At 37.9% G+C, this 576,716-nt stretch overlaps 3 protein-coding genes across 3 annotated transcripts; 1 reads left to right on the forward strand and 2 right to left on the reverse strand.

The window, feature by feature from the left end:
• Nucleotides 1-82,108: 82,108 nt before the first annotated feature.
• Nucleotides 82,109-339,492, reverse strand: TMTC2 (transmembrane O-mannosyltransferase targeting cadherins 2). Its single transcript, XM_050904170.1, has 12 exons — nucleotides 339,410-339,492; nucleotides 237,292-237,862; nucleotides 191,455-192,283; nucleotides 170,736-170,850; nucleotides 158,248-158,333; nucleotides 157,077-157,261; nucleotides 155,285-155,363; nucleotides 142,300-142,421; nucleotides 126,917-126,998; nucleotides 112,148-112,262; nucleotides 104,378-104,441; nucleotides 82,109-82,970 (listed from the first exon to the last, which is right to left on the reverse strand). Exons 1-12 carry the CDS (start codon nucleotides 339,490-339,492, stop codon nucleotides 82,791-82,793), a joined length of 2,511 nt encoding a protein of 836 aa, XP_050760127.1. The 3' UTR covers nucleotides 82,109-82,790.
• Nucleotides 339,493-404,627: 65,135 nt separating this feature from the next.
• On the reverse strand, nucleotides 404,628-471,595 carry METTL25 (methyltransferase like 25). The gene is made up of 12 exons (XM_050915113.1): nucleotides 471,337-471,595; nucleotides 463,321-463,485; nucleotides 458,407-458,507; nucleotides 451,633-452,265; nucleotides 448,584-448,728; nucleotides 429,116-429,210; nucleotides 426,557-426,586; nucleotides 425,360-425,433; nucleotides 422,169-422,262; nucleotides 407,166-407,240; nucleotides 406,475-406,546; nucleotides 404,628-404,900 (listed from the first exon to the last, which is right to left on the reverse strand). Exons 1-12 carry the CDS (start codon nucleotides 471,593-471,595, stop codon nucleotides 404,802-404,804), a joined length of 1,842 nt encoding a protein of 613 aa, XP_050771070.1. The 3' UTR covers nucleotides 404,628-404,801.
• A 148-nt stretch (nucleotides 471,596-471,743) lies between these two features.
• On the forward strand, nucleotides 471,744-478,969 carry CCDC59 (coiled-coil domain containing 59). Its single transcript, XM_050915668.1, has 4 exons — nucleotides 471,744-471,873; nucleotides 473,297-473,519; nucleotides 475,983-476,082; nucleotides 478,717-478,969. The coding sequence occupies exons 1-4, from the start codon at nucleotides 471,744-471,746 to the stop codon at nucleotides 478,876-478,878; spliced, it is 615 nt and encodes a 204-aa protein (XP_050771625.1). The 3' UTR covers nucleotides 478,879-478,969.
• The last annotated feature ends 97,747 nt before the right edge of the window (nucleotides 478,970-576,716 follow it).

A 576,716-nucleotide genomic window follows, 5' to 3' on the forward strand; every position in this document is an offset into this window, starting at 1 on the left:
ATTTTAAGGTTGCCTCTTGAAGAACATGTGGCATCTGCATTCACTACACTCATCCTGCAAGTATTAATAGGAGCAGTTGCTACTGAGTGTTCCCAACTAAGTCCTTCAGCTCACTGTGAGAATAAAATCCTTCAGCTCTGGAGAAAATAAATTTAAATAATGTGATTTCGCTAAAATGTGGCCTAATTACTCATAATGTTAAATGGCAATTACAGAAGATGCAAAACAAACCTCAAATGATATTTATCATTTGAAAAAGTCCTTCCTTTTTTCCCTAAACTCTCTTCAGCAAATCATGTAAATTAATGATTTCTTTTCTGAATTTTGGAAATGCATTCAAGGAAAAAAACCTAAACAGATAAAAAACAGATACCATCTACCAACAGTGTAACCATGACAACTCCAGATCCAGATGTAAAATGGAGCATTCCCAGCAAACTCTCATTAAAAAGAAAGCTATTAGCTGTTTTTAACTCATAGGTCCAGGCGAAGTGAGATAAAACAGAAAATTAGTACAGATTTATGTTGTTTCAGTAAATGTTCTTCCTGTGTTAGCCAGAGTCTCAGCTGGTACAAAGGGGAATGGCACTAAAACACATGTAATAGGCAACAGGTAATGCAGACTTCTTTCAGAGCCCATGATCCAGACCAACAGCATTTGCATAGATCAGAGGGAAGTGGAGTTGTGGAAAAATTTATGTTACTACATAGAGTAGATACTATGTTGAGGAAGAGCTTTTCTGGAAATCTTTGTTGGGAAGAGACTACAGCTACACCTACGCGCTGGGTCCTGCACTTGCGTCACAACAACCCCATGTAACATTACAGGCTTGGGGAAGAGTGGCTGGAAAGCTGCCCAGTAGAAAAGGACCTGGGGGTGTTGGTCAACAGCTGGCTGACTATGAGCCAGCAGTGTGCCCAGGTGGCCAAGAAGGCCAATAGCATCCTGGCTTGTATCAGAAATAGTGTGGCCAGCAGGGCTAGGGAAGTGATTGTCCCCCTGTACTTGGCACTCGTGAGACCGCACCTCGAATACTGTGTTCAGTTTTGGGCCCCTCACTACAAGAAAGACATTGAGGTGCTTGAGCATGTCCAGAGAAGAGCGACAAAGCTGGTGAAGGGTCTAGAGAAGAAGTCTTGTGAGGAGCAGCTGAGGGAACTGGGATTGTTTAGCCTGGAGAAAAGGAGGCTCAGGGGAGACCTTATCACTCTCTTATAACTACCTGAAAGGAGGTTGTAGCGAGGTGGGTGTTGGTCTCTTCTCCAAAGTAGCAAGTGGTAGGACAAGAGAAAACAGCCTCAAGTTGCATCAGGGGAGGTTTAGATTGGATATTAGGAAAAATTTCTTCACTGAAAGGGTTGTCAGGCATTGGAACAGTCTGCCCAGGGAAGTGGTTGAGTCACTATCCCTGGAGGTATTTAAAAGATGTGTAGATGTGACACTTAGGGATATGGTTTAGTGGTGGACCTGGTAGTGTTAGGTTAATGGTTGGACTTGATGATATTAAGGGTCTTTTCCAACCTAAATTATTCTATGATTCTATGATTCTACATTGTCCTCAGTCTATGCCAAGTGTAGTATTATGTGTACTACTTCTCCTGATATAATTATCTTCTCCATTTTGCCCTCTGAACTCTTGAAACAAGAAGAAATAAAGCAGGATAAGAAAACTGAATGTGGATGCCAAAACTAGACATTGTGTAACATCATTGTAAAGGCAGATGGCCTCTTAGAAATGAATTGGTATCCTACTGAGATCAAGAAGCTACTGAGCATGAATTTAGCATAGATAGTTTGGACCTGTGTGGATCTCTGTGTGCATTGAAGGCCCCAGCCTCCATTCAGCCCTGGCAAGTCAGCTAAATGGATTCTCTTTGGACTGAATACAGGCTAAGTAAAAAGATCAAATATCTTTTCTTTATGCAAAGCTTCTTTGGCCCTGAGTGGGAGATACATTCACTGTGGGAATAAAATTGAAAGCTAAGAAAATAAGAACACATCTTTTAACAGTTCTGAAAGAAACTTTCTAATTTTTATTGAACTGTTCCCTTTGTACAAAGTGTTATCCAAAACTGCAGTGGAAGTTTCTTTGCTTTGAGAATGTCAGCGGCTAGTAGATCTTTGTGAGATTGTATATTGCTTTAGTATAAAGTTACAAAAAGAGTTTAAATTCTGAATTGCCTAAGTGAAATTTACCCATAGCTATTGCTAGCAGATACTTATCCATGAAGGACAATCAAGGTCTTTCAAAATGTTACTCCAAAATACAATTCCCCTGACTCATCTACTCCATGGGCATTTATACACCTATAGATGCTGCTGAAAAAAATATTGTAGCTTTGAAGAGGGGCATATGAGAAAGGCCTTCAGTTCACTGTGGGAATAACATTCTTCAGTTCTGGAGAAACTAAATTTAAAAAATGTCATTTTGCCTCTTTAAGTTCGGGGTAATCAAGTGTCTTATCCTTCTTGACATATCGATGTTAAGGTAGGCACCATTGCCAATCTAGAGTAACTTTTCCGTGGAGTGGCATTTCTTAGAAGACTCACTTATTCTGAGCCTCATTTCATACTTTGAAGATTCTTGACAAGATTCTGTTGTCAGGTTTCATTTGAAATATGGAAAAGCATTTTTATATATATACACACACACACTCCCCATATCACGAAGTGAATTCTGATTTGTTCTTTCTTTCTATTTAACAAACGTGTTCCTGATCAGCATTTGACTACTTTGGCAAACATTCTGCCCAGTGAGAAAAGAGTATTGACAGAGCACAGCAAGGATGCTGATTGACTGCTTCAGTGCAGATCTAGGCTGATTTAATTACTGGCAAGGATTTGTGGCCAGGAACTTTTTTATAGCATCAAATTCTAATTCTTATTTCCATTATGTTTAGGAAAATCCAAAGAAAAAACTAATGCAACTAGCAATGAATATATATAAGGATAAATTTGATTACAGTTTGACTATTTATAACAACAGATCTGCAGCAGGTATAAATAAGCATGTTTTCATGGATTTCAAGAGAGTTATGCCTATTTACACAAAGCCAAGATGCCAGACTTCTATGTTCTCATATATGTTTGTGATATATTTGGGATTAAATCATAACAACTTACTATTTCTTTGCAGAGACATATTCTGGATAGTTGTAGTGCTTCGACTCAGTGGCATTAATCTGTAATGGGTGAGAAAGAAATAAACAGGGGGCAGGGAAAGACAGTTTAATATAAATACCCATCTGCTGACAAGAGCCATTAACAAATCATGCCAAATGATGATCATGTTACTCTAATGAGGAATAGTTAAGGCACAGAAGCAAACAAAAAACATCTGGCAGGATTTGCATACTTTGCCAGACAATACCAGAGTTACTTGGATGAAATAGCCAAGGCATGACCTGATTCAACTGACCAAAGACAGTGGACATGAAATTCTGGATTGAGGCCAATGCTCAGTGCACATAACTACTCCTTCAAAAATTCTTCCCCTGAAAATATTGTCCCTACTGCTGTACAGAAGTTACTTTTATTTTAAGACAGTTTCTTTTACAAATAGCTGCGTATCACGGTTATGAAAGGGAAGAGGTCTATATAACTAAATCCAGATGAATCTCACAAGTATCAGCCATTGATTTACACTGTTCTACAGTCCCAGTGCTTCCATATGAAGCAAGACATTTATGGAATTCCACCTGGGGGGTAGGTGAAGAAGTCAGTCATGATAATGAGAGAGAGAATTCAGAGAATGTAAAGTTAACCCCATTTCTTTTGTGTATTTTTCTTAGCTTTAGAAATATATCTGTAAATAATCCTAGCCTAATTACTATTTCTTTTACATCATAATACTTAAGAAGGCAGCAATCTCAAATTTCATTAAACTAACTCCTGTCTGGGATTTTTTTTTTTTTTTAATCTCAACGTTTATTTAACAGTAATTTCTAGAACAGAAACTGTGTCACAGAACTGTGTTTCTGTTTTGATTCTGTCATACTCCAAAATCTGCTTTAAGGCCATACCTGCATATTGTCACCATAGGGAACAGGATATCCCTGAATGGCACATCCATTAAAAGAGACAAATCAAAACACAATGGAGTGAAATATTTGTTACACACACTCTGGAATTAACAGTGATTGTGAGTTACCTGAGAACCATCTTTAAGATAGATATGCATGCCTTCGGTGTTTTTTCCTTGTAGTTCACAGACTCAAGTGAAAACACTAAGATTAAAATTAGCAACATTGAGTGAATGATGATAAAGACTGAGAAAACGAGTACACTATATTATTTACCTATAATAGATGGCATATGGAGAACATCATATAATTTAACTTACCTAAAGTAGATTAATTTGGTTGACTACAGTACCTGTGGGGTTTCTTCTGTCCTAGCCCTGTAAATGTGAGGCTGTTGCAGTTCTTTGTCCCCAAGGCCAGGCAGTAGGGAGGCTGAGTACAGTTCCTGACACACACACACAAACACACACACAGAGAAGACAGTTAAAAATAAGATTTAATAAGAATATAGAATATATTGTGGTGATGAAGCCCAGGGCTCAGACACACACATGTACTGAACAGCCAGCACCTGCTTACATGTGGCCATGCACTTGTATTATCTTTCCTTCTATTTTCCCACACTTGTCCCACCCCAGTCTTGCTTGATCCCTCCTTTTCTCTGCCTTCAAACTGTCTCCTAAAAATCCCATAGTAATCTCCTGTTTGTCATTGTCCCTCTGATCCCTGTTGAGTCTTTGTGTAATTTGCTTAGCCTTTATTCAGATAATGTAACAATATCTGAATTTACTTTACAAAACTAGCATTTGCAGCACTTATTCTCGGCAACTGTTTCAAGCTAACATGCTTGAGATGATACAACAGTACAAAAACAGCTAATGAAAATTTGACTGCAAGTCTGGTGTGCTCCATTTGGCACTTCAGAGCTCCCTACAAAGAAAGCAAGTCATGGGATTTTTACTTCACTAAAAGATATACTACCTTTTAGGAAATAGTACAAGCGCCCATGAAAAACCTGTATTAGGTAAAGAACTATGTTTTGGACTTATATTTTGAAACATGAGAAATTAGGATGTATCTCAGTGTTTGTTTATTTATGAAAAGAAAGACTGGCATTGTATTTCCATTTGAATGCTAGTCACTGACCTATTTGAAGCAACAGTAACTTTAGGCATTTGCAGGACTATTTAAATTACTCTTCTTTAGAAAGAAATTATAGAATATATATGAGAAATCATTAATGTAATTCAAAACATAACTGAAGGTCAAGCCTTATGCAAGACCTCGCAGCCATTTCCTAAACGAAGTTTTGCTGACAGCAGAATTCTCTTTCCATCTATTCTTTCTTTTGACAGTGCCTTTCCAGCCCCACTCCATCCACAGCTCTGGCCTTCTTTTTTCATTCAGTCTAACTCTAGCCTTAAATGAAGCCTGAGCCTTACACAAGGACCCCTACCCCCCTTACTTAGTTTAAAACTTCTCACAGCAAAGTTGCCCTGAATCCCACATTTTGTTTTGGAAGCCTCTTTTCAGTCCTACTCCAACTGCATCCTTAGCCTCCTTCTTTCTTTCTGTCATCAGCCCTAACCTCAGCCTAACAGAGGAGAACAAGCTTTACCATGTAGCTGTAACGAAAATTTAATAATGTGATATCATTTCAGAACCAGAGAGTCCTTATTGTTAAAGGGTAGCCCTCAAAATTTCTCCAGAACAGAATCACAGAATCACAGATGTAGCCCAAGCCCTCAGCCAGAGCAGGTTGCTTAGGGCCGTGGCCAGTTGAGTTTTGAGTAACTCCACAGATGGAGACTTCACAAGCTCTCTGGGCAACCTGTTTGACTGCCCTCACAGGAAAGAAGTTATTTCCTATGATCGAATGGAACCTCCTGTGTGGCAATTTGTGCCCATTGCCTCTTGTCCTGTGTCCTGGTTTCAGCTGGGACAGAGTTAACTCTCTTCTTAGTAGCTGGTACAGTGCTGTGTTTTGGATTTAGTGTGAGAATGATGCTGATAACACCCTGAGGTTTTAGTTGTTGCTAAGTAGCGCTTATCTTAAGCCAAGGACTTTTCAGTTTCCCATGCTCTGCCAGCAAGCAGGTGTGCAAGAAGCTGGGAGGGAGCAGAGCCAGGGCAGCTGACCTGAACTAGCCAAAGGGGTATTCCATACCATAGAACATCATGCCCAGTATATAAACAGGGGGGAGTTGGCTGGGAGGGGCGGATCACTGCTCTGGCATCGGTCAGCGGGTGGTGAGCAATTGCATTGTGCATCACTTGTCTTTTCTGATTTCTTTTTTTTTGTTGCATTCTTTTTCATTACAATTATTATTATTCTTAGTTAGTAGTGTATTTTTATTTTTACTTTAGTTATTAAACTGTTCTTCTCTCAACCCACAAGTTCTACTTTTTTTTCCTTTCCTCCTCCCCACCGCACTGGGAGGGGGAAGCAGCTGCGTGGTGCTTAGTTGCTGGCTGGGATTAAACCATGACATCCTGTCAGTGAGCACTATTGAGAAGAGTCTGGCTCCCTCTTCTTCAGTCACTCCATCAGGTATTTATAGATATTCATGAGATCCCCCTGAGCCTTCGCTTCTCCATGCAGAACAGTCCCATCTCTCTCAGCATCACCTCATATGAAAGATGTTCCACTCACAGGACCACTCACGTGTTTTAACACATAAAACTATACCAATGCATAGCTAAGGGAAATTGAGGCAGTAGCAGAAAAATACCAAACATCCTTCAGACAGTGAAGGATTTTCCCAACAGCATAAACTAGGCACAGGTCTCACTTGGAGAAGTCCAAGATAACAAATGGGAGTGCCTGGGAAATGCTAACACCCAAAGGTTCCCTAGTGGCGAACGGTTCTTTCCCTGAAAGCAGTAAAGAACCAGAGAATGGCATGTGACAAAAACAAGGTCCACTTCAACTCTGTGTTAAACTGTGTCCATGCAAAGACAAAACCAGTTTGTTCTGACTTCAAATTCAAAGATATTAGAAACACTTTACTGATCTCCTATGAATTCTGAAGGAAAAGGCTTTTCATGATTTTATACATAAATCACACAAATACTCTGTGAGTCTAATGTTCTAGGGGGTAAAAATTACTTGAAAACCAGTTTTCCATAGGTGTTTAACACTTGGCATACCTTGTATAGATATGGCTGCACAAAGTGAAAGGCAGCATGAGGATCAAGCCTCAGTCTATAACCAAAAGATGCTATTTTACCATGCCCTTATTGTTTACCTTAGCCTAGCTGCGAGCATTATTTCAGAAAAAAAATGGAGCTGGTTATATTTATCTTCCATCAGGCTGATAATGTCTCAGAACTTTTTCAGTTTGTGTTTCAGACTGAATTACAGCCTGAAGCTTTATGAGATTTTAATTACAGGTTATTCATAAAGATTGTGTTTAAGGAAGTAAAAATTTTTTAAAAAGCCTCTCTCAGATTATTTAGCCCTTATTTACTATTTTTTCAATGCCTAGTTTTGTTAAGAACTGCAGATGGTTTTGGTTTCAATCCCTAACACCAAGAGTTCTGTAGGAGGGAGAAACCTAGTATTTGAGCTTTGATCTTTCAGTCACATCATCCAACTTTAAAATAAGATTAGTTATAAAACTGTGTTGTTTATTCTAATTTTTCAGTTTATCAAAATATCCAGATGTTTATTATACTCATCATTTTCCTTCTTTTTTTTTTGGTTATTTGTCAAAAATGTCCCAGTTAATGTATGCTTTCAGAAAAAGGACATTGAAAGTGATTATCTCCACACTGTCTTAAAGCTAAGAAAGTCTATCACAATTTTCAGAGGATTAAGAAAGTACTAATTTAATCCTTGGAGATGTTCAGCAGTGTGCTCTGTCAGCTAAGAGGGCAAACTGCATCCTGGGATGCATCAAACACAAAATAACCAACCAGTCAAAAGAGGTGATTATCCTGCTGTATTCAGCATTGGTGCGGCTTCACCTTGAATACTGTGTGCAGTTCTGGGTCCCACAATTTAAGAAGGACGTTGAGGTACTCAAATGCGTCCAGAGGAGAGCAACAAAGCTGGTGAAAGGGCATGTCCTATGAGGAGTGGCTAAGGACTTTGGGCTTGTCTAGTTCTAAGGGTTATGGCCCAAACAATGAGAAGGAAAAAAATTATAATTATTGAGAGTACAGTCAGACAACTTGTTTTTTATTTCTGTAAAGCATTTCTGGCCAAACTTTTTAGGGAAAAAGAAAAAAAAAGGAAAAAGAAATAAAAGTTACTTATTAGCTAATCAGTTTCTTAAAGTAAAACACAGAAGAATCACACCAGAAAGACTGCAGAGCTGGTAAATTTCAGTTCTTCTTTTCAGTTGTTGCCTGTTTCATTAAATAACTAATTTACTCTTGAAAATGTACTTTTCAAATGTCAAACATTACACTGCATTTCATGTAAATCAGTATAGTTTCCAAAACATTTCACACCTTCTACATATGCATCTGGAATTCCATATGCATTCCCGGAAAGTGTGCAATAAAATGTAAGCCAGTGGTAAATCCTCATTTCCAATAAGCTATCAAATTTTTATGGAACTTACTTGTGGTGTCACAACCCTGAAGAAACATCCTTATTTAGTCAGTTTTATAAATACTTCCATTGCAGACAGCATGTTCATAACACATTTGCCTTTACATATCACAGGCAACACTTCAGAAATCAGATTCAATAATTACCTACATTAATTTTTAGTTTTCCAAACCATAATACAGCTACTCAAAATTGCTTGAAGTGTTTGTTCTATAATTGTGCATGAAAATGAACATAGGAATGACTAACAGCTTAGTTTACACTTTATATCATAAATTCTCCCGTAGTCCAAAATTAAGAGTAAACCTTCAGCAAACCAGGAAAACTTGTGCTTAAGAAATTCTTGAATATAGTCCCACAGATCACATATTTTTGTCTTGTATTTGTCTAGAGAAACAGATTCCTTAGTCTTTTACAACAGACAGCTCTCATGAATACATAGTATAATCAGCCTGTCCACTTACTCTGTTTCTTCACAAGAGTGGAACTCTTTTCCTCTCATCACTTAATTTTTTTTTTTCTAGTGAACAGTAAGTCCCACCAGACCTTCAAAATAAGGATCAGGACTGTAATGAACTTCAGCACTTCCCTTAGCAGTCTGGAGTCCACAGCTCACAACCTTCTCATACTTCCTTGGATTTTTTAAAAATTTCTGGTAGTTACAATTCTAAATCTTCACATGTTTAGAGTAGGAAACCCAATTCCTTATTAACTTATTGTCCGTTATTAACTGGGACATGAAACAGCAATGGCAGAGACATAAGGTATTTCTAGCAGTTAGCAGCTATGTGGAAGATATGAGTTTCTCACTCTGCCATATCTGCCAGGAAATGCCTGACTCTGTTGTCATTACTGCTGTTAAGAACTATGAAAATATGAAAAAATAAATAACACAACTGAATGTCTTAAAGCATTCAAAGTTGCATTTCATGATGCCATAGATACAGTACTCTGCTTACAACATTTTACAATAAAACTTTGCCTTAGCCCTTTAATGGTGGACCAGAAATTCTTAACCCGGGTCTCTTACAGCCTTTATAAATAGCGATGGTAAGAGTTAAGATTTGTTCTGAGGGAGATTACCAAACTGGTCTTTAACCTTTCAGCAAAAGGTAGTCCCTCATAATGTGCAATTCAAACTTTTCAACACATAATAAAATATTTTAATTTCCTTCACAAGGCTCTTACTTGGATCTTTAATTCTCTTTATCATTCACGAGATGCCAGGAATTGTCCTTTCCAGAAGCACTTATAATTTAAAGAGTTCAGCCTTGCAGAGCTATTATTTATTTAATCTTACCAGAGCCAGCAGCTGATATACCTTCTATGCAGTGACAGTCTTCAGTGTATAACGTGAAGCTGGTGGACTCAACTTTTGAAAAACATCTTAATTTGTTTGGCTTAGAAGACTGATAACAGGATAATCCTTCACCTCTGTTAGTTCTAGTGTTTGGCTGAGAACAAATTCACAGGGACAAGAATCTGTGAGTACATATCACTTTTCTTGGAACATCCAGTTCTGAGACTCTTAAATGAGTTGGTTTTCAGTAGCTTGGTTTCCAGCATGTCTTGAAACTCCAACTACTCAAAGAACTCTCATGAAGGAGAACCAAAGTAAACAGTAACCTTTCAAAATCCTGAATATGATCTTTTCAGGTCAGAAAAAGATTAAATATTTTCCATGTGGGACACATTAGCAGCACTTTGCTTTGTGTATAGAAGACACTTAGTTTCTGTCAGTCTTGAATCTTTTACAAGCATTTGGATGGATAGATGGCAGTATCATAGTGGTTCGAGAAATTACGATAATTTTTAGCTCTCAACACTAATATGAGAATTTACATCATGTTTTTACCAATATTTAGGAAAAGGTAGCATCAATAATAACTCTTTCTATTTGAATTTTTACAGTTTAAATAATCTAACAGCATTTGGGGATTCATTTCGTGTCTTTAATATTTTGTAATTTATATCATTTAAACTAAGTAACCAAAGAATGTTTTATTTGTAATATGAGGAAGAAACACACTATCAGTTTTAAAAGGTCTTGGAAGAAAATTCTTATGAAGGTATTTAAAAATCTGTGTTAAACACTCTTACCACAAAATTCTGTTTGGCTTCTAGGAAGAAAAGAATAATATTTACTGTAATTCAGAGGATCAAATTCTCCCTTGATTTGGACATATTACTTGAAGAAAGCACAGGGCCAAGAAAAGAGAAGTGTTAGAACTAGCAGACATTATGCATCAAATTTTCAGACCTTGATGCATTCAAATATGTACTTTTTATAGATATCCACAGTTTTTTAATCTCTCTTCCAGCTTTTTCAGTTTATCAAGATTCAAATGCAATATGCAGTTCTCTTTCTGCACATTTGAATTAATGAAGAATAGGTGTGCTACTGGAAATCATAACTAAGCCTTTTTTTGCCAACCTATATTGATGGTTTTCTATATCTGATGAACCTACCTATATTTTCTGCTGTAATTCTGTAATATTACTAGTAGTACAAATAACCTTAAACACTATAATTTCATATCATAATTCAAAAAGCTGTCCATGTAGACAGATCAATTATACAGAAGAATCTGGAATATATCTTATGTAATTATATGTCCTTATTAGCAAACAGACATATAGCTTTTATCAAAAGTCTTTGCTTTTAAGAAAGAGAATACTGATGTTTCTCGTTAGGCAATATTTTACTGCTGCATCAACACATAGCTAGCTACCCTCAAGTCCACTGAGCCAGTCGTAGACTGGCTGTACACTGACTGCAGTCAGTCCATGACTCCAACACAGCGTGACTGCACATGATTCCAGCTCATACCTTGTTGCTCAGTGTCATGGAGAGAGGATGTGTATCCCACCAACTCTGGGATCAGCCTGGCTGTAACTTCTGCAAAGAAGCTGGATCACTACAGAGTGATGCCAGGATGAAAAACTGTACGAATGGCTCACAGCCACCTTTGAATGCTACAAATGCAAATAAGCAAAAACCAGCGCCTAGAACTGAAGCCTATATTTCAAAGCACATTAAAAACTTGTTTGATTAATTCCCAGAGATTTATGAGATTGGAAAAGACGAGCCCCAACTTAGAGATGGAAAAATGGCAAATTTTGTTCTTGTGTAAGAAAAATGGACTCCCACTGATTTTATATGAATATCAGTTTCCAAAGCTATCATAATTAGCAAGGAGATAATAGTGTAGAAGGGCTAGTAAACCTTTTTCTTCAAGACTCAAGTTGATCTTTTATTGCTAAAAGCAGAGTTCGCATCTGTCCATCCATCCATCCTATCATCCCCTGAAGGATCAGGGGATTAGATTACACTAAAATTAACAAGAAGCAGCTCGATAGGAAGAGACCTGTACATAGAAATATTTAATAATGAGGTTTGTAAATATTTCAGGGATTTTACTTTGTGGGATTGGGGCTGGTCCCATAACTGTAGAAAATTAGCTGCTGAAATAGTGCACGCCTGGAACACATCTTCCAGTGTAACGTCATCAAAAGGAAACCCAGTTCATGTCCTCTAGTTTCCTCGGCAGGCCTGTGAGAACAATAGACAGATTTCACACCTAAAACACAGTCCTCATCTAGTGTATATCATAAAAGTAGACAAATCCTTAGGTAGCACTATAGGGTTTAACAAAGATAGAGTGGCAAAAATGAGTCCACGATAAGTCAATGATAATTATGAGATTTTACATTCTTAAAAGAAAGCATCATTCTAAGATTTAGGAAGAGAATGACTACTTTTGGTTTAAATTTGCTTATCGCTACAGGCTAACAGTCTAATCCATATGAAAAAAGCGCTTCATTCTAAAACACTGCTTTCATAACCTGGAATTTTGGGAAGGTCAGAAAAAAAATTAGATTTAAATCTTATATTTCTAAATATGAACAGCAATGGCATTTCCTCTGTAGAGAGAGTAACGTGTCCAGAAAGCTACCAGATAGAAATGACTGGCAGCAGCAGGAAGACCTGAGTATCTTATTAGCTGAATTCAGCAGAAGTGGAATGGATAAATCAATTGCTGCAGCCCTTTCTGGCCAGTGTCACTGTTAAGCAAGCAATTAATATGTGTCAGCTATCCATTAATGAAAAACATGCAGTAATAGAGGGAACTCTGCTAGCTACATAACTGAGGCCACATCTAGTACTGATATGAAAAACAACCACCATGCTGAATTTGTTATACAGTATGAAATTGTTGCATATGGTTATTTTGCAAATGATGAAGTAGCCTGAAGTGACTCCATGTAAATCAACACCTGCAGTATGACTTCACCCTGAAACTCGATGAAGTATTCCATGATGAGAATATACCTGGGAATTACATTCCAAGGTGTGCAGGGGGAATAAAATAAAGGTATGAAGGGTCATTTGGACATGGGTTAGCTGAGAGACTTGTAAATCTTTGGAGCTCAATCTCATGATTCAATAATAAAATCAAGATTATTTTTTTAAGCAATGTTAGTTTTCATATTGAAATTAAATCACTACAGAAAACCTATGAAAACAGAACTGGCTCTCTCCTTGGTAAATTATGTGAATCTGTATTAATTCCATTCATGGTACTAAATGTATGATATTATTGGGATGTTCCTTCAGCACTTTGCACACAGTGTAAGCGATTTCATGGGAAAAGAAGGAGGGATGACTGGTAAAATCCTGAAATATCTGTATAAATCAAAGTTTTGTGTATGCTGCAATAAGTGCTGCAAGTATCCTACAATCTGTCAAGGGGAAATCAAATGATGTGGCAGGGTCTGTAAAGCTGCTCGATAGATAGTAGCTCATTGTGATATAATTGACACCAGAATTTGGCCCCAGATTCACAAAATATGCACACTCAGATGGGAAAGCTATCTACCTCCTAACACCTCTTTTTCCTTCTTTTTCCAAGAAAGATTTCCTTCTGAATCAGAAAGTGCACTTTCTTATGATTTTTAAAAATGGCATTTTCTGTCGTGTTCATGTTCTTTTACATTCCATTCAGCACAACCTTTTAAAAGCATTGAGGTTAGCCAAAGGAAACTCGCTGAATAAGTCGCTATAGATGAGTTGTAGAAACTGTCTATTAATTACTGATCTACACAATAGTGTCATGTCAGCTACCCAAAACTACACAGCCCACTTAAAACCTAGGGAGATATGGTATTTTCCACCAGGTGACAAACAAGATTGCATATCCTTCCCTACTGATATCTGGCCACAAGCAGATTTTCTTACTAATCTTTGAGTTTTCAGAGTTAGGTGACAAGCAGCAGAGCTTTGATTTAACCACACAACATTACAATGTGATCTGTCCCTTGCTGCTCTTTTTAAGACAATGTTTGTTAATTTAAAAAAAAAAAAAAGGTAACAAATGGGAATTCAGCCTTCTCAAAATCCACTAGTCAAGTTAAAAATAAATCTATTTTGCAGCAGATTATGTGGCAGCATTGTTTGATAAATTACAAATACTTTAATTTTCTTGCTATTTATTCAAAGAATCTTTTGGTATAAAAGTCGATATAATACTTAATTTCAAAGAAATGGAGATGCAAATATACATTAAATATACTTCAGTTATAGAAAAGCTTAATAATTTTCTACTACTCCTATTTTTGTACAAACTTGTAAGGCTAATCTTCTACTCTCAAGGGAATTTTTGCAGATAGTGCTAGAATTTCCATATTACAAAAGGCAAATGCTTGCTTCAAACTTAGCTCGCATTCTTAGCGCAGAATTTCATACAACACAATATTAACATTTATTCCTAGATTTATTCATAAGGAAGAGCGAGAAAGCTTTTAAAAACAGGTAATATTTTACTTGTGTGTTTAAAATGTTAATTCCAAAATTGGTAATGTAGCTCCTTGTAGATTTGACTTCACAAAAACAGGAAAAGCTTTTCTTTAGGTGTATGCCATATTTAACCATCACAGGGACACTGAACATTGTCTTCTAAATCAAGACTTTTATGCTTGCCTTTGCTGAGTATTCATTCCAGTTCCTAAAAAATAGTGCTATGGCTTCCAGATTTACAAGCCTGAGAAATAATGAAAGCTGGAAACCTTTAGGGCAGGAATAAGACTTAGATCAACTTCAAACACACTAGTCAATTCAACGTAAAGCAGCCCTATCAGCTTAACATAAAGTTGATATGGCCCTATCAGCCATATGAACTTTCAGCATAAATTCTATCACAGCTTACAATGATTCAGATGTTTAAATCAGATTATTTTCCTCTGGTTTATAATACCTCAGCTGTGCTATGGATGTCTTCTCCATTTCCAAAATCATGATCTGCTCCTTCAGCATGGTGAGACTGCTGTCACTGCACATTATTTTGACTGTGATATATCTTACTGACAACATCACCTCCTTTTGATTTACATTGACAGGACTTAACATACGTAAGTGGAATATTCTCCAAGGCATATAATCAATAGCATCTGCTGCATTCTGGTATTTCCTTTGCCCTGTTTATACCATTACTGTCTCTGCTGAAGCTATATTACTATAAATATTTCCAGGAACATATGTTGGCATCAGCTCACAGCACTGTTTCTATAGCACTAACAATTTAAAACCTCAGAGGAATCTCAAAAATACTACTCTTTATTGTTCTAATACTCAAGTTATTGTGGTAAATAAGATGATGAAACATACACACTAAAATCCTCTGTAGCATATTCTTGTTTTGTGCAATACAAGATAATAATGGCAAAGTATTTTCAAGAATAATAAAAAAATCTTATTATCTTGGAAAAACAGTAATTAGACACTTTTTTACAAGAAAAAACAAATAGTGTTCAAATATTAAAATAATCTAACTTTTGGAAAAATGTTGGCATAAAAATCAATATTCTCAAGAACTATTTAGGACAATATGACTAACAACAAGTGAAAAAAAGATGTTATTTCTAAGGAAATGTGTGTATATGCATTAATTCAGTCATGTATTTTCTGATACAAGTATTCACATGCTATTAAAAAGCACAGTTGAAAATGAAAGGATTATGTTAAAGATTGGTGGGTAGAAAGCAAGCTGGAAAAAAATTCTGATGAACTGCAGGTGTGTATCTGAACAGTGGAGAGGAAAATCTATGCATAATTTAAATTAAACAGCATGGTCTGATTTAATTTTAATAAATGTATCAGACTGAGTACTCTAAAATACATTAACTTTGATAATGTGCTAAGCTTAGGCATATCATGATTTATGAAAATATTTCTGATATAAATATCATCTAACTGTTTAACTATGGGATAGACTTATAATTGTTCTAAATGGTTATAAATTTTTAAAAAAATCAACATTTAATGTGTTCAGGTAAAGCAAGAGAATAGTCAGTGCAACTACTTTCCTTTAGGCAGGTAAGAAATGCTTTGCTGAATCAAGCTAAAAGGTTCTTTCAAGGTCAAATTCTAAGCGAAAATGATTACATTTAAAAAAGAGATCAAATGAGGAGCTTGTTGAAGTTTGTCATTGGAATTGGTATCAGGAGCAGTGAGACATAATGAAGAACTGAAAAGAGTTATTGCAGATCATTTATCAGCTGCATACAACTCATTCATGATAGTATTGAACATGCCATAATCTCAGCCGTATACTGAAGTGTGTATGTATGGGGCCTGTGAAAGTTCAACACATTAAAACTGTTTGCCTGATTAATGTATATAATTTGTATTTCTTACAAATCACCTGTTCTACCAAAAGACTGAGGATTTCTTTAGACTAAAAATAAGTCTATGTTAAACTTAATTCAAATTCAATTTCAGAAATTATTTAAGTCACTTAAATGACAATTTAAAATGATCTTTATAAAAGGAAAGAGAAAAAAATCATGTACTATCACTGTATTAAAAAAGCAAGGATATCAGTATTTTCAAGGTGACAGAACATATTTCTTGAGTAAGAAAGGAAAATGAGTATCTTTTAGATTCCGTGTCTAAATCTGGTCCCTTTTCTTGAACTCTTTATTGAGATTATGCTGTCATTTATGTCAAAATTTTATTTCTTGGCTGTTTTTAAGCTCATTTCCATGTATGATGAAAGAATAGGGGGAACTGTCATGCAGCAGTAATTCTGAAATCTGAAATTACATATTTTCTAGGCCTGGTCAACCATCTAAATGTGATGGACACTTTTTTTTTTACTGCTGGAAAGAAGTAAGCACTCCATGGACAGAGAAACGTGTCTCAGAATTGAAGATGCATGGTGAATCACCAGCAGGTTAACTTAAGGACATACCTAATTCCCCACAGATGCCCCAGCAGTGTCAGGGAAGGCCTTGCTGAAGCTGTACCACACTGCAGAAAAAAACAGAGATGGTAGATGAAGGATTCATCAGTGGAATGATGATTAAGTTTGACTTTGTGGCATAGAGCATTGAAGTACTTGTCTAGGAACTCAGAAACCTGTTCTCATGCTCTAATTTCTGACTTTTGTATTTTGTACCAAAGAGAAAATGAGCAAAAATCTAAAGATAATGCTCCTCTCCTCAGCTGATACCCCTTGCTGTGACTGCAGAGACAGGCATGGCTCGTCTTCCACTGCATCTCCTTCCCAACAAGATATACACTTTACTGGCCCATTTTCAGTGGAAAAGATGAAGAATATTATCATCAGAGAATACACTGAAGCCTAGCGGTTAGGATGATCTCCTTGATGATAGATCATGGTGGGAGAAATGGGTGGAAATATCCAGACGTCATGATTTACGTTCTGATAGAGGTCCCTAAACATCAGGCTCTTACACAGTAACAGCACCACCAACTGCTATCACTCCAAGAGAAAGCAGTGAAGAGCTTGTGTTCAGCAAGCTCCCTGAATGTCTCCCGGACTGCACCTCCTCAGAAATGTGAACAAAAGAATACACTGGGTCTTTTAGTCTTTTTCAGATCTCAGAACACCATTTGTGCCATGAAAACTAAAATATTTCTAGGTATATGAGTGATACCTGCAACACAGTCAAAAAGAAAGTGTCTAGAAACTTTGATGTTGAGATGTGCCAAATTATTTGCTTAGGGAGTTACGTTTTGTCCTTAGGCAATTAGATGTCACAAAAGTCCTTATTGCCTTAAGATACCATTGTAGTGGAGGTATCTACCAATGCTTCGCTGATAGATGGTAAAGAATTGTTTTACACATTCATTTTTGGCAAAGTGATAAGTTAAATAATCTCATTTATTAAATCAGTTAAATTATATTCTACCTTTGAGTTACTTATATAGAAAGTCTGTTTTATTTATATACAAGTGGGTTTTTTTCCTTTGTATGTTTTAACGATGCAAAATTCCAGCTGTTAACAGTTCATGTTAGCATATTCTAGGCACATATATCAGGTAAATATTCTGTCACAAAACTGGTCTGGGCCCTTTCAAGATTAATTTTGGAATAATGTTTTCTTTAAGTCAAAAATACAGTAATTGTTTGGCCTTATCATGAGCAAGATTAGTTGTTTGCTTCAAATACATCACTGCTTTTTAGATACAGTAATGGCTAAATGGTAAATTTTAAAATTCAGAGGACTTTTTATTCCTATCTCAGTTACACCAGCGAATGATGCCACATTCAATGCATCAGTTGTTACTACAGTCAAATGCAGGCTCCTGCCTAAAGAGAAGCAGTAATCAAAGTAGCTCACTCTGGGAACACTTATGTTCAGAGTAGATCTATTCCTGTATCACCTTTTTCCATAAGCATGAAAGTATTAGTTAAGAGGTTTTAGTCCTACTCTTCCTTAGAATTAACACTAAGATGGTTCAGAGTTCTGTTCAAACTGTAAATAAGTTCTTAAATCTTAGACAAATAACAAATTGTCAAAAGGTGTGCCTGCCCTCAAAAGTTAGAGTGATACAGGAACAAATCTGAAAATGAGTGTATAAACTCTATAAATAACAGATACTAGCAACTTCTATGTGGCATTTATCAGTATGTCAGACAGCAATAAAGGTGAACCGATCTCTTATTCATAATACAATTCAGTTTCAGCTTTCCATATTTTCAATTCCTAATTTTGCAAGTGTTTATTTCTAAGGTTTTGGGTATGATTTACTTCTAAAATATGGAATTCCTCTCTAAAATTTATTGAAAAATCTCATTCTTGCATCCCTTAATACTTTCATGTCAAATGTAAACTGAAATTTAGTTCAAACGTGGGTGGGTGCTGGAAAAGAATAACAAGAACATTTGGCCTGTATGTTCCCTAGAATTCTGGTAACTTTTTAAGGAAAGGTAAAAATACAGTAACATAGTGCAAGAAGGGTAGATAAAGAAGATAACATTTCCACATTACAAGAATCGTGATTTTCCTTTGGAGGGCTCACGTTTTTCCTTAACTCCTAGAAGAATATAGGTATTTTTAGGAGGTATCCACACAGATGCTCATGAACTCAGTTTCTGCCACCTACTTCCATTGGCTGTCTGGAAACCAAGCTTTCCAGATTTCAGGCAAATGTTAAGTACCTTCAAAAGCCTCCTCTAAGAAAAGAAATGCAGTCAAGGATGAATGAATTATAAATTCGTCACAGAATCCACTAAATAACTGCCTTACAGTAAAAAAAACATCTTCAGTAGAACTTCCCAGCACTAGGCCTACGACTCTCCCACATTAACAGCCACAAAGAGAAGCGCAGTAGGTGGAGTATCTACTTACAAACATTTCCTGTATTTTCCCTGTCATTTCCCTTCCTCATTGTTGTGAGGTTATGAAAATAGATATTAGCTTTAAAATCGTATTTCAAATAGGGAAACTTAAATTATTTGTCTATGATTTTCCCTACCCTTCACAGTATCAGCTCAGATTTCATTTCATATTGTGCAAACATCAAGTTAAAAATCCTACAGTGGTTTTGCTAGCAGCTATGCATATTTTTGTATCTTGATTGGCAGGCCTATACTTACAACAATTAAGTAAAGATTACATTTTAAAGTGGTTATTAAACTTGCCACATAACTTGTCTAGTGTTCTGCAGGGTTTTTTACATTATTAATATTCAGAAAAAGATTTCTTGATGGGGAAGTGTCTTTTTAGAACTACCTGAGCACAATTTCTGCAAAAAGTAGAAATAGAATACGAATTACATACTTCAGTTAATAATGAAAAGAATATTAAGATTGGCAGTTAGTTATACATTATGTATTATAGTTATAGTATTCATAATACTTAGTTGGTTCACCATTGCTCTAGGAGAGTTAACTTTCAGTCAAGAACAAAGAGAAATGGCCAGCAACATCTTGTTTTGACAATAAAAATGCAAAGCTTCTTTGAAAGAACCAGGAGGAGACAGGTTTCACACTGCTTTATTAGCCACTTAAAGATAGTTATAGCAAGCCTTTTAAATGAGGAATTCTAGCATTTCTCCTACATATCAAGTTTTTTAGTGGAATCAGCTGTAAGCTTAAAAGGCATCTCCAGTGGTCTGGATTCTTCTGTATATATATGAGCAGATAAACCTATAGGCAGGTACTCAGTGTCTTATTATAGGTGCTTTTAGGACCAGACAGCCATCACAGCATAATGTCCTGGACTGTTTTCTTTGATTTAGGTGTCCCTGTTCTACCTAAGTCTAATTTTAAGCACTGAAGTAGAAGGTTTATGGTCTGACTTTATCTTCATGTATGACAAATGTTAGTGCATCTTGATATATAAAAAAGAGTTGAAATACAGGTCAAAATGAAAACAAAGTATTCAGTAGACCTGTATTACATATTTTATATCATTTTGCATTGATTTTCAGGATGTCAACTTTAAATCTTAATTCTAGAAAGGAACAATTTTCAACCTTTCCATCTCTCTTTCCCAATTCCCAGAAGGACAAGAAATCCAGTTTTCATTCCCTCCACCCCAAGAACTAATTCAGTCTGAGATACCATTTGCAACCTATATGTTATTTCCTTTGCTATACGGTATTATCTAACTTTATTTTTCCTTCTTCTTTAGGCATTTACAATTATACCAATGTTGGAATACTTTCTTCTATCTACCCTTCTTTAGGTATTACTCTTAAGATGTTCTCCTGTCTCTTGGGAAAGTTCCTTGTATATCAGATATGCACATAAGAAAAAAGAAAATATAATTACAGATGAGAGCAGTATAAGTTTGAGTCCTCAGAAAAAGTATTTAGACCACTCAAGGTCTGATTAACATACAAACTGCTACAATTTGTTGTATAAAAAAGATCTCTGGATCAGTGTTGACTCAGACATAGGTGCATTTTAATGACAAGTCTGATTGTAGAACAGAATTTCTTTTTCCAAATACAGTTTAACTTCACAGGTGTTCTGCCAGTTTATTTTTTCTTGAATATTTAAATGTCCAAAACCAACTTTTCCAGAAACATAGGGCCTCCAGATGAAGCATTAAAGTACAAGTAAACCTATTTTAAATTGAAAACAAGGAAGTTTAGCTGAGCTCACTTTAGGCTGCTGAGCCTGGAGAGAGATGTAAAAAATAAACCAGAAAGTCAACTCACCAGGTAGGTTCTCCTAATCTCACAGAGTATTAATCATGTCCTTTGTAATGAGAAAATTCTATTAGCTATTATATTTAAAATTATGTGCAAAAACATTGAAAAGAGCTTATTTTAACAACTATTTTATCTCCAAAGTTTTTAATGGAACAATTGGATTCAATACAACATGACATATAACACATTTGTTATATAAACATTCGTGTATAGAATTCAAGCTCAGTATTTGGGTGACTGGATATACATTTGGACATGTATTTGGGCAGTCAAGTTGTGTGTTTCTTTTCATTCATAAAGTGACTCTTTCCCTCCACTACAGCTCTATTAATCAAACAATACTCTCACAGTGAAAAGATTTCTATACACTGGAAACATCATGCTCTGTGAAAGAACCAAGATAAATAGCCAGTCAAGATCATTTATGTCTCAGCTCTCCAAACTTTCTGCAACTGAAATCAGTTCCTGAATGGTATCTAAACTGCTTCATTTACATTGCAGCCAAAAATACAATCTAAATTAGAGTCCAGTCCTGCCATGTTTTAAGTACTTCATTAAATTCTTGGATTCTAAGTCCTTAACAAAGCCAAACATATTTAATATTTTAATATTAGCCACTTAAGGCAATTGGACTATATTATAATCTGTATTCACTATCTAAATGATGTGAAGCTTTCAATTTCATTCAAGAGACCGCAGGAGCCCTCTGCTCCTCACTTCCACACAGGATGCAGAAGGACCCTGATCTCTGGCATCACACAGCAAACCAGTTCTACTAGCAGTTACTAACTAGTAATTTTTCCCATTGAGAAGTCCTGAAAGCAAAGGTGCAGGTATTGCAAGAAAACACTCTCTCTGCACCCCCTTCAACAATTGCATGCATATACAGCTGAGCTGCATGTAGTTGACTTAGCCCATTTAGAAAAAACTTTATATGGAAACTTTATGTCTCCTTCCTCTCTCCAATACCGTACACCATTCAAATATCATAAAGCTTTTGGCAATGGACACTGGTAGGAAGGGATACTGTAGTCATGATATTTTGTTTGAGTACGTTACCCAGTCATTCTTTGCAATGCCGTTACTCTCTTTTCCATACATGCAAAAACAAATTCAATGAACAGACAGCCTGTGAGTTGTGGCTCCTGCTTAAATGGAAAGAAATGTTTTGTGGTTGTCTCACCAAGAATAATCACTAGAATTAAACTGAAAAATCTCATTCAATAAATGTGCTTCAGTGGCTTTGATTTTTTCTTACAATATACATCTTGTATTTATTGCACTTTTTTTTTTTTTTTTTTTTCGCTAACAGTTTTTTTTTTTTTTTTTTTTTTGTAAATATTTGATACACACTGTGTTTTTATTGCTAATTTTTATTAATCAAGATTTTCAGTTTCGTGAGCAGAAGGTGGGGCAGGTGGGAGGGACCATCAGCTGACTAGGCTATTTACATTGATGAGTATAAACTATTAACTGAATGCTCGGAAAACTGCATCGTCAACGATTGAGTATGCAGTGCACCTCAGATTAAGGTTTCCAGTTATGAATTTAACAAGGCACTTATTGGGCACTACAATCAGTAAATACTAACTGATTGTTAAAAACAAATTCAGCCATGATTATCTGTGTAATAGATACATATATATTGTATTACTATAAAACCTCAGTTCTTATATAGGGTTTTACTAACTGACTGCTCTTTCAAGTGCTTATAAAAACTAACTACTCTATTAAATCTGGTCCTTTAGCCTGAATGTGATGGATTATGTACTATTCAGTTACTATTTGTGACTGCTGTATGTTGACCTGGATATTGAGATTGTTAGCATATGCCTGTGTTTTGCTACTGGCAGAGTTAGATGGGCAGTGTCTTCCCTGCTGTGCATCAGTGAACACACACTGTGCTAAATAAAACCAGTAAGAGAAAACACAGTGCACAACAGTCCCTTTAGTCCTCATCATCCAGTAAAGGCAAACCTTAGTCTTCTGAAAAGGAGAAATCAATGCCTGAAGATGACCCATACTCCCACCTTCAAGGTGACAGAAATATAAGTTTTGACTCATGGATACAGGGAAGTGTTGAGGTTGGAAGGGACCTCTGGAGATTGTGCAGTCCAACCACTCTGCTCAAAGCAGAGTCAGCAGATGATGTCTTCTCCTAATACCAGCTACATTAAGGAACTTACTCTACCATGTACGGCTGGTTCTTTGAACAAGACAACCAAAACGACCCCCTGCCATTAAAAAGTCTTGCTAAAAGAGGCCATTGTGACGATGCTTTTCAGATGGATATAGGCTCATGTTTTCAACCCCACCTAAGCTATTGAATTCTGATAAAAAACAAAGCACTGTTGTCCCTTCATATCCTTCTTGAACTTCATAATCCATAAATTTCATTAGGAAGAGTACCAAATTTCTATTTTAAACAAAGAGATCTTGCACATGATTGCATTATTAAAGCTTTGGGATTTATTCTGCCTCAGCTGAACAACAGTGGCTAACTGTATAGTCCCAACACAATGTCAAACATGTCAAAAGGTTTAAGCTAACATGTTACAGCTCAAGCTGGAATACATGCACAGTTAGTAACAAATGCTCAATTGATCCTCAGTAGTATGTTCATATGTAGTTTTGTTTTATGTCTGAGCCATAACAGAGAGACAAAGGAAATCCAGCACCCATTGCCACTGGAAGAAGTGTCTAATGGAATCTATGCTAAGAAAGTTCCTGACCCTTCAAAATATACCACATCACCAAAACGTGTCCAGAGTTTCCAGATGCTTTTTTCTTTCAGTACAAAGTTTTCATTCTTAGCTTATAGATTTAAAATGGTGATGACTTGGGACCATCCATATAAATGCTTATACACAGTTAAAAGTGTGTCTAGGGTAAATGCCTGCATAACTACTTGCTAGACTTGAGCTGTGAGTGTGAGGAAAATGCATGAACAATAACTGAATCTCACACATTTCCATTTTTAGTCTGGAACTCACCATCTCAGTCTATTCAGAGAAGTTTCAAATTTTATTGCCATGGTAGTAAAAACAATGACCCAATAGCAAGTCCCCATCCAGCCAGTGAAAATTCCAAAACTTAAAAGTCTGATCCAGTAAGATATTTAAACCCATGTGATTCCCTAGCACAGGAGTAGTCCCATTGAAGTCAATTAGAACTACTTCTTTGCTTAAAATAACGCATGGGATAAGTATTCTGCCAAACTGGGACCTAAGAGAAAGTGTCTCATAGAAAAGAAAACAGCTATAATTCCTATTTTCTGTTGGGGACTATCAATTTTTTTTCCCTAAGTTTTCACATCTGTGCTCTGACTTCCTTACTTAAATAATTCAACTGACATTAAGAACACGTAGACTTTCCTTTTTTAAGGAAGGCTAAATTGGGGCAGAAACAAAAAACTCACAACGATAAAAAAACAGCACAGCTGAAGAAGACCAATGAGGAAGTTTCCCTAAAAATTCTGAGGCAACTCTCCAAATTATTTATGTTCCAGTATCACCCATATGCAACAGATCATTTCACCACAGTTACGGACTAAGAAGTTCAAAGAGCCAGTGAGCTGAGATTGTTCATAATAAATTAAGACCAAATTATTCAGCACAAGGTTCTGGGGAGGCTTTCCCTGATGGTCTAGCACGTTCCCTGACTACACCTTCAGTATACACTGGCGTTCAGAGATTAGCTATTTCATGTGATCAGATGGCATCCTTGTTCAAACCTTGGTCCATAATGCTAAATACTTTAGCAGAAATTAAACCCTTACAACTGAATATCTTTCTAGTATTTTCTGTGCTCTTTCATCAATCAAAAGTCAATTCATAACAAGTCAGCATATAGAGATGCATACTCCTTGTAACTTAGTATATACTGGAAATTTAGTTTCACATTTCTGTTAAAGTATTATGCAGCTAGGTGACATTGGGCTTTACTTTGGTTTTTGCCTCTTTATAGTCTTCTGATAAACACAATAATGAATTATTGCTGGATGTCTAATTAATATTACACATTTTTAGAGGGAGTTTTATGACTCATCGAAACCATGAAATCATTTCTATTAGAAGACTCACCCTATATTATTTTGTCAGAAAATACTGATTTATATGTCATCTACTGAAATTCAGTGAATTCAAGCTGCGTTTAGTTTTAGCACAAACAGGGAAATGCATCTTGTTTTCACATTCCACCCCACTAGTCATACTGTTCTAAGACAATAAATAACCGTAACAGTCTGGTACACAGCCTAGCATAAATACAATATTCAGGAACAAGTAAGTGTGCTTATGACACCGCAATGTGTTTGTAACAAATGGATTTTGAAGACCCTTAACCCTGGGAAGGTAATTATGCGATTTGATGGGGTCCACAGTAGCTGCAATTCAATTTGAGAACTGATAACATTAGTGTTGACCACAAATCTGTCAATACCTTCCTTTTTACTCAGAGTGTTTGTTTTAGTACAGCTAGATTATACTTTTAAAAAGATCTATTACAGTAATTTCATCCTGATTGCAATGTACAAACTAAATATTAGTGTCACTAATGTCTTGCTAATGTTTTTTTCTGTTTTTGTTTTATTTGCTTGATTGTTTCACTTTGAGCCTGGAGTGAAGAAGGAGAGATGCTATAAATGTCTTACACTCAAACAGTTGAAATGAAAAGTGAATTAAGGTGGAGTGTTGAAGTGTCATGGCACACTTCTTCATGAGAGAAAAATATAGACTGCTTTTGAGAACTATGAAAGTCACTCTATGGAATCAGCTAGAATAGCTGATTTAAGAGACCTTGAAATATTTATTTAATAACATCACTAAAGAACTGTTCACTTGGTGCTGTATTCAAAAAGGTGAAGATGAAGGAATTTAAAAATCTTTTGACCTTCTGTTTGTTACAAATGCACCCAAAGAGGTCAACTAAATTCTATAGCTGATAGTTAATGAAGCACGTCATCTAAAGTAAATATTCTACTCTCTAAAAGATCAAGAGAATTTCACCTTGCTGGGTAAAACTTCATTTGCCCCAAAAGGCATTACTGTATGCATACATCTCCTTTTGGGTAATGTGTATAATTAAAATCCTCTAATCCTCTCAAGTATTATAATGTAGGTCAGTTTAGTAAAGAAATCTATACAGAAGTTACATCTTTAACTGGGTGTGAGGATAAGAAAAAAAAGTCACAAATTTGTATTTGATAACCTCCCTAGTATTGCATATGCAGAAACTTATGTTTGCACATGAAAACTATGCTGCTTGAGCAAAGCACAAAATTGAAATGTGTAATCCGTATGCACAAATAGAGTTTGTGTGCTACTTTCATATTCTTTCCCAAGCCAAGCCTTGACTTTGAAGAAGTATTCATTAAATGATGAATGTAAAATTATCAAGGTGCAATTTTACAGACACTACAGAAGCAAATATGGCTCTAACCTAAAAGTTGATGACTTGCAAAGAAGGCACCACGTAAGGTAAGTGGTTTTCTTGCTGAGTTTCTACTGTGAACCTAGATACACTGTAAAACATGCTGACTTCCTGTCAACTTCAGGAAAACATGCTGTCATTTATTGCCTGGAAAGCCAGTGTTTGGTTACTGAAGTCATAAGCAATTTGATGGAGTGTAGTTATTTTGGATGCACAACTCTAGAAATACTAAGTTCCTAATAGATGTTGATAACAAGAACCTGAAGGAGCCACCCAGTATTTCAAATACACTTTCTTCCTTTTCAAGTAATTCACATGATGCAGTCCTTTTTATGTATCTTCAAATTTAGGCATTTTTGGCTCCCATTGCTACATGGTAGTAGTTTGGTCCAAACCTCACTCATCTGATGGTTAAAAACCTTTCGACTAATTTCCACCCTAGACTTATTCATGACCACTTTGCTTACCTTTGTTCACATGCCAAACACTGCCTTTCAGCTAAGCCATCTTTTTACTCCCTAGTGTTTAACTTCATGAGCTTTTTACAGAGAGAAAAAATATTTTCTAAGCTTTCATTTTACTAGCATAATTAAGAAAAGCTATTCTAGCTTCCTCTCATAAAATTAGCTCTCCAAATTAGTAATCAGCCAATACCCTTTTTCTATACTTGCAAAAGTCTGAATTTATTCCAGAACATGGGGGAGCAGAACTGCACACATTACTCCTCTGAGCTGAACCCAGTATCTTGCACTACCTTCTCTAGTGAAAAAGCCTCTCTTTGCAATATCTGTTATGTCTATTTTCACAGCTGCATCATGTTGATAGCTCACAGAAAACCTTCCATAAATTAAAACACACATATTCTTTACATGCATGACCGTGCACTTTATTTTATGAAATATCATATTGTTTAAATTATTCCAGTCCACTAGGTCATCCAGTTCTTCCTTATGGAATTGCATAAAGAACTGATTATGCCTTTTATCTTTGTTTTATTGTCACTTTTCTACTTTTTGTGGCAAAGTCTTTTGTGACAGTTTGAATCCAGTCAGTCCCAAGAACAAACTTTGCAAAGCTTTCCAAAGTAGTGTATGCATGCAGGCTGCTTCTTTTCCAATGCCTTCTCCCCATTACTTTGTTCATCCTCTTATATACCATTCTTCTAAAGTCCAGTTTAACTAAAAAATCTTCACATTAAATCATTACTGGTAAATATAAGACATTTCCTTTGCTTAGAAAATGAATTATCAAAAAATTTACTAGTTTTGTCAAATACGATCAACCTTTGGTAAATCATCGATCCATCTCCTTGCATGTCTTGATTTGTTGTCTTTAGGTTATCTGAGAATAATTTATTTAAAATAAGCTATATTTGCCTAGCCTTCTGAAGGACTCCTTCCTTTTCACCAAAAAATGACCAATGCTAACAAAGATAAAAGTACTGCTGTTGAGATGAAATACAAAGACAGCCTGTTAATCTAATGTAACCTTTTACATACATGCTCTATTCCACTTCCCACATATGTCAAACTGCAGACCCTGAGCTCTAAATTTGGATTAATTCACAGAAATGAGTGCAGAATAAATAGAAACAGTAAAAGTTTAATTCACTGCTACCATGCCTATGTCTTCAACTTTATCCTGAAGGAAAAAAGTAACAAAATGAAAATAATATAATTTAATTTTTGTTTTTTTCCTGCCCATAATCTTCCTCACGAGTTGGCTAACAAAAATGCCTCTTGGTGCCAGTTATGATGGTAAGACGATTTGTATGCTGATACAGAGCAATTGTATTTCAAACTGTCCCCTTGGTCAGTATACGTAAACAGGCATCAGCTGGTAATAATTTCTCATTGTACTAGAGAGGTACAAGTGGAAAAGCTGCCTATGCAAATACAAATATATCATATAATTGTCAGATTCATTTATTTGAATTTGAGATATCCTTGACGGACCTAATTAAAAACAATGCAAGGTGGTTTTGGAGCCAATCAAACTCAGTCTTTGGAAAGCACCAGTTTGTACCAACTGAGAGCCTAGCCCATTCAAGCCAGATGTTCAACCTTGTAATGAATTCCTTCATTGGGAAAACTGCACATTGATTTCAATTGAAAATTTGTCTGAAAAAAAAAAAGAGCATTAGCCAGAAGCTTTGTGTATTCTTTGCATAATACAAGAGAAGAGGAAGAAATAAAAGATGAGGTAAGAAGTGTTCCCTGAAAATTTTTAACTCATACAATGTTAGTCATTTTGGAAAATATGACCGAATGATTAATACGTATAATTTAAATCATTGAAAAGATATTTCCAAAGAAGAAAATTTGGCAACTGTTATTTAAATGCTACTTAAACTTCTTTCTTTCCTTAATGATTGAGTTAACCTGTAAGCTTTTTTACAATACTGTTCATGAACAACATGGAAAACAGATTGGTTTGTAGTGTAAAAAGTATGGATGAAGCAGTAGCTAATGAGCCATAGGAAATTGAATTTTTTTTCAGTTCAGGTGGTGAACATATTAAAATCAGGAAATAGAAAGTATTTATCGTTTATTTTATCATTGATCTTAGAACTATATTGTGATTTTTATTTATTTAAAGCAAATACAATATGAATGCTTAAAATTACTTTTTTAATAACATATACTAACAATTAACTTTTTTTAAAGTATTTGGTAAAAAAGTATAAGAGATACCTTATGTCAACATCTCTGGCTTGCTTAGGATAAAAAAAGACCTCTAAAACCTTCCCTCTGGTAGTATCACCTGCTAATTAACCACAAAAATTCCAGTGGTATGTCTGACGATGAAACATGGTTTAACTCCGTGTGACTTTCAGAGGCCTGTTAAAAACCGAACATTTAAAAATAAACATGTTAAAGCCACATCCTTAGTTTAGGGGGTTGAATTTGCCTTTCAGGGAGTTTGTTTCCTTTTATTTTATCCCCCTCAGGGGAGAAGGTCCTTCCCTGGTCCCAAAAAGTTGCTCTTTCTCCTGACTTGGAAGCCTGCTGGTTCTAGTCCCCTAAAGTGATCTTTGTCTCTCTCTGTCTCACTCGCTCTCCCCCCCCCATCCCTCTTTCTCTATAGCTATTCCCTCTCTTTATATGTATTAATTCACTCTTTCTGTGCACCATATTTACATGCAAGCTGGATACATATTTATGACTAGTTCTGATTCTAACACCCTACAAAACCATAGCAAGAAATCTAATAAAATAATAATTAAATGCTACAAAAAAGAGTGGTAGTTTATAGCAAGGCACCAAGTAGACAATAAGACATTCACTATCTTCTTGAGACTGCAAAGTCATACTGCTAAGCCAGGCTTAAAGTTAAAAGTTGCTTCTTAGTTCAAGGGTACCACATTGTCGTGGTTTAAGCCCAGCCGGCAACTAAGCACCACGCAGCTGCTCACTCACTCCCCCCACCCAGTGGGATGGGGGAGAGAATTGAAAAAAAAAATAAACTCATGGGTTGAGATAAAGATAGTTTAATAGGACAGAAAGGAAGAAAAATAATAATAATGATAATAATAATAATAATAATATGACAATAATAATAATAATAAAAGAATTAGAATATACAAAACAAGTGGTGCACAATGCAATTGCTCACCACTCGCCGACCGATGCCCAGTTAGTTCCTGAGCAGCGATTTGCCCCTCCCGGCCAAGTCCCCCCAGTTTAGATACTGGGCATGACATCATATGGTATGGAATATTCCTTTGTCCAGTTTGGGTCAGCTGTCCTGGCTGTGTCCCCTCCCAACTTCTTGTGCCCCTCCAGCCTTCTTGCTGGCTGGGCATGAGAAGCTGAAAAATCCTTGACTTAGTATAAACACTACTTAGCAACAACTAAAAACATCAGTGTGTTATCAACATTATTCTCCTGCTAAATCCAAACCACAGCACTATACCAGCTCCTAGGAAGAAAATTAACTCTATCTCAGCTGAAACCAGGACACCTATATAGCATCCTATCTAAATTCAAAATATAACAGAACAACTCATCAAAACTGAAGTGAAAAGCTATGCAGTATATGTCTTACTGCTCTTGAAAATGGACACTTTGATTTTTTTTCGGATTTTTTCCAATACTGTTTCCCAAGACTCTTTTCCAGTGCAACATTTCCTTTGAAGTCTTACATAGCTTTCAAGTGCCAAACTACATGTTCTTGAGAGATGTCAGTGGCCTGCTTGTAAAAGATAAGGCGGGAAAGGCTGACACAGTCAATGTATTTTGTTTACAGAAATTTTGCCTCAGTGATCAATAACCATATGTAACAGAAAGATGGTTTCATTCTCCCTTTGACATAGTGCTAGCTACATCGCCTAAGGACTTTTTTCACTGTCAAACATGTTTTATTCTAATATCTATAGCCAGTTTAGTAACAACATAATGTTTTATACTCAGAGGTGCCAGCTATGCTTTCACATTTGATTTGTATTTATTCCATCAAAATGTTTATATTTTAATATGCTGTAGTGCCTGGCTTTAAATCACTGTCTGCAAAGTAAACCTGCTGAGTAACAAGCTCAGACCCACAGAGGAGATTTCAGGCAGTGGAGGGTTTTACTGCAGGGTTTCATTTTCTAGAACTTGATCTTCACAACAGAACCTCAAGCGTGGTAAAAATTATTATTCTCAAAGTATTTAGCAAATATAGCTGCTTGTGGAAGCTAGAGGTGAGACAAGCAATACTGCTGAAAGGTGCACATTCCTTCTCTTCTCCATTTAGATGAAAAAAAAGTTGTGAACATGGATGGGAGCATGGTGCAAAAAAGCTCACACTTATCTGATTGGCAGGCAAATGAGCAATCCATTCACTAATCTGTACGTCAGGAAAATCTATTTTGGATTTAAGACGTTCAAAATATTAGTCTGTGTTTATTTTCCTTTTGTAAAAGCAGTTTATCTTCCAGATTTTTTCATAACTAAGTTTGCAGACTCATGACTAAATGTTACCCTCTTACCCTGACTTAACTATTTGCATGCTAACAGCTGAGCTGACATAACTGACCAGTTATGCATGCTTTTGTCCTGCCCTGGTTGTGAGAGAAAATGTGTTAGCTCAGCATTGAGGCATGCTAAAAGTGTGATAGTGGACAGGTAGGCCGTTTCATTTGTTCAGTAGCTCTGATTCAGTTATATTCAGTCATGTGTCCATACCTTTAAAATACGTCTGTGCTGCAGACTACCAGACATGGAGGTGTATTTTTGGTAGTGGTAAGTGAGTTCATGCAGAAAAAGCTAAGTAGGTGAGAGTTTTTATGAAAAAGAATAATTCTAGAGAAACAATAGGTTGTTATAGTGAAATGGGAATAATAGATGAAAGCTGAATTTCACGATTTAGATTTAACGTGAAGTCCTGGGTTGTTTTTCAATTTTAGTTCATTAGGACAAAAGTCTTAGAACCTGATCTACTGATGTTTTAGCTAAGAAAACAGAGCTAAAAAAAACCTGCCAGAAAGGGTAATTATGTCTATACAGACATGCTTTTAACCAAATGAGTTCAAATTTTTCTTTCATGTGGGATCAAGTAACAAACAGCCCATTTATCACTGTCTAGATCCTAATGTTAAGTCCTTATTTTCTTTTCTGTTTCTTTCCCCATTGCAAATTAATGACACTTTTTTCTTAAATACAGACTACATAAAATATATATACAAATTTAAAATAAGAAGCCGTTAAAAAGGCATGAATTTGCAACATAGTTGTTTCTACTTTGATTCCAGTGGTGCAAAACTGTGCTATTTCCAAGCACTGTAACTTACTGCCTGGACAAAATGGACTTCGGGATGTAAGGACCAGAATTTATAAGTATTTTTACCCACCGCGTGGGCCACCACTGGGGCAAGAGGGCAGAGAGGAGTGTTATTTATACACACTTTAAGTCCCCTGTGTTAAACCAATGCTTGAGGGATGAACTATTATCAAACAGTGGCTCACCAGTTAGAAGAAATAGATTAATCCCCAGTCCAGAACCAGTGGAATACTGAACTGCAGCGAAAATGGCCTTATCCTGTGACTTTTTTTGCTCCTTCTTTCAATTTGTTTATCCAGGCCCTTCCACTGCTCTGGTCAAGAAGCCCACCAGAAACACACCCCAAGTTTCAGCTTTAGTTACTTAAAAACTGCAAACTTCTGGAAAAGAGCCAGGAATTTCAGATCACTTAAAATTTTGATAAGATTTTAAGGTATTAAGGTATGTGGGGATTTGGAGATGGGCAAAGAACATGGGTGTCGCAGTCTCTCAGGTTTTGAGAGATTTTCTTCTTTTGGAGGAGTAAAAATCTCTTACTGATATTTTTGCAGCATCTGCAGTAGAGAAAGGGTTTCAGTTTTGGATATGACTCAGAAGGAACGTCAGAAACCTTGAGCCGGAATTTCTTTTGTTTGCCAGGGCTTCACAAAGGTAAGGCAGTGAGATGCATGGGAAGAAGCTGCTTTGTGGTTTTGTTTTTTCCTCATGGAACATAACAGAAGGAAATGCCAGGGCTTGCAAAAGGAAGAAGTTGATAGCCAGGTGCTGAAAAAAATCAGTGAAATAATTAGAATTTTACTTGGGCAATAATAGTGTTGATAGTGCGCATACGTGCATGCATGTATGGTTCTTTCATAAATTGTTTGGCACGTTTAGTGATTATTAAAAGGCACCTAAAGGCAATATAAGATTTAATACAAAAGAACACAAAAACTGATAAAATTATTTAGCAACTACACAGTGTGTTTTTCTTTAAAAACAAAGTTAACTCACCTCTTGAAAAAATGATATTGCAAGGTATTACACCTGATCTGTTTTCATTTTTATCCTGTTGACCAGCTAATGTTAATGTTATCCTTGATAATAACAAGGGCATGTTTTCCAGGAAACACAGATTTTTTTTTTAATTAATCATGTCAGAAAATAATACCTGGAAGCCACATCAGCCTCATTTCTGCTTATAATTATGCAGGGCTTAAAAATTTTCTAGAGATCTTTAGGGATTTGAAAAAGTCTACTCACATTTTCTCAATACCAGTGTAATTCTTGGGTTTGGTTTATGTTTAATTATTGGAAAATCATCTTCATGCACTAAGAATGAACAGAAGAAAGTGGGGTTTTTTTGCAAAGATGCACACAGCTAGGTATTTCCCCTGGGTGATGTAGTGCATTTGAAGTGTATTCCCTAGAAGATTCTGCAGTTTTGCTTTGGTGTTTTCTCTAGGGTACAGAGAGAAATGTGGAAAGGTCTGTGCAAAATATCCTGAATACTGAAACTTTTTGCAAAGGTGTCCCGATTATGGCAGCAGCTTTACACCGTTTTGCTATTATTTTTGAAGGAGACAATGTCATAGAAGCAGTCTAACTAGTTTAAGCTATCTGTTCAAAGTTTCTCATTATGAAACACAGAGGTGATAATGCAGACAACTGTGAATCCATCAATATCTAATATTTTTCTCCTACTGATATAGTAGATGTAGTCAGCATGATTACTTTTTTACTTAGCTAGGAAAATTGTTTAACTTTTTATTACAAGTATAGATATAAAGTAATATTAAAGTTATATATTGAAGTAGGAAAAATCTGCTTTAAAAATTTAGAAAGTGAGAGTCAAGGGTCCCAACCTATACCTATGAAGGGAAATTACTAGAAAATCCTGTCCAACACACCTAGATGAAAAGACATGACTGCTTGGCTGAAAACAGCTCGTGTGATGAGAAAATACGCAGCACTTTTACTGGTGTGTGTGTATTTCTGAACACTCTGGAAAATGCAAACAACCTTTCCGATATCCAATAGCCTTAACCTTGACAGAAACCTTCTTACCTTCCTGACTTTTGCTGCTTTACTTACTTCTCACTCTTCACGCCAAATGTATCAAAGAACTAAAAGCAGTTGTTTAGAGGAAGGAATTAAAGTTATAGGTATAATTTTACTTTTGATACTTCTTAGCCTTTATATTTTACAGTTTTCATATCTGTTAATCAAAGATTTTTTTTCCTTAGACTAATTTCCTAGGTCGAGAGTGTATTTTGGTTTTTTTTCTTCTGTTGCTACAAGTTACCTTGTGTAACTAACTGCTATGACTTAATGTGTGCAATGGAGGAATAACTCTTACCTTGCTCTGTCTCTTTTTAGCCATAGAAATACTCTCTACAGGGGTGAAGCCAGGTGCCACTTCCTGAATGACAGAATGAGGTGGACTGGGCCCAAGAACATACTTCAGCATTTAGACATCAATTTGGCAATACCTGAAAATATGGAAGATGGAACATATCAGTTGCTAACAGTCAATCTACTTGTTCGTGTGAATATACAGCTGGCATAATTTAGATAAGCCGAATGCAATTAGCAGAGCTGGAATTTGGATAGAACAATGGAGCTATCCCTCTTCCTCTTGAAAATATCATCAAGAGACTATTTTTAATCACCACAAGTAATGAATATCTTGATTATACTCTTCCGCTAAAAAATTCAACTCTAACATCATGGGTCATTATGCAGGAACATTAATTTAATTAATATTGACTCACAGTGAAGAATATCATCTATTAAAATGCCACCATCAATTGTTTTAGAATCTGGAAATATCCTATTTGATCTAAGTATGTTTTGTACAACTGATGCACAAGGACTCTATTCTGTGATGTTCTTTTTTATACGCCTATAGAAAATAGAAGTCTTTTGTTGAAGGAGAATTTTTGGTTTCTGCCCTAACACTCATATTTAAAAAAAAAAAAAAAGGCATTTTACAAACCCACATAAAATAAAAATTATCTAATATACACCCCTAAATTCAGAGCAGGAACACTATCTTGCTGCTCCCCTAACCAATAAATTACCTTTTTCATTTACTGTTGATTCGCTTCATTCAAAGCAGAATAGTTTCCAAAACAAGTTATTCCTTTCAAAGGAAAAAAAAAAAAAAAAATCACTTTAGACCTGCCTGATCACAGGAACACATCCTGTCAACAGCTCTGCAATAAGATCCAGTGGGATGGATGGTGTCCAAAGAATACTAATCAGGTTTCTGTATAAACAAAGTGCATTCTACACTTCAGTTTCTGGGAGCTCATTGTCCAAACATTTTACTAAAGTACTAAAAGTCCCTTAAAAAAAGTTGTTCTGCACAACAGCAAGAACTATCAAAATGCCTGTGGTAAAAGATAAGATTGCACTTCAACTTTCATGATGTGTTTTTGCAAGTACCAACTCTGTCGATGCTACCAAGCAATTGCTCAATTTGTGCAACTTCAGTATTTCCACAGTCAAGGCCTCTGACTGGGATTCTGCCCTTCTAATATTTTAGTAGTGGAGGTAATACATGCATGTGGGTGGTTGTGGGGCAGAGTGAGAATCACTTCTGTGGTCTGTGTGTTGGTATTTAAAATGTCAAGGTGGAGTCCAATAAAAATATTAGCAACGAAGGGCTGCACACTTAACTCTTGCTCATCTCATTTCTCTAAAGTGTAGAACAAAGGATGCTGAACACATTTACAGCACAGCCCACTCACTGAATTGCTGAATACCTAATCTCAAACCAGCACTAGCACATGCAGTAAATTCCTCTGAGGCAGCACTTCAGTGTACGATTCAGCAGCAGGAGGTCCAGTGAGTCCAGTCTGACCTCTGAGCCCTCGGAGTCCAAGAGACATGAAGTCTAAGGCATACAAATTACAGATCAAAGTAGAACTGTGAAGTTTCAAGGCTTTCCTTGTTTAAATATTGACCTAGAGAAACAGACGGATGTTGGAGGATGTTTGGTTTATATTTCATCTGATTACTTTTCAAGCTATAAATTAGAGCCTGCAAGGGGAACAAGTTTTCTGCAAAACAGTTTGAGGCTGCTGTGTTTCAGAAAGCAGAGAGGGGAACAGGAAAGGGCAACAGTCTCACTTTCTCTGTCCACACACAAACTAAATGCTGTATGGATTCCTGGTCAGGGAAGGGCAAAGCAGAAGACCTCCAAATCCCGGAACCCTCCTGCAGAAGCTCTTAACCCTGAACTTTCTCTATCTCCCCACGCTTAAAATTTCATTCCAGGTTTTGATCTTCTTGCTAATTCTTTCTAGCCATAGTCTAAAGAAAAGGCTGGTAGGGAAGGAGAGAGGGAACCTGAAGGTCTTCGGGACCATCTCCTGTTGTGAAAACATAGGGATTGTTCTCTACCTCCTATCCCCCAGTTTTTTCCCATGAGCCCCCTCTCCCATCCACTGTTCCTGGTTTCTCATTTCGTACAAATGATCCAAGACCCTGTCTGTTTTCTCCCCATGGATGACTCCTTAACCCTGAGTGGTTTAGAATGACTCTAGAAAATCTCCTCTGACATGACTGTGTCTTCAAAGCACCACATCACTGGATCCCTGCCATAACAAAGATCACCATGCCCTCACCCTTCCAAACACCCATCCTACCACTAATTCCAGGGCTGAAAATGCTTCACCCTGCCACGACTCCCCACTTTTGTCTATCAGCAGTCCACCAAATAATCCTTGTCTCCTTTCCCATTTCTTCTTGAGGTTTCTTATTCCACACCTAGCGTTATTCACAGCCTTACATAAGCCACCTAAAATTAAGTACAATCCTGAGCCTTCTGTTTCAAAGAACATGCTCAAGCAGCCAGGTGTAATTTCTTATCTGTTTCCTACAAATTTGGTCTGTCACGCCACTGAATCCCCTAATCAAAGTTGCTGTGAATGTCTAACTCATCTGTCACCCATCGAAATCTCCCATTTGGTTCAAAATCCTCTAAAGCCTCCTGAACCATCCCTACAGAGGTTATTGTTCACTAAATCCCTATTCTCACCCAACTGTTCACCTAGAACTAAAGTTGCCAACCCTGTTTCCCCCAGGGAATTAAAAAACTCAGATATAAAAATCCAATAAGGTAGGACCCCATAAAAGGGAAGGGACTGTAAAGAACACACCTGAAAAAAACCCATAATGGTCCTATTTTGTCTGTTTAGTCACTAGGGAAGAAATTAGATACTAGGATGCAAGGTGCACAGGGTCAAGGTGTAGGGGTTTCCCTTCTCTTCCAGTAACATGGGAAACAGGCTCCAGGCAATTGCAGCTGTGAGAAGTCTCTCACTTTGTGTTTGACCTATTAATTTTGTCTCCATCTCAGGTTGCCTGCTGCAATACCTGCAACTCACAAACTGGGCAGCTTTTTCTTTTGCCCTGTTCAAACTGCCAGTTACTTGCACATGACCTGTGGACTCCAGCAGCGAGAGAGGCCAGGACACTGCACAGGCATGAAAAGCTGTGCTCCTCACTGTGCCAGGCACTCCTGGCATGCAATCCAACGCACAAACCCCTGCAGCCTTCCTACCTCTGACCTGGTGGGCAGGGACAGGCGATGGTGAGGTCTGACCCAGGGTAGACTGTCTCACATACTGGAACAGAGGGAAGCTGGTAGGTTTTCACAAAACCCTGAGTGATTTCAGGCCACAAATACTAAAACTTTCAAATAGCCCTGCACCTTTACAAGATCTGAGAACACTTTCCAGCTGCTTGCCTCGGGGAAACGTAAGTACCCATCATTTTTCCACACGTGCTCTAATTGCCATGGCAGGAGACCCCACTGTGAGGCTGGAAGTCTGCCCCAGCCCACTCCAGCCACATTTGCCAGCAGACCAGCCCAGGGACCACAGTCCCAGGTGCATGGCACAGAGCGCTGCCTCAGTACCAGGAGCTACCACAACCATTTCTAGCTCAATTTGTCACTGTGTGCCAAGTAGCGTTGGATAGGTATTTACTGTGGAACTGTGTGGAACAAAATTTCGTGCCAGTGAGGAGAAACAGGGAAGTCAGGAGTCTTGAACTGATAGCGATTTCCTTGCAGGAAAGCCACCATTAACTATCAGAAGATTGTTGATCTTTCACCCGCCACTTCTCACTCAGGTACAATTTAGATAGGTCCCTGCATGCAACTATTCTGGATTAAAACTCCATTTTCTTACACATCTTAATAAGATTAACTGGACAAAAGCTTTAATTTCAGAGTATAGCCATTGTGTTTTAAATCCATACCAGTCAAATCCACAGTAACTTCCATACAGAGAAGCGCCTTATGGCCAAGGACCCTCTAAATCTACGTTGTCTTGCAGCAACAATAGAAATCCGGAAAGAAAAGTCTGCTGAAGAGTCCAGATATGTTGTAGATGTGGTGATTTGCTACTGCATATCAATGGGTCAATCTTATTTTTAAATGGAAAGTAGATGGTATGGAAAATATTCTTATTCAGCTGCAAGCTTAGCTCCCATTGATTTAATAAACACTTTTCTAGCAATGTTATGTAATATTATTGGCTGGTTATGTAACCTTCTCACGCAGGCCCATGCCGTACCGTGTGTGTGGTAATGCCAAGGTGGTAGCACCTTGAATTAACAGAGACTTGAACAGCCTCTTTGGGAAAGAGCTTTGCTTTTTTAAGCTTTATCAGAATTGCAATGCAAATAAACCACTTATAATGTCATTGACTTTATTGCAGTATAACTGCCAGCAACATTTGCATTTTTCTCAAGACTATCTCCACAGAATTGACAAGAAGTTGTTTTCCCATCAAAAGCTCCAATCAAAACCACATCATAATGCTACTAGAAAATTGTTTTAAAATTACTAAGATAATGTCACAGGAATATTCATTAATGTGACAAAATTTCTTTTAAAGTTGTCATAAAGCTTCTTTGTTAGAAATTGAATAATAATACCTGCCAAATGCATGTCTTGCTTCAGCAGAACACTGCTACTTAAGACAATATTCCTGTACACACTTTTAGAAGATCCTGTAGGCATCAGCTGGGCATTCTTAAATGATTTCATATGTGGTATTCTGAACATATGAGAATAAGATGTACTTCTATGATCTCCTGAATTTGATTTTCAACACTTTAAAATAACCTTAATGAATGAATGTGTCGGCCCAGTTAAAAATTTATTTGGATTAAGGAAAAGTGTTTTTTAAATGCAATAGCTATTCCACTTTGAAATGCATTTCACTTTCAACATAATTACCTTTGCAAATGTGTTCTCACTTGGAATTATTCAGGAGAAGTTAATTTCTTGCGTTATCAAGCTCTGATGAAGTTTCGCAGCTCCTATTATTACCTTTGCACAGATGCTGAATTTGAAGCAAAATGCCAAGGGGAAATAAAGTCATTGATATGACTTGAATTAGACACTCTTGCACACACAGTTGTGATCAGCTATCCCACTTCTCTCCCTTATAGGTATATAGTCTTCCACAAGTGCTGAAACAAACAATGAAATCGTGTGGTTGACATTAAAAGATTTGCTATCTGTAGAAAATTGTCATATGGTTATATCAAAATAAATCCTACCAAATTTATCTATTGGTGATTTGTAACTAAGAAGGGTTTTCTATTTTAAATAATTGTTGCTTATAAGCAGAAAATTCAACAAAGCATAAAGATTCTAATTTGGATAGGCAATCCCAGCCATACACATTTCTGAGACAACAAACCAATAACAGCTATTAACATATGTAGCTACCTATTCTTACTACTTAAAAAATTAATAATCATGCCATAATCATGCTGTAGGATGAATAGCTTCTCACCTGTGCTTGTTCCCTTAAAACAATATTTCATGTCTCCCTTTTGTTAACCTTATCTACATACAAAGAGTATTCATAAATGATTAAAAAGCGTATTGCAAATACTTTCCACCTAGCAGGCTGCAGTGGTATATTAAATAAATAAAAACATACTTATACAACTAGAGGTTAACTTAGGTCAATGAATATTAGAATAAACTAAGAGATTTACTATAAACAAATAACATTATTAGAACAGAACATTATTACATACTAATCTCTCACTTGGATTAACAATTTAATATCCTTTTTTTTTTCATAACTGAACAAATCCTTAATCCAAAATTCAGAAAATTACCTCAAGTTTCTTAAATCCCATTGGTATTAAAATTGTTCTTCTGCTTTTAGTTACAGTTAAATATAGATGTGGGTGTCCTCTTTCTTCAGATGACAATTATTCAGTGTGCTTGAGCAAGATCAACAACTCCATCACAGCGGACACTACAGCAGTTTCACTGGCACCACGCAGAACTCCAGCTGCTAAACCTCAAATTCTTTAAAACAGTGAATAACAAATGCAATTTGCATAATAAAATCCTTTTGTGTTCATTGAGATTGCTCACATCATTAAGTGATTTGATGGGTGAATAAGGAGTCAAAAATCTGGCCTTGAGAAAAGAAGCCTCATTAAGGCTTATTTCTCCTTTCTGAAAAGAGGATGGATGTGAAAATATAATGAAATATTTCTGTCAGTTGTGGAGCAGCAGTACATACACACAAACAAACATTAACTTCCCTATCTGCACAAACTGCAAGACATTCACACATACTGTGGGAATGAATCTTTTGCAGCTCTTTCCACAGAGAAGATGGAGATGGTCCTCATTCTTGGCTTGAAATTGTATTATTACATGAATGGTAAATAATATTAAGACGTGAATGGAGTCACTGATTATATAATTGTGTCTTGTTTCCTTGGGGAACTGAGGGGTTGAAGGTACTCTTTGGCACCAGCTACTAGTGGTCTAACCTTTCACCTCTGAAGACATGAATTCAAGTCATGCTAAGAGCAGTTTTTGTCCCTGTGCCCAAGGACACAGTTTGGCATGCATATTTATAAAACTTGTGTAAAGCAGGACAAGGTATGGCCCTGAGGAAATCAATGGCAGCTCTCCTTTTGGCTTCCACTGGCCAGGCTTTCCCCTGAGGCCGAGAATATAAAATTGTCACAAGAGATCTGCCTAAACTTTAGCTTCCTCTTTGGCTCCGTCGCATCTTGGCAACATTTCCATTTTTCTTGGCCGGCTCTCCAAAATTCCGGTAAAGAGAGGACAAAAAAACAAAAACAAAATTTTGTCTTGCCTCTAGACTATTTCAGGATGCTGTTTTCCCCTTAAGTTGCATCTGATTTGGTCTATTCTTTCTTGCACCAGCCAGAACAGTCCTTTTGGGACATTCTCCTGGCTCAAGAGCCCAGAACATTTTGGGCTCCTTTCCCTTCTGACCTGGCAAATCCTCTACACCAAAGGGCCAGCAGTAAGTGGCCTACATCCAATAATACCTTTGTTATGCCACCCAGAGGCTTACCTAATTAGAGAGAATATCGGTACAGGAACATAGAAATTGCTATACAAGATATACGGTCCTGCTAACCAGGACCATATTATACCTCTCACAATTGCTTTTACAGAGGACTGCAAAAGAATACATCAGAAACATTGTCAAATAATCTCAGGATTCTTTCTCATTAGATCCCAACCTAGTTGTTGGTACTTAGCTGTTGTCTTCAAATAGAAGTAAAATCGAACATCTGTGCACTTTGTCACATCCCATCTCATTTACCTGTTCTTGAAGGTAAATAATCCTTACCTTTTAATTTCCCCCCCCACACACACAGGACTATGCGTATATTTTCACGGCCTGTCTAAACTATGCTAAAATTGTGTGTTATGCAAAAGCCCTTGAGCTCAGCCTGCGCAGACTGGTACGCTAACGCAGCAGAGCCCAGCATCATGCTGAGATATTGGGACACTTCTAGAAACAGTGGAATTGCACTAGTAACATACTACATCTAAGCCAGTAAGCCCCACTCCTCAGCTTGAACAAAGCACAACTTTGACATGACTGCTGCCACAAGCAGTGATTCATGCTATTTACATGTCTCCATAAATGGTTCTTATTTTTCTTTACAAAATTGTAGCAACTTCTAAAGACTTTACTTGAATTACTTATACACATGGGGTTTGTTTGTTTTTACTAAACTCCTCCTTTAATTGAAATCTCCTTTTATAACATATTTTCTGTTTGTGTCACTTGCTGTCCTTTAGATGTTGAACTTTATTACGGCGTTCAGTTACTGCTGTGACTTGAATGAGCTTTCTGGTAAGTTACTTCAGACTAAGCAAGAACAGCCTCTGTTGCCATTCTCTGCAGCTATCTATTCTAAGCAGCAACCACTTAAAGTGTCAAGAAATAGTTTTCACAAACACTGTACATTTGTGCATGGTACAAGTGGGTAGCTGAAGTTCCCTGTTATTAGTCTTGTTAGGTTTTTGTGGCGTCTCTGATCACACTTACCGCTGAGCACTCAAATTCTTATCCCCACCCCCCACTTTTTGTTTCTTTCCTTGATCCAGAGGCTGGTAATAAAGCCTTACCAACAGAGACTATTACAGCTTGGGGTTTCTAGTCATATAGATAAAACTTTGATAAGATAAGGGAAATAAAATGGAGAAAAAAATTATTGAGGAAAGAGATTTACATGACTCAAGTAAATTTAGCAGTGTAACTAGATCCGTGCTATTAGGAACAATAGTGGAGCATCAGGTACCAAAGAGGCAGCAGTTACAGCTGAGCAGACATTCATTTGTGCTCACTCAGGGCTTATATGCTCTTTGGAGTGGGACACAGCTGGAGAGGACTAGACCAGAGTAGAGAGATTTGGCAACATAAGCTTGGCCAGGAACATTTATTCTTACTCCTATTCTTATGATGCTCCCATCCTCGAATAGATCCCACAGAAGGAGAGCAAGAACTTAAGCAATTTTTTTTAAAGAAGATGGTACATTTTTCTAAATAAAGAGGGAGGAAACATTTCTAAAGAGACTGTAGAAAAGAAGTGACAGCCAGCCATCAACCTGTGCAGATTTAAGGGCTAATTTCAAATTAGCGAAGTTTAAAAGCTAATTTTATGTCAGACCATACATGAAAAATCAAACCAATCATGGATGTCAAAATTTTACTTAGATTTGATCTAAAAAAAAGATCTAAAAATAATGCAAATCTGATCAGCCTAGAGCACAGGGTGTGGGAAAATGTATAAAGAAGCTGTACTTTTGTGGGAGAAATTCTGTTCTTATTTATACATGGATGATGCCATTTATCCAGGAAGAATTGTATTTAAGGCTTTTAGAAATAAATAGAATTGTAAGTGGATATGTATGAAACTGTGGGAGTGACTGATCTACAGATGGCAGTGAATTTTCTCTGCTTGAAGAATTTAGCATGCCAAACTGAGTAACCATTCTGGAAAATTGAGAGTCTGTTTGTTATTTACTTACTTCCACAAGCGTTACTTCTATTCAACTTGTTCTTAAAGAGCTGTCAGTGTTGTTATTTTTTTTCTTTTTTCATGGAAAACTACAAGGATTCCTCTTCTGAACTTCTCTTCCTCTTAAAATCAGATTTGTATTGTCAGGCACACGTCATGCTCTGAACTCAGTTCCATTCCCTGAAGGATTTGGTTCTATGGTCTACAAGAAGTACTAATGACTGACTGAAGGGGAATTCTCCGCTGCTGGTAGATTCTCCTATCTCTGCACAAAGCTGATACTGTTTCCAGAGTCAATGAAAGGTGAAGTGCTGTGTGATCTCAACTCATCTTCATCACAGTACGCAGCCAGTGACAAGATAAAGATATACTCTTGAAAACGGAGCAGAATTTCAGAGGGAAAACTCTACCCTTGTTGAGCATGCAGTCGGTGTAATTTGTAATAAAGAACACAACAGTACTCTTTCTTTGTATAAATAATTTAAATGCAGCAACTACTGTAGCAGCCACACAGAATATAAATTACTAATTCCAGAAACTAAATCCCCTAATTTCAATATCAAACCATTAAGAGGTTATATTTGTCAGACCACAGCCAGTGCTTACATGGCAGAACTCAGAGAAACTAATAGCCCTTCTGTATTCTAATGGTAATTACAAGAAGCAGAAACCCAACCCCACCTTAAATCTTTAGCTATAAATGTTCACTTTTCTCATAAACAAATACAACAGCACCATTTTCAAAAGAGCACTTTTGAAGTGCCTGTACAATTAGATCTAACCATTTTGCATGCACATTGTGAAACGTCCCTCCGCACTCTGCCAAATCCATTCTTTGGACCAGACAGGTCACTGTGGTTTACAAGAGTCCACTTCCCCTGGAGAGATACTCCTGCCTGCTCACAAGGACTGCAGATTGTTCACCCTCACGTGCATCTGACGTAGCAAGGAAAGCCAGGACATGAAAAAAAGCCCACAGCAAAACTATTGGGTACTAGAGGTGTAATGAAAATAAAATATATACATCTCGAAGTCCAATGTTGTGGATAATTTGGAAAATGCTAAGTATTCCTGAAAATTGCAGATGCCAATAGAAGTACCAGCCCTGTTTCTTTTATTATGTATAGTAGCTTTTGATTATTTAAGATCAGTTCCTATTAAAGCAAGACTTCTGAAAGCACACTGTGTCTGTCTACTCAGCTGTTTATCTGTCCATCCACAAGTGAGAACTGCCATGTAATTTTCACCCAAATTCAGCAGAACAGGCTTGATTAGCTCCACTCCTCACTATTCTAGCCATTCTTTTTTTTTTTTTTTTATGCCAGTTAGGAAAACTCGTAATGTCCCACCAAGACATCCTTCCAATATCAACCCCTTACATACCCAAAGAGTTCTCTTTGAAAAAGACTTTTCATCTAATGATTGGTCTTACCTATACTGGACACAGCCTATAAGGAACAACAACAACAAAAAAATCCAGCTTTAAGTAATATTATTTACACTTGAAAACTACTCCTTTCTACGACTCTGGAAGGAATGTTTTTGTCATTCAGACACATGAGAACGCAGAGAAAGACTTTTCTTGGATCTAATTAAATCTGTTTTTCACAGGAAATCCAAATATCTTCATATATTTGCATTTAGCATCAAGAATGAGATGTAGAAATATTTTACAACCTCAGTAGGCACAGATTTTACTTTAAATCTTATAGTAACATTGTAAATAAGAAGCACCTGAAAATCTTATTCCTGAATACTCCTGAAGACAGCTTAGCAACGACCAAAGTTGTTGATGTTCACAGACATCATGGCCTTGATTGCTTTCCTTTTGAAAACAGGCAATAGTTCTATCCACTTAAAATTCACCTAAAAATTGTTTGGGTTTGTGGTTTTGTTTTGTTTTGTTTTTTCCCCTAAAGGATCTGATTTTTATGATTAGGAAAACCCAAACACTTTTGCATGTCTGTCTTTACTTGACACTTGGCACTGAGAGATGCGTGGCAGCATTGACATAGATTTGAGGAATCATGAACACTAACTAGTGACAAAGTTCTCAGTTAAGAAACAGCTTCTCCACGATGGTCTATGGAAAATACAAATAGCTATAGCAAAACAACATATTACATGCGAAGACATAGTCTTTACCAGTCTAAGCAGTTTAATAGGCTTAGATAGCGTCTCCGTTGTACTACTTATTATATAAACTCTACTGTCCCTGATCAGGGAAACATTTTTTGGACCATACAAACTGATAAAATTATTTTCCAGTTGGCAAATTAGGTCATAAAAAATAGAAGTGTCCCTAATACATCTACATGACATTCCAGGGAAAACTTGAAAGAAGCAGCTTTTCTTAATCGTAAGTGGGTATAGACTGTTTACACTGGAATAAGTCATCTTCTTTTATAGAACGATAAACATTCCTTGACCACTTTGGCTCTTGCATCTGAAAGCTAATAATGTGTGCAGCTTCCCTCTACCCCAAATGTATCTGATCACTTTACAGCTGTACAACATTTTTATACTCTTGTATATCCTTCTGTCTCAAAACCAACTAAAGAGAAGACAGAACAAGGAAAAAGATCCTCTGCTGAGAAAAACCCCAAACCAAAACAGAAAAAGCCACTGTATTAAAAAGCAGCTTCTGTTATATCCATTTGCACTGACTGTTTCTTTTATGCATGTCTAGAGCCTACACTGCATGTCTTTTTAACTGTTATAGTTACTAATCCATGTTTTTTAACTACGTTAAAAACTATTACTCTTGCAAGCTAAAACAAGTGAAGCTGATATTTATCCCTGTGATGGGAATTCCATAGTTAGTCCAAAGCTATATTCCCCTTATTTCTATGTTTTTCCTTGTCTCATCTTTCTTTTTACTTCTGTGATGAGACATATAGGGTAAACAGAATAAAGATTTCTGTGCTGTCATATTCAGGACGATTGCAAATGCTCATTCATGTGTACTAAATGCTTGGGAAATAAGATCTACAGTCATATACAGTCATGTATTGGTTTACAGCTAAAATTCAGTCTGTCAGTTTTATTGCCTGTTAATAGGAAAAGATAATAGAAACAAAATGGGAAAAATTGTATCATCTGCTCTTGACAGATGTTTTAGCATATTTTAACAATCATCTGAGTTGACATTTCTTTTTCGTTTTCTTTAAGTAATGAAAACAGCTGAAATATTAACACTGAAAATTCTTATACAGTAGGTTTTTCACTGTCTCCAAACCCCTCAAAAAAAGCCAAATTCTTAGGTGGAGGAGAGTCTAGAAACTGTCCAATTTCAATTGTTCAATTGAAACTGTTCAATTTCTAGAAACTGCTCATTTCAACTCTGTTTTTGCGAACTAGGTAATATATTGCTTGGAAGTAGCTTGCGTGCATCTATCATTTTTGGGAATCCACATTTATTAATCTCGAAACATGGAAACAGACTGAACAAAAAGTTTGAGATTCTAAAACTACTATGGATATTTGAGGGGATTTTTTCAGTGGAATAGTTAAGGAATTTCAGAAGTGCCCCCACCAATCTCCTTTGCAGTGCTCCAGCAATATAAAATGAATCTCCAGCACCAGGCTAAGTAACCCAGCACCTACAGTCATGGCTCAGCAGCATGAGCACATATTCTGTTATAGTCTGACATTTCTTGTTTTCACCTGACAGTTGACTAAACTGATTTCAGTGGAGGTTCTCCTGATCTGATATGAATTGGAGGAAGGAAGGAACAACTCCTTCGACTCTCATCCTTTCTTCTTTATAAAAATTTTAACTTAAAAGCACTATTGTGACATCATAGTGAAAACACTGTGAGGGCATTTTGAACATATCAGCCTGTTGCCAACCCGAAGAATTAGGAAAGAAACTTTGCTACTAGTGGCCAACTATAGGGACACCTAAAATAACCTAATACCTAATTATTACTATTAGCATAGTATGATTTTCTTGGTCTTTTTTAAAGATTTACTTAAGCTTAGAGCAGAGAAATAATTAAATGTTACTATCATAGTGTGTGAAGAGCATTATACCCTAGATGGGTCCTGGCTGGATCCATATTTTCAAAACTGCTTATACTAGATTTGTGCACCCAAAAGTACAAATTAAACCTTGATACTAGACCATATTTTCATAGAACTAACCAGAGGATATTCTGGCCAGTACCTCATCCAGAATAGAGTGGAATAGACAGACAATACCACTCTGACATAAAAGCTGATTTGTCAAAAAAAAAGAAAAAAATTAGGTCCAGCAGAAGGAGTTTATCCTACATTAGCATTTTGAGTTGTGCATGTTTGATCCTGTGTTAGTTGTCCCAAAGCTAGATTTACCATATTGCCAAACCAAGGATTTAGAGTTTGCATCAAACTTAACCTCACTTCCACACATGAGATGGCCGTCAAGGAAGGATGTGCAGCAGGAGCACCCAGTTCTCTCTCAGCTTCTGGAATGCTTGTACTAAATGGAAACCAGGACATAATTCTTTTTCAAAAGTGAAACTTCTCAAGCCTGGACACCTCAAGGTACATTTTTTGAAAAAGACTATTGTGACTTCCTAGAATTGCCCTTAAACATTGCAGTATTAACCAATAGTGTAAATAATGGTAACTCTTCCATAATCCAGCTTCCAGTTTTGTTGAATGACAAAGTGGCTCAAGAGCAACGTCACAGTGCCTACTGCCAAATTCCTCTGGAGGAAACTCTTTCCAGGTAGGGCATGCTGTTTTTAAAAAGGGATACAGTAGGCATCTTTGTGGGGTAGATGAGTCTGTTTGCCTTCAGAAATTCATATCTTGGCTAACTTCAGCCACATTTCAAGTGTTGAAGCTGCTCCAGCAATGGCTTCCTAGAATCTTTCAAATAATTTGACTTTAATTTGAGGCAGAACATTAGCATCTTCAATGAACTCAAAAATAGTCATATAGCTCTCAGCACTCAGGGAGCTAGTGTGCTTCAAAGCATGTTTGTAACTTCTTTGGGACCTTGATAATATCAGTAGCGACAGCACTCTGTGGTTCAGAAATCTCTCAGGAAAACTGGAGTCTACTTCATTTGCTCCCTAATACTGCTAGTTCCAGCTGGAGTCTCCAAAAATGAAGTTCATTATTAAGAAGATCTTTAAAGAGCATAACAATCAGGGTAAATGTCACACTCATTAATCACCTTCCTAAATAGATAAAGCAAATAACATGACTGTATTAACTCTGATTTCCTGAGAAAACACCATAGATTATTAAGATCAACACCACATCTGATAGTTTGCTAAACAAAAAAAGAAATACACATTCACAAGAAATGCAGTGAGGCACAAGCAAGTTACTTGTTCACACCTCTGATAACCCTGGTGAATCAAGTAATAAACAAAAAGGTAGAAAGGCAAATGACATCTTCTATTTCACATAAAACGATGAAAACATCTCTGCTTGGAAAATGATGAAACTGGAGTTGTGTGTGACGTGTAAAATAAGAGATCATCAGGGTTTCAAGTTTAACCAAGTAAACACAGACAAAAAGAATCAAGGAAACATAGGTTGCTCCATGCACTTCAGGGAAGTATAAACAGACAATGCTCTCAGCATACTCTGGTCTCCAAAATGGTTGAAATTGCCTGAGAAGGATGACTTGGCAGCAACCAGGCCCAGCAGCTGGCATAGCAAAGATATGGTTCTGACGTTCATTTAATGCATCCCTTTATAACGAGTCCTTTCCAGCATAGCAACAGAAGCAAAGGAGTGCTAAGAAATGAGCATTAACTTGTACTCTGTAGAAGAGCCACAACAGTGAATTTCTGATAACTGATAGGAGAACTGAAAACCAGAGTGCTTCACTGAAGCAGCACACTAGTTGATCAACAGTCTTTGATTTGCTCACAAAGGAATTTCCTTCACTTGTCTGTTTTCCTAAACAAAAGTACCTCACTTGAAGCACCTATCACATACCAAAGATAGGAAACTGAGATTCCTATATGTTAAATAGAAAGAAGGGAATCATCCCACTACTTTGAGTAATGGAGAAACCTATAGCAGACTTTTACCCTTCCACAGAGTCCATGGAGTATGATTTCTTTGTCTAACCACCAACATTAAACGGCACAAAAATTCCCCATTTCATTCATGGGAAAAGGGTTTGGATGTTGATGTCTTCAGATCAATTTTTCGGCCTGATTAGAAGAAAGCCCTAAAGCTCCTGATATTGCTTACCTTCTAACACCTAAAGGCACTTGGGAAAAGCAGTTTCTAGATGACAAATTGTGGCAGATCAATATAATCTGTTACATTTCACATCAGTAATGAGAAAAATCTGAATGCTGATGAAAAAACGTTCTAAATGTCAGGTTCAGTAGACCAAACTAACAGTAGATGCTTATCACATCATTGCTTTGACTGACAGAAATATAGATCTTTGTGCATATGAGCATATACTGCACCTCCTGCACCTGTTCTGGTTTCCAAACAATAGGAAATAGGTGATGAATGCATAGCAGAGTTTGAATTTTCACCAGTTTCTAGAAAGATTCACACTCATTATCAAGCTTCAAATACTTTTAATGGCACACAAACCCACAAACAAATCTTGGTCACTAGACTCTTTCTGTAATGTGAACTCTGAATGTGAACAACAGAAATAACCTCTCCGCCCTGCAAATAAAACCCAAACGTTATTATGTGGAGTATATTATTTTAATTCAGTTAAGGGACAAGAAAAATGTTAGCAGAAAGACAGGGGGCGAGGGGGTGGAGGGTGTACAAGGTATGAGTGACCGGAACATACTGGTCTCCATGGGCTTTTCAAGAGTTTGCATGGAATAATAATTTTTTGCACCCAGCATAGAAGCAATAATGTTAAGGTGAATAAATTAAAAGTATGTCAGATGTGATGTGATGAAGCAGCATTTATTTGGCCCAGGTAAATGTAACCCTAGAAGCCTTACAGTAAAGGAAATTGAAGAGCACTGGTGTCACTTCTGGTGTCACGATATTGACTATCTTAACACTATTCTTGCAATACAAATAAAGCAGTGCATATTACACAAATTAAAGCAGTCAGGGTCCTGAATAGTATTCCTCAGGCCAATGCAATGTGATAAAGTAACCAGCAGACAAGGAATTATCAACACACAGTGCTGTAGAAGAGCCTATATTAGTAAAGAAAAAATGTTGTCTCTTGGCGCCTCAAATTTTCTCCTTAGCCAAGACTATCAAGTCAAAGCAGAGGGGTTTATGGCTGTGTTGTCTATGCAGGCTGCTTCATGCCAGGTTGCTTTCCATTGAATGAAAATTTTCCTCTTAACTGGTAAATTCTCACAAATGATGTGTTTCAGTGCTTTGACTTTACTCGTAGCTCATTTATCATAGCAGAGAGGACTGACTGAAGAATTCCAATCAAACGCCTACCTGCCTTCTATGCTGAGTGAAAATCTAAAGTTGCAGTTATTTACTCAGCACTTTTGTGGCAAGCTTGTAAGATCAGCCAGGAAAGATGATCAGTGTGCAGCTGAACATGACCACTGTCAACTTAGTGGCATGGAAGAATGTACCCCTTTCCTTTCTCCTGGTGTGTGATATGCACACGTGGGATTGTTTTTACTACTCCTGCTCTCTTTTGGCTTGCCTAACAGGGTTTGTAGTGCCGTCTTCTCTAAATACATTCAATCCTCATTTTGCAAGTTATTTCTTCTAAAAATAAACCAAAAATGATTTTCCTATTATTATTGCAAACTTCACCACTACAACCCCAGGGCTGTAAAAGAAGGACTGACTTACAGGGCTTATAAAGCTGCAGCTGCTGAATCCAGCGTTTTCTCTCCCATGATTTTCCTGGGTCATTTATCTTCTCATCCTCCTGCTATTGCTAAATCTTCTAAGGCTAACCCGAAATTGTGCTGATTGTTGATATTTTTAATGTCTTTTTCAGTATTTTTTCCATACATTTCAATATATTAAGCTCTATTTCTCCTTTTTTCTCTCTCTTTCTCTCTCCCTGCCTCCCTCTCCCCCCCCCCCCCCATTTATTTTTTTTTCAGGTAGAAGAAAGTCTAATAAATACAATATATGAATTATATCTTTAGAATCCCCACGGGGGCCTTCAAAGTACAAACAAATATTATTTTCTACTCCATGCAAATAAACTTCCCATAGTGGAAATAGATAATTTATTTTCCCAGAGAAGTATTGATTTAAGCTGAAATAAGTTACAACTGTATTGGAAAAAAGAAATACCATCTGGCTGCACTAACAGATGTATTCCTTGCCCAACTGAAAGTTTACAAAAGTATTTTTAACTCTTTCTCATCCACAGTATTTTGTGACCTGTGAAGCAAAGTAATTTTGAAATAAATGGCTGATGACACTCTCTTTCCTGATGAAGTTCTCCTTTCCACCCTGCTACATCCCATTTTTTGGACACAGTAAAAATGTTTCATTCTAGTAATACCACACTGAAAGCTCTGAGTTAGATGTTCAGTTCAGCATAGTTCCACTTAGACCTGGACCTCAGCCAGATAAAAAACAGAATTGGATTTGCTTCGTATAAGGGCAAGGAAAGAGTTCAGAAATTCCTGATCTGCACTAAAACCCTTTTTTTCCCCACCTATAAATAGTCAGTAGACTGCCTCATATGAAATCCAGGCTCTGGTCCTCAGTCTTAATTCAGCAACCCTAATTCATTTGTTTGAACTGTCCCGCTTCCCATAAATAATTAAATCTTCTTTGGACTACAAAGAATAAGACTAAAGCAAGGATTTTAATCTACGTGTCCCACATCCTGCCTAACCACTGGACTATTCAGGAATTTTCCTTGACAAGAAACTCCAAACAGATTTTTTTTCTTCAAACATACATTTCCAGTAAAAATATTAGTCTTGACAAATTATCATTTTTTGAGAGAAAGCATTTGCTCAAAGGTTCCTGACCAGCTTCTCTCAGAAAGGTGACTTCCTTCAACATCCATTATTTGCTGGTTTTCAGCCCTAAGTGCTGTCCCAAACAGTATCGTGGGACCAGTGACCACCAGCGGGGTCAGAACCCTCCACTGGTGGCATCCCCAGTCTGAGAACATCTGCCTTAGTGCCCCATGGGGAAACCTCAGGGCTGTAAACAAACAACATATTGGTTTGGATTTAGCAAGATTTTATTTTACCTAAGAAGTAACTCATTTGGGACTGGAAGTTTGCTAGCTTTTCCTTTTCACTATTAGTTTTAAAATAAATATAGGGTCATTTACTCTTGAAATACCATTCTGAAGCAAAAATTGATTCTGAAGCAAATCCCAAACCAATTCATTTTTAAATTGACAAAATGAAACATTGTTATTTGGGTTTTTTTCAGGGTTTTTTTGTTTGTTTTTTACTAATACTACTCATCAGATTAAGCATAAATTCTCAAAGTTTTTTCCTTTGACCAACATCTACTTACTTATTTGCAAATTTAGCAGAGTATCTGCTCATGGGTAAACAAAATAGCTGTTGGATTTATACTTTTTGTCAGAAAATATTATGCAAAACTGTTGACGTTACTAAAAAAGCCTAGCCATTTGAAGGAAAAATGTGGATAATTCTTCTTCCTATTGAAAGAAACAAGCATTCATCTTAAATGTGACAAGGCTGTAGTTTTTAAATTTCCTTAAACTTGGACCATCTTCCACTGCACCATTTAGGGCCTAGCAACGATAGTCAAGCATTATTCCACTAAAATACCTGCTAGGAACCCTTAAATGGTGCTTTCCATGATAAGATCTGAGATGTTCTAGGAGTTTTTTGTTTTATTTCATATAACTAATTTCTTGCTGAACTAGGTGTTTTGGAAGAACTCTAGTTTTATGGGCACAATTCTGCACTTGCAATAAGTGTAAGTACCAATTACATTTACACATTTTCAATGCTCAGTTAGACATACAAATGCTGACATTTGCCCTAACAATTAGCTTGTGGAGATAAAACTGTAATCACAGAGCAGCACACTGGCTTACGCTCACTTTAGCAATCAACAGCGCAACATCTTAAAAACTCCTTATTCCTGGCTAGAACCTCTCTTTCCTCACAGCTTTCTGACAAGCACAGGAAGGTAATTGGTCCTCCTTCTTTTAGACTGCAAGAATTAATACTTCCTAAGTGTCTGAATTGTTTCATCACTCAAACAATAATTGGATTTATGCAATGCTTTTTTTGGCCTGCAGTTGAGTTACAGATGGGGAAGTAAGTATAAAGGGCCCATTTGGGGCTAATCTGTACTAGCCTTGCTCCTTAAAATGCCTGTTCACTGAATGATTACTCGTTCAGTGAACATCCCTTCAGAAGCTGTAGGAGTCAACAGGATCAGCTCGTTAACTACTGGTTCTGCTTACCTCCATTCTGGGAAAAACCTCAGCCATCCCATCCGACAGTGCCATTTTCAGCATTCATTAATGAGTAATACGCAACATTTCTGGTGAAAGCAGAACTGAAACTACAAGTTTATATGTGTATATATATATAAGGCCAATATTGTCTTTATTTACTTTATGCTGACTGGGGTTAAACCATGACAGATACACACAGTATTATTTCCTAAGTGTGAACCATAATCATATTAGGCACCCAGTAGAATTTAATTTAATTTAAAGTTTTAGACCAAAGATTCTCTGGAAAGGTTTGTCTCATTCAGCGATTAGCTTAACTGTTTCACTCATTTTACTTTCATTAAAATGCATATTTACTATCTAAGAAAGCAGAGTACAATACTAAAAATACATTTGACTTTTATCTGAGCTTTTATTCATTTGTGGTTTAGTTGCATTTATGACAGATATTTGCACTTTTTCTAAATCTTTTGTACTTATTCTTCAGAATGAAAAGTTATTGTGAGAAGTACATAGAAACAATTTAAAGGAAAAAATTAAAATTATACTAATATAGTTACAGCAGTGGGGAACAACCACACAGTATTGTTTACTACACATTCAAACAGCAGTAGATTAAAAGCACATACAGAAAACAAACCATCATATTTCCTGTGTAAATTGTGTATCTAGTTCAGGGGGACAACAGGAGGCTGTTGTGGCACTTTGTCACAGTCCTGCAGAGGGATGACAATGAACAACAGGAGGAAACTCAGATATAGTTCAAGAATAAAAGAGGAAAGAAGGAGAAGCTGCTACACAGAAATATCATGAAATCTCTCTTCTCTGTTTAATTCTAGAAATGTTGCCATTCCATGGGCCAGACTTTTTTTTTTGTACCAGACAGGTGCTTTTTTCTACTTCAGCACCACCATTATTCAAATTCCAGGTTGCTCCCGACACTGAAGTTATTTCTCTTTTAATCTCATTACTGTGAACTGTAAAATGTATAAGCCATCTGAAATCACATGCTCCAGTCAGACTGGCCTCCTGAATCTGGGAGTTTATAAGAAGGCAGAGTAGTTGTTACATTTTCTTTGTTGCACTGTTTTCATCATTCCAAACTGTAAATTCCCAACAACATATCAAATATTCAGGAATTATTAAGGGAAGAGTCGATTTTTTTTTTAATTCATGGTGAACCAATGTTTAGGAGTTTTCCTGTATTCTACAGCTCTGTCATCTCTCTTGTTTTATCCTTTAAATAAAAAAGCAAGAGAAAGTAAGAAAGTAAGAATAGTGTACCAGGTTAAATTGAAGTGCCATCTAGGCCGGTGCCCTGCTCTCAACAGTAGCCATATATGATTATCTAGAGATTATTGTAAGAGCAAATGAAAATAAAACTTCCCCATAACACTCATAAACTCCAATCATTTTCAAGTCGAGGACATACTGATCTAGATGAGGTTCCTGTGTACATAGTAACTCTCAATATTTTTTTCCTTCGAACTTAGCCAGTCCTTCCTTGAGCATCAAGTAAACTTCAAGCATCCACATTATATTTGGTAAGAGTCCTCTTGTTTTGAACCCATTATCATCAGTTTTATTTGATTTGCCCTTCCATCTTGTGGTAAAGAGAATGAAATATCAGTTGAGCCCCTGCATGCCACTAAGGAGTGTATAAATCTGTATTATTTCCCCTCCCCTCCATCAAGTATGCCTTTTCCAGATTGATGACTGCTAACTTTGTTGTTCCTCATGCAGAAGCCATTTCATACTCTTGTGGTCTTTGTTGTCCATTTGTTGTTTTCCAGATCTTGATCCAGATCAAAATGATCGAGTAGTTCATTTAGAAGCTTTCTGCAAACCTTCAGTGCCATTACTTGCATTTGCTTTCATCAATCGCTTATACATACTGTGAAACAATAATTTAGAAAACCCAGAAGCTGTGTTGATTTGATGACAGTCTAGAAAATAATTCATTTAAATGACATCACAAGTGTGAGGGATTCAAGACTTAACAAGACAGGCAACTGGATTGCAAGATTTTTGGTCTGCAAGAACAGTTGATTACCAGTCTATTGTAAGGGTTGTGAGAGCATCCCCTGCTCCTGGAGGTCTCACTGCTGGGGCTCAGGGACACCACGGCAACAGCAGAGCCAAGGGCTGCCCCTTCCTGGCTGAACCCTCCCATTCCATGGTTGGAGGTTGTCCCGTCCCACTCGGTGGATGAGGGTGAGGTTAACCTTTTGATTCTCTGTGCGGTAATCCGGAGCAACGACAATTACTCTAGAGGTTCAGTCAGATCACAACTTTTTACTCAAAACTTGCTTAAAACTTGGCAGAAAACAACGGATAGTGGCTTGGCAAAACAGCATAACCACGACAAACTCCTTGCCACGATATTACCACGACAAGCTCACAATATTACCCTGACAAACTCGCAATGATATTACTCTTATGTGCCCAGAATAAGGTCAGAAAACAGAGAGAGAAAAAGAGAGATACAAGAAAATGGGACAGAAAGAAAGATATCACCACCCTTGGATCCAGCGATGGTCTCTGCTCTGCATGGTGGTCCTCTGGTGGCGGGCGGGCGCAACGTGGCTCTTTGCAATTGTGTCTTTTATAGTCTAAATCTCCGTCCCCAGTCACACCTCCTGAAGACTTATATGGGTTCATTCTAGACAGTTCTTGACATATACGGTGGTATTCCAGATGGTTCTTCACCTACTGAGCATGCGCGGCTTATTGGGGTGGTGGTCTTAGGGACGTTCCAAGGCGCTACAAGCCCCCTCCTCAAACAAACTTTGTGTGACCTCTGGCCATATGTGGTGGGTTACCAGGCTGGTTCTGCCAGAAGAGGGGACTGCATACCCTTCGGCACCCCCCCTGTGTCCATGCCAGCCAACTTCTTGCCAGGTCCCTCTTTGTTATGCAGACTGCACCTTGGTTGCTACAACGTTTGAGACATTGACAGACGTTAACTCTTTCAGTCCCTTAGAGAGGTGAGCAGGGGAGGGTCTTGCCAGCCAGGGTTTGTCCTACCACCCTGCGGGAACCTCCACCGATCCCGCCGCTCCAAACTACAAATAAAATAAATAAACAAGGGGTTAAGTAGGTGGCTGTCCTGACAGCAAGATGGAGAGAGAAAGGAAGAGAAAAGGAGCCAGCTGGAGGTGATGGGAGGGATTTGCCTCAAAGGAAAATTGTTTTCATCCCATGGAAAAAAAAGGTTTAAATTAAGTACTAATGGACCATAGGGTGGATGGAAAACATAATTATGTATACAAGAATAAGCTGGGCTAAAAATTTAAGTTAGATGGTAATATTTGTTTGTCTCTGTTCACTTTTTCCCTCAGCTTTTGCAGAGTCAACAACAGCCAATGACTTCACATAGAGTGTGTTACACTTACAAAAGAGATTGTATGCAGAAATCGTATGTAACACACAGATTTACTAATCGATCGTGGACTGTGGTGACTGGCCAGAAGAGCAGACTGAGGAAACAGTTTAGCAGACAGAAATCCAAGCACTGTTGTTTAAATTTTCAGCTTATACATGTGCTTCTGTTGTTTGCTTATTTAAAACCTCTATCAGTACTCCTCTGGAAAACATTACATTTCTCTGGGCCTACAGCACTGTTTTGGAAGAAATGCATACTTGTCCTTAAATAAGTTTTAGGGATAGTTCTCAGCAGGGATAGGAGACAACGGGGTCCATTCTCACCTGAACTTTAAAGCCCCCTGAATCTCCAAGTATCAATTCCCTGCTATGCTGAGCATGGTGGCAGACTGCCGGCATTGAGCCTGGCACCGCCGGGGATGTGCAGGAGAGCAGTCTGGGTGCTGCAACAACCCATACTGGGGGTGGGGAGGGAGCCTCATCGGGCAAAAAAGAGTTAGAGCTGTTGACAGGCTGTATGTCTTGAATATACAATAGGAAAAGTTACTTTGTTGGCTTTGCCAGGGTCTTTTATCATCCATGTTGCTGACTTAAAACATTGAAATTACTGTTTAGGAATAAAACAGATGAAATTGTAAGTGAGGGTCCAGACTCCTGCTCAAAAAAAATAAAACAAAACTTCCTCAACAACTTCATTTTGGATCTGAGGTTGCTTAAGAGCCTGCAGTCGAGTGGTGCCCTGTATTGCCCCGGCCCACACAATTCTCTCCCAAGAAAGGAATCAATTTTAAAGGCTTGGCACCGGCATCGTATTCTCATCTTCCTTTACCCAAAAAGCATGAGCACCACATAGCTCCTTACAAGAAAGGACACAAGACCAAACTTCAGGCTGCAGCTCAACAATGAGAAAAGGAAAGAACTTCCCCATAGTTCTTCCTCATTCACAAAGCTCCAGGTGTAGGTTGTTCTCTGCATTCCCCCGCATCACACTTCAGGTATTTGGCAGCTTCCCAGCGGTCGCGCTGAGTGTTTTGGATGACATGCTGAAGAACCTGACTCTTCCTGCGTGTTCTTTATGGAGACTGGGCACATGAAGTGGAGTTCTGCAATCTGTTGCGTTGATCACTCAGTTTTTCTTCTACACAGTTTGGCCTGTGCTAGATCTAGGTATAGCTGCAAATATGCAAGATCATACGCAGGCACAAAGAGCAGAGGGAAAAAAAATGAAGTTTATCCAGAGCACAAAATTCACAAGGAAAAACCCACAGCAATGAAAAACTGGCCTGGCTTTATAAAGTGATGGAACGCTGCTGAGATGCAAGCCTGTCAGTTACTGCATTACATGATTCAGACCTCCAAATTGGTGATATTCAGGTTAATATCAATTTTGCTGGAAATTTAATAAAAAAAAAGAAGTCTAAAGAAGAAATGGTAACTCATTAAAATTAAGAGCAAAGACAACACTCTGTAAAACCAAACTGTCCTAAAAATATGCAGAAAAAACATGCAAATATGAAACAATGCTGGATTGTTGGATAATCAGAATACCTTTGCATTTCCTAATATGAAAGAGAATCTTTAAAACAGACTAGAATGCAATTAAGGAGCATTAATGTGAATGATGTGCCTCCCTTTTTGTTTCACTGTCCATTAAATCAAGCTTAGTACTGTAAGCTGAAACAAGAGAGAATAGCAGCATAAAAAGGACAAACTGGGAATGCACGACTCATCAATGAGAGGTAGATTCCACCATACTGTTGCCAAATATAGCATGCTTTTGTTAAATGAAGATGAATTCCTGGTTTCCTTTTTGTGCTTTTTCTTCACCCTTCTATTCTGTCTGTAGGGCATGGTTTGTTTTTCCTGACAGTTTGAGATTTCTGAGCTACTGCAGTGTAGTGCCAACACACACTGTGCACAGTGAGTGAAGAAGAAACAATCTGGCTGTTGTTTCTTGCTTCGCAAATAGCAATTTGCTTCTCATGATTGTATTTTAGATCCTGGTACCACAGGCCTGATTTTAGAAAGCTAAATGTTTCTGTCCCACTTTTATGTGTCTATTTAAGGTAGTTACTCTGATGCAAAATGAAAATTGGCGTCCAGTTAAAATAACAAACTATGCAAATGTCTGGAATATGTTGCAATACAACTTCAGTAATTACACAAGCAAATTGGAGTTAAAGCAATTGTTGTTTCTACTTACTACTGGCCTCCATTTTCTGAAGAATCAGGCTTCCAATGTTGAATGGGTTCATCAAGGTGAACAGAGCACTAGCAGTTCATTCAACTAAATTTAAATCAAGAAGAAATTTAAAAGCATTTTTTTAATAAATTGTACTTCCTTATTAACTAGCATTAAAATAATAATACAACAAATACCTTATATTTAACACAGATTAAGCAACAAAACTAACAGATTTGCTACTACCACTTACTCTGTTTAGACATCCACTGGCTATGGTTAAAATGAAGCCAAATTTCCAACAACAAATTTCAGATCTTTTGCCAAATAGTAATGATATAATGTCAAGAAATTCCTAGAACAAATAGTGCTATAAATCATATGCCATGTGCAATTAACTATACATTTCATTTAGATTTAACAGGCTATTTACCGCATGATCTTCTTATGTCATAAATTATCATAGCTCTGTTGAAGTCAATGGAGCCTGTTTATACCAGCTGAATCTCTTCTCCTTAGTGTTGGATGATTAATGTTGCTTTTTAATATTCAGTAGAAAAATATGTTGTGATATTGAGAGACATCAAGAAGAGAACAGGCAAATAAACATTAGAACTGCTTTGGGACTTTCCAAGAGATGTTGAAAGCCAACATTTTGGGAAGAAAAATAAAAGCACAAATCTCATCATAATTGGTTTACAATATATTCTGATTACTTTATTTGAAAACCTTTAAATTAACTCCCAGGGGAAAAAGGGGAGAGGGGAAAGAAGTAGTACTGAAAACGAGTCCTGCTTAAAAGTAGACATCAATCACACGTGAGGTAAGATGACTAATTGTAGTCTAGAGATTATTGAAGATCAGACTGATTCTGCAGTAACGACCATTCTTAAACACTGGATTACGTAAAATAATCCAGAATCATCCAGTTTAATTACTTGTACTTTTGTCTCTTCAAGAATGTGACAACTTAGTTTGTAAATAGACTATCTAATGAAGAACGTCAGCTGTTCACATATGTCGGTATTCGTTGCTCAGTGTCGTTTTACCAATCGAAGTAACATGTTCTTTTTCTTCTATTCTAATAGCCCGCTTCACTGTGGTTATATTTCTGAAAAAGACTGAAGACATAATGACCTTTACAAAATAATTAAATGTGATAATTCTGGATTATCTCTTAATTAAACCACAGCTTTGAAACACCCTTTGTGATTCTATCAACAACTGACTGCAGATAATCTTGAGATAAAACAATTAATCTTCTTTCCTTTTGATTGCTTTCCTTGATCCCTTATCTGAAAGCAGTTATTAACATTACTTGCCTTCATTATCATCTGTCTGTTTGAGTATTTGGACTTAGTTTTCTTTTTAGGTGTATTCTCATGTTTTCAGTGGATTTTGCCACCAAAATTCAGGGCAAGGGGTTGGGCACCTTTTCACTCTGTTTCTGCCATTCACCAAGGGTTTTCACACAAGTAGTGGCTTCGCATCAGCCACGTGGGGTTTTTCTTGTGTTAAACTCTTAGGTTCCTGAGAACAGTCATATTTTGATCTCTCCATTTCAAAGGTCTGCTATATAGATCCAGTAGTCTCAGTATTCAGTGTGACAATATCCAAATAGATACTGTCAAGTAGACAAAAGAGTAGTGGTGGGTTTTGGAAAGGACAGAACATGTTAAGGAAGTTGGAGCTGAAGTGAAATTTAATTTCACAGGATTATTTTAATTGCCCTACTTAATTAATGGAAAACCACACAGAATGACTCAAAAAACCCCAGAGATCAATATCATCCCTATTACATTCTATATGATCTCATTTTCGGACACTGAGCATCTGCCATTGAACTGGCCTTGCTGGACGTAAAGCTTTTCGTAATAGTTCAGAAAAACAAAACCTACTTAAGACCTTTTCTGAAGAGGCTTACACATTTATTAGTGCTCTATTTCTCTTTCATCCCTATTAATCTCTGTGAGGGTTGTTCATAAAGGCCAACATTATCCTAATAAGGCTAACCTCTCCCTCTACATTCAATTCAAAAAGGCAGAGGGTCATTTTAAAGAGCTACATCAGGTCTATCTTTCCCAATTAAATTGTAGCAAGGGTCTAGGGAGTTTTATATCATCTTCTGTGAATATCCTTCTCCAAAATTTTCCCATGTAAAAATAACTGTAACAATTTCAGGCTGTTTCCTGTAAACTATAAAATAATTCCAACTGCCATTTGTCTTTCTTTTCATACATTTCACGTTATTCAGAAATATATTAACAGCAAAACAGCAGCTGATTATTAACAGACATGTTGCAGAGCCAAATAAACAGTTTTATAATGAGTTGGAATGTACCGAGTTATAACAAACCAAGGTGAAGACTAGTAGAGAGGAATAGATAGAAATTACGTCTCTATCAGCAGCCATAGGTAGAAAGTAGTTGTGTTACAACTTTTCATTAAAACATAGTTGTCAAATAGGTGTGTGAATTTTCTTGGTGGTAAAAGGAAATGGAAATTTTGTTTACATTGATACAGAATTTATAACACCTACACATTGAAAGCTCCCATCTTTGAGACATCTCTGGACTTTAACATAAGTAACTATATTAAGTAATTTGTTAGGATGAGAGCAACAGTTGCCCCAGTATCTTAAAAATCTCTGAAATATATCTGCATTCAGTTACATTTCTGATGATTATCACCATGGAATAAAATAGAGAAATCACCACGTTTCAAATTGAATTTCTGCACATGAAATACTTGAGGAGTTTGTGGACTGCTGAGAATAACTGAAATGCATAACAGTGTTGTTACGTAGATTTATTATGCATTAAAAGCGTTATGTCACCACTGAAAATCAACCTATGATTTTAATGGTATACTAAATTCCTGCAAATATTAAATGCATTATTTCATACCTATGCTTTATGAGCCATGAATAATACCGAAGAAGGTTCCCAAGTTGTAAGAAAAAATTTTGAAAGGCGTTTCCAAAACCAAGCCCATTTCTACCATAAAAGGATTTTCACAATTGTGTTTTCTTCTCACACATATACACACACACACGCACATACACACTCTTATAATCACAGTAAAATAACAAAGGGATCAGAATTTTCCAACTCCATAAACTGTCAGTTGATGCTAAGAAAATAGCCTCAGATTTTTATACAAACTTAGTACATATTTTAGGTAAAAACCACAAACTTACACCTGAAATACACTGGACCTCCCAGTTGGAGTATGCAACAGATCAGACTGGCAAACAGAAGCCATCTGCCAAACAAATAGGCAAAGTTATAAAAATGACATAAATTCAAATAACAATTCTCATTGCTTTCACATAATTTATTTTTTTTTCAGGAGACACTGTTGGTAATAAGCTAGAAATGCAAGCTAAATCATAAAATATTCACTATATCACAGGAAAAGGGACCTCCTGTATCTTGGACATAAAAGAAGGGAAGCCATTATGCTTATCTCTCAACAGCTACATTTCCATGTGTGACAAGAAATAATTTTGTTTTGTGGTCAATTATGTAAAGTTTCAATGAAAAAGTCAATATTACATGGCCCTTCAAGAAATCACTAAACTGAGGCTTATTAGAGAACTGAGTTTTATGCCTGTGCTTGTTTAATCATGATTTTGATACATATATTACTAAGTCTTCTAAAAAATATCAAATATAGAACATTATCAGTGAACTTCTGGATAGGCGTAACTTAAGCTACTGCACACTAATGAAATACTCTCAGATTTAAAATTTTTCTTTTGGTCTTGTAACGCATAGAGTTGGATCCTGCTGAAGGGTAAGCCCATAAATTCATAAGCTCCACCCAGGAAAATGATGTATGGCAGGATACTTTTTGGTTACCCAGTGTGACTTTGAATACTCTACCTGTGAAGATGAGGTTTTCCTTTTGTCTTCTCCTTGTACAGAACATAAAATACTTTACAGGACTAGAATTTGCTACTTGTTCCACTTTTCCTTACTAAGTCTTCTCAAACCATTGACTGGGATTTCAGACTGATTCAGATTTCTTCTGAATGACCGAGAGGTATTTAAACACTGCTGTCTCTTCCAGTTAGCCTGTAAACTCCTTAGAGAAGAGACTGTATCTTGTCTGTGTGTGAACACAGCAAACGTACTACCCTTACTAAGTAACAAATTATGGCGTTTTCCTTTGCCTGTCACTTTGCATAGCAATAGCCTGTCTTTCACTGTCCCTTTCTTGAGCTAGAGGAAGAAACCAATGTAACGGGGAAACTGAACCAGGAGTATCTAGAAGGTGATCAATATGAAGACCTGTTTAGATTCAAATTGTTACTCCATTCAGACTGTCCCAAACTGATGCCTGATGACTCTTTTTTTTTCCTAAGAGGTCAGTTGATTGGTTTCTAAGAGCACAGTCCAACACCACCAAAGTCAATGAGAATACCATAATTTACTTCAGAAGGCTAGGAATTGAACTCTATGAGAAAGAAAACAATTATCATGCTGCTTAGCTGTTCTTTTCCCAGCTCCCAAAGAAAATTTTTCTCCTTCAAGGATTAAGAATGTGGGTGGATGGTGTAAGTCTAGTGTGTCTACAAATTGTGAGGCTTTAAAAAGAAAGAAGACACAATGAGCCACAGGTGGTTCACAGCTCAAAACAGATATCTGGAGATATAATACTCCCAAAGTATTCACTCACTATGGCTCAGAAACTTATATCCAACCCTGCTGCAACTTCAACTCAACATGTATGTATGTGTATACACACATGATTAGTGTTCTACTTAAAATATCTCATATTATAATCATACTGTGAAGTTCCTCTTTTCTCAACAGCCACAACAAAGGAAGTTGCTGAGCAGTACCCAGACTAGTATTTGGAAAGAATGAGAGAGTGAATGCAAAAAATGGCATTCGCTCTATTTTCTAACTTCAGATGGTAAGTAAAGTAGGCTGTGCCATCTGCTGAACAATTTGCCTCCACGCTGTCTCGTCTGCCACTTGTTTAACATGTAATGTTATATGTCACTCTGACAGGAGTGCAACATTAACAGGCCCTAACAGGGTATGTCTCTCAATGGGATGACAGCCAGCGTTGACTCTGCCTCTGAAATACTGCCAGTTTCATTTCTATCCTCCAGACTCATTTCTCAAGATTATTAATGATAGTTTGAGACTGAGTTTGCAGCACACTGAGTTTAGCTCCTGACAATTACTCCCTGTCCTTTCCAGAAGGGAGGCCTGTGGGTGTTATGACAATATCGTTTTATTCTTTTAGTTCACATCTTTTTTTCTCTCTGTTTTTATCACACTCACTCTGTCATCCTCCCTGCCTTTTTATGTGATTTTTTTTTTTTTAACTTAACATTGCCTCCTCATAAAGAAACCTCAAGCTTCTATGCTCAGTCTCTTCCTCCCTGCCACCCTACCCTTGGCACAGGGGTACGCAGAGGAATCGCTGTGGCAGGGTACAGAATTTTTGGATACCGGGTGGCTGCTCCGAGTTATGCCTGCTATTAACCCAGAGCACTAAATTAGAGTTTGCAGCCACGTCATACAGTGCTACGACCCCTCCAGATACTTTAAACAGAAAACTATTACACTAGCTGTTTACTAGAACAACTGTCATGGTTGCTAGGTTTATCTCACTTTTGTATGCTCCTACCAGACCAGGGTCTTGCATTAAATTTTACTTTTTTTTCACCTGTAGAACCAGAAGCTGATAAAACTTTCCAAATAATAATAACTATTGATCACTTTGCAGGTCCAGCAGCATATAAAACATTTCATGCTTTCTCTCTTTGAGAATCAGTGATTTGTGGTCCTGTTAAAATAGAGTATTTTATATAGTAGTTGGAACAAACCATGGGAGCAACTTCATTAAAAAAACAGTTATAGAGAGGTTATTGAAACAAAAGTAGCCGTAGCACTGGTAAGGCTTATGAGCTCCAGCACGGCAATGTATTAACATGTCTTTATGGCTTCCAGGCCAGAGCTGGCTTCCATTCAGACAGCTCAGTGTGCAAGCAGATCAAACGCATGACTGTCTGCACCCGTCTGTGCAGACAAAGCCTCGGCTGCTTTCTGACTCATCCTGCTTAGGCTGGTTTTGATGCTCCCCAATGAAAACACACTAAAGCCATTAAAAGTATTTATGCATGCTCTCCTAAGGCCCCAAAAGCTAAGTGCTGGTGGTCAGCAGGGCTTCCTTCTCTTTTGTTGTTGGAAAGGCTCTGCTAAGTAATTAGACCATAAGCTGAATGCTCATTTGAGTACATAGCACACACAAGTAAAAAAATACCAGTGACTGATAAAGACTCAATATTAGCTTTACTAAAGACAGGCTCATCTTACTGAATCTCACTTACAAATGGAATTAACTACACTTTTTAACTCACTATATACACAGACCATCATAGCTCAGGTTTGATCCGGAAGCAGTAGTCAGAACTGAGCGTATCACAAATCAGACCCATGATTGAGACACGCTACCTAATAAAAACAATGTATTTTTTCCAGTTTCCAAACTGCAGGAAAAGTCAATGATCTTTATTTTATCAAAAAGGCTCATTGCCACATGCCGCTATCGCGCCACATCTGAACAGCAACATAACGTTCCTTTGTTCTTCTGTTGTGGAATCACCATCCCTTATGGAAATGTTTACTAATACCAAACATGCATCATCTTCTAAGAACTATAGACTAGCAAAAGCATATCAAAGTTGTTCTTGGCTTTCTACATTCTTTTCAGTGGACAGAGCAAAGCAGCCAATATTCACAAGTTTTCAGATATCTATGGCTAGCATATAAAATGTTTACATGAACCCCTTGATAAAAATCATGGTATACAGCTTTGCTCTTCTGGCACAACAGAGCACTTGAAAGTAAGGATAAATCTCGCCCAACCAATAGATACCATTCTTCCACAGGCTGGTTTGAAACTTTAACAGACTTCCTTATGAACTAAGGTCCAGAGCCCTCACTGGCTTCCACCCTGAGTATAAGATGCTTTTTTACATCTTTTTGTGCCAAAGATGTTCAGCATAAGCACACAACAGGATATCTTTGTTAATAATAATATTTAAAAAACTATTAGAACAATAACTATAAAGCAGACTTTAACTATAAATTTAAGTCATTCACGTAGATTTGTACTCTCTTCTCCCCTGGGAGGAAAATAAAAATGAACTACAGGTCAGCTTTTCAGCCTGCAGTTTATGAACTACTGGAACATACTCAGATATTATTGTGAACAAAGTCATATAAAAAATCACAGATAACAGAGTAGTATTGCCAACGCTTAAAGCTAGACATAATAAACATAATATTAAATAGCAAGGGTGCATGCTCCCACTGCGTCTATACTTTTGCACCTCCCAAGCAGCTGCATAAAATAGGGAGATCCCCATTTGTTATGATTTTAAATAGTTTGGGATACATTAAGATGAAAGATACAATGTCAAGATACTGTATTACTGGGTGGCCAGTTCCTAGTTCCTGCTTTTGACATTTTGTTCCTTGATGTCAGCTTCAAAATACAGTTTCATTTATTGGAAGATTTTTGTTATAGTACTTTACACTGATCTCATGACCTCCCTTGATCTCCAGGAATCCCGTACTACAATAGGAAGTGGGTAACACCGAGCAAGCAAATACCACACAGCACCTCGAACATAATGCTATCCATCAGTAAACTTCACAGGGACTCTCTCTTTCCAAGAAGAAATAAGACAGGGGGTCTTCTCAGCTGTGGCTTCTAAAAACTTTGTGGATCTTTGGTACAGGAATGGGGTGCTAACCTCACTATCTTTTAAAATTTCTAGCCAGATAATTGCATCTTCCTGGCCTACATTCCTCTGGCAGATGCAATTGAGTTTAGTACTGTTTCTCACTGACTATCGTAAACTGCCTTTGAGAGTTGCTCTGAAGTGTTAAATACAGCTTTGTTTTGCTTCAAAGGCATTTCTGTCATGGGAAAATTATCGCTCTATGACCCTTCTGTATGTTGCAGGAGTGATGAGACATTAAAATATTCTGATAGCCTCAGGAAAAGGTATTAAGGAATACACCAGTATTAATAAAATAGTGAGTGGTGCTTTAAATCTCTCTTTACATCAGAGCTTCTAATGTGACATTGAAATCTATGGAACACACACTGCATGAGCAGACTGCCAGTATTTCCCAGCTTGTCGTACAAGGAATGGGAGTTTTAGAAATATCAAATACACAACAATTTAACTCAGTGGAATTTTCCTTCACTGCCGGAAATCAGGTCCAAAATACCTTATGTCATATACCCCAAAACTATGCACCCAGAGTGAAAGTCTCAGAAAAAAAAATTGCTTGCACAGCTGAGCCTCCTTACATTAGAAAAACAGTCCTGTGGGCTGCAGAACTAATGAGGCCTGGTTTCCTATGGGTTGTGTCTAATGGTCAGATCCCCTAATGTCTAAAAAGGTGCAAGCTCCTGTTTTCCCACATTGAGGTTCTTACTCTCCAATATGGATTTGCTTTCAACATTTCTCTCCCAAAAGGACTCGGGGAGGGGGAGGATGGGGGAAAGCACAGTAACAGTCTTTTTCCTGTATCCAGCTGCCTATTTTCAGGCTACTAACAAGCCAGCATATGTATGTCGCTCTCGGTAGAATTTGGCCAAAAAATACGACAAGTTGGTAGGAGTGAGATAGACAGACAGAGAGACATCCTGTATGCCTCATCTCACTAAAAGAGAAGGCAAAATTCATCCATATCCTTGTACTTTCAGCAAACTCTTTCCAAAACCAGCCAGTTTATGCTGTTCTTCCTTAACTGCTGTTTCTGTTTAGACCACTGCTCTTCATCTTACTGATCACAACAGTATGTGATTCAGGTATGTCCAAGAAAACATCCACTTGAATACGTAAATATGTTTGTTTATGCAAAACTATCAATGAGACAAGAAAGCAGTTGCTAAACTGCATGCATGACAGTTGATAAAGCTATTTTTCTACCCAACTTTAGGTAACTCATCTGTTTTCTGCAATTTGTGGAGGATTTGTCTTGTTTGTTTTATATGCTTGTACATCAGGTATTTTTTTCCACTCTCTCTTTCCCTCGCATTATATTTCTGTCAGCATTTGATAGTCTTTGTTTAGGTAAGTTCACTTGTTCTGGGGAAACGCACTTCTTTCAACTTTGTCTATCACTTTAAAAACAAGGTAGCAACAATGAAAGATGTAACCAAACTGTTCAACAAGGAAGCTCAAAGACAGGTTAACCACAAAGATAAAATAAAATCTACTCTGTCAATATCATGATTTAGACTCTGCTGTTAGAGGCTTCTGAAGTAGTAGTAGGAGTAAATCGTTTTCTCAAATGTTTTAAATCAATTAGCTTTAATGAAATGGAACAGCATAATGATTAGTAATCTTGGTACTTTAAAGTAATAGAGAGAACATAAACTTCCTAAAGAAACATATTTATTGAGCAATTTTAAATTGAGAATATTTTCAAAACGTAATATCTTAGAAATGGATTGCCTCTCAACCAATTGAATAATTCAGTCAAAGTCAAGAGCACTTGGGAAAAAAATCTATCAAGTGAGCAAGAACAGTTTAATAATACACTAAACAGAAAGCATGACAAACTTTCTCTGTAATGTTAAAGACTAAATTAAACAGTAAAAAATGAAGCGTCAGTATCTCACGTGCCAAAAACCACCTAGACAATCTTGGACAACTGGGATCAGGAAAAATCTAGAATATTTAACTCTTTTGAAAACAAGTCCTATCTGTATTAAAAAACACTGAGATGTTGCATGCTTTGTCATAGGGACAGCAGTGCTTCATCTCAGCTCTCTTACTATTGAAAATGGCCTGCCTGATGTCCTCCAAGCTGGAGACAGAAGCGAGGCTGTTAAGTATCAGTGCTAGAGCTATCACTGAGACACAACCCTGTAAGTAGAAAAAAAGGCCCATTCTCAGTTCAGAAATAACGTTCATGCATTACCCTTAATTTGAATTGATTATGTGGAAAGTCCTAAGTACAAACAACTTTAAAAAAGAATTAAATCCAATGTTACTCCTCTGAACTGTGTGTTGCTATGTTTGTTTATAGAGAGTTGAAGTCAGGTACCATTAAACCACACAAGAGGAGTAGACCTGTGGGTGAAATCAGATCTGCTTTCATTGTGAAATAAGCACTTTCCCTTAAGGTTAATTTTGACAGACTCGCCTTTGTCATAAAGCTCCAGCTCCAGAATGCATTTAGCTAGCACCAAAGATAGTGAGCACTCCAGCTCTGTAGTCTGAATGTCCAGCTCCAGCCAAAACTCTCTTGAGTCCAAACATAAGGAAAACAGAAACCCTCTCCTGCAACCTAAGAGTGTTGCAAGATGCAGTGACTAGTAAAATTAGTGTCTCTAACCCACTGTAAGAAGGTAATTAAAGCTAGTAATTTGCTTTTTCATCTCTATGCAGGAATTATGAAACAAGGATTAGCAAATACAGAATCAAACACAGAGCTGGTAGCTATTCAAATAACTTGGCATATGTTTGTCATCACTGATTCATCTGTAGTGAACAACAGATGCTGTTAACTTTGTATGTTTTTTGTGAAGGTCTTATTTGGAAATAAAACCATAGCCTATTTACTAATATTCATTCTTTAGCATGCTTTCCTTTTCAAGCTTGCTGTAACAAAAAATTAATTATTGCTCCTCATAATTTATTTTTTTTTTAGTAAAGAATAAATGACATGATAAATAACAAGAAAAACTCTGGGGACTTAGGACTCGATTCTTTTTTTACTTATGCCTAAGCAACTCCATTTTGCTTTGGTGGAATTTCTTTGGAATTACAGCAATGTGCCTGAGCTTGTAGTGGAGCCCTATGATTTTTCCAGTTATGAAAGTGTAATATATGGGTATTTTAATAGGATGCAATGGGTGTGGGGGTTATTCTTTCCTGTAATATACAGCTAGCTTACAAAAAGCTTACGCATCTAATCCTTATTACAGCACTGGGTTGAAAAACAGATATGGTAGAGGGGTAATTTTTTTTATGCTTCTTTAATATACTCTCATGTGACATTCTCTGTCCTTGATGTTTCCTATTCCTCCTACTAATGATGGATTGCATTACGCACCAGTAGCTCTTCTTTGACCAGTTTCAAATGATCTGTGTATTTCAGTTAGTGTCCTGCTCTCTTGCCATTCCCAACCAAATACGTCCTATTTGGTCTCTCTGGATTTCATTAAGTTCACCTAAAATGGCAAAGTTTATATTAAAATTTGGTTTTCCCAGTCCTCTGCTTTATGCAAAAATATTTTTAGTGTTTCTCTCCTAAATATTATGTTTTTAAAGGATTAGAGATTATGTTTTCTGGAGTGAGTACTGCGATCAATTACATTAAGGACCATGAAGGGCCTATCAATAGATCCAATCATTCTGGCCTCTCAGATGGAATAATTGTCATCATTTGTGCGCTGTAAGCATGAAACACATCATCTTGTACAATTATAGAAGCGGGTTAGACAAAATGAACTTATCAATTTGTTTTGTTAACCCTCTCAAATATAATTCTAGGTCAGCCTAGGGTCAGGCTGTATCACTTTTACTCGTGTTAACTTGTACTTCATCAAAAAGTAGGTTCTTGCTTTCAGTGTGGATAATATTACACAAGTAGGCCAGCTGACATACAGTAAACATCCATGAAAAAATGTTTAGCCACATCAAATATGAGGTGACTAGCCTTAAGCTTCTTGCATTTTTGCTTTATTAAATTAAATTAGCCCATGTTTGCAGTGACTACTGACAGTGACTGAGCCTCAGCTGACAAATATCCTGTAATAGCCACAACAGTTTGAAGGCACATTTGGACCCTGCAATTAACTGCAAAGTTTGTGGGGTTTTGTTGGTTTTCTGTTTTTTTGGTATTTTTTTTAAGAAGCTAAAAAAAATCCAGACATTGTTTTACCTGTGAGGTGGTCCTGAAAGATAAGACCTTCTGTGAGCTTCAAGCACCAAAATGTCCATTCTAAGTCTAGCAAGTAAGTTTGTAATCAAAAGTGCTGTCATCTTTAATGGATTTGAGATTTGGAGTGGGGAGCTTTTATATTATGCATGCTTAATCTTTTATACTGCCACAAGCATGTTAAACCCTGATGCTTTAAGCTCCATAAAAGCCCACTCCTGCCATTGCACAGACCTGCAATGAAGGAAGGAAAAGCTACAGGACTGAGAGAGTCAGGTGCAAGTTAAGCCCCTGAGAAGCTGAGAGGTAATCTACACGAAAAACAAATATTAACCCTTCCAACACTTCTTTGAAAAAGGTAGGCTTCATCAATGTATAAGCAATATTAAAACTGAAGATTCGGTAAGATGAAAAGATTGCATCTGATATTTAAAAAAAACCAAAACAACCCTGCCTAGTAAGCAACATGACTCACGAACTTAAAAAAAGCAAGTTTCATGCTTCAGTCATTCCTCAACTGAATCTTTCAACTGAGCTGACAAATTGTTTGCTTTGCCTTAGCCTGTGAAAGTGGAATCTGCCAGCTGAATGGTTAGCACTGTGGCAAAAAGTGCTTAGCAAACAACCCTGAACCTATTCAAGAGGAGGAAGGTGAGGCTGTTTGTTAGAAAAATCAGGGAGGGAGGTGATGCTCTTAGAAAAATCAAGTGAGCATGCAATAAATTGCAGCTGTGACATTGAAGGTAGAGCTGAAAATAAGCGTGAGATTCCAACCACTGAAAAAAAATGAAATTAGGACAGAAAAAGACATCCATTACTGAAGTTATTTTTCGATTTTCTTTGGTAAATAAATCGAGGTACAATGTTTTCATTAAAAGTTAACATCATACAAGCCATAAAAGTATTAGCATTTCAGAAGAAAAAGTTGTTCATCAAGTCTGTGACAGACAAAACTAATTATTAACATACAATAGTTATTATAACTGGACTTTACAAAAGAAAACCAATAACAATGATTAAGTATTCATTTTACCCTCATCCTCATGAGACAGCTTATGTAGAACTAGATTCTTTGGTTTATACCAACTAGAATCTGCCCTTTTTAATATGGACTCAAGGTAACAGAAACCCACATAATTTCAAGAGGCTTGGGATTTATTAGGGGTGCTGGTTGCATTTTTATTTTTCTCCCTTTTTTGTGTTTAAAACACCAGTAAAAAAACTCACCTAACTTTCAGAAATTACAGCTTTTTATTTCAATTATATTTTGCTAGAGCAAAAATAAATTTTAGGCTGAGATTCCTCCCCCCACCCCTTGATTACTTGGCTTTGTCCTATCAATCATGATTATGTTCCTGCTACAATAATTACAGTTTTTAATCAATTTTCAAACAACATTGCTCAGTGGACTGTGAAGTGCAGTTGAAGTCCATCATAAGAGAGGTCATACTGAAAACGACCAGAAATAATGCTTTTTGCAGATTGGGAGGAGGGGTTATACATAGAAATGACAGAGAGATCACCTTCTTATCAGGCTTTAACATTCATTCAGTACAGCACTGAAATAATTACAATTGTGCACTCGACAAACTGAAACATGAATTAGTTCTCAGTTGGATACTCTAGTTGCCATAATAACAGAAGCCCTCCAGGCATTTGGAGGGAATATATCTTCCAATAAATTGTATTTTCCTAAACATACAAGAAAAAAATTCCTTCTGCAAAGCATCCCTGTTATAAATTGATAATGTGACCTTGCATAGTAAAACAACTCACTGTTAGCAACCAGCACTTGCTCAGCTCCAGCACTGGTGCTTTAAAGCAGCTTCTGTCTTGATGCTCTTAACACAGCTTCACATTGGCTGAGTAAGGCAGTAGGCTCTAACAGAAAAATATAGTGTACTTGAGGGGTTTATCGTGTAAAATTTCCTGAACAGAGTACGTGTTAGAATAATTTTTATTGTGCTAGGAGATCAGAAAAATCATCAGAGGAACCAACACATAAATGTAAACAAGTCCTTGTCCCAAACAGTTTTCTACAGTGAAATTTTTGCCACTCAAGTCAATGACAAAAATGTTATCTTTTCAACCGGGACAGGATTTCTTCCTTTCAAGCCAAGTAGGTGAAAAATAGGGGCACATTGTCTGAAAAGCAGCAGAAACTGTAAGGCAACAAGATCTGTTGGTTGGGAACAGGCCCTCAAGCAGAAGGACCCTTGAGAAGTTTCCTGTTTGAAATAGCATGTTTATTTTTTTTCCAGGTTTGTCACACATAGTGGTATGTCTTGTTCTGTTTGGGGTTTGTTAGTAAGCAAAACTTCTCTCTTCAAGAGAGTCTGATTTATTGCCCCCACCGCTGGTTTTCAAAGTACCACCAAGACAGAAATGACTGGCAGGGGAAATTACTGCCAGAAAAGTACCAACGTATTACAGTATTTCTTTAAAAGACATAACTATCTGGATCTTTTCCAGCATTCCAGTATTTCAGACACAGGACAGACGCTGTATCTAATATAGACGGATCAGAGCAAATCATTGCCATTGAACTTTGCAGTGAGTGAGACTGCACTAAAAAATAAACCCTTCAGTTCTTCTAATTGGGTATCCAACTTTGTGAATCAAGTAGCCTCCTAGGGCTTAGCTATATGCACAGAGTTATCATCCCCCTTGTAGCAGGTCGGCTCTACATGTTCATAGTAATCATCAATGTTTAATTTAACAGATGGTTGGAACCTGTACAATTCCTCTTAAGAGGTACGGAGTATGGTTATATCATTCCCAATGTTGAATTAAAAGTAGAAATCCAATACCAAGTGATGCTGCTTATTCAGTATAAGTCAATCTATCATTTCTACAGCTTTCTGAGTCTCTCTGATCTGAAATGTTTGAGGCAATTTTACATTTTAAGTATTACTGCCTTTTCTTGTCATTTAAGAGGCAAAAAGAGAGGTGCATATTAAAAATCTATTAACCCTGCAAATAAGTAATTTATATAAAAGTTAGATTTGCGTACCCTGTTATTCTTACTTATAGTCCCCTGAATGAGGCAGAAAAACTAATTACTTTTATTTATATAGTCCCATTAGAGTAAAGTACTTTACAGCTAACTAGAAGAAACAAATCACTGCTCTCAGGACAGTGCTGTCTGTAATGAATATAGCAGGGCAAGCAGGGACAAGAGCCAAAGGTAGGAGTGACGTTATGGGAAGACTAGGGTTAGGGAAGTTCGAGAGATGATCTCTTCATCTTGCCACTTCCAGAGATTCTAAGCAGGAAACAGTCAAGATGGGTGTGACAATTCAGGATTTGCCAAAAAATGTCATGTAGTCCCATTCAATCCAAATTTCTGAGAGCCCAAATATCAGTTGGTATTTTTACAATAAGAAATAAAAATGGGCAAAGCAATCAGTTGCAGTGCAGCTTCCCACATTGTCTGTCTGCCTTTTTTTCCCCTGAAGTATTAAGACTTGTCCCCAGGAATCACATTAAAAAAAAAAAAAAAGAAAAAATCCTGCATACTTTATTAAAAGGCTGCTCTTCCCCTTGTTTTGCCATTGAATGCCTTCTTTTCTGCAGTTTATGTTGAATTTAGTTTTAAAAGCTCACATTTCTCCATCATGACACTTTTGCTAATTAAATCAATTTCTCATCAGAACTTGAGTTAAAATGGTTTCTGTTCTCACACCAAATTTCACAGACTTGCTTTCAGAAATATATTTTCTTTTTGCCCTTAGGGCTAGGACTGAAATGGAGATTTCCCCCCCTGCTTTTTGCTTAGCTGTTAGTGAGTTGTTATGGCTACTTTTTAATTTTGAAGGTGAAAAAAAAAACCCCAGGAAACATGTCTTTGAACCCTCTAGCAAATGAGGACAGTAGGTTCGGGTAAGTGTCTGATCTACTGCATAGCTTTGCAAGGTAATAAGACTTGATACAAAACAAGAGGCCTTTTAAATTTGCACACTTTATTTATAAATGCTTTCAGGATGCCTTGGTCTAGTTTTGCTATCATTTTGCATTTTGTGTCCCTCAGGCCTAATGAGGTCATTGGGGATTCCATCTCGGCAAAGCAAAAAATTCACATAATCAAGACAGGTGGTCTTTTTAATATTGTATTTTTTAAATAAGCTGGATGAAATCCATGCGTCATTGCCAACTCGCATTTGCTTCTCCCTCACGTCTCACTGACCATTCAACTGGGAACCTATCAAGGTCCAGGCCTGCTTCTCCCAGCTCAGCTTCTCCCTATGGTCATTTAACACTTGTCCAGTTTCTGAAGGTATTTACAGTAGAAATCATGCTTTTGCAGTCCCTGTGTACCCTTTCCAAGCATACCTTGCATATGAAAGATCAAATCTTCACATACCTGCAACAAGCTATCAGCCAAGGCAATCATAGAACCCACGCATACCAGCCATTAGAAGGTTATCTTCACACTTTGATTTTTGAAAAATCAGCAATAAAGTTTGAAACTTTCAAAAGTTGAAAATTATTTTTGAAAATCAGCAAGAAAATGTTTGGTGGTTTTTTTAGTCATAACATTGCAGGCAGAAAAGTTTGACCCATCTGAAGAATTTGCTGCGATACACCTTCGTTTGACCCATCTGTACTTCTTAGATTGAACAATGACAGGCAGCAAAGGCAGAAGAGATCCAGATGGAAACGTGCTCTCTTATTAGACAAGCTGATACAGTTAGAAAAGGTGGACAAGATTTTCAATTCCTGAATCTTTCCATCAAGCCTGAAAACTTATATTAATGAGAGACATAGTGTAGACCTAAATGGTCCATAGTTTATGGTCTTTGTGAAAAAGCAAAACAAGTTTTATTTCTTTTTAACATCCTTGGCTATAAGGCACAAAACTGATGTAGAAGCTCAATTCACACCCAAAACTCTTCTCTGCCTTTAGCTTCAGGGAAAGCAGTTCCTCTTCTAGTCTCTAAATCATTCATAAAACTAACAAAGGAGAAGAGAAAGGGGAAAAAAATATTCTATGCAAGAAAATCCTAAAGACTCTTTCAACTAATGAGAACAATCAGGAAACTTACTCCATAAAAACTAAAACCCTCAAAAATATCCAGAAACACAGATTTACAGTTATATAGCTAAAAGATTAATTGCCACTGAAACTTCATAGAGAAACTGCATTTCAGAGGGAGGAACAGTAATTAAAATAATACATTTTATGACAGAGCCACTATGCTCTATCCATGAATTTTAAGGCATGCCATTCATAGAGCTCTGTTGTTATTAATATTATGTTTATTTTTTTAAAAAAATTCAATTGTTAAAGACTTTCTTTCATTAAGGAGTAGTAGAGGACAAAAAATGCTATGAAATCATGGTGGTTGAGAAGAAAGAAAAGATCCTATCTACAGCAGGAATAAGACATATTTTCTAGTATCCTACATCTTCATGTTGTCATATGAAAATATTCACTGCCACAATAGGAAGAACAATGCTGGATTCCAGAAACTGTGGGTGTGCAAAAGTGACTCTTCATTGCAATGATTGGCTTTGCATATTGGATAGAAACCAGAAGAGGGAATTGATTTAATATAAGGAACAATACACTGTATTATACACTCATGTACTATAGAGAAACTTATGGTTGTGGTTGTAACACACATGACAAAATAATAAATCAATCAATTCTATGTAAATTTAACTTCTCATTGTAATAAAGAAAAATACTGGGTATGCAGGAACATCTGTTTTCAAGAAAATTAGAGACAAAATAAAATATATTTCTCCAGAAAAGGACAAAAAATGCTTTGCTGACAGGAAAAAAAAAATCTAGAGAAGAAACAAACAAAGCCTCTCAAGTAATCTCTACTTTCTGGGATTACTTGCTACAGCAAACCACAGTACTATTGGGCTGAAAAATCTGTTCACCTGGGTTAAATCATTCCTGAAATCAAAACTGAACTCAAGTTTAGCCATCAAAGCCAAGCTCCATTTCTGCTTAGCTCAAAACAGAACCTGTGGCTTAAACTATTCAAACTCTGCAGGAACACTGCTTCATACAATCAGGTTCAGAGTTTCAGAAAAACAAAAATATCCATGTAAAAATAGAACGTCAGCAGCTAAGGGACCGGTGATAGGCTTATGCACAAGTTCTGTCAAATAAAAAAAACCCACAACTGTTCTCACTGCATATGGCTTCCACACCTGTTTCTTCAAAAGAAAACCTTAAGGTTTTTTAAAACATAAATTTGTGCTCAAATGCACACAAACTGACACAAATTTGTAAATATAAACAACAATTTAATCTTCCAAACTTACACAGAAAAATTCTGTAAGCTCAATAATTTCAGTAAGTAAATGTAATTATGCTTTGTCACTGAAACTATATTCAAAATAAATGAGTATACAGCAAGTATCCATGATTTAATCTATTTTACCTTACACCTTTCTAGAAGGTCCACTCTGATGTTTCTGCCCTTCTGAAATGCTTCCCCATATGTAACCTTCAAAGCTGTCTGACTCCAGAACTGTGGCACCACCAAAGAACCAGTGCACGAGACAAGGTAAATACGATAAAATAAAGAATATACAGGGAAAGGAGAAACATCAAGTTGAAATTCAAACACAAATGCAACCATAAAGGTTTTCTAATCAAGTGGCTTAACTTGAGGCACGCATTCAATCTTTCATGGGGAATATATTGTTATGTTCTGAACTCTATTATACTGTCTTCTGAGGCCAACATTTCTAGTTGGTAATGTTTGAGTTCGATTTATTATTATACCAAAAGAACTTAGAACTTTTTTCAAGTCTGTATTGCTTTGGGGGTTTTTTGTTGCTTGTTTTTTTGTTGTTTTTGTTTTTTTTTTTTAATTTACTGATGCATATCCTTTCCCGTAGTTTATCCTAGCATAACTTGATCTTGGGGTTCCTTCTTTGTTGTTGGAATAAAGTCTGTCCCTCTAAAATTCTTACTCATTTCCACAAAAATGTCTGCATCTTCTTCCTGACACCTCCCTCCCCACCCCCTGCATAACACTGGATACATTCTGCTCCTTTAAACACATTCTTCCAATGTCACACTACTGAATCTCAGAGAGATTAAATGTTCAGTATCCGTGTGAAGCAAGGCAGGGACTTTTCAAACTGCAGGGTCAGTCCCACTGAGGGAGTGTATGTAACATCTGAGTGGAGTCTCTATTTTATTTCAAAGGACCAGAAATAGCCGTTTCAAAAAGGTAAGTGGTTATATGGGATTCTCTTTAGATTTCACACAATTTGTTTCTAAATTTCCAGATTCTCTCACTAAAATCTCTCCTTTGCAACCCTTAGGGATGCAGCAAAACAAACATAGTAATTCAATGGTCAGTGACTGTTCTCACAGTTGAACTGGAGGCAAAGTGTCTCTCATGCTACCTGCATTCACCCCTCTCAGGCAAAGCTGCTATGCGAATGCCTACAACGGAGTCCCAAGCCAGACCCAAATGAGCTGGTATATTTATGCAGAATGATTTAGTGCCTTACCTTTATACTAGTTCAAATCCCAGAAGTAATACAGCCATCTGTGCCAGCTACAGAAAGCAAGTTCAGATGGGCCTGTATAAGACAGCAGGACCAAAAAGCCACCGCAGAGCTGCTGTGTGCCTCCATCAGAAATGGAGATGTATCAGGTATCTGCTGCTCGAAAAGTGTGACGCTTGGAAGAACAGAAACATCGGAAGCACAACACAAGGCAGACAGATCTCACAGAGAAGGGTTTAGGGATAAAATGCCAGAGCAGGACTTCAAGCGCATGTTTAGACTCTATTTCCATGAGAAAGGAGTGACACAGATAAGATTATTCTTTGCACACTCCGTATTCATCATCTGCCGTTTCATCAAAACCTACTTAGGCAAGGGATGACCATGTCTGAAGGTGAGGCATGACCTTTGATAAAAATAAGGCATGACAGTTGAATTTGGAAGTCAGTGACCCAAAGCCTCTCTAGTGCTCTGCTCACGCCCATCAATGTTTTTCAACTGTAGAGCAAATCTATCAATGCATAGGACCTGAATGCAACAGAACAAGGAAGGTATGAGAATATCAGTGTTAGGTCCATTGAGCTAAGAAGGCTCTGTTCATAGAAGATTAAGAGAAAACCAAAAGGTCAAAGAATCATGTCACTTCATAACATCTCCCATGCAGGAAGGCAGCAGATTTGAAACTGATCATGTGACATTGCAGCACGAGAGAAAGGTGATCTCAGACACTAAAAAGACCATGCATGTAAGCAAAGTCTTCTTTCCAGCTTTTGTAGCCAATTACACATTTTAGAAGCATTTTTACTGACATCATGTTTATATGTCAATACAAAAATAATTTATAAATATATCTTATTCATCAGCTTTTATTCCCATAGAGTTTAGAAACAACAATCAAATATAATAGTTATCATACCCCTTTGGCTAGATTTAGTGAGTAGAAATATTAAAAAATGCTTCCAGAGAACCTTTTTGAAAATATCAGCTGAAGTATAATTGCAGTAGAGTATAGAAGAAAGCCAGCTGTGATAGGTTGTACTCTATTTATGCTATATAGTTCTCCCACACATAAAACAGTCAGTATAATGCATTAAATTAGAATAATTTAAAAAAAAAAAGTGTTGTTACAGTAACAGATAAAGGAATCCACGGTGTATTAGTTATCAATGCTTTATTATTGAAAACAAAATTGTAGTTCTCTTATCTGGCACATAAACAATTATTTCTACAAAAAGGAAAGCCTACAAATCTGATAATTTATACAAATAACAGTTTTTCAAAAAATAAAATTTTAATTTAGTAAACTTGTCTTGTGCTCTTATTTTTTTTTAGCACTGTCTGCAATAATCCACCATAAATCCCTGAGCAGAGAGACATATTTTAAACATGTTTTAAATTTATCCCAAAAGAAGAAAGTTATCAAGCCCAGACCTATATTAAAAAAATGTATTCAGGGACATTCTTGTTAAATTTACGCTAGTCCTTTTTTCTTTCTTTTCTTTTTTTTTTAAAGAAACAAACAAAAACAGTTATCAATGCAAGCATGACACTGCATCACAGGAGTGCTCCCCCCTTCCCCCTTTTGTGCAATGAATAAAAATTACTAAACAAGAATGAGTACAAGTTGGAGACAAATAACATAGTGAATGGTTAAGACCAAGAAGCCATCGAAGTTTGATGGCTGTTGAGCAAATAAAGCTGCAGGATACCACAGTTTTATACTGAGTTCAGTTATAGTTACTATCTAATTTATTTCTATACTTTTTCCAGAAAGTCAGTAAAGCAGAAGAATAAGTTCAGGCTACCATTGTATTCTAACACTGGTTTCAATGATAAAGTAGAAATTCAACTTTTGACCCTTCAATTTTTCTTTTCCAGCCATAACCTTATTTGAGAACAACTCGACACACTCCACAAAACCAAACAATCTTGCCCCTCTGGCCCTTCTGGTAGGCCAGTTGTAAACTTAGCAACTTATGGCATTTTAGCGAGCAAGAGGAAAGAAAAGGAAACACACACTACTACAATTTTTTACTATACTGACTTTGAAACAGCTACTCCCCAATCTATTTCTATACAGATTTAAAATCCTAGTGTAAGGGGAGAATGACCAAGAAGGTAGAGTATAACTCAAGTGTCCCCTTTCCCGTTAGGTACACACACTAACCACAAAAAATGCAAGGAAAACCAAATAAAAGAAATAGCAACACTTACAGACTGTTGTGTTAATGGCAGGTAATGTTGCTGCAGTCAAGTAATAAATAAATAAATACAGCAAAGTATTCTTCTCTACAGTTTTGTTGGAATGGTGCTCAACAGTTAAAAAGCAAAAAAAACCCCAAACCCTTTCTCAGTAATAAAGAGTTTTTAACAGAAGATCCTGAAGAAGCTTCAGTTCAAGGTGCTCTACCACTTTAACGTTATATCTACCATTATGAAAAGAACACTGAAGCAGATACCAACAGGTCATTAAATGAAATAATAGATTTTCTTACAAGCAATAATACTTACTCCAAAGAAAGAAAGAAAGCAGTTAACAAATGGCCTGGAAAAAACTGACTAAAGCTTCAATACACTGCAATTTAAAATAAATTATTTTTACATTTAAAAACTGAAGACTAAACCAGTAACTAGGCCAAATCATTCTGAAACAGAAATAAATTGAAGCTCACCAAAAGCATATTTAGATATTTGACAGCTCTGCTGCTAGCATACATGTCAGAATACAAACAGAATGCTAATATTTGGTTAGAATCTGAATAGGTAATATTTTTTAAAACACCACCACTGTGAAAAGTAACTGGCAACCACCTTTACAGATTTCTCTTGATCTACACTGTTTTAAGCATGATCTAATCCAGTCCCTTCAGTTATTTGCTAGCCTCACCAACGTTGCTCCGAGTTGCTCATGAAGTCTCATTTGTAGCATATCCAAGCACTAACATTTTCAAATCTCACTTGGCTGAGTTATTGCAAAAATATTGTATGCAGAGTCCAGTTTAAAGTTGGTCTTATCTGACAGCATTGTAAAGAGAGTCAAACACATTTTTCTATAATACTAATTTTTTTTTCTTAAGATGACAGTCTGACCACACTCATTTGATATCAGGGCAAACATCAGTCTTGCTCGTATTGCTAACTCACACCTCTGGACTTTTTTTTTTTTTTTTAACCACTCTATATACACATCTGATGTAGAATATGGGCAGTTCCATGCTCATTCTGTCTAGCCCACAGCCATTTGACTGTGTATCTCAAGAAAACTGCATTAAAACTTAACAAGCTGAAATAATATGCATATTCTCAGTAAACAATTTAGAATGCTGTCATCTAATCGCAAGTGACAGGTTTGAAAAAATTGGCCATATAAGCTGTGAAATTGGTAAGCAAGTGGTCCTAAAGTGAGATACAGCAGCATTAAGACAAACTGCAAACACACTGGATTTAGTATACATTTTAATGAGTTACACTATCAGCAAAATACTTTAACCTACTATTACCACTTTTACTCCCATATGGCTTAGTGTATACTGTACAATTTTCCCTTAGTATTTCTATGACAGTATACATTTCAAGTACCCACCCAAAAGTGAGTAATATGGGATTTGCAATGATTTATCAAATATGCCAAAACATCTTCTCCCAAGTGCTATGGTTCTAAATATTTTCGTGGGGTAACAAGTCCTTCATGAATATCTCAAAGTCTCCCTTTTTCTATTTATCTAGCAAAAAAACTTATGCCAAAAAAGCAGAATAGCTTCTCCTAGCAGCAATTAAGACCTCTGATCCTTGCAGTCAAGTCCAATGAGTTCTCTGATCGGACAACTGTGTGGAAGTTCTAGTTCATGGTTTCAATCAATTTAAGAAAAAAAAGTTCAGAGTTTTCATCATCATGTTTTGGATGTCTTCAAACCTTGTTTCTCCATGATATTCCACAATTTGCGAAGATTGGACTGAGTGATGACATCATCAGGTTTAAGTTGAAGAGCAAGGAGGTAGTTTTCTTCAGCCTCTTTCAGTTTACCATTCAGATGGAGAATGGCTCCAAGATTCATTAGGGCAGCTGGATACTGGTACAAAAAGAAGGGAAGGAGAAATATTAGGAATATTTTCAATTTTTCTTTTCAGGCAATCTTCTTCCACTTAAACAAATTATTCCCTTATGTTTGCAGACTTTTCATGGAAGCAATTTAGCAATTTAAGCAAACAGAGATAACAAGAAAAAGTTTCTGAACAGCTGCTGTATACTTTGTGCTTTAAACAGGGCAAGATCTGGTGTCTACAGACATAGACTTCTCTCTTTAATGAGAAAACACAGAACTCATAAAGCTTTACATGTGGTAATGTCGGCATAGCACAGTTTCCAAGAGAAAATTAAAGTAATCCAAGAGTGGATTAAAGACAGGAATTTAATTTTAATTCAATGCGTTGCCAATAAAGAGTTTATAATCGTTGGGAATAGTTAACACATTGGAACTCATCTCTTTTTTCTCTTTGTCTTAATTATAACTAGTAGAAAATACAATCTGTTCTCAGATTCTAAGGATCTTCAGGGGTCCTAGGATATCCATTTAGATTCAGGCTGTGGCAATTATTTCTTAATGAATGATTGAATAAAATTAACAATGGTGGAAACACATGCTATTTTAATAACAAAGATGTGAAAATTTCATAACAAATCCATTAAAAAGCTTCTTACGTTACTAACAATTTTTCCATCTTTAGCTAAGACAAAATGGTTTTTGTTTTTATTTTTTCATATTTAGATTATTCCATTATGAAATAGTAGGTTGTTCACGATAATTAAACATGCCTGGTTACTGGAGTTAACAAATATTACAAAAGCTTTATGAAGCTGAAGAGAACAGTCTAACCTACCTTTTTGCAAGTACCTAAGGTATTCACATGCTAGTGAAAGCACAGTAAAGGCATTTGCCAAACCAGTACCTTGCATTTCAAAGAAAAAAGGGGAAAAATTACTACACAAAGTTACCCTCAGGTAACTATCATTTCCAATGAGTTTCAGGAACACTCACTTTCGAAGTCACATAGTTTTGCCTCGGAGGATAAGTGTTTCAAGACACCACTCACCAGCGTTCTGATCAAAATGCAATACTCAAAATGTGAAGCCACATAGAAACTCAGCTTCAGACTACTGCGTGGGGGTGTTGGTATGCTTTAGAAGCTCTTCAGTGACAATAACTTCAGGAAAATATGATAGGCAGAAAGACAATAAAATATGCACTAGAGTTGGTCTCCCAGACTGATGTGGTAATAGGAAGTCACTAGGATGAGGAAGACTTACCTATGTTCCAAACCTCTCCACTAGCAAGTTAAACTCATTACTCTTATCCTTCTGAATCAAGCTTCAAAAAAATCCCCCATAATTCTTGTGTCCAAAACCTAAATTTTGTGGTGGAAATGTTGTTCAGAACACTCTCTGGTTTTATACCCTACAAATAGTTCATATTTTTTCAGCTTTTTTCCTGCTTCTTTTCACCTATCAACATGTGTATCACAAAAACTCAAAAACATCAAATTTTGAGAACAACTGGCTTCCAGAGTTTTAAAATTAAGCAAAATAAAATGAGTTCAGCCCTCCTTATTGTAAACATTATAATGCTAATGCAGTGGAATCTGAAGATGTTATTTTTAGATTTAATTTTTGTTGCTTTACCTTGACAGATTATTTCCACCACCCCAAGTCAGTTACTTCATTCTACTAAAAATCAAAACAAAAAAACCACCCAGCTGGATTTTATAAAGTTTTCCCAACTAAATACTCTCCAAAATTTCCTCTTCAGTCATATTCTGTACAGAGAAAGAAAACTAAGCCCCTGAAATGTAATCTTTGCTATGGACAACACATATCGGCAGCCACATCATCATAGCTCCATCTTTGCCGTGCCAGTCTTGCATACTATTTTATAATGGAATAATACACTCCTTAATTACAGATGTTCTGGGTGCTAATTGAAGCGATGTAAGTGAAGAATGATTGGAAAACAGCTCCACTGTATATGGATGGCTGTCTAAGTATCCACATATTGTATTTATTCATTTGTTTTTAGACTTAAGATCGTTTGAAAGAATTTTCTCAAATCACGAGTAGGATGATTCATTCCCACTAATTGTGCTCCTTATTTGTCTAATGAGAGTTTATGAATCAAACAGCTTTTTTCAAGAGCAGTTATCAACACAGAACTTTCTTCTCACTTGAAATATAACTATGTGCATATGTTTGCATCTAGATAAAGCTTACAATGGATAAGGATTAAAAAACCTTAAACCTAGAAAAACTCATATTAAACAAGACACACGTTAAAATGTGCTCAGGGCTAATTCTATAGCATCCACAAATTTATTGTGCGGGAAGTAACACAGTTGTCTCATATGGCTTCCAGAATTCCTCTCCATGTCCTTCACACTCCCCTGAAAATATGGTAGGTGTATGGTACTAATCAAGTACTCTAAAGATCATCATATATATAAGCTATACACCTAGCTAAGAAAACTCTTTTGCCATCATGTCTTTAATTTGATCTATCATTTCACTAAAGCAAGCCACAAAAACATCTAGAAAAAGAACAAACTGCATGCCTTTTAACTGAACTTGAAATTTTCCAACTTCTACATATAATTCCTGATTTCCTGGAGACCAACAAATTTTAGGTCATTAGTGCTCTAAACAAATGTATCTATGGAAAATGTGAACTGATAACTCATTTCAGGTAGTGCTGAAAGTTCATTCCAACTCCTTCATGTTTCAAAGGAGGAAGTGCACACGATTTCAGAAAGACTGCTCCTTAACTTTCTAGGGTATCAGCCACCCCAATATCTATGGTTTATTGTAACAGTCGCAAGAATTTTGGGTGACTGCAAGATTATACATCAATGCCATCGCTCTCTGACAGCTATAAATGATCGTCTGAGGACAAGAGAGCAAGAGACATTTGCTATAGTTTTTCTTCACATATATTGTCTTTTATTAAAGACAGCTGATAAAACTTTTCAGTACGTTAACAAAGGCAGTCGGCAGCTACCAGTGCAATAACATGGGACTTGTAGCAGTGTATAACAAATGACACCACCTACTACTTCAGAGACTTGAAAGGAGAAACAGGCCTGCCTTCATTTCCTTTTGGAGACAGATGCTTTACATCAAAAAAAGCTGACTGGCATTTCTATCGGGGTTATAAATGCTGTCTTTTATGGTCTATTGGGAATTATTCCCTTTATTAGCATTTTTATCGTGGTGTGCTTGTTTCCTTAGTGGGTTTTGTGGGGGGGTGTGGGGAGGTGCTCGTGAGGAGGAGGGGAGAGGAATAACAGAGTAGTTAATGAATAACAAAACAGCAAAAGGCATGCATTTAGTTGCCTGAGGTGTTTTTGGTTTACATTGATAACAATTCTTTCAAGCTTTCTCTATACTACCAAAATAAAAGGAGAGCCTTCGGGCATGCAAAAATTTTAATTTAAATTAAATTCCTCTCTAAAATTAGAGAACTATATCTCCAAATAAATCAAAATAATTCTGAGTAGTATTTCGGGATTACACTAACGTAACCAAGTGCAGTACTGGACCCACAAACAGAATGAATCTTAATGACACAGAAGATGAACTGATTCCTTGTTCATCATCTCTGGCTCCATATATAGCAAATGCCATATCAGAAGAACAGTCCCAAACAGAAGAAAAGTTTACTTCTACATATGCCTAAGAAGTTATGGAGAGAGAAACAAATACACAAACACTTAACCTAGCTCAAAAACACCTCTTGAATGGCAGACAGGTATGAACAAACAACAGCCCAAACACAAACAATGAAATCTGAAATTGTTTTCCTCAAAGCTCGGCTTACAGATGACCTTCTCTGCTCGACATCACAGAGGCCAGGGCAGCAGATTCTGAGATGAAAGTGCATTTTGTTGCTGCTGGGGTACTTATAAGGAAAATCATGCCAATTTTTACTCCAGTAGAACCACAAGTGCAAGCTACTTCTCACTTCGCCATTTTAAAACGCCACTGAAAAGACGTTGCCAATATTCATCTTGCTTTTAATGAATTACTGCAGTGCGTGATCTTGTAGATGTTTCAAAACAACCCCAGGACTGTTTAATGAATACTGTAATCAGCATGGCCAACCATCAGAAACACAGAGGCTAAGTGTTTTGTTTTAAAACAGTGCAATTAAGGACACTTGTTCTTTTAAGGGTTCCTGTTGAGTAAAGTCCATCCTTAAAGAAGGAAACAAAATGTCATTCACATCTGAGTATTTCATCCCAGCACTTCTAGTTAAATATGGATGAAGAATTCAGATATTTCTCTTTGATAAGTGAAGATACATAGGAGGTACAATGACCGAGCAGTGAAGCAGCAGAGTATTAGTTGTAGAATGGCTCACTAAGCACGAAAGCAAAGCACGGTGGACTGCTTCATCTTATCAGTGACCATGGGATAATGTGCTGTCACGCCTTTTTTATCCTCCTACAGTGATGGCAAGAATTTTCACTTGAACTTTTATTACTGGTGTTATTGCTGTAGCACAGCATAGTATTTTCTGAAGCTATCACAATGTCAACAGCTCCTTTTTTATCGCTAAAGATAACCCTGGACAACAGAATCATTTCAGTGGTGGCACTTGCTTTTGACAGACCTCACAACTTTTGAGTAAAACCATGACCTAGGAGTTGCCCCAAGATGTAAGCACGCTACTTTAAAGCATGGGGGTGGGTGGAGAAGGTAGAAGGAGAGGCGGGGGAGGGACGTGCAGCAAGATGGTTGCTGCTAACTGGATCTTACTCTCCAATGCAATACATTGACAACTGCTGTAAATTCAGCAGTGACACATGGAAGTAGACCTTTTTATAGGCATGACATAGTGTTGCCAGATAAGCCAAGTGCCAGTTATCCCTTCCAGAGATGCATGTTTCTTCCTGGTTCTCTATGCTATAAGGCTTCTCAAGAACTGCAGTTTGCATATGCTGTGTCTGGTATTTCGTTCCAAACAGCACATGAATCACAACTAAGACACTGATATCCAGTAAGTTGGCTAAGATGACAAGAGTAAATTGTCTAGGAACAGATAACTTGGTGCAAAAAGCGTTCTGGAACAAGATGACAGTATGTATGGTAAAATATTATGGATCAGAGAGAATAAAAAAGCATAAAATTCAGAGTTGAGAGGGATTTCCTGTGTCATCAGCTCAGACAGCAAAGCATCCAGTTCTGCTGGAAAACAAAAAAATCAGCATCTTTGCAAACTCTTAAAATGGAAGAATGCTCTGCAACTTTTCCTCTACGACAGTTAAGTACATTACTTAAATTGCAAGTCTGCTCATGAACAATTTCGGTAAGTATGCTTTTGTGTCGACAACAGCTTTCAGCTTAAATAGTGAAGAGGGGAAATGGAGAGAAAAACATTCTCCCTGCAAGTACTAATTTGAATAAACATTGCAAAGAGCACAGTTTCCATGGTTGTATTAGTCAGACCTAAACGTCTCTGCTGCAAAGGGAGCCTGTGTCCCGATCTCATTACCTTAAGACTGACTAACACACATAGCTATATAAATCTAACTAACAACAAGCCTAGGCTCTAGAGGGGAGTGGATCCTTGGATTAAGAGTACTACGTTGTTAACATTGATAGAGAACAACCTTAGTTATTATTTACTAATATATCATTAAACAGAAAAAGACTTCATTTAGTGCTCTATTCATATTTTGTTCACCAAACTAACAAATTATTAATCTCCAGGGAAGATGAACACCCTCCAGAAAAAAAAAGGACATCAAAAAAGAAAACACATAGAAAATAAAGCAGATAGGAAAAAAGTAGTTTCTGTTGAATACTATTGATGTAATATTCTCAGGCTAGGATAATGTATCAAGTTAATAAGGCAGAAGAACAGCACGAGTTAATACCTGGTCACCTTAACAACTGATGATACTACAGAAATGTTAGGTCATATACTTTTTTTTTTTTTTTAATTTTTTATTATTTTGCATTTGGACACTCTCATCTGGACATTCAAAGCAGATGATAACACTTTAACCTGCCTAGTGAAAGAAGAATATACATGGAAATCATTTGTATGCATCTAACCTTGTGTGCTTTCAAACACTGGAGACTATCCTGTCTAATATTGCAAACTACAGGATATGTACATTTAAACCCAGAAATTAAAAAGTGAAGGAAGGGTTTTTTACCATTTTTTTATATTTATGGGTGGCAGATGTGGGAGTTTTCATTCACAAGCATACCGTGAAATGATTCAGTTTGCTTGTAGATTTAGACATCGGCATCATTAAGGCAACCCACAGCTGTGCGTCAGGGAAGAGTTCTAGATTTGGCATGGGAAGGAAGCACCAAGCAGTCTACTTTGTTTCTCAAATTATCACATCAATAGGGGACATTTTAGCATCAATGTTCTCCAGCCAGTGGAGATTTTTTTCCTCAACATCTTTTTTATCTTAACCTTCAGAGACTGCTCAGAGTTTTAAAAACATAGTTATCCAAAACCAAACAAGCATATATAGATATATGTTACATCTTGCTGCTGAAAAGCTATCTACCATTGGCCTTTATATAAATTCAGAGTATACTGTTTTATATATCAGCAAGTTAACAAAAGCATGTGTTACAACTGGTAGAGGCTGCAGATCATAACAACAGCTGAAAAAGTCCCACAAAAATGTACTTACATTTGTAATTTCTGTGTATCTAGATTTTTTCCCCCAATGGCCATGCATCAATTGCTTTGATTTATTGCTTTAAAAAACCTCCTAGTAACCACTCTCAGTTTATATAGAAACCGTGATGGACATTTTTAGATAACATACTTGTATTACCATAATAAAAGCTAAACAGGAACATACGTTATAAGTATTTAATATTATGGCTATATTTTTAAAAAATAATAAACATTTTCCAGGCCTCAAAGTGTTTTTAATTAAACTTCTTAGCTTTCCAGCTCAAATGTTGTCATCAGTATAGGATATGATAATCTTATCCAATTTTCCTAGCACTTTAGGATTTCATTAAAAAAATCTTCAAATTACTTATTTTTTGTTTATAGAAATTCAACTGTGCTCTGATGTCTACAATTTGATAATTTTAATACATAGCTATGATTATGGAATAAAACATTTAACAACTTCTTTACCTTATCTAACACAAGTATGCTGCGTGCTAATTAGGAAGTCTGTACTCCCAGCAAGTGAGAAACCTGCTGAATAGGAATGTCATCTGTACTACCATACTGACAAATAGAAATTGCTCAAAATCTTTCAGTAACAGAACTTTGACCTATTAAGAAGAAGTAAGAGTTTTTTAAAATGAAATTCAATCTGTGAGTAAATGTATTTTTGCATGCATTTTCTTTCTAAACCTTGGAAACCAGAAAAATAAATGGCTTTGTGTTACTGCCTAAAGATAAACCCCACTTAATTTAAAAGAAATGTAAAGTGTTAAAAGAAAAATGAATATACTCCACCCAGCAGCACACATGCAGGGCTGATGAGAATAGCTGCCCATATTAACACAATCAAAACTGGCTAATCTTCAGAGAAAACTCTAATTTACAGATCATCTGAGATTATGATCATGGACTCATAGATCATAGAATGGTTTGGGTTGGAAGGGACCTTAAAGATCATCTAGTTCCAAGCCCCCTGCCATGAGCAGGGACACCTTCCACTAGGCCAGGTTGCTCAAAGCCCCATCCAACCTGGCCTTGAACACTGCCAGGGAGGAGGCATCCACAACCTCTCTGGGCAACCTGTTCCAGTGCCTCACCACCCTCACAGTGAAGAACTTCTTCCTTACATCTAATCCAAATCTACCCTCTTTCAGTTTAAAGCCATTACCCCTTGTCCTATCACTACATGCCCTTGTAAAAAGTCCCTCTCCAGCTTTCTTGTAGGCCCCCTTTAGGTACTGGAAGGCTGCTATAAGGTCTCCCCGGAGCCTTCTCTTCTCCAGGCTGAACAACCCCAACTCTCTCAGCCTGTCTTCATAGGAGAGGTTCTCCAGCCCTCAATGATCACAATTATACTCACAGTATATACTACTAGCATTAAAAAAAGTTAATTTTTTTTCAATCAAATAAAATGTCATTGGAAAATAAAAATGCCTGCTGAGAATAAATGCATCAGCCACCTATTTTTGCCCAGATACTGATCAAGTACATCAGTACTCAGAGAGGGTTGTAAAGTTTTTCAAGATGCTAGTCACAGGCATATGAAGTACTGCATTAGAGCCTCCGTTTTTGAGTAGAATAGCCAACTACTGAAATTTCAGAAAGAAGAAGTGTTCATTTCTGGCCTTGAAAATTTAGTGAAGTTCTAATTAAGGCAATCTTAAAATCACAAGATTGCCAGTATTTTGACTCAAGATGTTCAGTGTCAAACAAGGTTTTGCACCTTTGGCTGACAAGTGTAGTCAGCTGAATTAAATGCTTGAAACTAGATTAATATTGATATTGCTGTATGTTTTCCAAAACTATTTAGGTATTTGCAGTTGTAAGGTATAGCTTTCAGGCACATTGTATAAACCATTATGCAACGTGACATACTTGCTCTGAGCACAAAGAATGAGAATCTTGCTAATTTGTTCAAGGCTTATATCATGCACAATCACTATTAAGACAGCCCACAGAAAAAGTGTGATATTAGAGCATTACAGAAACAGGAAAAAAGAAAACACTAGGAGATTATGAGGCATTGTAGGATGTTTCAGGATGAATTTTAGCCTTTATTCCACACTTCCACTGACATGCATTCTTTTGGCTAACTTTCCCTAGACAACTGAATCAATCATTATTCCTCTATTGGTAATAATTTCACTGGCAGGAAAGTACAATTGATGTCTATCACATGAAGTGATACAATTTCCATAATAACATGGTTTATCAAAGGTATTTTCAAATTGGTCAAAAAATGCAACTTCAGCATGTGGAAATGTTACCAAGGCAATGTTGCAAATAAAAACTAACTCCATAACTTTGTAAATAAATGACAAAACTATTGAGATGATGTATCGTTCAAGGAACTACATTTGCATTACAGAGTAGACACAACTGAAAATGCTTGAAAAAATCTTGTTCATAAATATTTTCTTTTCTGAAATTTCTGCATGGAAAACCTTAAAGTATTTGCATATGATTCTTTTTTTCTTCCCCTTTGTCCTTTTTTATCTGGCTCCTATCACTTCTATGCTTGTTGCATAGTGCAAAAAGGTTATGCCCACACTCTGTCTTGACTTCGGTTTTACCCACAGGATTATGAGAGCAGCTGAGGAAAGAGGCACATACTATTGGTCCTTTACAAAATGCTGAATTACGGTGCTCCGTGTAATTCATAAGAATTCATGCCTTACTTTTTGGCAGCCAGTAACCTGCAGGTGTTCCCTATATAGTATTTAGCAATTAAATCTACAGTACATATTAAAATTATTAACTTCCAGAGTAAGCGCAAGGATTTAATTTTGATTGCTGTAGCTTAAAGATTTTAAGGCTGTAGTTTCTAAAATTTGGTCTTTTGATCACTAATAGTAAGACCACCGGGCACTAATTGCTCACTAGGCTTTTACAAGGTTGTGACTTGTAAAAAAATAAAATTACTTTCTGGTAGGGCAGCGTTATTTACCACATCTGATAAGTGACACATATGTTTACAGTGCTTTGTAAGTAATTAATATCAATAACAGCAAGACATGTTCAGTGGTAGATCTACACATCCTACTCTGAAAGGTTGCACTTGATACTGCATATGCCGATAACTGCTGTTTATCGAACAGAAGCTTTCTGTATTCTTCAAACTACTTTTTTAAGAAATGGACACGCAAAGCAACACTGTGAATAATATTTTCCTTTCTAAAAAGGTTTCATTAATCATTTCTGAAGGCACAAGAGGACAACTAATATTTGCAGGACTAGCACCAAGAAATCAAAGTTCAATTCCTGCCTCTGAAATTCAGTGTCAAAAATTACTCAGTGAAACCAGATGCTTGCTCCAAACTGCCCCAGAAAAAGCCCTCCATGACTGGAGCAAACTATAATCTAGGGCCACTAGAATCACTATGCAGTTCCGTAGTCAATGGCTCAGGTTAATTTGCCTTCTCATTATATATTTTGACTACGCATACCACCCATTCTACATGAACACCACAGGATCCTACAGAAATTAACTTTGGGTCCCACCTACCAGCAATCTTTTTGTTAAAGCTCATTTTTTCCCCCAAATCAAAAGGTTTGCCTCCTGTGCAATTTCCGTAATCTCTGTTCAGAAAGCATTTTCTTCCTCTACTATGGGTAAAACATCCAATTTGTGAACTAATCAGCAAAAAACTGCATCAATGCAGCTATCAGAACAGAATTTTTCAAACAGAATTAATGAAGGACCACGTATTGATCTTTCAAAAGTGATAAAAAATAAGTCTGATAATTTCAAGTGTATTTAAATGCAGTCAGAATGTGAAGAAATGAAGTAGAGCTACTGCGTTACAATAAAACTCCACCAAATAACTCCACCATAAATATATCAATCATTTACCCCATGGAATCTAAGAGACATACAGCAAACCTTCATATGGAATTTAATTTAGGGTTTTATTGTGGATTTTAGTTTTTACTGTTGTTTTTATATTGGAAAAGATTTCTATTTTCTTTCACACTGTAACTGTTTTCAGCAAGTTTGAGGCAGCCAGATGCTCAGGCAACTGGCACTGTTACAAACCATAATGTCAGATTAAAGTTACTTACTGTTACAGGAAGACAATCTTTACTGGAGCACCTGAAGAATTAGTAAAACTGCCTCAGCTTAGTAATAGAGCTGTTCATTATATGGAAGACATGTTTCAAAAGGGTAGGTACACTTGAATGTATATATGCTCTCCAGTAAAACTAACTGTGGTAAATAGAATCATGTAAATGCAACATGCAGAGCTGACCAATATACAGTGGTTCAGAATGCCTCAACAAAAAGGGACTGTTCTTTGGCAGACATGAAAAGCTATCCATCCCCTCCTCACTGCATCTTCTCATTAGCAGACATCTGATGTCTAGACTGTAACTTTCCCAGGGAAAAATACATTCAAACTGGTACTGCAGTTACTCTTAAAGACAAATTCCAAGAAAATTACTTCAGCCAGACACCTGCCACCCACCCCCTTCCTAGCAGTAGGCAAACATTCAGTTCTTCTCAGGCAGACCTCAGACCAAAAACCGCCTTACTGTAAGACATTTTTCCTCTGTACAATCACCTAGATACACCCGGAGGAGTGGGAGGATCGGGGAGAATACCACTTGCATCAAACCATCTTGTGAAACGCAAACATAAGTTCTCCAGAACTTGTGGGGAAAAAAAATCTAATAGAACATGCCAACCCACAACTAAAAATCATTCCTAGAATGAGAAATACATCAGAACTATAGATTAGGAAGAAAATTAAAAAGTTACTTATTGCAAAACATCCTACTGAGAATGTACTGTTGCTGGGTTTATTTAACGAGCATTAAAAACACTTCCTTACCAGTTCTAATTGCATAATAAATTCATTGCATTGTTTCCAGAATCAGCACTAGAATACCCTATTAGGAAAAACCTTGCTGGATTCTCTTCTAATTGAGTTCAAACAGATGGTTTAATTTCTGAAATGCTAATCTACTGCTGTGAGTTCTATATTTCATGGCACTTTATTTTTGATTGACACTGAGGGCTACATTTACAAGGCAAAGCCAATCTTGCTCTCTCCAGGAACTGATGCAGGCAGCGTAGTACCCCCTGCCATATTACTATCAGACTGTGAATCACAATCAAGTGCATAGGTCTAGCTATGATACATCACCTTTACTTCCACAATTTCAGCAAAGAGACTGCATCTTTAAAAACGACTGCCTCCTATCATCTCAAAGCATAATGATTCTTTTTATTTAACTCAGTGGTACAAATCTAGGGTGTGACTTCCTATTAATTAGTTTCGCAAACCTATTTTTTAATTATTCAGTAAATGAACATCATATTTGAGTACAAGCACAACTGTTGCACAGTTATTTTCAGACTGAAAAGTAATCATAGAAAAAAAAGTTATCTGTCTACTAAGATGTGGACGAAAAACACTAAAACTCTAGATGAAACAAATCTGCACTGCAAGAGACAGGCCTAGCTGACCTCACATCCTTTTTTCTTCAAATAATTTTGAAGGTGAACTGAACATATCTGTGTACCAGATAAAGACTTCAGATTTGCATAATGAAAATACATATAAAAAACAGAAAAAGAAATGTGAGGACACTAAGATTGCCATTCAAGTTAACTGCGGTGCAGTCCTACAAAATTTCTGAATCAAGGTCTTGACAATAAAATAGCTCAAGTATTATTTGGTATGAAAATTTATTCTCTTTGGAGAATTTATGACCTATCCATTGAGAATTACAGTCATCTGATGGGATTGGAAGAACAGTGTTCCGTATCTAGGTAGGTGCCTGGAGAGAAAACAGAACCTATACCTTAATACTTGGGTGATTAATTTCTTAGGAAACATCACTGAACTAATAATAAACATGCATGATTTTTGTGAAAATGTGGTCTTTTACTTCTTGGAGATTTAATCACATAAACATTTTGAACACTGTGGGCAACAGAGCCTACAATGCAAAATGGGTGCATAAAACAAAATACGCTGGGGTATTTTTTTAGCAAAGAAGACTTCATTAGCAGCTCCAAGGAGCACAAGGGATTGCCACCAGACATACTGAAAACCTGCTATGGCCTATGTCCTAAGCGAAGAGCACGTGAATTATCAAAGAGTTTCTTTCTCTCAAATTACATGTTAAGCACAAAATCACTGTTTCAACAGTTCTTGGTAAGAGTAATTGATGATTTAATGAAAATCTAAAGGTTAATTAAATTAGAAAAGAGGAGTTAGAATATAGCTGCGTATTTCCAACATTTGTTCCCCCTGTTAAAGAAAAGCACGTCTATACATTTTACAGTTCACAAAGGTGAATGACTCAGAAAATACATTATGCCAATAATTAGACTGTAGAAGGACTAATATTTATGGGAAATTTGTAAACATTTTCATAGCTAAAAATGAAACAAAAAGCACTCCAAATTACCATGACAATGAGTTTCTGGCTTACTTTGCTGACTGTTTCTGGGTATGCAGCTTACTGTTTGAAAAACTTTAGGTTAAGAAGAGTTCATAGCTGCTTGCATAATTTTACTTGAAGAAATCAGGAACTACAGAGCCCAATTTACCTCTCACATGCAGGAGAAACAGAAGCAACTCCAAACAAGTCAATGGTGCTACTGCAATGCAATATCTATGTAAGCAGAAGAAACTCAAATGTATTTTCATTTCAGTCATTTAGAATTTGCATAGACAAAATACTTAGGTATTGATTAGGATATCAATGTACAACAAATCATTCTAGATGGGAAATAAACAGCAACTTAAAGGCATTTTAATCAAATTCCAAAGCTCATAAATTACACTGAGTGAGCCAATAGATCTCAGATATTTGCACATTTAACTGCTTGTATAATCAGAAGAAGAGAGTACAAATGAACTCCCTAACTCTCACAAAACTGAAGCTGAGAACCGTAATGACATGATTTCCAGCTTTCTCCTATGCATCTTACACAAAGATGGATCACAATATCGAGAACCAGATTTAAGTATTCCATAATCACCCAAAAGCATGTTCAATCTTTGCTTTCACAGAGCTGCTACAATGCATGAGAAAACACATATAGAGTTTTCTGGAGTAAGGCTATAAATATTCTCACGTATTTCCCAAAGGAAATTCAGTGTTTTCCACAGCTGAGTAAACTGGTTTTCAAATTATACAACTCATCCTGATATTGTGCTTCAGTATTACAGGTAAATATCCCCATTCCAATAGCCTGTGTTCTTTCTTTGTCCCCTGATGGAGATCATAGGGATGGGAAACGCTACATGGGGTTTTTTCTTTGTTTTGTCTGTTTTTTTTTTTTTTTAAGGTGTGAGGCACTAATCTCTGCTGAAGTAGAAATACTTTAAGATTCAGAACAATAGCCTGTACACAAGCCTGTCTGGAAGCTGACAATTGTGCATGACAAAAAACCTAAATGTGTCTTTAAAATATTTAGGAGGACCATGAACAAATATAATTGCAAGAAAGATAACTTCTTGTTCAAAAAAATAAACAGTTTTCCCCAAATAGCTGGACAGAGATAACAGATCTGCCTTGCACTTAGCCCCACACAAGAAGGATGAACTGAGTATAAGGACCTGGAAGGGGTGAAGCAACAACAACAACAACAACAACAGAAAATTGAGCTGGGGTCCAAAATTGGACTTAAAAGGCTTTCCAGCTCAGAAGAGGCAGAGAGAGTTCATGCATCGATAAACTCTTTATGTGGAGAAGTGTTGCTATTTCTGTGCAAACACTGAAGAGCCTTTCTACCTGAAATGAAGGGCAGCTTGCATTCAGTTAATTTTCTTGAATTTCTCCATTCTGCACAACCTTTAGGCTAGGTCAGCCTTCTGCTAGGCAGGCTGAAAAATGTCACAGCTATTCTGATACCAAATCTCAGAGTCAGTCTTTTATTGCCTGTCAACAGGGAAAATCTACCCAATTTACAGTACCCAGGAAAGTGCCCTCATCCTTGTGAGATCAGAGAGTGGTGTCCTCTTTTCTCTAAGGGTGTTCCACTATCTCCTCTCCCAGTGGAGCCAATCCATGCCTAAGCCTCCCACCCCTGTATCTGTCTGAAGTCAAACTATTAAAAGGATGCCATCTGGAAATACAGTTCACATCAGTCATGCCTATCTTCTCATTAGAAAACCACAGTACCTTTTCAGTCCCTGAAAGTCCTGCATGCCCTATAACAATTGGTTCAGTCTTTAGGAAGCAACAGAGCAGGAAGAGAGGAAGAACTGGATCCTGGGAAGTTTTCTTATTCCTCACACCTTAACCAGGAGAAAAGAAAGGAGGCATTTTCAGGAGGCCAAGAGTGTTGCTGGGCTGGAAGAAATCCACAGCCATTCATACCATTGAGGTGGAAAGTCTGGCACACTTGAGAGGAAGCCTTAAACAATGCAAAGCTTAGCAGCCTTGCTGGTAGTGGGAAACTGTGCAGCCCTGACACAGGGCAGGAGAAGCTGGGAGCAGCTCGGAGGGCAGGCAGGCAATCAGCAGAAGCTCCACCTGCCCCACAAAGCCCTCTTTTGTATTTTCTGTAAAGGCAGACACAAGTAATGGAAGACAACTGAACAGGTGAATCTGCTAACTACTTAAAAATACAGCTCTGTGGTCATTCCACGGCACCAATACTTAAAAGACTGCCATGTGTTCATTACTTTGAATAAACAAGTAAACAGACAGAAGAACATTTTCAAACAAGGATTCTCAACTGGAAAGTGTCATGCTTTACTGGCAATAATACGTGGTGTAAAAATCATATATGTACTGTTTCTCTAGAGGACTATGTCAGCTTTATCCGTACTATGCTCTGGAAACCAGGAGTACAATGGCAAGACACTCCAGTTGGGTTTGGATAACAGGGACTAGGTAGACTTGCTCAAAAGAGCTGCAGGAGCAATAGATTCATTACTGGTGAGGGATCTGCAGTATCCCTGGAGCAGTGTGAGGACAACACTGGATGCAGTGAAGCATGGAACAGTGCCAGTTTTTTGTCAACTGAGGATCAGCTGCAGACACTTTAACAATCACTGTTAACCCATCCATTACTGCCATCAACAGCAGAACTAACACAGCAGGATCTCTTAAAGGTTTTATGAAAATTCCTCATGGTAATAATAGGACATGCCCTTAACAAAGCTGGCAAAATCCATTAAAGCCATCTCCCTCACAATTACTCCTAGCCTGGTAAAGCTACATCAGAGAATTACTGAACGTTCAGGAGAAAGTCAAATAGGGAAATTTGGCATGGAAACGCCTAAGGAAAAAATATATAATAAAGCAGATCTTGGTTACATATGTTTCAAGAGAAAATCCAACATCTACTTTATTTTTTAAAGATGTATGTACTATCAGAAGTATATTCATTTTTAGAGGTCTTGCCATGAATAAACCCCATATATTATGAACACTTTCCAAAAGGAGGCACTGAAAGCCTGTTATCTATAAGGTGGCTATAAAACTACAGTCAATTATCTGGAAATCACCAGCATTCTTCTTTCAACTGTTAGACAGCTTAAGGTAGAGCTTATTGCAAGCCTGGAGCCTTTGACATGAAATCTGTATTCCAGCATTAGGGAAAAAAATAAAAGAAGCACTTGTAGAAACTGCTTTTTAATATGATATTGTGTTAACTGATTACATAAACCCTTCAAGTCAAGAAATGGTTTAGTCCCCCACACCATGATTAAACCATCTAGTGGAAATTGTATTTATTTTGCTTATAGGTACATTTCTCCTTTCCCCCTCATTCTATGTGTGTGTCTTTATGTATGTTGTTACAGTAAGACATTTAATCAAGCCCTTTTGAAGTGGTAGAGTGGAAACAGCTGTTTCTGACAACGTGCCGATGACATGGGGCTTAAAGCTGTCATGAGCTCCAGATTGCAAGCAGCACTAATATGTGGTTGGGATGGTAGTGACTTGCAGGTCACGGCACCTCCTTGAGGAATGCTTCTAAGCCAATCAGCTCAAGGTGGTGGCTCAAAGTCTTAAGGCTCTGGTGAGCTCTCTTTCATTTAATACTCTTGAGGTCACACTTCAAAGTGCCCTTCCTCCTCAAGAGCCATTGGCCATATGTGGGGGTTCTAGAGCAACTTTTTAAAGATTGGCTGCTTCAAGTTCAGACTTAAAAATTAGAAATGCAGTTCTATTACACAAATGATGTCTTAAAAGTTGAATAAAAGCTGAAGCTTAAGTCAATATCTCACGTTCTTGTAAAGAATGCCAATTTAAAGAGAGTTTCTGGATGACTGATTTTTCCACAACAAAGTGAGCTTAAAGCTCACATTTTAGAGTGCCTGACAACTTGTTAAAACAATTTCCTGGTTTGTGAACATTACAAGATGTAGGGCACCTCTAGAAACCATCTCTGAATACAGATTTTCCTCAGCAATACTCCCACTCAGAATAATTACTGCATAAATGTCTTGCTTTCCAAGAAACTTACACTTTCATTTCTTCATGTAACTGAATTTGTTAAAATTAGACTAATGTCATTAACATACATCCAAGCCAACATTGCTAGAACAAACACATATGTGCTTCTCACTGAGAACGCTCTACAATGATTTTGTTTTGATCATGGTAAACACACAATGTGGGAATGCATTTCTGGAAAGTATTCAAAAAGATCCAGGGGCTAGGGAAGCTAATCTCTGTAGGTTACCTATAGAGTTGAAGGAGGAAAAGAGAGTCCTGCAAGAAATGATTCATAGCAAATAAAAGTAGATTCCTTCTCCGAACTGCTTCCTGGATTCCTCTCTCCCCCTTGGCTCTCCAGGGGAAAGTCAGCTCTGTGAAGCCTATTCGGAAATAAATAGACATAATCTTGAGAATGCTTGCTTCTTCAGTGAAGTTTAAGACAAATGATTCCCATCTCCACAGCAGTACTATATTCTACAGAAAATACTGTTCTTCTGAAATTTGACTGGAAATTACTTTCATAGAGGATAAATACACACCTACTGCAAATAAGGCCAATCATGAACATTATTAAGAGAACAGTTAGGTCTAAATTTGGAATAATAATACTAGCCAGATTTGTTTTTTCTTTGCACCCAAGCTGCAATTCAGCTGGTGCTGCTATTGTACCAGTGTTTTAATACTTTTACACTCTGCAGAATGAAGGTGTATCCAAAAGCAAAGATGATGTTCAAGAAGTGGATACACATTTTAACACACCTGTGCTGTATTCAGTTGCTTCTCTACTGAGCATAATTTTTTTGCAAATACTTTATTCATTGTAATAAAGCTTTTCACGGAGAAAATAAACGGTATTTTCAGTATTTCTCAGTCCTCTCAGAATTAGTTCAATGATGAATGAATCACCTCCACTACTACAAAAACAAAATCTTTCTATGTTTGCTTTCTTAAAAACAATGGCTTGCATGTTTCAGAGAAGTTACATTTCTCCTGTAACTGAATACTGTTTTTCTGGGGATGTTTTTAGCCTCCTTAGTCACAACTTTCATAAAAATGGATTAGTTGAATGTGGAAGTGACTCAGACATGAAGGCATATTGGTTGCTCACTGTTGTGCCCCAAACTTGAGACACTGAAATAAAAGAAGGCTTGCTTAGGAGACAAATGCAAGAGTGGAGACTGTTGTCTGGAAAAAACACTGAAATAGCCAGCTAAGTAGCTCTGAAAGTCATAACTCAGATGGCTATTTAAACTGGACTTGGGTGTAGAAAAGCTCCGCAGAGCAGCTTCTGGATCCAAAGGGCTTATACGTTAGGGAGCAGGTGAGGAAGTACTGTGTATGAAGTATTGCTTCATTCCAAAAGCAACAGGAATGGTTGAGAGACTGAAGAAAGGGATGCAAAAGGAAAACAAAGTGAGAATGCTGAGAACAAAATTGTGTCACGAGAGCTCCATGAGCATACAAATTTGCTAACAATCAGTAAAAGATTGAGTTTGTAGTATTACTAACATCTCTTATTGCTGCTAAGGATGGTATTTTATAGTAGTGATACTAGAGATATTACACAATATATAATATTTGTAAAGAAATGGATGCAAGAGAGTGGAAACCTGAGTTTTGTTTCAGGCTGCGCTAGCTGAAAATCTCTCAGGAGCCAAGCACGGGTCTAATTCTAAAGAATAACTGATACCAATTGTCTTGGTACAGTGAATAAGAAAGGAGTTGGTAACAGAGACATGGATGTTCAACTTGGGATCTGGAGGAGTGATTGGGGAACCACAGGAGAAAAAAAAAATCATGCTGAAAAAAAATCAGAGAGCCAGTTTACTTGGGATCCTGATCCATAATTCACTCATGTCAACAGGTACTCGTCTCAAGCACCAGAAGGGGGAAGGTTCTTGTCAAACAGACACTTTTAGCACTTAATTGTTCTAGGAACAAGGCTGATCCACTGCACAGAATGAGACTTCAGCGCTGCCACAGTATTCTCACTGAGAGGGAATTTGGGAACAGACCTCTTAGCAACTAACATTAAACAGGTGCACACAAATATACATATAGATATGTGTATATATATATACGGAACTGTATGTATGCATGCATCTGTACATTATGTCACATTCTTACATCTAGTATTTTGAATTTTCTACAAAGAAGTGTTTCTAGATCATTAGTGATGGATACAAAAAAATAAAATTAAAATCCTTCAGCACTATATTTTGCTTAGGGATATTTCTTTAGCATCTTGACTCATATAATTTTGCTGATCCTTCATATTCATAAGACAGTGAGAGGATACACGGGCTATATCCAAAATAACAAATTAAACTGTGGGCACTTTCAAGCTGTGAGGATGGTTCCTACACAGCTCTGGACCGGGCCACTGCAGTCTCTCAGACAGTACCTGGGCACACTCTGAGATGCCGGATGGATCAACGCTAGAGAATAGTCCTGGACCCATTTAATTTACCAGTACAGATGTAGCTATGAAGCGCACAGGATTTCACTAATTTGCATTCCATACTCCTTTGGAAAGATCGGGAGCTTCTGTCTTACCATGTCTGCATTATATTGCTTACAACCTAGAAAACCTCCTCAAGTGGCTTCTTTTCCTTCCACTCTGAAACGATTATGGTAAATTTGAGAGTTAATAATAAGAAAAAAGATATGTATGACTACTTCTGTTTTTATTTTCATTCTTGAGAGATTGCCCTTGTACAGTCGTCAGACAGTTGATGCTGGCAGTGAAAACGGAAACAACTTTCCCACTCCGCATCATTAAAATATTTTTAAAAAGTCATGAACCATATGTATACTATGCTTAGCTAGAAAGTTAAACTTTATCATCTTGAACATAAAAGTGAAATTATCTCTTAAAGAAAGCTGAACAGCAGTACCTATTAGATTTTAACTGAAACTAACCAAAGTTAGAAGGAAGTTGCTACAATAAACTGTTCTGATGATCGTACCCTGCAAAAAGGATATTTTGGTCTTAACATGTAAAGCTTGTCAGCAATACCTAGAAATACCTAACTTTTACAGTACCACTGCCATGAGCTAGAAGCCCTCAGTTACTTCCAAAGCTCTCTGAGAAACCTCACGCATATAATCATATTCATATATAGTTATATATGAATAAATATATTTCTGAGTTTCTGAGAAACATTTTGAGAGTACAATGAACCACAGAAAAGAAAAGGGGAACTGTACCAACTTTGAGGCAACTTCAACATTAAGGTATCCAATCAGAAAAAAACCCAAAAAGTCTTGCATCTGAAAGCATAAGAAATCACAAAGTCTAAATTGTTATCTCACAAAGTATGAATTAAAGAAATACATAGATTTTGGAGAGGTTTTTTTAAGAGATGGTGTGAAAGTGCATAATTTCGTATGAATAAGTTATTTTGGGTTTTTTTGGATTATATTTTGTTAGCTTGTTTTGAGTCTTAGCTGGTGTTGCTTTTGATTCTTATGTCTGAAAACTCTTTTGTTTTAAGCTTGTATTTTTTAAATTTTTTTTTGCTTGTTTTTTTCTTTTTTTTTTTGACTGAAATTGCTAACCCGTATCCTCAAATTTGGCACTATAGACTTCTGTGACAGGAATGTGTTCTAGATTTGATTTATTGCATAGACAAAGTATTATGTATTTAAAATAAATTCTGCCCTACTTATATTCATGAATGTTTGTTTCCCAAAATGTAAAGGTAATTGAAAAGAAATATAACATTGAGTAAAAAATGGTAAAAAGAAAATATTTTATTTCTTTAGTTCCTCATGCAATAAAATTGGAAATGAGCTTTTCTTTTTAGAAAGGGTCTGTCACATACTCTTACATATTTCTGCTTTAAGGAATAAGCATTTCTTTGCCAATATACAACAACCTCAGAGGTAAATACCTCTGAGGTAAAATCACCTTTAAGTTTGTTGAACAACAATGTTTGCCAGAAGTTCATGACAGAGGAAAAGGCATAAATATATTACTTAGAATGCCTTAAACAGTGGATCACAGAATAGCCTTTCATTCTCTTTTACTAGTGAAAATAGATGGAATTAGGAGAGCTTTCCAAACTTAACACATTTAAAGGTAGATAAATAAATCTAAATCTAGAAACCTTTTCCAAGTATGTTAGCCAAGTAACACTTGTTGCTAGAACACTTCATTGAGGTAACTTGAAACTACAGTGATTGGTTTGACAAATGAACAGCTTTATCTGACTACCCAATAATTAACTATTAAAAGAACATATGTAATATAGGCTGACAGATCAAATGCTCCAGCAAGAAGTTTCTCCTCGACACAAAGGGTTCAGCACTGTAGTACGTTCACCAACTTAAGCAATGGATATCATTAAGAAGGTACTTACATTGGGTCTTAATCCTGCTGCCATTTCATAATACTTCTCGGCTTCTTCATTGAGACTGGCTTGTCTATCAGGACAGAAAAAACCAATATAGTTACATCTCATTTTCCTTGGGCTGAAAAAGAAACTATACCTAAAGAAGCACAGCTAAAAACATACTGCAACTACTCCCCACTGTTTACAGATATTACCCTAGAAAATGCACAAAATATGTCAATCTAAAAGGTTTTTCTATAGTTCAGAATGTCCATTATCACAAATCCTCTTTGCCTACCTTAATTTCTTTTTAGTTCTGAGATGATATTAGTACACACTGGAGAGAAATGCAGAAGGCCAAATACTCATCTGAGTCAAAACCAGAGATGTACCAGACTTCACCAGAGGAAAATCTGGCTTGTTTTTTGTAATTAGCCATGCTTTAACAGTAAATTATGAAGCTGCAGATTATACAATAATGCAGACCCTTTCTTTGTGTCTCCAAGAACACTATCATTCCAGGAAAACAAAAAAAAATCAAAGAATACAATGATTTCTCAAAACTAGGTTTCCACGATTCAGGGAATTCATTCAGAAAAGAGATTTCTGATTTCAACATTTACTCACATCAGTCTCAGAGGGGATTTAAACTTAGATCTCATATTCCAGGGGAGTAAGATGAGTTTCTGGGTACCTGAAGCACTATCAGCTCACCTCTTTTTCTTTTCCTTACTAATACAGATGGCATCTACATTCTGCTAATAGTTTAATTTTTATTTCTTCTCCTGAGTTTTCAGTTTAATGCCTTCAAATGAAAATGCAATATGTTGCCAAAGAAATCCAAACACATTTTTGTCTTAACAGGCCCTTTTTACCTCTTCTCTCAAACTCCTCTCTTCTCCTTCTGTCTCCACCTTCTTAATTTGCCTCCAACTATTCATTTTGGCTACTGGCTCAATGAATATCAGTTGATCACATACATGTCATGAGAAACATGGTAAATATGTAAGAACAACCAAGGAGGACTATCAGGCAGGCTACATATCTTCTGCTAAAGTTATTTGCTTATTTTCTATGAAGAGTTAGGTCCCTTCATAGAAGAGTCAGGACAAGAGATCATCAGCATATTTGTGTTTGTTATGTGATTACAGATACATTTCTGTGATACAAAATGGAAAAATTAGAAAACAAGGATAACGCTGAGTAGGGTTGGTTGTTTTTTTTTTTTCCTTTTTCTTCTGCTTCCGAGAACAGTTACTAGTTCAAAGAGTATCAATCAACTGAGCACTGGTATCTGGAGATTTTACATTGTTCATTACATGAGCTTTTACATGCTTGTTATTCAGTGATCAAATTGTGTCCTAATTTTATGTTCCCATCCACCCAAATTTTAAACATTAGCCACATAATACATGATAGGCAATTAATCCCAATCAACACATTTTGACAGTTATTGGTCTTGGGAGGAGAAAGGGAGGAAGGAAAATCCCTTTGAAGTCTCTCACATAATTCACGTGCAAGCTGAAACCACTTCCTGACTATCAATTTGCCAAGTGGAACCTGGTTTATACTTGTTAACTGTTTTAAATTACTTTGCACATGTATCATCAACTCAGTGGTTGCAGTGGTTAGAAACGATTGAATGTCTAAAAATATTCATTTAACCTGCTTCTGAATCACTCCTGCTGGGCATTAGTAGCACTTGAAACGACTGAAAAAAAAATAATCTCATACTTCCGAATTTCAGGATTTACTACAAGGCACATAAAATGAAACATGTCACAGAGCTTTTTTTTTTTCCTGTTTGCACAAAACTGTCAGGAAACAAAGCATTTCTGAACGTGGTGAAATTCTGTACGGGAAACAAGGTGCCTTACCCAGGAGGCAGATACAGATGGTACACTTCACCTCCAGAAAGTGTTGTTGGCACGTGAACGTGGAACAAATTAAAATCCTGTCCCCTTTTAGCTCAGTGGAAATACATGGCTTGCTTTCCTCCCACATGTACATCTTGAAACATGGTTCATTAATTCCTAAGTTGAAATCAGTTTGAATTTATAGTTCTCCATTAAAAATGGTTTATAGAAATGAATGCACACCACACTAATCTGGTCAGGAAAATGCCAATTCCATTTCTGGGGCATTCAGCAATAGTTCCTTTAGTTAAGATACAGCAGAATTCTGGTTCCCATTTTCACTGGAAATCTAAACTAGAAATTCATTATGTTAAGTCCTGGAATGGCTTTCCCTTGAGAAAAATTAAAGGCATAGAGGTAGGAAATTGCAGTAACCCTATGCCACTAAGCAGTAAAGGGCTCTGGATCAATGTCAAACAATGGAAGGACACTACTAAAGGAAACATAATTCACAGTAGAGTAAAACAGTAGATAAAATGTTCATAATAAAACAGAAAGGAAAGAAAGGAAGCAAAGATAAGTTTGGAAGACAAAGTCCTTTTCATACTTACGAGCTATATTTCAACCTCTATCCTAAATCTTTTCATGAGGACTGACCTTGAAAACACATCTGATTTCCCCCATTAACACCTAGCAGTCAATCTTATTTTAAGGGAAGAAAAAATGTCTCCTCTTTTTATTCTCTCATATCTCTTAACCTGAGGCTCCAGACCTACCAGTTCCCTGTATTTTGTTCCAGCTGACTGCCAGTGACACCTCAAAAATGTGCTGGACAACACATCGCTCTTAGGTTCTCTTGACAGCCAGTTATATTCAGCTTGCATTCATTTTGAATCTTTATGTTGATGACTGGAAAAAATATTGCTTTAAGAGACAAACAACACCAATGCTGACTGGTTTAGATACATCAACATGTGAATGGGAAAGGGTTATTTTTAACCTGCCAATTGCTTGGTATAAGGCTTCAGACTGTTGATTACTTTTTTTTAAGTGAAATCATGGATGTCAGTCCAGCTATAAAGAAGTTTTCTTCAAAGACATTCCTATTTTAAAATTCTGAATGTTGATACTTGGCATTCTTAATGGACCTTTTTGTGTCACAACAAACTCATAATCTGATTCCATACACGTAACTCTTCATCCACATTTTTTGTTTACAAAATTTACATAGACTTAGTTACGAAATTTACATAGACTATATGCTTAGCAGTACATACATATATATACATATTTAAGCACATGGACAGTAATTAAAGAATGAATAAAATCTGTTTAGACATGTCCTGATTTCGGCTGGGATAGAGTTAACTTTCTTCCTAGGAGCTGGTATAGTGTTATGTTTTGGATTTAGTATGAGAATAATGTTGATAACACACTGATGTTTTTAGCTGTTGCTAAGTAGCGCTTATCCTAAGTCAAGGATTTTTCAGCTTCTCATGCCCAGCCAGCAAGAAGGCTGGACGGGCACAAGAAGTTGGGAGGAGACACAGCCAGGACAGCTGACCCAAACTGGACAAAGGAATATTCCATACCATATGATGTCATGCCCAGTATATAAACTGGGGGGAGCTGGCTGGGAGAGGTGGATCGCTGCTCGGGAACTAACTGGGCATCAGTCGGCAAGTGGTGAGCAACTGCATTGTGCATCACTTGTTTTGTATATTCTAATTCTTTCAGTATTATTACTGTCATTTTAATATTATTATTATTATTATCATTATTATTATTTTTCTTCCTTTCTGTCCTATTAAACTGTCTTTATCTCAACCCACAATTTATTTTTTTTTTCCTTTGATTCTCTCCGCCATCCCACTGGGTGGGGGGAGTGAGTGAGCGGCTGCATGGTGCTTAGTTGCCAGCTGGGGTTAAACCATGACAAGACAATAACATAGGGTGAACTTGTGCCTGTGAGACTGTGACAGCAACTACACTCCGTGTTCAAACAGTCAGAGTGCTTTGGAGAGCCAAAATAGTCTCACAGAAATTCACTGAAAAACGAAGACCATGTCATGTAGTATTGCTCTAATTTAGACTTCTGTTTTCAAATAGCCCATAAACATGCTGTAACTTCATGTAATATGAGTGTTTCCCAGAACAACTCACTCACAGAAGCATGAAAAAAACAATTATTCCTACAAAATGTGCTTTTAGCAAAGCTCTTCTTCCTATGCTTGTTTTCATTTGGAGACAATGTAAAGCTCTTTTCCTGTTTCTAGTAAGTATGGCGGTGTCACCACACTGCCATTCCTCATTCTAAAAGTAATCATCCCCTAGATCACAGGAAACCTGCCTCATGACAGCTCACCTCAGTATACAACTTCAAAGTGAAACAGCACTGTTAATACCTGACTCAGTCACTGAAGCTACAGCCACCATATGGCATTACAAATATATGCTTCACTACATTCAGTTAAAACCTATCTGTCTTTGCTGAAAGGCTTCAAACTGCTATAAGCAAGAGCATAGCAAATACTACAAAAGTAAAACACATGACCAGTTACTGTTTTAAGAATCGCCACCCAAACAGCTACATGACCCTTGAATGAAGCTGTCTGGAAAACAAATTTGTTGAGAAAACAAATTTTACAGGCAAGTATTATGCAAGTTAAAAGTTACCAGACTGTTGCAAAGAAATTAATTACATTCATCCCACATCTCGCCCCTATTACAGATGACTTGATTCATCTGGCATTGCATTATCAGGATCCTACAAAAGTCATCTAGGCAAAAAATTAATAACTATGTTTGTGTAATTAGGAACAGGGAGGTCTCTCAATAATGCAAACAGAACTAACTCAGTTTTTTTTCCTTGACTTCAGATTTAGTCACGAGAGGAAGTAAACAGTGTTGGAATACCTGATGGAGCAGAAGTCTTTCTTGTGAATGCTAAACTGAGAACAGGCTATCTATAAATACAGCTACTGCATTTGGATACAGTTAACAATACTGTTGAAAATTTAAGAAAAAAAAATTAACCTGCAGCATTCCAGTTCAAAATTTTCAAAACTTGTTAATTTTTATTTAGGTTGCATTTTAATTTAAACATTTTTCTCAGGGAGTAAAGAGATTAAAAAAAAGGAAAATGTTTTAGTACTAGAGTAGAAAAATAAATTGGACTTGGAGGGACTGTTGTGATTGTTTTCTATCCAAAGCATCTGTAACTCAAATTTGAAAGAATCTGCCTGCAATTCTGATGAAATGTCTACATGTTTCTGAATCTCATGACACTCCTTGGGCTAATGGTGGAAACAGGAGTATGACAGGAGGGAAAGATGATTCCTTTCTAATTCAACAGTACATCACTGGGTAGAATATTTGGTCTGAAAAAAAAATACTAGAATTTACACAAAAATCTAAGTTGCTGTTATTACCTCCCAGTCATTTTGGACACCTTGCATCATCCACATCAATATCAATTTCTGTCTCTTAGTCCACAACACATCTTTAAAATTTACCTTTTCTCTCTCACAACAGTCAATTCACTTCCATGCCCTGTGAACTTCTATAATGTATTTTCTACCTCACAGCTGTGCAGTCCATTCAAAATTCTTACTCTCTTACCAGTCAGCTTTTATAGCTCTCTATGGTACCTAAAGAGCAGTTGGTCACCTACATGAAACTATTATATTTAAAATATTTATATTAATATATTTATATTATATTTAATATAGTTAACAGTTTCTGGCTGTGTCACTCTATGCCAGTCTGAGTACTCCCTTCTTTCCTTCCTCCTCTGTATCTTACTACTGCTTTCCTCTTGGAATCACCTCAGGTCTCCATCATTCTAAATATCCTGAAAATCAGCTTCTTCTGAAGTCCCACAGACTCGTGATGGATTTGCAGCTTGTCTGCCCTAATGTATGAATATACATTCCCCTTGTCCAACAGCTATTACGTAAGCAATATATTGAATAAATTGCTAAGTAAAGCAGTGAATAAAGGCAGACAACAGAATCATAACCTTTTAGCAAAAATCAGTCAGATCATAACACATGCGGTTTTAAGCAAATACTTGGCAGCACTGAATTTAACTTTGCCACCCTGACTCTTGCTAAATCCTCCAGACCACTTTAGACTCCCAGAGCATATTAGGAAGACATTATGATCTTCCACAAAGAAAGCTGAGTATTTAAGTGAAAAATTAGACCAACTGGGTATCTCAAAGGAGCACAGTTGGATTCTAGCTAAAGTAAACCACCAGGCCTTTTTTTTGTTTCTAAGGGTTTTGATTTGGTGGGTTTTCTTTTTTTTTAAAGGTCTTGGGTTTTTTCTTACAGCTGAAATAGAGAATACAGTTTAGAATCACTCAGCTCAATGCTGGTCAAAACCTCCCAAAAAGTGTCCACTCCCAACCAGATCAAGTAGGGTAACCATGGCTGATGTACAGTACAGCAGCGTAGCTTTGACTCTGAGAGTGAAAAAATACTCATATCCCGATGTAAAGACATGTGCCTTCAAGACCTGGGATGCTTCACTCAGTGCTCACAGAGAAAGTAAGAGATTTATTAAACCTATTCCCAAAATAGTATTCATCTACACAACTACATTTTAAAATACCCACAATCACACTATTAAACCGTCTTCCACAACACACTCACTGAAATCAGGAGTCTGACACACTCTATACCCTTCTGGATTCAGCTTTCATGCCTAACTTGCTATGCTTCTGTCTGTGAATTTGTTTCATTAATCTAAATGTTTCAAATTACTGAATTCTATCTTGAGAGATATTGTTCAGAAAATAATCAGGGGGAAGGATCCTTAAAGTAGCTCATACACCTGTGGCAGGTCAAACTATTGTTTATCACTGAAACATTTGTCTTGGTTTCCTTTCTAATCTACAAGCAGTGAGAGTTATTTCTTAAAGGGTGTTTTGGGGCCTATTTCAAAATCCTGGTATAGAAACCAGGAAATGGTTTCATTCTGAAACACAGGTCACTTGGCTGAAGCCGATTCTACCTTCTCTTTAATATCATTTTCTTTTCCTTTCATTTTGTATTCTAAATGTTAAGAGTATAAATAGCCAAGTGAGATATCTTCATCAGAGAAATTATCTCAGTAACCGTTTTGTGCTAATGAAGTATAATTTTTATTTCCTTTTTCATGCATTTTCTAAGCATAGATACAATCTAAATGAAATCAAGTATCCTCATAGCTGTTAAGCGGACAATAGACAATAATTAGATAGTTATCCTAGAAATAAGCATGGAGGATATCTATTACAGTAATGTGAGTTTGATGATAATGTTCAGGCAGAAGCTTAATGTTACTGAATATCCAGGTCTGACAGCTCTAAAAGGAAAAAAAGAAGTCTAAAATTTTATTCTATTCAGATAGGAGAATTAAATATAAGATTACATTTTAAATCATAGATTCTGATAATATCACTAAGTGCTCCTATGAGTCTCAAAGTCATCATTAGCCTGGGAATATTTAGATTTCTAATTATCATAGTGTTCCCTACTGATATTAACATAAAATGTGATATTTTTAATATTCTCTAGTTACATTCAGATCAGAAGTATGGTCTATTATTTTCAGGTGATATGCGTCCTAAATTTTTAAAAATCTGGTGAAAGGAAATCCTGCAGAAGGTTCTTGACAAAAGAAACACTTGTCCTTTTATGCAAGCGAAAAGGATTACCTGCTTGTGAACAACAGAAGTTATAAAGGTAAGAAATTATGAGATAACGCATAGAAAATTAGGAAGTGCTAAATCCTGCAACAGTTTCACTCCAATTCTTTTTATCTTATTAGCAATATTGAATTATTCAAAAGAGTTGCTGGGTTTTAAAAAGAACCCTGTGTAAGCACAGGCTGTAAAGACTTTCTTCCTCCAAAAGGGAGGAAAATCAAGTAAGGTAGATGTAAAAGCACTAACCTGAGCATATGGGCTGCATTGAAAACAACATCAAATTCTGTGTTATCAAGTTCAGCTGCTTTTTTTGCCATCTCAGCTGCTTCTATCAGGCGGGATTCTTCTAGGAGGAACTGACCTGCAATGAAGTGCATGAACATGAGCCCACAGAAAACAACTGATGGATACTACTTCAGACAATATAGTTAGGAAAAGGAATTACAAAAAAAAATCAGATGTCTCAGATTCAATGTTTAGTTATTTGTTGATCTGCTCTGTATTTCAGTATCTTTAAAATGTAGTAAATATAGGAAAAAATGCAATAATTATGACAGGTAATAACTAACTGCAATATTTGCAGAACGTATTTATGAATAGTGAGAAAGACACAGTAAAACTCAGCCATCAAGAAACAATACTCCCAATCCCCGAGAAGCCTGCCATTTAAGAACTTGCCCTTCTGCCTATACACCGATCTTCACTTCCTCAAAACAAAATGAAATAAAATAAAATAGCATCTAGAAATGAAATATATTCCCATTTTAAAAGCATATCTCAAAATCACGTAAAAAAATACATTTTTTAATATACATACATGCAAACATATTTCTTCAACTTTAGAATTATAAATGATACTTTGCTTTAAAATGATTATATATATGTATACCTTGATGAACTGGTATTTTATCACATATTTCAGTAACACTAAGAGAATCACAACAGGTAGCTTTTTACAAGTTTCCTACATGATACTCACCTTTCATGTAAAAAAATAGAAGATGGCTAAAATCAAGTGACTGAATTTTTGTAAATGACATTATCATAATCATTAAACCAAGTTAAAAATGGAAAGAATGAATAATTTAGCATTAACCAAACTTTAACTGAAGTACAGTAGTTTCAAAACAAAACACATAACAACTAGTAGAACTCTACAAAAATTAGTTTTCCTTTGAAGAGGGGAAAAAAAACATTTTGGAAGGTACTCAAACCACCTTATTTCTGCTCCTTTTAATGATTTTTTCACACCTAATTTGTAAAATGTGTTATTTTTGGATCAAGGACTTTTCAAAGGTTTTCAGCCATCTAGACTCTGTGTCTACGTAACTTTATATTTGGAAAAGCTGTCTTAAAGTATGGTGATTATACATTCCAGCATCCCATCCTTCCTTTTTTATCTTACTCTGTAAAGTAAGATCACTCAACCAAAAGTCCACCAAGCCATCACTGGCCACAAGCCTCTTCAGGAACAATATGCCATGACCAAATAGTTTCCTCTCATGGCGAGGGATTTTCTTTTTTTCTCACCTCCTTTCCTCATACATTCCCTGTTACTTACATGCTCGCTATATGCTTATGCAGAAAATCCACTTAACCAGAGCTAGCAAGGTCTGTAGGGGCATAGTGAATCCAGTGATGCTTTGGTGCAATGAACACGTTGGCAGAAGGAATTATCTCAATACAAAAATTGAAGACAGCTTTCCTAGCTTTTTGCTTTCTCTGTGGATACATTTCAACTTAGCAAGAGATGGAAGATTATTTACTCAGTCAGTCACCTATATCTTAGTTATTCAGATCCGCAAAAATCTTGTAAAAACATTCAGGTGCCTTTCTGCATTCATAGCATAAGGTTTGCTTGCTTTAGTTACACCCATACTCTAATATGTGCCATCCCTTCACGCACTATGATGCTTTGTGTTCATTGTGTCCAGAAACAGATGATTTCCAAAAAAGCTTTCTCACACAGAACAATAAGTAAATAAATAAATAAATAGAGAGAAAAACATAAAAAGAAAACATAGTTTGAGAACAGTTTGGATCACAAGAAATTAGTTTGTCTTCAGAATTAGAAACCGTCACTTGAGACATTAATAGAAGTCTTTTATGAAGGGAAAAAAAAAAAATGTTGACAAAAACTACAAGTTTGCTTTTTTTTTTCTTTTGGGTACCACACCAGGGTATGCCTTGTATAAAGCAGGACAAACCCAGATATGAATCTAAAAATTCTCAGACAAGTAAATCTACCTGCTAAAATAGGCAGTTCATATGTCTTGATTTGGGCTGAATTTCTATTTTCTTTAAAGAGAAATCTTTGAAACAAGCTTGACCAACTAGTATTCCAATTCTCTTCCAACAAATGAACTAAAACAGTATCCCTAATCTTTAGGTTCATGCTAAAGCAAACGAGCCTTAAGCTGTTAATATTAAGGTTCTTTTGTTAATGAAAGCACTGGATTAGCAGAATGAGACACTAGTAACTGGATGTACTAGAGATACATCCAGCCAGGGGGAAGAAAGAGGACATAACCTTTTAGATTTCAAGACACAGTGAACAATCGAGATCATTCTCAAAAAAATTATATACTTAATTTAGGAAAAATATTTTGCAGCTTAGAAATGAAAAATAATGTCAACTGGTCATTAAGCTAATTAGTTACATAAGGAGAAAAAACCTCTCATTGTCTTCAATAAAAATTACTCAAGGGTTTTGAGAGACAGATCTTTAGAAACATACTTCTAGTTTTCTGTATGAAATAGTTAACACTGAAGCTCAACAGAGATGTTATCTTATGTATATTTATAACTACCCCTAATGTAGTAAAATGTAACTGATACATTCTACTTCATGTGACATAATCAACAAATTTCTTGACTTTAGATTCATTTTATTAAACAGTAAAATACTAGCACTTCATCCATGTAATTTCTAAAAATATAACATTATTGGAAACCATTTCAAACCAATACTAATGGTTTACTGGTGCTCTTAAGCAACACACTAGGTTAATTCTTAGCTCTTTAAGAGGTCCATAAGATCAACATATACTGAAGATATTATTAAATTTGTACATGCTTTAGATTTCTACAAGAAGTCTAATTTAGAACAGGACAACTTTATATATATTTACTGAAAAGCAAGTGCACTGCTAGATGCTTTAGTTAAAAGCTTGGTTTTATTAATTGTTTTTCTAGGACTTTGGCTGCATACATTCCATTAGTCTACATGGACACATCAAAAATGTCAGCAATAACTCCAAACTAATGTTTTAAATTGTTAAAACCAGAATTCACTCTCCATTTACTACTAGGTCTCTAAAAAGCATCTCTATAATAGGATTATTATTTTATATAACATATTAAAGGATTATCTTTATTACAGGATTACCAAAGTTCACTAAAAACAATTGCAAGTATTGCATGACACCAGCCAAGTACAAGTAAAACTTTCAGTTCTTCAGAAAAGAAAATTCTAGGACTGCACATTACCATAAACAAGTCTCTCCCTTGTACTGGAGGTGGTAATAACAGTAGCAATAACTCATGCTGAGTGGGTAGGTAGCAGATGATACCTAGCACCCTCCTGAAACCAACCATCCTTCACACTCAAACCCTTACAGAATACTGACTGCAAACAGGAAACGGGTACACCCCATAACTGCCTTACTCATTGCCTAAGTAGAGGTGATTTAATCAGAGGCTGCTGATTAAGCATTTCCTTCATTGGATGGGCTATAAATATAATTGACGGCTACTTTCTCAATCTAGTGGAAAAGTCAATACCTGAGTGTACAAGTGTGTGGTGGGTTGTCCCCTGCCAGCATCTAAGCACTCACGCAGCTGCTCACTCCCCCCCACCCCAGCAGGGTGAGGGGAGAAAATAGGAAGAACAAAAGGAAGAAAACTTGTAGGTCAAGATAAAGACAGTTTAATAGATGAAGGAAAGAAGAAAAAAACCCCCCAAAACAGCGAAGTGAAGGAAATCACTCACCACTTTTCACATGTAGACTGACGCCCAGCCAGTCTCCAAACAACGGCCACCTCAGAAGCCAAACCCCCTCTTCTTCCTCTACCCCAGTTTTTATTACTGAACATGATGTTATATGGTCTGGCACATCCCTTTGGCCAGCTCGGGTCAGCTGTCCAAGCTGTGTCTCCTCAGCTGACTCGCTGAGGGGGCACAGTGGGAAAAAGAGAAAGCCTTAGCACTGTTCAAGCACTGTTCAGCAACAGCCAAACCACTGGTGTGTTATCAAGGCTGTTCTAGCCACAAATCCAAAACACAGCATCGTCCAGGCTGCTATGAAGAAAGCTAACTCTATCCCAGCCGGACCCAGTACAAGGTGGAAACTTTCAGTTGAGAATTAATTTGCCAAAATTAAAAGAGAGACTAATTTTATTCACACATCTAAATTTAATTTAAAGCACCTAAGTAGAGATATCCCATTTTGAAAACATTAGCTGCCGTTCCTTTTAATATGATATACTAAATTCATACAAGAATGAACTAGATTGGCAGTTTACTGCTGCACTTTCTTCATTAAAAAGCAGACTTCTGAACTTTTCCTGTCAAAGCCATAAAGATGTGTTTTCCCAAGAGAAGAGCACTAGCAGGGGAGAATATTGGCAAGCTGTTGAAGGTGGATCGGAAGGTCTGATCCACAAGCCTCTGGATCCAGGAACCACGTGTGTGGGTCTAAATTTACATGCAGGATTTTCTCCTCTGACAGGTAGCTGGCAAACCGCATGATTTATGGGACACTGCCCAATATCACATACAGAGCTTTCTTATTGCAGGTGTCACAACTCCAACTCTTGCCAACAACATAAATTATGGTAGCCTGATTGTTTTTTGGAATGAGAACCAGCTTTTGAGAAAACAGCTTTCTAGAAGCTCTGAATCCCAGATTTTCATTCTTCAAGGAATGCTTATTTCTCATTACCGTTCTTCTAAAACAGGAGTGGGAAATCCACAGTCCAGGTTCAGGTGTGACCTTCAACAACACTGTTCTTTGCCTGGAACAACGTTACTTTTTTTGATAGAATTTTCCACCTTTCTTGCTAGACAGCACAGAGCTGAGTGTAAATGTGTAGCCAAGAGTTTTTAAAGACCTTTGACAGCAGAGAACTGATTCAATACTTCACTATCCTCTTAGCTATTTTTCCCTAAACTAAGATATCTAAGCATCAGAAATAGCATAAAAGCTGACGAATTCTGTACCTACAGCCTTGTTTCAACTTACTTTTTCTTGCAGATCATCAACAGTGTTTTTGAGTCTATATTTGACCAAAAAATTTTGAAGCAATATATGCAATCTACTGAAAAGTAAGATAAAAGTATATATGTAATTTAAACAACAACAAAAATTTTCCAGTTCCTAGGATTTGAAAAAAACCAACTTATTTTCATCTTCTGTCAAAATTTTTAACAAATATTCATCCACAGAGATGAAAGCATACAGCTCCCTATCTTGTATAATTGTCTCTCTAAAATGATCATGAACATTTGTAAAGCATTTTGTTAAGACGTGTGCCAACACCAGTTTAAAAGCCATACATCTGAATTGGTAGTTCTGCTGCTTTACTGTAATATGAAAGGTATTAATTGGTTGGGCTATGCCTGTGTGTAACAATCTTTTATGCTGAGAGCACAAAGGCATTAGTGCTTTCCTCTAGAATGGGCTCAACTATTCCGTACAGACACTACGAGCTTTTATTTTACTAGATAGAAGTGCAAGTTGCACTAATCTTTATTTAATTGAAATGTTCTCTCTCTTTTGCTCACTGTCAAACATTCAAAGGTACTTTGTACCAGAACAGAGTAGGTTTCTGAAATAGCTTATCTTGATACTGCTGCCTTTGAAAAGAACCATTTTGAATGTTCTCAGAATGCTGTTCGTTCTGCACTTACTCAGACTTCAATGACTTACACTTGTGTCCTGATATCTTTAGTAATCCAAGCAAAACTGAGTAAACTACCTTCTGAATAAGAAGGCAAAAACTTCTAATCCCACCATAATAAGGAATAGTTAGCATTTGTTTCTTTTAATATACATTTGTCACCAAGTCTTCTGCATCTTATCCTCTTCAAAAGAGTTTTCTCCTTCCATGCCAGCAACTTAAACAACTATATTAACATGAAAAGTGGCTATATCAAGACCATAGACTCAGCTGTCAAATCTGTTTATAATAAACTTCACTAGAAGTTCTTCTGGCACATTCAACATCAAGGATTTGAAGCCGAATATTTGTTGGTGCTTTCAAAGCATTTCAAGTTTCAACAGAAACCAGAATAGGGATTGGGTTCTGGCTGACCCAATGCATTGTGTCTTGTCTTTGAAGCATACAGTAAGGCTACAGGATCATGTCTTGAGAACTGAACTACATTCTCACTGGCATGAGCAGAACCACCACTGAAGTCACCATCAACTTCAACTCTGCTGTGGCAATGCAGAGCAAAAGAGCAGATGCAACCAGAGATTTCTGAAAGGAAAATTTCAATAGCGTTCTGTGGAAGAAATGAGAGGAGAGACCTTGTCTCGGAGTTGATTTCCAAAGCTTTTCAGGTGATGAATCAATGTTGCAAGATGCCAAGTCAACAGACATGACCTAATGTAACTGTTTCCTTTAAGAGTTTCAAAACAGATTCATTGGCTGTGAATGAGCAGTTCCCAGAGCAAGGGAATGTTTGCTTAAAGATCCTGCTTTCCAGGCCTGTTTAGACAATTTCTTGCTGAATGTGTACGATGTGACAGGAGAAGCAAAGAGAACTTATATCAGGATCACCTAGATGGTAGCAGCATTCCAGTTTGTTTTGCTGCTCCTTATATCCCATTCCATCTTTATCTAAAGCTGTTCTCTGGTTTTCTTGCTGGAAGGGCTTTTGGGGAGTTTATCCCCTCAATTGGTTCCCATGGAGAAGACTATTCCATGCAAATAAAATATATATAAAGACTGTGCAAGCCAGTGGGTGCTGCAACATCAATATATGCACTGGCTTGGAAAAATCTTTTTTATTAGCCTTTTTTTTTGTCTGAAAAACTTATCTGTTGCAGTTGTGCTAAATATACCATTGGATGTCATCCAGAACACAACCAGAGGTAAGAGAGAAAAAATTAAATTGCAAGCCTTTGGGACTTGATGACTGAACTTGTGACCACATCTGGATCACTGGAAGCTCTTACTAAAACAAAAGATTAATGATGAAAACATATAATACAGAGGACCTCATGTTTTACAAATGCTAAGGAAGATTCTGGACCCTATATCATTCCCCAGACATCTGGTGGTGTAAGGTTTGGGAAAGTGAAATTTGGATGGGAAAGAATTATCCAGTTGCACTTTTGTAGCAGCTTCCTGCTATCTCTTAAAAAATCCTCATAACGAGATGGTACTTATAGGTCAAAACATATGATCGTTAACAAAGAAGTCTCCGGGGTTGTTTGTGCCACAGGCTTTTTCAGTTCCTGCAGAAACCCCAAATTATGGCAACATGAAAGAAGCATAAAGCCACATTTCTAGCTCTGTCTCTGATCTGCAATTTCTATACCACATCTCTTGAGCAGTCTAGTATATTTTGCTGAGGAAGCAGAGTCAACCACGTATTTGGGATGTCAGAATGATTAGATTTAAGGATAAACTCAAGGGAAGAGCCAGAAATATGGAAATTCCACAGCGTTTAGGGTCAGTGACCTAGCTTGTTTGGAAATACTCCACTGCATTCCACTTAAGTGATTGGTTCTAAAGGGAGTTTGGAATAAATAGTTATTATAGTGGTTTGTAATAATCTTCTTCTAATGTTGTGTGATAGCAACAGCCTAGAGAGCAACAAAAAAGACTTGACAATTTATGTACATATGCCTTTGTACACTCATCATTCACAGCTGCCAAGAAAACCGCAAACAAGACTTCAAATTGGTATATTCTTCTCAATAGCTCAGTTTCTGGTATATTCTTGTTTGGTTTCAGTTTGGAAGTAAGAAATACTGTCTGTGTTAACAGTAGCTGAAGATTTTCTTAAATCAAATTTATTGGAGAGAGTTCTGGGAGCAGAAAGGTCGAAGCTTAATGAAGTCTTTCCATGAGTCAGTTGTATCTCTCTTCCTGTTTTGGGTCTAGGAATCCTGTCTTCCTGGAATTACATTCATTGATATTGTAGGAGGAGGTATAAGCCATAGTCCAAAGTCAGGATCTTAATTTGCTGGCACTGTATGCTCAAGACAGAGAGACTCTTCCTCCAAAGAGTGCATATGTTCTATGAACGTGTTATTTGAGTATCATAAACTTGTTTTATAGTTTCCCTACAAAATCATTATATATTTAATGTTAGGATTTCCAAAAGATTTAAAATGGCAAAAAAACTTTCATTTGCTGAAAGGTTCATGAGTACATATTGGGAAGGCTTGCAAAGTGACTTAGTGATGGACATACTACACATGGTTGGCTTTGACCCCATCTCATCAAGGAATTTAATTTCTCAATACATAATCACCATGTAGCATCTGATGTTCCCAATGGAGCAGATCCATGCACTCTGTTTTATTTATCATTTGGCATATACTGCATTTAGCTAACCTGTCAGTCAGAAATGGACAATTCATTCACTGGATCGTGAAGTAAGTTTTATTCATTTCATTGACAAAGATAAAAACTGATCTTCCTATGGACTACGGTGACATTTCTTCCATCAGCATAAAACTCTCCTGAAGAAATGAGTAAGACTTTGTTACCAGGTCATGGTTGATATTTCTCTTTCTTATCAATACAACTTTGACATTTTATTTTTCATTATTACACTGTTTTCTTCATAAGATCTTTTCTTTAAATATATGGGAGAAAAATAAAGCTTTCCTAGGCTGCTCTTCAGGCAATGGAGAACAAAGACACAAAGCTCCAGCACTACGAACAATGTGACTACATGGAAATATTATAAATTTATCACATCTAAGAAGAAAACTGCATGCACATCTGTAAACCTATGTAAATTCTCACACTCACTAACACATGTAAGTGTATGACTTAAATACTGAAAAAAATGGTGCTTGAAAATCCATTGCTATCCTACTTCAATGAAATTTATTTTGAAGCTTAAACCACAGCAGTTCCAATCCACTTCCAGGCTGGGACTTAGGAGTGGTAAAGCAGTCATCTTTGGAGGCAAGACAGATACAAAGCGCTCACAGACTCAGGTGAAAATTTAGGCATCAAAAAGGCCTAAAAGTCCTGTGCTGAAACAATGATTAGTAAAGACTCAGGATGAAAGTGAAAAAAATAAAAACAGCAGTTAACAAGTTAAACTTGTGTAAAAAACCCCAGATAATATGAGAAAATCTATAAAAACAACTCCTAAATTATCACAAATTCAAAAGTGAAAGATAATGTAAAAAAAAAAAAGTTAGAATGATTGGGAACATGTTAATCTGTTCTTCCTTCAATGAAAGTATAGCTAATAAGCTTCAGTTTTACCTAATCTGACAGCGTGTTTTTCACTTTGTTTTACATCTGTAACTGGGAATGCACTGAAAAAGGCAGATGATCAATGTGAATTGCCTAATTAAGTGAATGCATAATTAATCTAATGAGAAGAATCCATTTTTATAATGAAAAAGGAATCATTAAACAATTTAGAGTTATTAGAAACAATGTATTATTCAAAGGAAACTATTTTAAAAGTAGGTCTCAATGGTGATTAATAAAACAGAGTTAATTTGAACATCCTGTTGGGTTCTAGACTTCCCCATTCCAATTAAGCTATTACAAATGTAAGGGAGGAGGGACCTCTGTACACACATTTATCTTGAAACCTCACTCCTCCTTTCTCTCTCTCTCTCCCCCCCCCCCTCCATTTTCATTATGTTGGAGAGAGGCCACTATATGCACTTTAAGAGGCATGGAAGCAAAACCTATTTTTAGCAAACAAGTAAAATGAAACCTGCTTTAGTGGTGTTTTTTTGTTTTTGCTTCTAAACAGCAAATTATAAAGGAAATAAGACAGTTTTTGAGGTAAAATGTTTGCGCGACTTACTTAAACTTCACTGTAGATTTATGGGTTTTTTTGTTTGTTTGCTTGCTTGTTTAAGTGAAAGCTAGTACAGAAAGCCTTCAACAACTTCAAACTCCTCAACTACACTGCATCCTACTAGCCATCTCAATGAAAAGATAGTGAAGAATTTATTTTTGTTTCTTTTCAAACAGACGAGCACTTAAGTATTTCACTGCTTGAAATTCATCTCATCTCTGTGCACTGACAAATTTTATACGGAATCTTTCTACAGCTTCTCCTGAGATAGTCTCAGTGCAGACAGAAATAGGAGATCTTTACTTCCTTTGTGGGTGGTCAATACTCTATCCAAAACTAAATAATCTCTGGGCAATAATGGCACTGGTCTGACCTGGCTGAACATTCCTGTTTGGCACATTTGTTAACAAATTTGACTTACTGACTCTTTAGATGCCAACATGTTCTTAAAATATTTATACGAAAATTCCTTTGGACTTGATGAGTTCATAGGTATCTCTCTGTGGTTTCTCAGGTTGACACTTGGATTCAGCACACTTGACCATAGGCACTCAATTGAGACAACTAGATTAGAAAGAGTCCCCTCTATGGTCAATGGAGACCATTTCAATTATGTCATCAATCTGTTGATGACAGAAGCCACCAAGGTCTTGCAGGATCCAAAATGGCATGCTTGAGTTAAATGTTTGAAGTAAAGTAGGATGCATGAGAGCCAATATCCTGAGTAGATGTGGGCAAGATATTTTGAAGAAAACTTTCCCAGAGAAAACAAAGATGGAAATTCAAACATAAATAAGCATTTATTAAGTTCAACTTGGTTTAGTCAAAACTGTTCACTTCAAGTCTTCTTTAAAAAATATGTATTAAAAACATCCAATTAAAAGCCTCAAACTTTATAGGAGCATTCAAATCTAATATCTGAAATAATCTCCTCCAGTGTTTCAGTTTAAAAACTTGTAGGTTGTGCCAAAAATAGTATTTTCATTGCCAGAGAATTAAAAAAAAAAAAAAAAAAAAAATCGTACTGGTGCTTCTGTACTCTTTCCTCTGCCATTTTTTCTTCTTCCTGATTTATATGCATTTTCTCTCTTTCATCTGTTAGGTGTTTCTGGTAGCATACCGTGTACCTGAGTAGCTTGTATCAGATCACCCATCAAGACTCATATATTCATAAGACAATGGTTTTGCACAAAGTTCAGATGTTCAGATAACTGGCATATGAGAAGGGGAAAGAAGGGGGAAAGAAGGGGAAAAGAAGGGGAAAAGAAGGGGAAAATGTGGACAGGTGAGCAGCTGCCTGCATTTCAGCCTGAAAGGGGACTGCCACCCTCTCTGATCACTCGAGTAAAAGCCACTTCCCTTTATGTCCAATGAAGTGGCATCATGTCAGCAGTGCGCAGGGCTTTATATCTCTTCAGCTTTTCCACTAGTTCTCTCTTCAGACATCTCCAAGCATAAGGAGTTGTCGTGGTTTAACCCCAGTCAGCAACTCAGCACCACGCAGCCGTTTCCCCCTCCCCCTCCCAGTGGGGTGAGGAGGAGGAAAGCAAAGGAAAAAAAGTAAAACTCGTGGGTTGAGATAAGAACAGTTTAATAACTAAAGTAAAATATAATACTAACAATAGTAATAATGAAATATAATAATAATAGTAATGAAAAGGAATGCAACAAAAAAAAGGAAGGGGGGGGGGGCAGAACCAGGGATGCACAATGCAATTGCTCACCACCCGCTGACCGATGCCCAGTTAGTTCCCGAACCGCGACCTGCGCCTCCCGGCCAACTCCCCCCAGTTTATATACTGGGAATTTGGGGATCGAACCCATGACCTTTTTGCGTTATTAGCACCATGCTCTAACCAACTGAGCTACCCACTGGGCATGACGTTCCATGGTATGGAATACCCCTTTGGCTAGTTCAGGTCAGCTGCCCCGGCTCTGCTCCCTCCCAGCTCCTTGCACACCTGCTTGCTGGCAGAGCATGGGAAACTGAAAAATCCTTAACTTAGGGTAAGCACTACTTAGCAACAACTAAAACATCAGAGTGTTATCAACATCATTCTCACACCAAATCCAAAACACAGCACTGTACCAGCTACTAAAAAGAAAGTTAACTCTGTCCCAGCCGAAACCAGGACAGGAGTTTGAGAAACACTGCTTTAAACCTAAATCCACTGAAATCCAGTAAATTACCTATACAAAACTAATTATAACACTAGCTTGATCAGAGAAAAGTGCTGTGGTGGTATTATCCAAGAAGCAACCATGAAACTGTTCACCTCTCTCCAAATTTTCATGTGATCAAATAAGCTGACTCCTGCACCAAATCATATCTAAGAATAAGCTTTGGTTTAAGGCTTGAATTAAAGCACATTATAATACAAATGTAAGCCTCTTAAAAGATACAGTATATTGACAGTTTTTCCTGATAGCTCCAAAAATGTCCAAAAGGTTAGAAGTCAAGAAGAACATCTGCACATCCTGGAAGCACAAATTATAAGTGTGTGCATCCATGTGCACTTGGAAGAAAATCTTCAGTCCATTTATTCCTGCTACTCCATCAACACACTGTTGTGTCCCAACTGACCACTCTTTTCATTTGGCTGTTCCATGAGGTATGTGTTTTTTTAGGGCTGATGCCAACTATTTTATTCTCTGTTCCAACGTCTTCATGCTGAGGAAAAAAGTAATCTCTAAGATTTATATGCAAAATATGGATATATTTCCCCATAGTTTAACACTTGGCATATAGGATATAGACTGTACCTGTGACAAGGTGCTAAAACAAATTAATGAGATGTAGAGATAAAGCTTGAAGTGTTCACTAGGGATTCCTGTGTAATATTTGGAATGTCCCTGGTAACATACACTACAGAATCCTGATCAATACAAGAAATAGGTGGAATGGAAAAGGGAAAGAAAGTGAAAAAGAAAAGAAAGGGAAAAGGGAAAGAAAGAAAAGCAAGGATAATTGATTTCCAATTTTACAAAGTCCTGTGCCCGAAGTGACAAGGTTTTGAGATCACCTGTACTACATAGACACATAAGCCAAGCAGAAGTAAATCATATCTTTCTCATAGCTACTTTGATATAAACATGGAGTAACATCACTGAATTTGGTGAGGTGATCAGAAGTTATACAATCAAAAGAAAAGGTTTCACCTGCATTCAGTAGAGCTCTCTGTGTATAATACTCTGTGACAGAGACCTAGTGACTGGTATAGAGAACCTTCTTGTGTCTACAGTCGTTCAGCTTCACATTTTACTACGCTGGTATTCCGAACACTGACTAAATTTTGCCCTTCTCTCCTAATCTGCTGAGCACAATCTCACTTATGTTGCAATAACAACCTCTGCACAAGGACACAGAAACCACTTTTTGAACCTGTGGCACAATAAAGGAAAAATTTGCTGAAGTTTTTAGGGAATAATCTTAATTAGGAAACAACATACCATTTTAATATTGTAGTCTGGTATTGAAGAAGTCAATACATCAGAGATGAATCATGATTTGAATAACCTTGCTTTTAGTTTATAGGGCACTTGAAAATGACACGGAAGGAATATTGCAGGAAAAGACAGGCAAGTTGATGAAGTAATGAGAGAGAAAAAGAAAAAAGTCTAGACCTGTAATAAAATATACACAATCATAACTTCTATTGCTGGGACGGATTGTTGAGACCTACCTTTGAATTTGTATGCAAAGAAGATTTCCTAATAACTAAGGATAGATTTCTTAATAACAAAGGCTGGAAGGGGTTTGAGTAGGATTTCAAGAAACAATCTGCTGCAACTTCTCCTCATTATCTTGAGATATCAACTATACTTATATCCAATTGAAATAATGGAGCTTATGTGCACAAGTACCCCTATCAGATTTACCTGTACAGGCATAAATAGAAGACAAGGTCACTAGCTGCAATGATCCATAACGCAAATAATGCAACATTGGGCTACATCCATTTAAATACCATGACATGTTCTACGTAACAATGTATTCATTGATTCTGGGAATCTAACATACAGAATTTTACACTGCATAGGACCAAACAGAAATACAATGTGTGAGCAATTCAGACAAAGATATCACACAAAGTAAAAACATGGTTATTATGTGAGATTAATTTTCCCTTTTGGCCACTCATTTTTATTTATTTTACATTTACCAGTTAGAATCAGAAGAGGAACTTAAAACAATATACAAAGACATATATATAGCATGCTTGTGGTTCCCCACCTTCTTCCTTAACTAAGATGAAATTTATTATTTCTTTCTATATTTTCCAATTGGGACTACATAGCTTGCATTTTTAGATTTGTCTATTATCAGCTTTAAAATACAGTAAGAATTAGTCCATAAAGTTAAATATTTTTGGTTCCCTGGGACTAATCACATCTGGAAATATTTTTTGCACATCTAGCAAAAACAATCCAAAGTTATAAAGATACCTTCAAATTAACTGTGTGCTTTATGCACATGCATGGCTTAGTATGACAAAGATATAGCCAACTTGTCAAAACCTTTTGTAATACTTATCCATTTCAAGTCATGAAGATGCTGGGAAGGAGGTAGATGTAAGGCCCATAAGTCTTCAACAAAAAGCAGACACTTCGATAAATAAAACTCACTCACACTAAACTATAACTTCTAGTTGCCCACCCACCGGCAGCCAGCGAAGTTAGGCCAAAACTGTTAATAATAATATTCCAGGCCATGAAACTTTGACATATGGCAATAGTCACCTTTTTTCTTTCCCAGAGAGGCAGCACTACTGAAATTCCTCTCACAGGAGGAAAGCTATGCAAAATATGAAAATCTTCACCTCTCCTTCTGCAGTGATTAACAAATTGAAATGGAGATGAAATTATACATGGTAGATTAGTTTCTTTCCCTTTAAAGAAGATATTTAGCCAGTAGCACTTTTCAAATTCTTAATCACTCAGAGAGATTAACAGCAAGCCTGGAATACGTGTGGAAACCCTATCTATCTGAAACGTACCATAATGCATGTAGCAGTTTCCTTTGGTAGGATCCAGCTGAATAGCCTTCACGAAGTATTTTTCTGCCTCGCTCTTGCGTCCCTTAAAAAAAAAAAAAGGGGGGGGGGGGAATTATTTTAACAGTGTGTCACCATGGAGCCATCATGTACAGTTACAATTTCCAAATTCCAGGCACTAGAGAAAAACAACTACTATTATCACTAGACTTAACCTAAGTAAATATGAATGTTTAAGTGTTACAGTAAGTTTTGTGGTCAGCTACTTTATGCTGCAGATTTCCAGACTGAGGAAGAAATGTGTCCAACATTGTCAATGTCCAAGAAGTAAGGAAGTGGTAGAAATGTATTACAAAAAATATTGTAAAGGGCTTTGGGTGAACATCAAGCTCCACGCTACTTTTCTGGACAGGCATCAGGATAAGCATTACACAGACTCAAGCTAAAATCAGAAAAGAAGGTAGGAGGGAGCTTTAGTCATGCTCTTAAAAAAAAAAAAAGAGGGGGAGAAGGGAAAGGGAAAAACATGTTTCGGTTCTATGAAATCATAGAATCATAGAATCATAGAATATCTCAAGTTGGAAGGGACCCATAAGGATCATCGAGTCCAACTCCCTGCTCCTCGCAGGACTACCTAAATCTAAACCATATGACTAAGAGCGTCGTCCAGACGTTCCTTGAACTCCAACAGGCTTGGTGCCGTGACCACTTCCCTGGGGAGCCTGTTCCAGCAACTGACCACCCTCTCAGTGAAGAATCTTTTCCTAATGTCCGATCTGAACTTCTAACGCTGCTTCATTCCATTTCCTTGTGTCCTAAATAACACTATATACACAGCCAACAGTAAAGTCACTACAAACAAAGGTATATAAACAGAAAATATTTCTGATTTTAATGTGTGGAGTAAGATTTCATCAGAAATCAATTCTGTCAACCATAAAACACAACTGAAATATAAAAGGTAATTTTTAAAGACAATGGTCAATGGCATGACAAAATGGTCAGACAAAAAACCCAACAGAAATTATGGTAAAAAGTACAGACATGTTCTAAAGCACAGATTTTCTTATCACTGAAATCATCAAGCCGCTAAAATTGCATTATGGTATACAAGTACCAGAGCAGATACATTAGTGGTCATTACTCTTTTCATGAAGAAAATAGCAATATTGGATTAGTCTAGTCTGATACTCAAACACAAATCACCACCAGCTATTCAGTAAGATACCTGTGACCTGTTTATCCCTATCCCCATGAAATTAGTTGCTGTGGTTTGTGTAATAAAATAGAAGGCCTCCAGAATAAAGAACAGTTAAGCTTAACCACTGTGGAAGAAAGGCATTGTGGTCTGCACCTCTCAAGGTTGCCTTGAGTGTTATTTCACAGATATAAGCATAGGCTTTCTCAGGTTTTGTGGTCTGGAAACAGGCATTGCATACATCCTGCACTATCCCACAAGTTAACATAGGAATAATAACGAGGTCTGTTCACGATTACAGCTGCTCCAGATTCTCAGTATTTCCCTCAAGGGCCTTAGAGACAATAAAATAAAGAGAGAGAAAGAGGTTGAGCAGCACACCAAGAACTATATCAAGACCACGTTCTATCAAAACCAACATGGAGGCCATATTTCCAAAAGATCATCCTGGCAGAGATACAAGCAGGCTCATAATTTACAATATTCCAGTTTCACAAAATGAATGTTCATTGGAGGTAAGAGTTTAGCCTTATTATTTAGTAAACTTTCTTTGGTAAACCCATATACCTTCAAACCATATCTACATGGCACAAGGCTCCTGTCAACCAAATGGTGCAACTACATGATGGAGTACACTACCTTATACTGCAGTGCCTCTCATCCCTGTTTTTTTTTTTAAAAAAAAACCAAACAAAAACCCCCAAACAAAAAAACATATGACATGTAGCCCACACTGATTTTTCCTCATCTACTAGTGCAGTAAAAAGACATCTATAGATTAAATGCAATTTTTTTTTTTAATAGCACACAACCATAGTTGAGAACAAAAAGTGAAGAAGAAAATAATCTCCAATTGAAAACACAACGTAAATTTGGGTCAGTATAAAATAATTATTCAAATTGAAATAATTGAGGGGGGGAGGGAGGTTGATAATTAGACACTAAATTTTGCACATTTAACTCCAAGGTTGGCATTCTTAGTCTGGCAAAAGTTACCATGACATATGTAAGTCCAGCCTTGAGGCTTCAAAATGACAGGCACCAAGCATATGTATCACTAATACTGACAGAATTAACATCTACAGATTTTGCATCATTGCTTTTTTTAACAGACTAACATCATTAGTTTTAGCTGGTTGCACTCTGTGTCTATTTCTAGACATAAAAGGACAGTTCATTGAATACAGTCACAAAATACGTAGTTTCTGCCTATAGAACTAGAAAGCCATGAACATTTGTCAAACATGATTAATTTTCATTTACTGGAATCACCAAAAATACATGACTGCTGTACTCTTTTTGGCACTTTCCAAATGGCATATTGCACTCAAGTTCAGGCCAGTCAGGAGACCTGGAGTACATAATGATGACAGGTGCCAGCATACATAGCATCAAAGGAACAACTGTGCTATTAACAGGCTCAAATACTCATTAACAGATAAAGGGGAGAAAAATCTTACTTTATATCACCCAAGACATAAAATGATCTGACTACAGAAGATCAGCACAGTTCCATTTGTTCACGTTGGCCATCATTTTCATATATCTACATTTGTCAAAAATTAAGAAAAAAGAATAAAAGCATTTTCTTGCAGAATGGCATTCTGAGGAACCTTGCATCACACCATCTAAAATGTCCTCTTCGGTGCCAACTGTCTGCTGCTAAAATGTCAATACCTCAGCATAGATTTAATACACATTATTTTTGCGTCAAATGATATAAAATCCAATCACTTGACAGAATCAGGCTACTTCACAATTAAAATTTAGCATTTAACAACTTTTTCAACTATCCAATGTACACCTTAACTACTATAACAGAACGTACACACCATGTAGTTAAAGACGGCAATCCCTGTCATTGTCCCTTCCCACTCTATGTTTTCAGTGTTAAATAAAAGACATGGCATAAGGGAGTAAAATTCGAACTTTTAAAGAAAATCCAAATAATTGTTTAAACAGCTGAAAAATACCGATTTGGGGCAGGAAGGCATTTTGTGTGCACGTTCACTGTTAGGTGTATTGACCCACACAAATGCAGGCATTGAAAGCCACTGGAAACCTCCCGATTTCTAGCAGCAGGGTGTGTAGTTGTATATGCACAACCACATGCTTTGGCAATTTTACAAAGCAAAAAATATAAGTTCACAACTGCATGACAGCAGACTTACTTGAAGGATAAAAAAGTTATTCATAAGATTTTAATGGAAGGACTTGACGGCTCTGAGGATTAATAATGGGATACAAAATACCTTTCACCTGTTGGTCACCAGTTCACATCCAGTCCAGGTCAGTAGCTAATGAAAAGGTGCTATCTGACAGCTACTGGTTTGCCCAGGAGAAATGAGTGGGTGGTCCTAGCCCAAGCCTTAACAGAGATCCTCTGCACAGACACACTGGCATATTTATGGCTTTTCAGTGCAGAGACCAATGAGACAGAATAATAAAACAATGAATGGCAATCTCTTTGCTGGGGAAAAAAAAAAACATAATGAAGACACTTTAATAATTGATTTGGAAGACTGTGCTGATATTCACCTGACTGGACCTGGACCTTACTCTAAAGCCTATAACAAGGACAAACTTTCAGCAGTTTTCCATTAATAAAGAAAATTTCATTTCCCCCTTTCCCCGTGCCTAAATAAAGATTAATTGCCCATTATTACCACCTTCCAGCAACACTAGCAAATTTAAAAGGAAAAAAGTGAAGGTAACTGACTCATGGCTCTTATAACCTAGCACACCAGTTGTCCTGGCTGTCAGAAATACCCCACTCTCCACAAATCATGCAGACTTCAAATCAGAATGGCTGGTTGCTTGCAGTTTTGGAAGCCAAACAGTTAATTGTTTAAATACGAATTCAGGAGCTAGATTTTTAAGACCAGTTCTTTGTAGAAGTTGACTGCAAGGGGTTTTTTGTTTAGTTCGTTGCTTCTTCCCTAGAGACCAGGACAATGGATCCAACCTTGCTAATATGGTCAGACATATTGCTTAACTGGGCTTGCCTACAAAAGACTGTTATGATCACCACGACAAACAGAAGAGAGCTAGCTAAGGGCAGTTGATACATCCGTAGAAGACCTTGTATTTACCCTTAAAATATTAAAAAACTGAGGACAAAACTACCATTTTTATATCCACTTTAATTTTTTTCCTCACTCTGCTGGCAAACTGTGCCAAATTCATGTTGAGGCAGCTGTTGTACTTCAGGCTGCTGGAGGCCCAAGGACCCTGAGATGCTAGTAAAATTGGAAAAGATTAATACAGCTGAGCAGCTCTGAATAACCCTCTTGTGGAAACTATGATGACACAGTGGCAACCAGTAAGGTGGTTCAACAAATTAGGTGGTCTCTGCAATTTAAACCAACTTTATATTTTGTAAATATTCATCATTCTTCAAAGTGTGCAAGGGTTTAACCAGTAAAGCAGAGACTTCACTGTTCAGTATAGTTTTACCAGCTTTAACTGGTAACAATGTGATGCATAAGGAACTCAATTTGTGTCACAAATGCAGTTGACTGTCTTTCCCCGCATCTGCACAATTTTTTTTGGCAAGCATTCACATTTTTAATAAAATGAATTGAATTATGAAAAGATTTCTTAATGGAAGATTGATTAAACTGCGGACACTGAATACAGAAAAAATGATTATTTTACATATTTCTTTCTTCCTCTCTAGGACATTTTAAAGTCACAAAGAGACTACACAAGGATAGTAAAAAGGTCTGAACTGAACCTGTGCCTTCATTTCAAGTTTCTTTAAGTTATTGCAGACCTGCATATCTGTTTCATAACCAGTTCCTTTTGCCTTACAAAAGTTGTGACAGGACAGGAAAAACACAATTTAAATGGTGTGATACTGAGTAAATTAGTGATAAAGTCTTCAAACTTTTTTACTCAGCTGGACTACAGAAACAGGAACTAGAGAGTTGCATCTTACAATAAGGTCACTGACACATGCAAGCTCCCCATCTCTCCTCTAAATATTAATACTTAAGAAACCACTTTAATATCTAGTATTTAGTAGCTAAATGGATTCTTCTTTTCCCCTCATTTTCCCCTCTGAATTACAATGTGAATATCTTGCACCATAATTTGTACGTGAAACGCTAGTCCCACTGAAATACATGGGACTTGCATTATTCACATCAAAGGTCGAAAATTTATCTCAGTCTCTATACTTCCTGTGCAGCAAAGAGATAAATCTTGCCTCTTCATCTCCTCTTTATTATAATAAAATAAAAACAAATGAACACGGCAGAGAAGGAATGACTTCTAAAGGTTAACATCTGGCCCAGAAAAACACACACACAACACAAGATTTGTATCAAGAAGTGATTTGTAATGAGAAGCGTTATATATTTCATTAGAAAAACAAATAGTTGTGGGCGAAGGAGTTTACAGTTGCAAAGCCCTTCTTTGCCCAGCTAATGCCAGTGGGCCTGTAAAAGATGCGATCTTTTCAGAGTTTTCCTCTCATATACTTAGATGATCACAGTGAGAAACCATACTGTTGCTAGTACTGATCCTCTCAAGCTTTGGCTCTCTAATAACTTCAAGAACATGAGAATATTATTTCTCTTTGGTGTAATTATTAATCTCAGCGTATGGGAGCAAGAATTGGATTACTCTGGAGGAAATTAGGGTATAAATCTGTATCTACTAATCCACGATAATTCACCATATACTAATCTTTACCTTATAGTAAGTGTGAGGCACCTTTCTCATTATTGTCCAGTGTGACACATTCACATACCCTTGGCCCTGAGGTCATGACTGATGCTCTCCTTCCCACTCATTTCACTGGACCAGAGCCCTCACATGCACATGAGTCTATGCATACTGCTTGTGTAATCCAGTAAATTACTTTTAGAAATAAGCCTTGGTAGGATCAATAAAATGCAACATCTTGTTTTAGTTTAATCCTCTATTTGCACCTTAAGTGGTTCGCTTCCATCTAAATATATCACGTTAGTCCTCCTTCAACCACAGGTGGATTTTTGTTGACTAAAAATCCATCTACTAGCCTGACTGAGATTCTACTGAAGTCAGTGTATTTTAGAGAGTAACAACATAAACTGGGTTCTTGAGTCTACATCTACGGGGATAATTAATGGTATGATAACCAGAGCGCTGAGATTTAAGCACTGCCCATTGACTTTGGTGGGAATCCATTGGAGCTTAGGCATTTTGAATGTGACACCACTGCTTATACATAGATTTAGGAATTTAAAGCACAGCTCATAACTTTACTCGCTTAGGGCATGTTTCACAGCCTATTAATGTGGTATTTTCTTCAAGTAAAGCAGTATGTATCTGATTAATCAATAATATATTAGAGCTACTTGACATCCATTTTCTTGTTTTATGGGTCTCATCACAAAAAGCATTCTTGTTTTATTAAAGCATTCAAAATGATACAGGAAAGAAATATAGGCATAGGATTTTTTTTTCCCTTGAAGTTTTTTTTGGTTGTTTTGTTTTTTTTTTAAAAAGATATATCTATTTTTTAGTCTTTCTTTTGGGGCAACTTGAAGTCTAAAAGGAATTTACCTCATGTTATGTCACTGTTAACATCAAGAAAGATTGTGTACAGTCTTAAGTAAACTTTTAAAGAACAGATTTCATTCCACTCCTTGTGATTTATTTACTGCCTAGACCCATATTGAAATGTTCACCTCAGTCATTAAGCTTTAGATTATTTTATATCAAGAATACATAATGAAATGTTAAGTAAATTTCCATGTTAGGCACTTTCTTTTCCATTCAGTCTTAAGCCACATTTTATATTTTCTGATAAAGTAGTGTATTAATATCTACTTATATTTCACTGGCCAGTCAATAGAATATAAATTCACTATCTCCACATACTGTTTTCACTGAGTCCTATGAATGTCTTCTAAGCTAAATTCGGCCTATATCATGCATTTTTCTATGATTACTGACAAAATTACTACACACAGAGTAATTACAGGTGACTGGTGGCTATATTCAACCATGTAGCAAAACAAAAAGATCTCTTTCTTTCATGAAAGCAGTTCATCCTGTGTCAGTGATGTTTTCTATAACAAGCTTTAAATTTATGTTGAGTAAAGCGAAAAGCTTAGGGCTCCCCTTTTCCTGTCTACAGGAAGTTAGAAACAAGATACAGAAGATGAGATCCCTAAAGGAGGTTAGTGAGGGGTTATGTGCCTAAATACCTGTTCCAGAGTAATCTACCAACTAGTTAGACGGATATGTTATATTTAAATGAAAATACTCCATTTTACAATTAATTCTGTTACATTTGGCATGCAGCCAAACGTATGTCCTAAGGGGACTGAAAAGTATATCTATGGATGCAATACTTACGGCATGCGGCCAACCTCAGAAGAAATACAAGCTCAACAGATGTCAGCTATTGAAATTTCTGTAGTTCGGAAATCCTGACATTCAGCCTGGAGGTGTTAATGCTCCAGATACACCAGATAACCAAAACTTAAAAAAATAAGGCTTATGGTTCTGAAGTCAATAAACATGACTTTCTACATTGAAGAGGGAAACCCAGCCCTCCCATCCCCTACAAGCGAATTGCTTGTAAACTGGAAACAAAAATGAAAACAACTTCTGACATTTTGCAAATTTCAGAACTAAATCCAAACTTTGTGCTTGGATCAGTTTTAACCCTCAAGGGATTTCAAGTGCCAAGAAAAATTGTAGTGTCTGTGTCAGACTCCAAAGACAAACTGAACACATAACAGAAAAGTAGCAGTGGCTATTGCTTGGCTTAACTTGATTTCTTAGGGAGGGCCTTCTCAAGGATTCAATATCATTTATACATTGTTATGATGGGAGTTTAACTGAAATATCCAATTTTCATTAAAAAATTCTTCCTAGAAGCAGTACTAACAGCCAAGGGATTTAGCCTCCCAAAATGAAATATCTAAGAGCTTTGCTCATCTAATTAAATTGACCCATTCAGAAAATGTCTTTTCATAAATTAAAGATTTCTGTATGTGTAGGCATTTATTTATCACTCCCCAAAGAAGTATTACTAAAAATATTTTTTGTTTGTTTTAAAGGAATTGATTACTAAAGGAACAGATAAACTGTTCTAGAAAATCATACCTAATTTTAACATATAGCATTTCAATTCCTATGTCTTAAAAACAGTCACGACTCTTTTGACGTCATGACTGTTCTACCTCATCCCTGCTTTCTTCCAATTTGTGTAAATCTACAGAGACAGAAAAAGAGTAGCAATTAACCAGTGACATAAAAAATGACAATACGACAGAGTTGTCCAACAGAAATGCAAATTTCCTTTCTGTGCTGGAACACCAGCAGCAAGTAATTACAGATACAGTAAATGTTGAATTAGTCTATTCATTATTGCACTATGTTCCCCTTTTCCCCTGCTGTCCCATTTCTTTCTGTTCTTCCTACCTTCCATTTGTTTCTATGTTCTCATTTATTTATATTTATTTTGAGATGACTTTCAAGGACTACACCAATTACTGAATACAGTAGGGTATTTGATAGTGGCACTCTGAGTAATTTCACAGCTAACCAAAAATGGCAAGATACCTCTCTGGCCTTCTGTTTGTCAGGAACATAAGCAACAAACAACTGCAGGCAAGAAATATGGCCACCCACTGAGGAGGGAGTATTTTGAAACTTAAAAAAAGTATTTAACTTCAGTGTTGATACTTGAATGTCACAATCCTGTTTCTTTTATTTTAATCCAAAACACTGCTAGTCTCTATCATGTCTATGCCTGCTTTCTCCCTATCCCCCTTTGGAGAAAACATTTAAAAATAAAATATTTTAGATTTTAGTGAATCTTCTAGGGTGATTATAACTGAATTTAATATGGTTTGGAGCTGTAACACAGAAATTTTACAAGGCAAAGTAAATTTTTCTTACAGCACTTCGGGTGATTTTCCAAGCCAGTAAAAAATAGGAGATTAACAGCACTGTGTGGTGCCGTGTAAAATGCAAGAAAACACTGTGCAATTTTTTCCAAAGAAATATAGCAAAGCCTGTAATTCCTCGACGCAACATGCTAAATGTTACAATATGGGGCTGTCCCTAAGTACTTTAGCAATTATAGGCATTACTGCAAGCTATGAGGGGTGGTTTGTGGGCTCAAGTTCACTCAAAACAGATAAAACAAAACTTCAAAACAGATTTATTTATAATTGAAATAAAGCTTCTCAGACTAGCATGCTACTATAACAACCATCCACTGCCTGATGGCAGAGAGGCCAGCAATTAGGAGGGAGGGTTTCTCAGTCTTCTCTTTAAGAAGACCGAAGTGAGAGGAGAAAAAAAATTTAAAAGCCTTACTTACAAATGATTTTTTGTTAGCATGATAGCCAAGCCTTTCTCTTCTAGAAGGTCTGCTCATAAAATGGAAAATGAATTACAGCACATGCTCAAGGCCTCACCTGGCACTGTCATTTTTGACAGACTCATTTTTATCTTAAAACTGGGAGCCTTGCAATTTTAAAGCCTTTTACAAAAATTATGCTCTTCTTTGTGATATAGAAATAAATTACCTAAGCAAGGGATGAGGCTCAGATGCTGTGATACCAAACTCCTGTGCTACCAGGAGATTGGCTAGGTCAACTAACATGTCACATTGACAAATAAATTTCTCAAGTAATTTATGCAGCTTAACAAGTCAAAGATATGAAAAGCACATAATGCTAAAGCACTGCAGTCCTAAATAGCTACATTCTGTTTCTGAAAAATAGATAATAATAAAAAAAAAACCCCAAACTTAAGCCCCAGACAACTGGCCATTTTCCAATTATTCTACTAGCTGAGCTACTAACGATGCTTTTCAATCACTAGATTATGCTGTTCTAATATATTTTCAGGAAAATTGTAGCTTAGTGAGCTGTAATTTTTAGATATGAACATATAACATTATCCAATAAAGGGGTTGTGAAATACTTGTGACTTATGATATTAGGTAAGAAGACTGTAAACTCATTAGTTATTCCTTTGGAGCTCCTAAGTTGGTCTAGTTTTTTCTGCATATACAACAGCATGCCCAAATGCACCTGGCATTTCCTGTATCTCAAAAGAGCTAACAAGCCTCGAGACAAATATTTGCATTAAAATAAAAACAGACAGAATTGTTATAGTACTAATAAGTAATTTTTTACTCCAAAGGTTTTATTGCATGCGAATTAGAACTATACCACTTATGTATTTCAAGAATCAATGACAAATTAACAGCTATTTTTGGTGTGGTTTTTGGTTGGTTGGGTTTTTTTGTGTCATTGTAAATTACAGTTATTACAAGCTGAACAGCATATTCTGAGTTTTACGAATGTATCTTTAAAGTTATTCAGGAAGTAAACTTTACTGAGAATAATTTTGTGCAGAAATGCCATGTTTAGCTCTTATCCATTATTGATGGGTAAGAGCTTGTCACCAGCAGGTTTTCAGGGGTAGGGAAGGGAAGATCGTTTTATTTGGATTTTTATTTCACTTTTTACTTTATTGGGTTACTTTGGTTTTGCATCTTTCCATAGTCCCAGATACACACATGCAAAAATTTGTGTAGGCTTTGGAGAAGAAAATATTATTTCTTCAGGTTTGTCTAATCACCTGTCAGAGACTGGGGTTGTAACACTCTATATTCTCAATTTTCACATACTTCTAAACTCAGGAAAAAAAAAAATCCTTTCTCAGGAATTCTCCTGTTCTTGAATAAATACATTTTAACTGTTCATTAAAACATTTATAGAAGTAAACAAACAAACTACTTATTAACACCCTCAAAGGTTGTCAGTGATGTTCATCTTGGAAGAGAATGTTGCACAGAAATAACAAAAAATTGTGTTGTGTTTTGAAGACTTTTTCTGGAATATATGGAAACGTATGAATGAAATAATTTACAAATTGTATGTGCTTTTATTGAGCATATTTTATTGAGCATATTTTATTCACCATTGGTGCGGTCTCCCCTTGAATACTGTGTGCAGTTCTGGGCCCCACAATTTAAGAAGGATGTTGAGGTCCTCGAATGCATCCAGAGGAGGGCAACAAAGCTGGTGAAAGGGCTGGAAGGAACGTCCTATGAGGAGGAGCTAAGGACTTTGGGCTTGTCTAGTTTGGAGAAAAGGAGGCTGAGGGGCGACCTCATTGCTCTCTACAGCTTCCTGAGGCGGGGAAGCGGAGAGGGAGGTGCTGATCCCTTCCTCCCTGGTATCCAGTGATAGGACTCATGGGAATGGTTCAAAGCTGCGCCAGGGGACGTTTAGACTGGACATCAGGAAGCATTTCTTTACTGAGGGAGTGGTCAAACACTGGAAAAGGCTTCCTAGAGAGGCGGTCAATGTCTCAAGCCTGCCAGTGTTTAAGAGGCATTTGGACAATGCTCTTAATAACATGCTTTAACTTTCGGTGAGCCCTGAATTGGACAGGCAGTTGGACTAGATAATCATTGTAGGTCCCTTTGAACTGAAATATTCTATTCTATATACAAAATCAAAAGAATTAGCACAAGTAAAATTAAATAATATAGATTATGCTTTTGCTTACTGTTGTTCATTTCATCTCTCGCAAAATGCAAGTTTAAAATCTAAATTGCCCTTTAGAACAGTAGTGACGTTAGGTATGTGCAAACAGGAAACTGGTAAAATCAACCTGAGATGATGACATGAATTAGTATCTGTCACTTACAGCATGATTATAATAATTTTAAATTTATCACAGTAGATGAATTGTGATTTACCTTCTTTACAGTTTTACATGCCACTCATGACCTTGCAAAAGGTAACCCATTCTGGTAGAAGCTAATCCTCCTCTAAAATCTCTTTTCAGTAAGAGAGGATAATAGGTGTTAATATTAAATACATGTCTGTACCTCGACTTTGATTCAAAACACTGCATTTTAGTAAACTGGAACTAGCTTCAGCATGAAAATAAAGAAAGGTATATAGAAACATAGAATGATTCATGTTGGAAAAGACCTTGAGATATCATCCTGTCCAATTCCCTGCTCAAAGTAGAGTTAACATTTTATTTAGATCAGATCGCTCATGCAGGTTATTGTTCAAGTTGGAGATAATAAAAAAACCCAAACATATTTTTCATTGCTAAGCTAATAAACTCATCTAGTATATGGTGCTGTTATTTTAAGTGTGCTGTAGAACTCAGTATTAATATAAAAAAGAAAAAGAAAAGACAGGCACAGGTCATTGTGGATTTAGAAAACATGCAGCGTTCCTAGTTTGTGTTCGACAGAACCAAGGCCAGACAACATGAACAAAATAAACAGTTTACACTCTAGAACGCTCATTTGTCTCTATGTCCCTGTTTATGAAACTCTGAAAAGCTTTTGCTGAAAGTCGGGAAAGGATAGCCTGCTGTAACAAGAAAGCAATTTTGCAAATCTCTAGTCTACACACTGGGCACAGGTCGCCCTCACTGTTCCTTGTGGGAAGGCAAAGAAAACAGAACGTACAAGAAGGCAGTCCAGGTATCCAGATTGGCACTAAAGGATTAAAGGAATCATGTGGTGAATGGAGTTAAATGGAGTTTGTGGTGAATGGAGTTAAATCCAGTTGGCGGCCGGTCACAGCTGGTGTTCCCCAAGGATCAGTACTGGGGCCAGTTCTGTTTAGTACCTTTATCAACGATCTGGATGAGGGGATGGAGTGCACCCTCAGGAAGTTTGCAGATGACACCAAGCTGGGTGGGAGTGTTGATCTGCTTGAGGGTAGGAAGGCTCTACAGAGGGATCTGGACAGGCTGGGTAGATGGGCTGAGGCCAATTGTATGAAATTCAACAAGGCTAAGTGCCGGGTCCTGCACTTGCGTCATAACAACCCCATGCAATGCTACAGGCTTGGGGAAGAGTGGCTGGAAAGCTGCCCAGCAGAAAAGGACCTGGGGGTGGTGGTCGACAGCCGGCTGAATATGAGCCCGCAGTATGCCCAGGAGGCCAAGAAAGCCAACAGCATCCTGGCTTGTATCAGAAACAGTGTGGCCAGCAGGGCTAGGGGAGTGATTGCCCCTTTGTACTCAGCGCTGGTGACACCGCACCTTGAATACTGTGTTTAGTTTTGGGGCCCTCACTACAAGAAAGACATTGAGGTGCTGGAGCGTGTCCAAAGAAGGGCAACGAAGCTGGTGAAGGATCTAGAGAGCAAGTCTTATGAGGAGGGGCTGAAGGAACTGGGATTGTTTAGTCTGGAGAAAAGGAGGCCCAGGGGAGACCTTATCGCTCTCTACAACTACCTGAAAGGAGGTTGCAGCGAGGTGGGTGTCAGTCTTTTTTCCCAAGTAACAAGCGATAGGACAAGAGGAAATGGCCTCAAGTTGTGCCAGGGAAGGTTTAGATTGGATATTAGGAAAAATTTCTTCACTGAAAGGGTTATCAAGCATTGGAACAGGCTGCCCAGGGAAGTGGTTGAGTCACCATCCCTGGAGGTATTTAAAAGACGTGTAGATGTGGTTCCTAGGAACTTGGCTTAGTGGTGGACCTGGCAGTGCTAGGTTTATGGTTGGAGTCAATGATCTTAAAGGTCTTTTCCAATCTAAATTATTCTATGATTCTATGTCATGCTGCTTTTAGTAAGCATTAATACTGGCAACAGACTTAAGAAGGCAGAAAAGCTGGGTTTAAAATTAAGCCACTTCACTGGAATTTAAGTCCGGAAGTAAAACATAGCTGAATCTGTGAACTTTACAGGTTTAACTTTACTAGGGGGTTTTATACTAGAATTGTCTTTGGCTGGAACTTAGGAACTTGTCTGAAACCTTCCTCCTCTCCTCCCTTACTCCCCATTTTCACTGACAGAGAAAAATTTTCTATCTATATTAGCACCCACTTCCACCCTTCACTTCATTAACCATCTCACATTTGTCTCCTGGAAAAGAGACACAGAGAAACATTATCAATAATATAAGTTTTGTCTCAGCACATATATTCAGAAACAATTTGTAGCAGAAACCTGCCTTTCCAGGGCCTGGAACTGACAGGCAGTGGGGATATAACACTACCATCTTGACTTCCATTACAAGCTAAAAATTCCCATCCAAGTAGTTTTTAATCAAACTCTGTATTTGACGTTACATGATAACACTGAACAATTTTTAAATCTTTCTATGTTGTCACTTGTTAGTCATATAGAAAACTTCTGTCCTAATTTCTCCCCCTTTTCCAAATTCAGATACTTTTGGCAGCAATGCATCTGCTGAAATTAATTATGAGCTATTTTTCTTCACGGGATCTCTACCCTGTGTCCAAGGACATTTTTTACTTGAAGACTGGACAGGGCATAAGCAAGGTCAGAGTAAAAGCTTATAGCTAGGTGAAAAGTTGAGGAAGATATTCAGACTGAGGCACAAGGATTGAAGACCCATACAAAGGCATAACAATAGAGCATAGAAGGGAAGTATGAAACTGCTGGGTTGAACAATGAAAGCAAATGTAGAAGAGAGAAACAGGAAAGAGGATCTGGTCAGAAAAATGGGAATGAGAAATGGAAAACAAGTGAAAAGCAGTTTTAAAACAGATATATTTTAGTGAATAAAATAGAAATCCATTTTCATCTTCAAAATGTGTGAAAATCAAGGAGGGACTGGTGCTTTACTGTAACTATCATATAGGGCTAGTTTAGCTGAAGCTACAAGCCCATCTATGTTCAAAAGGCAAAGTAAATTTTGAAGAAATTAAAAAGTCCAACTCCTCTGATTTTTTTAGAACTAGCTTTTAGTAGTTGAGTAGTTCTTTTCACATGCTCAAAGAGATACTCCTAGAGAAGTGTAAATTCAAAGTATGAGACGTATAATCCACAAAGTATAGGTGACACCCCTAGCTCTGCCATAGGCTGCTACAGCAACCCTGGGTTAAACACTAAATATCTTTTTGTATTAATATCATTACTTGTGATCTAAACTACTTATAATAAAGGCTTTTTCAACCAGAGAACTCCTTACTACCTGTTATAAAGTTCCTACGCTATTATATGTTTTCTTCCGGCACAGAGGTGGTGATATTTCAGGAATGGATGCAATGTTTCACAAAAAAATGACGCTGTCAAAATCCTTAATTAGAAGGCATGACTGAAATAGTGTGACAAATAGGGCAATAAGCCATTTTCAGGCCAAAGTCTTCCCGTCCCTTTACCTCACCTACTCAAAGGGCCTGGGACGAGCTCCCAGGAGCTGCTGATTAACTCACCGTCAGAGCCAGCAGTTTTCCGTAGGTGAGATGGGCTGGGATGTGGTCGCTCTTGGATCGCAGTGACTCCATGTACCAGCGCTCTGCTTCTGGCAGCCGGCTCATTCTCATATAGGCTTCTCCTACGGGGTGAAACAAATGCTAATGAGAATGCCCAAAATTTCTCAAGGCTTCCATAATTTATTATCTCATTTATAATTTGCTATGTATTAAATGAGCAGAGATCTTGAGAAGGGTGAAATGCTTTGAACACTTACAATGACACACACACACACAAAAAGCCTTACAGACACTTGAGTGAGGAGATTGAGTTATGGCCTTATTAGGGCTGAAAGAGCATGGTTGAGATGACAGTCTTGTCGGAACAGAATTGCAAGAGAGAGCTCCAGCTGCTAAGTTTCAGTGAAAAGTCTCAAAGTAACAGAAATTTTATCACACCTACTGTAGAAAAGTTACTTCTTTTCCATCAGTCTACATTGCTCAGCATGGAATGGTAGGGAGAATACCGGAAGTGTTTGCATTTAATCACAATACATCAAGAACCTAGATTTTTTTAAAACTAGGAAAGGTTAAGAAAACAGTCCTGAAACTATATTGGAGGGAGGGGCAAGACGTTAAAAAACCTAACCTCTGAATGTAGTTAGATTAGGTCATCTGCCACAATTAGTTTAAATTAGAATATAGCATCCATAATTTCAAAATTGCTAGTCTTAAGAAGTCATGTACGAAATGACCAAAATTGGACATTTTTCAAAGTGAAATCCTTTACTGTGAGAGGCTGAGGCAGGCAATGTTGAAGAACAACAGATGAATGGCATGTCAGAAAGCCAGATACTGTGGTACAGATAATTGTAGTCTTGAAGTTTCTGAGAAAGAATTTAGCATACAGAGAAAGACAGGCTCTTTCTCCAAGAAGCAAACAACCAAATTTCTCAAAGGTTGGAAATAAGCAATATCAAACAAGTATGTAATGGTGAAGAACAGCCGTTTTCAGATTAATACCCTGCATTTGCACAGCTTTCACAAGGGCTCTAGATATAAATATGTGCTTGCCCAAGCCAATGACAGACTGAAAATGCCTACAGGAGAGTCAGGATTTCCTCACCTCACCAGCTGATTCATTCCAAATAAATGGCTAAGTATCTTCCCAAAAATATGAAGTCACAGTTTATACAGTGCCACCACTGGAGGATCAAGAGAGGACTACAGATGACCCAAGCAGAGGTCAGCTAAGGCTGTCTCCAGGTGAGTCACTGCCCCCAGTTCTGCATTACACAGAAATTAATAGCTGTGAGGGCATCAGGGAGAGAGAGAAGGATAAATTCTTTATTCAAGCTTGAAGCCAATTACCACACCCCCAAAACTCAAGAGAAAAAGGTGCCACCTGCATGCTCAAAGAAGTAAAATAGAAGGAACTCTTACCATGGGAGCTACTTTATCTTGAGTATTTACAGGGGCTATGGAGGATTTTCTTGATGAAAGAAAATTGGACTAGGTCCAGTTAGATTTTTTTTTTTTTTTTGCTATCTTTGTCACCAGAGGATAGGGATCGCAGGCAAAATGTGACACATAAGTTTGAGTTTCAGGAGTTAGGGTGCAGTGCATGCAAAATAACCAAACCACAGCCTGTAGATAAAATAAGTGTGATGTAGAGTCAGAAGTCACACTGAGCCAAGGCTAAGGGAAGCCAACATGATTTTTATGAGGAAATAGAGTTTTTCCAAAAAGGGGTGCAAGTCTGTAAATCCAGCAGACCAGGATTTCTAATTCAAGAATCTACAGAGCATTCTGTACTCATGCACTGGTCTTGGATATCTGATTACATATACAGAAGTAGCTGATGTTTCAGTCCCAGAAGTACTCAAGTCATTCTATTGCTGGTTAGGGCCAAACTAAAAGAACAATTTCAAAAAACCCCAAGCCAAATTAAAAAAAAAAATCCAAACAGGAAAGAAACCCCAAAAGGACATGAACACCCCCCAAAACCCATGATCTAATTCAGGGATATCGATGTCACATCCATTTTTTTGTCTTTGTCAGCATGCACAAATAAGTGACATAACATTATACCTTGTTATGCACAAAACAAAGTCATGAAGTCAAGTGTTGAAAGGATGGAAGAAATCAGAAGTCAAGCTATATGCTCCGCTCAACTCATCTCTCTAGGTGTACACTTTATGGCAGAATGTTTAATTATTTGATTGCATACTAGTTTTCCCACAGGCCACTGCTTCATTTAGCATACAGGAAATGAGGAATCCATATTGCCTTTTTCTTTTCTTTAAGTGGAAAATTCCAGCCCAACCTGTTACAGCTTGGCAAAATTTCAAGCAATTAACAACAAGATCCTTTAAAAAGTAATGTAAGCAGCCATAAGAGATGAAGTTATTATCTGCTGGTAGTATATGCTGAATGCACTGCCAAATTTCAAAAAGATCCAAGGTTCTCATCTATTTTCCATGATGGATGCTGATATAAGAAGAGATTAACATCTTTGGAGTACTGGCAAATTCAATTTTTAATCGGTTTTAAGAGCTCAACTACTTTACAAGCTAACCTCCTAAAACTTTGAGGGTATTTCTGAGAGGCACATCTAGAAATGAAGCTACAATATGTCAATCTAAATGTCAAACTGTAGAGAAAGGAATTTTATTCCCCTGAAGACTTTACAGGGAATTCTCTATAGCTGAACATTTTTTTTTCTGAAGAGTCTGTTTTCTGCCCATAAGCCCCATACCGTCAAGAATTGCTATATTATAAGCAATTAGAACATGTTATTACTACAGAAGGAAGTACTGTTAGGGAGTCTGCTATTAATTTCATCTTCTAAATGATTTACAATGACGCTCCTATCTAAAAAGAAATCAAAGTAAGTTGAAAACTGACAAAGGCTCTGCCACCAGCATACTCAAAGACTGGAATAAAATCAAGCAACTGTTAATTGAAGCATTAATTCCATCAAGTGATCTTACGCTGTCCTGGTTTTGGCTAGGACAGAGTTAATTTTCTTCCTAGTAGCTGGTATAGTGCTGTGTTTTGGATTTAGTAGGAAAAGAATGTTGATAACACACTGATGTTTTTAGTTGTTGCTAAGTAGTGTTTATACTAAGTCAAGGATTTTTCAGCTTCTCGTGCCCAGCCAGCAAGAAGGCTGGAGGGGCACAAGAAGCTGGGAGGGGACACAGCCAGGACAGCTGACCCAAACTGGCCAAAGAGCTATTCCATACCATATGACATCATGCCCAGTATATAAACTGGGGGGAGTTAACTGGGAGGGGGGATCGCGGCTCGGGAACTAACTGGGCATCGGTCAACGAGTGGTGAGCAATTGCATTGTGCACCACTTGCTTTGTATAGTTTAATTCTTTTAGCATTGCTATTGTCATATTATTATTATCATTATCATTGTTTTTCATTCCTTTCTGTCCTATTAAACTGTCTTTATCTCAACTCACGAGTTTTTTTTTCCTGATTCTCTCCACCATCCCAGGGGTGGGGGGCAGTGGGCGAGCGGCTGCGTGGTGCTTAGCTGCCGGCTGGGGTTAAACCACGACATACGCGTTAGACTGATGCAATTTTAAGAAAAGGTATTCCAGCTTAAGATAGTTTTCCAACAAAATGACAGAGAAAACATCTATGGATTGACTTCTGTCATTCAGGATGCATTTGTGTGTCTGAGATTAAAATAAGAAAAACAATATTTGTCATTTACGATCGTGTATTTTTATAAACTTGCAACATGGATGATTTAGTCATTAGAAAAATAACAGTGTCCATTGGCAGAAAATATGCAAAACAATGGTACATGTGAGCAGGTTTCTATATTTACTTTAACAATTACTTAATTTGTAAAATCTTTCAAAATTCATGTTAAAAATCTGAAAGGTCACACACACACACACAATTTATTAATGAAACTTGTCCGAGCTATGAAGTTCAAGAGAGTTGCATTCTACTTTTCTATTAAAGGTAACACCAACAGAGAAAGAAATTCATGGCAGTGGAAACCTTAAGACACAAATTGACAGTTATTTCAGTTCCCTAATCCATATCAACGTGCAGCCACATGCAGCATTGCCTGCACAATTAGTGGTGGCAAGAAATTCAACAGTTAACTGGAGTAAAAGGAGACAAACCAGTCATTCAAAAATTTTTTGATTTTTACAGTTCAGCTAATATTTTCTGTTATTTATGCACTCATTTCTTAGCCTACTCCAAAAGGAGGAACATAGATTATTTAATTGTAACCCTCATTTACTAATGTAGTACAAGAAAACACATTAATATGCAACTGAAACACTATTTAAAGGAGTATATACATAGTTCATTAACACCTCTATTAATACTTTATGAGAAAGGAATGAGAAATGGGCTACCTTTTAACTACACTTACACCACTCTAACTAAAATCCTGGTACTGAAGTGGATTTTCTTTGCCATAGAGATAGATCAGTTGCAAGACTACCATTCTCCAAGGCAGTATTTGTTCATATTTCCCCAGAATCCTTGGGATTGAAAAATAATCTTCAAAATAAACAAAAAAAGCCCAAACGCCAACAAAGTAAAGCAACAACAAAAACACCCCTACTAAAATGATCCCAGGACAAATTAATTAAGTATAATTAAAGAACAATAACAATCATATTAAACATTAAATATTTATATTAAATAGTAATACTAATAAAGGATCAGTTTGCTAGCAGCTATTTCCTCTGAAAGGCTAACTTTACACTTGATAACGAAGTGGAATATGAGCTTAATACAAATCCTCAAAATAAATAGAAGTTAAGATTTTCTAATACATATCACACATTGTTAAAAAGCAAAATTAGGTACCATTTACATGAATGTATGTTATATGGTTCTAGATTAATCTCTCATCTGTTGATTTTGGATTTGTTCTGTTTCAGATGCATGTTGTCATACCAAGCAAAGGCCGTCTCCTTACAGAAGCACGTTAGATGTGCCTACGAGCAAGTACAATGGAACTATGGATGTAATAGCACTGTGCCTCTATAGGTGCCATGTACCCATACTTTCAGATTAAGAACACATGTCCCTCCTGTGGTCCTCCTCTTAAGAACCCAAAAGATATTGCTGAAAAGACAACTGAAAAATTATCTCTATAAAGGAGATAATGCAGGGTAAATCTGCCTTGCATCATCCTTGTATATGTTAATTGTCTGCCACTCAAATTGCTGGATGGTAAAAATGTAATACAGAAAATATAGAATTTGGCATTGACAGAAAATATAGAATTTGGCATTCTGTTAAAACAGAAAGGAAGATGGAGATGCACTTTGAAAAAGAAAATCTCTAATATATACATTCAGTCATTAAATTTCATTTTTCCATCATTTCTTTGAATTGGGAACATAAGCAGGTTGCCTTAGAAAATGATGGAGAGGTCTGCATCCCTGCCACAAGAGGTTTGTGTCTTTCACAATGCAACTGTGCAGCCTCCTTGTGCAAATCAAGGCTGCAGATGCACTTACCATACATAAATGCACCTCCCTAGACACATAACTTCCTTCTTTCTTCCCTTAGGTACCAGTGCATACAATAACATACTAAATCTAGAAGCATAGTTTGATGTTATACTCTACTGATGTTTAAGATATACTGCAAAAGATTAACAGTCTTGGTGATAAATATGCAGTGCATGCACATTTCTCTGAAACAGCTGAAGCATGTGAACTTAATGAGCATCAAGTTCTGCACAGACTAAGCATATTCTGTTTGGTTTTTTTCCTTTTACAGAACAATCTCCTTGAAGATTTCAAGGAATGTATTTTATTTTAAGAGAGCTTTTGATGGATGGAGTCAATCGATATTTACTTTGGTTGAGCAGATTCTTATAGGTCTCAATTAGCCAAAGCAAAGCCTTTGATCTGATTGAATTAGACCACTAAACTACTTTTGAAGGAAAATCCCTAAAGTGGAAAACAGATATAAATGAAGGGCAAAATAAAATCAGTTGCAGTGTGGAACAGCATGGACTTTGCACAACTGTTTCGTGTTGTACAAAGACTTCCAGTGAAAGAAGTATATTGACACAAATAGAGGCACTGAGCTCACCTGAGACAGGTAATTTCATTTTCATTTTCCAACAGATGTGCAACCAGCAGTAAATCATAAGGGTACAAACTAAGAATTATAACTGAACAAGTGATTGTACTCTTTTCTTGCCTTTTACTTTATTTACACACATTTTAAAGATTTTTTTTTTCAGTAAAACATAGACGTTATGCCATTATAGGTTTCTTTAAAACACCCTTAATAGAAGCATTTTCCATTAGAATCATGACTAACTGGGATCCCTGTAGTCCAATTTCAGTATTGGACCACATTTTTGGTCTACAAATGTTACGATTATACTTATTTTCATACAAAACCCTGTATGTTTAAAATACAAATGCATTTCAGGCTTAGACTCTTAGCTTTTTCAGAATATTGCCTAAGAAAACTCAAGCATTTCACATGAAATTATAGATCAATAGTCCAAAGAGATAAAACTAAGAAAACCTGAGAATCTGGAAAAAAACCCCTGGTCTCAAACATTGCATCCACTAACCTCTCAGCAATCCACTGCTATAACCTTCACACCCAGCTTGAATCCCTCAAACAAAACAAAGTGAAAAAACAGGAGACATTGCAATCAGCCCAGAGATTTATACTCAGCTTTGGACAGCAGATATAAACTACCATAAAAGTCTCAGAGGGGGGAAAGAGTTAAAGTAGCAGGATGGGAGCAGGGACGGGGAGAGAAGGAAGCACAGCCTTTTACTCCCATCAGTATTGGGGTGGACGCCATTCTTATTTCCCTAGAACATATAATAAAATACACATATGAAAGAAAAAAATCCTTTTTTTCAACCAAGCTAGTTTTAAAAGAAAAGGAGTTTGTAATGTACTTTTAGTAAGAAATTACCAGTAAAGCTTCATGAGATGCATAGGAAGCACACTGATGACTGGAGCTCAGACAAGTGCAGGTACTATGCTCTGCATAAGTTATGATGTGGGATATGTATTTCACAGCTTAATCATCTCTGGCTCTTAAAAAGTAAGTCTTGCACAGCATGAACTGTAAAACTATACCAGCAAAAGTGTTTCTTGGAGTTCTAAACAATATTTAAAAGTAATTCAATAAAAAAGCATTTAATGGGAGCAAGGGGCAAATGGGATAGGAGCCTTAACAATATTAACAGGTTTGTACAAACAGCCACATCCACCCAAAAGCATAATCAAATAAAGCAATAGTTATGTTATAATAATCAACAGAGAAAGTCTCTCTGCATGTTAAGCCTTTGTACTTATGATGCAAACTTCTGCACCAGATGTAAAATCTGGCTCCCCTTTCCTGTTCTGTACCTGGCTGCCACTTGCGTATGATTTGTTTTCTGTCCATGTGCAATGTAGCAGATTAGCAAGGAGAAATCTAAACTCTAATTTGTGCATCATTAACTGTATTCACTCCTGCAATGTTAGCTTCTTTTATAACTTGCATTTCTCATCAAAAATGTTTGTAAGGCTTTGCATTAAATGCATTTGAAAATAGACATTCAGACATTAGCTGGCAAGGGCAGATGAAGTACGATCAATGCATTTGTCTTTATGACAGTATCTTGCCAATCTAAACCTGAACAATGCCACCCCAACATCTTTCTTGTTACTGTTCAGTATTAAAATAAAGTCTCCATGGTCCACCTCACACCACTTAACTGGCAGGAGTATGAATTACTGTAGCAGGTGGGCCAGTGTGGTTTTAAAAGCAATGTAACACAATCAACTGTACAATATCAGATTTCAAGGAACGCAAAAGACATCGAGAGCAGAGGCTGATCCTTAAGCAATCCTAATATTGGCATTAAAGTGTTCAAGATCCCATAGGGACCATTTTATCTTTTGACCCCAGGCTTTAATTGAAACTTTAAACAAAATATATTACCTATTTAATGCAGCTGAGCTGGACTCTGGTCTTTGTAGTGCATGTTGCCATGCCAAGCAAATTAATCTGTGTAACCTTAGCATGTACTTTTTAATTTACATCAAAGAAATATGACAGAGAGAAAATAAATACCAAGCCAGCCCTATACAGCTTGTTGAATAATTATTTTGATTCTAGTTTTAGAGTTTTAATTTTTAGCTGTTTTGGGTTCTTTTTAAAAAAAAAAAAAAAAGAAAAGGTTTTACTTCTTGGTACAAAGCCAGAGAAACATATGGTTTCCTTAGCTGAGTTGTTGCACACCTGGCAAAATAAATCACAGCAACAGGAGACCAAAATCTACCCTGCAAATTTTCATATGCACAAACTTAGAACATCTGATGCTGGTGTTCTGGCCCTGCCTTTTGTACCATGAATAAATGCAAAGTCAAATGGATGGCTTGCTTCTTGAGCCCCAATACTTCTTTTTCCTTTAAGAGGTACGTTACTTAGAGTTTTAAAGGATAAGAGTCAGCCAGGCAGACTGGCACACCAGAGGAATGAGTCACTGGGCCTGTCAGAGCAAAAGGCCAATAGAAGCAAGCACAGGAAAAGAAGTGTAACACAAACAGGGAAAGCAGGTGGTGTAAAGGCTTAACACTGCTGGAGTGTTAATGCTACCGCACTCAGAGTGCTGGAGTTCAAACCCTAATTCAGTTTAAACAGTTCGTCTCCTGTTTATTCTCTTTTGAGTATGTCATGTACACCATACAGGGAAAAAAAGCCTCCAGAAAATCTTCAATGACATGATTGAATAATTATTAGAAATTAGAGGAAGCACTGTTTTCTTACATCACATGCCAATATGTGGCAACATGTGTGCCACTGAACCAAGCAGAGCAATTGCCAGACTTAGAATACGTTCATCACAATAACAACTGCAGCAGATAATCCTCAAACTGTAACTATTTTTGCATTTCATGATAAGCCGTGAAGACTTTTTCCACGTGCAGAGAGACAGGGAAGGACCTTTCCTTCCCGAGCAGATGGGAAGCACTCCCCAGTTTCTCCCCCTTCCTCCCCAGCAATGAGCACACGGTGAGTGGGAACAGCTCAGAGTCAGGTTCAGGCAGTTCCAAGTGCACGAGACAGGACTGGCCTATTTCAGTTCCTCTAGTCTCCCTTTTAAAGGCAAGAAGTAGGCAGACAAGTTTATGTAATGCTGTTCATCTGTGACGGATGCACTCAACCCCCTTAACCAAACTCGCAGTAGTTTGGTACAGGCTCCAAAGGAGGTAAAGGCCTGAGCCGTAGCCAGGCCAAGAACTCCTCTAGAAAACCCACAAAGGAGCAGAGTGTCCCAGTGAGCATCGATGCTTATGAGCCTGGAACCTCAATCATGCGATTAACACATGAATAGCAGGGTGGTTTTTCCAAGGCTCATTTATCAAGGAACAAAGAAAGCTGTGGGTTCAAGGAGTCTTGTGCATACCTCTCCCATTGTATGCAATTTGACTACAAGACAACCACTTTATAAATATGACAGCCTAAGTGAGCCTTCTTTGAGCTCTCCCTGCTAGGCAGCGTGGCTGCATGGCAGTGATCTCCCCTTGAGCTGGGATGCCTCTCAAGGTTGCTCCTCAAGCCAGAGACCTTTTACCAATGACGGATCGTTGGATGAGCCCAATTTGAGTTCTCCCTGAACTGCAACTGGACTGCACACCAGGCAACTCTCCCCTTGAGCAGGGACGCCTCTCAAGGTTTGAGATTCCTTACCAGAGACTAAGAGATCCTTCCTTACGCAAGGCGGAGAGATCCCTTATTCGCAACAGATCCTCAGTAAGTGACTGATAGCATGCTGAATGTCTAATGAAATCTATGTAGCTAATTCCATTAGACATAAACTGTTGACCAAGTCTGGGACTAAGCCTGGATCCAGCCGCACCTAGACTCCTCTCTGAGAAGGAGTTTAGAAAGCAAGGGGGTCCACTCTGAACCTCGTGACTCAACGGAAGGGTCTCCCTTACCCTTTTGCGTCTCCGGTCTCTTTGTAAATCATTCTAACTCGATTCTAACTCGATTTTCCCTTGTATGTTTCTTCCATGAAGTAAGTAATAGAGTGAACCTTGCCATCAAATTTTAAGTTGCACTTTTACAAATCCACATTAATATCACTTTTGCTAATGTCTTTGACAGTGATTCTTTAAGTGATCTAAATCACTCATCCATGACATTATCAAAGAAAGTGTTATAGCGAACGTGTTTATAATTTTATCTTGAACATGAAAACAGAAATAAACAATCCAGTCGGCCTTCTGATGCCCAATGACACGGTATGAGCTGCAGAGCGGATGCACTCCTGATAATGGGTGCGGTTGCCTTGTTCTCCTGTCACACCTGATGCAAAGAGATGACTGAATATGTGTTTAGGATTTATCTCACCCAACTTGAGCTGGCAAGTCTAAGCTAGTCATCTCAGCTCCTTTTACAGAAGAAGTATGCTTGCAGAGGATTATCTGTATAATCTAAAAGTCAGATGGGCTTAATTACTCCCCAGAGGTATCTTTTTTCTTTCCACACTATAAAGTGAGCATAGCTACCTAGCTCTGTCTTGTCATCTAACCTTTACACTATTACAGGTAGGAGAGACTAACCTAACTAAATGCAGTCATGTATGCTCACGTAGATGCATCTAGGACAGCTTTAAACAAATCAGTCTGAGTCCTGCTGTTAATATAGCTGTACTGAATTCAATTCAAGTCACTACCTGACTCTTAATGCAGCCTCTTGGATTGCCTTTGCAGCATAGCCAACAAGCCACACCTCAGCAACTAGTGTGAAGCAAGTTCAGGTTTTGCTGCAACAGCTGCCATCACAACAGCAACCAAAATACAAATATATGCTACGTTAATGATAAGTTGTACTTTACAGAGCTCCAAAATAGCCTGTTGCTCCTTGCAATAGGCTGAAAGGGGCTAAGGTAATCTTAGTTGACCCTAACTTGTTATGCCACTAGGACATCCGTGAAGTGACGGCAGCTGCCTAAAGGAAACAGAAGCCAGAGTATGGGCTAAGCAGCGGAGGGAGGAAGTGTAGCAGCAGCCAAGCCCAGGCAAAGGACTGAGCTGGTCTTTGTGTTCACTATCGCTTTGTGAGTTAATAAATGCAAATCCCAGGAACAGAGTGAACTTGGACGTCATGGACTGTGCTTATAAAGGAAGCCAAGAAAGGCCTCTTGAACCTAAAAAAGTAACCAATGGGCAAAAAAGTAAAAAACTAAAGAATCTTACAGGTCATAGTGGTTCTAAAGGGAGCATCTATTCACGGGAAACGAAAAAGGGTGGCACAGGCCTGCTTTGTGATGGAACAACCATCATGCTAGAAACAGCATCGGTTTACTTTTTCCAATTTCTGTACTTCTGAGGAGCACTTTTAGCAGAATTATGAAATATGTATCTGCACAAAAGAGGGCAGTTAAACTTTGGAGGGTTTGCTGGAGCGCTGTAGTACTTCAACAATCACTATAGGACACTGATAGTAAGCAGAGGCTTAATTCACGGAGTGGTGACTGTTGATAACCCCACCAAATTTATCAGCAAATGCTGATAAATAAAACTGATAAAACAATATTTCAGCTAAGACTCCCTATTAACAAAAGTACATTCAATAATCAACTTGTGTGTTTTAGGGATTTTAGCCATTTGCATTAATCCGATAAAGATCAGCATTCAGGGAGAAGTAACTCTCCACTGAACTGTATGAACTGTTAAGGAAGTGTTTGTACTATTATTGACATTAGATACTTTGTCACTGTGACAAGAGAAGTACTCATTTTAGCATTTACAGAGATTTGCAAACACGTAGCATCAGTTACAACTACAATTTTAGAATATTTTTTTCCTATGCCCAAGTACTTGTAAGGAACTAATAAAAGATGCCTTTCCTAAATAAGTAGAGTGAGTGGTGCCTCCTTTCAACAACTGTGTCAAACCAATTGGTATGAAACAATACATTCCCTTGTGTTTTAGGCATTGGGAGGGGGAAAAAAAGCCACAAAACCCCACATGCTTCCTGTTGATCCTAATTGTTTCTACATATATTTTTAATTGCTATACTTTGAACTACTTTAAAGGCATCTTACAACCTTTTCTGTCCCAGATAGGAGCTTATACAGTCTGCTGGGCCAGACACTGAGGTTGCTTAGCAGAAACACATGGCCTTTCAGAGAGAATTCCACTTAAAAGCATCTCTGGAACAATGAAGAACCTGCCCTCTTGTTTACAGATCTGAATACTATAAATAATAATTTGTATCATCTTCTTTCATCTGTTTAATGTATCCTGTATAAAGATGTGATGAAGAACATGAGAAGCTGAAGTTAAAGTTTAAAAACAAAAAAACAACTTAGCTAAATTAACGTTTCTTGCAGTACTCAAGGGACTCTGCTAAAATTTTGAAGGACAGATAGGCTGGTCCTGGAAGAAGAATTCTCTTACTGTAGATGTCTAACTAACACTACATCAGCTGGGAAATAAGTTTTCAGCACAACATGCAAAAAAAAAATCCAACTATCTCTGTGGGCCTATTTGGACTTCTTGTTGGTTTACAAGGAAATTTAACATCCAACACCCACACTAAATTTTATGTTATAATCAATCTCGCTCCACTTTATATGAATTAATCACAATTTCTTCTTAGCTTCAAAGACGACTAAATGTGAGATTAAAAAAACCTGTATGAATTGCACATGAGGTCTCCAAGATAGTGGATTAGAGGTTCTGGAGGCAGAGAAAAACACCATGCATTCTAAATGTACAAGTGCTGCATGGACACTGTTAAAGATATCCAGTATCTAACAGTCTCATCATTTATTGTGCCTTATCCAGCATTGCAGTTGCTGGCATTTAAGCTCTGAACCTGGTTTGGCTCATATCTACTGAAGTCAATTATTTTTGTTTTTATTAGCTAATTCATTTGAGCACCAGTTGCCTGGCTAAGCTCTTTTGTTTCACCCTGCCTGACTTCTCAAGTTTCTTTCTGAAGCACTAACAATGCACTTACCCATCATGTTGTATAAGCTCTGTGGTGCAAACTGCCTTGGCATTTTCTGTATTGCTTCTTTGTAAACTATAAGGGCATCCTGAAAAGAAACACACAAGTGGGACAAATCATTAGTAAAGCACCAATTTCAAAAGCAGTCTTTCACATATAAAGTAAAACTAAATTATCTTCCTTCCCCAAATGAAAGGTGCAGAGAAAAAGAAAACACATTGGCATCATAAATATCACAGAAAGTTCACATTTCTCATTTACAAAAGTTTTACCAAATTCAGTGAAGCTTATTGACAAGAGACCAAATAAGTTCCAATATTGCAACTCTTCTTCCAGGTGGCAATAAAAGGAACAGTTTTTTAAACCCCTCAATGACTCATGAGTTTATAAACATATATAAAATTCTGTAGGCTGTCAAAGAATATGGAATAATATCAAACTGCAGACAAAGGACTTTCTGATGACTAAGCTACAGTAAGTGACCTAAAAATACAGAAATCATTGTCTACTGCCAACTAATAACAAAACATAATCCTCACAACTGAATTCTGCTCCACAGAAAGAATGAGATGGACTATAGTGTCAAGAATGCCAAAATTGGATTCCCTTCACAAATGTGCTGTGCTTTGAATTACTTGATCACACATTTATGATTCATTCAGCACTTCAGATGCTTACTGGTCAGTCTGTTAGCTCTGCATCATTTTCTACATGATCCCATCGAATAGTTGCAGCTTGTGAAGGCTGAAATATGCTTGAAAAAAATCTAAGTGTATGATCAACTCAAGGCTGGGTCAGACTCCAATGACCACCAGGCAGAAATCTGATGATTTCTATTCTTAAAATCCCCTGCACCTCCCAGGCACTGCACTCCAACTCTACACTATCGGCCATGCAGACAACATGCTGCTATTCTCTTATGTTTATGGATGTATTAGCTGTCTGTGTCTGTGTTTTAACCAATTAGTAACTGCCATCTGACAGAGCTGGATTCAGCACACAGATGACAGAGAATCCACAGAGCTTGTGCATGCCTAATCTTAAACAGCTGAGGTAACTGTCACGGTCAGAAAGAGTTATATGGATCAAAACCATGTGTAACTCCTGTTCTGAAGTATGCGTGGCAATGCAAAGAGAGAATGACTTACTTTCAAATACTGCTAAAGGTCAAAACTCAAGCAAATGTCCAGGTTTAGTAATTTCATCACAGAGAATGGAGAGGAATCACAACAGTCACATTTGCACACGTAAATGAGATGGGATGGGTTGGGTGCAGCGTATAGCTATATTAAAAATATCCAGCCCACTTTAGCACTTAGGTCAAGTTATCTGAAAATAGCACATAGTGGGATGTTTTTAATCACTGAAGTTTTGAATTGTTCCAACTAGATCTTATTTTTGGAGACTCAAAAGTAAACATAATTGCATTTTTTCAACTAAAGACGGACTTATTCTATTTTGAATTAAAATGCCAGTACACTTTAGGTCAGCTGGTCTGTAATCAGGCTATATCCTTTGCATACCAGCCACGGGGATAAAGCCAGAAAGAATGAATTAACACATATCAGATGTGACCATTGCTAATGTTGACTCTGACATCAGAACATCACACTGCTAATTAACATCGTCACACCTGTGGCTGTAGAAAATAAATATTCTCTGTAGAGAACGCTAATCTTGATTTGGTGAAATTCAATCAATTTGTGCCTGTGATGTATTTTGAAAGTCTGGATGGAAGCAATAGGTATTATTTATGTATGAAGGTTTTATCATGATATTGTAGACAAATCTGGAGTCTTACCTCATAGTGTCCTTGTTCATGAAAAAGTTTTCCTAAGTTATAAAGACAGCTAGTAACAGAGCTTTTATGAGCATGAGGATCTTTCAAATTTTCATCAGGGATCTCTGAACACTTCAGGAAAGTCCTCCTGGCTTCCTCTGTCTTCCCTTGGTTCATCAGGATGATACCAGTATTTAAATAGGCAGCTGTGAAGAGGGAAAAAATGTTATCTTGTAATGTGGTTCCATTATGTTTTATCTAACCTTTGTTTTACTTCAAAGTAATATCTGAAAGAGATCCCATGGTTATCTAATTCGGCTTTTGTATAATATAGATCAATCACTGGTGTAAAGAGGAACATATAAAAGGCAAAAGTTCAGAAACAAGGAAAGGAGAAAGTGGTATAAAGACTGAGGAAGGAGGGAAGGGAACATGGGTTAGGCAGGGTGCTCCATTTCATTCCTCTTATTAGGACTGTATCAAGCATATAGTGTCATTGTTTGAAATGTTGCAAAAATATACACATATATTTATACATATACACGTGTATGTGTATATATACATACACAGAAGATTTAATACTGAAGCTACAAAAAAGTCAGCAATCTTAAAAAGCACCCACTTGATTTTGGAACCGATCACTGGCAACATAGAATCATAGAATGGTTTGGGTTGGAAGGGACCTTAAAGATCATCTAGTTCCAACCCCCCTGCCATGGGCAGGGACACCTTCCACTAGATCAGGTTGCTCAAAGCCCCATCCAACCTGGTCTTGATGGATTATTTCCCATTTCCCCCAGGCAAGAAAGGAAAAATAAAAGGACTTCAAAAATACTTGTATTATTCACTCACATCACATACCATAAAAATCAAGGACTGGCTGTAAGAAACAGAAAACAGGAGCCTGAAAATTCGGGCAGTAGCATCTATGGCTCATCACCCCAGATCAGAAGCATTTTAGGTTCTAGCAGTGCTGCCCAGTGTTAACTCATTATCTGCTTCTTCTCTGCACCACATTAAAAGTAGTTGTTGACTAATAAACACTTGCTTTCAACTGAAAAGTGCACAGTTTCACCTTTTGCTTTCCGAATGAAAAACTCATGAAAAAAAAGAAAGCATTATTAAAGAGTAGGAAGATTTCCTTAAAAAACTATAGTTAATATTATGCAACTTGTATATTTGAAATACTTACAAGCTAGGGTGGGTCTGCTACCAATTGCCAGTTTATAGTAATGCAAAGCCTCCGAAAACCTGCTGTTTTCCTGAAGTAGTAATCCTCTGTATAAGGACAAAAAAAAAAAAAAAGTAAAAGAAAAAGAAAAGCGAGAGGGAGGTTGCTGCAAAGAGTAACTTCAAAATAAATATTGAAAACAAAACTAAGGTAACAAAGAAAAATATGCTGACTGGTATTTCAGAGGTATAACAACTCTGCATGTTACTAACAATTCAGTGGGAAAATTATTTTGTTTGAAAACAGGATTAATTCATAGACATCAGGTGCATCCATATGGCTTTAACAAAGCAGATGTTAAATGCAATAGTTTTGGCTTTCTTGGAAACCAGGAGATTCATTTACTTAGTTGAGAAAATGGTAGACTGTGAGACTTTTTGAAGTGGATGGAGTATGGTGGAGGTATTTGTAACTAAGTCATTCATGTTTATCCTGTCATCTTTTCTTGAGTTAAAATAAACAGATCTTTTTCAAATGCACAATAAAGTTAACCACCTAACACTTCACATGTATTACCTTAACCAGTCCCCTTGTTGAGCAATTTCACTAGATTATTCACTGTACAGCTAAGGACCTACATCAATTCAATTTTTTCCTGTCTTCTTTCTGCTCTGAACAAATTTAATAACTGAAGAGGCATCAAAAACGATACTGAATACTTCCAGTTCTCAGTTAGTTTCATAACCCATGGGCTTTAATTAAAGCTCTTAAGATAAGCATCCTTGTGAATTACAATTTACACCAGCCACCCACAAATTTCTGAGAAATAAGTGGTCTGGACATCATTGACATGAATTCACAATTGCATGCTTAAATGAAAGCTCAAAGCATTACAGTGTTCCCAAAGTTTTAGAGACTGAGAAAAACATATGCAAATATATTAAAATCACAAGGATTTAAAAATCCTTAAAAATTAGTCATTTCAGAGTGCAGACTCAGACCTTATTATCCAGGGGTAGATGTCCCTCTTCATATACCTCAAAATATCCAGGAAAAAATAAATGTAGCTATTGCTTTTAGGTGGGAGGGTTATCATATCTATTTGTAGCTTCCCTAGCCTACAGAAAATTTGTCTTCTTCCTCTATGCTTTTATCTGCTGATAGATTTTCGAACTGCAAAGAGCTTGGACTTTTTCCATCGCCAGTCTCTAACCAGAGCAGATTTTTTTTCCCTCCAAAATCTCAGGAAAACTTTTTGAATTAAACCAGTAGACTTCAGGGGAAGAAAAGAGTAGGGTAGTTAGCTAAACAAGTGACCACCATCTATGTTGTTTGGTTCCTGTCATTGGGTTAGGATTTAACAGAATGGAAGAATATATCCTCTTTTTTTCTATACTATCTATCAGCACCATGTGGCCTCACTTTTGAAACTGTCTCTCAACTAACTTCAGATCAGGTAGTAAATCACTTTTAGTATTAACAGAACTTACATTTAGTTGGTACTTGCAGTAACATGAGCAATGAGGGAATAACATTCAGAATACTTTTTGGCATGGCACCAAGGTTTTTAACTACTGTCAAGTGTCTTGCAGGTGGCAAAAGGTATGATTGTCACGATAGTAATAACATTTTCTAAATTTTCTAGAGCGTGAATTTTGTTTACTCTAAAAATTTTTACAGACTGTAATTATTCCAAGGAAAATTATTGTTATTATGGTATTTTGATCCAGTTTTCTACTGATAGCAGTAGAATTAACACAAAAATAAATAAGTTGCATGGTCTGCCATTTAAGCTGCTTCTTACTTTTTAAAAAAAATAAAAACATTCTTACACACAATTTTGGGACAAATTTATCAGAGAAATTCCATTCTTATTTTAGTTCTGGAATAAATAATTTCACATATTAAGAAAAGTAATACAGTAATTGGTTAATTCGAACAAAATAAATTACTTTGGTAAGCATACGACAGTTGTGCTTTTTGGATTAAAAGAATTTTTATTTGTAATTATTGCCAAATTAACCTTCTGTGTTCACTACAGGCTCTAGTGCTGGCACTCTTGATTAATTACTTGATACTTTAAGGTGTTGGGGTTTTTTTCTACTCTTTCAGAAGACTTTTTTTTCTTTTAAAAGTTGTTCCATTAACAGACATTCTCTCTCTCTCTCGCACGCACACATTTTTTAATATATATAAAAACCCAAGCTGCTCAGATGCAAGATTGAGTGCTGAATTCCAGCAAATAATTAGTGCTTTATTTCTATTTGTTATGAGGTTTGGTAGAAGAAAAAGAAGGAAAAAAAAGGATATAAACTAAAAAACCTTGACAAGGCATGAAACTGCCTCTTCTCTTGTGAAATTGGTGCTGATTGATCACTGGTTTTCCCTGTGGCTTCTGACAGTACAAAAATGACTAGATTTATGAGTCTCTAGTTCTAGTTTCAGATTAAACAAAGTCAGGAAAAGGCTTAAAGGAAAATGAAAAAATAATATTTTTAGTTGAATAAAATTAACACTTAGGGGAGCATGCTTCTGAGAGATAACTGGCTTGGACGTTCACCTATGAAGGGAAAAATAGTTATTTAAATACATTGATGATGATCGTTGCATTAAACTTGCAAAGCATTCCTGAATTTACAGTGAATATTAGAAGAGTTTAAAGAGCAGTTATATTTCACTTCCAAGATGAAAAAATCAGCTCCTCTCTAGCTTGAAGCTCAGCTAAAATGTAGGCATATAAATATGCTCACCAACCTCTATCTAATTACTCACAAAATGCAACTAAAACTAAAACCAAACATTTCAAATTTAGTTACCGCCAAAATTAATACTGCCTGTGAAATGTCCTACTTCTCTTTTTAGAGCATGTATTATAATCCCGGTCTCTAACTATATTATTGCTCACCATTACTCCCACAGGTCCTACTGTCTCATTCACCACACAGAAGGAATATAAATGAGCAATAGTTCAATACTTGCTTCTGTCTCCAGTTTCTACAAGTAAAACACCACCACCTTCTTATAAATATTTACCTTTTGAGCAAAATACAAAACAAGCCCCAGGATCAAATGACAAACTACCGTTTATTTCAAAGTTAGTTCAAGAAAATCTGCAAGTCCTCAGGTCCTATCTTCTCCTTTCCATTGCCACATTTCACAGTATCTAAGCCACTTCCAAGACAGAAATCATGCCGATTTTCAGCTAGGCATTACATCTGAGAGGCAGACCTGAGGTTCTGAGGAACAGCGCAGTTCAGTCTTGATACCACATTGCTAAATCAGTGGACCTGATCAGCAGAGACAGCAGGGCCGGTGAAGGAACAGCAGTCCAAGGGAAGGGCCCTGGGAGTGGAGCAGGGATCTCGTTCTCAAGGCTCTCTGCCGACCACTCCAGCAACGCTGAGTTCAGGCAGCAAGTCCTGGGGTTGCCTCTGAAAGCGGCTGGCCCTGAAAATTGTTCACCGTTGTCAAGATGAACACGAAGCAAAGCGATGGGCTCAAGTGAGGAATATCTGAAGGGAGCATGTCCTTCACTACATGATTGCAAAGAGGTCATTAGAGCAAATACTACCAAAAGGGTCCGTTCAGCACTTGAAGTTCTTTCCAAAGAAGCTGAGAGGTTGAACACAATTACCTTTGCAGTCTGTTAAGTTATATTAACAACTCTTCAATAAGCTTCAACTGGAAGCTGGATTATATATTCTTTCCTTCTCCTTCAGAAATTGGTGAAGTATGGGCTATTTTGCCACAGAAACACTTCCTTTTTCATTGGAGTTGACTTTGGAATCTCTGTCACTTCAGAAGAGAGGCCAAAGCCATGAGAGCAAAGTTCAATATGCCTCCTATGTCTTATTTTCACGTGTTTTAGCATTTACTATCTTCCAGCTAGAGAATTTTGATCAAAGATACTCAAAATCACTTTAAAATCACTAAAAATAAAACTGAAGTGTCTTTATAAATATACATAAAGGGCAAAACTTGAAATAAAACTTTTCTATGCCAATTCCACTAGAGAATTGCAAAACGTCCTTCAAGCAAACTGACCATGATTGAACAAAAAGAAATTGTGGTGTCCTAAGCTGGGAACTAATAGGTGCATAATTACCATAGTAAGCTAAGCCTGCAAGAAATGAGCTGACTCACTATAGACTAGAGGAGCATCGACAGAGGCAGATGAAGTGAGACCCACAGGCTGTAACAATGAAAGTCTGTGACCTCCTTGACCTGTGACCTGTTCTTAGCATCTGTTTGTTCAGCTCCATTTTGATAATTCGAATTCCTTCCTTCCTTCCTTCGACAACCCATTATCCTCCAGCTGATTGCTAGGGTTGAAGTCAGAAACTGGCAATGGCAGATGGAGTCTGTGCTTCCTCGTCTACTGGCTCTCAAAACTTTTAGACAAAAATTAGTACCTTTCCACTCACCTGGAAAGGAGTGATAACGGATTAATGGTCTGTAAAAAATGGCAAACTCTTTCTAAAAAAAGTTTGGTGCACGCATATTTCCATCTTTTCTCTGGGGAAAAAAAAAAAAGACTAAATGTTTAGCCAAAACTTCCCAATTTGGCTAGTAAATTTATCTAATTGCACAATCAAACAATGTAAAGTTTGTCTGTCATGCTTATTACTATGCTTTATTACACTGAAGACATCTTTTAAAAGTTCAGGGTGCATTTGTAAAGCTCAACAAATATACAGTTGTACTGCGTTTCCTTTTAAAGGAGACAGTTGATTTTCATCTTATATTGCCACTTCCTTTGTCTATAGTAAATACAGGGGAAAAAAAAAGTTTGCTCTGAGTGACCAATTTCTAGATGCAGAGGAAAAACGTTCCTCAGCTGGAGTTCACACCTTGTGGGCACTGCTGAGTCTCAAGTGGCTTACCCCTCCCAGTGGCTGGGGCAGATGGCTACATAAGGAAGTTCCTCCTATGGCCAGGAGTTGATCTATTCTTGACATGCCTTTCCCCTTCCTTCTTTACACTTCGCAATGATAACTGCTCTTTGGAGATTGCTGGCAGAAAGGAGAAGGAGCAGACAGAAAGAATAAAAAAGCAACGATACAGTCCAAAGCATTGAACGTAAGCCAGTGGTGGAGCAGAGCAATTGGCACGCGTTGAGTACGTACCTATCTGTTGTGGTTATAGAGACATGAAGCCTTCCTTCCTCCTTACACAAGGATGAACAAAGGAAAGCACGTCCTTGAAACAAGGATGCTTGATACAGAAAAGCAAGCTCAAGTGATGAACTTGGATGAAGAGCCTAAAGTCTTCTGGCACTTTTTAATAAACTTTCTACAGTTGCTACTAATACCAAGCTAAATAAATAAAAAAGCTTAACCCCAAAATGTCCCCAAAAAACCAAAACATAGGAGCAGTTGCTTCAAGTTTACAGTTCCAAAACTTCTTTTTCTCTCCAGTCCACCTCCCAGTTGTAAGGTAGATAAATTAAAATGTTAATTGAAACATGCAACTTCTGTTCAAAGAAAGTTTATTGACATAACTGGGAAAATGTGAAGTCTATCAGATGCAAGGAGGGTGCAGAGGAAGTCAGTGGCTCCTTTAGCCTAGTAAGACAAGTACTGTGGTAGAATAAAGTTTCTCTCTAGAAACACATGAAATTACTTGGAAAAGAAAAAGCTACTGCAACCATAGGACACAAAGTAAACGGTTATAAATTGTCCATGAATTACTTTAGGATTAATTAGGAGACAAGTTCTAACTATCACAGTAGCAAGATTCTGGAACAACCTTAGAACAGGAATTTTTTTTTGCCTGCATTGCTTCTAGCTAATTTTACAGTGGAGTGTGAATCATTTATGAAATGGAGGATATGTGCTGCCTGCTTGCAAGAGTAGCAGACTTTACCCAGTGACTTAGGAAGTGTCTCAGAATCCTGTTTGTCTAATAGGAAGAAAAATAAAAAGAAGAAAAAAATGAGAAGCAAGTTCTGGCTATCTAGAAATGATGCACATCACTTCTATAGATAGAACTGCTCATTTAAATACATGCAGGAAAACATTTCCTCCAAACAAGTTCTTTGCAATCATCCTGAATTCTTTAAGCTGCCAACTTTTACCTGTCTTGCTTGACCAACAACTTGAAAAATCTTCCTGTCTTCCTTCTCTGCCTTGGTTTTGACCTAAAGTCACTGAATACTAATGCACAAAACTGTTTTCGGGGACTGGAAAGCAGTCACAAAATATAAACAGGCAGTAGACAGTCTACCATTTTTCTCAAGTTACGTATTAATTTCTTCCTGTTGTTGTCCTGTTAAAGCCAGATGGTCTACTTACAAAGCAAACTCCTCAGTGACTAAAGCTGGCATAAACTGACCAAGTACAATACACAGGAACTGTAACTGTCATGAAGGTAAACATGTATGTTAGTGAAATATTTATAAAATTTTCAAGCCAGGTACAATATTGAAATAGTTTAATCAATTTTGTTTACCGGTTGATAACAGCTAATACAGGGCCTGTTAGCTATTATTTTGCCATGACTGCAGTTCATCCATGCCTCAAGCTACATTCATCCCATTGATTTCAGGTGGGATTATCTACAAAGAACTGTATTTACCTAAATGCTACATTGGCAAAAAAGAAATGGAAGAAAATCCTCTTTTATTCCCCACATAGACGTGTCTCCAGCCACGCAGTAATAGAGGATGTGCTTTGCCTAAGGCAATTCTTTCACTGTCATTTGCAGAACTAGTGGGTAGAAAGACAGGTATGGATGCTACAGCAGCCCAGTAAATGAAACCATTAAGTTTGGTCTTTAATTAAGGCTTTTCTGTTGTGTTTTTTTACGTAAGCCATTTAGATACTCAACCAAATGAGTGCTAACCTTTTGTAAGAGCCTACAACTAGGTTTCATTAACAAGAAAGCCAGTCATTAAGAACAGTACAAACAGGGAACATGTTTAATGTTTTCCAATAACATCCTGTTAGCAGATATGTAAATGGAACATAAATCCTACTTTTTTAATCAATAAGAACCCGAACATACCCAGTAGGCACTAACACAGAATGACCATTCCCTTTGCAGAACTCACTAAGCACAGTCATCCATAACCCCATTAGTAAAAAAAATCAAAACAAAACAATCACCCCCAAATCAACGTCTAGTCTTTCAGATAGTGCAGTCAAAACTCTGTCATGTTCTCCCAGTTCTAGGGAAGAGCTTTCCAAATGCAACCAGATTGGTCGGCAAATATAGTCCTGTTCTTTTCTCTGTTACTGGGGCAGCTCGGTTGGGGTTACTACCATTTCAGCACTGCATCAACTCTCACAACCTGTTTCCTTGACAGAGGGAGGGCTGACATAGGGACAAGGAGTAGCATTGCTTTCTCCCTCCTCTGGACACTGGACAGTGGTGTGCTGTGCCAGCAGTCCTCAAACAGGGTGTCTATTCCCCCTCACATGCCCCAGCAGTCAACATAGGCTGAGAGCTGGACAGAACTTCTTACAGGAGGGACCTTTTATGACACTGAACAGCAGAATCCAACAATTATTTTCCTAATTTTATAAAATAGAGAAAGTTTATGTAAGGACTATGAACCACCACAATTTCAAATATCGAGACATGTAATTGAATAGCTAGGTCACTGAATGCATTTCAGCTCTCAATCTTACTTACAAAAGTATCTGTACTTCATACAGGCCCTACAAAGAGTCCCAGAGCAGAGTTCTGCACTGCAGGACACCACCGGGCACCTAAGTGACCTTCGGGTGCTACCTCAAGAGCCGGTCTCACAATACAACAAGATTTTATCAAGACAGCTTTGGTTACATTAAGACACAAATTTCAGCCACTGTCTTTGACAGAGGAAGAACTAGCTAGCAAAGCAGAGATTAATTCCAAACAGGTTTGTAACAAGCTTGCATTCACAGCTGAGAAAAAAATAATCAAGTACTCAGACAGCAGATGACACATCCTCTTTGCTTTTTAACTCGACATCCTGCGTTACAAAAACTTCTCGGCTATCAAGGAAGAGGAACCATAACCTTGACTTGTTTCCTACTATGTGAAGTGGTGCAGCAACTTTGTCTAGGGCAGGTTCAAACACAGTTCAACATAGGTTTGTAGGTTAGCCTGCTTTTAGTGCTTTTTGTCTCTGATAGCTCAGCAAAGGAGATTTTTATGCCAGCACCCCTAAAAGGCAGAAGCAGAGGGAACACAATTTCAGATGTTATGTAGGCTAACAACAACAGACAAGGAAGAACTTTGCTCATATTGATTTTTACTCAAGGATGCGGAGTTAAACTTTGCATATAAAACACTTCCGCAATCCCAGACTTTACAAAATTAAAATTTCAGCTACTACTGAAGACTTTACCTAACAGAAATCTAAAAAAATCCACATTTATTGACATAATACCCTAAGTTTGCCAAAGTAAAGTATATGGAAATTCATACTTTGAGCTTATTCAAAGAAATTAAATTATTTGAATAATAAACTTGTACACACAGCTCTGTATCACTGAAGGCAAAATGAACTATTTTGGGAGAGAAGCAAAGGGATGGCTGTTTGGTAGAAATTTATCCTTTATAGGGCATTGTATACTCCAAAAATACATTAAAAATAATTAGTATCATTTTAAAGGAATATTCAATATTTATGTGAGATTGCGAACATCCTTAAAATCAGCTGAGAAGCTCAAGGTAATGTAGATTACTAATACGGATGACAAAAGAATACTCTAAGCACAGCTAGGCCTAAATACAAGTGAAATAATGCATGCAAAACTGTCTTTTGACTGATAAGCAATTTTACTTTAGGCATTAATTAGAAGCAATTTGAAACAATACAAAAAACCCCATGAGCTTTAGGTAACAACCATAAGGCAACAAAGTCTGAACATTGCCTTGTTTGGAAGAACAAACTGCTGTTTTTCTACAGCTCTGTCCTTGGTACTTCACAGTATTAAAATACATGGATTTCTCAGTTCAAAAAAAAAAAAAAAAAAAAAGCATAGAAAGAAATCTCAGTTTATGCTGATTTACTACCCTGTGAAATCTAGCTGAAATCAGCAGTGCTACATAGCTTTGAGAAGTTGGCTTTGAGATTTATTTGTAAAAATTACCTGCAGTGCAGTCTCAAGATGTCAGAGAAGTTATTTATAGGAGGCCACTTTATATGTATTTTTGAAGTACAAACTACCTTATTAAAGACATATTGTAATACATTCTCTAGTTACAGTATAAAACAACAACTGAAACCCTTTCTGCACTGAAATTGCTATGAAAATCTTAAATGCTTTCAGAGTTGCCAGGAATTTACCCTCTGAGTTTTTCATAAGAGTTTCAGAAAATAAGCTTCCAAACAAGAATTCAAGTCCTTAGCCTAAGCTCAGGTTTCATAAAATCCAGGCCACAGATCCTATCTTCAAGACAGGCTGGGTCACAAGCTATCCTGAGGTATAAGCTATGCATAAGTTTCACTGATACTTATTTGGACCTGAGAAAATGTTAACAGAACAAACCCATTTTAACCCGTAACTAAAGCAGTGATGAACCACCAATCCAATATTAATGTTAGCAAGAGCTTTTTTTTTTCTTTTTTCCTCTCTTTTGTTTTTTATAAATAAAAATAATAATTAAAATTTTTCGGCTGGTCTCTCAAAGTTTAGGAGTTTATTTAAGGTTACAGAATTGACACATTTGAACACTATGGGAAATGACATGTTCAGAATCAGAAAAACCTTCAAATAGAGATTATGTAATTATGTAATCTAAATTAATGCAGTTTAAATTATCCTAAATGGCAAAAGCAGCTACAAGTCAGAGCCATAACGTGTAAGAGTCAGAAAATAAAAATATACCAGTGAAATCAGCCATTCATCTAATTGTTAAATTCTCTAGATTTTAATGCATTAATAGCCAACTGCAAAGCCAAGCTCACATTTTAGTTCCTTAAAAAAGGAAAGAGAGATCATCAAACACTTCTGTTTATGTAGTTTCTCTCTTTAATTGCTACCCATTAAAAATTCTGAGTTAATCCTTAATAATTTGTTCCTTGATCAGATAGCACTTTGATTTGTTATTGCTGCGTGTGAACACTGGGCTGCATGTGCCAATAAATTAGTATCAAATACCGAGGCATACGTGCTAAAAAACCACAAAGAGCATGTGAGACTACAATATACTTAGGATATATTATGGCCAAAATACAGTAGTTAGAAATGACTGGAAGGGTGCTTTTTTCCTAAAGTTCTACTAAATGACTGTTTCAGTTTCAAAGGCACATACTAAAAACCAGAAACAGCAAATCTAACTGGCCTCTTGTAAGCACGTATAAGATGCATTTTTCCATTACAGTATTTTTTTGTAAAAGGCTCCCATAGAACTGCATGCGAAGGATGGGCTGAACTTGCAAGAGAGCTCTTCAGAGTTTATGCTTAAAATAATCTATTTGTTTGTGGTCTTGTAATATCAAAGCCCACTCCATGCACCACCTAGTTTTCATGCTGGATATGGAAGTATCCAACATAGGGAAAGACTATAAAAACAAAAAAATGATGCAAGATTTTTCAGTTTCTATTGAATAACTAATGGTTTTGTGAAGCTTTAAAAAAAAAAAAAAGAAAAGAAAGGATTCTATTGCATTCAAGATAGTAGTAGAAAGGTTAAGAATTAGAGATCCTTTTTTGCATATGCACACATATACACATACTATATAGCAAACACTTCCCTCTGAATATACTTCCTTTACTTTCACAGATACGTATGTAAGGTAACTTCATGCCCTATACATTCCAACCAGCATTTCACTTAAATTGCTTTTACACAAACTCAGTAGAATTCCAAGAAATTTTCTATGCAACAGAAATGAAGGTTTGTAGGCATATATTTTGTATATCAGTGGAAAGCTGGAAGATTATCAGCTTGTTCTGAGAACAGCAAAACTACTGAAATCTGATTTCTTTTATATCCCTGTCTTTATCGCCCAACCCTCTTTCCTCTTCTTACCCTGGTATTAACTTCAGTTTCCCTCTATGACACAGTGAGTCAGTAAGAGACAAAAGTACTGTATAGGCGTACAAAAAATTTTAACAGTTATAATTTTCATCCCCAAAATGAGTGGCATATGAGAAATTTAGGAGTATCAATCTTGTCACTGTTTTTCCTACAATCTTCTGCTGGGTTCAGAAGTTATTTTTTAAATGTGAGCAGAACGAGTTTCTTCTTAAAAATATGCTTTTCACACTCTCCACTGCCTAACAGAGACAAAAAAATTATGTGCATATGTGTATGTGTATAATTGTATGATTATTAAAAATATACATATTTTGAGCTATGAATTTGATTTTTGAACAGAAATTCTATCATTGTTTGACTGTATGTTTGACTGTAACCCAAATTAATGAAATGGGCAACTTATTCTTTGTTAAACAAGGAAAAAAGAAGAAAAAGTCTATTATGGTAAACTTCATTTTCAGATATTCTAAACAACCATTTTAAACTAGACTTACAGGCAGAGCATTATTTGTTTGTTTATTTATTTAAAGAGGCTCACTATTTGCATTTAGTTTTTGCACATGTTGTTTCTCTCACATACATACTTCTCTACCGCTCACGGGACGTTATTTTCATACTACTACTTAACAAATGGCAGTCACCTGGATTTTTTTTTTCTCCGCACACATCATGAAACAACAGCGTACGGCTATTGAAGGTGACAAGCCTGTCTCACAGCAGAGCCCCACTCTGGGGGCTCGGGCTGGGTGAGTGATGGCAGGAGGGGAAGGAAGGGCGAGCGCTGGCACGACGAGCAGTGCCGAGCAGGGAGCAGGCGAGATGCCCAGCCAGGACACCCGGAGAATCAGCCCCCTCCCCGCTGGGGCACGCGGCACGATCACGCCTCAGTGAGAAGCTGAGCACGACGCTAGCTTCCATGTTCATGATTTGGCATGTTAATGAATTGGGAAATCTTTTTCCCCGCTGTATAATTATTTTGATGCTCATGGTATTTATTCTCTTACCCACCTACAACAGCATTCTAGTAATTAAACCTTCTTGAACCTATGCTGCTCTGAAGTCAGTCACAGGAGGAAAGTAATTTGCTATTTTAACATTTCAGACCTCTGGAGCTAACCGAGGGGTATTGGCTTATGCTAGGAAGTGCTTACACCCACTCCCCCCACCAAGAGTTATTCAGACTTAAAAAAGAAGTCTAAATAACACCTCCATATTTTAGCCGAGTCAGAAACAGATGGAGTGCTACTGTTGCCAGCTCATCTATCTGTACTTCATTCAGTGTGGGTTTTCTTTTCTTCTTTTAAAGCAAACAGATTTGTAAGTTTACCTTTTCCATACCCAATACGTGAATATACGATAACGTTGACCAAGAAAAGGTCCTGTCCACCGCATAGTTTAAGGAGCACGATTAATGAAACGACTATTACAGAGCAACAGCTAACATCATCTCCATTTCCAGCAAGTAAATCAATAGCTCCATTCACAACAGGTTTCACAGACAACCCAACCCCAGGAAAGCCATGCATACTTACAAATTATAAAGCATATCAGCCATGTTGCTGCGGTAGTACAAGGCATTTCTATAGGCGCTTTCAGCTTCAGAAATCTTGCTCTGGCTCTTGAGAACATTTCCAAGGTTACCCCATGCTGTCAAGAGGAGAAAACAGTATTCAGAAAGAGCTACAATCCAATTACACATGACAGAGTATCCAAGTATCAGGAAGTTCCTCAGGGAGACAAACTCCACAAAGAAACCATTTTTATGGCAGGGGAGGGGAGGTTGGTTGTTTTTTTCCCCCAGTTCTCTGGATCTCTGCATCTTACTATGAGACTTTTCGTAGCGGTGATTTACATACATTCTGCATACATATAGCTTTTGGGTGGGAAAAGGATCTTTAAGAACAAAATATGTCTCTATGCTTTAGAAACTACTATAGCTAAGGGAAAGAACCATTTTATTTTATATCACCTCGAAAGAAAAATCTCCACAGTAAAATGTGGAAGTGGGGCATCTTCATAGTTTTAGCTTTTTTTTAAGCCTATCTACTCTAAGCAGCAAGAAAATTTCCCAGAGTAGACAGTTCTCACTGAAGTATGAAAATTGACAAATGACGCAGGAATTGAAAGAATGGTTAGGTAAGTAACCAGGATTAAAAGTATGCCATATGGATATAAACATACTACACAGAACACTAAAATGCAGTTTTTCTACTTGGAAAACATGTGGTTCCCTTCCATGCAATTTATTATGTTACACAACGTGCTTTTACATCCCATCTATAAAGGACTTGAGGTAAAAAAAAAAATTAAGCCTCCACATGTGTTCCCTTTGCAGTCTGTTGAGTGGCACACAAACTGTACTCACGAAAGAAACTGGAACTAACTTTTTATAGAAAACACAGCCCATGTTATTCACAATTTAGGAAGTTAATTTAACTGGCATTGTAATTATAGTCTACGTGTATACATGAAAAAAACACATTATGCTTATAAATACATCTAAGCTGTTTCATAAAACAGTTCTACTTTCACAAGTATTTTTTTATGAGCAAGAATAACGGAAAGATGATGCATGTCCTTTCCACCAAACACACAATATATGGCAAACTATTCTTCCCTCCAGATGCACTAACCATAAATATTACCTTAAGCAGCAGTTAAACTCTGCTTCTTCAGTCACTCAAGCCCTTTTTTACAGGAATTTGTATCAATTCTGAGCAATGCAAACTTTCAATGTAGTTTTAACATAACACTGCTAAATAGGTTGATAATTATTTCAGATATGTGTTTTTTCCTTAGAAAGTGAATTGCTTTCAAGCTGCTGTGGTTTGCTGCAGAAGCATCCTGCCACAGGGATGGAAACAGCAGCAAACACAGCATTTTCCTCTGAGCAGAATAAACTAATCATTGCTGGGAAAAAACTGATGGAATCCTTTTAGGATTCACAAAAATAATGTCATCCAACTGTGCACAACATATTTTATAAAGACAAAGAAAAAAATAAATACAATATTTTCATAAGAAAAGAAGCTATCACTTCTATGAGTCACTTCATTTTAGCCTAGTATTTCATAAGATGAGAAAAAAATCAGAAGTTATTTAACACTAAACTGACAAAAGTCACAAAAATGTTCCATCATTCTCTTGTTTAATGAAATAAAGCTGCTAAAAATATTCTCAAGTTCACTCAATTTTTACACTCTTTGCTAGCATATACACAGAACTCTGAATTTATTTCCCCATTACTGCTACTATTCTTTTTTACACGTAGAAAATATTTGGAAGCAGCAATTAAGGTGACTAGCCAGCTTGTAAGCATTAACACTTGTAAGAAAAACACAGATTTTTTTTTTAAAACTCATTTGTGAAAACACACTCTGATGTTGCTTCTGCAGTACATGACCATTCAATTTCCCATAGTTGTAATGTTCCACATAATCTGTAGCTACTTTTGTTTTCACTCTGATCTCCCATAACAGAGCATTACATCAAATGACCACTTGGACTACTGATAACAATTTCCTGCTATACAGTTACTTGCTCCCAACCACTTTGAAGCTCAGTAAATGAAAGGATCTATAGAAGAATGATTCAGTTCATCTTTTCATCTGTTAGACTGGGAAAACCCTATTAACATCTTTAAATGTAATAGTTTCTCCTCTACACTTCATTTTATGCTGTATGCTCTATTATTTGAGTTAATATAATTTATAAGGCAATACTTTATTTTACATTCTGCAAAATAACCTGTGTCAAGTTTTTAATATCAATCAATATTTAATCTGTATTATTTTATTTGAAATGTATTCCATTTAGACTTTTGTCTAAACTTGTAAAACTGCAAATGATTAATTTAACTTAATGCGATATACTAGAAGAAGTGATAGTAGCAGAAAATAGCAAACATAAAACATGATAATCTCACATTTTATCATTAAAAGAAACATGAAAAACAAGGTCTTTTTACTTCCCCAAACTATAAAAGCTTGGTATAAATCTTCACATCTATTTAAATACGGAATTAGTTAGATGAATAAGCTAGTTCTGGCTGGAGATGAAGCTACATGGAACCTTTTGTAGAACAAATGCTTATTTGTAGAGATCATACTCATAGCCCTAGAAGTTATGAACAGGTATTATCTGCAGCAACCACATCCTCTTGGTTGTTGGTATATGAGGGAGAGAAGAGGCTACATCAGCTGCTCAAGGAACTTCACTCTTTTTTTGTCTTAAGTAGTGCAACTAACCTTAGGAAAAACAAAGAATTTCAATTATTAACGACATCTCTGGCATCCAATTTCTCAATCCATATCTCAAGACAAATTTCTCCTGCAAAACTGTAACAACATTGGTTCAACTATGTGCGCATTCAGAAACAGAAACAAAATTATACCTGAATTAAGCCACAGCCCTATTAAAAACATACCCTGACTCCAACTAAATTTCAGCACTCAACTATTTTCCATCTGTACACGGTGACAAATTAAAAATTAATATTCTCAAAAGAAAAAGAAACTAGGTCAGTAATTCTGGAATTTAAAATGGATTTTTATTCCACTTATTTTTTATATATATTTTTCATACAAAATCTGTAATACCTGAAATTGCAAAAGGGAACATTTAACATTCAGAAGATGCTAAAGTATATATATATACCACAACTTAATATTTAATTACAAATTCAATTTTTCCCCTTTTGGAGACCCTATTCAGCACAAGAGAAAAAGCAAGCTGTGAATGAAACAAACAGCTTTGTAATATTTACTTTTTGCCTGCTGCTTAATTCCCTGTGCACCAACAATGAGACCAAAACAGTCCCAGGTCTTTTAGAAATAATACTCCATCATAGCATGGGAACAAAGGTAACATTCACATATCTCACACACCTACAAAACAGTCAATCCATTCAAACTTTACTTCATTGCCTATTTTTCCATAGATCATACTCAATATAAATGGGCATATTCAAAATTAAATCAATTTCATCATCTTGTATCCTAAGCCAATTATAAACTGAAAAATCTCCTAATGCTTGAGAATTCCCATGCTAGTTACATTTCTTTGTAGGAAAATGGAACATTTTAAAGGGGTTTTGTTGCTGTTGGTTTTTTTTAAATAAATAGCAGGAAAAATTGCATAGCACTAAGCAGGAAAATAAACAACTGTTTAAGTGTTATCATTTTGCCCATATCAAACTAGATTTCTATTAAACTTTAAAGATGACATTTATGCCACCTTGCAGTGAGAGTAGGTCAAGTTCTCAGGCATTTAATTGCTTTCAAAATGAAAATGAATATGACAAATTTCAGCTTCAAATTTAACATGATTATTTTCTCAACTATCTCATTGAAACTGAGGATTAAGATTTAACAAGCCTGAAAAATACCAGGTTGGCATATTAAACCTTCTCTAAGCACCTTCATTCTGGAAGAGAGCAAGACAAACAACAGCGAAGCAGGAATAATGTTGTCCAATCTAATCTGCCTGGATCTAAGAAGCAGGTCTTACTAAAGAGAACAGTTGAACTTTCAGCTTGCAATTGAATTATGAAAACTAATGAGAAATGGAAATGAATGTGTGCAAATATCTTCATTTAAACAAATCTTTCCCCTTCTACTGAATCAAAGATCTTGCTATGCTATTCAGTGAAATGGAAATAACAAAGCAACAAAGCGTCAGAGAAAAGCACTCAGGTGGTGTAAACGCATGTATGTTGATTACTTGATCCAATAGTTTGCTTTAAAAAAAAATAAATAAAAAAAATCACAAATCATTAACAAACATAACTCAAAGTATTAAAGGAGGATTCTCCTTCCTACCCATCACCCCTATATAATCCATGAAAAATGAGGCAATAATAAAATCTATTTGGAAACTCGGAACCTATTAACCTATCTGTTGTCAAAACACCTCTGCTGAAACATGGAGAGGAAAAAAATCCAACTAAATTTCCCTATTAAATCACTGAAATACAACCTGGTAAACTTTTAAAAATAATATAGCAAAGAGAAGGAAAATGCTGTCTTTCCCACTATGTTATGCCAGGGGGCAAACACTGCCTTTTGTAAACCTTACGAGGAGCAAACATACTTGAAAACTGATGAAATAAAATGTAGGACTCAAAGTTAAAAAAATTGATACACGACATTTGCAATTCATATGAACAAATTGCTGAAGTTTTGTAATACTGTTCTCAAACTATCAGACTTATTCACAAAATAAAAGTTAAAACACAAATTGATGAATACACTAAAAAATGTGAACTAGATTATTACTTGAGTGAAACAAACTACTTGAACAAAGACTGAAGTATTTAGGGAACAGCCAAGTAATTTGTAATCAACTTGTCAGCAGTTCCAAACTAGCAACTTTAGTTCACAGAAAAATGCACATCAAGCCAAGAAAACTTCTACGGAGCTTTACAGATATTTGTGCATTATTTACTATTCTTTAGCTTGTGAAATTAATAACAGCAGTTCCAGGTTGCATTCCCTCTCTTTACAATCCTTCTGCATTTCTCCTGACTCATCTATGAAAAAGAAGTGAATGCATAACAACTATCATCTCTATTTTTTCATAAACAGAGTTTAGGGATGAAGAGATGCTGGTCCAGACAAAAAAGCCTTCAATTTTTTTTTTATTGCAATGACATCTGTTTTTTGGAAGTTCTGCAAGAGGTCTGTTGTTCTCTATTATCACAATTGCATTTATGCTCCCATGTAACAGCCGTGAAAAAGATGCTCCTGGGCAACATTTATGATAAGGGACACTAACACAAGAATCTCGATACAGTGGGAGTTCAGAAACTGAATCCTTGATTGTAAAAAAACACTAGCATAGCAGAAAATCTGAATCTGATATTTGAACAAATAACCCATTTCAGAGCTGTAACAATTTCTTTAGCAATGTAAATATTTGCATGATACCGTTACAGAGGGGGACAGGATAGGTAATTAAAAACCAAATCTGTCCTACTTCAATGTAAAAAAAAAAAAGTTTATAAATTCCTTTAATATTCAACTTCAGTAGAGAAACAGCATTTGCCTTTTTTTGTTAATTCCGAGTAGTACTGATCTCTGTCTTCCCTTTTGGAAAGAAAGCCTACCTCCCACATACGGCAAAGGACAAGAGAGGGGAGCAAGTATGATCAAGAACATAACAACCAACCCACTTCAACTTATGTAAAACTCCTTAAAGGGCAAAGATGTGCAATTTTGAAAAATATTCCACAATTTCAAACTACATGAAAAGATGATAAGAGAAAGTATTTTTGAGTCTAACTCTTAAAGGTTATTTTGTTTATTGAATAGAAAAGGCTTTTATCTGACAGGCTTTTGAAGAATATTTTTTATTTCCTCTCCCTCCAAATAAAAGAATAGGAGGAGGAAGATATCATTGTACTCCTGCCAAAAATGGACTGGAAAGACAACTATGGTGATTATCAACACAGTTGTCAACACTTTAGAGGCACTTTTACTTTGTGAAAGTAATGTTGATTAGTATCAAAACCCTCATCAGGTTGACAAACAGTGCAGCTCCTCCATATTCCCCTACTATTTTACACCTAAACCATCAGTACTCTGAACTTCATGAAAAAGTTATTTCTGCTCCCATTTACTTTGCAGACATTAGATTTCAAGACTCATCAAAGATGATTAAGCATGTGGACCCAACAGATGCCGTAAAGCTCAAAAGAAGCATCCTTCCCAAAACCTGTTGAAATTCCTAGCCATTATCATTGGTAAGACATTTATTTGGATGATAACTGAAGGGTGAGAATTCTAATTTTACTTTTCTTAAACACTTTCTTCTATTTCCAATGCTGTCCAAAAGGATTTTCCATTTGCTTCTCTTCCCTTCCAAGGCTTACAAGTCAATTAAGATATGCACATTTTATATAAATCAATTCTTTGGTACAGCACACTAATAATCTCCTCTTGGTCACAGCATCAATATTTGAAATTTGCATTACAGTTCAGACAAAGTTTTATGTTTTCTTTCATTACAAACTTGTTGAGTAAGAAAATCAGAGGGAAACAGGTTAGAACAGTAGGACAAAACTTAAAACATTACAAGGAGAAAATGGTACTAATTACACTTTCCACTTTGAAATGTTGTGATGTTTTCCAAGAATTTACATCACAGTACAACTTAAGTGGGTTTTTTTCCTGAAATTGGTTACTTAAGTTGTTACCAGTGTAATGGAGTCAAATCTGAAAGAACTAAAATAACTTTATGGAAAACTAGGAGTTTTTACTACTTTCCAGGTGATGCTTCTGATAAAGTGACAAAAACAGCATAGGGAAGATGCCTTTGGCCTTGACCACACTGTGTGTATTAAAGGGTGTCAGTTTATATGGGGCTGTCGCCATAAAAAGTTTGATGAACACTAAATTAACTTCTAAAAGTTTGGAGCATAAAATAAAACCAAAACCAAAAAGAAATAACCTCTTCTCTTTTGCTATTAACTTTTATGTGGACTTAATTCCTGGAGCATGACAATCCAGGTTTCCAGTTTAGGACACTTCTCCCCCCCCCCCCCCCCCCCCACTTTTTACCATCTGTTCTTAACATTTTTTCATTTTGCACTATAAATTACTACTTTACAGCTATCAGTATGAAAGTCACGAATTACAAGCATTCACATTGCCCCCTCACCCTGTGACAATAACACCACAATGTAGGCAGAGTCAAGTGCAGCAGCATATTGTGAATCTCTCAGCTCTATGGTAAAGAGGAGCAAACAGAATATTGAATATTCTTGGAACTTTCACTAAGTATGTTTTCCTATTCATTCTTAGCACCTACACTGAATGTTTCTAGATCAGATATATTATGAACCAAATTTTTCGTTTTACCACTTATCTGAAGCTCCACATTAACAGCTGACAGCCATGTATTGCCCTACATAGAGCACTGGACCACTGCTAAGGTTACAGACTATTAAAAAATCAGAGACTTTTGTGAAACAATGCTGACAGCAGAGGATGCCTCAGTAAAAATAAACTTAATGCAGTATGTGGCTTGTATAGAAAAAACATTTCTTTTTCTTATGTTCTTCAAGTTTATACCTTTAAAACAGATACACTCCTGTCATCAAATTCAGCTCCCTCCTGCTGAAATTACAGGTGCTAAACTGGGAATTAAAAGAGGTATATTCTGTTCCCAGCTCTCTCACTGGTCTCTTGTTCAGATCTGTTGTTCAGGAGGCTCCACCTCCTGATGCCTTTCTACTTGTATTCTTGACATTTGTTACTCATCCATTAACTGCAAGTTTTTTCTGCCAAGGATTGTATCTCACTATGGGTTTGCACAGTGCCTACTATAACACTAACTACTATAACAGCTAGACACTAATGGAACATGCATGATAACATCTGGCAGAATGACATAAAGGAAGAAGAGGAAGTGTTCTTGCAATACAGAAGAGAGATGTAAGGAACATTTCCCCATATAATTAATATTCTCACAAAATGAGGGCCACGAAAACTAAGTTACTTACAGTTTAAACATTGTGGGAACATTGATATTTGTGTATGTATTTCATATTTTGATCTATGTTCTTAACTTCTGTTAAAGGGTCATCCTTCCTAAAACACATTTGGGAGAAGACCAAGCTTGCGTTTGGTTTAAATAAAAATTAAAATAAATTTTTAAAAAAAGCTGTAAAATCTGACATTCCTTTGAGTCTTTTGAGGACTTCTGAGTGTGGCCTACTTCATGAGAAATAAGTTGAAACATTAAGACCAATGTTTGTAAATGGAAAATTCATCCTACTGGAAAAAAAAAGAAGGCTGATATTTGCAACAGAGGTCAACGAGTTTCCAGTATCCAAATATTCCAAATCACCTTTGTCGGGCAATGCATGAAGAAAGAGCACAGCACTAGTTATATCAGTCACATTTGAAAGGTTATAACCATAGCTATAAAGAACAACACCTTTTCCTCCTTGTTGAAAGGTTAGATTCATCAGCAGCTTATGGCTTTTTCCTTTCAAGGGTACTACTTGATAAAGCAGAGCGGTGCTCCAGTCTTTAGCATTCACATTTCATCAGGCAATCACTTTGTTCTAGAGGGGGAAAGAGTTTCACGAATGGAGGCACAATAGGTTTCCCCAATAAAAATTCTGAAAGCTCAGTTGCACGCTCAAAAAAAGGCAATGAAGAGAGCTCAACATTTTAAATAGTTTTTCTACAATACAGACCCACTATCTCTCACAAAGATATTCACAAGATCAATTAGACCATGTTTGTTAAGCGGTTTGAGAACAGAAAAGTTCATGTAAATGCTAAACGTTACTCCTTTGAAAGTGGAACAGGTTTTGCAGAAGTTCTGCATTGTGGTTTGTGCAAGGTATTTGTATTTTTCCTATTATTCCAAAGAAATAAGGATTTTTTTTCAAAATATGTCATAAATTCATTCATATCATTTGCAATAATTTTCCTCTAAAAATTTCACTTCTTAATAGACACATTTTGATCAAGTTACCTCATTTTGCTAACTCAACAGCAAAAGTGCCTGTTTCTTGTTTCCTAAAGGGATAAATGGTTTCTATATACCCATAATTTATGAGTTTAATCTACTTTATACATTTGATTTTTTTTTTTTGTATCAGTGGGTACGTGGTAATGTTGAGACAGACTGTATTAGAGATTTACCACCTCCTAACTTTTATATATCATTCTCCTTTTTATTAAGAGTGTTATTTATATCGTTTGTTCAACATTCTGTTTGTTGATCAATTCCAGGGCTTTTGGAATGACAGCAGGTGAAAGAAAAACATAACTGAAAACTATGCAGAGCTCTGAAAGCTATCCAACACCATGTCAGCATGGGTACTGAACCAACTGACTTTTGGCAGGCAGTGCTTCAGTTCTGTTTTAGTTTTGAAACCCTGACGCAAATAGGTATGAAAGCATAACTATGCTCAGCATCACTGCCTGATATACCCGCTCCACTTGCTATGTTACAGAAAATTAACTTTTCCTTCTCCAAGGATAGCACAGTGGCTCTGTCAGCTCAATGAACCTGAGAGATGAGACTGAGCAGCTGGTAAAGTGTTCATAGGCTTCACCGTTTACTCTGTTTAGTCTATAGAGTACGGACTCCTCGTTCTGCCTAGCATATACCTGAAGATTTTGGTAATCCAATTAGCTTTAATAAATCTAATCTCAAGTGTGTGAGGGCTCCACAATCTGGCTGAATAGTAAATATCACATTAACAGAGTCTTTAGCGAGCACCCAGAATAAAGCAAGCCATCAAAGAAAAATGATAGGTATACTCACATACTCCCACTTCTCCTAGATACCCTGATTTGCTACACGTGACAGACTACTGTATGAAGAAATTCTCACCAGTACCTTTGTTTGAGGTGCCACAGGATCAAATAACACTTCCTTACCGTTTTTAGTTGTGTAGCAACAATGTAAAATATTTTCAGGGTAACGTTATAGAAACTCTTAACAGCATAGCCCTTACTCGGTATTAGTCAACAGACAAGTTCAGGAAGAAACATGCTTCCCAGCCACTCATCTCGCAGATGGAGGTACCATCCCACATCTCACAGGAACTGCCCCAGTGCAGCCAGCGTGCTACATGGACAGTCCTTCCACTTCTCCCACACGACAAAGACAATACTCCAGGCAAAGCTGACCTGCAAACAAGATTCAGCCCATAAAGTCAGTGCTCATACTGCAGAACCTCTAAAAAGATTCAAACCAGAAATCACAACCTCACTGCAACTTTGTAGGTATTCTTCATAAATAAATAAACAAATAAACATAACACCAACACATACATTGTTGTGGATACGTCCTCCCATTTCCCAATCTGTACAATTCAGTTTTGTTTAATGTTGCAACTCTGACAAAGATATTTTGATTAAGCTAAAACTACTGCAAAATCATGGACTGGACTTGTTGACAATATAACAGTTTTCTACCTTCCGAGCTGTGCTGGCACACCCCAACGCATCAGGAAATAACTTTTCATCTGACAGAAAGGTAGTAAAGAAAGACTGATAAACACAGATTACATTTTATTTCAATGGAAATCCCATTGTCAAAGGAGGTAACTGCCAGAGGTTACTTCAGGGCAGTGTTTCATGACACAACAGCTCTGGTGGAATTACCATTTTAAGGAATTCCGGCACCTACCACCCTCCAGGCCATTCAGCATTCAGTTCTGCCACCCTGTCCCTCATGCTAAAATGATTTTTGGGAAGGCTATGGTATGAATTAGACTAATAAACTGATCCAGGTTAGAAAAAAAAAAAAAGAGAAAATGCAGATCATAGTACCTTTAACAACTAACCTAGTCACTGTTCTGTTCACAGCAGAGCCCGATGACACCTTTGTTTGCACAGCTTTGTTAGCTATGCGTGCGCTGCAAGTGTGTGAACACTGTAAGCCATTACTGCCATAAAGTTCCCATATCATGAAACTTCACAAGGGTCAGGAACAAAGCAGTGAACAGTGCTGACCCGAAACCCTCATGATACAAGGAATTGTATTTGGTAGAGGCAATGGACTCAAATCACGCAAGAAAGCGAGAGGAGGCCAAAGGAGCAGAAAAATACAAGTGGAAGAAGAGGAGAACTCTGGGCACCCCAGACACCTCAGGATTAACCCTGAGGAACTCTTCAGAGCACCAAACTGACTCAGGCAAGGAGGTTACCATATACTAAACCTGTCTATGCAACTTTTTAAACAGCAGGCATGGTTCTAAAAAAAATTATCTATGATATATTTCAAAATTACCACTTATGCCCCGAGTGGTGAACTGTAAGCCAGCCTCCTGCAGAAATGGAAGGGTGCACTTAACCGACTGAAATGACTGCCCTGGTCCTCAAAGCTAAAAGTAGATGGATCGTGTTGGCTCCTTTCCAGGAAAGGGGAACAGAGAGGACAGTGTCCTGGAAAAGTGACACAGGAGCCACGGCGGGTGTGGGTGGGCATCAGCGCCAGGGTTTGTCAAAGCAAGAGAATTGTCACAGTGCTCAAACGCCGTACATCAGACCTGGAAAAGGCAAATTAGTGCATATCCAGAAGCAGGCTTTTCACGACACTTTAAGTTGTAAGGTTTTGTTTGTTTTGTTTTAAATCACTTATTAAGGCAAGACAGAGCCTGTGAAGCTTTGCCAGCCAATACATATCCACACTGGTATGGAAATATAGGTGGCAAGGAAGAAGGTGGGTCATAAAATGACTTTCTCCACCTTTTGCCAGCAATGAAACTGAAGACACTACAATGATTAACTAGCATCTTTAATAGTTCATATTCCAAATATCTTCTGTGTTCTAAGAATGGAAAGAAAAGTTCAGTGTGCTAGAGCATCCAAGCAAAGAGACGGAAAGGACATTGAACACTCAGTCCCTCTATTTTGTGATCTTTTCTGTAATTTAAAACAAAACTATGTGCAAGCCTTTTGCACATACTATAATTGCATCAGCCATCATTTAATTTTTGCATGTGTGAGTGCTGGCAATGATGACAGTCCAAGCTTGAGTGTTAATAAAACTCCCTGTTACAAAGGAAGGGTATTGGAAATCTTAATGAAATATTTTGTATTTATCTATCTACACTTGAATTTTACGCTGCCAGAAGAGGTATAAAGAGGCACGTGTGTAAATTACTGTCCTGTCCACATTAAAGGTTACTTTCTCTACCAGATTTATGTAATGGGACCTCAGGGTGTACTGGTATGAAATCCATTACGGATAGGAAAATAAGACATGTAACCCATGGTGAAAATCAGTATGTAAAGACAAATTCTTTACAGTTGACATATTTTGAAAAAAGGTAAAATAATGAAACAATTGGATGACTATCTAATGCATTTAAACAAACATGCTCAGCTTGAGAACCAATCTGGATAATCTTGTTTTCCTCTAATTAATAGTAACTATTTCCATCTAAAAAAATCAGGCTAGTTCCATAGAACACACAAATATGGACCGAAGGCCTGACTTTTAATCAAACTGGAAAATAAAATGTATCATTTTCTGGCAAAGAAAATACCAAACTTAATCCATTTCACTTGATATGCTACAAAAAAAAAACATCTCGCCAAAGCTAATTCCTCCTTGACCAGGGGTGGGGTTTTTTTGCACCGTAGTTTTTAGCACAGATGAGTTTGTTGAATGATTTTGCAGAGCACCTCAGGGAAGAAGGCGGGGGAAGAAATAACAGTCTGAGGAGCCCATGTCTCAAAATAGAGTAACAGAGTACATGTCTCAAAATTGTTTATTTCTTTAAATTCTTAGTATATGCAAAGGGAAAAAAAGTCCAGCTAGTACTTAATAAGAGATTCTCTTCCCATCCCTCTGCTAGTTAGGATTCACAGATTAAGGATGCTGTTGGACTGCATTCATGGTGTGGGGGGAAAAAGTTAGTATCCTTGTTTCCAGTCCTCTATATACATAAAGGAAGAACATTGGGCTTTCTGGTATCTTGGTGAAGGAGAAGCAGATATCCCACAGTGACTTGGGTGCCAGAGGAAATTACAGCACTACTGAAGAACTGAGAGAACACTGTCACTGGAGAATAAATGCAGACTTTGAACTGAAGTGTAAACCACTTTCTTTCCGCTCTCCAACATATTTAGCATAACCAGACTGTTTTGCTGAGGCAGGGCTGCCTGTGGGATGCTCAAATACTCTAGATTACTATGGCTGTTTCCCAAACAACTTACTAATGGCCATTCCTTCTACACTTTCTAATCATCCAGGGCAGCAGTACCACCCATTTAGAGAGCCCTACACTATTTTCAGAGAGTAGTCTTTTTATTTAACTTTCCAACAATTCTATGCGGTTCACATAGTAGTTGAGCTTTCTCTTTTAAAGCTGTTACAAGTGGCAGATAGAAAAAGTATTTCCTATTTATTTCAAGAACTCTGAAGCATCCTGTACAACATTCACCCTTCAAATTCTGCCATTTTTGTTATGAACAAAGACACAAAATTTACCATGGTATATCCTACATAATTTATATACGGCAATAATAGACTTATATAGCCATATAAATTTATATATTACTAATTATATTTTTAACATATAATTATAACCTTCAAATTTTTTACTTATATAAGATCATTTAATTATCAGGTGCATTTCCTCATACAGTAGCTGTTGTAAGCATTATTACTGATAGTTGGAAACATTTTACAACACTGACAGAAGGTATACTACCTTTACAGTAATTTCTTCTTAAAAAAATAGCCAAACTTAAGTTTCTGACCAAAGTTTAAAATAATAATAGAAGTCAAGGAAAACATCCATGTGACATTTAGTCAAAAGATTAAGTACCGGAAAGTTCTGGTGAAGGTGTTGGGAAGACTGACGATTAGTTGGTGCTATGTTCCTCTGACAATTACTTCTAAAAAAGTTGACTAAAAAGTATGCCAAGAATCACCGTAATGACTATGTATCCTGATATTTATTTAGCAACTAGCTTAGTAGGGGTATTATACTGTCATAAATGTGGAGAGGTTTTAATACAATAATGAATCACCAATATTTAAAAAAAAAAGATCCAATGTCTAATGAAAATAGGGAGTATGAGTTCCATTCCAGTGGGAAAAATTGAGATTAAAGTGGCTTGTTCAAAGGCTACAGAAGAGCTCATTACCAAATTAAAAGAAACTAATGAATACCTAATTCCAGATGCTATGGTCATATCACTGATATTTCTTAACAGTGATAATATGCAAAACTTTTATGCATAATTATTAGCAGGCTTTATACTTGTAAAATCTGCTGGTTTATGGCAATCTGTGCACTGAAATTACTTTCTCTCTTAAGCCTTGTTTTTCAAAAACAGCATTTTCCGTTCACTGCAATGTTATTTGAGTCAAACCTTTACCACTTTTAGAGTGATTTTATTATTATTGAATTTAAATGAACCAAAGGAGCAAGAAATAATTACTGTGCAGAGTGATATTTTGGGCTATTGGCCCAAAGATGAGTTGGAGTTTTACTGCCAAGTTGCATATATAAAAAGAATATATGCACCAAAACACTGAAATGCAATCCCAAATGCTCAACGTATTTTTAAATGCCCAATGTGGTGTTTGTTAAAATACACACTACTCTATTTAGGAGGCATAAAAAAAGTGTGATGAACAACTAGCTGTGTGCTAGAGCAATAGCTACCAAAAACAAAGCTCTAAAGGTATTACAAGAGAATCCAGCTTCTTGTCAGCATAATGTAAGTTCTAATAATAAGCATATTCAAAGAATGCCATACCTTAAAATATTTCTTTTCCTTTTGTCTCCAGTCATCACTAGTGATATAAAAATATTAATAATAATGGAAAATACTGGTTTATTGCATCCTTTTTGTTTGAGGGAAATATGGCTTCTTTACCTAGTTTACTACATGGTATATTTCCTCACAGCACTATTAGTTGGTAGTTTCATTGTCTGCTGAAGAAGGGACCTCTTACTGACAGCTACTGTTAGCAAGAAATCATTTTCTAAGAGTAGATAAGGGTAACAGCAGCAAGCTGTCAAATCAGATGGAAACAGCTTCTAGTATTTACTTCTACCCAAGTGCACAGAACTAGAGCATACAGTTTCTACAATGACAGGCATGGATTTTTTTTTTTTTTTTAATTCAGAGGAGCAACTCTTGGGTGAGAACAAATTTGGGTGCCTTTTCCTTTTTAACAATAACAAATTTATGTAAATGGAACAAAACTAACACACATGATTTTTTTTTTTCCCCTACACTAACACTTGAAACAGTTTGTATAGCAAATACATTTGCTTGCTGCATTAGTAATGGTAAAATAAAGAGGAAATTAACACTACAAACTATTCAACATGGATAACAAAATGAAATTTGGTATTTTAAAAATATTAAAAACAAAGAGTATATTTTTTGCAGTTCAGATCAAAAGGCAAGTATTATGCTACATAGATGAGATTAAATAAGCTAAATTCTAAATTCAGCTTTAAGAATTCCTTCAATTTTATTTAGCAGATGGTATTAGCAAACTAAACAGTAAACTAATTACATTAAATGACATTAAAACTATAAATGAAACAAAAATGCAACTGCTACTTTTTTATGACTGCTTAGATGAGCATACAGGTACTCCATACATTGTTGTTCAACTATGATGCTTCACAATCCGAACTTCATATTCGTATCTTGACATTCACACGTACATACAGAAGCAGTCCTTACCAATCCTATGATAAACTGATGATAAGGAGGAGGGAAAGAAAAAAAGAAATAAAGGAAAAAAAAAAAAGAAAAAAAAATAATTATCCATGAAGTTCCAGGGAGTAAAACTGATCAAGGCTGAATGCTATGCCAAAGATGGTAAAAAAGCAAAGGAACTTCTTTAACTCTTCTACAGGCAGAAATATTGCAGAATGAGGCAGGAAGACCTCACAATCCCATTGCAAAGGGGAAAAAAAAAAAAAAGAGAAAAGTAGGACAGGGAAAAGGAACATTGTGGTCTAGAAGAGCATTTCAGTATTAGAATATCTTCTGAAAACTTTAAGCAAAATTGAATGATTCACACTCATAAGAACTGGGAGTAGGAGGGAGTGGAAAGACAGAAGGAAAGTGGCTCTCTATATTCGTATGGAACAACTTCTATATTCTTCTCTGTCAACACCACGTCTTGGTCTTATTGCTGCCCACTAAGAACAACAGGGTAATCAATGTAAGAAGCAAGATGCTAAGAACAGGATTTTTAACTCAAAGTAGGACTATAAGAGGTAATATTAACTTTAAAACACAGATGATCTGAATGATTTTGCAAAAAATAATTTTTTTTTAGTCTTTGTGTCAATCACCTATCAGGAACATCTAAGTAATTTGACTCGAACAGTAGAGTTCATTTGAACCAAAAAACTCAACCCTGTCACCCCAACTTTATCTTCATGTAATAGATATTAAGCAATTTATTTTTTTTTTCTTCCCCTGCAGAACTGATTCAGGAAAGGACTGAAGCACATATTCAAGTCTCACTGACCTGCCCAAGATGTGAACGTATGACATTTCATTAACACTAATACATGATGGAACAAGGACAAACATCAGAGCAACAAGCAGAACTGGTTCTGACGCCAAAAGCTGTAATGACAACTTAAATCAGTGCCACACACAAGACAGGGCTTATCAGACCGGGTATAGCACCACAATAATGTAGTAATACTGCTTTTGGAAGCAGCCTAGTATCTGTTTCTTGCTGTACGTTCCATTGCAAAAAGAGTACTCACATATATGATTTTAGCAAGATTTGAATGCATGGTTAAAGTTAAGCACCCACTTCGTGTAGCAGGTCAACTATTTCCAGGAAGGATCTTCAAAGCTTACTTACAAATGTCACAGCGAACACCAAGAGACTAAAATTTCATCAGTAAATATGACCAAGCAACTAATACCTCTGCAGCAGTCTAACAGTCTAAGCCTCTCTCTGTGATTTTCTACTTCTTTAATCAGTGTCTATAATAGTACAGCAAATAAACCTGAACATCAAAGATCATTATGATGAGGACTGCAAGGTACAAAATGGCCTGAAGGAAAAAGATTATGCTTTTTGAAGCCTACTTTTGGTACTACAGGGAAAACTAGAGATAACAAGATGTAATGAGAACAATTACTTTGTGTATCATCATAATTTATATTAAACACAAGGTAATCATCACCACAGAATGACTCTCAGTCTCATTGAAAACGATGTGACAGCTACCACCCATTTTTAACTTTTTTGTTTGTTTTTACATTTTGGGAGGCTTCCTTCACTATAAAAGAGCTCGCAAATAATGCAAGCTGTTTTATATCAGTTGGGCTGCTCATTAAGTTGAGGGCAGCACAGAGAAACACTTGCATCTTTCCCTCCCTGGTGTCAAAACATGTATACAGCCACTTCAAGATCCATAAACTACATTAATCAATCTTGCCTATTTTTCCCTCAAGTGCTGACAAACTGTAACAAGGCAACGCTCAGATCACTTTAAAGATACCTGAAATACTAGTCATAACCAAAACAGCAGAAGAACAAGCCCAGTAACAGATGCAGCTAAGGCATCCCAAGTCCTCATTACAACTCCACCAGCCAAGGGCCGGCAGCTGCCCGCCGCACAGTGAGGCAGCCAGGAAAGCCGGCACATGCACGGTGGCTCGGAGGCGGCATCATCATCTTCTACTCACTTGACTCTCCTGCGGCGTATTTTGGGTTTTTTTGAGAGATGAGCCACGCACCCTGCTTTTGAGTATTTTTTCCACATTGTCAGTGATTGACAACAACAGCCTGGAGAAATGTAAATTGCAGAAAGGTTGTGGCTGCCTGCGGGGGTAGGGACTTTCTCACCTGAGGCAGAACACTACTTTGCTGCCTGCACTGCCTGCAAGGTGCCCGTGAGGGGGCCAGAAGAAAGTGCTGGTGAGGTGCTTATTGCCCATTTCTTCACTGAGGATTGAAGATGGAGAAGCCGCTGAACAAGTTTGCCTGAAAGTCCCACAGCAGCAGAGGAGATTATATTCTTACATGTACCACAACGCGGTTCCGATGCAGTTCAGCCACATTAGTACACAAATGCACCTGTGCTAATAGTTTGCCTCTCAAATGACCTTTTTAGTACAGCACATCAGCTCAATGTTGTTGCACGGCATCCAGCCACAGAGTGGCTTTCATCCTGCTAAGCCAGAATACAGATGGGTCTGGAACAAAACACTCGGCTCCTTGCTTTAGCAAAGCTGATCTTCACAGATTTCTACTTCTTTATCGGCTCCCACATGGGGAGTTTTTGAAGGGATCCCTCTTTGCTTTTTAGCCTAGGACAGAAGAAGCTCTCGTTCAGAAGCTCTTTGCAGGAGAAGAGAGGAAAAGCGGAATCATCAGGGAAAATGATCCTGCCGCTCAAAAATGATCCGAAGTAAGAAAATACTCATGAGGAGAAACGGCTGCGAGTTGAAGAAAACAGAGAAATAAGGAGTGGCAGTCTCTTCTTAGCAGCCTAAAAGGAAGGAAAACACTTCTCCACTCTACCGTTTGACTGAGCAGTCCATTGTCTCGCTGTCTGAATAGCCTATTTATCACTAGCATTCATAAAACTAAAAAAAAAGAGGCAAACAAAAATAAATTGTTTCTCCTGCGTCAACCTCATTTAATTACTGAAGAGTAGTTTGAATTGTTGATCTCCTAATGCTTTGGAGGGATTGGCAGCCAGTCTAGTCCAGTCAGGCTTGCCTGATTGTATGAGAAATAGAAAATAAAATTAGCATAGTCAAAGCCAGGGATAATCTAGGAAGTATTCACAATAATGAATAGAGTTGGGTGACAGGTCGCTTTAGCAGGGAGTTTCTGATACTCAGCCTTGTTACAATGTGTGTGGGCTAGTAAATATTCAGCAGAAGCTTAACAGGATATTTTAAGAAGATTTACAGTCAACTCAGTCATGTCTATATCACCACACTGACATGCTGTCTTTGCTTTTGCATATCTTACAAAAAACTTAATGTCAGCTTATATGGCAAGAAACCAGACAATCATATATACATAAGTCTGTGCATACTGAGATGTGTATGATGAAAATAGCTCGCCTTGTCTCCTGGGAGCATAATACCCAGTAGTCTAATTTCCAGACAACACTGCAGCCAATCCTACTATTGGACAAAAACTAGTGGTTTTTTTGTTTGTTTTTTTTTAAATCACAAAAACTGGCTCAAAGCAAGCAGATAACTATTACTACAGTCTGGGATATGTGGGGATCTCCACCAAGGGCAAAAATGGAACATACATTAACTATTTAATCAAGTGCACACACACTCTTTTCTTTCCAAGGAATGCCAATGTTTTAACGCAAGCTTTACATCGTCACTAAACTGGTAAGTCTCACAGCATCATATGATCACTCTGGTGTGCTGTCTCGCTGTTCAGTTACTTTGTTTCTTGCCCTCCTGCACTAGTTTTGAAAAAAAGTAAAAGAAACGGGATGTGCTTGTTCACAGTTAACAAAAACTCACTGCAGCAACAAGTTTAATAATTTTACCTCGGGTGACAAAGTACATGAAGAAGAGTTACAAAATCAGACTGACGATTGACAAGCTCCTATAATGCTGCTTCGCAAGGCATCTTCTCTGCCAAACCTACTTTTTCACTCCCTATCAGCTCACAGTAACACCTGCATTTGCCTCCTACTATCACAGCTTTTAGACTATGGCATGATAGAACTGTCTAACCAAGAAGCACACCTCTGCCAGCAGATGACTTTGCATCATATAAGGGGCTTCTGAGCAGAGAACTGGAAAAACTCAAGTGCAGTATGTTCAAGCGCTGTCAAATTTTTCTTTCACAGACAGGCAAACAATCAAGTGATCCCTTCTCACTTCTGATGAACTGTGAATAACGAAGGCTTCGTCAATGCCTACATTGCACTCACAGGTGGTATTTTGACTGTTCTCATACAAACTTGCTCGTGTGCCAAGAGCAGTACAGCCAGACAGCATAGAGTTCGGGATCCCAGCTGGATCTGTGATCGATGCTGAAACCACAGAGCCACAGCTAAACATTGTTACTGATCCCTAAACTAGCGGGTTTACTGCCTGTTTGGATGTGTTTACGCTAGCTGTAGTCACATTTCATTACAGCATAGATACAACCTTTGAGACAAGTAGCTGGGCAATGTTACGAATAGCTGACATTTATACATTAACCGGAAGGCAGAAGTATTTGACAATAACTCTTTACAGTACTTCTATGCAGGAGGAACTACAGTTATTTCCTAGGCTGAATAATACGACCTCATTTCCTCATTTTTATTATGTAGTATTGACGCTATTTGCATCAGATGAAATAAAAAACCAGCACCTCCCTGATGCTGTCCTTTTCTATTTCTTGTATTTTCTAGTCATAGAGAACAGAACATTCAGTGAACATATGAAAAACCTTCATTAGCATGACAGATACCAGACTCCAAATGGAAAATTATCAGGGTGGTGTCTGTAATACTAATAATGCATCTTTAATTCCAAAATACAGAACTAAGATCAATGAAAAAGAAAGTATCCTCTTACCTTAGGGTCTCATTTTGTCCATGTTAATGCCAAACCTGTAACACCTAATCAAAACACATTCCTGCTTTTCCTCATTTTTTACTAATGTACATACTAATGCAACTTAAAAGGACATTTCCTAAAGTATCCTCTTTAGATATAGCTGATAAAATCAGACAATTCAAAGGCAAAGACAGATAGGAATAAAGCATTCACCATAAAGAGCAAAAATTACCTTTAGCAGGGTTTACTTTTATCCCTGACCTATACAGCATCTCCTCATTCTGCCAGTCCCCATTCCTGACAACAGTCTTGAGTCCATAGAAAACAATTAATGCAGCAGTGGAACAAAAAACCAAGTTCTTCAGAAAGCGCTTTTGGGCTTTGACATAAAGGGCCCTGACACCTACTGTAACCAGCAGGCAGAAGCCCATACTAGGAACATACAGCACACGCTCTGCTATTACAAAGCCAACATAGAAAAACAGGTTTGTGGCAGGAACAAAGGGCACTATTAACAAAGACAGAGAAAGAATGACAATGTTCTCAGTTGAAGGAAGCTGCAGTTTCTGCATTTCATGCTTTTTTATACCATTCTCTTCTTTTGATGCAAAGCTTGACTTCACCTCCAGTGTCTTGTACTCCATCTCTGAGTGGCAGCTATGCCCATTAGCATTCTGCTTGCCGTTCATTACAGTTTTCCCGTTGCATTCTCTCTCATTGCTGGAGCCCTTCAAGCTAAAGTAGGCAAGGAGGAGGAGTCCAGCATAGAAGGCCACAGTGTGTAGATTCCTCCAGTCGCTGACTGCTTTCAGAAGAGGCACGGCATCCATAGACCAGTCAAAGCTGAGAGTATCTGGGCACAGCAACAGCCAGAGGTTCTTGGTTGGCAGGTAAAAGAAGGTCAGCGTACGTGTGAGAAAACTGTCTGAGTCAGCTGCTGGATTGTCAGAATTGGAAAAACTCGGGGGCTTGTTGCCCATCCAGTATAAGCGGACACCCAGCAGTGCAGTCCCCCAGGAGGTCAATAAACCAATGCTGAAGAGGAGGGTCAAATTCTTTCTCTGGGAAAAAAGAAAAAAAAAAAAAATCATCAGCACAAATCAACACCAGGTATTTAATACTGTAATTATAAACAAAAGGAACTGAGAAATATCTGATACAACTTTTTTTTGGTAATGGAAACAAGCACTATTGATCTCGGTCTCTGACATTTGGATCACAAAATGTTGGGGTATGCTGTTGACCATAGACTAAAAGAACAGGCTCTTTCATTTAAGCTGTATCAAGCCTGTATCAGAGTCAAGCCTTTAGAAATCTTAGGGCTGTCAGTCCTTGCTTAAGATTTAGTTGTGTAACCCTTTGAAAACTCTTTATTTCAGAGGAATTTATAGAATCTTACAATGGTTCCTACATAACCGCCCAAATCCTTTCTTTGCTCTTGACTGTGACCAAAACACCAGTTTGCCGTAACTAGATTTAGTTTGAAAGAATGTTCCAGTTCCATTTTCCCTAATGAAAGTCTCTCCTTAGGTATTTCACCTAAGAACTAAATAAACTTTCCAAGAAGGCAAGAAAGGAAAACAGACACAGATTCCATGTTTATGTCTTCCAGCTCCTACCTATTAACTACAGTGATCATTTGGAGCCTTCAGATCTGCCCACTACTGAAAGTCCCACTTCATTCTGCACCTCACAGCCAAACAACATGTTTTTTTTCTTCAAGCACACCATATTAAATACGTGCTCTAAAACCTTTCACATCTTCATACCCATATAAATAATATTATGTGAAGCATGCAGCTGCATCCACCTACCCATGTCATCATGCTAGCAACTTGAAGAACCTCCACTTATTTATGGAATAACTCAACATTTGCCAGCTGGAGCTGTTTGTTGGGTTCCCTCCCACCGCATCCGAAAGCGCTTACTTATTCAAATGCTTGCAGAAACATACCAATTCTGCCTAAATGAGAATCAGGAAGCAAGATTTTCTCACCTATTTCTAGGACTGGTGAGCTTAAGTTCTGCTCTAAATTACATGGGCACCCTAAATGAAAGCTGTTTTGGATTACTCTCTCTTTGCAGAAGAATCTGTAAAAGCTAAAATATGTGTATTTTTATATTTCAATTTCTCAGATACCTTTTGTAAGAAAAGAAAACCTATTTGCCAAATAGCTCCAGATACAGTGTAAGCACTTTGACAATCTTTCCCCCCATTATTACAAAGAATTATTTGTCAATCATTTTTCATTTTATTAGGTCTGTTTTTTCCATCTCACACTACACATTCCTGGGATGGTTATTCAATGTTTCCTCAGGTATTCAGAAGTAGGACCTCACAGTGGAATGTTTTATCTTATTTCTTTCAAACAGCTCATTTTTCTCCTTTGTGGGAGGACTCTCCCCTTGATATCATGAAATACAAATGATTGTGCTGCTTCATTTTAGGTCAATTATTAATAGTTTTCTACCATCAGGTTAGTGATGTTCCAGTAACAAGATGTGGTCTAGTCATCATAATTTATCTGCTTATCTCATGAAGAAATTTATTCCTTTTCACACTTTTAGAGTTTCTCCTTGTGAAGTTTAAAATATTTAATGTCAGGTACATTAATTCATTCAATTTTGAGGCAATATGGAAGAATTCAATGGAGGCATTAATAGGGAACAAACAAATTTATTATGAGAATATTTATGTACTTGTATCAGAACCACCTAAAAAATGCTGGCACTTTTTACACATGAAGTAAAGCCTGAGTCCACATATTTCATTTGCCATATTAATTCCAGTTTGATTTATTAGCTTTTGTATATTTCTATATCCTGGAAAATCAACAATTTTTGGCAATAAATCAATCAAAACCCACATCTACACTTTATGATTAATAAATTCCCTGGAAAGCCTACTGTAACAACCTACTTGTATTTGTAAGCTCAATAACACTTCACAACTCTTCTCAGATACTGTTTCATCCCTGCCTGCCAGGACTGTTTAAATGCTTTTAATGTTATAAAGTTGTGCAAGCTGGTTATCACTGAAACTCCCAACTAAGTTTGTATTTGGAATAAAAAGACTATTTAGATGTCATGGATTTGCATGTATGCCCTCATAGTAAAACCTTATGTCCCTAGTTCAACTTGTCCTTTCATTCCTGTCATATTTTGCTACATGAAATTCTTTCTGCCCACCCCTCTGGCTCAATTATTTTCAAACTCATTTCCTTCAAACATGCATATAAACAACTCTCAAATGTTAAATGTGACCTTTCTTGCTCTTTTTATACACCCTTCTACAGTTTCTTAAGAGGAGGCTGCTTATACAGAAAGAGGCTGGGAAGTGGAAGATGGGGTTTTTGTTCGTTTGTTTTAATGAGAAATTCAGAGCAGGTCTTTGCTGGAAGGCTATATACCACTTGAAAGATTAAGACATCCCAAATACTAAGCAAGTGAAACTTGATTAACAGATGAGAAGTGAGCTTTCATAGATTGCTTAGACTGCTTTGTTATTTTGTTAATACTTAACAACTGGAAGAAAATCTCCCTTTCCTAAAGATCTAACCATTGCACTTTTCAATTAAATGCTGAGAAAGTTCACATTACAAAGGTCTTTGACATAACCATGCTAGAGCAGATATGCCATTCCTCATGGATAACAGCAAAATCTGCTAAAAACTTTCAGATCTTCTTCATACATCATAAAAGAGTAACAATGAAAAGTTTGCCTCTTGCTCCTAGCCCTAGAAATGCAAACAATCTGTACCTCGGAGCTAATCCATCCTCACTGCTGGAGTAACTATTTGCAGCTTCCCTTTTAAGCTTAAATTTAAGATCTGTAAGGTCCAGATCCTCACACTTCTTGGTTCTGCAAAGAACACAACTTACCTATATGCAGTATTGTGTTTCATGCTTTAACAAAACTTTTTTTTTTTTTTAAACATTTTACACCAGTGTCAAATGAAATATCTAACCATTCACTCGTGGAGCTCAGAGATATCCGAGTAGGTGGTTTTCCACACCAGCATATCAATTTATCATGCTGTAAAATACTAGTTAACTAGAGAAGGAGCTCTGGTGGATTCTTTAGCTTAATTAACTGACTACAGGAATGGAGTGCAAATATCCTCGTTGCCTCAGACACAAGTGGTTTGCATCCTTCCCCAGAAACTATTTCAGACATGGATCTTCTCAAAAGCCAGTAGCTTTACATCTTTTTAAAATTAACTGCACATTAACTACAGCTACCAATAACCTGTGTAACACTGAGATGCCATTGTGAATTTTCAGATTTTAGAGGAGATCCTCTGGACTCAGCCTAAAACCAAGACTAAAACTGTCCCTAACACTTAAACTTCTGTTACAAAAATTTAAAGTAGGATGCCTTTTCTTTTTTCTTTTCTTTTTTTTTTTTTTTTTTTAAATCACACATTATTAGCACTGGCTCAGAAGGGGAATGACAAGTTCATTCTCCTTTTTTCCTCTCTCAACATTCGTGACTTTTGCACAGCTTTTATCCCTCTGTACTAATATAGTCAGAGATAATTAGAAAGGTTTAGCTCACATTTTGGCTTTACTTTCTTCCAGGCTTTGTATAGCAAACCAAGGGAAAAAAAACCTGGTTACAGCAATTTATTAAAATTGAATAGTATAATCAGTTCCCCAGTAGACTTTTGCCTGCAAAGAAAGTGCTTTCAAAATGAACTCTGCTCAGACAAGCACTTTTACTAGCTACTCTTACTCTGAGCCTCCTGACAGCCTGTGCTCCTCTGACTGCGTACATTTAGTGTAGCCCAGCAGCAGGAAGAGATCCTCTGTAATGCTTGGCAGAAAGGATTTGGATTACTATACTCATGAGTCCTAATCCAGCCCATCTGCCATATGTTTTGACACCCCCATAAATCCTCTAACCTTTCATAAGTAGTCATTTTCATCTGGGGAAAAAATGAGCACTGATTTAGATCAGATTTAACATCTCTCCTGCCTGCTAACATTCAAGTACCACCACTGCAATTTTAGTGTTTGTGACTGCAGAAACCTTTTTCATCTCCCTACCAAAATCCATCTGCATGACCCACCCACATTGCACATTTCCCTTGCATTAAATCCTAATTCCTCACTCCATTATACTGCTCTTAAATAAGGCACTGCAGCAGATTTCTTGATTGGGCAGCCCCTGCCAAAGCTCAGTCATCACCTAAGCGGTATCCAAAGCATTTTCAAAAGACACTATTCTTTTAACCTCACCTTGTCCATTTCACAAAGCAGTATTAAATACGGCACATGGTCAAGACAGTCCAGATATCAAAATCTCCAGGGCTAACCACACACAAAATGTTATTTTTAGAATTCAGGAAGTGCAGAAAAGAAAGTGGATAAGTCACCAGGCATTACTCACAGGTGTTTCTTTTCCAACTTAGAGCTCCTTCAAAATATGTTGGCTTGAGAACTGGGGCTTCCCAAAGTAGTAAAACGCTGCCCAATCACTAGATTGACAATATCTTGTTTCCACGGTAGATAGAGGCTCCTGGATCACAGCTCAGACGAGTTTGAGCTGAACTAGAATTCAAAACATATCCACACCAGGGACAAAGCTATTTGCCACAGCCCCTGCTGGGTCATAGCACTGAGCTGGAAGTGGCCTTTACCGCTCCCTCTCCACCTGCCCAGTTTGTTCCTGCTCGCATGACCCACTAAATGAGGTTCACTCTTTTACACTGGTGATAACAACAACAGCTGCCCTGAAGGTCTGTTCTTCCTCTGAGTTGGAACTGTGTCTGTAGGTTATCCAATATTGTAACCAACTGTACATATTTAATGACATGTACTTCTAGTGTTATGAACCCACACAATTCTTCCTCAACAAGGAAGTCAGTGCATTCATAAAACACCTGAAGATTATGTGTACATATTTTTATTATAATTAGCAAGTAGCACAAGCTAAGCAGTCCTTATTGCTGTTGACTTCCCTTACCAAAATTTAAATTGAGTTATAAATACTGGCATTTAAAATTGCCCAAAGTCTTCCTCTAAAATCTTCAATGCTTTAATATGAATCTTTAAATAAAAAATAATCATTAAAAAAACAATTTTAAAAAAATCAAACAAAACCTCTAACCTCTCAGCTGAAAAAGTAGTTATAAGGAATACAGGGGAAAAGATAAATTGCATTAAGAGCAGAAACTGTATGAATGACTGGAGGTAGTACAAGAGCAGAAGGGACTACATGAGCTTGATAAATCTGTGCGCATGATCAGTGCAACAGAGAAGGCTCTCTCTGAGGATAAGTCTACACAGCCAAATGCAGTGTGACAACGGTGACACTATGAATATCTGTCCAGGGTTAATCCATCTATCTGCAGCAGCAGCAACTTAACACAGGAGGTTAGAAGCCCACTGGGATCAAAAGACATTCCTGAACTGCCAGACTGCTCAGGAATGCTGTCCAGCACTACTGTTACCACCGCACAGGTAGACAGGTGGTCCAACAGTCCTGCATTTCATTTAACAAGTACTGTCTCATTCGAGAGGTTTTGCAGTGAAGGAGGGGTGCTGCACTTTCTGCACTAGCCAAAATGCTGAGAGCTCACTGAACATGCAAGTATGTTGGAAGGCAGAACTGGAATTCAAAATGATCTTGAAAAAACAGAGAAATGTTCAGAAAAATAAACCTGTATAAAAGGCAGGGGCAACTCCGACTGCTTAAAGCTACACAAGTAGGAGACGTGGAACAAGTAGTTGGCTCATCTTCAGAGAAGCATCAGGGATTATCACAGATGACAAGCAACTCTTTTAAACCACTGCTAAAAAGGTAAACACTGTACCGAGACTACAGATGAAAGCACACCCTTCAAGATATGTGAAGCAATCCTTCCACTATTCTCTATACTAGTAAATCCTAAAAGTATCTGGTTCCAGCACAGAACTTTCAGAAATAAATGAAGGAACTGAACAGAGCAAAGTGACAGAGCAATTCATACAAGTTCAAAGGGAACCAAGGGAAAATTCCAGCTGTGTAAAACAGCACCAGTTCACCTCTGCCGTGTGGACTACAAGGAAGCAGGACAGTCTCATAGATGAGTGGCACGGCTGAGGTGGGCAGCATGGCTCAGCACTACTCTTGAGCAACTTGATGAGTAGGCCTGCAGAGCCCCAAGGAGAAAGGAAGCTTTGCCCTGCTCCTGCTGGGAAGGCAAAGGCTGTACCTGCTGTACAGCCAGGCTGTCCTCTCGAGTAATGAACACACCTGAAAATGAGTACCCAAGGCTGAGGCCCACCGTGTCATTTGTATCTCCTACACCATATTAAGTAAATCTGACATGACAACACTTCCAAACTACTCATCCTGTACAAAGTGTTGGCAACTTACTAAAGCCCTGCTCATCTGAACGGATGGATATGCATTTTTTCTTCTAAAGGAAGTTTGTTCTGCTCTTCTGTACAACGTACAGGCATGCTTAAGAAAAAAAGAAGCAAAGTATAAAATGGCTCTTAAGAGCACATACTGCGATCCTACCTATAAACCTACTGCCAAAAAATTATTATGGCACATTTCACATGTTTCCTACACTAATAAGATGGCAAAAAAGGAAAATTAAAGCCTAAGAGCTGGTCTAATATGCAGTGGGAAAAAAACACACACTATAAGAATGTAAACAGACACATACTTTTTAACTGACTAATGCAAATAGAAATGGATTTTATGAGCAAAAATGTCATTTAATCCCAGATTAAGCCTCTGGCAACGACTAAGCAACTTTATCAATCCAGTAGAAGGAAGTCATCAATAATCAATTTCCGTACATAGGATAAATAGCAAGTTGGCTCTAGTTTTGACAGAACCTGTTTAGGTGTAATAGAAATCCATCAGCTGAAAGCCCATCAAGCTACAAAAGTCAGTTTCTACAGTGGATAACAAGCAGCATCTTCTGTGGGTTTTTTTTTTCCCCTTTGCCAACTGAAAAATTGAGGTGTTTTATTTGTTTTATTTGTATCTTTAAAATATAGCAAAAGAACAAGCAGCACAGTTATCTCGAAACTATACTCATAACAAAGAAAATATATTACAAATTCGAACACTTAATTGTAATTCTTCTAGTAAACTTTAACTTCTAGTAAACACAGATAATACTGAAAGTCCATGTGAAATACAGAACCTGCTTACCAACTCAGAAGGTGCTGTATATTATCAAGAAAGATTCATTTAAGATCGTACAAGTAGTCACTTATTTCCTTTGGAAAAAAAAATACTTAAAGCTGGTTTTGGTGCAGATATTTTATTTTCAGATCTACTGGTTCAGCAAGATAGGGAAAAAAATTGTTAAGTGACTCAGAACCTATTTGTCTGACAAACTGAATACAGGCTATGTTATGACTAAAAAAATGATTTAAAAAAAAATGCTATTCCCCTTCTACACCCACCCACCCACCCATGAAATACTTTTATTTATGAGGTGGTACAAGAAGATGGCCAAAAGACACTCACAAGTAGTGCAACTGTTATGCTTGAAGTCAGTACCTTTAGAAGTAGGAATAAATTTCACAGTATCAGTCACTTACTAGTCATTTATTTCAGATGCAGTGCTGCTTATAAATAACAGCCTAAAGGAAGTCTCCTATGGTCTGGATGCAATCTCTGTATAATTTCTACTTATTCTATGCTACACTAGCATCATGTTTCAAACAACAGGAATCACAAAGAACTGGAGAAGCTAAAGGCAACACAGCAACAACTATCAGTCTCAGAAAGCCTTCCAAAAAGTGACTTAGAGTGAGAACTACATACCTTCAAGATTCAAAGTCACTGCCAACAGCAGACAAAAGGTAATTCAAAGAGAATGCTAACAAATAGTAGGTCACCATCATTGATGACAAGCTTGGTTTCCAAGTATATTGACAGGAACTCCTTTCATACTCCTAGTCAAAACAAATAGTCTGAAGCACATCTACATACCTCCTTTGTCATCTAACCTAGTCTTGCCTCCCAAGTAGCTAATCAGGTAGCTATGAAGCACTGGCAATAAAATTCTGGAGATATATGCTTGGATGTTTGAAGAATAACACATTGGAGGGGAAAAAAAAACCTTACAAAAGAAATTAAACGAACAGCCTTTGTAAGACCTGACTAGTAAGTACTGCGATCTCAGAGAAACAAGACTGGGAAAATTAACATTTTAATAACAATTTCATTTGTTCCTCTTTTTCATTAGATCAAGTTAGTCTCTTAGAGAATCGGTTATGCTCAAAGACTAATTTGAAGAAGAGCGAGCTTGCTATGTCCTATGTTAATTACTGGGGAAGTTTTTTGTATTCCTTCCCTATGGAACACACTAAATGGAAATGGGAATGAACACTTATTAGAAAATGAATAGAGAGAACAAATTAAACTTTTTGCAGCAAATAGCACTGGCTAGCTACATAAGTAATCACTACCCAGTGATCGCAAAGAGCGTTGCAAAGATATCACAGGAATAGAAATGCACAAATATAAGAATATTTAGCCAATAATAAAAATTGCAAACACTTCAATAGAAAATTACCTCAAAAGTACGTTTGATAAAAATAATAGAATACCTTGAATAGGATGTCCTCTACCTTGTTTCCCTACACATGAAATATGAAGCAAATAATTAAAAAAAAAAAAAAATTAGTGTTAATTTTTTCTACCCTTAGTCTAGATACCTTTTTAAGGGGTATTTAAAAGGCTATTTAAGCATAGCCCTTTTAAAAACATGAACTGCTTTAAAAACATGAACTGCTTTACTAGGGTCTGAATCAGAGACAGAGTTAAAGGTAAAGCAATTACTGACCTCAGAAAGGCAAAACCAAATCCTTAATAATTAAAATAAAGAGAGATGAAAAATGGTGAAGCATAATATGGATGACAAAACTTACTTCATGTCATGGGATGTCATTATTCTCCATTAAGCTAATGTGAAAAAATGAAGCAGTTAGCAATCTCCTGTGAACCAATACCAAGATACTTCTCAACCAAAATATTAGTGGGTGAAGTACTTAGAAGAGGTCAATTACTGGTACTGTAAGAGGTATGCTGAAGCCCCTTAACCAATTACAGTAAACTTACTTGAAAGCCTGCACAGTTATCTTGTTTAGCTTAAAATAAGATCTTTAATATTTCCTGCTCTGTAATGACCTGTGGTCAAATCAGTTTAGCTGTAAAACAATCTAGCTTCTCTGAAGGAAATGAAAAATTATATATTCTTTTAGAAGAAACTAAGAAATTTGTTTTTTGTTAAATAAATTCAGTACCATTATCAAAACATTTGTTTTACTTAAGTTTCTCAGCTTTTTGGACAAAACAAAACAAAGGAGGAAGAAATAAAAACAGTACAAATGGAAATCATTTTGCCTGCACATACTCATCCATATTCACACACACACACGCACGCACACACACACACAAAGTCTTCCTTATTAATTCCTGGTTTGTAGGTCCAATGCATTGCAAACGTGTTTTGGGCGTCAAGGAAGTAAATGCAACAGTCTTTCCTTAGCATGGCTCCAGTGCAAATAGCCAGCCATTATGAAACTCATTCTGGTCTCATTAACGAGTGAAGTTTGGAAGCGCAGCATTTAGGAGCCATAAAGAGATGATTTATAATGAGACGTCACTCAGTGGGAAGGCCAAAGTACAGCAGTTCTCTCTCCAAGTTATCATAATAGAAAGCTATTTAATGAGTGTGGGATTTCTTCAAGAATTCAAAAAAGGCAGGATTTGGAAGAGGATGTGTTACATTATGCAGACACCCACATCACTGAATGTTTCTGCTACAGTAAAACCATCAAAATAAAAATCCTCAAAGTCGTTCCTATTTTGAGCTTTTGGCTTGTTTTTAATAAGCGCTTTCAAATGTAAAACACAGATTTGTAGAGATTAGTAGATAGACATAATTCAGTATAAAAAAAGTTAGCAAGGTTTAGTGAACTAAACTAGGTTGCCCAAGGTCAGGCACTCCGTAGTGCAAACAAGAAAAAATTGTGCCCTGAAGCAAGACACTGTCTGGCAAAGCAACAATAAAAGAGCAGAGAGGTAACCTTGCTCAACAAATTCAGTAGAAGCCTGTGGCAGTTACCTGCCTCCTTACAGCACTCTCCCCTTCAGGAGAGCACTAAGCGTGCTGATGACTTAAATTCAATTACACACAAACCTGAGGCCTCCCCTTAATCCAAGTCCAGATCACAGCTACATCCAGCCCCCAACGATGATTTAAAAATAAATAAATTTCAGTAACTCATATGCCACAATCTTCATGCATGAGATGGGGACACAAGGGCTTTGTGTGCTAGAAATTAATCACGTGGCTTTCAGATTACATTATTGAGTTTGCTAATGAAGGATGGCAGTGGGAAGGTGGGGAGAAGACACTGGAGCCGAGTATGCCAGAATTCTTAAAATCAAAATGCAGGCATAACTAACTCAAATCACACTTATTTTCTAACTAGTAAATTTAGACTATGGCTTCTTCATAATTTGAGAATTTAGACAGCAATGATGCTTTAGGAACTTTTTTTTGATTTCTTTCGTATTGTTTTCAGGGTGATCAGTTCCTTGCAGAAAGTGACATTGTGTCCGCCCAACAGAGGGAACAGCATATGGGGGTGGAAAGCTGAAGGAAGCGGTGCGACTTTGTTAAGCCGTGACTGCTACCAAAGACGCCTATCAAACGGTGACTTCCGAGAATATCACTAGGACAGCTGCACTCTTGCCATGTGTTGCAGCAAAACACACACATCACTGCTTCTTCAGCAAACTGAGACTTGTAATGGTAATACTTAAATGAAAGCAGTTACAACTATTACACCTTTAGTAGTAACATTTCATTTTTCTAAGTCTTGAAAAAAAACAAAGTTTCATTAAACGTAAGATACATAGCTTATATTAAAACAAGAACTCCTTGAGCTATCATGCACAAAGGCGGCTTACATGGCCACAAAATTCCCTCCCACCTGGCAGGCTTAAGAACATTCATTCTACACAAGCTGCTTGTTTTCAAAGTCACTACATAAGTTACCTAGATGTCATGCTAGTAAAGATCCAAACTCCTTAGTCTTGCAGAAAGTTGTGTGACACATTTCCTTGTCCCTTGGAAGTAGGAACATCTTCAGCTCCTTGATAATCTTCAGATAGTAAGATGAACTTCACTGACAGTGTTTTGTCTGTGCTTCAAACCATCTGCCCAACCCACAGATCCATCATCAGCTCATCACTCTCCTGTCAAAAGCACCTTAAGACTCCCTCTGAAACCTTCTCCATCTCTCCTTCATGGATGGAATAGCTATCCTCAAATCACTCCAAAAAAGTGGAGATTCTTCCAAAGTTTTGCTACAAGTACTATGATGAAATGCACCTGATACCAGATCAAGATGCTCCTTCTGTCACCAGTTCTGACACAGATATGCTGAATTATATTAAGCAGATTGCATAACCAACTTCTGTCTTCTGTTGCTCTAATCCTTCCCTACTGACTCTAAATTCAGATGTTACATTTGTAAAAGTAGCAGGAGTTTGTAATGATGTTTTCTATGGTGCACAAGAAGGTTCTCCTCCCTCGTAAGTGTCAAGAATACAAATAATTAAGCACTACAGACAGTAGTGACCTCTTTTACTATGCGATCTAGAAATTTTCTTCTAACATGCTTCTGCTGCACATATATCCAACTGAAGTAACAGCTTTCAATAACTTTATTGACCCCCCTCCACAGGGCTGCTCTCAATCCCTTCGTACCCCAGCCTGTATTGATACCAAGGGTTGCCCCGAACCAGGTGCAGGACCTTGGACTTGGCCTTGTTGAACCTCATGAGGTTCACATGGGCCCACTTCTCGAGCTTGTCCAGGTTCCTCTGGATGGCATCCCATCCCATATTGTCTACCACTTATTTTTCTAGAATTTTATCATTCAAATATTCAGGTAGTCAGATATAGAGCAAGTCCAGCTAAACTGGGGTTGTAGCCTTTAGCTGACAATTTCAGCTACTACTCTACTACAAAGAAATTTATTTGAAAGAATTAATCAGTTTTGAACGATCATCAGTTACCTTGTTTGCCAGAATCTCACTAAGAAAAAAGACAAAAGACTTACTGCTCTTACATATGAGTGAGGCAAGGTATGAAGGGAGAGACAGCATCTTTTATTAGAGCAATTAGCTTAGCTAGAAAAACATACACATTATAATTGGAAAAAAATAGGCTGAAAATGGACAGCTCGTCTGATAAAAGATATTACCCCATTCCAATAAAGTTTATTATATTTTTTACCATCACAATGACAATTATACTAGTGCTGTTTGTTATCAAGGAAGAATAAAGCCTAGAGAAGTGAAGGCAATTTTAGCTATGAAAAAAAGTCTCTTCATCGTTGCATAGTTTCCAGCTAAAGTGCTGTCGTGGTTGGACCCCAGCCAGCAACTAAGCACCATGCAGTTGCTCCCCCCTCCCCCCTCCCAGTGGCATGAGGAGGAGGATCAGGGTGAAAAAAAACGGTGAAAAACTCATGGGTTGAGATAAGAACAGTTTAATAACTAAAGTAAAATAACATATAATACTAACTAATAATAATAATAATAAAAAATAATAATAGTAATGAAAAGGAATATAACAAAAAAAGAGAGAGAAATAACACCCAAGAAAAGACAAGTGATGCACAATGCAATTGCTCACCACCCACTGACCGATGCCCGAGCAGCGATCCTCCCCTCTCAGCCAACTCCCCCCTGTTTATATACAGAGCATGACGTTCCATGGTATGGAATATCCCTTTGGCTAGTTCGGGTCAGCTGTCCTCGCCATGCTCCCTCCCAGCTTCTTGTTCACCTGCTTGCTGGCAGAGCATGGGAAACTGAAAAGTCCTTGGCTTAAGATAAGCGCTACTTAGCAACAACTAAAACATCAGCGTGTTATCAACATCATTCTCACACTAAATCCAAAACACAGCACTGCATCAGCTACTAAGAAGAAAATTAACTCTATCCCAGCCGAAACTAGGACAAGCATGCAAAGTAGACATGAGGTTTTTAGCACAGTACAACTGAAAGACATGAGGAATTTGCTCTTCTTAATGCACAGCACTTCTATCAAATTCTTGCCCCACACAGGAATAGCCAAAATAATCCCAGAATTCTCTTTCCTTTAAAATAAAATAATGTTGAATGGGGAAACTTCAAACAACTGTTTTTGCTTTAGTGAGGGGAAGATATGGAGTAAAAAGCTATAAATATAATGGGAATGGAAGGAAAACTTACAAGTAAGAAAAATCGGTAATTTAAAAGAAAGAAACAAAGATCATAAACCAACAGAAGGAAAGAGCGATGACACAGACATAAAGGAGAATAGTAATGGATTAAAATAAGAAGACATTCAAGTTTTTATCTTTTCCTTTCCCAAACAGAAAGGTGTGGATTTCAGAAAAAATGGGGGGTGGAGCACAAGGGTGCACAAAAATCTTCAATAGTAGAGCTATTCAAAATAAACCACAAAGTAAAGGAAAAGAGATTGAAGTAAATTTGAACATGGGAACAAAACCGGAAAGACAACTTTCTTGGTTTGAGAACCTCTCCCGTGACGCCTCTTCCTTCTGTTTTCTCCCTTCTCCTCGCCTTTGAACTTGCAAATATCTGCTATCAGAGTAGTTGCCAGCAATTGCAGTTTGGCTAGGTCTCAGTCTTTTAAAATAGACCCAAACTCTGCCTATCCTGGGCAGCTACAACAGAAGTAACCGCAGCACTTAGCATGATGAGATCCTCCTACTGCCAGGTTTGCAGCCAGCTCCTCTCCACCTACTAAACCGTAAACCTCCTCAGTCACTAAAAAAGTGGTTCCAGAGGAGACTATAGGAGATCTAAGGGTAAAAGAGAAAATAAGACTTAAAGAGGACTACTACAATTTGTACTAAAATGCCAAGACTCCTAGCCAACAGTGCACATATACACACACACGCACATATATATTTACATATACCTCCCTCTGTGGGTGGGGCAGATGCTGTGCCACATACATCCTTTGGTGTGTCAAGGGTTTATATTCTGTTCTTTTTTTTTCCAGTTGCCTAATGAGGACATGACTAATTTCCATGTAATGAATTCAAAACTTCCTTTTCCGCATAGAACTCTGGCTCAAGAGGAATCAGCATGGCAGGCTACCCAGGGTTTTTTAGCATTATGCATCCTGAGATGTCACAGAAAGGGAATGACCACACTCAATTGATTTTCAAGACAGCAACAAGGCTGCAAAAAAGTCAGAAGTTGTTAATCATTTACGCACTTCTCAACTTTGCCAATCAATGCAGCAAATACATTTTCTGACCTTGCTTAGAGAAAAAATGAGGATAACCTTTAAAGACTAGGAGTACTCACGCATTATGGATTTATCTGGCTAGCAATATTCATTTCAGTGATGAAAAATTTGACTGAAAAGGCTAACGTTTTTAAATTACATATCTACAAGTTTCATTAAAATTCCTTATCTGCACAAACACATAAAAATCATTAACCAAAATGCATGCAGGGACAGAAATGACAACTGCTAAATTTTTCAGGAGTCCCTCTGAAGGGACCTTGACATTTTTCCAATTATTAAAAATTACATCTTCCACAGTTCACATATCTAAATACGAACTAAATTGTAAAGACTACCCTGTAGTGGTATTTGTACTTCTCTGAAACAAACTGTTTCAGTATTGCTGGGTTGTTTATCTGAGATGATTTCTGAGATTAATGTTTCTAATATTAAAATGATTAAAATTATGAAAATAATAAAAACATTACAGTGCTGAAAACTCCAGTGACTCAATTTTTAATCACCTACCAGCTTGAAAGCATCAATGTCTTAAATGTTTGAAAGTGAAATGCCTTAAAGCATGGACTCCACAGAAAGCAGCACTGTGGGTGAAGTTATGTCTAGGCTAGTCTCTAAGTTCCTTAGAAACCTTACTCCAGTCTTAATTTCACAAATGGAAGAATTGGGCAGTTGGACCTTTTTTTAGGTTTATGCCTAACATGTATTGTATTGTAATATATTGTGAAAGACAATATATTTCCCTTCCTTTTGCTCAGTGACTTTCCAGAATCATGGAAATGCCCTCCTTTTCAAGAGAAAACTAGAATTTCCACACTTCAATCTGTACGTGTTATCTGTGATAGACCCCTGACTATACAGATATTCTCTTCCTAAGACTGTCATTTTCTTTCTCATAGTTGATCGATTCTGCATGCAATGCCATGATTAAGTTCCCAGTTGACAACAATGAGCATGAGTAAGCATGACTTGAGTCCTTTGTTTTGGAGGAGACCTGAGCTCTGGTCTCATCTCATTGAATAAGTATTTAATTTACTATCTATTTGAGCACGTACTCATTGCTCAGAGCTGACAGTGCATACGGCAGCCCTAGTGTGCTAGAGCACAAGCGGGACGAAGCACTCTGAAATCCTGACAGCACAGAAGTAAAGGTGGGTGGTATATGCAGATCTGGATAGGCTTTACAAGCGCTCTGCACATAAACTTGTCAGTGTATGCCTAAAAGCAGCTGCTTAAGGACTTAAGGATGGTGTCTAGGGACCCTGTTCAACATGACCTGAAGACCCACCTTTTGGACTCAGGCAAATGTGATAGTTTAGAATCAGCTGTGCCCCTACCTCCTTCTTTGCAACTTGGCCCAAGTGCTTGTGTGAAAGGTTTACATACTTTCCACATACAATAAGTATAAATGAAGGGGGATTTAAACCAACAGTTAAATTATAAAGAACACCTCCTACCACCTGCAACAGACCTCCCTTGGACAAGAACGTTAACAGCTGGGGCTGACCTCACTCCTGTCAAACTCACAGTCAGCCTTTGAATCTTATCACAAAAATAACTGGAAGGCTAGAAAACCCACTTCATTTTAATTTTTGTTACTTGCTTTCTGAAATCCCAGATTAAAAAGGTTTACATTCTTAAGCACTAGCCAAAACCATGAGGACTATGTATATTGGTTTGGGTTTTTTTTTTCCGTGAAAGCTGAGATTCTCACTGGGACAGATGTTACAAGTGTATAATTCGTTGCTCACAGTTTACAGTGTGCATATGTTTTGCTAAAGGGCTGTGGCTTGTCAGAAGAGCATTGGGCTGACTGCTTGTCTTACCAGGCAGCTATGCACTGGTTCAAGCGGGATGTTGGGAAGGAGGAGGGAGCTCTCTCTCAGAGAGCACCAAACTGGGAAATGCTGCTGCAGTGAAGGGGACAACAGGGAAAGCTGTGGGAAACAATGAGCCATGAGGATGAGAACAGGAGGCTTGAGAAAAGTAGGGAACCAGAGACAACAGGCAGACTTTTCTAGACATGTGCCTTGCCCTTGCAAGGACAAAAGTAGGCAAGGACAAAACCTGCTTTCAAACACAACTATCTGAGTATACATCACTCAGCAAATCTGTTCTCTCTCTTTTATGAGATTCTGCTTTAATATTTATATTCCAAAAAACCTGTAAAAGTTTTAAAGATTCTTGGTGTATTCTCTTTAAGGAAAAGGCCCAGACAGGACTTACCTCAGACCTCTGTCTGAGACTGCCTCACCGGTCTAAGACATAAGGCTTAAAACGGTGAGAACACTGATACATCAATTGGAACTGCACGAGGTACCTTCTTGAAAGTACTGTCAATAAGTTTTTCTTTGCATAGGGAGGTTCGCCTTTGCTCTAAAAAATGTCACTGGTCCTGACAGAAAGAAATCTTACTGAATAAAAGGGCAACTACTCTTTGCATTAACTTTGATTTTCCAAATGGAAAAGATCGACCAACATACAGCACTTTGCAACTAACAGCAAAAATCTAGCATTTCTCTAAGGTCAGGAGGAAAACCAACCTAGGAGTAAATTTGGCTCCACACTGAGTAGAGAAGAGATTAAAAAGCATGCCCAGAAAGCTGGGCTGTCTTTGCCTGGGATCTAAGCTAGAGTACAGTCCTGGAGGGGTTTCCTCCAGCCCAGGGCTGTAAAGTGAGCATGTACGATGTTAAGTACATTTGCTCATGACCTGCCACTTCCCCACCAGATTCAGTTATTGCTTTTTAATCAGTTCCTTTAAGGACAGGAATCTGATAACCAATTTGGCTACGTAGAATCCAACTTCACAACAACAACAAAGTACATCTTTAACTAAATGTCTGTTAGTTTACAAGTGGTTCAGCATATCAGAGGATTAGTTTTAAAAATGTGAGAGTGACAACAGTGGCAGCTCAGTGAGGAGGCAGGTGGGGAGACAGCAGAAATATGCATTAAGGTTTTTTAAGGCACTGTGGATGAGTACAGAATAATGCAGGATATCTAAGGATTTTGCAGGAACAAAGTTCTTTCCTGGAAAGGAACGCAGATGAGGAAAAAGTGCTTGAGCTTTGCTTTTTGAATGCTACAATTTGTTCATTTCTACCCTGAAGCTACCCGAAAGCAGTATTTTATGCCAATTCACCTGTCTTTTGAGTATTTCCTAACCATCTACGAAGCCAGACAGCAGTGGACCCCCAGCAGGGTAGTATCTAACCTTTTCTGATGATGCAGCTACTATTGCTGGAACATTTGCTAACTTCTTAGAGAGTAATTTTTCTCTTTTATCCCACATTTGCAATTCATGCAGAATCTGTATTTTAAAATGTCATTAATGCTAAGCATGCTGTCCTTCTATATCTGTAGCCTGGAAAAGGTTATTTTACAGATCAGTGAGAAAGAACAGGGTATCCTTTGTATGTTAAAATACGGACTTTCAAATTCTGAAAAGAAAAAAAAATCCAGAAATGTAATATGGCTTGCAAAAACTCCAGCATTGTTTATCTCATGTTGTCTTTCTGTGACAACACAGTTGATATGAAAAGGTTTGTACAATCGGGAACATACTTTAAAGAAAAATACATACAGATGAAGACTTACAGATATTTATGTATGGTTAGAAAAGGAAAAGAAGCAGCTAAGAGATATTTTATTCCTGAAATTTCATTTAACAAAGACTGTGCTCCAAACAAGTCACTTTAATATAGCAGCACAAGTGTGTTTCAGTGCCATCTAGCTAACACTCAAGGTAACTTGCATCACTACACAGAGATCTTTTTTTCCTATAAATATCCTTTCTTCAATAAAAGACAAATGGAGAAGTGGCGCATTGCTTTTGCTTCAGATCCATCCGTGTATTGAAGCATAAAAAACTTGGGTTGCTCTTGAAATACTTGAGCTTTGATGTATTTATGTGAGGAATGTTAAAAACGTAACCCCAAAACCCTTTATGCTGTGACTGAGTTCTTGATCTGGACAGATCCACATGACTGAGTACTTTAAATACTGTTCTTTCAAGTATAAACGTATTACGTGTCATTATACAACCATTCTGTTCAATTCTTTTGTGCCATACATTAATGGAAGGGTTGAGACAAATAAAAAAAAGGAAGAGCAAAGAAGGAAGACCATTTCAGCTTGTTTTAATAAATGGAAAGAGTATTGATTTCTAAAGAAAAGAAATTTGTAAGAGCACGTGAAGAACATATTTTGAAGAGTGGAACAATATGCTTTAAATCCTCTGAAACTTCATTTTGCCTCCTCCATAGAATGGGTTTCCAGATAATAAAAGACATTTGCAGTCCTGACCATGTCATTGTGACTGTGTTAACACCAACTAAAAATGTGCAAGCTCTTTCTGAACTTTAATCAAAATTCTCCAGATTAAAATAATTTGACAGTCTAACACTTCTCCCTCCAGCCCAAAATAGATGGGAGGAAAAATGGTTTCTTTTGACTCAGCAATGTGATTATATATCCTCTAAAAAAACATAATTGAATCATAATGGCCCAGCTTTAAATCCTTCTGGCTTGAAAGTGTACCATTCAAACCTCTTCAGAACTAGCTGAATAGCAGGTATATGCTGGATAAGTCATGCCACTCAGAAAATCTCAGAAAAGAATAAATATATAACCAAAATCATGCTTGCTTTCCTCTACACAGTAACTGCATTTTGGACTGCAGATTGTGAGAGCATGCAAAATAAATACCCTTAGCAAAAAAACCCCAGCAATCCCAAAACTCAGCTAGTCAAGCAAAAAAACCCCACGAAGTTGCAAAAGCACAAAGTAGAAGGTGTGGAACATTGTACCAAGGCCAAATGTAGCTACCAGATAGTTCTGCAATAAAGTTACTCTTTACTTCTCCTGTTACATAATCTCTCACTATTTAATCCCTTTGTCCCTATGTTCTTTTCTTGCTAACATTTAACTAATTCCCCTCCACATACCTAGTAAAACTTTTCACCAATAGTTTAATAGTCAGGTTTCTCAAAGGGCATTGTAAAACATTTCAGGAAGGGTATTCTGAAGAATAAGAAATGTCACTGAACAAAACATGGGTGGGATTAAGACACGGCACAGGAAGTTGCTCCCGAGACCCACTGTGTTTGCTCCAGTTGAGCAAAAGCAGCAGCTAAAAGCTTGCTCCAGCAAACTCCGCTTTCCCTCCCTGCCCTCCCACGTCAGCCCCAGCTCTTCCTCTCCTGCCCACCTTGACTCTCAGTGGGATACAGACCCCTCTTCTCACCCTTCCCACCAGCTGTCCCACCCGAGAACTCCCTCTTTAGGGTTGGGACACCTCTTCCGGTTGCAGATCAGTAGGGAGTAAGGGAAGAGCAGAGCAGGGCAGTAGTAAGACAAGGCAGAAGGAGCTTTGCAAGGCACCTGTGTGACAGTGAAACAACGCTGCCTGAAGCAAGCCTGAATTAAAATGAGCCGGTAAGTGGACTAAAGATGAGGTGTTTAGAGCAGTGACATTTTTGATAGACTGTCCTTGTTCAGAGTGGAGAAAAATTTCAGATACTGAAGACAGAGAGAGCACACTCATACAATGAATTGGCAAGGACTCGGCTGGATGCGCTGCTAAAATAACTATTTAAGCACTCTCCCATCCTGCTAGACATATAGACAATCTCCACAACACATAAAGAAACTGCATAATTTTTCATAGATTTCGGGGGTTTCAGTGTTTTTGTTTGTTTTTCTTTTTCTACCATTACAATGGTAAATTTATTTGGCTGAATAAATCAACAGTTCTTCAGAAGATCATGATAGTTTCTAACTGACAATAACCACCAGCTTACACAAACTGATCTCCTTTTGTGAATTAACTACCTTCATTGTTTCATTAACATTAACTGCTTAGGGATAAGCCTGAAAGTGTCCAGCAGAGTCTAAAGAGGGTTAAAACAGATTTGAGAAATCCAAGCTTAGTTTTTGGGGTGGATAAACAAATGAAGAATGAAGGAAGCTACTTGGAGATATTTTTGGTTGGCTAATCGTCTTTATGTTATCCCAAGTCAAAAACTTCCCCTAAGCCTTCACTGGTTTGTGTGTCTGAACTGTAAACAGGCTGATAAATAAAAAGTGTTACTGAATATGCCTAACTGCTGTTTTCACAGCCATAATCACATGTCTTTTCAACAGTTTTGCTCATAAAAACAAGCAGGTATTAGAGGAGGTGAGCAACTGAAAAATCAGAGCAGTTCCAATCAATCACCCAAACATATAACTGATCTCAAATTCCCCCCACGTTCCTCTACTGCATCTAGAAGAAACTGGACAGTGAAGAACATGAACGGCAAACTGGGTACAGTTACTGTGTGTTTGATACGCAAACATTGAAAGTTACTGAATGTCTACAAGACTTGTACTTTGTAAGGCAGCATCTCTCTTCTCCATGACCAGTCAGCTGTTCTTACAGGCCAAGATCTCTGGGACAGTGATGGGTCCACCTTTATACCCAGAGATGTGCACATTGTGCTTGGTCATGGAGCAATATTCATAGACAACTCAAATAGTGCTTTACACTGGAAACAAAGTTCAAATAGGAATATGGGCCTGGAAAGTGTAACATATACATCTCTGGGAATGTAAAGCCTATTTTAGGAATTAGCTCAGTTTTTCTTACCTTCTCATGTCCATCTTGGATGCTACTTTGTACAGCCATTGGGCAACTAGAAATAGCTTGTACAAAAAGTTGCTACCTTCCAAAAATTTATCGTATCAGTCTGCTATCAGGGAAATATTTTAATGAATAACTTAATGCAATGGTATACACGTTTGTTTCTACATCATGTAACAAGCACTTTGTACGTACTAAACAAGGTCTTGTGTGAAAGCCTAAAAAATATTAACAATTTTCAGAAATTATTTAGAAAGTGATCTCCTGACCCCACTCAATTTTTCCACAATGAGTGCATATCATCGGCTTGTGTTCACTATGCTGCCAACGCTGACATTCTTACGGACAACTTCTTCTCTGCTATGCAAACGTATCAGATTAGACAACTTGTCCAATGGAATAGAGTAATTGTACTAATTCCTAGATAAATATTTCTAGTGGGAATTCTGCCTGGTTTGGCCATCATGGTCCAGCTGAGGCACTTCCATCAAGCTGTCAATCATCTCCTGACAGGCGTTCAGCACTCATGACCCTGCTGGGAAATGCTGGGTGGTGCTTTATCAGGTGCAGCACTCATACAGAGAGCAGGAGGAGGGAAGCAGCAGGGGAGACGCTGGGCAAACCTGTGGAATCTGACCTTTCGCTTTGGGCACCTCCTCAGATTTTGGCCTTGTCCCAGGTGGCCAAGAGTCATGCTATTTTATAGAAACCTTTTGTTAAGTAAGTGTGAAGTGTTGAGTACAAGTTCCTAATGGATTGCACATCTGGCAGAACGGGCAAACAGGACCGACGTGAGGCCACAAATCTGCAGGCCAGCAAGGAAGCCTGTACAGGTGGGAAATGACTACCTCTTTAAGAGAAAACCTCCATTGCGCTAAACTTAGCTGCAGTGAACAGTGAACTGTTGATGAGTAACTGCAAGACCTGCTAACAGAAATATGGAGACAGAGCAGGTTTTCATACTGCTACGGTAGCCAGTGCAGCAGTTAAAGCATGAATGAAGAAACTTACCACTTAATAGCACAGATATCTCCTCCATAAACTACCAGATCTATATGTAAATCACAACATCTCTCTAAAGACTAAGCTATTTCCAATCTTTACACTGCTATCTTCATAGCCATTGTAAATCATACAACTTTGCAGAATTGATTAGAGCCTAATAAAGTTAACATATATAAAAGAAGGGGAAAATCTACCACTTAATTTAACTGGCATTCCTCTGAAAGCCGTGAAGGCTTAATGTAGTCTGATAGAGAGGTAGATGAGAAAAGTTACTAAACATTTCTACTGATGGAGTTCAATTCAGGATGTAAAATTACAAATTGAAAAGTTGTAATTTTACCCATAGACAAAATGATCATATTCTGAAATTCTTCTAACATCAGGCCTTTTCTTGACACAAATTAATCTTCAAAATTTTAAGACTGGATATTCCATATATCTTTTTTCTGATTAAGACTTCTTTCGAAAGCTTCTCAGTAAAAGAATCTCACAGACAAAAGAGATTCTCTTCCAAAATTGCTGGTTAGAAGCTTTATAAAAGGACTCCATTCATACTTGAAACCTGAAATCACAAATAGAGCATGTCTTTCAAGGAAGAAAAATTTACACCATAAATACCATATACAGACAATACCATTCCTTTCTATTTCTCACCCTGAAATCTTCTGAGCTATGTAACTGTACTACTTTCAAAAATACATCAATAAAGTTATAGCAAACTAACCTATAGAAATGAAGCTTTTTAGAGGATAGCTGCACATGGAAATCATAGAAATCGTCTACTATTATTACTCCTAATCCACAGAAAAAGAATCTAGACAGAATAATGAACTTGTCTATGGTAATACTGGCTCAATGGTAGAGCCTGCCAGTCCCCAAGATACCTAAAACTCCTACTTGTCTTGCCACACCAGGAGTTTAACACGTTTGTAAAACATAGCACATGGGAACTATTTTAGCAGAGACTACTAACTAATGGGGGGGGGAGGAAGGAAAGGCAAATATTGTCAGATTGCTGGGGACAAAATCTAGACTTTGAGGCACTGCCCTGTGAGATAAACATTTTATTCCTTGTTCTGATACATTTCTGAGATAGTCAGTTACAAGAACAGTAATCGCATTATATTGTCCTTTCCTAGTCACATTTTCTGAGACAAAACTTCCTATAACTATTGAGGGAAGAAAATAAAATGAGGTATTTTTATTATTTTGAAATATGAAAGCATTTAAAGTGTTGCAGACCATTTTCAAGAATCATTTTCTGCAACTACAACCATTGATTTTATTTTTAAAGCAAAAAAAGAAACAAATATTCCTTGAAAGCTCTGAAGTAGCTTTAGAAAACGTGTAAGAGACTGAGAACTTTGATCAAGTAGCCAAAGAGAATATCATATCTTAAATACTACGAAGGAGGGAAGAAAAAGAGGGAAAAAACAATTGCCAATTATCTTCTTGGTAACATTTTTAAGCAGACTGGCAAAAAAAAAAAGATGAAGTGACTCAGTGTCAAACAAAAGATGAAGTATCACTCCTTAACAGTGATTAATAAATACTAGAAAACCTGAAGAACACTTTGAATAGCTACTGTAAATATTTAAAACTTTGGGCACAAACTGGAGAATCCTTCAGCTAATTGATGAGCGTTTCTCTTCATACCGTATTAAAATTAACTCTTTTGTACATGCATACCATCCAGACTCTCCTAAAAACTGTACACAGAGTATTGGTTTGGAATTCCCACCACAAAAGCAAGGGAAAGCAAAATGACAAGAGAAAATAACATGACATGGGTCACAGTGGACACAGGTCTATAGGAAGAGGACTAGTGTGGTAGCAATCCTTTTCCAGCATTGCCTTAAAAAAAAAAAAAAAATCAGACTGAAAACACACCTTCTAACAAATCCTATTCTATTATTTGTTTCTGAATATTTTGAATGAGGAAGGGTTTTCATATCAGCTGATACTGTGCTACATAAGAACAGCTCCCTTGTAAGTGATGAGGATGGAAAGAAAATTTTGTTTTGAATTCAGATGTTCCTACAGAATACCTTCCTACTGCTGCCTGATAGCACCTGGGGACTAGGAATACATATCAATATTACATAAAAGTTAAAAGCTTGTGTATTTCTGGAGGAGTGAGAAAGAAAGTACAAAAAAAAAAAGATTTTAAGCCATTGTCCTGGTTTCAGCTGGGATAGAGTTAATTTTCTTCTTAGTAGCTGATGCAGTGCTGTGTGTTGGATTTAGTGTGAGAATGATGTTGATAACATGCTGATGTTTTAGTTGTTGCTAAGTAGCGCTTATCCTAAGTTAAGGATTTTTCAGTTTCCCATGCTCTGCCAGCAAGCAAGTGTGCAAGAAGCTGGGAGGGAGCATAGCCGGGGCAGCTGACCCAAACTAGCCAAAGGGATATTCCATACCATGGAACGTCATGCCCAGTATATAAACAGGGGGGAGTTGGCCGGGAGGGGTGGATCGCTGCTCGGGCATTGGTCAGCGGGTGGTGAGCAACTGCATTGTGCATCACTGGTTTTTTCTTTTCTTCTTCTGTACTGGGGCAACTGATACCGGCATGGGTTGGTTCTCTGGTTCAGCTGCAGGAGTTGGAGTAACCATAGTGCCTGTCGCCAGGGTCAGAGTGGCTACAGTGCCTATCACTGGGGCTGGGGTGTCTGTGCAGCCTGGGAGCCACACAGGCAGGAGCTGCCACCAGTACCGCCTGCCGCCGGGGACTGCCAGGCCCCAGCACATTGCAGTGATTTTCATCTCTGTGGAATTGTTGGCGTGACAGCACACTTTTCCAGTTTTTCAGGATTCTGCACTTGTTCAAGGGTGAAGTTCCAAAACACTGGAGGTGCCTGCTGCCCTAAGCATGTGCCCATGCATACTGAGCCCATGTGTTCTTATCATTACTATTATTATATTTCATTATTATTATTGTCAGTATTATATTTTACTTTAGTTACTAAACCATTCTTATCTCAACCCACGAGTTTTACCTTTTTTCCCCATCATGGTTTAACCCCCACCAGCAACTAAGCACCACGCAGCCGCTTCCCCCTCCTGCCTCCCAGTGGGGGGGGGGGAGGAGGAAAAAAAAGTAAAACTCGTGGGTTGAGATAAGAACAGTTTAATAACTAAAGTAAAACAAAATATACTACTAACTAAGAATAATAATAATAAAATAATAATTGTAATGAAAAGGAATATAACAAAAAAAAGAGAAATAACACCCAAGAAAAGACAAGTGATGCACAATGCAATTGCTCACCACCCGCTGACCGATGCCAGAGCAGCCATCCAACCCTCCGGCCAACTCCCCCCCCCCCATTTATATACTGAGCATGACGTTCCATGGTATGGAATACCCTTTGGCTAGTTCAGGTCAGCTGTCCTGGCCATGCTGCCTCCCAGCTTCTTGCACACCTGCTTGCTGGCAGAGCATGGGAAACTGAAAAATCCTTAACTTAGGGTAAGCACTGCTTAGCAACAACTAAAACATTAGCGTGTTATCAACAGTATTCTCACACTATATCCAAAACACAGCACTGTACCAGCTACTAAGAAGAAAATTAACTCTATCCCAGCTGAAACCAGGACACCCCGATTCTCCTTCCCATCCCACCAGGAGTGGGGGCAGAGTGAAGGAGCGGCTGCATGTGCTTAGCTGCTGGCTGGGGTTAAACCACAACAGCCATCTACACACAATTAGTTTGCAAGCATTAGCACTAATGAAGCCTGCTTTCCACTGAGTGCATACCCCATGACCAGACTCTTCATGCCTGATACCATGCAATTTTTCAGAACTCAGAATGTGTTGCTGCTACTTGGATTTTCGGTGTCTAACAAGGTGCTCCTGAGTTATTTTTCTCTCAGGGCAACTTGATGTCGTCTTCTCTATTCTGAGTCCAATTGTTCCTCTGTCAAATTCCCTTCTCCTTGACTGATGGACACTAAAGTAAATCAGTAGAAAGGTGGACAGAAATACCAAGCATGGTAATGTAAGCTGTGTGTCTTAAAATAAGCCTACACTAAAACACCACTACTAGTTTCTGATACAACACCATCCAAAGATTGTTAACTTGCTAAAAATCTTCCGTGAGCTAAAATTTGCTAATTTTATATCTATAATTTAAGAATACCAAACATGGTTTTTGTCACTTTCCAAAGAATCATACTTTATGTTCTGTGTTAAATTTTGACCTAGACAATTTTTATATCTGGGTTATAAATTCTAGAAATAAGTTTGGAAGTAATATCTGCATGTTGAAGCCACTTTAGGCGGATAGTGGGAGGAAAGTATCAATAATGTTATTTTGTTGAAGGGGTGGGGAGAAGTTAATACTGAGATGGCTAAAAATGCTGAGGTTCAAATATTATCAGGAAGAGTTCTGAAATTAAATTCCCTCTGGAGTAGAACTTGAAGAATTAGAAAAGGAATATACACAGAAGGAAACACAGTTGTGCTAATCACCTGTAACTGGCAGACATGGGTTTTAATATATTACTATTTCTCTGATTCATAACAAACAATCTACTTCCAGTACTTGGCATCAGGTCTTTGTTTCTGATTTGGGTGAAGCAAGCTCCAAAATGTGTTGTCCCCTTGCCCCTCCGCACAAGGGACAACGCTGCTGAACCAGCCCATTCCCTTGGTTCCTGCAGCCCCTTACGCCACGGTTGTGACAGATATCTGGTACCCCCTACAGCGCTGGGCTGACGAGATTGTACTTCCCTGGTTCATGCCTGGAATGTGCTACTAGCAGTCATCTGTGCAGTTACGGATTAAACACTAAGACTGTCAGCTTAAGACTTATCTTTTCCCACTGGCTTCTTCCTAAGCCATCTCAGTGACGCGGATCTCAACAAGCTTTACTCTTGCTTAATAATTGAGAAGCACTCTGGGGTCTGAAGACTCCATTATAAATATACTGACTGACCAACTTTCATTAGCGATGTTACCTTCAGACTGACAAGTTTGGTTTTAAGTGGCATCATACATAAAGTAGTTCATAAAACAGAAGGCAGGGGACTTCCACTTTTCATGAAAATGTATCATAACATTCACTAATTGGGAGAAATGATATTTTCCCTTTTAGGTTTGATGGGTGGAGGAAGTGAGGACCCCCTGGTGCTTCACATACATATATTTATGACGATTTACTCGACAGGGGAGACAGATGACAGCATAACCTTCTGAGAGGTTGGTATTTTCCAGAGGTACACAATAAAACGTTAAAATATGCTAAAAGCTCTTCAGCTTATCCCATGAACTCAAAAAATCTGCTGTCACTCAGATGTCTAGGCTTTCTAATCAGTTGCTGTTTAACATTTATCTAAACAACAGTTGACAATAAAAAGTAAGATTGGTCAAATGCATTTTAAAATCCTTCTTCATAATAAAAATTTCTACTAGACCTAGAGACATGCACACCATTCAATCTCACTGGCAAACTGTCTCTTCAACATGGTTGATAGAGGTGCATGGACAATTAGCAGGTCCTTCAGGTTCAGTGATTTTTTACTACTTCATTTTCTTGCTAGAATATTAAAGATTATATATTTAGATAAGATCTCGAAATTTTCACCTTTAGGTTATCATTGATCACATTAAAACAACAACAAACAGTTGTGTCCTTCGGACAGTACAGAGCTAACATGAGAGCAATTGTTTTTGTTTTTAGTAAAAGAAAGCCTTCTAAGGCAAATTTACTGTCTTGGTATGTATAAATGAATTGAGTCTAGATTTGGTGTGTATGACATTGTTCTTCTAAAGTAAAGGGCTATTTCACAGAAACTAGTTGAAGAAAAGTCTTGTTCAGGTCTTGGCCCGTTCTGTTGTGTTGTTATGGCGGAGTCTGGACCAACCTGTCTTGCCAATGAGCTTATACAGCCAACTTGTATTTTCTCCCCTCTCAAGATTTACGTTTTTATAGGATGCGTTTCTTCTGACAAAGCATGAAGGTAAGGACAAGATCTTAAGATACCAAACAATTCAGTACGAGTTAATAACACATTCCACTTCCATAATGTATCTACTTTTTTCCTCCTGTTTATAAATTTTTCCAATCTGGCTCTGTTCATACCATATAATAGGCTTCCATCTTTAACTTGAAGGAATATTCCCACAATCTGGCATAAGAGAGGCTCATTCTTTGCTAGAGGACATGAAAAAAGTCCCTTTAAGTATTATATTTTTATTATTCAATTATTTATAAATTAACAGTCAACTCTCAATCATCATTATGCTGAACTTGCATATTTTCTTTTCTGGCTTCCCTTATAAAAAAAATATCAAAGCATCCAGCCCCTACTTTCTGCTGTTCTTGTCTGGTTTCTAACTTTTTTTACCCATAATTATCTCATGTGGAGAAAATTCTGAAAAAGTTTTGGCTTTCAAATATTAAAACATTATATAGCAAGGAATAACTTCATTCTTGCATTATGGCAGAATGACATAGCCCACAGAATCTATTTCAATGATGGTTTCTCTCCCACCACAGCACACAGACGTTCAGGTTGAATTCACTGATCCTTATCATCTTTAGGAAGATATGGTAGGACACTCTCTCACAATTAGCATCTTCAGATTGCTCCTCTCCTAACATCTGGTTTGTATTTCGTAACGCCACCACGCAAAATTTCTTTACACAGCTGGACTTTTTTCAAACAAATCCACTGCATTAACTAGCATTTTTTCAAACAAATTTTCATATCCACATTTCTAATCCATTTTTGGTAGTAGTTCCTAAATGGTTACACATATCCTCATAAAATAAAGGACTCTAAACCCTCTCTAATTCAATCCCAATGGCACTCTTCTGAAGTAATAGTTAATAGCATAAGTTAGCAATACTTCGAAATGGTAAGTGGAAGATAGGAAGGGCAAAGCTGTATCCTAACTTTAGGTATGCTAATTATTTCTTTCACCTGAGTGAACATCTGTGATCATTAGTTTTAGATTATCATTTCTTACAAGCAAATTCACTCTAATCTCTTAAAGCCACTTTGAAATTTCACATCATTAAGTTTAGGTCCCCCCTTCCAGTTCCAAACGTATACTTGAGCACAGCAGAGTGCCTATTAAAGAAACACTTGGCAACATAAAAATCACAGCAGATGGGCAAGGTGCAAAGAGGCACAGGGGTTGAGTTTAGTAGGCCAAAACAACAAAAAAAAAGCACCCTTTCCAGATCCTCTGTTGTAATAAAAGGACAACATACATAAAATAGCTATTTCTTAGTCATCTGGAAATGCTTCAAATGACCTCAAAAGATTACCTCTGTTAGCTTGAGAGCTGTCATTTGTGTTATCTCCTTTCATTTGTGGTACACTTCAGTCCTTTAATTTCAAAATCCTCCATAAATTTCCCTAGTGCATTTTAAGGGACTCTTATAAAATATTTACAAAGACATAGAATAATACATACCCAAATATAAGCCTCTAACATCCCAGTTATTTGTGACAAAGTCATTTATCCCTCTGGTTTGTCTATCAACTACCCAGGTTTTCATCCACATGGTAACAGTCTTAACAAAACAAATATAAATTATTTTTAAAGCAAAATTAGGATGGATAAGAAATATACTAGAAGTGCAGGATTCAAAATTCAGACAACAAACTTTTGAAACTACTGGAAAGAATTTGTGTATTTTTTTAATTGAATCATTTACATTTAAAAATTCAGAATTTCTAGGTAAGATGAACCATCATCCCTTCAGAAGCTTACTACTAGCACAGTGTATGATCTACCTACTAAATTAATGCATATCAAAATACGAATGCACACACATTCCTCTCTGTATACTATGACTTCTACTGAGTGGGAAACTAAAACATTAAAGCCTGAGCTGTAATTTAAACTATGAACTCAAGATTCAACGACATTATGAATCCGTATTTTTCCTATTACATTCCATTCTCTTCATCATCTTGTTTTACTTTACAAACTTTGTAAACAAAAAAATAGGATTCAATTCATGTATGTTCTTCCTTGTTTCCCAGCTGCTCAAACTGGGTTGTTGTTATTAGAAAATTATTTTAGTGACAAAGTCTGCATCCTGGTTTTGGGTGGGATGGTTTTGGGTTTTTGTTTTTTTCAGCCCCTCCTCATTGTCTCTAATGAAGTTCTTCCCTTTCTCTGTTGCTAACAGTCTCTCTCGCTTTACTCTCTTTGGTAACCATTAAATCATTCTGGTTTTCACTGCCCTTGGGTTTCTTCTGAAAGACTTATCTGTCCATGTATTCTTTTATTTCCCTTTTACGAAAGTAATGTTGTTCGTTATTAAAAATGTTTGTTAACTTCATGAGAAAACGCTACTTGGGCACAAAATCATGTCTCATGATCCTGGTATTTCCAATCCCTTACCCACAACTTTCTCTCATATTTAAGCGCCCTATAACAATCTTGTATTCTTTTCTGCAACATATCAAATCTGGATGTCCCTGACAGGCAGTTCAAATAGGCTAAAGCAGATTAACTGTGATTCAGCAATAGGAATTTTTACTTTTCATCAAGCATTTCAATGTGACCTTCATCCAAATAATTTTTTGTGCATCCTTTGAATAATATCACTGCTTTTTAGAGATTGGGATAAACCTTAAAAAACAAATCTAAACTCCCAGATTAAGGCATATGTACAATAATCCCACACTTGGATATCAGAGAAATCTTCTAGTAGAACAATAATCCTTTCAAGTCCATCGCTGCTGTTAACTTCAGATGGCAAGTCCTTAGTGTCCAGTGGGGTCCCAAACAGTATGCTTAATGTGGAAATTAATTAACCAGACTTCAGTGGCAGCCATAGCTGCACTAACATTTCTTATCTGAAGTAGCTGTGGGTAAACTTTTCAGATTTATTTACCTGTATTACCCACCACTGAACTTTTTAGCATCCAAACGACACAACAGCTTCCAACAAATGAAAGATTTTCTCTCTGCGTGATATAGAAAAGCTACCCAAAAGAGTAATCTTTTCCTTTTCTGCTATTTCTCCAATAACTTGAAAAATATCAAGAGAACTTTGTTGCAGATGGACTTTGAAAACCATGCATTATCTTGTCAGAAAACAAAAAGCCCTTTTACCAATGCTTTGACAGTTTAGATCTTGTTTAACCAGCCTTCCATTTTGGGGGGAGTATCTCGAGACACTCCCTCTTCAGGCCCAGTCATTTGTGGCCTACACACCAAGAAAACATGGTCAAATAGCGACCAAAGCAAAATTTGTGAAGCAAATCTTGACTAAGAACTTGCATGATCTTGCAAACAAGTTTGTTTGTTCAAAAAAAGGTTTAGCATTAGTCACATCAGAACTAGATTTCAAACTATTTTCACAGCCAGGAAGAATATCACTATTTCCCACATAAAAGTAGAGTTGCATCCATGATGGCTTAAGCATATCATAAAGGCAGCTTCTATTAGATCATCGAATATCTCAAGGAAAAATAAACAACAACTTTTGAACATGAAGCCCTGCTTCAGGGTTCAGTAACATCTTCACAGGACACTGCACCCAGAAAAAGTCAACAGTCCCAAGTTAAAAACATGTGGCCTTCACTCTTAAGGACAACACATAGAATAAGGATATAACATTCAAGTGCAGAACTGCTGAAGTTGTGATAATGTTAACTGGACATTTACATTTAATTAAGCTTTCACAAGGAGTCTGTATTTCTGCAAGCAGCCTATGTAATTCACAACTGGCTGTACCAGCCAGCTAATGGCAGAATATATCGGATTACCAAAAAACTATGTATAGAAAACATGATGTACTTAAATTTCCACAGCCACCAACATTATCAACAGGGGAAGAAAAAAAATGGAAAACAATTTACTTATTTCCTTTAACGCACAGAAAATTGAGTTTCCTGAAAGGTTTCAGCAAAACCTTAAGCTATGTTATGATTTAAGATGCAAATATGCATCATTTTAAAAAGCAGTTCTAGGATTTTTAGTGAGAAAATTTGAGCCATTTTGCTGCGTCTCTTCGTGTTGACAGGCTTGAAAGAAGTCTATTGATGCAGAACAGTATGGCTTTGGGACTCACAAAAAGGTTAAGTCCGCAGTGAGTTTTTAGACATGTATGTTTGGGGTTTTTTAAATACTTTTTTTAAAAACAAATCTGAGTATTTCAAATTGTTTGTGCATCACAGTAATGTAACATTTAATCAAAATACTGTAACCAAGCCCAGAGGATGAAATAGCAAAGCAGACTATCTGACAGACAGACAGACTTAAAAAGCTCCCCCTGAGGGTTTGAAGCTGTCTGCTACTCTACAAGTAAAACAAATAACTGTATTAAAACATGAATTTATTACCCCAGTGAGGCAGCATGTTGGTTGCTAACCACCAAGTGCCACAGAATGCCAAGGTCACATATCAAATAAGATTTTATAAAATTTCACTTTTCAGTAGTCTGCCAAAACTTATAAGAAAACATAGAAACACTGCCTGCAATAAGGATAGAGGACAGGTGCTGCATCCTCTGGCTGATAAGAACAGCTCTGCTGATTAATATAGGAATAGTAAGCCTGTATAGATTCCCAAATTTTGGTTTTTATATCATACACTCAGCTTTTCAATCAATTCTTCATTTTTTGTCATCATTACTCATTTCTCCCTTTCTTCCTTACACTTTAGGCAGCTAGTCCAAAGACTTGGACTTAAGCAGGCACTGAAGTTCTTTCACTCAAGGATGGGGGTGGGAACTTTAATTAGGATTGGTATAGACCTGAAGCTAAAAACACCGGGCATTAAGGACTATGTCAAAGAGCACCGTCTTCATTAACAAATCCACTAAATCACTGCTACTTCAGAATAAGGTTATTGTTGCAGACTGAATTTATTTCTAGTAGGAAACCAGGGTATAACTGAAAGAGATCTACGCCATGTAGCTATTACACAAATATATCACTTCCTTACTGGATGCAGATTTGCAGGCACAAATATGAACAAGGCAGATATTAGTGAAGAAGCTACACTGACACCTGTATCTTCATTATTTCACCTGATGATGGCAGGGGTTATTATCAGATTATCAGAGCACAGAGGAGCCATCTGGGTACTGCAGAGCCTTGTAGACCAACCTGAGAGCACAAGGACACATCAACCTTTTTGCTACTGTGCAATCACAGATTGCTGACAACACATCATATCACGAGCAGGGCAGCGCCAAGGTAGAAACGGTTATTTGTGAGGATCTAGAGCTAATATAGTACCATATATATCATGGTCTACGATGGAGTGAAAACAATTTTCTAGACTGAAAATTGATGGATTTAAAAGTGCCATGTTTTTTAAAGCTGCATTTGGAAACTACATATCTTCAAAATACATCAACACAGAGCGACCAAAACAATAATTAAAATATGAATGGAGATGAATTGTGCTTGGGTTTTTGTTGGGTTTGTTTGTTTGTTTGTTTTAATTTGGGTTACATATAAAACCTAAAGTACAACTGCAGGTAAAAAGTGGGACTGTTTAGAGATCAAGTAATCTGCCACAACTGCAGCCAGCTCACAGTTTTGTCTTACAGTACCCTAACATCAGGTAAGAAGCACAATTTTCATCATGTAAGGAATTCTTCTTCCCCCTTTTCAAACTTCAGGATTACAGATGAAATCCTGAAAAGATTTACTCTACAGATTTGCAAAACAGAAAACAAATGAAAACTTTCCAAAGTTAATGTTTGCCTCTCAATTATTAACACTTCCTTCTGATTTTGGAAGGCCTGAGATGATGATAGCGCTAACTTATTTTGACTACAGGGTGTCCTGATAAAAAGAAGACTCATAAATACTCAGGTCAAATCATGAACGGTGTATACGTATCTGCCTGGCCAGCTTCAAACTTTGTGCACTAATACCAATCTAATATCAGGCAGCCAAGGAACCCATCTACTTACCTTGCCTTTAGACCTATTTTTGCAGTCTGTACCAAGGTCCCTTGAGTTAGCTAGCTTGGATACTTTCACATTATAGCATTATCACTAACTGTATAAGTACGGTATAAATCTAACTTGAGATAAGACTTTCTTACCACTAAGATCTTTTATAGAAGTTGATTGAAAGAATCAACTGATTTCCTCTTCCATAGAAAGATGTCACTACCAGAACAAAGATGCATGGACAGAATGTGGGGTGGTTTTTTTTTGTTTTAAGGCGGTTTTTTGGATTTTTTGTTTGGGATGGGTTTTTTGTTTGGGTTTTTTTTGTTTGTGTTGGGGGTTTTTGTTTAGCTTGTTTGGGGTTTTTTGGCGGTTGGTTTTTTTTTCCCCCCACATGAGAGATATGTATGTATGTGAATCAGTAAGAGATCAGAGAGGTGCAAAGGAAGCAAGGTAAAAAATATACATTATGCAGGTAACTTCCCCCTGAATAAGATGCAAGAGTGAGCTCTGCAATGCTAGCTGAAAGGGATTTAGAACTGGGATAAAGATACATAGTTTGTTACTTTTTGTTCTGGAAGAAATTATACTTGGGATTTTCTTTGTAAATAAACAGGATTGCATAATCATAGAACCAGGTATTTTTTAATCCACATTCTTAACCAGAATTACCCACAAGAAGTCAAGCTCTTTGTTAATGGCTCAGGTCAGAAGAGGTAAAAATATATAATGGTTTAAACAAAAACCAAAAGCAATCAAAAAAAAAAATCCACTCTACAAAGTCGCTAATGCTGACTTTCCACAGATTTCAAATTACAAGAAGCCAAAAATGCTATATATAAAGTAGTCCAAAGAAGCAAGAACTAAAGTTAAAAAAATTGGCATTTCTTCTATTTTAAAACTCATGAGAGCTATTTTGTGGCGGTGTTTTGCCACTTCTAATAATGTCTTTTAAGGAGAAAAGTCTCCAAGTAAGAGATAGAACTACGATAAATGTATATTTTAAAAATAAACTGTAATCTCACAATCCCTACTAAATAAACACTGCTGTTAATGCAAGCTTCATTGTGCTCTACAGCAGTACAAGCTGCCCAGGATACTTTTAAAACACGCAGACTAAAACATGCAAAAAATTTATCCATAACCCCCAAAGTCCTGTTTTCTGGGAGAGAAAGAATTTACAGAGACTCGATACAATTCTACCCTCTCTTTTCCCCTGCTCCCTCATTGCCTTTATTAACTCAATATGCTCCTACACTCACTTTAAAGACTTTGTTGCTATGGGAATTTATTTCCATATTTTATTGTCAAGGAGAAAAACAAGATTTTGGTGATTAAATGTCACAGAAGCTCCGACTTTTGCACAACGCAAGCAAATCTACAGCCTTAGAAGTCATCTGTGTATGTGTCTGAAAGTCTTACCATTCTGATCATAAAAATGTACATATGTTCTACCTGGCATTTAAGAGCCAGGTACACAAATTCTCTCTCCCTTCCCCCAAAAGCTTCTGGATAATTTTAACTTAATTTCCTCATGTGCATTTTCTATTAGTTTCCTAGAAACTTGGGAACAAAAAATATTTTCTTTTCACCCTCCTCCCAATGTGGACTATCTGCAGCATCAAGGGATTCTTCTCTTTTCTAAGAAACATTCAAGGTTAGTGAGGCTAGAAATTTACCTCCTAACAACTGACCCATAAAGTCAGCTACAGGATTGCAAGCCTGGGTTCCTTCCGTCCCCATACCTAATCTACATCGCAGCTGGAAAAAGAAATACAGGCATATGTACAAAATATCGTTCAGTTCCTCCAGTAAATATGCCAGAAAATGTTTGCTGCCTTCTATCACAACTGGCTGTTTCCACTGTAAATCTCATACACTTGTATTTTCCCCCTTCTTAATATTGTAACTGTCTACACAGGTTAATGTTTAGAATCACTCAGCTTGGAAAAAGCATGCACATAATCATTAAATCATTACGACTTAAATAAAAATGAGCATAAGCCAGGAAATTCAAAATTAAATCTAATACCAAGAGAAAAGTCTCCCTTGTGGCTCAGGGTTTGTGTATGTTCCTGCTCCTTCAAAACATGTTCTCCCAGGTCTGGAACCAGAGCTCATACTCGTGTACCAGGAGTGGCTCTCTCTTGGGTAGGACTACAGTTCTATCAAACAGACTCAGGCAATGCTTTCCAAAGCACTACAGTTCTGAAATTTAGGTGGCTACAGTTAAGATGTTCAAAAAATCAGGAGCCTGATCTTCACATACTCTCAGCAGTGTTACCTTTCCCAAAGGTGCTGTAACGCACCGCTGGGAGTCATAACTCAGAGCATCCAGAAGCTGCACTTGCTCCCTAATCTATTTGATTCTGACTGGGGACATACTTACAGGTTTTTCTCTTCTGACACTATTAGCACATGCCCTGACTGCTGGAAGCAGACAGTCTAGCTTGCTACTTAGCTGTGATCGACCAAGTGCAATGGGTTCATTCAGTAAAGCTCACCAGGCGCTACAAGCATTCAGCACTTCATCAAATCAGGACACTTAGGTGCCTAAACATGACATTAGGAGGCTAATGTAAAGTACTGATGATTGAAGATTTATATGCAAGGCACAGGTATAAACTTTCTGTCTGGCATTTAACAAACACAAGGGATACATACTTGATGAATACGATCATGAATGCATGCATTTTAACCAAGACACCAAAACAGGTTTAAGCAGAAAGACATAACTCCTGAAGCAAATCTACACGAAAGGAATTACACCAGGAGACGTGTAACGCATTGACACCACTTAGCTTTAGCACTGTATATTGTTTTTCCCATTTTGTGGCCAGTATCCAGACAACTGACTCATGGGAGAAGCAGAGCTAGAGGGAAAAGGGACATGGCTTTCCAGCTCGTGAACAAACAGAAAATTGAAGGTGGGCCGAAGCTGCATATATTTCTTATCCCTCAAAGTTCACAGGTACCCAAGTCTCCTTATCTCAGTATAAAATACTTAATACATTGACCATCCCTACCAAAAAGCATGAAATTTAACTGTTCTTTGATACTGGTATTTTAAACAGGAAAATTGCCAGCTGTTAGAAAAACGCAGTTTTTCAAAGCTTCTTCAATTAGGGAGCTAAAGCAATCACTAAGATGAAGAAAAAACAACACCTGCAAATATTCCTAATGTTCTGAAACACAGTTGTTACACACTATGGTAAGTTTGGTGCTTTCACTTGATTCATTAAATATTTTGAAAACATTAAAAGCTAGGAGAGTAACATTGTCAGACTGATATTATTTGCACAGGTTTTGTAAACTGGCAAGTAGCAAGCCCACCAATACCCTGTAATTAAACAACACTATGAAAAATTCACACTCTTCTTGATGTTAGTAATTGGCACGTAACCTCAGAATGAAAAATAAGTGCTAACACCAGCTGTGCAAAGCCCCTGGAAGCTTTTTCACCCCGTGCCTCAAAAGAGATCCCTTTTAAGCCAGGAGGAAGAATGGAAGAACACAGCATACTTTGCATGCTACCATGCAGTATAAATCTTATGCAAGACTGAAGACAGTGACAACCTTTCTCTAGCAAACTAACCTCTCTGTTAAACTGAAGGTTCTTCATGTCTTTACAGTCTCTGTAAATATGAAAAGGCTTCTCTTTTTTTTATTTACTTACTCATTTATTAAAGAAGCCTTTGCCTTTTCCATCTTTCCACAGAGGAATTCTCAAATAGAGTCTCCAAAATATTATTGTAAATTTCAAGTGGGTAGACAAAAGCAATGCAGATTTTAGTATCAATTCCAATAAAGACATTACAGATTTAATATTAAAATATAATCCATTTTAAGCCAGTGACTTAGGCAAGAGATCTTATGATTCCTCATTTAAAAAAAAAATACAACATTTGCTAAATGTGCCTTAGGATGCTGTATTTCTGTCATATGTGATCTGTTTCAGTGGTTTAAATCACCCCATGAAAATATTTTCAGGAAACAACAGCTATTTATACACATTGATGTCCAATTCAGTACCACTCCACTGACATCACAGGGACCTGCAGGAGATCAACATCTCTGAGAATAAAGATAGTAGAGACCAATCTTGCTTTTCTTATTTCAAGATCAAAAGGAAAAGCAGCAAGGAGCTGTGGGAACTACAGGAAACAGCAGTATTAGCTACTTGAAATTGTCAAGAAAGAAGTAAATTGCAAAAAGCTTCTTTTGTCTAGGAAATACGTGCTGGGGGGAGGGGGAGCGATGGTCAAGACCGTACAGGCCTCATGCTGCTGCCATCCAGCAGAGTGAAGAGAAAAGCACCAGGCTGGCTCATCCGCAAATATGAGCAATGTATGTGCAGGCACATTCATCTCAGCATTTCCACAATTTTGCACAGGCTTAAAGCTGCCAGAAAAATTAACCCCCAGCTGACCACCGCAGAATGAGAGATCACAGCTAGGGAACAAACTGGGCCCCAGGTGGCAATGGAGCTCCCAATCTTTTCCACAGTTCTTGAAATGCTAAAGGTTACCCGGCCCACAAATGCAACATTTAACAGCTTAGCGCACTCAAATATGCAGTTCTTGCTAGACAAAATGAACCTGTGAGAGGTCAGGTCATGTTTTGAAGCTGTAAGTTATTTATTATTTTTAACTGGGACAAAAGTAGTCTCAAGGAAAAGTATGTTTACTAAATACCTGAGTCCAAGGACGAAGTCTGTCCTGCGAGGGAGCGGCTGCTGCCCTAACAGTCTAAACACTGCATTGCAAAGACCCAGGACTAAGGCTGGACCATACCCACGCAAGTGTTTGAGACAAATAACTTACAAAATAATAGCTTACCAATCAGATCTGCCAAAATATCCAGGCCTGTGGGTAAGTTCAAGCATAATAAAATTCCCTAGATTGTAGGAAATAAGCAGAAAATAAACCATCAAGCTAGATTTTAAGTAGTGATAAAACACTGCTGCAAAATGGCATAACTTGTAGATGGACAAGAGGTGAAAAACCAGCAAGACTGACTACTGCATTGCTAAGGCTTTAGAGCTCCTCAGAAGAGAAGTATAAAACTGCAAATTTAAATCAAGAGCAGCATTTTATTTTGAAATTGCTTTCCAAAGCATGATAGTTCTAAAAGTAGCAACTTCAAAGAGTAAAGAATACAGAAAGTGGCTTATTTCAAGTTTAGAGTGTTCTCAAAAATCAGTAGCTTTATCTAATACCCGGCAGGTCCTATTTTGAGCAGGAATCATACATATCGCCCACAACTAAGGCTGTTCCAAGACCATAAAAGAAAGTAGTGTTTCATAAAACTTGGTTTGGTGGTTGACCATGTCATCCATGGAGGCCCCAGGTTTACATCATTACCTTAAATAAAATATAAGCCTCCAATAAAATTGCTTTTTACAAAACCAATGCTGTTATAATAGCACAGAAGGTTAGATAATGCACCCTGCAATCCAATTTGTGGTTCACATTAAGCTATAGATACCAATAACTAATTCCACATGTGAGACAGACCTCCTGGAGAGAGATTTTAATCAAATAAGTGATGGGAAAAGAGAGGTTTCCTTATTTTAGTATAACAAACCCCCTGTACTAACAATATGTTGATCTGTTAAAATGTTACCGTACTGTAGCAGTAGAACATTAGTAGAACATACATCTGGTTTAGTTATTTCTGTAAGGCAGTTTGTACACATAAACCACAGAGCAATAAATATTTTATCATTACCATTATATTAAAAATGAACTTTAAATGCATTTGCCCCATCTTTTTAACTGCTAATATTGTCCAGCTCCACTCCCACTTAAAAAAAAAAAAAAAAAGAGGAAAAAAGGGCAGCACAGTAGGGTTTATATTAGCTTTGTACTACTAATTGGACAGAAAACTGTACTGCAATGTTGATTAATGGTTCTGCTCTCAAGCTGGAGATTGCAAGTACAAAAGAATTAGGCCTCTGAATTTGCATATTTTCTATAATTACGAACTTGATCACAGCTCTCTCCCGTATTCAGGTTCCCTCCTCCCACCCCTACACTTTTGGTGGTTTAACTTGCGCAAGTCTAGCTGCTGACAGGTACAATCATCTGATACCTATGATACATGACAACTCAATCAATCTGCATACCTGCTACGCTACTTACACTGGAAATAACTCAAGGTTTAAAATGCTGAAAAGTCAAACAAAAACCTAACTTTCTTTGATAAGGAATGTTTTGCCCCAGTAGAGCACCACTTTTTTTTTTTTTTAATTGCTCTCATTTCAGACAACTCATTTACAACCACAATAAATATACCTCCATCAAAATCTGTTGACTTAAAGACAGCGAATACATTCTTGTCAGCCAGTCAGACAGAATAAAATAGAACTAACCAAATGAAATGGGGTCCAGACTGACAACTTTGCCAGCCAGAGTGAGAGCATCACAGGCAGACGGGAATACAAGACTTGGCAAAAGGAAAAAAATCAGCAGCCAAGTTCTACTGAATAACCAATACGCAGATGACAGGGGAAAAGAGCTGGATAGTTTAATAAGTAGCTACGATATACATTTTTAAAGTGCATTAAGAATAGCTTCTAAATAAGGGGTAATATTCATCTGTTCTGCTGGTGGTCCTGCTCTGCAGCTGCCTTGTTCAGAAGCCCTGCCAGTATACTCAAATCGCACTGGGATGCTGTCATGTACTTGATGTGACAAATCAGGACTCATATGATAATAGGTGTGAGCCCAGTAAACAGCTACTGGTCTTGTGGAGCAACCACCATTTTGTATTTATCGGACACTCGGCCCAAAGAAAAGAACAAAATGGAAAAACACAGGCTTGTCACCCCAATGCCATCTCCTACCATCTGCTGGAGCATTTTTACAGCTGCTTTTACCAGCTCATCCTTCACTGACCATCCTGAAGAAGGTCAGTGGTTTTAATATTCTTTAAACATAATTAATCGTGTCTCAGTTTCCCTAGTGGTATATTCTGAAAAAGCTTATAGAAGCCAAAAGCCATAGTCTGGCAGCAAGCCAGCCCAGTTCCTTAACCACCTACTCCCCCAGAATGCCTCGCTCTCCATTCTTTGTTTCTGCCCCCGCACCTCAGCTTTCCTCTATTTGCCAATATAGCTGTTTGTAAGGCAATGATGAGGACTGGATATAACTGAATTGATTCAGGTTTAAAATAACTCCTAAAGATATATCTGGGATATTGGGGGGGGGGGGGGGGGGGTGTTTATGGGTTACTTTTTACCTGCATTTCCTCTCAGTTCCAGTTTGCAGCACAACCTAGGAAACAGTTGTGTCAGCTCAGCTGGATAGGGTTTAGCTTAAGGTTAGGTAGATTGAACGGGGTAGCTCCTTTCTACCATTCCATTACAAAGCATTCAGTTTCATATCATTACTTCTTACTTATTTAGTACAGATTTCAGCTAACCACCTCTTAAAATTATTTTCCTTTCTTCCTTGGCTCCATGCTACACTTTTCCCCTCCAATGCGCTACAAAAGACCATAACTTCTTCCTAGACTGCCCTTTTTGATGTCTTTTTTTCCCCTTCTCCTGCAGTTGCCCTCCCCCAGTATTTACATTGGGAAAACACAAAGCACAAATTCCAGAACACGTAAATGGACACAATTCTAAGTGCCCAGACATTCTAATAAAGAGTTCTCTGATGAGATGGGGTTTTTTTTGGTGGGTTTGGTGAGAGGTGTTTTGTTTCAGTTTAAACAATACTCCAGTTTTTGAAATGCTCAAGCCAGTTGGATAACACCGGATGAGTCACTTGTAGATGGCTACTTTGGTCTAATGCAATTTGCAATGCAGGAATGTCTTCTAAAGCAAGAAAAAGTGTAGGCAACAACATTAAAGAAAAAAAAAACAACCCTTAATCCAAAAGTTGATTTTGTTTCCTTAAGATTTTACAGTTTGTTCTAGGAAGAAAGAATTTGTCAGTTCTTACTAGGGATGCATTTTATTGAAGGCCAAAGCAGCAGCAAGAAAAGGGCAACACCCAAATGACCCCAAAGAGATGCAGAGTTGAAAGCTTTCTTCATTTTTGTTTGAGTCTGTGCTTTAATTCTGCATAATGCAAAAATTAATCTGTTGGCTACATACTTTGAGTTTTTATTTTGATTATTTTAAATACAAAACTTAAAAAAAACAAAACAAACTCCACTTGCCTTCATCATTGTATGTATAAACACACAGAACCAAACTAAACCCAAAGCTTTTAGTAAGAAAACTTAGCTCTGTTCTTACTAATGATTTCAGAAGAGCCAGGTTATCACTTTAAAATGCCAATCTTACAGCATAATCATCTTGAAAACATTTGAAAATAAAACTAAAAAGTAATTTCAGATCAACAGGACAGCATCTAACTTGCCTTCACGGTCAGGACTTGTCAAACATTGGTCAGACACGCTACAACCAAAATCCAGACTTCTCAATTCCATGTGCATTGGCCATTCTCAAATTATCCATTGACATCAACCAAATAGAATACTCCGAAAACAATTTCCCGTCTTCAGATGGAGAAGGCAAGAGACAGTCTCACTAACCTGAACATTCTCTAAACGGTATTTTCTGTGAAAGGGTAAAACTCAAAGACCAAAGGAAATACAAACACAGTGAGAAAGTGCTTCAGAAAATACTGACTGAAAAGAAGGCAATGCACTAGAAAAATTATTTTTAGTATCTTTTTTAGGTAAATCCTAATGTTTTTATTGCCCTAAAATGTTTTTATCATACAGTGTGAAGCTCTCCAGAAGACTGAAGCATTTGCTTTAATTTGCTTTTAAGGTGCTACCTTTGTTCCTCTTTGATACATCTGTCTTTATTTACTTATTTCGAATTTACAGTGATTATCCTTACAAAAGGCCTGTATTTCACTCCTTTACTTCCCATGGAGTGCTTGGGAAGAGGAAACTGCGATGCTAAAGGTAGAGGCCATTCAAAGCTGGAGTACAAAAGAGTATACAGACAAGTACTGAAAAAGAAACACTTCTCATAACAGACTAGGTCAATGAAGATATTCCTGGCATCCCAAGCCCTGCAGGACAATATGTTCTTACAAAAATTTATGTAATTTGTGAACAATTTTTGTAAAACTTAAGTAAAAAAGAAGCCTTACTAAAGATATTTTATAACTGAAGCTCCCAGCTGAGCTCCTCATTACTGCGAATGAATGAACAGAGGCTTCCCTAGTATTGAGGTAAAACCTGGCCAGCAGCACTCAGCCTGAACAGATGTACGAGGAAAAGGTAGCCTAGTAATTCAGTGAATTAGGAAATGCATTTCTGGTAGATTAAGCAAAATATTCATATTTTTGTTCACTGTGGTCTCTCCCCATAAAATTCCCTCCAGCTAAAATCCAATCTCCATAAAGGTTTGTAACCTACAAAGCACAGAATTATTATTTCTATCGTTACAGATGGAAAAAAATTGAAGCATTGACACCAGTTTGCTGTCCAAGATAAGTCTGGTGCTGGGTGAAAAAAAAATACACAAGCCAGGTGTCCAAATGTAGAGGTCCACACCTAGGAAGATAGGCCTTGTGTTCAAAGAGTTACGATGTGGAAGCTTGGATTTCACCTGTGTCACTTAGGTCTCTTCTGGACCTATTTTACCCTGGCCCTGAAATGGAAAAGGGGGAAAAAGGGAAGAAAAAGCTTTTCCCCATGAAAAGTTCATCAGAAATGTCTGCAAAGGTTTTGTTTTTGAGCAATGAGTGTTCTGTAATAAGAAACTTCCTAGCTCCATGACTGTATCTTGGTCATTGCAGGCTGCAATGAGGAGAGGCTGTGAGGAACACCAGTTTAGATTTGGTGTGAAGTCATGCACAAGGTGTTCAGAATTTCGTATGTGCCATATGAATGTTTTTAACACTGTTTAATACTATAGGATAGGCTAACACTTGAGTTATGAACCAAACTCCTTGAAGCACTTTACAAAATCTCATACTGTATCTTCCAGAATAAAGCTTGATGTTATAGATAGACTTTAAGAAAAAATTAATTAGTTTACTGTTTTTTTTCTGCTAAGCGTTAGGTGCACAATGTAACATACAGTATTCAGCTACTGACATTCAACAGAGGTCTTATATACTCCAATATACATGAGTAAAAAAAAAAAAAATTATAAGAAATGATTCTTTCCTTTTTGGTTTTGTCAGAAAAGAGCATGACAACTAAGTCAGCATGTCACAGCAGTTTAAGAGGGAACTACCAGAGAGTACTTGGGTTTTTTGACTCTATTATTTTCCCTGTATACTACAGATATGTATTCTATACAAGCAGAAATCATCCCTTCTTTATCAAAATCTACAATTTCTTTTCAATTCATTTGAGTGAGAAATCAAAATTTTAAAATCACGATGTTTGAGATATATGGCTTTGCAGTCTTTTATTTTATTGTTTTTCTTGGTTATGTCTCACTGAAAAATGTGACAACACGTGTCCCTATGAAACATTTTCCTTTTGTTAAGTCAGTATTTTTCTGAAAGAAGGCCATTTCACTGAAAATAAAATTACATATACTCAGCTTACTCATTTGTACAGCAACTGATGTAAATGACTCTTGATTTCGACTGGGGTTTCTGGGTACCACTGAAATACATGCGGTTTTGGGAGAAGGAAGTTAGGGGGTTTTGGTGGGCTTGTTTGCTTATTTTACTTCTTTGTTCTTAGGCAAGAAGTTAGAAAATGAGAAATATTTATTTTGTTAAGGCAATAATACATTTGAGTCATAGCTCCTACTAGGGGGAGAAAAAATACATGCCAAAGGCATGCACCCAGGTCCTATACATCTCTGTTAAACTAGAACACTAAGAGCTCTATCTTTGCCTCAGGGAGCCTGTAGATTATATCAGCTGCCGCACTTGCACACCCGCCCAACCAAACTAAGCTGAGTTTGCAAGATACAAGAGGATAAGAGCATGAATGAACTCTTTCCAAAAGGCAGACAGATATCCAGTGCTCGATGGTAAAGAGAATGAGGAGGGAGCTGCTGGAAGCAAGGAAAGTAATTGAAAAAAATACATACTCAGCGTCAAGTAATAGCAATGGATAATAACACATTGTTTAAACAAAATATAAAAACCCTGTACTAAACTGCTTTAAATGTTCTTTCAGCATTAGACATCTGTGCTTATTTTTGGGAGTTGACTAAACTACTACGAATTATTGTGTACTTGAAAACTCATTTAGCACCTGTTTAACAGTGATTGGTGCCTTACGAATAGCTTACAGGAAAGACGACTCACCTTGTATAAAGCAGGAATGATCTGATGCATTTTCAGTCGATGAAAAACAAAGATATCATACACTGCTGAAATGGCCAGAACAGTCACTCCTTGCTCCTTCCACAGCATACTGCATCCTGCACACAGCCCCGCTCCCAAGATCCAGCCCCAAGTACTCGGTGAGGAACCTCTAGTAGAGCAGTGCTTCACGTAACACATCAGGGAAAGCAGAAAGAAGAGGCAGGCTCCAATGTCTGCCCTCCCTACGATCCCCGCTACGGCTTCCGTGTGGATCGGATGAGACGCAAACAGCAGGCCTGCTATCAAGGTCCAGTACCCATCCCCAAACAGGATCCTGGAGAAGTTTGTGAAAAGGCCTGTGACTGCAGCATGTAACAGGACGTTTACAAGGTGGTAGCCCCATGGGTCCATCCCTCCAACGGCATGGTTAATGCGGAAGGAGAGCGTGCAGAGAGGTCTGTAGGACTTGTGGCTCCCACTGTGAGTGAGCAGTGTCCCCCAAAAGTCATTGTAGAAGATATGGGTCCACGGCGTCTCAGGCAGAAGGTCCTGGTTTGTCTTGATAGCTCGACTACAAAAGACAAATAAAAACTTCATTTCAACAGAAGTAAAAGGCTGTGAAAATGCTGTACAAATGAAAGGCTGTGAAAATGCAATCACACTGCTACTACAAGAAAGAATGGCATTGTTTTGGCGCTGCTTTAATTCAAGTTTTGAATTTTTACAGGAGGTGTTAGAAAACTACCTATCTATTGACTTCCCACTAAAGCAAAATTTCCATATAAATTGGCTTTTAAAACATTAGAAACAGATGTTACACTGCTTCCATTAAATTAAAACACCCTTCAGTGACATTCTTCTGAGTCTAACCCAGGAGTAATCAGTTAAGATTTGATGAGTTATAATTAAAATGTAAAAGAAATATGAAAAACTGACAAACATTATTGTTGAAACAACGGATCCTCCAGTAATTCAGAACTAAAACCCCAACTGGCCTTTTATACTGAAATTTTAATTTAGATGTTGGAATGAATCTCACTGACATGGATGAACAATAAATACGGAAGTCGGTAGGAACATGCAAATCTTTGGTGCTGTACGGGGCACTCCCACAACTGTCTTGTACATATTTTGACTGACAACATTTTCTGCTAACACCTTGCTGCAGGCAGACAGCAGAATATTTTACAGATGAAAATACAACTTTTTAAATTTCTTATATTTACAATTGAGGAAAAACATTTTTAGGTTGTATTAGCTTATGAATTCAAGTCTGTGTCAGCTCGATTGGAAAAAAAAAAAAAAATGCTGCTGCTTTCAGCGTTTATGTTTCCAACCACCCTGGCAAGGACTGGTGCCAGCCATTAGCAGTCTCCATGTCTAATTCAGTACTGTAAAAATCTGTCCCCTATAATGTTTGTACAAATCCAATCATTTGCATTTAAAATTTATGCTGTGGGAGAAGGTGTGAGACCTGCTTAGCGCAAAAAGATGACTAGAATTTAATTAGTTACTTGCCTTCATAACCAAAGTTGTATTTAAGCAATTCTTTAAAGATGCATTGTTGTTACTACTGAGCTTAACTCATTTAGCATTTATTTTACCAGGGTAATTAAGAATCCAGCCAACTCAAGACTCTTCTATTAAAAATATTAAACAAGAGAGATGATTTATATTTAATTCTTTACTCGTTCCTTCTTTCTGCCTTTCCAATAAATATCTTCCCATAATTAACAATTTTTCCATTCAGATGAGGAAGAAAAAAAAAATGGCGTGAAACTCAGGCCTGCATTGGAAATGCACTACTCTTATACTCCAAGACTCCCCTCACATTCTCCATTCCCTTGGAACCTGTATCCAAATCCCATTTTTTTAAATGGCATTAGTTTCAGGAATGTTGTCTTGTTCTGTAAAGAAAAATGCTCAAACGCTGATATACTATGCCACAGAATCTCCATGCAAATACTCTAAATACCACGCAGCTCAGCATTTCCATTGTCCAGAGCACATTGCTGTAATGCTTTCAGACATGTTTCCTCTTGGCATGTCCTTTTGTCTCTGAGCGTATGGAGGTTATGGAGAGGTCAGCTTAAATCCTTTAAAGATCTGATGATGCTTTCTAGAATACTTGAAAATTTTCATTTTGACTTCTGCAGTGGATTGGGTTGCTTGTATTTGTTTTCCCAACCCCACACACATTTTTCTCATTTTAGTCCAGTCACAAAAGAACATTGGAAGAAAACAAGATCTTTGTTTTCACATTATTTATCTTGTCCTTCCGTGTAGTCCTTTCCTGAAATCTAATTCCTCTGTTTGTGATTTCAGTTTGTAGTATCACTCTCAGAACCACTATCAGAAAACTAGGAATTCAGCAAGAATAAAGCAGGTGTTAGGCTAGAAAGAGTCCTTTCTCTGAGAAAAACATAGTATGTTAGACTACAGACTCCCAAACGCTAAGAATGGCTATCAGATGTCAGGATTTAGAGCTGAAATCTTGAACTGCAAAAGTGTTTTTTCTTGGGGAAATACTAAGAAAATAAGTGGCAGTAATATTGCCAGCACAACTGCCCTTCCCTGAGGCAGAGCATTCTGCTACAAAGAGCCTAGATGGTGCACAGGTCGTTCCCAGGAAATGGTAGTTTTTATTATACCTTTTGCAAATGTGGCCATTTCTAATACTTGAAGCCATGCAACCACTTTAAAAAAAAAAAACAAATGAAACTGCAGCTATCAATACACATGTATAAAACAACTCCATACTACGCTGCTACGCTTGTTAGGAAAAGAGACCAGCCCTCTCCCTCTAAGCCGGTCATTTTCATGCAGCACATATTCATATTGGACTATTCCCCACCAAAAGTAAACTGCTTTTCTCTAAATCATAAAGAAACCTCTTGTACATTCTGAAGGCGTTAATTCAGTCAAATTTTATTTACAGCCTTAGCAACAAATTTGATGCAGATCTGATCCTTTCCTGTTCAGTCCTGTTCAAACTAAAAATTAAAAAAAAAAAAAGAAAAAACCAACAAAAAGAAACCAACAAAATAAAAACCACAACAAAAAAAAATCAAAAGGAAGCCTTGAAGATACAGTATTGATCACCCTGTATTTGGGTACAGATTTCAGCAGGCAATTCTGAAATACTCCTAGTTCCTCGTGCGTGTAAAGGCAACAGATTCTAGTACTTGCCAGTCAGCATGAAAAATACAGAAGCTGCCAGTTCCAGCTTACTCAGTGGTTCAGTCAGGTCAAATGTTGTATTCTCTATGAGTCAAAATTTTAAATAAAGTTTCACGTTCTTTCCACACGTTTTTTTTTTTTGCTAAATGTTTGAAAGTAAGAGAAAAAAAAGTCTAGCTAATGCTTTGGGATATTAGAAAAGTCTAATACAAGAGCAAAGCTAGATGTCCTATAGCAAAGAAGCAAGTCTCGCATAGGTTGCTTGTTAACGTTCAACAACTACTCTGTTTCACATTATAAAATGTAAGAAAAAACACATTTGGCCAACATTAGACTTGACTACGCAGGTGGATGCAGCAATACAAGCACCAGAGATACCGGAGCTAGGCAGCTCTGTGTCATTTTGCCCTCAAAAGTAAAAGCGAACAAGGTCTCAGTAACTCTAAGGACAACACTCTGGACACCATTACTACAGGTCAGACAGAGACAGCCCATGGGCTGGACTCAGCCCACACATAACCAGCCGGGACCGTGCCCATCTGCATCCCTAACCCGGCTGTCTAACAGCACCAGCAAGAAAAACACGAAGTGAAATGTTTATCTCTGTGAAGAGGAGAGAAATACAAGCTCTGTATCTAACAAAATAAAAGAATAAAAATAAATAGTACTAAATTGCTCATGTCAGGGCCCTGAGGGCACTAATAAGCCTTGACAGCCCTGATGCCCCTCCCGAGGTTCCCCCACACTATCCATGGCCCAGGACCTCATGTCAGCCCCCAGGGGCCCCCAGCGACATGGCAGCAGGGCTGGTCTCCAGCTCCCCACAGCCCTGCCCTGCCCGGCCGTGGGTCCTGCTAAGCTGGCCAACCCACAGGCCCACATCCCAGCCTGGCCTTGGCCCCAGGGAGGTGCCCGATGCCCAGGGCTGGGGCTGCCCCCCTCCCCCGGCTGCCCTGCTCCTGGCTGTTTTTAATTACTAAATTAACAAGCTGTTAACTCTGCTGCAGTATTGATACTTAGTCGCCAATTTTGAAAGCAGTCCCTCTTCACGGCCTGGCAGGTAGCACTGATGTATCCTTTGTAAAGCCTCCTGCGCTGGCAGCCACCCGTGCTCTCCGCAAATAGAAAATAATATTAATTGCTGGCTCTGGGAAAGACTCTGGGATAAAGGAAACTACAAAATGCCTTATTAGCCTTGTCTTCTCCTTCACTCACAGTTTACCTTCAGGTTACGTCCTGCAGATTAGTCCAATCTTGCTAATGGGCATAACAAGAGAAACTCTCCAACTGCACTCATCACTCTTAAACAGAGCCGTAAACTCTGCTCTCGCTAAAAGGCAGCGGGTCACCAGGGAAAGTCATTTTTCAAAGCTCCAACAAAATTGGCATTTTTACTTTCAAGCAGCCTCAGACAAGGATTGCAGACTCAGTCAGGGAACTTACTTTCTTCAATTTTTAATGCCTGCCCATTTCACGCATCCCGAGAGAGCGGGATATCTTATTCAGTGTACAACAAATGGATGGGTTGGGGCGGGGGGGGGAGGAATCAGAGTCAGCTATCTATTGTTCAGAAACAGAAGTCTGAAGAAAGACAAAAGCTGTAAAGGCAAAATCATAATTTCTAGTCCACTCAAAAGAATCCTTCTGCCTCCTGCCATAAACCATTTATTTGCCTAGGTCGGTACACACCTTGAGCGCAATTCAGTAAGATTTTTTTCATCAAACTCAAAAATACCGGAGATCCAGCAGTTCACACATGCACATATACATGCATACACACACAAAGAAATCCCAGATGTTTTTAAAATTAACAGCTATATACGTCCTAAACTTCTGCGCTAGTGCTAAACTGATCCAGGTGTTAACACCAGGGTAAAAAAACAGATGCGACATTCTAAAGTGATTTAATGCATTAAGCCTTATGTCCAGCTTCAATATTGCTAATGGTCCCCATATGCTGAAAATGAACATCAGCATTTGAAGTAGAAAACATATTTTAAAGAAAAAGGAGAACTCCCAAATGTGCACACAGGAAGCCATTGACCAGCCCTCTCTCACACAAAATAGATAGGCAGTGACGGACTGGCAAGTCTCTACTTGGAGGTTCTTCGTTGTTTTTCCTCAAGATCATTTTTGAATATTATTCATTTACTCCTTTTTCATAAACAGCAATGGGAGGGCACCCTAGAGTATTTTTACAGTGGATCTTAATGAGTCATCCTAAAGATAATCTTGAAAGCATATGTTACGTGTATAGACAACAAGCCTGAAAACACAGCCAGAGCCTACTTTTTGGAGTACAAACAGCTTCACTCCCCAAAACATACAGCAGCTGAGTCAACCCTCCAAACTACTTACAGGCTATCTGTTAGGCAGGTGCATGGTCAGAAAGCAGGCAAGTAGAGCTTGTCTCATACTTTGGACAATTCTCATACGTGCCCGCAGACTACAACATACATGTAGTCTGTATTGATAGGATAAAGAAAAATCAGAAAATACTATCTAGTACCTAGAGATGTCTTAGGAAAGTAATAAGCATAAGTACATGAAAACACATTCATTTAAATGTTTAATTATAGACTCAAGGGAACTAGTTGCCATTCTGGTAGATTTCTGGTGGCAATTATGTCTTACATGTTCTGTATTAAAGTTCATTCCTTCTCAACAGTTGTGAAAGTGGAATTTATCTACAAATCCAGCAGGCAGTAAAGTTTTATCCATGCCACTTCCCAAAAAAAGATCTCTATATTGTGTATCAGCTAGGGACACCTGCAGGAGACCAAATTCTGTGCATCCTCTGAGTTTCAAGTTGCAGCTTTCAGTTTCTCTTAAGAACAGATTTTCTTAAGTGAATCTCTAAGGAACAGCTAATAACTCAGCTGTTTTTAGATGGGAAATACTGGGTAACAACTAGCTAAGTGATATATAGGATCCTGAGTTGCTAACTAGGCTCTGAGAATAGGACTATACGTACCAAACAGATTGAAGGAAACACCTAGGTTCAAATCATATTTTAAATTAAAGGAAAACCTAACATCACAAAAGGGAAATAAAGTTCTGGTAAACTAGTGCCTAGTTAATTTCTGCCAATAGTATGGTCCTTTTCTAACTGTATAGAAATACCTGAATGCGTCAAACTCAGAGCTCAAACACTGAAGACAATATATATTTTTAATAAAATATTCCTATCCTATGTCACTGCTAGTGAAAGCTATTAACTGAATACATAGTTAGTACAGGGCCTCAGGAGAATATATTAACAAATGATAGTATTATTTATAGATTTTGGACTATTACTGTCCTATAACAGTAATTTCATAGTCAACTTCAGTTTAGTACCAGAACAAACAGGAACTACAAGTAACAGGACTGTAAGCAGTGTTTTACTCATAAAACTTTCTTGAGTGAGACTATCCTGGATTAGATATAAGCAGAGTGGAAAGATGGATGAGTGAGACAACTATAACTATACCCTCACATGATTGCAGCCACTGCCAAAAATGAAGACACAGAGAAATAAACCAAAAACCCCTCCAGAAAACAAACAACAAAATCACAGAGAAAGGTTATGGTCTTGTACCACAGTATAAAGACAAACAGACTTTCTAAGATTTTCTAAGCTGCGCAATGTCTTTTAAAGCAATTGATCTTTCAAAATAAGCAACATAAATTTGCAGAATGCAATGGGGGGGGGGGGGGGGAGACATCTAAGCAAGGTAACTTGTTCTTTATTTCCATGAATGACTATCAGCTGTGGTTTGGCTTTGTCCACCAGTAGGCTATGATTCAGCAGCCCATCAGCTGCAGACTTCTAGACTTTATACCTTTGCGACTGAAGATGCACAGTGTTATTTGAAAGAAGGAAGCGGTGGCAGTAGTTACATATAACACTGAATGCTGTTGGGCAGTGCCTTAACTACACTGAAGTATGCTGCATGTATTGATTTTCTTACTGCCTAAAAGCGCTCTGAAAACTTTAAGTAACTAAAGGTTCAAAACATTTTGGTTACAAGAAGGTTGAGATGGCCTGAAAAATCTTTTCCACCCAGAACATAAATATTTCAAAAGCTAGCTATAAAGGCTTTGAACTGTATCTTTCTCCATAGTATAAGCCTTTTCATTTCTAAGTGTGTCCTCATACGCTGAAAGAATCTGGCCTTAATATTAACCCTAAGTGCACCTCACTCCCTCTCAGTTTAAGCTTTAGCCTGACATAACAAACACTAAAAGATGGACTATGTGAAATTTGAAACTCTAGTTAATACCAATTGCCTGGCATAGTACTATTTGATTATTCATGCACAGGTAAAAATGCACGCTGGAGGGAAGTGAGAGAAGTAACTAATATTTTCTGATGCTGAACAATGGGATACCACCAGTTTTCTCTCAGGAGGGAGCAGATAAAAACAGAGGGAGAAGAAGGGCTCCTGTCTTTGTGTCTGCTCCCTGAGTTTCTTCACCACAGCATGTACAGTAGGTCTGTGAAAAGAAATTTATTGAAAAAATACTTAAATTCCTAAACCAGAAAATGCCTTCTGCTCTTCTCACAGCTGTTTCATAAGCTAGCTTCTCTTCCAACTGCACCATACAACACAAAATTGCTAATTCTGCTCCTCTAAGACTTCAAGATACTTCGTATTTACCTGATAACATGTTCTTTCAAATACACATTCAAAGTTATTCTTTAAAATATTCTTCAGTGCCAAACTACTGCCTGGCAATAACTCACAATTTGTTTATTTTATAGATACATATATATGTAATATCAGCTTCTGAAGCATGGTCAGAATTCATAGTTGGAACCTCTGCTGCCCTTTTCAAATCTATTTTAGATGATAAAAGTGGGCCCAGCAGGCCTTATTAGATTTACTGTTCTGCAGTAGAATATGGCACTATACTATTTCTCCTGCCACTTTCCTTTGAAAAAATAAAACATAAATAATTTTTGCCACTTCACCATACAGCAGCTCACAACAGTACAAGGACAGAAATTTTAAGGCTTGAGAATACAGTAGAGTACACATGTGGAGTTTCTTAACCAGCTTAAGAGTATGGATATTAAACTACTTTTTTTGACAAGCCACCTTCTGAATATACATAAAGCCTTTCCAAGACACACACATTTTAAGCCATTATCTGAAAACGAAGGCACACACACTGTACCACTACAGAATAGAGTTTATCAGTCATACATCAGTCCCATGACTATCCACTTCTCTGTTCTTTTCAGTACGTGGCAGATTATACTGAGGAAAAAAGCTCAGTAATTTAATTTTTGAAAAACTACCCTTTTTTTTCCCATTCAATCTATTTTTTGACACAGCATTTTCAGAAAGTTCAAGGAGATTGTACATAATTATGCCTAAACCCACGTCTCTTGTGCACTCTAAATTTAAAGACTGAAAGAATTTTTAGGCAGCACTCTGACTTTTATTTTTAGTGAAGCATTGAAGAGAATACCCAGGAACACATACACATACAAATATAGAAATAATGAGTAGAGGAGAAACTACTGAACCACAACGTAACATACAGACACTCTCCTTTTTATATTATTTTGAGGGGGAGGATAAAGAAAAGCATCAAGTTATTTTGTGTACGTTTCTTTCTTCAAGCCTTTTATTTAAGCACCAAAAAACCCCTCCATTAACCAAGGTCTGGTCTAAACTTAAAGTTTTACTGGTTTAACTGAAAGGTGTTATTCGACACCTATTTAGTGAAAACAGTTTGGTGTATACATATCCACAGAGGTCAATTTAACCTTTATACTGGCTTTAAAACTCATATTGAAGAAATGTCCTTATTGGGGGAGAGGGAAAAAAAAAAAAACGAAACAATCCCAGACCCAGCTATCAGTGGTCACGTTCTTCACTGCAAGAATCAAGTGATTCAGAGAGCAGTCAGACCCACCCTGGCTTTCATTATCCACAGAACTGCCAAGCACAGACCCTGCCACACTACAAACTATAAGCTGTGGAATTTGTGCCCACCCAAAATTCTCCTGTCTCCAAAAAGTCTCCTCTTCCCTCCCTTCAGCCCCACCATAAGATGCATAAATGCATAAAACTAATGTTCTGACACACGCCAGTTGTACACCCCTCATCACTTTTCCTACCCAAAGGATATCATGCTAGCAGATTTGTGGGGTGGTTTTTTTTTTTTTTTAAATAATATGGTACAGAATAAGCATTTTCCATTTAGGTTAAGCATATTTTGGTATTTTACAAATATTTATGCTGAGGCCTTAAAAGACTATTTTGTATGGCAAGAAACTAGAACTCTTGGGTATCTTTTTCTTGTAGTATTGCCCATTTTTAGTGTAACTGCCCTCAAAAGTTGTCCAATTATGTACATGAAAGATCACCCACAAATACACTAACTTAACACACTACAAAAGGTACCATTTTTAGACAGCAACTTCCAAATAAAGGGGTAAGTGAAAACACAATGCTTAGAATTTTTCTTTCCTGAAATCAGTTTGGTCTAAGGAACCAAACAGATGCCACTGGTCTTCAAAATCATTACTATCTTCCTAGTCTAGTTTACCAGCTTCTCTGATATGCAGTCACTGGTGATTGCGGTCATAGCCCTATTGATAGTAAGATACTACATAATATTAGAAAGACAAGGGAATCCTCCCTGAGAATTAAAAAAAATCTGATTTATTCTGAGTCAGCTCCAAAGTCCAGCTACACAATTATGAACCAAAGATGATGTACTGCCATTTCAGTGAAATAGTCTGAGGAAACACACAAAACAAAGCAAGCTTAACTTGAGGGAAAAAGCATGAAGAAATGTTAACATATACTTGAGATAAAACCCAAGGCTTACATTTCTCTGTGATGATAGTTTACTCACCAGTGAATCAACCAAAATATTTAAAGTACCTTCTCAGAGGATTCCAAATTAAAAAATAGTGCAGCACTTTTCCTTCTCAGATTCCTATTAAGCAAAATTCCTACAGAATACACAGAGGGGCTAAAATCTGGCTAGAAAGCATTTGTGATGGACAGAGCTAGACTTTATTCTCAGGCCTTGGCATAGACACATCAGACAAATTCCTGGAAGTATTTTTATAATTTTTTTTTTTTTAAGCAGAAAAAAATGGAACTTGCTACAGACTTATGTCAAAACCAATTTTTATGAAAACTAAATTCTACCAAAAAGTAAAACAACCCAGACAATTAAAAACAATATTTGGCCCCACAAAGATGTGTAACTACTTCTAGTGGATAGAGTAACTGTTCAGCATAGTCCTGGATGAACGCACTATGCTCTTTCCAGCTCTCCAACTTCTTTACAGCAGCATTGTGGAATGCCCTTCATAAATGTACTTTAATAGAGCAGACTGGCACCCACACATTTGGAAGGTGTTGATCCTACTGAAAAAGGTTGAAATGAGTTTTACTGATTTGTTTCATCTTTGTGCCTCAATAGCTTATCCAGATGCAGGGACCCACTAGAGTAAACCAAGTTTTGTGGCATGCCATAGCAATTGTGAAACACTAGAAACGGAAACCATAGCAGTGTTTAAAATAAGTTTTATTTTCTCTTAATTCCTTGGTTAAGAGCACCCAGATAGTAGGCAACAGTTTGGGAGTGATGTCGAAAGGACTAATCACAGTTATTTTGTAAAAGAAAACACGCGCTTCATAGTTGTCATTTTATGCAAGTCTGCACCAGGCATACTCTCGAGGATTTTACTGGATGCTGTCAAAGATTGAGCTAAAAAGCCAGGAAATGGCAAATTAGTTGAATTATGTTATCAGAACACACAGGATCAAATTCTGATTTCTGCTACATTAGCGTTAATCCACATTAGTATTGGAATAACGTCCAATTTGTGTCACTGAAACCAGCAGGGTTTTATAATCAACTGCAACTGGTATAATTTTATAGCCTTTCAGTAGACTTTTTAGACTTCCAAGCATAAAAATAAAACAACCAGAAATCATTCCTTTCTATGTTTTAGAGCAGCTGTTGGGAGGCAGGCAGTAAGTAAAAAGGATCTCAGACAGCAATTCAGGTAAACTGAAGCCATTACCAGAATCACATACCTGATCAACCTTCCTGATGATACCATTACAGCTAAGTCAAGTCAAGCTGAATCACAAAAAGCAGCTAGCGTTGAACTGAAACGGTGCCAGATTTGCAACTCTCTCCAATTCTGTGCTAGCCAACTGCTTGCACTTTTCTCCACTAGTGATTTGCATGCCATTTTATTTTTTTTTTTTTAAGCAGCTTTAACTTTCCTAAGAAGCATCTCTCCAAAAAAATGAAGGTCTGAAAATCTACTGGAAGATGAAACCAGTATTTAACTGCTAGGCTTAACTTCCCTACTGTAACATTTAAGTCCAACCATCCTTGACAGCAGCAGAATGGAGGACTGCACTTTTCCTGGTAGATGAGAAACCCGAGTGCCACAAAAGGTTATGGTATTTCATAACTCTGGCCTTTAGACAACGACAGCTCTAAGTTCAGCCTAAAGAGACCTATAGAGGAAAGCTGATTGAACATAAAGCTTTACAAAAGCTTTAAAAAAGTGAACAGTTTGCTTCTTTCAGTAGTCTTCATCAAACACAGAAATGGTTTGTGGGGAAACAATTCATGTGCAGTATTTCATTAAGACACAAATTGTATCTCTCAAAATTCCAGCACTGCTAATGGACAGTGATAATTTTGCCTTCTCTATTCAAAGAAGGAGGACTGGTTGAGATCACAATAAGAAGAAACTTTAAACATGGGGCGGGGGGGGAAATCATGGGTAGATTAAGAGAAACACATGCAACTCAGTGCAATGAAGGTGACCCAAACGAGCCAGAGAACAGACTGCCTGGAGAGGTCAGTCAGCACTTTCAGACTTCAAAAAGAGAAAAACAGTGGGTACTGTGTCGTCGCATTTGTTGACAAGGCAAATTTATTCTCTTCAAATATCTCAGCTTCTCACATAAGGATGGAAGAAATACAGAATTTCACCTTGGAGAGAAGAAGCTTCAACTTCATAGGCCTGAGCTTGAACCAAGTCTGTTTTCTACTAGGGATCTACATGTGGTTTATATATATCATTTAAAAAAGAGTATTGTAATGCTCTATTTTTTTTTTTCCCCGAACAGCAACAGCCCATTTCAATCTTTACATAAACTACAGCGCATACCTATTACCTACAAAGCTGGGGAAGGTTACTTCTTCAGAGTTCAGGCTCCCTCTTTGCTGTCTCCCATGGCATTACAGGCCACTGAAAGTTTAATGAAGAAAATTATAGTTTGCCAGACCATATAAAACAGCAGGATGTATTTATTTCTGCATAATAAAACCAACCTAGAGTAACATAAGGAATAAGCAGTTTCTGCTCTACGAGACTTGCCTCTTTTTCTAGGGCTCTACATTGATCTTGCTACAAAGTATCGGGAATTCAAGATTTATTTCTCGCCACAGGAAATTACTTGTTTGGAATAATACAGTGCTGTGTATGCATCATAAATTTCCCAGGTTCCTAACATGTTGTGGTACACAGAAAGACACTGAGAAATGAATTATGACATATAGCCAATAAATAATACAGCTATCCAACCCACACATCCCATCCACTAAGACAATGTAGCACAGAAGGCGTATGAAGATTTCAGTGTAGACTGCCATGTTCTTTTAATGGAATCTGAAGAAATACTGATATAGCAAGATATCGCTATGCAACTATTTTAGAAAAATTTACCCAGATGATATATGTAATCAGCCATACATACCTCTTTCAAATCAACTTCATCACCCCCTCTAGTTCCTTCTCAATTCTAGGCTTGTAGGATAAAAGCCTGTAGAAATCAGTGTGGAACAGAGGCAGCTTCTGACTGCCGAGAGGCACTGGGAGCCCACAGGAAACCCAAAAAACTCATCATCATGTTTTCAAACTCACTGGGAGCTGGAAGTGCCAACCCTGGAAACTGGACTGAGTCTAACTGGGAACTGCAGCAGTGCTGAGTAGGAGGATCATTTCACATGAAGACATGCAACTTGAATCCCAAACTTAGAGCGAATGCTTAACCATCAACTACTGAGAAAGATAAAATAGTATTTCTAGAGACACAAGCTACTGTTATTTTAATATTACAGGCCAACAAAACAGATGAAAGTTTTAAATTAAAGGTCACTTCTGTGGGCTGATATTCTGCAATTTTATGTATAAATCAAGCCAGGTGACCTACTTCCAATAGCTATGAAAATAATAAAATTGGTTTCAATGACCTCAGAGATATATATGCTTATTTGTGGTTGTGGCCCCAGGCAACCCTGAAATCAGCCATTCCATTAAGTCAGAAGCATGGCACACAGCCAAGCTCCTGTAAGAGTTAAAGGTCTTGCACATACTTTCTTTGTGTGTTTATTTGAACAGAATGGTGGCTTTGGATTTTGGGCCACCCATCACTTATAGACCTCCCATAATATTTAAAGGAACTGTTCAGCTGAAACTTAGCATACACCAGTCAGCCTTGGGATACTAGCTCTTTAAAGATGTAAAAGCATCAAAAATTGAAGCAACAGGGAAAAAACATCAGAACAGAGTTTATCTGGAGATATTTTAATGTGTATTTTCCTCTCCAGATGAGTCATGCAACATTTTGGATGCAGTTTAATTACAATAATAAGATAAAGAACCTAAATGCTGTTACAAAGCTGAAAGAAATACACACTACAACACAAACTGTCCAATATATTAAAATAAGAAATAATGCTCACAATTACCAGAAAACAAAGAAAGTACTTCAGTTCACCATACTGTCAAATAATTAAAAAAAATTAAATAAAAGAGCCTCTTTTTCCCTTTCTTCTCCAGGGTCACAAAAAGAAGCTGTAACAGCTAACTCACATAATCAGGAATACCGCAATGATACTGGGACATTAGAAACAAATTCTGATTTGAACATTCAAAATTAACTGGCATTTGCCAGTAGTCTTAAGGACACCCTGCTACTAAATAAACAAACAATCAGTTTCTCAATCTGGGCTCCAGAGCCACAAAAGTAATCATGAATTACATTTTCATTCAGAAGCTTCAAACTCTTTTTTTAAATTGAGGGAGGTTTCCATAATACAAGAAAACATCAGTGTACCCTATTTCCACCTGTACAGCTGAGCTCTCTCAAATAAGACAAACTCACAAGGAAAAAATGCTATGCCTAATGATGAGCAGGGGAAAATATGAGTCAAACTTGCTAGCATACATAACACAAAAGCTATACTTACTGCTCTATTTTCTTGCCGGTGGTACTGCTTTTTACCATAAAAGGTCCCTCTCAAAGCCAGCAAGTGTTAAATTGATACAGATAAAGAGAATAAAGTTTTTAGAACAAGCTAATAGTAGTCATCCTGATCCATCCTGGAATTCATAGCCCCATGTCTATATTTTAGACTGTAAACATCGAACAAAAGAAAGTAGCAAGCAAAATGTTCTAGAATAGGGACCAAATTTGGATGATTTTTTCTTTGACAAGGTACCACAATAAAGGTTAGCAGGTACCAATTCCAGCGGTACCAGTTCCAGCCTGCCCAACTACCACTTTGAACAGTCATAAATTATACAAGTGTGTATATACGTACACTGCAATTTAGGAACTGCTGCTTCAGAAAGTTGATTCAGTGCTAACGTCTAAAGCTTTAAATTTGGCTCCTGCAACAGAAAAGGGTACAAAAGCATGACTGCTCACTAAATGCCAAGGAAGGAATCCAGTGCACCTCTCAGCAATAATAAAAATCAATTAATAAACCAGAATTATTATTTATTTGTAGAGTTTTTTTTTTAAAGTGCTCATTTCTTTATGGCCTTAAATAAAGAGAGGAAAGTACTGCCAAGAACAGCAGAAACTCTAAATTCCGCCACTCCACCTTTCCTGGCACCCAAAAGATTGCTAAAAGAAGATAATGGTTGCTCTAAATTGAATTTCACACAGCTCCTGTCACCAAATGGACTAACTCAGAAAGGAAAGTTGTTCATTAAACACAGGGTAAAGGCAACGCATCCAACCAGTTAGAACCTGTGATTTGAAAGACTGCATCTGAATTAATCCTGAAAAGTAAAAGTGGATAGAAATATACAAAAATGTTTAGGTTGCATACATAAATAAATGTTTTAATGGCCAGCTCAGCTTAACTGTTTAAAAAAGAAAAAACCCAAACCTGCAGTAGGGTATCCACCACATAAGGTAGAGGTGGTAGGTACTGCAGCTTGTAGCATACCTGCCAGTTCACCGTGTTCTCTTCTTGAAACTAGCACAAAAACTAGTTTGCAGATACCTCACTCGGGTACAACACCCCACTGTGCTGGCGACACAAGGCTTCCTTCCCACCAGGCATGTTTTGTCTTTGTGGAATTAACTTAAAGCCAGGAACAACAATCCACCCTTCCTCTTGGTATTTATTACATGGTTTCTTAAGGTCTGAAGGATGCTGATGTCTCTTGGATACGTTTTTGTAATTTTTCAGAACTTATTTTAGATACTATGTAATTACTTTTAAACTGAAGTTTCATGGTGATGTTTTTCAAGCTTAACTGATTAAAGCTTGTTTAATGGATCTTGAAGAAAATATATTATTCACCTTAATGAGAATTTATGCAAATTACTGCCACTAGCTTCTGCAGAAAACCTTTTCAATTAATTATAATTAGGCTTTTTAGTTTTAGGCTTCTGTTTTTTTCCTACTAGGAAATTATAAGCATGGATTATTTTTTTTTCAGTTGTGGGAGATGAAGGACTTCATTGGTGTGATGTACAAACGGACTTGTAAGTGCAGAGCCCTTTTCATCCCTGCCATTCAGATCAGGTCTAAGTATATATTCCCAGATATCCGTTATTGGAAAGAAGACAAAGAAAGTTGGTCATTGGTGTTGATACACACATAAATTACTCCTTGGCTTTAGGAGAGTGATTTTATAGGAAAAATAAATAGGGTATTCAAACACTGGCACATCCTCCCAGCACTTCTGAAACTCACAAATACAGAAAGATCTCTCTCTAAATATAATATTGTACAAGTATTTTTTGTACATATTTCATGGGCATTTCAGTGGCTTGCCTACTTAGCATTAATATAAAAAACCTTGCTTAAGTGGATAAACTGTTCTTTGAATACAGCCAGAAATATTCCAGTAGAGAAGTTGCAACAACTCAGAAAGAACAATGCACTTAACAGTAATAACACTTGAACTATTTTTACAGGTATGGATTTACAGTGAAGAAGATGGTGCAAAGTTCTATATTGCAGAGATAAAGAAGTCAGAGGTTATTATGATTAATTAGATCATATATTAAGAAGGTCCTCATAGAAAAGTGAAATCCTTATTGTATTGCAGCTGATTTCCTAAAACCAGGCACTTCTAGCTCTTCTGAACAAAGAGCTACCTAGCACCACTTTGGTACTCATTTTATCAGCTGAGGCCAGGGAGGGAAAGCGGGAGAAGATTTTTGTTACAGTCTTTCTAATGGAGAGTCTTAATTTTGGAGAACAGCACAAGTGCAACGAATCTTGCATGTTCCCATCGGGCTGGACCAGGGCAGAATGCAGCCACTGCTTAGTTCCCACCCTCTTCTTTGAACTGTGAAATCCCATCCCTGATCCCAGAACTAATCCTGAATCACTCAAACTTCATCCTTTCTCTTCAAACTCATGATTAATTTGGGAGGAGAAGGAAAGACAAGACGGGAAAGGACTGTGAGACTGTTACCTAGCATTACAATTCAGAGAAGCCAGCTTCTGTCTGCCCCTATTTCTCTCATGGAGCTGCTGGATTCCAGTCCTAGAACACCTGTGTTATGACAGCATCTCTCTTTCTTTAAAAGCTGTCTAACATACTGTGTTGGGTTTGTGTAGCAAGGGAGGGGCTACAGGGGTGGCTCCTGTGAGAAGCTGCTAGAAGCTTCCCTGGCTCCAACCTGGACCCACCTCTGGCCAAGGCCGAGCCAGTCAGCAACGGTGGTTGCGCCTCTGTGATAGCATATTTAAGAAAGGGGAAAAAGATTCACGAGGGAAGAGCGTAAGATGAAGGAGGAAGAAGAGGAAGAAGAAGGGCTACAGTAAAAAAAAGGAGAGGAAGAAGATGATGGAAGAAGAAGAGCAGCTACAGTGAGGAGTGGGATGTGAGAGAAACAACCATGCAGACACCGAGGTCAGTGAAGAAGGAGAGGGAGGAGGTGCGCTGGAGCAGAGATTCCCCTGCAGCCCATGGTGAGACAGCAGGCTGTCGCCCTGCAGCTTATAGAGGTTTAATGGTGGAGCAGAGATTGCCCTGCAGCCCATGGAGGACCCCACACTGGAGCAGGTGGCTGGGCCCGGAGAAGGCCGTGACTCTGTGGGAGAGCCCACGCTGGAGCAGTTTGTGGAGGACTGCAGCCCATGGAAAGGACTTGAGTTGGAGAAACTCATGAAGGGCTGACCCCCATGAGAGGGACCCCACGCTGGAGCAGGGGAAGAGTGTGAGGAGTCCTCCCCCTGAGGAGGAAGGAGCAGCAGAGACAATGTGGGATGAACTGACCGTAACCCCCATTCCCGCCCCCTGCACCGCTGTGGGGGAGGAGGTCGAGGTATCAGGAGCAAAGCTGAGTCCGAGAAGAAAGGGGGGGGGGGGGGAAGGTGTGTTTTTAATATATGATTCCATTTCTCATCATTCTACTCTGATTTGGTTGTTAACAAATTAAATTGGTTTATTTTTCCCCAAAATGGAGTCTGTTTTGCCTGTGACAATAAGTGGTGAGTGATCCCTCCCTGTCCTTGTCTTGACCCACGAGCTTTTTTTGCTGCATTTTCTCCTCCCCATCCCACTGGGGGGAGTGAGCGAGCAGCTGCGTGGTGCTTTGTTGCCGGCTGGGCTTAAACCACGACACATACCTTTTGCTGTTCTTGCCCTTCTGTTAGGATTTCCCATGCTGGAGCCCAATAGGGACAGAAATCAGATAAAAATGAACGATTGCCTCAAGCAATCCATGTTCTACACACTTACAGCTACCCATTGATGACAACTCTCTTTAAGTCCCTTTTTCAGGTCCTCAGGCATGGCCTGTTTTCTGCTACGAAATGGAAGTTCTAATCCACACTGATGGCTGCAATCATAGCTCCTATTCATAAAACAGAGGAATTCATAATTGGACATAGATATATTCCCTCATTTGTCACAGTTGTTTAATTATGTGTCATTTAACCAGAAATGAAAGAGTGCTTCCTCTTGGAAAAGCAAATGTGAAAATGACTGTTTGGTTCTAGGTTTATAGTCTTCTAATCCAGACCGAATGTGCTCACAAAAAAAAGTTACCACTCTCCAACTGTTAGCTCCACAAAATCAACCAGGGATCTGCAAATCAAGCTGTTCCCCTTTGAAGCTTATATTGCCATGACTTAGGAACAAAAGTTTGGTGGGCTAATTCCAGCTGCAGTGACATTTTATATAATACAGTGCTAAACATTACTGATCTCAACAAGACATGCATAGGAGTACATCTACTGTGCCCAAAACAGTAACACTCAAAATTAATGTACAGGACAACCATCTTGAGCCGAACATAAAAACAAGAGTAAGGCTTTGGAGCAGCAAGCAGATTCATTAGAAATTAAAAGGCAAAGCAGAATATTAAATAGCCACATAAACAAGGTGAAACTGTGCTATGCTTTTAATTTGCAGGGAGAATTTGGCAGCTGGAACTTCATTAGCAATTCTCTCGGTGATGTATGAACCAGTTCAGCCTCCCATGACTGTACCTGTTCTGCAGGGATAGCAGTAGTAAAACTGACATAATAGCTAGAAACATAAAGACGGAGAACACAACTTTGCAACACCCTCAATAAAGTGACATGGTTTATTTTTTAAGCAGTCAGCCCTTTTGGAAGTGTGGTTATGGTCACGTGACAGAAATCATCTTTTGAACTTCAATATTCACTGCCAAGGGGATATTATGATGCAAACTCACATCTCCTTGTTTTGCCATTAACACTGTCTAATCTGTCAACTTCTAAGAGGAAAAGAGATCTTGTCTTACAGAAAAATAACTTAAATGCATCTGTTGGGGATTTTTTTTTTTTAAATCCAAACAACTAAAATATTCACCAATATCCTAGTCAGGATTTCTAGGGAAAGGTACAATAACTTAACAGCCACTAGAAACTACTGTTCAGGAGAAAAAGTCCAACTGATTAGGTTTCTGAGAGATCTTTAGCTCATAGGATAAAGTGGTAAGTATAAATAAAATTCAGGCATTCCAAGACAAATATTCCTGTAAAGAACTTCTTTCATATGAATGATGCTTTATTGGCTGATTTTCTTTTTTTAAGAGTCATCTAGCCAAACAAAGATAATCTAAAGGAAGATAATTACAGCAGCAGCAGGAATCTAACATTCAGTAACATTTTTCTATTATAAGTGATGCTTTCATGCACGACAACATTCAATACTATAATGGCACAAACTGGCTTTCAGCACTGTAATTTCGAGAATTACAGTTTCAGAGCCTCAAGTATTTTGCTGCTGTAAGATTTCAGATTTGTTCTGCTCTAAGTAGCCAAACCTTTTAACATTTCTCCAGTTCTACATCATATTAGAAGACATCTTCCTCTCCTATAGATTTTTTTTCTCTTGGTTTCTGTGTTCTCCCATTTCCATCTAAGAATGTAGGATTACTAAACCATATTGGGGGGGTGGAATCACACACTAATTAATACAATTACTTCCCCCTGCTAAAGAAATGAAATTTCAATACAAATCCATTAAGTTGTCCAAATATATGACGGTCCTTGTCAGAAACATCAACACCCAATAAATGTTTTGGATTTTTTTCTTTTTTTCAAATGACTCACTTTTAAAAGAAAGTTTCCACCTCCCTTTTTCAGCTTTGACTACCCCACTGAGTGAAATTAGCTGGTCTAAAAGAAAAGCCACACAACATGCATGCAGCCACAGATGCACATATTTCTTTCCCTGAGCACGATTTCCCAATTTAGCCATTCTGCACAAGCCCTTAGGTTCTGGTGGCTCTCATGAAGCTAAAGCTTGCTCTTAAAATGGGCAAAACTAAGTAAAGTGGGGGAAGATGCCTTTATGCCATCTTCCTCCCTTGCAAAACCATTCCGAAATAACTATGTATAAACTTGCTTTTAGTCAACAAAATGATGCTACACTTCATAGCTTTCCTGTGCACCTTTAGAAACAGGGGAGGAAGTGGCTGCGAGAGTCACAGACAAGCTCAGAAGGAAAAGAAATTATGTGTCGGAAAACCTTTCCCTGATAAATTACACAGTGACTTCCTCAGCCCAAGAGGTTGGAAATAAATCTAAACAAAAAATACTACTATGTAACTGCCTTTGATATTCACTGCTATTATCACCTTGCTCTGCAGAGAGTTACCAGGTATGGTAACTTGTTTATAGGAAAAAGTCTTCATTTTAGAAAGAGTATCATTTAAGAAGAGTAAGGGCCTGACTAGTTGAAACTAAATGTTGGACAGAGTTTTTCCTTTCCACTACTAAAACAGAAAAAAGAAAAAAAAAAAAGACAAAAAAAGAGACAGTATAACTAAAAGGAATAGCAATTTTTTAAATTTCCTTCATTTTTTCTTTTTACCTTACTTTGTGCTAGTGGTGGGTTTATGGACAACTGAAGGTGGGATAAGGGTTGATTGGTTTTTAACAGATGTTATAATAAACTAGAAATTAATCAATTTACAGGAAAACAATGTTTATTCCTTGTTGACAGTTGGAGCGAGTGACAGAGGTGCTGCCCTCTCTCACCAAGTGTTGATTTACGATGCAGCGTTGGCTCTTAGGAACTTAATCACTCTATTAAGCAAGTGATCAAAATTTCAAAAAAATCTGCCCTTTTAGATGATGTCAGCTTTTAATACTCTGGCTAAGAATTTCTTCATGCCAAGTTCTGAAATCTTGCTCCTAAATGCAGATCAGAAAACTTTTAAATCTGACTGTGAGCTGTTGTGAATATGCACCCCTCTATTCTTCTCCGACTACATCAACAGGTCTATCATCAAATACGCTGTTGTTTTATGGTTTTTTTAACGTACGTATGAACTTCACACCTTCCAATGTCCCTCTCTAGGCACCACAAACTCATTAAATATATTTGTGAAAAAAACAATCAGCATAATTTAGAGGGGGAAGCAAAGAAACGTGGAATTGTTTCTTTCATACTGCTGTCCCATTATGCCCAGGAGTCTTAAAAGCAAGCACAGTCATCTACTGTTCTGCATGAAAAGAAGTTAGAGCTAGCGAATTAGGTTAAACTAAATTAAACTGGTTTTTAATTTAGAATGTCCTTGTTCAGTCATTTTGTTATACCCTTGTGGGGACATTCTCAGTACTGCTGATGGGTATTTAGCCACCAAGTTTCTCACCTACAGTACTGTATGGGGGCGTTTTGAAAATTAATTAATGTTAGTACAGCACTTCAAAAGTGTAAAATACTATGTAAATACTAGAGGCATTCAGTTAATGTTAATAAGAGTAGTTTAGCTAAATCGTCATTCACCATACTGAATGTAAGCATTTTATATTTTTAAAGTTCACAGACTGTCTATAAAAAGCCTGACAAACACTTAATAGGCACTGAATAGCACACTAAAAGCACGGACAGCCTCAGCTTGTTCTTTCTGTAATCGATTTTGAATGAAGTCAACTCAGAGCAATCATCTCACAGGAACAGGAAGCCCACATGAAATCACAGTTCCCAAATGAAAGGGCAAGGAGTCTGAGTGCCTTTTCTGCTGCCATGACCCAAAAAGCCATAGAGGGCAATGAGATTGCTTTAACTACTCTGAACTTTGAATCACATTGTAAAGGTCAACCATTATTAGCTGAGTAACAAAAAAAAACAAAACAAAACAAAAAAGCTAGCATCTTCATTACCCAAAAAAGTCATTGCAGTAGAAAAGGCAGTTCCTGTAACAGCTCCTCGATATCTTCTCCTTCCTCCCTACCCCCAGTCTCTGTACAACATGACGTTGTTTTGTTTTCATACTGTGCTGTAAAAATTTCTAGGTTCTAAAGTGTGAAAGGCCACCTGGAATAAGCACATATGGTGTTGCACCTACCCTGCTATATGCAATCTACATAACCATTACCAATGTGAAAAATAGATTCCTCTACCCATAATCAAATCAAGAACAGAATTAAGTTTATCAACCTTGCATTAAACGGTACAGTTAGAGAAGAACATTACTTTTGGACAGCACTGCCAATTCTTCAACAGAAGAAATGGTTCTGGCCAAAAGGACCAACGCTGGGTGTTATACACACTGTCCCGTCTTCTTGTCAATGGCCCTCCACCTGGTCATGCTTCCCAACAGAGACAGGTTAAAAACCAACACTCCATCCTGCACTATTTACACACGTTTTTGTGTAAATCTAGCAGGATAGTTCATTCCATTCCGATGTTAAATAGTTTCCATTAAAATTTACATGGTCTACTAAAACGAGGTGAACTTACTTAAGAATAGGTATCTGAATGTAACTACTTTGCTGGAGCAACAAGAGCAAGATTCATACTAATACCTGTGTAACCAAAAAGGTCTGAAAATATTTCTTTTGTTCTATATATGTATACAGAAGGTAGAGGTATTACTGATCTTTGCCATATTTCCTGCAGAGAGATCAATAAATGTACCAGTAGTCTGCACAGAAACACACCTAAATTTAAACCTCTCAGAGCTGTGTAATAATGAGCTTCGTTGAACAAGCTGGAATGAAGCTACAATAAACAGTTCACATTTTCAAATCAGCATTAAAAAAAGAAAAATCATACCTTGTATATGCATTCATAAGATCAGCAGGAAATCAGCACAATTCTTTTTTGCTACCACTTCCAGACTACACAAATAGGCCCTTTTACACTCCGCAGAAGTTGATACAATTCAGAGTTCAAATGTCTGCTACTACAGCAATGTCAAAGTTCGATGCAACATGCACAAGAAAAGGGTTCCTGGCATTCACATTTCACTTAAATCTCTAGTTCCAGATGCTTGGCCTCAACAGTAACATTAAGAGAGTCATGACTTCATTTCAGAACATCATTTCTGTTCTTAAGACTTTAGTAGCAACTTTCACCACTAGTGAGTTTTATATTCATAACAGGCAATAGCGGTCAGTCAGATGTTGGTTTAGGGGCCCATACCTAAAAAGACATCTGAATACACACTGGAGTCCTGCCATCACTACTCAGACACTCCATGCACACTGCTACCTCTTCCCAATAGCAATGCTATTTATGCACCTGATTTCTACAGCCCAAATAAGTCCGCTACTTTTGATGGGTCCCATTTTATTGGCACGTCCAAGTCTCCAGGGTCTTCTCACATTTATGTTCAAATCACAGTCTGTCAAAAGGAACACTGTTAACTATAGCCAGGATAGAGGGCCAAAAAAGGCACATAACAGCACTGAATGTAGCCAGATTCATTTTCAGAGTAAAATTTCCCTTAAAAAACGATCAATAAAGTAGATTGCTAATCTAAGCAATTTGAGAATACGGAGCAACTACCGTATTCTAATGGCAATTAGACTACTCCTAGAATACTATAGCTAGAATACTCCCCACAATACTACATTATTCAATTGCTTTCCACTGTCATTCCACACGCATACAATTAAAAAAAAAAGTAAAATACTTGAAAAATTGAAGATTTGAACCAAAAAAGCTAGCTGTTCACTGATAAGGCTTTTCTTTTGTTATTAAGCTAAAAATAAGTTCACTTTACAATGTCTTTTAAAAAAATCATATTTTAAAATCTCAACGGAGTCCCTGCATTTTAATGCAAGTATTTTATTTTAATTAAAGTTGATTGAGTAATGCTACTATTCTGACAGTAGCAATAGTTTACTGCATCTGCCCCAGGCTTTTCTCAAGGCCTGCCCCAAAGAGGCAAGTCAAAAAGCTTCAGACCCTTTTATTGAAGCAGTTTATCCTCAGTCAATGCTTACTTCACCCTCAGTCTCCTTTTAAAAATATCAACAACAGGCATGGAATAAAGCAGCAAGCAACCAGAGGGACTAAATAAAACCCCTATGAGATACAGACAGAAAGAACAACGTGGGCAATACTTTACCACACAACAATACAGTATTCCTTCCTTCCTCTGTAAGTTTTCAGACTTTCAGGATTCTTGAAAGCAAGAATGAAATCCCAGGACCAAAAATACAATAACAACAACAACAACAACATATGAAAAAAGTTACCACGCTTCTTTCAAATATCTAATCATAGAGATGTGCCTAGGGGCAGACTTGCTCACTTTGAGTCAGATTTTATTAATTAAGGTTCTGTGATGAACGGTACAACTATTTAATTTGTTGCCGGTTCACTGCTTAAATAATGCGTGCCGTACATTTTGTTAGAGAGATGGGTAATAAGGTTGACTCTTAACATCAGCTGACTGCTGCAGCTCCGGGTCACACTGAACTGTCTGGAAAAGCAGGACATTATGCAAAGACCAACAGAAGCCTCACAAGTTGGAGGAGCTTTTGGAGCTGGCTTTGCCAAACACGTTATCTCTGTGGTCTAATGAAACACAGCTTTGAGGATCAGTACCCATAAGTACTGTTTGCCATGCTCACCTCAAGCAAAGGGGATGCAGCTCTAGCCTTGGTGGTGTCACATAACTCAGGTTACCAGAATTTTAACACCTACTGAAATCATTGAAATACAGAGAAATTCTTTAGGGATCTAACTTTAAAAAACTTCTTGACCCATAATTCCTTGTCTGCAGAAGAGCAATTAAAAAAAAAAAATTATTTACCTTGCTGTAAGGATGAATTTTACAAAGACTGTTAGGAGCTCAAATACTACAGTGATGTGGGTACACATACACTGTTAATGGAGAACTCTGTTTCAAGCACAAAAAGTAAAATAAAGGCAGAACAAGCACTAACTTGCTTGACAAATGAAAATAATTATAAATAGTCCTACCTCCTCCCTTTTTCCTTTATATATTTTCTTTGGAAGACATTAGTTTGATGGAATGGAGAGGGATTACATCACCAGTGGGAAGTGTACGAGTAATATCACTAAGACATTATACATTTTTCTCCAGTTGAAAAGAAAAATAGGAGCTCAGTGTTTGGGCCTCCACTTGAGCTCTGCGCTGAAGGCACTCATCACTATAGAGGATCCCATTTGGAAATTTTCTTTATTCTGTTATGGGTGGAGGGGAATAAAATTCTACTTATTACCTAAGCAAACATAATAGTCCTGGAAGAAAAATATTAGGTGTTAATATCTTCATTGAACAACCTTTCAGGGCAGTAAAACTGAAAAGATATGTAAAAGAGCTTTTAAGATTTAAGTGGAAGTGCATATTTGGATCTTGCTTCACTGATGGAAATGGGATTTTGGCAATGAATTAGCTTCAGAAAGATCTGGTTTTATCTGAATAGCCTAGCAGCATGAAAAATGAAAGATCAGCAATGAATGAGTTAGCTTTGCAAACAATCACGTTTCATGCCCAATTCTCCTTTCAAAGACTCCTTGTAGCACATGAAGTAGGTTATGGGCTTTAAAAATACCATATATAATGCAAGAGTTGCTGCTCTGTGCTTACGATTACAACCAATACAATAACAAAATATCAGTCAGTATGTTACCCATGAATTTCTTTAAACTTTGATTTACTTGATAGAAGTTTGGAAGTGGTTGCTACTGAGCAAATATGTCCAGTACCTGCCTGTATGTACACAAGCCGTGTAAGTACAGAAGAATTCTTTATTCACACATACAAACCTTATTTGTAAATATTGGACTGTACCAAATATTAGAATACCAAAATGTCACCTTTATTGTTAGAAAAACAAATCTTGTTTGTCCCTTTCCATGTCAACTGAAATGTTCATGTTTTATCGCTTACTTGAAATATCAAGCCACTAACATTTTTACAGCAGCCCAAGTGATATGGCACACAAAAATCTTTTTAAGCATGAAACAAGACTCCTGCATTTTTCATGATGTTTAAAGACTACCTGTAAAGAGCAGCAATTGGAGGAATGCAAAGGCTTTCCAGTCATCAAAAGTAAACGTACTGAAAGCAATACAGAGTGCATGCAGGTAACGACCTATCCTAATGATCTGCATTTGTAAGCAGAAGCTATCAGTACTAGCTCCCTTAATTTCTCACAATTTTTTGAGCTAATCAGCTTGAATTATGCCTGTAACTCTTCTGAAAATTCCTGCTTTGTTTTCTTAAACTTTCTCTGAAGTTTATTCCCTACCTCTCTATTCAGGCTACCAAACAAGTTGCAGCTCAGTACTTTCTGAATAAGCAGCAAAGACATCTCTGTTCAATTCCTTCCTAGATTAGCTCTAACAGACTTTTACCCAAATGATTTTATACAAAAGAAAATGTCTCCAGTTCTTAGACGTCTGACATAAAAGTCTAACACATCATTCCATGGAAGCAGCATTCAGGGAAAAAGGCATCTATTCACAGGACAAACATGCACTTATGCATGGGTTCACAACACAACCCAGGCAGAGAGTTGTGAGGCTGTTCTGCCAAAGGCAAATTAGACCCTATGAAAAGGAATGCCTATTTTATAAAGCTGGTACTGAGAATCTGTTTCTTATAACACATTTTCCAAAGCATAACAGAGCTCCTCTGTCCCTCCCACATTTCTGGACTATACACCAGCAGATCAGTAAAAGGTCACAGATCTGTGAATCAGCTGTGTTTGATACGAGGCGGAAGCAAGGCTGTGTAGCCAGCGTATGAAACTTTTGGACCACAGCAGGAGACCATACAGCGAGGGCCAAAAGAGTAAGCTTATGTTGAGCACATAAGACACAACAGGTCTGTAAAAGTAATGACTTCCAGCCTTCAAGAAATACTCTGTGGCATTCCAAATCAATATAGCAGCGGCTCCTTTCCTGCCCTGACCTGTAAGATGTCATCCTCTAACAAATGACCCAGAGGACTATACGCTTTTTATTATTTTATTATGAGAATGCAGAATTGCTTTGGCTGGAAAAATGGGATGATTTAGGTGTGAATGAGCATATCCTATTGAGAACTTTTTTCAGTAGAAACAAAAGCATGAAGCAAATTTTACAGCAACAGCAAGTGAACAACAGCAGACAAAGGCTTTGCAGTAAGCATGCCTGTCCTGGAAGCTTTTAACAACTGAACAAATGAAGTGCTGTGCCACCCCTCAACACACACACACCCTCCTCCCCAACTCAAGATAAGTCACCACTTACTTGGAGCCACCGGTGCCCAATTATCTTCCTTCAACAAGGACTGCCCAGACAATTGGAAAGACCTGCATGGCCACCTTTCCTTGCTACCATGAAGCCACAAAAGGTGAGGGAGGGAAAAGAGCAGGAACCATGAACCAAGTCTTAAATAAAGGAAGAAAGTGAGAGAAATCAATTTGTTTGTAATTGTAATGAAGGAAGAACAAGAGCTAAAATCGCCTTCAGGTCTTAAGCAGTGCAAATGTGCCTGTCCAGAAGGACACGGTGACCCAGGCTGATCATTCACGTGTTGTAGCTCAGCATCCGCAGGCCCGCAGAGATTCTCAACCCTACTGTTAGGCTCCCACCACAATAGGGAAGAAAACCTCTCACCACCCTCCTCTAGCTTACCTCCTGGGTCTTCTGAAGGAGCATTTGAGAGCATCAATGCTTACACTTAACATTCACATCTTCCATGCACGTGTACCTAACTGAACAACCCCCTCAAGCACCACCTCTCCTGCAAGGTGAGCCCCCTTCCTGACTGCCCTCACAGGATGAGGATGGTAGTCTGTCATCTCCGAATGCTGAGGAACAGCATTACGTTCCAGAAAAAAAGGAGGGAATTTGGTTTGCAGTAATCTATCCCTTTGTCTATTTGGACAAATCTCTTCAGCACAAGGTCTTTCTCTCCTGTGTGATCACACGAGATGCTACACAACGAAGCCTGCTCTCAACTGGAACCCCTCGCAACTCCAGAGCAACTACAAGTGACAGAAGACCCACCACCTCTCTATTTTCTTCTTAATGAGAAGGTTGGATGTTTTCAGCTGGAACACGGTACCTCACCTGGGAGGAGGCAAGGGAGGATGACAAGGAACAGCTTCAAGCTTTAAGAAACTAGTTCTTGTGTAAAAGAACAGGTGTGTATCTCTGCCCATCTCACTGCTCAAGTAGCAGATCAAGACGAAAAGCAGCAGCACTCATTATCAAATCGAAGCAGTCTGCTATGAATTGCTTACTTTGTTACCTCCAACACTCTAAATAAATGGTATTACCTAAGTATTTCCCAAAGGAACCATCTCTATGAAGAATTAAGCAAATGAAGCCAAAAGACAAGGTCTTCAGCTTCCCAGCAGCCTTCTGACACTGAAATTTATTATCAGGTTATTAACAGAACTAGGCACCCCCCTCTTCAAAGCTGTTTTTCCCCCCACACTCTTCAGGGAGGAATCCATCATAATATTTAGTACACAATCATTTTTCTTCTGCTTTTAAAGTAGTTTTCTAAATAAAAGCAAGCTTTGAGTGATCCACACACTTGTATCCCCATATATACCCATGTAATTAGTGCAAAAATGCACTTAAATACTGAAACACAAGGATATATTCAAGTACACCAGCGCATGATCTTGTTGCTGCTAATCTTCCTTTCATCCACATTAATTTTTTTTTCCTTCACAAAGTTTATAAACTAAATAACATCAGCTGAGAAAATAAAGTATGTAACACATGCATCATGCTTTAAAATACCCATGGTCTGTCCCAAATTAATCCAAATTTCTAAATATTAAACCAGTAACGGGTTTGCATATGGCAACATTTAGTCTATGCATACACACAAATTCTGTGATAGCAGAACTCTTGCCCATAATCTCTGAAGTACCAACGTGGCAGATGTCATTGCAATTTTTTTTTTTTTTAAACAAAGTTTACATTAAATTAGAATAGACTGAAGACAGAATTTTGACGGTTTTGAATTTAAAGTGACAGTGGCAACGCCCTGAAATGGTTTAGACAAAGAGAAACCCAGTTTTGCTTTTCTACATACCAAGCCACGGAACTTATTACATCTATGCTTGCTGCTAAACAAAAAGCTTTTCTTTTTATAAATTGCAACTCAGCTAAAAGAAGCAAACAGCCTACTTAGCTCTCACATTTGAGAGAATCAGGAGGAGCAAGTGTGAAATGGGGCAATGAACCCAAAATAAAAAACAGCAACTATGTTAACTGTTGAAAGAAGTGAAAAGCAGAGAAGTTAAATTGGAAGCCAAATGGATAATACCATACAAGAGAAATACTACATAAAAGAAACACTGTAATAACACCAAATTAAAAAATAAACTATTTTACAGTTTCTAATATGCTGAATTAATTATGGTATATACGAAGAAGGAGGCTCTTTTATTCAGCAGGAATAAAATCCTGTAAATTACCTTCAGGGTGTAATTTCAGTTTTATTTCAAGTAACCAAATGTATATGCTTTACAAAAAAGGTAACTGAAAAAAACTGTTAACCTATGTAGATATAATTTCACTTTCTTTGCTAGTAGGCATCAGAATAAAGGGACACCAGTGCTACACATTCACTGGAAAACATCTAGCTGCATCATTCATTACCACACACCATCAACTTGAATCATGATTTTCTGCTTATCCTCTTTTATTGAAGGATAAGATGTAGCATACTTAAAAGTGAAAAATAACTGGATGTTGAGGACCATGAGGTTGAATCTACATGGAGATAATAAAGCATTCTGATGAGCATTACAGGGATGAAAAGAACAACAGCCCTTACAAGTGAAATATTGCCTCTCTCCACTGTTAGAACTCTTTGGGAGAGTTAAGAAAACAATGGATAAGGAAGAAGCACTGAATGTAGGTTACATGTCCTACATCAGAGGCTGTTTAAAAGAAAAAAAAAAACAAAAAAAAACAAAACACAAGCTTGGTAACCGCAGAGTGAGTCGTAAAGTCCTGTCATGGCCTGAAAGCTGGCTAACAGGTAGGAAGCAAAGGAGCATTAATAAATGGCCAACTCTCAGCATAGAAAGAAGTTAACAGCGGTGTGCCCTGGGGAGCTGTGCTGAGACTTACACTGTTCCATGTATTTATTAATGACCTAGAGGAGATGGAAAAAATGCTGATGGCAGGAAATTATGTAGGTTAGCCAAGATGAAACAGCACTGTGAGAAGTTCCCAAGCAGCCTAGCAAAACTAAGTCGGAGGTAAATCTTCCTGCATATTTAAATAAAGCACATGTACCTTCATGAAGGACAAACTGCCTGTACATTCCTAGGCTTACAGTTTCTCCCTCAAAAATCTGTTCACTACCATGTCTGGTGCAAGTAAGACGGTGAGTCTTCTCATTTTAATTAGTATAAAGTGGGAGTAACCATTTATGTTGGTGAAAATTCTTATATAAAAATTCAACAAAAGGAGAATCAGATCTTCTAACACTTTCAAATGGAGCTAAATGCAATAGAAGAAAGATTAAAATAGAAAAATACATGTATAATAGTGCTACTAAGTAAATCAAAGGTTTGCTTTCATCGTAACAGATTCAACTGTGGTGATTTCTTCTGAAAAGACAGTGAATTTCCACTGCCTTTCACTGGTTTTGACAAAAAGCTCAAGAGCTCAATGCTGACATGTAAGGATGGAATTGAAAGAAAATGGTATTTTCATTTAAAACATGGCAGCTAGAACAAACACATAAACCTTACAAAAGGCTCAGAATAAATTCTTAACACTCAACACATGGTCTTTAGAAAGATCCAGAAAGCACCTCTGCTGTTTCTCATATTAATAAATTATTGAAAAACAGGAGTAGAGGAAGAAGGGAGTAACAGTGAAAATGAAATGACAACGTTTGCTGTTTTTAATCCAATAGTAAAAATGAATGCCAACTTTGAAGAGTTGCAGAAAACTCTCATGATATTTTGCAATCAGGCAATGAATTACATGACAAAATTCAATATTAGTAAATCCCAGTATTTTCCATAGATGTGTATATAGTCAAGCAGAACATATCCTGAGTATACCTATGTAGAAAGTAAGGGACTTTGACCTAGCTATTGCCCATGAAGAAAAAAAAAAAATCTCGGGAGTTATAAGATATTCTTAAACCTGAGTTTTAATGTTCATTTATTTTAATGTTCAAGTAGAATATAAGGATATTTTTTCAAAAAAATCATTATCTCATGCTATATACTTATGGATGCACCCACTTATTTATTTATTTTGAGGCCTCATGCTCAGTTTTGTTTTCCTTTTCTTAAAAAGGGAACTAGAAATCATACCAATAGGAAAAAAATGAACATATTCCATACAAGGAGCAGCGAAACAGACTGAGATCCTTCAAATTGGAAAAAAGACCACAAAAGTGCCACAGGACAGAGATGCGTAAACATGCAATGGTATGTAGGAAGTGAAATACAAAGTGAGGTTTTTGCTTTACTGTTTCTAACGTATGCTCTAATGGGTATTCAGTGCACATCCAAAATGAAGATTTTTGGTATTAAGGTTCCAGGGAAGTATCACTGTGTTTTCCTCTACTCTCATACACACCTCTACTCACTTGCTATTCACTCCTGTGAACAAAACAGTAAGCTAGATGGACAAGCAATTTGATCTAGTATGACCATTCGTACATCCTTATAAGGGAGAAAAAAAATGTTATGATCAAAGAACGCTGGGAAAATTAAAGAAATGACAGCTTGGGGGTTAGAATTTGTATGAGTTAGCATTAAAAAACGATAAACTGCCACATACAATAGCCTTTCTGGTTCTTAAGTGCTATAATATTAAAATCGGTGTCAACATGGGAGATGTTTAAAAGTCAAATGTTGCTGATAATTATCATCACAGAACTTACTCTCCTTAACTTAAAAGGCTTATTCATAATTTTAAACAGAGCCATACAAAAGGCATCACAAACGACAACTTGAAGACACAGGCACTGTAGCAAAAGATGCACATCTAGAAATTTAGCCTTAAAGAAACGGTTCTGTTACCCCTCGAGTTTGACTCTTCTTTGCCTTGCATCATGCAGTCTTTTATACCAATAGCAGAAGTGTCAGTAGAACAGCCAACAGAGAAATTCTAAAATACTGCCAAATTAGAATGTAGTGGTTTATAACTACACTGCAATAGCCTGAATAGCTGCAGAGTAATTGAGCATTAAGACCTGATTTACTGTGAGAAAAAGAGGATGGAAAATGCCCAATTATTTAATGACCTTTTCCAACCCCGCTCCACTGGAGAAATACATAAATAAATAAAACATTCAGAATGCAGCAGGAATAATGAAACAATGCTCTTACACAAAACTAGTGGGGGAACACAGCTCTCTAAGAGTAAAAAAAGAGTTTTCATAGTAGAAGCAAGAAAGTGGAGTAGGTGGAATTAACTCTTGGAGGATATTGACTCAAGTAGTTTAGTAAGACTATAAAACATTAGCAACATAGATAAGAACAACATCCACAGTTGCAGTAAAATAAAATAAAATTACAAAGGCTATCAGTACTCAAGTTCCAGGTTTTTTTAAACAACCTCTGGGTAGTCTAACTTGATATTTAGCTCATAAAACCAGAGACTTTCACACCAGTCTTTACATAGTTTTGCTCACTTTTAGAGGAAAAATATTTGACTACATTTCCCACATAAGTAGAACATAAAATTTTCAAACAAAGTATTAAGCTAGCCCTTACATCAAATGGCATCAGCATACTAGTTTTGAAATCAACATTAAAAAGTATTTTATGTTTTATAAAAATGTTCAGGTAATAGAAAACAAAACCAAGTTCAGAGTCATGGGTTCTAAGCAGAGAGGAGTCTAGCTCTGCTTTTTTCTTTAATAGAGTAAAAATGGAGCTTTTTGGAAGCAAAGTAACATTCAGGAAGATATCTGTAAACCAGAGAGTGATGAAGGGGTGAAAAGCTCCATGCTGCTTTAGGAAGAAGAAAGCAGTGCTGTGATTAAAAACACCTGAAGAGACCTTATGTGTCATGACATTTTTCTATATTACAGTTTTTCCTCTTGTTCACTTAATAAGATATCTTATAACTATAGTCACAGACAAGGTACATGCCAAATACATCAGCCAAAGCACTCTTTTTTAAAAACAATCAGACAAAGTTTCCTGTTTAAGAGCAATTTGGGGCTGTGATAGGATCACAGAAAGCTCAGCAGTAATCACTCACAGCAAAGATACTGGAAACAAAATGCACACACACATGAAATCCACTTTCCTACATTACAAGCCACAGATACATGCGCTAAAAAGCTTTTACTCCTATAATTTTTCTTCTATGTAGTAATTTTTCAATCTGATGAACAAACAAGATGACTCAAGACCAGGAGATGTTTTTTTCCATCCTGTTGGCAATCTACTTATTATAGTACTTCTCTAAATATTCAAACATACCAACAAACTTTTAACACTAATAATCACCCTTAGCCTGCTGCATTCTAGGTTGCTAGTCGCAGTTTTTAAAAATATTCAGCAAGAAAGTAAGAAGTTTTCCATCTTAGCTGACTGCATCTTTTAGCATTGTCTAATCAATTCCAAATAATAAGGCCCACAGCTCCCAATTAAAAAGGGACTGTGCACAGTCCTCGTTGCTCACAAACTTCACTCAAAAAAGCACTGCAGTCTCACTAACAAAAATTTCTGGAAGTAAAACTTGTAACATTTTTCAAGTTTTTGCAGACTGTATTTCCTTACTGAGTAAACTTTACACACCTGTAAATATGCACATAAAACTTAGTTTCAGCTGGTTTTGAGTATAAGTATTCTGGAATTATTCATTTGATGAATACATAATGCAATCTTCAAGATAACAGAAACTAATTTTTGTGCCTTTCCTAACTGAAAAGTAGCCTGGATTTTAAAAATGCTTCTCAGTTTATAATGGACTAATAAGTAAACTTTATCACATCATTCCTAATACTGACCATGAACAATAAAACAAACAAACAAAAAAAAAACACCCACAGAAAAAAACCAAAGCATCTGCAGTTTCTGAATGACGCCATCATCAATCTTCCTCAAATTATGAAATCATGACACAATGAAAAAGCCAGAAAACTATAAAACAGAAGTTTTAGTTCATATGCTTTCCAAGCCATCCTAGCTATCTCAGGACGTACTTGTAAAGACTATACTTATCTTACTGAGATGGACTCGGGCAAGTCCGTTTTCTATCAAAGTATTTGACAATGTATTTATGGGATAGTCTAGTGGATTGATGCAACATAACAACGTTACAGTAATTATTCAGAAACCTATAGTTTTAGCCAAGTCCTCCACAACAAAGAATGAACAGAAACAGATCATTCAAGGGTAATTTATACATTGGTTTTGGCTCTATTCATCCAGCTGCTGCAAAATATTCAAGTTATTCTGTGAAGCCCTGACACCAAATGCCTATTAGTTCTTCTGTACTACTTTTAGGAGGAATGCAAAGGCAGTCCAGCACACAAAAAGTCTCTCACTATTTGAATCTCCAATATAATAGTCTTTTATCTAGCGCTCTCAGTGTTTTGAATCAACAGCTACGTTTAAAAGAATTAAAACAGAATTTGACTGCAGACAGGCAGGACACCAGCGTACTGCTTTATGAATGTGTTACCTAGCTAGTCAGAAAGCACGCTACAGTGTTTGAGCACTTGGTATCTTAACCTCATCGCTTAATAACTACATAACGTGTCTCGTATGGTAAATGCTCAGAGTGCAGGCAGTTAGGGCAACTGAGAAAATGCGTTGCATCACTCTGTTTGGGACCACCAATGCGGTCTTTGGACAAGATCCTGCTTTCAGGGGGACACCGCTGAAAACAGCTTTCTAATTAGCATCAGACAGGCACAAGCTTGAGCAGAAAGACAAGGGTCAACAGACTGAACAGCAGGTCAAGCTACCAAAACTCTATGGGACAATACACAAGCTACAGGGCAGCAAAGCTTCTCATCTGTGTAGACAATAAGCTATGCTAAAATCTCTAAACTCTCCTCCTCCCTCTCACTCCCTCCCCCTTCCAAAGGGGGAGAACAAAATTAAATTGCTCTGTTGTCAGTGTGACATGATCACTAATTAGCAGTTACAATTTTCTGAATAAACACAAATAAACAGAGGCCAAGTCCACATCACTTGCAGCCAAAAATGTTTATGTTGTATACAAGGGCCCAATTAGCTGAGCATTAAGAAAGCACAAACATTCCCTCACAAAATTTCACACTTCCCATCATACAGAGGATAGACAATATACAGAAACATTTCTGGAAAAGAATCAGTTGCACCTGTTCAGACACTCTGATTTATTTTATTACAAGGATTGATGCTTTAAAATAAAAAAAGGCAGTAATTAAAGATCAGAAGGTTTGTTTCTCAAAAACAAAATTACTATTGATTATTGCTCCAGAGTAAACCCTCCACATCCCTGAACGGATTCTCCAGTGAGATAACACACTCCAAACTTTAGATGTCTACCTTTGAGAAATAAGCACTCATCTGATCATTTTTTATATCATCTTTAAGTGAGTCATGCCCAGAGTGCCTATTGTCCTCCACTGGCTTTGAAGGGAGCCCAGAACACTAGCTTAGATGTTAACGTATGTATTGGACCTCTGTTGGTGGATTTCTTTTTCCTTTTCAAATTTCATCTAAGAGTGGGGTAAACACACCACTGTCTGGTTTTGCTAGGCTGTTACAATCAGGTCATTGTATAAACTTCACATCTTCCTTAAACTTTGATGAGATGTTTGTCCTTTTTCAAAAAGGTCAAATTTCCCAATGGAAAAAAGAGGAAAAAAAAGGGTTGCTCTCATCAGAGAACCAAATTTACCTGCAGCTGCTTCACTCAGGAACAAGCTGTCAGCAGCCAGCGAGACCATCGCTTCTCATGGCTTCCCTGGCATCAAGTCAAACTACTCTAAGCCCAACAGGCCAAACTTCAATATAATGCATAGCACAGGCAGGAAATGGCAATGGGAAATGACTGTATGCTGGGGAGATTTGCAGGGCAAAAAACAGGTTTACACACAGGGCAGGAGAAGGGAGCTGAGGCAGTAGGAGACCAAGGTGAGAGCTGGACCGCTGAAGGGCAGAGGAACGCAGGGCAGAGGGGAAAGGAAAAAAAAAAAAGTGGATGGGAAACCAAATGACATCCAAAAGGGATTATGAGTCCTGTCACATTTGGTGTTTTATATTGATTATTGTAAAAAATATCAGAATAAAAATTATCATCCATGTGTTAACTGGAGAAAGAAAACACTTCCCAGGACTCAAATCTTCCTAACTGGTTAAGGAACTTTGCTGAAATGCAATGACTAAATAGCAAGCCATCACGTAATTATTTCATTTAAGGAGGTATACTTTGCATTGCTAATCCTGTAAGCCACATATTTATAAACAAATGGGAAAACATGATTTTAGGTTAAAAAGAATTAAAAGGATGTTTTTTTAAAATATTTCCACATTTTTGGAGGCTTCAGGAATTATTGCTCAGTATGTTTTTCAAAATATACAAGTGACTAAATGAGGAGACTCTTGAAAATATGAGAGCCCTAGTAGGAGTAAACAGGTGGTCACTGTTCCAAAGACAGTAGATGGATACACATGAACGGAGCCAGAGCTGAGTGACCAAGAGGAACAGGCCAAAATGCTGAGATAATTCTAAAACGCGGAATTCACAAGGGGAGGCAGGAAATGGACTGAAACCTTGGGACAATGAAAGAAAGACTTGTTTTTAAGAGTCAAATCTGAAGTCATCATTCAAGCAAAATGCACATCAAAGAGGAATTTCAGACAAAGTCAATACAAGACCTGACTAAATATTGTAGGCTTTAGACTACTTCAAAACCTAAAAATTTAGGGCAACAGATGTTCCAGAATAATATAGGTCAGGAACAGCAGTTCAGCATGTTAAAATAAATCAGTGCTTTCATATTTGAGTGTAATTTACAGATAGACGAATTGGAAAGGGAATAACCTTGTCAAACGGAACAATGCAATGGGGCCTCTTCTAAAACAACACCTGTACATTAACTGTTTATTAACTGGCATATTTCATATATTACTTATTTCAACTTAACTACAATGAATGCTGTAGAGATTGTAACATTTAAATGCAGATCTATATTCCTATTGGTTAAGATTTTAAGAAATGGCTCATATTGTGTCTAAGTGTGATTACTAATACAGTGCATTGACTCTTTCAGGAAGTTTTCTCCTAAGAAGGAGAAAAAACCCAACTTACTCTCACAGTACTATATATGCCTAATACATGCCATATGTATAATATGTTAATCATGCATTCAGTCCTCATTTCAGTCATAGATAAGAATTAAGAAAAAAATATAAATGTCACAGTTCAGATTTTTGAGCGCATTCTTTTGTCTTGAAAAAACAAAGTAGTTGTTTTTTTAAATGCTATTTGTTTTAATAGCTTCTCCTTAAGGAACAGTTTTGAATGTAATGGGGTAAAAAGATGTGTTTTTCTGGTTGCTTATGTGCAACATCATACTATTCTGCTGTAAAGGATGGAGGAGAACTTAAACTTCAGGGAAAGCCCATCTAAGTCCCTTTCTCAAGGTCTACCATTAAAGTCAAAAGACTAATTACTTTGACGCTTCAGGAGAGATTTATTTTCATGAATCTTTAGACCAGAAAGTTAAGCAAAGTTGAGGTGGGAGAAGAGAGAGAACAGAAGTGGCAATTGATTGTAACATTATCTATGATAAGCAAGTAGTAAGTTGTGTTAAATATTCCAATCAAAAAAATTAAGGAACAAATGTTATAACAGCAGAATATCCACTCTGTGGTTTTAGCAATTCATCAGCACCTTTCAAAATAGCAGTTTGGGATATGACTGAAAAGGAAGACCATAGATTTTAAAATTAACTTCAGAAATAAGCCTATCAATATAAAGGAAAACAATTTTTCTTCATTTTCTTTATAATAGCTTTTCCTATTTTCTATTACTTGACACAAGAAGCGACCATCTTTATAATTAAGTGCAATTTAGAAACCTACAAACTTGCTCTATTTTTGTCAATGAGTTCAGTCACTTTCACCACACCTCCATACCAAAACATTACACTACCTTCAAATTTTGATCTGCAGTTCCATCTTTAGAAGTTTCATGCATTTGAGGAAATTCAAACAAATGCATTATTTTATGCTGAGCTAAAATTTCACTACACAGCACCTGCATTTAACACATCTAATAACTCCAAACTTCAGTACTTTAGAAAAAAAGCATTTGTTAAAGAAACATTTTTGAGATAACATACTCAAGATCTTAATGCAATTCATTTATTTGAGAGGGATTCATTTAGGACAGGCCTTTTGTCTAACTAAGGGATTCCTCATCTAATCACACGAAACAAAATGCAAATTTTCTGCTTTCTAAGTTACATACAAAAACTTATTTGCGCTATTACCGCACAGTTTGCAAGGGCACAGCTTAGACAAGAGTTCAGAATTTTACTAAACCAGCTTTGAATACTTTGGTTTTCATACACAAAAATCATCGGTAGCTCCATACTCCAACGTCTCTAACAACAGCTTGATCCCATAAGGCCATTCCTCGCTGGCTTCAGTGTAGAAAAGCTCTGAGGCACTAAGGAATAAGTGGCCAAAATTATTCCACACCTGTAGAGTTACAGGATTCCTGCCTTTTCAAGGAATTGCAAAATATGGATTTATTCATCTCCTTTTCCTTCCCCCTTCCCAAACGAGACAGTTTAATCGTGACCTGGCACATCACAACCAGCTGGAATTTGATGCTATTCCCAGCACTGATCAATCAGGACCTCGAAGTTAGATGGATGCATTAAGGCCCAGAAGATTTTAAAGTACAGGCTTCAGTTCATACAGAGCTGGCAATGGTTTCGTTCCCCGCTATTGTTCAGCGATCCACAGAGAGTTCTTACAGATGCTGAAAGTTATACTGCAGTGAAACCAAACCTTTAAAAGAGCAAAAACAGAATGTGATTGAATGAAGCTGCAAACCAGAGTGAAGACAGCCTTTAGCAAGATTCTCTAAAAAGGAAAAACAGGCTTAGTATTTTGCAATGACATAAAAACCCCTCCACAAGTTTGAGACTTTTCTTCCAAAAGACTCCATGAATCTGGACAGAAGCCTACTTTGCACAAGCAAGTTGAATATCAGAATACTGATCGTAGCACTTCTTCCCCCCTCACCTGCCAGTCTGCTGACTGCCAGTATCATAAGTTCTTCTGAAACGTAGCTCTGGTTGCAAAATACAACAATTCAAATGACCATTTACTGCAAGGGTAGCCTGTCTGAATTTCAGAGAAGTTGTCACATACTGTAATAGGTATCTACACTGTCCTCTACAACACTACTTCATTAGCATGTTGACATATTAAGGTAAGGGGGAAATGGATTCCTAGGTTCCATTTAGAAACTTAATCAGAATATTTGCTTGACTGTGCTTTTTAAGCTATCCTTACAGTGTCTTCATCAGGACACTCACATTGCATGTTAGGTGCTTAGAGATTTAACTCTGGAAGTCACCAGTGGAGTTCTGTAGCTGAATTTACAAGCACTACACAATAATTACTCAATTCTTTTCTCCCTCATGCCAAGCAGAGTGTGAATTTGGTTCCTATACCTTTGTGACTAAGGGCCTGGGACAGATCAAGGCACAGTAAAGGCAGGTGCTGCGTAAGCTTTGCCAATATGCCTCACTCCTGATCTACGATTATCCATCGGTTCCAGCGCTGAGCCTCTGTGGAAGACAGGTTGCCAATGCTGTCACAATGTGTGATGTTTCTCTGATGAGGACAAATGTCCCTGAGGGAACAGGATGAATCCCATGAACTCTATCTCACTTGCGAGTCATGCCAGAATGAACATGTAAGAATAAATAAATAATAATAATTTAAAAGGCAGCTGTTCAATGTTAAAAACTATAATAACAAGAATATTTCTCTTCCTTCTCCTCTGCACCACTCCAGAAACCAGAGAGAAGCCAAACTGGAAGGAGCAGAAAGGACTTCCCTCTTCTCACACTTTTTTTAAACTACCCAAAGAGCTTCAAGCCAGTAAGTGTACAAGAACCTAAACCACACATCGTCAAAAGTCAAAAAAATCTACACTTCAAAAAGAACACAAGCCATTAATATAAAACAATAATAATAAAGCCCCTATACTTCAGAGAAAAGATTACAGTCCAGTCCCAGAGTCACATATGGTTATGGATATTAACAATTTGTTTCTCAGATAATCACTAGGGGAACAAGCAGGCACTCCAACAGCTGTCAGTATTTCATATCTGTCCCCCCAAGAAGAGATTGGGATTACACAGAAAATGTTGCATCCCACTATTTTCACTCACACCTGGGGGAAATACATATTACCCTCCTTCTTTTCAATCCTGATCCCACAAGGCTTTCTACTTTAAGGTACTGAGCAGTTCCAACATAAGCACTGTCTTAAGCGCTTCAGTTGCTCAACAACTTTAGCTGGGTTTAAAGAGAAAATAAATACAAGGCAAAACTCTTGTTGAGGCTCTTGAGAAAAATAGATTTTGTTTCACTTCGAGGAGGAATCATCAAAATACAAAAATTTTACTTTGAGTCTCAGGTGCCAAGGTATACCAGGGAGACCATTGCTCAGCATCCTCACGACCAGATAAAAGATTTCCCTTTCTTCCTGCTCTACTTCTTGGTCTCCCCAGATACCTCAGTTTGAGCTCTCAGTTTAACACAATACAGAACAGAAACAATGACATCCTTCTTCAGCACCATGAATCTTCAGGGTGGTTATCAGAACGCCATCTGCTCTGGCCTGGATGAGAACACCTTCCAAAAGCAAGAGACTTTGGGAACGACACTCATCCTTGCTCAAACTCCAGCCTTTCTTCAAACAGGCAGGACAGGGCTGGTGCTGGCTATTGCAATGGCAGATAAGTGGGAAATGTTGACACTACCAGTGCACATTTTAAGGGGTATATTACAAAGAGAAGAAGGGTTTTTAGCTTTCTGGGAGATCTGTGCCTCTGGAAATACGGAACCAGAGCTGAAATACCGAAGACCTGTAGGGCCATTCTGGCAGGCTTTTCTCCTACACCCAACAAGCTCTTTCCCTTCCAGCCTCTCTCAGGAGGCTCACACGCACCATCAGCATCTGAAGTTCACTTACATGGGTAGTTCCACGAGGAACTCTCTCCCATTTTACTCAAACTCTGTCACCTTAGTGCAGTGAGAGAAGTGATCATTTTCAACTTTCCCTTCTCTAAGCGAAGGCATAGCTTCAGTAAAGTTGGGCAAACATTACTCTCTCCTTGCTCTCATAATCAAGTGGCACACAATACCAATGGCAGCGCTATATATAGCTTCAGTTATATGTTGCTTTTTATACTTAGAATCGTAATTTCTATGGATCAATCCAATAGAGCAGAAAAATCAGTAAGCACTCAGACATTAAAAAAAGTCCCTACAAAGTTTTTTAGTATGTTAGCACCAATTTTCCTTAGCTCACATTCCCCAGAATGCCACTTTGACGAAAAAAATGAGAACATTAGTTGCTTATGACATCACTGAGCAATTAAGATGTAGTAACTATCAAAACAGAATGACAAATGTCTTCAGTAGTACATCATGAGACAGACACGTAATAAGACTACAGATGTTTTATTTCTGGAATATAGATTTCTTGATAAACTTTGGAGTTTGGTTCATATTTTCCAAGCAAATTCTTACGTTGTACATCACCTGAGCTAGGGAGAGCAAGCAAGCAAAAGACAGCAAGGAACATGTCCAGTGATACTGTGGAAGCTGGCAATATTCTAGGTAACTTAACACAGCTAAGAGACTACTGACTGCACAGAACTAATATGCATCTGAAGTCCCGCCAAAACACTGTCAAACTTGCAAGTGCTGAAGTGCCAGAGGTGGAGCAAAAAGCAAGAACAAGCTATCAGTTGATTAAAAGTTAAAGCCGTCACTGTATAAGCTACTCTGGAGAGAACACAGGGGCTGAACTTTTGAGAACAGCTTGAAAAGCACTTCCATTGCTAAAGAAAAAAAATAATCAACAATTAGAATTTGGAAACACTTAACACCCCTGTGCAATTGGCAGACTGCATGTCATCTGGGGGAAGGAAAAAAGAAGTATTTAATTTGTATTAACGTGTTTCTCTTAGTTAAGTTAAATTTTCCCTAGAGGTCTACACAGGAAAAATAGCACACAACATTCAGTTAATGAAGAGCACTCAAAATTATGAGAGGCAAACAAGCTGGAGGTGAATCATGTTTTGAGTGCTTCTCTTGAAAATGTTTCCTCTAATCTTAGGTAAGTAGTTAGTCCTCACCTTTCTTCCATTCAGTAGGCACTAGGAACAAGAATGCGTCTACAGCAATAGTAGTGCTGCACAAGAAAGCAACAATATTAACTCCGAAGCTGCAGAGCTGCCTGGATCTGTTCTTGATGTCTATCGCAGTAACAGCATCGACGCAAGGTGCCAGGATTCGTTCTCTGGGGTAATTGGTTTGAATCAGGCTCTGGTCAAAGTTGAAACAAATCTGTTGGCCACTGCTCAGGCATTATAAAACAACGTGTTCCACACCACAAAACCACCAAACATTTCTGCAAAAGCCAGCAGCGTAAGAGACCCACCAGTATGAATCACATGGATGACCAACGTTAAGCCACTGGCACTCTGTTGGACACTAAGGTTATTTGTTAGTTTGGGAGGGGGAGGTGCAGTAAAAGCATATAAGGCAAGAGATGAGGGATACTGATGATCATGATGTGTAACGTTACCTTGAATGGTTTCTACTTTACATTATGAATTATCCTTACTCTTCAAGTACCCCTAGTAAATGAGATGCTCTGCTGCTGGCACATGCACACAATCCCCACATGCAAGAGTTCATAGCACATCACGCTGCAAACATGCCTTGCAACACATTGAAGCCTCTCCAATAGCTCGTTAAATATTATGCAGTTCGGCCCATTTCACCCAAATAGCTACTAAGAACAAAGTATGTCTGAATTTGCTATGTGTTTCTATAGCTGTTCACGCAATAAATATACACATCAAATCCATCACAAGGGGAAAAAAAACATCAAAAACACTTTTAAATGAGAAAAGGGCAATTTTGTATATTTTGTTGGAAATACAACTTTACGTGGTTCAAGAAGCTGAAACATTTCACCGCTTCCTAGAAGAACTCAAGTTAAGCTACAGCTGGACTTTAAGTGGGGTATTACATTAACTGGTCAGTTAACACAGTATTGTAAAATCCCTTTCTATTTTTGAAGTATTTTATATATATTAGCAAAACAATTTTATACCGATAGCTATGGAAAGCAACTGCTAGGCAGTGCTATGTCTTTATCTCGGCCCTAAGTTGTCTTGCTTTATTATGTATGATTATACATTCACTCCAATATGACAAGATTACTGCCTGGGACCACAGAATATCATACTGGAGGAGTTATTTCCAGAGGTTCAGTAATGCCGTTCCTTTCCACAGTACAAACACTACATTAGTCCCACTCAGCCACTTAATGGGAGAAAATGTACAGTTCATTTTTTCCGGAGTTCCAGGACTAAGAGTTGCGATGGACAACTTGTTGAGTGGTGAGGGATTTTCCTCGGAGAGGCAACACGACTCTGCTCTACCTCCGCCTTACCTGCAAGGAAATGCTCTTCTCTACTTCTTTAAACAACAAGTGATTCTGCTTGTGGCTGGTACATCTTTCTTAACACATTCCTTTCTTAAAGAAACTGGCTTACAAAAGGACATCCATAAACAGAATGTAATTAAGTTATTTAACAAACTTGACCTTGTGACTGCTCACACCCCACCCCCCTTTTCCTGAATTCATATTTTGCATCTTACAGCCCAAAGACAGACTGAACTCAGTCTAGTATTCCACTAATGTTTTTCTTCTGGACAATGTAGCATCCACTTTTGAAATCACAGTATTTGCTTAAATTCATGAGGCTTGATTTTGATTAAGCAATATCAGCCTCACTGTACGGGAGGTCTCTAGGGAGGAAGTAAATAGTTTCAATTCTTTGTCCTTGTAAATTCAATTCAGACTAGGTGAGTGTGATCACAAGGAAGTCTGAAAGACAGACTGCAACCCCGAGAAGGAAAATTAATTGGCCAGTTTCTTATGCATCCAGGTAGACCAGGTCCATAATAAAGCTGTAAGACGAGAAACATTTGCGTGACCAGATTACACAGCATATCCAGAATTCCCGAGATATCTTGAAAAATAGATTGTATCAAGGTAAGGCATAAGGAGGTTTTGGTTTTGTTTGGTGGTTTTGGTTTGTTTGGTTTTTTTTTTTTACTTTTTTCCAAGTAGGCAAGTAAGAATTTTATTTTCTTTTACTAAAGTCCTAAATGTATTTGCAGCTGCTTATATTTCATTACATTATCCTCAAAAAGAGCAAAAATCTCTATACCAGTATGTTCAGCGTTAGGTCTTTTGATTTAACTGACAGCTCTTCTGCACACAGGAAGAAGTTTTGATTCATATTGTTTATGCAAAGCAGTTCCTCTGGATTGCTGAATTTAGACTGGGGACACGACAATGCTAATTGCTTTTATGTTCATTCCTTCTTACTAATTTAGTAACAGCAAGGAGTGTAACATTTGCATTCAAAGTTTCCGATACTCTGTATATAGAGCAAAAGACACCCCTGTAACATGCCAATATGCTTTGAAATTTGAATATTAGCATTGTATTTATTTCCCTAAACAAGAGAGACTGTGCCAGCTCGTAGCGAATTCTGCATCATCAACATGAGGCTTCAAAATTTTTACTTCCTCTATGATCAAAATCATTGCCATAAACTTCTCCTATTCCAGACATTACCAGTGTTTCTAACCCTTATATCCTCTTCAAGGTCTGACATTTCTTTTAACCTTGTGAGCTCTAACAAGGTTTATCTGAGGAATTTACAGACCAATGAAGAGAAAAAAAAGTGACATGGTGAATACAGCCAGGTGACAATTCCCAATGGCACCTGCCCTTTTTTTTGCTTTGAGTTTTTTTAACCAACAAAACAAAGGAAAAAGGTTACCACTCAGTCTAGAAATACTGACAAGACACTAAAACTCCTCTCTCTGCTCTACTCAAGCCACGAGGAGGTAACAACATGAGGACACAAGAGTCTTTCAGGCAGCTTGGCTCAACCTGGCCTGGAGAACATCTACCTCTCAGAATGCCTGTTCACTGCTCAGCCCTCTCTGCAAAGTGCACGTAATGAAAACTTAAATCCTTTGGACTTGCACCCAAGTTCTGCTGAGATCCTCCCAGACAATATGACATCACTCTTCATTTCATCCTATTATCATGACACAATTGTTCAGATTTATAATGAATAGCGGCTGGGACGCACTCCAGGTCATTACTGCAACAAGCTTAAACCTGGAATGAGCTACCTCCGCTGGAGCAATCTTCCTCTGGAACTTGCTTGCTCCCTCTGTTTACAATACTTTAACATCAACTCTGAACCCTGCAGGAGTTTTTTCCCTGAAGCAAATTCAAAGTTTAACCCATTTTTTCTGATATTTAATGTAATTCATTAAGTCAATAGGCATTTAACCTGTTTCTTGCACTTACATGAGAGTTTAATCTGTTGTAATAAAGTATAATACAATACAGATTAGTATTTAATCACATGACAAGCAGCAAAGAAATGAGAACTCTTTTCTCTGTCTGAATGAGATTACAAAAAAGCAAATTTAAAATTTTTGAAGAAACTGTACTGTCCTCAGAGGGAAAACATTCTGCAGTCTTTCCAGACTGCATACTCACTACATTATCTGTTCCCACCATACCTTTTTTCCATTACAATTCATTATATACTCTTCCTTTAAAACCTACTGTACACAAGCACCTCATTATAGCATGCAAATTCTTTGGTTGCCAACTTCATTAGTGCAGGTGAGCTGTATTAAGTAAATGCTGCTTTCCCCGCTTGCTAAATGAAGAGTATTAAAATAATCCATAGAAAGAGAAAGAAGCAGGAATTAGAAGCTAGACAACTTGCATCTCCTTTTGCAATACATAAATTTAGCATCACCTCTCTTAGCCATCTAGCTGCTAATAAGGCAGGTTTGTATACCTGGACACAGCAATAAAACTAAAATTGCTCCAAATACTACATAGGTTTTAGTTGCCAAAGAGTCTTTGTAAAAGTACACATAGGGGACAGTGAATGTATATGCACCCATGCGTGTGTACATGCATTTTAATTATTCTATCCTAATTTGCACACATGTATTTTGAAAAAGAGGAGCGTAAAGGCTTGTAAGGTTTGGAAAGGTTGTGCTTGAACCACACATGTAAGACACCTGCGCATGCATGCTCCAGCGGTGTCTGCAGAAAGGATGAGTTACTTCCCAGACTCTTACTCCGGGATCCTAAAATCCTGTTGAGAGCCTGTTTACACAATGCACACCAGAAGCTGACAAAACTAAGTTTAAGGTCAAAAGTTCAGCACTGCTTATTGGATATTTGCATAACAAATGCTGATATTTTTTTGACAGAACTATTTTTTTCCCATCCTAAATACAAAGCTAAAACTGCTACATGATTTAATATAGACAGCTGATAAGAACAAGACCTGTACACTCAACATCAACTTTAAATATATTTTTAACTTGAAGAAGATCATATTTTCATATTTTTCATTTAACAGATTTTGCTGTCATTCTCAGATATGGCCATTATCAAGGGGGGGGGGGGGTTGGTGGGAGTGGGGGTAGGGGGTTACAAGCATGCTTGTGGATCTTTCTTTACAACAGAAAGGAACAGTTTAATCTGTGGACTCTTGGCATCAGCAGGCCAACAGCTGTAGAAAACTAATTTCATTTGAAACCCTATAGGCAAATATTCTTGCAGTCTCCAAAAGCTACATCAATTCACACAAACTGTGAGCAAGCTGTTGCAGACAAAGGAAACCTGCTTATACTCACAAAAGCTCAACACATGTGATTCAAGTCGTGTCAAAGTGAAACAATCCAATTAATATTCCATTCAATATTTTCAGGAAGAATTAGTATACACAAATTTTTCAAGTAATTACTTAGCAAAGCTGTTTGTGCAAATCATGCAAAATGAAGAGGAACTGCAGAAAGCTCAGACCTCTGCTTAGTTCAAAACATTATCAGAATGTAATTACATGATAGCAAACCAGAAACTTTTAAGAAGTTAAGCACTGTAAGAATCAATGATTTGCTTTATTTTTGGCATTAAAAAAACCAAAATACTACAGGTGTATCACTGCAGGAACTTGCTATAAGAAGTCATAGCAAAGTCTACTGGCTTGATCTGGAGGAAGAGCAGCCTTCAGTCCATCAGGAGGCATATCATGGTTACCTACATTTTAGGAGATGATTAAACAGATTCTGTGACCTCTAGAAATCAGAGATAGCACATTTGATTTTTTTTAAGCATTGAGATTAGCTGTTTATCTGCTTACTTGAGCATATAAAAATGAAAAGTTACCGAATTAGGAAGTCAGCAATTTCTGCGCAGTTTCTACTAAAGAAGTCAGTTATTCGGGAAGAAAATTACCTCAAGGGGTATCCAAATCACCACCATCTTACTGGAAAAAAAGAAAATTAATGATATTTTATGAGAATGGCAATTCTTTTAAATACTGTATGTCACCTCTGGCATAACAATATCCTTTAGTATTCTGAGGTAAATAAAAATGTATATTCCCAAATTTCAGAAGACAAAGTATATACTAGGCAAATTCTATGTTTGCACCTGCAATTAAAAAAATCTTAAACTAAGAGGGCAAGTCAAGTAGAGGGGAAAACGGGAGCATCTGTAAGATAAGAACTGATTGTCAGGGTAGGAATGACAGCCTTGAATAACAGACCAATGCTTTGTGTACTTATCCTCTGATAAACTGCAAGAGGTTTTAACTGAAAAGTGTCTAAATACAATACACTGCTTACCTAATTAAATAACAAGTGATGTTTTACCAACAAAATGCAGCTGATCAGTAAAATCTGAATTCATAACAGTAGCTTTTTAGTAAGGCAGATTTTCAAAACTGCGTAACACTTGCCAAGCTTCAATACACTGAAGCTCAACACGTATTCTGAAATGTTTTAGTCTTCAAGCACCTTCAAAAAAAGTTTCTTCCTAGCCCACTTATTCTGATTAAATATCTGGCAGTATAAAAGATTAATTTATAAAACGCACAGCTAAAAATGGTCATTTTTATGGTCTGTTGTGCTATTATCTCACAGAACCCCGGATTCAACCAAAGCCTGCACAGCTCTTCACCAACTACCCAACTCCAGCAATTCCCCAGCTTTCATTGTCTCTTTCAGTTGAGATCATACAGAAACCCATTCTTTCCCAACGTCTAGAAATCACATTAAAAAACAGTGCCTGCTTCCAGAAGAGTTACAAATTTATTACTCGGGAGACAACAGCTATTGGCACCTGGTTACATATACTAGGTACGATGCTCTTGAGTGTGCTTTCAGTTCTTTGAAATTTTAAAATTAAGCTGTCATTTTAGCATCCATTGAATGTAATTTGAGGAGTCCAAGTATTTTACTGTTCTACTGAACTTTAAGCTCATCTCTCCAACATTACATTCTCCTTGCCACCCCTTTTAAGAACTATTTTCACAGGTTAGTTTGTTTTAAAACCTCTAGCCCAAGGAGTAGTACTGACCAGCATTCACACAGGCTACTGCTTTCCATTGACAGCTTTTGGTCAAATGCTTATTTTATTGCTCATCTACAGAATACCAAGAACCAGTAGCCTTAGCCCACTATGGATAGCAGATGGCAACATTAAATACCTCTAATATTTGTTTTCTGCAGTCATTCCATTCAGGTGGTTTTTCCTGGATTTATCTGACAGTGTCATTTACAAATCTTGACGTATATCGGTGACCGTGTTGACACAGCCTGATAATCACAATGGCATTACATTTTACACAGAAGCAGGAGTTGAAAGTCAAGAACCAAGAATAGATATTCCCACACAAGTACAAAGATTATTCAGTCTTGGCCCTGGGTAACCAATAGCGTATACTGTGAGCATTTGATAAAGGAACAAAAAAAAAAAAAAAAAAAAAAAAAAAAAAAAAAAAAAAAAAAAAAAAGGAGTTAAACGTTCTGGTTTTGTACAGTAACAGGAAAAGGCTGATGGAGTACAAGAACTCTAACTGGTTTTGTTCCATCTATATTTCATTTTATCAAATTATGTACGCTACTAGGCGTTAGTTCTGATGCTAAAGAGCAAAAAAAAAAAAAGCCTCTAATCACTCTTCCTTCTGTCCATGCTGAGAGCAAATCTGCAAAATTATAATATGCCAGGAAGAGTTTAGGCCAGGAACAGTAAGGTGCAACACTCATACAATTCAGTGACAGCAGTTTCATTCACCATGAGGCAGACAATAACCTGGTGCTATGAAGACAAACTTTTCACTTCTCTGCCATCTGTCAACGCTTCATTTTTACCATTTGCTTGGTCTGACAACTGACCTTGAGGTACATTTCTGTCTGTAAATTCTTTTTTTAAAAATCTCAAAATATGGAGATAATCTGATGCTTATCCTTTTTTTCAGATTCGTGTGCACAATGGAGCACGTACCATGTACTGAATAAAATTAACATAGTAAAGAAATTGGTGCCAATTTAAGAATACACCCATATATCTAAGCCTTACTGCACCTACGAACTACAGATCACATTCAAAAATATTTAAATGGGTAAAGTCGCATCTATTTTTACCTCTTGCACACAAGCCAAGCTACTCCACTGATCACCAGGAAGACTAAGGAACATACTAGTAGAAGTTCAGAGCACTCCCTCTGGAAGGTATCTCCTGCTATGGAGCCCTTTTTGCCTCTCCTAAGCTGCACAGGAAAGAAGAGTGCAGCTCATGTGTCCTGAACTTATTAACAGGTTTAATAATGGGAACAGAGGAGGATTTTCAGATATACACAGCAATACGAGCCCCAAGCAGCCAGCACACAAGAGAGGGGAGAATTAGAGAAGGGGCAAATCAGAATTTAAAGGCAATGAAAACTACTACCCAAGACATTAAAGGAAGGTGGCAACCTTCCATGCTCCACTATTCCTCTTATTAACAGGCCAGAAAGATTAATTACTTTAGATTAATGGGGAGGGGGGAGATTTCACCTTCTTCTGAAGCATCAGCAATCTATCACAACTATAGAGAGGATGCCTTAATGTTTCTACTTACATTAAATTTTCAGGTTGATGTGCCCTGCTCAAACACTTAGTATCTGATCAAATCACCACAGCTGAGTCATGATAAAACTCCTCCCCAAGTCAGACTGGCAGAGAGCCATTGAGATTTATAGGTACATATTTTTCCACATCCTTATTTAACATTGTATGTGTGCTTACTAAGCAAACCCCCCTGATTAAACACACCATTGCAGAGACATTTCCCCCCACCTCCATCTCATTTTTTGAGGCTAAAGATTCCTTCCCAACTCCCAAAACCTGTAAGAGATGTACTGAACAGCTAAGAGCATATGGTTTGTGGTTGCATACTGGTATGCGAAGCAGATGAATCCCTCTGGACCAGCCACGTACCACACACTGTTGTAGTAAACATGATTCTAGCCCAACATTTCCAGCAAGAAAAAACAGTCACGAATGGTGGAGGTCATTTCACTGCAACTGCAAATTGAATAGCTCAGCTTGTAAGACTCAGCTGCTCTGGACTCTGCAGGCTTTACTCAGCTCTGCTTCTTCCTCTTTTGGAGAATTTGTTGTCCAGTTTGTATTGAATCAGAGTGTTTCCATGCCACATTAGAACCTCACAGCATAAATCAGCTACAGACTAGAAGTTACTGTCAACCAAAAAAGTAAAATCCATAACTAAAGTATTCTGAAGGTATTCAGCAAGTTGCTGTAGCCAGTAGTCATGCACTGATCCATCCAACCAAGTCACAAAGTGAGAAGGAAACCTGACAGCAGCTACTTACTCATTGCCATGGGGAAAAAAAAAAAAAAAAAAAAATTAAATCATGGGATGAATTTAAACTCATTTCCTTAATTAAGAATTAAAAATGGGAACTCTTTTTAGAATTTCATTTTTTAGAGTGCTACTCAGAAACCTTACACTATTTTTATTATATTTTCCAATGTTCCTGGTGTCCAAAGACCAAGATATGAATTATGCGGTAGACTGTTTAGGACAGCAAAATGGTCAAAAAGCCTTCAGTAACACTGCTGATATTGAAAATTATGCTTAATAGTTGAATGGCATCTTACCCAGCCCTGTCAGCAAACCTCACAGTAAGTGGTAACAACCTATACCATCAGTGTGACTTATAACAGTGCTTCAGTACTGTTTGTTATCACTTTGCAAATCTCCAAAATGAAGTAAATTACAGAAGAGTTTAAGAGTTTTGCTACAATGCATTTTTTAGAAGAATGAAATTCTTCCTATGCTTGTTTTCCTCTCAGTCACTAAAGAACGTTTCTGTACCCAGACGACGGTATCATGTTTAAGAGCAATATAGCACAATTCCTAGGCTTTATCCTGTCATCCTCTCAGTGCTACCCTTCAGAGGGCCACAGCTTCCAAGGCAAATACTTCTACAGCACACTTTAAAGCAAAGCTTTAAAACTAGCTCTGAGCAGGCATCCTCCACAATGAGAAACGTCAACCACACCAGCCAAATATCAGTGAAGGGGCAGCTCTAATTAGACCAATGAAACATCACGCAAGAAGGTAACCAGGAATTTCTGCCTATTCTTGCAGTGACCACATACTTAGACATACCCATAGAATACTGCAAATAGTCATAGCCTACATCCCACTCCTTCAGTTTTATGAGGGTAATAAGGGTAGACATTCGCAAACCCAAAGATGCTGACCACTCTCTAAAACTGCTTGACTGATTCAGTCTCATCCACCCAAAGTGTCTCTATACCCTCCTGATTAGCAGCACAACATCGATTTTTTACGGTTCTTGTTGTCACAGAACTTATACTAAGGTTACAAGAGTACATGACAAAAGCTTGAAACCAGTAAGTCCCATGAACCAAATCCAGCAAGCACCACGAGTGCTTCAGGCAGAGTTGTTCTACAACGAGTTGCTAATGAACAGAAAAGCTCTCCGGCAGCTAAGCTCCCTCTAAACATACCGGCTGGAGTCATCTGCTGCAAAGCGCTGTATTTGCTTTTTCTTTTTTTCATCTGTTTAAACAAACAGTAGAAGCTCAGAAAGGAAATGATCAAATTGTGATTCCGTGCTAATTTGAAGGAGGAAAGGCTTTCAGTGCCACAGAGAGAACTTAGACTGAAAAAAGGGAGTGGAAGAATAAAAAGCTTATTCACTCTAAAAAAAAATTTTTTTGATAAAAGGATTTTATACCAAAAGTTTTGTTCTGTTCATATCATGTGAAGTGTTGCAGAGGTACAAACTTAGTGAACTAGGAAGTGCCAAAGATATTTTTCAGGACATTAGACAAAACTTGTCTAAATGATCTCACAAATACCCAAGAAACCCATTCTTAAGTCTTTGCAGCTTCTTTTCTGTTTACAGAAATCTTTTCAGAGATTGGTTACCATTAGCTGTCTTGAGTTCCTTTCTTGGTATAGGTATTTTAATGAAATATTTTTCATTCCATTCTGTACTAAATCAAAATATTAAAGTCAGATTCATTGAGCAGCTGTAAGTTCCCTGACCAGCTACAACAGATGAAGAACTTGCTCTAAACAACTAGCGCTGACTTGCAACTACTGCAACCATTTGCACCATTTCAACCACTATCAGTGGAAAGATGCTTTAAATGTAGACAGTCTTAACTGTATTTTGATTTGTTCTTCCCAGTGATCTAGCTTGGAGATTAAGAATACCATTTACGTTTACAAGCAAGAAGCCAATGTCTTAAGTGATCAGAAGTAATTCATAATGTAATTAGCTTCTACATAAACTTACTAACTAGTAAGTAGGCACTTTTACACACTAGCTGTCATATACAACCAATACTTCAGCGCGTGCATGTGAGTTTTGTTATTTAGGTTTAAACTAAGAATAGATTTTCAAGATAAGAAATGCCAAAGTTAAAGATTTGTACTTGCTAAAATGCCAGAGCAAAAATAGCAGTCCATCCTCACTTCTCCCACGAGGAGCTTTGCAAAAACACTTTCAAACTGAATTCTTTAACTGTTATCCTGTCTACCTCTGGAAATATTTATTACAAAAATTCTAGGCTGCATGATTGAATTTTTCTGAGTCAATTTTTTTCCTTCCTCTACATCCTGAAGGATACCTCTCATCTAAAAGCTATTCTGGTCTCTTCCTATCCTAAGGGCCCAGCTATAGGAAACTCACTTCCTTCCCACACTGGTTATTTTTCTTCCTAATAGATGCAAAGACTGATCTCTGATAAGACATTTAGTCATTGGGAATGGGAGGGGGGCAAAGGGGAGCAGAGTCCCTTTAGTACACTTTGAGAGATCAAAGGAAAATGCTGATTCAGGCCAGGCCAGCTGTCAAACAACTTTATGTACAGGAAGTTTAACATTCATAACGTCTTCTCATTGCTACTCATTACAATCACTACACATTCTCTTATAAGAGAAAGAAAATACCTGTTACATTCAGTTGTAATCATGGAAAATACTCAAAAATCATCAACTCCATTGGCCAATATTAAGTACTTCATTACCTTGGTATTTCCTCTGTATTTCATCAAGCCTACCTTTTAAGTGAGGCAACTGAACATCTCCGTCAACATCATTCACAACATGGTATAGCTGAAAAATGCACTTTTGCACAGGTTTCTTAAAAGCCATCAATTAAATGTGAATATCACCACAGATTTGTTGCCCCCAATAATATTGGCCAACGTATGACTGATACAAAATGCCAAAGGAGAAGCATTTCACTGCAGGTCAGTTTGTCACACTGCACGAAGCCTTGGAACGCCTGCTCAATGCGGGTATTGCTTTTCCCTCAGCCAGGGGTAGGAGGAAAGAGCTGCTAACAGAGGGCAGAAGATGCAGCCTGACATCAAAGCCAGCTGTTGCCTGTGCTGTACCTACACACAGTAACTCCAAGCAACCACAAGCACCTTGGAAATTCTACATAAAAAAGTGACTGGCCTTTCTCCCCCTGTACGTACGATTTTTAAATAATTCATTACATCCCAAATGTTTCTGCACAATGCCTACACATTCCTATTCTGCAAGGTTATAGTAGAAAATGTAATCGTTTTTAGGCTTTCAAGAGAGGAAGTAATTTTATTTAAAGATTAAGAGCACCATGTATGGTTAAAGAAGACGAACTGACTGCATCTTTGAACTTATTTTGCCAGCTTTGCACCATCTCTGAACCATAAAAACATTACTCCCATTTTACAGATGAGGCTGGAATGAAGCCAGATTTGCAATCCATTCATATTACAGGATATAATGAAACCTATTTTACCTCAGGGCTAAACAACAGCAACACATACTGAAAAGTAATATAACCACTATTTCAGTTTCAGATGGAAGACAAAAATACTGTTCACCACCTTTGCTCGAGGAGAATTTTGAACAGCACAGTATCAAAAACAAGTGAACTAAACAGCAGCTTCTCAATAATCTATAAATTAGCTACAAGTCGTATCAACACTCAGTAACTTCCTATGACTATTTCTAATGTCAGCATGTAGGAAAGGGAGTTTCACTTAAGTCTGCTCTTGCACTGTCAACATTATTTCAAATACGTTCAAAGTTTCCCTAAGCTTTTAAAGATAAACCAGCATGGCAGTCCATTTCAGTCTTACCCTTCTTTGCAAAAGGAATTCACAGTATCCTTGGCTACAACCTTCGCTCCTGTAGACTACACAGAAGATCTCTTACAACAGATCTTATCTAACCTTCTTTGATGTAGCCAGAAGAAATATGTCATTAGATGATGCACATCATTTCTTGTTTCTACTAATCCAAGGTTATGCAGTCCACAGCTTAAGGGATCAAAGAGATGAAAAAGTCACACGTTACAACAAAGGAAAAAAATGTTAAGTTTCTAAAACTGCTATCTATAGCCCTTTCTAATGATTATATGCTACTGCATCAAGACTATTGTCCAGACTTACAGACCAAAATGAAAAATACAGATGTTTTTTATTTACTTTCCCCTTGTACATACAGCAAACAGCCATAAAGAACAGGGTAATTATGATATGTGTGTGTGTTAATATGTAAATTCAAAATAATGATAATGAAAGCTATTGACAATTCTTATATGTTATCATCAACTTAGGACAAAAAGCTCAGCAGTACTTATTAGGGAGTAAAATAGGAGACCAGCAAAGATGATCAATACAAATAATCTCAAAACCACTACTCTGCATCTGGTGCCATCATTTTAGCCATTACGGGATAAAAATGCTTTTCGAATAAGCTAACATTTCCAGCAGATTGCATCTTTCTCGGTTGACCTTCAGCTACAACATTATCCCCCATCACCACTGCATACAGAAAGAGACTAACAGTGGAGCTAGAGACAAATCTCACAGCACCAAAGCTGTGCCTGCCACCACTGCCGACCCCTAAAGCCAGAATCGAGGCCAATGAATTTAACTTCATACCCCACAGACACCTGCAAAGGCCAGTAATACATACCCTGTTTTTATCTAACCCATTTCTTGCTACAGAAGAGCATCTGCTTGATTTCACTTGTAAAAGACATACATTGAAGCATCTGAAATATGTAATTGTAGTTGTGATGATTCCCATTTTGTTGTGAAGCTATATACCGGAAAAATAGTGCTATTACTAATGCATTAAATTGGTTATATGCTTTATAACCTAAATTGCATTGCTTCTAAGCTTGTGGTCTGATCTGTCCCTGGAAACGCAGTTTATTTTTCTCCACAAGAAAAAAAAAAAGTACGTGAATATATTTCAAAAGCAGATAAAACAAAACAGAACTCCATTCCTAATTATATTAAGAGGAAATAGAAAGGACAGATTGTCTGAGACAAAAAAACACTATGTAAGATCTTGCTAAAGCAGCGCTGGGCGAAATGGCTGGCCTGTCCTCTCCTTAAGATGTTTCATCCACCGTTAAGCTTTACTTTTCAACAGTAAAGAGCATTTAAGACCAACAGCACTGAACAAATTATTGAGCAGGACCAGAGGGCAAAACGTGCTGCTGAAACAGTCCACAATACCCAAACCCTCCTTCCTATACGCTCTTCTCAACAGACTGTGAACCCTCTGGACACTCACAATATGACTACTCAGAGATTTGGTGTCGGGCTTTTTCTTTGGGGTTTCCAGAGGGTTTGGTGGGGTTGGTTGGTTTGTTTGAGGCTTTGTTTTGTTGGTTTTGGGGGTTTGGGTTTTTTCCCCCCCAATAAAGTGCAGTAGCTGAAGAGTATATACGGCAATAGCCTGACTAGAAAGAAATGAGATGGGGCTTTATGATATTACCCAGTGTTGTTCTCTATCCATGTTGAGACAGAAAGGAGTGATTCTATCATTGTTACATTTCTAGGTACACACCGATGCTTTTAAAGACCCATCTCATAGTCCATGTAAGAAATCAGCAGTGAGGAGTGCTGTTTGCACCAGCTCCCCCCAGATCCGGTCCCTGAAGCACACAAGATGCAAACGGAATAAGGAAGAAACAGAAACCAATGAATACTCGTTTCTGAGGAACTATTTCTCACCATATACATGCCTCCTAATTTCTACCACCCATCAAAATCGTATGTAATGAGGAAAGGATGTTTGAGCCATAGTATATAGTTTAGCTACATATATAGTCTCTGATTAGCATTTCAGAGAAAGAGAGTGATTCAGACCCAGGAGAAGTAGGAAAAAGGTGGAAGATGGAAATGAAAGGACATAAGCCCTGGTTTGGCCCAGAGACACCAACAGGGTTGCCAGCTAAGAGACAAAAGAGAAAAGAATTGGGGAATAGAGACGATACCAAAATAATTAATGAGCATTTTTTTCCTCCAATCCTATCCCTCACTCCCCTCCACACACCCCCAAAAAAGTCCCATTTCTTCCCTTAATATTCTGTAGTCCTGCCAGGGAGTCACTGTGAAAAGGTAAGATATGGGACAGACGAAAAGAATCCCAATTACAAACAGTTAATTTGAGCTGATGATCAGCCCTGTCAGTTTTCAAAGGTGATGTACTGCTGAACAAATGTTGTCCAAGGATGTTTCCCAGCTTTATTTCCCTACATTTAGTTCGCAGTCAACTGAAAACCAAAATGGCTGTGTTGCTGAGGTGCAACTTCACTCAGGCAACTTCACTCATGGCACCCGTTTAAAACTTTCCCTCCATCTCAGCAAACATTCGATCCAAAAGCAAAGAGCTACACAAACAGAGGGAAAATATAATAATAAAATCCTGCAATACAGTCCAAGTTAAATAGTTTAAAGGCCTGACTACACTAGCTGCTAGAAATTTTCAGAACAAAATTCCTGTCTTTTTAAGCTCCTTTTCCTCTAAAGAGTCCTTTTCACCCTTTTTATTTTTTATACATATTCTTTATACTTCTATTCTATGTACATAATGCACCTGGTCTGCCTGGCAAAGAGAAAGGACCAAGACAGATGAATTTTTATGCATGCAAAAATGTACTAACACTCTCAAGAACAACATTCTCTGTATGGTGATGCAAGAGTGCAAACTTTATAGTAAGCTCTTAAAAAACCCACATAATATGGTTGTCTGTCTAAGCACGTGTAGTTCATTAAAGAGATAAACCAGCCTTGACAGCTATAGCATGTTGTGTGAATACAGCAAGGCTATATATTTTTTTATCTTGGTTCATGCAAATAGCTCCATTCAGTTACTAATTTATTCAAAACTGATGAACCCACAGGGAGTTGCAGAAACAGGAGAGCTTATTTTCCAGTCCATCAGTAAAATGAAAGTGTGATCTCTTCTAGTCCCATGAACAAATGTGTAGGGACATGGGTAAGCAAAATCAATTAGATCTAGTCCCTTCACTACAAATACCTCCTTTGGTAAGTAGACTTCAGGGGGAAAGTTCTTATAAACGTAATTTTTCCTAGTTATTCAGTATATGCAAGGCAACTGGAACTCAAAAAAAAAATCCCATCATTCATATGGATATTCATTGAATCATCAAGTACTCTAGGTTGGAAGAGACCTTTGGAGGTCATCTTGTCCAAGCCCCTGCACCAGGCAGGCCTAATTTCAAAGAAAGATCAGTTTGCTCCATACCTTGATGAGTCTAGTTATTAAAGGCTCCAAGAACAGAGAAACTTGGGAAACCTCTTCCAGTGCTTAACCACTCAGACTGTGGATATTTTTTAACCTTTTACCTAATCAGAATTTCCCTGCTACAACATCTGACTGTTGTCTTCTGTTTTCACTACACACCTCCAAGAAGATCCATCTCCTCTAAATGCCCTCCTTTAGACAGTTGAAGTCAGCAATCAGATCCTCCTTAGTCCTCTCATCTTCCAGTTGAGCAACCCCAGCTTCCTCAGCCTCCCCCTGCACTTATGCCCTTGCCCCCAAACCATCTCAACATTCCTCTGCTGGACTTGCTCTTCTTCATAAACCCTTCTCTTGCACTGGGAAGCCCCAAACTGGACGCAATTCCCCAGATGCAAGCTCCCAGGTGCCGAGTAGAGGGGAACCGTCACTTCCCTTGACCTTCTGGCTGCGCTTTTGCTAATACAGAACAGTATGCGGTTGGCCTTTGTTGTCTCAAGAACACAATACAATAATATCCAAGATACTGCAACACAACAATACTTAACCAAAAGTAGCCTGATAAAAGATAGGGTGAAAAAAAATTTAGGAAAAAATTCGCGATTAGAAGTGTCATTCACTCTTTTTTAACAAAGGAAAAATTAAGACTGTACATACATAAACACTGCAAGAAGAACAACCATGTTTACTAAAAAGTTAAATTTCATACTAAATAGTAATACACTTAGTCACTATCCAGTATAACGTAACAGTTATAGGTCAAGAAGAATGAAACATTGTTTACAGGTAATATTCCCTGATTTTTTAAAGTAATGATTTGGGCAATAAAAAATAACATCTTAGAATCATTCTATTTAGATTAATCCATTGTGTGCAAAAAAAAAAGAAAATGTTGCTAATCCAGGTTGCCTTTTTGTGCTATTTTTCTTCAGTTCATACTAGCTGCACTAGATATATCCACATCCTCAAAATAGATAGAGGATTAAGCTTTTGAAGAGACTGCCCAACCAGCCTGAGCAACGGCACCTGTGGAACCAGCATCCTGTTGGCCAAACAGGCTTTGCACTGAAAGGCATCCGGCAACAGAACTGCGGTCTCCATTTATGAGTCTGAGGATCAGCAATGAAAACCTCCTGATGAACGTCACAAAACAGCTGAATATACTCTTATAAACCCTCAAATCACAGCAAACTTAAATGTCATGAGACACAAAATATTTCTGGCAAGGCATTTCCTTATGAACTCAGAAAAGACTAAGCCATCTGCTTACTCAAAAATCAATCCCAATGAGATTAAATGAAACAGGATAGTATTGCATGAGATCACAAGAATAGCAGTTAGGTGTTGTGGAGCAGTGTTTTGCCAATGGTTGAGCTCAGGATGATGGGATTCACTATAAAAATTATGAATTTATCACCATCAATGAAGAGTCAACATCATAATTTAGAGTACTGTCCCAGGAGAGAAAGAAGATGAAAAGGAGAAGTGGGAAAAATACTTTAAAGATGCTTTTTAGCAAGTATCAGAAAGCATTTCTGCCAGTTTTACAGAAAATTAATATCTGGCAAGATAATAAAGCAGTCTGTTTACTCACCTGCAAATCACATGAGTATGTACCAGTGGACCAACCCGGGGTTTGACAGAGACAATGCAACATGTCAGTGATTTTCTGGAATCTCAGTACATCATAACAAACATGTTTATCCACAATAAAAATTATATCCTAAGCATTATCAGTGAAATCTAAGTGTTGTAAAATCTGAGTGTTGTGCTGCAGCAACATTTATTAACCCAGACAAAAAAGATTTACTGTGTCTTTCTGACAACAAATGGTTCTAGCCATTTTTTCATATTGCTCATTGTACAAAAACCAACATTTCTATCCCTTAGATGTAAATGATTTTGGACATTTGGGAGGATAAGACATTGGACTATGTGACAGTTGCAAATGCTGTCTTCCACAGTTTGAAAGATCTGTATTCTCTCATTCAATATTTCTCAGGTTTTTTTCATGAAACGTGAAGTGTCAAGCACTGATTCTGCTCCGTGGCTGCTTCTGGCTGAAAGCCCTGCTAAAATAGATATTCTAGTTCTCACCTAAAATTACAAGTGATTTTAACAGACTCTTGTTTCAGAATAGAGAGATGAGAGGCAATATCAGCTGAGTGTCCTTGACAACCTGCATTGTCAAGAACTAAAAACATATCTTGTAATAAAAAGCTCTACACAGAATTATACAGTAAAACAGTACAGGAAGCTCCCTCCTTCGTATATATCATGTCTTCAACATTAGTTCTTCTATTTTCCCTTTTCTATTACATAGTTTTTGATGTACCCTTATTCCTGTGTGATTAAAAGTGAAGGCTAGTCAGCAACCACAGAGAAATGTAGTTTACCCATAAAAACAAGCAAAAAAAATCCCCACTGCCGTGCCTGTTTATGCAGCAATGCTGAATCTCATCACTAAGAGATTCCCTTCATCTTCTAAAAAGACATATTGATCTTAAAACCCAGTTAAAAAAAAAAAAAGCAAATGAGCTAGAAATCAGTTCAGCTGATAACACCTGCCTTTGATTTCCTCCACAATTTGTGTAGTTCAACACACATCCACTTTCCCAGTCCTTCAAAGGCTCCTCTTATCCTTATTCCCAACAAACACCCTAGTGAGGAAGCTGACCGGAGGTCTCCTGAACAACCTCACCCACCAGGTGCCCACGTGCCCTGACACAGCCAGGACACATCCTGCAGGTCCACAGAGCCCACGTACCCTGAGTGCCCGGGGCACGAGAGGATGCCCCCAGGCACACACTCACTGCTCTGCGCTCCAGCAGCAAAAGCTGACAGGGACCCAGGCAGGAGGTCACGTACGCTATTCTCTATAGCCGACCTGGAAGCAGCCTTCAGAGCAGAGCTGACGAAGGCCACTAAGCTTCCCACTCTACGGATGTATGTTAACAAAAGAAAAAAAATTAGGAAGTAAATGCAAATAAAATACTGCATTTTTCCTTCTCAGGATTCAGTAGCATTATTGCATTTTGCATCATCACAGAAGTCTGGAAATAGTCTGAAGTCAAAAACTCCTAGGACACCAAGACACTGCACAGGTGCAGAGGCAACAAAACTACACACGAGCACTACTTTGGGAGTCTGACACTCTTCCATGGAAACCAGACTTACAGTTGGATTTATGTTTTGGACATAAATAAACTGTGAATATCATCAGAACTTTTAATAACCTGATGCGGTGTCTGATCGGTTTGTTACCTGATGTACTAATTCTCCCCTATAGAGTCAGATTGTGAAATCCTGCCCTCTAATTGTATTGTTTGGCTTCAATTATTATTGTTAATTAATTACTTGTGCTATAGATACTGCAACTCTAACATCAACTAAATAGAAACTTGCTGTACTTATAAGTCAATCTAACTCCCCTGCTCCCTCACCCCTGAGAAAGCTGATGAAGTGAACACTGAGGAGCACTTTAAGAGAAGCCGAGGAAAGACAATTTGGCTCTTCGACTTTTCCCATGGCACAAGTTGGTCCTCCTCTCTGGAACGAAATTTGACCTTCCTCTGGAGGAGAGAACAGCAAGAGCCCTCATAAGCATAACCCACCTCCTAAACTCACTTCACACTCTGTCAAGACACCTCCCTAACCACCAATGTCCCTTCGCGTGGATGCAGAGCTCATCCAAAACCCCGAGACTAGATTTTAACAGAAAAATGTTCAAGAAACCAGCTCACCTCTTTTACACTCTATAGGAAGAAAGATGAAAAGTGAGGTGGGTGGGAACAATCATAACTGCAGAAATTATGCATTAGGTGAGGCAGTGAATATATCTGTCTTCAGCTTTCCAAGAGTCACAGATGCACAGACTGCAAGTCTTGATTAAAAATAAAAACTGAAAAAAAAATGGCAAAGTACTCAAGCAGCAGTGTTGTATAAACCTAGATTATATTTTTGTCCAGTAATTTAATGTCTTACAAAATGGATAATTCAGTGAAAGTTAATAGTGTTTAATGTACTTCAGATCATAGGACGTCCTAACATTCCTTTCTGGCCCGACACTGTGAATTTATGTGAAAATATATTTTTATTTTGATTTTACTCAGATAGTCCTTCTTGGCTTTGAAAGTGCTTCAGTTTAATATTTTCTAGCAGAACATGCAGGCAACAGCATGCTTGCCTCCCCTTTTCTTTATACGCTAGATATCCGTAACATATTTTTTTGACATACGACCTTTTGCAGCTGGTAGTCCAAGAACAGTTCTCTTGCATCTGTATATTACCTTCTTCCAGAAAATAGCATGTGGGGACTTACAGAATGACAGAAGCTTTTCCACCTGTGGGCTAGATTTTGGCATTAAAAAGCAAATGCTGAGCCAGAAGTTACCCTTATTAACACAAGTGCAAATTCAACCCTGCCACCCCTCAAAATAAACATAATTTACAGCAGTAGAATTCATCAGAATCAGACCCTCTATCACCAGCTAACTAGCGCCCCTGTGTTTAAATGTACTCAGCATCCCTACATCCTCAAATGCAGAAATGTGACCTTTTCCATCTCAAATATACAAATTTCTGGCCACTCCCACACACTCCGATTTTTATGCAGCTCTGAACTGATGCAACCATAAAAGCTTAACCAGCCTTATACTCTCCTTTATTCGACTTAGGTTGCTACAGAAGCATCTGCCTCTTTCTCTCTATGTAGGTTAGGATGAGATTTTTAGTTTACTTTTAATGAAATAATAGAACAGCTATTTTTGAATACTGTGTATAGCTTCTAGTTCAAAGCCGTGTATCAAACCGTAGAGTTTCTCAGCACAGTTGTCTTAATTGACTGTGGGTTCAAACCAATTTCAAAACAGTGTTTCAGAAAGACTTTAATTATTAATATTACTCTCACATTAGTGTCATTTTTGTATGAAAGAATGTATTTTTTAAGTGTTAGTTGTCATGCCTACCGGGACTATTGTGTTATCTGCACAGGATTCTCTGTACAGATAAATCAATGATATGTCACTTTGACTTGTTCAGAGTTGAAGAGGAAGAAGCAGGGGATCCAACACACGCAAACACACAAGATTATGTGAAATACAGGGTCGAAGTGGAATCATCTTGCACACACCCCTGAATAGAGAAGAATGCTTTCTCAGTAAGAGGTCTTTGTTAGTCATTTTATTTCAAAATATTTACCTGGCCTGTTTCTTGTTTCCATTCTGTGCAAGACACTTTAAGGTATCAGAAGACTGAGAGCATTACAAGTATACCACTGCTATCAACAACTTGAAAAGCCTATTATTTCAAAGGAGCTCAAGTTTGCTGAAAGGATGGGATGGAGGCCCTATCATACCTCAAGTTCAATGGCAGAGCCATATTGAAAATGAAGAACAGATTATTTTTCCCCCCCTCCGATTTTACTCTAGGTCAGCATAAACTGGATTCCTCCTTCACACTTTTGATAAATGTAAATTGGGGGCTAAACAAAATACCGTGTCTCACTCCTTCAGTTCATGCAAAACGTAATCCTTTCGGAGAACCACCAGCGGCTGACTAGCACGCGGAGGCTCAGACACGCAAGGGAGGACGCAAGGGAGGACGCAAGGGAGGACGCAAGGGAGGACGCAAGGGAGGACGCAAGGGAGGACGCAAGGGAGGACGCAAGGGAGGACGCGGCGCCGCAGGGCTGCCGGCGCTCCCTTCCCAGATCGCAGCCGGACTCCAACCCCCTTTTTTTCCAATTTCGAAACACGATCTCTTACCTTTCAGCAAAGCGCTCTAACTACCAGCTTCGAAGGCTTTCCAGGGGTCAGTGGGGGACAGAGTCTTTCCTGTTGAAACTATTGCCAAAACATACTAAACATGCAGAGTCAGAGGAGAGGAAGAAAAGGAGGGAAGAGAGCTGGGGGGGCTGTCTGGGAGAGCCGTGTGCCTGAGGAGCTCGCCCACAGGTCAAGAATCTTGGCTCTCGTCTGATGCTTAGCAAATATATAAATAATTTTGCTAATCATTTTAGGTAGCTTTATTTCCAAGTAGTACTGCAGGACTAAAATCTGCAGCCCAGAGCTGCAAATCCCATTATTGTTAAAATCACGTTACATTACAACTGCACAAACATTAATAAGGCTAATGCAATCATATAGCTGAATTTCTGAAATTAAACACCTCTTTCACATGAAAAATTCCCATTAGAAGAGTTCAAAAGGGTTAAATAAGAAACATGTAAGATGTCAGAGCCAAAGACACAGTAAACAGTACACATTTATATCTTACTACCAGCCTTCCCCATAGCCCCAGAGAGTCACATCTGCACACAAAAGAAACAACATAAATGTCAACAGACCACTTCAGGAAAGAAATAAGCAGCAACACTGGATCCTAAATTCTTGTTACCTGAGTTACAAACTACCATTATTTCTGAGAGATTTCACTGTGGATCAGATGCCTTGGGATGCTGAAGCCTATCTGACAGGCTCCAGCTTTCTCTGGTGTCTCCCAGGGCCAGTTATTCTCACATCCTCCAACTGCTTTGCCTAAAGCCTGGAGGCATTATCCCCTGTGAACGCTCATGCTGCTACCAGGCTTAGTAACTATTCCAAAGACAACAATGTACTTCTGTCCTTCAAAATGCACTCTGGTTTCCTATCAGGTGTAAATCCCCACAAGATAAGGCTCAGAGCCCTGTTTCTGCCTGCTATTATAAGAGCGCAGGAAAAAAAAAATCCCATCAAAGCCTTCTTTTATATTTTTGTTCTTCTACATGTTTGTTTTTTTAAATACATATCAAATTCTTTGATACTGTTCTGTGAACATTACAAAGACAAAAATTGCTACTTCTGCTTTTTGAATTTATGAGAAAAACAATCCTCTTCTCAACACAATGTTTTAAACCACTTAACCACTTCAGAGGACTTTACAAGAAATACCACGTTTGCAGAGAGCGACTTCCATCCCAACACCATTTATTTCAAAGACACAGTAGAAAGTTAGGCAATAGGTGAGCATGGGGTTCTCTCAGTCAAGAAATCAGGGGCATGATTTTCAAGAGCTACCAATCTGCTAAAAACTGCCTTTGAAAAGCACAACACAAAAATAAACATGTCTATTTTGAAAGAGTGCCAAACTATTAAAATGTTTTCTAATACAAAACACATTAGAACTTCAGAGCCATAAATGATGACCTGAATAACAATTACAAATTTGTTTTCAAAGACATATCATTAAGTACACGAGTTAACTTTTCTTTTTTTTTTTTGTATGATAATAGCAAGCTAAAAATCAGATGAACTGTGTCAGACCATAAAAAAGCAGGGAAAGGTTTGGTTTTTCTTATCTGAACAGGCTGCAAGACCACCACCAAAGGTTTCTCAATGAGTAGAGCAGGAGTGGGCCAGGCATAACAACATTATATAAAATAACGTATATTTCATTTACATGGTCGTGCCACGTGATTGACCCTCGTAACCTTTACATGGGCAATACTTAGCGACTGAAGTAATGTCACCACTTCAAAGCCCCCATAACATATCCAGAAATAGCCTTTGACCCTCACCCTAGCAAAACCAGCCAGAAGTGCAGGTTCGCATCACCCATAGCAAATTCTGTAATTCCTCCCTCCACTTTCCAGGCACAGGTGGCTGATGACATTTAGCAAAATCTTTCTGAACTTCTTAGTAAACGTTGCCCTCCCCTGTCAGAAACTCAACTGTTTATTTGAACGTGAGCAGGACACTGCTGTAGCCACGTCTGCATCTCCCACCCACCCCAGAAGGAGGAACCAAGCTAGTTACAATTACCCATAGACAGAAGCTGACAGCCAAACTGCTGATAGCTGGGAACAAGGAGTGATCAGGGTGGAATCACAGCATTTTAGGAGATATCAGCCCCAGCTGATAGTTGCGTATTAGTGTAATTGCATCAGAACCTACAAATCCACTCTTTCTACTGGAGAAACGCGGCTCATGCAAGCTCTACAGCCTCTGTTTCCCTCCTGCTGTAGTCACAGGTTTGGACAGGAAAAATATCCTCCCTACGAGGAAAACACCTTTTACTAGTGTCCCTCCTCTCTTCCTCCACCAACCCTAAAAACAATATAACAACAAAAAAGTCATAGTTCCTGCTCAGCAGTCATCTCCGGTGTAGATGTGCTCTCCATAATCTTACATGCCAGAGGACTCTGGGAACAAAGGGCTCCTTCCAGAGCTCCTCCTCTCGTCCTGCCCTCCTTAACCCACAGACAGTAAACATTGCCGAGGTGGCCACAAGCCATCATCTCCTACACATCAGAACAAAACTAGATACCTTTCAAGTCTTACCCTTCGGTGATCACCACCCTCCCACTTCTAGGACTGCCATAAGGCTCCGCTAGCCAGTATTTTTGATGTTTTTAAACAGTGACTACGGCACTAATCCCTTTTTTAGGGCTGGGAAGGACCTACTGTTTCCTAAGACATGGAAGACACCCTCACCTTCCATGTAGGAGTTCAAGGACCGCTGGAGAAGACTCAGGTTACGCTGTGCTAGATGATGTCAAGCGCTCAGTGCAAATACCATTTTAAAGGCAGTTTCCTGACAAATATGGTGTGCCAACCACTAAAAACAAATACGTGCAACAGAATGTCTGGTATAGCAAAGACATAAATTTCTCTCTCACCTTTATTTGATCAGACTTGAATGGAGGCCAAATGGGACTCCTGACAAAATCTGGAGCCAGCTCTTCAAAGAAGTGGATGCCAGTGGGGGGGGCGGGAAACAGAGTGACTGGCAAACAGCTCCCCAGCTCGTGTTTCATCTGCATCTCCATCCATCCCCGTCAGTTACCACCTGCAGCTGAGAAGACTGCTGCTTTAGCTTTAGGAGGGGACCTTAGCTGCAGCAGGATAACCTTTGTTATTAAGGAATATGAGCTGCATAACCAGGAGGGAAGAACATGCCATGACTTTTTTTTTTTTTTTTCCTTCAATTGTTATGAAAAGCTAAAAATCTACTAGCTCAAATGCTTTCAGCTGGGCATTTCTCCTGACTCTGTAAGTGAATCAACACTTCCTAATTCAACCTCCGTTGTAGGCAGACCCTCGTTATGTTGTCATTGCAAGCTCCAAAGGCAAGCACTTTAACTCAAAACAGCCTGAAAGAGCTGGAAGCACCACTAAATTAAAAAGTATTTGGGAAATCATAAGGGGGGGGGAAGCAGTTTTCATAAATTTTTTAGATACATTTTTAGCAAACTTTTAAAGCCAGACATGTTCAATTTCCTTCTGTTTTTTATTTACTAGCTGTGTCAAGAAGCTACAAAGCAGAATTCCCAGCTGTTGTACACACAAAAAAGAATTACAATTATCCCAAGTATTTTTTAATTCACTGTTTTAAGTACATATTTTGAATAGAAGACTCATTTAAACCAAAACAAGCTTTTTATTTTCTTAGCTACATATTGTAGAAAGGAAAAACTTTTTTTTTTTTTTTTAAACTTACTCCTTCATGGACAATTACTGCAACAAATAGGTGACAATTCTAAAGATAAAAGGGTAGACAGGGTCAAATTTATTATGCATATTTTCTCACAAATTGTATTGTTTACTATGCCTCTCAAATTTTATTGCAACAAAATCAGCAAAAATTAGCACTCATACTTACATCTTTATCAAGAAAGAAAAGACTATACCCTCCTATTCAAGGTCAGGAAACATTTTATTAGCCCCAGACTTATATTCCCAGCAGGAGAGAAGAAAAATGCAGCATGAGTTAATTAGATTGTAAGCACCTCCATATTATCAAAATATCAGCACAGTCACAGACACCTCTTAACCAAGTTCGCAATAATCCAAATACAGAATCTGATTACAGAGGGAGTATTAGAGACTTGATCAGTCCTCATTTTGCTTCTTTAACTGAAACAGGAAAAAATGATGGTACAAGAGGACACTGTTTAAGTCTTTACACAACCCACAGCCTCCTATCATGCTAATGCTTAGTTCTTAAAATCAGAGGCAGAAGGAGAATGCAGGAAGAATACCACTCCTCTTGATTAATTTTTAATTTCATTTGACAGTTTAAAGTTCTACATTCTTTTTGCTTCAATATAATTCGCTTTCTATTATCATCAAAATCAGATTCAGTGAGTAGTAAGATTTTTTTTTTCCTCCAGTGATTTTCAGACAGACATTGTCCCAGGTAGCATAAAGTACAGGGATATATATTTATACATAGCCAGATGCTCAGCATTTCACGAAAAAGGTTACCAGCTAAACAAATTCTCTTCCATAAGGTGCTCTGCTTGCCGGAAACCCACAGAATACACTGACCATGGATGAGAACAGAGGTTAAGGAGAGTAAAGTCAACATAACCGTCTCTTCCTAAAGCCTGGGAAAACAGAAGGACTTCACAGCCTGCTTCAGAGCTAATCCTAGTTTGGACTATTTCACACCAGTCAAAGGGAAAAAGAAACTAAGTAAATTCCAAAGTGAAGAAAACCTCAGAATCAAACAGCCTGGTCCTCTTCCAAACAGATTGATTTTTGGGTGCTTCTCCTGAAGACATGTTCAATGTAACGTCTAGTGGAAGACACCTGCTTCTGAAAACCGATTTGCAGATTCTCTTGCAGACTTCACAGACAAATACAAGCTCTTTTTTGCACTCATACATAGTGGTAGGGACCACCTAGCAATAGTAAGGAATACCATTAACAAATAAATCACTTAATCCTTGTAGTTAACTTTATTCTTTCAATAGATTTAAGGAGTGGCACAGTACAGCAGTACAGTAACATAGAAATCAAGACCAAAATCTAGATCTTGATTAAACTTGATGACCAAAACATGAAGTGCAGCTGAAAGGTCACCAATCAAAAATAAAGGTCATAGCTCCCTAATTCAAAGTGAAGGAGATGGAAATACATTACTATAGCTACTTCTCTTCATTGTTCTCAGTGTGTCTTGGAAAATCAGTTAACCATCCATCCATACCTTTAACGTGCTTTCTCTTATTTCCGAACTCTACCAGAGAAGTGTCTTAATTGGTTGTGTTCCAAGTATACACCAGACAAGTTAAGAAAAGAGGGGGGGAATCAATATAGAAACAGCACTGTACTCTACTCTTCCTAATTATTTTTATGCACTGGCCATTAACAGAGAAAACTGCACATTATTCTCATATAATAATTCCAAATTTGGACAATTAATAAGGTGTTATAAATAAACAAATAGGATTTGAAGCTTGAAGATTCAGCACAGGACCTATGCGAACTGAAGGGGTAGCCATATAATCCTCCAGGGGAATTATGCTGTTATCCTTTGCAGATTAGGCACTAAGGGGTGCAGCATATTTCACTTCTGCTTTATGTTCTGCTTATCCATATGATTTATACATACGATAGCTATTCATTCTTTTAATGCCTTTGATAAAAGCCTAACCTAAGAATGTTAAACCCTACATGAACCGTGATGCAGTTACTCATTATGTACTTTAATGCAGTGTGTACCGGAGCAGTCAGATAAATGAGTCTACAATCATTTTTGTACATTTTTAAGCACAGCCTTATCTCCTCATTTGCTGGCTTCCTTGATAAGAACTTCTAACTGTGACTAACATGTAGAGTACACAATATCTTAAGTACTATATCCACGAGAGGCAAGATCTTACATTCATCAGTTGACAGTCAACAGCAACAGTCTTTACAAAACGGGACAAAACATTTAAGAATTTTTGAGAAGCAATTGTTTCTTTTCCCTCTTGGAGGGGGAAAAAAAAAAAAAAACGAAACTGTTTGGACCTTTACAGTCTTAGATGGAAACATTCCTAAATTTCTTGCCAAGAATTTGCCTCCCCCTACAATTTGTATATGGCATACTATACACTTTTCTTCAGTTATTTCCTGATAGCATGTTATTTCTCCTCATCAAGAACATTATTGTACTTAGTAAGCACAATTTCCAAAGGATGACTGAGACACTACATCATACCAACTAATTCCCGGCGAGGCATTTTCTGATACTTCCACATTGAACAGTGGCAATGTGATACACTGGCAAGGATCTGGCTTGCCTATCAATGCAAAATGCTGATAAGGGTTAACATTTAATCACTTGCAAGGACTTATCCCCAAACATTAGAGTTCAGCAATTCCAAGATTCCTTTAAGCACATAAACCTTTGAGGTACCTTCCTTAACGAAAACTTACCACTTCATTTGCAAGCTACCTTTGAAGCAATTGTGAAACTACCCATTTCCAAAGCTGATCCCTGTGCTTGCAGCTCAGAACAATCCACGGAAGCCTGGCTTGATGGACAGTGTGATATAAATCTCTTTGCTCGAGAACTATGCAAAGCTTCCTGTATCAAGGAGGTTAACACATTTTTTTCTGATTAAATCTGCATAATTATTAAGCCGTGTTCATGCAGCTCTGCAAGATATTTTAAAGGTAATTAACATTCTAGGAGATCAGGTCTTCTTTCAGAAAAGGCTGTCTTTTCCCTGAGTTCAGAACAAAAATGGATTAGCTCCTCATGTTCAAATTGGATGCACTACCCACTGGCATAGTACAGATGCGATTTCAAATCCATCTTACATTACTGGTGGCAACAATACTGTCAAAATAGCAGAACCCTATAAAAATATAATATGCAACAGATCTATGCCTAGCATTTCACAAAGCATGAATACATCAATTAACAGTCTTGCAAAACAAAAAAAAATTGGAAGAAAAAGCTACTATCGTGTATCAAGGACACTGAGTCTTAAGTGATACAGATTATATTATCTTCAGGTAACTAAGCTGGGAACTCAGTCCCTCTAGAAATGTTCTCTTTGTCTTTGGTCTTTAAGCACTCTTCTATACTGACAACAAGATGACAAGCATACCTGGAGGTCACCTGGAAGTATGAATTAGTATTTACAGACAGGATTTTCAATTAAGCAATATTCTTACTGAAGGAGGAATGATTCTTTATTACCAGAAACTGCTTTCACTGAGAAAGCAGTTCTGATGTCAGGTAGAATAAAGGTTTTACCTCTAAAGTGCTAAGAGTACTCAAGAGAGCATAGAAAATTGGGGATTTATGTGGAACAAGAAACACAGATGGAAATCACTTTTAACTTGTTTATCCATGAATCCAACTCAATTACATGCTCTAAAAAAATTCTTTCACTATCAAATATTAAACAAAAATTTCATAGAATATTTAAAACCAGCCTCTCTCACTGTGAGGCAAGAAATGCTTTCGATTTACACATGTTAATGTAATTATGCAAATGTTGAAACTTTCATCATGTCCTGCAAATAGTTTCATTCTTTTGGGAGTTTTATCTACTCAGTTTATTTTAAAAAGTGCTTTTCAGCTCTTGATTCTCTTCTGTCCCACCTCACCTCCAGGAGGCAGCAAGTAGGAATCAGGCTGCTACCTTCTCTCCTAGCCAAGCACACCTCTTCTGACAGCAGAGAGCACCGATTGCAGCTGTAATCAAGGATGCCTTCAGTCACCAAAAGCAAAGGCAAGGCAGGAGGAGAAGCCAGAAATCCGGGCTGGCCTCCTGATTTCTAGTTCGGTTTCCCGATGCTGCATCTTCATTGCAGAGAGCAGAGTCACCGACATTTCTGACAACCTGGGCATCTACCCAACACACGTAACACATGCTAAAGACAAGCTGAAGCCCAGCCATGAAGTTTGAGACAGGTTATGTTTGTAAGAGCATTCTTCAGGCTGTCACTCACTATTAGTGCTCAACAATAAATCAAGGATACAAGTCACAATTACATTCTCTGCTAATTAATTAAGCAGCCACATGCAGCTTCCTCCCCTTCCCACCAACTGTGAAACTTAAAGGTTCAAGAGAAAGATGCTTACATCAAAAAGGGCACCTTTGTCTTACTCTGTAACAACATGAGCATCATTAAGGTCAAGTGCACTCCTCATGCTATGCACTGCAACCTTTCTTTTCCTTCACCACAGAACACGAACACTTAAAGGACTTTGCCTATCCCCATCTCTTCTGCAGCACACATCCTCACCCTGCCTTCCCACAGCGTAAAGGCAGAGGCCTCATCACAAAACCCATTCCTTCATTACATCTTTGCTCTCCAGGGGAGGACAAAAATGGTTTTACCTAAGAAATACAAGGCCACCATCTTTCCAAGAATTTTTTTTTCCAGGGGAGAAAACAAAACCAAAAGCAAACAAAAAAAGAGACCATATGGCCATATGGTACCCCATAGGAATTCCCTTATAGGAAACCATTTTGTAGCACTCTCAGAGAATGCTGGAGCACTTGTACACCCACCTCAGTTGCTAACACCACTCTGTTTCCATTCCACTGTCAACAAGGATTTATGGTAAGACTTCTTATCTGAATGAATAATCAAATTGCTTTAGGAGTCTCAGTTTTATGTTATCATATACAATTATATGAGAGTAATGGCAAAATAGATGTTATCTAATTGGTAGAGGGATTCTCAAATCCTTTGAAGAGAGATTGTCCACAAACCATAAAATTAAGTAGGCTATGCAATTGCACAGCTACACACAACAGCAATGAAGTGGAAACAAAAAGATCACATTTATAGAGGAGATTGGTTAAATTACTAACCAAGAATATTAGATATGGAAGTATGGTTTTAGAAAAATTACTGGAGGCAATAGTATCACAATACAGAAATGCATGCACAGCATGGCAATGCATTTGAAAAGATTGCTCTGCTGCTAGCGGGGCTCAGTTGTTCATGGAGGGATCAAACCAAAGGCTATTGAAATTCAGGAAACTGATGTACTGCAGGTGAAGTGTTATCATCGTTTAAAACGAAATGATAGTGCTGAAATGTATGTTCCCAAAGCATTTTTAATGTTTCCCTTATCTTTTAGCTTAGCCAACACATCTTTTAAATAGCTATGATGATATCTTTAAAAATTATTAAATTATCTCTGAATTGTTCAAAAAAAATGTCACTAGGAGTGTTTTAGTTAACACTACAAGCAAGGTGACAAAGCTACTTCCAGCTTTGACACCAAGTATCAAATCAAGTGATTACAATAGCAACTGTGGACTAAGAACTGCATTAAACTTCTGAAGCCAGTTTTATATATGCATGAGCACAAACACGTGCAACGGCATACTGGAATTGCATCTGCGTGGAACAGACTATCTAGTCCAGTAACACCATCTTTGAAAGTGGTCTTTGCATATTTAATAGGTTTTTTCCCTCAGGCCATCTACGTTGCAGAATGAAAAAAACTAATACACCCAAAAGGCAGTAAATGCAAGTCAAGCTGTACTTCAGCTTCTTTGAAGATGGGTGTTCACTTAGATTTTTATTCCTCTCTCGAATAGTAATTCAGTGATAATTCATGCTTTCCCATGCAGCATTACTGAGGCTTGTAGCTGTTATGATAACATATGCTTGAGAAACAGCTGTGTCCCAGGCAAAGAGACTTCAATAACAACTCACTTCACAATGTCTGATTGTTCTGATGCAATTTGATTTCTGCCGCCGTGGTGGAAGAGATATGCCAGGCTTCTTACACTGTATAGAGAAAACCAAGCCCAATGATACACAAGCATACGATTGAAAACTCTCACGATGGGAACCTTGTCAATTAAAAACAAACTGTTACGGGCAATAAGCAGCTGCTAACCACTTCCATAGGCTGGAAACAGAAATTACACTGTCCCACAGAGCTCCCCGGCACCGTTTCCACCCCACCCCCCCACCAAAAATGCCTGTACTGCTATTTCAGATTTAAGGTATTTTTTTCTGTCAGTCTTGAATTCTGTCATTGACAAATCCATAACTTTCCCAACAATATTAACTGGAAGGCACAAATTCCTTTTTCATTGTAGCTCAAGACTCAGCTTCCTACTCCACTACTTGAAACAAAGAGAAAACTTGAAACAAAGAGAAAAGCGCTGCAGCTTTAGAGCTTACTTGGCACTACTGACTCTCCAATTTCCTTTTTTTTTTTTTTCCCCATCTAGCAAGCATTTCAAAATTTAGCATGCAAGTTACATGGGCTCAATTAAATTCCTAGATTAGATCATGAACCTCAGATGTATGCAGCACTTTCAATCCAGGCTCCAATATGAGGGATTTATGCACCTTGCAAGATTTTGGTCCTTAAACCTTGCTGATTTCAAGAAATGCAGGGTCAGTTCTGAAAAACTAGAATCTTACCCTTCTGTCAAAAGGCCGATGTCCCTCCTCCTTCCTACCCACTGATTCTTCATGTATCTTCTCTGGAGCAGCACCAGGTTGTCTCAGAATGCCCCCAGGGAGGCAGAGGAAGGACCTGAAGAGGCCAGAAACGGCCGTGAAAAAAGCTTTGGAAGAAGCGTACCCATTATCTCCAGCTGATTATATAGTGGTATTACTGGATAATTGTTGCAAAAGGTTTTCTGGGTCCGCTACAATCATGCAAATTCAGTTCAGAATGATTCACAAAGGAGTTACTAAATGAGCGCTGACAGTCTTGTTTGCTAGATTTCATCCAAGCATCTTTCTCCCAATCTTACAAGTATGATAATTGCTGAAGCCTCTGGTATTTCGCCATGAAAAACAAATTAGGCTTTAATGAAATATGCAATCTCATTCCAACATACTGAGGCAGATTTGCCCCTGCTTAATATTCCACAACTAATATCAAGCAGCTCCTGGAAGCCAGGGTAGCCCGGGCAGATGATGCTTCCCCAGCAGTACGCATTCGTCCCCCTCCTGCTTCATGTCAGGGACGGTAGGCGTACAAGCGAATGCGTGTGTTCAATCATGACAAAGCTATCTGTCCAACACAAGCAATGGGCTGTCAGTAACCAATGTGACTGCATTTATTAATACATCTAGAGAGTCAAAAGTCTCTGTGCTGGTACGTTTTTAATCACTGTAATTGAATTTTTAATTTTTGATTCCTCAGCCCATCAACAAATATAAAAAACTATTAATTAGGCTACAGTACCATCATTTCAGAGAAATTAAATGAGACTGTGAAACTACAGTAGGTGTAAACAGGCAGTCTGCAGCCACCCTATATACTATATCCTTGCCTTGAAACACCACATTTCAGTTGATTCCTGATGAAAGCTTATCCCGTTTCACTTCTTCTAAGTCCTCCAGACTTTGAAGGCAGAAATCAAGTACACTTTTAAAGAGGCATAGATTACAAAAGGAGGGACTTTCATATTCTAGCCTTCAGCTACTAAAACTGGACTGAATTTCTGAGCAATTCCACAAGCTGCATTAGATGAGATGAGCCAATTTCCAAAGAGTGAGTGCTAGCATTAGAATTCATTATGATTTTTTTCAAGATAGGGTAGTGATATCACTTCACATGCATGCCCCCTCTCCTTCGTCTTTTTTTGTGTTAGGCAAGGCAAAGGCATAAAATTAATGTATTCATCTCCTTCCTAGCAGCTAAATTAAGAATGTAAGACAGGACTCTCTACTTCATTTGTCTTCTATTAAGGCAGCACACTCCTAAACAACTTTGGGTGCATTTTTCTAAAACAAAGAAGTCACGGTGCTTTAACAGGTTGATGTAGCACTTCACATTTTTATACTGATCTTTGAAATCATACCATGGTTCTTGCAGTAGCAGAAGCAGTGACACAAAAACAAAACCCCAGGAAAACAGTCTCCCAAGTGAGACCGCAGTGGGAAAGCATGTATTCCTAAAGGAGAATGCTGCTCTATCACATTTCCAAACAGCTTTGTAAAACGAAGCCAGACAGAATTAGCTATTATCCAAACACTACTTACTCGCAATGCGTTGTATATTTCTCATTCAAAGCGCTGCTCGAAGGGGCAGAGAGGTCCCTGGTTTGACAATAGCCTGCTACCAGGTGGAAACAATTAAGGAAGGAAGCTCTCCTCCACTGCGCAAATTATTTACTAGCAATCCCCACCAAAGCTCATGCCACGACCTAATTTAACCACATCACTTGCATCATGTCTCTCTCTTCCTGCACGCCTAGGACAAGACAACCCCATGAATTCTCCATGTTTCTACAGAATATTTTGATTTCTCTAATTTGTCATAATTGTAGCTGTTTTTAAAAATCGGTCTGCCTTCTCCCTGCATCTGAAAGCTGAAATAAGGAACATCTTTCTTTGCTGTGAGTCAGCCTAATTGTGTTTACTAGCTATATATTAACTTACATCAGCTGAAACTCTAGCTCAGAGCTAATAGCACTGGGGTTTTTTGTTGGGTTTTTGTTTGGTTTTTTTTAACATGAAAAACAGGAGGAAGGGAAGGAGGATAAAAGATGTGCCACTGATTTTGTAATGATATTTTTTCTAGTAATCCTGGTTAAAAAATACTGGTATTTGTATATACAGTAGATGAGCAATAATGCTAGTGTCTCTACCTTATCATCTTTCTACGTGATAGTCTTCTAATGAAGCATTACAGGCAAATGAAGACTTTTTTAAAACAAAGGTCAACTCGATACATTCTGCATATTTTAGCCACGCTATTTGGTCATCTTTGATATCTTGGTCATCTAAACCAAGAAGTCAGTATCCACTCCTTACCACAAGATGATTATTTCCAAAGGTTATTAATAACAACTATGCTCAAGTTAAAGGAGAGAATCCTATCATCCATGCAGGAGAAGTAAACGTTTCAGATATTTGATTTAAAATAGTTAACCATTATGAATGGAGACAGAGAAGGGGACAAATCTCTCTCATAAGGAAATTCACTGAGCCTGCAGGAGCTGCGCATCTTTGTTCCCTCTGAGCAATGTTCTCACCCCCATAACTACCTTCGACTAGACCTAAATATTTTAAGAAGAAAAAGTCAGGCAAAATAAATCTTGCTTATATTACTACTATGTCATTCAGGCTCAAGTTTTTAAATCAGAAATGGGCTACACAGCAAGACAGTGCAGTTGCTGATAGCTTCCAAAGCAGCATTGTGGTGCAGCTTGGCATCATTCATAATGAAAGAAAGGTTCCCTCTTGCCTTGCACAGCCACAGGTAACATGCTCTGTTGAGACGGTTTAATACATTTCAGTGTTTTCCATTAATCTCAAAGGCTCCCAGTATTTGATACCGCCGAGGACCACCTGCCCAAACATGCACCAAGAACAAGCATAGCAGGAAAAAACTAGAATTCAGACTGCCTCCGCTTGGGTTTCCTCTTTATTCAATAAAAGAGCCATCACCAAATTTGCCAACTTCAAAAGTAAGGAAAAATATCACTTCTCTCTTTCTCAAGAACAGCTGGGGGAAGAGGACGAAGATGCAGCATCACGGTCTCACTGGAGATTGCTCCCTCCTGAGTCTTACACTGATGTTCTGAATTAGAAGAGGGAGGAAAGTGACCAATATTTGAGTTAACATCATTTTACCATGAGCGCAAATACTCGTTTGCTTCCTTCTCCTTCCCAGTGCACATAGTAAAACTGAAGTCCAATGCCCTTAAACAAGCACCAGTAACTGCAACAGAGAGAGCAACCATAGTCTCTCTATCTTATTTCCCAATTACATGGACCAAAGGAAAAAAAAGAGAGGGATGAAAATAACACCTCTCACCATGAAGAGATAAAGTAGGAACAAGACAGTTGTGAATGGGGCACACGTAACAGCTCCTCCTCCTCCCAGCAAAGACCTACAACACCGAAGGAGCAGTAAAAAGTAGCAGCAGGAAATGCAGCAGGGAGAACCCCAACACACTTAATCTTCAGTAAGGGCAGCCCAGCTTAGTGAGTCTGTGGAGCTCTTTACATCACCGGGGCGGGGGGGAGAGGGGAGAGACTAATTACTTGCTACAGTCACCAAAATCCATAAAATCGGGGGTCCTTTCCTCTATCCCCTTGAGAACGGGGTTGGGGGGAGGGGTAAATTTATATTTTAGTCCCATCAAAAACTTTAATAAGAGTCCTCAAATTTTACATCATCCTCAACAGTTTAACAAGGTTAGCCTTGTTCTGGGAATATGAATCATTAGCAAAACTGTCAGCCCTATAACATAATCATTGCTTTATTTCCTTGGCAACAAAGGAAACTTTTAATGGAAAGAGATTTAAAGTACAGAGTGGACATTCCTCTCCAGGCTGTAATCTTTTCCAATAAAGTCTAGTTACAATACATCTGCTGAATATCTCTTCTAGAAGGGATGTGAAAGACCAAACATCATACACAATTTAAGAGCTTACAACACCACTCAGTTAAAAGTACATTACTCTGAAACCAGTAGTTCACCTCCTGGTTCTTCTACATACCTATTGAGGAGAGAAACACCATAGAGTCAGAGAGAAGGTCCTTAAACAGAAGCAGAATTTGACACAAAGCTCAAACGAAGCAAATGCAAATATGACTTCTGCTTACACACATCGCTACTGGGGGAACATCCACCCTGAAGCACAGGCACACAATAGGTTTTCTCCATCTGTGCATTCAACTGGCACTGGTTCAAAGCTGACAGTGTGCTTAGCCTGTTGTCTTGGTAGGTAAAACAAATAACTAACTAACTAAACGGAGGCACTCTGCAAAAGGCTGATCTTGCAAATATATGGTCAACTACTAACAAAAATACTTTAAAAACTAAGCAGATCTCTTCAGGCATTGCGTTGTCAGTAATACTGCTCAGCAATCCAAAATTAAAACCGCTACAAAGAAGAAATATCTGAGTAAATATCAGAACTAGAAAATACCTGGAGAAGAGGAAAAAAATATATATATTGCCCTTGAAGCATTTGCCAGTAGATTTGCTTCCATTACTACCAGCAGCACCCAGCTGCATCAATGTCAAGACTCAGGCAAAGCTGCCTGACCAACAGCACAAGAACCAAAAAAAAAAAAAAAAACACAACAAAACACCAAAAACTATGGAATATTAGACTGGAACCAGAAAGTAAAACTTCTGAGAAACTGCTTTCTACTGTGGCTAAAAAGACATTCTTCCCTACTGTACATTAGCTCCTCAAACAGGAGGAATATACAGGAATATAAAAGTTTAACATTTGGGCAAAAGACTTTTTTTTTTTTTTTTTTTTTTTAAAGGAATACCACAAACTGGAACTCCTGAAAATTGCCCTGGATTAGGGGCTGTAAATCTGGAAGGCCTGCAGAGAGCCACTGGCACACCAGAGTAAAGCTTGACTAGGCTGAGTTAAGAATGGTCAAAGGAGGATTTCATTTTAGTCCCCATCCAACACTCCCACAGTCACTGCGTGGCACGCTAGAAGTTACACACACAACGCCATTTTTGAAAGCACCAACTACAGTCAACAGGTGAGAAAAGCCCTTTTCAAAAACAGGGGAAAATGAATTCAGACACTGCATTTTTATTTCCTTCTTTCCTACCACTTTTTGGAGATGAGAAAGGAAAGGGATAAGACAGACTCCACTTTCCAATGCATAAATCCACATTTCCGACTGCTTTAAAAGAACAGAAAAGAACAGACACATTAAGGTGGTTTTTTTTTATTAGGAAGACATGAGGCACACAAAGGAGCGAACAATCACGAAGGGCTCTGTTTCACTCTGCTTTTTAAACACTGACACAGTGGTATTCATAACGCCTGGTGCAAAAAGCAACGTACTAATTCTTACAGGGTGCACCAGCAGCTCAGGTGCCTCTAAGCAGGTTCCCATGCCCACGCCTGGGTTTTGGATTAGCTCTCGGGCAGCCAGAAGGGAGCGGGGCTGCCCAAGGTCCCCAGCCGCACCGCGAACGGGGACCCTCCGGCTGCTGCCTTCACCCACAGCTTGTCAGATCAGCACCACCAGTGTCAGGACGAAGAGAAATGCTTTGAGACTAAGTGACTTCGGAGCTTAAAACATTTTCAGAAAGGAATTTCTGACACCTCGCGGAAGGGTCGAAGCCAAGCTTACACCGCCCGTGTAGTAACAAAGCCACGATCTTGACATTTTGATAACGGCAAAACCAAGGGAGGAATACACATTTTTAATCTCATGACATCACAAGTCTGTGTGGAAATACATTTGTAAGTCTTTTACACGTACCCTTCAGCAGTTATGCTGGGATTAATATTGCATGTTAGCAGGTTAGAGGGGCTACAGGGTGGGGGAGTTATTGCAAAGTTCAGTTCCTCGAAGAAGAGCGTTTGTAGATTGAAATAATAAGGGATAACCTTTGTATCATCCCTCTACATTTCTAGGCATTAAAAAACGTTATTATTAAACAGAGTGACATGGAAGCTCTAGAAAAGGCAAATCAGCAATACCTATACACTTTAAAAGGTCTCACATACCAGGTTCAAATGCTAAAACTATTGAATCTACCTAGCAGAGTTGAACATGATGTCAAAATGAAAAGAGAAAGTAGACTGTGCTAATAAAAATTAATCCAGATTAATTTAGAATTAGAACATTAATTTTTTACCTGTAGGAAAACAAATTATTTTAACAGATAACCAGGTACATTTATAAAGTGGAGGCAGTTAATCCCAGCGGTATATGTTCAAACTGTCTATCAGTATTTAGGGAATGATTTAATCACCTGAAATGACCCCTATCCTTCTCACTGCCAGCCTCCTCACACTGCAAATTATACATTAAGCCATTTCCAAATCAGTTCATTAGGGGTGCTTTGTAGGAAAAGAACTGAATCAACTGCAGAGCATCCTTCCTAAGCATCAATAGTTCCCAAATCCATGCTGAAGCTAAAAATAATAAGAGGAAAACTTCTAAGAGACATGTTTACTTCAGGGACAGTGAGACATCATCAAAAATAAGGGATGTTTGTTCCACTGAGCCTGGCAAACAGCCTCAAATAACACAGGACCAACTTGGCAGCTCTGTATTTTTGATCTTATTGCTGACTAGCCCCCAGCTCCCCCACAGACATCCACTGACACCACTGTTTGCAGCAGATCACACCACCACAGACAGCAGGTCCCAATCCGATTTGAGCATAACCTCATCTACAAACACCCACTTTCTCCTTCCAGGTCTCCCAAGCAGGAATGCAATCACGGGGAACTGCTGACAGAGCACCACTAATCCACACCCCACCTGCGGGGGCACCGGGGACAGGGTACACGCAGTTGGCATCACTGGGACCAGCGTTTGGGGGGAGGAGTGCATATCACTCATCCTTGGAAAACAAATCCCTAGTGTTCACTTAGTTGAAATAGGGCACTATTGTTCACTTAGTTGAAATGGGTTTCACTGGGGATGATGTTGCTCTTATCTCTTATCAGCTCAGCAGGGGTCAGGGCCAGGCTTCTAGTGCCCCTGCAGCTTTGCTGAAGCCAGAGGAATCAAAGGGAAACTCCGACAGCTACTGCAGGATTATCTGAGCAAAGCAGGCAGGGGAGGAAAAGCCAGGGGCCTTCAGCAAGGCCATCGTGCCCATCCTGCAGCAACCGCTCCTGGGAAACCAGCGTATCCTCGGGACTGCTGTGACAATGCTCCAGATCTAAAGGTGGCTCTGACCTCTGACATGGGGAAGACTCTCACAGATTTGCCCTGCTGGCAAAGGTGTACTGCAGCTCATGAGCAAAATTCATGAGTAGCACATATTTTACATAGGCACCATTGTTTCCTATTATTTTTCTATTTTACGTTTAGTGTTCAAGAACTTCATGTAATATAGAAGAGACACCGTTACTGGCGTTCACCAACGTAAAATCCTGACACTCGTCCTTACCAAATACTTACATAAGTGAGAGGCAGCAGGTTACATGAATTATAAGAATCTACAAAACAAAGATCAGGTTCAGAGAACAGAGTAACAACATTTAAAGAATCCAATACATCAGTGAAGATGCCTTCCTGCAAGACAGTGTACAAGCTCCAAGCAGGTTTGTCCTCAACCTACAGGAGGTGCTATCTAAGGGTGAGGTAGGAAAGAACAAGCGGATACAGACAAAGCCAACAACAAAAAAAAAAAAAACACAACAGGAGACAGAACAAATTTAATATTGACATGCAAGAAGATTAGTTGAGTTTGCATCACTTTCACAGTTCTTCGTCTATTATGATATGAAACTGCTTTTGCTCCCAATATTTTTTTTCTGGTAGGATTTGGGTTTTGTTTGATATTGAAAACAACAGTTTTCCTAATACTAGATGATTAGGACTGGAAGATAAAGAGAAAAAAAACAACCAACACACAGAAGAAAGTAATGTTAAAGCAATTAAAAGGGAAAAGACTTTGTAAAATACCACTTCAAAAATATGCATAAAATTATCCACCTAGCTAAGGCTATAGGCAGGTCTTTGTTAAAGGTGCAAATTTTTTTCAGTAAATCAACAGATGAGCGCAAATTCAAATATATCGCTCTGAAGGCTCACAACACCACCTCAGGAAAATCCACAGATTAGCTTGTGGCACTGCTGATCATTCCAAGCTTAAAACCAAAGTAAATATTTATTAACATTAACCACTGCATTTTGGTTCACTGATTTAAGAAATGTAACTACCTTCAGGAAGTACTGAATCCCCTTTTCTCCTAGAGATAGGTACACTGAAGAAGCAAAATACAATTTTCCAACAACTTTCTGAAAAATGAAAGGAAAGTTATGAGAGTGTGATTTGGATACATTACAAAAAAAAAGAAACCAATCCTTTATTAAACGCAATTAATTTTGATTGTAATAGTCATTCCTTTAATTACGGTTGATGAAAAACATTGCACATAATTTGTTTTCCCCACACCAACGTTCCAAATACAGATTTCCATTACCTCATCAATACCCACAGCATGAAGTAATCAGAAATAAAACATGAGCAAAATCTCTAGGATTTTTATGTTCTTAAAAAAATAAGACAGTCATACCAATGTTTAGGTTTATATAAGCAATCCTACTAACTAAAATAAAAATAGGCATGGGTAGATATGAAGTATGTTGGTTTTGGGTGGGGTTTTTTGTTCAGAATAAGGGCCTGAATGACAAGCACTTTAGGACTGGGACAGTTTCTATTTGTATAGTCTCTCAGATAGTGAGGACCCAACTTTAGAAAGATCTGACTGCTTCAAAACTCATGTTATGATAATAAATTAGAAAGGTTATAGATTATGTTTTTGAACCACCCATATTGCAGATAAACCATTTACTGACTAAGTCTGGTACTGGTCTCCATCTCAGCTTTCTGGCTACGTCTGCCCTGAAGACAGAGCCACAACTCTAGCATATGCCAGAAATATCTAAATCCAAGTAACTTGGATTAACGTTGAGACAAAAATACAATGATGTTTCAGCTCAAACTCTGTGAGTATATTTAGACCTCAGAGGAACTCAAGAGTATGCACTGCCCATATGTCAGCCCTTACCCTGGACGATTTCCTGCTTTTAGTCCTCTATCAGGTTGGACAGAAATTGCAGTCATCCCTCATATTTGCAGGGTCTCCAAAACTCCAATTAAATCCCCTTGAAAATCGAACATTATTGGCACGTGGACTTAAGATAGTTAACCAAAGCAAGTGATGAATTCATGCTATGAAAAGTATTAGCATTCCTGAATGCTCACAATGTATTTTTTTTACTTTCACATATAATAGGTCTTATTATTGCCTTCTGAATATTGTCATTATATACCTACCACTTGAATAGGCTTCGTAGTATCACCTTGACCAATAGCTGTGGTGAGAGCAGTACTGCCAAGGCGCAAGGCAACTTTCTCTGTAGTTGTTACCAGCTCACCTGTGCGAGCAGGCTGCTCCCACACCATTTGCAGACCAGTTCTGCCACTATGCACAAAGCTCGATCTCACCATGCACAGAATACGGGGATGTATTATAAGAAATGCCATTATCAGCTAAAGGTGAACACAGACCATAGCCATTAGCACGTCTAAAGCATTCCTCCCATCTAAGAACATAGTACATTTAAAAAAAAAATGCTAATATGAAAATCTGAGAGTATCTTCTTCCTGTTTTAGGATGAGAGAGGGAGATATATGAACCAGCAAGTGGGGATGGGGAGAACTATAGCTATTCTGTTTTTCATGATAAATTGATAGCAGTTTAATTACATAATGCATTTCTACCAAGCTCATGCCAGCATCAGAAGTCAGGCAATAGGTAGGGAAATGCAGAAAATCTTTTAAAGCTTCATTCAACATTCTTGAAAGCAGCCACCAAGCATTTCAGTAAAACTCCACATTCAGCTGGTCTCAGAATACGTTATTGTGGCTACATTTCCAGTTTCAGACCACAAGTCTTGGAGGCCTGGGAGTATAATGTGTCTTTACAAATAATTTCTTCTTTGATGTAAAAAAAAAAAAAAACCAACCTTTTCCTTTGTCCTTTACAGTAAGACATGGTAGGAAAGAAGATGAAGTCCAGAAAGAAAGAGAAAAGCCTATTTACCTGGAATTAAAGACGTATGTTTGTCTTCTATAACAATAACCTAAGCAAACACAGGGAAAAGAATACTTGTTTAATTCATAACATTTAATCTAATAACGGGGTAATAAATGAATGCCACATGCTGTGCAACACTATGTTTGAAACTTACAGTCAATTCTCATGTTGAGAGGGATTTGAAAACTTCTTCAGAGTAAAGTATTCAAAGCACAAGGCACAGCGCCACTTTCCAAGAGTTTCTATAGCTTTATATCATCAACTATTTCTTCATATACATAGCCCTAAAAATAGTATTGTCTCTGCTGATAGTTCAGCTTGGCCTTCCATCCAAACCGCTATTGCCAAGACTAGGTTAAAATCTAGCGCTTCATTAGCCACACAGCAGCCTTGGCAAGGACCAGCTCAAAGCAGCAGTGCTTCGCATCATCGCCATCTGTCCCAAACTAGGACTTAGTGTGAGGAATAGCCAAACAAGGCAGCCACAAAACTGTAGCTTCTGCAGCAATTTAGTTTTTGCACAGCAACAGCTAAGCCTCTGTCTTCAGCCACATTGTTTTATCCATTTTCCTTTCCCAAACAATTTATCTCTCTTTTAGTCCGCATTGTGTCTTTCTCCTTGAATGGGCCTAACTCTATTAACTAAGCCATTGCTCATTTTTCCTACTTTGGTTCCAGCGTCTGTTTTCTGTATATGACTTATTAGCTTTCCATTGTAGGAAATATGAGAGGAGAAAACCACCCAGGGAGAAGGAGAGAGAACAGGTTAGAAGAGCAAGCTGAAAACTTGTGAAAGGCAGGAGTGAAATCCACGGAGACCCCTCTGGACAGGCTTCCCTGGTACCCTCTGACCAGATTATCAGCACCGATTGCTTATCCCCACTTACAGTACTAGCTGTTACCCCTTTCAGACCTGTTGGCCATGCTGATGGTGTGATCGATCTCAGGTTTGTTTCAGTGAGGCAAGCATTCTTGGCTTAAGCAGTTTGACCCAGCCTGGCTCTCTACAACAGAAACAGTTGAGGCTGCCAAAGTCTAGGGCTAATGTCTCTTTCAGCAAATGCAGTAGCAGCATTCACACACTGAGAGCGATTTTTCTCCCAGTTCGTGTACTAGGTTTGGATCTTCTGCATCCCATGTACCTAAGAGTCACCAAGGGCTGTATCTCATTTCACCCTTCTCTGTTATGTCTTCTGCCTTGCCTTCTCCTTTCTCCAGACCTTCCCTCACTGTCACCGTAATGTTTAGATGGCTCTCACCTGCAAACACAACACAGTCTCTAACACACAGGACCACTACCCATATGCTGCCTCTTTTCCATGCATTGCTCTTCTCATACGAAGCTCCGTGGGGCAGAAAATCTCTTCTCAAGTGCTCCTGAAAGCACCCTAAGGCACCACTCGCTACTCAGTGGGATAATGTAACTGAAGTGAATGGAACTGCATCAGCATCTTATCAGATCGAAACAAAAACCCTTAAACCTTAAGAACAACAAACAGTGAGTGACAAGTGAGGAAGTATTTGCCCCACACATCTGCGCACACAACAGCTGAAGAGCTTTGTACCAGTGCTGAACCTCCTACTGCCTTGCTGCTTTACATTTTTCCCTACTTTCCCACTACACTAAGTCTTCCCTGTCTATTCCCCAACTGGACTGCACAATCAGCAGGATAATGGAGCTGGTATGTTCTCCTCCATTCTGCAAACACGTAGGCAATATTAGTCTCCAACTTGGAGAAGAGACAAGGTTCTGCAGCCCCTTGTAAGGAGAGAGAGCAAAGACAAAAGGAAAGTTTGCAGCCTGAATCTAACCTCACCAGGGGGGTCATGTTCCTCCCATCACTGGCATTTAAAGCCATGCACAGAGGAAAAAATAGCCTCAACAGCATGCCAAAATGAAGTCATTTAAAAGAATGAATAGTAGCTATTATTTTCTTAAGACCTCAATGTTTCTCTCTTTATGCAAGTTCATCGTACAATAGAGCAGGTTGAGTTTAAATGAGAATTAGGCTGCAGCTTTTTAGTATGCTCCAGGTAAAACGGTCGAGCACGCACAAAGGGCACCTTATAACATTATTTGCACATGCACTATTGTGTAACTGTTTCCATAGGCACAAAGGACTGTCAGGCTGCCATAAGACTTCATGCTAATTGCTTGGTTGTGTGTGTGTGTTATGAAATGTAAATTAGGACTCCCTCAAAAACCTGGAAAATTGCACTTATCTAAGTCTCACAGGATTAAGGGGGCAGTCGTTCAAATAATATTTCTCGCCAAGAAACGTGAAACTAGGCTCTGCAAAGATGTTCTGCACAAAGAGAGAGACAGAGATCTGTTAGTGTATATGACAGTTGTTTTGCAGCTCCAAATCAAATTTGCAAACCGGTGAAACATCTGGAGGGGAGAGCCTCAGATGGTGAGAACCATCACAGTTATGGTAATATCCACAGTGTTTCTTTACCAAGCGTGATATGAAATTAAGTAGTTAATATACATGATGATTACAACAGTTGACATAATTATCAAATATTGCATGACTCCTATGATTGAGTAATAGACTGGGGGGGGGGGGGCAGGGCGGAGGGGCTGACCTGTAACTTCTATTTTCCCTCCCCCTTCCAAAAGGAAGGGTCTCCCGCTACCAAGTTCTTCTGAATAACGAAGCATAGTAATGATATTAATTCCTTACATGCATTTGTGCCAAAAAATATAAAATAAAAATATATTACAAGAACAAGCACAGCCCATAAACATTTTCACTGCTTCATTATTTAGGACCAACCAAGCGTTTTATGAATTGTAGTTATTTATGATGTTTTATATACTCTGTGTTTGTTTATGCCCAAAAGGTTCACCTACTTCCTCACTGTGGCTCTCCATCATGCAACAGCAAGACAGGTCAGACTTCAAACTGCATCGCAAGGGTCTTATTCTCGTATCCTTGCAGGCCCTCTATCCTGCAAACACTTAGCCATGTGTTTAACTTTATGTATACAAGTAGTCTCACTGAACTCATTCATGAAATTCTAGCCTTATTTAAATTGCCACAGGTTTTACCATTGACTCCAGTTGGACCCAGATTTCATCTAATGGGACTATTTACATCTGAAAAGCTGAACACATGTCCAAGTGTTTGTAAAACTGAAGTCTTAGCGGCAAAGCCAAGGCATACGCAGCCATTTTATCTCTTACTGTCATGTAGGCCCTACAAAATGATTTGCTTTTATCTTGACCTTAACTAAGTTAGGACACAATAAACAGATCATCACTAAAGCAGATTATTAGGTTGTATTTTTCCTCCTTTTTGGATATTATTAAGCAGGCTATTCGTACTCTCCAATCTGCTCATTTTTTCCATTCCAATAAGCATGAAACAGTTAATGCATAATCATCTAGGCACAAACACTGACTTTGCTTAGCTGGAGAGTTCACTTGTTCATTTGTACTTCAAAAAAGAATAACTTTCAGGCAGGTACAAGAGACATACAGAAAAACAGATTAGTAAGCTGCAGTTTTCTTTCTTTAATTACAGCAGCAGCAATATTCAACCAATCTAAACTGCATTCAATTAAATCAAGGTTTAGTCAGTTCCTGAAGCAATAGCTGAAATATGATCTCTGCACTTGCTTCCTCATTTAGTTTTATTTAGCATGGACAGTGTAAGGTGACCCAAGTACCTAACTTCTAACCTTCAGCAGAAAAAAAAAAAAGGAAACTCAAAGATTGCAAAGTCAACAGAGATCCTATGTTGCAGAAAGTAAAACTGTAGAAGTTCCTGCTGTACAAGAGTTCCTGCTGAAATTCAGAACAATGACTAAAGAAATAAAGACTCTTTGAATACAAAAAATAACTCGCTTTTTCTGATTACCATACTGCTTACTGTATTTATTAGAGCTTAGAAATTCCCGAGGGCATAATTTGATAGTAATTTAATCACTCTGTTGGAAGATGCACTGATTGCGGGGTCCATCCCTTCACTCCCTCCATGACCTGCATTGCTGGCACAGGCATAAGATAGCATTGCAAGTATAGATAAGATGAAAAATTATGTCTGTTGTTATATGTGCAATTAAATATGCATATTAAATGCAACTGTCCTGTTATGAACAGGGTTCTTTTGCATTTTACAATACAAAATACAGCACGATAAGCAGTCTTCCTTGAGCAGCTTATTCTACAAGTGGGCTCACTTACTCTTGGCAAAGGACTAACTGGTACGATTTCAGGTTCATGCTAAGAATTATCACAATATCTGCTCTTCCTTAACAGGACTGTGCTCTGCTACCTCACGCTTTTTATATAGGATTTCAGTCCATGAAAAATGAGGATGGAAAACCAATACTCTCCATTCACTAGTATGTTTTCAGCCACGTATAGCAGCATATAAAGTATAACGTTGTGCATTTTCATACTCTACACACAGATGTTTCCCCACGATTTCTTATCTTGAAAGAGGTATGCAAAATAAAGTGCTCTCAGTGCCCTTGTTCAAGCAAAAACATTCAGCCATCACTCCCACTGTGCTACACAATGAACAGATGTCCCTACACCCTTGCCCACACTAAGATCCAGTGCAATTTATACTTTTAAGCAGAATTGTTTAAATTACACTAGACCAGAAGGAAATAAAACTTCAATAAACTGATTTTAATCCCACCCAAAACTCTCAACCACATCATTTAGATTTTTCCTTAAATATTTACAGAAAGAATGAGACATTCATAAAATACTCTTTATTCTGGAATCCTGTAACCTTTTCCGTACTTACATTTACCTGTGTCTTAGTTCTTTATTTTCATGCTTTAGGGTCATTTTACTTATTCAGAAAACAGTACCGTAATGTTAAGATTCAGTAGGAAGAAACTGAGTTTTAAACATTTTTGCTGTAAAATAAGCTCATACACTTTTTCACATCATTAACAATTAGCACAGTGCGAACATAAACTGAAACTCCTTGCCTATAATAAGCTACCATACAGGGAGCCTCAACAAAATCTACAAATTTCAGTCTGCAAGATGTTCAGAACAAGCCAAGCACAGAGCCAAGTTGGTAGATTTAAATATCACACACGGCATGTGATTTCTGGAAACTGTGCATAACAGGGTGGTATCTTGCTTCAAGCTACTGCATCAGAGCCTTTCAAGATATGTATATCATACTCATCACCATGGTACCTGCAGACCTGTACTATCCAATTTTCCTGCTTAGACAAGACTTCTTCTCCAACACTATCCCCAAGGAGCACCAAGATCTAGAGCTGCATAAAGAGCAGCAAACTTTTTCTTTTCCTGCAAAACTAGATGACTTCCATACACATCAAGTCAACAGCTCAGAATTACAGTAGGTTGAGCATGTATCTTAGTGTCAGATGGACAAAACACTACAGGTATTCCCATAGAGTCGGTATTTTTATCATTTTTCAAAAGAGTAAAATATCAAATATTAATACTTAACGGTATTACAAGCTAGCAGATTAGGTATGCAGCACACAATCAGGTGAAAGCCAATATTCCTTAAGGCCTTTCTTCTTTGTGGGATCCTTTCCCCACCTCACCAGACACTCTCCCAGCCCCTAAACAAGGTGGCCTTTAATTGTTTTCAGAAAGGATTGCACACATTGACTGAAATTGGAACATTTAGAAAAAAAATGAAAGAAAGAGCTGACTGCCCCCTAGTTTCCTGCAAAATCTCTCACAGCTTTACTGCACCTCAGCAGATCAGTTTTGTATGCTTATAAACATCAACTTTTTTATTAATATCCTTACATTATTTTCTTTGTCAAGTGCTAGAAGCAGGCTCTAAATTCCAGAGGACCAACTAGCTTCCTGTTCCCCGGACATTCAATCCTTCCTTTTGCTTTTAACCCTGTATGAGCCAGGCACCAAGCTCCAAGGACCTAAGTCCATCATAAATCAGGGTAATTCAGGGTTCTGCTTTGAATGCATACAAACCTACTCATTCAACATTAATCAAAACAGAATTAGTGAGACTTTTTTATTAAAAACAAGTACACTGCTACAGCAGATCACACTCAAGAGAAACCATGGCCAACCTGCTCTGGATAAACAGCATCTAGACATCTAGCAATTCTATGGAAAGGGCAAAGTATATAAAGCAACTTCCATTAAACTTCCCTTCTTTAAGCCCAAGCCATCATTTTAAAATAGCCAGATGCCCACAGCCTGATGCCCTTTATCAAGGCTCAAGCCATGCTGAACCAACCAGTGCAACAGACCTACTAAAGATGTGGTTTCGGCTGCCAAGAGCTTGCAATCACATTACGAGCAGGAACAGGGAGAGAGGAAGCAGAAGCAGTAAGAGATGTAATGACTTGCACAGTAGCTCAGGGCACATCCAGAGAGACAGCCCCAGGCCCAGTCAGGTGAAGGAGGCTTTCATCTCGTGCTCCACCTGCCAGCAATACTCCATAAGCCACATCACCACAACCATCTCTGTAACGCTAGCTGAAGCTACGCAGCGCTGGTGCAGAGCTGCTTTCAGCAGTCATTTCAAAGGGCAGGAAGAGCATGAACGTGTCTGGCAGCAAACAGCAGTGTAAACGGTACTCTGGGGTGATCCAGCTTGGGTTTTGCTTTTTCAGCATGAGGCCAACAACATGAGGAGCCATCTTCTTTGTGGCCTTTCCCCATACTTAAGTCTTTCGTCTTCTAAAAAAAAGTGCATCTTGAGAACTCTCCAGAAGCATGACGTTTATTAAAGAGAAATACTAACATTTTTAACAAGCCAAGTGATTTACATACAAAGAATGAGTAATGTACTGTGAAATGGAATAGAACATACAGCTATGTCTTTTCACACAAATAGAAAATTTATTCAAGTATACTGGTGCTACAAAGAAGCTTTAAAGAACTGTTTGTGCTACAAAACGAAAGCTGCTACACACAAGAACGCTATTTGATTTGATTAAATTTTTTCGTCATTCTCTTAGTACTTTTTCTTTCAGCAACCTTTATTTATACAGCCATGCAGCATTTAAATTATTTTTTTGGCAGTGGAACCTTAATTCAGATCAAAGTGCTTTTAAAAAGCCTAAGTTTTCTTCTGCTTTAATTATAAAAATGTAAAAGATCAGAAGTTTAATTACAAATAATTAATTAAAAAAGGAAACCTTTCTTCTGCAACTAACGTTAATTTTGCAAGACCAATCCTCCTTTTCCTCCCCCCAAAAAAACCCAAACAAACAAAAAAAAACCACAAAAAAAACCTTTAAAAGTTTCCTCAAGTACAACTGAAGTCCTCTGAAGAAAATGAAGCCCATACACTGAAACTTCATGGAATTTATTACAAGGAAATTCTTGTTAAAATTCAAGATTTTCTAGCAAGGAAATACAGATAGATGCATACCATACCTAGAATTATCTTCCTAAGAACTGTACAGTATTCCTTTTTGGCATGGGAGTTGGGAGGAGGCATGGAAGGCCAAAGACAGGATGGCAGAATGAGAACGACCTTGCTAGAGACTCACTAACCAAACTTCCAAATGAAGCTTCACAAGTTATTTCAGAGAGTTGCCCAAGATGATTCACTGATGAAATTCTGGCACCAACAAGGACAGCCAGGCCAATACAGAGAGGTTTAATTCAAGACATATATATTTTTCTTATTTTAGTGGTATCTAGAGGGTTGATGTATAACACACAAAATAAGGCTTCTTAGGATCCTGCCTCACTTCTGAGCCTAATTTCTTTATCTTCTTATTAAAATAATTAAAACAATCAACACTGTTGCCACACTAAGCAGTCAAATCAAATAAATACAGTATCAAGTACAAGAGAAGGCATGACAGCACCTTCATCTTCACTTAACTGTTGGAAATGAGAGGATATGACAAGGCACAGTGCTCCTTCAAATGTATTTTTATTTGAAAAGAAAAAAAGTCTATTTTTAAAAAGTGTATGAAGCATGAAAAAAGAGTATATAGCAGAAGGCTATACCTACAGAACAACAGCTACAAGTGGATTCTTCCACCCACAGAGTCACACTCAAGGCAGCGTGGGCTCGTTCCACTTCAGTAAGAAAAATCCCCAGTGTTATGTGGGGTTAGGAAAGCTACTCTAATGGTCAGAGGTGACTGCGGGCATCTCATCTGAATTTCCAACTGGACCTAATCCCCTTCTTGAAGTAGTCCAGTACAAGTCCACTCAAACAAAGGAGCCAGCCAAATATAACTGATCCCGACCCAGGAACGTTGTCAGGCTGTAAAATGAAACCAAGAACATTCCCATGTTACCGCAGTGCTACAATATCACATAAAGGCTAAAAGCACCAACAGGATCAGCCTGCAGAAGAGAAACAACACAGTACTAAACAGCCTATAAAGGCACAGGCATCGTGTGCTTTAAAAAGCAGATTTTTTAAGTGTATCACTTAATGTGCTACTTTGCACATTGAGCAGCGAGATCCTCCTGCGCCTTCCCAAAGGCCCACCACCGCAAACACACTCTGAAAATGACGAAATCAAACCACACACACAAAAAGCTCAAAGTCACCGAAGTCAAAGTCCCAGAAGCGGCTGATTTCTGGAATCAACTCCCACTTCAAGGTTTCATGTTAAAGACCTGGAACAAATTAGTCATTTGCAGAAAATAAAATTATTCTGGATTAGGAGTTCTAGTTCTCCCTATGCTGCCTCCAAGATGTTGACCTATTACTTTATAATCCAGCGAACTGCATCTTTCATTTCAAAGTGACTACTAAAAGCCTGTCAAATGTATAGACATGAATGTATAAAGAACTTCAATTGGACAACTCATGTCCTCACTTACAGCAGCTTGAACTCTGAGCGTGCTGAAACACACCTCAGGGAAACACCCCAGGTGGGAATGCAGGCACAGGAATCACCGTGAGACACATGGGTCCAAAACAGAGAACAGCCACACACTGAATATTTAGAGTTTAAATGATGACGGGGCAGACCACCTCTGCCTACCTTCTAGAGGCAACTTCAGCACACCGACCTTTTTTTTTTTTCTTTTTTTTTTTTTTACACAGGTGCTTGTCTCCTCATGAAGTCTTTTCATCTCCTATTGGAATCTGGATGAAGCCAATTCCCCACTAAGTAATTCTGTCACCTTAAAACCACTGCAGACATCAACTTCAGGAGACTATTTTCAGTGGAAGAGTATTTCTTAGTGCTTTACTCATACACTGGAACTCGTACGTGCTAGGTTTTTTAATACCAAAGTAAATAAACATTACCAGCTTCAATAGTTACTGAGCAAAACCTAAAAGTTATTTTAAACAGCATCAGCTGAGGAATATTCCCGCATAGAAGTTGGAGGCTAGATGCTGTAAAGGCACTCCTGCTGCACCATGATGTTGGGAGCCTATGCACTTATCAGCCAGGCACTGCCTCCTAAAGAAAACTATCTGATTCAGAGAGCCATCCAACTCCGAGCTACATTCCCTTCCATCAGAGGGAGAGAAAATTCTCAGAAAAGCAATTTAAAACTAAAGTCGCACTTCCTCAGAGCAGGTAGCCAAGCAATTGGAAACGCTACATACAGAAATGAAATGCTGTCTGACTTGGGACTGCAGACAAACACTTGCAGTGTATCTATCTTTTACTTAGGTATTCAAGAGGGTTCAAAGACTGGTTTCCCCACCAGAATGGTGCCCTAAGCGTAGGGTGCAGGTCGTTATGCAGCGATGATGGGGAAGTGGCACACTGGAGCCTGGTTCCTGGGCCCAGCACCAGTTATTAATTGTTAGATGTAAAAAGCCTCGGAGGTGGGAAGGGAAGACAGGACAGAGGTCTAGGAACGGTTTAAGCTGCTGCTGAGTCGGTTTGTTTCCATGACAATTCTGGTCACTGAATCGTGACCCTGTTTCAAGAGTTCAAGTCCTTTTTTAGGATTTAAGCACGCAAATTACCAAGCTGGATGAAAATAGCATCCAGGCACTGGCAGAGACTTTACAGCAATAGTTCTGCTACCAATTACCGTGTTGTTCCTCTGAACTAATACTGGACTAGCTGACTAAAACACGTAGGAGTTAAAATCATACAATCCTCTCATTAGCAAAATAGCCTAGTGTAATGCTAAGTTCAGAAAAACCAATCCTGGAAACAGGATTGCTAATGCTAAATTCAGAAAAACCTGTCCTCCCTTGAACCACAGGTCAGAGGTCAGGGCAGTTTTTTGGGGTCTACTGACAGGCTGGTGAATCATAGGGGATGCCACAGACCAGTCCAGTCATCTAGCAGTAATGGTTTGTACCATCATGTGGAAAATCCTCGTTCAATTACCTGTCAGTCTCTGGCTTCCTGGGCCAGCTGGGACCGGGAGCGCTGCTGAGGCCAATGCTCTTAACTCCTGGAGAGAAGAAAGTGCTCCGAGGCAGTCAACAGTGACCACCCGCAAATAAATTAAGGAGCCTTTGTGGCAGACTAATGGGAAGCCTGTCCAGCTCTCTGCTGGAAGACAGATGCCAAGAAAGACTTGGTCTCAAGTCTTACGCATACAACAAAAATCCGCTATTCTATTTACTATAGTGATGGTATATACACCTACATGTGTTTTTAGAGGTTACCCTGATTTTTAATAGTTTTTGACACATGAATATGGGCCATTTGAATAAACCACTGGAAAAAAAAAATCAAAAGAATTAAGATATAAAAGACAAAACAGCTTATGCTGAAAGCACAATATTTTTAATAAAACAAACCGCAATTAAAAAGATCAAGAGATGAAGGAAAGAAGGGATATGAAGACAGTAAATGAGCATTATTTACCTCCAGTTGAAACCTCCCACTATTCTTGAAAAATCTCCTCACGAAGCCAATAGGACAACGAAGGCTAACAGAGTAATTCACAGTGTCCTAGGGAACGCAAGGATTAGTATTCAAGGAAGCCACTTTTACTTTTTCTCCCTCTTGAAGCTTAACAAGGCCAGGAATGGCTGGGGTGGCAGAGCATCGGAGCACGTCAACTAGCCATCCCTGGTTATGGAGGCTGGGTGGCCAAGTTTTATCAGCTTCACATAGTCTGATTTACGGGTTTTCTTTTTCCTTGAAGTGAAATAGAGATTGACAGATGACTTGATCCTTAGCTGCTGCCCCAGTGATCCAGCATGTTTCTTTGTTTCACAATAAGCTGTCATATACAAACAACAACCATCCTGCGCTAGGCTGAAGCATCCTCCGAAGATGGAGCCAAAGCGCACACCGCTGCCTTTGGAGATGCCCATTACAAGCCATTCACATGTCTGCAAGATATTTCAACTGTCTTGAAGTAGCAAACTGAGCAGTAGTCGACATGTTAAGTAATATTTAGGGTGCAATTCAAAAAACCAATTTCCTCTGGCTCGTCGAGTTTCATTCAGCAACGGGCTGGCCTTCAGGGAAAAATGGTTTAGTATGGAGTTCTGTAGAGGGTGAAACTGGGAAAGAAATTATGGGATTTACACCCTCTCCCTCTTACTGGGGAGGGACTGCCTGTGCAAGCAATAACACAAATATCTCAAGTTTAGAGGACTATCCCGAGACTGTGAGAATACGACCTAAGAACCTGATCTAGAAGAAGTGAAATGAAATCCTACTGCCATCCTGACTTAAATAACCTGCCCACAGAACAAGCTCCCACTTTAAAGAAAGATAAGGAGAGTTTATATGATCAGTCACCCCAAACGGGAAATCACAGGGAGTCCAAAGGTTGCCAAGCCTCAAAGGCAAACAACTGGCTTCCACAATCAAGAGAAATTCCAGAATTAATTTAAAAACCTGAGGGCCAACGTGTCAGAGAACAACGACCTTTCAGCATAAGGTTTGGGTCTCCAGATAAAATGCTTCCATCTTTCAAACAACCACTTTGGACAAAAATTAGGGATGAAAAAACATTGAGGGAAATGGACAGTTTAAAGAGGTTTCTTTCTCAAAAAAAGACAGTTAACCCAAAAGCTGTGTAAAGCCTACAAAATATTTAGAAATAAAAATGAAAAAATCTAACCTAAAACATTGGCCCAAAGAACAGATTCACTTTTACGTAAGTAACAGTAAGAATAAGCATCTCTGTCTTCAGATTTAGTCTGTTTCTCCAACTGTATATTTGGAGCAACTTTCGCCACAGGTTGCCAGCAGGCTTGCATCTACAGCTTCAGCATCAAATATTTCAGCTAAAGAAAGAAATTCCATAAACAAACAGCAAAGTCTGCTTCAGTCAACTTCACAGAAAAAAGAAAAAAAAAAATCCTAGCAGCCAACAACGAGAGGAGGGCAAACTTCCAGAGGAGGGAGGCAAAGGAGCTCTAATTCAGCACTCTTGCAGCAATCAGATGGTTAACAAATTGAGATGAGAGACTTCTGAGCCTTTTGAGCGACTTTCACTCTGGCAAACTTAAAGGACTCAGAAGTGCAGCTGGGATACATATGGGAGATGCTGGAGAAAGTGGATCATTTGAATTTGTAACTCCATTGTGTGCTGGAAGAACTTCCTGCAGATGAGGCGCATCCCGTCAGTGACTCAGGGAGACTCTCCGTCTACTAACAGTCATGAATTTATTCTCTGAAGCAGCTACCAGAAGTGACATGGTTTATGTTAGTGTTATATATGCAACAAGAATCTTAAAATAAAGCCTGTGGGGATGTAATTTCTTTATTGCTTCCAAAAATCTCTATTCTACAGCATCTCCGCTGAAAAAAAAAAAACCCACACCGCTATTTTGATGAAACTAAGATTTCACATTTTGATCAAAGTGTTTCATTCAACACAACTTTTTATGCAGAAATGCTTTTTAAATCAAAAGCCAAATATATTTTTAGATTATGTTCAGCATTTAAAAATGGAATTGGTATCATATCAATAGAATATTACCGTGCCAGGTTCATCCCATTAGATCATCCGTTACTGGTTCACTTGGTTGATACTCAACTACAGTACCTGAAAACTACATAGCCTCCATTACTCGGGCATCTTCTTTGGGTTACATTGTTCTTTATCAACACGTTAAAGTCCCTGTTTCATATACAAATTATCTTTATGGTGGTTTGAAATTAGCACGTAGAAGATGCAACAGGAGGAACAAAGGGAAAACACCACAGAGAAAGCATACAAGTCCCCATCTCCCCACTTTTCCCCACCACCAGCCTCACTGCTGGAATTCAGAAGATTGCAGCCACCTGCAAACTGGAGCTACTGAAAGCTACTGGAGAGGAGCACTTGGAGCTGAAAAATTGAGAGTAGATGATAAAAAGGGGCCATAAAAATCGCAGATGTAAATTAATAATCAAATATACACACACAACAAGGAGACAGATGGCAAGCAATTTTCCCCAGTGTACTTATACTTGTTCTTCTAGTGCACGTATTTGGGTCACTTGCTAGATTAAATCTCATGTGGCAGACCCAACAGAGGTACTGTCAAATGTGTATGGGCTCGGCCTATTTTTAAACGATGCAAGTCTGATACTACAGGGTGAAGGCATTTATCAGGATTTCTTCAACACAGTTTGCAATATTGTCCTGAGACTTTGAAACAAAGCTGTTGGATATTTTCTACCATCGGCAAGGCTGCCCCATTCGGGCCTGCTAAATAAAACGCAGAGCAAGCTAGGGAAAGTTGGTCAGCGCTACCAAATCTCATGGAAGAGTCCTACACGGAGACAGACATATCTCTACATATTTTCCAGAGCACCAATTTTGTCAGTGTGCCACAGAGAAAATACATCACTCAAGGTTAAAGTTTCCTACTAATATTCTCCTTAAAATATGCCTTTCTTCTGACATTTGGGAGAAGAAAGGAACACCTCAGTGGATGAGTTGCTTTTGATGTGTTCGCTGTAGCAACACATGACCTCAGATATGCGGAGCACTAAATCTTCCACACCCCAGCTATAAACTGACAGTGACCTGTCTTATTTAGCACAGGTCACATGAAGGACTACAACTTCAATGCAAGGCACCCACAGGTCAAATTGCCTACTTTTGAGGGGGCTTAAATGGCAGGGAAAAATAATTACGCGGATGTGTAAGCCTAATTGCAGCAATGGGTTTCCCTCCTGTAATACTGGTAGATGTTAGCATGAAACACAAACTGCATGTGCAGAGATTAGCCCCCCTTACTCTGGCAAGAAGCAGGATTTAACACAGTGCAACAAGCAAGATCTTCAATACATCCGCAGGAATGGAAATTGCATTTCTCTCTACTCCTTGTTATCAGTTCCAAGATGATTTTGCTCAGCAATAAACAAACCTTTATTAACAAGCAATGTGAGCTCACTGTGGTATTAGACCAACATCTAAATATTTCCCCCCCTCTTCCCGCATTCGTCTCTTCTTTTGGGTTACTGCATGCCGCATCCAGCTTCAAATAAAACAAATAAGCAAAAAGAGGGGAAAAAAATATATTTCTTTGTTCCTAGATGAACAAAGAGGTTTTGAGTTGGGGAGGAGAATTTCCCCCTAATAATCTACACATGCAACTACACAGCTGCCTGTGAGAATTACAGTAGCAGTGAACAGAGTGGCAAAAGCTTGTGTTTTCTAGGTCTACAGAAAAAAAAATAAAGCAGTGTTTCTTCTTTACACTGGCTCTCGGCTTTAGAGGCTGTCACTTTCATTCAAAGTAATCAATAAGTCAATTGATCAAAAAGATCACATGTTTGCACTGATTATGTGCGTGCCACATATCTGTCTAGCCTGAAAGACAAGTTAGGCAGACTAATGATGAAAAGTAATGTATACGTTTGCTTACTCAACTTCCTTAGGCTTTAAATTCATTCAATTTCAGTTTAATTGGGTGAAGGGTGGGAAATAAAACATTGAATCCTTTGATATAGAGTCATAAAGCCCAGACTACAAGCAAGTTTGTTATATCACTGTCCATACAGTCTTTGGTTTGGTGCCGTGCTGCTGCTAAAATATTAAGTTTTACCATTGGGAAATTGATTTTGCTATAAGAAGTTTTTACGATGCCACTTAATCTTACCCAACCTACATAAAAAAATACAGAAAGCAATTACAGACACCCTTTATATAGTAAGCTTGATCACTATATTAAAAAAAGAACAGTCTGATGTAATTTCAATATAATGGCAAAGGAAGCAGAAAAAGCTATGGCAATATGCTGCCCTCCTGAAACAAAACATTGCAGGTTCCCAGCTTAAATGCACAATCTTGATTCACTTAAAGTTAGTAGCATGATCCATCTCCCACATGGAGGGCTGTGTCCTGCAGCTCCAGCATCGACCTCCTTTTCTAGTGTTACGTTTCAAGCCGGCTCCTGCGGGGCAGCGAGATTCTGTGATTACAGTTAAAAGAATAGTTTGGGTCTGAGAGCCTGCCTCTTTGAATAGATAACCCTTTCTAGTTCAACAATTACTAGCACGCAACAGCCATTTCTGCCTTGCCCCTTCCAGTCCTACAGTTAAAAACATCCTAATTAGATGACCCTGCGTACAGAAATGCCATTAACTGGCTTTCAGAGCTCTCTAGTGAATGCCTAAGTCCTAGCTACAGCGATGGGAAGTACTTTATTTAGTCAGGAGGTAAACGCATAAACAAAGCAGTATTTTAGAATACCTTTTAAATAGTCTGGGATTAGTACTAGCAAAGACACCACGTGATTATCTTTTCCACTCTGAGACAACACTCAAATATCACCCTTTTCTAACTGCATTAAAGCACACTCAGGCAAGATCAAGAGTAACCTTGACCTCCACATCAATAACACCAGGTAGCACCTCAAATTGCTTTCTATGCCTAGTGAATTTTTACTGGCCTGCAGGACAGGCTTATAAGCATGACCATAAACAACCCAGTTTTGCCTAAATATTGCAACATATGCTACTTAGGGTTACGTAAATATTCCACAACTCCTGTAGTTCTTAACTATAACAAGCGGGTTTAAAATAGTGTCAGTGTGTCAAAATAGTCACTACTTTCTATTGATCCAACTCAGACCTTGCATTTCAGAACAACAGCTGATTTTTTTCTTTTACTGTTTGTGAATGAAGTTTTGAAACATTAAACCAGGTTTAAGAAAAATCATTGTAGATAATTGGAAGGCTCACAGAAACCTAAAAACACTTAATTGCTTCACAAGGCTTCAAGTGCATGTAAATGACCTGAAGGACTGAAGCCTGAATCGCCACATTCTGCAGCCAACACTGTTCCCAGCCAGAGACCTGGACCAGTACTAACACTTGGCATTTACTTCCAGTATAATAGGTTTAATAGTAGCAACCCTTGAAAACAGGGGGGTTTATTCTGGAAGCAGTGACAGATCCTTAAACACGGCAGGTGCGCTGTAATACGGCATAAGGGAGGAAAATTCCAAGTTTAGTAACTAATTGACTCCAGGACAGGCAGGTTATTTCCCAAGGCAAATGCCTAATCAAAGACAAAACTGACCCTTTCACATCCCATCAGCGCGCCGGGAAGTTCAGCTGATCCAGCAACGTTTTTCTCCTCAGACGCATCCCTTATCCCACCTCACCATGTTTCCTCGCGTTCCTCCTCTCACACAAAAAGCTCCAAGGCACTAACCCTGCTCGACAGCTGCTCGGAGAGTTGGCTGCTACCGTGAACCGGAGCCACGAAGCAGGGACCCACCGTTCACACGCACAGAGGCAGGCACTCATGCACGCACCCCTCCTCTCCCTCCACGCCGCCGAGCCGCGCCGGCGGCGGGATGGCCGGTTGCTACCACCTAGGAGGATCCGAACAGCATTGTCTCGGCAGACGGAGGAGCAGCGCCGCGGACCCGCAGGCAGCTGCCCGCCCGCACCCCGGGCAGACGGTCGCTCGCCACCGAGGAGAGAGGCTGGTGAAAAGCTGTCAAAGTCAATCCGTGCTCACTTTTTGGATGGTTTAATTCCAATGGAGCATGAAACACTCCGGGACGGTTAGTAAGTTCAGCCAGGCGTGCTGTTCCCCCTAATACATTTTAATTATGCATCTGGTTTAATTGTGATCAGATTAAGTCACCGGAAAAGGCACAAATTGCAATTTTCCCCGACTGCTAACAGCGCCTTTCAGCACCTTCTGAAGGCAGGTACGTTCGGGAGAGGAGCAGGTAGGGAGCCCAGCCCAGCCCAGCCCAGCGGCGGCAGCTGCCCTCCCCGTCGGCGGGGCTCCGGTCCCCGCGGCCGCCGGCAGGAGCCCGACAGCGCACGGCAACTTCCCGCGCGGGGCTCGGTCCCGGCGGAGCGGCGGGACGGGAGACGACCAGGCACCCCGCCGCCCCGGTGACACTGCGCATGTGGGATCAGCCCAGGGTACGCGAAGTTAAAGCGGCGGGTCCCTTCCCACTGGGAAGGGCCGAAGGGGACCGAGCCCGCGTGGGAGCTGTCAAAGCTCCGGGAGCGGCGGCCGCCGCCGCCGCGGCCACCCGGAGCCGAGAAGCCGCCGGGACCCTCCCGCGCCACCCCGGGCACCCCGAGGGGGGCGGCCGCCGCCCCGCTCCCGGCAGGTGGGCAGCCCCCGCCCGCCCGGCCCCGTCGCCCCCCGCCCTACCTGTCATCGTAGCAGAAGTCGGCGCCCAGGGTGTTGAGGTACAGGGCGAGCCCCAGGGCGCTGCTCAGCAACTCCGCGATCATCTCTCCGCCTGCCGCCGCCGCCGCGCTCCCACCGGGGCAGCCCCCCCTGCCCGGCCTCCCGCGCCAGCCCCGCTGCGGCTGCCCCTCGCGCCCCCCGGCACCGCGGGGCGCCGCTCGGCGCTCCGCCGACGGCCGCAGCCTGACGGCGTCCCCCCGCGCCTCCGCCGCCCCCTACCCCATGGCAGCGGGGCGAGCGGCGGGGCGAGAGAGCGCAGCTGGGCTGAGCGGAGCGGGGCGCGGCGGCTGCCGCCCTCCGCCCGCGGCACCTCGGCGCTGCCGCGGCTGCAGCTCTGGCTCCCGCCCGGCCCCGGCTCCGGCTCCGGCCCGCGCCCCCCTCGCTGCCGAGCCGGGCGCCGCCGCCGAGGCTCTGGGAGCGCCCGCGTGGGGCGCCCCGGGCTCCCACCGCGCCTGCGTGCGGGCCCGCCCCGCGCCCGCCCCTCCGCGCCCGCCCCGCCCCGCCCCGCCCCGCGCCCCCGCCCCGCGCCCCCTGCGCCCGGGGCGGCGCTGCGCCGGCACCGGCACCGGCACCGGCAGCGGCAGCGGCACCGGCGGCAGGTTCGTGGGCTGGGCAGGGCTTGCCCCGCTCCTGCCGCTAGCTTGGCACAACCGTCATCTTCACGGCTTTTTTTCTTTTCCCCTTTTCCGTTTTTCCTTTCTCCGTTTTCCTTTTTCCTTTCTTTTTTCTTTCCTTCTTCTTTCTTTCTTTCCTTCTTCTTTCTGTCGTTGTTTCTTTTTAGTTTCTTTTTATTTTTCTTTCTTTTTCTCATCCCGTTTGCTCTGTTCCCCTTTTCTCTTCTTCCCTTTCCCATCTTTCTTTTCCGTCTTTTCCTATTCCCCCTTGCCCCCCCCCCCCCTTCTTCTTTTTACCCCGCCCCCCAGCATAGGAACTCATTCGTAGGGCAGAGAGGGCCCGCACCATTGGGGGTGGGATGCCAGAGCAAAGGGCTCCACCCTCCCACTTGCCCTGGGCCTGGTGTCCCCCTCGCTGTCAGTGTGGACATCCACGGGGAGCTCTTCGCTCGGCTTCCAGTTAAGCAAAACCAAAGTAAACCACTGAAACTGGGCAGAGGGGGGCTGGAAACAAACACACCCCGAGGCAAGGAGCGCTGCAAACTGGGGCTCCCTCAGGGCAGCCCCGCAACGGGGTGCTGCCCGCAAGAGGTGAGGTGGGCATAGCCTGAGCCACATGGTGTGAGTGGGACAAATAAACGGCCCGGGCAGGAAACCCAGCTGCGGGAAATAATGCACTGAAACCATCTTCAATAATTCATGGAATATAGAGGCATGAAGTTAGGGAAAGCGTTTGGGTCCATCCAGCTGATTGTTTCCATTTTTAAGAGAGTTTTTAAAATGTTGCTTCCTTTTTCTGTTAGCCAGCCCTTTATATAACAGTTTCCTCATGATTTCCATGAAGTGGCACATCATGCTGTCCCAGAAGAATGAGAGTCTGTACATCAAGCTGTGTCTAATAAATTGGGAAGCTTTTAACAAGTTTTCTTTCTCCCCTATGTGATTTTTAATGCTGTTCCTTGCAACCTCAAAATATATTAACTGCATTAAGACCTCTTTCAAGCAATGCTTGAAGTGCCTCTGTGAAGTCTGCCCCAAGTGTCACAAACATCTCAGCTGCTTTTACTTAGATTCAGGGGGTGTGTTATCACCATCAGTGGCAATAATTGCAGACATGGGGGGAGAGTGCATTTTGTTCAGAATATTCAAGTTTTAAGGGGCCTTATTGAACCCATTAGCAGATCACATTGATCTGGCATTAAACTTTTCAGCCTGAAGCACAGAACATAGTAACCTAGATTTTAAAGAGTTGGTACGCTTTGTCAGAACTGTGATCCTTACTTTCAAACGCCGATTCTCAATGTTTTTCTGGACCTACTGCCAAGATCTCAATCATCATGACTTAGTCCTTCTTGCTGCAGCGGGATTGCTGAGCTTACGCGCTAGATTTGCACAGCTCCTTCTCTGGAACATCATAATAAACGCTGCATAAAAAGCAGTGTAGTTGCTGCTGAGTCATGGTGGCAGAAGTCTCTTGTTCTCCATCAAAATCATACGGATTTTTTCTTCAAAGAGGCAGGACTACTGGCTGGGGTAGATGAGGGCTGGCAGAAAAGCTTTAGAAACAAAACAAATCCTCCAGGGAAAAAGTTTAACAAAGCCTGATGCTGGCTAATAAAACCAAATGTCAAGAAAGGGTGGGATGAAACGTGTAGACTGTGCAGAGAGTGCCGACTCTGCTGGACGTCCCCAGTGCTCCAGGGTGGCTGGAGATAGCATTAGGGCTCCACCAGCCTGTCCAAGTGGATTTAGCTGCACTCACAAGAGTCTACAAAGTCTGCATCTTGCAGAAATGTTTCTGTGTATAAACAAAGGATAAGTGTCCTCCCAACAGCAAGAGCTTTCTCTGATGGAGAAAACCTGCTTTATAGAAAGAAATAGACGGCAACGTGTGCATGTACCACCCCACCTGTCAGCTCTGGGACCCCGCACGCCAGGCCAAGCTGGGGGCAGCAGGTGGAAAGAGCCAGTGCAGAAACCTGGAGACAAGTTCAGCATAAAACTTGTTGTCCTTGTTAAGCAAACAACACCGCAGAAGAAAACAAGAGGGTAGAAATCAAAGCGTGATAGGGGAATTCCTTCTGTTCCTCAGTTAGTTAGTTAAAAATAATAAATGCACTGGAGTTATGAACAACATTGTATTTTACTATGTTATCCGGAGATGTCGGATAACGTTCTGACTCATAGCAGATTTACAGTGTGATGTGCAGTAATCACAAGGTATCAGAAGAGGTAATTTAGAAGTTCAGATGTGTCACTAAGCAGCCATTTCCAAAATAACCTTCACTTCCAGAAAGTCATTGTCACAGACTCCGGTATCAGGGAAAAGGGAAGAGGTGGAGGGTTGTAACAACACATAATAATAACAGTAATTGTCAAGATAACTAGCGTTATGCAGTCTAACAGCTGGTCTATTGTGTATAGCTTTGTAGACAAATTCACATGCTTTATTGCAAATATGGCAATCATCAAAAGTGACCTGTTTTAATACCAGTCTGGAAATTTCTTCATTAAAGACATTATGGACTCTGAGTCACTGTGCTACAATATACTTCACCTAAACTGTGCCTGAAAGATTAAGTTGTGGCACAGCATGTAGAAATACATGTCTGTCACAGTGACAGATTTGGTTAACCGGTCACTGACTAGGAGACCTTAAATGTCAGGGTAATGCATGTGGTGCAGATCCCTCAACAGATTAGATTAGACACTTCAATTTCTATACACTGGGTTCATTTGCTGGACCTTGTAGAAAATATTTGTGCCAACTTCCTCAAAGCATCTGAGAAGAGAAAGGCTAACCCCCTGAAAGATGCTGGGATTTTTTATTAGAATGAGGTAACTGGATATTAAATGTTACTATAGGAATAATCAAGTGGGATTTATTAATTTTTTGCCAGTTCTTATGGTCAGATACCATCAAATAAATGTCATAACATATTGTGCATAATTTTGAACAACCTAAATTACATCCAAAGACGTGACTTAATGAGCCTCAGAAATGTAAACTTCGGTGCATTTCGAAACACCCACACAGTTGCTGTTGTTAGCAGTCAAGCATAAGCTGGTGTTATCTAAGGAAGGAAATCAAGTTAGTTGAATACACACATGAACAAGTGACCTTACTTTACCAAAAGTGGAGAAAGTGGGATAGAAAAGAAAGTTTTAGCCAAGTGCCTCTTTCAGAATTACTCACTGATTCATAAAATTGTTTGATTTTGTGGACTAGGATCTAAGCTGTTGTTTTCCTGTCATGCTGACAAGATCATATTAATTCTCAAAAAGACCAGTATTTCTGCTTTCTCTAAGAAATTGCTTCTTTTTTTTCTTTTGCTAGTGCTATGATAATAATAACACCAGCAATGACAACCAAAGTAAAAATAAGTTGCAATCGCAAAACAGTAAAATCTCATGGAACTCTGCATGAAATAGAACAGTAAAAACTAAACACATGCAGAAAAACCAAGCACATGCAGGACTTGCATCATTACTTGGAAGAGATTTTAACTGAACACATTTCCTAAGGAAGTATGTTTCCAGGAGGCACCAGTTCCTACTTTAGATCAGTCAGTGGAGCTAGAGTATTGCTGCAGAGCTGGAGAGGAGGGGAGAGAGAGAGAGAGAGAGAGAACACCAATGTATTTTTAGCTTGACCTAATCTAACTATGCAGACTCTCTCTAGGAAGAAAAAAGATAGTTAAAGGGAAGTTTCTTGTACGCACAAAACATGCAAAAGCATTTGTGTAACTCACAGGTGAGCACATCTCAAGGAAGATGATTACTCCAAATGGCTGTGATTAAAAATGATAACACATTTTATGGAAAATTTTAGGACTAAAACCTAAATCCATGAAGGGACTTGGGTATCTCATTCTTCAGAAAATTCTTCTGCCTTAGATGTAGGTGCCAGTGTGGTTTTTGTGTTCAGCTGACATCAGACAACCTAAAGTTTCAAAGTATCTGATTCTATGCAGTTAAAGTCCCTATGCATCTAGACTGTCACTTGATGTTTTCAGAACCACCCAAAAAAAGACGCTGTCGTGTTGCTTAAAGCTCTGGCATATCTTGAAGCTATATCATAGTCACCAAAACAAGCCTTTTCTTGTCTCTCGGTGCCTGCGAGACCTGAGACAGGAGCGTGCAAAACAACACGCAGATGATTCTCTTTCAACTGGAGCCTGAACCGAGGACACAGGAGACATGAGGTATCTTTGCCTAATCTGGAGAATGGATTTGAGCTGTAATGTCGTAACTGAAGTTACTGCGCCAACATCGGGCAGTCTATGACAGGATGCTTTCCCATCCAAACTATTCCATTTTAATACAATATTCATTTATTCATTGTATGCAAGAGTAATTGCTTCTACACTGGCAATTAGGACATTCATGTAGCATTCGTGCAATCTGGAATCAGATGACTATTCCAAATCAGGAAGAAAAGGGCAGATTGTGAACCCTGACAGCTCTGGTAAAGAGCTTTAAATTATAAAGCATTTGTAATGAGGGCTAAGGGAGCTCCCTCCTAGCTGATTATTTTTATGAAAACAAACTAATTTATATAGTCACCTACCTCTAAAATATGTTCACTGATAAAAATTGTAAGGAAAAGGGAGTAGTTCCCTGCAGCTAAATTCTTGAATGAGATCTAACATGTATTTCCACCATTTTTGTGAAGTTTTTGGTTTAATATCCTGTTATAGTCAAGAAGAAAATGGTCAGATTAGGTTCTGCTCCCCTGTGATTAAAAAACTCCAGATATTTAATGGAAAAACTGGGATTTTTTTCCTACCCAGTACTTTAGGTGTCTCTATACTAGTGTTGCTGTCCTCTGCCAATTCCACCCTCAGATGCCTGAGCCTTCCCATTTAGGAATATCTACTAAACTGACTATTTGTGTTCTCTTCACTCATGTGCAGCAGGAATCAATGATGCATCTCACATCTCAGAAGGATGCTCCAGTTTTCCATACTGTACCAATTGTCAATTAATTTGCTGCAGGATACTGTTGACTCATTTACTGGTTTCTGGTGGTATGCTCATTACTGCTTGAAGTGAAAGAGCAATGGCACAGCAAAAGGTAGTTTTTAGTCTCTTCTGAATTTTCAAAGATGATTTTCTTAATGTTACTCCATTCTAGATTAATCCTAGTCCGCTTTACATATTTATCTCCCTTGTCCTTTGAGATAGCTCAAAGTGAGATCAAAAAGAGTTTTTAATCCTTCTTGTTCAGAGTAAGTTGACAGTGTAAACTTACTAATTGCAGATATGTCAACTTGTCATCTCCCAGAACATAAGCCTCTTTACTGTTTGTTTTTTCATACTTTATAAAAATAGCAATACACCAGTTTTCTTTTTCTGTAGTTCCTTTTATCAAAACAGCTCAAAGAAATACACATCCTTAAACGATGGCTCTGGAAGTAAATCAGAATTAACCTCATTTTACACAGGTGGAAATCGAGGCAACTGGCATTTGTGTCAGTTTATCCAGATCGGATGGGAACTCTATAGCAGAAGAGGAATCTATCCGAGATCCCAGCCATGATTATCAGTCATTCGTTTGCTTTCATCATGAGATCATCCTTCCATTCACAGTAATTGATATTTCCTTAGACAAAACACAATGGAATTATCCCAGGGATTAATTTGGCCTAAGACGTTAATTCTGAGAAAAGTCCTACTTGACAGATGGATGCCTGCAACATAACCAAGAAGTCTGTAGCGCACAGCCTGGATTTTGTGCAGGTGGACGATAGGGAGTATGAGTGGTATATCATATCCTGCCTCTCATCGTTTCTTGGCAGATGTATAGCCCAGTAGATGGAAAAGCTTCATCAACAGCTGAAAATCTGTTTCTTGTCATCTTCCTTCCCATAGAAAGAAGTGAGTCATCATGCTGTCCATCAGTCCTCTACTTTTCAGGGTACTGACATTTCCCCTGTGATGCAGATGTTGAAAGACAGTTTAATTTTAGTCTAGATCTGTCTACTTCTACTTCATTTGTCCTTCAAATGTACAACCTGGGATATAGGCTGTGAAAATTGGACAAAAAATGATACGTCTCTATGGCAGCAACATCAGACCTTCGTCCCACGGCAGAGTAAAACCAGCCAAAGATGCAAGTGTAATTTCCACCTCAATCCCTGCAGATTTTCTACGGAATAACCTAATTTTCTTCTTTACTTCAGTACAATCTTGGCTTCCTGCTGTACAAGCATGAAGTAAAGCCAGGAAAACCATGATTACTCTTATTTTAGAGAGAACGTGTCAACATTACTGAAACATATCTAACACCAGCACAAGCACAATTCTCAAGAGTTAAATAAACAAGGGAAAATTATTATAAGGAGTAAACCTTTGAATCCCTCTAAACAGAGTCAGTTTGATTTTTCATAATAATGTTGGAACCAATTGACGTTTTGTACTGTAATGTAGACAAGTCCAGAGAGGATAGTCAAGGAGTTCTAGGTTCTTAATGAACAATAAAGAAGAAACAGCAACTAAATTAGCAGGAACTAAATTGTTTCTTCTCCTCTGCTTGCTCAGTTTGAAAAATATCTTCTCTGTATACGTGAAATCCTGAATTGAAGTCTCAGATGGCCTCTGTCTCCATACTTGAAAATATAATTAACACATGCCAGCAATAAAGTCACATTAAATTTAATTTTTAGTGGATTAAAGACATTACTACTTTTTTTAGTGGATTAAAGACATTGCTACTTTGATTTAGAGCTAAGGCAATTGCTTCTTTTATTTGCAAATAAGGAAAAATACAAAACGTGAACTGTTTGAGGGTTTTTTTGTAGACAAGGTTTGTAGCAGTAGTTTAATCAGTTCAGTGGAGCATTCACAGCTTTTAACTGACTGCAGTGACTCAGGATATGCAGGGGACCCAGATTTCTCCCCTGCTGTGTCACACAAACAGATAGATATAGAACTGTATACTTTCTGTGATCAGTGAGTCAATTGGTTGGCTACAGGCTACTGCATATAGATGCTGGATTCCAGTTACATTGGTGTGTGCCATAGGATGCAATGAAGTGAAGATTATAATCTCCAGTGTACACACCAAAAATAAAATTCTTCGGAGGTCCTATTCAGGCACTTTTTTCTGCCATGTACACTGGCACAGGGGAGAGAATTCCCTGTGTTTTGCCAAGTAGCAGCATTCTAATTTATTTAATCTTTCCTTATTTTTTTTCTAGTAATGTTTGCTTACTTTGTTTACTTGGGAAAATATACCTAGCTCTAGCTCCCATAAACTTTACCATCACCAAACTGACCCATTTATACCAAGGTCTTTGTGCACTGGTAACAGCAAACGTGGACTTTCATCAGTCTCTAGTGACCTTTAGGAGAATTTAGCATCATGAGATTGTTTTTTGTTAGAATTTATAGATAAAGTTGGTAAAAAGAATGTACTTTCCATTTCCATTAGGAATTTTTGGAAAACAAATACATCCTACTGAATACATCTCATGGAAAATACTGACTTTCTGTGTTAAAGCTTTCATTTGGTTTCCTGAATCTGCTAACAAGTGAAAGAAGCAACCTGCTCTGTCAACAAAAGGATTTTCCCATATGCTAGCTACCATGTGGTTAAAACCGTATTTTCTAGCGTAGGTACATTGTCAGAGATTTTGGGTCATATTTGCAGCTGGTATAACTTGTCATAGCTTCAGCAGAACTGTCACAGTTTCTATCATCTAGTGTCTATTCCTTAATACTTAATACAGAGGGAGGCATGAAAAGAGATAAACAGGTCCAGGGAATGTTGACATTTTAAATTCCTTCCTACCCTATTTTGCACAAGAAAGAGCATTACATTTGGCTATGTAAATAGATCCCAGATTTTAAAATAGCCAGGTTCTTTTCTGCCTCAAGGAGAAAGAAAGATATAAACCAGAATTATTGGCTTTCTGTAATATTTTATATTCAATTTTCTCTTGTTACGTTCATGCCATGTAATTGTGTGCACATGTGTACATGCGTGGTCCTTGTTGTACCGGGTTACAGCCAGATTCTTGTCCGTGTGCCAGAGCTCTACCGGGGGTTCAGGGAGTTGCTGCGCGCTCTCCTTTATTCTGTGTACAACAATGAATACTCCCTATATCTGCCAAACGCATGGTTTGATCCCATTGATATCCATTTGGCATCAGGCTGTTATTCACTAACCCTTCACCACAGCTATTAATCACATGCACATGCGAAATGCTGTTTGCAAGGGGTGGGTTCCCATGTCTGCTTTGTTGTCTCGTGTTATTAAAGGCTCTAATACCCCTGTTCTGGCCTAGTATTTCTCATCAGTCCATCGCTGAAATACATATCCCTGAGTGATTCCTGGCTCTCCACCCCATTCCCAGCACCCACAACATATAGATCTGTCCAAAGCGTAGGGCATATTCCAACTGTTTCCAGGAAACTGCCTTTTCCATTACCTCGGAGTTATCCCTCTTTCCCTGTACTCACCCTCAACGCTGCACTGTTTCGTGTTGCGGCATGTTTTAGCAAGGGGCTTTGGAGAAAACCACCCATTTTAGAATGCCATTTTGAACATTTTACTGACTGCAAATTTTTCATTCTTCATCCAGTTTGGTCTCAGCGACTTGCCTAATTTGGGCCGATTTGGACAGTTTCCATTAGCAGCAGCAGCAGATGGTAGTTGGCTGAAATGTTCCTGTGACACAATCCTCTGTGTACAAATAACCCACAAACGACCCACAAAGTACTTTTTTTTTCCCTGGTCACAGCTGAAATCAGATAAGAAAAAGTTGCTTTATTTGTAATTCCAACCCTCCTTAAATAAAAATTTCTCTTTAACTTTGAAAGAGTCCTGACAAAAGTTAGTCATGAATACTGCCAGATAAGCACTGCCCCAGGGCTACAGAGCAGCACCAGCCAGGCAAAAGAGCTACCAAACAAGACTCCAAAAATGTTGATAGCAACCCAAGAGCTTTACCAGCAAAAAGGAACTGAGTCATGAGCCTGATTCTGTGAACACAGGGCCAAATCCTTAGTTCTCTTAAGTCAGCATTGCTTTGGTACGAAGACACAGCAATTAGGCTGGCTGAGTGTCTCACATAGGATGTCTGTAAATGTATCTCTTTCCGTCTTTTCCATACACTCTATGGGGAAATTGCTGTAATGCTATTTACACAAAAAGAGAAATGTCTCATTTTTGCATACATTTGAACTCTGCTTCAGAGAAAATTTCTGATAGTCTCTATAATGTGCATTCTAAAAGCAAACCTTCAGTGGCAAAACATATGGAATAATAAATTATTTTTCAGTATAAAAAATAAACTCTTGTCGCAGGGACACATTTATCTGATTCATATTCTCCAGCGATCACTTTTATTGCAGCTTTTTAAGCCAAATGGTTTAGTTTGAGTTTATAAGTTTTCTGATGTTCAAAGTTTGGCAATGGGTAGATGAAAACACACACATAGCAGAGGACGTGATGGAAAGAAAAGGGAACCCAGGGCTGGAGTGGGCTTCCTGAGACACTGAGCTCAGGGTTCTCCAGCTGCAGGCAGCTGTGGATGGGGCCAGTACTCATTATACCCAGTACCCGGTTTCCCAGTTATATTCCTCTTGGGGTACTTCTGGTGTTCCTATCGGAGAACTCAGTGCTTCTGGATGGTTTTGAGAGCATTTAGGGAGCTCAGAATTACAGAAACAGATGTCAAATGTCCCTAATTTGCTGTGTAGCTATTAGAAATCATGTTTTCTTAATACTGTTGTCAAAATGGAGCCAGGAAGATCTTTGCCACAACTAATGCCTAGCATTTTCCCCAGCCTACTTTCCTTATAAGACAAAGTGGTGAAGTGTTTGAGAAGGCCTACAAAGCTGAACAGCAAGCTCAGCTGCTCATCCCCAAACAGATATGCACTCACCACCACCAGAAAAAGCAGCTAGTTGCTGCTGTAGTTTTAGATCTTAAATGCCCAGAGCATTGCACTGCAGCAACAACCTTTTTCATCTTTACATGAGGAATAAATACGTGTGGCTGCACAACTTCAGAAAGGAGGAAAACTTACCTAAGTTTTTTTGAAAGAGTTTGAGGAACTTAAAAATAGCACAGAAAAATAATAATATAAAAAACCCTTTAGTATTGCTGTCAAAACTAACCTTTATTCTAAATGAAGAGAAGTGACTACACAGAGGTGAGGGCATGGCTGCCTACCCTTTGCATTAATCACTTCTGCTGGAAAGGTGTAGAGGGGAGCATACAGTGATTAATCCAAAAGCAGTGGGAGGATGGCATTCTAGGAAGGGCACAAAAGTCCCAGGTCCAGAAGTCCCTGGTATACAATGCAGGATGATATCACTTCAGTAGAGAGTTACAGTTCAATGCCACATTGTCAAATCTTATTCTGTAAGTATATAATACAACAGATCAAGAAAGAAGCATGTTATTCTTTCTAAATCACAGGGATTGAAAGGTAATCATTTCCTCTGTCTGTCTTTCTTTCTTTCTTTCTGATTGCAGCATTCTCTCTCCTCAAATCCTAAATAAAGCCACAATAAAGCCAATGGTTTAGAGAGACTTCCAAAATGCCTTTGAAGAATTCATGATGAATTGATGAAGGAGTTTACCTTCATGTGATATTTTAAGTTAGCGACATTTCATAACAAAAAGGGACTGTGTTTGTTAGCAGGTGCAGAGGATAACTGTCTCTCTTCACTTAGAGACACCTCATCTATTTTCAATCTGCTTTCAAGTTTGTTTGAGATTATTTTACTAGTGCAGAGACTTAGGAGGCTTTAGAAAATGTGTGTTCCTGCAGTTTAGAATATATACTCTTGGTTTTGGGTTTGGGTCCAATGGAATTTGCAGTCGTATTTCTTCCCTTTCGCTGTTTATCCTAGTCTTAATCTGCATTGATTTCCCCCCTATAAAGCAGGAAAAAAAATCAATTTTCCATTATGTTTTTTAATCAGTCATAGTAAGAGTTAAACAGTCCTGGGCATTGCAGGTAAAACAGCTGATAATCAGTCGGGGAGTTATCTCATTTATTACTCTGAGTTGACAGGGGGCTAAATTCTTCCCTTAGCATCATGCCTAAAAGGCAAGCGGAGCAGTGGTGCCTCGCATCCAGGTACAGTGCTTGCCAGAGCAAAGTCCACCCTAGAGGCTGTGCCAGGGGATGTTAGAGACAGTTCTGCCATCCTGGGGGTACCTGGGGTAGCTCGCGCTGATGACTGCAACATCTACAAAGAAAGAAACAGCTAGAAAGAGGCAGCAGCCTGCTGTCAGCAGACTTTAGGGTCGGGAAGTGATTCTCCGATCTAAGCATTTGTTAGTCACTGGCTGAGAGACCTTGATCTGCTGCTGCATTACAGAGGCAGGACAAGAAGTGCTGAGACCAGAGCTGCCCATGCTGTGACTCACCCAGGCCTGAAGCAGCTTTCCTTAGAATCAATGGGAGCCTTTCAATTGGTTTTACAGCAGGAGTTTGTTCAACAGTCACCATTGCGTGCTGGGAATTATTTGTCCAGTGGAAAGCGCAGAGAAAAAAAACATTCCCATATTCATCATCCTCGATGGACAAGAAATGAAAGGACTCTAGTGAAATAATGCAGTTTCAACCTGCAAGAAAGACACTTCAGGAGTCTGAAGACTGGGATAAGTAGATCTTTCCCTTCTCTGATTATTAAAGTACAGGGTCGGGAGACTGCTCTCTATAATAACTCTCTGTGGTCACAGCTTCAGTTTCACTACTATGACTCACCCTTGATTGCTCTTAGGTAAGTGCCAGATGCCTTCTTATTGCTCTCAAGCTTCAGTTCAGCAAAACATACAAGCACACGCCTAAACACTTTTCTGAATAACAATGGTCTTCACACATAATTAAAATTCAGCACACACTTAAATGCATTGCTGAATCAGGGCCTTAATGCTCAATATGGGTGATTAAAGGATCATAATCTAATAGTTTTTGCTGACAATGTGACATAATTTTTCACCATACCTCTGTAAAATTGAGAAAAAAGCTCAAAAGGAAATTAAGGAGTACCTTTAAACTAGCTAAACATTATGGTACTGAAAAAAAACCCCAAAATGCTGGTTCAGGTCTCTGCTGGAAGCAAGGGAGTTTAATTGCCCCATTAATCACACTTTTACACTTCATCACATTTAAGTATAAAATATTGATCAATGGTACTCTCCATTGCTCGAACTTAACAGTGTTAGTCCGGGGACTTTACATATCTTCTCCAGACTCTGTGACCTCTCCACTGTGTCCTGCTCCTAGAGGAGAGGCCAGTACTGAGCACTCCCATGTTGACTGGCATCTACAGGCTCTCAGGGCCATTTTCACAACTGCCGCTTTACTTTCAGATATCTGAATGGTGATGCAGGGATGGTAGGGCAGCAGTTCTTAGAAACAACATGACTATTAGGAAAATGCTGCCCCTTGGTGGTCATTCCTTCCGTACCGCTGCTGGCTGGCACAGGACTGGGTACTAGGGCCTGTCTCCATTTCCACCCTGTTTTTTTCAGCCAAATCCAGCCAGCTTCCACCACTTTTCAGTGTCAGTCTCCTCTCTGACTCGCATACAGATTTTGCTTTCGCTTCCATGGCACTCTGGGTACATTGTAGAGGTATGCGTGAAACACAAAGAGAGGTAAATTCTTCCAAGCAGTTTGGGTATAACACCCGTTCCTTTTTGGTTTGGCGAAATACCAAATGCTTCTGCTGCACATGGTTTCAGGCAAGACTAAGTTGCTAGCGGCAATCAAAAAAGGCAATGCTTTTCTGTAGGGATGTTCTGACAGATCCCACACTGCAGCTTTTCAGCTACTCAGCCCGCTCAGAGAGGACGACTAGAAATTTTACCATTAGATTAACTGCATACATTGCATATACTGGGAACAGCGGGATTACCTAAGACTTGTACAGCAAGGTTACATATTTCATGTTTTCCTCAATTTTGCAGTATGTCGGTTTTTACCAAAAAAGCATGCAACACTCATATGTGCTGTAAGTTTATTTTGTGCTGGTCCACCTAGTGATTCCTTCCATTCAGCCCCATGCAGCTGTTAGATTGCTCCAGTCTGTGCACATCTCTTTCCTCAGGCATTGGGTCATAAGGCTCACCTGAAGTTGTGTGCAGTTGGACCACTCTGGCTCACGGCCAGCGTGACCCTCAGATTTTCCTCTTCATCATTGGGTGAAGGTGCTCCAGGAGTGAGCATCTATAGACTCCAACCGCTTTCTGTCATAATCCCAAGGACTCCTGTTTTCCTTAACTGACAGAGAGCCCTTAGCCAGCTGCTCTCCTTCATAAGGTCATTTGCAGGACAAGCTGTTTTCAGTCCCGGATTGATCTTACAGACTATTTTGTGTGATGGGAGCTGCAGAATAGATATTTGTGTCTAGCTCTGATTTTCCCTCCTGCCACTCTGCTTTTCCCTCCTCGCATACATTCCCCCAGGGATGCTGCTTTCACTGCTGGCATCTTTCCTGATCCATCCTTGAGCACACAGAGCCAGGGTCGCCCACACAATTCCTGGTGCTATGTGAGGAAGCGTCTGGGTCCCTCCTGGACATCGCTTGGCTGTCACAGCGAGTTTCCACTCTCAGGCACTTCTTCCTTTCTGTCAGCTTCTGCCCGAGCAAGCAAACATTGCGGTTTCCCATATTTGGCCATTGGTCTAGACCACATGAACTCTTGCTATTGTTTTGTTGCCTGTTTTAAGGCCTTCTGCTAGGATGCACTTTTACCACACCCAGATTTTGTTGACACTTTTTCAAGTCTTCTCATATGATCCTAAACCATAACAGATCATCCCCCCTGGCTTTGTTCATGGTTCTTACCTCATGCTTCCTGCTCTTGTATTGTTCTCCATTCATCAGGAAGCTAAAATGACCAGCCATGAAACTATCTTTATTTCTATTACTTGAATCCAGCTTTGTGACCCCTCAGCTCAGCACCTGCTACTGGGTAGGCTGAGGGTGCCACAGGCACAGACTAGACTGTGTCTGTGAGATAGCAATCCAAACTGTCAGAACTTCATTTTTCAGGCCAAAATTAATCTCACTGTTCCACGGGCAGTTTTCCCAAGCAGAGCCATATGACTTGTGGGTGCTTTCCAGCATAGTTCAGAGAATACTGATAGTCTCAGACAGTCCAGTGAAACTCGGTCATTCTTAATTGACATGTCCTGTCTGACTTGCAGGCTAAATGGCTTCTTCAGCTACATTAGACGGAGGGACCTTATCTTCTTGAAACCACTCTAAGAACTGGTAGACAGAGGTACTCCAGCTTCCAGTCTTCCCTGGTGGGATGGATAAATCATGCAGGCTTCTCGCTCCTGGCCCCTGTACAGTACATTTTCACCTACTGTGACACCTCACCTCCCACTGCACGCTGGTCCTGTCCTACTCAGTTTGGGACGCCCTTGCACAGAACTGCAAGACCTGTTCTCAGATCATCACACCAGCACTGTGAAATGGTTAGGGAAAGTGGGGGAGAAGATGATGGTGAGGTAGGCAGAGAAAAATTACATACCCCAGTGCCAGATGTAAACTGTCACAGGTCAGTGCTTCCACTGGGATATGCCTGGGCATCCCTTGCTGCTTGGCACAGTGCAGCATTGTTCCCTTTTATGTCCTTCTAGGCCTTTTAGCTGATTCATCCAAATATCACTATCTTCCAGAGTGAGCTGGTCATGTAAAAGTTATAGTCACTTTAATATTAATTTAGTCACACACACTCACAAAAAAAGCCTCTGCCATTGAAATCCCTGAACACTATTCATTCCCTCATAAACAGTAATGCAGCAAAAAACATGTATTTTTAAAAATGCATTTTACTTGAGCTCAGCTTAAGGTGATTTTTTGGCAGCCAAAAAAAGCAAACAAACACCAGCTCCCAGGTCTGCTCTTCCACAGGGAAGTCTGATAAACAGCAGTCCTTTTGAGTCACAGGGAGGTCTGATAGACAGCAGCCCTTTTGAGTTTTACCCACCAAGTTGTTCAGCTATGAGTTAGAGGCAAGAAGTTTAACACAGATCTGTTTCTCTCCATGTTCAGATTTCAACTGGGTAAGTGTAAGCATGGGCACAACGGCTAATTAAAAGTGGCTCTTGCGAGATGTGGACATTGCGAGAGCTGGTCTCTCCTTTTTTTGGAAGAGCCATTAATTCTTTTCTGATGTGTACGGCATGTGCACATCTCCCTTACACCTAAAACACCACAGACCTAATATCTGTGCATTTAATATGTGAGGATTGACAAAAACCAACCAGGACCAACTGTCTAGGGTTGCTCTTTCCATGATGATTATCAGGGCAAGAACCACGAAAGGAGTTGAACATTGAAATATGGTTGTAGAGGCTTTGTGGACCTCTGGAGCATGGCAGAAGTATGTGTCCAGTTCTGCATTTCCTGGGGTTAGTCCATATCTAGCAAAACCTTACTGATAAGTGTCCAGCCCAGCAACTCACTTTCTCTATTAGAAAGCAAGTAGCTGGAGTATCTCCTCTTGTACACCCAGATCTACTGGCAGTAATGAAAGACACCATGTTTTCCAAGGACCGTTGTGCATTTTTTTGTTATTATTACAATAATATATTATATATATTGTCTACTATAGATTATGTTTAAAATATATTGGATATAATAATTTGTACTTACGTATCACTTTTCATCTAATATCTTCAAGCTTTTTATAATTCTAACTCCATTTTACTGCATTGGTGCAAAGGCAGTTATTAGTAATACACTGTTTTATAGACTGACAAGTGGAGAAACAGATAAGTTAAATGACTTGTGCAAAAATTCTCAGAATTCCTCAGTCTTAACTGTAATAATGATTTAACTTAATGGAACAAACCACATGCTATGCAGTATTAAAATCTCTTAAACTTGGTTGCACTGTGAGAGAGGAAGACAAGACTTTCTAAAAGTTTAGATCTTGTCTGTTTTGCACTGCCTATTTCAATTAGAAAGATCAAATGCCCACATTTCCAAAGGTAATAAAATGCACATCAAAGCCCTATCATCTGTGTTTATCAGAAAATATATAGCTTTATAATTTACACAAAAATAAAACACACAGTTTATTAAGCTATAATATCTGTAGTACCACTTATATTCTTATATGATATACTTTACCTCAATTGTTTTCCCATGGGATGTTTACATGGACAGAGGAACTATATCCTATTCTAAAAAAGGTTGAATGTAACTCTTGTAATATCATTCTGAAAGTGGTGAGGAAATGTAAGAATATGGTGATTTACCAAATTTATGTAACATAAATTCCAGATGCTTGTCGTATGAACAGTCTTTTATGTCAAACACACACATATGACATTTTTCCTGATTCAAACAGAGATTCCACACTCTAGCTTGCATTTTTGGTTTTAAAATCAAAGAAACAATCTGATGTGACCACAAATCTTTTGTATGATGAATCAAATTAATAATTGTTACCAGACCTGTTAAATGAGCAAATGTGTTAATAATAAATCTGCTGTGCACGAACGTGTGTCATTTTCTCAGATATTGTAGGAGTTATTTATGGTAAAACAAAAGCAAATTCCTGCTAAAAAAATTGACAAGTTAACTGATTAAGTGCACACAAAGGAAAAGCGTGGAAGAATCTCTCTACTGTATATTTCCCAAAAGAAAATTTACCTTTCCTTTGGACTTGTCTGCTGGTTATACTTTCCTACCAATTTGGTTCTGCCATAGGAAACCTCATCTCCATCCACTGTATTAGGAACAGCTCTATTCTTATGCTACAGAATCTCATTTTTATGATCATGGAGTCAAATCTTAAGTTGGCCTTAATGGAAGTTTTGTCTAAGTAAGACCTCAGTCTGGCCAGGACTTTGGATATGGCCCAGTTTATTTTAGTAATTAATAAAGTACTATAGCTACAGTACTTATTTACAAAAAAGTCAGCAGGCGTCAGCAGGCAGCTGTGTGGAAAAGAGGATGGGGGAGAATCAGTACTGGCAGTACTCATTTTCCATCTCTCTGGCCCTGATTCAGCAAAGCACTTAACCACATGTTTAATTTTAGGCGCATGAGTAATCCCATCTCTGCAGAGCAAAGCGTGTGTTTCGTTCTCATTGACTTTAATGGGGCTACTCATAGACCTGTCAAATCTTGCGTGCTGTGCGTGACACTTTCACAACTCCTTCCGCCTCACTCACCCCTGCAGCACGGCCTTTGGTCTGAATCTTTGCAAAATGCCAGAGCCTCTCTTGCTCTGCGACCCCATGAGCCTTATGACCTTGTTCTACCTCATTGTGTTCTGGTAGCAGTATCTGGCATGTGGGAAAATGGACTGGGAGTAACTGGGAACCATGTTATTTGTTCAGAGCATTCCCAGACCAATGCCAACCTCATTTTTATTATCCAGCTTGTGGAGTCATGCTCAAGTACTCTGCTGAGTCAGGCTCTATCATCCTAATCAGCTGACAAGATTTCTAGTAAGGATATTCCTTGATCCATTAACTATCCCAAGGCTGGATAAATATGTATTGCTGATGGACAGGACATCCCTACTCAGGAAGGATGCTTAGAGTAAAATAGGTGAATGACTAAGGCCCAGATCCACAGTTATGCAAGTCCTATTTAAGAGTCTAATTCTGCAGTCATGGAAGTCAGTGGATGTTTCCAATAAAAATGGCATCAAGGTAGTAGGCACCCTCATTCAGCTAAACATTTAAGCAGATGCTTACTTTAAGAACAAGATTAAGTCTCTTTGAACTCACTGGGAATGAAACACATGCTTAAGTACTTCAATGAATCAGGGACCTATTCCAGCTTTGGATCCACAGCACTGGAAGGTATCTACAGAGGCAGTCCAGCAATTTCCTGTTGCTGCCTACATCTCTGGCTGCAGCTATGCTCTGCTTATTTTGATAAATATAATATTCTTCCCACTTCAGTAATTATTTTTTTCTTTAATATGCAGGGCACTATAAGTATGTAATTGTTGCTGGACTAATCATGTTTTGAATTGATTGTATGCATGGAACCTGAAGCTGTTTTATTCTACTGCAGTCTTTCTTTAGATTTTTGCTCTGGCCCATTGATTGAATCATGACAAATGATTTCTTGAGCATGCTGACAGCATTCAGGTCCAGTGACATTTCCAAAAGCCTGCTTGTGACAGCTGATTTCATTTTCAAAACTTACAGGGGTTATTTATGGGAAAACAAAAGCCCTTTAACAGATACCTAAAAATGCATTTGGCTAGTTAGTTCATTTACTGTGCAAAAGGGGAAAACATGCAGCAGCTCTTCCTGCATATGTTCTCTTACGAAATACTACATTTGGTTTTGAGTCATCTGCTTATCAATCTTTCATGCCAAATTGGCTTTAGAGGTAAAAACTAAAATCTTTACCACAGCTATTATGCAGTGCCAGTCAGGAAAGAGCCAGCATAGGATGCATAATTTGGCAGTCTGCTGCCATAGAAGGAAGCACTTTTCTCCCACCAGAATCAAAAGTAGACTTTTTGACTAGAGCCTGGGGGGCCCTTGAAATGTCCAGGATCAACAGTCACAAAAGCTACTCTCTGTTGGATCAAGCCCAGTGTGCATTATTCTAATGTCAGATGTATAGGAGTGCAAAACTGTACATAGTACAATGAAAAACTTTTCCTTCAATTGTGCACAGTTGGAGAATAGCTTGACATTGAAATTAGATCTCTTGATCAACATAAAAAATACTTGACATTTTGTTTGGAAAGTTATTGTGTATGGACATACACAAGAGGCAATTGCTTAAAGTAAATACAAGTGACTTAAAGTCAATAAGTAGTATTTTCAAGGCTGACAAGGACTCAAGTTTTATAAAAGTAAAACTGTCTACTAGGCATAGAAAAGGCACTAAAAATTAGAGATGGATGAGATCATTCTGTTTCATTTCAAGTACTGCATTTTTGGTTTGAAAGTTCCAGCCTTCACAGGATTTCTCTTTCAGCTTGTTAAAGTTCGTGGGTATAAAAGGAGCAGAGACTGGGAGAGATCAAGAAAATTACCAAAAAAAGTACATTGTGTACTGTATGTGCAGCCATACACTCATTCATGCCAGCCTAGCCAGGGCATATGGCCTCCTTCTAACAAAACAGAAGTACATTTTATATAAAGAAAGGGAGTTTTTCAGCAGAAACTTTCTTCTCCCCTCAAAAAATGTTTCAGCTATGAGAGAAAAGATTTATAAATGTAATCAAATTCTGCAAGCCTAATAATCCATCTGTGAGATCAGTTACACTGAGGACAAACAAAACTATTCAAAATGCTTAAACATAAAAAAAGCTAACAACTGGTAGACAAATTTTTGGTAAAGACAGGCAGCCTATGAAAAAAAGTTCACAACAACAAAGTCACAAGCCAAAGCTCTATTTTCAGAGCTAATATAAATTTGAGACCTTACGCACAAGTTGCAAAGATATTTGTGTGCCTCATAGTCTGTGATATTAAAGGGAATTAGGCACCTGAATGCTTCTAAAATATTGTACAAGATTCAAAGAGCTAGTTATATTTAAATGGTATTTAAATTATATTGTATGGACACTTCCAAATAAGAATTTCAGATTCCTCTGTTATTCATTTAGGTGCCTTTTAAAACAGTGTCTGATTAGTCATTTTTTCCAAGGTGTGTATTCTCACGTAGATTTTATTCACGTTAACTGACCCATTTCTTCAATAAATATAGATTTTATCCATTCTAAAGATGCAAGAATGCCACATTTGTCCCTGTCAGGTTCAGGGCCAGCTTTGGGTATAAACAAAAAAGGCAAGTTCCCTACTGCATCAGAACCCCTATTGTACCTTTGCTAGAGGGCATGCATTGGCTGTTCCAGAGGCAGATGCGGCTCAAAGCACCACCTCATGGAGAATCAATTTCTGCTTTTGCCTCCTCACCCCATTTCTCTGTGGCAGCAGCAGGAATAGGAAACCTTGCTGTCCAGGTATTTTGTTTCAGTGTTTTCTTTGGGGTCTGTGAAGGCTGATGGTCTGAGGGTGAAAGTGCATTATTGAAATGAATGGAGAAGGAAGAAAGATCCTTGAAGGAAGGCCAGCTGGAGGACAGGGAGAGGTCCACAGTTCTCCCCAAAGTGTCCTAGGATATCCGAAATTACCCTAACAGCTCCCCTCCCATTGGCATGTCTATGCCAATACACGTCATGCATATACTGAGCTCATTCTCAACTCACAGGCTTTGTTTAGAGAAAGCTGGCAGGACTGGGAATATCTTAAATTGTCTTGTGGTAGAGGATGATATAGTGTGAATACCAGAGGAGTGGGCTTTCCAAAAGTGCACTGAGTCAAGAGACACAGACGTGTTGTCAAATGCAAAGTTTTTTACTGTCTCCTTACAAAAAAAGCTGTTGGCAATATGCAGGCCCTGAAAGCTGGACCAAAAATAACAATAATGCATAGACCCTCTGGCCACAGAATACTCTGTGAAATATAGAGAATATAAATACTAGCATTCCTGCTTGGGCTAGGCAAAACGCTGAAAGATATACAGGGAACATAAAGACAGCCCCTTTCGTCTTACTATTTAAAGTAATATGACAAATAAAAAGTGTGCTTAAAGCACTAGGATTTGTTTGGAAACAAAACAAGACTTCGTAATTGACTTTAGTCCACTGTGTCCTCCAGGGCAGGAACGAAGATTCAGGAATGAGGGCTGCACACCCTCTGAAATTTAACCTTCAAAATCTAGGGCTTCAGCTTGAGATTTTCAAGCAATGGATACTCCCACACTTACCCCATCACTTTGGTGTGGCCCCCCTCAGTTTGGACATGCTTGCAGCAGTGCAATATGTATGGCTGCTCACTTACAGTCTGTAGGTGCAGGATGGTGAGAATCTAGGGAGATGAGAAGACAGCTGAGGAGTACCCCATCAGCACATGGAGGAGGTACTGCAGGCACTGCAGGAAGGACAGAAAAATGTGGTTGTAAAGATGCAAAGATTTTCACAGTTTTAGTTGATCATTAACCTCTTGTGACAGGAACACCCCTGATCATCCTCAGTGAAATGTACAGTACACCAGCCTGGCACCTCCATCACAAAGAGGGCCTATGTGCTGTGCTGAAAGTTCTCAGAGCTCTCCCTCACTGCAGAACCTGGTATTTTCTATCCTTCTTCATGGTCCTCTGTCTGAGGCATGGAGATAGGCCCAGAGCAGGCCTAAGAGGGGATCTCATGTGGAGCAAGATTCTGAGCAGAAAATAAATCACACAAGTCTACATTTGTAGACTCTTTGGACCTCCTAGTCTTTATAGAATATAGTCTGCTTATCCACTTCCCTTGAAGTCCTTCCTCTGGACAAGACCTGTGAATTGATATCCCTATTCTGAACACATTCATCCAGGAAGCAGCATCTGAAAGAAACATTTGATTTCTGTGCTGATCTCTGCACATGTTGACTAGACAAGAAAAGGAGAGTGATCAGTTCTGATAAGAGGGGCCATGGGCTTGGATCACAGTGAATGATTTGTAGACTTTAGTAGCTTGTCTGATGAAGGTGGTGGTGGGGATTGATGGAAGGGGGAGAAGAAAGAAATATCGGGCTTTGTGCGTAAGGAGGAGACAGTCAGGCTGTCTCATTGGCTTACTACTGCCTGCTTATGGCCTCCATTGTACTTGTCTCTCTCCAGAGTGTACAGCCAAGAGGGGCTTCGCCAGACTTCTTAATTGTTATTGTGCCAGAATGATTATGGGACCTGGTTTTCCAGACCAGGCTTGGTGTACCCTCCTCATTCACAGTAAAGCTGCTCTGGCATTTTATGCCCTCACTTCAGCTCCCGTGGTGTGAGAGCTGGGTGTGTTTTAATGAGTCTCAGCCTCATTACAAGCTTTCAGGAATGTGCAGGAACTGCTAAAGTTCCTGCTACACGAAACATTTTCCTATGTCCCTGCCCAGGAGTGGGCGAACATCTGGATAGCGAGAGACAGTCTGTTCAATCAGGGCGTTGGGCTCTTGGGCCCTGTAATGGAGAGTGGAGAAAAAGGACCCTTCTGGCTTTGGCATGGAGCAATGACGGGAACTGACATTTCAGGGCATTTGTGTACTCAGTAAGGACTCTCCCTGTCTGTTTTAGGCAGCTCCTTGTCAGGACTTTGTCCTTAGCTGGGCTGTCAGCTTCTCACAGAAGATGCTAGCCTCTGGGCACCATTCTCCCATGGGAGCAACCTTCCTATGGACTAAGAGACATGGAAGAAGCCAGTTAGGATAGGCCCATGAGGGAACTAAGCAGGTGGACAGGTATGAGAGTCTGTCCTGGAGCCTGGGGATGGACATCTGCAGGTCCAAGTCCTGTTAGAGCTGAGGGCAGAGCACAGGACTGCTATTGGTGCTGAGGGTTGCATTACGGACTGAAAGTGTGCGAGCAGCTGCCTCAACACATCACTTCTGCCTTGCCACTGAAGCCACTCAAACTTGGCACTAGCAAGGGCAGTGAAAGACAAACTAGAGCTTTGGAGACAAGGAGCCCTACGGCAGTTTGGTCAGAGATTGTTCTAAAAAAAATTCTATAATAAATTAAAAACCTTACCGGGTACTCCTATACTGACAATCCTGACTGGTAAGAGAAGAGTGTTGCTGGTTCTTCCAGTGGGATTCTCACAGAGCTGGGAAAGGGGATGAATCTGGTAGCCCTGACAGAGAATGGCTGTAGGTAATGATAGAGGAAGAAAATCCCTGTTTGCTGCAGCTGGAGAAGGACGATGATCTAATGGGTCAGGGACATTCCAGGTTCATCTGCAGGTGATTACTAGGCAGATATTTTGCATCCAGCAGATACAAATGATTGCTCAGAAGGTGAATCCACTTCAGGAGCTCACAGAAAGAGGGGAGGAGAGTCTGTGACTGTGCAAAAATCAGGCTAAGGCCTAATCACTGCAAGACACCTCAGTCTGTACCCATGCCCAAAGAGGTCCTTGATGAAGACCCCACAGTAGAAATCCCTGTAAAACTAATGGTGGGTATCAGGGATAGGGACAATGAATTAATCAGAAGTATTTTATTGCCAGATTAAGCCTTTATATGATGCTAACCGAGACAGTTGTCAATCAAATAAGAATGTTATTCATTTATTATGGACAAATGCATAAGGTGTTATTGGTGTGACTTCAGAAGGCTGCAAGTGAGAAACACAGCCTAAAGCCAATAATGTGCAAACTAAGGTATATAAAGGAATACATTCAAAATGCTACTCAGAGGGCTTTGGGAACTGGGGACAAGGAAGAAAAGACGAATGGAAAAGAAATAGGATAATCCTCTGCAATCTCATGGTGTGCCCCAGAGTCTAGTTATAAGAAATAAAAAAGCAAAGTCTTAAGAGAGAGATGTATCAAGGCTAAGGCATACCTGGCAGGTACAGAAACAGCAAAGAGCTGCAAGTCATCTGGAAGAGAGCTATACAAAGTTATCTGCCCTCCTAGAGTAAAACTGGCTGAAACAACTCCCCACTAATCTGCACAGGGTCTACAGTGGTCACAGGTGGTCACATAGTGGTTTTTTGTCCAAGCTGGTTTTGAGCCAGTTTTGATGGCAGCACCAAGACACCTTAGCAGTAAGCCTGAAGGCATGGTCCACAAATTCCTGTTAGGCTTTCAGGACACAGTTGGTTTCCTGATGATCATGCCCCTAATTGGCCAAAGTCAGTAGATGCACAAAGCCAGTGCTTAACAGCAGTGCAGTTGGACACCTGCCCTCCCCTTCCCCCCACCCAAAGATGTTCAAGTCACTGAAAAAGGAAGGAGAGCAGAAGTCCCCCAAGAGCAAAAAGACTTTAAGCTGGAGCAGAAGCAGGGCTACAGCTCCTAGTATGGCTAGAAAACATGCAGGTAATGGGTCTTGATATGCTTAAATCCATTCTCAAGTTCTGAGTTTTCAGTACAGATATGATTCTGGGCCTGTGTCCTTCCTGAATAGCCTGGACAGGTACTCAGTGAATAATAAGAAAGTTTCCTCACAGAGGTGTAACTGTGGCTTTGCAATACCTGGATAATGGGGAGTCTTGCAATGCCTCTGTGAAGCACTGACTTTCTGATGCTCTCTGAGGTTACAGAGCTCTCCAATACCTCTCACTGTAATTCTTTTCTCAATAGAGTAGTATTATTCTGTACTGCGTGAATTGCCTGAGGCTATGCAGACTGAAAATACAAGACTGCCCTTTGTGCAAGGAAAAACAGAAATGAAAGAAGAAATTTTTAAGACAGTTCTTTCACTGTGGATTCTCTTATAACAGTTTCTTGACAAACCGTAACTGACCATGAATGTTGGAGACCTGAGATGTATACATCTACACTGGCATCACAGATGAGACTGCAACATAATGTTGAGGTAGGCAAGCTAACTTTAAATTAAATAGCTCAGATACTGGAGTAGCATTGAGAGTGAAGCATCACCAGCTTCCAAACAAATCCTTAGTCAAGAACCACCAGACTCAGAGGAGGTTAGAATAAAATTAGCATAATGGACCAGTTTTGCATCTCAGTTGCTTTCCTTTATTATTTCTTCACATGTTACAGCCTTATGTATATAAAAAAACATGCTCACTTTTACCTTTCTTTGTTCAAAAACTCCAAATAAATAGGAATACTAATTTACATTCATTAGAGATGCAACCTAGTTTTCTAACCTTTATTTTTCAACAGTCAGTGGAGCTACTTCAGTGTAGCTGAAGGACTGATTTTCAGGAGGACCAATGGGGCTATCCCCCCTGCCTCCGAAGCCCCATTTCCTGCTTCTTTGTCATGGCATTCTCACTGGGCCCTTAAAGCTGCTTTCTGTAGTCCTAGAGAAATACCATGCCAGGCCTGTGCCTAGGGGAATCTGGTGGTCTGCAGCCGGCATAACCCAGCCGTGGCTGGTACTGCAGTGCCGAGTCACAGTATCAAGCCGTGCCATCCATGTCAGATCAGCCTGCATTATCTAGAGTGCTGTCAGCCCTTGTCACTTCGTGGTTACTCGCATAACTAAGGCTTTTAACTGAGAACACAGAACAGGCTTGAACACTGAGAACAAAGCACATTTGTTTCATTATATATAAATAGTGCCATGTGTAATAATCAGATAATGGGTATAACAATAACATGAATATAATTTGAGAAACTAATTTTTCAGCCCAGCTGTGCACTTTATATGAGCTCAGTGGCTTTACTAAATTTTGCTAGGATTATCATTAAGTTGTCATTACTTAAGATGACTGCAATGACACAGGAGTGGATATCTAGGTCAGGTCCAGGTCAGAGGAAACTCGTTCTCTAGAGACTATGAGAAAGTGACTGTGGAATCACACTTAGCAACTAATGCAGCCCATGGCTTCCACAGACTGTAGTATAACTTCACTGGCGAAGATGTGAATTAATGCCTCAGACTACTCTCCACATGTTCAGAAAAGGATGATTTATGCAGCTTATCTAAGTTCTGCTCCTTGCTCTCCAGGATCACTATTGCATGTGGGAAGGGACACACGGTCATAAATGCAGTTCCACATATACTTTCCTTTCCTGCCGTTGTTCAAAATACCTGTGCTGTGTTCTGCTCCTCAGCTGGAAAAGGCTTGCCTCAGGAAATGTCTGAATACAGCCAAACAGAAACCAAAATGGGGGTGGAAATCAGGTCTATGGCAAGGAACTTTTCAACTATCTTTCCTGTAGCTCATCAGCCTGACAACCAAAAATTTAGAATAAAGACTAAGATAATCACAGAAACTTTATAAGGTCTATTAACACAGCAACTCAGTCAGATCTGCTGACGTGAAACAGCTGGATGTGCTGAAGCCCTTAATAAATGGACCCTCCTGATGAGATTTACAAGAGCTCTTGATCTGTCATCATGCTGGTTGCATCTGTCACTTGCACCTGGTATGAATATCTTAGTTAGCTATCACATATTACTTTCATGTGGTCCAGCAGGACAGATGGAATTACTTCACCTTTTTGTCGAGGCCTTTAATAGTAAAACATGTTTTATAAGATTCATTTGTGCCATTGCTAGCATTGTTTAGTGCTGGATTCTCCTAAAACACCAGTAGGTCCACAGCAGGCTGATTCGTTGGTGACGCTCAGCTCACAACAAGCATTGTAAAATTGATCTGTGTTTCTTTCCTCCCTTTTACAGGCTGTCACGTTCAGAGTTGGTTCTAGGAAAGGGGATCCTCTGGGGACCTATTTCAGCCATTATCTGAAGCTTGTATTTTGATTTAAGCATTTTATATGCATCTCTTTGTGGGCCACCGGCATTTCACAGGAGGCTATTCCTTTACAGGTGTTAGGCTAGGTCAGCATATGACCTGAAATTTCCATTATATGTTATTTCTTTCTTTATTCTGGTGCTACTGTCACTACCAATGTGTGATTGCTAAGGTGCTTTTATCATATAGCAGTACCCTGAAGCAACAAAACCACTTTGTTTCAAAACCATAGCTCAGCCTGTGTCAGCTGGGTCCCCTTCCTCAGCGACAGCTCTGTCTCCTAAAGGCTATCCATGTCTGCGTGAAGGTCAGGAGATGGATGAAGTGCCTCTCGCACAGATATGATCCAAAGGAGAGCAGTACAGACAGGAGCAATTAATAATTTAATCAAGACCAGTAGTTAGCACTATTCGGGCAACTTTCTGCAAATGGAACAGCACACAATTGCCAACATGGCCCAAGATTTGGACCTCTCTGTTCAAGGCTTTTACACACTCTTTGAGAGGTTCTCCACAAACACAGTCGGACTGTCCAGTTTGTTATATGGAACAATACTATGAACTGCCCACTTTAAGCAGATTTAAAATGGAAGAGCTTTAATTTCCACATGTAAAAATAATGGTATTCACCTCTAAATCATAATTTCTCACTGAAGTTATTTGCTGCAACGTATGATACAACTGATTTTTAATACTTGATGCAGATCCTCAAAAAAGCAACTTTTACAAATTTTTAGCAAGTCTCCCAGTCTATGATTTTGGGAGAGTGACATTACCATGATTCACTCCCTGGATTTATGAAGCACTTACAGTTTAACATAACAAAATTACCAGGCATGTCACTTGCAATCGAGTAATCAATACAATTATCTATAAAGTACAAACGGTGGAATTAAATCACTTGCACATTTCTTCACTTTCCTTTGAAAGTTACACTTCAGATATAATATTTACATCCTTGCAAAAATGCTGTTGAAACTCTTTATCTAGAAATATTCTCAGACAAATAGTTTTTCTATAATATATTACATACTAGGTCAGAGTCTAATGGCAAAAGATTAAAGGCATTATTCTTCCAGGTGAATACTGCCCTTATCATGTTCCCTTTTCCCATATTCATATGCCCTTAATAATATTCCTTTAAATTTATGTTCCCTCAAGATAAATTCCTGATTCAGTCCTCCATGTAGTATTATACACCAGTCTGTGACAATGAAGTGCTGAATTTTTCCCCTCATATTGAGGTTTTTTCTCCTATTGCTTCCCCGTTTGAATTACTTCAGTGTCTCCTGTCTTCCTGCACACTAGCTTAGTGAAGTCAGAAAAGGGATTTAGGGGCTATTTTTGCTTCTGTCATGCCTTGTTCTAGCTTTTCTTGTTCTTTACTTGTCTTTTTCTCTTCTCGCTGTCTCTCATGTACATGCATTCAGGTATTCATTTTTATTCACACAGTGAATCCTTCATTTTGCCAGGGGAAACATAAAGAAGAGTTTGTATCAATGAAAATAAAAACTTTTGGTGAAAACGAAGTGCAAGGCAAAGAGAACGGGAGGAACGGGAAACTGAAGAAAGGGGCAGCCTGAAGCAAAGGGGGAGCTGTGAGGGGAGGCAGTGCTCCATGGAGGTGATGGTGCACATGGGCCAAGGCAGAGCGAGGACACCCAGAAGGGACAAACGCGGCTAAGGCTTGCTGGCTTCTGCCACTTGAGAAAAAAGTGGCAGTGGCTGGAAAGAGCCCAAGAAAAAAGGTGGGATAGCTGGAGGACATGGGGAGAGGGAAGAGTGATGACAGTGGGTGCGAAAATCTCCCTCTAAAGCTCTTGGCTGTGGAAGGCCCTGACTAACCTCTTCCGTCTTCCCACTCGCTTGGGCTGATCCTGGCTCTCTCTTCCAGCTGGCCTTTTGCATTGGCCAGGAGTTTTACTGAGATGAGTAGTCTGCAGCTGTCCTGGTTTCGGCTGGAATAAAGTTAATTTTCTTCTTAGTAGCTGGTATAGTGTTATGTTTTGGATTCAGTATGAGAATAACGTTGATAACACACTGATGTTTTTAGTTGTTGCTAAGTAGTGTTTATACTAAGTCAAGGATTTTTCAGCTTCTCATGCCCAGCCAGCAAGAAGGCTGGAGGGGCACGAGAAGTTGGGAGGGGACACAGGCAGCACAGCTGACCCAAACTGTCCAAAGGGATATTCCATACCATATGATGTCATGCCCAGTATCTAAACTGGGGGGGAGTTGGCCAGGAGGGGTGGATCGTTGCTCGGGAACTAACTGGGCATCAGTCGGCGAGTGGTGAGCAGTTGCATTGTGCATCACTTGTTTTGCATATTCTAATTCTTTTAGTATTATTATTGTCATTTTATTATTACTATATCATTATTATTATTTTCTTCCTTTCTGTCCTATTAAACTGTCCTTATCTCAACCCACGAGTTTTACTTTTTTTCGATTCTCTCCCCAATCCCACTGGGTGGGAGGAGTGAGCGAGCAGCTGCGTGGTGCTTAGTTGCCAGCTGGGGTTAAACCACGACAGCAGCTTAAGCCTTTTCATGAGTAATTTAAATTTAATTTTCAAGACGTCTCCCCCTTATCACTCTCTGAAGAACATCCATGAAAGAGTGAACAAACTCTTTGATGTACATTTCATTAGGAAACCTACTCACCTCACAGTCAACATCAAAGGAAAACATCCATAAAAATACAAATGTCAGTGTAATTGAGGCCCAACAAAAGTGCATCAAATAAGACAGCTTGGGCCACAAGTGAACTAAAGGAGGAAAAAGGAAGAGAGGGAGATATAATAAAGCACTCAGGCATCCACAGAAAACATGTGCAGCTTGAGAACCTGCATGCAATAAGTCTTCAAAAAAGGGATATTGTGCAGCTTTACTGAGCGCTTCCAAAGCATTTGGAAATGATACATGATGAAATAGAAAGGAGGCAGAGGCATCCATGCTCCAAATGGTTATAAAGCTGACAATGTTAGATCACTACAGTGTTGAGAACAGGAGGAAAAGAAGTCAAAGAAAGAAGAAATTTTTCAAAGAAGATGTACTGACTACTCTTAAACTACCCATGCCCAGTTTGCAAAAGTGGAGAAAATGAATGAACTAGGACCATTTTCGTGTCCAGGACAAGCAGGATATTGTGGTAACCTGCAGGTTTATCTTGTGACTAACAAAAATTGTAGGAAAAGAGGAAACACATGACCCCAGAAAACCTAATGAAGAAACCTTAACAATGAAAAGTTAAAAGAAATTAGTATGACAACATGCTTCATTTGAATAAAATAAGAGATATTCACATAGTGGAAACCCTAATAAAAGATTATTAAACAGAGAGCCAGCTGTGAGGCTATTCTTTCCATAGTCACCTGTCTTTCTAGCATGTCACACAGAATGTATATATAGCAATTTTTATATCCTCTTATTGAAAAGATGAAAAATTGATAACAGGGTCACTTCTAAAATGTAGTTGTAGGATATCAGTTTGTGGGGATCAAGCAAATGAAACAGAAGCATGGTTACTGACAAATTGAAAATATTTTGAATAAGGCTGTATTTGAAAAATATGCAAAACCTGTTGTTGCATGAGCAAATTAACTCTTAAATTGTATCGACTGCATAAATCAGAAAGAGTGTATCAGTCTCCTTTCCTTTGACCATGCTTGTGTGTCACACCTCTTCTAGCTCTTCATCACTCAAAGTACTGTAGGTATCTCAACTGACAGCAGTTTTCCAGACCATAAACCTCAATAGTGTATAAGTTCTCTATGTAGCCAGTGTAAATAATAGTCCCAACAAGCAAGAGTAATAATAATTGTTATAAATTAATTAATCTTTTAAACTTGGATAGAATTTTGCATTCAGAGACAAAAGATAAATGGAGGAATAATGACTTACTTTTTTACTGAGCTGAGTAGGAGTGGTCACTTATTAAAGCAACATGTTCAACAGCTCTTGCTGAACTAGTAAGCCTGGCAAACTTTAAGAAAAGCCTATTTTCCCAAACCCTCACAAATCTAGTTAACTTGTTAAAAATACTTTCTATAAAACACATATAGCTCCTTATCAAAATGATTTCAAAGTGAATGCATTCTCTAGAGCTTTCCTCAATATGTAAGTAGAAAAATACTTATAGACTAAGAGATTCCAACTTAAACCCCTTTATCCATGATTTCAGCTAGAGGATAAGAGCTGTTCTGTATGCAGTTTTCCTGCCATAGAAACTCAATGATGAAATGTGACGGCAGGGAGGGTGGTTCTGTTGTGTCAGAAAAGATTAAAATGTGAAAAGCATAACTATCCTGAAGTCTTTTGAAATCTGGGTCTCTCTTAGATTTCTTTTTACTATTGCCAGCAGATACTTCCTCACTGGGTAGCTGGCTTTGGCATGGGATTCAAATGATACTTTGGCTCATGCTTTTTAGGGCTCACACTAAATGCAGTGTACCTTCTCTTAGAGCGATACTGATGGGAAATTAGTATAAAAATCTGCTTTCTGGAAAGTATTGCATTCCAGCATTAGAACATTGCTGGCAGGTTTGTTCACTGTCTACAAGGAAAACATTTTTTACCAAACGCTGGCCCTATGGATAGCCAGTCTTCCTGATGGTGGAGTCACCTTTTTTTCAGCCACAACATATGGGCTGCTAAAAGGGAAAAGGCACCTTCCGTGTCCAGTGAAGAGGTTTGTTCTTTTTAATGACCTGTCTCGAAAGCGCCATGAAGGGACTTGGGTTCATAGGATTTCAGGCCAAAAAGGAAACTCCAGAACTATCTAGTCAAGTCTCCTTTGGATCTTACATTTCATGTGCTTATCCCTGGGTCAAACCAAGTAACTGCAGCTTAACACAAGCCTAACTTCCAGACACAAATTTCTCTTGTGTTTACTACTTCCATTTTCCTGTGGCTTGCTTCAGACCAAAAGAACCACAGAGTAAGAGTAGATTTCCATACGACTCTTGCCTCTCTTTCCGAACTAGAAGAAAATGTCATAAAGTGACAGTCATGTTGAAAACCACAGATGAAGAGCTGATAATTTTTTAAGTGTGGTTTAAGGAAGTATCTCTCTTCTAATTCTACTCACAGACTTGCCTAGCTCTAAACCTACCTATGTGAATCTGAATTAAAGCAGACTAAGTCCAGGGACTTCATGGAGTTCTTCCATAATACAAGGGATTTGTTTTCTATTTCATTTTGCAGAAGTGTTTTATAGTACCAACTGAAAAGAGAGTAAGTGTGAAAGAGAGGAGCACTGTAGTGCATGCAAACTTGGCACAAACGTAGGAAACATAAATGATTATCTTTGTGTCTTTGTGATTCTATTCATCTATATAGGACTAGAGAGATGACCTCTATGATTTCTATGTCTCATAGAAATCAACATGGAAGAAATCTCCAACAAAATCAAAATCAGTTGACAACAAGGGTGCCATTAAAAGACACAATGAAGAAATAGTTTAATAAATAGCCACTGCTTTTTAAACACATAAGATAAATAAGCCCCTTGCATAGAGTGTTGTCAAGAATACAGATTTTTTTTCCAAAGTCTAACGAACTGTAACGGTTACAAGACTAGGTTCACACTGTTATTCTGCTTGCCTTGAGCAGCTAGATCATATAGAGGTTTCTCTGGATATTTTCATTAGGAAAACAAACTCATGGTGGATCCAGATATTTCTTTATAAACAATAGCCGGTAGCAAGGAGCATGCTCTCACCCAGGTTTGCTCAAAAGGATTTTTTTCTCTTTCCTGTTCCAGTTTTTCCTCAGACCTCTGCACTTGAGCCTATTTCATCTTCAGATTTGACCTTCGACTGATTCTTTGGTATTTCTTATGCTTCTTTCTTCCCTTTTTCTCTCTCTCATTGCAAAGACACAGGCAGACAAACACATGACAAACACATACACAGAGCTGTAATCACTCCTGTGTCTCTCCCTTCTTTCCCTCCCCTTCCCACACTTCTTAAATTCAGGCTCTCCTAGACCTGCCCAAAATAGTTTTCCATTGTTTCTTCTTTTGTCAAAGGAAAAAAGAGGCAGCTGTTGGGCCTCTTATTTACTCAGAAGAGGACGTAGCTGTCCTTTCTGAAGGTCTCAGCATGACAATGTGCTGCCCAGCATCCCTCAGCACTGAATGTGTTGCTTCACTTCTGCAAGTTAGCTGTAACTTCAGGAATCTTCACTGCGGTTTCTGTCTGATGATAATTTATTAAAATTATTAAGAAATTGGATTATTAAAATAAGCCTTGTTATGTCTTTAAAACAAATACATTTAATCTTACAGAAAAAGCTGGTTTAAGATAAAGATAACTTGATAATATTAAGATGAAGGTATTCCAGTTAAAAAGAACCAGAAACCACCATGTCCTTATCTTATGTAAATGCTACATTGTGAAAATCCTCTCAGGCTTAGTCTGACTTAGCCTGTGGAACATTTCAGCTGTTATATTTCAACTATAATAACAAGCAAAATGTAATCTTAACAGATCTTATCAAATCACCACAATCCTTCCATACTCAAGGACAAAATAACTCCTCATCAATGTTATGTACTCTATATATAAGCGGTTCTTTTGGGGTTTGGGACTTCTGTCTTCCCTTTCCTTCCCTTTCTGAAGGAACAAGAAGAGTATTTGCAAAAAAATAGCCCAGTATATCTTCCTAGGAGCCTAAGAACACTGTCTCCTTGTGGATTACAGCTGGCAGCTGTAAGGTGTAAAGTTTTACAATTTACAGTGCTGGGATTTCTTCTTCTTTTTAATCTCTGCTACTCAAAAACCTTTCGTTTTCTTGGCGAGCTGTGAAACTTTAGATTGCTAGTTAAATAGAATGTTCTGCCTGCAAATATTATATTGGATATGTATGGGCTAGAGGGAGTGTATAGTAAATGAATGCAGAATGCATTAATATTATCTAGTTTGGGGAGAAAGGGTGAAACTATAGGAAATTTTAAGCAGCTACAAGAACTGTCATAAGGATGAAGGATCATTTAAGATATGAATTAACCTTTTTCTCTATTTATAGAAAAGTCCTGTTATGGTCAGTATAGAATTAGCAAACACTTTTAGCAGAATGAGCAAATTTCTCCATTAAACTCTTCAGATTGATTTTAGATAACTTTAGAAATGAGTTCTATAATCTTTTAAAATACTAATTTTATCAGAAAGAGTAACTTAATTTCCATGGCATTCCACTGCATTTGTCCTATTAGATTCATTATCGTTATTTTTTTAAATTGTGTTTTACAACAGATGGACCACATCATCCCCTTCTGTGCTACAATCCTCAGAAAAGAGTCCTAGAAGAAGACGACTTGATGAGGACATCTTTGTAGAGACGCGTGCTCTCCCACTGGAGGGCCCAGGTTTTCCTCAGTCCAAAAAGGGCACTGCACTATTAATTTGTTCGAATTCTTAAACAGCTGACTTTGTCTATTCCTGCTTGCTTTGGCCTCAGGCAAGCCTTCTGGCTTATTGGCAACGTTGCTGTATTGTACCTGCGCCGTATGGGATTTCCTCTGGCTCTGCCTGACCCTAATAAAAGCCCAAAGAGGCAGAGCAGAAATAATAATACCAGAACCCTAAAGCAATTGTGGCTAGAATGGATGCTTGCCATTTCCCTAGGCCCCATCCAATTCACTCCTCCTTTAGCCTGTCCTATCTTTCTTTAATCCCCATCTAGGAACCATGTCTCCTCCTGTCGACCCTGTCAGCAAATGAGTGTGTAGGACAACCTATCACTTCAAGAAGAAAACCTCTGTGTGGAGATCCCACATGCACGGTAGGTATCCAATGAGAGTTTTTCAGTGGAAAAACAGACGTGTTGCCCTCCCTTTCTTTTTTAGGAGACAGATCCCACTAGCTAATTTCTAGAAGTCTAAACTGATTGTTAACAGACTTTGCGCTGATCCCAGCTTTACCTTCATTTAAAGGAATGTTTCAGCAGCGTGCAACCTGGGGTTACTGCAATGGCCAAACAAAAAACACTGGAGACAGAAGTTCAGAGAGGCTGGAAGCAAACTGTTACCAGCCATTAGATTTTGCAACCTTCTGCTCTCAGCCACAAAATAGATATGGAGCAGTCACTGTCTTTGTTAAAAGACATCACACACAAACCTCTGTAAAAAAAAAACTTCCATAAATTAGCCATGGCTACAAATCTCAAAGTTAATCTCTGTGTCTAACCACTCCCTCAAGGCTCCTCACTGATGCGTGCTTGGTCACTCCCTCTTCTTCAGCCTGACTGCTGTGCCTCTGTGCCAGTGTCAAAACACAACATAACCTAAGGACAGAATTTCAGCTGCACTTGAAATTTCCTCATCTTTATGAGATGAAGCCACACCTTGACTTCAGTTTAAAGCTAGATCTTCTTTCTTCTTATGCTTGTTTAAAAGACTAATAGAGAAGCCTTTTCAATCGAAAGAATTAGAAGAGATTGCATACAAAATGCTTCACTCCAGTATTTTCAGACAACATACCACTTGGATAACATAGTGTTAACAACATTTTCATGGCTATTGCATTTAAATTATTGAATTCCCCCCCCCCAACAAAACATAATGAAAACAGTATATTCAACATTATACCTTAACAACTGGCATAATATCAAAATCGGGAATTATTACATAAGACTAAAGGAAATAAAGCGCAGCTACAATGATTTAATCTGCCTTTTCTACTCGCTGTTTCTTAAAATTGCCAAATTCATTTTACCTAATTTTAGGGGGAAAATTCTTTCTATGCTCAAACTTGCTCAAAGTTACTCAAAACTGTTGAGTATGTGTTTCAGTCCATTTACATGATGCCACAAAAAATGTTCTAATGTTGAAATAATGACTCTGAAAGGAGAATAATAAAGGTTTAATACAAATGCATCATCCATGCAAAGAATAAGGTTGAAATTGCAGTTCTGTTAAGTCAATAAAGCTTCTATTGACTTCAGAGCTCAAGATTCATTTTAGAAATAAACCTACATGCTTTTGCCATTGTTATGGATGTGACAGCATCAAAGCACAATTTACAATGGAAGATATGAAAGCATGAATTTTCCCTATAATTTGTAGATATATTAAAGTCCTATGGCTACTGTTGTCCTTAGCCTAAGGACATCTCTTCTACAGACTATCCACGGAAATACCCAAACACAGCTGAGTACATGATGGTATCAGCAGGAAGTTGTACACTGTTCAGAAGGCAAGATACTATAGGAGAAATCATAAGTTTTAAACTTTGCAAATGTACATGCTAGTGAACATAGTTTACCCTCTTCTTCACCACCTGGGCATCTGTACTAGTACAGATGCAGGTGCATGTACATCATGCTAGTTCATATATTATTTGTAATTGTGCTCAGCATGGAGCTTGAGCTTTACTTCGGAGCTAAAATGAACACATTTGGATTTCACTTTATTATTAATGAGTTTTAAAGGTCATGGATCAGTCATTTTACAATTTCTTTCAGAGGCACTGGACAAATTACAGGGACTAGTATAAGATGATTAGTCAAGTAGAGTGGTTTTCAAAAAAAGTTTCAAATTCATGGCAAGCATCTTGAAATGATTATTAATTACAATTACTTTAATGTTTGTATTCTCTTTCCTGAAGTCAGTTATTGCTGCAGCACTTTTAATGTTCCTCCCACCATATGCGGCCATTTGCTGTCTAGAACTCTTCGAGTTTTAGCTCAATTTGAGCCAATGTTACGGAAATTGATGCCCAGCCCAGTTCCTAGCTGAAGTGTTGGAGGCTGGTGGAGCTTGGTGCATGGTGACCTCTGCTGCTTGTGCAGTGCTATAGTCGTACAGGGCTCAACAAAAGCAGAGCACCGCAACAACTCTATGTGTTTCGTTGTGGAAACATACACAGAATACTTTTTCTGCAACACAAGCTTGGGCTGCTTTGGGACAGTCTCAGATAACCAGCTGCACAATAAGCCACTTGAGTCTAGAAAAAAACAGCGTATATCAAAGGGTGTGTGTCTCTTTCACAGATTTATAATGGCACTATATGATTTCAGCTGAAATGCTATTTATTGTAACTCCAGATGTTTGGCTGCATCTACTGTTTACCAGGATGAACATTGTGCGCACTAATTGAAATATACTATCTGTCATTTCATTTTGCGCAAAAAATTTACATTTATTATTAATTTCTAAATTATAAATGCCAAGATTTAGCATGTAATAAGTTATGGAAGCATGCTGAAAGTATTTTCTCTGTGCAAAATGCTATCAACACCTTAACAGCAACCCGCAGATCCTCCATACAACCCTCATGCTTACTTCACAATATTGCTATGAAAAGATAACTGTATCAGTACAAAATTACGACACCAAGGGCTAATACAAAGTCTGACACAAAGTGTGGGGATGCTTGCCAGATCCATGACTTGCTCTCAAGTATGTTCTGTTGTAACTTTCCGACTTCTTTTTTTTTTTAAACCTGAAATGACAGCTGTATTAGAAGATGGGAGTACCCTAGTCAATATAAACAGTGCTACCATTTTCACCCTCTTCCTGGAACAAAAGACTTTTCCCAGGCTACCTTTCTTTTTTTCTTGTCCAGTCAGTAAAGTTATTTATATCCTTTCCCAGAAGGTATGACACCACCCGATGTTGAGCCAGATTCAGTAGCTGGGCCTGTGACATTTGTCTAGGACTCTTTGATATATTCAAGATTAGAAACATCTTCTCACATATTGTATCTCTTCCAGGCACATTTTATGTCATGCAAGGCCTGGACAATGTCATTTGGTGTTGGTAGAGCACCAGGAATAAAAAGAATTGAATAAAATTTGGTTCAGACCAAAATATTGTAAAGAATTGATGTTGCCTTTAAATTCCCAGCTTTGACATTTGCCAGCTTTCTTCTCCTACCTGTTCCTTTCTCCCTTTTAAAAGACAAAACAAAATCAAGGGAGCCAGGGAAAGAAGGGGAAAAAACTGAGAACATTTCTAAATGAATGTTTAGTCTGAATGTTCAGTCTTAGTCAGGCTGAACTCCCAGCCTGACTAAGAGCTTGAGATGCATGAATGTTTCCACAACTGGTTGCAGGTCTGTGCTTTAACTCCCACCCTGTTTCATCCAGTATAAAATAATCCTCAAGGATTACAACAAGGGAACCTCAAGATTCTTGTAAGACCCCAAAGGAGATTTCAAATGGGCAGCACCTCTAAAGAGCTAATAAATGGTGTCTGGGACAAAGCTGCATCCCACAGATGATTCCAGGCTGCACCATGGTTCATGAGAAAGACTGGCCCAGGAGCCCTGGCTCTGTATGCGCTATGGCATAGCCTGCTCAAACTGTGTGTGCTATGGCATAACTGAGTGACCCAGGGTTGAGAGCACATAAAGACAAAATTTCAACATATATGTACTGTACCCAGAGTTTGCTTGTGGGTTTGTTAGATTGTTTGTTTTATTTTGTTTTTTGTTAAAAAGAACATGTTCACAGTAGGGGAGAGATAAGGAAATATTTCCTTTAAAGAACCTATAAGGAGGCTTTAGTGAAAGAAAGGAGTGTTTTTGCAGCACTTCTTTCCGCCCACAGATCGGGCATGCACAGGGTATATCACATTGTGAGAGGTACAGGGGGAAAAAAGGCATGTTGCACTGCTACAGAGGTATAACTGGGAAGAAACTGCTCAAATTAAGATGCCCTCTGAGCAACAACTGAAAAAAAAAGAAAACTGATCGAAAAAACTTGTTTTAATCAAACCTACTACAAACATACAGTATCACTACTAGAGGATAGACAGTTTAAACAGGATACCAAGCAAAATTATGTATGATTGTTATTGCCTCTGTCTTTCAGAATACAAGCCAAAGTTCTTCAGGGCTTTCCATGAAACATTGTACAGGTTAGTGCAAAAGCACTGCTCTATGACACTGCAGTTACTTTTGATTAATATTCTGCACTTAAATCAGGGAAAAAAACCAACAATACCCAATAATAAAAACCCCCATAATACACGTGTTCATAGTTAAACTCAACAAAGAGATTTTTCTTAAAGAGAATTTTAAGTCACTTTTTAAATAAAATCACTTTTTAAATACTAATTTAAAAGAAAAAGATAGCAAGACTGTTCCTGTTAAGCTTCCCATTCAGACTTTCTCATGCCTGCTACTGTTTAGGCAATGAATATTCATGAACATAAACATGATTTGTAACATCTGTATACCAGTGGTAGAGTGTTAGCAAGACATTTACTCTCCTTTGTTTGGGATATATACATGTATACAAAAAGAGAAACTTTCCCTTGTGATCTTCTCCAGAGAAGATTTCACAGTCCAAAGTCTGACCTTAAAAAATTATAATGTATATCATATGATTCTGCAGAAACAGAAATGGAAGCAGTGTCTCTCAGCCCACAGCCAAACCCTTCTACCTTGCCAGAAAACAGAAATAAAAGTTTAGTCTGTGAATCCCTTTCGCAACCTTCACGCCTCTTAAAAAAAAAAAAAAAAGAAAAAAAAAAGTAAAAAAAAAGTAGCCTGCATCTGGGTTTGTCAGTACATATAAAAACCCATCTTCTGAGTTAAAATTCCCCTTCTATATGATACTTCTTTATTCCAGCCCAGCTGGAGTTAGAAGAGATGGCAGGGCTTGTCACATGAGAAAGTCATGATGATTTATTCAACCATCCTTCCTTTAACAATGACTTGTAACCCATGTGAAGTCTATTATTTCAGCTTCCCACTCCTTGTTTTGGTCTTAAATTAACTCAAAATTGTGAACTTAATTCACCATTTCAGATTAACGCCTACCCTTTTGTGACAGGTCCCACAGGTTTAAATTTGTACTTTCAGTTAAACTAAGAGCTTATCTAAATGGAAGGTTCCTCGAGGTAGAAATCTAATCTAAACCAATTAGTTCACAATAGCTAGGAAGGGGGGTATAACAATTCACGGTGTGAGATGTGTTTGGTGACAAACATTTCTAATAAAGACTAAGAAAACAACCACCTGTGACCTGACCACAGTATCTTTCTGGGCATCTGGTTCCCAGCTAAACCTCTTAGAAAGTTTTGTCAGCTAGATAATATCCTCCCCAAACCTAGGTGTGCATATACATACCTGAACATCTCATCTGCTGATGAGCTATCTAAAGTTACCTGTCCAGAACAGCAGAACAGCATCTTGCTCAGCAGCTTCAACACACCTTCCTACCTTCTGGTCACTTTGTAATTATGTTCCTCTGCACTGTTTGCATGTAAGAGCATAAATAATTTTGATAAATCTTTTCCTCCAACTTACCACTTCCTTTGTTTTTTCCCCCCTGGGCTAAAATAGAAAGCAAAGAATTGCATATTTGTGCAACACCCAAGTTACATAAATGGAAGTTAAACTGGTCCTGAGCGAGCTGCATGTCTCAGGTTCCTACTCTATATAGAATTCTTTACATGTAGGTCACCTAGCAGTTCAAAAGAAGCTCTAATTTGTCTATTGACTTTTAGCAGTTCAATTGCTAACGTGAAGTGAGTTGGTAATTAAAGGTCAGTCACTCAGCTGGCAATCTTTCCTGACTCAGAAGTGAGAGAGAACTCGCAAATTCAGGATTCATGGAAACTGAAATGTACGGAGTTATAAAATACTGATGGCAGAAGGCACAGGATTACAGAATAGTTAAACACTTTTTATCACTTACTTACCTGCATAGAATGAAATATAGTCTGTGATGCACCAAAAGGCTTCCATGAGCGATTTGAAGTTTTAGTGCAAATGTATGTCTGTGAGATAAAAAGCAGTCTTCCTGTGGTTGTTTTGTTTGATTTTTTTAAACCAAACTGTGCCTTGTGTTATTGTGGTCTACTATGTGATTCTGCAGTCAGCACATCCAATAGTCTATCCAATTGCTTTGCAAGGAGAATTCTTTATTGAGCATTAATCTTTAATTAGTATCTGAAGCATTCCTCTTCTGGGATGAGGGCTGTTGCCAATGTGCTGAAAAACGCCATTAAAAATTTCATCTGTCGTATTCCTAAATCTTAATCTAAGAAATTGTCACATTCAGACTTCTTAGTCAGCATGAAAACAGTCCATCTTAGCCTCTGTATAGATAAGATAGGTAGGGTTGAGTGGAACATTACATCTTTTTCTGGTCCTTAATTGCTGCTACATACAAAATACAGATTCTTTGCTAGATATAACTACATGCTATGAACAGTCAAATGTCTCCAGTTATCCTACTGTGTCCACATTTCAGATTGACTCAGACCTCCTCTTCTGGAAAGCTTGTAAAAGAAAGATTAATGGCAAATAGGAAGCTTTAGAAAACACAGACATCTGGAAGTAAAGATATCATAGTGGTGTAAGCCACAGTGGAATAAAACATTTGTTTAATTCAACCTTTAGTCTCTATAGCCAGTCAATAGGGAAAGAGAGCCAACAATTTAATGGCACACATTTGTTTATGTAAGGTCTGCTGTGCAGAAGAGCCATCCAACTTAGTTTGCAAACTCTCCAAAACAGCAGGTGCTGGGTGTGCTGAGCTGTCAGAGCACCCAGTTCCCGGGGGTAAATACACGTCATTGCTCACATAATCCTTGAACCTCTTCTGTCTGGCTGATGATCTTTGTCGCCTGCATGAGCCCCTTCTTGCTCAGCCTCTTGCAGCAATGCAGGGCCAGAGAAGGGCAGGGAGGAAACCAGCAGCACCGATTCCACAGGGATGGCCCACATCTACTCCCCACTCCTGCCCAACACAAATCCTACAGCATATCTCATCTGGGTGTGCAGCTGCTGCACTATGGCAATAGCTGGCATAGGTTGCTGCAAAAATTCAAGTGTGGATATGCAACAGTGCTAATATAAAAGGAGAGTAGTTTTGAATATTGTGAGCTATTTTGCTGGTGATGTTTACATTGTGCCGATTTTAATTTCGCACTCAGCAGGTTGAAATATTTTCTTCCAGACTGTCTTTATCCTTATAATCATATAAGTCTGTTTCTAATTGAAGCTGATATTAAAATGAAGTGATTTTTTTTCCTTAATGTTATTTCATGCAGCGCATTAGTATTCTCAAACATCTTTGCTTGTACAGTAGCATTGTCAATAGGTAACAGAACAGCTGTAAGTACAATATTTCTTAGCATCCTGGTTTGCAACCAGCATTGTACCATGAAAAGAATCTCCAAACTCACTTGCACTGTGTGATCCTTCAGTGAAGAACAGAGGTTCACCTCAGTATTTTGTAGACTTTCTAAAAATGAAATGACTTTATCTAGTAGATGACTTGGTAATAGAAAGTACATTAGAACATCAATAAATCACACTGATGGATGGAACCTTGTCAGCTGCTGAATTTAACTTGTGTTAAAGTTAAATCCAATTTAACTATGTGTATAGGCAAGGTTTGAGACCAGCTGTGAATTACCAAATATTGGTCACAGTCCTGTAATGCAGTGAGTCAACTCCATTTTCATTCAAGTCAATGTAAGTCGAGAGTATTTAGCTCTTTGCAGAACTGAACAATAAGATGAAGGATTATTCTCTGAGGAAAGAAAATTAACTGTTGCATAATAAACACATAGGAGTTTCAGGGGTTTAAAAGTCATGAGTCTTTTCAAGAAGACTCAAGACCACCTTGCATCTTCGCTATAACCCCTTTGATTAGGACATATTCTTATAAAAAAATCTTTATTTACTGTCAGAGAAATAGAAACACCCATTTCCTAAATCCAAATCAAGGGTGAGGAACAGCAACTCTTTTAGCCATTGCTACTGAGTACTATAAGATTATGGATCAAAAGATTATGGCCATTCTGGCATCCTTATGTAAAGAAGTAGAGAAGCAACTGTGGAGCAACTGCGGAGCATGGTGCGATAAATGAGCCAAAAAATCTCTTTGCAAGGCATCTGTACATATATGAAAGAACCACAGCAGAGTATTTCTTTTTGAGATGAAGACTGAAGAACTAGAATCATACAAGGTTTCCTCTTGCAAAAGATGTCTGTCACACAAACAAGCATTTGTATTTGTATGAAATCCTACAGCAGCCAGGGAGTGTCAGCTCCAGTCTCATAAAGTCAATTGCAAGCTTATGATTAATTAAGCTAAACTGTAATGTGTATATTCAGGCTGGGAGGGAGAGAAGGTACAAATATGCAAAAAGAGGAAGGATGCAACAAAATTGCATGGGAGGAATACTGGATGGGCAGCAATTTTCTAGCCTGAAGTTTGCAACAGAAGTTAGCAAATTTCCAGTGTAAGCACAAGAGTGCAATGTAGACATAAAATCTCATTTTCTTTGTTCAAAATCCTCCAGCGGATGTGACACTTTTCCTCTTATTAATTTAATTAGAAGGAAAAAAATTAGACTACCAATAACAATTAAACAGTTTAGCATCCTAAACAAGTTCTACTTTATCTGAGAGAATGAGATTTTTTTTGTTTGAGAATAACTTTTCATTCCAGAATATAACAGAAGAAGCAAGTGGCAAAAAATAACAAGGCTCAAAATGTATTAGGATGGACTGTAAAAGATTTGTTATTTACACTGAGCAATGACAGGTTTCTCAAAAGCATTGAGAAATTCCCAGCAAATGAAAGCCAAGTATCATGCACACAGAAACAAATGTACCATAACTTACACCTCTTAGTCACTACATGCTTCAAACCATGGATGGAGCCAATTTAGTAGAATTTCTGAAAGACTGAAACAACTTCTTCCTGAGACTTTATGTACACTGCACACTTCTACGGCAGCACATGGTTAAATTAGAAAATGTCTCGGTGTTACCCATTTCTTTGAGAAACAGTGTTAGAAGGAATGTGATACATTTCCATTTTAAAGGCTCAAGAATCTCTTTGAGTTTTACTTTGCTGAAAGGACAGTCCTCAGCCTCACAGCGAGACTGAGAGACCCAGCCTACAAGGAATGAGTTGCTCTCTCTTCTGGTGTCAAGCAGTCAAAAATCTTCTCTTGGAAGGAAGTCAAAAGTGCAATTAGATAAATCAGATCATTTTGTGATATAAGCAGGATCTCAGGAGAAATGCTACTGCCAATCTTCTCTGCTGAGTAAAAAGTCCAGTTTTAGCTCCTAACATAAAGACATAGTAAGTAGATTCTGCCCCCCCAACACGTTTCTCACAAAGTTCAGCTGAGACTGCTGTAAACTAGAAAATGTAACAAATACATTTAGAAATTATTTTTAAAATTCCTCTTGCTTCATTCCCCTTCCCTTCTGTAACATTTCTATCTCCATGAAAGTCTTCCACCATCTCTTGAGAGCTATTCTTGGGCTTTATCTTTCCAGAAGTGCTTATATCACATGCTAATTGGCTTAATTAACCACAAGTCACAGCTCCAACAAAAGCATTTCCTATCTAGTCAATGTGACCATTAAAAAGTGATTTGCATTACATTTGGAACAGCAGACACTTAGCTTGTGAAAGGGGCTAATGAAGCATGTGTTCTGGGCACACAAATCAGGTGCTAGAGGTGTAGAAAGCAATACACAATTCCTTTGCAGAAGCAATTTAAAAGATTTTAACTACTGGTTTTCCAATAAAGACTGACATAATTTTTTGCAATGATAAAATAACTGAGAGAAATGGAGAACATCTTCCTCAAGCAATTTGACAATTACAAGAAAAAACACAGTCTTTATTTGTAGTAATTCACAGAAGTGATTCAGCATGTACTAGGTCAGAAGTTATATTTTGAAAACAGAATTTGGAAGGGCAAGTGCAGCGTTCAGGTGTTGCTAATGACCTGCAGAGACAAATCTGCACAAACACAGGGCTCTGCTCTTACATGCAGTAACAATGCAGCACCCGCAAGCACCAAAAAAGGGCACCGTTTCAAGTGAAATTTAGGTCACATATAAGTGCCAATATACAAAAATATAATCCTGTAAATCTCCACACAGCTGCTAACAGACCTTGGACTTGCTTAAGCTCTGTAGGCACTCTTGTTTTCAACACAGACTTTCCATCGGTATCTGTAGCTCTTATTCTTGGCATGTGCATATGTATTTCACGTTGGCAAGGCTGAGCAGCATTGCCTGCGCCTGGTGCTAGGTCTAAATTAGGATTAGAGGGATGGGATTTGGAGCCCCTGCCCTAGGCTGCAGCACTGGTCTGGGAGGCATTCTCAGAGCACATCTGAAATGCCTGCACTCCACACAGCACATGGGCGAAGCAGGAAACCCCCTCAGAATATGGCCAGGAGAAAGAAGTGTTTGATTGTCTCCCCCTCCTCTTCTCCTTTTGCCTTTGTTTGGAGGGTGTCGCAGCCCTGCAGATGTAACGAAAGCTAGACTGAATTCCCGCCACCTCTTGCGGAACTCAAGCATTCTGGCCACTCACATTATAAATGGAGACTGCTGTGCCTTCTTCATCTTAGATTTTATCTGACTTTGGCATTAGCCCTGCTTTGGGGGCAGACCTCCAGAGGTCCCTTCCAGCCTAAATTATTACTTGATTATATCATCTGCTATTTGCATTTTAAAAAACAGCAGTAGCCCTTGCTAATTTTCTGCAAGAAAAACTGTAGACCTATTCTATGAGGTGTATCCGGAAGTGGTAAGTATGAATAAAGAATAAGAAAGAATAAGGAAAGTAAATCCTGTCCGTGGAGTTTTCGCACTGGTGAGCTGTAGGTGGTTCATTGTGCGTATGGGTGTACGATTCACGCATCCCTTAAATTTCTCAGGTACTGCTTAGGCACCCAGACCGCCTAAATTCCTTCACAAGCCAAAATGTCAGTCCCTAAAATTCAGATGTGACACCAACAGGATTGCCTCTGGGGAAAGGGAACTCTGACTCCAGCTGCTCTGGTACCAGCTAGTGCAGCTCAGTTTCTCACAGAGATCCATTATTAGCAAGTCCTTTTCTGATTTTGCAGAGGAGAAGTCTGGCAGAGCGCTCTTTCCCTCCTGCCCTATTTCAAGCTGAGCAGCAAGCCATGAACCAAGTCCCCACGCGCACAGGTTATGATTCTGGTTATAAAAGAGTTAATCGAAGTTTTAATTCCTCGCCTCTCTTCTTCCGCAGTTGAACGTAAACTGAAAATCAACAACTGAAAATCATGCTGAAAATTTCAAATCACTGTCCAGCCTATCTGTCAGCTATCAGCAGAGTGCCACTAGAATTGAGACCATGTCTGTATTAATAGGCAGCAGCAAGACGACATAGATTCAAGCTCAACTCTTAATGAAGCAGCCCTGGAGCGGCGTCAGACAGTGCCAGTTGTCATGGTTTCAGGTACTGTTCAGGGTGCCAGGGCTCAGTGGGATGCCCGGGCTCCCTGGGGCAGCAGGGCAGGGCCTGGCACCAGGCCTCATCCCACCGTGCTAGCCAGGAGCAGGGCAGCCGGCGGGCACAGGGGCAGCCCCAGCCCTGGGCATCGGGCACCTCCCTGGGGACGGGGCTGAGGCCGGGACATGGGCCCATGGGTGGGCCCAGCTCCATGGGGCCCATGGCCGGGCAGGGCAGGGCTGTGGAGAGCTGGAGACAGGCCCTGCTGCAGCATTGCTGGGGCAGGGGCTGATGGCCCCAGGGGGCTGATGTGGGGTCTTGGGCCATGGGCAGGGTGGGGGCAGCCCTGGGGAGGGGGTCAGGACCAGGAGGACCCTGGTGCCCTCAGGACCCTGAGACAGGGCCATGGACCATTCCAAATAGGAAAGGATGGATGAGGCTGTTTCTTTTGGGGCAGAAGAGAAGTTAGCCTTGCGGCTACAGGCTTTGCAAACCACCTTCTCCCCAGGCCTGAGCTCTCCCTTTTCACTAGAATGAACAATAAACAAACATAATTTGAGATATCATGCGGACATGTCCTGTGACAACAGCTGTTGCCTGTTGTAAGTTTATCCTCTCATACATACAAACAAATGATCTTCTCTTAAGCATCTTTGGACAATCCAAAGGTTTTTGCCCTTAGTCTCAATAGCACCTTAGGCTGGGGTCTTTAACAGCTTTTCTATCTCATTATTCAGATGTGCCTCTTACATAGCCACCTCAATCTCCACACTTCTAATCTCTGCTGCTGTAGAGATCAGATTTCCGTTTGGCCACTGGGTAGTGTGGCATAGCTGCACCCTCAGGTTGTGGCTTTGAGTGGCTGAGCAGGCACAGATTCCTCCTCTGATCCCCACACGCCTCTGGGAGTTACAGGAGACTGACGGTGCCTCGCAAGGCCTTGCAACGGGCTGCCTGTGTGCTTTACCGTGTTCAATCCTTGCTTCTGTTCCTTATGCTCAATTTAAATTGGGGGTTTTAGATCTGTATCTTTGGAACTGTCTGGAACAATACAAAGCTTCTGGTCTTGCTCACATGTTTATTTCTGCAGGCTGAGATGTCTTGTGTGGATCCCTAACAGTAAGCAGAACTTTGCTGGAAGTGTGAACTGTCAGTTCTGCCATGCCTGGCACGTACTCCTTTGAGAAATCTGTTATGTCCTGGAAAGCATCCTTAAACTCTTCCTTAATATTTTGTTTCTCTCAACAATGCATCTTCTCAAGAAGACAATTTTAGAAAAGGAAAAACTTTTTTTTTTTCGCCAGAAATTGTGAAGTTTCCAAGTTATTTTTACCCACATACTTAGTTTTCTTCTTTTCTTAATAGGGGAAAGATCACTCCTATAAAACCCTGAATCTAACCATTTACCTTCTACTGACTGTGGCTTTTCTTTCAGTGATAATATGGTTTCTGGCAGCACACAGGCTTGTGCACCTGTGTCCAACTTAAAATGAATAAATGTTTCATTTGCTTTTGGACTGGTGGTTAATTCATCTTCTGTTGCAATGATGTCCAAAAATTCCTGTTTCTTCATTCTCTCTTCAGACTCTCCTGGCACTGGTAAACTCTTAAAAAGTGATGTAATTACTTACAGTTTCTGCATTTTGTTCTGAAGGCCAGGCATTGTGTTGTTTATTGCAATGCACAGAGCTGTTTCATGTATGCTGATTTTCATCTCCACATGCTTTCCTTCTCCTTTATTGCAGTAATTAATCTTTTTTTGCATCTTCTGTGTCAAAATTGTCTTCACCCCTTCATGCAGCTAAACCCAGATTGGATGATAGCTTTGCATGCTCTGTCAAAGTAAAAATCTAAGTAAATTTTTAAAGAGTTGAAACTGGATCTCCTATTAATTACTGTCTTCTAATTCAGATTTCAAACATGACTTGCTATACAGAAACTTAACCTCCAAGATTTGAGGTGTTTCAGCCCTCTGTAAGTCAGAAAGTTTTGTATCTTCTCTTTTCATTCTGTGATTAAGAACACCTCTCTCATTTCACATAACATGGAGCAGAGTATTCCTCCATCTCTGTGAAAGAGTTTCAGAGCCTGCCTTCTCTCTCCTGGTGTTTGTGAAGACAGTCAAGTTCTGCTCAAAGTACTCCACATCTCTCTAGGATTTCAGATATTTTTAAATCATTCTATTTATCATTCAAGCATTTTTTTTAGTTTGCTTCCCTCCTGGCATCCTGCATTGATCAGGAATCATCAGAATCAAACTGCTTGACAAATGTCTGGTTTAGGCTGTAACATCCCAGGCATTAACACTTGATCGATGCATTTCCAGATCACCCAGTAATATACTTTTGATCCAGATCAGGTGTGGGCATGCAACCACTGTTTCGTAAAGTTAAGAGCACACGATATGGTGTTAATGCTGTCTTTACACTGCGGGATTTTTGGTCTTGCACTATAGTCTCTAAACCTGACTTTAATATGTAGTCAGACCACGACCTCAGCGCCTGAGTTGTAAGCTAACAGCATGGCGTAATGTGAGCCTCAGCAGAACACAATGCATTCCCTGTGGCATTTGCAAGGGTATCCGAAGTGTGTAACTCCCCGCTAGTTTAGGTGAGTTACACAAAGGAACCATGGTCAAAGATGAAGATGTGTAACAGTGTATTTTTGTCCATAGACAATGATATAGGACCTCTTGATACTAAATTTAAACCTTTTTTTTTTAATTCTTTACTACTTTTCTCATTAGTCTGTCAATTTTTTCCCTGCCTGCATGTTTCAGTGTCCAGATTCGCATCATCACAATAAGCTTTGGGTCTGAATGCCAATTTAAATATACACTTAATGAATGTCAGTATATATTTAAATTGGCTTTCAAACCCAAATAATTAAAATGCTCTTTAAATATTACCAATTTACTCTTTCCTGTGAAGTACGCTTTTAACTTATGTTGTAGCTTTAATCTATGAAGTCACTGTTGTAGACGAGGAGAAGGTTGCAGATTAACCAAAGAACATTTTACTTCAGAAATCCTTTCATGAAAAGGTGAACATAATTGTCCTCAAAGTGAGCAAGCTGACATATAGGAGGAGAGCATCCATTTCTTCTTTTTCTCTTCTGCAGAGCACAGTTTATTACATTTGTTTCTGTTCTCTCATTTACAAAACAGGTGTGGAAATATATTTGAATATGCTTAGGGTCAGAATCTGGAAGGAAACACCTATTAGCTTATTCTTTATGTCACTATGAATTCCAGTACTAACCTTATTTCATAATTTGCAAAGTCCTCAGTGGTTGATTGGGAGCTTGGGAAGATTTGAAACCTGATATTATGGAAATTGCTGCTTCCAATTTCAACAGGGAAAGTAAAACTTTTGGAAGATGAATCACTGGGACAGAGACGTAAAAATATGGGTCTGGAAAGGCTCTCAAGGGACCATGCAGCCCATTTGTTTCTAGTGGGTGAAGGTCACCTATTAGATTGGATATCAAGCTTCCCCAGAGTTGTGTTGGCCCTGTGCCAGCTTAGCACCTTCACTGCCATTATTTTTGCATAAAAGCGTCCTAATGCAGTGGAGCCTGAGTGCCCTTGGATGTGTAGGTAATGGATTCAGTGGGGGACAAGAATGAAGGGGTGGCGGTCTCATGCGTGGAAGAAAAGTGGCAAGTGGGAATCAGAGAACGGGTGAACTGGGGTTCACCCAGAACAGGGTGAAGTGAGCACTCATCCCATATTAATGCTCATCTTCCCACTGGCTTTGTGCTCATTACTGTATTATTTGAAAGGCTGTATGCTGTGAGTTACTGTGGACAGGGCTGGAAGACAATCTTACAAAATACAGGATGGGAGGTGTGGAACCCTGCACCTTTGGAGCTAAATTGTATATAGAGACACGGGAAGCCTGGGGAGTAGGATAGAAAAAGCTGATTATCTATGATGATCAATGACCTACTGCACACATCACTATAAAAATCATTCTTTCCATCCCCTGTTAGACAGTCCTGTAATATCTCCCTTCCTTACTCTCAGAGGAAAGCTCTGCAGATTTTCTCTGAACCTTCACAGGTATTCTACCTGGATTTGGGGGAGAGAATTTGTGGATTTTGAACAGGAAACTTTCAGTTGTGAACTAAATCCATGTGCAAATGCTAAAATTTATATTCTGTGGGGAGCTAAATGGATTTCCGAGGTCTGCAAGCTTAGAAGGCTGGAAAATTGCCAGAAACCTGGCAAGGTGACGTCGTCATCATTCTGCAATTACCGCGGTATAACATACCCTAAGTTTTCTTGAGGGGAAAACAATCCATACTGAGCTTGTACAATAAGCCTCTGTCAAGCACTTCCATTTTCGGGAAGCTACAGTGCAGACAGTGCTTTGAACTGGAGTAAGCCATGAGGTTAACAGAGGGCTCCATGGAACCTGAGACCATAGTTGAACAAATTCCAGTGGACCAAGAGCAACCTCTAGTTCAACACTTTGAATTCATAGTTTTCTTTTCCAGTAAGACTTTTAAAGTCCAGGTAGGACTTTAAAAATATATAATAATACCACACATGGTTACACATACAAGTCTGAAAGAAGGGAAACCTAGCAGACAGAATCTAAGCTTCTTTTCTTGGCAGATGTAAGGATTTTACTTTTCTCTTAAGATAACTGTAACATTCCTTAGCTAATGTGGGGTGGTGACTTTAAAAGTTGATGCCTTGAAGGCTTGATACTCTGACATTCAAGATCTGTTTTATATGGTGAAAAAGATATTGCGCCAATTGGGTTGATTTTCTACTTTTTTCTACTTATTACTACAATAAAACGACCATTTGTATTAAAAAAAAAATCCTTAATTTAACTTCCTGGGAAAAATGTATGAGAACTAGACTAGATTGTTGATACTTGTTTGTAATAGAAAATGTACTGGTGTCCTTGCTACATGCCATATAAAAGGTATTAAGATCAGGAAAATTCCTTATATTTTCCACTGAGTAAAGGAGTTTATAGGTCACACAGAGAAGAACTATGTCCTCATCAATTCACTTTTTCCTTTTGTGTAGGCTGTACAGGAAATCCTGGACTGGTAGGAATACCGGTAGGAATGCTGATTATTTGGCCGGTGATTAATTTTCATACAAACAAAGGAAAATCTAAAAATATTTCAAGCAAAGTCTAACAAATTCTTGAAGAAGAGTATGCACACAGAACTACATGAAACGAACATCTTTCATAAGGTTCAGAAAATCTCCTTTCAGTAGTTACCTAACTACTGAACTGACGAATTCAACCACTTACCTCTGTTTCCCAAAAAATTACAAAAATTTTTGCAACTGGTCAAAACTTTGAAACTAACGTGTATCCTTCATGCATCCTTGGTAGAAGTGGTTATAAAATATTACCACAAACATTCTTGTCTACAACTTGCTAACATGCAACACTTCATACATCAGGAAAGTCAAGGTGACTTTCCTGGTGCATGGAAGTTGTTTAGCACAGAAGATAGAGCCATAGACCTTGTGAACTCCATCCCTTTTTTCCTCTGCCAGTATTTTCTGCATTAAGGTGCAGCACTATGAAATCACATTTGGCAGTTTTCCTCGAAATGCCAGTACTTGGAGTCAAGTGGTTACAAGAGAATCTCTTCTATGTTTTTAACAAGTATTACCTTACTTAAACAGTGACTGAGCTGAACCATGCAGTTCAGAAAGCAGAAGATACATTAAAATAAACAAATAAATAAATAACTTTTTTGTTCTCACCATTAAAAATATTGACTTCTGAAGGCCTGATAGGCAGAAAGAGAGGATAGGATGAAGCAGTCTCTGCTCAGATGTGAGTGGGAACAGCTCCTCCTTAGGTGTTTTACATTGTTAGTGCAGAAAGGCAATATGAAAGGACTCTCTCAAGCCCAATAAATACAGAAAAGCATGCTCAGACACTAGCCCTGGATTTGTCACAGGAGTTATTAGGAAAAAGAGCAGACAGAAAATACATTCTAGGAAAACCCAACAAGGATTTTTAACATTGCTCCTTCCCTGATCATTCCAATGTTAAAATAGGCTTGCATAAGGGGATGGGAAATGGGAAGAAAAAGGCTCCTGGGGTTACTATGTAATGACTTTTAGATTCATGTTAATCATTGATATAATGGATTGAAATTGAGAAGATATTCCTTGCATGGCAGTATTACCTCATCTCATATTCAACAGAGAGCAGTGGGAATATTTACTAAAAAAATACAAAACGACAAGGTGACTTTCTTTTCCAGAAATGGAAAAATGAAATTGAAAATGAAAATAGAGAAACATGGGAAAACTTAACGGAAACATTACTATGACTTTGCCTAAATTGCAACTTTCATCAAATCCTGACATATTTGTAAAAACCATGAAATATACATCTAGACACAGTAGTATCAATGACAGAAATTCATCATTCTGTGCTGTTCAAAGCACCATGCTGCAAGGTATGTATTTATACACCATGACAGTACAAGCACAATAATTTTTGTAAATCAAATTGTTATATTCAAGCAGATTTGAGTCAAACATGTTGCCTCACATCTTTAACGCCCACTGAGTTGGCTTAGAGTTTTCCCATTAGAGATAATTATTTATAAAACTTTGTGTGTTTTGAGCACACATTGTGTAAAAATAGATACCCTAACTGGAAACAATTCTCCTTTCCATTCTGTTCAATTATTTTGGTTTACATTTGCTATGTTCCAAATGGTCAACATCTTTTTTTCATTGATTAATTAAATTAGTCTTGCTTTTGTTTTCTGTTCTAGCTAAACAAAGTCTAAAAAGTTTCCATTGTTGCTGTTGCTGTGCTTCCAAAACATCCTGTGGTATGTCCAATTCTCTATATATTTGGCTATTTTTTGTGCGCTTGCTTTGAATGTTCAGCCTGCATATCATGCAATGTTCGTTCTGGCATCAAATGTCTTAATTTCCTTCCTAGCCTCTCTGTTATTGGTTCATGGCATACTAATTTGATTATGATATGAATATAAATAATAAATGTGTATATTGTGCATACCAGATTTATCTTGCAGAGAAGTCTGGGGTAAATATGTTTCAGAAATGTTTACTTTAACTATCAATTTGATTTTTAAAATGTATTTCTTTGGCTTTGTTTGTGCCTATTTTGTGTACATGTTCCATAAATACTTTTGTAAATGATCTTCATTAAATGAGTAGTTACAACTGCTAATTTTCATCAGATGCTCTAATAGTTGCCAGAAATATAGTTCATAATTCATATTCCATCATTAATCCTCCCCTTCAATTTACCATTCTTGCTGTTCTAGCTCACGATCCTCTAAGATATTCCCCACTTATTTTTACTACAATGAAGTGCCTCATGACCTAAACAGGACTAGAGTAGTGAGGCTAAGCAGATGAACCAATGTCTGCAGAAACAGATCTTGCTTTGCTGCAGAAATTATCCAGTCAGAAAACAAAGCAATGGAAAATGTAAATAATCATTCCATACCATTTGTGAACCATCTGCAGGCCAACAGTTATTCCCTGAAGAAATTAATGTGTATTTCAAGAAAACAAATATGAGAGATAAATATGATCTGCTAGTACAATTCATGACAGGGAATTCAGCAGCAAGCCATGAGACAGAATCAGGTAGGCATCTTGCAGGCTGATTTTTAGCTCTTCAAATAAGGTTTAAATTAGATATAAGTAGTTCATGTATTTTACACCTAGGAGCAGAATTCACATAAACCAAGTAAAAAGTTAAATTAATCAATTAATCTGTCACAATGTTTTTCTGTTCTTCTATGTAGCACATACACACTCAATGAAAAATATTCTTTTTACAAAGAAAGATGACATTCAGCCCAGAAAATGGGAACGGTTTGTAGTATTCTTCTGATAGCGTTTACTAAGCGTGCTTGGTTTTTTATGAGAAGTAATTTATTACCTGTGTGCATTTTAGCGCATCTTCTTAGCAACAAACTGCAGAGGTAAAAAAACCTGGCATTTTAAGACCACACACAAATACAGAATTTTTCAGGAACTGAATGTAAAAATTTCTAAGATCACTTTCAACAGAAGATACTTTGATTAGACACAAAAAGAATGAAAAAGAACTTTAAAATATTAATAGGGCTGTAGCTAACTTTCATAACAAACATTAGGGATTTCAGGTTTTCATTGATAAGTTGTGTCTTACATAAAACTGCCTGTCTAGAATAATTTGCCTTGGTTTTTGGGAGAGCAGACCACTGGAATTCATGTTGCTCAGTACATCACTGTTTTGTTTTCATAGGCCATACAAACTGAAGGAAGTGACTGCGTATATTGGCGTTGGAACTTTGTAAGTCTGTTTCGCAAGTCTGTTTGTAAGTCTGTTTGTAAGTCTTTTACTGTTTGTAATAGGCACAGGTGTTCTCAGCATCTACAAAACAAATTTGAGATTTCTTTTCTACATGAAAGCTTATTTAGATTACTTGAAAATATATGTTGCAAACTTTTACTTCAACTGGAAAACAGTACTTCTCTCCAACACTCCATTATCGCACAACTGAAGAAAATAAACCAAAAAGAACAGGTGAGAAGTCCATGGAAGTTAAATATTAAAGATAAAAATTACATTTCTAATACAAAAGGATAGTTTCCCTGAGGAGATGTTTCAAGAGTGAAGGTCAATTTTTGAAAAGCACTTTAAAGAACATTTTGTTTTGAAGAGGACTGTCAGAATACAAATGTAGTGATAGTGCAGACAGTATACGTCCAAGGTGCTTTTCTGCCAACAAAGAGGGATGTTTATGATTTATCACTCATAATAATACTCACCTGTCTGAACAGAAATTGGGTTTATTTATTTATTTTTTCGTTCTTTTTAATAATGTCCTCTAGGCAACCTGGGAATGATAATATGCATTGCAATGTTCAATGGCAAGCCTGTGAATTTGCTGTTCAAGGGAAGCACTCTAGTTCAATAAAAAAATGCTCAGAACAACCTGGAATAGTACCCCCTGCTGTATTGCAAAGCACAGTGTCACTTCTCCTAGAAGACAAAGTAAGTCCTGCAACAATATTCTTGGGAAAGAAAAAGACAATTAGAGAAAATGAAAAATCATCCATTCTTTGCAGTGAAAACTTAGCAGATTTTAGACAGTATTTTAACTTGGCTCCTAGAAGAGGTCCATGCACATACTTTAGTTTTGATGATACATGATACATGATACATGTGCCTTTCCAGAAAACTTCATTGTATTTTGCACACTGAGCTCTGGCTGTCACTGCTGATATACAGTAGTGCTCATATCCTTCCCCAGCCTTCCATGAAGGCAGAAGAAGAAAGTAAGTAGAAGAAATACGAAGGAAGCAAGAAGAGGAGAATTAATGAGAAACGATCTCCAAAATGAAAACTGAAATACGGGTTCTTAGACCCATATTTTCAAATGGATACACCAAAGGATGTGTATTCAGTCTAAATCCCACCCACTTGTTCCAAGAACAGAATTGTTTTCTGATATAATACTTTGGTTTAGTTCTAGTGATGGGAAAGAGATCTGATACTCAGACCTGGAAAGTGTTCTAATTGAAGGTATTTGAGTAAGACAAGGAGCCTTTAGATCACCAGATCTTTTTGATTATGGTGTATTTGTGCTTCTGTCTACAGTGTTTAACTGTTCTCCCACCAGCTGGCCCCAATCACTTGTGTGCATAGAGAGAAAATATAGAAAAAAAATACTTTAGCAGGTATGTGAGGTCCTCAATCTTCAGGACCTTACCAACCGCATGCCAAAACTTTCCTGGAGCTGAGACACACAAAAACCAAACCATCCTCGACATGAGCTGAGGACAGGCATAGCTTGGAGAAGTTCACTGTAGAAGAGAATAGTTCCCTAAATGACTGACCACTTGTCGTGGTTTAACCCCAGTCAGCAACTCAGCACCACGCAGCCGTTTCCCCCTCCCCCTCCCAGTGGGGTGAGGAGGAGGAAAGCAAAGGAAAAAAAAGTAAAACTCGTGGGTTGAGATAAGAACAGTTTAATAACTAAAGTAAAATATAATACTAACAATAGTAATAATGAAATATAATAATAATAGTAATGAAAAGGAATGCAACAAAAAGAAGGGGGGGGGGGGAGGAAAAAAAACAGTGATGCACAATGCAATTGCTCACCACCCGCTGACCGATGCTCAGTTAGTTCCCGAACCGCGATCCGCGCCGCCCGGCCAGCTCCCCCCTGTTTATATACTGGGCATGACATTCCATGGTATGGAATATCCCTTTGGCTAGTTCAGGTCAGCTGCCCCGGCTCTGCTCCCTCCCAGCTTCTTGCACACCTGCTTGCTGGCAGAGCATGGGAAACTGAAAAGTCCTTGGCTTAAGATAAGCGCTACTTAGCAACAACTAAAACATCAGGGTGTTATCAACATCATTCTCACCCTAAATCCAAAACACAGCACTGTACCAGCTACTAAAAAGAAAGTTAACTCTGTCCCAGCCGAAACCAGGACACCACTCCACTGCATTAGTAAGGCTACTTGCTGCAATGACTGGACATGTCAGGTACAAATCAGGCCGACTTCCACAACTGGAATTACCCAGCATTTGGTGGCAGCATGTTCCAGACACTAATTACATGAAACAGCTCTACAGGAGCCATGCTTAACCTGCTCATCAGCCACAAGCATCATGTGAGCTGTTCATTGCTACCCTTAGACAGTAAGAGAAAACTCTTGGCCCAAAGTGCTTGAAGGCATAACACAAGCAGTGGGTGGGAGAACAGAAGTAATAAAGCTCTTCCTTCTTTATTCCTTTAGACCATGCTCCTGTCTCAAAAACTCAGACTTGAGTCTGAGGATACACCTGCTCCTCCCCTGGACTATGCTGGAGTATAGCCATATTAGGGCAGCACTTCACCAGCGTCAACTGACGATGCTGCAAAGCATAGAATTAATTTGGGGTAATACCATACTAACAGGCTTATGTGGCCTCTGGGACCCACGGTAATAATATTGCAGTTTTACATGGTGTAAAGTGGATCTATCTTTCCTTTCCTGAGCTGGAGAATCAGAATGTAAAGCTGGTCTCAAACCTTAACTGACTAAAAAGCAGTGAATTAAGTTGAAATTAACTTCTGATGACAAACTGGTAAAGAAACTAAGTGCTTATTGTGAACTGTAATCTTCTCTTGCATGTATTCAGATTTGTTTTGGCAGCTGTTTTAACGGAGAAACACTGCCATTATTTACCATACCACAACATTCCTATTTCATTCAATAAAATTGTAAAACACTAATGCGTAAAAATATGAATGTTCCTAGATCTGCTCTTCCAGAAACTGAGGTACAGTTTGCCAAGGAAAAATAAATTAGCAACATATGAAACGGCAATATTTCAATAATACAGTAGAAGTGAATGAATAACTGTGATACATTTTATACTTAATTAATTTATGTTGTCTTAAAGCTAAATGCTAAATCATAACACACAGGAACATTTTTTAAAATTATTCCCACAGACAACTTGAAATATTATTTTCCTTCTTCACTGAGATCCTACCTCCAGTTGCATAATTTTCAAGTCCTGCTGGAAAATATTTTCAATAAAATAACATTTAAAAAATGTTTTCCATAGAAATCCATTCTGAAAATACATCTTAAATGGAATTGTAAAAATCAATCAAAATTTATGTCTCACAGTCTACATTTATAGGTTCTGTATTGAATTCATGGGCTGTGCAGAAGGAGTTATTAATTAACATTACTTTCTTTAACACATAGTTCATGAATAAGGGATGCGCCGCCTGCAAAGTGCTGATAGAGGTAGCTAATTGGGGAAACATACCATTTATATAAATTCAATTCTTTGTTTTACAACGTTCTATAAAAATTCTGCACAGAGGAAGGGAAGGAAAGGAAATACAGGTTTACAGTGAAATCTTGCTATGAAGACATTCTGTTAAAGTACTGTAACAAATGTTGCTTTTTGAAGAATTAAAGCTAAATCTTACTTTCCTTATTCATAAAAACAGTTATAATAGAGTTCATGGGAATTTTACCATTGGCTTCAGTGAAAGTACAGGCTGTGACACGTGAGTTATTCTTAGGAACAATAAGTGCCATTTAACTCTGTATTACTGTAATCAGTGCTCTCATTGTTAAAGGACCAGTGAGTGGAGAAAAGAAAATCCTGAGAGTTTTAGTGCATTAAAAACATATTATCTGAAATAAAAAATAAACAAAAAGCCATTTGAACCTTGTCTTACTATATGTCAGGAAGATTTCAATGATGAACCAGTGTTCACAATAATTTCTATACTGTTCAACTTCAATACGTATAGATAAAGGAAGTGTACACAATCTCTTTGCCTTCACAAATGTAAATTTGGAACTGTCTTTGTACAAAAGATATTTGATCATCCACACTGTTTGTCTTCAGCAGATGCTTTTGTTTCCAAGCCTGCTCCCATGGAAATAAATTTGCCAGTGACTCAAATGAAGACAACCCAGGTCTTCACTACGTAAGTATATGTAATGGATTGTTTCATATTACTTTCTGTTAATATTTTATCTATGGACTTTTTGTATAAAGCTGAATGCTTGGAACTGTCCTTCTTTTCTATACAGAAAAATTACAGTTATTCAAAGGATGTGGATGTCTTCAGAAAAGTGATGATTTCAATTTCAATGCTATTTAAATGTCTGATTTGGAAATGATCTTTTCTCCACAACTCATGATTTCAATAACTAGTGTTTAGATAGATGCCATTAAACTTGATTAACTAGTGCAAATGGAATGGTTATCCAAAAAATCACCTCTTAGATACACTTGTTACATTTTCTCTCACTTCTGCAATACTGTTTGAGGATAAGCACAGGAACAAAGTGGTGCTTCTCAAAGTTTTTTCTTTGAATAACTTCTTTTTCTAAATAAACTCAATCGAATTCTGTTTACTAAAAAAAAAAAAGTTCAACATCACTACAGAAGTGTGACTTTAAAAAAGAAGTGTGTCTTTTAAAAAAAGCAAATGAGCAATTCTCTAAAGCTTTTGTTGGCCGGACATTTTTTACTTAAATCAAGAATCTGTCTAGGGGTAATCTTAATGATATGCATTTTCACTACATGATTCTGTACCATTATTCATATTCTCAAATTAAAACTAAAGTTTCCGGGAAAGTAAGGGTTTACATTTTTTTATTTGCTTTTATTTAAATTTTTTAATCATAAACAGCATAGCAACAATTTTGCTGAAATCACCCTTATAACCCTTGCTAGCTAATAATAGTCTGCCAATAAATAAACACTGAAGAGCTTAAAATTGATAAAACTTGGTTTATATGCTGGCCATTGAGTATTTTGTGAGTTGTGTTCTTTGAATTGATACCCATGCCTTAGAGTATAAAAAGGTTACCAAACGGCACATTTATCCAAGTAATGTACAGCTCATTCTACACTTTTTAACATCTGTGTGTTCTCTTGATGACTTCAGCCTTTCTAAGACTAAGAAGTGAATTTAGGATTTATAGTTGAGAAACAGCATGGCTGCTTCTGCTGTCAGTCTTTATTCATTACTCTAATAATAGGAGGTGTAATAAACAACACAGATTTACAACTGTACATTTTAATTATTGTTTCTGAAGGTTTACATAATCGGGAGAGGTGATCACTGCTCCTTCTTATTTGGAATTTTCTGTTTTGGTGCCAGACACTACGAAGTTATTCAGTAAGCAGACAGCTTTGCTCTTTTCATCAGTGATTCATGAAAGAGTTGACAGTTGGTGTGTTAAGGCAATCTGAGCTTCTGTCTAACAATCTGATTTGTTGGCTCAGTAGATTTACTGCATCTTGATTTTCTTGATAAATTCCATGTGAAACCCAATACCAGCTGCCCTGACAACATCTTTATCTACATGAATAAGTTCATATTGGTCCAGATGCAAAGAGAAAGAGACTTTTCGTAATGAAAAGTTAAAAGTTTGCACAGGTTTCACATGCAGAATTTTTTAATCGACAGATAAACTATAGTTAAATTTAGAAGTGATATTTTACTTTTGGACAGTCTTTGTTAATTTTAAACAAAGATATTAAATAATTGTATCTTGTTAGCATGTGTTACATACAAGAGGAAATGGTCCTTGCTTGCTATACATAGCCACTGTGACTGTAATTGCAAAACACTGAAAAGAGATAATTTAATGATAAACTATTAAAAAAAAAAAGGCAGGCATAGATCAAAACTATGGATTATACAACAGCTACAAAATAAATGTTGTGTAGAAAATAGCTTGATTTCCTGGGGTGAACAGTATATCAGATTGTTGCCCTAAAAAAATTTTTCACTTTTGCAGCTAGTTCCTAGATCGTTAGGCAAGTTTAAAATCTGAATCTCCTGTTTACTTGCTGAAAGTTCATGCTTTCCTGTATTTCCACTGAATAAGATAATTACATTTCTTCCTACAGTTTATAAAGAATAGTAATATAGTTTACGGTAACTGCAAATCTTTGAGATATTTTGTCCATATAATCTCGCCTATGTGTTTTGTATTTGTGAGTTTAACAAATTCTGGCCAACAGTGTGCCTCATGATGTAACCTGTACATATACTGTGCTTTCCTACCCAAGAACACACTTATGCAGTACAATTTCAATTTCTTCTAAATTTCATTGGTAATCTAGGAACCATTTCCTGATTTCCTTCGAATCCACAGTTCTGAGGAAATGATGGTATATAGTAGGATTCCACTTGGATAAAACAACTTAAAATTACTGTAAAATCAAAAAATAAATAAATTTAGAAGTAGCTCCCACTCATAGCAATTAGTTGAAGTCATTTCCTGTTTTGATGAGTAATAAAACTGTATTATGAGAAAAGTCCACCTGTGGAACATAAACCACAGGACAAAATTTTGTAGACTTATTAATGATAGTCAGTATTGACTGAAGTAACTAACAGACTGAACTGACTGAAGAAGTCTGTTAAATGGACTTCAATAATGATATCTGGAGAAATCTTTGAATGTTGGACATACCCATTCCAAGAGTTCTGTTGCCTTTTAACACAAAGCAGAGAGTAGAGTGTCATTCTCTTGCAGATTTCATGAACAGCATCACTGGGATGGTGAGACAAGTGTCTACTCCTCTCCAGTTTGACACAGTCATTGCAGACAGTCTCGAGGAGGATGCAGGTGTATACTGGGAAGACTGGTGTACAACAGCATGTTCTAACAGTTTGAGGCAAATCTTCATTATGTTAGTGGGTTTCCTTGGACGTTTGAGTTTAATGATAATGTGCACTGGAATTTGTGTGAAGAAAATGCCTCAGAGCTCTTGAGTCGAAAAAGGCTCCTGAAGAGAAGATATTGTGCATAGTATTTTTTAATAACCCATGCCTCTCAGGCTGTCTGGTGCTTATTAATCTGTCTGATCATCAGAAATTAATATCAAGGCTTTAAGGGAGAAAGCAACAAGAAGTATAACAGCGGTGCAACTTCTCTGAGGCATCCTAAATCTCAGAAGGATTTTACTCCTTTTCTTAGAGTACGCTGAAATACAACATTGACAAAGATAACAACCAGGGACAAGCAAATTCAAAGAAACAAACTTATTCAGCAGTTGCCTGGAGATACAGAGTATAGAGCCACCAAACTGAGTTGGTTATTTCAGATGGTGAGGGAACTGCAGCTGCATCCCAGAGAATTAGGCCATGTTCCCATCTGGCAGGAAGTATGGGAATTTTGGAAACTGCAAAATTTGAATGGATCTCAGAAACTAAGGAAGCTAAAGTCACAGTTCTAAGGGTTAGGTGGCCAATTTAAAGGTCTGGGCAACTATACTTCAGTTCTGATTTGATTACGACACTGAAAATTCTTCATGGCTCATAGCCTAGCATGGATTCCTCTCCTTTCAGAGCACTCGGATATATATCAGCAAGAAGGAGGACATATATCAGTAAGAATGATAAGAGGCATGGGATAAAGAGATTTAAAGATGTTAACAAAGATTGGGTATTCCGCTACTTCCCAGAGAAAAGGAGATCTGAAGCACCATACTAAGTTGGCTACTTCACACGTAAGCAGGGAAGACTTTCTTGGTGCTGGTCCTATTTTACCACTTGCCCTTAGTATCTGTGATCTCTGGCAATATGACGACACACTTAGGATGGTTTTTAGGAAAAAAGTAAATCTGAACCAGTAAGTACTGATAGGAAAGAAAACTCTAGTCACCAAAAAGACATATAGCTGCCACCAAGCCAAATACATTTAGCATGATTGCTAGATTGCAGATTTTACGCCATCATAGGACATACGGATTTTGAGTCTCGAGATTTTAACTTCATCATGACACAGCAAAAGCATTTTAACTCTAAGCAGATAGTTGTTTTAACAGTAAATTAATGAATAATGTCAATGAAGAAGATAATTTGTAATAAAAAATACTTAATATTTAATCAGAAAAAAACTTGAAATTAAAATCCCAGACACTAAAACAGCGCAAAATTTTTTTGTGGTGTGACGTTCTAAGGCATGAATCAGAACTGCAGAATTAAAGTTTATTGTCACAAAAGCAGGCTTGGAGATCTTAGGGCTACGACATACTCTTCGATATTAAGGTTGCACACATACCCTGCATATACTCTTGTTCCTCCATCCAAGAACAGGTTTCAGCCCTAAGAAAAATAAATAAAACACTCCAAATCTGCTACAGAATGCATAGGTGTGCCACGAACAGAATCAGGCAAACACCTGAGGGAAAGGAGGTATATCCACTATTCCTTAGGGAGCATATCAAGATAGATAGCTCTCTGTCACACTGAAAGAAAATGGAGATTGTTTTCTATCAAAAGACTTCATCATATTTAGGATACAGTTTACATTACGGAAGAACTTCTGGCAATAACCATGAAGAAAAATCGTTTTATTCATCTTGATTTCTGTCAGGGAGTTTTCCATTATGTAAACAATAGCTCATAGGTATTCAGGCATCCAAAGCTTCGAAACAGCTTTGACAGCAGACAGCAAATGACTTTGCTGAATGCAAACTCGTCATATAAACCTCTTGATAGTTATTATTCTAAGAAGCACATTGCCTCTGTCTTTGCCTGCATAGACTACAAAGTGCGTGAAAAGTACTGAAAGAGCCTGAGAAGTTGCTGGGGGGGCATGCAAATTTATTCAGATCTTTTTGAATCAGTGGAAAAGCACTTGGGCTAATCCTAGAGATGTGCTTGTTATTCTAAACTGTTGCAAATGTCCTCTTAAGATAGTTATAAGAATTTAACTTTGAATCTAGATAGCATTACACACATTAAAATATCACACAAAATTAGCAATAGTCTGTATACCCTATGCAATTTCAACTGTGTTCAAATTAAACCAGGTGGGGCTTGCTGGAATGAATATTTTTGGGCCATAACAGTACTTTTAAGCACTTGCTTTCAGTGAGAAACTGTGCTTTCTTTGTCTGGACATCACATATGCCCAGTTTTTAGTATTTGGTCTGAAAAAGCAGAAGAATCAATTCATAACACAAAAAAGGCAATTTCATTCCCAAGTAAATTTTTTCCAACAGCACTTAAGATTGGGATGACAACACTCTAACACTTCACTAATAATTAGTCATCATGTCTTAGCAGAATATAATATAATAAAACCTATTTTTCTAAGATTTTTGTTCATCTTTTTTCTTTTTAACATCATGTACTTAGATTGCCTCTTTATATCAGATATTACTGGGTTTTTTTCCTTCTAGATGCTTAGAGGTTAGGAAAGGATTTTATTTCTTTTGATTCCCTCCTGGGAAAAGAATCTACCAGCTTGTTAGTTTCCTCAGCACTCCCTATATAACAAAAAGCGGCATATATGGAAGGGCTCATTTTCTTTTCTTAGCTCTACTCCAAAGATGCTGTGAGCACCTGCAACTTCTGTTAATTTCCTTGGGTATTGCAGGTGTTCAGCAGCTCTAAGGATTGAACGTACTGGGACCAAACAAATGTGAGAAGCTCATACTGGATCCATGGAGGTAATAAGGACTGAGAGTCCTAAAATAGACAGCAGTGAACTTACATCACCAAAAAAAAGTATTTCTTCCATGTGAACACATCAAGAAAGATGTGACTTGTTAGAAAAATACCTTACTTCTCTTTTCTTAATGGCCATGTTCACAAGCTCTCATTATATTTTGCAGACTGAAACAGAATAAGATTTGTTCCTACTCACATCTGAATCTCAGTCTGATTCCCATGACTATTACTGTCACTACACAATTAATACAAAAATATTTTCTGTTATTCTCATCTTCTGCCCACTGAAGCTGCATTCTCCCCTTTTCTTCTTTAATGCTGTATTTTATTATTTATTTGTTGTCCTTTTTTCTGTGCACTGGTAGTTAACTATATTTTATATATGCTGGAAAATTCTAATAAAAGCACTAGGACTTAGAATAGAAACTTTTCTCTTTTTTAATTGATGGAAAATCTGCAAGTTTAATTAGGCAACCCATTGACATAAATGCATCAACAAATAAATTTCCCACTCATGAATGCAGTACAGCCAACAAGAAACTGTCTAGCAAGTTTCAATTCACTTGGGTAGCAAAGTATTTATACCCAACACATTTGGGCCAGATAATAGCTTTCTGATACAACCCAAGGATTACAAAGCGAACCCCAGTAGGGCAGCTGATTCTTAAGCACTGGGAAATCTCCCACTGGATTAGAGCCCACATATTTTTTTCTTTCACAGTGACAGGCGAACAAGTGCATGCCAGGAACATGCCTGAAGGAAGTAGGGGTTAATACAAAACTGCTCTTTGCAGGTAGTTACTGTATCTAGTCTCTTCTAGGTTGCTCTATAAATAAGCTGGGCCTGATGACCTGGAGAACAGGGAAGTACGAAAATCCTATTTAGTCTACGAACCTCTTGTTTACAGTGCAGGTTATTTTTCTGTTTATACTATGCACCATCTGAATCCAGAAAAGACAAAGGTGAGGCTAGTCTGAGACTGCTGATGCCAGCCACTGGTAAAAATTAAGAAGGTACGATCTTGTGATTAGAAATATCAAGAGAAGGGGTATTGGCACATAGTATAATGCCTTAAAAAGAAGAAACATAAAAATTATTTTAAAATAATAATCACATAATACAGGTCATAACTTTTATAATAAAGCCAGATGTTCAACGTTGTTTAATAACTGACATAAGGAAGCAATGGTATTTATAGAGGAGATATTTATTTCTCATGATTCAAAGAGGCATTGCACTTCTTACTTTTGCAGCGGAGAAGCAAGCAGCGTACTTGAGGAATCAATCAAAAATAACAGAATAAAAGTGAGGAAACAGCAGTATCAGTTCAGAGTTTTCAACCTATCTGCAATTTGCTTCCACTTAAACACATGACTGTTTCTTCAGAGCAATAACTGCATAGCATCTGGGGGATTTCACGGGATCAAATAACTTCACAAGTCCAGACCAGGCAATGTTGTCCTGTAAAATGATATAGGATTGAAGTACATAAAATGTGTTTGACTTAGAAGCTAAGATATGGTAATAGGTCCACATTTTGACATACAAAATTGAAAAAAAACCAACCTATCCTTAATGCAAAGCAGGAAAAACACTTACCTAACAAGAAAACCACAGAAAGTTTGTTGTGAAAAAAAGGACACCCAGAACAGGATGTATTTTGAAGTCATTAAATTATTTCTAGCCCTATCAAATGATAGCTTACCACCCTCTTCATCAATAAAGCTTTTTTTTGGTTGAACTAGAGCAAAGAAATTAAGGATGAAGTCCTACTCATTTTATGTGGTACATTCTACTACTGAAGCTAATTAACTGACTTTTCAAATGAATCAGGCCAGCTGGATCTGGTCTTCATGTTGCATATGGCTTTTATCATTTCTATTTTTTCTTCCTAAACACATTTTGTGAATCAACCAGTACAAGATTAAATCAATGCATATATTACATTTAGAGAAGGTAAATTAGTGCTAAATGCAGCAAGTCTGATCTCCTGTCTTGGAAATCATACAGATCTCTATGTGATTTATAACTGGTTGGCATTTAGGAAAATACATCATTATTTAAATATTTCAAATTGCCTGTCTGTAAAAATACCAGTTAGAACAAAAGCATGCATTTACTACAACTCAGTTGTTCCAAGTGCACTGTGGCAGAGAATAAAGTGAATTTTTACTTATGATAAAATGGAGCTGTTAAAATGAAAGGTTTATGGTGGAAAAACAGAGCTATTCACATGAATGGGTTTAAACTTTATTTTAAAATTTTATTTTGACTGTGGCCCAGAGCAGAAGCTGGAAGATGCTACCATTTCCTCCTAGCAAATTAGTATTTGTCTGAAAAATGTTTACTGGTGCAGAGAAAGTATGACTGCTGCTTCTGAGTTAATCAGGCCAAGCTCAAAATTAGTGTTAGAAGAAACACTGTAATATAAATCATTATGGAGTAAATGTAGTAGCATTTGCTTATTATAGGCCAGGTCTATACTTGTAAAATATATCCAGGCTGTATGTTACTCAAATGTACCTCTGTTGACCCATACAGTTGGAAAAAGTGCACCTTCTCTCATCATTCATCTTAATTAAGAAACGATAAAAGGAAATCGTAAACATTTTGGACCTAATTCAAAATTTCTTGAATTATATGTTCCAAAACATATTCATTGGAAGCTCTAGCATGTACAGCACAATGTTTGTTTAGCATTTCCAATATTCTTTTTAATTATTAAATATCTCAATATGTTGTATAAAATGAGATTTCTTGCATATTTAATTAATTTATTTTTTACTGGCTATTGACTAGTAATTACCACACAATTAAAAGAACATAAACTTTACTGTTGCTGCTTTGCTGAAAATAAAAACATCTGCTGGGCATATGTTTATACTAAATGGAATGAATGCTTATACTTTTGCAAATAAGATGAGAATAATAATTCTGCAACAGAGACTTTTGGTCTGCACAGTAATAAATTGGCTGAAATAGTCTCATTTCACTGATGTAGCCTTTAGGTATCATAAAATATAATGCAAAAATACCTGCTCCTTCAGGTAGCAAAGACGATCCAGAAGTATCAAAACTTCTACGCAGGGAGCCAGAACAACCTTCAACTGAAAGAAAGATTAGATACTATAATGATTTTGGGAAAGAGAGACAATACACTTCCAAATGGCTACACTTCCACAGAACAATTCCAGGAAGGTCAATCATTTTCTAGCGGTTCTGTTGGACAAATGTCACCTTGCCAATTTTCCCTGTGGGATGGACATCTTCAAAACAGATTATATTAAAGATCAAAAATACATGGAATGCCATAAAGCCAGGAAACTATGTTATTTAGTTGGTTTCGAGACATTGTCCAACAAGAAAATGATATTATATGAAGCAGAACAATTTTAAAGAGGGAAATAATGAATTTTAATAAAAAGAATTTTTATGAAATAACTGCATGGAGACCAGTCTAGGTTTAAAAGGAGACTGACATTTCATTTTCCAGGGTAATAGTCCCTCTTGAAAAAGAATCTTCCATGTGTTCGCTTTATTATTTTACTGACACCTAATATAGTTTTGGAATAGGATATGCTCCAAAGTTTAGAAGGGGGAGCTGCTTTGTTTTTGAGATTGCATACCACAGCGTAAGACAGTCCACCTCCACATAAAACTTAACAGGGCTTTGTTCTAGACTAGCACATATATACAAGGTAATAGTATTAATCCTATAACTTTTACCATATTAAATGCTTCAAGCTCATTCATTCTGTGCTTGTATTTTTCATAGTAATCCATTATACAGCTGTCTGGGAGCTGCAAGGGATTAAAAAAAAAAAAAGATATCAGAGTTATTCTAGTTACTTTTTCAAGAGAACTTTAAAATGAAATATTTTTTTCCTAATTGCAAGTCACACTACAAAATGAAATCCGTGTTTTGTTTTTGAAATTAGCACTTTCCTAAGGTTTATAATAATTTTCCAATAGCAGTTTCTCAGTTCTCATTTACAATAACTGTTCTTCAGACAGCATTTTGCACTGACATGAAATACTGAGATACATTCATTATTCAGAAAGCTCTAGCCATTCTTAAATGAGTATTACACAGTAAAGTGGACATAACATTCTCATTTCCTTTCCCATATATCTTAGCCCCTCCTCAACCCCGTCCCCAAGAGATTTATTTAAATAGCTGAGGAGTGGATTCTGGTGTGAGAGTAACAAGCTTCAGTCAAGACTCCTGGATGGTATTTCACATTACAAAACCTACTATCAGGTTCTGGAAATAATACTTTGTTTCTCTGTGCCTCAAGTTACCCATCTTTAAAATATAACTTTCTCTATTTACTTTGAACTATTACATGTTCCCCTCTTCCTTTCCCAATCACCTGATGCAACATTGCCAGCACTGCCACTATGACTGTAAATGCTGCGATTTGGGGCTGAATTTGATACAAAGGCAGCTCAAGAACTTGACTAAGCCAAATACCCCTTCCCTATTCAGCCCTTAGTGGCCAGTGCACCACAGCAGGTAGCTAGAGCTATGACCATAACTGCTCTTCACAAAGCATGTTCTCTATAGGGCAGCCAGACCACAACATTTTCCAGTTTTTAAAGGTCACGATGTCTCTACTCTTCTGCTGTCCACAGTCCTGGACGCTAAACAAGACAGTTGAGCTGGCCACTTAAGGAACCTGTCAGAGGAGTGGGAAGTAGGTTTGCAATGTTATTGGTGATGGAGGCTGCTGGAAAGAGCAGAGCTGAAAGAGCCTGATGGCTCTTCAGTATTGGGAGTTTGCAGTATGGCTACTCTGTTGTGGCTATGGAAAGAGCTAGTCTACAACTTAGCAGAAAAGTAACGGTACTGACAGATGTGTAGATGTGGCACTTAGGGACATGGTTTAGTGGTGGACTTGGCAGTGTTAGGTTTATGGTTGGACCCGATGATCTTAAAAGTCTTTTCCAACCTAAATCATGCTATGATTCTATGACAAAAGACTAGGAAAGCCGAAGTGTTTAATACATTTTTGCGCACTTTTATTAGAAGAGTCATCTGAGAGGATGTGGCTGATCCAGTCGCAAAGAACTAAAATCTCAGCCTAAAATAGGGAAACAAACTAGAGAACATTTCCACAAATTATGTTTTCAAATCAGGTATGTATTATGTACTTCATCCTAGGACAGCCAAGAAGGGAATGAAGTGACCTCAGAACTATTACTCATTGTCACTGAGAAGTTCTCAAAGATGGTATGTCAGACAGCTAGTAGATGTACGTCTTTTATTATAGAGCAATCAGTTCAAATTCAATGCACTGAAACAAATGGAACAAATAAAGAATTTAAAAACACTGAAAGATAAGCAGATGAGTAATAGTCAACATGAATTTGTCAAGAACAAATCACAAGTCAGTCTACTTTGCTTGTAAGGAGGGTGAAAGGATTCAGGACAGTGAAAAACAACTGGTTGTCATATATTTTGGTTTCAGCAAGATTTTTGACACCATTTCACATAACAATTTCATAAGCAAATTTAAGAAACAAGGTTTAGATTAAAGTATTATAAAGCGAGTGAAAACTGTTTGAATGACCATAACCAGAGAGTAGTTATTAATGAGTCTTTGAACAACTGAAAAGACCTGCTGACTGGAGGTCCATTTACAAAATGCAATGTTTTCATTAAGAACTCAGACACAGAACAGAAACCACATTAACTAAGTCTGCAAATGTGCAACAGGAAGGCATTGCTAGAACTTAAAATAATTTTCAGAAATTGGAGCATTGCTTAGAAAAGAAGTTTGAAATGCTGTACAGAAAAGCAGAAGGGACTACACTCAGGCAGAAATAAGCAGCTGTTCAGGATGGGGAACACCAAGTGACAGTCTGGGAGATATAGCAGATCACAAGCTGAGCGAGAGTCACAGTTGTGCTACTGCAAAAAAAAGCAATCACCATTCTGCGACATGTATGGGAGAGCTGCCTGCAAAGCGCAGGAAGTAATCCTTCAGCTCTGCTTGGCAGGGGCAAAGCTCTAGCTGGAATACTGCATCCATTTTGGGGCATCAGATTTCAAAGAAAGAAATGAACTGTCTGAAAAAGCCCTGAGAGAGAAAAGAAATCAGAGATCTAGAAAACATGACCTATGAAGAAAGACTGAGAGAACTGGAACTGATCAGGCTAAATTAGAGAAAATTGAGAGTGGGCATAATTACAGTTTTTACAAGGCTATCAACAAGAAGCAGGGAACAGTTTGTTCATTGTGTCTCCGGATAAGAACTAATGGCCTTGCATTGCAGGAAAAAAACCCTCAGCCAAAATCTTGAAGAAACTTTCTCTCTTTGAGGTTAATTAAGGACTGGGGAGGTTGTCAGTCTCCATCACAGGAAGCTTTAAGAAGATTTGACAAATATTTTTCAGGAATGACGCAAAATTCTAACTCTGCCTCAAAACAAGGGGATGGGTTAGAAAAACTTTTGTAGTCTTTCAGTCGTATTTTTTTAATTTAGAAAATACTTTTTCCCAACTACAGAGGCAAGGTTGAGTAGCTGATCTGGCAGTACTAATGTGGACTAACAGGACTTTTTTGGTCTTGTTGCTATTTTGTTTTCAGCAAAGCTGTGCAAATATCTGAGGGTTTTTTTTTCTCTTCCCCTCTAAAGAGTTAAACCAACTAAAATATATCAGTCAGGAGATAAACAAAATAGTTTATTTAACCTCTGCCCTATAAGCTTTTCATTTCAACTGAGAATTAAAAGGGGTTTAGTATAATGGATTTTTGAAATTACAGGCTATTTGGAATTAAAATACAAAGATCTGTATTTGTAAAAATGCAATCATGAAACCTTTCTGCTTTCGCTTCCTTTATGTTCTCCATTTTTCAACATGAAGCATTCAAATTAAAAGAAAACAAGCTGTGAAATGTTTAGCAAATAAAAAGCCAGCTCAAAAATGTCTCCTGGATGTTGCCATACTCGAGTACTGAGCCTAAATGCTTTTCCACTCCCTCCTTGCTTACTACACATTCCGACTGAATGCATCCTGCTGTCATGGATAGATTAAGTACTATTCCAAACCGTGCCTCAGTTAAAAGTTTGGTGAGTGAACCAATTCAACACAACAGCCCAGCTGGAAAAGAGAGAAAGTGTCCACCAAAAAGCATTGATAGAAAAGGGCATGAAAAGGGTAACTGGTAGCTAGCTATGTGCTCAATTTATTGGAAGACTAAAACCCAGGTAACACTGGCTTTGTCTGAAACTGCAACAGCTTGCCACCTGGCTTCAGTTCTTAAAAGGTACCCAACACAATCTTCAGCTATCCTTCCAAGGTGAAGCAAGAGTAAATTATTGTTTGCATTTTCAGGAGCAGAATTGTACTTACACATGCAAAGCAAGCCCCATTTAGCCCCTGGAGTTGTCCATGCAACTGTTCTCTATGCAGGGTTGCCACACATTGTGTATCCAAAAAAAATTCTTTAAATACATGCACTGAACTTTTTTCTTACATTATGATGTTGATACTATGAACTTATGGCCTGAGTGAAAATGCATGAAAAAACCCAAATACATATGCACTTGTCCTAATAATGATTCTGCACTCAAAGATCTAGCTTATGCTACTGATATTCAAGTAACCTTCAAGACATACAGAGAGGTTTTGGGCAGCATTTCTTTGCTGATTTAGCTACAATGTCTCCCGGTCTTTATCAGGTTGTGAAAAAAGCACCTCGTCTCTTTGCACTGTGATGGTGGTGCATCCTTTCTTTTAAACTAATTTCTTTGTGGATTGGTGTGGTTGCTCAAATAGCTGAAACACACGAGGAACTAGAGGGCAGCAAGGTCTCCACTGACCTAGTTATAACTATACCATATGCTGGAGGTGGAACTAAAACTATATCATAGGCCAGACTCATCTGTTGTGAACACTAGGAGACTGTCAACAGAGCCCTGCGAGCATGTGAGATACCACACGCCTGAGCACACCCAAGTTAGACTGCAATCCCACAAACATGCTGATTGAGCATGGGCTGAAAAGAAAACATTCACCCACAAGGTGTGTGACAATTAGTGATACCACATTTAACATTTCTCCAGAGAGTATTTTTTCAGAGCCGTGTCTTTCCCTAGACTAAGAGTATTTTGACTGAATAAGAGTCTCTTTTACTGTCCAATGCTGCACATGCCCTACAGAGGAGAGACAGACGCTAAGGATGCTGTTTCACAGTCTGTTTAAACAGATGTAATTCCTCTTTGCTGCCTCAAAGGGACTGCTTTCCCCTGCACTGACTGCACATTTCCATGTTTCCTCTCTCTTCTTGTACCAGCATTATCATGAACACTAGCAAGCGTACAAGAAAGCAGTAAGGCAACCCTTTTAGCAGAGCAGTGTCTTAGATCGGTTCAAAACACTTGGGAGACCAGCATACAGCAATTTTTTACAATTTTCCCATGACTAAGGTAGTTAAAAATAATGTAATGTAATGTAATATAGTGTAATACAGTGTAAAATAGATAACAAAATTACTGAGAAACTTAAGTTTATTTAGAACTTTGTTTAAAATGCATTTCAAATGAATGCAATCTATATTATTTATAATTACACCTAATTGAAATAAAAGTCACATCTCTTAAGATTCCTTGTCAGACTAAAATGTTATGCTACCGTAATTGGGATAGTATTTTGTCTGTTTGAAAAACAGCATTATTGCTGTAATTATACTTGAAAACAGCATTATGCACATATACTTTATAGGCTGTAATACAAGCGTTACCTGAGCCTTCATTCAGTATTTCCCTAACAAACAAATGAACCAGGAAATTTTTGAGCTAAAAGTCCCTCTGTCCAAGAAAACAGTTGAGAAAGTCAACTCTTCAACAATTGTAAAATGCAATAAGTGTGTAAATTAATTTACTGCCTTCATTTTTGACTGTTTAAACTCAGTTAATTGCCATGTTAGAATTCATGGGAAAGTGGAGAGTATTGTTTTGGCTTTGGCTCCGTGTTTGCCCGATGGCTGTACATAATAAAAAGCATCAAAATTAGAAATAATCTTAGCAAAGACCAACGAGTTTGAGGTATTCACTGTCATTTAAATATATCAACACTGAATTTGGTGTGGGGTAGACATTAAGATTATAAGGAATCTCAGGTTAAAAGTCCCTCTCTTTCCCAATTTCCGCAAAAATTCTCCTTTTTAGTTTCCAGTATAGTTGCATATATTCAGGTTAGTTCATGTCTTAATGTATCATACAGTTCCACTACTGACAGTTGCCCAGTCTTAAGTATGTGGTTTTTCAACACTTTTTAAAACAACAGTAAAATTAAGCCACACAATAAGATTCTTCCTCTTACTTCCCTTCATTTGCAAACTGCATTTTATGATATTCCACTAGTCATTGCTGAGGAGATATTACAAGTCAAGGGACACTCTATGGTAAGCTAAGAGAAGCACATCTCCATTTACCCAATGTCCTCTTCTCTGCCTTATTGAAATAAGTCGTTGTAAAGAATTGTCCTGTATGAAACACTGACCAAAATGATGACTGCATTTTTTCTCATTCAGCACATTGATCATTGGTTCACATCATATCAGTATTCAAATTTTCAGGCAAGCGTGGAAACAGGAGGCACTATGTGATCTACAGAAGCTCAGAAAGACCCAGTGCAGATCCCAGAGGACACATGGCACAATCTTATTGCGTTACCAGTTACAAGATGTATCTTTTTCCGTATCACCCTGGGATGACTTCCTATAAGCGCTGGAGTTTGGGAGGATTAAAGTGGTGAGTGTTGTAACATATTAAATCCAAGTGGGCATTTTATTAACTTCATAACAGAACACAGTGCAATGATGTTTCTAAAAGACACTGACAAATGCCAAAGAAGGGGGGAAGGTGCTCTTAAATGTTTTGTCATAGCAAAAGAGCCAGTCACACTCTTTTCACAGTAGCAACAGTGTTGTCTACCTTAATAATATTTCACTTCCAAGAAAGTAGCTTCTTTCAATGCAATTTAGCTGACAGAAATGGGGGGGGGGGGCGGGAAAGAGAGACCATCACAGAACCCACCAAGTTCTCAGAAAACATTCTGGTGGCACTTAGCATTCTTCCAAGAAATCTATTTGAGAACAAAATCGGTTTAGCCCACTGGTATCTCAAATAGCACACCACACTAAAACTTATATTATGAATTTGCCAGTAGTAATTCTCTAGTTAAGACTCAATTTTCAGAAACTGAGAAACATTACAGATCAGAAATTAATAACGTATTAAGCCATTTGAATTTAGGAAGTAAAAGAAATCCATTTGGTTAAAGAGTTCATATTGGTGCTGAATTTAAGCTTAGAAATTCTTCACTCAACTAATCCTTTGGGACAGGTTTAGAGAATGCCATGCTCCCTTGGTCAAAATCTTGTAAGGTCAGTAAATCAGAAATTCATATGAAAAACTACTTTTGCCTGCAGAAATTTAAACACATCATCTGTATTAAAGGTGGAAGAAGTAAAGATCAGTCTATTACTTTAGAATGTTCTCACATGGCCGTGGAAACTTTATTAAGCATTTTCTAGGAAGGATGGAACTGCGCAAACACTTCGTTTTAAAAAAGTGCAGCTTTCTAAATCCTGCAATGCAACTTATCCTGACAAGCTCCATAAGGACAGAGGCTTTTTATCTTGTCCCAGGCTCACCTGCTCATTTAATTACAACACTGCTTGTCAATGATGTGTACAGAGCACAGTGTCTCTTAATTATAGGGTTTAAAATTATGAAAAAACACGCGAAACATTCTGTTCAACATATTTTGACATAGTTGTGTTCAATGAATCAGAAGAACATTAGAACATCTGAAGCACAGCTGGTGTAGGACCAAACTAGGAAATATATGTGATAAATTGCAAATGGTATTGTACGAGAAGCACAATAGTGGAAATGGGAAGTAACATCCTCAAAGCCTACTCACCATTACATGAGCAGAACGTGATTAGGGACTAAAACCAGGACAGCTCATGACACAGATTGGACTGAGAGCCAACATGAGGGGGACAGGGCTTCCACTTGCATGTTCCTCAGAGGGACTACAAAGTTTGTAAAGCTTGTCAGATGGCTCCTGGTTTGGTCTGGAAAGGGGGAAAATACTGTCTTAGGGATGGATCCCAAGAAACTCAAGAGGTGTTTCCAAACATTTTCCCAGCCACTGACTGTGAAGTTATCTGCAATGTACATTTACCACTGCCTTTTCACAAAGCATTTGTGGAATCAGGACATCTGAGTCTCTTAGCAGGAGTCTTTGAAAGTCCCATCTTTAAGTTCTTGGCTTTGCAGTGCTTTAACTAAAGTGTTTCCATCTAATACTATGGGTATCTGAACAAAGCAAATTGGAACTATTTTTATATTAGTTTTAAAAAGAGCACTATTATCATATAAATAAATGCAAGCAAGCACAGCATAATTTATGTCTGCTGAAAATGTATTCAGGACTGAGCCCAATATATTAAATATACATTTAGCTAACATGAATAACTGCCTCATCTTAAAATAAGAGAAGACATCTCCTTAATCCATGTTCACTGTGCCATCTGAGCAATTATAAAAAGGAAATATATATTAAAACTGCAGTTCTAAACCAGCGATAAATCAGAGACCTGTAATACAACCATATTTATGCTCCAAGTGTAAAACCAGTTCTTTTTAAAATTAACATATCCTTATTTTATTTTTTAAAAAAATCAACAGAATCAGTTACTTCATTGTTATCTTAAAAAACTCACACCTTTGACTTTATTTTTTACTTTATAGTTATAGCACTGAGAGATCACTCAGCTCAGCTACTTAGTTTTCAGGCTTTACATGTATGCTAATGCTATTGGTAGGCGTTTGCATCATCAAAATGAAAGCAAAAAGTCACATATGCATGCTCTTGTGTTTTCCTAAAAAGTATCATCACATTGAAAAAATCACTCCTGCTATATGAAACATATATCAACTACTCACACTAACTATATAAAAAGTGTTCAAAGACATAAGAAAAAAAAAATTATCTGACAAAAAAAACCAATTAGTGAAAAAAAAAATTATATTTTCACACAAATTCTGATTTCAGTATTATCTACCAGCTTTACCACTCAAAATTAAATAGTTTGGAGTTTGCAAAAACACAACATCAATGTAGCAAAGGGAAGTAATTTAGGAATTCCAGTAAAGTAAGCCCTATGAATATCAGATATCTCTGGATTTATTTAATTATATTAAAAATGCAAGCATAATTAATATAGGAAAAGGATTACTTTATAAATGAATGATATGTAATATTTTCAGAGATTCTTATAAAAATAAGACAAAATTATATAAAATTAATTATCAATTATAAATAAACATAAAAGTTTTGGTTATTGTAGAGAAAGAAAGCACTAACATGCTTATTTAATTAAATATACTTCTAAATACATAACCTTTGCAGAATATACAGGATGATGTGACTTATATCTAAATTTAGCTACATAGCTACATCAAGGCTTTGAAATATTTTGAGTCTAACATTGATAACATAATATATCAAATATCAAAGTTGTTTAAATTACTTAAGATGATAAATGAGCTTTTTAGAGGACATGAGTTTCTCTTACTGTGTTATTAATGTAAATGCTACTGTGATGGGTACAACACCTCACAGAAGGGTCTCGTGCCCTTTACTGACCCGCCGGTTGAGACCTGACAGCTGTACATCTTTTTGGGATGCTCTACCTGAAGCACAGGATCAGAAAAAGATGAATGGGCAGCAGCTGTTTTTAAGAAGTCTGGACAGGGTTAGAGCAAATGGGGACGGTGGAAACTGAGCATTAACCATCTGTTTATTGTTGCAGATCTCATCTCAGGTTGTTAGATGGGGCACTAGCCAAATAAATGCTTTTTTCAGGGGAAGAGCCCCAGCAACTTCCAGTTATGTGCAGACACTAGACTGTTCAAAACTGAAATACACCAGTCATGGAGACTTGGAAGCTCGGTTAAACAAAACCAAGTATATCTGCAACAATACACTCACTGACAGGCACATAAACTTCTCTTTATGTGTGAAAGCTTAAGATGACCCTACCTCTGAAATTGCTATTGAATCTCCACAGCATATGTCTACATCTGAAAGGGTTAAGTGATTTGTGAAGTATTTTGACTAAGACAAAGTAACTACCTTATATGCTATTAGCCCATAGCAGTAACTATAGTGTGAATACAGCAGAAGATGAAATCGAAGTGACTAATAGCTTTTCTTTGCGGATGTGTCAGGAGTGCTTCCAGCCCTGTATATCTTCCTGTAATCGGATGTGGCATTAAATAGCATTCTCTCCTTATTCCCAGACTGCACTTTACATGAATCCTGGCCAGCTTCTCTTTGTTAATGTATTGAGTTTGCGTGGCAAGATTTTGGTAGCGGGGGGGCTACAGGGATGCCTTCTGTGAGAAGATGCTAGAAGCTTCCCCTATGTCCAATAGAGCCAATGCCAGCCGGCTCCAAGATGGACCTGCCGCTAGCCAAGGCCAAGCAATCAGCGATGGTGGTAGCACCTCTGGGATAACATATTTAAGAAGGGCAAGAAAAACCTGCACAATGGAAACTGCAGCTGGAGAGAGGAATGAGAAAATGTGAGAGCAACAACTCTGCAGACACCAAGGTCAGTGAAGAAGGAGGGGGAGGAGGTGCTTCAGGCGCCGGGGCAGAGATTCCCCTGCAGCCCGTGGTGAAGACCATGGTGAGGCAGGCTGTCCCCCTGCAGCCCATGGAGGTGAACAGTGGAGCAGATATCCACCTGCAGCCTGTGGAGGAGCCCACGCCAGAGCAGGTGGATGCCCGAAGGAGGCTGTGGCCCAGTGGGAAACCCACGCTGGAGCAGGCTCCTGGCAGGGCCTGTGGCTGCATGGAGAGAGGAGCCCACGCTGGAGCAGGTTTGCTGGCAGGACTTGTGACCCCGTGGGGGACCCACGCTGGAGCAGCTCGTGAAGAACTGCAGCCCGTGGGAAGGCCTCACATTGGAGAAGTTCATGGAGGACTGTCTCCTGTGGGAGGGACCCCACGCTGGAGCAGGGGAAGAGTGTGAGTCCTCCTCCCCCTGAGGAGGAAGGAGCAGCAGAGACCTGGGATGAACTGACCACAACCCCCATTCCCCGTCCCCCTGCGCTGCTCGGGGGGAGGAGGTAGAGAAAATCAGGAGTAAAGTTAAGCCCAGGAAGAAGGGAGGGGTGGGGGGAAGCTGTTTTTAAGATTTGGTTTTATTTCTCATTATCCTACTCTGATTTGACTGGCAATAAATTAAATTAATTTTTTTCCCCAAGCTGAGTCTGTTTTGCCCGTGACGGTAATTGGTGAGTGATCTCCCTGTCCTTATCTCGACCCACGAGCCTTTCTTTGTATTTTCTCTCCTCTGTCCAGCTGAGGAGGGGAGTGATAGAGTGGCTTTGGTGGGCACCTGGCATCCAGCCAGGGTCAACCCACCACAGTTAAACAGCTCCACCGGCTGAGGCACTCACTTACTAGCAGAAATGGATCCTAGCTCGGTCATAGATCACAAAGTCTGCCAGACACACATCCACGTCTTAGCCTTGTAAGCACTTTCTCCCTTTAATCACCTTAAAGCCAGGCCCTATGAAAGATCTTTTGCTAAGCTACCCCAATAACTACAGGACACCAGGCAATTTAAGAAAGTTTTGGGTTTTTTCCTTCAAAGACTAGAAATACATAAATACTTATACAAAGACTTTTTGCTGTGGCAACGCCATTTGTAGCACTTATTGTCTTAAGGAGCAATCAAATGTATTAATAAAGAGGCTTTGTTTTAAATCCATCTGCAAGGCGGCTACAAACAGAGCTGAAACATGTTCTGCTGAAGAGGAAGGAGTGATTGCTCTTGCTGTTTGAAAGAGGCAAGGCTAACAAGTGTAAGAGTGGCCAGCTCCTCTAGGAGAAAGAACAGGGATGAATGCTTCATTCTCTTAAGTGAGAGTCCCACATTCATGTTAAATTAAGTTAAACAGTGAATAAAAGGGAAAAGAAATCTTCTGATAGGAAGAATTTCTCCCATATCTATGCGACACCGAATGCTCTGCCCATACAATGTGGAGTGTATAGGAACAGAGTGAGCTATGACAAAGAAAACAACCAGGAATAAAATATTGCTTTGGTGTGTATCCAGACCAATTACTGCAGCCCTGTGCAGAGATCCATGGCCCACAAAGCAATTCCATTAGTTCTGAAGCTAGAAGCAATATAACCATACCTGTGAAGCATCAAGCTCACACTGAAAGACCTCTTTCTGCCTTCACAAAATGAGAATGTTTTGTCAGACATTCAGTAGTCATGGTGTATGTCTCAGTTTTACTGAGGTGGAGAGATGTGTAAAAGGAATGATCCTGTACCAAAAGGCAGAAAAAAATAGTTCATTTGCATCTCAGTGTTTAATCTGGACTTGACAGGTTCTTCCACATTGAAAAGAAACACAATGGAGGAAATTATTTTCGCTAAGGTAATAGGAAACTTCAGTCCCTGAACAGTAGCTTGTAACAATGAATGGCCCTAGGTGATTGATAAATGCTAATTTTTTTGTAGAAAAACTATTTTACTATTTTGTCTCACTCTAACTCACTTCTGATTGACAATCTTTTCACAAAGGGTCTTACTCAAATAAGTAAAGATCTTCACATCTATTTCACAAATGAAAGAGGCAGAGGGGCTTGTTCACATGAAGAATTGGCAGGATCAAAGAACTTATCTTTACTGAAAAACTTACAGCAAAAATTAACTTATTCTTTGGATATTTATACCTGATAAGAGTCTTCATCAGTTCTAGATTTAGCAAAAGGCATACACGTACATAAATGAGTATCAGGGCAGGTTAGGTGTCTTATGCACTTGCTCTCTTTATCCTGCCTTCACATTTGTCCAGACTGGAAAATGACTGCATTGCACCGGGCTACCCTTTCATTGGGAATGGAGATGTTGGTGTGTACAAAGGAAGCAGCTGTGATGCTCATCATGAACCGCGAGTTTGGAAGGATGTTTATGTCCCACAGTCCAGATTCATCCACAGTGATCAAAAACATCCATGACTTTACCATACATGCCAAGCTACCAAACCCCGGCAGTGACTCCTAAAAACTTAGTGCCGCTGCCCCTCTACTTTTCAATACATTTATTATCATGCAGAGATTAAAGTCCCTTCAATTTTCTGATAAGCATAGTAGAAGACCTGAGACTTGCAGTTTTCTGAATTCTGTTTTTTAAAAATTATTTTTGCACACGTAAAACAGAGACTCATGCAAACTATTTCTTCTCACAGTTCTCTCTTTATATTACACAGTATTACTAAGTTTTAGCTGTTTTTTTTAACATCACCTAAATAAATTTATTCATGAAGACAACAATTGCCTCTTTTTTTGTAAATGACAGGCACATTTTGGACTATTCTAGAAGCATCCTTCATATCTGCTTACTCTCGCCTTATATTCTTCCCAAGGCATCAATTTTTGGCCACTGCCGGAGACAGAGTAGACATTTGGTCTATGCAGTACAGCTGCTCTTTTGTTCATTTTTAAAAACAGAGCTAGAAAACAAATTCTGCATAAATTTCTCTTTGATTTTTGTTGTCTTTGAGAGCAAATGTTTAGGCTTCATCACATTTTTAGCTATGTAAGTATTTTTTTTCTGAAGAGAGGAATTTAACACATTCTCCAATATTGTGTAGATATAGTGCTGACTCCACCATGAAAACTGCAGTGTCAGAACCACTGTTGAGGGAGCAGTAACAACTTTCCTCTCAGTAGTATCAAAATAGCACAGTTTTGTGCTGCTGCAGATTTCAACATAGCTGGGAACTAAAAAATAATATTGTTTAGATCAGCATAAAATTCAGTCTTCAGTATGCAGCCAGCTGTACATAAAAATGAGGAGAAATATAAGAAAAAATGAGCATTTACTTGAATCAGGTCTTTAGCAACCACACAAACACGTGCAGCTTGAAGTAGTGTTGACAGACATCTTTCTCTTAGGGCAACTTGCTTTGTCCAGACCCTTTCTAGCAAAAGGCAGCATGTCTAAAATCAGACATATTGACACAAAGTTTCTATGCTTACTGGTTTTAAAGAAAAGAATGTATAAGTCTCTACGAGCAGAGTTTATTCAATGATTTAGCAAACTGATTATTGCACAAACAATCCACTATTGCTTTTGGGTGATTGTACACAAACTGAGGAAGACACCATTTTAGTAGTTACTTTCAGCTGGGGTAAATGCATGATGTTAGTGCCTATTTACACAGAAAACCAAACAGGTAACTCAATTTGCAAACAGAGTTAAATATAATCCTTTTAAAACACAGTGAACTTCAGGCATAAGTCTTTTTCTTAATGCTGTAAGCGTGATTCCAATGTCATTTGCATTTACTTGTTTATTTGGTTTTGCATTTTTCTCCTAGTTCATGGGTTGATGTGCCTGGCAAATTTTAAGTGATTTGACATTTTGACTACAGATTTTAAGCATTGCTTTACCAAAGACTACTACAACATTTTCCTTAAATATTTTACATACTTGCCAGTCCTACTTTTTTCTTTGATTGGTACTACATTTTTTAATAATCAGTCTAATACTCTCTAGTGTCTCCATTGCACAACTTGTTCTCACAGAGTGGTTGTGAACTTCACACAGTCATATTCCATGCCTAATGCTATGTTGCCATCTGTTGACCAATTTAGCAGTTGTAGTACTAAGACAAGACATTCAAGAACATAAAAAAATCTCTGGAAGATGTTATAAGTTTAAATCTCAATTTTGTATTTAATTCTTTGTCTAGGAAAGTTATTTCAAAATCTTAATGTTTATCTTTAACACTTATTAATTTAAAGAAAAAAAAGTATTGGGCCTTGAGGTCTTCAAAGGCTACCTGAGACCGTCTAAAGGCTAAAATAAATTGGAAGTACTTTGGGAACTAAATTGTAAGAGAAACATACTGCATGGATGGAATTGCCTATCTTGCTATAATGTTACATTTTTCCGTTTCAAAAGGTGTCCAAAGGGATCAAGATAATATTGCTGCAGAAAAAATGAAAATAAAAAGGGATCAAAGTGTTTACTATGTATGTGATTCATTATTCATGGTTTTTTGGATCACTTTCAGTATAAACTTAAGAACAGACAAAAAAGTAACATGTTTGTATAGGATAGTATTTCAGTTAGATTTAAAAGGGTGCAAGAGTTACTTTTATCAGGATGTATCGTATCAGCACAGACAAGAAGTTCTTCATGCCTGCTTCACTCGGCATCTGAAAAGTATACTTACCTCTAAATGACAGCATGTGTAAAATAGAGTATGTATTACGTTTTTTTGCCTCAAAGGAGATTTGTAGGATTAACTTCAGAAATACTGGAAAGGCTTAAAAAAATTCTGATCATGAGCACTGTGTATAAAAAAGGATTGGTTTTATATAAAGTCATTAGAATAAAGTAATTTTAAAACAAAATCTTTTAAAGAATTTATACATGGAAGTCGATGTCCAAAAAACACGAAAAAAATCAACTTTGATATGGTTTTTTTAATACATAAAAGTAAGTATGGATTTGCTCTATTAATATTAATAAAATGAGAATGCTTTATATTTATACAGCAATATACAAACTAAATCAACTCAGTGGCTTAAACATTGCATTGTCGTGCTGACTTCAAGAACTTACATGGATATAAGAATTTCTTGCAGTCTCTATTTAGTGACTCACCTTTGAATCATCCAGTTCCAGCTTTTTCAGAGACTTTCTGACATAATCTATGAAGGAGGATGATTTGGAGAAAGTTTTTCCAACATGTCGATCACTGCAAATACAGCATTGAGATGCAGGCTTTTATACATCCAACAACAGAAATTTACATATTTTTAATTTATTTTTTAATTCAGGAGAAATAAATCAGTTGGACAGCTACTACTGCCAAGTTAGTAACAATTTTCCTTTTTCCCCCTTCTGCTTAAAACAAAACAAGGTAGCTAATACTTGAAGAAATTTCTAGATACAGCAACTATACAATTGTACTATGGTTATAGTACAGTTATTATTTTACCTAAAAATCTGATTTAGTTGAAGGTTTCTTTTAATTTCTCCCCTAATATTTTTATTTCCCTATGTGAATGACAGAATTCTTATTTCTGCTGACAGTTATTTCCTTCTATACTTCTATAATTTACTATAATGCTGCTGTAATTTATTTACCATCAACCACCGGACTGAGCAAATGCCAAGTTGGAGTAAAATTTCACTTTCACTTGTTAATTTGTGTTGTTATCCTCGCAATTTTTATTTCACTAAATGATGCCTGAATGTTCTCCTGTTTACAACTCAATGGCCTGCTTTTGAATCCAGCCAAAACTGTGGGTTGTTTCAGAAAACGTGTTAAAATAATGCATGAAAACTTAAAAAAAACATACAGGAAGACTGAACCCTAACAGGCCACTTACATTTGTTCTCTTCTCTGTGTTTAAAATATCTTGGAGAAACAACACGCAAAGTTTTTGTTAGTCTGAATTCGCTTTCTTGACCATGTCCTAACGTAATTCCTCTTCCAGCTGTGCAGTGTAGGAGTTACATTTTCAACTACAGTAGCTGTTTGTAAGTATTCAATTACTTAAGAGGAAATACATTTCACCCCCACCCCCCCCCCCGTGAAATACTAAATAGAAATATCTTTGTTTAAAACTTTTTCCCCACTTTATTCTTAGTAAAACACCTTTCTCCTTAATTAAGGATCAGGATTAACATCTACTGAGGTCAACAGAAAGACTTCACTCAGTGGTAGTTTTAACACTGTTTCGCTGGCAGGGATCCCCACTCGCTGAAAATCAACAGTGACATTTATTTTTAAAGAAAAAATGAGTTTCTGTAGCCATATTTAATATTCAGATGCACTTAAACATTTGGGCTGATGCAGTCTGAAAATCAGCTAATGACGATGCTGTTATATCGTTCTTTGGAAGACGGGCATCTGTCCTCCTAATCACAAGCTACTGGGGGAAAGATATTGTCTGGGTCTGGCTGGCATGGAGCTAACTTCACAGCAACCCATGTAGTGCTGTATTTTGGATTTGTGACTAAAACAGTGCTGGTAACACACCAATGTTTCTGCTGTTGCCGAACAGTGATTGCACAGCATCAAGGCCTTCTCTGTTTCTCCCTCTGCCCCCCAGGGAGTAGGCTGGGGGTTCACAAGAAGTGTGGGGGCACACAGCCAGGACAGCTGACCCGAATGGACCACAGGGATACTCCACTCCATATAACATCATGCTTAGCAATAAAACTGGGGGAGCGGAATCTTTCCAAGGTAGCCATTGCTTTTATTTCAAAAGTATAATCTTAATTATTTCCTCCAAATTATACTTGCTTTAACAAATTCTCGTGGTTTAACCCCAGCCGGCAACAAAGCACCACGCAGCCGCTCGCTCACTCCTCCCCCCTGCCAGTGGCATTTTGATTTTCCTCCTCTGGGAGGAGAATCGAAAAAAAGAAGTAAAACTTGTGGGTTGAGATAAGAACAGTTTAATAACTAAAGTAAAATAACATATAATACAATAATAACAATAATAATAATAAAATATAATAATAATAATAGTAATGAAAACGAATATAACAAAAAAAGAGAGAGAAATAAAACCCAAGAAAAGACAAGTGATGTACAATGCAATTGCTCACCACCCACTGACCGATGCCCGAGCAGCTATCCTCCCTGTTTATATACTGGGCATGACGTTCTATGGTATGGAATATCCCTTTGGCTAGTTCGGGTCAGCTGTCGCGGCTCTGCTCCCTCCCAGCTTCTTGCACACCTGCTTGCTGGCAGAGCATGGGAAACTGAAAAATCCTTAACTTAAGATAAGCACTACTTAGCAACAACTAAAAACATCAGAGTGTTATCAACATTATTCTCACCCTAAATCAAAAACACAGCACTGTACCAGCTACTAAGAAGAAAATTAACTCTATCCCAGCCGAAACCAGGACACAAATGAAACATATTGTCATCTATCTCACACTTTTTCTTTTCTTTACAATTTAGTAGCCATGATTTTATGTGTGATATTTTACCTAATTTTAAAATAAACAAGCATTTCTTCTTCCAGGAGTTTGACCTTCTGAAGGGTAAGCTGTCTGGCTCTACACTTAGCAAAAGATTTGGGGAAATCTGCATAGCACTTATTTTAGATCAGAAGTATACTTCTGAAGTGAATTTTCTGGTTTTCCCCACCTCTCATGCCTTGGTTCACACTGTGGAATAGGATTAGAGCTCAAAAAATGGGTTATTTTCAAATTACATTAAACTGGAAGGTGTGCTTCTGGATGTGCTCCAAGTGCTAACGGGCATGCATACCACAGAATTAGATAAAATCTAATCCAACTACAACTCCAGAAAAAGAGTATAGTGTAGATGTCAGGTCCTCAGCACCAGCTCTCCAAATCCCATCCTACAAGGGCGCAGTACTTGCCAGTGCAGGCACAGGCAGTAAGTAGCTCTTTACAGCCGTGATGGCCACTGAGCTTTCAGCAGTTTTTCTCAGCACAAATGGAAATGTCTTTTTGTATTCTGCAGTATAAAGCTGTCAGGACCTCTGCATAACAGGGTAGCCCAGGATTGTGTTCACTTTTTAGTGAATTTGCTGTCGGTTCTCTGGTGAAGATATGTTTTACCCGTGTATCCGGTACCAAAGAGGCCCTATTTCAGCTATGGATAAAGGAAGGGCAATACATTTGTGATGTGGATTTAGGATGATCAAACCTATCCTGCATTTTAATACCAATATGTATATACAGTCTGATGAGACTGATTCTTACACCCTGCTGCTTTCTAAGAAATACTTTCTCTACAGAATAGAGGTGGAAGAGAATCAGATCTTTGGTTTGTATTCTGTGAATTCAGAACTTCCTACCTTTTGGTGACACCATAAATTTCTTCTATAATAACCTGAAGAACAGCTCGATAAAACAATGATTCTGTAGGCAGCTGCAAAAAGTTTTACAACAGCAAGGACTTAAAATTGGCACTGAAATTAAGATCAGAGTAACAAAACAAGTATTGGCTTCCTTAACTACTTATTGGCTTCTATTCTTTACAATCAGTCATAACAGGTTTAAGAGGACAATTTACTAATGTTCTTGCATCCAGTTAAAATTACATTTTTGGGTCAGATTCTAACATAACCATGAATGCAAGAAAAAAAAAAGAAACCCAAACTCTGAAGTAAAAGTTCAAAGGTTGGCAGAGGGAAAAAGAACAGAGGAAAAACATACTGCGCATGATCCAAATTCTACTACGCAAAATAAACATAACAATTTACCTAAGCTGTTTTAAAGACAAAAGGAGTAATTCCCTAGCTGAATCATCATACATTGCAGTCTGAACCATGCAGAAAGTACTATGCTCATAAAAACAGAATACACTGAAAACTTCATATATTTGTGTATGAAAGATCTGTTTGCATAAAAATAGTTAATGCTTGCCAATTAAAAATTCACGGCAAAATGCATTTACAGTAAAAGACTACTGGGGTCAGTGGGCTTGCGTATGGAAAGAAGAGGTCTCTCAGCCTTGCCTTTTAAATATTTGCACAGTTGGTGTCCACCATCCCCAAAAAAGTAACTTGCACAACAATAATTCAAAGTATTCACACGGAAAAAATATACAGGGATTAAAAATGAGAATGATGATGTTTCTAACAGGTTCAAGCTTTTGTCATAACAAATTCTATTTTTACATTAGTTGATAAAACACTGGGATAGAGTGATGCAAACTAGGGATATCAGAAGGATGTTTGTACTGAATTTATGTATTAGCTGAAAGATAGCAAAAGAAGTTAGGAAGGGCAGTTTAATGCCTTAAATTTTAAGCTGTGGTTTTTTTCTGGACTCTTAATTGTCAAAAGAAAACAGATTCACTAAGTACAATCACAGCAATAAAAATGCGATTTCATGATGACACATGCTATCTATCAGGATTTGATATAGTGTATGCTAGTATTTTAGATTCCAGAAATGCAGAAGTTCAATAAAAGGTCATGGATTAAGAGCATTCAAACGGGAAAAACACATTTTATCTTAGAATGGCTAAAATAAACAATATTACTTACCATTTGGCCAACTGCAACTCGCTCCAAAGCCTTTAAGAGTGAAGGAATTAAATTGCTGATATGTTTATTCTTTATCAGAACATTTTATAAACACATTGTATAAAAGTCAGAGGAGATGGTATTTTAAAAGATTGATGGTGTGACATAACACGGGCTTGCACACTTTAAAGTGTTAATACCTTTAGGGACTCATAATCAGCTCACTCCTGTTATTTTGGTTTATTTATAGGAGAAGCAATGATAACCAACTGTGTGGAAATAGATGCATGCAGAATTTGTTTGTTTTTCTTAGTATTGCAAAAGAATTTCAGAGGATTACTTTTTGTGGAAGTGCTAAAAAGAAATGCATTTTTCTTGAGTCTGTTCCTACTGAAATACAAATAATTCACTTTGCATATTCAACTATTTTAAAGTAAATATTAGTTCAATGTACAATGTCTTTAAACACTTTTAGTCCCTAGTATTCAGATAAATTGAACTTCCACATGTAAAGTTAAATAAAATAAAAACTTCAGAGGGACTGCAGTTTAAAATGCTGTGCATTATCTTTCACTAGATTCTTCATACCATAAATCCTGATGTAGGTGTGAGAGTACTTGATTTTTATGATCTATAGTGACAAAGAATGACAAATAATTAGAAGCGTGGAATATTTTTCCACAGTTGAAAAGTTACTGTGCCTACAAAAATTTCAACTGAATATTAAAGATAGTAGTAGAAATGAAGATAAATATTCAATAAACTATCGACACTACAACAAATTAGATATAGATAGCAAACCAAAAATGCCTCACCACTTATGGGTCATCGTCACCTTTGGTCCCCAGACTCCACTACAGTCAACAGGACTGCTTGTCTCTGAATCACCCACTTCTCCTTCTCCTAGTTTTAGAACTGATCTTGTATTTCAGACTGTTCTTCAAACACAGTCCAAGTAGTTGCAGTTCCTCCGTTTCACGGCTTTGCCCAACTCTCAGGTTTGACTTTTACTGTATAAGCTATAGCACTCATACGAGCATATATCTGCTGCTGCTTAGAAGACGGATATGGGTTCTAACATGTACTGTAAGGGTCTGAAACTGAAACTCTTGTCCAGAACCTTTGGCCCTTGGCACTTTAACCAATTTGAATGACATGTACTAATGAACATCAGTAATAATGCTGATTGTCATTGCTCAGCAGACTCAGCTTTCCCTAGCCAGCCATTCCCCCTAGGAAGATGGGTGCCTAGCTGCACTGCGCTGTCTCCCTTGTACCTCTGAGAAGGCAAGGAAAATCCTAGTCATGAAAAATGCATAAAGAGAATTACAAACATAACAACAGTAGAAATATCTAGTGACACAGGAGAACTCTGCCTTTCGTGAATGTTTAAACAAAAAAAGTTTTTAACTGCCAAATTTCTGTGGTTTCTGTGAAATCTAAAATAGATATATATGGCACGATCAGTACTGTCTCTTGGGTGTCATTTGCTTACAAACTTTATCTTCCTACCATTGTTGAAAAACAGCCCAAACTTTTCCTTTCCAAAAGAAATGGAATGGGAAAGGAAATAGCTAATGTGTCAGCTAAGGAAGAATTGGCATTGTATGACACTGACAAGAAAAAGAGAAAAGGCAAATCCCTTTTAGAAAGCACTTTTTGTGGTAAGTTTTACAGCAACATCTCTAAAAGGAACAATTTTTTTCTTGTACCTTGCCAAGGGTAACACATTTAAACCTTACGAATACTAAACAACTGTCCTCCTATACCTTCTCCTGATAGCATTTATTTATCATGTTAGTTCAAGTTTACATAACCTTGATATGTTAGCTTACACTGAGTCTTTAGTCTACACTGTTCCCCATAACGGAGGTACAGAGCTAGCAGCAGAGGCTAGCCAGAACCTGATGTGATTCATCTTGATACCAGAAATTAAAAATTAATAGAGGAAAGGAATAGTAGTCTTCTAACTGAAATAGTGGTTGAAATTTTCAGTATGTATCTATTTTTCCAAATTAGACAATAGTTCATCATCCTGTCTTGATGAGGTTAGGTCTTTAAAAGCACTTCATCTCTTGATGCAATGTTAAAAAGATGTTTCCAGTCTCTTAAGCCACATGGATTTTAGAGCTCTTCTAGTTTTTGGAATAGGCAGGTTTGTTTAGGTCTTAAACAGTCAGAACATTCAATATTATGAATCATGAAGGCGTTGGGGGAGTTACTGATTGCAATCCTTCTACAATTACCTTGTTCCCCCCTAAGTCCTTGGCCAGGAACTATTACCCTGAGGGGTTACCTTGTTTAGGTTTCAACAAAGGCTTGGCCTTTCTGTCCGCTCTTAAAATACATTTCTGTCAATACTCATTTTTTCATGCCTTCAGCAAGTATAAAATATATAAAGCTGGAAGGTCAATACTATTTTTTTTAGATATAATTCATCATGCTTACAACATTAATGATGTTATTCTGTAGAGTCTTGGATTAAAGTCATGGCTCTAGGATTTAGAAGCCAAAACCAATGAATCCTAAAACATCTGGATAAAGCTCTCAGTAGGAAAAAGAAAAGAAGGGGAATCATACCAAGCATGCTGACATTCTAGCATTGCGACCACAGCACCAGCCCTTGTCCTTCAAGTACTGACACATGGGAAATCCCCACACTTCCTCTGGGCATTCTGCAAAATGGAGAAAAAAAATAGGGACAGCTTTCATGGGCTATTTTTCTCTTACTTACAGAATGCACAATGTATTGAGCAAGATGAACAGTAGTTAATGGTAGCAGAAACACTTAACTCTACTAGTCCAGTACCAAAAACCATGCTAGTGTTATAAAAAACATGTTTTCCCCATAACAGATGTTTTTGGTTTATGCTGAATTTCTGATAATTTCACATTTTCCAAAATGCTTTCAAGTGAGTGTCTTTTATGGAAATCCACTGAAAAAAAGTTCCAGGGAACAAGAGAAGAGTTTGCAAATACTCATGGCACCCCATGCCATGCCGTGAGTCACAAGATGTAAGCCGGGCAGTCGTTCAATGTAGCAGGACTTCAGTATCACTTCTCATTGGGTTCTTCTTCTATCATAAACATCTTTTAAACATCACACAGAACAATGTGTATTTGTTTATTTCAGTTCTGAAGGCCCACGCTTTGCTGCGAGGCAGAATGTTTGTTTTCCAGAAAAGAGCAGCTGCAAAGGCTCTTGCTGTTTCTTCAAAACACTGAGAAGCATTTGCATCACAATCTGTGCTCAGTTTGTTTCAGTATCATTTATACTTTGAATAACAACACAATTCTTCATGTTTAACGCTAATGCAAATGTGGGAAAACTAAAGTACAGGGATCACTTTATAGATGTTCATAATACCCAGTTTTAAATGTAGACAAACTCTACAATGTTTTGTATTTTCATTAGCACATTTGTCAGCTGATTTTTTAGAATGCTGAATAAGAATTACTACTTTCTTTAAAAAAAAAAAAAAATTGGCTAGGATCCTGGCTTTTTAGCATAGAAAGATGACTTGGGCATATTTAAAGATAAATCATGTAACGGGGTTAAAAAAAGGACAGCAGAAATACGACTCTTCAAATTTACCAACAGTTTGAGATACATACATGTAAGCAGAATTCATTTCATGAAAGTTAAGCAAAGAAAAAGGGAAATAGGAAACTATAAAGGATACAACCCTCCTCCCCACAGCGAAAGCCCTCGGTTTTCTAGCAGTAGTCCCCAGTCTTTGCTGATCTCTAGAGAGTAACAGCAAGCAGGTAATCTTCTGCAGGCAACCTCATATTTTGCTCTCTTTTTAGCCCTGAGAAATATCAGAGGCTCTTAGGGGATGAATACTGGTTTGAGGACCACGGTTTAAGAATAGGATTTTAATTCTGGATAATTAGCAGAAGGAGAAAGAAAATTCCTTTAGATATAAAGATGAAATTTGACAAAACAGATTGCAACTGGTTTCAGCACTAGAAATGTACTAAGAATTTGTAACTAAGTGCCTCATGACAAGCTATAAAACATTAATTAACCTCAAGTCTAATTACTGAGTACGTGGAATAAAACTGAGTATTTCTACTGCAGGGATGGTAATAAGAACTTATTAAATATATTTTTTGCAAAGGAAACAATGACTGCCATGGTTCCTATTGTATGATTCACACTAATAAGTCTTTCTAATACATATGTTAAAATATTTCAAAATAAAAATTTGCAAACTGAGTTAGAAAGATGAAATCATTGATCTTTTCAGGTAATCCCTTCTAACTTATACCCTGTCCTCTAGGCAAACTAATCATCCATGCAAGTTAAAGTTGCTACCCGCTGAGCTACAATCTCAATATTAGTGCACTGTACTCATGCATAATTCTGAAAAATTTATGACACCTTTGAAAAAGATAATCAGGCAAAGCACCATCTTCATTTAAATTATTGAAACTGTAAAGTAGGAGAAAAAGAGAGAGAAACTAATGCTCTAACTTAGAATTTTTTGTGTATAGCCAAAGTTGACCACATATCTACAATATTGCCTTGAGTTCTATTTATTTTTCCATATCCAGTCCACTCTCAAGCACACTGCTGATTAAAAAAAAAAATGTAGGATGAATATATTGCTATAAAGTTTATATATTTATCAGCTACATTTTAAAAACCTGGAAATTCTTTTAATGCCTGCAACTATTTTCAGATATACTTAATATTATATAGCTCACTAATTACCATATTGTGCTTCTGACAACACAGCAGTTGTTCTAAACTGTATAAATCTCCAAAAACATTCAAGCAACGTTTTAATGTTGTATCCTCTGGAAGATTTCACAGCAAACAGCTCAAGTGCTCAACAGTGCATGAAGCAATCATGTTATAATTCAGTATAGAGGAGCCAATCAGACAGAATTCCTTCCATGAAAAGTGAACAAAATGGGGAATTCTAAGTAATCATTTGGTAAGCTGAACTGAAGCTATACTGGGATATAATCCTAGAACCTATTAGTTAAATAGCTATGACTTTACCTCTAAGCTAACCTCTTAAAAAGACTAAATCACACATTCAATAAAACAAATTGCTGCAAATATTGCACCAAAATAAATAATTGCAAAAAAAAATAGTAATTCTGTTATATTCTAGAACACAATCGATAAACCAAACTATAATTTTAATGTGAATCACTTACAGAGGAAGAGAACATAGGAAACGTGATAGAGTTAAAGCAGCATCATGAACAACATGAAAAGTTGTATCCTAGTTCAGCTTTGTGGAACAGGATGGTTCTTTGGAAAGCTACACAGATAAAATGCTGATTAAGGTAGCTTGAAGATACGTGCTGTTATTGTTCACTGTACCCATAAATTGGATAGATCTGGCAGAAGTCAGAAAACATTCTCATCAAAATCATCCAGTTACACACAGCAGGGTAAGACAAAGTGTAGATTACACAGAAACGTATAATGCTGAATAAAACAGAAAAGAACAATTCCAGCCATTAGCCAAGGAACAAATTCCTATTATTTCCCTCTGACTGAGTTTAGTAACATTCATAGTTTCATGGAAGAGTTGTTTAACTGTATATATTTAAACAAACTAATCCTGTCCTTACCATTCTTTTTTGATAGTAAAGAACATTTTTCTGGTAGCCATAACATCTCCTCTCCTAGAAAAGGATTTTAATAGGAACCTTCCAAATTCTCACCAACTTTTTCCATTATAATTTTTTCATCTCTTTTGAAAAACAAAGGAACTTTATGGATCTTAAAACATAGGTGAAAGAATTCTTTTAAATATTCACATACTTTAAGCAATCCTTCAATGGATTTACTAACTCTTCCTGTGACCACATAGATGTCTCACGACTAACCCTTCAGCAGCTAATTTCTCACACTCCTTTAACAGGCAGAAATGTTATACGTTTTGAAGAGAATATACTATATGGAGAAGCTGTCTTTGGTTTATTACATACTTCAAATCCTGCGGAGGAGATTAACACTTTGGGAAACAAGTGCAAATACATCCAGATGCTAGCCACAACTGAAAAATATTCATAGAATTTTGCACTCAACGATGTCGAGCAAAGGAGAATACAAAGCCTCAGGACTATATTGGTAGAACATTTTAAATTTAAGTAAATGTAAAGTCTCATACTTTATCATCAACCGAACAAGACTAAATTTTCTATAAAGTATGTCAGATTACCTTTCCACTTCTTCTGGGAACCCAATACTACTATTGTTTTTTAATATTTTGTCAGAATGAAGTTCTTGTTTCTTAACTTAGTCCTGGAAGTCATATGTTATTTCCTGTCCTCTAATTATTTAGACGGTTTTGTAAGACCTTCAGTAAATTGCTCTTAAGTTTTGTAGAGGAATTGGACTTCCACTTTGCGTAATTTTTGTAATACTGCAGTAGTAGTGGCATATACCTTTTGGAGCACCTGTACTATTTTGAACTTTGTAGAGGATTTTCTCCGTCTTTATTCAACTTCCAAATGAAAAAAATGGCAATACATATGGACATCTGGTACACTGAAAACATTATACTGAGTAATAAAAAAGTAAAAATCACAACAAATATATATTTATAATTAGATCAACTACAACTTCCCTCATCATGATTTAATTCTGTCTGGATACAGAGAAAAGCTTGAGGTGAGCTTTATTGTTGTTACCATCCTACTCACAGATCCATTAAGACTCTTACTGGCTCAGCAGTGTTTCAAAGAAATTTTTTAAATGAGTTGTTTAACTAAAAAAACAGTTTAGTGTAGCTAGGAAACAGGATTTCCAAAATATAGAACTCTGAATGTTTTCCATTTATGCTTCCTTTTTTGGTAGTTATAGAAAAAATATCTGGCAGTAGAAGTAAGATGAAAGGATTTTACTAGCTAATCCTTCTGTATGTGCACAGAGGTTTCCAAGGAAGTTCAAGAGAATGAGACAAGCTTCTCCACTATCTTTAATATTAGGCCTTCCATAGTTCTTCATCTCTAAGCAAGATACTACAATTTCTAGTGTGTTAACATTTAAAATTTACTTCGCACAGCTTTACGGCACTATATAGTTTCTATGAAAAAACAGGACCAACAAGTTTCATTGTTACTAGACAAATAAGCTTAACTAGGGTTCCCTGTGGTCTTGCAGTTTCTTGTTTATCTTCCTTTGCTAACATTTCATGAAAACATATTTGCATTTACGCTTCTCATCTTTTTACTTTCTTGCAATTCCCATCCGTTCTGAACTGCAGTTCCCAATATAACAACTAATTTGTTATGTTTTCTGCTTTACCTTCTGGAAGAGATAGTTTTATTGAGATAATGTATTGAATACTATTTGTTAAACTCATCCTGGCAGAAGCAATCCAAATTTTGTCATGAAACAATGCCTATCCCAACGGTTAATGGATAATTCATGAAAAAAAAAAATCATTGGGGTTTTATTTCACTTTTGTGGTAGGGTATAGATGATTATAATGTCTGTTTTGAAATTCTTCATCTGCTCTTTAAAAACAAAGAAGTAATACAAATTATGAAAAATGGCAAAGTACTATAAAATAGAGGATTCTGATTTTCTTTAAATGCACTTTATCTTTCTATTCTATGTTTCAGATTTTAAGATTTTGTAGTATATACATAACGACAATAGAATAAATTTATTTTCTAGTAATGAAGTTCATCAGATTGTAAATAGCATGTGGCAAAGAGAAGGCAGAAATATCCTTTTAGTGCACAGGCTGAAGTGCCCACTCCACTCACTGTATTTTGTTTAAGAAATCGTGTTCTTCTTAGAAAAACAAGCATTGCTTATTTCATTCCTAAACTTTATCTTTACTTAGGCAATTTATTATTGAAATGTTGTGAAACATCAGTCTCTTGAATTTTTCAGCATGAGAACATAACTTCAAGAGGAAGAGAGCTTATTCTAATTTAGTAGTTATGCTGATAGTACGCCCACAGCTAGTGCTGTATGAAACCATTCACACAGTAGTTTTTAGTGACAGATATCTTAAACTTCCTTTAAAAATTACCATTAAGACTGAAATCCGTTTCTGTATTGAATGTCATCTATCATTTTTTGCCGTTTATTTTAATACAGAAATGTATTAATGATTTGAAATGATAATATTAAAATGTTAATATTAAGAACTTGACATGTATTTCAAAATGGGGTAAGTATTATCAGTAGTTCCTAATAATACCATTCAGTGAGTTATCATTGCAGTATAATCTTGTCAATTCTAAATGCTTAAATATATCTTTGTCTCTTAAAAACTGCATTGGATAAAAACACCTACATCTACATTTATTTATGAAGTGTGATTAATATCAGCCCATGTAAAATATTGCATGTAGCAATGTAATCAGTTAATGTAGAAGTACTCCTAAGAGGACTTCAGTTTCCTTTTTATATTTTCTTTTTTTTTATTACATTAAAGCAGTCACATCTCCTACCCATTTGCTATTATTTTGATATTAACATCTACTTCAGCTGATTCCTTCCTGATGTCTTAGTGTCTCATCTTTGTCCATCCTCACAGTCTGGACCCCCAATTTCCAAATTCCACTACAGTTATGAAGTATAATTCCCCAATTTGCCTCTCTACTTCAGTGTATGACTTAGGTATTTATGATGGTAATTCCTACTGATTCGTGGAGCTGTTTTTCAAAGGTTTTATTGATTTTTTTTTTCATTTTCTCAATTTCAAAGCATGAAAAACCTGGAGTTCAGACACTTATTAATTAACTTCAGTTGCATTTTTGTACTTCACATCCAGCGCACTTGAGTGTCTATGATCCCTTTCTGTGATCATGAAAGAAAAAGAAAAACAAAGATGAAAATAAAAGAAATGCAAGACTTTGTGAAGGCTCCATTTTGAACCACTCCTGGGCAGCTAGAGAATACTCAAGGGAAAAATAAAAGGAGTGCCAATTGTACAGAAAAAGCACAACTGACTGACGATCAGACACAGCTGTCAGTGTGAGGTAATTGTGCAAGGACTGCCAAGCACATTGAAAAATCTCTGTATTAATCATACACCTGTTGGCCAACAATGCTTTGGGATTCTCGCCAAAGACAAGTAGATAAGGGTAACATGACATGGCACCTAAAACCTGTACATGGCTGAATCTGCAAGGCTGGCACTAAGATCTGCTCTTCAGTTATTTAATTCAAACAGCAATACCTATAACCATAGGAATCATGTCCTTGCTTGGGTAGCTCCTGACATATTGATGGTCAGATAAAAAAAGCTATAATAGACAGGACTAAATTATTGCCTTTCATTTTGTTCCTAATTATCCTCTGTCCCATCATTCCTATTTTAGTATTTGAAGTTGTTAGAAAATCAATGTATCCTTAACAGTGTATGGTAAATGGCCAAATTGCATCTTTACCCATATAAAAAGCTGTGATCTAAAAAGCCTTGGGAGGATCTCCTTCTGTCTAACTACAACCTTCCTTCTTCAAAGGAATATAACCAGCATTCCTAGAAGTGTAAAACTAAAGAAAAAAAAAAAAGCAGGGCACATTTGAGAACTGTACATGGCATTATAAATGTAAATTAATTTCCCTTCTTCTCTTCAATTTTTTGATCTCAGTTTCATCATAGAATCATAGAATCATAGAATCATTTAGGTTGGAAAAGACCTTTAAGGTCACTGAATCCAACCGTTAACCCAGCACTATCAAGTCCACCACTAAAGCAAATGGTGACCACCACCACCAAGTTCCTAAGCACATCTACACGCCTTTTAAATACCTCCAGGGATGGTGACTCAACCACTTCCCTGGGCAGACTGTTCCAATGCTTGACAACCCCTTTGGTGAAGAAATTTTTCCTAATATCCAATCTAAACCTCCCCTGGCGCAACTTGAGGCCATTTCCTCTCGTCCTATCGCTTGTTAGTTGGGAGAAGAGACCAACACCCACCTCACTACAACCTCCTTTCAGGTAGTTGTAGAGAGCAATAAGGTCTCCCCTGAAGCTCCTTTTCTCCAGACTAAACAATCCCAGTTCCCTCAGCCCCTCCTCATAAGACTTGCTCTCTAGACCCTTCACCAGCTTCGTTGCTCTTCTTTGGATGCGCTCCAGCACCTCAATGCCTTTCTTGTAGTGAGGGGCCCAAAACTGAATGCAGTATTTGAGGTGCGGCCTCACCAGTGCCAAGTACAGGGGGATGATCACTTCCCTAGTCCTGCTGGCCACGCTATTTCTTTTTGCTCTCCTTTTTTTCAATCAATCAGATTCTTTAAAAATATTCTTACTAAAATGTTCTTTGTAGAGAAAGGGATTTTTGTATCTAATACTCTGAACACAATAACACATATTACTGAAAACTAAAAGGAAACCTTGAAGGGCAACACCAAGTGAAAGATGAATAAACGGTTACTGGCAGTTTTACGTCAGTACTGGCATTTCAGTAAGGGCCACAGTAAGGTAGGGAGGGACGCCCATTCTTCTAGACTCATTACTACTTGGAAGGCCCTGAATGACTTACAATCTAGACAAATCAGAGAAGCAGAGTGAGGATGGAGATGACAAGCTCAGGCTCAGAATTAGCTCAGTGAAGAAGAAGCCTGGTCTCCCAGGAGAAAACAGAGTTCATTCTAGTACTACCAAAAAACCCAGGAACTGCCATAAAAGTTGAGGTTAGTAGCTGTGACAGGAAATTAAAATAAATTCTTTGATAACACTGTATTAAAATATTGCTTTTTAGACCTGTTACCTAATTCTAGGAACTAGTCATATTAAAAATCAACAACAGAAACATGAAACTCCAACTCAAACACCCAGTGAATAAGAAATAAATAAGGCCTTTGATTTGGACATATATATAGTGTATCAAATACTATGCCATTCCCACTTATATGATGATTCAAGAGACAGTAGTCATTTTCCAAATGCACAAACCAAAATATTTCCTAGTAAGAAGAATGCTATATTCTGGTACTCAAAATTGTAACTGTAATATTAAAAATCTTACATTTTTGCAAAGTGCTAATTACAACTGTATTAACTGGGAAGGAAAACAACCCCTAATTTTTAAGTTAAATTACCTGGAAAAAATCTCGTATTTACTGGTAAACATGGTAAATGTATAAACTCTCTTTAGTGCAAAAATAAAATGGAATTATAGGATACAAAATCCATAAACTGCCCTAAAAAAGTATAAGCTAAACGAAGAGTATTTTTATATAAACTCTTTATACTGTGATCAAATATTTTTCTCAATTTTCTTATGTATAAAAATTTATTTTCTTAGACTGGACAACGGAATATCCTGCAGTTTCTTTTCATAAACTCCAAACAAAAGGGAGATGAATTTCAACACTAGCAAAGGCTGTTTTATACACTGGACTTGTCTACCTCTTACACTTAGAGAAAACTCCCACTGAAGCCAATTACCACCTTTTCATACTACCGGACACCTCTTAGAGCACTCAGTTAGCAAGGCGTGACACAATTTTAAAAAGTAAAAGAATTTATATCCTAAATTAGACAAATCCCATTTGCAAAGTAGAAGAAAGAGGTATAATATATGCATAGACACAATATGTAGCTATCCTTATATATCTTTTAATGTAACCAGTAGTATTAACAGAACTATATTTTATATCTCCTACTTCTAATTCTCCTGATCCCAGTCATCATTAGCTGGCAAATTTATGTATTATCTTAGTGGAAATAGGTCTTCTGTAACAAACATGAGATATGCCTATGTAAGAACTGTAGGAGTGAATATACCATTATTATAACACATCAGAAGTCTTCTGCATGACAAACCCTGTAATATCCAAGTTGGAATTAACACTCAAAGGTCACACCGTACATTAGATTTTTCTCATCAAGGCCCTGAAATTGCAATACTCAGTGCAGAATAATATGCTTAAAAGGAACCCTGCTGAAGTCATTCAAATACTACAAATTGTGTAGCCTACTTATATGTTGTAGACTGAAGGATGAGAACATGTACAATTGTATATTTATGTTGACATTATGCTACAAAGATGTGTAAAAAGGCAATATCCTATGACATATAAAAATCAATCATTGTCACTAAAACTGTTGAAGATATATTAAATGACTTCACAGAAACTGTATTTCAAGATGGGAAAAAGTTTTCTGAAGTTCTGTATTTGAAAATGATCTTTGCTTTCGAAAGAAAGCTTTTTCTGTCTTATTTCAGTTTGAAAGATCTTTTCTATTTGTTCTCCCTTGTCAAATATGACAACGTGTTTATTTGCCTAGTTTGGTATAAAATGCACAATGTAAGAGATTTTATGTTGAAACAATCCATTTTTTTCTGTTTCAAAAAAGGTAAATAGACAATTATTTGATACTTTATTTTTTCAAAAGACTATTATTACATTCCTGCAGATGTTACTGAAATAAGTGGTATATTGAACATGTGTAGTTGATCATTTTCATGATATTTTGTTTCCAGAGAATTCATGTTAGAGTCCTTAGTAACTGCTGGAGAAACAGGCATTAGTTCACATACCATAAGCTCTTTGCTCTTGACAAACAAAGGCTGTCACTATGCACAGACTCTATTCTTACAGAAGTCAGGGAACGAATTACCCTATTCAGACCAGCAGAAAATATACGGCGACATTGTGCCTCAACAATGTTATAAATACTACCATCCAAACAGGGGATTAATCTTGCTTACCAAGGATTTATAGCTTTAGTAGTAATTCTTCTGTTCTCAGTATAATTAGTCTTTTTACACTTGATCTCAATAATAGCCATTATAAAAAAAAGTGAAGATTTTTTTCTTCTCAGCTATGTAATTTTTATTATGTTCTAAATATTCTGACTCCATTTCAGAGCATGAAATTGTTAGGGTATTATTCTGAATCTCCTTGAGAGAGCACAAGCTATTTAACTGTGTTCTTCACGGTGACAGAAGAAAAAAGGTTATTAACAGATAACTTTCTTAGGTCAGTGGTATAATTGGCTCAGGCAAACAAAATATTTTTCTTTCAATGGTTATAAAAGTAAAAAATAATTCTGTATGTTCTTTGATAATAATTTGTATAGACCTCAATTTTTCTTTAACTTTAATCTCAAATCTCTTCGACCTTTTGCAGATATCTGAGTGTCTACAGAACTTCTTATCAATAGATACTAGTTATAGGACTACAATTGTGATAAAGCTATAAAGGATTGCTCAAGGAAACAAAGCATGGAAGAAAAGCTAAATGCAGTTTTTAAGCCACAGTCCTGTTTCATAGAAGGAGCTCATCAGATGAAATATCTAAAATTGAAGGATCCCTAGAAGTTATAGAAAAACAGAAGTTGTAAACAGCAAAAAATTGCAAGACCATATGGCATTCATCCAAAACCTAAAAACAGGTTGAAATTGCCAAACTGCAGTGTGCAACTTCGTGATTAAAACTCTTTGGTTCTAGAGATCTGAAAAGCAGGTAATGTAATATTAACGCTTATGAAGAGCTCAAGGGAAGGTCCAGGGAGCTTCCAAAGAGGAAGCCTCACATTTATATGGAGAGAAAGTATTTTAAAGAATAGAGTCACTGGACATATGAGCAAATATAACGTATTTGGGAAGAGTCAACGTGAATTCCTTAAAGGGAAGTCATATCTCACAAACATACTGGAATTTTTTTTGAAGGCTCCAGGTAACACTTAGACAAGAAAGATAGAGTGGGTTTCCAAATGGCATTCAAAAAGACCATTAAAGAAACTATCAAAACACAGAACAAGATAAAAAGTATTCCTATGGGTAAGCAATTGACAGAAAAAAAGGATGGGAATAAAATACTATCTTTCACAGAGGACAGAGATCACCAGCAGAGGCCTAAGGAGACTTGTGCTGGAATAGGTTGTTGATCAAATTCACAAATGATCTGAAAAAGTTAATGAAGAGTAGATAAAGTTTGCTGATGATCCTAAGGGTAATAAAAATCAGAGCCATTTCTAATAAAAATTAGAGATGAAATGGCATATAAAATTCAATGTAGATGAATGATTCAAATTGGGAAAAATATTAACTTTAAATATACAATGAATGACTTTGAACTGAGAACTGACAGTTCGATGAAAAGATCAGCCCAGTACTAAGAAAAGGAAAAATAACCATTAAGAATTATTAAGAAAAAAGCCCCAGAAAACACTATTATGCTACTATGTAAATCCATGATGCATTTGAATCTTGAATTCTGTGTATGGATTCATTTTCCTCACCTTGGATAACAAGTAATACCACCCAAAAAGGTGCAGAGAAGAGAAACGGGATTGTCATAAGTAAGGAACATTTTAATAACAGGAGTAAGTAATATGAAAAATTAAAGCTGTAAAACAGATAAAAGGAGAATGAAAAATCTGCAAAATCATTAATGGGATGGAGAAAATAAATAGGGACAGATGCGTACTGGCTTTTACACCCAAAGTTAAGGGGTATTAAAAAACTCCACGCAGTTAGCAGCCCTAAAACAATTAAAAGGAAATGCTTCTTCATACAACATGCAGTTGATTTCTTACTGTAGCATGCCCTAGATGCTAAAAGTTTACATACGTTCAAAAGTAACCTGAAGGATTGTGCTGGATTTGGCTGGGATAGAGTTAATTTTCTTCATAGTGAAAGAAGAAGTGGGGGAGTGAGCGAGCGGCTGTGTGGTGCTTAGTTGCCAGCTGGGGTTAAACCATGACAAGGATTCAAGGAATAAAAATCCATGAAGGGTTATTTAATGCAAATATACCACTTTGTTCCAAGAAGTTCGTGAGCCAAAACATGCTGGAAGCAAAGAGAGTATTTGGGGGAAGTATTGCTATGTACTCCCTATGATTTTATACTCTTCTCTATATGCCTGCTATTGGCCTCTATGGAAGACAAGATACGGAAACAGAGGAACCTTTGATGTTAACAGATTGCATGATTTCCATGTCTCTGTTATGGATACTGAAGCCAGGCTGAATATTTATTTCATATCTTCATTCTACTTTGTTATCAAAATATTATTTTACATAAAAATGAATTAGTCTTCTCTCATATACTGATGCCACATCTGTCAAAAAAAAAAGGCCTGAGAATGTGATATAAGTAATATAGACATTAAAACTATATTCTCAGGTTTACCGATGTAGCAGACAGTGTGAAAGCAAGTTAATTCATTAACATATGAAATTGTACTTTGATAGCAAAGCAAAGAATTACAGATATTCATTACCTGTAGTAGTGGAGACAGAAAGAAGTTTGCAAAATTCTCAGCTATTTCAAGTATTTAAGTACCTTGAAAAACTCAACTAAAGATGTTTCTAATATAACATCACAAATACAATGAAAGTTTGGTGCTTATTTTAAAGTTGGGACTATCTCAGTGGATTTACGCCAACTTAAACTAATCGATGATCCGTTTCATTGTGTGCTTCAATCATAAAAATAACATGGAAATTGTCACTCAACTTTTTCATTCCTCCATTAATATTAATGAAATTACAACAAATCTGTATTCAAAAGTGTTAAGCTTTGGTCATAACCAAGGGACAATTATTTATCTTTAGCAATTCTGAAATCCTAGAGGAGTCATATTACCAAGTGATACCAGAATCTTGCATGCACTTTCCACTACTAGGATAAAGACAGAATAATTATTGAGTAAAGATTATTTAAGATGAATAAGTAATTCCAACTAATGATACAAAATTCTTGATAGCATCTTCTGAGATTGTAATTAAATGGAATTAAATGTCATTTTTCCTTCCCCTGAGATTTTTCAGTGGAAAGTAATCTTTATTACCCTCATCAAAATCCTTCATGCACAGCCTACTTTGTCTCTTTGTATACCCTGCCAAACTCAGTCAAGGCAGTAATGAAACACAAATAACCCAACCTGTTTCAGGTCTTCCATAGCATCTATCTTCCATGACATCGTAGTATCTCAGTCTACTTCTAGGACTCCAAACAAAGGAGAGGAACTACTTAAACTGCCTTTTTCCTTTAAAGGAAAGACTAAATCTTCGTTGGCCAAAGACTTCACAGTTCCTTGAGTTTGTATTTTTCCTAAAAATCCCACCACTAACTGGGATTTTGCCAGGGGTAGCGGGGGGCAGGGGGGAAGAAAAATGTTCTTCCATTTCAGGAAAGAGAATTAGTTGTCATTGAAATAATTTTCAAATGCCAAACCTAGGGTATGCTTTAGTTACTGCGCATTATAGAAACCTTGGCGTTCTCAATTATAATCTCTTACTGTGTACACACACTCAAAATTATAAACGTAAGATAGTTTCAGGTTTTAATATATTTTTGCTACATTTACTAATGAAAAATACTTTAATAACTGAAATAGGTAATGCTGTCATTTAACATCTGTAAAACTTACCTAGTTAATATTTTTTCGAGTTTCGTATTTTTTTCAGGATCAGTTTTGATAGAAAACATCTGGGTTTTAGTGACTAGTTAACTCTGTCACAAATTCATGGCAATGTGCCCTGTGCAGCAATGTCTAAAGATGCCTTGGAAAGGAAATCAAGCTTTTTGATCTTTTGCTTGGAAGTGTTTTCCTGTGTTGCCATGGTACCAGTGATAGCTATTTTAAGACATTGGCTATGGAATATCTTTGAAAATATACCTAGGCAACACATAAATCATCTGTACTCTAATACTTCTAAAACAGTCACTAATCTTTCCGTATTTCAGTGGAATAGAGTGATATGAAGCCATTATGTTTGTGTAAGGAATCCTTTAGAAAATTCAGTTGTGAAGTTTTTGTCCACTGAATCCACCTTATTCAAGGCCTTTTCAGTTTTCACTAATCTCATAAAATTCTGTATGTGAATTTTGACCACCCTTTGCATCCCTTTCAGTTCCCTTAATTATGTTCACTCACTTGTAAAAGTTAGAGCTTAACAAATGTAGTCAAAGTTTATATTTATGTAACTTGAAAGTCCAAGGCTCTTACTCTTCTGCAAAAGGTTTGCTGACTTCTTCCCGAGTGCCTTATCAAGAAGCTACTCTCCACAGCTTCCAGGACAGCTCTAGAACTCCTCTGCCCAGCATGTATCTTCTTCTTCCTAGAGCAGTGACCTGACATTGGAAATCCTTACAAAAGCTGGAGTTCACAATTTGCAGTACTCAAGCTGACCTCAAAAAGGGTTTCCATCAGACAGCTATCATTGAAATTACCTATACAACTACACCTATGCCTTATTTCAAATTACAAAATACTTATAAATAAGTAGCTCCTTAGCAATAGTAAAGTTCATGGATTTTTTTCCTCAAAACGGATGATATCACATTGAAGAATTTCACTGGTTTCTAGACTGATACTGATGTGTTTGGTGGTACGGAGGATGGAAAGAAGAGAATTAGAATACAGAGAAGAGAATTAGAATACAGAAACACATCAACTCCTTTTTAAGGAAAGTCAAGTCTTTTTGAAAATATCTTAAATTTGCAGTTACTGTCTGTTAAGGGATAATCATAGTCCAGCTGGTACATTGCCCCAGAAATGTATTAGCTGAATGTAAGATAAAACAGCTCCCAAAAATCCTAAGAATAGCTTCTGAACAGAGGCACAGAGTTTGTTTTAACCTAAAAATCATCAGCAAACCGATTTTTTTCCAGAAAAACTGCCATAATGGCTCACTATGTAAATAGGTTTATGTAAAAAGTCTCTAATAAATAGTAAAATCCTTACTACTCTGATGTAATTGACTATCCGATGCAGTAACAGTGAAGAAGAACCCCAAAGGAATCAATTACACTAATGGCTAAGTGCATTTTATCCATAGAAGAATCTCTGTATAAACAGCCAATTCTCCTTAGAGAAAGCCAAAGTAAAACTACTTAGACTTTTCCAAGAGCTGTCAGAATATTCCTTATTAACTGAAATTTAGTATTTGGGACTGCTTATAACAGCAGTGAAATTTAAAGACAGGTGTTAAAAGTCATTGGCTTCAACTTTTTTTAATTGAATTGAAATTTGACATTACACAGCACCTCTTGGTTGTTGTAGTTACTAATAAATCAAAACAAAGGCTTTCATGATCTTAAGAGTTCAAAATTAGTCCCAGCATAATTGGAAATGTGGTCCCATTACAAAAATTTCCAGATTAATTTAGCTTATTTATAGACACATAGAAGGACACTGTATACTGATTGCATTATTCAAGACTGTGACTACTGGCACCTACTTTCACCAGAAATGCTCCCAAAGTATACACAGCAGGTCCAACGGCAAACTGAATCAGGCAATCTTGCAATATCTTTACTATTTTTAGAATATACGAGAAATGTAAGGCATTATTCCCTGTAGTCAGCTCCTCAGAGATAAAAAAACCCAAACTTGTGATAACCAAGGTGATTCAATAGCCCGCCAAAAATAGCATAGTAACATTTTGTTGATATTTTGTTAACTCACCACCTCAGACTTAGAAACACTATGTTAGGCATCAAAACAGGTAAAATTTCTTCCCATGAATATCAGTTAATTCCAGTTAATATGAAGTGAAAAAGCAATTTTTCACCAGCCTCAAACAAGACTGATCTTGGTATTAAATAAAACTTCACTGCCAAACAACATACAGCCCAGCCGTCTCAAGTTATGGCAACCATCAGTCCACAGCAGCTTTTTTGTGAGCTGGCACATCTGCTTCAACTAGGCTTATGAGAACAACCATCTGCATTTACATTAAAGAAGCAGCAAAGATGGAAAACATGCTACTTTGGGGGAAAGAGCTTTGAGGTGGACTTGCTTCAACCTTGTCCTTCCGGGTGCGCACCTCAAGAAAATAAAAAAGCTTTTAAACTGGGCAAAAAGATAATATAAATATAAAATAGAGCAATGACATCTTTAAAACACATTTTTAAAAACTTCAAAGCTTGGAGGTACTAAGTCAAGATAAAATAAATACAAAATTCTTTTTAACAGAACTTCCCACTGTGTCCTCGCAGGCAAGCCCTTCCTTACTGGACTGATTTCAAACAAACGAGTGATTTCCTGTGTTGCAGCAAATTCTGCCCAATTCTCGCTGCTTCTTAGGAAGATCTATCCATCACCGCAGAGATCTAGCTCTAAGTCTGTATCCTAATACTCAAACTAGTCTCTCCATGTAAGGCTTCTACAGGTCTCTGCAATCTCTGGTTGATGCCTAAATTAGCCAGTAGCTTCCCTGAGCTTAGTGTCAGAGCCTGGGCAAGTGAAGGACTACCTAATCCAGTAGAGATTATATTGGCTCAGGGACCACACAAGCAAACTGGAAATACACAAGTGCATGTGACCAGATGGGATGCATTCCAGGAACCTGAGGCAACTGGCTGGTGTCACAAGGTGGCCACACTCTATCATCTTTGAAAGGTCACGTCCATCAAGGGAAGTTCCTGATGACAGGAAAAAGGCAAACATCACACCCATCTTCAGTCTAACCTCAGCTCTCAATAAGTTTATGGAGCAAATTTTCCTGGAAACCATGCCCAGGCCCATGAGGAACAAGAAGGAGATTGAGAATAGCTGGCAGGAATTTACCAGGGACTGACAAACTTTATTGCCTTCCGTGATGCAGTGCCTGGCTCCATGAACTAGGGGAGAGCATAGTCATAGTTTACCTTGAGTTTAGGGAGGCTTTCAGCAAGGTTTCCTTAGTATCTTTATAGACAAATTGGAAAGATATGACTCAGACAGGTGGACTCTATGGTGGGTAGAAAACTGACAGGACTCTGAAGCCTAACAGTGAAGCCTGCAGGTTAAGGGATGTGATTATTCCCCCTTTTTAGCACTTGTGAGAGTGAGAGTATCTAGAGTGCTTCTTTGGGCTCTCCAGCCCACCACACTGACTTACTGGAATGAGTTCAGTGGTGGCAAAAGGACTACAGGGTTGCAGAGAAGGTCAGGGAGGGATCTAACTGCTGTCTTCGACTACCTGAAGGAAAGGGAACAGAAAAGATTAAGCCAGACTCTTCTTGGAGGTGCACAATGACAAGACAATAGATAATGCACGAGAGCTGCAAATTCTGAACAGATACGAGGAAAAAACTTATGAGGGCAAACATTGGAATGGGCTGCTGAATCACTGGCCCTCGAGATATTCAAAACATGACTGGACAAGGCCCTGAACAACCTGATCTAAGCTGGCCCTGCCTTGTGCAGGACCAGACGACCTCCAGAAGCCACTTCCAAGTGAAATTATTTCATCACGATTGTATAATTTGGACTATTTTGGAAGCAGTACCAAAATTCACTTGCCTCAGACAGCTGCAAGAGGAATTAGTTTACTTCTTGTACAAGTGAATTGTTGGATCCGTACCATCTGATTAGTTAGAGTCCTCTAGCATCCTCTAGAATGCTTTGTCAGTTTGAAATCCATGCACAGGAAGTGTAGACACAAGCTATAGTCCTAATTCTTTCCCATTTTCCCTATGAAGAAATTTTAGCTCTTAGATATTGTCAGTCCTTGTGCTCTTACCCCTCCACTGTGCATTTACGAACAAGCCATATAGTAGATGACTTTTCCAGGGAAATACAACAGCATTATAGATTTTAGAATATGTACCCTCACAGTAATAGTAAAAACAAAATAAATTTTTTTGAGCATCATTGGAACTACCTATGCATTCTTTCCCAAAAAAAGAATACTGTAATTTCCTTTTATTCTGCCTAAAGGTTCTTATTTAAGAATAATTTTTATCCTTCAAGCTGAGAAAAATCAAACAGCTAGAAATTCCAACATGCAATTTGGCTTCATTTCCATACTGCTATGAAACTGCAGCATCTCTTACCACCGTGCATGTATATCTGTTTGTTTGAACTTAGAATAGGTTATCACACCTGATCCTTTGGTGGTGTCTGAGTAACAATAATTTAGTAAAGCCTTATGCACTGGTCTGGAAAAAGTAATCCTACAGCTAGAACAGGAAGTCATGTCCTCTTTCCATAATAAGAAACAACCAAATGTTTCAGACACACAAACTTAAGGACAAGTGCCTGAAAAGTTCATCATTCTTTAAAACTCTGATGTAAAAGGAATTGTATGGTTTTTACTAATCACATTTCTGTAACCTAGAAATTTTGATTGTATTTTCTTTTTCTTTGTTTTTGGTGTGATCTGAAGTATTGTGAAATAACTGAAACTAATACACTGCAAAAACTCTTAAAATTGTTGCAGAGCAAGATAAAAACAACATGAAAAGATCATTAAAGCAAGCAAGAGCTAGCATGTGTCATGGTCAGTCTGGAGCTGTGCCTTAGCTGCCTGAGCAGCCAACTCTTAAAGAGCAGCAGCTGGGTTCCACCTGCCATTCTGCCCGTGATGTTCCCTGAAAGAGCTGAAAAAAACATTGCCAATCCACCCTGCTTTCAGATTTGGTTGATGCCATGATCAGGTTCTAGGACTTCGACAGACGGTCATTTAGACAGCTCAGCTACATACCACTCGTCTCAGGAAAGCCAGCTACTTAATGTTTTTCATTATGCAGAATTTACCTTTCAAGTAAAGATACCAATTTTCTATCAAAAATGAAAAAAAAAAACATATCTGAAAGAAAATTTGCCTATAGTGTGAATCCCCAAATAATTTTCAGGTTGTGTCCCCGAGAAAAACTGTTATATATGTACTGTTCCATAATGTTCTAAACTGGCAATGCCCCAGAGCACAGCACTCAGATGAGTGTTTTTTGGAGTAATAACTTACAAGGACTTAATTCTGCTCATAGTTGTATATGTACAACTCAACATAAATGGATGTTGCATGCAGACAGCCAAGGGCAAAATCTGGTATAAAATATTTCAAAAGGATGAAAACATATTGGACTAAAAAAGCCTCCACATTTTACAAGTGAAGTAATGGAATAAAACCAGCTGTATTCATAACCACATAAAAACATTCTGCATTAATGTCCCTAATTTCAGTAAGAATATTAGGAATATTGGCATAACAGAAAAGCTACAGGGCATCTGGGAGTGAATGACCCACATAATGTAATTAAAACCAGTACTAAATAAGCCACTGGAAAGGAACAAACACAGGGAGGTTATTAATTAGAAGGTGTAATACTCTCAACACGCAAACTGGCAGCCACAAGTCAAGCTCAGAAGAATTACCTTGTTGGTTTTCAAACTGTTCTGACAACAGATGGTAGCAGCAGCCTACACTGCAAACTGCTTTGATTTCAGGCTTGGCAGTAAAAATTCGTAGCGTATTTGCAGCAAGATCCCCACATGTATGTAGACCTACCATCATACAGTCCTAAGAAGAAAAAGAAAAAAAAGCAACAATAAAGCATCTCCCTCTTCAACTGAAAGAGCACGAATAACAACAACAAACTCCAAAACCCAAACATGCTGGAAATGGTTATCGAGCTGTAAGGTTCAAATGCACAACTCCATGAGGACTCCTGCTGTTCTGTTCTAGAATTTTTCAATGCATAATAAAAAATCTTTGGTGCTAAGAAAACATGGTGCTTTGCCTCTGTGGATAGGCAGACTGCTCATTGCTTCATTCAGGTAAGGAACTACGCATCTCTGCACTCTACCACCCATGAGGAAGCAGAAGTTCAAGACTATGAATAGCAGCTGGTTTACCTGCATGGAAGGGAACATCTACGTGATAACTGGACAGGGGCCATTTTCTCTTGTCTTTCCTAGCTTTCCTGTTATTGTTATTACTACCACTGCTACTTCCTTTTCTTACTTCAGATTTACTGCTGTAAATCTTGCTGGACCTATCAATGGCATTTCTGCTACTTTAAGTTGCTGAAATCAAAACCACTTCCTAAATATAGATATAATGTGAAGAGCAGGCTTTGTTACTTCCAAAACTGTAGTACTGCCACAGTTTTGCAGTGTGCCTACTACTATTCAACAACAAACGGGCATCTTCTTCCATGGCACAAAGTAAAAACTTCAGCTTCAGATGCTCTGTTCTTCTGCCCATTGTATTCCCTGCTTTCCTTTTTCCTCAATTTCCCTTTTCCCTCTATTTCTCCATCCCAATTATCCCTCTTCTCACCATTCATAACAAAATATTTCCCTTCCAGCATTATTAGTTGGAATCTACATGGTAAACACGGTGTTGCTTTGAATTTCAGCCTTATTTAACAAGGTTATCAACAAGAAATTAGCCCAGAGACATTCAACTGGGATACCTTTCTATAATCATTCTGACTTTATATGCACATCTATTTTTGCGGCTCTATATCTGATTTTCTCACCCATCTGTATTATATAGTACATGTATATGCGAAACTCTTTCCTCTGTTTTTTTAATTCTTCCTGTCCCCCTTCTCACCTTCCACTTTGTGCTGCTTCTCTGTGCTTGCCCTCTCCTTGACTTAGGATCCAAAATTTTTAGGTGGCAAAAGTTCACTTTCAGTCCAGCTTAGTTTTTAAAGACCTTTTTCCTATCAGTCAGCTTCAGCTCACCATTCCACAAAGCTTTTTTCCACATGCAATTACAGAAATAGTGGAACAAGACAAAAGTTTGGAAGCTAAGGAAAGATGTGCGCTTGCAAGGGCAGCATTTAAACCCCAGGACACAAAAAGTGAGAGAGATTCTTTCAGGAGAAAGCTAGTGGAAGATGGCTACCACATGCAAGGTAGAGGAAACACATTACAACCCTCAAAACTTCTGAACAATACGAGGGCCATCTGCCTGTGTCAGGTACACTCTTGGTACCTTGACTTCAGTGAGGTTGCCTGGGTATAACTGAAAGTACTTTCTGGATCATTGGCTTGAGCGTAGCAAAATTTGGTATCTCAATATTAGTCCTGGGCTATATACAAACATGCATTCCTATACTCATGTTTCATCAGCAGATTAATTTCAGAACTTATGGTATAAATCAGTAAATACTAATTTTACCCATTCCCCATTTGTTCCCAGCTTAGGAAAATTTGAAGAAAAAAAATCAATTTATGGTTACAATAAAAAATTGTAAATATTTGTAAAACTATTTCTAAAAAATATTTTATTTCTAAAAATTCTCAAAATACTTTTAAAACATATAAATGATTGCACATTTTGAAGTTTTTTAATTACACACATTCGTCACACATAATGTGCAGTTCGGTTATTACTATTTTTTAACACAATGAAGCTTTTACCCTTTCTGACAGTAATTTTTTTTTTTTTAATAAAGAAAGGCAGTGATATAGGATTTCTTCTACCTTTTACTTCATACAAATTACATGCTAAGAGGATACAAAATCCAACTGTGCAAATGTAAAGACACACGCTTCATCAACAAACCCTGCTGCTCAGGGTGTCTTTTGCGGACAGACTTGAGCTTGCTCCACATGTTCTCAGATACTCAGTAGGATTTCTTAGGTCAAGTTATAGGGTCATCAGCACAAACCTATGGTCTTGAATCAGAGATGATTTACACCCCTGAATATAACAGTTCAGTTACTACTGAACACAGACAAGTTTTTATCTTTCTATAAAAGAGTGAATATATCTACCCAATCAATGTACATCAGCTCAGGCACAGGAACTAAACAGCCATACAGCTTCCAGACTTGTGTCACTGTCTTCGGGCAGCTGAGCTTGGGCTTGTTTGTGTAGACACAATCCCCGCCAGCTAGTAAATTACTAAATGAACTTAAAGTAACTCTGAGAAGTCAAAATATAAAAACATTATTTGCAAATAGGGCTCTCTACAAACTCTTTATGTTGAGTACTATACACAATAAATTCTCCTATGCGTTCAAAGTTTAATAAAAATTACAAAAATATAAAACTTAAAAAATAAGAAATTTCAGAAAAATTGAAATTCCAGTGCTTAATATATCCATCTATCTGGTAAATATAACTCTTTTCATAATAATTAGATGTTATCTATAACCACAATTGTAAAATACCTGAATGTGCTAATATGTATGCTGTTAACTTTTACAGCTGACTATTATCTACCCCATAAATTCTAAAGGCTGCTTTACATATTCAAAATAATCCCAACACATATATTAAAATAGAAAAACAATCTGTATCTGCTAGGCATACTTCTGCTAACTGGCTGAAAAACATTATTGGGCCAGAATACTAATTTATACCAGTAAGAGCACTCTATGTACACTGAGCAAACATTATGTACATATGAAAATGGCAATATAAAGACAATGGACAATCTACTTCAAATATTAGTAAAATAACCTCCAGATCTGTTATGATGTCACCGAGTTCTGTTTCTGCAGTGATGCAAGAGGTCAATGGAAAATACAAGTTTGATTCACTTGACTTGCTCGCTTTAGCCTTGAGAGATGCCATTTTTCTTTGCGCCTTTTCCTCTTCACAGAGTTCCCCACAATTACACTGAGATGAAGAAAAAACTTCTACAGCATCAGCAGGCAGAACATTTAGAATAGCAAGAACCTCTTCAGAAAGTCTGCTCTCATCAGATTGTGTCCGAGCCACCAAATCAACTTCAGTTTGTTTGCTGGTTTCAGGTGTAGCTATTTCTGTGAAACCACAAGAGGGAACTAAATCTTGGATAGTCACTTGGTCCTGACTTTGAAGACTGCTGTCATTATTTAAGGGCTTTTCATTGATTGCTTTACATTTAATTTCACTTTCCACTGGCCTGTCATTTGCCTTTTCCAACCTCTGGCTTTTGAGGTTTGCTCTTCCTCGACTCTGATATGCTCTCCAGTGTTTCTTCAATTTTCTGTTCCTTTCATGAGCACCATTAGTGTTGGTGTTTGAGGAGTCAATTCCATAAACTTTTAAGTTATATTGCATGGACAAAAATGAACTCAGGTAGCCTTTTCCAGAACCTATATCAATCACCTAGATAATGGGGAAAAAAGAAAATAAAATTTGCTATATTAATGAGCAACAAGACGCACTTCAATCAAATGCAAAATAATTCCCTAAAAATTTAAGCATGGACTTAATAGCTACCTTGTCAGTATCATCCCTCCTAATACACTTAGTTCTTTTGCTTTGTTGGTCCACCTTCTGACTTTAAAACACGGAATTAAGTCTTAACTGATTTGCTTCAGAAAACAGACACTGCAATGCTTATGTAATGCACATGTCCTGACTCTTCTGGGAAAGACTTTCAGTATATTTTTTGACACAGAACTTCCTTCTGCTAAAGAAAATAACCATTAACCACCACCAACACCACCTGCCCTTGCTGAAACTGGGTCAGAATATAAAGTTAGCAAAGAAAGAGTTCACAGTATTTAGCTTTAGGCACCTAACTCCTATACTAAGGAGTCTACTACCACTAGGTGTACAGAAATAAGCATCTTCAGATTTGGTGCCTAACTTAATCACTTCAGATGTGACCTAAACACAGGTGATATTGATACCCCCTTTTACGTCAGAATGCTTATTTATACCGCTTTCCCATTCTGTGAAAATGATCCATACAGTTTGATTAACATGAGGATGCTTTTGTAATAACGGGGCTCGTATGTCATGTGCTTTCCACTGCCTGTTCTGGAGGAAGGAGTGAATAGAAGGGATAACTAGCTGACAGTTTAGTTTGTCTCATAGTTGATAGCATTGGCTAGTTTAGTGACTGATATAACACAGGAAGGAAAACACTATACAGAGTAGTAGCAGAAACAAGGGTCACCTGAGACCTTTAAGTACATAATCACATTTTTATATCAGGTGTGTTTTAATTTGTAATAAATATACAACAAAATATTTTACAAGAATAGACAGAGTGACATTTCTCTAAGGAAAGAAAATGATAATGTTCGCTTCTGTTCAGGTATCTACCAAAAATTACATTGACTAGATATAATGACTTCTTTGTAGATGTTCCTGAAAGTGTTTGATACAAGAACATCTATGTCTTGTTCTTGGTCTGTCACACATTTGTAAGAAAGCTTACACTGATATTTGTAAGTCCACATAGCAGTACACACTACATGGATCCATCTTAAACTCAACTGCATAGTTTATTACCAGGTAAGAATACTCAGTACAGCAATACTCTTACTGAAATGAAAAAGAAAGATTTATTCCTAATTCTAAGAAAGTTAAAGATTTGTACATCCATGGAATTAGAAAGAAAAATTTGAACCAATGTCACTAAAGACTAAGTAACACAGTGGAGAGTACACACTATTGGGTAAAAATTGTTTACCCAGGCTGCACGTGGCTTTCTCATCTGCAGTGGTCATGTGATATTGCTGCATATTTGCCACCTAGGTATGCTACAATCCTCAAATTTCTTAATGAAATCAGTACAGGATTGGATTTAGTGAAACAGAATTGATATAATCTAAGCATACTTTTTGAAAATGTGATTTATTTGTCCTATTTATCACCAATATTCTCCTAGATTATTTAAAAGTGAAGGAAAGAAAAGTGTTGAAGGAATAATTTTACCCACTATTTTATGTAACAGATATTACTATTATGCAGAATATGCACACCTCCACTTCTACAAGGTTTTTAATTATTTCTGTGAAAGGCAACATTTGGACACAAGAGTCAGCTAGTGAATTATTCGTAACTCCTATGTGTGGCCTCTAGTGGCTGTAAAGACAAACTGCTGTTTGGGTAAGGTTTTTTTAGTTGTTTCCAAGTAAAAAGAAAACAGTAATATATTGTTAAATTAGCACTGGGAGAATAGTTTTAAAACAACAGGAAAACTTGACTAAAAATAAGCAGGCAATGATCTTGTGCTAAACAAATAGGCGGCATTAAATTAATCCCTCCTTTACCTTCCCTTGATTACATAAGGAAAGGCAATCAGCAATCCATAGCATATCTGCCAAGCATGAACTTTTAAAATGAAATTTCCATGATATAATGAACTCCAAAGGTCTTGTCCATAGTGAGCTGGGTACTACGTTTAAACACAGTTTCTGGCACAGTGCAGTCAAGAACTTCGTTTCCAGAAGCGTTCCAACATTTCCCAGCACCAAATCACAAATTTAATGGATGCTGAATGCAGAATTATATCATACTTACATTAAACATTGCAACTCTTGCTGCATATGCTGCAATTTCCAAGGAAAACTTTCACAAATACATTAAAGAAAACAAATGTGCATTTAAACAAAGAAGAATCATCACTGGCTTCTTTTCAGAGTTCAATCAAGAACTTCTTTATAAAATAAAAGTTCCACTTGTACGATAGGAACAATGCTTAAAAGGGGCAGTAAACAACTGAAAAAAACCCTTTAGTTAGTTTGCTTTAATGTTTTAATTCAAATCATTAACCTAGAATTGATTACAGTAGTAATAAAATTCTTGCTTTTATTCTCATTTTACTATTTATTGTACTACATTATAAAATACCACAAGAGAGCAATATCCTCTACCACCCATTATACATCATGGGTATGGAGGTGAAATGGAGGGCATTTTTCAAGCTGTCAGTGATCTGTAATATCTGAAAGAAACACCCTGAGGACACGTGCTGTTGTAAAACATGTGTTTTCATAGCTCTAGATTTTTTAATTAAATGCCGCATACATTTTGTTTTGCAAGAAGGATAGAAAAAAAATCAATAAGGAAAAAACTCTCCTAAAACTTTACAATTCCTATATTTTTTTAAGTTGAAAGGTAACCAAAACAAAAGGAGTTGCTTTTTAATAACTGAGAAGGAGGCTTTTCTTTTTTTTTTTTTTTAATCTAACTGGAAAGCTCTTTTCATATATTAGGGATTTGTAACTTTGCACAAATAAATTTTGTTACAGTGTATGACTAAAATGGAAAAAAGTTAATATAGAGCAGTCAGCATTTCATATTCAGTGATATACTGCGATAATATTTTTCATTAAATGTTACAATTTTTTCAAAAAACAAACAGAAAATAATCCTTTGTATAAAGATACTCCAAGCCATCTGATAAAAGTGCATAATCACTGGATGAAATTGCAGCATATTGACAGATACTTAATAATGATCGGTTTGAGATTTTATTAGTAACCAGCTACATTGGGACTTAGTTAGGTCATTAAGGTGGCTCTACTTTTTTACTCTCTGAACATGGGTTTTCCTTTCCTTTCATTCCTGAATCTCACAGGAACTATTTAAAATCTAAATGAAAATGCTATATGAAACACCACCTTCCAGCAAATGCAGAGATCATTTAGTATTGCATTATAAGCAAACTACACTCTACTACAGCTTGTTCAGTACGTGAAAGTCTTCAACACTTGAACAACTAATACTGGCCTGAAGCAAAAGGTAAGCAAGGCAAAAAACATGCTAATGATAGAAGAAATTACTTTCACAAATCTGCTGCTACTGTATTTCTATTCTTTACAGAGCGCATCCACTTTATGGCTGTTGAGGGCACCCACACTTGTCACTGCAGCTGGCTCTTGAAAGAGCTGCTGGAGAGATTGCCTTCCATCGCTGTAAGCAATCGCAGATGCTCACAAATTGATTGCGTCTCATCCAGTAATATTTGGCCTTAATTGCAGCTCTCTGTTTACTTGGTAATCCCAGTCGTAAGGAGAGGACTGCCTAAAACTTTGCCTTCATCAGTCATCCCTCACAAAACAGATGGTCAGGATTCAGAGTTTTGATCTCTGTTTCCAAGGATGCCACAGGCCTGACCCAAACCTATCAAGAGTACTTGTGTGGTTTAACCCCAGTCAGCAACTCAGCACCACGCAGCCGCTTCCCCCTCCCCCTCCCAGTGGGGTGAGGAGGAGGAAAGCAAAGGAAAAAAAGTAAAACTCGTGGGTTGAGATAAGAACAGTTTAATAACTAAAGTAAAATATAATACTAACAATAGTAATAATGAAATATAATAATAATAGTAATGAAAAGGAATGCAACAAAAAGAAGGGGGGGGGGAGGAAAAAAAAACCAGTGATGCACAATGCAGTTGCTCACCACCTGCTGACCGATGCCCAGTTAGTTCCCGAACCGCGATCCGCGCCGCCCGGCCAGCTCCCCCCTGTTTATATACTGGGCATGACATTGCATGGTATGGAATACCCCTTTGGCTAGTTCAGGTCAGCTGCCCTGGCTATGCTCCCTCCCAGCTTCTTGCACACCTGCTTGCTGGCAGAGCATGGGAAACTGAAAAGTCCTTGGCTTAAGACAAGCGCTACTTAGCAACAACTAAAACATCAGAGTGTTATCAACATCATTCTCACACTAAATCCAAAACACAGCACTGTACCAGCTACTAAAGTTAACTCTGTCCCAGCTGAAACCAGGACAGTACTGCATCATTTACATTATCTAAATTAAGCTCAGTCTGAGCCAAATAACTTCCTAATCAAAGTTCAGCAACTCGAAGCTGAATCCAAGTTTTGGGGCCTGCCCTTCAGTCTATGGTGGCAGCAGCAGCAACTCGGGACACTGCAGTTACATCTCTACCACTAAACTGAACAGAGCACGGCCATGTACTCTACCCTCGGCACACAGCTGGCCACACCATTAACTGTTAGCAACTCCCCTGGTGCAGTTATGAAGCAGGTCAACTAGCACTCTGCCATTACAAAGGCCAGGCACAACATGGGGGACAAGATATACCAGAGACCACAGTAATATAGACTTGGCCTGCCCAACTGTAGCTGTCTCTTCCTCCTTGCCGACGTCCGATACATTAATTTTAAACTATACTCAGACATATTTACTTAGGAAAAAAAAAGGCTCAGAGGGAATATGTTCAGCATAAAATCTGGGCAGATACCTTATTAATCTTTGGTTTTAAACAAATATAGTTTGTTTTCCACAAATCTTTGTGGGAATGAATATTAGGCTGGGGGAAATTAGTCTCCATTTACACTTACAGCCCCTTGCACAGAAAGCAAGTGCAGCTCAGATGTAGAAAGGAATCAAATGCAGTGTCCAGAGCCACCAGTCATCTACAGTTTAAAGCGAGGATGAAGCTACATTAGCCAGTTACTAGCATTATAGAGATTAAAATGATTAAATCAACTCAGTTCACCCAGATACTTAAAAATTTAGTCTTACCGCAATAAAGGTCTAAGACGTGGAATCTAACAGAAAGTTTAACATTGAAAAAGCTTACAGAAAAATTACATGTATGTAAACTGAGGAAATGGTATTGGTGTACTTTTGTCTAATAGAATGTGAAATATGGTACTCAAAAAAGTCAAGTATTGTTGTGATGCTTGTGTTTTGTCAACAGATCCATAAGTAAACATCTACAAGGTTTTAATGCAACAGTGATCTAGTGCACTGTGCAATCATAATTACATGTAAAAAAAAAAAGGGTAAGTTACAATCAAATTTGAGAAAGGAATCCTGCAATTCTTCACCATCCAAGGATGAACTTGCCATCTGATGTATGAAACAGCCAATTCATAGAGTAATTGCTGGGTGATAAGTGTTGGGTGTCCAGATCTCATATGTGTCCTAGCAAATGTACTTCATGCACACTCTGCTACATAAACCTCTGCTTAACCTGGTGTCTCTTTAAACTAAAAAGGTCATACCTAAATTCCTAATTGACAGATCTCAATTCATGTTAAATAAAGGTAAACAGCATTAAACATAGGAAACAATTTAAATCTCTTGTGCCAGAATAAGATGAGCTTTCAAAATTTCATAGATTTTCTGCTTTGTGGCACTCTTGTGTGCCTGACAGAAGAACGAATTTTTGCTCTCCTACTGATGCTTATGGTGAATTGCCAGCAATATAATACTGATAAACAAGGCAGTACCCTTGCACAGCCAAAAGCAGTACAATTTTTAGCTGCTCAACATATAGAGGTTGAATATAATTTCTTAAAATTTTTCATGAGTCATAAAATGATTATGACTCACAGAAAGGCAGCTCCTTTGGAACAATACATTTGTAAACAAAATTGTCCTTCATCTTGGCCCTAAAGGCTCTTCTTTAGCTACAATTATTTACAGGAAAAATAAGAACAGCAGTGACAGAATATCAAAATTACGTATTTGAACACAATAAGTAGAATAATTTGGAAGGTACATGGTAACATACAGTAAGAAATGCTTTCTTACCTGCTTTATACCACAATAATTCGCTATGTTGTCTACCAGCTCTGACATCACCTGCACTTCATGTGATTTCTTATTATTCATAAACTCATCAGTTTTGATACCTGTACCAGATTAAGAAAATAAATACACATTAACACAACCCATAATAATAAAGATTTGTGATCCGTCAGAAAAAATACCAGCCTAAAAACATGCTATAGTATTTTTGTACTTTAAGGATAGTAATTTTTAATTAAAAACTCACTAAATTATTACAAGACCAAACTTCTGAAATACAGATGAATTAGTAAAATTCAACACACAGTATAACTTAGCACTGTTAGTGTAGTTTTTTTAAGATGTAGCATATCTAATACCTGACCAGATATTAGACAATAGCTACTACTATAAAACTGTACTATTTCTTCCTGTTCATTAAAAAATATTTTTGTGTCTTTTATCATATTTACCTTTACATATATGAAATATAAGGGTAGGGACAATTAATAATCACACAGTATGGCTTGTTAATTCTGCAGATTTGCTCACAATATCAAGTGGGAGATATCTCAAATAAAAGTTATGAGCAATGTTGGGGAAATTCAAAGGAAGATGACTTTTATTTTCTTTATTTACCCTATGGATGGGTTATAGAACTGCTACATCTTTATGGTACAAAGTCACTCATTTCAGTGTTGCTGGAGAATGTGTTAATGAAATGCAGTCAATCTCTACCACAAGTTTACTGCTTGTGGAGAATACCAAGCACCCACTTGCTACATCCCCCAACCAAAGGAGTAGCTCAGAAGTTGCTCCCTTGGGAGAAACCCACTCATTTCTCCTACGCCACCAACACTACAGGACACTTGGCTCTAGTTAAATTGATGGAAATTTTTGTAAGTCTGAGTGAGGGTAGAAGAAACTGTACTGTTACTGACAAGCATGCTCCTAGAAAACAAGACTTTCTCTACATGACTAGGCAGATTAATATACTTTCCTATTCTCTGCTTTTTGCACAGTATGTGTTCATCTGTCCAGAAACTGATCATTAGGCAAAAACTATGTTCATTCCTTGATCAGATCATGCTGGGAATGGAGCCAAGAGTGTTACTTCTTTAAAAGAGAGTAGGGAATTGAACTGAGCTCATGAGAAGCCTAGTGTTTTCTCTATTTTTCCCAAAACTCACAGGATCTCTCTATTTCTTAAACATCTGTTTTTTTATAATAAACTGTTATGACAATACTTAAATTCTAATATAGACTCTATGAACTGACAAAAGAAAAAAATAGACTAAAATACTTATAAACAAAACAAATAGCAGAAACAAGTGTTTGTCATTTCACTAAAGATTCTCCTTAACTTTAAAATTGTGAAGATCTACATGGTGTCCTAAAAAACTCTTAATTTGTAAGCATTTCAAATGAAAGAAAGAGACAGAAAAAAATAAAAGAAAAAAGAAAAAAGGTCTCTCTTTTTGTTTATATTTGAACATTTTTGTGTCTGGATAGGGTCAGCAGAAGAAGAAACAGAATGGGAACAGGAAGAAACAGACATTTAACTTCTTGACAGAAAGAAAAGTTGTTTGACTGTTCTCCAAAACAGCACTGTCACTTTGAACTATCACCACATATTGCACCTTTTACTCTTTGCTATAGTATGAACTCAAAAGACTGAATTGGGTAATGCTGTGTGAAGTACCATTTCAGAGAGTACTTACGCCGAATTAAGTATTTCAAACATGGAAGAGATCCAGAAATCCAGAAACAAGACCAGCTTACAAAAGCTGAGGTTCCAGTAGAAAAATCATAGTTTGCTCACACCTACATATATAAAGTATTTATCACCTTAGCTACTAAAGCTTCTTAACCATTTTTACTTTTCCTCCTTTTTGCAGAATGAACACTCTGCTTATATTTCAGCTCAGGGAAAATGATACTCTGCAGAAAACTATGGATTTTTTACCAATTTTGTTGTTGCTGCATTTTCAGCAAACTTCTGATAGATTTTTTTACATTATTTTAAAAACCAAGCAGACATATTACAATCTAATAGGAAAACTGTATTTGGGGACTGTTTTATATTGCCGAGACAACTGCAAATTTGAAAAAAATATGTATACTAGTTTTAAACAAACTGTGTAAATTCATTCTGCTATCACAAAATTACTTTCTTGAAACAAATAATTATACATGTAGATTTCCTTATTATGTGTACAACTGATGCAAGCAGAACAAATACTAATTTCAAAAACCATAAGAAATTTAGAGATCCATCTCCTTTTGTGATGAAAAAAGAAAGTGGGGTTCAAATACTTCACAAAAGTTCCCTGGATATAATAGAGTAACAGAAAGCTTAATGTTACTAGTTTTAGCTGGTACTGAAATGTTGCTTATTTCTGTTGTGAACCCCTGGCACGGGTAGCTGTTTTCCATTTGAAAAACTGCTTCAACTCTATAGTGCCATTTACAGCCACATCTTTAGTTGTGAAGCTGAACAAATTGAGGAGAGACTGTCTTTTATACAGGGCTAATGCAGATCTTCCTAAGATCTCCTATGGCAGGGTGTAGGGGTTTTATACCCTAGCTACCTGTGGAAATTCAGATACAGCAGATAAAAAAAAAAGAAATTCACAGTCCACACCAGACAACACCACCTATACAGAAGTTACACTACTATGATTTAATTCCATAAGGCAGAGTGAGGTACTGGATAACCATATACTAAAAAAAATTGAGGCAGAGTGATATTCAGTACATGGAATTTAAAGACGTATTTGTTAACAGTCACTGCACAACTATTTACCTTGGCCATAGACACATTGCAAAGGTAGAGAGTACTCTTAATCCAATACTCTAGCAACCCTCACATCTTATATCAGATATGAACCCTGTAACAAGAGAAATTCTCCCTGCTGGCTTCCTCCCCTTGGGCCAGGCTCTTCTGGACCCCGTGTGCTCAGTGCAAGCAACCTGATGGTGCAGTAAGGGCCACAGTGACCTTTGTTAGGAAGCAAAGGAGAAAGCCCTTTAGACTCAGAACTCCCTTCTGAGCTGTGTCCACAATACACTTAAAATGTTTGTGCTTACCAATTATTCCAAGGAAGGATAGCAATACGTCTACATTAAGATGGTGGAGAAGTTAGAGAACTATGCAAGTATGCAAGCTGTGGGAACAGGCTCATAAGCATGTTCGTCTTAGAACAAGAAAATGTATTAAAAACATCTGAAACATAAATGGAATTATCCTGATGCATACTTTTCAGAATATGAGCAAGACCATCATAAAGTTGCCAGTTCTCTCAGACTTACACTTCTTTTGACTTGCAAGCTTTAGTATGTCAGGAAATGAATATATTTTCTGAAATACAGAATGAAGTCCAAAATATCTGAAATAGCTTAAAGTTAAAAGATCACAAATTTCATTTGGCAACTTGCACATTATGAATCCATAATTTGGTATTTTGCTTCTGCCAAATGATTACCAGGAACTTCAATTAAGTTAATTTAACTGATACTTACTGCCAATTCAATGCAAAGGTTTTGAATTATAATACCATTGTATACATTTGGAACATGTTTTATTTTTTCTAAGCACAATTTAGAATTACTGCATCACAAACCCAGGCCCCAGTTACCCAACCAAGCAGCACTCCTGCAAGACACAGAATAAAATATTCAGCAACCGCCTTATCCTGATGCTCCATTCTGCATGACAAGAAGATGAAAGAATCCTTCTAGTTTTGTCTAAGAAAGCTAATCCAGGTATGAACTCAAGTATGAGTATAACAAGGTAGAACTACAGAATTACAGAAAATTAAGTGGAAGACAGGGAATGAGAGCATAATAAAAATGAAAAGAGCTAAAAAGCAAGCGGAAGAAAAGCAGCATACAGTTGTCAAACAAGAAAAAAGAGCTTCAGATGAATGAAGAGCAGAGGGAAAGAAGCCAGAAAGACCAATGCACAACAAATCATTAAGACTACCTTAGCTATGGCATTTTAGTATTTCTGAAGAAATTAAAAACTGGGGAGCCAACCACGGAAAATGGCAAAATTGGAAAAAGAAGATTGCTGCAGAAAATGGGTGAGATGCCCTATATCACTTAGGATAAAAAATGTCAGTTTTAACGTATTATAGAGATAAAAAACACTAGAAGGCAAAGGCAGAGAGCTGCTCAGTCTGTCTCTGAAAAACTAATGAGAAATCTGAAAGACAGTGACAAATCTATAAAGACCGAGGACTCCATGAAGAGCACATTTTCAGTGAAAATGACAGCAGTCCAAATAAGTATAAATGACAGTTTATCATCTGATACAAAAAATATAATCAGGGATAACACTTCCAGTGTCCAACTTGATGCCAACTTGAGTGTTTTAATTCAATTTCTTTAACTACAGAAAATGAAATTACTCTAGTTTTATGACATAAAATCAGTATTGGTCCAAAACATACAGAATGAATAAATTTTTTTTTTGAGACATAAAACACTTATTGGGCCATATTCAGCTAAATGCCAAAGCACATATTTAATATTAAACAAAAGATGTAACAAGAAAACCCACTTGCCAGATTCTAGGGTGAGACTTTTGAAAAAACGCAAGAATAGCGACCATGATTCCTGCTGCTCAGGGACAAGAAAAACAAAGGGAATTAACAAGATATCTCAAACAATGATGTGCCTGCTTGTCTATCTCATCCCCTTTAAAACTGAATCTCAGGAAAGGTCTATAGGTACTGAATGCTGTGACCTCTCTGCTCAAAGTTTAGCCAGAGAATCCATTTTCTAAACAAAGGCAATGAAGAAACTATCTAGGAACAAATGAAAATCGAAGTGAGAAGCATGTAGGAAAAAAACGCAACAAACCACCCTCCAAAACCAAAACTCTGCAGGTCCTATAGTGAATAAGTAAAAATTTAAATACAAATGTAAATATACCTGTTGTTCCTTGATTGTCTCCTCTCAGTGCTTCAACTATGTCTTCTAATGGGGTACACACTCCAAGGCTGGACAAAGAATAATACTTAGCAGCCAGGGCAAACAAATGTACATTGATAAGCTTCTTAGAGTTTTCACAAAACACATTGGAAAACGTGTCATCATCTGTACAGAAAAGAAAAGATTTCTGTAAACAGTGCTTAACATCTCTGTAATAGCACTGACAGAGAACTACAAGCAATAAATACTTAGTATCAGACAGAAGTAACCATTTATTTTGCTTCCGTAAGTGGGAAAACTCATTATTTTTCTTCAGCTGTATTCCCCCTTCAGAACCCAGGTCAAATTTTGCTCTTAGGTGAACTAGTGTAAATGTGGAAAAATCTATTGCTTTAGCAGAGCTACTTTACTATAATCGATGAGAGAATTCAGTCAACATTATCACTTCTCTTTTGTTTACAAACTTGTTCATTATACATTTCCTAGTCACCCCCATCTGATAATATACACTACTCGATTTTTTAAGACATGCAGCAGTTCAATATATGAACTGTTTTGATTTACAATCACTATATTCACATACTTTCCAAGCCACTTTGTAACTGGTGAATCTGCTGGGAGAATTAAATTAATTTTTATTACCAATCAGGTGTGAGCCAAAGTTAGATTCCAATGCATATTTTGTTTGACTCAGGATGAAATGCTTCAGTTTGGTATTACTTAGTTCTTAGTTTTAAAAATGTACATTTATTTTTAGTGAAACATACTGGTATGAATAATTTATTAATTCTCAATTTGTTTTGTATTGTCTAACTCCTATTTTAGCTAAAACTATTTGTGACTTCTACATAATTTTGCTAATAATTTTTAAATATTTGTATTTCTTTTAAAATATATAAAAGCTAACCAGTCCGGCAAACAAACTGTTACAAAGATTTAGAAAATGTCTCCTGGTTTGCCTTTTGTCTCATGGGTAGATGTTGAGCAAGTACATACCTAGCACGGTAGCTTTCCTGAATCTGGCGTACCCACCTGCACGACAACGGATACAGCTGTTTTTATTGACCTCACCTCTAATGCTCTTAATTTTCCTGAATGACCACAATTAAAGGTCATGCATATATTACAATTCATTGAAAACTGTGCCAACAGTGTCAACAGGTTAATTTTCACGGTATTATACTACAAAGGCATGAGTCCAGCAAACGAACTTTGGACCTAAGAAAAAATAATGTCTAAGCTATGACCAGAATTAAGATTATTTCAGTTTCTGCATGGCACGTCTAACTCTACTTCTCTCTACTACAAAATCAAAAAAGAAAGCCACCTTTCTCTATAAATAACTTTCTTATTTAAACTTCTGAACATCCAGTAACTTTCAGTTAGTGAGCCTTCATGAAGGATAAAGGTGTAACATGATACTAGAGAACAGAAATAAAGAGAAACACTAAACCAGAAAAAAGACTGCAAAGTTTTTAGAGAGAAGGGGTAATTTTGCTTTCCAATGTCTCTGTAAGATATGTTAGAGAAAGACAAATTAGATGTGTGCATTTTGAAATGACTGAAGCAAAATAAATTTCCTTTCTGATAATACCTTCAAATCAAGCACATAATGGAAGAGACTAATATAACGGGGATAAGATAATCAAACACTCTTGGACAATGTACAGAATTGCCTCCCCCCCCCCCCAAAAAAAAAGTTTCAACAACCATAAAAGGAGGTGACTATCTACACACAGAGTATTTTTGCTTTCTGTTGGGTAAATTTTATGCAAAGAGCTCTTACAAGAAACTGTCACAGCTTGAGATATTGCTGAAGAAGAAAATTTCACTTTATTTTTAAGGGAGGTTCATTCATTTAACTTATTTTAGATTTTCTGGGAATGAACAGCGTTCCAGAAAATTTATTGACATTCACAAAATTAATGTAGTCTGAATCAGTAAAAATGCACAGAAATCTTTAGGTCTGATGCCGTGGGAAGAAATCACTAATCTGTCAAGAAAGAGAACAAGGTTTAAGAGATTCAACAAGCAATTATATGCCAACAATTACTGAGAAAGCGAAAGACATGAGACATAAAGTCAAAAGGTGCAGAGGGATATTTTGACCAGCCAGCCGTTCAGCAGTTTTGCCAGGTGAAGAAGAAATCTAATTTTCTTGATGAGAAGTGGGTGTTCCACTTTGTTTCATGCATATTATGACCTCTTTGAATTAGTATAGTATTTAGTATAACACACTGGAGAAAAATTCGGCTCATTCTAATATACATTTATGTTGTTCTTTATCTCCAAATTTTATTTCCTCAGTGACCAGTATGGTTTGGGTTATTTTTTTCATTTTAGAAAACTGGAGCACATAACACTGAAACATACAGTCTTTTTATCAACTGGTAAACATTTTTAAATATACTGGCCAATCTTGTACGACAAAACAAAACAGAAATCAGTCAAGCAAAAACCTTTTCTGCAAAATCCACTTCTTTTCTTCATAACATTATATGAAATAAAGGAGATTTGAAAATACATTGGAATGTCATCCTGTTACAAACTATTTCTTTAACACATGTGAGATGCATGAGAAACATCTGAATAAAATTTGATTTTTGTAATTTTCATTTCCATACATATTACATATCTATTAAATGTATTTTGGTTTATAAGCAGCATTTTTTTCAAAATGTCTGGCTAGATATTGGGTGTTTTTAATTTACGTTTATATTTTAAATACACTGAACTATCACTAGTGGAAAAAAATTTGCTCTCATTACAGTAGCATCAGATACTTGGGGGTACAAGAAGAAATACTGCCATTCTTCCTCCATGTAACAGAATAGCAATAAAATTCACAAATACATGTCACTTTCACATAATAAGTCTATTAGAAGATGCCTTTGTTGACTCCAAGTGTACTAATATACGCATTCTTTCAGTAATATCAAGCAGCTTAGAATTGTTCTTAATGTAAACTTTCTAGTGGTACTAGTAAAAATAAACAGAAAAAATATAAACCAATCTGAAATATCTTATAGGTGTCATAAATATTACATTTATGTATTTGCTTTAGTTCAAAAGGCAGAAATGAATGCAAACATCACTGACAAATTAGGTACCTATATGTTGTTTATAAACATGATTTATTTCGATACTTGAGACGTTAGTTTTGCTACAACAGGCAGGATCTTTAACTACATTAGTTTCCTTTATTGGAAATAAACTCACTATGCCAGTGTTAACATCAGCCCTCCAATGCATCATACGGAAATAGATACCCGAAAAGGTTTGTTTCAAAGCATCAGACTTGCCTACCATCTCAACCCAGCATGGCATCCCAGTCCAACGGAAGTTTTCTACAAGGTCTAGGCCAGCATATATATCTCTTCATCCAGAAAAGTCATTCTGAGCAGACAACAGTTAATAAAAAAATGGGCACAAATACGCACAGAAGGATGACATGCCTGCACAAGCTACACAAGTTAAATACTTTGTTTAGGTAATTACATCAATACTGTACTGAAGCTATACGTGGAATGAAAGCTAGGGTGCTCTCACCAATTTCTACTACAAGGTCTATAGTCACCTTTCTTCAAACTGGATCAACATCAACTTCCTGGATACCGTAATGGACATACCCTTAACATCCACCAAGTGACTAAATGCAAGAATGCCATTGACCTAAGACACCTCGCTTCTACAACCACCAGCCACCATTCAAAACACAGTAAAAACAGTATCTCTCATCTCCTCTGTAAGGAATACCGATTATATACCTCATTGGCAACTTTCACCCAACAGTCACTGTGGAAATAAACATCATGTGAATTACATATACAAACTGGCTACAGTACAAAAAGAAAACTATCATCAACCATGCACGTACCCATCTTACACCACACTACCCTGACACTGATATGGAAAATCATTAAACCTACACCCTTGAAGAAATTTATCCTTATTTTTCCCATCTAACTTTCACATAGCTCACCAAGATCAACAGTATAAGCAAATATTCTGCAGATTAGAGTTCACGATGTTTAGCAACCCAATCATCCTTTCACCTTACTTCCTGCTGATCCCACTATATTGCACAAATACAACTTATCCTGAAACTTCATAACTTTCCTAGGTTAAAGACCGATTATTGAAATTTGGAGTTTTCTGCTTCGTCAGAACTTGTGAAAAGCTTATAAACCCACTGCTTGCCTGCTTTCACTTTTTCAGCACCTGACATAAAATATATTAACTCTCCTTGCAAATCTCACTTAACTGAAATTAAATACAGTAATACCTATGTTCTATAACTTCCCTGAATTCAGTTATCTGATGGAAGAACATGAACAGAACTAGTAGGATCTCATACAAGATCACTAGTATATCGTCTGTAATAACACTCCTATCAAATTTAAATTGTTGTCCCAGCTTGCCAACTAAAAGAAAAAAACCCAACTATATTAAGGTATCTATCTATCTGAAGCATGACTTCAAGCTATGGAATGGCAGCTGTCGGACTACATATTATTTATGAATATTAAAAATGTTAGTTTTCTCAAAAGGTTTCTACTTTGGTTGCTCACAAGATGAAATCTAGTATGTCTTTTAACCAGTCAGTCCATACATTTGCAAGTAAATCTTCAGAGGAAAGAAACATATGCCAAGAAATTGGAATTATAGTACAAACAGTAATTTACAGTAAAATATGAAAATACTTAAACACAGATTTTTCTGTGCCTGTGTCCAATTTACAGCAATGACGTGATAAACAAGATGCAATATGGCAAATGTCAGCTTTTTGATGTATAAAAATATGTAACAGTTTTCTATATCTAAAAATGGATCTGAAATTTTTCTGTAGGGTACAACTGAAAACAAGGGTTCCACCCTTTATATGGTCATTATAATGAAATATCATCTGGTAAGTATCTGAAAATGTTCTTTGAAACTGATTTACAGAACATGTAATGTAATGTTCTATAACATGATTATCTTTGCATATAATACTGTACAACAGAATTGTAATTTCTTGCTTGTTAGCTTCTAAAACCACAATTCAGCATATGTATTTGTCAAAATCCCTATAGTAACATAAAATATTGTGCATAATAACAGTTTTGTGCCAATCTGCAATAATGTTACTTTTTAGTTTGCAGAGCTATGCGAGTATGAACTGACAACTTCACATTTTCAGATCAATTCTGTCAAATGTAGCTTATGTTTCCCTATAATTTAATTTGGGATCCCTATTAGAACAGATTCTAGAAAACGCTTCATAATAGTTTGGGGATTGTGAATGTATAAATGTAAAACTTCTCAAACTCTGAGGAAGCAAAGATTTTACCATGTGAAATCAAAATGTCACTTTACACATATTTTGAGTAAGGTATCTGGGGTACATGACCACAATGTCATTTGAGCATGCAAAATAAATCTACTCTTATAGCCACTCTCCGAAAAAAGGTAGTTCTATGAATGACAGCATGTTATGAGAGCCTTTTAGTACCCATTTCAAGGTAAATATAAATAACATTTAAATATCTGGTAATTTTGAAGAACAACCACACATACAGTTAATCTTTTAGAGGAATATAAGGGTCATTTCTGTTTATGTTGGGTTTCAAGATCTCTAATGGTTGGTTTCTGATCTCTAATGTTATTAAGTTGTACTAATGCACTCAAATAAGCTATGATATTAAGTTTCTCAATCCTAATTTTAATACAGGCTAAGAGTGCATTCATTTGCAAATATAGGTACATGTTTGCAGGTATCTTCACCGAGAAACTCATATTCTGCTACGATGTATTTTCATCATATGACTGGATGGACAGATACCATGCAGTCAAACGAGTCAGGCATGAACCACCGAATCAGCAAGCACACGCCCATTTCATTACAGTGCCTGCAATTTTGTCACGATACTGGAGGAATTTTGAGAGTGTCTCAAAACCTTCCAAATGTTAAATAGCACACTATAATTTTGAGGCTAGGAAAAAAGAGCAATTCTCTTTTTTTTTTAATGAGCAGAAATAATCCCTGCAGAAACCGAAGAAATGTTGTATTTTAGCCACAGCATGAGGGTTTCATACCCTTCTAAAACACGTGCTTCATTTTAGCCATAAATTGAGTCTTTTGTTCCAGTAATTTCTGTATCAGATTCTGTAACATGCATTTTGAATATAGATCACGAAATGATTTTCCGATTTTAAAATCTACAAAACAATACTCTGCCTTCCTGATTCTCTTTCTGCTCTACAGGCCACCACTTCAGTGTCTGAATCACTTCATGGGCTTTCCCATAGAAAAAGCTAAGATCACGGTAATTTTCCTTTAGTGTTTTCTTTTTGATGACTTCATCTAGTAATTAGTTTTGTTCCAGTCTCTATTTACATATAATTTTACGCCCTGTTGCTCTGAATCAGTTCTGACTCTGACATTACCTGTCAAAAACATTAGAAGTTTTTCCTCGCTGCTTCCCAACTCTTTTGCTTGCTGACTGGACCACTGTCTTGTTTCCATCTGGCTCTTGAAGTTAATTCATAATCCAGTGTCTTTTTCATGCACAAATAAACTCTGTGGGTTTTTTTCCCAGATACCTCAACCCTTTAAAAATGAGTCTTACAGTTAATATTTTGAAGGTCTTTAGATCCAAGAGAGAAATGTTACAAGTGATGTAGCAATTCACAGTTCTTCAATCTCTTTCCAAATCCAAATCATTATCTTAGCTTGTCTTCTACGCCAAGTACACAGCTCCACATGCTGCTTTCTGTGGACCCTTCTATTATACTCAACGTGCTTTCCTGTCTCACATGTCATTTAACGTAGCATTTCAGAGCTAATGCTACACGAGAGCTATCTATGCTCCATAAGCTTTGGCATGATGCAGGTTTTTCTCGGCTAAGTGCTTTGTCAGAGATTTTACCTTAGTTTTGAAACTGATCTCTTTGCTTGGGCTCAGTCCCCCCAAATACCATACCTTTCAGATGCTTTATCTTCATTTCTGTACTCTGCCTGAAAGCGTATTACTGGTATGTTTCCCTTCTACTTGGACTGCAGTAAATTCATTAATACAGTTAAATAGCTGGCCTCCTCTTGAGTTACTTGAAAATCACTAAAAATATGAAGTGCTTCTTAAATAGCTCTTGTCAGAAATAAAACTGCTTTCTGTCTTCCTTTGCCAGACACTCATTATTACAGATATATAGGAAAGCAGTGTTTAAGCCTTTTCCAGCTGTCCTCCACATTTCCAGAGTTTCAGCATTTGGAGGACTTTTAACTGTTACATCTTTCCACTCCTGTGGAGGGGTCTTACTTGGTTCATTTTACTTCCGTTCTTCAGAAATTAGTCAGACCGAAGGAGTCTGACAGCCAGGAGTTTCATTTCATTTCTAAATGAAGTTTATAAAATGAGACCACCATCACAACTGTCACTACCGAGAGCCTCCTAAAGTGCAATTCCTCCCACCACGCCTTTACGTCATCTGAACCGTGATGGTTCCAAATACATCCTGTTACTCTGGAAAAGATGAGTGCTGCTGGTGCAAACACAGGCACGAAAAAGCAGAAACGGCTTCAGGTGAAGGCAGACTAAGGGAACAACAATACGGGAATGGCCGCAGGAAGGCAGCGGGTGAAGATGGAGGAAAAAAAAGGCAGCTCAGCAGAGTGGTGCGAAAGTCTCCTGTTTTATTAAAGCAAGGAAAATAATTTTACACGTAGACAGGAGGACAATGAGGCGGTCTTAAGAGGGAGAAAAGAAACCGACCTCACCTGCGGAGCATGAGGCGGCTGGAAGTGGGAAGCCACTGGGAGGCCCACAGCTGGCCCCAGCAGCCCAGGCACAACAGGAGGCCGCTGCGCTGCCGCAGCACCTTTGTGGGCCGCCACACCTCCCTGAGCGACGGCGCCGTGAACGCCACCGGCGCCGTGCCCCGACGGCTCCCGCCCCCACAGCGGGGCCCTCCCGCGGGGCCTCCGGACCCCCGAGCCCCCTCCCCTCCCCGGCGGCGCCCCCCGCCCCGACTCACCCCACAGCGCCGCCGCGGCACCGGAGGCCTCCCCCAGGGGGCGCCGCAGCGCCAGCGGCCCGGCGGCGCGCAGGGCCTCCAGCACGGCCGCGGGGCGCGGCGCCACCAGCCGGTCCCACAGCCCGCGCGTGTAGAACTCCACCGTGTGGGCGCGGCACAGCGGCAGCGCGCGCGCCAGGAACCGCGCCACGCGCCGCAGCGTCCCCGCCGCCGCCGCCGGCGACAGCTGGGGCGGCAGCGCGCCGGGCGGCCGCGACATAGCACCGCGCGCGGCTGCGGCCCCCGCTCGGCTCGTCGGGGCTGCTGGCCGGGCTGCCGCCGCCGGCTACGGAGGCGGGTGAATCGAGCGCCGAGTGGCGGCGGCGCAGCTCGGTGACGTTGTCTCGCTGCGCGACGCCGGGACAGTGATGGCGGCGGCGCGGCGCGGCGGGCCGGGACCGGCGGCGGAAAATGCGGGCGCCGCGGCCCGCGGTCCCCGCCGAAAGCGGCTGTGGAGGCCCGTCTTGCTGCGCGACGTCATGGGCAGCGTCCAGGAGGGTGAGCCGCGGGGTGGGGCAGCCGCGACTGGCCCCCGGAGGGCCTGAGGTGGCGTCACGGTGGGAGAGATGGCGCCGAGGGAGGCCCGGCCGGGCCCCGGTGGTCGCGGCCTTTGGCCTCCCGCCGTGCCTCCGAGCTGGCTCGGCCCTGGCGGCCTGGCTGGGGCCAGACCTGCCTGCCTTAGCGAGGGGTTGCGCGTCGCGGAGCCCGGAGCCCCGTCCTCTCCCGCTGCGCAAGGGGTGGTTAAACCCGCATGAGGCGAGTGGTCCGCCGTCGGCGAGGGGGGCTCCGTGGCGGCGCGGGGCCGGTGGCTGCAAGGCTGGTTGGGGGCGGCCGGTGTGAGGTGGAGCGCCCGGACTTCGGGATTGCAGACCCTGCTCTTCTTCGGTGGTGTGCTCGGGCCGGGTCGTGATGGTTCTCTGTTTTGGGACTCACTTTTAGTTTTCGGTGAAACTGTATATTTAAAACAGAAGTATATTTGGAAACAAGTTCAGACTGTTGACAGTTAGTTATGCAAATGTGAAAATGAACCGATAGGAAAAAGAGCGTCGGCTTTTGCAGCACTTTTCTGAAATTTCAACTTTGGAGAAAGAATCAAAGGAAAAGTTGGGACTAATTTGGACTTGCTGCCTTTAGAAACTGTTTTGTTAATGAATATTTTAAAAGTCAGTAGCTTTTAAAACTAATGCAATAAAAAATAACATATTAACATATCAGGAAAAAAACATGTTTAACTTAAGATTGATAAGTGGTTATCTAATGATTGAGACTGAAACAACCATTATCTGATGTTTCCTTTAAGGCAAAATCATTCTATGATGTAGCATCCTTTTGAAGCTGTAGAAAAGCTCCTCCTGGACAGGTGTAGAAAGGAAGTAGTAGCAATAAAAATACTGTTTGTGTGAAAAGATATAATGGAATATTAATATAGTATAATACAGTGATTTAGTGACTTTTTTTCCTGTCGCATTGCAGCTGCAGACTACTTAAGCAGCCAGTATTACTATCATCAGTGTCTTCTTGAGACTGCCTTTAGGAATCTATTTTGATGTTGCTTATGAAGCTGTCAAAAGTAGGAGAGAAGTGAAATGTTAATACATCTTTTCACTGGATTTGAAAAGCATTGGCAAAGGTGTATAATGTTGAGGGTGCATTAAGTAGTATGTTTGCAATGGTGTGTTCTCTCAAGGGTTTAGGCGATAATTTTCAGTAAATCTGTACAAGCTGCAATGGTACAGTAGGGAACAGATTTATAACAGTGTTTTTTCCTTGAATTTTTGACTGGTACTTATTAAAATTAGCACAAGTAGTGGCTTTTTCTGTTTTGGAAAGAAAATTGATTGAAATGGTCCTGGCAACAATTGAATGGTTTGGTACTACTTCAGTGCAGGTGTATTTAACTCCCTTTTTCTTATGTTTTCAGGACGAGGATTTGCATTTCGGAGAAAACAAAAGATCGAAAGGCAATACAGGAAATTACTGAAAAAGGGAAGAAAAGTCCATTCACAACAGGATAATCAGTTTACTGATACTTATCCAGAGCACTTGAAACATCTTTACCTAGCCGAGGAAGAAATGCTTAAGAAACGGCGCAGGGCTGCAGATGATTCAGTTTTATCAGAAGAAAAACTTAATAAAGCAGTAGAGTAAGTTTGTAAAATATGTCTCTAAAAACAAGTAATTGTTTCCATCATTAAAGAAATATTTTAGAACTTATACTTTACATGGACTTCAGTATGGTGATTTGTTTTACTAAAAAAATGCCATTAGATCTTAAATGTTTTTCCTAATTGTTAGAAAATTTAAACATACAGCTTTGTTTTGTTTGCATCAGAATCAGAAGACAAAATTGATGATGTTTAGGGCTTGATTCCACAGAAATAATATGACAGTTACCATTGTACTTTAAGGATAAGGTTCAGCCCAAGAGCAGTAAGTGGCCAATTTCTTACCATATCTACAAAGCTAAAAGCCTGCTTTTCAGGTAGTGTGCTTTTGAGTCTACAGACTTTTCCTTTGAATTGAATCTCGGTATTTTTAATTGAATCTCGGTATTTTTAAATTAATGTCACTTTTTAGAAACATTTTTTGCGTTATCTTTCCGTTCCCAGTTTGATAAGTTGTCTTCTTCACATTGCACTTTTTTTCTGCTAGAATGAGCGATATTGTGTGCAGTTATCCTTTTGTGGTATGGCTAGTTTTGGGGGGATTTTAACCATGAACTTTAAAAAAAATTAAATGGAGGATTTAGTACAACCTTAAGACAGTAAAGTGTTCTTGATCAAAATAATAATTTTAAATAATAGAGTTGTCATAATAGTTTGCCAGTGGTGTTTGGTTTTTTTGGTTTTTTGTTTTAAATTTAATTACAATAACTGGGAGAAGTCAAATGGAGTTTCTCACTCGTGGTCTAACAAGTATCAGACAAACCATTTTTTCCCTGTGTGACAGTAATTCCCCCTGAAATCTTCGTTAGGTATGTCAGTAAAATGAGAAGTGTAGTCACTCAGGTCTAACACTGTCATGGCAGTGTTTTTAAACAGCATTCAAGTACGGTGATTGAGATAATGTTCTTTTGTCCTCAGTACAAGGAGTGTCATAAGTCTTCGAATTCCAAGGTGTATCTACATCTAAACTTCCTGGGAAGAGTGCTCCGGAGAGGGGGGAAAGGCAGTCAAATCTAAGCCCAGCAGTGGGAGAAAGGTAGAGTTTTGTCTGGAATAGGCAGCTAATTCGTGGGGATGTCTGAAATAGGACTGATGTTTTTGTTTCAACCAGAGGGTTTTTTAATTTTGCTTAAACTATGGTCATTGTGATTGTAAACCAGAATTAATAATTCTGCAAAAATGTGACTGCTAATCTGTGAGATGGTGTGATGCATAGAGTCTATTAGATAGACTTCAGCATTCTATGGGAATGTAAAATAAGATCTTGGTTAGGTAATTCTATTTTTAGCATGTATTGCAATTTAAGTAATTTTGTACTTGAGACGATGAAGTGTCATTACACAGTATTGCCACAAGATGGAGATGAGAATAAAGCAAAGATATTTTTTTTTTCCCCTCTAGAAGAGTGGTATTTCTAAATGAAAGTGTGAGCAAATACCTTCTCTTTCCTTTTTGATCATCTGTCTGAAATTTCCTAGATGATGATGGCTAGTTTTCAACTTTTTGTAGTGTGAGTAATAGAGTAATCAAAAATTTATTTTGTGAACAGTTGTTAAATATCTAGCAAGGCTTATATTTTTCAAGTGTGAAATGTCTTTGCTACCACACTGTTTATGTAGTGGCTTATTGTGAATCAGGAAAAAAAAAAATTAGAACTAAATAACTAGAAAAATCCACTCAAAGTAGTGTGACAGTAAATGCCAGACAAATTGCACTGGTTTTGTTACAGTATTTCTTTGGTGAAAGATACCTGGGCAGTTTTTTATACTGAAATTTGGAAGGAACATAATATCAGTTCCTAATTTCAGAACATTAAGGACAACAATATGCGATTTCCTTCAAGAAGAAACTTCTGGAAAGGCATTGTTACTACTGTGCTTTTTCACCTTGCCATGTCAGCCTGACTTCCCTGGCAGGCAGTCTGCTAACAGCTGGCTGTCCTTGTATCTCTGCAGTTGCATCCATATGTTGGAAGTAGAAAGAGATAATACAGCTCTAAGCTAGTGCATTCAGTTTTTCTAGCTGTGAAGAGCTCGTATGACGGGGGAAAAAACCTCTTTTAGGCACTCTTTAAACTTCATGAAACATCATCCATGTGAAGATCCAGCAGATAAGGTATACCTGTTACTAAAAGTTGTGCGGAGTCCGGTCTTCGGTACACTTGGTATTGGAGGAGTTTAGTTTGCTGTGTTTTCATGCTAGCTGCTCATTGCATTACATGTAATGGTGTTGGGTATCATGTAAGAGTGGTGCAAATAGGTACCCATTCAATGTAGAAGGGTGAGCCTTCTAAAATCTGTATTTCTAATTAACTTCCCCAAATATGCAGAAAAGAGTGGAAGAGTGGAAGACTATGCTCTGATTCTGGAGTGGCTATGGCATATATGGTTATACCTGCTTGGTGATAGTCTGTATCTGAAATACATGTACTTTTTCTTACAGGTCAGTTATGACTGAAGGGAAGTTTAAGAAGAAAACGTCCAATCAGAAGGCAAAAGAAGAATATGAGAAAATAAAGGCTGAGCGTGCTAAAAAGAAAGAGGTAAATTTAAACAGACATCTTTCTTGACTGTAGACAAAGACTAGATTAATACCATTTCTACCTGTCAGTCTTCCATCTGGACCCAAATAGGGCCATAGGAGAGGAACACAGGTATTGGTGTTTCAGTCTTTTTCAACTTGACAGTAATATTCAGTCATGCAGGTGTTCAAAGTTATTGTTCTCTTTGTTCTTACTATTTTTGTCTTGCAGTTGCCATTAGCAGGATTTTATTATGTCAGTTGGTACACCAAGAAAAACTTAGAGCTTGGTCTGCGTATCCCAGTGGATTATACTAGACCTCTTAAATATCATAGAAGGGGAAGTAATAACAATACCATCATCTTGTGATGGAAAATGAAATATCCATCCTATTTCTTATGGTGCTACCATAATGCAGTCTTCATTTTACCTTTTAATATGCTTTGACCAACAGTGAAACAATTAAACGTAATGGTATCCACAGCCAAAATCTTTAGTAATTTTTTCCCTTGTTCTAATTTAATGGGACTTATTCTTACAGGGCATATCTTAATATTATCATTGTTGAGTAACTCAATTGAGTTATTCATTTGAGACATCCTTATTTAACTAGTTTTGTTCTCTCCCAGTACATTGTTTGTTGCACTGTAGAATGGCATACATTGTAACTTCGTAGAAGTTGTGTAACTTGCTGCTGACAAACTAAATTTCAGTAACTACTGTATAAATATTACATAAATATATAGCTGGATAAAACATATTATTTCTTCAATTTAGCTGTATTGACAACTAGAGTAGTTTTATGCAAGCTGATCTGTGATTCTGGGCAAGTTACATGGTTGTTCAGCTGAGAGCTGCTTTTTTGAATATTAGATACAGGTCGTGCTGAAAGAAATGAATGTTATGACCAGCTTATTTAGAGGAAATAGGAACAAACAAAAACCCAGCAAGACTGCAAGGAATTTTCTTTGAGCAGCACATAAGAGTTGCCTGAGGGGAGGTGTTAGCATTTTTGGTCTTATTCAAGGTATTTAGGCAAAACAAACAGTAGCTAAGTGCCACAATAACAGTAATCATTTATGTGAAATACTGTTGTGATGATCACATACTTTACCCTCACGTATGTTAGCAGACACTGGATTTACTGTTATTTATTTTGGGAAAAGAAATAAGCTTAAAGGCACAGTTTTGGCCTCCACACTATATAAAAAAGCTAGAATTTAGTAGAGATCAGAAAAAATACGAACCTAAGTAACAACTACCTAAGTAAGATGAATGTTCTTGCTTTGAGTAAGCATTTGGTTGGTAGCTTAAATGGATATTGTTTACAACAGTATGCTGAACAGCAGTAAAATTATTAGCTAGGAAGTGAATTACAGGTAAGTTAAAGTTGATGCTACTCTGATTTAAAAAAAAAGAGAAATGAATGATATTAATCATTGTTACGGTAAAATAAGTGAAGCATTCTGAGTGGAGAGATGTTATCTTTGCAGGGTTGGTTTTTTTTTTCCCCAAAGCCTCTTAGATTTCTATTTAGAAATATTTTCTTGGGTCATTTCTGGTTAATTTTATATTCTACATCACAGAGCATTCTTACTAATTTTTGTACATCACAGAAGCTATCTATGCCATGGAAAACAAAACCATAATTGATAAATTATCATCTGTTTGGGCATTCTGCAGAAACATCTGCCTTTGTGGTCAGCATGGCACTGCATTTCAAAGAATAAGCTTTATGAGAAGAAATCATCCAAATGAACTGAAGCAGTCCTTCAGTCTGATGTGTCTTGCATATTTTGGTAGGACATGCTATAAGTGAAGCAAGCTAGTTAGCTTGCTTGTTGTGGATGTTTGCCCAAATTGCTGAAATTACAACACCATAGAAGGGGGTGTAAGCTGTGTGATAAAAACTGAACATAATATCATGATGATTATCCATGTAGTGTAAGTGCCTCCATTTGTGTTTTGGTCGCATGCGTGCTGTCCCCTCAACATGGAAAGTTTGTACAGTTGACAATTTGGTTAGGTTTTTTTTTTCCCTCCCTCTCTCTTAGTAAAGACAGCAGTCTGTGTTGCTTCGAAGAGGACAGGTCACTAATAGTTTGGTCTTGATTAAGTTACCGTAGGTAATGCTGCTTGTGGTGCTGTCCTAGTATCACAAACCTGCCCAACTTCCAGCTCCAGATGTGTCCCATATCCTATCTGCCAGTCCCATGCAGATGTGTCCAGTATCCTAGCACATCTGGATTGGCAAGACATCTACATGGGGGCCGCTGGACCAGACTCTTTCTTTCTTGCACTGAAGAGGAGAAAGTGGGAAATTTTTACCGCTTTGTCATTTAAGGAGAAAAGTCACGGAGCTCATTTCACAGAAGGGAAGTAGTACATATTTTAGTGACAAACCTTATCGTAGGATGTTCTGCTGAAGAAACAGGCTCTTTTCTTGAAGCTTTAGGCAATATAATATGTTTTGGTTGCAGTATGCGCAGAAAGAGCGTTGTGATTAAGCTTTTAAGAGTAATGGTGTTTCTAGTGTCAGTACAACACCTAATTGCCAGTATCTCTACAAAAAGAAATTTTATTGCTTATAGATAGCTTCATAGTTATAGAAGGTATGTAATTATTTCATAATCATATCTATTTATTTAATTTCAGGAAGCAGAAAAAAGAAGACAACAAAGAGAAGCAGCTCAACGGTTGTACAAGCAAAAGAAAATGGAAGCATATAAAATATTGAGTAAGAAGACGAAAAGAGGACAGCCAAATCTAAACTTACAAATGGAGTTTCTTCTTCAGAAAATACAGCAAAATACATAAACCTCTACATACCTCTTAATTGCAAGTTTTGAGTTACCTGTGGACATTTTATTAAATTACTTTTAATAAATAATGTCTTTTTGTTTCTGTATGACTTTTGTCATTGGCTTGATTTATCTCATCCCAATAGTGGAGGATATTCATCCTGAAAATATGTATTCTATGCTGGGAGTGAGAGGGATCTGGTACCTTGAAAATAAATGATCTGTATTTCTAAACTTAAATTCTATTAGCTATGTAATATCCTGAATTCCAAATCAATAGAGCCGAGTACCATCTGAACATGAATTTACATAGCGTAAAGCATTTGTTTTCTAGCTCTAACACTTCCTGCAATTGTGACTACTAAAATTATGCTTACTTGAGACAAGTAAAATGATACATGTGACATAAGTGAGATCTCATGAACTGCCAAGGCTAGGAGTGTGTTTTGTGTGCAGTTGGATAGAGTTTGGCACATGAAAACAAAGAACATAAACTATACTTGCATGGCTATTATTTGTCATTCTCCACAAAGAATAAAACTTACCAAAGGTCCAAAAATGGTTTGAATGTAAAGATCTTGTAGACTTAACATATACTTTGTGCTTGGTGATTTATACTTCAGTGATTTATTTTGTTCATAAACTTAAGCATGGCTTTCTAGCTATGATGGATCAGGTAGATGGGTTGAGGTTTTGGCATGCTGAGTGTATCAAGTTTCTAACCTTTGTTCTTTGGAACATCTTTATAAAAAGAATTCTTTTAAACCTTGATGTGGAGATGCAATTAGTGATCTTTGGCCTAATAAAATGAAAGCATTTGTAGTAAGACTAAAAACTTTGCAATAAAACAAGTTAACTATTTTCCTTACGTTTGTACAGGAGAATACTATTATACTTTCGCCTTTATCTCAAGTCTATTTTGGCAGCCAAGAAATACTACCGAGGTTTTTTCTGCATATAATAAAGACTAGTTAGACATTAAAGTAAAGGAATGTCTTGGAAAAAATTTCTCAGGACATGCTCCATATGAGGAATAGTTTAAGAGTTTGAGTTGGCTAAAATATTTCTTGTGTCAGTATCCTGAGGCTTTTTCCACTTCATCTTGTTATGCTTTTTGTAAGGCTTTGAATCCTTGTGCTGTGATGTCATTTAGGAAAAACTGAACACAAGTCATAAGGTAGTGCACCAACATAAAATGTGGGAGCTTTTTGTGGAATGGGCATGTCCATTCTAGGAGAGACAGGGAGTGTAAATTTGACATGCTTATTCTGTTTTATACTTTTCCCTCTATGATTTTTTTCTGATAATTGCTGTAATTGCCAATTTTTAATGGCTCTGAGCTGAAACATTAAAGAGCAGAAGTCTGCGAAGTGCCCAGAAAGTGGGAAAGGCAAGTTTTGGCATACAGAGTCTGTTTCAGTTCTTGTCGTTCTAGGCTGTTGGCTTTTATTTTAAAAAATGCAAACTACAACTATTTGCAATTACTAGGGTTTTTTTATCAGTAGTGCAAAAGACTTAAAACGTTAGCTTCGTGTAACTTGTGAGTAACATGAAACATCTTCCATGTGAATTCATGGTTGACATTCTTCCATTTTTTGTTTGCGTTACCCTATATGATCGTTTATCATTCTTTGGCTAAGGAAATATTGTTCAACACAAGTATTCTGAATTGTCATCTTAAAAAGACCTCTTCTCAGTTTGCCATCAGTTCACTTACATACCTACTGGGTAGATGTTTGCCATGATGTCAGCTGTCTGGAAAGATTTCAGAAAACCATAAGTCTTAGACCAGTTATTCCATTGATCAGTGGCCATCCTGAATTACTGGTATCGCTATAGATACTGGTATACAGTCTAAATACCAGTACACTTTTAGATATGGTGTTTATCTGTAAAGCATTTGGATAAAGTTTGAATGATACATTAGAAATCCAGATTTTTTTTCTCTTGGGTTAAATTGAGTGAAAACTTTACTATCAAAATATTCCATATGCTTGATTCTTCCTGGAGACTAGGCTAGGTAATATGAGTTAGTAAGTTAATTACCCCACCCCCCCTTTTTTTTTCATTCCCCCTTGGCAACAGGAAGTCTCAGGCATTGATCAGTGGAAAAGAACAAAATTCTGCTCTGAAAAGAAATCTCCATTTTTTTACTTGAGTTATTCTCTGTTTTTGTTTAAGAATTAGAATTTTGAGAGAAATTCAAGATTCATAGTATCTGTTCTACAGTATTGGTCATTAAAATGTAATCTTACCTCATTCTAACTTTGATTGTTGTCCTTCTCTTTAGTCTTTTTGTTCCATGTTCTTGGTGATAGTTAATAGGAAACAGACCAGGTTTATCTGATTTTCCTGAAGTGGCACCTGAAAATGCCTCCCTCTTCCCCCAGTGCTTCAGATAACCTGATCAGGCAGAGCACTTAAGCAAAGAACAGTGCGGTATCTGACCTTAGCCCCGGCATTACTGGTTTCAAGGAGGAGAAGGAATTTCTGTCATTTCTCCCCATCGCTTTCTCTCCTCCATAGCTTTATTTGATTTGGAGATAAAAAGGGGCTACGACTAATCCCAGCTTCTCACAGACTCTCATACGAGAGACCTTTTTTCCCATCAGAAGTTCATTCTTGATATAATGGTTCTAAAATGACGAAGTTAAAATGATGTATTTCCTCACGCTGTCCTTCACCGATTGCCACGAAGTAGCAGCCCAGGACAGTAGTCACGAGAAGCCCGTGCAGCCCTGTGTCTCGGCCGCTTCCTGAGCCTGCACTCCTGCCCTGCCAAACCTCTTTCTTAAATTAATTCGGTACCACTGGAAGGCAGCGGTACGGCAGTGATGACACTGGGTGGGTCAAGGTCATACAGGCACAGAAGGGAATTGAACCTTTGCTTTCATTTACGGAGTAGCACTGTAACAACTGACCCATCATCTTTTTAGGGAGAAAAGCGTTGTAGAACGGAGGGAAGGAATGTTTTGAGGAAGGAAATAAAGATCTAATTACCTTTTTTTGATCTGGTAATCACTAGGAAAAGAGTCCAATAGCAATTATATGAGTTTATGGAGGCTGCCTGTAAAAGCTGCTGCTTTCAACTGTTTTAATTTGAAACATATGAGAAGTTAGTCCAATGGGATATTAAACTTGTACTGTTTTTTATTAAACTTTGCTGTGAATATGCAGTGAAGATGTTGAAATGTGAAAAAGAGAAGCATAAGTCCTGTTGCCGTTCTTTTTTTTTTCCTAGTCACACACTCAACTTCTCTCTTCTCTAGCAGTTTGTTTTCTATTCTCTGAAAGCCTGCAGATCTCGAGCAGTTACATCTTTCCAGTACATCTTCTGAGTAAGATGAAATGGAAGGGATACGGCTGCACAGTTTGAAATTTTATTCTTTAAGTTGGATGGTCAGTGAATGCAGGCAACTTCAGACATCTCTTTTTTTTCTTTTCACTACAGACCAGTGAAGCTGTGAATCAGAAATAAGGGAGGGAAGAAAGCATCAGGTACAATACATTCATTTTCTCTTTTTGGTTCTGAGGAACAGAATGTGAAGCTTCCCTTGCTCCTTTTGCAGGTAACTTGTTGGGAAATCATAATAGTAACTTAAATGGATCATCTCATTAAGCTGGCTTTGACAGTACAGCAACTTTCTCACCCCATACCCATCTTGAAAGGCTTTTTCTTTTTCCACTAGTAGGAAAAACAAAACAAAACTTTTCATTTGTTAAGATACTAAGGCTTTGGAAATGTGTAGGCTTTGGATTTTTTAATCTTTACAGTCTGATAAATTATGCCTGCACTAAGAATTACGTAAAGAACATGAAGTTAAAAACCTGATTGTAATCTTAGTGTCTATTTCTGCTTTCGCAAAGTAATGTTTTATATCATTAATCAAAGAGTTTAGAAGCAGTTCTAAGTGGATTAATGGACAGAAATGAGCATAAGAAAAATGGAAGGGCATTTCATTTAATAAGATGAGTGAGGACAGGACAGAGCTCTGAAATACCAATTTTCCGTAGAATTTTTATTAACTCATGCATGCCTTCTGAAATTGCTCAGTGGGTGGCTAATAATGAACTGAGAGCCAAGCAGCTAGCTTGCTGACTTTCCTCTAAATAAAACCTTTATGGGATGTGAAAAAGAAAAAAAAAAAAGTCTAAAGTAGTTCAACTTGAACTTTTGGTAAAATAATTGTTGGTCCATTCATAAAGCTGCTGTGTAACTGGACCTACAACATGCTGGTTGCTCTACCTGTTGTGTATAGCTTTGTCATGAACTTTGTTGTCTTCTATGTAGTTTTTAATTAATAGCAATTTGAATCATTATTTTCAAGTCTGGATTTATTTATATATTTTCCCAAAAGAGAGATTATCCCCATATTTGTATCTATTTTTTTAATATCTTGATATCAACCCAGTTGAGGAAACATACGTCTGTTGAGAAACTATATTTGAGGATCCCACTTTGCAAATTAAAAAAGAAAATAAACATTATAAAAATAAACTAAGCTAGCTTAATGTTTTACTAACCTATTCAGTCCATACTTGCTCACTAGATAACATGATAAGGAGTGGCAGATATAGATAAACTATATGCAAAAATGCTGAATTTTGTTTTGTCTTCTAACTGCCATGAGACAATTTGTGTTACAAAACCCCAAGTGCTAAAAGCAGAAAGACCTTTTCCCTAAGGAGAGTCTCTGGTTTCTGCTCGCAGTAGGTGCTTTGGTGCCGGAATCCAGGATCTGCAGATTAAATGGTTATGGCTCCGCTGCACTGATCTGCTTATGGGGTGTCCGAGTGGGCTAAACTCCCCATTGATGTGCTCCTCGCTGCATAAATGCTGTTCTTTGGAACTGAACAAGAAACAAATACCTTTATTTTTGACCCTTGTAGTTGCCAGGTTATGAGAGCTGATACTGTGTTTTAAGACTGTCCCTCTAATCTAAGAAACAATTTATTCTGAAACAAAAAAAAGGAAGAAGAGTACTATCTTACATATATACACAGCATTGACCATAGACATCTAGCTACAAGGACAGTGCCAAGAGGAGAAATGATAAGTTCATCTAGACAAAGTTATTTTATCAAGTAATTTAGTTTTTTTTTTCCTTTGCGTTACTGGAAACCTGTAGTCAAAAGTAACAGCAGGCTACAGCTAACCGGTTCTTTTACATACTTTTTAGCATGATGATTGCTTTTATCAGTTATGTTTGGATAGCTCAGGGGATTAAGGAGAGTTCTAGAGAGTTCTAGTAGTCAGAGTCTGACCTTTTAATTTAGGTCCTGTGCTTATATTTATTGTGACCATAGTGACAACCCTTTTCTTCCTGAGAGCTATGCAGTAGCTAGAAATTTTTAGTGGTAAATGTGCCCCGTGTCATGAAATCATACAGCTCATGTTTTTAATTGGGAAGTCCACAGAAATGCGCAGAACGGGAATAATCTGTTCAATCCGCAGTGACTTCAGACAATGCTGAAGATGATAGAAACTACAAAATGGGTATGAATAAGAGTAGTGGTTCTGTAGCTACCAGCAGGATTTCACTTTGAAGTAGCTGTCACTAATCATTTGGGAAACAGCGAACAAATAAAAGCATTATGGAAATAAATGCAGGTATGTGCATTCAGGAACTACGGATGCTAATTCTTCTGTAATACCCCTAAACAGTACAAGTGTTGAGACATACAGCATACAGGGGTGACTGTAATGTAATAGTCTCATGCATTGAAGATTTAACTCCGTGGGAGGTCTCAAAAACAAGAGTATGGTGCAGTACGGGCTTGCGTTGCCCTATGACATCGATGCACTTTTTTCATTGTTCCTGTGTTTGTTACTTGGAAAAAAAAAAAACACGTAAGGGAGCTACAAGAGTGTTGTTTATTATTTTTGTGTGGTTTAGAGATCACAGTTTTACATGTGATGACCCTGCCATGTAGTGAAAGGTGTTCTGAGACATGAAAAGTAGTAAGTAAAAACAACAATCAGGGAATTCCTGGAATATTTTTGACAAACTGAAGGTAGTTTTATTTGTCCTGTTTTAAGAATATAAATGTAACATTCTAATTCTAACGTTCTTAAGGTTTTCTGTAGTCAGTGAGGATACCACCAAGGGGCAAATAATCTCATCTGAACATAAATCACAGGTATCATCCCTAGAGATGCATATCTATCCATAGGGAGTTTATGGTGACTATTTCTAACATCTAGACTTCTAGAGGTAGGTGAGATGAATCCCGTCGTGTTTCCTGAAGAAGCCTTTGCAAGGCTCATTTGGCAACAACACTTAATTAAAGTCCATGATTCACAGTGCAGTTCTGTTAAAATTTAGACACAGAGTGACAAATGCTTTCTGAGCAATAGAACAGTAAAACAGTCCTGAATGTATCACACACAGCTGACGAGGACAGGGCAGCAGGGTACCGTGTTCCTCAGCTCCCTTTGAGCAGGAAGCTGTTAATTTTATTATGGTAGTTTCTCTTTTTGTCCTTAGATTATTATTTTTTTTTTTTAGTTAAACAGTAATGATTTGCTACGAGGTAGGTTATTTTTCTTTTCTTCTTTTTTTCTTTTTTTTCTTTCTTTCTTCTTTTTTTCTTTCTTCTTTCTTCTTTTCTTCTTTTAGTTTGTCATGTGATATAATGAAGTACTAGGACTTAAATTAACTGCCAATAGCAAATGGAAAATGCATGTCCTACAATTGCTGACATGTCATCCTAATCTAAAAGTCAAAGGCATGCTGGCATGAAACTAGAAATAATTCTCCTCCGGTTTAACATTTAAAAAAATTAAAACTGTACTGTAATACATAGTATGTTTTAGGTCAATGACCAACTCAATTCAGTTACACATATGGCTTAGATTGCTTTAAGGAGACCCAGGTGGTGAAATGTGTACAGTAGCAAGACAATGCTAGATTATGGTAAGGCCTTCATGTTTTATCATTCAGTTGTTAGTATTTATGTTCAGTTTCTTTTATTGTCCAGTTAAGTTAGATCAAATACAAGGTAGAATAAATAAATACACTTTTTTTCAGAATAGAGTCCTAAGTTGAATACTTAACAATGCATTTTTAATTTTTTTCTTAGTTTCAAGGACTGGTTGCAGTTTTGTGTGTAGAAATATCCACCACACTAGTCAGGCTGGTGTCATTAAGTGTTCTTTCCCCAAGAGCTGCATACACCAACTGAGTGTTTATAATTAAAACAGTCTTCAGGCTGATACAATTTATGTTTCCTACATACACCGGTTTTGGATTTGCTCCCTGATGACAGGACTGCTGTATTTTTCTTGAGGATTTTCCAGGGAGGAATGGAAGTAGCTGCCGTCCACAGATGGCTGTCTTATTGGCAGGAAATTCATCTGGTCTCAGCATTTAGGATTTACTGTGCACATACAAACTCTGCATTCAGTGCACACACAGTATGTCTGATCTGGCCCAGACTCATCAGATTTATGGCAGGAAGATTTACAGCTGATCTGTACAGATACTGAGCATTTGAAGCTTCTAGAAATTTTACTGCATGTTTACATACATGGCACAAAACTAGCTTGCTCAGCATCCCTGACAGTTGGCAACACAGTATTCAAGTCTGCATCCACGCTACTGGGTATTTAAAAGTTATGTGAAAATGTTTGGTCATCAAACTTCGTCAGACAACATTACTGGATACAAAAAGTCCACTAACACCAAATATTTCATAACCCTATCTGTTAATAAATTAAAGCCAAACTTATTTTTCATAAGTGCAGTTGCTTTTGCTTCAGTGTCCTTTTTCAGTTTGCATCTTATTTTCTGATCATAGCTAAAAAAAAGCAACATTCTGCACTTAGGATCATGGAGCATATATCTGCTGGACGTAGGACGTCTCCTCTCAGATATAAAGCTGTAATATATGATATTTTATATTCCACTATAATCATTAATGTGCGTTTTTGTCATCTCAGAGAAATATGCTATAATATAATTTCTGCTTTTGAAAACAGCACATACATTTCATTCTCCAAAGACAATGCAGTGAAAGCTTTTTTTATGCTGTTTTGATTTCTCCAAATAACGGTCCATCTGTAGAAATTATAGGTATAAAAAGCATGAATTCATGCTGTGTCACAATTTCTACTGATATTTATGATTTTTTCTGCTACTTATTTAATTTTGGGTTTTTTTTTTCCTAATTTTTTTCCTTATAGATAGTATAAATAAAACTGGTACCTTAGGTGGAAAATGATATTTGGGTTTAATGAGGTAGACAGAGTTCCTTTTAAAATAATCTGGTATGCATTAAAATACATTTAGTGGTTGATAAACCAATACACATTAAAATATCAATTTGTTCCAAGTATGATTTTTATAATTGTCATATAGGTGTCAACATGTTGAATTGCACTGCAGATTTGAAAACACAAACCAGTATTTCATATGCACTGTGCTCAAGATTAAAGCAAAGGAAAGGGGATATAAATTACACATCTGTACCCACACATAGGTATCTGTAAATGTTGGTCTGATTTTCAGGCAATTCCTTAAGATGGTCATTTTTTATTTTAAAACTATGTCTTGTTGTCCAGGTGGTAGGGATTGCTGTTGTCAGTGTTATTTTAAAACCAATTATATACATCATTTTGTGGTAATTTCACTTTCCAAATCTGCAAGTATATGAGCTGTTGGTCCTCGATCCTTTTTTACAGTATTCCGCTCTGAAGGCAATCTGTTCTTTAATGCATGGAGATAATGTGTGGAGGTACACAGATAAATTGCCTTTGCACTAAGAGCAATAAATTGTGCCAAAAATGGCAAACACTTTGTATTTAACAAACATTTTCACTGGGAGTGCACAAAGAGGACAAAACACAGTTACAACATACACAAGAACACCTTCCACTTCTGCGTCGTACTTAGTAGTAGAGCAAGTTGTCAAATTTTCAGCTGCATAAGTGGGGGCAGGACAGCTCTTCCAACCCACATCCTCACTTCCCATCTCTGCTCAGAACAAGCACGCTTAGGAATGGGCTTCATTTTAAGTCAGTGGGGCTTAAGCACATGCTTGAAGTTAATCATCCAAAGTAAGAGAAACTAAGAAGGAAAATAAAAGGCTACCTTGTCCATCCTCTGACCTCTTATGTTGTTTGGGGTTTTTTTTTTCCCCTAAGTTGGAACCTAAGTCTTATGATCTGTATTTATTTCTGGCAGAGTACTTTTCATTACATCACACCTGGCTGCACCATAAAAGCAAATGAGCAGTTACATGGTGGTAGGCAGGCACAGCGGGAGCTCATTAAGAGCAGTACCACGTTGGAAGCTTTCTGAAACACCAGATTTTTGAGTGCATTGTCAGAAGATGTCAGAATTAAGCATATTTCTGTGGGAATCCTGAGCTGGCACAGGCAGTAAATAGCATGCAGGAGGGATTTTTCATGGAAGTTTTAAATTTCAAGTAAATTCTGGATATTGCTCATACCTTCAACCTTCACAACTGATGAAATCCTAAGGTTTTTTGACTAGAAGGTGGACCTACATTTAATACTCTGTATATGATGAAAATGAAGATTTTTTGCCAACTTGCTTGGTTCTGAAAGGTAGAGGTATTTTGCAAAAGTAATATGTAGGCAAAACTTTCACAGTAGCACCCTTAATTTTTTAATATTTTTAATTTTCTGAAGATTCTTGGGTTGTATTGTAAAATCTTTTACAATAGGTCGTTGCCTTCCTTGGATTTGGATTTGCAAAACAAAAACATGGGTATGGTGAAGTTTGAATATTTACTGCTGAAGGAAAAACTTGTAACTGAAAAGCAAAAAAAGGAAAAAAAGTAATCAGAAGGCAGCTTAATCTGAAATGTGCAGGTGAGAGTCACAGTTTTTTATTTCCTCAGAATGTCATTTGGCAAGTGTAAAATTTAGCTACCTCGGACCTTAGGCAGCTGTAAAAAAACCCACACCACCACAAAATAAAACAACAACAAAAATCCCCAAAATCAGGAAGAGCTAGAATCATCTCTGTCAGTTAGTTTGCATTAGGTGTGTCTCAAAAAGGTGTAGTCTCCTAAAAATTATGTACTTGATACAGAAATGATTCTTTGACCTCTGCTATAAAAAATTTCAGAGTAGATGATTAGTGTATGACTTGTTTGCAGTTTGAATTATTATCTAATATGCTTGGGGTATTATTCCTACTCCACCAAAATCTAATTTGTACTGAAGATTGCAGAATTTTGCATCTGTTAACAGTTGCAGGTTAATTACAGGCTGAAAAGCTTTTCATTATCCTGTAATTTCATTGTCTTTTAGTTTCAGTTCTACGGTAGTATTAATAAATTGTAAACAGTTCTTTGCAGATCGTAGCGGGGCTATTGTATGTGAAAGAAGAGATTTATTCTGGAGTGGTTTTGGTATTAGATAGAAGGAAGATGCCATCATTAAAGTGATGGGGCATCAGAGAAGCGTATTTTTTACTTCTCTAACCAGCATGGAGAAGATATCTTGTTCTTCTTCCTGGCTTGGGACAAAAGCATTTCCCTAAACTGTGTTTTCTTCTTCGATGTATTAAGAGTGCACTTCCTCACAAGCCTATGTTTTTTAACAGGAAGTGACACATCACAGTAAAGTTAGGGCCCAACAGAAAAGAAAGAGATGGAAGGCACAGACAGTTGGGAGAACTGGTAACAACTGTGTGTTTCTTAATATAAACAATATTCAGAATACAGGTTCATATGAACCGCTGGTTTACAAAACCAGTGCATATATGTAATGAAATAACTCATGTAATTTAACAGAGAAGTTCACATCTACAGAACTTATTTTATTATAAGCTTTTTAGGGTATATATCCAGGATATTTCTTTCAGTTTAAAACAGGGATGCCATTGCAAGTAGCTAAATAATCTTAATTGGGGAAAAACAATGAAGAAAATACTTTTCCTTAGTTTAAGTGTGGAAAATAAGTACTACAAAGCAAAGGGTTATTTATTACAAAAAGCCAGTGTTGTAATCTGTTTTATATTTATTTTAAAACTTGAAACTAATTTCAGGTTTTTACATTTAAAAAAAAAAACCACTCTGAAATGTAAGTTTTCCCTGGTGCCCACTGGATTAGGATGTATCCCAATGACTGTTTCTATAGCAACAGCAAACATATCATGAAGATAACTTGAAAACATTTTTAAACATCTCACATTTGTGGTTATCTAGCTTCAGAAGGTAATATCAAATACCTGTCTATGTTTCAGCTAAGCCACTCCACAGAAAAGATGGAAAGAAATAATTTGCAGCACCCATGCTTCCACAGGTACTGCATGTGTGCAAGCACTTTTCAGGGGCTCTTTTTGTTCTTGGTTAAGAAAAGCCCACTGGGTGGAGGCATGGAGCTGAATTTCATCAGGAGACAGCAACTCATAGATTAATAAATGTAAAAAAAGAAGGGACATTAAGATCAAAAACTGGTGGACTTTTTTAATGAAGTCTGTAAGACTTGATCGTTACTTGAAGTTGCGCACACCTTCCTTAAAACCTACTGATTATAATTTGAAATTATTTCTGGCATTAGAGAATCCATGGAAAACTTTTGTGAACTGCTTAGATGTATCCCTTATTTTTAATTTTATGCTGCCCAGTTACAATTTTGGCCAATCCTGCTCTAGCTTTTCCGATTGCATGAACAACACTGTAAAAGTTACATATGTATTTACGCTTCCTAATCTACAGAGAAGGAAACCCTGAAGTCTTGCAGTATAGAGTCTACTTTAGTAGTTTTTTGGCTCTTCTGAGAGCTAATTGCCAGTTTATCAACATTTATCTCTTAATAGGGGCACCAAAGCTGAGCAAGGCTAACTGTTCCACAAGCCATTGTAGGTTGCACCAACACCTTGTTTTCCACTACGTTATACACTTATCCCATGCTAAATAAGAGACTTGGCCACAACCCCTCAATTTCTCATCTGAACTTGCTGCCCGGCTAATAGTATCAACAAACAACCCTCTTGCAACAGAAACTGAGAGCAGCAGCAAAAGCTAACCACAACTCCACAGCTTCCCTGGGCTCAGCTTTCTCCTGCAGGTGCTGCCAGCTGTGGCTGCATATTCTGGTGGCCCCAGTGTCACAGGCAGCTCAAATACTCTTAGCCAGGTGAGCTTCTGCTCCTGGGAACCCACCTGAAATGACACAGAGGGTGTGCCTGCATCCCTCTGCAGTGGTTCTGCTGGAGGAGTTGCTTCAACAGGGCTGGTGAGCTCGCAGACAGAACTAGGGGTGGAGGGCCAGAAGCAGTCTATTGACATCCATTTCACACACATATAGCGATTTTTAATGGAGCGCTGTGAGGTGCTGGGATTTGCTATTCTCCGCCTAATCTGCTGTCCTGAGCCTAGGACAGAGTTTCAGCCCAGGACCTTTATCTGTCAGCTGTAATGATAGTGTCGTCTACCATTGACTGTTCCTCTGTTGATATATATCAAAGCAACTTTGTATGAGGTCTTCTCTGTGGAACTGCGTGGGAAGAAAAAACAAAGTCAAATGAGACCTAGTTAGAGGCTTGACAAATATCCTCATAGTCAGCTCTAGTTAATGGAGGCACAAGTACCACAAGGCCAGACGTCGTAATTTTGTCTCTAGATGCCTATTCTGTGCTCCTTCTTCCTGGAAAATGCTTGGAGAAGGTCTCCAGAAGAATTCCAATTAGTAAGCGGAGTCTTGGCAAATATTGACTCATCTGTGAGACAAGTCAGTGCCCCAAGGTTAACCCAAGTGACTGCTGTGCTGCTGCAGTGTTGTTATGGCTTTTCTTTGGGTTGGTTCACTCATACATCTTCAGCCAGGCACAAAGGCAGTCTGCAGGCAGGATATATGCACCTTTAAGGTACAAAACAAAAATTCATTGGTTAACGTATAGGAGATAGCTAGGAGTTAATGAGCTGTTAGTCTAAGCATCAGTGTGCCCACCACCTCTGGTATGAAGAATCTTTGCTGAGAGGCTGGCATCAGTCAGGAGGGGGAAGGGTTGGACACCACCACACATCCTCCGTGCTTCAAGTTGCTGTCTGTCACCAGCTGCATCAACCCTGATGACACTGACAATTTGACCCAATCCTTCACAGCTAGTTCCCAGCTGAACAGACCAGCCTGACTTGCCTCCCTGCTTTTTTCCTATTAGGACTTTAAGCCTTTCCATGCTGGTGTTTTCTTTCTTGTATCTGTGAGCTACTAATGATGCTGTCTCAACAATCCTACCCCTGGGTGAGACTTTTGTCTTTTCTGTCTCTTTACAGACCTTCTCACAGCACTTTCATGGCAATCTGAGCCCAGGTTATTCTGCTGTGTCACATGAGAGCTGAGCCTTGGATGCCTGGTCCAGTGGGGAGAGTGGAGGCAGCTTTCGGATGGGGTTACGGAGAGAGGGTTTCAGCCTGTGCACTGACCCAGGGAAAGGTGGGCAGGAGTTCATTCCTCTGGATAGTTAAATTAATCATATTACTGGTTCTACTCTGCCGCTGCTTTTCACAGTCCAGTGTAAATTACAAAAAGACTGGCAATTTCTTGTTGCTTGAAGTCACTCTGGATTGTGGAAACAGCTTTTTCATCCAGGTCAGGGTGCTCTGCCTCCAAGTTCAGGAGTAGATCATATGGTGTGGTATCAGGTGCTTCCAGCCCAGGTCCAGGACTCTCATTTGTCCTTGCCCCTAACATTCCTATTTGCCCATTCCTCTGGCCTGCCTAGGTCTGAATCACAGCCCTGCCTTTGAGCGTGTCGATTGGCATCCCCAATTTGGTGTCCAGGTCACTAGTAAAGTTGTTAGACATGACAGGAGCCAGGACAGACCCTTGTGGTACTCCACTTGTCACCGGCTCCAGGTAGCATCCCACGACCCTCTGAGTGCAGTCATCCAGCAGCTTTTTACCCATCTAGTAACCTGTTTAGTAATCATTTTTTGAATGGGACATACGCAATGTGTATCTCATTTTGCTTTTTCCCCAGGTAGTGAGTAGAAATATTTATTGAAAATTTGGGCCCTTTGTGTTTGTTTTTTCTTATCAGTTTGTTCCTGAAATAGCATTGATTGGATTCCTTTTGTCCTAAATAGACCTTAAATTAGTTTTATTTTCCTTACTGCCATCTATAGAGCTTCCTTTTTATCCTTTAATTTCCTCTATTGATTTTCTACAATTTCTTATTGATATTCATTTCACTATCCTTCTTTTTTTCTGCTCTCTTGAACATAAAAAGGATTTTTTTATTAATCTGTACAACTCTGTGATGTATATATGTAATAAAAATGAAAATGTAGAAGTACTAATTTATGTGCATAAATTCAGCTCATTTAGTATTACTGAAAATAATGAGCATCATAAAAGAGGCAGTGATACTCCACATAAAAATAGTAATAGCTGTTATACTTGTAACACCTAACAATCCTGAAGTACAAGAATATTTTCAAGAGTATTTTTTACTGTTTTCTAAAATCCACTATGTCACCCTGGAGAGCTCTAAACATATGGTATCGACAGGGAAAAAAGAGGCCTTTCCACTGAAGATTTTAAAATCAATGTTATCTGCTGTACCAAGATTATTCTAAAAATCTTATATAATTATTTTGGAAATAATTTCATTCAGCTCAGTAATATTAGGTCTTATCCTTCGTCCTGACAGATGATGAGTTAGATCACAGAATTATAAATTTTTGTAGCTTAGTTCCAGTGATCATGACTTGATTATATTTGTTATGTGCAAAATACATCCTGAGGAAGCAGTAAGCTTATAATATTTCAAAAGATACAGTACTACCCTGGCACACACTTCCTATTCAGGGATCTCTCAATTCTAGCAAAATAATATAAGGTTATTACAATATAAGGTTGTAAAATAGCTAGATAGCTTGTTTATGTTTTCTGATACTTTTATCTTGTAGATTTACTATGAACTAAGCCAATCCAGAAATTTACAAGAAAAAGTGCCCTTGTGCATTTATGCAGATTTTTTCCTGACTGTTCTCCTGAGACAAAATGTAGAGTATACATAAATTGTGGCAACTTACAAATTTGATTTTTCTCATGAGTTTTATGGGTAAATGGATGTTTTCCAAGTGAACTCATCACCGAGAGCTTGTTTACATAATTTGATTGACAAACATCTCGGTACAATTACTTACATACCATGGCAAAATTCCTGGGGAAAAGCATAATTGAAGGGATTATTTTGTTTGCTGGAGCTCTAGCAGTATTCTAACAACAACAGTGTATTTACAACAGGGAATATTTTATATAACAGTGAGCATTTTTTAAATGTCAGGTTTTGTTCCAGATGGCTTTTGAAAACACAATCCTGGTAGACCATTGAATTTGAATTCTAGGGATTGCGATTTCTTTGACACCCACTCAGGATAATTATGCTTATTTGTGGTTGGAATCTGTAGGCTAGAGCCGCACCTGAGGAAGTAAAGTAGCAATTCACGCAGAGCTGGAGTGAGGCACGGTGAAGAGGGCCCACCCAACCTGGCAGCGTAGCATCTGTCATGTGAAGCTTAAAGGGTCCCCTCAGTTTGAACAAGGGAGAGGGTAAGGTAGCGGCCATCTCAGCTCCCTTCTGTAAACTCCTCCCTGAAAGATAGTGCTCACCAGTTAACATTAAGGGGTGAACATAATAGGTAGGAATGACGCTGGCTTGGCACTGCTCTCTCCTGCATGATGTAGATACTCCTTTTGTCTTTGAACAGCATCCAGCAGAACCAGTTCCTTAGTGGGCATCAGGAGAGAGTGGGGCAAATAATAAGTGACTCTTCTGTTTTCTGTTATATCAGTTATTCATTGCTGTTTACCAAATGCTTTATGGAAACACAATTCAGCCTGCACGTTATGCACATCTTCTTCCATTCATGGCGCAATTGAATCTGATATTATATATTTATATTCTGATTGTTCTACCAAAACATTTTAAATAGCAGAATGATTGATAAGGAGGAGGTAGCAATGTTTTTTTTTTTTCCTGGTGTACATTCATAAAATGAATATGAGTATTTTAGGATTATCTGTAGCATTACATGTTCTGCAGTCTTCAACATCTCTGCAGTTTTGACCTGCAGAGAGAGAGAGTCTAAAAAGACACTCTGTGTGTGTGTGTGTGTGTGTACATGTTTAACATGTGAAGATGTTACATACTCAGCATTGTTACATACTTTCCATTGTCTGATTTTACCCTGGATCCATAAAGTAATTAGTCTTTTAAGAATGATCAGTTCCAGGGAAGTAATTGTGTTCTTTACACAAAGGGATAAAACAAAGTTTTAAAACAGATATTAAGAAACTGCGATAGAGTTGAAGCCATACCGCTGAAGTACTTGATCTCCTTCTATGCCCATCTATTTTGAAGGCTGTTGTTATTTTGTTGCAGTACTCGATACTAATAAAGTTCAGGTGCTTTTCCTTTTCCTCTAATACTATACTGGTTATATTGTTTCACTACCTGAAAAGTGGAGGTAAGATTGCTTCAGCTGAGCTTGTCATAGCCTGGAATGGTTCTGCTGGAAATCAGGAAAACTGATGTTCAAGACTGAATATGCTGCTTTTCCACTCTGACCATCATATGAACAACTAGTTTGAACATTTTCTTAGCCTGTCTCAGAGGAAAAGTAACTGTCAAACAAAGGCTAGCCCCTGGGGAACAGAAAAAGAAACCAATAATCTTATGTGATGTTTCTGGTAGCTGGCCAATTTTCTTGAGTGAATAGAGTGTTCTTTCCAAGTCAATATCTTGATTATGCTTCTTGATTTGGGGTTTTACTGGCTTCCAAGGTAAAAGAGAAGGAACATGAACTTTTTTTCTACTTTTCCTATTAATAGCCCTTTCCCACAGAGCTTCACGACAATATTTTCCCCAGAGAACCTTAAAACAATACATCTTTTCCAGATTGAACGGCTTTCTTCTTGGTTCCTCTTCAAGTTAGCAAAGCCTGCTTTCTTGGCCTCTGCCTTTTTTCAACGTGGAGTAAAGAGAAGTCTCTAAGTAATGCAGCAGATTCGTTTTAAGTTGATCCCTATTACAATTTTAGCTCTGCAATTTACTGGTGTGCAGCCTGAGCCTTGCAAAAAAAAAAGACTGAAAAAACAGTGCTGTCAAGTAGCCTCCCTGGCTTCAGTCTCCACTGCTGGATCTGCTGGCGCTCCTCTTTGTAGTTACATGGATCAAGAGAGGAGTCTGTAGTGGCAAATCTCAATGTAAGATCAGGCCATTACTCATAATGCATAGATTTCAAACACTGTAAAAGTCATACTGGGTAGCAATGCCCTGTGGACTTAGCATCTTGTTTATCACATTATATGTTAACACAGTATAACAATTATGATATCTCCCAGAAAATAAAGCAACAAAAAATAATTCCATTGTTTTTAAACTCACTAGAACTATTCTAATGAGAGAGCATCAGATATTTTTAAAGTTTGTTTTGCTAAAAGAAAATTGAATTTCTGTCATAAAGACATAGTAGCAGTAGCAGTAGCAAAATTATCCAGATACTTTAATATTTAAAAAATAGGCATATGCTTAAGCGTGATGATTAGTCATATTTGAAGCAGCTTGTATTAACTTCATTTTATTTAATTGATTCTTGAAGTAAAATTTTGATCTATTGAAGGCAATCAGATTTTCACATTGTGTTTTCAGCATGCCAAATTTTCTCACCTCTGTTTCTTTTGTTAACCTTTTTTGCCCCCATTCCAGTCTTTCATTTCTTGAAATGATAGAGTTCAAAGATCTGATCACAAGACCTGACAGATCTTGTGGACCATAGCCCTTAATTTGATGTGTCAGTAATTTTCAAGCTGTAAAAGCAAGCTTGCTAGATCTCCAGATGAACACATTTTATTTCTTCTTGCTGGTGTATGAGGATGGTAACGCCAACAGAGTGCTTCAAGACCTTGCTGTCTCTGTGATAGAGAACACACAGATTTTTATGACCTCGAAGAAAAATGCAGTCAATTCATGTCGAACCACTGATTTCTCACTACTCCCCCCCTTTTCAAATAGCTACAGCTAGAGACTTCTTCCTCTGCTTGGAAATACCATGTATCAGTGCACAGGGAGTAGTATATCCTGTAACAAGCATAAGTCACCTTTCCTCTGGTGTCAGGGAACAAATGCCTCACCCCAGATGTGCACCCAGGGCCATGTCTTTGAAAGGCAAATCTGTTTGGTGGTGTGACAATGGTACAGGAAAGCATTTTGTAGAACCTGCTGCTTTCATGCAGCATGCAGAGGGCATTTCAGGGCATTTCGGAAAGAAAGTAAATTCCAACAACTCCTAGTTTTGGTGCTCTCAGTTCACTTCTTTAGAGGCAGATGAATGAAACTTTCTTGTACCCTTTACAGAAACTATAAAGTACAATCTTAGCAGAAATCATATGGTTCCAGATTTCCTTTGCACATCCCAAACATTTTCTTGAGAGAAAGCCAAAATGTCATTTCAAACCACTGTTAACAAATGTGTAGTCTGAATAAACATGTGTCTGCATTCAACGACTAGGTCAATAAAACATTTACAAAACTCAGTTCTAAAAACAAACTGCAGACTTCTACAGAGGAAGCTCAAAACTTATGTAGTTACTAATTTTACTACTTCATGGGTTTAAATTCACTGATGGATCTCATGCTAGTGTAAAATGAAGCATAAGTTCAGTCAAAAATAATAATATGTCTAGGTTATTTATATTCTCTAATGTTATCAGTTTTTATTTATTACAATCCTACTATAGCATACTGTTGCATTAAGGGAGGTGTGGGGGGGTGTTCTTGTGTCCAGTTGCGGACTACACGAATTTTTCCAGTGATGGCGTAGAACACTTTAGAAAAAAAACCCAGACACACAGATTGCTGAATAACAATATATGGCCCCGGTTTTTTTTAAGTCATGTTTTGTTAGTTCCCTAGAAGTAGTTCATGGAACCTCAGGAATGGGTGGATCACAAGCCAAAAAGCAATCTTTACTATTGAGCAATCCTCATAACTGGGATCTGGATGCTAAAGTCAAGTCAGAAGCAGCTGAGGGTTGGAAACCAGCAGCTACAAATCACATTCAGGAAGGAGGGAGAGTAAAGAGTCAGGGCATCAGTCAGTTTGGCTACACCTTTGACTAGAAGTCTTTCCAGATGGGTCCCTTTTAAATCAGCCTTTTCTTAATGTAGTGGTTTCATAAACAACATTTTGCCCTAATACAGTAGGCAGGATTTTCTGAGGAGAGGCCATTCAGGTCACCTAGAGTAGGGAGAGTCACTTCCAGGTAGGAGGATTTATTTATGGGCATTCACATGAGGATGATAAGGAACAGAGTCTAAGGAAGGAGAGCTGGATATGCTCTAGGAGTCCTTCATTACATCAGAAAATAGTCTGGGAAGTCTGGGATTGCTTGCAGGAAAACATCACGTATTTTTTTTGCTGAAGAAGGGAAAGACTTGGTTCCCTCATAATCCCTCTGCACTGTTTTACTTAAGACCCTCCTGCCATTTGCATGGGCCATTTCTCTTTACTAAATATTTTTAGGTTATTTGTGTTGAAAGACCTTGCTGTGCCACTATATGATACTTGACACTTCCTCTCTTTTGGTGAAGCTTTTGATTTCTTTTTTCTGGCACCTAGCTAAAACTTTCAGGATCCAAGAACCTCATGCAATATCAGGAAACACAAGCTGTGGATGAATTCAGGTTTAACAGACCTGAACTTCTGTGCAACTAATCTGTTTTTATTCTAAACTAGGAAATGCAGGCAACATTGCAAGCAATACATTTACTGCTCAACAACGGTGTCAGGCTTTCAGCATTTCTAAAGTTGTCATAATAAGGCTATCTTCATGCCATAAAAAGGATTGTTCAGTAATGATATATGAAGACTGTGAAGAATATAACAATTTCCTACAAGATCTGATTCCATCAGGATCACTGCTAGTGTGACCTTTTAAAAACCATGGAAGAATTTGTTGGGAACCAAATCCTGAAATTGGATATTCATGTATTATGGTATTGCATTTTAGATGGTGATAATAGCAAGAAATGCTTCTTCTTAAAGGATTTTCTGCTTACATTTCATGATTCAAATGTTCATGTTGGTTTATATTTTCTCTTGCCTTGCCTGCATGTGGAACATTTAGAGAACTAGTGAAAAATATGGAAGGCATGCCATATTCTTCACTGCAATAATGCCCTTCTTAAGAAGATATTTTTCCAGTGATAAAACCAGGTCATTGACAAAGAGACCTTGTTTTACTGTCTGTATTTTTATAACAAACCTGATTTGGGCCTTCTTTAGACAATTGCTTTCCTTTATATGGATTCCTCAAATGTAACACATAAGAATAAACAACTCTTAAAAACAATGCTTAGCAGAACTTGGGACCTTGCTTAGTAATAAAAAGTTGCATTTTTAAAAGGTTGTATTTCCTAACATAATGACAGTTCACACATGACTGAGGTCGACAGTACTTTCAGTCACTGACTGGGGAACTGCAGAGTTCTTCTGGGTGCTGTGTTTTAGGCAAAAAAAACCCAAACCAATTTCTTCCTGACCTTACAAGTGTTTCTTTCTTAGTGAGAGTTCAAATTATGTCAGATTTTGTCACAGAAAACCAATAGAAGAAACACTAGTAACATAAGTCAGTGAGCTGGGAGTGGCGAAAGAACCAATATAAGGCTCAGTAAGTGTTCTTCACAAAATATACCCTGTTTCCAAAGAGGGGCTTCACTTTAATTATTTTTGCTTCAGATTTCATCCATTGAATTATGAATTTCTTACAAGAGACTTAAAACCAAAGTGTCTCACTTCTCCAGGGAAAACAGCAAACTTTCTCAAATAATGAGCTGCTGGATTTGTGGAATTGCCTCCTTTGTTGTCATGGAAACTAAAGTTATGAAAAATTGAATGAAAGAAGCTGATGATGCCTCCCATAGTTTTCCTATAACACTTGGAGTTGTTAATGTTCCTTAACATGGATAATTATTTGTAAATACTTCGGAGCAAAGGATGGAACAATATGGAGTCTTGTTGAAGAGTAACTGAATATTTACATGCATGACTGGAGCATACTAATGCTTGTTAATCAATATCCTGCAGAAGAATATTACAAATTGTAATCCCAGTGAAGTTAGTAAAAATTTACCAGTGAAAACAGTAGGAACAGAATTTGATCCAAGTGATGAGGAATTACTGTTCCACAAATCCCTGGGAGTCTCCACCATTGGGAATTAATCTCTTTCTAAAGGTTAACTGACAGTTATTCTAGGACTAAAACACTCTTCAACTGTTGTTTCCACAAGGTTAGTGTACAAAACTCTTCAAAAAAACCCCACAATGCACTGTCTCTTACAACACTAATCATCTGAACAAAATCAAGCATGTATTTTGTTTAAAAGAGCCATCTTGCGGGGTCAGCCCAGCAAAATCCTCTGGGTCAATTGGTCTAGCCGGTTTACAGCTACGGTCTTAATTATATCTATAACTGGCTTCTGAAAAAAATCCTGTACTTTAGGGTACTCCCACAGTTCATTAACATGGGCAGTTTACTTTGGTAATCATCTAGATCAACTTCTTTATTAAGAAGGTATCTTGTACCATCAGGGAAACAGCCAGATCAGAGGTACATTGCACCTGAAATATACAGATGTTCATTGGGCATCAACCCAAATCCTAACTCTGGTTTATTTTTTCTTGTTGATTTGACAGGTAAATATTCTCTTTTGTTGGTCACAGGAAACTTTGTAAGCAAATATTGGACATCCCAGTTCTGTTTCCTTCAATGAAAACCAGCCCCCAACCCTCATAGACTTCTCACCAAGACTATCAGCACAATCTAGTTTATTACAATTGCTATTTTAATAATCTTAAGGGATCTGGGATTTATCCATGGATTCTTTACAATTATTCAAAAAACTACTACTTAAATAGATATCTACAGCTCAAAAAAATGAAAGAAAGGAAGAAAGAGAAGGAATAGAAGTCCAGGCATAAGCACTGGCTTTCTGAAGTTGGTAGTGACAGTTCTTTCAACCATCTCTTTCGACAAATTTAATGTTATGTGTTTTCACTACCTTACAAACTGATACAGTTAGTAGTACTTAAAAATCAGTCATGATGAACCCCACCTTTTACAACATACCAGCATGTGATACCCCTTTCTATATAGTAAATTAATGGTTAGAGCACTGGATATGTAGCTAACATCTTGGGTTAATTCTCCTCTTCCACTTAAAGTAATTAAAATCTAAACTAAGATACAATCTGTGCAAGTCATTTAACTCCTTGTTTAGAGGCTGGGTGAAAATATCCTCCAGTTTTTCTGTTGAAGCTGTACATTCTGCAGCAATTAACTACTTCTTCTCTTAATAGTGAATGGACAGCAGGACCATGACGGACTATGATAGTTTGGGTGTTCCCATGTGAATGAGTAATCAAAGATTTTTACCCTCTATTCCTATGACTGATTGCACTTTTCATTAAAAAGATTTTAAATGTATGGCAGAAGCATTTCTGAGAGGAGATCTCTAGCCACAAGGCACGCCTCTGTTTTCTGGTTGCTGTCCTAAGGTCCGTGCTTTCTGCCCCCCGATTAGTCTGGGGGAGCTGTCTGCTGACTGTGCTGGCAAGTTTGCACTGGCTGTCTCAGGTGTCTGACTCGTCCCAGAAATTCTATAAGTGAAGTGCTTAATTCAAAGCTTTTTTTTTTTTATTTTCAGTCATCAAAGAATTAGTATTACAGTACTTAACATAATGTCTGTTTAATGTACCTAAATCTTTTATTGAATCTAATCCTTATTTTTTTCTGCTTTAGTTTTGCACTGTTAAGTGATGATATCACTGTTACATTTCACAGTTATTGTTCACAAAGATACTGTTAAAAAAAGCCTATAACTTGTGAGTTGCTCAGGTACTACATTAATGAGTGCCATAACAATGAAGCAGATAAGAATAGATAAAACAATACAATAAAACATATAATTTCAATTTCTGAATCTTAAAAATAACTTCCATCAACTAAAAATCCATTAAAAGGTATTCTTATGCAGTCCATGAGAATAGTATTTCATATGTAGTATTAGCAGATAAAATATAGGAACATTAGTGCAAAAATAAAACCGTTCCGTTAATTCTTTATAAAAAGTATAAGTTATTTAGAAATTAATAAAAAATATACCAAGTGCATAAGAAAAATCAATATCAATAAGAGTTTTGTGTTGCTTTCAGAGAAGTCAGGATTTTGCTTTGTAAGGTTCTTCTTTGACTTCATTTTGACTTTATTCAGAGTTGTTCAACCTGATTCAAATCAAGCTCAACTTTACCTCTGTCATTGAATCCTAAAGCCAGGATTACTTGAAGGACACGTTTGAGTGCTTTCCCTAAATCATACCTTTGCCAAATCTCCTGGTTTAATCACATTGTTTTTCCAGAACCATCTCCTGGATTTTTGTAGTTAAGTAAGAGTTTCAGCTGCAAGTTTTTTTCTGTGTGTCTTCTTTATTAAGCATCCTGTCTTTATAGAAGCAGATAAAAACTAGAAAATGTGCCTTAAAAAGCCCATAAAGGCACACATTCCAGAAAACAAATAAAAATAACCTCAAAGGGTTCTTTTTATAGCTGTTTTTTGTGACCTAGCCTCTTTGAGGTTGTACCTTCTGTGATATAGGATCAAAATCTCAAGACACATGTAGGAAACAATGTTTTTCAAGACAGCTATAATTTTGTTTCAGTGAAAGGAAACAAAAAGCTCCCTGAGTCTTGCATATGAATGTTTTTTTTCATTCTAAAAGCAAGGAAAAAAGACTTTTGTTTAACCTTAGGAAGAATGAAGACATGAGAAGTGCTAACTTAGGTTACATCCTTCATATAATTTGCACTTTTCAGATAATGTATGAAGGTAGTAAATTTTAAAAGATATTCTTTTACCTTAGGCAGTCTGTTTATCCACAAACCAAAATGTGCATGATTTATGACCACATATAATTCTTTTTAACAGGATAATAATATCGCTAATATTGATAATCTAATAACCAAAAGTTGAATGGCCTTACATTTTTTAGAGATAAAAAGAACAAGGGGGCTTTTAAACATTAACATGTTTGTTAGGACCATTCTACGCACAACGTTAAAATATAATCCCCACAAGGCCAACCTTCTTCTACTTTCTTGTGTTTCTTCTTTCATTGACATAACTTTTTCCACTATTCTGGGGTGAAATTAAATTAAACATATATTGGTACATTTAAACATAAACATATCTCGGCAATCTTAGAATATCTCAGATCAGATGAGGAAGCTACATTTAACCACTGGAACATTTTACGAAAGCTCATTCTCCACCACTGTAAGTTTCCAGGAGGATCCCTGAAAGAATTCTGAGCCCCATATCTAAAATCTTTTTCAATACCTGCAATTCTGATTCATCACTAACTAACATTTTGAATTCAAGATTAATTTTTTTTTTCTAAAATGTATGCTCTTGTTCAAGTACTACTATGTGATATGAGGAAAAAAATAAAACCCTGTGGAACGTCGGTGCAGTTCTTAAAACTGGAGTGGATTAATCTCATCCAACTTTCAATTTCTTAAATTTAGGCACCTAGTCTAAGTTAATTGTTTAGGATCCCTCTATATCCCATGAAGAAAATAGATAGTGCCAGACACTGGGTCCTCCTGCTGTAAGACAGGTGTCTAAGGCAGGACAGATAGTGTGCTTTCTAGCAATGCCTCTCCCTCTCTCCCATGATTGACTGTGGTGGCATCTGGATGACAAGCATTAAGTATATGATGCCTAAGTATGTATTAGTAAAATGAAGGGCAATAAACCTCATTTTGTAATGAAGTTCTCATCACCATAGTATTTCAACACCAGGAAATCCAGATTCTGTAAGGCGTGTTTCTGTGCTGTATCCTAGCACTGGCAGCAGCACCTTTCCTAGCTCCATAGCTCCTCTCTGCTGGTGCTCCTACCTGTTCTCCTCCCTGCGGGCTGGCAGCTCCCAGCTCCGCCTCTGCCGCGGCTTGTGGGGCCATGCCTGCCTCTGCCAGGTGCCAAGCGAGAAACTCGCTGCCTCAAAGGAGCAACTTGCTGCCTATGAGGGGGGGATAACACAAATTTGGCTTCTAAGCAGCTATTAGTGGTCCCTAAGGGGAGAGGAGAAATTACGGAAGGGCCAAGGGAGAACTTGAAGGAAAAGGCCTGAAGGAAAATGGAGAAACAGGAAAAGGACAGCTGTAGCAGAAGAAACAAAATGTGGGACTTACTTGTGTATGCATAAAAACAAGGTGATATATAAAGAACCACAGAAGAAGAGGCTGTTGGAACAAAGAAGCAGACATAATTCAGATTTTATTTTTATGACAGACTTGAGTCATCTTTGAACAGCCTGGCGCGTGAATAGTTAAACTGAATCTCTTGAATAACCTATAGAGTGACATTTGTTTCCATAAATTATTCACTGAATACCTACAAATAACAAACTCATTTGTTGTAACTGGCTTTCAAGCAAAAAAAGGGTGAAATTTTCAATACATCATTCAAACAGCTGGAGTTCAGATATGTTTTTATGTATGTCAGCCACAAATACACTTGAGGTGTTATTAGATAGCAAGTGTGATAAACCGGGCATTTCCTTTGCATCAAATGCTATTGATTGCTGAGCTCAGAGAGCCATTGTCTGCTGAAAACGTGGAGTATTTGAGCTTTTGCCAGTTTCTTGTTGCTGAGCAACGGCATTTGTCCCTTCCAGTTTCTTGTGTGTATGTAGCTTGTACATATGGATTAAACTGAATGTAGAACGAAAACTGTCTTAACTGTTTAATGACCATATAAAATATCTCCTCTGTTTAAAAAGTAAGAGCTGCTAAGCAGTAAATTTTCTGAATTTTCCTACACGGCTTGGGCTAGGGAGAGGACAAGGCCGTCAGGGAGCAGCAAGAGCAGGAACGGGGAGCGGGGAGCCCAAGAGTCCCCGTGCCAGCCGGGCAGGGGCTCAAAGCCGGGGCTCAGTCCCACAGCCGAGCAAGGGAGCGGGGCAGACCCAGAGATCATGGCCAGGCCCAACCAAGGGTCCAGATCATAAGACAGTATCATGGTGATGGGTGGGTCCAAGGTCCAGCCAGGACATCAGGCCAGGGGCAGACACGGCCCCAGGATGGTTGGGCAAAGCCATGGGGGTGGCGATGGGCTGAGGCCAGGCTGGGACATGGCCTCATGGCCATGTTGGCCCAGCTCAGCGGGATCCACAGCCGGGCAGGGCAGGGCTGTGGGGAGTTGGAGACTGGCCCTGCTGTGGTGTTGGTGGGGCAGGAGCTGATGATGGCCCTGGGCGGCTGACATGGGGTCCTGGGCCGTGGGCAGGGTGAGGGAGCCCTGGTCCCCCCCAAGTCCCTGACAGTGGTGTTGGTAAACAACTTTAGTGAGAGTCACATGTTCTCACTGCTGTGTCTGCATTATTTTATAATACTGAATTTCTGGACAAAAAGTAAAGACCTTTTACTCCACTTTATGCAGTGTCTGCATTTTTTTCATTCCATAATGACTGTGCAAGCAAAAAAATTAGTATTCATTAACAATGAACATGTTCTCCAAAGCTTGGACTGTCAGCAAGACAGTCTGTGAGATCCACAGATAGGTAAAAGTGGGATTCACATGACAGTGCTAAAGATTATTTTGACCTTTTTATCAGTCACTTTGAAACATCAGATGTTTTCAGCTGACTCCACACAGCATATTTAGCTCCATTAAGCACTTGTTTTCTATCTGATATTTTAAATTTTAATAGAGTTCAAATAGCAGCATGTTAATTAACACAACAAAAAGTGATTTCCCTTGTATTTCCAAATGGGAAACCTATAGGTAAATTCAAGTTCACTTATGTTCAAGTATGAAGTCATCACTGAACCCAGCTTCCACCTCTTTTAGCTCCTATGAGGTCCACAGTACTTAATTAGAGCATTTTCGTGACTCACCGATGAAAGTCAACAGCAAACGTCTTAAGTGTGATGAGAAACAGTCATGCTGGATTGAGTTACTCATATCTGAAAGTGTTTTGGTCAAACTCTAATTCATGTTTTTTATTCTAGCAGTTCTAACTGGAGTCTTACTGGTGTCAGCAATGTAACTTTTGCCTGCCAGCTGAAAAAGTAATTAGTAGTAGTACAGCAGATGAAGACTTTTCTAGAGTATATCTGATTTGATAACTAAAGAGAAACATTGGCTTAAACTTAAATTCTGAAGAGCTATTACAGATTTCCATTAAGAGGTAAGGTTGGCCCAGGAAATGCTGGCCATCATTTTCTCTCTACATTCAGTGCTGTCTGCATCAGTATCTAACTGGTGGCTGCTGTCTCCTTCAAGAATAGTGTTATGTGTACATGAAATGTAATTTTACAGGACGACTGTCACAGTTAGTAAAGTAAGAGAAGAAATCTAGTCAGCTGCAAGGTTTTTCTATGAAAATGCCTTTTCAGGAGCAGAACAAGAGAGTGCAAAGGATAGGTATAAAACAGTATTTAAACAAATGAAGAACACTTTATTTTTTAATTTCATGAAAGTTGCAAGACTTCTGTTCTTCCATACCTCCATATTGAGTAAATAAAAAAGATATGAAAGAATTTCTCATATGCAGCTCATGCATGAAGATGATTTCTATATGAAAGATCACAGAAACTTCTCACAAATAATTTAATTAGGTACATCTGATTTCCTCAGCCCCTCTCTGGACACAAATATACCTTCTTTGGATGTATCATAGAACCCCAAATCTTCGAACTGTTTCAGACATTCATCACTAATTGTAAAACTTCCTTCCCTCCTGTTCTAGCCCAATGCCAAGAACAGGCAAGAGTTAGGTCTGCATGTGTTATCATTTTCTCTGAGGTGAAGAAAGCACACCGAGTACACACAGAGTATCTTCTGGAGGAGGCTGGTAACTGGAAGTAGAGATTCCAAACTACCCAGTAATGTCCATGTTTTCCCCCAAGATGGTGATTGTCCTGTGTGTAGAAAGCCATTTTATGTTACTTACATACATACATTACAAGGAATGTGATTGTTCTGTTTGAATGCATGCTGCTGGAATGCCTAAATATTAAGAAAACTGGATTTTTTTGGTGAGGTGTGTAAAAACAGGTAGGTTAAAATGACTCTTTACATATTCCTATTTATATTTCCCTAAAAAAAGTATTGTGGTTTTTCTTTTTTTCCCTCTAACATAGGTGGCATATTGCAGAGTAAGTGCAGGTATATTATAAGACGTTTATAAACAGCCATTTCTGTTCACCCAAACAATTCTGCATTCAGGGTCTCCCAGAATGGAGGTGAGATGTGTAGGAGTAAATGACACAGCTTACTGATTAAAAGAACTCGGTACAACATTTTATTCCCTGGCCATTTTGGCTTTTGATTGCATTTCTTAGTGTCAAGTGTGTTATGTTCTTAGCTATACTTATATACAAATATAGTGTGCATATGTACTTGGATTTATATATACATGTATGTGTATGTATGTGATACATATGATGATTCAGTCATGGTCTGGAAATAATTGACTTCATAATAAGGTTTCATCGTAAGCTTTAAATTAAGGTAGTGTCACCATAGCTAATCTATTACAGTCATGCCCTGTTAATATAAATTATTAATATGTATGATTCAACAGCAGTGATTCTACTCTGCAATAAATACAGGAAAGCATAACTGGACAGGACACATTTGGAAATTAAGCTTTGGGTCTGATAGGTTGAAACTCCCAGTAACAATAAGCCAACTGGTACTTTTACATTTCTGTTAGAGAAATATAACAAATCATGCATTGTGAAAGTAAAATACGGACATAAGGCTGATCCTAGGTAATTTAGATTAATGTTTTAACAAAAGATTTCTGAATAAAAAGGGTATGGCTGCTGAATTAATAACATCATTTCTTAAGCTGATGTGTTGGTCTCATCCTCTGATTTTTGCACAGTGATTTTGTGTGCAATTACCTGCGTACTGAGTTCCTTTCTTCAACACTAAGCACTAAACAGCCAGAGAAAGGGCTGGAGAAGTACAGAAAGTAACAGGGATATAGATATCATACAAATAATACAAATGCTATAATTCAATATTAATAATGATGAAACAAATTTTTTTAGCTGAAATAATCTCAAATCCTTGTTAAATCCTAGAAGCAGCAGCAACCTTTACCACAGCAACACTATTGCTACAGCACAAAACTAATAGATGCATTCAGTTCTGTGACATGAGTCTACCAGCAGCCTTGCCAAAGCCAACTTCTGTGAAGAGAGTGCTGGAGTTCTACCTTAATTGCAGATTTATCCAAGCATGGATTTACCTCCTGAGTTAGATCAAGGTTTCATACAGTTGAGTTAGGATTTACCTAGAAAGTTAATGGAATGTACATCTTCCCTCCAGTCCCTCATAGTCATTATTTTGGATCATGCTGCATATATTTCTTGGTCATATGACACAGAAGCTCCTCTAAAGCCTCACAGGATCTGCATTAAAGGTGGTATTTAGTTGCTTGTGACAGCATCACCAATTTTACAAGGAGAACTGGAATGCCACTCACCTGACACAATTCATACTTGCAGTGAAAGTCATTTTCGTTTGCTTCACCTGCTCCCCAGAATTTGTGCTAAAACAAATAGATTATGTGAAGTCCAAAGCTGTATGTTCAGACGTGCATCCAGTTAATGGTCTTATGAAACTAATATTCATATGGCTTTGCAAAGCCAACTGTTCTGTGGCAGCATGAATGGAAGTAATGATCAGTGGTGAAAATTTTGGTACAGAGTAGGCATCATTATTTTAAGAACTTACACTTTTTTGATAAACTTGCATTTGTAACCAATGTTATTGAAGGAACAGACTGGAAGGAAGCCCCTGTGTTTTACTTTGGTTTTGGAGACACTATCATAAAATTCTCTTCATAAACGGAGTAAACTCCAAGTTTGAAAATCCTGAAGTTGTTTATCTCCCATTACAGCTGTAGGAAGGCTATTCTAGAACTGTAGTTCTGCAGGAGGCCTTCTAAATTCTAACCAAAATGTATTTGTGGCCAGTTTGTTTCTATTTGTTTTTATGCCAACATTGTCCCTTAGATTAAATAGTTCTTATTCCTCTCCCTTTTTTATCCTCAAAGTGTTTATAGAGAGTGACTGTATTCCCTCTCAGCTTTTGTTTTGCTAGGCTAAACAAGGCAAGCTCTGTTGACAGATGGTTGGCCAGAACCCAGCCAGGCAAAGCTGACATACCAGCTTCAGAAAGCCAGGAGCAATCACTCTTTGGAGGCTACCTCCAGACTCTGATGTAACCCATCAGAGATTTGAGAGCAAATAAACATTCTCTTGGGCTGTAGCTGTCTCACTTCTTCCTGTTCCCCAATTACCAATACTCCAAGAACTCTTTTTTTTTTTTTTTTTAATAATTGTCAGTCAGAAGCTCAAACCCTTTTATAGACATGGGAATTGTAATTGTAGCCTGAGTTGACATAACTGGACTACTTTTGATCTAATCAATGTGTACACCAAAATAAATGAAAGATAAGGAGTCTGCACAGAGGGCAGTAAAAAGCCATCACGGATCCCGAGTTCTTATTTCACCATTTGAAATATGGTAAAGTCCTTGCTATCAGTGTTATTGCTTCCTCTATTCAAAATGAGCTTTCCTATATGTACTGTGTGGCAGTCATACTCGTGGCTGCTGTGTGTATGTATTTTTCCCTGATCCTGAAAAAGAGCTCTTTGAATGCTTGTGGAAAACCAGAAGTGTACAGAAATCATTGATAAATCCTGGATATTTTTCCCCCTCATTTGTTTAATATGGACCTGGGAACAACAATTAATTTCTCCTTTCGAGTCACAAATGTCATGGCCAAAATTCAAGCTAAGGTACTTATGTGCTGCCAATATAGAAAAGGAATTGCTTGTTTCAGATTTAAAGTTGCTCTCCTTCCCCATCTCAAAAATATTTTGCAGTCATGAAGTGGCTTCTTACCAACAGTGCTGGCTGCTCGTCACATGGGTGAGGTAATCCCTACATACAGTGCTCAGTCTTAGGAACTGGCTAATCTCCAAACTGTAAAAATGAATAGGCTGGGCTGTTGAAATAGGCTTTGAAATCTTGTTCCTGTAAATCTTACATGGGAAAAATATGGATTCTGCCACCTATGGATAGTTTTATGACTAAAAAATCTGGTCAAGATTTGCCCCATGTACATGTTTTACTTTTACAGAAGTCAAATCTAAAAGGAGTATTTATCAGGACCAATGATCCATACTTGGCTGTTTCCCTCCCTCCCTCCTCTTGTCAGTCCCTCCCATCCTTTCTTCCTTCTTCCTCCCCACTCCCTCCCTCTCTCCTCTCCCTCCCTCCCTTAATCCCTTCCCTCCTTCCTATCCTCTTTCTGTTACCCAGGTTTCTCTATTTTATCACACATCGTGGGATGATTTCTGCTGCTCAAATGTTTACATGTGTGAATGAATCAGGGACATAATTTTCAGTGCAAAAATAAGTCCACTAGCACATTTTCTTGATTTATTAGGTTATATATCATCTGATTACTTTATGCTAAAATTTTCTATGTTCAATTTATCAAACATGTTCTTTTTCAACATAATTTTTCCTTACTTCCTAATTCTTCCTATTTTTCTTTGTTTTCTTGTTAAAACTGTATTTAAAGGAATTGGAGAAATAGGAGAATTGAGAAAAGACATTCCATTTGACACTACTGATACTTTGCTTATATGTTATGTCATTTTCCCGTATTTCATCCTTCATGTGAGTGAACATGATTAAATCCTTCAGCAGGAACTGAAGCTTTGTTGGCTGAGGATGGACTTTTGGCTTTTCAGCCCTATCGTAATATGAATAATATATTTATTCATTACACTGCCCTCAACAGACAATGCTGCTGCACAGAAAAAGAACTTTTACCTTACGCAGGGATTTGCTAACTGGGTTTTTGCAACTGTATGAAGTTCCATTTCAATAAGGATAGCTGCAAGAACTGGACCCAAATATATATTATATCCAATATCTTAGTAAACATTCTTAATACTATCAATCAAAATGCTGCCATTTTCATCAATAAAATTCATATTCACAGGTATTCAAACGGCAGTCTTTGGTTGTGGAGACTTCAATATTTGCAAGTGTAATTTTAAAATAAAGCCAAATTTTATTTGGACAGTGACTGAGCAGGGAAGATCTGCAAAATATCTAACCAGTTGACTTTGAAAGCTGAAATTCTGCAAAGTATGACATGGCATCATCACATGTATAAGACATTCATTAAAACATGTCTGCTTGAAATGCCTCAAATCTTTAGTGCGCATGTGAGCGTGGGGGTAGGGACTGGGTAAAAGACTAGTGCAGGAAAGGCAGCTGCTGCCAGTGGAGAGGAAGAGGGAGAGAGCAGAGAGAAAAGATGGGAGAGGAGAAAAGGAAGGCAAAATATCCCAATCAAACAACTTTCCATCAGCATCTTCAGAGCAGTGATAATGAACGGTCTGAGCTGAGTGCCACAAGAAACTGGGACTTGATAGATATGTAAAAAAATCCATTAAATGTAAGAGCAGTGCTAACCTGCCTCTGTACCGGTTGGCACGGACAGTAAGTGACTCAAAATTGTTCCTTACATACAGGTATTCACAATACCACCATACACTCACTATTCCTTCTTTAATGTTTCTCTTTGCCTGACTGGATTTCCATATGTTGTACTCTGCCTTACTGCCATATGGTGCAATGAAATGTAATAGCTTCTACGTAAAGTTGTATGCAAAGCATTCCTTAATCAGCTGAAGGATCACATTGCAGTCTTCTCATTGTGAGCAGCCCTGTCAGCTTCTGGATGATCATCTAATGTGATTTTTATTCTATTTACCTTGGCTGCAAACAGGTATTGCATACTGACACCATTTCTTCCCGTTTGTATTTTGAGTGGATCCTTGGAAATATTTAGCTCTCAAAAGGATACTTTTGCTTCAGTTTTTCATTGTTGGCTGTTGCTGCTGCTGGTTTTTTTATAGTTATTAGGACCTATTTTTTAATCTTGGTTCTTCACAATTATAAAGTTAACAGTGTACTAAAGTATTTCAGTGCTTAATATTGTCCAGTGATGAGGTTTTAGAATTTTAGTGATCAGTTCTTGATTATTACAGTTTTAACACAAACATGTTACTTAAAAAATGAATGAAACTCCAGGAAAATAATGAAGAAATGACTGATCAAATAGAACTACCTACATGTTTCATTTTTTTGTATTTTTCTTGCTTTAAAATTTGTTCAGCACAGCTCTGTACACTTTTACTACACATTTTATCATGCATATATATATGTTAGCACAATAACTTCCTCAAATGAGACAGTGAGACATGCTGTCACTGGGAGGAACATGCCATACAGGCAAGGCCAGTTTATTGTAATTCTTGAAGAAATACCTGGAAGAGGCAAAATTCCATCCAGGGGCTTCCTGAAGGTGACAGAGCTCTCTTTAATAGTGAGTTAAGCATTTTTGTATGCAAGAAGACAAGGTCCTATTCTTGTGCACTAAGCTGCCTCTTGAATCTGGCCAGGGACAAAACTGAATCACTGGCAGAAAGACCTCACTTTCAAATCAATTCTGTTTTGATAGTTCAAAGCCAATATTGAAACACACAAATCTGCTTCATCTGTCAGAGCATGGGAAAGGGAATATGGCTGGAGCAAAGATGCACATGAGCAGAATGTTTCTATGCTGTAGATATAGTCCTAAATTATTAAGCTTTATGCAGCCCTGAAATGGGTTACTGCTATTAGTGGAGGTGGAAAATGTAAAATGACAAAGTTTTAGACTCCTTTTTTTTAACTTGCATTCATTATGTTTCAGTTTGACTGTAACCATGGTGTACAGTGTAGAAAAATATCCATTTCTTGTTCCAGTCATTCTGGAGAGGAAATAGCATGCTTTGTTCCTTCAGAAATGAATGTAAAGGAATTTTTCTATTCTTTCTTTTTTAGAATTGATAATTATAAATAGTAATGGATTTTTTATAATTAATTTTGCTTTTCTATGCTACTAGATTTTGCCTGTATCTCCCATTGCAAATTGGTTTGCTGTACCTCTATGAGTATTTGCTCTATATTTATATTTGAGCTTGTCTCTTTTTTAAGGTATACTTTTGTTATATTAAGATTACATGTTTAGTTTAACCAATTTGCTATCTTTTTATTGCTAGTTTTTCAGATTTAGTTGGTAGCATATACAAATTGTTCATGTTGCAAAGAATATGTCTTGCCATGTTTGAAAAGCTTTCTCAAGGCAGATTTTGCAGCTTTTTTTGCAAAGCACAGTGCTTTAGATTTACCTTCTTTCATTTGAAAGTTTTCTCTTTACCTAAATCTTAGAAACTCAGGACATCATACTCAATGGGACTTGTAAATTTAAGGTGTTGTATCCTCTTAACATCCAATCTACCAAGAAAATTCTCCTTTCAGCACTACTTGCAGTCACCTCTTAAGGTAGTTCCTTAGCTAGTGCATGACTTTTACAATACAATGGACATTTCAGATTTAAAAAGTAATGTGAAATCTTTTCCATGGTTTACTTCAGACAGAAGGGATTCCCTGCTTTTCTTTTGTTTTAAAAAAACAGTTATCTCACAGATTAATTTGGCATAATTTAATTCTGCATATCCTCTGCTGCATGCTGTTTTATTTTTCTCCAGGTATTATTTTTTCTTGCTTCCATAATTTGTTCTAGTATCTCTCATAAAATTGAAATCAGACTAAAGGGTATTAAGTCAATGACTATCACATCATTTTTCTTCCCTCTAACATTTTGTACTTTCTAGTTAAGTTAAACTCAGTAGACTTCACAGACCCTATTTCTTCAGAACCCTGTGATGTAAGTAATCACTGAACTCTTTCAGTTTTGATCTGCTTTGGTTGAATCAGTCCTCTCAGTCAGGAACATTTTATTAGCAGCCATCATATGGACTTCGTGATCGGAGGTGTCATAGGAGAGTAGAACTGGCTCTCTAATTCACAGACTGAACTTTGGTCTTTAGATAGCTGGCTCTTGGGCTATTAATTGTTCTTTAAACATCTATTGAGAGATGACTGGGCTATGGTCAGATAAGATCGAGCTCAATGTTGTCTTAAAGATACAAACTTAAATATATAACATATATTTAGGAAATAAATAACCATTTTTGGTTATAGTGCTTTGAGTATTAGCAGTTATTTTTCATTACTCTTCACTTTATGAGGTGTTAAGGTGTTAAATGACAATGCAAAATATGGTTTTATATGAGAATATTGTAGCTCATGGCTTGTGTCTTCCTTTAATGTCCACAAAGAAAGTGGATGCACTGGAAAACAATGCATCTATACATTCATTAGTGTATTAATTCAGGCAGTAGATATTGCAGTAAAACAATTAGCTCTCCTATGTCACATGCAAGCTCATTTAACGACTTTTTAATAATTCTGTAGATGATTGAAAGTTTCAAAATTCTGAAATGTTTATTATAAATGCCAAACCCAACCTAATGGTTATTTTCCTGTCTACAGTGAATTCTCAGTAAGTGGAGAGAAGTGTTTGTTTGAAGTATGAAAACAATTACAAACAAATCTGTGTTGTAATAGCAAGCACTCTGAAATCAGAATTCTCTTTGCTCCCATAAATGTGTGCATACCACAAAAAACTCCCTTGAGGACACTGGAATTACACAACTGGTGCACAGGAGAAAGGGACTAAGTTCTATATTGAACATTCAAGGAATACAATACTAGCTATCTTTAAGGAAGATGAAAAAGTGGCTTTCACTACTGTAACTGTGCTGAAGGCTACTCAATATGCAAAAAAAAAATGAGGCAAGGAGCCAGATTAGTTTAATTCCACCGTTGTTTTGGTTTTTTTTTAAATCTGGTTTGCCGTAATTTACAAGGTAATGACATTTTCTAGATACTAAAAACTTTCTGCCAAGTTGTTAATACCTTGAGCTTCTAATGTTGCATTTAGCAGGCCTAGAACTTTTAAGAAATCTGCTCTAAGGCTGTTTCTGCTAAATTCTGTACTTGCAAATAATAGAGAATTTATATTCAGTACTGTCTCCATTTCTATTATGTTAGTCAGGGTATTGTACAAAATACCTGCCAGTCGCCTGTTTGTAACATGACATTTTCAAATGTTTATTGTGAGTGAAACAGTGACTGTGAAGACGTTGGATGCATTTCCCAGAAGTGGACAAATTTATCTCCAGGAAGAGAGGAAAAATATGAAGATAGCTTTGTGGCATATTCCTTAGCAGATGTTGCTATGTGATAGACATTGGTCCACAGGGAAAGCCACAGAAATTCGTTTGTGCACTTAAACAATGTTTTATAAGAGACAAGAAATGTTCCCACTGAGCGAGAGATACAATCCACACTGTATAGTCTTTGTGGGAAACTGGTTCTCACAGATAAATGTATAATTAACAAGAAATAAAAGGTGGTACTGATGCCTTAACTTGAGAATATATTGCTCCAGAAATCAAAAATCAACATGTTCTTAAGAGACAGAAGTGTATGTTCTCTGAAAGGAGCTGGCTGTTCTAATGATTACATCTGGCATCTGGTTTAAAGCCTTTTATAGTTTTTGAATTAGCTGATCCTTAAAATACACAGACCGGCTCTTAAAAGTTATATTGATGACTTCAAAGAGAGAAGCTGATGAGCCACTTGAAGTACACAGCTCTGATAATATTTGGTAAAGTATCCTAACTTTAGATCTTGAGATCCTGAGGTAGAGATAATAAAACATTTTAGAGAAAGAGGTGAATGAGCAAGAAAGGATTTAAGTTACTTTAGCTAGGTTTTCAAATAGGCAATTTTTGTCTGTGCATCTGAGCTGCAACATATCTCAGAACTCCCAATTAATTTTGAAAGCAATGCTGCCAATGAAACTTCACAAAGCAAGTACACTAAAATTGTTCTAATATTTGTTGCACTATGATTTTGTATCACTAGTTCTTTGATATCCATAATCTGCCACAGCAGTCACAATCAATTTATTTGAGATAATATTTTTGAAATTTAACACTGAAAGCACCAGGAATTCCCGGGGCCTTTTGCTGAGAACTCTCTTGTGGACAATACCAACATTTAACACAGAACTTCTTGTGAAAGTAGCTTGAAGGAAGGAGAGACCTAGTTGTTTTAAGAGCCTTGGTTTTTAATTTTTCTGTACTCAGAAGACACAAAATTAACTGTGCACTTACAGATATGTAAGCTGAAGAATTTGCAAAGATACATTTGTATAAATCTAAATATTCAAAATGCTAAGTTTGAGGCTGAAGATTAATGTTTTGTTACAATTCTTTAGAGTAAAAACTAAAATGAAAATTGGCTCTTCAATAATGAATTATATTCTATTTAATGGGTTGGTTTTCTACAGCACTTAATACTCTTTTCAATTTTTTTTCCCTTATTATTGCTGTAAAATGTCTATTGCTATGCACATTACCTACAGCTAATAGGTGTGGCTCCTCCTGGTTTTGACTGCTGAGCACAGGTCTCACTTGATGCCTTGTGTTTTGACATCTGATTTAGCCCTAGGAACCTGATTTTGGTAGCTCCTTATCTGTAATCCACCCGGGATCATTCTAGCCAATTCCAACTCTCTGAAGACAGCTCATAGCGCTTTCTTCCTACTAATGTAGCATGCTAAGTAAACCACTGAGACCATTACATTGGAACATAGTCCTACAAGTTTGTATCCCCAGTACTCAAAAATCTGTTTTACTTGTTATTTTCATTCTGCTTGGATGTGTTCAATTCCCTGATTTAGTGATTTTAGAGTTCTGTTTACTTTGCACTGGAGGAGCAATTCTACTGTTCAGACACTTAATGCTATTAATTAGCAATAATGCATATAACCATGAAAATTAGAGCCAGATAAATGCCTCCTACCATTTTAATTATCTTAAAAGAGACACAAAAGAAAGACGGACCTATTTATTTAACAGCTGAAAGAGAAAACATTTGTCTGTTGGCCATACATAACCTTTGTATCTTTGCCAGCAATACCAAATTACGTAGTTAAAATAGGCTGTCAAAACCAAATGCATGTAGTGAGAATTTTTATACTAAAAATGCAATGAAATACTTTTATTTATTGTGTTTTAGTTCATTAGCCACAAAGATTTTTCTCTTAATATGCAGCAAGCTCAATTATTTTTAAGTAGCTTGCTTTACAATTCTTCCATTAGAATAAAAGGAGGAAGATCTAGATTACTCTTTCCTTCGGTAAATCTCTCATAGCTAGACAGAATATAGCCTACTTATCTCATTATTAAACCCCAATTGCCCAGGCTTTAACTATGGACTTTCACTACGGGTTTGTTAAATTCTGTAATATATTACCTGTCATAGTAAAACTCAATACCAATTTAACTAGGGATTTTGCTTAAAATAATAACACTCTGATTCTGGATAGGATATGAGCTATATATATTATAGGTATTATTTTAACTATTGCCAGTTAACATAAACAGTATCTCAACTGCCTTTTGAATTTTTTCAGTCTATATTTGTGCCAAAACTTGGCTTGTGTTCCACTGCTTAAGGGTGGGACATGCTCAGGGGAAGAGGAGGATTGAAAAGTGGAGAAGATTTGGGACACATACAGCCCTAAACACATATCTACCCATATCTGAGCAGAGCAAGTGGAATTATGAGTAAGCTGGTTGCTGTCTGCCTTTGAGACACTGTCTTGTTATTGGTGTTTGAGACACAAGTTGGCCATTTGAAAAGGCATCAAAACTATGTCTTGGGAACAGAACGGTTTGTTGGGAGGCTGAACTTAGACAGCTCTTGTACATTGGAGATACCACTCAACATGTACTACCTCCAGGAACTGAGTACATTTAGATCATGCTCAGTAAGAGTTTGATTCTCTGATACCATAAACCTGATGGTAGTCACACTTGCACCACCAAGGCATGGCATCACATATTTGAGATGGAAACTTAGCAAAGAATGAGTGTGCTCCTCAGCCTGAAGGCCCTAGTGTAGTTGTATTGCTCACTGCTCAACAACTAAACTCCTTAACGAACAGAAAATTAATGAAAACTGACTAAAAGTTATTGCTCTGTCTGGTTTACATCCAATGGGTATGAACATGCACAGAAAAAAAAAATCAGTAAACAAAATGACACACTCACTATCACCTGACCCTTCTTACTGGGAAATGTTGCACCTATTAAGGCTGTTTTTCAAACCAGGATTCTTCTCAAAGGCCAAAACCAGTATTTGCACATCCTTTGAAACTGAAATAATTTCTGTTTCAGCAAGTAGTGGAGCAGGGAAGGGAGGGAGGAATGGCTGGCAGGACAAGGGAGGGTGTGATGCATAGCTAGCAGAGCACAAGCAGACCTATAGCCCTGGGATACCCAGCAGTCAGGATCACTCAACAGAGACAAGTATGGTTTGTGCCAGCAGACAGTGGAGCAAGGACCTCATCTCTGGAACAACTCATGGAGCACAGAGTGGCCTGAGAGTCCATCCCTAGCAGCAGCTAAAAAAGCGAGGCAAGACATGGCCAAGAAAGCCAGGAAGGAGGTAAGGCACCACTGCACAACAAGACAGCGTGAAGCCCAGTGCTGGGGCAGCCAGCCAAACAAGGAGCTATGCAGAACCATTCCCCCCACCTTATTCCTTCAGTTGCTGCCAGGCCTTGCTTCCCCATAATACTTAATGATTATAACTACAGAAACCAGCTGACCTAGTAGTTGCTTTCCCAGAGGAAGAGGAACGTAAATTGTTATAGTTACCTTTCAGGAATTATAACTCTGCTTATCTACCTTGTTAAGAGTGTTCTCCCTGCAATAAAAAGATGAACACGCTTCTGTTATTCTGCATAGTAAAAATCTTTATGGGTGGTAGGCAGTCACAATAAATAGCAAATTTTTTTAATAGGATTTCACTGTGATGTTGTAACTGTTCACACTGAAACTCTGCCTGCAAACTGGTTCAGGCTTTACGGTTCCCTGGAGCTTTACATGCATGCTCATACTACTTTATGCTGTTGACTGTTACTTATGGGACTGTCTAAACATAGATCATGTTTACTTTTCATAAAACACTGTGGACTCTATTCTGCCATGGAGTTTTGCCATCAAGTTGCATGTGAGCAGAAATGGGTCTGGATAAGACAGAAGGGGGGAATACTCAGGAAAAGGGTAAGCAGACACCTGCAGTTTCCTTAAACATTTCTCAGCTGCAGTACTTTACCTGCTTAATTTGACATGTTTGCTACCAAGTGCTTTGGCCCAGAGTATTTAATGAACTTTTACAGAGGACAGACCTCTGCCACCTAAGGGAGTCTTTGCGAGGTCACTGGTGCTATTAGAGGGAGCAGATGCTGATTGAAAACCAGGGAATTTACCTGCTTCAGAATCACTAACTGTCAGCTGGCTCACAGACCTGAAAGGGCAAAACAGTAATGTATTATGAAAAGTGCTCTGTACTAGTCTACTGAAGAAAGGACACCAGCTATTGTCAAGATACTCTTGCCAGAATTATCAAGCTTTGTTGTTCACGAAAACTTGTTTCGCTGGCAGTAGCTCAGAGAACAAGTCTTTCAGGTATTGGCAGATGATACACAGCACAATTTATACAAATAAGCATAATTCAGATAGATAAACTGTATTTGAATATAGAGATGGAGAGGAACCAGGATGTCCAGCCTAAAAAAACCAAAAACATATTATGGAATTTTCTGTGAAACAAGAATTAAAAAAATTAAAACATCTTACAAAAACCTTTATTTGTGATTCTGAGATTTAAGAATTTTCAGTAAAATTATTTTAATTTAAAAATTTCATTTGGAAATAAAAAAATAAAACTTTCAACATAGAAATGCTCTGTGGTGCGTTGACCTTGGCTGGATGCCAGGTGCCCACCAAGCCACTCTGTCACTCCCCTCCTCAGCTGGACGGGGGAGAAAAATATGATGAAAGGCTCGTGGGTCAAGATAAGGACAGGGGGATCACTCAGCAATTACTGTCACGGGCAAAACAGACTCAACTCGTGGAAATTAATTTAATTTATCACCAATCAAATCAGAGTAGGATAATGAGAAATAAAACCAAATCTTAAAACACCTTCCCCTCATTCCTCCCGTCTTCCCAGGCTCAACTTCACCCCTGATTTCTCTACCTTGTCCCCACCCAGCAGCACAGGGGAATGGGGAATGGGGGTTGCAGTCAGTTCATCACACGTTCTCTGCCACTCCTTCCTCCTCACGCTCTTCCCCTGCTCCAGCGCAGGGTCCTTCCCACAGGAGACAGTCCTCCATGAACTTCTCCAGATGCGAGTCCTTCCCATGGGCTACAGTTCTTCACAAACTGCTCCGGCGTGGGTCCTTTCCACGGGGTCACAAGTCCTGCCAGCAAACCTGCTCCACCGTGGACCTCCATGGGCTGCAGGGGGACAGCCTGCCTCACCATGGTCTTCACCATGGGCTGTGGGGGAATCTCTGCTCTGGCACCTGGAGCATCCCCTCGCTCTCCTTCTTCCCTGACCTTGGTGTCTGCCTGGTTGTTTCTCTCACATTTTCTCACTCCTCTCTTCCGGCTGCTGTTGCCAAGCGTTTTTTTCCCCTTCTTAAATACGTTATCACAGAGGCACTACCACCGTTGCCGATTGGCTCAGCTTTTGGCTCAGTGGCAGGTCCATCTTGGAGCCGGCTGGCCTTGGCTCTGTTGGACACGGGGGAAGATTCTAGCAGCTTCTCACAGAAGCCACCCCTGTAGCCCCCCCCCGCTACCAAAACCTTGCCATGCAAACCCAATACATGCTCAAAAATATGATATAGTATATTACTGAAATTCTGCATTTTGTTTTTAAACTAGATTTTTAAACTATTTTCCAGCCATGTTTTTCTAAATGTTTTTTTTTTTTATGTAAATAACATGGCTAACAAAATTTTCCTTAAAAAATAAAAGGATCAGCTATAGTTAAGTAAACCAATCCAATTTGATGCACGAATTGACTTGTGATGTTTAATAAGCTGGGTTACAGGAGATGTCAAAATAGGAAATTCATAGACTGATGTTTTCAGGCCTGATTCTCGTCTTACATACACCACACTGCTATTATCAGTGCAGCTGATCATTATACGTTGCAGCAGATAAGGCAAAAATCAGGCTATTAAGTGTACTAGACAATAATTCTGATCACATTCTATTGTTAAAAGTCAAACAGAACAATTAACTCTAAAAAGTTATTTATGTTTACTTTGAAAGCACTCTTTGTAGTATTAAAAACAGATGAAAACTACACCTTAAGTTAGCCATTTTATTTGTCCTTACTTTCTATGAATAGATAAAAAGATTTGCAATGATAACACTATTTTAGTGAGCAGCGTATTAGTTTCAGAGGGATAACTCAATTTTGTAAGCACTGGGGATTTGTGATTGTCTTATAAATCAACAGTATTTTTCGGTATAGAAAAGCTGCTGCTGTCAGCTGCCAGAAATTGCTATAACCCATCAAAGACAGTGGAAATATGGTCATATAGACCAGCTGACAGCAGGATCAGAAGATTCAGCTTCAGAACCATTTGAAAGAATCAGAACTGCCTGTATAAAATAGCTACCAAAATAGAGTACAATGTAAACACTACTTCAGCATGAGATGAAACAACTACAGAAAAACAAATAATACCTAGAGATGTGTGGATATAGTTCGAATCCTTTGAAAAATATCAAGACAGACAGTAAGAAATACAGTAGTTGAACCAAAATAGAATGTAAAGACAAAAGTAAGTTCTGGGTTAATGTAATAGCTACCAAACAGCGAATGAGACAAGCAGCGAATAGGTCTGAACCATGAAGATTCTGACACTCACAATAGTGACTAAGACATGGGTGTCGGCTTCCTTTCACCTAGTCATCTGATAATTTGCTCTGATACTTGCCCTAACCATGTGCATTATTACTCCTTATGTATTGGTTTCCAAGAAAACTAAACTAGTAACTCTCACTTGAGACATTTCTAATTTCTAATTGTAATTTCTGAACGTAATCAATACATTACTTGCAATGGGTATTTTTATTTATCTTCTTCAGTCCTCATGCATTTTCCCTCACAGGCCTTGCTGGAACCTGAAAATCAACTCGCCTTTTCCAGTTTTCCATTACCTATGGAATTACACTTTTGTGTGATAGATATTCAATATTAATCTCTTTAAAATAACTTCTGTTATGCTTGCATAATTGTAAAATGAAGGAAACTTTGCCTTCTGTTTTTGGTATATAATAAATCCAGTTAATGAAACTAATTTTACTTTTGTGCTAGCAGAAGGTCCAGGTTAAGTAACTGAGAGATTGCATTAATTTCAGCTGAGTTAATGAAGCTGATGTGCTAGTTAGCAGAAAATTACAGTTAATTACTAAGGGCCAACCTATGAATAAAAAAAAGAGATTACATGCAATGAAAACTTGTTCAAAACTAGGATGGTGTGAAATGCAGTTTGCAGTACTAACAAAACAGCATTGAACTCTGAGAAACAGACATCCAAACCCTTGTTCGCCGGTTGCATCTATTTTGACAGATCACAAGTCTACATCAAGTCCACTGAATCCATAAATATGAAATATTACTTGATCCAATGTCATTTTAGTCTGTAGTATTGCAAGACTTCCTATGTAGAGGGATTCCTGAGCCTGTGCTGAACCTTATAGAGTGACTGCCTAGGTTTTTTTCCTTCTAATCCTGTGCTGCATAGGTACTTTTCAGAGCTGCAAGTGCATTAGCTTCAGTACAGTTTGGATTTGTATCTTTGAACAGAAGGGAGAGAGGACTGCATGTAGTATCAGCCATCTAAGAGTTAGGTTTCCAGCCCAAGTTGGCTATCTACATCTATGTTCTTTCTATTGCGATAAAGACAGAAATGCACTGTCACCTGGTAACCATCTGAAAATTTTAAGGAACATGTCTTAGGATCTGGTGAATCTTAAGAATAGTTTGCCTAAATTTTTGGGTTTTTTTTTTAATGCAATAAATGCTCTTGCCTGTAGAGATGTTATATACAACCACAGCAAACTCCACCAATGTGAGACATCGCTATTGCTAGACAGGAAAAGGCAGAATTCTCTCTTGTTCAGGAAGGAAAAAGGTAGCTGAAAGGCATTTAGTTGTAAGCATAGAAGAGTAAGGTAATATCTGGTGACTGATAAATTAAACTTAAGATCTTACTAGGTAAAAAGAAACATGGAAAAATCCGTCTCTGTGGAGCAAGGCACTTTCTACAGACGAAAGCTACGGAAACACAATGGCAAACACCATGAAGCAGTTTAGCCCTCTTGGGTGAGCAGGTGCAGGTGAAACTGTAAAGATGCAAATTGTCTCCTCCACAAAGAACAAGGGAGAAGAAAGCACCACAGATAAGAAAGATTTTCGGACTACCCTGTCTGAAATGCTAACAAAACTTATGTGGATATTCAAAGAACTACCCATACTTTTAGTTATTTCTGCTTTTAATTGCTTCTGGGCTTTAAAAGAACTGCAAGGATGCTGCAAAATACACAACAGATAAAGAAGGAGTGTATCAAACTACAAAGTGTAGTGGTTATCAATTATACTGACTGAAAAGAGGAAACAGAATGAAAGGAAGTCTGCATTGATTGAATACTACAAAGACACATTGCTGGCTCCAGCTAATGGAATTATTTAGGAAACTTTGGGTTCTGCTCCCAAAAGTAACTTCTCATAATTAATTTATTGTATTGTATTGCTTCTGCAACCCATTAAGAAAGAATGTTGTGATGTGGAAACCTACATTGTTGGCTCTTAAATGATGACTGCAATGCTATTCTTAACCACAAAGGAATTTGTTTGGAAATTATATGAGATAGGAACAAGGATAAATATAAAACAATGTTGTACAAGCAATTTTAATACAAAAATAGGATAGAAAAATGCCATTGAAAAGCTTTTCTGTCTTTTTGCCCAAACAAGACATAAAAGCTTTTGGGGGCAATCATGGAAATTTTTTATATCTGCATGTGACTGAATGGTCTAAGCTAGAAATGTAAAGGAATTTGTACATATATTATACACTGACATGTATGCAAGTCATATGCTAAACCAAATAGTGAAGCTGGTGGAAAGCATATTCATTCAAACACCAGCACAAGGTACATTCTAAGATTCAAAAGCAATTGTTTATGAAAATAATCTTTTTATTCCCTGTGTTCTGGTATATTCTGCAAATTCTGCTGAGTCAGGATTTCTCTAGTCAGTGGAGTCAACAGAAGTTTTTCTTTAAACATCTCAGAGCCCAGAAGTCAAGATTTCAAGAACTGTATCTGTATCCTCACAACATTTGAAATTAATATGTAGATAAATATGTGGATTGAGTTCTGAAAGTGCTCCAAACTCATGAACTTCATGAATTCAGGAATCACTTGAAGCACAGACTTATAGAAGATTATGAAGATGATTTTAGAATAGAACTGCATAAAGTAAAACACATAATTCACTCTGTTTAGTGTATCACTATGAACAGAAGTAGCTTCCAAAGTAGTACCAGTGGCTAATTAATACAGAATGTATATATAGATGCTGATGAATTGGTTCTTAATTTTCTTAAGCAGAGAAACTAAGTAATTCAAAGTTGTCAAATAAAAGGAGGAATTGTTTAACTTCTTCAGGCATTCATTTATGACATCAATAATGGACGACCACACAGAAATACATTTAATGATTAAACATTCTTGTCTAAACATAGGAGCCAGAATAATTTTTCTGACTAACAGTACAATGCCTTTTTGATGTAGTTCAATTACTTATGTCACCCATCTGATAGTGTGCTTTATTTCACACAGATTTATATTCCTCCACAGAAGATAGAATATATCTTATGGCTGTAATGATGGCAGGCTCTTTCCTCTCGACCCTGTGCTGAGCTGAGCCATCGTGGCCCAAGCAGGTTTGTCTGTGCCATGCCTTCTGGAAGGCTGCTGGGATCTCCAGTGCTCCAGGAGCCATGCCTATCCATGAGGACCAGACCAGAAGACGGACACTTCACTGGGTCCTGTCACGGGGTGCTATTGACACTATGGATCATGTCTGCTTCAGTCCGATCCCAGGGGCTGGCATCAAACAACACACACTGGGCTGCACCACAGGCTCGGAGAGGTGGCAGGGAAGCTGGAGACAGTCCCTACTCATCACAGAGATGTGAGGATGTCTTGCATGTCTGTAATTGGTGACCTAGGGGCTGACATCCTCCATAAGGACGGAGCAGCTGATGGAGGATGCTGGCTGGAATCACCAGCCCAGCAGCGTCTTGGCAAGCTGAACACCATGTAAATGCCAGCGGGCCATGGGGGACATGTAACGAGGACCTGTGGAGCAGGTATTCCTGACAAGCTGCCCTCCCAGCAACATTCACAATATGTAGGAAACGGTCTACATGAGCACTGTATATATAGGAGGCTCAGACTGCTCTCCAGTGTATCCTGCAAGGTGGGGATGACAACCACACTCTCTCCTCACCAGGTTCAAGTACAGCTTCATAATCTTGTCTAACATAAAAGGCCCAGCAGAACTTGTGGGTTTCTTCCCACTGTTGATCATGCTAAAATACTAGACTTCCTGAGTAAGTTTCAAATTGATTAAGATACTATCAAACTACCTGATGTGTGTTTACCTTAAATTCTAGATATATTACATTTAATATATCCAGTGCCAATAACAATATTTTATTAATTTTTTGCATCAGTAAATACATCCACATTTGCAGGATTAGTGTGCAACAGTGTATCTCAAGCTTATTGAAAGTAACACTGAAAGAAGAGCTTTATTGCAGAAATACTGATGTATTTTTATATTAGTTTTTTTTCTTTTTCATGAGGGCAACTGGACACTAGGGAGTATTCAGTGCTTATGCCATAGTTTTAACAATGACAAATTTACGGCACAAGTCTAACACCTGCCAGCTTCTATGGGACAAAGACTGACTCCATACTATGAGGGCAGAACTTCAAACTAGCCATCAAAATCAAGCTTTGCCAAGAAATGCAACCCTGATCTAAAACCATCTGAAATGGACAGGAGATATCTGACTACTCACAGGTTATACCAAGACTAAAATTTTCAAAAATTCTTGAGTGGGGAGCTTAAGTGTCATTCACTTCCATTACCACACCAAGACACATTTTGTAAAGGTACTTAATAATCTGAAAATGTCAGTAGATGATACCTAGCGGCAGTTTGAAAAGCTTTGCCTCTAGCTGCCCAAATGTCTCTAAGAGTTGGTCCTTAGCTGCACAATTTAGCTTTTAAGTGAGGACTTTAATGTAGTTCCACACGCAATTTTTCAGTGACAGTGCTGTTTTAAATAGGTTTCATTCCGCCTCCTGCTTTCCAATAACTCATTTTCAAAGCTAAAATATAACCAAGGAAAATTAGAATTGTTCTTTTTATAAGCTATAAAGTTTATAAGTCAGCTGGTTTGGATTTAAAGTTGAGCCTGACTTGGTTGAGAGCCCAGCCCCACAAACGGTTGTGCTGGAGTCTCTGAGGGAGCAGCATCCTAAAGCAGCCATGGCAGGTGGGAAGGAAGGGTCAGCAATATCTTAAAACTGTTGCAGAATATGAATCTTTGTCTTTAGGCCTTATTTACTTTGGTGCTTCCAAAAATGTGTCTCAAAGCTCTGCTGGCTGTTGCATAAAATCTCTCTGTTCATCTTGGGGCATGAGAGTGTTTCTATGTGTGTGTGGAAGAGAAAGATTCAGGAGCCAGTAAGGACACTTTCAGAGGTATTTCATCCAGAGTAGAGGCAATATTTTTTTTTTTTCTAAACTACATACTGTGATTTCTTTTTCAGTGTACTGCTTGATTGCAGCATGGCTGTCTACATTTTCTAATATCCATAGAAGTATGGATAATCAGTGTACATGGAGGGATGCATGTCAAACATAACACAAGGCATTTTTTCAGTAAATCATTGTGTCATTCTGGAAATCATTCAGTATATTTAGTACAATTTTCATTTAAGTTTGGAAAGATGTAGACTTTTATAACATTAGGACTGAACGAGTCTTGAGAAAAAGCATTGCAAAACCTAGCGTGTATGCAATAATTTATCATTAAGGAAAGATAATCAATGCTTGTTTAACCTATTATCACTGCTGCTAAGTAGGTAATTCAACAAAAGTTGTTTTCTTGCTATTTAAGAGGAGAAATTTTGATTAAAGTAATAGATTAAATGATTAAAGCAATGATTAAAGCAATATAAGAAAGAAACCAATTTTAGTTTATGAAACTCTTATTCCTTTTTGCAATCTCTTCTGTTTACATCCTCAGGAAATGAGGGTGATGTCTGCATTGGTTTTGTATTTGGACTTCCCAGGCTCAGTAGTCATTGCCCTGATAATTCTGCCTGGTCACATCGGTCAGTTTGTGCAAGGACATAACTGGGTGCAGTGCATCACAGAGCTAAAACATCAGACTTAAGAGAATGAAAAATAACCTGCAGCCTAAGGGACTCCCAAAGACATGATTTCAGATGAACCACACTCTGAAAAGAAAATTAAAAGAAAAATTTGAGGGCATGTGATGAATCTGGTTTGTCCTTAGGTGTACAATGAAAGGACAGGGTAACATTTTTTTTCAGCTGCAGCTGGTACCACATTTCTGAAAGCATGTGTAGCAATAGCAACATGTCAAATTCCAATCACTCTTACTTCTTTTGATGTGCAAGGAAACTGGTATGTGCTCGGAATGAAGAAATAGGTTGATCCTCTATACAGGAATTTAAGATTCTAAGGTGACCCATGCACAAGGTCATTGAGCTGGTTTGTTTTTAAATAGATTTAGTTTAAATCAATGCAATCCCCCACTCAGACTCTTTAAAGAAGTTACACTGCACAATTTTAAGCACATAATTTTGGCCTCTAAGCTGGATAGTCAAAATAAAGCAATGTGAATCTCCCCTAAACCCTTTTGATTTAGGTTGTATTGATTTAAAAAAACCTCACACAAGGGTAAACAATAGGATTTTTAAAGCGATTTTAATTATACAAAAAGTAATTTTGTGTGTAAGTTTTTGTAAATATTGGTCCCTCTATAGTAGTAAGTTACACTCATACTAGTGACCTAGGTAGGGCTGTGCCACAGGCATGGATACTGTCCTGTTGTCACCCATGTGGTTTATAGCTGCTGAGCCTCGTTCTGCCCAGGCTGCTGCTCAGACTAGTGGGCAGTATGGAGGAAGCTAACCCATTTCAGGGCAAAAAACCAATTTGGCTGTATTGATACAAGCAGTGCCACACAACTTGTCCACAGTGCCAGAGAGTTATGGCCTCTTTTTTTTTAACTAGTGCAGAACCAAGAGGTATTCCTGTCTCCTCCCACCTTTCCTCCTCCTCCTTTCAAAATCAAGCACTAATCCAGAACAATTCCTGAGCTTTGTCTGTCTGAATATAGTGGTGTTGGACCATTTAACCACTGGAAATTTATATTTACTTTTGTTTATTTAATAATGTAGTTACATTAATAGAGCCTTTATGTATTAGTATAGTGGTTCAGACAAGGCAATAAACTATGCCAAGATAGTTATTTTAAAATAAGTGAAGTTGTAGCTGTGATGAAAGCAAAGAGGACTGTATTTCTTTGTGTATATTATTACAGTTAAAGCAATGCAAGACGCACTGTGTATATTACACTGAAAAATGATGAGGAGACAGAGTGGTAAGGATTGGAAGAGATGTAGAATGATATAAACACAATTGTCGGCAAATAGATGATGCTACCTCCTCCCCACACCTTAGAGAGTAAATCTTGATCTACCTGAACGCATATTTGTAACAGAAACTCCTACATTCTTTTATTCTGTTTACTTTTCAGCACCAGACATAGTGGTTTTGTCATCAGACTGGAAATACTCATCCTTCACACTCCATCAGAAGATCACAAAATAAATAGTCAATAAATGTTCTGCTTGCTTAGTAGCTTTATGGCACAACCAGTATTACTATCCTGTCAATAAAATTCATATGTGATTTCACTGAGTTCAGATATACCTGAAGGCTTATCTTGGGCATATTTTTAGCTGAATATATATCTTGCTGCATAAATGTTGTGAAGCTTAAGACACAGAAAATTTAGGAAGAGCTTTTCAAAAGAAAATGGCTTTGTACCTATGTGGAAATTTTCTTGGAAAACAAAACTGTAGTCATAAAATATTTAACTATCCATATTTTATAGAACCTGAAAACAGCTTTCCATTATAATATTACATATATTTTCCCATTTATCTCATGTATCAGAACTCCAAGAATTATTCCTGTAAGGAACAAATACATTTTCTGGGAAAAACCCTGTGAACTCAGGCTCTTCAAAGCACATAAAATCCATTAGGAGGCTGTAAGGGACCAGCATGGAGAGCAGCTGATGGTAAGAACGGTGTGACAGAGAGCTTTTAAATTTCTGGTCCTCATTGGAAGAGTTAATTGTTTTCAAAAACAACTTTCTTGTCCCATGGCAGACATCTGTGGGTCCCTTGGCTGACACAATGTACAGTTTAGGGTAGCCTCCTAGCAGCTTCACTATTAGTGCTGTGTAGTCCCGCTCTGTAACTTCAAGCTATTAGTGGGATTTCTAAGTTTAGAAAATGGTGGACATTTAGGTACTGCAGTGATTCATTTGAGTTTTCCTTTAAAAGGTACTACACATATTTGCTATGTGTAGATATTAAATACGCGTGGTCTACAACTTCATTTACATGTGTATCATATACATATGCACGCATACATGCCCTGTGCATATATAAGGTGTGCATGCATACAAGTTTGGCATGCCTTCAAACTTAGGAAGGAGTAATGATGTAAATCATAGGCAGGATGCAAGCTCAGGAGCATACAGAGATGTACATTTGTAATTCCTTGTACTAATGATGGTAAATTTAGCCTCCAAACATGTTAAGGTAAAAGATTATTTTAAACCTTTTATTAATACAAGGTTTCTTTTCATGTCAATAGTATATACCTTTGTCCTGGTTTCAGCTGGGACAGACTTAATTTTCTTCTTAGTAGCTGGTACAGTGCTGTGTTTTGGATTTAGTGTGAGAATACTGTTGATGATAACACGCTGATGTTTTAGTTGTTGCTAAGTAGCGCTTATCTTAAGCCAAGGACTTTTCAGTTTCCCATGCTCTGCCAGCAAGCAGGTGTGCAAGAAGCTGGGAGGGAGCAGAGCCGGGGCAGCTGACCTGAACTAGCCAAAGGAATACCATGGAATGTCATGCCCAGTACATAAACAGGGGGGAGTTCACTGGGAGGGGCAGATCGCAGCTCTGGCATCGGTCAGCGGGTGGTGAGCAATTGTATTGTGCATCACTTGTCTTTTCTTGGGTTTTATTTCTCTTTTTTTTGTTATATTACTTTTCATTACAATTATTATTATTATATTATTATTATTATTAGTTAGTAGTATATTTTATTTTACTTTAGTTATTAAACTCTTCTTATCTCAACCCATGAGTTTTACCTTTTTTTTCCTCTTCCTCATCCCACTGGGAGGGGGAAGGGGGAAGCAGCTGCATGGTGCTTAGTTGCTGGCTGGGGTTAAACCACAACAACATTAGTATATACTTCAGAAATAAATGTGCAATATATCTTCCAGTGTGCATGGCATATGTGTCTTCTTCAATGAATTAAGGCCTTGTTGGTGCCTGTATATACTTACAATCATCTACTTAATAGACTTACTGTTTTGCTTTACACAATGTCTAAAAATAGAAATAACAAATATATGACTTTAAAAATGTGTAATTTGGAAACACCTTATAATAGGAAATTAACTGGTTTATGTGTTGATATATATTATAACAAAAAACAAAAAAATTCTCTGTGACCAAAAAGATTATTCCAGGCATGGAAAAAGACATTAAATGAATTATCTTAAACACATTTCATTTTACCTGAACATCTTCTAAACCATAAATAAAATAATCTAAATCAAAATAGACACTTAAAACATTTCTGAAAAGAACTTAATATACGTGACTGAAGATAGACAAGGGGATGGATTTTACACAGCAGTCTGTAATTTCGTCAAATTAATGTAATAGGGTTTTTTCATTTAAGTACAGTAAGATCAGAAAATTGGACCATTTTGAAAGAGGATTGTAATATCTGTCTCTGGGGACCAATTATCTTCAATGTACCAATAGGATTCCCCTCAATCTTTAAGTCTTTTACATGGGACAAGGCTGAGGTATTAAAAAGGTAATTTTATCCATCAGGTCCTTAGGTTTTCCACTTCTCAGCGGCACTGTGAAACTTCACACTTCCTTAATTTCCTAGCACCTCTATTATGAAACTACCCAGGGTCTACCTGGAAGTTCTGAGAGTAGTAAAGAACCCTACTATGCCTCTGCCAATTTTAGCACTAACCAAAAAAATAATTTCCTGACTCCTCAAGTATTTAATGATTTCTTTTCCATGCAGGATTCCTTTTTCAGAATAATATTTCCTTTATTTTACTGAACATGTTGAATATGAAATAAATAATTAAACTAAAATCCCATGTCAAATTGTATAGTCCTTACATACATGCATATGCCATGTATAATATACAAATTGTATGTACCTGTCTGTATGTTGTTTTAGAAGTTAAATAAAAAAGTATTAATGAGACCGTGCCAGCAATGGAGCTCCATATTACTCTGTCACATATGTCATTACTTATTGAAGTGTTGTTGGATTAATACAAAGAACGAATGGCTGGAACTGGTTAATTATGATAAGGTTTTATCTGCTCATGACTTCTAGATAGCTGCATTACCCTTCTGGATAATATTCCCCTGACATATTAATAAGGTCCTGACAATTTCACTGGTGTTAATTAAAGCTAAATCTTTACCTGAAATTTTCAATGACTATTGAACTTACATGTAAATTACTTTGGATCTTTAAAGAGAGAACTTTTATAATTTTCATTAGTATTCATTTCAGCTGCGTTGGAATGGTCCCTTCAGCTGTTCCTGCAGGCATGGGAAGGCAATTTCATCATGCATAGGACTCAAACTGCATTGAAATGAAATAACAGCTATCTCAGAAGGTGCTAGTCATGGTTTTCATTTTTGTCACAGTTTCTGGGATTGTTTAATCATATAGTATTAAAATAAATGCCCATCACTGCTGTCATTTTTATTGTAACATCAGAAAAGTTTGTCAGGAGGAAGATTTCATTTTTTTAATTATCTTGTCATGAGTCATGGAATAAGTTTTATTTTGTGTGTAGACAAATATACCCAATTCCCAATAAGAATTCATGGGATCTGTGAATTGCAGTCTGAGGCTCACAAAAAAATGATGGCTGGTCTTGAAAGATGAATATGAGGTAAATCCACACACGCATAGGCACACACATATCTATCCACACCACCGACAAGGTTTCTGCTGTGTTATTTAAAGTACTGTGGGGACAGGACTTATGTTAGAAATATTATTCTAAAGTTACTAATGCCACAATTTCTATATTTTTAGAACTTGCTCTTGATCCGTAAGAAGGTAAAATTTCTGTCATTTAACATTAGCTAAGTCATCCTGTCGCCAGAAGACTATTCGTATTACTGATTCTTCCACTTTAACCCCATGTGCCCATAGGCAATTAAATTCCTGAGTTATCGTTAGCTAAATGTATTCTCCATTGGACCTTATTCACTACTGTGATGAAGCTTTCATGTTGTATGACAATGTGGCATACAGCAAAATGCAAACATTTCAAGAATAAGCTTCTGTGACATACCTTCAAAGCCACCACCAATGGATCTCTCAAGACGATTTGAAATGTCATTGCATTTAATACAAATAATATGTATATGATTATTAAAATAGAATTTCAAAACATGTTGTAGGACGTTCATGCTTCATCAAGCCCACACTGATTCCAATTAGTTTTCCAGTAGTTTAAAAATAGAAAAAATGTTGCAGTGAAGCAGAAAAACACCTCCATAGGTCAGTACGTCTTACATATCTTAGGATGGGATGAGTTGTCCTTCAGAAGTGCCTATTCCTCTCCATTTACTATGTAGGAGACAAGAAAACTTAGTTATACCATATTTTCTTTTAATTATAATTATGCTTTCAGATGGTTATCATTAGGGAAGATGAATCCCATTTTAGCATATAAAGGAATTTAGGAGTCCATTAAAGTTAGGTGGGAAGAAATTTCATCCAACGTTGAAAGCTTACTCAGAAAGTTATGAAATTAAGGTACAGTCAGTATTTATTTTGCATTTTGTTCTGCATCTGCAGCATTTGTATCAGGGCACAGGACAGACAGAAAATACTGCCAGCATTTGTTGTAAGTGACTGGATAGCTCTTGCTTAATTTCCCTATGATACGTATTTTAAAAATCGTAAAAAAAGATGATACCACTATTTTCATCCTTGTAAGTATATTTTTCTTTTAATCACCAGACAGAAATTAAGAGATCTTAGACTTCACACTAGGAAGCTCAGGGATGGGGGCTTTTTTCTCCCAGGACTTGCAGGATTTCGCTTTTTAGGCAGATTTGCTGACAGGCTGCTAAATGAGCAGGTGTATCAAATGGCAACAGCTCAGGACAGGCTAAGAAACATGTATAGCAGACACATTTCTTCAGGTCTAGACTGTGTCTGACCAAAAGTCTTTGCTCAGCTGTCATCACCATGTCTACCAAAATGCCTACTGACATGACTTAGGAAAACTGTTCATAAGCAATTTGTTAAAGACAGTTATAGTTTACAATCCTAGACTAAACTCTTCATGAAAAAACAGTGGCTTTTATGAGAGGTAGAACTGATGTTTTAAAATAAGATCCTCAAAACATCTTCATGAAACTGAAATACACTTTGTGCCACTATAGCAAAGTATATTTGCAAAAAAGGGTCTGACTATTTTTGCCTCCAGACTGAAAACTTACAGAGTAATACCTTATTCAATCATAACTATTCTGGTCTCTGTCTGTACCTCAATGTGTTTACTTAACCCTTGTTTACTTAAATATTAAAACATACTTCATATTATTAGAAGCTGTAAGGAAGGCTAATTGATTGATTAGTCATTCATTTGAATTAAAATCTTGTCAATTCACATCTCAGTTTGGGAAGGAAAAACTACAAGCATGGTTTCAAATACTTTATAACACAGCAATTTTTTTCTTTGCTTTCAAGTATAGATTGGGGGTGAAGGAGCTGGGCTACTTCTTAAGTGTTTCTTATTAATATAATGAACAATTACTAAGCAAAATCAGAAGTTGCCCCATGTTTACATGAGTTCTGTTTTTATGATTTGCAAAAAGTACAAGCAAAGCTTTGGATAATTGCTCAGTATGGTTCACAGGGATTAAACACATCAGCTTCTCACATTAAAAGATCACAGAAGTGAACGTACTGCAGGATTAATTTTTTGAGTCACTTTATGATATTTAAAAATATTTAACTAGTGTGAGGCAATATTATATTCACACTTCAAAGACATCTTTACTTTAGTTACCCAGCCAAGACTAATCCAGTTAAAAAGAGAAATGGAGTAAAGAAAAGCTTTTTTAACATCAAGCTAATAGTGACGTGAAATATTTATTAGTATCAGGAGTCCATGTTTTCTATTCCTCTTTCAGAAAGGGATAATGCAAGTTGAAAGATTTGTAAATAGAAGGCAGACGATTAAATGCTCCAGCGCCTGCTCTTGTTTTAATAAAAAAAAAAAGAATTTTCAGCTTAAAGTAATAACATTTCATCTTAAAACATTCTCAGCAGAAAACCTGGAATTGAACCAATTTGCTTTAGAAAGGAACTTAAAATGGAAGCTGGCTGAACTGAAGTCAGGTAAGCAGAATGCAGATGCAGTACGACTAGGCAGAAAATGAAAGGCCCGCTTATTCCTGTGTGATGCTCTTTGACAGGTTGCTTGCACTTGGCAAAGCGTTTGTGTAAAGCAGACGCTGGAATACATTCAGAAGTACACAACTTTGACATGAAACTTACGTTGAATTTAGCATTCACTGTAAGATTACAAAAGATTGACCTTGACAAAAGCATAATGAGATATTTTTAAACTCTCATCAGCACTTCAGTGCAATGAATTGATCTTCACTATGTTTTTCCAAGGATGTTTACATGTGTAAGATAAAAGTGGTCCTAGCTGTTGCAGCAAACCTATTCCTCGCTCTGACAGAACCTAAATGTTTGTCAAAATACAAGAAAGATGCCGAATTCTATAGGGTAAAAGTCTTGTAGATAAATGACAAGCATTAGTCTTCATGTTGTTTACATACATTCTCCCTTATTTTTACAGTACTGTAGAAATGTCTCGTGACAGAGATTTTGCAGTTAAAATGCCTTTCAGGGCTGTAGCCGTTTTAAATATCCTGTGATGTGAAATTCTGTCAAAAATGGGTCAAGCATGAACTGAAGGTTGGTTCAACGGAAGACAAAGGAGGCTATCATACAGAAAACGAGAGATTCCTTTCCCACTGTGGCTGTTTCAATGTAGTAATGGTTTTCACCCTCTTCCACAGAATTTTTTTTTTTTCTGTTAAAAGGGTTCTGTGTAGTTAAATGTAAGAATGTTCAATAATAACAGTTCATTAATCACTAAAACCGTTAATTTAGGCTCTAGAATGACAGTTACATTTTTGCATGAATAGTACATCAACTTTATAACTCACAGAAAGCGAGAATGTATGCATATATACATAAATATTTGTATATATACATCTATGAATATATATGCATGAGCATAATCTGGATACTTGTATTCATGTTCATTTCTATGTGGTGTAATTCTCATTCCACCCTATTTTCTGCTTTTTTTCTGCACATATCAAATCTTCTAATCAGTGGTTTGAATGGTTAAGCTGTGGGGACTTTTCTTGAAGATTACACATTTCTCTGAGTACCTACAGTTTTGACAACTATATGAAAAGTACTATTAGATGTATGGCATAATTTAAAAGCTGGAAAGCTATAAATAGTCCAAGAAAGATTTATGAAGGGAGCCTGGTGACAGGTGCACACAGGTACTTGTTGAAAGAAAACAATCATGTAGTTCCTTAATTTAGCAAACTAATAGCGTCAGTATGTGTACTAAGGATATCTGTGAGTGCTCCTTACATTAACAAACATATAACCTTATATGCTTATACCTGCATATGTGGATAAGGCTTTAAATATTGAATTATACATACAATAATTATTAATTTACTTCTCACCCTAATAAACTGTATTCTTGAATTACTGGGATACGATTTGTATCCAATATGATGGCAATGCATATTTAGGACAACAGACTGAGAACCCTCAACTTATAATGGTATATGCTTCCCAGTACTGTAAAACAGGATACACTGATAATACTGATATGCTTTTCCACAGATGGTTTTTTACACTTAATGCTGCAAATACTGTTATGCAAATCTTTACTGATGTAGTACTTAAAACATAGTATGGACTTTCTAAGTGAGTGAACTCTGTAGTGAAGAAAATAATAAGGAAGGCATAAAGGTGGCCATTGGAAGATGTCCTTCATCTTAACTGCAAAGATAAATTTGTATAAAGGAGTAAGGTTCAGAACTGAGGTCTCATCTGAGGACTTTTACCAAAAATCAGATATGTGACATTTTATTCACATTGCTTTTCCAAAACTGAGTAGCTTAATCTTTGTGGTTTTCCAAATCAGGACACTTTAGGTTTTGATGCCCCTGCTAACTGTACATGACAAATTTCCCGTGTCCCAGGAGATGTGCCTCTCCCTAGACTCAACACAAGAAAGAGCAAGTATAGTAACACAGCTGTGGGCACAAAAATATCCTGATATTAATGGAGTGGGAGGGAGGAGGGTGCTGAGCTTGCTTTCCTCCCTTTCCTTCCCTCCCCAGTTCCCGCTGGGCACATAGCAGGAGGCTGCCTTTTTGCTGGGTGGGAGGGGGGCACTTCTCCTGGTGGGGGTCTTCTGTGCCCTTTCCATCCCTGCCTCCCCTGCCACATTATGGCCCCACTTACATCTTCAGAGCCCTTCTGCAGCCTTTCTCTGGCTCCGTTAATCTGGTAAATAAAGCCTGGGAGTCAGAGCAAAACTGCAGTACTGCAAATATGAGTAGTGTATGAGTCTCTTGTGGGAGAAACTAGCAAATGGGCTCATCTAATTCTTTTTACTCCTTGTCTATAATTACTGCGCTCTAGAGGCTGCAGCAACATGCATTGGTAGTAAGTTTGGATTTTATAACCTCTAAGCTTCAGGAATTTGAATCCGTATTTTTCTGCCTCTGACGAAGTGCCATAACCACCAGGTGAAGAGGCAGGGTAAGGATGTTTCAGCCTCCCTGTGGAAAGTCTCACATCAAAGAAAGGAAAGCTTCATTAAGCCAGAAGGCAAAGAGAAAGAGCATGACTCCTTCAAACCAAATGGAAGAGGGACGTGGGTTTGGCTCCCAGGGCTACCTGCCCCTTTTACGTTAATGAGCTGCTGGACATGAGTCACTACAGAGCACTGGGAAGGGTGACAATGGTGAAGTGTAGATAAAAATCAATCTTGCTGGCTTAAAACTAATTGCATAAAGCAGATTATAAAACTTATATTAAAAATAAACTTTGAAGGGAAAGGAGGAGTCAGTTACTAATATTTATGTTATTATTCTACATACAATTTTTTAGTTAAAGGGACCATTTTTCTCTTTGAGAACCAAAGTGGATCTTAACAGTGATGCTGAGTCATATTCTGGTACGTGGAAATGAAAAAAAAATTGTTCTTGTCAGTGTCCACTGTACTGAGGTGAGAGAATTTTGCGCCGTGTGTTTTTAATCCAAGATTTAAGCATCAATCAGTTAAAGGTCAAAACATACAGGTACACTTTAAATGAAGAAATACATTTATCCAACAATTTCAAATGTTTGTATCTCAAGAGGGCTATCTATACTGCAGATGCTCAGGAAATTTTCTTTTATTTTGTTAACTTGCAAGTGAAATTACCATATCAGTAAGATGTAGACAGAGAATACACAATGAACCATACAGTGAATTTGTAAATGAAATCTTATTTATTCTGAGTTAAAAATAAATTTACGTCATCTAGATGATTGATGATAGACAAGAATTAGATTCTTATTTATTTGATAAATATTTTTTTTCAGGATGTCTGTTTAAAGGTAGTCCTCTTAATAGGCAATCATTAAGTACTTTCTTTTTCTTTTTAATGTATCCAAGGAATTGCTATTTTGTGTGTGATTTCACAGAATCACAGATTTGCTGACTGGTTGAGATTGGAAAAGACCTCTGGAGGGCAGCTAGTCCAACCCCCCTGCTCAAGCAGGGCCACCTAGGTCCAGTTGCCCAGGATCATGTTCAGATGCCTTTTGAGTATCTCCAAAGATGGAGACTCCACAACCGCTCTGCGTAGCCTCTGCCAGTGCTCAGTCACCCCCACAGTAAAAATGTGTTTCCTGATGTTCAGAGGGAACCTCCTGTGTTACAGTTTCTGCCCATTGCCTCTGATTCTGGCACTGGGTACCACCCTTCATTGCCTGTATTCTTTTACAAGTTATTAATGAATATATTTCTAGGCAAAATGTAAATCTAAAGACAGAATTTATGCAAGGAAGAAAATCATTATATCAATGCTTGATAAAGCATCCGAGTTCCATAAATCTTCCATGTAATGACAACATATAATATCTTTAATCAATTATTTACATCTGTTGTAGATATGAAGTACATTAAATGAATTAAAAAACCCAGTGTTTAGAAACATTTTCCCATCATGATGTTAATCTATGTCAGAGTTAGTAACAACTGTGCACTTAAGAGTAATTTTACTTTTGAGATTTGGGGTTTTCTAATGCTACCTTTCGCATAATTACAACGTATTTGTCATATTCTTTAACCTATTAATTATAAAGACATACGTTCAATCTTAATTTAGTTTTAACAGAGTATTCCTCTGTAGTATATTGTATAATTTTTTGTTTTTTCTTCAAAAAATTTTGAGATACAGACCCAAAAATATGCTCTTAGAGGAGATGCAGACTCCAGTATAAAGACTTTAGGTCTACTGAGAAAGGATTTCCTTTTATTTTAGCTATCATTTTATAAACTGCAATGTAGAAAACTACTGACTTCAGTTTGTCTGCCAAAGCTCCTTTGTTTTTTAGGAGCTCAGGGTAGCAATGCTATAGGGTGACATCCAAACGCAGATGTCCAAGTAAATATGCAGTCATAAAATCTTCAAAGAACAGTCAGTGATAGAAGCAAGGACTTCTTGCTTTTATATTACATTCTTCTGCGACCCACAGAATTATTGCTTTACAGTAGTACTATCATGGCTACCTAAACTGCTAACATGAATTTCTGCTAATGAATATAACTATTACACGTGGAACTCTATCTTAAAAGAAAGTTATTAAGAGTAGAGAATAAAACAATCAGAAGTTGTGAAATGCCAGATATATTTAGCTATGGGGCAAAGCAATACCTATTATTAGCTTAACTGAAGTAACTGGAATAAACAGGCAAGGTTTTATGCACCCAAACCTGTGACTGAAAGAGTAGCAGGCAACTTCAAGGTAAACAAATTAAGAACCTGTGCAAGAATAAGGGTTAGCATAATGTCAGGGTGAAAACAAATGAGGATATACCACACAACTTACATGTCCCCTGAAATCACAATTTTAAGCATTGAGCAGAGTTATAGAAGCTTTTGTTTCCAGCCTTAGCTTTTGAAGCAAATTAGTAGAAATTGAACATTGTTTTTTAATGAATAGTATGTCCTGGTATCTGGACTTCTTTGTATGTCTGCTCCATAAATTATTTAGAAGTAAAATGTAAAGGAAATGACAGAAATTTCATGGTCCATTTAAAGCATGGAGCCAAATACTCCATTTTCGCTAAAAGACTGTAAAATGGGAAAATCTCAGCCCATATGAATGCATGGAAATAAACATAATCAGCATGGGATGGAAATTTAGTAAATTAGACATGTGGACCTCCAAATTAGTGATTTTTTAATACACTCCTTGGATTTGGTTCCTGAGCCACCCTATTCTATTCAATATTTTGTCTGCTTTTTCACTTGACTATATGAAAAAAGCTTCAGGATATTGTATGTGTTTTGTTTAATGGAGGTCTTACAGACCCATTCTGAATCTCACCACAGTACCCGTTTTAAAAAACGTACTTTTATCTGAGGCTTGCCTTAGTATTTCTGCTGGAGGAGAAAAACTCTTGGTGTTCATGAAATGCCTTACATCCCACAGAATTTTATTTTCCATTTTATCTTGTTTGCCTCAAGCCTATGCTTTTCTCAGCTGTCAGGAAGTAAGAATTTTCCTTGTTCCTAATCCATCCATTTCATTTATCTGGTTACCTTTTGCTTTTCATTTTGTGTGTTTGGAGCAATGTCACGTAAGCCAGCTGTTCATCCTACAGTGGATTTTTTAGAGCTTGCGTCTGTTTCCAATTTTACTGGCTTGACAGATGTCTATGCCTCATATTAAGATTAAATTAGCTTCCTGAGACAGTCTATACCTCATACAACCATTTTGTTTTTTTCCACACTCTGCTGTGCCGCTACAACCCTGCCTTTTACTAAAGAGAAATGCAATTTTCCAATTTCACATGTGCTAGTTTTACATTTTCGGCTATACAGACATCCATCCACTGGTTCCCCCTGCCTTTAGTTTTAAACAGGAAAAAGTCTTGACAATGCAGCACATTTCCCAGATAGCATATTGGTGTCAGTAAAGCCTCGCCCACATGTTAACGAGATGGAGGTCCTGCCTGGGGTGCTGAACATTGGTCCTGAGCCTGCTACTGATGTCTATCTTCATTTTACAGTTTTATGGATCACCACTCTCTCTTTTGCCTGCATCAGGCCATAATAATCAGTGATGCACTCACCATACCAAGGGATTACAGTAGGGAAGAGACAGAGCTCATTTTTTACTTATTTGTGTGCACATCTTCATTTAAGCAACATTTATTCTATTAAAGGAGACTAGTAGCAGTCTGAAGTCCCTTCAGCAAGCCCAGCTGTACTCTTTTGCAGATGTCTATAATAAAGCCAGGCAGCTGAGTAATTTTGTAGAGGACCAGCTTAATCCTAGCATTGTTTCCCTAGGGATGTGGCATATTTACCTCATTACAGAGCTGAAGAAGCTGGTTTTGGAAATCATTATGACAGTTTATGCTACTCCCTCACCAAACTGAAGGTGAAGAAAAAAGACATCTCTTTTTCAGGGCAAATCATATATATGGTAAATCTAGTGAAAGTTCTAGAAAATGCCACTCTTCATTTACTATGCTTGGTTTCTGTTTTACAGAACTTGGTTTCTGTAATTTTTTTTAGACATTTAAGCATCTGAGTATTTCTTGAGCTTCAAATACTGATATGTTCTTTAAAGATTTGCATAGCTACTTGTAGACAGGCTTCCAATTCTGGTGAAAATTAGGAAAAATCTGCAATTTCCTTTTAGGACAGATTGAGCTAGCAACACATTTATGTCTACATTCAACTCTTAGCTATATATTTGTCCAGTTTATGTATTTAACAGAAAGCATATTACAGGAAAAATAGCTTTAAGATTAAATACCAAGGCTGGAAAGAAACTTTTTTTATTCCCACTCTCCACTTCCATCCTCTGAATGTGATAACTGGGACTCATTCTGCTAGACAGCCTATTAGGTTGGAGATGCAGTGTAGTTTTCCTTCCCAGTGTCCCTTTTGCAAATCCCATATTAAGGGACTTGCCATAATTTAGGAAGTTGTTACAAAAGGAGCTGCAACACTACATGTGAGAGACCTGTTCGTCACTGAATAGCCTCTCAGTCAGGCAGTCCTGACTCCATAAATCCTGGGCTCTTGATTTAGAAAGGGATCATGCCAACATCTGAAACAGTCAGGGGCTAAGAGCAGAACTGAAAACTGGCATAAATCTGCTTCAGCCTTGACACTGAGATCTGTGATGTGTCGCTACGCAGGACAACACAGGGCTCTACCTTGGCCTTGCTGCTGGGTGTGGGCAGTCTGTATGGCTGCTTATCCACCTTTCCATGAGTGTAACTGAAAAGCAATTGACACGACCTCTGACTGACTGACAAATCTCTCACTGATTTTTCTTGATTGATGTCTATTGACTGATGTCTTTAGTGAATATATGTAATTTCAGAACTTGCGATAAATTGCGGACAACTTACATCTCCTGCAAGAAACTTGCCCCCTGGGTATGGCTCCAAGCTCTATATGAAATACTGACAGCTTGCAAGAAATTTGTTTTCCAGCTCAGAACTTTTCTATAAGAGTCTTGTCTCTATCATTGTAAATGTTTGTATATACATGTATATGCATATATATACACACATATATATACACATTTGAGACATTCAATCTGTGTAGCATTGCATCTTATAACTAGTGGAGGAAAAACTCTACAGGATTCCTCAGTGGCTGCAAGTTTATAATACATCTGGCTCAGATATGATATGACAGTTGTTCACAATATGCTCATTTGTTCGACATTTTAAGATGATTAAGTCGAATTTGGTTTATATTCTAATACTTTAAATTAGCCATGGAGTTTACAGACTGCCCTAAGTTTCAGTTTTGTAGCAGAGATTCAAAGCAGAAATCTGCATATTTTCAAAATATTAATAACTTATATGTTGACGTTACTTTTCTGTATTCTATTGAGCTAATATTATATAAAATGTTAGACAAACTGTGAGATTATTTATTTTCAGTGGGAATGAAGCAATGAAGTAGATATTTTACCTGTAGCATGTGGTTGCCATAATTTTTATTTCTATTTTATTCCTTTTTGTGCATACACATGAATATTGTGTGTAGTTTTGAGTCTGTTTCTCTGTATTTGAAACAGTTACTTTGAATCATAGAATCATAGAATGGTTTGGGTTGGAAGGGACCTTTAAAGGTCATCTAGTCCAATCCCCCTGCCATGGGCAGGGACACCTTCCACTAGACGAGGTTGCTCAAATCCTCATCCAACCTGGCCTTGAACACTTCCAGGGATGGGGCATCCACAGCCTCTCTGGGCAACTGGTTCCAGTCCCTCACCACCCTCACGGTAAAGAATTTCTTCCTAATATCTAATCTAAATCTACCTTCTTTCAGTTTCAAACCATTACCCCTCATCCTATCACTACAATCCCTGATAAAGAGTCCCTCCTCGTCTTTCCTGTAGGCCCCCTTTAGGTACTGGAAGGCTGCTATAAGGTCTCCCTGGAGCCTTCTCTTCTCTAGGTTAAACAACCCCAACTCTCTCAGCCTGCCTTTATAGGAGAGGTGCTCCAGCCCCCTGATCATCTTTGTGGCCCTCCTCCAAACCCGCTCGAGCAGTTCCATGTCCTTCTTATGCTGGGGCCCCCAGAGCTGAACACAGTACTCCAGGTGGGGTCTCACGAGAGCAGAGTAGAGGGGGAGAATCACCTCCCTTGACCTGCTGGCCACACTTCTTTTGATGCAGCCCATGAATATACTTGTATTCTTTTGTAATCATAGGATAATTTATTCTGGAAGGAATCAGTGTAGGTTGTCTAGTTCAACCTTCTCAAAGCAGCTCCAGTCAGATCAGGTTGCTCAGTGCTTTGTCCAGTCAAAGTTGAACATGTCCAAGGATCAAATCTCCACAACCTCCCTGAGCAACCTGTTCCAATGTCTGACCACTCCCATAGTAAAATAGTTTTTCCTTATATTTAAAACAATTTCACATGTTGCAGCTTGTGTGTTTTGCCTCTTATCCTACCACTGTGTTACCTTTGAGAAGAATTTGACTCTGTCTTCTCTATGCCCTACCATTAAGCAGCAGAAGACAGCAGTAAGGTCTCCCTTTACCCTTCTCTTGCTAAGGCTGAAGAGATCCAGCTCTCTCAGCCTCTCATTGTACTTTGTGTGCTCCAGCCTCTCACTGTCCTGGTAGCCCTTCACTGGGCATGCTCCAGTCTACCAGTGTCCTTTTTGTACTGGGGAGCCCCAAACTGCATGCAGCGCTCCAGCTGGGTGTCACAAGTACCGAATAAAAAAGAAGGATGGCTCCCCTCAACCTCCTGGCTGCAGTCCTGCCAATGCAGCCCAAGGAGAAGTTCTTTGCTGCCAGAGCACATGGCTGGCTCAGTTTACAACCATTTTGAAATTAAAATCTTGGTAAATCTTCTAAGAAAAATACGTACTGCTTATGTCTTTTAAGCAATCATAGTAAGATATTCAAAGAAAAATCCTCATGGGAAATCACAGCTGCTTACATCACAGACATGATGTGCAGCATCGGGCAGTGGCACTGGGCCACAGGGAAACACCTTTGGCCCCCGGTTCCGCTTGGGAGCGTCTGTTTGCAGAACGTGTCCAGATCAGGGACATCTCTGGACTGCCAGTGTCGGAGCATGTAATGCGTGCAGTCAGTCTGTTCCAGCGGTTACCCTGTCACAGGGCTGCAATGAAATACGTTCCCTGGTGCTCTCGTCAGGAACGCGCAGCCTGCACTCGCAGAGCGTGCAGCCAGGCAATAGCCAGTTTATTATTTGTATGCTTTGTCTTTTTGCTAAATGCCCAATCTGGACTTCAAAAATATATGTGAAATTCATGACATCCATAAAGATTACACTCTGTAGTAAGAGGACACTTATACATAATTTATAAATAGTTACTAAATTATTAATACTAGCTATAAGTGCATAACATGGGCTGAGCCGTTAAGGAATCTTGCTCTGGTTTCGGAGGCCTCTTCTTGAGCCGCACTCTGTACTTCTGTTAAGGGTTGAACCTAACTACTTAAACTGAAATTTGGTTCATGGTCATTTCATTTAGGTACTCAAACACTGTTATAGATGTGATACTGGCCGTATGAGCTGTAGCTACAAGAAAGCATTCTCTAAATGGACCATCAAAGCTCAGGTGGATCTTTGATTTTTGACAAACCTTTTGCATTGGATTACTCGAAGCATATCAGTGGAATGAGTTAAAGATCTTTACAGGCTGATCTTCAAATATCTATAATAGATCTGTAATAAGGCTATTTTAATCTATAGTGTTCTAAGCTACTTAGAAGTAAACATTATTGCAATCTAAAATTCATTTAAATATTAATCATTTAATAACCCTTTGTAAAAGGCATATATTTATAAATTTACACTTAATTTAATTGTTGCTCTTGGCAGTAGGTTTGAACTGAAAAAAAATATTGTTATGTTTTTGCTTTAACTTAGTTGCTTTCGTCAAAAAGGTTTTGCTTATGCCTGTATACAGTTTCAGCTGAGTACTGCTTGGCAAGCTGACTGCAGCTTCTATTAGCATCTAGTGATGATGTTATTGAACCTATTTGACTAAACTGATAAAAATACAGCTACACAGATGAAAACAGTAGGCTCTGCCTAATATCCATAAACACAAAAAATAAATGTATTAATTGATGTAAAAGCCAGTCTGTATAGCCTTATCAAAATAGCAGTTGCCTTTAAATAAAACTAACCCCATTACTATTTTAAATCTATATAATGAGATCATGGTTGTGAAATTAAGCTTTCATAAGTATGGTACGGGCTCCCTGTGGAATTTGTTAAAAATAAAGCCCATGAACTCATACTAAGTTCTTTGCTTTCAGAGAACTAGCTGGGTGGGGGTATCTGAATGAAGAATTAATTGATGTCTTGTTTTATTAATACTGTTCAACGTGTAGCCTTTTTCTATTTACCGAACACTATTTTAATCACAACAGTAAATGACAATAACAGTTAATCTACAAAATGTTCTAGTGAGTTAGCTGGTGGAAGTTACATTTTCCATTTCCAGATGGGGATGTACTAATTTTGTACAAATTGTGACTACCTAGTTCGAGACTTCTAGGGCCTTTTTTCTTCATTTATTCGCAGATAATTTTGGTTAGATAAAACTCTATATTTTCAATTATCTCAGTGTTAATCATGAATTTTTGGAGTGCCTAGAATTCTATGGGTCTTAGTTAAAGGATACACTTTAAACTGGCTTTACTGTTATTTCTCAAAGTAGCCTCATAACACTCTCCATACCCAAGAATTATAAATTATACATTCTGAACTACCTGTAGGGTTAGCCTAAAATCACATGTAATGCATCATATGGTTGCAAATTAGTCATTTTAGCCTCTCAGGTCTGACATAATCTTTTTTCGAATGTAGTTTTATTCATTCTTAGATATGTATTTCTGTATACACTGAAATGTATAAGCAATACTTTTAAAAAATTGTTTGAAGCATCAGTTGAACTTCTGGAAAACAGCAGAATAATAATAGCTTTAATCTGCACTTTAGATCATACTCTTTTTCCCTTTGACTTGTGATCATTGCAAATACACTGCGTACTTGTTTTCAAAAGTGTATTTTTTTCGTTACTTGTCATTTTTATCATTACTACAAAATTCTACTGATCTTTAGAAACTGAAAAGATTTTGTGCATCCACTATTATAATTAACATTTTTCCTTGTCCGTTAAAAGAATATCCCAGATTATATGCATTCTGGACGTTAGTGACTGGAAATAATTCAGGAGTTATTTGTGCTGGACAGGCAACTGAAAATGAGCTTTCATTGTGTTATCATGGCAAAAGCAATTAATGAGACTTTTGCGTTTTTTTTTTCAGGTCAGAAAAAACTTCTGTCATCTGTATACATGTATATAGTGAAAAAATATCTAAATAAATAAATAAAATAAATAATAGCGGTCTCTTTCATCTAGCAGGTGAAAGTATCACAAGAGCCAGGGTATGAAAGCTGAATCAAGCTTAAATCATTGGAGCAACTATTAGCAATCATTAACCACTGAAGCAAACTACTGGGGGAGTGATAACTCCTTATCTCTTTATGTCTTCAAAACCCGTATCAGATGTCTCTCTATAGTGTAGCCAAACATAAGCATTAGGCTCAATATAGGGTAAATGAGAGAAGTGTATTGGTCTGTACTATGGAGGCCAGAATATGTTATTTTCACTCTTTAGTGGCATTTCTGGAAGGTCTACAAGCCTTAAGCACAGACCAGATTTGCATAAATCATCTAATAGTCCTTTCTGGCTTCTCTAAATTTTTTAACTATGTGAAAATCCTTTACAGATTTGAAACCATAGATATGCATTCAGTTTTTTCAGTGCCACTCATGGTAGCTCAGTTACCAGCCAGCTTTTCAGTGGTAAAATGAGGTACCAGCCAAGGCTGGCACAGGCTGCAACAAAAGAATCATCAGCCAAAGTGGATGTCACCATTCCAGCTGCTCCAGGGCCCTGCTTGTCATGACCAGATCCAGGTGTCTCCAGACCCTGTTCATGGCAACTCTGGAAGAACAGAAGAAGAAAGGGAAGAAAGTATAGCTATGAGAAGTAACCTACATAAAGCAGGAGATTATATTACTGAAGTACTTCAGCTAAAGTGAAGGAAATGAATAAAAGGGCAAAGGGAAAAGGTCCAAAGGAAATGGAAACTCAGTGATTGAGTAGATAGAAGGCAGTTATGGGGAGTGGAGGAAGGTAAACAAGATCTTAATTATCACAGAGCGGGAAGAAGAGTGGGTGTCTATCATGAGATGTACTCCTAGCCAGGTCTCCTCTTACTTAGAACAGGTTGCTTTCACCCCAGAAGGAGAAAATTGTTTTGTGGCCAAAGAGCCACAGCGTGGGATGAAAGGTCGTGCCATGGGAGGCAATGTAGACAAGAGAGACAAAAAAGAGTGATGCAAGTGGTATAAAAAAAGAACTAGTAAACAAAATCATGGAAAGCAGAGAAAGAATGAAATGAAGCAAAGATGAACGGCAGAAATGGAAGAAGAAAAAGGATGCAAGCAAAGATGGAGAGAAATGGAAAAGAAGGTATGAAAAGCTATTTACTCCTGAAGTTACTAATTTCTCTGTTTGCAGTCATAGTTAATTGTAGATGACACAGGAAGTAGAGAAAGAAGTATATATTAAGATGTGCAATATGACAAAAAAGAAGTGAAATGAGTTTAAAAAAGCAGATGGTATAACTGGAAATAATTGTTTAAGGGACCACTCTGTTATCAACGTACAGATCAGACTCAGTGGCTACATACTAGCACAGGGTCCATGCTAGTGAATGGCTTGCAAACTGCCTACTGAGAGTGATCCCTGGCCCATTCCAGCTGCTGAGCTGTGGCAAGGGATGGCTCTGGAGAGCACTAGCTGGTTTTGGCCAAATTCATGTCAAAGAACTCTCTAGTTACTATTATAAATAGTCCTGGTCCAGTGGGAAGCAATGTTACCAGGCTTACTTGAATTTACTAGCTTAGATGCTGACAGTGACTCCAGGATAATATTTAAATAGCATGAGAAGTGGAGCTGCACTTCAACCATAGGAGTAAATCCGGCCACTGAGAAAGGGCAGTGCTCTGAAGGTACTGTAAGGGATGACTGATGGAGAGATGGAAGGGACAAGGGCAATCAAACACAAATACAAGCCTCCGGCTACAATTGTAGAGATGAATGACGATGAAACTGGGGAGGAGCAATAAAAGCAGGAAAGAAAGGTGGGATTAAATATCAAGATCTCAGCTTTAGCACAGCGGGATTTGAAGTTTCAGATACTCATCCACCAGCAGCATTCCTGTCTGCTCTGCTGCATACGGTTTATTAGGTGATAAGAAAGGCTGCCATTAAAAATTAGACCATGCTATTAAAAATTAGGCACCATTTCCCAAAACTGAACTTCTGTCCTGTTTTAAAAGTTTCCGTAGCTCTCTGCAGGAATCATCTTTTCACTAGTGTGTGTGTTTCAGTGCCTGAAGACCTTCAAGACATTCATCGCTTCTAAAGCAGAACAGAAGTTGGTTCTAGTCAGCAGCAATATGAACTCGGGCCTTTATTTAATATTCTGTGGGCATATTCTTAAAACGTCAGTGCATATTTTAGACACTTCACTGCACTTCTGTGCGTCACTTCATGTTTTTAGTTTCTGTTCTGAAGTGCAAATATATGAGACACCACTGAAAAACCTTCAATTGCCATTGTACTGCCTCCGCGGTTTCTTTTGATTCATCATAATAGCTCATCATGGGAACTGCTTCTCTGTACACTTACGTGTATAGTGTTCAGTGAAGGTTGTTTGGCAAGATGCGTATATCCCCTCAAGGGAAAGAAATACTTTTCTTTTCATCTTTTGCCCCCACAAGAGCAGGTGTAAACAAGCTCTGTATGGGGAAATAATCCAATGTGTTGACAGTTGCTTCCTCCAAAATTGTTACTCCAAAGCTGGATAACATGCTGCCTATCCTGGCTGGTTTCATATATTGAATTAAAAAAAAAATTAGACATTTCAGTATATTTATTTTCCATTTAAAATCATTAAAAGTCAACAGAAATGCTTTTGAAAAAACAAGTGAATAATACTGCTTTAAAAAGTTGATTCATTTCAATGCAAGTGCAGTGTTTAGATGACAATTAAATACTCTTAAACAATTTCTGTGAAATAGAAACAGTATTCAAAGTTCTATGATTTTTTTTACAATTAAAAGTACCAAAAGTATTATTGAAAAAAGCAACTCCCTGCAATGCCTTGATGTGTGTGAGATTCTGTAGGAAAAACAGTGAACCTTGAACTAAGACCCTGTAAGACACATCTGCTTCTTTTTTCAAATACATATTTTTATTTTCTTGAACTACAAGTGAACATTCATAGCAATAGTACCTCAGGCCTGTCATTCTGGAGGCTAAGTTGGACCAGAGGCATATACATTTTTCAGGATATGTGTCTTTCATTCTGTGATAAAATGCTGTATTTTCTTCTGTAATATAGATTCTATTTACAGGACTTTATGACCAGTTACATACGAAACATGGTGTTCATGCTTCAGATTTTATTAAGCCTTTCTGCAAGAAAGGTAAAGATTTGCTTATTTTTATTTGTTGCCTTCCTTTTTGGTATACTGAAATAAAGAATTAATTTGTGAGTTACATGTATTATACCATACAGCCTGGGCATGCCATTCATTTATTTTATTGGTGGGTGAACATTTGGGATACAACTTTAGAGCTACTGTTGACTATTTAGCCTTTAATTTTTGTGGAAATGTACAGTTCTTAATCTATTTGTGGGTGGCAGCATGGTTCAGAAGATCAGGACGTGGACCGCAAGCAAGATTTCTGGGTGCTATTTCTGGTTCGGTCAGTGACTTGCCATATGACTACAGGCATTTGCTCTTGGCCTCAGTTTCCTTACAGATAAAGTAGAAGTGACAACACTAGATTTCCTTTGCAAACTGCCTTGAAAGCTAGGAAAGAAAAACTAAGTGGAAGGATCATGAAAGATGTTCCATTGTAAATCAGCAAAAAAAAAAAAATTATGGAGATAATTATATCTATGCTAGATGAAAACTAGTTAGCCCAGGTACAGAAATAGTAATGCTGCTACAGTACAGAGCTCAGCATGAATTGCAAAACCCACCCAGGACCTGAGTAAATATTCTGTTGACTAACCTGCACAGAATTTGAAGTCAGCACATCAATACCGAGAAGAAGGTTTAAAGTTGCTCCTGCATGTCTGGGTGAGCTGCAGCCTCACTTCTGACTGTCGAAGATTAAGTTAAATACACAAGACTTAATAGAAAGGTATTAATGAAGAGCTGACAGTGTAAAATATTTCAAGACTCTTAAGAGTGAAATCCTGAAAATCAGATAAATCCTGAAATATTCAGAACAAATTTAAATGCAAGTCTACCTCATCTAACTTCCTGCATGTAAGATACCCACATCGGCTCCTTTGCCATGTTCACATGCATGTTCTGCATCAAGATCTTCTAAACTCAAAGCAGAGCGCCCATCTCCCGCTCCCTCCCTCCACATGAGATATTGCTGTTTGCCCTCACCTGCCACCTACTCGGTGGCCAGGTTATCATGGCATAATGGAGGAGAAAAGCGGTTGTACCACTGCCCTGCCATGAAGGCATGGTCTTTCTACCAGTTTTGCATTCAAGGAAAAACAGTGAACCTTGAACTAAGACCCTGTAAGACACATCTGCTTCTTTTTTCTACCAGTTTTCCATTCAAGGAGAGCACACATGGCAGCTCCAGCCTAGCACCGTGCCTTGTCCTCATTTTTTGACTTTATCAGAGTTCAGACATATGTGAGGTTTCTTACACAGTAAAAAAACAGAGACCTGTTCAATATAGTATGCTCAGAACTGAAGCTTTAAAGACAGGGTTTTTCTGACAGTGCTTGATAGGCCTTCAAATAATTAGGAGTGAGCATAAATCTAGGGAAAGTCTTGGCCTCATTTTCAAGCAACTCAATACAGGATTCAGCCACAGCTACCCAGATGTAAAATGCACAGTATAAAGGAGCTTAAAATTGTCAAGTAGTTCCTGAATAAATGAGTGGTTGTGCATGAAGTGATTGGAAATGGATAATTGTTGTGGTTTAACCCCAGCCGGCAACTAAGCACCACACGGCCGCTCGCTCACTCCCCCACAGTGGGATGGGGGAGAGAATCGGAAGAGTAAAATGAGAAAACTTATGGGTTGAGATAAAGACAGTTTAATAGGTAAAGCAAAAGCCGGCATGCAAGCAAAGCAAAACAAGGAATTCATTCACCACTTCCCATCGGCAGGCAGGTGTTCAGCCATCTCCAGGAAAGCAGGGCTCCATCACATGTACCAGTTACTTGGGAAGACAAACGCCATCACTCTGAATGTCCCCCCCTCCTTCTTCTTCCCCCAGCTTTATATGCTGAGCGTGATGTCATATGGTATGGACTATCCCTTTGGTCAGTTGGGGTCAGCTGTCCCAGCTGTGTCCCCTCCCAACTTCTCGTGCACCCCCAGCCTCCTTGCTGGTGGGGTGGTGTGAGAAGCAGCAAAGGCCTTGACTCTGTGTAAGCACTGCTCAGCAATAACTAAAACATCCCTGTATTATCAACACTCTTTTCAGGACAAATCCAAAACATAGCCCCATACTAGCTACTGTGAAGAAAATTAACTCTATCCCAGCCAAAACCAGCACAATAATATCAGCATATAATCTTTGCCAATGTATGGCACTGAATATATGGTTATTACTAGAGCTCCTTAGTATCATTTCAGACAAGACTTTCTCTATAGCATTTCTACTTGGCTTTGTGATATAACAACTTGTGGTCAACCAACGAAAAAGGAATTATGTAATCAAGAGAAAATTAAAATCTAATTATAAACAAATATCCATGGTGTGTGATGATATATGTCATTCTAAAACACAGTAGTACAAGCAAAGCAAACAGATGATGCAGAACAGATTACATTGCAAAACTTCCTGCAAGTTCACATAGCTTTTTTTTTCAGCTTCCAAGGGGTCCAGATTCCCATGTGAATGCAGTCAGGCAACTGGCTGCCTGGAAAGCATGATAACTCTCACATTGCAAAAACTCTTTTTATGTATAAATATCTCTTCTGTGTAATACAAATATAGTGTAGAAAGCATTTCTCTGTATCTCTGCCTCATCAACTCAATTTTCAAATTTCATCTGAAAAATGCATCTCCTCTTTGCCTGCCTACTCACCCACCCAAACTCTTCCTTCTCTATGCTTATATTTTTTGGCTTTTTCCCTGTTATTTATTTCTAGAAACCATTTAGAGATCTGAAAAATGTTATATAAAATTAAACTGTATTCAGTAAGACCCATCCAGCAAAACAAGTGACGAATGCCTAAGCCCACACTATATTAGAACTGCTTTCACAGATATTTGGATTAGCACAGCAATCTGACATTGAGGTCTTCTTTTAATACCTCTTCAGTCGCCTTTCAATATTTTCTCCTTTCTTCTTTTCCTCTGCCTTCTGCTCTCCCTGTAACACTGTAAGGGGAAATCAGCTCTGTGTGGAGAAGTAGCAGCATCAGTCTGGGGAAGGCGGTGGTAGAACTGATGTGGGATCACTGCAGCACACAGCTCAGCAGCAGCAGCAAAGCCAGCTGACTTCAGCAGGGCGATGCCTGATTACGCTCAGTGCACTGGCTGCCCAGCAAGGGCTGGAAAGGAATGAAAGAGAGGAAACCAGTGATATTGCCGTAGAGCTGAAATGAAACATTAGCTCTTTTTTGTAACACAGAATGGTATGATGAAAACCTGCCTGAGAACAATCACATTTGACCTTTACAAATTTTGCTTTTAGAGATTACCCTCTCTGGTTTGTTTGTTTGTATTTTTTTTTTTTTCAGATAACAAGCCTTCATTGAACGTAAAGGATGAGCAGGTTTTCCCTTTGCTCTTATCTGCCAGATTTCTTATTGGGTTAAGTACTTTCTCCTGCACTCTCTTAGAGCCAATGTTTTCCAAAATCAAGGAGTCCCACAGTCCATACACTCCCTGAGGAACAGGGAACCCTAATCATGGGCCTGAGCCTCCTTCAGCAAAGTCCGTTACAAGACCTTTCCTGACCTGGAGACTAGCTAAGCCTCTCTGTGTGCTCACGAGTCTAGCTTCAACCAGTGGAGGACTTTTCAGTGGAGAAGCCAGTGAGAGTTGAAACAGTCCCCACGGGGTAAACTCAATTCCCACTGATGTCATTGGCTTTGATGGCTGCTGCATAGTGGTTTTATATGATGACATTAGGCGGGCAGAAGACTGTTGCAGTAGCATTAAGGCATACAACACAAGCTTTATATCTTCTGTAGTCTGCAACTTTTGAAGCATGATCTGATATTTTACAAGTAATATCTAATACAGGAGAAGAGAGAAGCATTCATTTACAAAGAGAAAGGGAACTGAAGCAAATGATTAGGAGTAGTGGGAAACTACAATAACTTGAAACACAGACATTTTTTATTAGATCTGATATTAAAGCTCAGGGGGAACAGTGGAAGATGACTGCCGTGTAGAGTTACTAATTAGGAAAATAAACGTAAAAGAACTTTCTTATTGCTGCCATTCCATAAAGTGGACTAAGCTGATGATGAGCATTTAGTTTTTTACTCTAGAAAATTGTAGTTACTCTTCCAGTACATTGGAAGAAAACTATGTATAGGATGCAAAATATTTCACATTAAAAATATTTCTCCTAAAATTACTCAAAATATTGTTATGTCTACATAATTGTGAACTAATTAAAGAAGAAATGAAGTTCCTAATTTCAATGGCTGACATTTGGCTATTATTCTCTCTATAGCTGAATTCTGTGAATGTTGTACAGCATTTTAACCTTCTGATTTTGAGCTTGGAAATTCTTTTGTCAATAACTGAAGTGGCATTAAAGATTATAATGGACATGATTGAAAACTGTTTTCTGTATTAATATCCTACAAGAATACTGTTCAATACTACTTTTGTACTTCTGTGTATTGTATACTGTTACTATGACACAGTTGGGAAAGGACGTAGCTGAAAAACAAAAAATTAATTTGTCAAGACTGAGGAAAGCAGAAGGAGAACTGAAGGACTATAGTGTGACTTTTCCCCAAAGGTGTTTAAAAATGGCATCTGATTTGCCATCCTTCATTCCTCATATATGAAGAAATGTTTCAATTAGGAGTTACACACTACTTCTGATTTACCAAAGACAGTATTAGTAATTTAGCTTTCCTCTTTGAGCACTCTTAAAACTTTTGGGTGAATATTGTCAGATCTGAAGATTTCTTAGTGTTCCTTGTGCTAATATTTTCACAGTCTCATCAAGAGCCACTTTAATTGCAGACAGATGTGTATTGAGACCTTCCTCGCAAAGGAAAGGGTTAGGTCACACGAACCTTCCCACTTTCTTCAGCAGTGAACACTGCTCAGTACTTTTCCATTTTGATTCACTCTAATGGCTTTGTCCTCCTTGTGCCTTCCTTTTATACATCCTGATCATCAGTTTGCCCTACAGACTCTCTGGAAGGTTTTATTCTCCTGCCGGGTTTGAAGAAGGATTTACTATTAATTTTGATTCTTTTACTATTCATTCCTCACCTGTTCTTCTTACTGTATTTTTATATCTACTTTGCCAGAATTTACAAGTATGTTGTTTTTAAAATTTTCCTCATTTGGGTGTACCACCAGCTTCCTCTCACCTTTTTCAAGACCTTAATAGGGATATGTACCACTGCTTTGCTTACAGTAAGGCCTTTTCTTCTTACTATTTGTAAGGATTTAACTGTTTGAACTGCTCCTTTTGGCAACTTTCTTTTTAACAATTTCCCTCATTTTTACCAGTTTCCTTTCTTTGAAGTTCAACACTCCAATCTAGTAGACTGTTGGCCTTTATTATTATTGTAGGTATTTCCAATTCCGAGTTCCCAATGGCCAGTGCTAAAGAGCCGCTCTTTGCCTGGAGCACTTTGAAACAGAACCTGGTCATTACTCAAAACCCGGCCCAGGGTCACATTTCCTACTGTGGGATCCCTAATCAGCTATTTCTCTATTTCTTGCAGGAGCCACTAATGATATCTAAAAATTCTCTTCTTCACATCTGGATATGACATTTGTCTACTCTGTCTGAGAGTAATTAAGTCTTTCGTTACAGTTGTATTTCCTGCTTCTGTATCTCTTTCAGCATATCCCAGTCAATGTTGCTCTCCTAGTTGAGTCACTGATAATGTAGAACCAATACTATATTCTTATTGTTAGGACTGAAACATCAATTCATATGCAACCTTCTCGCTGGGTCACTTTTATTGGACTTTTATCTTGCATTAGGGAAACGAAGACTAATGAGCTGCTAGGCTAAGCATTCATATGCTCACCCCCACTTCACTGAAGTGGCAGTAGAGCCTTTCCTGGCCAGACTATTGTCAGTCAGAAGGAAAGGGTTACCCACAGTTGCTCCTTGGTCCTTGGGCTGCACGTCCACGCTGTCTTGTTGCTGTCTTCAGAGCCTCTGTTTTCCAATACCCTCTGTGTTTTCACTTTTTTTATCTTGCACGGTTTAGCTCACATACTTTCTTTTACCTTCACAAGAGATTCCTGAGTAGGACAGAGCCAAACCAGAGCCATGTTGTACCGAACCAGGTCCTGGATTGCAGACAGCTGAGCCCTAGGGCTGAGAGCTATTCATATAGGGTCCCTGTAACTCAGAGGTGTTTGGTTTAAGGTCTTGATTTAAGGTCTTAACATACGAGCCTCCTCTATGATCAGTGGAATTTATTCTACCTTTCTTGCATATTTTGTTTTTTAACACTGCAATGGCCCACTAAGCATTTTAAAAAGCTAGTAAAACAATGTCTTAATTTAGGGGTAGATTTCATTCTAGTTCTGTCGACTTACTCAGTTTGCTGGCATTGGAGCAGAAGCAAATGCTGCTGCTCTGCTTCCCTTTTGTGAGTTCCAGTCTGAACCGCACTGTAGGTATTTGATTACCTGCGTGACAATATGTTAAACAGCCACGTTTTCAAAATCGAAAATTTGGTATTTCTTCGACCAAGATGAAATTGAACCTGAAAAAAAGGTTTAAGTTCATTTGAAGCATCTCATTTAAGTGTCTTTGCATATGAAATATGTCTCACTTTTGCACATGAAAATGCTGCATTTTCACATCCTTTTCACTCTTAGACCTAAGGCCTGGAGCACTGAAGACAACACTAACATTTCTGTGAGGGGTTGCGTGGCTGCCTGTGTTGGAGGGCAGCTGGGAGGTTGCACAGCCGTGTAGGAGCAGAGCAGACTGCTGGGAAGAGCTGGCACAGGTCCCATTGAGGGCACTGCCCTGCTGTCACCCTCGGCACCCGCTTGCCATCCCTTGGGGAGCAGCCCCCTCCAGCTGCCCCTGACAGGCAGGGACCCAGCACCAGGGTCTACTTGCATGCAGTTCCCGAACACATGGGGGAAGAGACCCCTGCACAGCCTCCCAAAACCTCTTTTTCCTGCAGCTTAGTCCATGATTACACTATAGCAAAGCTGACCATGAACACAGGCAGCCAAACCTTCAAGGGGTGGGGGGGCAGGCGAGGTTGCAGGGCCCATTAGTGCAGTCAGGACCCTGACATCCATTACTGTTTAAGTTTTATTTTCATTTCCTTCTTTCTTCACAGTCTTTTCTGGTGATTTTGCATTCTCAGACATGTTCAATTTAAATTCATGAAGCATTACACCTCCAGCTGCCTTTCCAACATCTTTCCTTGATTTGTCTTTTATCACTCCAACCACCTCACCTGTGTATCATGTTTATTGATATGGCTCGGAGGAAGGACATCCATCTCCTGTTTGCTACATATTTACCAATAGCTCAAGTACATTTGTCTTATTATGGAAAATCAGCCTGCTCCTCAGTTCTTTTCCCTTTCTGTTCAATTTCTAATCTCCCGTCTCTCTCCCTCAAAACATAATTTTTTCTCACTGTCATCACCGCTAGCCAAGGGACCACAGGCTGGTTACTCTTTGAGTAGGGGACGTGTCTGTTGGATCCTCCTCTGGGGTCACCTGCCCCCCCTCACCACACTACCGTTATCCCAAGTTCCCTCTTTGACTCCCTATCTCACATAATAAATTCAAGGCTTTCATCCTTCGTTTCCATATTGCTACACAATCACCTCTGCCTCCAAATGTATTTTCAATTTTTTTAAAATTTTCCTCTTTATCTCCTCTTGCAGCTGGCTGCCCTTCCCTTCTGTGTTTTTCATTGCACCTCTCCTGGGCTTCTCCATTTTTCCTCAGCTGTCACGACTGACACCAGACACCATCCATGATGGGCTGGGGTAGCAAATACCCAGTTCTGCATCAACTCACAGAGCTTCACTCAGTGCCCAACCGTGGGCACTCGCAGCCTGCCCCGAGCACCAGTTTCTCCACGCGCCCGCAGCTTTCACAGCCATCAGCTGGTGGTTTGCCCTCACGCTGCTCCTCTGCTCTTATAACTTGGCCGCTCTGATACCTGACAGGATTATCCAAAGCTCACATGCTAAAACTACCGTCAACCAAGCCCAGCCCATGCCAGCTGCCTCATTATCTTATTTCACTGGAGACTTGGAGAAATCTCTCCATCCTTAGCTCTTGCACCTTTGGAAATGTAAGTTTCTTTTGTTTTAATTAGACTAGGACACTTTAATCAACTTTTTAATAAGAATTTTTAATTAAAAACACTCCTTATATATACACACATATAACTGTATACATATGTGTATACACACACACACATATGTGTGTATATAAAATAAAAGCTGTGTGTAACCACCCTTTACGCATGGAGAGCCTGCAAAAGAAAGTAGGGATTAATACCAGAAGCAGTTGCCACTCCATTCCCATGAGGTTGCTCAAGCAGTGAGCTATTACAGCATTAAAGAATCACAGCTACAGAAAAGCAATGTCTTATATTTTAATTTCAGTGATGTGTAGTAAGTATATTTTTTTTCCTTTGTGTGACTGTGGGATTGATACCAAATCATTTATTGGCCATGCGCTAGCAATCATCCTGAGGTCCTTGTCAAATTTTGTAATGAATTCTTCTCAGTTCAGCACTTGGTTTTGGGTAATGGGAAGTCTGCCAAGTTCTGAAATTTGATTTAAAGCTTTTAGCTAATTGTACTTCTTTTCTGTTAGTTTCATTTAACAAATTTGTTGCAGTAAAACTGCAGTTTATGACCTTGTTTTTCTTCTAAAACAGAATAAATTGCTATAAAAATTTCACAGTAGGCAAGCAACAATTGTACAAACAAAGCTCACACCCCTCAAAATATTAAATCAGGATCCCTTTTTCTAGGTAACAAATGCAGTCCATTATTAAAAATAAACAAATATATAAATGACTGAGATTGTACCCACATTTCTATTGAAATTTAATTTCACAGGAACCTTGACGCGCAAGTTTTTGGAAGTACTGATGGTTCTAGGGAATAATGAGTTTATACAGTTTATACTCAGTTTATACAACATGAGGATATTGGCACATCTTTGCTTGCAATAGTCTTTTCTGATTAATTCATGCTCATCAATGGCTTGCTTCAAAATAATAATCCACAGTGGAAAGGGTGACCTCAAAGATGAGAAATCAAGGAGAAGTATGAGCCGAAATACAGGTCAGGATCAGCTTAGCTTCTTGGGAACTCCTGGGACCATCATGCAAAAGTTTGCCAAGATGCAGAGGACTCTACACTGCACATACAGCAAGTCTGATATTACTGGAGATGTGATGGAGAGTCCTTTCTGCACCTGAGGAAACTTCAGTGTGATGGGCAGGTTGTCAGTGGGGTGGGTTAAGCTGGGCCTTGGAGCTAATGCTTAAAGGCTGCTCTGAGCCAAGCCTTTATTACTGCTGAGTAGTTTCTGTTGTTGGTACACTATTCTGTACACTTCCTAAATCATACTGTCATCATATTAGCCTGAGCTGCTGACAGCTATGATGATAATCTAAATTTAGGTGAACTTTGCTCATTTTCTGCTCAATGTATCTCCAAATACTTCCCCAGTAATTATTACTCAACATTGTACTTAGAAAACTTTTTTAAAAAAATAAATTGTACTTAAATTTATTAGTATGCCTGGGAAATGTTTACAAGGAAAGATAACTAAGTAAATGTTAATTAAGCCATTAATACTTGACAGACTGCACACTAGTTCATTTTTCTTTCAGCAACAGAGAATTAAAATGTTTTTTTTTTAACTGAGTCTTATGGTAAAACTTATAGAGCAGCTAGCCACCCAGATACTTTTTCAAATGAAAGACCAGGAATGGCAGAGTTTCATTCATTTCATGCCTGGAACTGATGAAAGGGAACCTGCACAGAGCTCTTTTCCAATGCTTTTCACAGCTAAGAAAAAAAAAAAGAACAATTCCATTTCGAACAAAAATGTTGAATGATAGATTGAACCCCAAAGCTTTTATGTCTGTTCTACAGTTGCCTAATATCACTTGCTGTAGTGCAAAAAGGGGCTGTGCAATTTAACACACAACCAAATTGTGCCAATCTTTCTATCACTTACTTCAATTGACAGCATGTTTTCACATATTCAGCTTTTAATGTCTGCCCTGAAATCAGATCGTGAATTTTGCCACATCCCTTTATGCTTTCCACTTACTAGATTTTAAACAAGTGGGAATGTGACTTATATGTTAAAGGCTTCCTATCATAACTGTCACACACAACCGCGTTAGAGGACTTTTCTGTCAGGTTTGTGACTTCTTGCTTTCAGTCCCGTATTTGCAAACCATCCCCACCAGGCAGAAAGCATATCAGAGACATCTAGCATAAAAAGGGAAGGCTTATCTTATGGAAGTATGTTTCAGTCAGAACATAGCTTTTATGGACAATAATAAGCTATCTCAACTGTAATGTTCCTTTACCAGTTTAAATTAATTGTAACTGCCAGCTGTTACCAATTGCTTCCTGGGCCACGTGAGATGCTCAGATTCAGAGGGGCTAAACAAGTTTGAAGTGATGTAACGTGCACCTTTTCTGATCCTTCTTAAGAAATTGCACTGTTGGGTTGTCATCCATATATCACTGAACTCTGCAGGTTCTCATTTCACTCATTTCTTTTAGTCTCTTTTAGACCAGTTTTTTTGGTCTCTATTATACTAATTACAAGTTTTAACTGAATATGTACTTAAATCACAGTCAGTTCTTCTGAATGCAAATGATTGAACAGGAACTTAAATAATTTACAGCAGGAAGCAGCAGTTGCGAGGAAAATGTGTCTTTTTGATAGGCAAAGAAAGTACTGTGAAAGATGGGATCTGGAGCAGGACAGCACTGTTTACTTTTGTTTCTAGCAAAGACTTAGTCTGAGGTGTTTGGTATTCTCCAACAATAACAAATATGTGTTAAAACTCCCCAAACCTTCATGATCAAAAATTACTATGCTTGCTGCTGTAAGGTAAGACTTAATCAACAGTTTTAGTCACTTCATTAAATGGAGAGTAGTCAGATTAGGAGAAACAGTTGGCACATTTATACAAAGGGAGAAAACACACCATTAAAAACCATTCTCATCCAGCAGTTTTCACAGCTGCCCACTCTGGCATTGTTTTAAGCATAGACATGCATGTTTGATTTCAGTCATTCCTTTGGCTAACAGAGCCTCTTTCCTCTCCCAGGTAAAACAAGCTGTATTAAGACACTCCAGGAATCACAAAATTAGAACAATTCTGGTATTGTATCAAAAGTTAATGCACAATTATTATGCTGTCTTTCATATAAGTATTATCAGGCTAAAAGTTAAGAATAACGGGGATTTATTTACATTTGACTGTTTTGTTCAAGTTTTGGTATAACTTCTCAAGTGACTGAATTGCTGCTGGAGTTTACTAAAGGTGAAGAGGTTAGAGGTCCGCTATCCCAAAGTGTTTCACTTTTGTCAGGTCTATCAAGAGATGACGATACATAGCAGACAATTATCTGTTTGTGCGCTCACATCACGTCTGATTTATTGTCTTGGTAGATACAGGCCAATGCAACACCCCTGCCTCTTCCCAATCAGCATCAGAGGCAAAGGTGAGAGATTTGGACTTTAAAGGTGGAAAGAGGAGCTTGGTTATAACAGCTACATTTGTCAGCCAAGAGGGGAAGCAGGCACTGAAAAGAAATGAAACCCTGGCTATTCTTGTTAGGAAGACAAAGGAAAGTTAGATGAATGAGGGGAAAAAAGATCTTTTTAGTATGTCTACTGTAAGTCAATTAAACACAGTGAATAATGATGATGATATGAATGCATTTGTCTGTCTTCACCTCTGTCTTTTATATACATCTGTGATAATGTAGTATGTTTTGAATGCTATAAATAGGTGCTTCTATTTTTATTTTACTAGCTTTGCTTGAGTTGGGTAATTTAAGTAATTAGATTACCTCAAAATATTATTTATTCAAGGTATGGTAAAGTTGCCTTGGAGAAATTCTCAGTCGTAAGGTTGGGTACATTAGTTCTGTCAGTAAAAACATTTCACTCCAAAAGCAAGTATTTTTAATGACTAGATTTAAATGATAAAGTATAACTATAAACCAGCCTCAAACAGTTTTCCTGTCTGTATATAAAATATTTTCCTTTGGCTAACTTTGAGGCATTTCTACTTGAAAAAACTTTAAAACAATGGAACTTTGATTGTCCAGCTGACAATCTTTTGTTTACAGATCAGCATCAAAAATTAGTGTCACTAACTTGCTGAGTGTTCAGTGAGGGAATCAGCAGTTACCTCTTTCCTCCTTCTTGAGGAGGAAACAAATGACCCCTTCATATTTAACAGTATTATCAGGCATCTTGTAAATGTAGTTCATTTAATTACATTGTTCAGAAAAATAATTTTTTAAGCCATGAGAGCAGGTCTGTCACCATAATTTGGGAAGAATTCAGATAGACCCACTCTCACATTAGTTTTGATATTGAACTGCTTGTCACACACCAGCTGAAGGAGGTATCATTATTTTTCTCCATATATTGGTTTATTTAGGAGTTGGCTTTGAAGCAATCACATAACTTCACTGCTGGTGGGTAATCTACATTGGAACTGAAATCTCAAAGTTTTAGGCTTTGAATCAGTTCGAATTCAGATGTGCACCCAGGACAAGGAGGTATGCTATGTAGCAACAAATTGTTTTCCAGGTTTGCAGAACTAACCTACTAGTAAAGAACTAAAAGAGTGGTGGTGGTGGTGCTGCTGTTGACACCCCATATAATCTAAAAAATGTGAATTTCAAAACAGTATGATCTGGATTTTTAAAAGTTCTGATAACTTATGATTTTGAGAGGAATGAATGGAAGCAGCCTCTTATGGGCTGTACAGAACAGAGCATCCAAGAGAAGCACTTATTATTCAAGCACACTTTAACAATAAACCACCTTCAACTTCAGTTTCTGCTGCAAAATAGATCTTCATGTTGTTACCTATGATTTAAGTAGGTGCTATATAAATACACACTGCTGAAACAAACAGGCAGAAAGAGAGTAGGAGCTTGGGATCCTCTCGCTCCCATGGTGATGCTCCTTCCAGTACAGTAAAGTTCAGATCTATGACAACAGCTCCTAAATGAAACAGTAATATAAGCAATAACAAGGCATTGTGTCTTGAAAAAATGATCACAATCTTTCATATTGCACTAACAGCTTTTTCAAAATGATTAGGTTCAAATCTCCCAGGATAATGACATTTTGAAAACACTGAATGTGTGACATTCTATGTGAGGAATACCCTCTGAAATTATTTACTTTTAATTGCCTAACCATTCAGAGATTATTTAAGTTAGGCAAAACAAACTGATGACAGATTCATAATTTTTTAAATTAAAAAATACGTATAGTCCTTCATTCTTTACACTCATAAATTTCACTGGGAAAGTACATTGCCTCTACTGCGCTTCACTCAGTCAATTACCTGATCATAATCACACATTTTTGTGGAGCACTGGTACGATTCAGTCCCTTTCAAGAGGAAAATGTGAGCATCTTGAATGGTTATAGCATTATCAGAAAGACTCTCCGTTATTTCCTAATTTAAAGATTTTTTGCTTGGTTCTTTTCTTCTGTGCAGGACTTTGGCTACTTTAGCTGTTACCTAGGCAACTGTTTGGTCATTTATATTGCAAACACTGTTTGTAAGCTACAAAGAGCTTTTTGAGGAGAAAAGGGAAAGATTAAATAATGATAAAAAATTCTTGTACTCTTTAGCCTTTCTATTTCTGCAGTCCTCCTACCTCATGAAAGAAAGCCTTGGGGACCCTACCAGAGCTTGCATTTCTGGTAGGTAGAAAGGAAGGGGGTGGGGGAAAAGAATAAGTGTCTGTGCAGGTGCATTTCTGTGATAGTAACAAGTTGTGAAAGAAAAATACTGAATGCATGCAACTTTGAAGCCCTTGCAATAAAGGAACATCAGCATTTGAAGACTCCCTAAAAACAATTAAAAATTAAAATGAATAAATAATATAATAATGATTGAAAAACATTATTAGAACTCAGAGAGAAGAAAACTTCTAAAACAGGGTAAAAGCTGTTGCTTATTGTGTATTGTAGTCTGATATAGAAATATCATGCTATTTCAGCTACTGAAAAGTCATACCTCTGCACTGGCAGTTCTGCTCTCTTTTTAAGCGAGTTGACAGAGCCAGTGCTGATCCCTCTGCTACTATAGCTAGACAATTTCCATCATCTTCCTCGTTCAAAGCAAACAGGAGTCTCTCAACCCCATGTTGCTCTCAGCAGTGTAGACACAACCATAGACTATGTCAACAGTCAAAAAATCCAAACAAGATTTCCAGTAATGTACATTTGCAAACTAAAAGATGACTACAATCAAACTCATAATTAGTTATGAACCCTAGATAACAGTATTTTGCTGTTTGACATATGCTTAGGAATGCATGATTTCAGTGGCCTTTTCTTTCCCAGCACAGTAGTGAAAGAAACACTAGTTTCTGTTTCTTATCAGGACACAACTAGTAGACCAGTATTCCTACATAAAGATATCTCAAATAATTTGGAAATCCTCAAAATACCTTGAAAAAAGAAGACCATTTATGTCCAGCTATGAAGGACATACACATTCATTCCCTTGGGTACAGAAGACCTGAAATCTGAATTAGTATGAATTGTATGTGGTTAAACTGAAGATCAATTATAAAAAAATCCCCCAGAAAAATCAAGAAAATTGATAGCAAAAAGCTAGTATATAGGAACTTACAGTAACAATTTTGAGTCTAAGTGAAGAATACATAATACTTGGTTTCAACATAAAAGATCAATATTAAACTGACACAGTCTTTTCGACACAACAGTATCACAGATGCCGCAATAAGAGTAGCTGATTATCAAACAAACTGCACTGTGTGGGTGAAGAAACATAGAATTACATGAAAAGAAAAAAAACAAAATGGAAAAAAATGCAAAGAGGAATTAGGAAGGAAACAAAATTAAATACATGGATAACAGCGGCAAAGAATCTGAAGAAAATGTTGAAAGGAATTGTGATGGATGCACTCAACCCCCCTTTAACCAAACTAGCAGTAGTTTGGTACAGGCTCCAAAGGAAGTAAAGGCCTGAGCAGTAGCCGGGCCAAGAACTCTTCTAGGAAACCCACAAAGGAGCAGAGGGACACAGTGGGAACAAAGAAAGCTGTGGGTACAAGGAGTCTTGTGCATACCTCTCCCATTGTATGCAATTTGACTATGAGCCAACCACTTTATCCCGTAAATATAACAGCCTAAGTGAGCCTTCTTTGAGCTCTCCCTGCTAGGCAGCATGGCTGCATGGTGGTGGTCTCCCCTTGAGCTGGGACACCTCTCAAGGTTGCTCCTCTAAGCAATGAGATCTTTTACCAACAACGGATCGTTGGATGAGCTCAATTTGAGTTCTGCCTGTACACCAACTGGACTGCACACCAGGCAACTCTCCCCTTGAGCAGCGACACCTCTCAATGTTAAGAGATACTAGTTGTTTAGCTTAAATAAGTAAGTTTTAAATAGAATGAATCACTTAGAGTTATAATGTTGTGTGATTTAGTATACTGTTTGCTTAGCTTTACTTACTTAGCATGAGTAGCTAGATTTGCTGAAGCCTTGGGCCGCAAGCTATAAACTTTTACTTAGATTTACTGAAAATGTACCTACTTAGTCAAAACAGGGGTCTCCAGAGCCAGCGTAAATCAAGAGATAAGGAGGCTTCAAGGCTACAACCATCAACAGCACCTGCAACTCGACAAGATAATGAATGGCCTGTCTGGAGGCAGTGAAGGAATCCAATAAGGAGTCAGAAGGTGTCAGAAGATCTCAGACCAGAATCACTACTGGACCAAAGGGCACATGGAAGGTGCATGAAGAGAGTGTGAAGAATGTGTGAGGGGCGGGTGAATAGTCTGTAAGGGTAAAATTGCCCAGGGATTTCTTTGTTCGGATGGGTCCCTCCCCAGAGGCACCCAGCTTGAGTTGATCCTGCCGCTGTACCACTCTATTAAATTAATTATTTTTATAAGTTTCGATGCCTGAGTCTCTGCTTCGGGAAACCTAGGGTTCAAACTATAGAGCAAACTAACACCGGACGCCCAGATGGAAGGCACTTCTTTAACATCAAGATTTGAGATTCCTTACCTGAGACTAAGAGACTCCTTATTCACAACAGATCCTCGGTAAGTGACTGATAGCATGCTGAACAGAATCTCTAATGAATTCCATGTAGCTAATTCCATTAGCCATAAACTGTTGACCAAGTCTGGGGCTGAGTCTGGATCCAGCTGCACCTAGACTCCTCTCTGAGAAGGAGTTTAGAAAGCAAGGGGGTCCACTCTGAACCTCGTGACTCAACAGGAGGGTCTCCCTTACCTTTTTGCATCTCCAGTCTCTGTGTAAATCGTTCTAAATCGATTCTAACTTGATTTTCCTTTGTATGTTTCTTCCATGTAGCAAGTAATAGAGTGAACCTTGCCATCGAACTCTGTTACGTTGCACTTCGACAAATTCATGTTAAAATCACTTTTGCTAATACCTTTGATGGAGATTCTTTAAGTGATTCTAAAACACTCCTAAATCAGGATCCTAAATCTCCATCCGCGACAAATTGGCATAGTTGACAGGATCCTAAATCTCCATCTGCTACAGGAATGATAGTGAAATACTGCATCAATTCCCATTTCTAAGTAGCAGGTTCACAGCAGTAATAGTGTCTATGAAGAATAAACAAAGAAAAAAACCTCACTACAGTGATAATAAAAAGAAGAAAGAGTATAATAAAATGTTTCCAAGAGTTATTTGTAGATTAACATCAAAGAAACTATTAAGTTGTAATGGAAATTTAACATTCACGATTACATAGTACAGTTTCTCACACCATGAAGAAATGATACATGCAAAAAGAGTCTGAAGTCAAGGAAATCTGCTGGTAAATCTAAGCCAGTGGGAAATCTGTGGTGATTAAAATAATTTAGTGAAATATGGAACTAACGAATCCTCTCAAAAAGATGTCATTATGGACTAAGTATCAAAGAAGAGTGATTTAAGTTACTCCAATAGTTAGTGAGATATTTTATTTCTTTCAGTGATAACCAGTTTACCATAGCAGCACATTAACCAATAAAAAGAAGGCAACTGGTTAAAGATAAGAAGCTGGGATTTTGACCTGAAAGGTCACACATTCACCAGATTTTCAATATAAGCATAGATATCAAAAAGACCAACAGATTTAAAAAGCCACCAAAAACCCTTTAATATGCAACTTTTAGATTTTAATGCAGTATTTGGCATTCCATACCACAATTCACTCAGCAACATCTTGAAGTTTAAGGTCTATCAACAGAAATAATTAGCTTTGAAAAGGTTTCACATTAAGATTAAGGTCAAACTGCACAAGTCTATAGTAACAGAAAATCATGTCAGTGAGAATTTATTCTCTTACATCTGCCTGCGTTGTCCTTGATTTCAGTATGATAAAAAGCAGAGAGTCATACAACACAGACAATGCCTGATTTAAAAAACATTTTCTAGATTCAGATTTTCTAAATGAAAGTGCTCTTTGAGGAAGTGAAATGTAAAAAGAAATCTTTAAGAAGAAATCTTTAAGAGGAAATTACATGAGGTTGTTCTTTTAAAAAGTGACAGGAAAACATGCCAGCAGAGAATATTTTCTTCCAGAATTGCACAAACAGAGCTAATAATCAATTACAAAAAACAAAGCAGTTCTCAGCTCAGGAATTATGGTAGAAGGCAAAAGGACACACAGCACCGGACTATTCATTTTCTTCACTGGTAATGTGAATTCTGATAATAACCAAAGAAAAATAATCTCTGAATTGCCAAAGCAGCAGTTTCAGTTGATCACTGAAAATCTACAACTTAAAATAAAGAACCTATGAACTTAACTCCAGTGCAATTACTTTAACACAATAAAAGCTGAAGATACACAAAAATACAGATAGAGCTGAAAGCACTATGTAGTTAATGCAGGGTATTTAAAAATGCATCCATTTTCATCAAAATACTAAATACTTTTTCCTCTAAATTCTTCTGGAAGCTAGAAATAACTAGGCATATCTTAAAAATAAATCAAGAGAATCTCTAAGACAGACATGTGCTGTACATGGAGGAATACACAAAAGGCGACCCACACAATTTGGTGTAGAAGACTGACGAAGATTGTCCTAGGATAGACAATGACAGTGGAGCCTGCTTTATGTTCTCTAACTCATTAGATGACACAGAAACAAATCACAGTCAACATAAAAAAAGTCGCTTGATCATCAGGTTAGCTGACTACATCACTCACTTTGAATCTGCGATGTGGTTCTTCATGCAGTGCCATATCGAAATCAGAATGTACTACCAATGACTTGCAAAATTATGCCTCTCATTGATCATGTAAGCTTTTTTATTGCACTAGTGCATAAACAATTTCATGTTTTCTTCACAGTAACTTTTATCATTCCTTGCACACTACTCACTTGCAATTTATAACTTCTTCCCAGATGTTCAAGTCTTTTATTCATTAAAGGCATAAATTCAGCAAGCCTTTAAAGCAAATTCATATATTTAGACATGTATTTAGTTCTATTAAGTCAATACTTCAAAGTGATCTTTAAATGAAGCTCATACCCTAAAGGGTATTTTTGAACCAGAGCTACAAATCCTGTCAGAAATTCATTTCTTGCATGCAGACTTTGTTCTATTATGTTTCAAGATTGTACCAGACTAATATATGTCTAAACTGCATAGCCTGTGCTCTGCTGACAGTCAGAATTGCCTAACATGCACCCATGTAATTTACACACTAGTAATGTTCACATGCATTGGGAGAGCAGTAAATTTCTTAGGTCAGGAAACTTACTTCCCTTCTGTTCAAATACAGGAAGTACACAAGAAATAAAAACACTCATTAATCTGAAAAAAAAAAAAGGAAAAAAGAGCAATTTTCTGCCATTAAGGCAAAGCACTGTGTAGTTCTAACAGCGATATACATGCCTGAGACATTCTACTCCTCCTTGAAGCCTGAGGAGTAAAACATATTAGCTCCCTTTTGAGGCTTAGGTAAAACCAGTAAAATTCATCATCTGATCCAGAGTTTTAAATTGTGACCTGGGGAGCCAAGGCTACTCTTGGGGCAAGCAAATCAGGGATCTACTTTCTATTTTACTATTCATGATAAAACTTGAAAGTCATTTACCTTTTTGATGTTAGTACAACGTAAATTTGTCTCCACGTTTTTTTATTTGACTGATTAAACTTTCACAAAAGTATGACTAATGGAAACTGATTTGTCAGGATTAGAATTTCCTAGCGGAGCTATAGTACTGAATGTTTCTAGCACCAGAGCCAAGAAAATTTCCCATCTAAGGATAGAATAAAATAAAACCAGATAGGTTGAAACAGCTTGAGAGAGCTAGGTTTGCAAAATTCTGTGCATATTTCAGCTGGCTGATGAAAGTAGACATCATATGATCGTCCATATGTTTTTCTGGGCTGACAGACAAAAATTAACTGTTTCTGGTTTTAGTTCACTGGAATTATTTTTGCTTCTTAGGGAATCCAAATATGAAACCATGTTCCTAATAATTCTACTTGTTTTTCAGGAAATGAGAAAGAAATCCAGAAAAAGAAGCTGTGTCTAGTTGTAAAAGAAACTTTTTCTGGTTAAAATGAAAACTTTTTTTAACCTAATAGTCTCATCAGCTACATTTTTGGTCTGTCACAGAAACCCTCACCACAGTAACAGTTGTCTGACAGTTGCTCTCTTAAATACTCAGACTAATACCACCTAATGCATTGATACCTTTAGTATTCCACAACGCTGGATTGGATATCCTAACAGAGCATCTTTTCCCCTTGCAATTTTAATTTATGCACTCTGTATTTGGGACCCACCTCAAAGAGGGCAGTGGCAACAACAATACGTGCACTCATATCTGAGCTGCATTTCTAGATTCCCCCAAACAATTACAATTTGACTAATAAAGCTGTTAACCCCATTTGGGAAGGATGGAGGACAGATTTATGTGGCTTCTTCTGCACTGAAAAAATTTAGTATCAGAGCATCAGAAACTGGGGTGGCACCGTGTTCATCTAGTTATTTTGTGCTATTTCTGCCCCACTTTTAACCTCTGAGGTCTAGTAGAATCAGGAACAACCTTTTCTGTATGCATACAGGCTGTGACCTCTACAGTTTCAGACTTGCTTTCAGCTCAGCCAACAGCCACCCATTTCATTAGCATGTTATTTCAGGCAAAACAGCACCTGGAAACCAGAATTTTATAGACCAGCATCCCTCATCTGTACGCAGATTATCAGCGATTCACTGCTGATGGAAAATATTGTGAGTCCTTGCCCAGGAGAATTTTGTTTGCTTGCTGCTGGAAATACGCTGCATGCCTGTCTGGTTGTCTGTCACTTTGTCCAAAAACCTGTCCCATGCCTGCCCATTTTAACTCCATTTCCATCACAACTTCCTTCTCTATGCTTTGGGTAAAATTAGGTTTCAGAGGCTACCTATGCTTTTACACTTCTTGTATTTCACTACCTTTTGCTTTTTCTCTTTTCTCCCAACAGCAGCACCTTTGGTGTTATTTCTTTGGCCTTGAACCAGTTTCCATCTCCTGCCAAGTGCCATAGATCCACAAAGTGCTTGTTCTGCAGTTGTAATTTTGCTGCTTCATGTAAAAGAGCAGAGCTTGCTCTGGAGCTCTTACTATAAATAGAACAGAATTTTTCTTAGGTCTCCTACTGATTTGCCAGATTGATTGTACCTCTGCTAATCAACCTGAATAATACATTGGCATTCTCCTTTTTTCTTAAAATCATACTGTATAAATATTTTGCTTGATGCTTCTGAAAGGTTATTTATATTGTTTTAAATAGAAGAATATCTTTATTGCCTAGATATTTTAACCCTTAATTTTATGTTGAAACATCATTATATGTACACATCACTTGTGTACATATAATTGAGCTATTTGAAGGTTAATTCTCATAAGGTGACCTTAAACCACATTTTTTCACTTCTCTTTCCATCTTTTCTATCTTTCTGGACGCCAGTCTTCAGAACATGTCAGTAAAACCAGGAAGGTGTTTATATCATGCATTTAAATACAAAAGATTGATCTCTTCCCTTCACGCTCCCCTACAAATACCTTGAAAATGCTATTTTAAATTATAAATTAACATCCCGAACAACTTTAATATATATAAAAAAAAAAACAGTTTAGATATCTCACTGTGGAAAGGGAGAGAAATTTGGTCAATCAGGCTTTTAAAAAATATATAATTAAGAGTCCAGGTCATTAAGAGAATAATGAAGAGTTGGTCATTGATATGGTAATTTCACTATTATGAAAAGAGGAAATCTATAGGTCTATTAAAAAAGTGATTGACAATATAGCTTTAAATATTTGCATAGTTTGCAAGTACATTTGAATAGAATGTAATCTAATTTCTTTTGGAAGAGAATACTTGCACCTGCAAAGTTTGCAATGGAAAAAAATGAAATATAGCTGTAGTTTGCACCTACAGCTAGGATCCAATCCAGTTCAAAAGCAAGTACCTGTACCTGTAATGAGCTGTTTGAGTATTCAGAACAGATATATCAAATTTGTACCTTCAGCTAATTGCCCAAGAGAGTACAATAATTAAGAAAATAGCCCAGGAATAGGATACCTATTCCCCATTCCTGCCTCTGCTATAAAATGCTACTTCCATGTATTTAAGATGGCTTTTCAAATTCTTAACGCACATTTAAGAAATCTATTGCGGTCTCTTTTGGGAGTAAAGAGGAGAGCAGGTATATTTTTGGGTGTACACAAGATACTTGCCGTTGTGCTGATTTCTCATAACAATCTGAAACATCCTACAGCAGTTTTGCTAGCACACTCTCAGCTGATGCATGACACACTGGATGGCAAATCCAAAGAGTGCCTAAGCCTGGCACTAATGCCAATAGAAACAGAAAGCAAACATACACAATGAATGACACACACATCCACAAGTTATATGCTATTAGCAGGAATATTTCCTCCATTTTGGTACAACTATCAGATCCTCAGTAATTATTAGAGTATTGTGCAGAAAACAAGCCGAGAATATGGGCAGGAAAAGGCATTTCACATGCTTTGGCAAAATGAGGCTCAGTATTAACCCTATATCTATTTTTATATATATCTGTGTATCTGAAGATATTCCCTATGAATCAATAGGAGCAGAGGGCATCTTAAACAACAAAAGAAAAAATAATTATACTTTTGCTGAACCAAGATGAGGAAGTTAATATTTCTTTTTCAGGTGAGCACCAAGAGGAAGATTAATCACCGGGTGAGTACATTGTCTGATGACTCAATCATTAAAAAAAACATTCATTAAAATTGCCGTCTCACTGCAATAATTTATGTTATTTTTATGTTATTTAGAAAGTTTTAGGGTTCTTTGCACTCACCCAAATTAGAGATGAGGATTCAGAAAGATATGAAAGTTCTGGTGCCACTACAAGTCAGACATTGAACATATTTCTGTAGTTTTACACAGATAGGTAAAACAGAAAGAAGATATACAGATTCTCTAAGGTTACAAAGCGTGTCCTTAACAGAGACAGGAATAGGAACAAGAGGTAATGATATAGGGTCCTCTCTGTTAATTAGTAGATCTTAGGAACTGTCTTTCCCAATGCACGTGCTACTAGATCCAGAAGGACTTGTGTTATAAGAAACATTGTCCATACCCTAACTACTGTGAATTTCCCTGTGCAGTTGCTTATTAACACAAACAAGCAGCACTAAATACTTAGGCAACATGCGCTGAAGTTCCAAGGTAGGTCTCTGGAGGGACCGACCTCTAGTGGGACCAACCCCTGGAGGGACAGATCTTCACTGTACATTGTACACAGAACTGTTGGATATTAGTCGCATTTGATTCTACCTCTTCTGTGTTTACCAGCCAAATTAAATGTACATCTGGTACATGAAGCAAGTAATACTGCTTAACCCATTGTAATATGAAATCACTCATATGCAAATTACACTGCAGCTTTTGCATGTCAAATGGGAGCTTACTGGACAAAAAAGAGTTTTATGGAATGTAGAACTGAGATTTATGCATAAAGTAAGTGAATACTAAATATACGCATGAAGAGCCACTGATGGTTTTAAATATAGTTACAGAACTAAAGACACTTGTAAGACAACTTTGTGTTCAAACATATCCTGTGTATGCCTACTAGTATGTATTGACAATAACAGAACTAAAGAACAGTCTAGCATAGACATTTGTTACATGTACAAACAAGGTCTGCTTTTGTCATTTGGTATGGATAAAGACTTAGTTTGAAAGATGTCTCCCTGAAGTTTAAGGATGTCAACCTGAATCAAGGTTTCAGAATCCGTCCAATAGTGATTAACTCAGGAGCATGTGAAAAGGATAACAACATACTCTTTAAATATGATTTGGTAAGTAAATAATCTTTATGTAAATACAGAAAGATGTACCCACTGAAAAATACAGTGTTTAATCGTATTTGTCAAGAGTGTGATTCTATTATCCCTATTTAAATTGTCACACTGTACCAATGATTATTCCCACCACAGTCAAATTATTTTATAGAATACAGAGAAATTTCATAAATACACTGCTACCTAATTCTGGAGATGAGTAAGTTTGTGATGTTAAAGTTCTGCATCCAGATATGTCATTGAACATCCCAACTATAGTGTTGCCAAACAACCAGGTACAAAACTGACACTTATTAGTAGCATTCTTTAGTTGACTTTGCTAGAAGGAAATGATTCATTAGACACTACCAGAATACACCTTGCATTGACCTCTCTTACCTACTGCAGTGATGTCCATAAGGTAGGCTCTTGAAAAACATATGCTGTATAGTTGATGCAAATAAATGATATTTGTGCTACAAGAAAATACAGGGCAAGCATAGAAAGAGCAGATTGCGAAATGAAAACAGACCTGGATATGGATGAGAAGAGACACCATATTTTGAAGGACAGGTCACATTTCCAGTAGGGATGTAAAGGAAAAATCAGAAATGGTCAAGAAATGCAGATAACCTTGGTTGAGAGAAGTCTTAGAGCAGAGATTTAGATGGTTATCTTTCGGAGACAGAAAGGAGGTAGGGTTTTATACTTGCAGACTGATGAGTAGGATATTGAACACTCATGATATGGGTAGTGCAGCTGCTGCTATTAATTCAGGGTAAGACCTAGAGCATAGCAGCAACACAGGTAGAATGGGCTTCTTGAGTAAAACCTCAGCCATTTTGCACACAGTGGTACAGATTCTGTGACAGCTATCAGGGCAACACCACCGGCAGAACCACAACTGGCCTTTCATGATCTATACTGTCTGGTTGTATTTATTTTGGGGGATTTTTGTAATTGTAATTGTCCAAGAATACAGTACAAATACGTTGCCTCTGGGACTGCAAGATGACTTTCTCAGGGCTTTCTTACGCACACCATGGATTATATCCAATTCCCACCTAATTTAGCCACCATAGGTGGAGTTATTTGGAGGATCTGTGTTACAGAGCTTCCGAGTGTGCCAAGATAGATAGCACATTTGTCTTGTGTATTCTCCGTTCCTTTGGTTGGACTGTGAAGGGCCCATATCTTATACCAATTTACCAAATGTTTTGTGTTGGTGTTCAGTTTAGGAGAAATGACTATTGCTACATCAGAAAAAATGCTGCAAAGAACTGAGGAAGGGAAAGGAATACATTCAAGAAGAAAAGCAGGAGTGGAGAGAATAGGGATGTGTTGGGATACACAGAAATGCTGAGACTAGAGCAGGAACTAGAGTTTAGTTTCCATTAGTGGAACTGACAATGAATGTATGTGATCATTACCTCCTAAAGAGAGTCTGGACGGTATGAGTAAGGAAGCATGACAATGGTGCTATGGATAAAAAAGCTTTAAGTCACCAGCAGCTCTGAGTGAGACAGTTATAAAAATTAATGCAATAAGTGGATTTGTAGAGAGCAAATAAGACATTCAGCTTGCCTTAAAATAGATGCCTGATAGTTGGCCAGCTGAATGATTCTTTATACCTCATTTACTGTATCAAATGCCCATATTGATCTCCTTTGCCTGTAGCACCACATCTAGCTGATGCTAGACATCTATGTTTAGCCTTAATCCAGACTGAATCCCACTTATGAATTCAACACTTCCGAAAAGATGAATAGGTCATCTGGGCTCCATCGGTGAATAGCAGGAGGACTGGATTGGATGTAGATCTCTAGAAGAACCTGCTGAGACTGCTGTTGGAGCTCTCACTGGGAAGACACTGCATCTGGTCTCATAGATGAAAAAACAGCTTAAACTGTGAGAGTTAACAGGTGGCAAATAATTGGGGGAGGGTGGTGAATGTACGAAATCGAACTTTTGAGCAAGCTGGTTGTAAATTTTGATAACGCTGTGACTAAAACTGAATGTCCTGAATCCTCCAATTTATAAAGAGATGTAAGCCAGAAATACTGATTAGGACACTGACTGCCCATTGTGCTTCTGCGCACAGACTATTTAGATTTCGAAAACAGGGGAATTGAGGTGCTGAAAAGAAGAGAAGGCCAAAAAGAAATGTTCATGGAAAGAAGAAGGGGTTTCAGAAATAAGAAGGGAGTCTGGAAAGAAAATCCTGTCTGGAGGGAAGATCCTGGAAGTCAGGAGATGTCCTGACTCCAGAAGGCTGGAGATCAGGGAGATGCGTGGAGATATATGCTGGATGATACTCAGGGACCTTGGCCCTGTAACACCCAAGACTGGGAACCGTGAGTAGCGGCACAGCAGAAACCAAAATGACTTTCTGCTCAGCCTTCCCAGACCAGCAGTGATCTCCCTGATGGGAAGTCGAGAAGTAGTGAACCTGACACTGTGGGGGAAGCAAGTGAGTGTGTCAAATAAGAAAGTAGAGTAAAATCTCTAATCTTTTTGGTTCTTAAATAAACCCCAGTGTCTGGTTCCACTACAGGTCATCACTCAGTCTGTCTCGCTTGCGACAGCTGCTCATATTGCAGTCAAACATGATTCTCCAGTTTAGCATGCATGGCTTGGATGACCTGTCCCATCCTGCTACACCTGTAATGACCATAAAAGCTTTGCTGCTAATGGATCCCAGTACGACTGTCTGGCTTTTAATTAACTTTTTATCTGTACCTTGATATTTTTTATGTTAGAGGCTCATTGAAGACAGAGTCTGTATACCATCTTACCATCTTATTCATCCATCCCAGGGAATGAGACCTGTTTCTAGGATCATTAGCATAGATGAACTGGGTTTACATCAATACATGAACTGGTTTACATCAACACCTGCTGTAGAATACAGACCCTGGCAGACATTGCCTTTCATTCTACGGCAGATTTTTTTTGGCAAAATCGTTCATTTCAGATCAGAACTGGATGCAAACCAGTTACGGTTGGTATTAATAATGGGGCATCTTGGACCCAACAGTGAAACAGGAGCAAGACAACATGATAGTAAATAAGCACCTTCAATGTGGTGCTTCAAAGGATCAGGGTCAGCGACTGTGGTTCCAGTACAGATACAGGGATTTTCTGGAGCGGTCAGCATTCAGGTGGCAGTGTTTAGCCCCACTGTCCTGCGATTAGCCAGGAGCTACATGGAAAGAAAAGAGCTTAATATTGAGGTCTACTCCCCCAGTTTTTTCAGAACAAACTGATGAGGCAAAGGAGTGGGTAGTAGTAATCCAAAAGGTAGAAATTTTTTGAAGTGTAGTCTGCTGAAGCAGAAAAGGCAGTAGGAAGGGATTGAGAGCTGCTATATAATAAGTTAACAGAAACTAGAAGGTGTTACGCTGTCACCCACACAAGAGCAGCTCGTTGCCACACATACAATGTGGCTGCTAACCACCAAGGTGCGCAGGTATCGTGTACACGCAACAGTGATCTTTGGCCTCTGAATGTACTTACTGTGGGGCTTCGTTAGCATTTTCAGTGTGTCAAGCCTCTCAGCATCAATCACAGAAGTCACAAGCAGACCAGACCAGGATATCTATGTCTGTTCTTGGTCAATCT

Source organism: Gymnogyps californianus, chromosome 1 (genome assembly GCF_018139145.2).
Source record: "Gymnogyps californianus isolate 813 chromosome 1, ASM1813914v2, whole genome shotgun sequence".
Lineage (NCBI taxonomy): Eukaryota > Metazoa > Chordata > Aves > Accipitriformes > Cathartidae > Gymnogyps > Gymnogyps californianus.

Bases quoted from the DNA above. Each gene is read 5' to 3' on its own strand.
- TMTC2 (XM_050904170.1), bottom strand. From the start codon at position 339,492: ATGATCGCGGAGTTGCTGAGCAGCGCCCTGGGGCTCGCCCTGTACCTC. The intron at 170,851-191,454 runs GTAATTTTTGCT...TCCTCTTGACAG, and splicing joins AAAAGTAAACCCTGCTAAAG to CATGGGGTAACCTTGGAAAT. The intron at 104,442-112,147 runs GTTAGTGCTTTT...CTGTCCTGATAG, and splicing joins AATGCAGCCCATATGCTCAG to ACAAGCCAGTCTCAATGAAG.
- CCDC59 (XM_050915668.1), top strand. From the start codon at position 471,744: ATGGCGGCGGCGCGGCGCGGCGGGCCGGGACCGGCGGCGGAAAATGCG. The intron at 471,874-473,296 runs GTGAGCCGCGGG...TTATGTTTTCAG, and splicing joins CATGGGCAGCGTCCAGGAGG to GACGAGGATTTGCATTTCGG. The intron at 476,083-478,716 runs GTAAATTTAAAC...ATTTAATTTCAG, and splicing joins AGCGTGCTAAAAAGAAAGAG to GAAGCAGAAAAAAGAAGACA.
- METTL25 (XM_050915113.1), bottom strand. From the start codon at position 471,595: ATGTCGCGGCCGCCCGGCGCGCTGCCGCCCCAGCTGTCGCCGGCGGCG. The intron at 463,486-471,336 runs GTGAGTCGGGGC...TTTTCTGTACAG, and splicing joins TGCCGCGGCGGCGCTGTGGG to ATGATGACACGTTTTCCAAT. The intron at 458,508-463,320 runs GTATATTTACAT...AATCTGGTACAG, and splicing joins AGACAATCAAGGAACAACAG to GTATCAAAACTGATGAGTTT.